The following is a 576,716-nucleotide window of genomic DNA, read 5'->3' on the forward strand; positions in this document are numbered from 1 at the left end:
TACAAAAGGCACATCGGGCTACCAGTCCCTCCAATTTTGCCAAGTTTCGTGCAAATCCATTCAGCCGTTCGGGCTAAAATTGAGGCCAACCGCCCTATGGAAAACTCAATGTTAAAAACACGTTTTGGGACCCCCCTTTTTTCTCGGCCCCCCCTTGACGAACCCCCCCCAAATTTTCAAGGGCTGCTCAGAAACAAAATGTGCCATTTTCCTGAAAATTTCAGCCAATTCCGTCCACAAACGCCAAAGTTATTAGACATAGAATTTTCAAAAATCCCATAGAGAAAAAATCCTAACTATATATAACTACTGGCGACCGCCAGTAGGTAATATATATATATATATATATATATATATATATATATATATACATTAAAATATTCCAGTCCTATGGAGTGAGCAAGAGATGCAGGACCTAACGGTAAACAGACATCGAATGCAAACTAAGGGCGAACAGGATTACAAGACATCAGGGAGTGAGTAGGATTGCAAGGACACCTTAAAGTAAGCAGAAGAAAAAGAGTTCAACCCAGATATCAGCAATATCCCACTGCCCCTCTCAGTTTCCTTAGTAAAGTATTCTATTGGGATTGAAAACTCTGACATGCAAGTTACAAAGTGACCCTTCCCATAATCTGTTTACTCCCTATTCAACCTCTTCATCTCTTAGTTATTTTTTCTCTAGCTGGTCCCTCCTCTCACCTACCTTGCCATTTATCTATGCCTCTTTCTATTCCCCACATGTTTTTTTTTGGTTTGTGCTCTCCTGTTTTTTATAATTCAGAAAAGGGGGTGGTGATGAACAGAGTGTCTGAATTAAGCAGACCACTCTTACCCAGTCCAAAGATCTGGGCTTGATCCATCACCGTTATTTAGCTCACTGCCCCATCCCAGCTCAGAACCTGGCTATATGCAAATTAGTCTGTCCCTGGCCCAGTGCATCATGGGAACAGGGCAGACCAAACTACCAAGCCAATTCTTCACCAGAAAGGAGACAAGCTACCGGGGACCGGTTTCTGGCATTTCAGCCTCGTCGGCCCGGCTTGCTTGAATCCTGATGGAGCAGTGAGCAAGGGACTCATGTCTGAGTATACCCTGCCACACCTATAGTGGCCAAAAACAATTCAGAAAAGGGGGTGGTGATGAACAGAGTGTCTGAATTAAGCAGACCACTCTTACCCAGTCCAAAGATCTGGGCTTGATCCATCACCGTTATTTAGCTCACTGCCCCATCCCAGCTCAGAACCTGGCTATATGCAAATTAGTCTGTCCCTGGCCCAGTGCATCATGGGAACAGGGCAGACCAAACTACCAAGCCAATTCTTCACCAGAAAGGAGACAAGCTACCGGGGACCGGTTTCTGGCATTTCAGCCTCGTCGGCCCGGCTTGCTTGAATCCTGATGGAGCAGTGAGCAAGGGACTCATGTCTGAGTATACCCTGCCACACCTATAGTGGCCAAAAACAATTCAGAAAAGGGGGTGGTGATGAACAGAGTGTCTGAATTAAGCAGACCACTCTTACCCAGTCCAAAGATCTGGGCTTTATCCATCACCGTTATTTAGCTCACTGCCCCATCCCAGCTCAGAACCTGGCTATATGCAAATTAGTCTGTCCCTGCCAGAAACCGGTCCCCGGAAGCTTGTTTCCTTCCCAGTGTAAGAATTGGCTTTTGTAGTCTGGTCTGCCCTGTTCCCATGATGCACTGGGCCAGGGACAGACTAATTTGCATACAGCCAGGTTCTGAAACTGGGATGGTGCAATGAGCTAAAAAACGGTGTTGGATCTAGCCCTGATCTCTTGACTGGGTGAGAGTACTCTGCTTAACTCAGAGACTCTGTCCATCACCACCCCTTGTTGTAAATAATTTTGTCCACCCTAAGCGTGGAAGGGTATACTCAGATGTGAGTCCCTTGCTCATTGCACCATCAGGATTCAAGCAAGCCGGGCCGAAGACGGCTGTAATGCCAGAAACCGGTCCCCGGAAGCTTGTTTCCTTCCCAGTGTAAGAATTGGCTTTTGTAGTCTGGTCTGCCCTGTTCCCATGATGCACTGGGCCAGGGACAGACTAATTTGCATACAGCCAGGTTCTGAAACTGGGATGGTGCAATGAGCTAAAAAACGGTGTTGGATCTAGCCCTGATCTCTTGACTGGGTGAGAGTACTCTGCTTAACTCAGAGACTCTGTCCCTCACCACCCCTTGTTGTAAATAATTTTGTCCACCCTAAGCGTGGAAGGGTATACTCAGATGTGAGTCCCTTGCTCATTGCACCATCAGGATTCAAGCAAGCCGGGCCGAAGACGGCTGTAATGCCAGAAACCGGTCCCCGGAAGCTTGTTTCCTTCCCAGTGTAAGAATTGGCTTTTGTAGTCTGGTCTGCCCTGTTCCCATGATGCACTGGGCCAGGGACAGACTAATTTGCATACAGCCAGGTTCTGAAACTGGGATGGTGCAATGAGCTAAAAAACGGTGTTGGATCTAGCCCTGATCTCTTGACTGGGTGAGAGTACTCTGCTTAACTCAGAGACTCTGTCCATCACCACCCCTTGTTGTAAATAATTTTGTCCACCCTAAGCGTGGAAGGGTATACTCAGATGTGAGTCCCTTGCTCATTGCACCATCAGGATTCAAGCAAGCCGGGCCGAAGACGGCTGTAATGCCAGAAACCGGTCCCCGGAAGCTTGTTTCCTTCCCAGTGTAAGAATTGGCTTTTGTAGTCTGGTCTGCCCTGTTCCCATGATGCACTGGGCCAGGGACAGACTAATTTGCATACAGCCAGGTTCTGAAACTGGGATGGTGCAATGAGCTAAAAAACGGTGTTGGATCTAGCCCTGATCTCTTGACTGGGTGAGAGTACTCTGCTTAACTCAGAGACTCTGTCCCTCACCACCCCTTGTTGTAAATAATTTTGTCCACCCTAAGCGTGGAAGGGTATACTCAGATGTGAGTCCCTTGCTCATTGCACCATCAGGATTCAAGCAAGCCGGGCCGAAGACGGCTGTAATGCCAGAAACCGGTCCCCGGAAGCTTGTTTCCTTCCCAGTGTAAGAATTGGCTTTTGTAGTCTGGTCTGCCCTGTTCCCATGATGCACTGGGCCAGGGACAGACTAATTTGCATACAGCCAGGTTCTGAAACTGGTATGGTGCAATGAGCTAAAAAACGGTGTTGGATCTAGCCCTGATCTCTTGACTGGGTGAGAGTACTCTGCTTAACTCAGAGACTCTGTCCATCACCACCCCTTGTTGTAAATAATTTTGTCCACCCTAAGCGTGGAAGGGTATACTCAGATGTGAGTCCCTTGCTCATTGCACCATCAGGATTCAAGCAAGCCGGGCCGAAGACGGCTGTAATGCCAGAAACCGGTCCCCGGAAGCTTGTTTCCTTCCCAGTGTAAGAATTGGCTTTTGTAGTCTGGTCTGCCCTGTTCCCATGATGCACTGGGCCAGGGACAGACTAATTTGCATACAGCCAGGTTCTGAAACTGGGATGGTGCAATGAGCTAAAAAACGGTGTTGGATCTAGCCCTGATCTCTTGACTGGGTGAGAGTACTCTGCTTAACTCAGAGACTCTGTCCATCACCACCCCTTGTTGTAAATAATTTTGTCCACCCTAAGCGTGGAAGGGTATACTCAGATGTGAGTCCCTTGCTCATTGCACCATCAGGATTCAAGCAAGCCGGGCCGAAGACGGCTGTAATGCCAGAAACCGGTCCCCGGAAGCTTGTTTCCTTCCCAGTGTAAGAATTGGCTTTTGTAGTCTGGTCTGCCCTGTTCCCATGATGCACTGGGCCAGGGACAGACTAATTTGCATACAGCCAGGTTCTGAAACTGGGATGGTGCAATGAGCTAAAAAACGGTGTTGGATCTAGCCCTGATCTCTTGACTGGGTGAGAGTACTCTGCTTAACTCAGAGACTCTGTCCATCACCACCCCTTGTTGTAAATAATTTTGTCCACCCTAAGCGTGGAAGGGTATACTCAGATGTGAGTCCCTTGCTCATTGCACCATCAGGATTCAAGCAAGCCGGGCCGAAGACGGCTGTAATGCCAGAAACCGGTCCCCGGAAGCTTGTTTCCTTCCCAGTGTAAGAATTGGCTTTTGTAGTCTGGTCTGCCCTGTTCCCATGATGCACTGGGCCAGGGACAGACTAATTTGCATACAGCCAGGTTCTGAAACTGGGATGGTGCAATGAGCTAAAAAACGGTGTTGGATCTAGCCCTGATCTCTTGACTGGGTGAGAGTACTCTGCTTAACTCAGAGACTCTGTCCATCACCACCCCTTGTTGTAAATAATTTTGTCCACCCTAAGCGTGGAAGGGTATACTCAGATGTGAGTCCCTTGCTCATTGCACCATCAGGATTCAAGCAAGCCGGGCCGAAGACGGCTGTAATGCCAGAAACCGGTCCCCGGAAGCTTGTTTCCTTCCCAGTGTAAGAATTGGCTTTTGTAGTCTGGTCTGCCCTGTTCCCATGATGCACTGGGCCAGGGACAGACTAATTTGCATACAGCCAGGTTCTGAAACTGGGATGGTGCAATGAGCTAAAAAACGGTGTTGGATCTAGCCCTGATCTCTTGACTGGGTGAGAGTACTCTGCTTAACTCAGAGACTCTGTCCATCACCACCCCTTGTTGTAAATAATTTTGTCCACCCTAAGCGTGGAAGGGTATACTCAGATGTGAGTCCCTTGCTCATTGCACCATCAGGATTCAAGCAAGCCGGGCCGAAGACGGCTGTAATGCCAGAAACCGGTCCCCGGAAGCTTGTTTCCTTCCCAGTGTAAGAATTGGCTTTTGTAGTCTGGTCTGCCCTGTTCCCATGATGCACTGGGCCAGGGACAGACTAATTTGCATACAGCCAGGTTCTGAAACTGGGATGGTGCAATGAGCTAAAAAACGGTGTTGGATCTAGCCCTGATCTCTTGACTGGGTGAGAGTACTCTGCTTAACTCAGAGACTCTGTCCATCACCACCCCTTGTTGTAAATAATTTTGTCCACCCTAAGCGTGGAAGGGTATACTCAGATGTGAGTCCCTTGCTCATTGCACCATCAGGATTCAAGCAAGCCGGGCCGAAGACGGCTGTAATGCCAGAAACCGGTCCCCGGAAGCTTGTTTCCTTCCCAGTGTAAGAATTGGCTTTTGTAGTCTGGTCTGCCCTGTTCCCATGATGCACTGGGCCAGGGACAGACTAATTTGCATACAGCCAGGTTCTGAAACTGGGATGGTGCAATGAGCTAAAAAACGGTGTTGGATCTAGCCCTGATCTCTTGACTGGGTGAGAGTACTCTGCTTAACTCAGAGACTCTGTCCATCACCACCCCTTGTTGTAAATACTCCTGTTTTTTATATGCACCTTAAACTTTTTTCTCTTTTTAACCTTTTCTCTGTCACCCTCAGCATCTTTCTGTATCTGTTTTGCTCTCCTTTCCCTGTCCCATCTTCTTTCCTGATCTTCTGTTCTATCTTTCACCATCCGTTCTTTCTCTTGCTCAGCTGGACAACCTCAGTTGCTTTCCCATTCTCTCACTATCCACTCTCACTCTTCAAACCTTCTGTCTCTCCCTCTCTTTATATATATTTCTCATCTCCTTTCTTACCATCATTTTCATTTCTCTGTTTCACACTTTCTAGTAGTGCTACTGTCTGTGAACTCTGTGGGGTCGATTACAATGCTCTCCGGAAAGGCTCCGAATGGGATTCGGATTCTGCGAATCCGATTCGGAACCTATGTTTCTGACCAAATCTAACACCTTTACGAACGACCGATTACGATGCAAGTAAACTATTTGGGCTGTCCGAATCATATCTGAACGGCATTCGGACAGACTTGGGTGTTCGGATCCGATTCGTACAGCTCTATAGACAAGGTTTTTGAAAGAGTAATTACCATGACCGATTCGGAAAGCCATTCCGATTCGGTTTGCCCCACATTAAAAAGCTGTCAGATTCGGATTTTGGGGGCCAATAGCAGACCCCAATTCACCCAGAGCCTTCCGAATTGGACCTGTGGGAGTACCCAATAAGCCCCTCTTTGCAACTGTGCACATGTGGCAGACACCATGGGTTTCCCCAACAAACCTTTTTTTCAATGGTAGCCTGTGTTCTTGTTCAGAACACAGGGTCCCATCAAAGTCAATGGGATTCTGACGGAATCGTGTTTGGAAGCATCCGCATGCATCATAATCGGTCTGTCAGACACGCAGAACCCGATTCATTCGGAAACGATCCCGAAACCAATTCACTCAGAAGTTTCCTAACGAGATTGTGATCTGCCCCTAAGTCTACATTCCGCTACACAGTGCCACCTCTTACACTATCATTCATGGTACAGGGCTTAAAATTGTGAAAACTGTCCCTTATTCGACTGTCAACTTCTATCTGAAGTGTACTGTATAACTTTACGTCCAGCTAAATGTAAATTGTTGCTAAATACTGGAACGTGTAATACAAATGAAAGAAAATAAATCCATTTTGACTTGCACGTCTGTCAGCTGCCTATTTTATATTTCTGCAACCTTTTAAGATGTGTCTGCAAAAATGACATTTTGTCCTTCATTTTTGTCCTGAATTTTGACCCTTACACCTGAACTTTTACTTTCACTGTACAGAATGTGCCTTTTTGTCAGGTGTTAACCCTCACCTTGCAACCAGTGTTGTTATACACAGAGGGAGCAAACTGGGATATAACTCGTCCTCCAAAGCTACAGGCATTAAGGATGTTTGATAATAATATTTCTAACATAACCAGTACATTGAAAGCAGAGTAGAAGCAGTGGTAGGGTTGGGGAGAAAATGGGTGTCATTACAATTTCAAACCGAGATTGTTATTTCATCAAGAATGCAGTGGATGCATTGTGCTCAGATTTGATGCTTGTTTTGGGGGTAATTGAGTTTAGGTTTGGATTGGCCTATAGGGCATTTAGGCAGTGCTTTATGGGCTAGACTGACAGGTCATTGTGTGGACCAGTGTTTTGACTGCTTGTGGGCCTGTTTTAAGCCCTTGGCTGCGGGGCCGATTCCCCCGCTGTACTGGGGGGAGGGGGGTACGGACAGCGCCCCGGTGCTCATGTCGCGCTCAGCTCGTCATGAACCACGTTCTCGTGTGCTTATGACGAGCTGAGCTCGTCATAACCACGCCCGTTCCTTAGAACGCCCAACATAGCAGGGGAATTAGCCCCGCGTCTGAGCGTTCTAACGGTCATGACGAGCTCAGCTCGTCATGAGCACACGAAGACTTTGGCTCATGACGAGCTGAGCTCGTCATGAGCGTGGGAGGGGTAAGGGTTACTGTGTGGGGTTCCTTGATTTCCCTGATATCAAAACAAACATTGCCTGCAGCACGCTCAAATCCATGCAGTCTTCCGTAACTTGCCAAACTCTTATACAGCCTGTCTTTGCAAGTTCAATCCTGCTCAATTTGCAAACATAGGCCACTTTTTTAGCTTCTGATTCAGTAATGGGGGCACCTTTATTTTGGTGCTCGGGCCTATTCTCAGTCCCATCTGGATAATGTGCTTCTATTAAATGGAAGGAATGTGTGCGTTGTTCAGCACCAAAATCCAACAAAATACGTTTTTCAAATTAACATTCCTTGAGAATCAATTCACACTGAACAAGAGTTCAGCAAAGAGGGGTTTCAGACAGTTCTGTGGGGACACCTGGTCTACCATCCCATATCTTGTTTGACTCAATTACTCTCCTCCGTGCCATCACATTACAGTTGCTCAACAAGTACCTGTGCGGTGAACAACACTTACAACGCAACTTTAACAATGTAGTGCCTTTACAACGTGGTATTTACAACGCAAACCATTACAACGCATCGTGCTGGGGGGCGCTCTAGGATAGGGAATAGATTTAATTTACTATCCAACACCTTCCCTACTATCCACGGGGACTGGAGTTGGAATAGTAAATTAAACTATTCACTATCCAGCGCCCCAAAGCACTATGCGTTGTAATGGTATGCGTTGTAATACTTGCGTTGTAAAAGCATGCGATGTAAAAGCATGCGTTGTAATGTCATACATCCACCTGTGCACATAATATATGGTTAGGTTAGGCAGAAGTGTGCATGCTCATTAAAATGCTGCTGCTGCTCCTAGCCTCCACCGCTGCTAACACCGAGCTGGCTTTGAATATAGGTATTGACGCACGCGTCTGAAACTACTGTGCAAGTTTACAGAACTGGAATAAAAAACCTACACAGTGCTACAAATGGCCTGGCTGGTGTGCAGATAACGTGGTACATACTGTGAGATTTGGGTCCCTTGCCGCCGACGTTTTTCAATATTATTTCATTTTTTTCAGTCAATATGACTCAAGGCATGCCTACCTAATGCTGGCCTACAATTTCAAACTTCCTGTCTGACCAGCGGAGGGTGTCCGCGCGAATCGATAGCTTGCCGGCAGCCTGCAACCGAGCGGGGTTCTTAAGCCAAAACAATTATTGCCGTTCAATCGCCCGGGTACGCAACCGGAAGATACCTACCGTGCAGATGTGTTCTAATCGAAGGTTCTAGAAAATCTCTTCTTCAAAATATACAAAATGTAGTGTTTGATAAGGTAGAAATGCATGTAGAGGGCACATGGGTAAGGAGATGGTGAGGTCGGCCGTGGTGGAACTGATTTTCTTGGCACGCCGCCTGTCATCACAGTCCCTGGAGGTCGGGCTTAATTGCAAATTAATGGGGCAAGGGAGGTGTTCTTCCAAGACATGTTATGAGCCACCGATCCGGCGCGATGGTGGATCACAGACACCGTTAACTTGATGCCGAGGAGCTCCCATTGATAAAGAAGCAGCACAGACACAAAGTGTCCCTCGCTTCACAAGCCACCATTTGACAGCCATCAGCCCCCCAGATTGGTAGGCGGGGGATCATTATAATAAGGAGGGGTCACGGGGTGCACGTGGTCTGGCTCTGGACTGGGGTGTGATCTGCACCTCTATACACCAGTGGCTGGAAGGAGCGGGGCTGACCCCTTCCAAGCGGCTGGCATGCAGGTGCCAGAGGGCTTCGCAGGGGGGCACCCCTGCTACTGCGCTAGACGGCACTGCTGAAAACTGTTGCTGGCACCCAGGGTCCTCTCCTCTCACGTCCGCTCCATCGCCTGCTTCTCTCAAGCGAACTAAAAGCTTTTCCCTGTGACTGAGGGGAGGAGGCGGCGCAGATCAGAAGGAGGGGCACAGAGAGAGTGAGAGAAAGACTGGAGGGACTCGCACGAAGATGTCTCTGCTGCTCGGGAATATGTCCATGCCTCTCAGCATGGAGTCTCAGCAGCCCCTGGGCAGCGCTCCCGCCCCCAACGGCAGCCAGCAGGGAGAAGGCTGGCCCCCCGCGCCCCCATGGATGTGCCCCGTCCCCGTCTTGGGCAACCTGTCCTCCCCTCAGGAGGGAAACCTGTCGGACCCCGCTCATTATCCGTGCAACCCCGCGGGCGGGCTCCCCCCTGGCGCCCAGGACCCCACAGCCATCATTATCGCCATTATCATCACCGCCCTCTACTCCGTGGTGTGCGTGCTGGGGCTCTTCGGCAACGTGCTGGTCATGTATGTCATCATCAGGTAAGAGGGGCCAGGGGGGCAGCGGGTCGTCCGACTACGGGGGGCAGGGGTCCAGGCAGGTAAAGGTGGCCAGCGCAGCATCTGCGCCACACAATTCCGTGTGACTGGGGATCCGCAGAGCCCGTGAGGAGGGGTGAACCCCCAAGCCTAAAGCCGGGTGACCTACAACGCCTAAAGGAGAGGGTCGGCGGCTTTCTAGCAGGTCATCCTTACGATTACAGTAGCACGTGGGTTGCAAGGGGAGGGCCAGCATGCGAGCAGGTGATGTAAAACAGAATGCTTAGCGATTACAAAGCCAGTGACTCTCACAAAGAACAAAGAAGGTTTAAGCAATTATCAGGGAAGTGACCCTGACGCCTAAAGGCAGGCGACCTCTAGCGCCTAAAAGAAAGGGTGGCCGTGGGACATGTGAAAGGTAGCCATTACAACATATTGTGATTCCAGGGGGCTAGCAGGTGTTATGATAAAGAAGAATTTGGAATTAGAAAACAAGTGACCCCAACGCAAAATAAGACATTTTGAGGAGTCCTCCAGAAAGTGGTCCTATAAACGAGGGTCCCCTAAAGGTTAAAGAAGGGCTCATAGATCAAGAAGGAAACGACCCTAACGTCTAAAGCAGAGGAGTGATGGGCGAGGGACATTAGGAAGGTCATGTACCCAATAAAACCTAAATCAATTCTATGATGGCTGAAAGGGCTGATGAGTTTTATTACCCAAAGCAGGGAGTGTGCTATTGAACCGACAGGTGGCCTTCAGGTCCTCTAAAATATATTTGGGGTTGATGAGGCAAGACAGGTGCCCATAAAACCCAAAGTAAAATAGAGCTGGGACCATCAGGCCAGATGTTATGCTCCCAACGTCCCCCCTCCAACAAAAGCAGCGAGTGTACGCTGTGCGCACACCCACAAACGAAATTAAAGTAATGGAGTCTTTCGGCATTTTTTAAAGCTCCCTTAGCCCACTGGGGGAGGAAGGGAGGGTGGGTATGCATCCCGTCCACACGCAAAGCGGGTTGAAGCCGGCAAAGGGTGCACATTGTAGATTCCATATTCTTGTTTTATCTCGCTGAGTCCTGCCTGTTACGTGGGGTCGGGGCGCTTCAGACTTCCACTGCAAGGACAGCTGCTGAAAGTATGTGGTTGAGATACAAAACTGTCAAAGTCTTAAGAGAGCGCCCATTAGGAACGGGTTCTACTGATGGTTTGGAAATTGGGAAGTCCTCTGGAAGTTTCTTATTATCCACTCCTGTTCGGGAGATGTTTTTGTCGGGTGTATCAACAGGTTCATATTTATTAAATCTTTTTCTGTTGTACAGTCAGCGCCTTAAGATGTGTCCTTCACTTTCGGAGAGAAGTGGGGTCTGTGTCGTATGCAGCCCCAGTTTCTCTTGTCTTGGCTTAGGAGCAGGGCTCGAGTCGGGGTACCACGCGGGTGGACGGCGTCCCCCCACTTATTTGACCCGGAGCTCGATAACTAGAGCAAATGGACCCACACATTCACTCTTTGGCCTCTCTGTGGCGAGATCTCACCCCAGAGAGGCCAAAGAGTGTATGAGTTCATCATGTGTATGTGAGGTGTAGTGCATCTTTGACTGTGTGTGTGTCCCGTCCGCACGTTGGGAATGGGACAACTAGATGCGGCTACAGTTATTCTGCTCCCGAAAATAGCAAACACGTGTACTTTTGTGCAACAGTGTGGTGTTAAAATTGCGCCTTTTCCAAATGCCAAATGCTTGTCTTAGAAGAGGCCAGAATCTTTTAAAAGAGTACATCTCCAAGTGACTGGCGGTATTTCTTATAAGGTTGATATTTATTATATGCAGATGTGAAACAATGACGCATCTCAGGGGTGCTGTGGAAGACATTCATCGATGGAATAAAGGAGTTACAATAACTATTTGAGGAATAGGCGAGCAGTCTCTGGATTTGGGATGATTCATTAATTCCCCCGCTTTGAAATTTAGCACTCCTTTGGGTTGTTAGAACCGTTCCCGCTTACTTCACGGGGAAAGTACTTTAGTTGTTGTGTTAGCTGTGTCACTCTTCACACAACACTCTGCGTGCTGCCCACTGATGCAATTACAATATAGTTTCTCCTCACATCAATTTACTTTCTCCTTGGCGTCAGTTCTCTTTAATTAAAGGGAGGTAAGAATCAATGTAATGTGTTTCTTTCAGTGTAGTTCAGAAAGTAGGGCTTTCCGAGCGCGGACGCTGCCATCTAGTGGCTAGTGTTGGTAACAGCGGGCACAAAGGTGTCATTGTTAAATCAGAGCTCGAGCACCTCACCTCGACTGTTATCTTCTCACCTTGTTTTTCGCTTTGATCGGTGTTAATTATATTTCTGTCCATGAAAAGCAGCGCGTCAACAAGTGGCATGGGAAGCTGTATTGAAATTAATTTTTCTACGTTTTTCGGGTTTTCCGATTTTATAATTACATATTTATTAATATGTAGAAAGTAATAGGTTACTAAAACGCAGATCAGTGTTCACAATATGTGAAATTAGGTTTATTTACACTTTAATGTGAGCATTTTGCCTCCACCATGGTTTGATGTTCAACCACTACGTTGAAATGTTGTTAGCACAGGAAGAAGCCAATTAATGTTCTCTCCCCAAAAAATAGCAGAATGGAGGAGGGTGGGGTGGTTAAATTCACTTAATTTGGTCACAATGTTATATGCGAAGGCTCTGGGTTGAGCGTGCACCCCCTCTTCTCTTCCGCAGATCTCCGACGTTTCGACCCCGGCTAAATCCCTTTGCTCCCAAGAGTTGCTCGGCATAGCTCCAGCAGGTCACGCTCGAGCAAATGCAATTTGCAGATAGGCATCTGGAAAATACACCAGGGACCCATGTACACTCTATCAGGAGCAAATAAGACAAACACAACGAGGCCGAAAGTGTGTAGTGCACGTTTCCAGATGGCCCAACACGCAGGCCAATATTAACCTGTTCTAGAGTTGTGAAGGCACAACGGTGCGTTTCATAGGACAACAGTGCAGTGCAGTGCAACCGCCGATAGACTCTTTATCCCCTCTTGCTGTGGTACTTAACTGCACACGGCAAATTAAGTCGGAGGCAGTCTTCATGCTAGTGGCAAATTCGCTGGCTTGCTCCCTCTATCCATTTCCAAATTCTGACGTACTGTGACGTCACTTCTCTATGTTTGGACCTCACCTCCAAACTTTCTGTACCTCGCTATCACCTCTTTTTAGGGGGAAACAGCCACTACAATGCGGCCGTTTCCACGGAAACGTTAACCACGTATGCATTACAACGCATGCGTGGTTACCACGAAAGCCTTTACCACGCATACCATTACTACGAGGTACGTAGTAAAGGTATGTGTGGTAAAGGGTAACAAAAAAAGGGGGACTTGGGGGGGGTCTCCCCCCAAAAAAAAGAAACACCTTAAAAAAACGTCGAGTTGTGCAGGAAAACGGCGTCCTTTAAGAGGAAACGGAAAGAATCTTCCGTTTCCTCTTAACGACGTACGACGTCACCACGAAGGATTAGAGGAAAAGCCTATGCGAAGAAAAAGCATTCCGTTGTAACGCATGCGTGGTAAAGGCATGCGTTGCAACGGAATTGGTTGTAAGATCACATATTCCTTTTTGGGCTACAATCAACAACATGTTGACCATGTACTCGTAAAAGAAACTAAGAACTAAATACAAGCTGAACAGGAGCATCAATAGTGCAGGAGGTGCAGTTACACCAGGGCCGTTGGCTGTGGTGGGACAAATGCACCACAGTAAGAGTTGGATATTTCCATCCAACTGGAGGGGATTGGACCCATATCCTTGCTTGCAGTAGGGTACATGGCACCCTTGCCACGCCACTGGTAGTAACTTTGGACCTCAACATTAGACAACACCCCTCTTCTATAGATTATATCTGACTATAGTAATAATGCAACTATTAAGGGCAGTATCTGAAGTTTTCATGACAGTGATGTATGTTCCATTCTAAACAAGCGTTGGTAAAGCTAATCCGTTTTGCGTTGCCAATGCTCTGTGATTCTTGTTCTTGGCTTTGATGTTGTTTTAAAAGTGTATCAGCACTTCCAAAGCCAATAGCTGTGACGGTCCGTCTTAAAAGTGTCAGAGCAACATTCACATGCTTTCATATGGCTGCCACGCTATGGGATGCAATGTGGCAATGCATGAAATGATTAAAAAAAATGTTTTCATAATTTCAAAATGGCCACTACACTGTGTCGTCACGTTCTATGATGTAACGTGACAGCCATCTTGAAAGCAAGGAAACATTATTTACTTACTTTAAAGAGGGCGAGTCACTACAATTGCTTTTGCTTATGGAAGTGTATCTTAAAAAGCATCTGGCATAGACAAAGCCAATAGCATCAGTGAGCATGGAGCAGGAGCGGGGCAGCGAAAGAGCGAGAGAGAAATGCAGTGCTTAATTTGTAAAATATTAAGTGCCAGGGCTCTGACCAGGAGGCCACTGCAGCTTGCACCACCCATCGCTCCTGTCATCGCTGCCAAAACAACTACTAACCATTTCTCTCACATGTAAATGCGACAGTTCAGATTATTCCAGGTCTCCAAAGCTAAAGGAATGGCTGGGGAGGCAGGTATTAGTATTGTTTTAATGTATATTGTTTTCCTAAATAACTGTTACCTGCTCATCTCTAAATTACATGAGCAGCTCCACCTTGTGGCAGACTGCTCTAAGTGTGGTGCTGACAATTAGGTGCCGAGCATGGGAAACCAATTTAGTGCCGGTGCTCAGCACCAGAAAGCCCCGGCTCAAATTAAGCACTGGACAGAAGACGGGAGAAAGAAGGTGCAAAAAAGCACAGGAAAGTGCAGAGGAATAACATCCATGACATCACGAACCATGCCACCTGGCATGTGATGCACCATAAAGTAGTCAAGCACATCTCAGGCCAATAAGTAAGTGCAATTACAATACAGTGAATCCTGGAGATGTAGAGTAGGAGGCAGAGACAGGTTGAGGGAGTTTATAAGTGTGGAGCAATCAGAGGAGGTAGCTGCACATGAACTCCCTTGGAGTGCTAAATAAGAAATAAAGCTTTAAGAAAGAGACCTATGCCCATGAGGCCAACAGTGGAAATAGACACCTCCTACCACTAAAGTGAGAGTAGAGGAAAATGCTCCAGGTAAGGACAAACACAAGGACAGAGAGGACAGTCATATGATAACGGGTTGTATAATACAATCACACATGCATAAACCACGCATGTCTTAACAAGGCAGTCTCAACTACGGCCGCATCTTTACCATGCATGACATTTTACCAGGCATGGCTTTGCAACAAATTTCGTTGTAAGGCATGTTTGCTAAAGTGATATGCATAATAAATTGCATATCGGAGCACACCTGCCCTAAGTCCTAATATCCAATGCCCAGTCCAGTAATCCACCCCACTCCAGCCCTTAAAACTACCCTGGCCATGACCCCTCAGCCTAATCCCTATCACTTGGTCCCTGCCCCAAAAATCTACCCCGACCCCCCCCCCCCCGCTGCCCTAAGCCTTAAAACAACTTAATCCTGCCCTTAAAATTTCCCCTTCCCCTCATCCTAAAACCAGAGGCCTAAAACCCTGCTCCTTGCCAAAAGCAACACTAACACCAGCCCCCACACCCTTTGCCCAAAAAACGGATTCTGCCCTACACATAAAATTACCCCTTTCCCTTCCCCTAAAGCCTAAAAACCTGCCCCAGCCCTTTAACAATGACTTGCGTCCCGTACTCTTCATGCCACTGGAGTCAAGCTAGGCTGGCCTGATGAGGGATGATTCCCCGAAACCAGTCCCAGGATGCTTGTTTCTGGGCCAGGGAGGACGTGGCCTGGCAATTCGGGCTGAACTGTTCCCATGAGGAGCAGGGTCAAGACTGTTTCGCATATGGCTGGGTCCAAAATGGGGTGGTATAGTGAGAAAAAAGAATGATGGATTCAAGCCAGATTTATTTACTGGGAGTGAGCGTTGAAACATTTCGGCACTCCGTCCATCATCTTGTTGTGTTTACTATGTTGTCCCTAAGTGGCCAAGGGTATGCCCAGACATGGCTCGCATGGCTCCTTTGCTCACTGTGCTATTGGATTCAAGTTAGCCTTGCTAACGAGGGGTGATATACTGAAACTGGTCCCAGGAGGCTTGTTTCCAGTCTAGGGAGGACCTAGCCTGGCTATGTGGGCAGGGCTGTTTACTTGAGGAGCAGGGTAAAGACTGATTTGCCTCTGGCTGGGTCTAAACTGAGGTTGCATAGTGAGCAAAAGAACGATGGATTCAACCCAGAGTACCCATTCGACTCAGATATTTTTCAGTTAAATATTAAGGGGGGAAATTGCAGTTGATCTTTTTTAACTGCAAAACTCAGAATGGCAATATAGGCCTAAACTCCAGTTTTCGAAGGAATCTGGGTTAAAACGAGTTAAAGTGATCACCTAAGGGTCAGCGTCTAACAAATCTTAAGGGCAGGGAGGTATGCAATTACCCTACTTGTAACCCCATCTAGTGATCCCATGGTTAGCTACGGGGAACGTCAATACATCAGTCAATGGAAAACCTCCAAACCTGTATCACATGTATGATGAGATATGATAACAACTTGAAAAGCTGCATACACTGAGCAGGTGACAGGTAATAACTGGAGCCGTGTCGGCAAGGGACAGCTGACAGCTGCACGAGACAAGCAACAGTTGTACTGGTAAAAGGTAGCACTTGAGTTAGTACAGGAGACAGATAACTACAACCAGGATAGCTACCAGTGGCCCAGTAAATTTAATACCTGCCCTGGGGGTATGTACTAATCCCTAGGGACATGAAACATCTGCACAATGGATAGTTTGCAACTGCATGGTAAGTTAAAGTCTGCACACTAAAGAGGTAAAACTGTTCATGGCAGGTATTAGCTGCATGGGACAAGCAACCTCTGCTTGGTGCACAGTTATCAATGGCATGGAACAGGTAATGACTACAGAGGTAACACTTAATGACTGAGTTAAACCGTGATGACTGTAAATGGTACAAACAATGCCTTTACTGGTGACAACTGCACCAGGTACAAGTAACAGCTGCGCAGGAAAAGGAACAGCAGCACAGTGGACCAGTGGCTGCTCACGGCAGCCAATGATTGCACAGTTGGCATAACTGTGCAATCCACAGTTTTTCAACTGTACAGAGGTTAGATAACTACTGTTCAGGACAAGTAGCAACTGTACTGGGAGCAGTTTTAGACTGCACAGGGAAAACCAAGCACGACAGGTTGCGAACAGGGCTCGAGTCGGGGTACCATGCGGGTGGACGGCGTCCCTCCACTTATTTTACCGGGAGCTCGATAACTGGAGCAAATGGAACCACACATTCACTCTTTGGCCTCTCAGGGGCGAGAACGGAGCCCTTTCAGAATGCTGCTCACACGCTGGCTTCTCTGATGCAATCGCATCTAAGGGGTGAGCGAGGGGAGGCAATGAGTCTGATGGTGCAAGCCACCTTTTGTGACGTCACTTCCTGTTGTGACGTCAGCGTCCCCCCACTTTTTTTTTTAGGACTTGTGCCCTGGTTGCAAATGCAAAAAGGACAGGGAAGAACTGAATATGATAAGCTACAATGGCACAGGGCGCAGTGACCAGCTGCACGGGGCAGGTATTGACCGCACATGGGGCAGTTAATGACTGGATAAGAGATAGATGCTCAGGAGAGAGCTAATGGTTTCGTGGAGACATGAATGAACGGGTATACTTAACGACAGCGTGATGCATATAGAAAGAGATGGTGTTGGTATTGACTGCAAAGATAGGTAATGACTCCATAGAGGAAGCAGGTGTCTGTACGATGCAAGTAACGATTTCACATGCGAGATAAAGGGGTATGTAATGCGATGCTAAGATATTGGCTGCAAGGGACAAGTTGTGACTACAGATGGAAAACGTATTGACTTTATAGAGAAGGTAATACTGCACAGGAGACATATAATGCTTAAACAGAATTACAGGTAATGACTGTAGATACGACAATTTGGCTCAATTGGGCAGGTAATAAAACATACATTTTGCATTTTTACCATGTGTTTTGTTGAGTTATATGGCCTTTTCAGCCAAAGGGAACCACAAATTTAAACAGGGTCTATTTGTATTGCTTTGACATGAAGGCATGGGGACTTTGTAGATCAATTTGATAGTTGTGTGTTTCGGGAGACGTGGGCGGTAACCGCGCCATTTCGGTCAGGGTTTTTTTTTGTCTTTGAGCGACCCTCCCCTTTTATCTGGAAGGGGCAGGCCATTGGGGTGCCTTGTTATTTGGCTTAAATTCACTTTACTTGTTCTCCAAAAGTGAGTGATGTTGGCTTATCCGATATTCTGAATGTAATTTTACTACTAGTTGATGGTGTTAGGGTATGCTTGATCAATTTGTATTGTAGACACGGAAGCAGCAAGCCCATCATACCTGTTATTGATATATTTAATTCCTATTTATCGAGTCTCCCGGCTGATGTCTATAAAATTGTGACTGGTGACCTAAATTGCAATTTTGAACCTCTTGGTATTGTTATTGTCACACTTGGCGGGGATGAGGATGACGTTTGGATGTCCCAGAGCTTTTCTTAGATCCATTCAAGAAGTGGACGGCAGCTGTCTTACAAATCAATGCCTTCACCCTAAATAAAGGGTTGAGAGCTTGTAATGGGAGAAGACCCTCAGATAAAGATGGGAAGAACACCTTTAACCGGATAGGAGGCTCGAGCCGTATTAATTTAATCTTGGTGGATATTAGGATATGACAGCAGGTTGTTGATATGGAGGTGGTCTCACGCCTGGATATTGACCACAATGATTTGGATTTATCTTTGAACCTAAAAGGCTACTTCATCTTACCTCAACATGGATCACTTGGTAGGAGGCTGATTCCCACTATTGATCGTCATACATAAAATGGTCTGTTATTACCTCAACTACTCTTATCCAGTTGCAACTCTTTGAGTTGCTTGTTTCTGCATTGGAAGCATTTCTTGCGCTCGGAGAGAGCTATTTAGTAGCCACTTCATGGGAGCCTTTTTCAGTTATTCATCAAACATTGTTCTGTTCTATAAATTACTTTTTATGGTAGAGGCTAGATCCCTCCTAAGCGGGCCAAGGAGGCGAATTGGTACACAAATGATTGTAAGGCTTCCAGACACGCTCTTATGGCCACAATAAAGGAAGGAATGTAGCCCTAATTAAGGACGCTGGGGCTTCCTACAAGGCTGTACTTTTAAAGGCAAAGCGTGAGCATGATTTGATGTTTTGGGAGACATTACTGTTTGCAGCAGGGGGGAATGATTGTCACCGGTTTTGGCATACATTGGCCAATAAGGGCCCTGGAACTTCTGTCCTTGAACATGTAATATTTAGCAACTTCCTGGGTTGACTATTTATCTGGCCTATATGCACACACAGAGACTGAAGTGATTCCTGGGAGTGGGTCCATGATGGACCTTGATAGGGGTATGGCTGACCCGGGAGAACAGCTAGAGACAGGTTTGTCATCCCATGTCTAGCTTGGGTGATATACTTCTAGCCTGATTGTTTGTGCTCCAGCCCCAATCCCAGTGAGTGAAGTGGCACATGCTATTGATCAATCACTCTAGGGAAAGTGCCCAGTCTGGATACAGTTTATTATTTATTTATTTAATGAGTTTTATATAGCGCTGGCTAGACCCGTAGGTATCGGAGCGCTTTACATAAGGTTCCACAAAATTACACAGTACATTAGATTTGGGTAACATTAGTTGCTAGAAAAACATTACAAGAGCATGGAAGGAAGAAGGGTAAGGGGGCAGGGAATGGGGGTAGGGGAAGATAGGACAAGGAGACAAAGGAATATCTGCGTTGGTGACGGCAGGGGGGGAAGTTCAAAGCCCATCTCCTCATCTATCAGGTAGCTCCACCGACCAACGGCTAGAACTCTAGGTCTCTGTGAGAAAACATTAAAAGAGCAAACAGGACAGGGTAAAAGGAGAGTAGAGGGGAAATGGTAGGGTCAAGGGATAGGAGGGAGAGAACCACGGAGAGACGAGGGAAATTCTGCCCAAAGTCCGGCTGGGTAAGTGAGGGCAGAGGGGAGGTCCGCGACCCATCGCCTCTATAGCTATCATGTAGCTCTGCCGGGCTTTGGCCAAAAAGCAAGGTCTCCATGGTCGCTCGCAGGTTCAGTGACTAGATGGGTAGGCCAGATGGGGGCTATGATTCGAGTTCTGGTCGAAGTCCAGATTTAGTCCCCGAGTAGCAGTATAGGGGATAAGGGACCACTGAGGCAGCCATCTTGAGGTTATGTTCCTGGTGTTCTTTTTAAAGAAGAGAAGGAAATCTGGGATCCTTATTTTTCTGTGTTGTTTAACAGTATCATGAATTGGCTACCAATGCTACAGTCATGGGCCGGAGCAGAGATTCTATAAAAAGGGTCTTAGGTCACTTTCATCCAATTACCAACCAATAAGTCTTATTGATAGCTTGTAGAAGGGCTTTAGTCAAATGATTCTGAGTCGACTACAGGATTGGATGGAGGTTACAGGCGTGCTCAAACCACTACAAGTGGGGGTCAGGGCTAGGATAAGTACCTTTCATCAGGTCATTCAACTGCAGTTACTATAGTGGATATATGTTACTTTGGGTTGTGGTTGTTTCTATGTTATTTTTGTTGACCTTCGGTCAGCATTTCACCTTGTCCCTTCAGAGGACTATGTAAAGTTTTGACCAACATGGGTTAACTCAGGGGTACTCATAGTACGGCCCGTGGGCCGGTGGCGGCCCGGCAAGCCTTCCCTGGCGGACCTTGCACACATCATACCAGTGTTTTTTTTAAAGAGTGTCTGCAAACTAAGTTACAGCAGCGCGACTCCTAGACTCTGCTGCTCTGTGGGGGCCGGCCGGGGGATTCCTGCCATAGTTGGAGTGGAGCTGCAGGGGCGCTAAGAGGTGAACAACACAGCCTCATTAACATGCTAATGGTCTTTTAAAGAACTGTTAATGTGCTATGTGTGTGTGCTCCAAGCTGTCTCACCCCGGGCTGACACAGAGGCAGGGTGAGATGACAGAGGGAGAGGGAGGGAGAGGGAAAGAAAAGAAGACTAAGTGAGGAAGGGAAAGGGAGAACGGGTGAGGGAGTAAGAGAGGGAAGGAGGGAAAGGGAAGGTGGAAGCAGGGCTCAAGTCGAGGTACCACGCAGGTCGACGGCGTCCCCCCACTTATTTTACCGGGAGCTCGATAACTGGAGCAAATGGAGCAGCACATTCACTATTTGGCCTCTCTGGGGTGAGATTGGAACTCATTCAGAACGCTGCTCACACGCTGGCTTCTCTGATGCAATCGCATCTAAGGGGTGAGCGACAGGAGGCAATGAATCTGATGGTGCAAGCCACCTTTCGTGACATCACTACCCTGTTGTGACGTCAGCGTCCCCCCACTTCTTTTTTTAGGACTTGTGCCCTGGGAGGAAGGGAAAGGGAGGGTAAGGGAAGGAAAGGGAGACAGAGTGTGGGAGGGAAAGGGAGTGACAGTGAGGGAGTGAGGGAGGGAAAGGGAGATCGGGTGAGGAGTGAGAGAGGGGAAGGGTAGGAGGGAAAGGGAGGGAGGAAGGGAAAGGGGGGGAGGGAGGGATAGGGAGTGACAGTGAGGGAGTGAGGGAGGGAAAGGGAGACCGGGTGAGGGAGGGAAAGGGAGACAGAGTGAGGGAGGGAAAGGGAGTGACAGAGTGAGGGAGTAAGGGAGAGAAAGGGAGACAGAGCGAGGGAGGGAAAGGGAGACAGAGCGAGGGAGGGAAAGGGAGACAGAGTGAGGGAGTGAGAGAGTGAAATGGATGCAGGGAAAGGGAGGGAGGGTAAGGGATGGAGGAAAGGGAGGGAGAGAAAGGGAATGACAGAGTGTGGGAGTGAGGGAGGGAAAGGGAGACAGAGTGAGGGAGTGAGGTAGGGAAAGAGAGACAGAGTGAGGGAGTGAGAGGGAAAGGGAGACAGAGTGAGGGAGTGAGAGAGGGAAAGGGAGGGAGAGAAAGAAGGAAGGGAGGGAAAGGGAGTGACAGAGTGAGGGAGTGAGAGAGGGAAAGGGAGACAGAGTGAGGGAGTGAGAGAGGGAATGGGAGACAGAGGGAGGGGGACAGAGTAAGGGAGAGTGAGAGAGGGAGGGAGGGAGACAGAGAGAAAAAGAGAGCGAGAGAGAGAGATGTGTGTATGCCGGGTCTGGTGGCTCAGTGGATGAAGGTGTCCACTGCAGGGACCAGTGATCAACCTCATGGTCAGTTTTTTTTTGGTTTCTCTAGCCCCGCCCCCTCCCCCACTGACCCCGCCCCCACTGGTGCGGCCCTCGGACACAAACAACAGTGTAAATTTGCCCCCCCGAGAGAAAGTTTGTGAGTACCCATGGGTTAACTGATCCTATCCCAGTTTCTAGGGTTTGAGAAAGAGATGTGTTTTACCTGCAACCCTTTTTTGACTTCTTATTAATGATCTAGTGATTCATTTGGAACAGATGATGCACCGACCCTGGCCAATAGAAAGATCCCAGCACTCCTGTTTGTGGACAATACCGTGCCGATCTCTAAGTCTCCCATGGGTATACAAAACCTACTTGATCACTTCGGTGTCTTCAGCAGGCAGAGAGATCTGGAGATTAATATTAGTAAAACCAAGTATATGGTTTTAAATCCTTGACCCATCACTAAGTTGCAACCAATTCACAACAGTGTCCCCCTGGAGAGAGCTTGCACTTTTGACTGCTTGGGCTTTACTCTTAATGACTCCTTTGGTTGGTCTTCTCAGATTCAGAAGAGTAAACTTAGATTGGAACATTATTTGGGTGGCATTTTGAGGGCTGTCTAGGGTTCCAACTTTCATCCTGTTGCTTCTGCTCTACAGATCTATAACTTGCAGGCACTGGGAAGGTTGCTATATGGTGGTGAACTCTGGGGACATGAGAATGTAAATGACTTGGTAATGATGGAGAACCAATGTTTACGTGTCCTCACCAATTTGCCAGCAAGTACCCCCCTTGTACCTTTGTGGTTAGATCTGAGTATTAGATCTCTTGTACATAGGGTACGACTAAGACCGCTGATGTACCGGTGGAGGATTTGGTCCACCACTGAATTGGCACATTATAGGATGGGTCTTGAAGACATTTAAAAATGCTGTGGGCTTAGCAAGATTGCTTGGTTAGAATATATCAAACGCAGCCTAGTTGAGGTCGGTTGTGAGACCCGTTGGGCACATCCTGAAATTGTTGGTAGGATGACAAACTCCATGTTAAAATCAATCTGTTGGAAACATATAGATGAAGGGATCCACAGGCTAGGGAATGGTGGCCCGCGTACTGCAGCATTCTTGAATTTAAAGATTCCCACTTTTTGGAAGAGTATATTAATGGCATCGTGTCTCTGGCTGCTGTACATGAAATCCTTGTTTGGGACCCTGCTTCTTCGCCCTTTTATGGAGAGATAGCAGTGCTCCCTTAATTAGCAGGAGATGAGCTATCCCGTTTGTGTTGGTACCAAAGAAACTGTAGAGCAGGTTTTTTTGCCCCAGTACTATTTTTATTGGAGGGCCTGGATTGTTCCGCTTTGCCATAATCTGGGGGTCAGGGACCTAATTCTGCCTTTTGAATTTTAAGATACAATACAACTAGCCCAATAGTCTTTGCAGTCACACAATTTCTCTTACATATGTGGAGCAGTAGACTGAAGTGGACTACCATTCCATCTCTAGACCGGGCTGTGTGATTTGTTTTTAATATCTGCCGTTGCTGTTAATGTAATAATATTATGCCTTCTCAATAGGATTGTTTGATTTTTGTCTATTGATACAAAACTGTATTGTCCTAATATGAATGATGACTGCTTATTTGTAGATTTATCTTGTTATTCATTTGAATGTTTTAACTCTGTTTTCATTCAATGGTGTGCTCAATTCAATATTCCATTTGATGCCATGTTTCAAACAGTGCAGTACATGTGGCAGTGGTGTGCCCTTACCTCCAACCACGGATGGACTGGTCATCTCCTATTACTGTTTTAGCCTCGCTCGACTAATTAAGTCAGATGTCACATACCTAAGGGCACGTTTACTGGTTACCTCTGTCCAATCTCTTCTAAATTATAACACTTAAAATTCACACTGCTTCACAAGTCCTGTCACACCGTCTATGCTGTAATTTATTTCTAATCCTGTAAAATACAGTTACAGTCCGTGCACATCTCTTCCATATTATGGCAGAAGCACCATAAAACTTCACACTTATGTGCAGCAACGTCTCTCCACAATGTAAAGAGCACATCTCCAAACCTCTCACATCTCTATATTCAGCATACCTTTCAACCATGCACTCCCCAAAGGTGCCAGCACCCCAAGGAATTTGAAGCTCTTCACAACATCATTATGGGTCTGAAGCACCATATAAAGCTATAACATTATAATATCTTACAATAATTCACCCTTACAAAGAAGGGAGGCATACTCAGAGGAATTGAGAAAAATCATTTGAGAAAATATCTTCATTTTCATAATTGTTGTTAAAGGTATGTTGCACAACCTTTATCACTATTGTTTCATGATCATATAGAATTTTAGATGGGCAGAGGTCATTGATGGGGTTGTTCCCCACCACGAGCTTCTAAGTGATTTCCTTTATGAGAATGAATCTTCGATTGCATATTATATCTCTTGGAACCCAACTGTAGAAATCTCCATGTAGTTGAGTGTTTCTCATTAACAAATGTATGTAGTGTGTTCCTACCCATGAGTATATTCCATTTAAGGCAAACCTTTGGATTGGCTGGCCAGTGGAAAAAGTGTTGTGAGAAGTGCTGCACAACATGACCATCCTTACCATGCAACACCTCCTTGAACCTGGTCCTATCCTTTTAAAAGTTATTTATGATGCCCTGTCTCCCTCTGCTCACTTGTAACTGCCTTTTCTTCTTCCATACATGTTTGTTTTAAAAAAGTGGTACAAAAGGGGATGGTGATGGACGGAGCATCTGAACCAATCGAACACTCACACCCAGTCAACAGATCTGGGTTTAATCCATCACCGTTCTTTAGCCCACTCTGCCACCCCAGTTCAGACATGGCTATATGCAAATCAGTCTGACCCTGTGCCTCATGGGAACAGTCCAGCCCGAACTGCAAGCCATGCCTTCCCTGGACCGGAAACAAGCTTCCGAGGACCGGTTTCTGGCATTACAGCCGTCTTCAGCCCGGCTTGCTTGAATCCAGTGGCAAAGTGAGCAAGGGACTCACGTCTGAGCATACCCTGCCACACTTATGGCGGCCAAAGCGGTACAAAAGGGGGTGGTGATGGACGGAGCATCTGAACCAATCAAACACTCACACCCAGTCAAAAGATCTGGGTTTGATCCATCACCGTTCTTCAGCCCACTCTGCCACCCCAGTTCAGACATGGCTATATGCAAATCAGTCTGACCCTGTGCCTCATGGGAACAGTCCAGCCCGAACTGCCAAGTCATGTCTTCCCTGGACCGGAAACAAGATTCCGAGGACCGTTTTCTGGCATTCCAGCGGTCTTCAGCCCGGCTTGCTTGAATCCAGTGGCAAAGTGAGCAAGGGACTCACGTCTGAGCATAACCTGCCACACGTATGGCGGCCAAAGCGGTACAAAAGGGGGTGGTAATGGAAGGAGCATCTGAACCAATCAAACACTCACACCCAGTCAAAAGATCTGGGTTTGATCCATCACCGTTCTTTAGCCCACTCCGCCACCCCAGGTCAGACATGGCTATATGCAAATCAGTTTCCCAGCAACCATATAGTGGCTACATAAGAGTAGTCTTGCCACCTCGTTCCCGCCTTTTAAAGTGCGCACCCAGTTGTATATGTATGTATTATAAGCCCAGTGTCACAAATCTGGTGGGATAAAGCTAGTTTCTTCAGCAACCATACAAAGGATACACAAGGAATATCTTGGCATTCTGTTCTCTGCCTTTCAAGTGAGCCCCAAACTGTAACATGTAAACCGAGCAGATTTTGCAAGCAGGCTTTACATTCAAGGCTGACTTGACACTATAATGTCAAAAGGGTGCTCACTGCCTGCATTTTGTTTATTATAGGAGTTTCAGGGAATTCCTCTCTACCCATTCAGGCCAGACAATTGTTTGCTCCTTGGAAGCATTTCGCACATTTTTCACACCTATTTAAATGCTAATCCTTGGAGGAGAGAAGTTTGAGAGGAAATGCAAATGATATGGGCCTCCAAGAACATATGCCGGGAAATGTAACTTTCTAAACATACCTTTCCCTTAATATTTATTAAACATCTGATTTCACCATAGAATTGGCTTCCTCCTTGATGAAATGGAACCTGCACCCCCCAACTCCTAGCGCCTTGCGACCCTTACGGGTGAGTAGTCGCACTTCAACAAACCCCTGATTGATTGATTGATAATATCTATTAAAATAGTCGTTTAATAAACTTTCTAGCTAGTTCCATTTTCAAGATATATTATTAGGATTTTAATCTGTACTCTAGTTTTCTACATAAGACAGCTTGGCCTGCCGCAGTGAAACATAGCTTTTGGGTGATAGTCACTGTGATGGCATGTGAACATTACATTTCTACAAGTCATACTTATAAATAACATGTATTCTGCCTTCTTGGTGACAAGGACTTTATAGGGGTGACATTGTTTTAAAAAAAGAAGTTTTTTTAACAAATTTGAGGTATTCACACTGTTACAGTGAGTCTATATTGGTAGCCCCAAGGCCATGTTTGCACTGCCAGTGTAGTGGATGGCACAATAGATGCTGCTGTCCACTAGTAACATTTAATGTACACGCCTTGGGCACTTTTTGGTACCATATACTAGGGACTTGCAGGTACATTACGTATGCCAATTAGGAGTATACCAATTTCATCATGTTGAAAGGAGGAGCAGAGGTCCTTTATCACTGGTTAACATGGATAAAGTGCACAAAGTTCTAAAGTAAGAAAAAATATAGGGTCCAGTAAACGGTGAAAAATTGTGAGTGACTATACAGAAAAGGCCAATTTCCTACTTATGGGATAGGGGTGGGACTGTAATTTCTGTTGTTCAAGGTGAGGAAGATTCTAGATCAGGCCTTCCCTTTTGTCTGTGTTTGACTACTGCTTAAGGGAGGCTGATGACAGCCAGATAAAATAAACTCCCACTTAATTATGATCATGTTGCTGTTGCTCCTCCTTGGAGCCAGCCCCAGTGCTACATGATATACGAAGCATCAATAAAAACAAAGGCTATGTCCAGAGAGCATCCTGGGATGGTTATTTAAAAGAGAACAAACTCAATCAGTTTCTTAACTTTGAGATGGTGAATCTACAGTCCCTGTCTGAAATATGTACCCAAAAATGGAATCCAAACCTCCATGATTTGTTCCAGTTCCAAGTCCTTTTTGACTAAGAAAGGGAGTGCTCCTCGGAATATTCTAAGAGTTGCTGTGTAACCAGACACACATAAGGTGATAGGAGGATTATTGCAGTAAGTCTAACCACGGGCAATCCCTCGGGGTAGCATTTCAAGCCATTGTTCTTTTTCCCACCCGGCCACCTCAGTTTGTACTCAGTCATTTGCAAATCAGTCTTGACCCTGCTCCAACAGGAACAGTCCACACTGAACTGCAAGGCCAAGTCCTACCTGAACCTGAACACAAGCAGCTCCTGAGACCGATTTGTCCTGACTAGGGCCCTTCAGTCAGGTGTAGCTTGGTTCCAATGGCACAGTGAGCAAGGGCCCCACATCTGGGCATACTCTTGGCCACTTAGGGTGGTACATCAAACACAGAAAAGGTGATGGAAAGATGCTTGCAATAAGTCTAACCACTTGTAATCACTCAGGGTAGCATTCCAACCAACTAATCTTTTGCCCACTATGCCACCTCAGTTTGGACCTAGCCAAATGTAAATACGTCTTGACACTGATCCAATAGAAACAGTCCAGCCCACCTGCCCGACCAGGTCCTCCCTGAACCAGAACACAGGAACCCCGAGACCGGTTTCACCCTGTTTGTAGCTCTTCAGACAGCTGTAACTTGGTTCCAGTGGCACATGAGCAAGAGATCCATGTCTGGACCTACCCTTATCTGTATGCTGTTTTCACCCCTCCTTTCCTGAATCTTTAACCCACCCATTCATCCACCTTCCCTCTATTGCCGCTTTCACTTTTTAAATGTATTGCTGTTTTTGCTTTTTCTGTACCCACATTCACATCATTGCTGTTATTGATAGTGTGCGGACACCGCCCTCTATTCCTGTCATTGCTATTGTTACTTTTTCAAACATTCATGCTGTTGCCTAATGTCTGCCCATCCTCCCTTCACTGCTGCTGGTACTTTTTATGTGCTAAGCCTCCCTGCTTTACTGCTGGTGCTTTTCCCCATTCACCCTTCTTCTGTTGCTTAGTGTCGGTTCACCCTCCCTTCTTTCCATTGCTATTTAATAATTGACCACCCTCCACTCATTGCCACTAACTGCCTGCTCACCTTCCATCCAGTGTGGCTCAGTGTACCACCCTCACCATCCTTCCATTGCTTTTCTGCATCATCCTTTGTCCATGCCGTTGTTGCTTAGTGCCCATCCACCTTAGTTGTCTTTGTTTCTGCTCTGCCCACCCTCCATTGTCACTCTCTCTCCTGCTATCCAACCTCTGTTGCTGCTTCCTAATCTCTTCACCCACCTCTTTTTGCCATTGTTGCCCCCCACTTTTATTTTCTATAAAGCACTTTGTTAAAATTGGCTTTACCAATAGGTCCTGATGGTGAGACCTATTGGCTAGGCCAGGATTTGTGCAAGACTATTATTTGATAGAGATTGGGGCTGCCCAGTACGTGCACTGTGAATTCACGTCTTATGAGGTTGCATGTACTGAGTAGTAGCCTCTTTGAAAAGCATTAGTGCCTTGAACACTGGAAGTAAAGGCAAATAAAGAAATCTGAAGTTTGGATGTAATTGTTTCAACCGCTATTTCTGCTCCTTACCTGTACTTCTCCACCTTCAATTAAATTGGCTGCACGCTATGCTTAACATTGCAATGATTGTTACGTTGGTCCCCTTGACCATAAATTAAGGTTTAGGCAATGAAGTAATTATCAGGGAAAGTAATGGGCGTGAATAGTGGGTTAGATATTGTTCTGGCTATATCTATGGTTACATTTTTTCAGTAGTTTTTTTAATGTTATGTGTGACCACTAGACGTGTGTTTTCATTTACAAATTGGTTGGACCTCATGCGGTCTGTGTTGTATGTAGACACACTTTCCTTGTAGAAGTCAGTCAGTGCATATGCAGAAAAGTAACATATAAAAAAGCTTTTCATGACGTGATGTGTCTAATATTGGTGTGATTGGTTCACCTAGAAAGATGGTTGCATAATGTAGCACTTGGAGAGTAGCATTTGCCCCCTGCACTTGGAGTGAAGGATCCTAGTCCATGAAGCTGCCACACATTTAGGGTAAGGGAGAAAGTTTTGAATATTAGAAATCTGAACAATCATAGCCTGGTAGGGGTAGATAATGAGGATGCGAAGAAGGTGGGAGGAACAACAAAAACTGAAAAAACTTTCAAATAGCGGGGGTGTTTAAACGAGATATGAAAGAAGGTCTTAGAGGTTCGTTATGAGGTAAGAAACAAAAAGTGGTGAGACATTTTAAGCATTGGTCATTTTGAGACGTATCAGCTGAAGTGATAATGTTGTTGTATTTGATACGAATATTATGCGTTCCATATTCTGTATAAAATTCAACAACCCGGTAAACAGACACTGTATAAAAGCAGTTGAATGTAAACATCCTACAGAAATTATTGCAGACACACTGCAAAATGGAGACGTTATATTTTGTGGATGGTGATACCAGAATGCTGAAGACATTATGCATGAAGGGTTTTATTAAAGTATGAATCTATCATAGTTGTTTTTTGTGGGCATTTCATGCTCCCAGTCTCAATATTAATTTGGAGTTGAATTCGACTTCAACTGCCTGGGATCTATGCACATAATGGTGTAGCAGCTGCGATGTCACATCCTAATGCAGAGGTCTTGTACCTGCGGGGTCAACGGTTGGGGGTTTGTAGCCTTATTTCGGGAGGGAGGGGGGGGGCAGGGTATATGCCTTAGCAAATACGTGTGCAAAAAAGATGGTCTGGAAGCGCAAACTTAGTTTTTGAGTGCTTTTCCAGCCGTGTTGTTTACATGCAGATGTCCTTTCAGGTGAGTTGAGGGGCGGCAGGCAAGTAGGAGTTCGCCAAAGTCTCATTCACATATCAAACTCTAATGTCTGGAACTCTGGGGCCTCAAAGTAGTTTCCAGAAAAAAGAGGAAGGGAGCCAGACCCATGCATAGTGTCAAATGTGGGCTATTTTTTAGTTTACAAATGGGCAGAGACAGCTTCCATGGAGGGATGCCCCTGGGAAGAAGGCAAGCTGAGTGTGCGTGGGAGAGATATTGTTACCATTAGTACATCGGGTGCAGTGGCACAGAGTTAGGGGTGTTAGGGATCATTGCACTCCAATTCTGACTGTCTTACTAACAAAAATGAATGTGGGATCCAGCTTCCTTACAAACATTTGGGCTAAGTCTCCCTTGCAGTGCAGGGAACAGGGCCCAAGCAACTGGCGAGCAACATGTGGAGTCTTTAACCTTTTTCACAAGGGGGCAGGCAGCCTGATTTGAGTCTCAGGTCTTTGAGTGATGGCCCAGTAGAATTGGCAAAGGAGATAGCCTATTTCAAAGGGTGTAGCTATCAATGATGCTGCAGGTTCAGGTGAACAGGCGATCAGAGGTGTGAGTAACCCACTGAATTACAATTATGACTGTCGTCCTTTACAAAAGGGTCATGGGGCTTTTTTCCTAGTGAGCATTAGGGTCAAGGACAACCTTCCTGTAAAGAAGGGAGCAACAAGTAGGAGCTCATTTTTGTCTAAAGGGAGAAGGAGTGTGTTTTAATATTGGCTGATGTCCAAGCTTGGTGGGGAATGGGTGAAAGAAGCAGAGGATACAGCTTGCTATTCAGGGCCAAGGCCACCATTAAATTAGTGCACCAGGTGCAGTCGTATTTGTGCCCAGGGGTGTGTCTGGCTCACAGCACCTCAATTATGGAAGCTGTGATTATTGGACGATTTCTATTTGTGTTTGAAGCATTTACACTTTTATGTCACACATTTAGTGCGGATTATGAGCAACAAAAAAATACCCCTGAAATGATCCCATAAGTTCCACCCCATGTGCTCAGCCCTGTCCCTTCCATTCCATGGCTTCAAAACATTTTCTTGTGGCAAATCATAGCAAAAAAAATTAAAGACCTCTGCCTTAGTGTGATACACAGAATGCTTGTGAGGGCCAACATGTATGCATCTATAAACTAAGACTCAAGGCCTAATTATGACTTTGGCGGTCCTCCTGCAGAGCGCCATGCCAGCTCTCGAAAGGAGGACCGCAAAAGTCATTCTTACGCCGCCCACCCGATTATGATTAAAGTCTTTGGTGGGTGGACTAGTGATATGACGGTCCCATGGCTCTGCCTGTCTAACGCTTATAGGAGAGCCTTAGACAGGCACCGCTGTGGGAGTGCCACACCATGTCCCAGCATGGATGTAATGCACCATGTCATTCATTGTTTCCCATGCATGAACTGGGGTTGTAATCCCAGGGGGGGCACAACATGTGCCCCCTCATGCATCACCAGAACCAGAGGCACAAGGGGACCCTGTTAAGGCCCCCTTTATTGCCTCATCGCCACCCTGTTTATGTTGGGCTCACCACCAGGGGATGGCGGTGAGGCAACTCGGAATATTCTCAGCGGTGCCGGCTTTGGCACCACCAGCATATCCCTGCCCTTGAAAGACCACCAGTCTAGCAGGATTCTTGATCCCGGCGGTGGTGACGGACTCGTGGTGGTCCAACTGCTGCAGTTGTAGTAGTGCCTGTTGTCCCGCAGTGTGGCGGTGGTCGTACTGCCACCACAGGTTCGGCAGTCCAATGGATCGCCAAACTTGTATCCAAGCCCTCAGTATCTCAGGTAAATGCAACATTCTTACCTACTTTGCAAAAAAAATGTCCCAATGAAACAAGATAAGTTAGTAAAACAAATTGTCTCACACAACCTACAAGTTAAACGCTCAGCGTTTTCTATGTTGTTTTACATGTGTTACATGTCGACGGAGCTGTTAAAAGCTGCCAAACATTGTTACTTAACTTGCAATGACTATAACATGAGTGAAATTAAATAACCTATGAAGCATATAAAAGTGCATATCAACGGGATCCACTGTTTCCTATATGAAGTTCATATACTCAAGCTCAACAGGGAACAAATGCATGACAATTGACACTTCATTACCGGCCAATATCCCTCCTCCCTGGGATCAGCAAGGTAACCGAGAAATTGGTCAATAGCCAACTTTCCCAATTCCTCGAGACCAACAACATCCTACGGCAATCCCAAACCGGGTTCCGCCCAGGGCACGGTACCGATACCGCCCTTCTTGCCGTCATCGAGGAGGCAAGGCGCATCCTAGATTCAGGAGGGTCAGTGGCAGTGATCCTCCTGGATCTTAGCGCAGCCTTCGACACAGTCAACCACCGTGTCCTCCTCCATCGGTTGGCGACAGCAGGGCTTACCGGGACGGCACTCAGTTGGATAGAGTCTTTCCTTACCGGACGCACGTTCCAGGTGTGGGACGGAATCTACCACTCATCCACCCTCCCTCTCACGAGCGGGGTCCCTCAGGGCTCCTCCCTGAGCCCCACGCTTTTCAACGCATATATGGCCCCCCTTGAAGACATAGTGATACCATTCGGTATAAAAATAGTGAGCTACGCCGATGACACACAATTGGTCGTCTCCCTGTCCCAACTAGACGACCACCCAGACAACCTGACAAACTGTCTTACCGAAATTCACGGTTGGATGTGTGAATCATCATTAAAACTAAATGGATCAAAAACCGAAGTGATGCTCATGGGTAAACAATGGGTGACCATCCCCCCAGCGGTCTGGCCGGACGTGTTCGGGGAAATCCCCACCCCGAAACACGAAATTAAGACCCTCGGAGTCTGGCTAGAACCTGACCTTTCAATGAAGACACAAGCGGCCAAAACTGCAGGCACTTGCTTTGGGCTTATGCGGACTACCCGCAGAATCCTCCCCTTACTTCCTCCCGCGTCCAGGAAATTACTAGTCCAAGGGCTCATACTGTCACGGCTGGACTACAGTAATATGGTCTATTTGGGAGCGCCAGACACCACCCTAGCGAGACTGCAACGCACCCAGAATGCAGCAGCCCGTCTACTTATGAACGTTTCTTCTAGAGTGTCTGCCAAGCCTGCTATCAAAGCTCTGCACTGGCTTCCAGTCCGCCAAAGGGTGGAATTTAAAGCCATGTGCACGGCCTATAAATTGATCAACGGTTCCGGACCTGCGATCCTCAGTGGTCTGGTTACTCCTTACAAAGCACCCAGAGCCCTACGGTCCGAGAACGAGCACCTAGCTAACGTCCCTAAATTCAAGAGGACACGTACCGGAGGTCGTCGCTTTTCTGTAAAAGCGTCCACTGGATGGAACTCCCTCCCACGTTCCCTTAGATTGGAACCTAGCTATCTGATTTTCAGAAAAAAACTTAAAACCCTTCTATTTCCTAAATAAACCCTCTGCACTTTCCCCTCTCAGCTGGACTCAAATCCATTATAGCGCGGGGATGCCCTCGGGTCACCAGGCGCTTTACAAGTCGCTAAATAATAATAATAATAATAATAATAATTACTATGCCCTGCACAGTACTGAAGTGCAATGTCAGTAGCACACTAGATCAGAATCCTCAAATCTTTCATGCCCTAGGATGAAATGGAAAAGAGGCAATCAAAGATTGCTTTTACTTGGAAAGACCCATTTCTCCATTGCCTATGTTTTAATCATGTGTTTTCGTCCATGGTTAAAGAACAGAGAACACTCATTCACCCAGGGATCTCATGAAGCCTTCCAATTGGCATCCATTCATATTAAAGGCTCCTTTTTCTCCTTTCTCATTTGGAATCTAATAGCATGCATGAATTCATTAAGAAAAGAAGAGCATTTTGTCTGAGGCCATGGCGCTTAAAAATCTGTCTGAACAAACTATTTTGATCAATAAAATATTTGTGGAGGCCAGTCAATTTTTAATTTTAATAAACAAAGGAGAGGTAAGTGAGAACTCGTTCGCCTTCTCAATCAATAATACATATAACCAAAGAAGAACGAGTCACCTACCTATTTTCACTGTCATTGTAGAGACAAGTTCCCCATAATCTATAAGGCTAATGTGCCTTTGGAACCCACAGGGTGTTTTTAAAGAACCCTCACTCACCAACCTAGTTGGTGGCAGGCTTCATCATTGGGTTCCCACCTTGGCCGCCGAATGCTTCTAGGGTGTGTTACAATGCCTGATTACAGTGGAGCTGGTTTCTTGGGGATCTGTGGCTGTGCATTCCATTACCGCACAGCCACAGATCCCAAAGAAAAATGAGCTCCACTGTAACCAGACTTGAAAAGGTGTCAAAGGCAGAAAGCAGGGATAAAAGAGAACCAGCAAGATTGAGATAAAATTATTGAAAAGTAAAGTGTCTGAAGAAATGGCATGCAAAGGAGGCACAACTAGGTAGCCTTGGTATTCAGCAGTCCCACTATTTGGCAGTACTGGCAGCGGTCTTCCAAGATCCACTTTTGGCCCCAGTGCTTTTCTGTTTTCTTCTTTTTGCAAGTTAATTACTGCTCTGTAGGAACACAAAATGCCTGTTAGTATACCTTCTTTACTCCTTCTACTCAGTTCCTTGATGATTCTCAAAATGTATAGAACCATTAGTGTCTTTGATGAGACAGAGAGGATTCCTCCTTATCATTTACATGTATAACTGTGTAACAATTTCCTTTTGCATTTATCTATGACTCATACAGGGGCGGCTGGTGACATTTGAAAGTGGTGAGGCGTAAAAAAATCGGATGACTGATGTGTATCAAGCGCGCATAGCGAGCTAGCCCAACTGTCATAAAGGCTGGTTGTGGACAAGGGGGTTTCTTCCCCTGAGAACATTATGAAAAAAGATTGGGCAAATGGTGCATTTTCAAGCAAATTTGAGAAAGTAAGAAGGTTAATAAGGCACTTGTGAAAGCGTAGTTATGACATCAATAACAAAGATTTCACATGAAAATGATATACGTAGCTGCTCATTAAGAATAACCACAGAATGACCACTTTTCTGTAGGATATACACACAAATTACAGCCTGCATCAACGATTGCCATTGCTTTTATATACTAAAGTGTCACATCACACAACAATCATTGTCATCATATGCACATTTACCCCATAATATGGCAGACATACGTTTCATGTAACTGATTAACCACCACAGACCAGTCAGTGCCTTAGGATGCGTCTCATATTTCCCGCATATACTGCCAATGCCATGATGTACGCCAGGGATTTCCCATTTGCCAATCAACCCCATGATGTGCCCCTCGTACCCTGTCTGCCAATTAGTGCCACGATGTGCCTCAGAACTCTGACTAACAACACTTAGAGCCATATTGTACTCCAGGGATCACTTTTTAACCATTCTATGGATATAATGTGCCAGTGTTAGCCTGAAATGCTCTTTAAAGCCGTGATATGCTCTAGGTAATCAATGGCCATAACGTGCTACAGATATTTTTCCCTAACCCAGTTAATGGCATGATATACCCCAGGTGCACTTTATATGGAAACCGACCTCTTGATGGGCTCCAGTTACTGTGTTGTGCTAGTTAGCTCCCTTGGTGCTCCGGTATTCTCCTGCAAACCTGACAGCACAGTGTAACCCACACAGGCTAGTCAATTAAACATTTTGCACAATCCATGAATTAATGTATTCGGATCAACATTCACACATGCTCTTAGCAGCATAAACATGTACCAACAACCCTCACCAGCACAGATATAATAAACGAAGAATACAAACAGGCAGGCTAAGTTAATGTTGCTATGTCATTTGGCATGGGCACTGCCATCGAGCTGTTTCCTACACGCCTCGCCTGCCTCGATCACTCTGTGCATTTCTCTCCCTGACTCACTGCAATCAGTGGAATGGGTTGTATGACGTTACAACGCATGCTATTACAATGCATGCCTTTACGACGCAAGTTTTACAACGCAAGTCATTACAACAACTTGCGTTGGGGGGCATTGGATAGTGAATAATTTAATTTACTATTCCAACTCCAGTCCCCGTGGATAGTAGGGAAGGTGTTGGAAACTATTCCCTATCCTAGAGCGCCCCCCAGCGCAAGTCGTTGTAAAAGTTGCGTTGTAATGGTTGCGTCATAAAGGTACTTCGTTGTAACAGTTGCGTTGTAAAGGATGTTCCCCGTGGAGTGCCGTGGTGGTGGCAAACGGCATAATGCGAAGGAAGAGTCTCTTCGACAAAGAGACCAGCATACCATCAGCAGAAACAAACCAGGGGGTCAATCATGCTGTTTTATGTTTTATTTGTATAGCACAAACTGGACCCGAAGGTATCCGCGCGCTTTACTTGAGCCCCAGCTGCACTGCATTACAGACGGGCACATTCATGGTTAGGCACTGAGAGATTTAACTTAAATGATTTAAAATCAGTTAAATCTGACCTTATATCTCATCCAGAATTCCTATTTATGGTTACAGCAATATATAGGATAGTTGTCGCAAAAGCGTGGAAGGAGAAATTAGCACCGTCATTCCAGACTTGGATAGCAAGACTACTATCTACATACAACTTAGAGAGGGCCATATATGACAGAAAAGGAAGGAAGGCAAAAGCTCTGGGGGGCAAGATATGGGTTCCCATTGAGCAATGGAAAAGTAGGAAAAATATCTGTGGCAGTAATCGAGAAATTTGTTAGATCTATAAGATTAATAGATAGGATGTAGGATGTATTATATTTATGCCCAGTGTTTTTGTGTTCTAAATCTGCATTTTTTCTTCTTTTTTTATTTTATTAATGCAAATCTGTACTCGTTGTAAAAAACTGTGTAACGATGTAAATACACCGGATGTAAAAGAAAAAAGTGGCAAAACTTTTGAATAAAGATATTTAAAAAAAAAAAAAAAATATGACCTTGCTGACTTGCCCGGAATCACAGGATAGTGAGCCTCCCACTGAGACTCACTTGAACCCTTGAAAACCCAGCCAGCTAAGAGAAAAGTTTGATCTGGAGTCTGTCTTGCCCGGGGCCAGTAACTGGCGGCAGGCTGTTTGAGAAAGCCACACGTCGAATCCCCAGAGGCCGTGCATTGCAAGCCAAGAAGAAACGTCCAGTTAGCTGCAATTTATCGGCCAATTTGGGGTGGGAATATTTTGACTGCTGGCTACTAGATAAGGCAGCAGTCTCTGGTGGCCTGGAGGCACGCTGGGGCGTAGAAACATCACGTTGCTGAAAGCCATGAATAGGTCTTTCACCAGCAGTCCGGCACAAGGTGGGAGCCAGGCTTATAATGTTAGCTACCCTCAGAACTTAAGTGACCGAGATTGGTTTTTTCGGCCTCGCTCTTTACCACCACAAGGCCCATTGTTACAGTGCCTTTAAAATGGCCTGTGTCTAATCGGACCCGTTTAATTTCTCTCTATCTGGACTGATTGGGCTAATAGCTGGATAAATGCCGCCGTGCACAAAGGGCTGTCACACTGGCCGACCTTGATACTGCAAATGCAATGTTTAACTTACCAGCGTTTCATCTTTCATGCTATGCACTCGTTTACAGTGGCTGTAGGTGGGGTCTTTCTTACTCCAACTGGTGCCTGTAGGTCACTTTAGGTCAGGACTGGAGCAGCTTAATGGTGTCGGTCCCACTCCCAGCTTCATTATCCAATGAAAAAGCTGCCTAACAGTGCGAAGGTGAAAGGAGTGCTATTGTTACCACCCACTGCACTGTGTTGCTGTTGGAGAGCCCCACCCCTTCCCCTTAACGTGAATGAGGCTCTGCTGACCGTGCCCTGGGCCACATCGGAAGCGCCCGATGTGAAGCCTATTCACTGCTGCTTGGTGCAGCCACTCCTATCAGGATGTCCTCGCTTGTGCCTCGAGGGCTAGGAATTATCCTCGCCCAATGCAGCACATGCGTAGGCGGGGGCTCGTCCCGTCCGAGGGTCCGACCTCAAAATAAAAAACAAACAACAAAAATGTTTCTTAGGGTAGAAGTGGTCAAGTGGAGCAAGCAGTGAGCATGCCATTTTAAAGCTGCTCCCATGGTGGTGTTAATTTTCTCCCTTTTGTCTCTCCGAAGCTGGGAGGCCAATGCCCCCTACGCCCGTTAATACGGGCCACCACTGGACTCATATCCTCAAATATCGGGCTGCGCCCTCCCTCTCACAACTAGGTCTGCATCCCTCCTCCAAACATTAGGCTTCCTCAGAATTCATGAGAACCTGATCCTGATTTTCACTCAACTTATAGAATTTCTTGATTTGTTATAGACTCAGTACCCCTAGATGCAAATTCCTTTTTATAAGTTGTTAATTAAGTAGAAATTAGGACAAGGTGCTTCTTAGGTTTCACATTAAAAACAATATTATACTCTTTGAGGAAAGAATAGATTAAAAGTACAGTTGTACACGAATGGCATTTACCCAAGAGACAATTGTGAACTTTGTACAATTATGAATGAGGAAATCCCTCTGCATAATCATATCGGAATTCGTACATATTTACCAGCGTTATGTGTAGAATACTGTGACTGTTGCATGGTTTCATGCAAACTCCGGAAACCTATTTGATATCCTTAATTTTGGAAATTGCATGGGAGGTCAATATTCTACTGGGACAGATTCTTTTGTGAATACGGCCATTTGAATCAATGAACAGCATTACAATTCATCTGTTTACATATTTTCTAGGCAACTAATTCACATGTATATTTACAATTTGCTTTTCAAATTTTTTTTAAGTTTTTCACAGGGGAAGAGGTAGAGCCCTTCACACTCCTCCTACCCAAGACACAGTCTCCTTTTAACATGGTTACTGTAGGGTGACCAACTGGCATGGGTGAAAATTCAGGACAGTTAGTGTAAAAATTAAGGACACAGGAGATCAAAATTCAGGACAAAACTTCGGGACAAAAGGTAAGTTTTACAGATACATCAGAGGAGGTTGCGCAATAGTATATGAGTAAGTAAATAGACAACCACTTAAGTACAAGTCAAAATAAGTTTATATTAGGTTGAAACAATCATGCATTTTACGGTTTTTCAGTATACATGCAACTTTGAGCAACTGGGCAGGTCTTTTGTGGCATTTCATATGATAATAATCTATTGATATGGTTATTGGTCTGGGTTGTCCAGGATGATATTTTGTTTACAATGCATGGTCCTGAGCAGGCATGTTTGGTGTGAGAAATGGTCGGGAAGGTCTGCTCGGATAGATGTGAGATGTAAAGCGGCACACGTAGGATGTAGCTAATCCATATCCAAACATATTCAACCATTTGCAAACCTTTCCATCATGCATCCTTCCATCCATCATTTCACTCACCCACCCCTCCATCCACCCTTTCACTTATCCATACATTATAAACCCATCCACCCTTTCACCCTATCCATACACACACTCATCAATCCACTCCTCCACCCATCCATCGATTCACTCATTCATCCAGCCATTTACCCTTTCACCTATCTAGCCATCCTTTCACCTACTCATCCAGTCACCCATTCACACATACTTCCACCCATTCACCCTTTCAGTCATCCATCCATCCATTCTCTCTTTCTCTCTCCAGTGACGCTTTCACCTAGCCATCCATCCATCCTTCCTTCCATCCACCCACCCATCTATCTACTCATCCACTTGTGAATCCATCCATTGAACCAATCACTCATCCATCCTTTCACTCATCATCCATCCTTTCTCATCCATCCACTCCTTCACTAATCTATCCATCCTTTTGTCCATGTAGCCTCCCTTTCACTCACTCATCCATTCTTACATCTATCCTTTTACTCATCCGTTCATCCAGTCACAGTTTCACTTATTAATTCATCAGTCCATCCATCATTACACTCATCGATCAACCTATTCACTCACCCATCATCCACCCTTTCACTTATCCATCCATCCTTTGACTCATCCATCCATCATTTTACCCATCCATCTACCCTTTCACCCATACATCATCTTTTAACCATTTCTCTCATCCATCCTTCCACTCAATGATCCATCCATCCTTTCTCTCATTATCCATCCATTCACCCTTTCATTCATCTATTCACCCTTTCACTAATCCATCCAGTCATTCACCTATCCCTTCACGTACTCACTCACCCACTTTTTCTCATTAATTATGAGCTGAGCCTTTGTCTGCAGCGTTGCTGGCAGAAGATGCCCATCAGGAACTCCTCCCTTGCTGTAGTTCCTACAGCAAATGGAGGGGTTCAAGATGCCCCTGCACATAGGCAATCTGAAGTCATGCATGATGCACAGTGCCAGGATTGAGGTGACTGTGACATGGTGTTGTTCCCAGGGCTTTAAGTGGGATGACAAAACTGTGGGGTCTCTCCAAAGGGGATGTTCGATGTATTTAAGGGCGTAGCTTAAAATACCTAAGCTAAAAATCTGTGCTTTGCATAGTGTGCCACCCGACTGGTATTTTTCTACTCCTGTCATTACATTCAGATATAATACAACAAGTAATGTTACACCTACAACAAGCCAGTACTATTGGCGTTGTCTATGGTTGTAGTTGCCTAAAATAAAAAAGCAGCAAACATGGCTTCATTGAATATAATATTGAAAATGCATCAGCATGTGAAAGAACTATAACCCTTTTTTTAACTTCTTTCACCGCCTTTAGTTTTTTGACGAACTGGACCCTCAGCAGCATTGGCGTTTTTGTACATTTTTTCCATCTGACAGGATGCCCTGCCCTGGGAAACAACATTTATAACGCAACTTTTACAACGCACTACCATTACAACAAAACTTTTACAACGCAACATCCATTACAACGCATGCAATTACAACGCAACCATTACAACGCATGACACTACAACGCACACCACTACAATGCATGTCATTACAACGCATGCTATTACAACGCATAACATTACCATCCAACACTTACCCTACTGTTGCACCCCCTGGAGTTAGAATAGTAATTTTTACCCCTACACATTCCAACATTTACCTTACTGTTGCACCCCCTGGAGTTAGAATAATAATTTTTACACCTACACTATCCAATACTTACCAAACATGCAATGTAATGTTATGCGTTGTAATGGTATGCGTTGTAAAGGTATTATGCGTTGTAATGGAATGCGTTGTAAATGTAGTTTTTAAAATTTCGTTATAATGGCATGCGTTGTAATGGAATGCGTTGTAATGGATGTTGCGTTGTAAAAAATGTGTTGTAAAGGTATGCGTTGTAAAAGTGTGAGTTCTAGTGACATACATCCCCCTGCCCTGGACCAAGGCTGGAGAAGGCTCACCACATGCTTTGCCAGCCCATACTGGCCCATTGTCATTCTGTATGTGGCAAACAGCTGCATACAGAATGACATTGGGCGGGGTGGAGCTGCTCTTGTTCACAGAGGAGGAGTGCGAGGCAGCCTCATCAAGGAGTTGAGGATTCTCACATGGGAACAATGCTGTTCCCCAAGGCCCAAAATTACGGACAAATGGCGTCTGTAATAGGGATCATCACAGACAATGGACATGAGATCCAAATTACGGACGGTTGGTGGTCACCCTCGTGTTATGCCAAGGTGCTAAGCAGTAGTGGCTGGTGAAATCTGAAAGTGGTATGGGTACAAAATCTTTCCTTCTTCTTTCATTTGATCATTGTGAGCTGAGACCCAAGTCAGTAGACTGTTAAAAGACCATTATTTTTAATTAGAAGCAAAATTGCAGCTCAGAAAATGTGCCAAAAATCATTTATTCCTTAGGCACTTCTTCTTCCAGGCCTCTGGGATCTTCTTGCTAGATGATTTGTGGTCTTTGGTGTCATTTTTAGAGCAGTGATACCAGTATTTAATTGCTAATAAACAATACAAAGTGAGCCAGTTATGGCCTGGGGAATAAACTGTATCTGTGTGCATTGTTTATAGAAAAGGCACCAGAATGTCAATTCTGTAAATAATTATTGGCAGGCTACAAGTAAATGGCACACATCATAAACAAAGACAGACATCACAAATCAAAACTGATATAGTTCACAAAAGGATTTTGCTCCCTAATGGTCCACCGTACTCTCCTGCATAAAGGGTACTGAGGGCCTGCTGCGCGGATGCTTTTAAAACTGGAAACCGGCACACCAGCCTCCAGTCAATGGTGTGTGTTAGCTCTCAGTAAATTCGTTTGCAAACGGGCTGCAGATGTCAAATTACTTTTTTGTTGCAAAATGTAGCGCACCAGGCAGCCCAGAGCGCGCACAAACGGACATCTGCCCTGTGCCTTTATTTAAATAGAGAAATTATGTTTTTATTTGTTAAATTGTGTCCAGTCTTCTCAGACAGCACTGCAAGTATGTTTAAAGGACAGGCAGCATATGTTCCTATCTACTGGAGGAGTCAGTGCCCTGCAGCTGACAAGCAGGAAAAAAAAGTCTCCCCATTACAACATAATAGAAGTCCCAGTGTACTAAGCACCCCAAGGCTCACACAGCTTGTGGCGATTTAGTAAAAGTCTAAAGTGTCTTCAAACTAAAATGGGTCCATAGCAATCTATATTTCCTTTGCTCTTTAAAATAAATCAAACAAGGCGATTAAGTGATCATGTACCTAAATACTCCTTAATCATTACACACTTTTCCGCAAGCCCTGCTCTAATTTGCAAGATGGAAGTAGTTTTTTTAGAGTATTATAGGAGGAAGGGAAGATACCCTGAGCAGTGGCGGCCCCTCCGCTAAGGTGGAGAAGCGTCAACCCACTGCTTTTTAGCAGTGTAAATAAAGGAAACATATAAAATGATAATAACTCATTGTTGTTATCATTTTATGTTTCCTTGCTGTGGCATCTCTGCAGGTGGTATGGGTCTGCTCTGCTCTCAGAGCAGGACAGGGTGGGAGTGATTTACCCACTCCAAGTGCGCATGAATACAGCCAGGCTGGAGAACATGCCCAGGCCCCCAGTACCTGGCTGAGCACCGAACCATGGCTCTCAGACCAATAACAACGCTGATTGGCTATAGCGTGCCGGGAAGCCAGGTGCTTCTTGCTTCCCTGTTGCGGCCTGAAGAGATGACAGAGGAGAGACGAGGAGGGACGAGGCAACCAGGTGCATTTTTTGAAATCCTCCCGCCCCCTATCTGTGCCTAGAAAAACAACACACCTGCCTATGCTGAGCAGTTTTTTTCTAAACAATAATTAGAAAAGTGTGCATGAGAAATAAGCATGAACACTTGCTTTAGAAATTGCAACATTTGTTTTAATCCTTTTCAGACTATTTTGTTTTTTAGTCTTTCTTTGTTTTTTAAGCATGAGAATACAAAAATAGTAACAAGAAATACTATACATTTACATACAAACAGGGCAACAATAAGAAAACTTCGGTATGTACATCAGTCATTCAAACTCACATTCAACACATTCTTGGCCATCCAGTCATACAAAAACAATCACACTGGTCCCATCGTCATAACACAGTTGTGAAAAATGCAAGAAAAAATAGCATTTGCTAATTATAAACGTTAGTCACAATTTTTTAGTTCTTTCCAAAAGAATAATCTTTTTTCAATCCTATGACATATCCTTGTGAATAATAATGACACGGGACCGGGTCAGGTCGACGCGTTTCGAACCCTATCGTTCCTAGGGTTCTCCTCAGGACCACAGTGTTACTAAAAAAGAAGAGGAAAGCTATAATCACTACATCGAAACCTGGGAGATCAACGTCTCAACCAAAGCCCCGCTAAACTCAGCCTACCTGAAAACAGTGGGTCTACGCTCCTCAAGTCGTGTGGTGAAGCCAATGTGCGTATTCCCAGCAAAGGAGAGGGCGAAGAAGTGCTGTGAAAGAGAACACGTAACCTCAATCATACAAGCTCTCAGATATATCTTTGTGTCTGGGCTAATAAAGTTGAATCAATAGGCCGGGTTCGCGCACTTACCTAAAGAGCAGCGCGTGTCTGCTGAACAATTGTTTGCCAGATGGATTGAGCTCGGTCCGCGTAGCATGTGGATCCGGCGTCCCTGAAAGGGGGAAGTGAAGGCTATGCGTGAGGGATCGAAATTCAAAATTCGGGAGCAAGGCGCCAGTGTGGCGGCTTCGAACCCGCGCTTACACGCGCCTTGGTCAGCTTACCTAGAAAAAGTATTCCAACACTCCAAACGGTACTTCGGAAGTGATCGCTCCTCACCCTGCAGTCACTCGCAGGTTACTGAGGCCTCCCTGCAGTGTAACTAAAGAGAAAGCTCGCGCCCCAAGGGCTGTAGGGAGTTGTAGTCTCATGTAAGGTGTTCTGGCAGATGAAGTCCTGTGGATGTTAACCTGTCTACGTTTTGTAGATTTCAGAGATTTCGTTCAGTCCATTGACCGCTGTGTCATACTTCATGATCAGTAAGGCCTCTCTCTGATTTAATCTTACTTCCAAGTCCCCTCCTCTGGGGTCTTTTTCGATTTTGGACAGGACAGTCCATTTGAGACTGTTTTTTTCATGTTTTTTCATCATCCAATGGTGTACCAAGGGCGCATTTTCCACTTCTCTGCGAAGTCTGGATTTATGCTGCGTAATGCGTTGTCTGACCTCTTGGGTTGTCTTCCCAATGTATAGCTTTGGGCAGGGGCATAGAATGGCATAAACAACATTTCTTGTTTTGCAGTTTGTAAAAGTTTCATGCTTCCAATGAGTGTTGTTAAAGGAGAACACTGTTTCCTCCATGGTGTCATGACAGCAAATGCAAGTGCCACATTTGTGATGTCCTTTAGTTTGGGGAAAGCCGAATATGCTTCTTAGAGTTGGTAGTTGTTTGCTGGGTAATGCTGCCCTCACGACATGGTTGGCCACGCTCTTTTCCTTCTTAAAGGCAAATAACGGTGGATTCCTAAAGTCTTCATGCAGATCTTTCACTAGATGCCAATTAAGATTTATTAGCCTCTTCAATTGATTGGCAGCAGGGCAGAAGGTAGAAACACACACCAATCGATTTTGCTCAGCCTTAACTTTTTTATGCATTAGTGTTTCGCGAGGCGTCCACCATGCTCGCTTGAGGGATAGCTTTAAAAGTTTTCTCGGATACCCTCTTTGGAGAAGCCTCTCCATAAGAGAGTTGGCGTGATCAAAATAATCCTCTTTTCCAGAACAATTCCTTCGGATTCTCAGGAATTGCCCAAATGGTAAATTCTGTCTCAAACTTCGTGGGTGGTTACTAGTGAACAACAATGCTTTGTTCCTATCAGTCGATTTTCTGAATAAAGTTGTTTCCAGGCTTCCGTTACAAGGGACCACTTTGACGTCCAGAAATGTGATGGATTGATTGGACGATGTGCAGTTAAATTTTATATCGCTTGTGCGTCCATTAAGCCATTCGACAAACTCATTGAGGATTTCCAAAGTTCCAGTCCAGATGAAGAAAACATCATCTATGTACCGCATATAATGCGAAATTTGATGACTGAATGGATTATCATTATAGATAAATTTCTTCTCGTATAGACCCATGAACATGATCGCTAGTTCCGGGGCAAATGGACACCCCATGGCTACTCCCTTCACCTGGAGGAAGTAGTCTGAGTCGAAAGTGAAAAAATTCTTCTTTAGTGCGAAGGATGCCAGCTGCAAAATGAACTCAGTAGGGACCTGACAAGGTCTGTCACGTGTGTCCAAGAAACATGAAAGTGTCTCAAGAGCCTGATCTTGGGGAATCTGCGTGTATAATGACACGACATCAAGCGTCACTAGAAGTTGGGAATTTTGTTCAAAAGATACTGTGCTGATTCTTTGCAGGAATGCCGTGGTATCTTGAAGGTGAGCTGGAATCTCTTCAATGAAGGGTTTAAGGAAAAACTCAATATACTTCGCCACTGGTTCTAATAAGGACTCGTACCCAGATACTATGGGGCGTCCTGGCGGGTTAACTTCGTCCTTGTGAATCTTGGGTAATAAATAAAAAACTGGGGTCCGTGGATTCTTATTCTGTAGAAAAATCAGTTCCTTGGGTCCAACGAACCCTAGATCAAATCCCTTCTGGATCGCTACGAATAGTTCACTCTGGATTTCAAGTGTAGGATTTTTTGTGATGCGCCTGTAGCATGAGTTGTCGTCCAGTTGGCGGAATGCTTCCATTTTATATTTATTAATATCCCATATCACCACTGCTCCCCCCTTGTCTGCTTGCTTGACTACTATAGTTGTGTCATTTTTTAAGGTTGTTAGAGCCTCTTTTTCAGCTTTTGCAAGGTTGAATTTCACAAAGTTCTTCTTCTTTTCTAGGGCTGATATTCCTGATAGAACCGTTCGTTCGAACGTGATGATCTCTTTAGGGATTTTTGAGCCGGCAGGACAAAACGTGGATTTCTTCCTTAATCCCGTTACTACTGGTTGATGTTCCTCGCATGTATCCAAAAAGAATGTTTTTAATCTTATTTTGCGACAAAATTCCAATGTTTCTAACTTCATCTTAATGAAGTCTGTGGGTCTCGACGGGACAAAACCAAGGCCCTTCGTCAAGATAGATGTTTCAGCCTCATTCAGAGTTCTATCAGATAAGTTAAAAATGGATGGAAGGTCTAATTCTTGTAGAACCGGGACCTTGTCCTCATTTCCCATGGCTGGACGGGACGTGACCGACCTCTGGGTTTCTGGGGGCCTTGTCCTAAAAAAGGTTCCTGGTTTTGTTGTTGTCGTTGTCCCTGGTCTTGTGGATTGTTTTGCCTGTTTTGATAGGATCTATTCGTATTGTTAGAATCACTTCCAGAGGAAGATGAATCCGTAAATGACACGAATTTACGTCGGGATCGACCTTGGTTATCCTGGAGGAACCTCCTTGACTCAGGGTTGGAATAAAAGTCTTTTCTCAAATAGGGGTAAACGGACTCCAGAGAGAAATTTTTCTTGTCCAGCTCGAATTTGTTGTTTTTTTGGGCTACCGTGAAGTCCTTAAATTCGCCGATTTCTTTTTCCACCTTTTCCAGGAGTCCTTTGGAATCAGTTATAAGTTGATTGTCTTGAATTTCCTTCTCAAGGGCTGCGATTTCTTCAAGTTCTTTGACCGAAATCCTGTGTGCGGTTTCAATAGTAAGGACCATAAGGTCCCTACTGCACTTTGTTTCAACCCCACTGAATCCTTTTTTGTACTCAGGGTCGTCCGTGAATACAACCGGAATGTTTCGAATTTGAAGTCCTGCGGGGATCGTGCCTGATTTTAAATGCTGGAGTAAAAAGTGTCCATGGAGATCCGTCCTGATTTGTTTTTTACGTAAACGTATGAGTTTTTCGGATTCGTTGATGGTGTTAGCTGCAACGCTGAGGGTTGCAGAAGCAAAGGGAGGCGGATCTCTAATCAGGTTCTGAATATGTTCCTCTGTATATGCTACCGTATCCTGTTCAGCCATACCCACACTGAACATACGTGCAAGGAAAACGGAAATTGAGAAAAGTGTTGTGCACAATGATAATGGTGCAAGAAAAAAGAAAGGAAGAAGGTCTAGAGAAACTCCACCCCACACTACAAAACACTAAATGTGATAACAGAACAACAGGATTAATCCTGTGGCATCTCCTTCTCTGCCCACCAGGACCTCGCGAGCAAGCGCCCGCAAAACAGTTTAAACAACAGAAGAGGGTCTTGACTCGACACTCAGCAAGGCTAAACCAATAGTAACTAGAAAAACAACACACCTGCCTATGCTGAGCAGTTTTTTTCTAAACAATAATTAGAAAAGTGTGCATGAGAAATAAGCATGAACACTTGCTTTAGAAATTGCAACATTTGTTTTAATCCTTTTCAGACTATTTTGTTTTTTAGTCTTTCTTTGTTTTTTAAGCATGAGAATACAAAAATAGTAACAAGAAATACTATACATTTACATACAAACAGGGCAACAATAAGAAAACTTCGGTATGTACATCAGTCATTCAAACTCACATTCAACACATTCTTGGCCATCCAGTCATACAAAAACAATCACACTGGTCCCATCGTCATAACACAGTTGTGAAAAATGCAAGAAAAAATAGCATTTGCTAATTATAAACGTTAGTCACAATTTTTTAGTTCTTTCCAAAAGAATAATCTTTTTTCAATCCTATGACATATCCTTGTGAATAATAATGACACGGGACCGGGTCAGGTCGACGCGTTTCGAACCCTATCGTTCCTAGGGTTCTCCTCAGGACCACAGTGTTACTAAAAAAGAAGAGGAAAGCTATAATCACTACATCGAAACCTGGGAGATCAACGTCTCAACCAAAGCCCCGCTAAACTCAGCCTACCTGAAAACAGTGGGTCTACGCTCCTCAAGTCGTGTGGTGAAGCCAATGTGCGTATTCCCAGCAAAGGAGAGGGCGAAGAAGTGCTGTGAAAGAGAACACGTAACACGTAGCCTATCTGTGCCGGCCGTAACTGACCCTGTGTCTTGCATAATTTCATAATTGAAAGGCTGCTTTGACAGAGGCTTCAGAACATGAATGTCAATTCACCGAAATGCCTAGGGTAGCAGAAACACATCACATACCCTTTGACCTTCAATTTCACTCACAAACACATGGTTACACGTACACACACATTCGAGGTAAGATGCACACTCTCTCACTTTCTCACCCGCAAGCATGCACACAACATACATTTAAAAGCATTTGTTTTTACTAATCTCAGATACCAGGAAAGGTAATACCAGCTAAGAGTACTCCATTCTTTTTATTACACTTACAGTGAATAATGAAACATTATTCACTTTTGGTGTAATAAAAACATTGAGAGACAACAGAGAGATTGAAGCCCCAATCGATGTCCATAAGGACCAGCGGCCACTGTTTTCCTGGCACAGATTTTGCTACCTCTAAAGCCAGGGGTTGCAAAGACAGTGACATAATCGAAAGGGGTCCCAGCCACGACCCCTGGCAACTCTTAAATGACATCCATTCTTCGGAAACGCCTTTCAGTAAAATATTCTTTTTTAAGCTGCTGGAACAGCGTCTCCTGTAGCTCAAGAGCAGGTTTAGCCTTTTCCCATTATGCTTTAAACCTAATGAGTAATATTTAACTGACTCAGAAACATAAAATATAGGGGCATATTACCAACGATTAGCGATAATTATCGCTAACAATGCTTAGCAACAAATTTTTTAATGCTAAGCATCACCGGAAATTATCGCAGAGATAACTTGCTATTAGCAAGGTTTATCTCAGAAGTGATAAAAATCCTCGCGCTAACTGCCAAATGAGAGATTATCGCTGGAAAACCAACGATAATCTCTCGAAGTTTGGCGTTAGCTTGATGATAGGGGCTCACAAACGTAGCCATGATATCCACCTTCCGTAGGATATCATGGCTAAGTCAGCAAAATACCAGGTGTAAAAAAAGCAGTGCTAACCGCGGTTAGCGCTGCTTTTTTATCACTAACAGGGTTAGCAAAATCCTTGATAATAAGAGAAATGTCGCTTAACAACATTTCTCCTATTATTTTTCTCTGGAACGCCCCCTTTGCATTAGAGATGCAAGGGGAAGCATAGAGAAGCATAGAGAAAAATAAATATAATTCCCTAATTTAGTTTTTTCAAAAATGCTCTTTTACTGTAGTGTTTTCATAGAGCATATTAATCTTGTATTTTTCATACTGAGAGCTGGGTCCCAACAAGATCATAGTTCCTCATCTATCTGTTACTGATAACAAGTATTGGCAAAGCCAATAGGTATTGCTTATTTTAGGCATATGTCCTTTAGAAATGTCTGAATGTATTAACAGAAATCTCACAGAGAGGCACAAAAATACTGGTCAGATGAGACACACTTACAAGCGCTGGATTTTAGTGTACATGTTTTAGCCATGCCCTTAAATACATAGGTCATGGGTCTTGGAAAGGATTCATAATTACACTTCTTTGGCCATGCCCCTTTTGGGAACCCTCCACTTTTTCTATCCCATTCAAAGCCCTGCGTTAAACTCAGTACAACTGACAGAAACACATTGAAAAACTTTGCTGTTCCATTAGGACTACATAAAAGGAAATACACACATTACCACTAAATTAATGTCAGACATTACAGCACAGGTCTTTACTCCCTTATAATACAATGTTTTGACCTTTACCCCACATTTTAAGTCTGATATATATGTATACGTTTAGAGGGGAAAAAACAAAGGTTAATGCCACATTAAAGTTAAGTGAAAATGTCAGTTAAAGCATCCCGTTTTAAATAAACAAACCACTGAAATTCACCAGTAATTTTTTCTATATATATATATATATATATATATATGATGTGATCAAGTCCGGGGTGACCGGACGAAATGCGTCATGTCTGTCTGATGGGAGAATAAAGCACTTGAAATTGAAACTTGCCGTGTGGTCCGTGTCCTGATTAAAAACCGTCTCTGCGGTGGAATATATATATATATATATTACCTACTGGCGGTCGCCAGTAGGTATATATAGTTAGGATTTTTTTCCTATGGGATTTTTTCAAAATTCTATGTTGAATAACTTTGGCGTTGGTGGACGGAATTGGCTGAAAATTTCCTGAAAATGGCACATTTACTCTCTGGTCCTTCCCTGAAAGTTTGGGGGGATTCGTCAAGCGGGGGCCGAGATAAAAGGGGGGTCCCAAAACGTGTTTTACCCATGTTAATTTCCATAGGGCGGTTGGACTCACTTTTAGCCCGAACGGCTGAATGGATTTCCACCAAACTTGGCAACATTGTAGGGACTGGTACCCCGATGTGCCTTTGCTATGTCTCAAGATATATGCTCCAGTGGTTTTTACGAAAATTTACTTTGAAAAAATATATATTGGGCTACATTGGGCTATATATATGTTAGAGCCCAAATGTAGCCCAATGTAGCCCAATGTAGCCCAATGTAGCCCAAAGATGGCCACCAGAGACAAAAAAAACAAATGTAGCCCAAATATCAGCCAGATGTAGCCCAACTATAGCCCAATGACAGATTGTCCCAGAGTGTTCTAAAGAACAACTAGAGCGCTAACAGTCTTACTTATGACAAAAGTATGGCACACCTGAAGTCATCTTGATTGGAATAAAGTGTTAACACTTAAAACATTTAATTTGCAAAGGAACAAAATGAGGGGGTTCATTTTGCCATAGAAATTATGATTAGTGCTGAAGAAAGAAAAATTAGGGCACATTTTGAGTGACTTCTCAAATCCGCTTATATTTCATAAAAAAAATTCTGATATGCAGTCTCCCAAGATGGCCACCAGAGACAAAAGAGCCCAAATGTAGCCCAAATATCAGCCAGATGTAGCCCAACTATAGCCCAATGACAGAATGTCCCAGAGTGTTCTAAAGAACAACTAGAACGCTAACAGTCTTACTTATGACAAAAGTATGGCACACCTGAAGTCATCTTGATTGGAATAAAGTGGTAACACTTAATACATTTAATTTGAAAAGGAACAAAATGAGGGGTTTCATTTTACCATTTGAAATTATATATATATATATATATATATAGTCCAAAATGCTCTGCATTAGAGAAGCACACGACAGCAGTGAGGTAATATTACTCTATTTATTCACGTTGCAGAAAATGGTTTAACATCCGTCCTTTCCCCTGCTTGCCGACGTGTTTCTGTGCTGTTCGCACCTTCTTCCTGGGCTTGTGGCAGTGCGGCGTTGTAAGGCTTCTGCAGCTCCTCCTTGATGCTGTCTATCGTAGTACTGCATCAGGTGTGTGTGCTTTGTAGCGCAATGACTCACAGTGAGTTATGGGAGCTGTAGTCTTCCTTTAACTTCCCACAGTGGGCTCCGCATTGTCACGTAATTTAAACAGTCTCAGTGGTTCGTGAAATCCACTGTGATATAAAGCACTTCAGTGTGCCCCGGATGTCATACCATCTTCGTTTTTTGCAGGATCTGCTGTGCCATTTGAGCCGGAATTTTCTGACCCACGGCCCCTTCCACCAGCGACTCCGTCCTCAATCTGAAGGTGGTGCTCCTCCCACGACGAAGCTGTTGTAATTAATTGTTTATAGTCCAAAATGCTCTGCATTAGAGAAGCACACGACAGCAGTGAGGTAATATTCCTCTATTTATTCACGTTGCAGAAAATGGTTTAACATCCGTCCTTCCCCTGCTTGCCGACGCGTTTCTGTGCTGTTCGCACCTTCTTCCTGGGCTTGTGGCAGTGCGGCGTTGTAAGGCTTCTGCAGCTCCTCCTTGATGCTGTCTATCTTAGTACTGCATCAGGTGTGTGTGCTTTGTAGCGCAATGACTCACAGTGAGTTATGGGAGCTGTAGTCTTCCTTTAACTTCCCACAGTGGGCTCCGCATTGTCACGTAATTTAAACAGTCTCAGTGGTTCGTGAAATCCACTGTGATATAAAGCCCTTCAGTGTGCCCCGGAGGTCATACCATCTTCGTTTTTTGCAGGATCTGCTGTGCCATTTGAGCCGGAATTTTCTGACCCACGGCCCCTTCCACCAGCGACTCCGTCCTCAATCTGAAGGTGGTGCGCCTCCCACGACGAAGCTGTCGTAATTAATTGTTTATTGTCCAAAATGCTCTGCATTAGAGAAGCACACGACAGCAGTGAGGTAATATTCCTCTATTTATTCACGTTGCAGAAAATGGATTAACATCCGTCCTTTCCCCTGCTTGCCGACGCGTTTCTGTGCTGTTCGCACCTTCTTCCTGGGCTTGTGGCAGTGCGGCGTTGTAAGGCTTCTGCAGCTCCTCCTTGATGCTGTCTATCGTAGTACTGCATCAGGTGTGTGTGCTTTGTAGCGCAATGACTCACAGTGAGTTATGGGAGCTGTAGTCTTCCTTTAACTTCCCACAGTGGGCTCCGCATTGTCACGTGATTTAAACAGTCTCACTGGTTCGTGAAATCCACTGTGATATAAAGCACTTCAGTGTGCCCCGGAGGTCATACCATCTTCGTTTTTTGCAGGATCTGCTGTGCCATTTGAGCCGGAATTTTCTGACCCACGGCCCCTTCCACCAGCGACTCCGTCCTCAATCTGAAGGTGGTGCTCCTCCCACGACGAAGCTGTCGTAATTAATTGTTTATAGTCCAAAATGCTCTGCATTAGAGAAGCACACGACAGCAGTGAGGTAATATTCCTCTATTTATTCACGTTGCAGAAAATGGATTAACATCCGTCCTTTCCCCTGCTTGCCGACGCGTTTCTGTGCTGTTCGCACCTTCTTCCTGGGCTTGTGGCAGTGCGGCGTTGTAAGGCTTCTGCAGCTCCTCCTTGATGCTGTCTATGGTAGTACTGCATCAGGTGTGTGTGCTTTGTAGCGCAATGGCTCACAGTGAGTTATGGGAGCTGTAGTCTTCCTTTAACTTCCCACAGTGGGCTCCGCATTGTCACGTAATTTAAACAGTCTCAGTGGTTCATGAAATCCACTGTGATATAAAGCACTTCAGTGTGCCCCGGAGGTCATACCATCTTCGTTTTTTGCAGGATCTGCTGTGCCATTTGAGCCGGAATTTTCTGACCCACGGCCCCTTCCACCAGCGACTCCGTCCTCAATCTGAAGGTGGTGCTCCTCCCACGACGAAGCTGTCGTAATTAATTGTTTATATATATATATATATATATATTCACTGAAAAAACCATAGGTTATAGACCATATATAGTTAGGAATTAGCATTAACAAAACCTTGAAAATTCAATGAAAAAACCATAGGTTATAGACCATATATAGTTGGGAATTAGCATTTACAAAACCTTATTTTACTCACACAAAACCATTGAAATTCGCATATATAGTTAGTTGCACTAACTATATATCGCGCACCCGCAATCCACTGCTGATCATGTCACATATTACATCATTCATGACATGGTCAGTGACATCACTGATGACATCTCAAATGACATCACTGATGACATCACTGATGACATCTCAAATGACATCACTGATGACATCTCAAATGACCTCACTGATGACATCACTGATGACATCTCAAATGACATCACTGATGACATCACTGATGACATCGCTGATGACATCACTGATGACATCACTGATGACATCACTGATGACATCTCAAATGACATCACTGATGACATCACTGATGACATCTCATTTGACATTACTGATCACATCACTGATGACATCATTCATGTGATAATACGATGAACCTCTTCAGACTCTAATATAACCTTAGATACACTCAGTGTAAACAGACACTCACAGACTGTCACTCATCCATGGAGTTACTCACACACGTAGTCAGTCATGCAAAGAATCAATCACACCTCCATTTCCTCAACTATACAGTTATACACACCTTATTTATTCAAACATATACTAACACATATTTACTCTCTTATACAATCCCTGATACAAGTTCACAATGATCCATACAGCCACTCACACATTCACTGGCTCTTATGCACAGTTATTTATATATGTCAACTCTCACATGTACTGTGTTTTACATATGTACTTACTTTGACATGTAGCACTGAGATATCCATTCACTCACCAATACACTCATGCACACAGTCAACCGCCCATACAGCTGTTTCCACATGCACTTTTGAACCCATACATCTAGTGAATCAACTGCTCACACATCTATGCACAGAGAGTCATACACCTCCCAGCCACCCACACACACACTCAGTCTCCCATACAAATACTTGGGCAACCAATCAATAACCCATATAGTTACTCATATAGCTACTGATCAACACATGCAGCAGTTTACAGAACAACAGACATAATGATGCACAAATTAAGACAGTTTAGTCACTAACCCATGCACTCAGTGAGACACATTTAATCACTCACTCATACAGTCAGTCATGCACCTACTAAATCCTTCATCCAGACACTTATACATCCACTCATTCTTCAATATGTAAGACATATTTTAACTTTACAGAAACATACAGTCACTGGATGTTGTCATCAGTGATGTCATTTGAGATGTCATAAGTGATGTCATCAGTGATGTCACTGACCATGTCATGAATGATGTAATATGTGACATGATCAGCAGTGGATTGCGGGTGCGCGATATATAGTTAGTGCAACTAACTATATATGCGAATTTCAATGGTTTTGCGTGAGTAAAATAAGGTTTTGTAAATGCTAATTCCTAACTATATATGGTCTATAACCTATGGTTTTTTCATTGAATATATATATATATATATATATATATATATATATATATATATATATATATATATATATTGTGAAAATCCTTCAAACCTCCACATGCAGCGGTGACAGCAGCGGCGAGAGAAGAGACAGACCCCACGTAGTCCAGGCAAGATGTTATTTATTCCAAGTGCCTTCCAAAATGTAACGTTTCGTAATGCTAATTCCTAACTATATATGGTCTATAACCTATGGTTTTTTCATTGAATATATATATAATATATATATATATATATGTATTTTTTTTTTACTTTTATTTTTACACACAGTGAACTTGACCCGAAGGTATCAGTGCGCTTTACAGCAATTTGAGGTTTTTATGAAGAGTAGAAATGATTGGTAGTCGCGTAGCTCCTGTGGAAGAGCATTCCAAAATCTAGGTGCATCACTAGAGAAAGGGCGGGTGAGTTATTTGTATTTCTTGAATATGGGCAGAATCAGGAGAAAGGTATTTGAGCTGTGCAAAGTTCTCTTTTGGCCACGTTTTGATAGCTTGTTTGCAAGGTATGTCGTTTTGCAGTGTATTGAGCTTTGTGGGTTATGCCGGCTATTTTGAAAATGCTACTTGGTTCCATTGGTAGCCAATTGAGCTTCTTAAGTGTGGGACTGATGTGCTAACAGTGGATCTCCCCAGACAACAGTCTGACTGCTGCGTTGAGCTTGGCTTTTAATGGGATTAGGAGGCTTTTTGGGGTACCAGTGATTGTTGAATTACAGTAGTCCAGCTTGGAGAGGACTAGGGATTGCACTACAGTCTTTTTTTTTGTTTCAGTGTGTAAAAGGCACTTTTTGCTGAGGTGTTGATATGGGCTTTCATCCGCGGGGTTTTGTCAAGTGTGATCCCAAAATATTTAGCAGATTTGGAGACAGATAGTTTACAGTTTAAATCAGTAAGGTTGTCAACCCAGTTATGCAGCTGAAAGGATTTTCCTTTTGGTTGGATGAGGAGGAATTTTGTTTTGTTGGGGTTACGTTTTAAGTAGTAGTTGGTCAGCCAAGTTTGTAACATGGAGAGAGTGTTGTTTAGGTTCTGGATGTCTTTGGATAAGGAGGTTTTAATGTAGATTTGGGTGTCATCTGAATAGGGGTGGTAGGCAATTCTGGCTTATCTCAGTATTGATGCAAGAGGTTCCATACATTAGTTGAACAAGGTAAGGGACAGGATTGATACTTGGGGAATGCTTTGAGGGACTGATGCTGCCGGTAAAGTGGCACTGTTAAGTTTGAATAGTTGAGATCTTTGGTTTAGGTATGAGGCATACCACTGAAGGACAGTACCACTGATGCTTGCACATTGTGAGAGATAATTTAGAAGCATGTTGTGGTTGACTGAAACAAGGCTACTGCAAGGCCCAGGAGTATTAGGAAATAGGCTGGGTCATTGTCTAGAGATCTGTATAGGTCATCTCTGATGGTCAGGATTGCATTCTCCATACTGCAGCCTTTACTAGACCCAGATTTGAAGGTTTCATGCAGGTTGAAGGTTTTGATGTGGTTGGTCAGTTGTAGAAGGACACATTTTTCAATAGTTTTGGCAAGGAGATTGAGGTTAGTTATAGGTCTGTAATTATTGAGGTCATTCGGTTTGGCTTCAGGCTTTTTTGATGAGGGGGATGCATAAATCCTCTCGATAAGGAGGGGTTAATTATTTTGGTCCATATCAGGGAAATGATGTGTCCGAGATTTTTGACAAGAGAAGAGGGGAAGGGTTAGAGAAGTGTGATGTTGGCCTCTGGGATGCCAGTATTTTGAAGACTTCTTCAGGGATAGCATTACATTTGGTCAAGGTTGCATTGTTTTTCAGTTTTATGTCATTGAGGTTGGTGTTCTGGCTCAGCGAAGAGGTTTATTTGGGAGGACCATCCTGAGTTGAAGGTGAGTGGTTGGTGCTCTCTCTCAGTGAGGAGGTGAGTTTGGGGGACCACCACCAGTAAGAGATGAGGCAGATGTAGGGCCAACCTTTTTAAGAAGGAGCATCTTTGGTAAGGCTAGAATAGATGGAGGGGTCTAGTGATAGTTTGATGTTTTTACATTTTTCAGAGACAAAATTGCTGAACACTTTGCAGCACTTGACTGAGTCATCAGTTGAGTGTTGTTGGAAAGAGGACGTTTGCTATTTGATGAAGTTGAAAAGGTCTTATGCTCTGTTTCTGTAGTGGTCAAGTTGGGCTCTGAATAAGGCAGATTTGTCTCGGTAGATATGTATTTTTGTATTTAAGGTGTTCAGCTGGAAGTAGAGAGAGTGGGTAAATGAGGGTTTTTGTCTGCTGGCTCTTTTAATCAGCATAAGATTACGGCTCTCTAAATTCAGATCTTTATTGAACCAAGATCTGGAAAGGATACTTCTTGATTTCTAGAGTTTTAGAGGGGCGATATTGTAAAGAAGTTCTGTCATTTTTGTGTTATAATGGTAGGTGAGGTCATCAGTGGAAGAGAGGTCGGGTGGCGGTAAAATTTGAGAGCTGATTAGGGATTCTAGTCCTAATTGAGGGATTTGGTGTGTGGTTCTCACCCAAAGTTTGGGATAATTGGTTTGGATGTGGTGCTCAGGTTGGGAGACATTGAGATCCAATAGAAATAGGTGGTGGTCAGTCCAGTCGGTGGGTAGGATGGAGTGGAGAGAAATGGTTTGAGGTTGGAGATGTTAGCATCAAGGGTGGAGCCTTTATTGTGAGTTTATTGCGTGCAATATTGAATGAAATCTTTCCTTTCAAGGAGGGTGGATATGGTTTGTACCATATTCATGTAATACATCCATTACCTCCACTCTCTCATTCAACTCAAACCCCATACCAGTACCATGATCCCTAATATAACCCTTTTGAGACTCTTCCCTACTCCACCCCTCCTTGCATAATCTCATATCTCCTTTTACTATTCAGACACCTCACAACAAGCCTTTCTAAACCTTCCCGCTAACACTACCCCTCCACCTTCCTTTTACTCATCCCCCTCCTCCTCCCTTTTACTCATCCCAAGCCTCCTCCTACTGCTGTGAGCTCCAAAACAAACACACAAAAAGTCTAAACCCTTCCCTTCTATCCCTCCACTATCCTTTTCAATCCAAATTACAGACTAACATGTCCAAGACTCAAATTAATTTCATATTTCACTATACTAATTCACCAATAATCCTTTATGGGTTCTGTAGAAGTGTGCTACTTGCTTAAAAAAGCACTTCAACACCTCATCAGGGGTGGCAAGTGCTATATAAATGCAAACTTTGTACCTCTTCTACCCCTTTGTTATCCTTCTCAATCCAAATAACTGACTAACATATCCACCACTCAAATTACTTTCATATTTCACTATGCTAATTCACCACTAACACTGTATGGTTTCCAAAGTAGCTTGCTACTCACCGAAAAAGCACTTCAAACCCCCAGCAGGGGTAGCAAGCGCTATAAAAATGCAAACGTTTTCGCTAATCCATTCCTGAACTATCCTTCGCAATCCAAATAACTGACTAAGATATCCACCACTCAAATTAGTTTCATATTTCCACTATACTGATTCACCACTAATCCTTTATAGGTTCCGAAGTAGTATGCCACTCACCGAAAAAGCTCTTCACCAACCCATCAAGGGTGCCAAGCTCTATATAAATGCATACCATTTTCCCTCTTCTATCCCTCCACTCTCCTTCTCAATCCAAATAACTTACTAACATATCCAACACCAAAGGTTCTTTCATATTTTCACTATACTAATTCACCACTAATCCTTCATGGGTTCCGGAGTACTGTGCTACTCACCGTAAAAGCGCTTTGACGCCTCGTCAGGGGTTATAAGTGCTATAAGAATGCAATTACAATACAATATTGTTCAACTGCAAGTTTAGGTCTCCTAGTATAATGTCTGTGGAGTCCTTTAGTTAGGTTTGCATTATTAGGTCTGTTAAGTCCTCAAGGAATTAGGGGGCATATTATCAAGGACGGGCAAAACATTGTCGCCGCTTTTATCGGCAGGAAACTGCCGATAAAGCGCCGATAATGGGCTTGATAATGTGCTCTATGAATTCCTATCGAAGCCCATGTTAGATGTCTTCACATCTAACATGGGCTTTGATAGGAATTCATAAAGCATATTATCAAGCCCATTATCACCGCTTTATCGGCAGTTTCCTGCCGATAAAAGCGGCGATAATGTATCGCCCGTCCTTGATAATATGCCCCTGTGTTTGGGGTGGGTGACAGATGGCATGGAATTTGGTAGGCTTTTAGCCTTTGGCACAGAGATCAACTCCTAGATATTCGAAGGATGAGTATTCCGGTGTGCGGAAGTGTTTTAGTCCTAGATCGGTTTTGTGTATGATAGCTAATCCATCACCTATACGATCTTTTCGGTCGAGCCAAATGATTGAGAAGCCGGGTGGGGTGAGGAGTTCAATAATGGGGGCTGAGTAGTAGTTTAGTCAGGTTTGGATGAAAAACAAGTGGCAATATTATGTAGTAGGATGGCTTCCACTATTGCCATGACGTGTTTGGCTGTAGACTGACAGTTTGAAAGCATGCAGTTTAAGGAAGGTGATGTTTTTGGATTGGTTAGGCTGGATGGTGGCCAATAGGGCAGGTGGTCTGGGAGGTCGATTAGTGAAGGGGATTCTCCTAGTAATAGGATGACCAAAGTCTTGCGGTAACAGAGTTGGGAGAGGGCATTGTCATATGAGTTCCTCAAAGTTTGCAGTGGTGCATTTAGGTCTGAGGTAGTAGTGAGTATAGAGGATGGTTGCCCAGGGGGAAAAAACACAGGGGTCAGAGTGCATGTATGTGGTAGGAGCTGGTGAGTTGGCACAAGATGTTTTGTCCTTTTGTAATGAGGTGATTTCATTCAGTAAGGTGTTCATTTTGAGCTCAGGAGGGCTGATTGAGGGGATCAGCTGAGAGGTGGTTGAGTCACTGGCAGAGAGTGGGGTAGGCTAGTGGTCCTCATAAGTTGGCATGGAGGCATGGATGAGTTTAGTCTGTTGATCTACAACGATTGTGAGAGTTCAGGTGTGGTAATTTGGACTAACTTAGTGGAGTAAGAGGGCCTTGATGGTGGGAGAGATAGTTCATGGTATATGGCCATGGTTTTGAGGAGATGTAGGATGATAGAGGGTGAGGAGGTGTAGGTAGTGATGAGACAAGGGTATTGGGAAGGGGAGATTTCATTTGAGGGAGGAGAGAGTCTGGGAATACGTTTAATGGGGTGGAGGTGGAGTGGTGTTGAGAGCTGATGGCATGGAGGCACACACACAGCTCGGAAATGACGGTCGAAAATATTGAGGTTCTGTTCTGAGGCTTGAATTAGGATGTTCCAATTCCTTTATATAAGAATGGACAGTTCTCCACCAAATTTATGGGCGGGGGATATAGTGAGTTTGAATCCATAAAGTATGTTGATTTTGTTGGTTACATGCAGGTACTGTAGGAAGTTTTCTCTCCATTTGACAGGTTTCTTGGTGAAGTCTGTTATAAGGCCTCCATGTGTGGAGCTGCAGTAAATCTCTGTTATTAGTGTATCTGAGTGTTCTTTGAGGAGTTTGTGCTTGTAATTTCTTGCAGCATGCTTAGAGAGGTTTTACAGAAATTCTATGCGGAAGGAATTAGGTACATTTCTTTCCATGACGGTAATGTGTGAGGTTGTATTTGGGTGCGAGGGGGTGGATTAAGTTAGTAGGGTGGAGCAAGTGGCTGGGGCAACAGAGTAAGGTAGTGGAAGTTTGTTGTGCTAAAAGGGTAGTTAAGAGTGTCATTAGGGAGAGAGAGAATCCAACACTTAGGACAAATGAGTGGCGATTATTTTTTCTGAGCAGGGTTCAGATTCATTTTTGTTCTGATCTGTGTAGAAGTGATGGAATTTGGAGCTAGGTAAAGTAGGTATAAGCATGGATTGGTCGGGTTAGACATTTGATGAACAAATTGGAATTTGTAATTACGGTTCTCAAGGAAGGTTTTAATGTTGGTTGTCATTTAAGCCACTAGGTGGAGCTCCAGGGCTGAGGAAAAAAGGCATAGTACTCTTTTGCTCTGAGTCAGGGATCTGGGGTCATATCCCTTTTCGTGATTTGGGAAACGTTGAAGGATAAAATGAAGATGGCTGCTGTTGTGAAGGCAAGCCTGTGTCCTGGAGGGGCAATCAAATTATGGCTTTGATGGAATGAGTTGAGTTCTGCTCACCAGCAATCAAAATAGACCACTCAACCTCAGGATCAACAGGGATTGCATTCAATGGAACACGGCAAGCTGAAAAATCAGAAAGGGACTGAAAAGCAGATGGCAGAGTATGTATATTGCACAAACAAGTCCCAGGAATGAGAGACCTAAGCGGATCGCACAAGCGGAGGCAAATCTCCCACATGCTCCTAACTCACAGTGAGCTCAGTGAGGCTGCATATAGAAGAGTTGGAGATAGGGAACTTACACTATGCCAGAAACAGGCTAAATGGATTTGTAGGTTGCGAGCCATTAGTTGCGGCCATAATACTGATATAATTATCACTTGCAAATGGGAAGGGGTCCCCGGGGTACCCCTGCCTCTTTGGAGTTGGCAGCGAAAATGTTTCTTAAATGCAGGCAGCGTCTCCAAAGACCACTGCCTGCTCTAAAACACGAATCTGAAATGTTTCATTTTTATTTCTTAAATGCATCCTGTTTTTCTTTTTATAAAAAAAACAAATCTGCTTTATTGAAAAAGCAGTACAAAAGGGGGTGGTGGTGGACGGAGCATCTGAACCAATCAAACACTCACACCCAGTCAAAAGATCTGGGTTTAATCCATCACCGTTCTTTAGCCCACTCTGCCGCCCCAGTTCAGACATGGCCATATGCAAATCAGTCTGACCCTGCGCCTCATGGGAACAGTCCAGCCCGAACTGCCAAGCCATGCCTTCCCTGGACCGGAAACAAGCTTCCTAGGACGGTTTCTGGCATTTCAGCCATCTTCAGCCAGGCTTGCTTGAATCCAGTGGCAAAGTGAGCAAGGGACTCACGTCTGAGCATACCCTGCCAACTTATGGCGAACAAAGCGGTACAAAAGGGGGTGGTGATGGACGGAGCATCTGAACCAATCAAACACTCACACCCAGTCAAAAGATCTGGGTTTAATCCATCACCGTTCTTTAGCCCACTCTGCCACCCCAGTTCAGACATGGCCATATGCAAATCAGTCTGACCCTGTGCCTCATGGGAACAGTCCAGCCCGAACTGCAAAGCCATGCCTTATTGAAAAAGCAGTCACAGACATGATGGTCTGCTGACCCCAGCGGGCTACCATCCATGCGAGTGCCGGCCATTCCCAATGGGTTGCAAAATGCAGCCTGCATCCTGAATAATAATGAGGCAGGTCCTTTGCAACCAATTGTGGAATCACACATAGTGTCTCAGACTCTGTTGTGCATCAGGGTTTGTAACTTGCAATTTGGAGACACAAAAAAATGTCAATTGCCAGTTGAAAACACTGAGGGCGTACATCTGGCCCTTGGGCCTCTCAGAGGCTCGGGAAGGGTGGCTGCATGCCCCCCTCCCCTTAATTTTAAATACAGTCCTGGGGGATGAAGTCCTCTAGGCAACTCAGAGGCTCAGGGAGAGGGGCAGCATGCCTCTTCCCCTTTTTAAGCCAATCTGCCCCAGGGGGACGGGATCCACAGGTAGCTAGAAATGGTCTAAGGAGAAGGGCCTTATGCCCACCTCCCCATGAAAATTATATTGCACTGCCCTCTGGTTGCCTGGCCTACACCAGAATTATATTTTTTTTAAAGGTGGAAGCCCGCCTTTTTAAACCATTTTTTTTACAGTGGATCAACAGACCCTACGGGCCCGATTCACAGAATGAATTTAAGACTCAATCCTAAACTTACTACTATTTTGGTATTCACAGAATGCACTTACTACTTTTGGCATTCACAGAATGAACTTATTACTTTTGGTATTCACAGAAGTTAGGATTTTGTCTTAAGTTTGTCTTAAGACAAACTTAAGACAGACTTAAGACAGACTTAAGACAGACTTAAGACAGATTTAAGACAAAATTCTAACTTAAGTCTGTCTTAAGTTTGTCTTAAGACAAACTTAAGACAAAATCCTAACTTCTGTGAATACCAAAAGTAGTAAGTGCATTCTGTGAATGCCAAAATAGTAATACGTTTAGGATTGAGTCTTAAGTTCATTCTGTGAATGCCAATAGTAGTAACTGAATTCTGTGAATACCAAAATAGTAGTAAGTTTAGGATTTAGTCTTGAGTTCATTCTGTGAATCGGGCCCTACGTGAATTTGTAGTGAAATAGAAAAAAAGGTTTTTGGCCCAAAAGGAATCCCTCCACCAGCCCTACGGGAGCAGGGTTTACCAAACCTGCCTCCCTATATTTTTGTAATACTTTTTTTGTAGGTCAGAGGACTGAGTCCCTTAGTTCTAAAATGCCTGCAACCAAATCTATATTGATGTGGTGGCAGACAATCAAATCTTGAGATCTATCAGGTCCGTGGATCCTCTTTGGTGTGAAATATTAAACGTTTTTTACCTTCATTTTTCAAAAATGTCTGAATGGATGTACCCCAAATCAGAAAAATACCACTTTCTGGACAAGATCTAGGGCCTGATTACGACTTTGGTGGTGTGGGATAGGGCCGCCATGCCAGCACCCAGCTACCATACTCCCAAAGTCGATTACAAGTAATTTCCTGTTTTGGCGAGCAGGCAGCATGGCGGATCCTGCGGCGGTGCAGTTTAAAGGCTCATATGTGAGACTTTGAATTGCAGCGCTGAAGGTGCACCAGCATTTAAATGGCATGAGCACCACCATGAGGCTGCTGGGAGTGAGGAAACTCGTAATATGCTTGGCGATGCCGCAGTGGTACCACCAAGCACATTTCGGCCTCAGACCACTCCACCACCACCAGAAATTGTGGGTCCCCATCAGTTTCAGCGGTCCTATGATGGTCCGACTTCTGTAGTCATAATACGGCGGTCGGACCGGCAGTGCAGTGGTCCCTAACTGCCACTGCACCTTAACTGTGGATTTGGCGGTCCAATGGACCGCCAAACCCATAATTAGGCTCTTAGCTTTCTGCCATATTTGGTGTCATTCTGTTCAGCCACTTTGCTGGGGACTTACCCTTAATTTAAATATGGCAATCATGGATAACCATTCATTGTCATAATTCATACAGAGAGCATATGCACTTTAGCACTGATCAACAGTGGTAAAGTGCCCAGAATCCTATAGCCAACGAAAACAGGGTCAGAAAAATAGGAGGCAAAAGGCAAAAAGTTTGGGTATGACCCTGCAGAAAGGGTCAATTACAAAACAACCCCCACCAGCCCAAAGACAGGCAAGATCAATCAACTATTGTGATGGATTTCCCTGAATGAGGTGATACAACATGGACCCGGGCCTAAAACAGCAGGGGCACGCGCCAGTTCCACGCCTTCCTGAACCCATGTGGATCCCTCTATTTATACTCTCAGGGCCCGCTAAGCTAATCTATAGAGAACTCTTCTCCTTGCCTACGGACCCTATCTGTGCAGCGCCTAAGCTTACCTTGTTCACAGATGTGTCCCAGCAGGCAGACAGTATCCACATGGCCAACACAGTGGTGTGACTCAGTCCACCCACAGGGTGCGACTTCCGTCCCCCTACCAGGGACACCTCTGTCCACCAGGACAGCAGCCATAGTGGCTACTGCCAGCTGTCTGCGAGGAGAGCCAGGCCTCATGCCTCTGAAGGCTTCCTATCCTGGGTGGCATCAGACAGTGAGGCGGTAGCCCCTGGTGACTGGCACACCTTTGTCCACTCTAGCTTCTGCCAGGTCAGGGATGACATCCCGACACTGACCATCCAGCCAAGGGTCTGTACCCTGAGGTGGTTCACAGACAAAATATTGACACCCAAAATATCCCCATATCAAAATATCGTGACCAATATATTGATGTAAAAAATATCCTCATTCCATACTGTAATGGGAAATACAAAATATTGAAAAGAAATATTGACGTCATTAATATAGTTGTATTAAATATCGATTTTTAGATATATTTAATATAAAATATAAAATAAAATAACTAGTATCATTAATTTAAAATTAATTAACATTTAATATATATCTTTCCAACAAAACAAATAAATGTAATTTAAAAAAGTTAAACAAACATTTATAAAAATAAATATATATATATTTAGATATATCTACTTAAAAAAAAGTATTAAAATAATCATCTTAATTTACATATATGTATATTATAATTCAAAAATAACATACAAACAAATATATATATATATATATATATATATATATATATATATATATATATATATATATATACCATTAATGTAAAATCTTTAAAAAACAAGCCATTCTAATTAAATAAACAAATTAACAAATTAACAACTCGTCTTTAAATGTAATAAAAATTATTTTACACATTAAAACTAATAATTATTAAAAATACTAGAATTAAAAAAAAAACATACTATAAATTATAACAGCATAAAAAATCTAAAATATACAATTTTATGCACATACTATTCCCACAGAAATGTATACAAACCTACGCAAACTTTTAAAATAAATATATAAAAAATTTACTACTCCCACATCACATCACGCAAAAATAATAAAACTGGGTAAAGTTTGCTAATCTTCCTTCAATTAATAAAACAGTAGTAAAAGCATTGGATTGCTGATAGGTAATATTTACTGTACCCATTCTAGTCAGTACAACAGTAGGAAAACTGTTGGAGTGGGTAAAATTTACTATTCCCACTCAAATCACTACAACAGTAAGGAAAGTGCTAGATTGCAGAGGGGTGAAATTCACTATTTCTGCCTCAATGAGTGTAACAGCAGGGAAAGTGTTGGACTGCGAAGGGGTAAATTTTACTGTTCCCACTCCAGTCAGTACAAAAGTGAGAAAGTGTGGGATAACGGAGGGGTAAAATTTACTATTTCCACTCCAGTCAGTACAAAACTAGGAGAGTGTTGGATTCTGGAGGGGTAACATTTACTATTCCCACTCCAATCAGTGTAGCAGTAGGGATAGTGTTGGATTGTAGAGGGGTAACATTTTATGTCCCCCTCCACAGTCACTACAAAAGTAAGGAAACAGTTGGATGGCAGAGGCGTAAAATGTACTAATCCCACTCCAAAGAGTGTAACAGTAGGAAAAGTGTTGGATAGCTGAATGGTAAAATTGACTATTCCCACTCCAATCAGTACAACAGTAGGGAAAATGTTGGATAGCATAGGGGCAAAATATACTATTACCACTCCAGTCAGTACAACAGTAGGGAAAGTGTTGAATTGCAGAGATTTAAAATGTACTATTCCCACTCCAATAAGTGCAACAGTAGAAAAAGTGTTGAATAGAAGCGGGGTAAAATATGCTATTTCTACTCCAGTCAGGACAACAGTACAGGATGTGTTGTATTGGCGAAGGGTAAAATGTACTATTCCCAGTCCAATAAGTGCAACAGTAGGGAAAGTGTTGAATAGCGGAGGGGTAGAATTTACTATTCCTACTCCAATAAGTGCAACTGTAGGGAAAATGTTCAAGAGGGGAGGGGTCAAATTTACTATTCGCACTCTAATCAGTACAACAGTAGGGAAAGTGTTGGAATGCGGAGGGATAAAATTACTATACCCACTCCAATAAACGCGACAGTAAGGAAAGTCTAGTCAGTTCAGCATTAAAAACAAACAAAATATCTTCAAAATAAAAAATATAAATATGTTGAAAAAAAATACAAATATATCTAAAATAAACATTTTAAAAAAAGATTACAACGTTACATATATCACAAATACCTACAAATATTATTATAAAAAATATACAAAAATCTTTTTTATTTTAGTTACTTCCCACCCTATAATGCCACAAAACTCACAACCTGCACGATTTCTTTTTACAATATTAATATTCAGCAACAAACTAATATTCATTAATTATTTATTAATGAATAATTAATTATACCTAATGTAGTTCCCACAATATATCCCCAAAAACACACAGCACACATAACAAAAAATAATGTACTGAATTCACATAATTAATTATCAAATTAGTAATTAACATTAATCAAAGAAACAATTATTAATTGTTTAAAATTAATTTACTTCCCACCTTATACCCCTACAAAACCAACAACCCACATTTAAAATCTAAAAAAGTCACTGCACAATTGCCATAATTAATTATCAAATAAACAAATATTATTAATTAAAAAAGAAGTCATAATTCATTAAAACTAATTAACTTCCTACCCTTTACCCCTATGATCCCCAAACCCACTCCTAAAATGAAACTTAAAAAAATGAATTACCCAATTAGAATAACTAATTGTATTTAACTAATTATAAATTAATTAAATTTAATTTACTCCCAGCCCTTTGCCCCTATAAACCCAAAATCCACACCTAAATTAATTAAACAGTTAACAATTATCAATTAATTAGTTTATATGAATCAATTATTAATTAATTGATTAAAATAAATTACCTCCCACCCTTTACCCCTATAAACCCCACAACCTGCACCTAAAAAAAGAAATGATTACACAATAAACACAATTAATTATCAGTTGATTCATTAATATTACTTGACCACTAATTATGAATTAATTAAAAATAAATGATTCCCACTCTTTACCACTAAAATAAATAATATTTAATAAAAAATAATCATTAACTTATTATAATTAAATTAATTCCCACTCTATACCCTATAGAACCACAACCCACTACGAAATTATAAAACACAACATTTTATTTAGTTTATTAATTACTAATTATGTAACACATATATTAAAACCATAAACCTTACTTATACAAAAAATTACATTGTGTACATTTAAAATATGCAATAATAGATAACATTAATTAAATAACTATATTTTAAACAACTATATGTTTTTCAAATGATATTAATGACTACTATATTTAAAAAATTGATATTGCTTACCTTAAAATGGATATTATTGACATCAATATCCTTGCTGACTGTATTTCCATGTCATGATATTATAGACTTGATAGTTTGGCATGGGGATATTTTGTTTTATAATCTGTCTAAATACCCCTGGAGGCTGGCCAGGAGAAAGGGGTTGGCTCTCCCACAACCTGTCCTCCTACCTGGGGCTCTACAACGTCCCACCTGGAGCGGTACCCCAAGAAATCAACCTGGTAGTGGCACTGCTAGCAGTCACCCCTTCCTCAAGGTCAGGGGGGACACGCTGAACCTGGTCCTCCAACCCAGGGTCTGTACCCTAAGGCTGGACCTGTGCTTGGCAACCCAGGACTCCCGGGGGAGTACAAGAACCCCCCTCAAGGGAAACACACTCCTCATGAGTTGTGCGAGAGTCTGCCTGGCGCAAGTCTCCAGCCTCCTGTCCACCTGACAGAGCATGAAGACCCCCCCAGGCCAGAAGTGGCCTCACCTGGGTGCTCTGACCTCAGAGCTGGCAACCCCTGACCCACTGGTCCTTCCACTGGAGACTGTCTCTGGCGGGACGCTCATTATGGCAGCGCCCCACCTCACCTGACACCTTCGGATCCCCCTCAGGGAAGGGCCTCCTGGTACAGACTAGGACCCCTGGTGTTCACTCATGGAACGAATCAGGCCTTGGGACTGGGTTTCGGACACCTTCCCTCTACTCAGAGACAGGACATGAGACTCCTTTTTTTTTTTTTTTTTTTTTTTTATATATGCTTATAAAGCGCCAGACTAGACCCCCGAAGGGGTATCTCCGCGCTATAACTGCAGGTGGAAAGAGAGTAAAAGAAAGTGTCCAGGGATGGGAAGACAATTAATAGCTGGGAAACAAATGGGTTTTTAGGTTTTTTCTAAACGCCATGTGATTGGTGATTGACCTCAGTCCGAGCGGCAATGAGTTCCATAAGATAGGTCCGGTGTGGGCCAGTGCACGGCCACCTTGTCTGGTTTTCTTAATTCTAGGTGTTTTGAGTAGTAGCTGGTCGCTGGAACGCAAGGAGCGTCCTGGGATGTAGGGCTGAAAGATGTCTATGAAATACTTAGGGCCCATCCCCATTAGACTCTTGTGTATTGTGCACAGAGTCTTAAACTGAACTCGCTTCTTCACAGGAAGCCAGTGAAGCTGAGACAGTAGGGGGCAGGATGGCGTCCTGGGAGGAGCATTCATGACGATCCTTGCGGCTGTATTTTGAATGACCTGCAATTTCTTGATTTGCTCCTCATTGGCTCTTTGGAGCAATCCATTGCAATAGTCGATCCTACTAATAACAAGAGCCTGCACCAAAGTTTTCCTATGGTGATCCGGGAGATAGGGAAAGACACGTCTTAGCATCCCTATAGCCCGGAAGCAGGTGCCGGCTACTTGATTGACATGGTCCTTGAAAATGAGTTGTTGGTCAAATAAAACTCCCAAGTTCTTGACCTTACTTTTTGGGGTGGGAACAGGACCAAGTTCCAGAGGCCACCAGTCAGATGACCAGTGTGTCATCGCTTGACCGAACAACACAACTTCGGTTTTCCCGACATTGCACTGCAGACAATTAGATGACATCCAGTCTGCAATGGCTCTCATCCCCTCTGCAAAAGATCTTTTTATTGCAGGTGTAAGAGTTTTAAAGGGAAAAAGAAGTTGGGTGTCGTCAGCGTAGGATACAGGGGTGAACCCGAAAGATCTTGCTAGGTTGGCAAGGGGGGCCACATATATGTTGAAAAGTGTGGGGCTCAGACAGGAGCCCTGTGGCACCCCCTTATTGAGCTCCCGATGGGTGGACTTGTGGGAGCCTAGCCTAACCTCTTGGGAACGCCCGGACAGGAAACTCTCCAACCATGCCAAAGCCTCTCCCTCTATTCCCACCTCCTTCAGGCGATGGAGAAGCACCTTGTGAGACACCGTATCAAAAGCGGCGGAAAGGTCCAACAGCACCAGAATCATAGAGCAACCATCATCCAGTGCCATTTTGATGTTATTGGTCACTGTTTGAAGTGCTGATTCTGTGCTGTGGTTTGGCCTGAACCCAGATTGGGAGTGGTCCAGGCCTTCCGTCGCTTCAAGGTGTTGCGAGAGATAGGTGTTCACGTGCTTCTCCGTGATCTTGCCTAGGTAAGGTAGGAGGGAGATGGGACGTAGGTTGGATAGGTCTGTCCAGGGGGATGATGCCTTCTTTCTTATCGGGTTCACCACTGCCTTTTTCCAATCTGCCGGAACTTACCTTACCCATACTATTACACTGGTTGGGAAATACCTGAGACACCTCCTTCAGGATCACTCCCAAAAGCCTCATCAGACCCTCTGGAATCCACCAAATGGTCTGTCTCCAGCGCAAACTCCTTGGGATCAGAGAACTCACACTCCACCGGGTGTTGGCATAGCTCTGGAAAATAGGGACTTAAAATATGCTCTCCAGCAATTACGTCACACAGCCCTTCACATATGTTAACCACGCTCCCATTCAAATCACAATTCAGTGCCTCGCAAATGTACTTCACGTCACCCTCCTGAGACTAGCAAGACAGTGTCTGACTGTTTCTGTCATCCAACCCACACTCTTCTGGGTGGTCTCCACACACATGTACAAGGATTTCTACCATTGGGGAACCCCTCACCCTGCACCTCTCACCTAGAGTCAGTAGAGTGTCCCTCACACTATTAGGACTATGAACCCCGGTGCCTTTTAGCCAATCCACCTCAGGGACACTGCACACCACTGGAGCTACCTCATAACCTTTACCTCCCTGGTGTATGTCAATCCCTTCCTTCAAGCCAGGCATCATCACATCTCTGGGTGTATATACTTCTCTCTCAGCACTGGACATACCATTTTTTCTGCCACCATCTGAGTTGGATACTGCACCCATGGCTTCTATCTCCAGCCAAGCCCAGTTCCTGAGCAACACACATTCCATTTTGCTTGGCTAAGGCACTCATGGCCTCAAGCCTCTCGAGTTCCTCATCAAGCTCTCTCATTCTTAGATCATGCTCCACATCAAGCTCTCTAATTCTCGCCTCATGAGCCATATTTATTTCCTGTTCCTCCATTTCCCATTTCTTTTCCACCATCTCCAATTTGCATTTTGCTAGCTCCAACTCAAGATCCCTGGCCCTCTGCCTGTCCACCAGCTCTTTTGGGGACAAGCCTCTACTGGAACCCCTACTGCCTGCTCTGCAGGACATCTTCCCCCCAGGTTGAGAGATGGAGGTTGCAAGGTTGCAAAAACTCCAGAGAGAAAAAGCAAAAAGGGACAAAAACAGCGTGTGGTTGCTCACTGATCTAAGTGCAGAGTTTGTAGTGCAACAATGAGTCCATGTGGCACTGCGCAACCGCAGATCCTATCCTCACTGCTGACAGCCAATGTTAGAAATTGGGTTTCTGGTTGGCTAGGGTATGCGCCTAAGCCAGGCAAACCAACCACTCTAGTCAGGGAAAGGGATTTACACACACAAGATAACCCCTGATCACCCCCTTGGTAGATTGGCAGAGCAGTCAGGCTTATCCCAGAGGCAATGTGTACAGCATTTATGCAACACACACACACATCAGTGACACATAGGCACACCCCAAAAAGAGACCCCACACAAGGTTATATAAAAATAGGCAGTTGTCATAATGTTGTACCAATCATTCCAATCCTAAATCCTAAGTAACTGTCATAATCATACATAATAGATCTTAAAAACATTAGGCATAGCGTCAGTTAGTGAAAGTTAGTACTTATAAGCTGCACAGATCATGAAAATAATATCATGAAATCATAATGCATAACACCTTACTCTATCACTGTTCAGGTTATGCAGCTCCTGCAATATGTTAGCCTGTCAATGCAGGGTATGAGCACACATGTAACTAACTGGTGAGTCCCTCCGGTATCATTTGGCTATGACCTGTAGGCCGCAGGAATACCTGCCCGCCTACAAGTGATAATATGGTAATTTTAGACCCAGACCAACACAACAGGGGCAGGGGCCTCAGTTGAGGTTTACCCCATCTCATCAGTTCACACAGAATGTCCTCAGGTGTGTCACAGGAGAAAGGGGCGGACACAAGCAAGGCCACTGCCAATGATTCAGTGGTGCAGCTGTGGCCCCCTACAGACTCCTGCACTGTCGTGCAGCGGTTCTGAGCCCTCCAGGGCCTCTCGGACCGCTCTCAAGCACTATAGTCATGCTGGATGGGGACTGCCCACTAAGGCCATGTGGTGCGGTCCATGCACTCCCCTGGGGCCCTACTTACCAAACCATTCACTACTGCCCTCCAGCCTATGGCCTCCTACTGCCAGCTGGGAATGGGGCTGAATCCAACGCTGCTCTCGGGTATGCTGCTGTGTCATGGGAGCAGCTGAGGGCAGGACATGGGGCTGCGATGTGGGGGTGTCCTCACAGCCGGTGGCCCATAGATGCTATTGTGTTTTTATCTAGGAACTTAAATCGATATTTCTATTTTATGCCCTTGTTCGGCTATAATCAATAATATCCCTATAACGGCATAGTGAATCATATCCATTTCAGTCGTAGCACATGCTGTCACATTAAGCAAGGCTACTTCCCCAGACTCCTAGAAAGCACAACGAGTTCTCTAAACAAACCAAACCTCCAGCAACCTGGGAAATCCCCCTTGCTTTTGTTTTGATTTCGTCCTAGAACTCCTGTAAAGCACTGTAAGAACGGCCAGTTCTTAGTGACATCTTTATTGACGTCTTATGTCCAACCTTACGTCAAACCCGGCACCTTTCAGGTATAAATATACCAACGTTGCCTTAAGCAAACACATGGTGGTGGTTTTGGAGCAGCTATCTACTTGCCCGAGAGCCCAGCTGATGCGAGAGCCCACGGACGCTGCCCCTCCCTTTTGACGCACTGAGAGAGACGCTGTCTTTTCTCCTGCCGAGAAATCCAGCTCCGGTGTTTCCAGATACCTTCGCGGGTTACTGGGATATCGAGTCCTGAGAGAGAGATACAAGACCTCCTGCTTTCTAATTACCCAGGTACGGAGCTGACTAAAACCTTGGAGAGAATTCTTGAGTCAGATTCTTGGCAAAACAAACTTAACTTAAACTGCTACTTACTTACTCCTTCCCACGTATTAGGCTTAGGTCAGGTACACTGGGGTAGGCGTATTTAGAAGCACCAGTTGAGTACGTTAGTCAATGTATATATGTATATATATTTTATCTATTTTAAAGTATCATATGGCTAAGAAACCATATCAATGCTTTTACAGTATTATTTTATAATCCTCCTTTTACTGTACGCACTTTACTTTACTATGAGTATTGCAACTGTGGCAATTCATTTCTCTTGTATGAGAAAGAAGACTGCTCAATAAATAACATCTTTGATTGAAAACACCCGTCTCTCTTTTCTCTGCACTCTGGTGAAACTAATTATGCACACTTGACTGAGTGAAATAGCTGTCTATTGTTTTCACACGACTCTAGAGATACACTCTTATTCTGAGGGAGCAAAGTTGTCATGTTATATGGTTGTCGGAAGCTAATCCCTTCTTGTCTAATCAGGAAAGTTAATTCCTTCTTGAACATTCGAGAAAGTTTCTAGTGACCTCTGAGCTAGCTGGCAAACCTTAAGTCTAATATAGTCAGTAGAGACCTAGTTAACCTCAGTCCTACGTCTACACTGCTGAATATATTATTCCAATGCGCAGAGCCTATTGGGAATATAGGAACTACACTACATGGCGCCCAACGTTTGGTAAGGCGATAAATCTAACGCAAGACGTTAGAGTAACTCAGTCGTGCTTTTTCACACAGACCCTTTTTCCCGTAAATACTCCAAAAGATGTCTGGAGTGGGTAAAAGGTTAAAATCCACCGGAACTAGTAGGAAGAGATTTCTATATATAGTTTTTTGTTTAGTCAACGTTGAAGGATGCAGTGTTCCGAAATATTGTGCACCTAATCTTTGTTTCCTTGAAACTTGATCTGCAACAAAACTTTTCTGCCAGTAAAATGTGGGAAAATGAAGAAGAAAGGGAGACAGCTAGAATAGCAGCTCAACTCCTAGAGGATGACACGAGTCTCCTACAGAATGACCCGAATGCTATAATCATTCCGGTCAACATAAGAAAAACTATAACTCTTAAACTTATAGAAAATGGACTAACACCGAGAGGTGGAATAGTCGTATTCGTAATTGAGGCCCATGAATATCGGCAGACAGAGGTATTCTATTCATGGATAAACTTTCCAGCAGCAAACGCTGTCACACACGACTTCCACTATTACAAAATAGATGAACCTCCGGATGAATACACTCCTTTCGAGGTGGTTGAAATCCCATTAAAATACCAAGAGTACCTGCTCTGGTTTAAAGGCGCCCTAAAACATAATAATCACATCACCAGGCTCGGTCCACTAGGTAGACCAGGAGCAACGTGGCCGGTTCTAGCTAGCTACACACCACATCCAGACATTGAAAAAATTTCAGGACCAGAACTTTTAGTCCAGCTAAAAGTACTAATTAAAAGACATAGACAATTAGTCCAATATGTAATGCGGACTTCAACAGTCCAACCAGCTATTAACATTCCACAGCTGACCCCTCATCAGGGGAACACAAACAAAATTACACCTCAGAACATACAATCATGTCTGGGTAAAGTACCCGCAAAACGGGAACAAATTCCATTCTGGTTAGCACAAAAAATAACTCAAATAGAGGCAGTATTTCCGGATACTACCCCTACTGAGAAACACAGAATTCTGAATATCTGTCTTCCAATGGGGATCGCACCACATGTGGAGGACTGTGGCACTTGGGGCACAGTCTTTGCTTCCATTTACACAAAAACACATGGAGTTCCGTCCATGGCGATAATACCATATGTGCTAAGACAGATTCAAAATGAATACGGTGCAGAACCTGCTTTAACTCTGGGTATGAAATTACTGAAAGACTTCAGGCAGGTCTCGGCTATATTATTAGCCAACATAAAAAGGAGAAGCAGCATCTGTTTCGATCCGCCAGAAATTGAAAGAAACAGATATAGCAGATCAACCAATTGAACTTGCCAGAATCATAGAAAAATCCTATGAAGAACTAGGAAGAGATAGTTTGGGTGGGAAACCAGTAAAACCCCAACTAACTGAAAATCCTGAAAAGATATTTATTAAAAATAATCTAAACACTCCAAAAAAGAGCTGGCATGGAAATAAACAATCCACTCCCAAGGAAAAAAGAATCCAGTCCAGAGGAAGGTCTCCTCGACGGAGAGAAAGATCTCCGGACCAAGAACACAAGTCTCCCCAGAGGGAGCCCTCTGAGAAAAGATACAACCTTAGAGATAGGGATAAATTAAGAAAACCTGACAGATATCAAGATATTGATACACGTCCCTCTCGATCTTTTCAGACTTCCTCGCAGAAATCGGAAAGAAGAGGACGGTCAGAACACAGGGAAGAGCACAAGAACCTGCTCATCAAAGTAAAAAACTTACAATTTCCAAGAAAGAAGGTAGCCAGCATTAAAATAGTTAAACATGCCGAGAATACTGAGGACACAGCTGAAAAACGGAGAGTGGGCCCAGACAATGCTAGACAGCGCAGCAGAAGTGACAATAGCTCGCAGGATCCTGATGAATCTTCTGGAGACAGTGGACACGAATGAATACATTCAGGTGGAAACTGCAGATAACAGAGTTAGCGAACCTCATAAAATATACGAGATAACATTACGTATAGAGGGAGATAAGACTAGGAAAGTAAGGGGTCTATTTTGGGATAATCTTTCCAAAGGCTATGACATCCTTTTAGCTGAGAAAGACTGGCCACCAGAGTTTGTCAGGGAGTGCCCTCATGGCGAAGAAATGATTATGCCTGCCTTCTCAAATCATATTCCAATTCATAAAAAATATACATATGCAAGAAAATGGGCAGTAGCTCAAGCTCCGGCATTATATAAAAATCATGTAGTATGGGATGAGGACTCTCCTCCTCACAAAATCCAATTAAAATGTCAACCAACTGCACAAAGGCAGTACCCAATTAAGCAAGAAGCTAAAAACAGGTCAGGGAGATCTTAGATCAACTTGAATACCAGGGGGTGATTGAAACATGCACCTCACAAATGAACAATCCTTTGTTTCCTGTCTCCAAACCAGACGATTCATATCGTCTAGTTTTGGACTACAGACACCTTAACTCATGTTGCAAGACATTTGCAGTACAAAACTCACACAGTGCAGCACTAATGAATAACATTGTGCGCAAAAAATACAAAACAACATTAGACATCTCTAACGGATTCTTTTGTCAAAACATAGCACATGAAAGCAGGTATTTGACCGCTTTCTCAATAATGGGGTCGCAGAAAATTTCTGCCGACTTCCACAGGGATTCAAGAATAGCCCAGGATTATTCTCAGCAAGAGTAACAGAGTTACTACAAATATATGATGATGAAGCATTATCATATGTCGATGACATCTATCTAACAGATGATGACTTGGATACTCACTTGAAAAGAGTGAACACCATAAAACTTGGGTTCGCAGCAGAGGGTTATAAATTCAACTTTAAAAAGGCACGAATTGCCCATCTAACTGTCCTGTTTTTAGGATATGAATTATCAAGTGAAGGCAAAAGCCTAGCAGACAATTTCTTAGAAAAGTGTGCTGTACTCCAAGCACCTAAAATGCTGAAGAACTTATAATCAATACTAGGTTTCCTGAATTTCGGATGAATTTACACTCTAAATTATGCAGAGAGGGTTAAACCTCTCTATGAATTAATAAAACCTGATTTTAAACCAATCAATTGGACTCAAAAACACACAGAAATTTTGAGATCATTGCAAACAGACATGTTAGCTAAAACAAATTTACAAACTCGCGAAAACACACGCAACCTTGTAATCCGAGTCATCCCAGGAAGATGCGGATTCACGTACCTAACCTCTAATGAGGGAGAAAAGGTACCAATACCTTACAAGTCACACTTGTACACACAAGCTGAAAAAACATTCAGTCTTGCGGAAAATGTTGTAAATGCGGTTCAAACAGCTGTAGCAAAAGAAAGAGACCAAGGCAGACAGATAACTGTTTTAACAGCAGAATCAGCCTTCGAGGCATTAACAAGCCCATGCAATTTAACTACCGTGGCATTAGATCCAAAATGGATACAATGGGAAAATTCTCTTGCTACAGAAAAAGTGAAATACTATTTTGACCCGGAAATGAAAAAACTAAAAAATTTAACATATGAAAAAGAATATCCTCTGCCAATCGAAATTATGCCCATACAACTTTACGCCTGTGTAATATATACAGACGGATCTGCTCAACCCTCAGTTTGGGGAAAGCAAGCTTACAATGCTACGTGCTCGGTTGTTAAAAACCGGTGGCACGAAGGTAAATTGAGACCACTGGTAACTATGTCTCAATCCGTAAAAGACAATTCAGGTCAACGAACTGATTTATTAGCTTTAAAAATGGCGCTCGATATTGCCGATCGCGAATTCCCCACACTAATAGTGTGCGATTTGCATTACTGCGTCAAATCTTACAATAATGATTTGCAGAACTGGGTTCAAAACGGTTACAAAGATGACACAGGTGCCACAATAAAGCATAAAAAGCTTTGGGAACAGGTAGTTCTTTTGCAGAAAGAACTACAAAAGACTCACGTGATACATACACTGAGTCATCAGCGTGATGGCGTTCACGTTGCAGGGAATTCATTGGCTGACACAGCAACAGCGGAAGCAACCAAACGGGCTTCCGTAGCCACAAAAAAGCGTTCAGAAAAATACATAGACGGGGAAACCATGCTGGCGGTAAAAACTTCTTCAAAAGGCGACTGTGCAGCATTACCCGTGAACTATCCACTCAATTATACATACATAATCGATGCAAACTCCGTTCCTTTTGCTCGAATCCCTGGAGTGGAGGATAGAGTGATTCCAAACACGAACAGGAGAATCTTCTTGATCCAAGAAGCACATATGGGATTAGGTCAAAGGCATCAGATGATCAAATAATCTCTGACAGAATTACAATCAGAATACTGGTGGCCGGGGATGACCCTGCACAACTACAAATTTGCAATGAGCTGTCCAGACTGCAACAGAGATCGCAGTGGCGAACCGGCCGGAGTATTGCCAGGACCCATATTAGATAGCATAAGGCGATCTATACGCAAAATCAAACAGGAAAAATGCGTCCCAATTTATATCATTTAAGACTAAATTCACTTAAAAATGTACACCAGCGCTCGGCTGACGCCAGAACTGTTATAAAATATTTGCGAGTCTATATCGGCACATACGCATTTGGCATGCTACATTCTGACCAGGTTCCTGCTTTTAGCTCTCGAGCTTATAAGGAGGCCATGACCAGCATGGGCATTGCATTGCGGTACTCTTGTCCCTTCCATCCTGAGGGAAATGGGATTGTGGAAAGAAAAAACCGAGACATAAAGCAATCTATAACGGCGAGGGTATTAGGTTCGGGTGATGGGTGGGTCCAACATTTAACAAGTGTCCAACATAGTCTTAACAATCTGCCAAGAAATTCTCTAAAAGGTTTCAGTCCATATGAACTATTGTTCGGTACTAGAATGCATATTCAGGACTAAGATAGTCAGACTTCAGTGGTAGAAGAAAAATGCTATGATATCAAAGATCGTTTGGCTATTTTACAGGACTTAAATGAAACAAGAAAAGACCTGAGCAACATAAAGTTAAAACAACAGCCAACAGCCACTGAAGATAAGCCACCTGTCCCAGCAAGGCCTGTCTGGATTCCAAATATTGGGGATCTGGTCAGAGAGAAAATCGCGGTGAAGAAGGAATTTGGGCCTTCTTACAGAAAAGCAGTACCTGTCTTAGCTGTCAGCGGAACAAGCTCAGTAGTACTACCGCCCCTTGCTGGTAAAAAGGAGAACCGAGTTGTATCCATCGACCTGGTAAAACCACAATCATGTGGCCAATAATAAGTAGTAGGCCCAGTGGACTCCCAAGAAATAGCAGAGTACCAAAACTTGCTGCAATACAGAGGTTCAACTGAGAGACTAATCACATTTGATAAACCTGCAGTGAATAAAAAAGGACTATGCAATAATGCCATGGAACTTGTGCCTCTTGAAACCCAAATTGCAACAGTTCGTCAAGAAACACCTGTCTACAACGATGTAGCCTCAGCATATGCTAATGAAACAAAGAAAATTCCAAAAGCAAATGAAAATCCGGAAGCGATTCCAACAATTGACAGAACTGCATCTGGCTACTTCATCAATTTCGATGACTTTTCTGAGGATCCAAGCGAGCCTGAAGAACAGCCAACAACAAAAAACTTTTAAAGACAAAGCAACAGAACTCTTTCATCAACTCAAAGAAACCTATCTGATTTCTCCATGGATTGAATTTTGGATTGTGTTAGGTGTACTTTTCCTCCTGCTTTGGCTCATCATGGTTCTTTGTTTGGGAAAATTCATTGAGGGAAAATACAGTACAATGGACACAGCAAGTCAGAACATCAACTTGGTCCTAAAGCCACAGATTGATCTCACATCGAGAAAAGAGAACTATCACCAGTGAATGTCACAGCCAATCCAATACCCGGTGGGGTAGCTTGGGACAAAACTGATTACGATATTGGCCCGGTCGAGCTCTTGAAATATCCACATCAGTTCAAGGTTTCATTAAGTGACTTTGTAAAACCGAGTACATTCTCTGATGATTGGGACTTTGAAAGCATTAATAATATGATGTCAGATTTAGTAATGTCAGCAAAATTTACAGAACATGATTATTTACAGGGTTCATCTAATTATGAAGAAATGTATTGCTACAACCACTATGCACATCACTATTTGCATAAATCTGCTCAGCCTAGAAATGTTTTAATTATAATCAATGGGAACATTGTGCAACTCCTCCAAAAGGTAGTTCGAAAACATTTTACGAGAAAGTCCCATACTTCTCAGGGTTTAACACAAGTGATGCTGAAACATTTTATTTCAAAATGTTAAATAAGACAGGAATGAAAACAATGCTGACAAATACTAAATTAATCTATTCAGAAGCATTTTATGAAAATAATGACTACATTAGGTTTTGATTTTTAGAAAAAGAACATTGAAACAAAAACCATCTGGGGTACCAAAGATTGGCAGGTCCAAGGTATAGAATCATTATTTAGAGCCTGCATGATCCCAGAACAAATAATATTCTTGAATGACACCATTCAACAGACAACCTGTCTTGGTCTAGCGATATAATAGAGCAGGACTTACTAATGTTACAACACGGTCAGTCCCAATTGCGTTCTATTGTACAGCTTGGCTGGACGTTGCAAAATCTGCGTTTAGGCTACGTGCCCTGGCGTTTAATCAACACAAAATCATTATTCTCTATCTTTAACCTTACTGATACACAAATCAGTTTGGCACAAAAGGAGCAGACTATACGATTCTGAGCATTGAAAAACTTGAGAGATTACCACTGACAATGTCAGAAAGACCTGTCATTGAATGGATAATACATGGAATAATAACAATTCCGATAACAACTTTCCAATTTAAATACTGTCAAGAGTATATACCAGCAGGCCAGTATGAAAGGTTGGGTAAAGGGTACATTAAGTCATCATGGAAATTACCTTACACACACACATGTTATAGTGAAAAGGAACAGAATGTATTTCTTAGTGGTAACAATTGTAAACGATCACTAAGTGGTATACTTCTGTGTCAAGGTATTAACTTGCATGGGGCCTGTGAGGGGACTTCAAATAACCTTTCATGTCACCAGCATGGCACACCTGCAACACGACTAGAGCCATTCTTTAGACGGCTTTCTAACGGGAGCTATATTCTAATAGTGGACCACAGATGTTGTGGCATGGTGCGAGGAAAAGCTTATCTCGTGAGCGTTAGTTCCATGGTCACTTGCTGTATGCAAGTATTGTATCCAAACAGCACTCCAGACACGGAGGCAAAAATTTGGCCTTTTTTGAATATCTCTTCTATTCGAATTGATACTTTAAGCAGAATTAAGTCTGTTCTTTTACAGACAACTGTGCCCTTGACGTCATCAAAAGAATTGTATGATCTGCAAGTTGCAAGGACAACGGCAGAGATACATACCCTTTTATCAACAAATTGCCCCGTGCATTTCGCAGAAATGCTAAGCCAAATCCTAAATATGTCTGATACCAGCGGTATCCCACATATATTTAAGACAATTTTTCGGGACTGTTAACACCCTTCAAAACAGTTCTGGGCATTTTTCCTAATTTTGTCCATTCTGTCTTTGGCGGCCAACCACTTCTATTGGGACTCGTAGCAGGCTTTTTATTTTTGATACTTCTGCTTCGATAAGGCAAGCCAAGTCGCAGACAAGACTCCAGCAACGATGGAAGAAACGATCCTAGCTATACGCTATCGGGACCGCATACCTAAAGTCCTTGGATTAGCCCGGCTAAGAGATCTGAATATGACCTGGTTTCTTTCATTCAGACCCATCTGGCGGAATTGCATCTTACCTGTGCTTCGATGTATGCTATGCGGAAAAGAATGCATGTTGGACGTCTGTCTTACACTACCATCAGCAGTACCATTGGATACAGATGCTTTGCTAAGTCCTGTAACGGCTCATGCATCGTGTTGTCCCCAGCGGCTACCCATTCTGATGACGGCATTCGTTGAGACTTCACCACTACGATTAGGGGGTAGTGAAGTACGAGATGAGAGCAACATCACCCAGGTACGACCTTCTGTGAGCATTGCTGATCCTGACATCGATGATAGCAATCATTCTAACGACTGCACATTTGCGGCATTTTCCAACTTGGTCGAACTTTCCCCTGAAGCGGTAGACCACTTTTTTGAGAGTCTGTCTGAAATGATGTTCTCCCTGAACAAAAAGAATAACTTTTAAGCAAACTAGTGCACGGCGTTCCCTGAATTCCGAATTCGGCCTTTGGCTTTGATAAACAAAAGCTACTGAACATATTTGGAACTATATATTTTTTCCCTCTCCACTGAAAACGAAATTATTTTTTCCCAATTCCAAAATATTTACATTTTTTCTGGCACATGTACTCTGCTTAAAGTAGAACTATTCTTAGAGAACAGAGCTTCTATTTTTAGGAACTCTAGAGACAATATATTACCTCAGCCTCTAGCACTTTTACAGCAACTGTATTTATATGTGATGGAATGGTCTCGACCTTCTTTTCTGTATTCAGAGCCATTTCATGTGTACATTTCGCAAATCATTCATGCTGTTATATATATGCATCTTTTTTACTGAATGATTACACTGCTTGAATAGGGTACAGTACCTATAATCATTTTCGTGTATATCGTATGCACCATTTCAAATGCTAAAAATGTATTTTGGGGTGGGTTGAAATACACATGCACTTTTATATGTTTACTATTGCTTAGTTTTAGTAATGATGGACATTAGATCGTGGAGTGGGTATTGTGTTTTTATCTAGGAACCTAAATCGATATTTCTATTTTATGCCCTTGTTCGGCTATAATCAATAATATCCCTATAATGGCATAGTGAATCATATCCATTTCAGTCGTAGCACATGCTGTCACATTAAGCAAAGCTACTTCCCCAGACTCCTAGAAAGCACAACGAGTTCTCTAAACAAACCAAACCTCCAGCAACCTGGGAAATCCCCCTTGCTTTTGTTTTGATTTCATCCTAGAACTCCTGTAAAGCACTGTAAGAACGGCCAGTTCTTAGTGACATCTTTATTGACGTCTTATGTCCAACCTTACGTCAAACCCGGCACTTTTCAGGTATAAATATACCAACGTTGCCTTAAGCAAACACACGGTGGTGGTTTTGGAGCAGCTATCTACTTGCCCGAGAGCCCAGCTGATGCGAGAGCCCACGGACGCTGCCCCTCCCTTTTGACGCACTGAGAGAGACGCTGTCTTTTCTCCTGCCGAGAAATCCAGCTCCGGTGTTTCCAGATACCTTCGCGGGTTACTGGGATATCGAGTCCTGAGAGAGAGATACAAGACCTCCTGCTTTCTAATTACCCAGGTACGGAGCTGACTAAAACCTTGGAGAGAATTCTTGAGTCAGATTCTTGGCAAAACAAACTTAACTTAAACTGCTACTTACTTACTCCTTCCCACGTATTAGGCTTAGGTCAGGTACACTGGGGTAGGCGTATTTAGAAGCACCAGTTGAGTACGTTAGTCAATGTATATATGTATATATATTTTATCTATTTTAAAGTATCATATGGCTAAGAAACCATATCAATGCTTTTACAGTATTATTTTATAATCCTCCTTTTACTGTACGCACTTTACTTTACTATGAGTATTGCAACTGTGGCAATTCATTTCTCTTGTATGAGAAAGAAGACTGCTCAATAAATAACATCTTTTATTGAAAACACCCGTCTCTCTTTTCTCTGCACTCTGGTGAAACTAATTATGCACACTTGACTGAGTGAAATAGCTGTCTATTGTTTTCACACGACTCTAGAGATACACTCTTATTCTGAGGGAGCAAAGTTGTCATGTTATATGGTTGTCGGAAGCTAATCCCTTCTTGTCTAATCAGGAAAGTTAATTCCTTCTTGAACATTCGAGAAAGTTTCTAGTGACCTCTGAGCTAGCTGGCAAACCTTAAGTCTAATATAGTCAGTAGAGACCTAGTTAACCTCAGTCCTACGTCTACACTGCTGAATATATTATTCCAATGCGCAGAGCCTATTGGGAATATAGGAACTACACTACATGGCGCCCAACGTTTGGTAAGGCGATAAATCTAACGCAAGACGTTAGAGTAACTCAGTCGTGCTTTTTCACACAGACCCTTTTTCCCGTAAATACTCCAAAAGATGTCTGGAGTGGGTAAAAGGTTAAAATCCACCGGAACTAGTAGGAAGAGATTTCTATATATAGTTTTTTGTTTAGTCAACGTTGAAGGATGCAGTGTTCCGAAATATTGTGCACCTAATCTTTGTTTCCTTGAAACTTGATCTGCAACAAAACTTTTCTGCCAGTAAAATGGGGGAAAATGAAGAAGAAAGGGAGACAGCTAGAATAGCAGCTCAACTCCTAGAGGATGACACGAGTCTCCTACAGAATGACCCGAATGCTATAATCATTCCGGTCAACATAAGAAAAACTATAACTCTTAAACTTATAGAAAATGGACTAACACCGAGAGGTGGAATAGTCGTATTCGTAATTGAGGCCCATGAATATCAGCAGACAGAGGTATTCTATTCATGGATAAACTTTCCAGCAGCAAACGCTGTCACACACGACTTCCACTATTACAAAATAGATGAACCTCCGGATGAATACACTCCTTTCGAGGTGGTTGAAATCCCATTAAAATACCAAGAGTACCTGCTCTGGTTTAAAGGCGCCCTAAAACATAATAATCACATCACCAGGCTCGGTCCACTAGGTAGACCAGGAGCAACGTGGCCGGTTCTAGCTAGCTACACACCACATCCAGACATTGAAAAAATGTCAGGACCAGAACTTTTAGTCCAGCTAAAAGTACTAATTAAAAGACATAGACAATTAGTCCAATATGTAATGCGGACTTCAACAGTCCAACCAGCTATTAACATTCCACAGCTGACCCCTCATCAGGGGAACACAAACAAAATTACACCTCAGAACATACAATCATGTCTGGGTAAAGTACCCGCAAAACGGGAACAAATTCCATTCTGGTTAGCACAAAAAATAACTCAAATAGAGGCAGTATTTCCGGATACTACCCCTACTGAGAAACACAGAATTCTGAATATCTGTCTTCCAATGGGGATCGCACCACATGTGGAGGACTGTGGCACTTGGGGCACAGTCTTTGCTTCCATTTACACAAAAACACATGGAGTTCCGTCCATGGCGATAATACCATATGTGCTAAGACAGATTCAAAATGAATACGGTGCAGAACCTGCTTTAACTCTGGGTATGAAATTACTGAAAGACTTCAGGCAGGTCTCGGCTATATTATTAGCCAACATAAAAAGGAGAAGCAGCATCTGTGGCGATCCGCCAGAAATTGAAAGAAACAGATATAGCAGATCAACCAATTGAACTTGCCAGAATCATAGAAAAATCCTATGAAGAACTAGGAAGAGATAGTTTGGGTGGGAAACCAGTAAAACCCCAACTAACTGAAAATCCTGAAAAGATATTTATTAAAAATAATCTAAACACTCCAAAAAAGAGCTGGCATGGAAATAAACAATCCACTCCCAAGGAAAAAAGAATCCAGTCCAGAGGAAGGTCTCCTCGACGGAGAGAAAGATCTCCGGACCAAGAACACAAGTCTCCCCAGAGGGAGCCCTCTGAGAAAAGATACAACCTTAGAGATAGGGATAAATTAAGAAAACCTGACAGATATCAAGATATTGATACACGTCCCTCTCGATCTTTTCAGACTTCCTCGCAGAAATCGGAAAGAAGAGGACGGTCAGAACACAGGGAAGAGCACAAGAACCTGCTCATCAAAGTAAAAAACTTACAATTTCCAAGAAAGAAGGTAGCCAGCATTAAAATAGTTAAACATGCCGAGAATACTGAGGACACAGCTGAAAAACGGAGAGTGGGCCCAGACAATGCTAGACAGCGCAGCAGAAGTGACAATAGCTCGCAGGATCCTGATGAATCTTCTGGAGACAGTGGACACGAATGAATACATTCAGGTGGAAACTGCAGATAACAGAGTTAGCGAACCTCATAAAATATACGAGATAACATTACGTATAGAGGGAGATAAGACTAGGAAAGTAAGGGGTCTATTTTGGGATAATCTTTCCAAAGGCTATGACATCCTTTTAGCTGAGAAAGACTGGCCACCAGAGTTTGTCAGGGAGTGCCCTCATGGCGAAGAAATGATTATGCCTGCCTTCTCAAATCATATTCCAATTCATAAAACATATACATATGCAAGAAAATGGGCAGTAGCTCAAGCTCCGGCATTATATAAAAATCATGTAGTATGGGATGAGGACTCTCCTCCTCACAAAATCCAATTAAAATGTCAACCAACTGCACAAAGGCAGTACCCAATTAAGCAAGAAGCTAAAAACAGGTCAGGGAGATCTTAGATCAACTTGAATACCAGGGGGTGATTGAAACATGCACCTCACAAATGAACAATCCTTTGTTTCCTGTCTCCAAACCAGACGATTCATATCTTCTAGTTTTGGACTACAGACACCTTAACTCATGTTGCAAGACATTTGCAGTACAAAACTCACACAGTACAGCACTAATGAATAACATTGTGCGCAAAAAATACAAAACAACATTAGACATCTCTAACGGATTCTTTTGTCAAAACATAGCACATGAAAGCAGGTATTTGACCGCTTTCTCAATAATGGGGTCGCAGAAAATTTCTGCCGACTCCCACAGGGATTCAAGAATAGCCCAGGATTATTCTCAGCAAGAGTAACAGAGTTACTACAAATATATGATGATGAAGCATTATCATATGTCGATGACATCTATCTAACAGATGATGACTTGGATACTCACTTGAAAAGAGTGAACACCATAAAACTTGGGTTCGCAGCAGAGGGTTATAAATTCAACTTTAAAAAGGCACGAATTGCCCATCTAACTGTCCTGTTTTTAGGATATGAATTATCAAGTGAAGGCAAAAGCCTAGCAGACAATTTCTTAGAAAAGTGTGCTGTACTCCAAGCACCTAAAATGCTGAAGAACTTATAATCAATACTAGGTTTCCTGAATTTCGGATGAATTTACACTCTAAATTATGCAGAGAGGGTTAAACCTCTCTATGAATTAATAAAACCTGATTTTAAACCAATCAATTGGACTCAAAAACACACAGAAATTTTGAGATCATTGCAAACAGACATGTTAGCTAAAACAAATTTACAAACTCGCGAAAACACACGCAACCTTGTAATTCGAGTCATCCCAGGAAGATGCGGATTCACGTACCTAACCTCTAATGAGGGAGAAAAGGTACCAATACCTTACAAGTCACACTTGTACACACAAGCTGAAAAAACATTCAGTCTTGCGGAAAATGTTGTAAATGCGGTTCAAACAGCTGTAGCAAAAGAAAGAGACCAAGGCAGACAGATAACTGTTTTAACAGCAGAATCAGCCTTCGAGGCATTAACAAGCTCATGCAATTTAACTACCGTGGCATTAGATCCAAAATGGATACAATGGGAAAATTCTCTTGCTACAGAAAAAGTGAAATACTATTTTGACCCGGAAATGAAAAAACTAAAAAATTTAACATATGAAAAAGAATATCCTCTGCCAATCGAAATTATGCCCATGCAACTTTACGCCTGTGTAATATATACAGACGGATCTGCTCAACCCTCAGTTTGGGGAAAGCAAGCTTACAATGCTACGTGCTCGGTTGTTAAAAACCGGTGGCACGAAGGTAAATTGAGACCACTGGTAACTATGTCTCAATCCGTAAAAGACATTTCAGGTCAACGAACTGATTTATTAGCTTTAAAAATGGCGCTCGATATTGCCGATCGCGAATTCCCCACACTAATAGTGTGCGATTTGCATTACTGCGTCAAATCTTACAATAATGATTTGCAGAACTGGGTTCAAAACGGTTACAAAGATGACACAGGTGCCACAATAAAGCATAAAAAGCTTTGGGAACAGGTAGTTCTTTTGCAGAAAGAACTACAAAAGACTCACGTGATACATACACTGAGTCATCAGCGTGATGGCATTCACGTTGCAGGGAATTCATTGGCTGACACAGCAACAGCGGAAGCAACCAAACGGGCTTCCGTAGCCACAAAAAAGCGTTCAGAAAAATACATAGACGGGGAAACCATGCTGGCGGTAAAAACGTCTTCAAAAGGCGACTGTGCAGCATTACCCGTGAACTATCCACTCAATTATACATACATAATCGATGCAAACTCCGTTCCTTTTGCTCGAATCCCTGGAGTGGAGGATAGAGTGATTCCAAACACGAACAGGAGAATCTTCTTGATCCAAGAAGCACATATGGGATTAGGTCAAAGGCATCAGATGATCAAATAATCTCTGACAGAATTACAATCAGAATACTGGTGGCCGGGGATGACCCTGCACAACTACAAATTTGCAATGAGCTGTCCAGACTGCAACAGAGATCGCAGTGGCGAACCGGCCGGAGTATTGCCAGGACCCATATTAGATAGCATAAGGCGATCTATACGCAAAATCAAACAGGAAAAATGCGTCCCAATTTATATCATTTAAGACTAAATTCACTTAAAAATGTACACCAGCGCTCGGCTGACGCCAGAACTGTTATAAAAGATTTGCGAGTCTATATCGGCACATACGCATTTGGCATGCTACATTCTGACCAGGTTCCTGCTTTTAGCTCTCGAGCTTATAAGGAGGCCATGACCAGCATGGGCATTGCATTGCGGTACTCTTGTCCCTTCCATCCTGAGGGAAATGGGATTGTGGAAAGAAAAAAACGAGACATAAAGCAATCTATAACGGCGAGGGTATTAGGTTCGGGTGATGGGTGGGTCCAACATTTAACAAGTGTCCAACATAGTCTTAACAATCTGCCAAGAAATTCTCTAAAAGGTTTCAGTCCATATGAACTATTGTTCGGTACTAGAATGCATATTCAGGACTAAGATAGTCAGACTTCAGTGGTAGAAGAAAAATGCTATGATATCAAAGATCGTTTGGCTATTTTACAGGACTTAAATGAAACAAGAAAAGACCTGAGCAACATAAAGTTAAAACAACAGCCAACAGCCACTGAAGATAAGCCACCTGTCCCAGCAAGGCCTGTCTGGATTCCAAATATTGGGGATCTGGTCAGAGAGAAAATCGCGGTGAAGAAGGAATTTGGGCCTTCTTACAGAAAAGCAGTACCTGTCTTAGCTGTCAGCGGAACAAGCTCAGTAGTACTACCGCCCCTTGCTGGTAAAAAGGAGAACCGAGTTGTATCCATCGACCTGGTAAAACCACAATCATGTGGCCAATAATAAGTAGTAGGCCCAGTGGACTCCCAAGAAATAGCAGAGTACCAAAACTTGCTGCAATACAGAGGTTCAACTGAGAGACTAATCACATTCGATAAACCTGCAGTGAATAAAAAAAGGACTATGCAATAATGCCATGGAACTTGTGCCTCTTGAAACCCAAATTGCAACAGTTCGTCAAGAAACACCTGTCTACAACGATGTAGCCTCAGCATATGCTAATGAAACAAAGAAAATTCCAAAAGCAAATGAAAATCCGGAAGCGATTCCAACAATTGACAGAACTGCATCTGGCTACTTCATCAATTTCGATGACTTTTCTGAGGATCCAAGCGAGCCTGAAGAACAGCCAACAACAAAAAACTTTTAAAGACAAAGCAACAGAACTCTTTCATCAACTCAAAGAAACCTATCTGATTTCTCCATGGATTGAATTTTGGATTGTGTTAGGTGTACTTTTCCTCCTGCTTTGGCTCATCATGGTTCTTTGTTTGGGAAAATTCATTGAGGGAAAATACAGTACAATGGACACAGCAAGTCAGAACATCAACTTGGTCCTAAAGCCACAGATTGATCTCACATCGAGAAAAGAGAACTATCACCAGTGAATGTCACAGCCAATCCAATACCCGGTGGGGTAGCTTGGGACAAAACTGATTACGATATTGGCCCGGTCGAGCTCTTGAAATATCCACATCAGTTCAAGGTTTCATTAAGTGACTTTGTAAAACCGAGTACATTCTCTGATGATTGGGACTTTGAAAGCATTAATAATATGATGTCAGATTTAGTAATGTCAGCAAAATTTACAGAACATGATTATTTACAGGGTTCATCTAATTATGAAGAAATGTATTGCTACAACCACTATGCACATCACTATTTGCATAAATCTGCTCAGCCTAGAAATGTTTTAATTATAATCAATGGGAACATTGTGCAACTCCTCCAAAAGGTAGTTCGAAAACATTTTACGAGAAATTCCCATACTTCTCAGGGTTTAACACAAGTGATGCTGAAACATTTTATTTCAAAATGTTAAATAAGACAGGAATGAAAACAATGCTGACAAATACTAAATTAATCTATTCAGAAGCATTTTATGAAAATAATGACTACATTAGGTTTTGATTTTTAGAAAAAGAACATTGAAACAAAAACCATCTGGGGTACCAAAGATTGGCAGGTCCAAGGTATAGAATCATTATTTAGAGCCTGCATGATCCCAGAACAAATAATATTCTTGAATGACACCATTCAACAGACAACCTGTCTTGGTCTAGCGATATAATAGAGCAGGACTTACTAATGTTACAACACGGTCAGTCCCAATTGCGTTCTATTGTACAGCTTGGCTGGACGTTGCAAAATCTGCGTTTAGGCTACGTGCCCTGGCGTTTAATCAACACAAAATCATTATTCTCTATCTTTAACCTTACTGATACACAAATCAGTTTGGCACAAAAGGAGCAGACTATACGATTCTGAGCATAGAAAAACTTGAGAGATTACCACTGACAATGTCAGAAAGACCTGTCATTGAATGGATAATACATGGAATAATAACAATTCCGATAACAACTTTCCAATTTAAATACTGTCAAGAGTATATACCAGCAGGCCAGTATGAAAGGTTGGGTAAAGGTTACATTAAGTCATCATGGAAATTACCTTACACACACACATGTTATAGTGAAAAGGAACAGAATGTATTTCTTAGTGGTAACAATTGTAAACGATCACTAAGTGGTATACTTCTGTGTCAAGGTATTAACTTGCATGGGGCCTGTGAGGGGACTTCAAATAACCTTTCATGTCACCAGCATGGCACACCTGCAACACGACTAGAGCCATTCTTTAGACGGCTTTCTAACGGGAGCTATATTCTAATAGTGGACCACAGATGTTGTGGCATGGTGCGAGGAAAAGCTTATCTCGTGAGCGTTAGTTCCATGGTCACTTGCTGTATGCAAGTATTGTATCCAAACAGCACTCCAGACACGGAGGCAAAAATTTGGCCTTTTTTGAATATCTCTTCTATTCGAATTGATACTTTAAGCAGAATTAAGTCTGTTCTTTTACAGACAACTGTGCCCTTGACGTCATCAAAAGAATTGTATGATCTGCAAGTTGCAAGGACAACGGCAGAGATACATACCCTTTTATCAACAAATTGCCCCGTGCATTTCGCAGAAATGCTAAGCCAAATCCTAAATATGTCTGATACCAGCGGTATCCCACATATATTTAAGACAATTTTTCGGGACTGTTAACACCCTTCAAAACAGTTCTGGGCATTTTTCCTAATTTTGTCCATTCTGTCTTTGGCGGCCAACCACTTCTATTGGGACTCGTAGCAGGCTTTTTATTTTTGATACTTCTGCTTCGATATGGCAAGCCAAGTCGCAGACAAGACTCCAGCAACGATGGAAGAAACGATCCTAGCTATACGCTATCGGGACCGCATACCTAAAGTCCTTGGATTAGCCCGGCTAAGAGATCTGAATATGACCTGGTTTCTTTCATTCAGACCCATCTGGCGGAATTGCATCTTACCTGTGCTTCGATGTATGCTATGCGGAAAAGAATGCATGTTGGACGTCTGTCTTACACTACCATCAGCAGTACCATTGGATACAGATGCTTTGCTAAGTCCTGTAACGGCTCATGCATCGTGTTGTCCCCAGCGGCTACCCATTCTGATGACGGCATTCGTTGAGACTTCACCACTACGATTAGGGGGTAGTGAAGTACGAGATGAGAGCAACATCACCCAGGTACGACCTTCTGTGAGCATTGCTGATCCTGACATCGATGATAGCAATCATTCTAACGACTGCACATTTGCGGCATTTTCCAACTTGGTCGAACTTTCCCCTGAAGCGGTAGACCACTTTTTTGAGAGTCTGTCTGAAATGATGTTCTCCCTGAACAAAAAGAATAACTTTTAAGCAAACTAGTGCACGGCGTTCCCTGAATTCCGAATTCGGCCTTTGGCTTTGATAAACAAAAGCTACTGAACATATTTGGAACTATATATTTTTTCCCTCTCCACTGAAAACGAAATTATTTTTTCCCAATTCCAAAATATTTACATTTTTTCTGGCACATGTACTCTGCTTAAAGTAGAACTATTCTTAGAGAACAGAGCTTCTATTTTTAGGAACTCTAGAGACAATATATTACCTCAGCCTCTAGCACTTTTACAGCAACTGTATTTATATGTGATGGAATGGTCTCGACCTTCTTTTCTGTATTCAGAGCCATTTCATGTGTACATTTCGCAAATCATTCATGCTGTTATATATATGCATCTTTTTTACTGAATGATTACACTGCTTGAATAGGGTACAGTACCTATAATCATTTTCGTGTATATCGTATGCACCATTTCAAATGCTAAAAATGTATTTTGGGGTGGGTTGAAATACACATGCACTTTTATATGTTTACTATTGCTTAGTTTTAGTAATGATGGACATTAGATCGTGGAGTGGGTATTGTGTTTTTATCTAGGAACCTAAATCGATATTTCTATTTTATGCCCTTGTTCGGCTATAATCAATAATATCCCTATAATGGCATAGTGAATCATATCCATTTCAGTCGTAGCACATGCTGTCACATTAAGCAAAGCTACTTCCCCAGACTCCTAGAAAGCACAACGAGTTCTCTAAACAAACCAAACCTCCAGCAACCTGGGAAATCCCCCTTGCTTTTGTTTTGATTTCATCCTAGAACTCCTGTAAAGCACTGTAAGAACGGCCAGTTCTTAGTGACATCTTTATTGACGTCTTATGTCCAACCTTACGTCAAACCCGGCACTTTTCAGGTATAAATATACCAACGTTGCCTTAAGCAAACACACGGTGGTGGTTTTGGAGCAGCTATCTACTTGCCCGAGAGCCCAGCTGATGCGAGAGCCCACGGACGCTGCCCCTCCCTTTTGATGCACTGAGAGAGACGCTGTCTTTTCTCCTGCCGAGAAATCCAGCTCCGGTGTTTCCAGATACCTTTGCGGGTTACTGGGATATCGAGTCCTGAGAGAGAGATACAAGACCTCCTGCTTTCTAATTACCCAGGTACAGAGCTGACTAAAACCTTGGAGAGAATTCTTGAGTCAGATTCTTGGCAAAAACAAACTTAACTTAAACTGCTCCTTACTTACTCCTTCCCACGTATTAGGCTTAGGTCAGGTACACCGGGGTAGGCGTATTTAGAAGCACCAGTTGAGTACGTTAGTCAATGTATATATGTATATATATTTTATCTATTTTAAAGTATCATATGGCTAAGAAACCATATCAATGCTTTTACAGCATTATTTTATAATCCTCCTTTTACTGTACGCAATTTACTTTACTATGAGTATTGCAACTGTGGCAATTCATTTCTCTTGTATGAGAAAGAAGACTGCTCAATAAATAACATCTTTTATTGAAAAAGCCCGTCTCTCTTTTCTCTGCACTCTGGTGAAACTAAGTAGGCACACTTGACTGAGTGAAATAGCTGTCTATTGTTTTCACACGACTCTAGAGATACACTCTTATTCTGAGGGAGCAAAGTTTTCATGTTATATGGTTGTCGGAAGCTAATCCCTTCTTGTCTAATCAGGAAAGTTAATTCCTTCTTGAACATTCGAGAAAGTTTCTAGTGACCTCTGAGCTAGCTGGCAAACCTTAAGTCTAATATAGTCAGTAGAGACCTACCGCTATATGTATCAACAAACCATTTTGCATTTCCTAAATAGCGAATTTTAAGGAATCGCTATTTAGGAAATGCAAAATGGTATGTATGTACAAAATCGCTTTTCAATAGCGATTCCTTAGCATTCCTAATTTGCGATTAGCAATTTGCTAATCGCAAATTACCCATTCATTTCCATGGGCCAGGAGGCCCATAGGAATGAAAGTGCAATTTGCATTAGCAATTAGCTAATCGCAAATTAGGAATTTTTTCAAGGGTGCAGGGGTGTCTCAAGAACACCCTGCTGCACCCCTGAAAAAGACATTTGGGGGCATATGGCGCACATACATGCCCTAAGGGCATGTATGGGCGTCATATGGCACCTGTGTTTTTTTGTAAAAAAGCTTTTTGATAAGAATTCGCAAATTACCACCAACTAGAAGTTGGTGGTAATTTGCTAATCCTTAATGGCATTTTTTCCATAATATTTGTTTGATACATTGCATTTAAGGAATCGCAAAATTTGCAATTCCTTAAGTGCAATCGCAAAATAAGGATTAGCAAATTTTGCTAATCCTTATTTTGCATCAAACTTGTTTGATACATTCCATTTGTCTATTTAGCATTCGCAAAGGCCGAAATTCACAGAATTTCGGCCTTTGCGAATGCTAAATAGCTTGATACATATAGCGGCTAGTTAACCTCAGTCCTACGTCTACACTGCTGAATATATTATTCCAATGCTCAGAGCCTATTGGGAATATAGGAACTACACTACAATGCAACCCAAGAAATGTGGCCCCAGCCTGTTCCCACACCCCTGCCCATTGCCATCTCCCTTGAGAAAGGTGAGGGCCATGTAGAGAATGTGTTGAGAGTTTTGAGGGAACACCCGCAGGACTGCCACCAGCCTAGGACTGGGGCCGCCTTTCCCCGCAGGTACTGGGTCAAGGGGGGGTCATCCTTCCTCACGGGGCCCCATTCACAGCTGAACTACGTTGGGGCTCCTCCACTACTTCTTGAGCAACTCCTAGCCTGTACAGTGTGCCACGGGTCGGCCCTTCTTCTCTCTGACTGTGCACGTCACAGTTCCACATCCAAAAAGAGGGGATGCAGAATAAGCCCTTGACTCTCAGCGACCTGGCATGCTCACCTTTCGCAGTTTGGAGTACTCTTTGGAGAAAGGGAAAGCACTCACCACACTTATCGTGCTGCCAAATGCAGCAGACTAAAGTACTCACCTTGCGCTTGTTGAGAGGGCTCTTTCCTGATGGGGCAGCCCTCGTCAATCACTTGTGCTCCAAAATGAAGGGAAGCATCAGAACCAAAACACGGTGCAAGCATCAGAACTTTTGAGATACTAGAGCGCACACAACACACGCTTACTTCTTTGAGAAAAAAAAGGTTCAAGGACAGTCCAGTCCTCCTCCTGCTCCAGACAGGAGCAGTAAGTGCAGGCAGGCGTACCCCACCTACATCAGGGCCTGCACTCATTACACAGTTCTCCGTCTCTCCTCCCAGGCAGAACATATTGAAATCTTTGATGTTCCTGAGATGTCCAACAGGAGGCCAGCACACACAAGCCCTTGGAGATTATTCACAAGCAAGATACCACAGCAGGGCAAAAAGAGTCAGTCCTTTTCCTTCACCACAGGCAGAAGCAGCAACTTCAGGCCAACCCACTCCTCACTCAGAAAGGTAGCCCTCCTCACACAGTTCTTCCACTCTTCTTCTTAGCAGGGTCCTCTTGTTCCTTGAAGTAATATAAAGTCCTGGGGATTAAGGTCCAATACTTTTACCCCATGTTGTTATTGTTCTCATTGGTGTAAAGGTCTCTGAACCCAGTCCAAACCAGTCCTGTCCTCCCTGGTGCAGCATGACCACAGGTGATGGAGATAGCATTGTGAAAAAGGAGACACAGCTTATTCAGATGCAAACAAAACTTCTCCCACCACTCTAAATGCAATACAGGTCTATTCAGCCCAGCGATGAGTCACCCAGGCAAGGCAGGACACACATCTCCCCCACAAGTGACTGTCTAGAGTGAATGCACATCCCCAGCTCCTGTCAAACACCAGATGCTGAATACACAAACAGCCAGATGCACACAGAAGGGTAAAGGAATAAAATGCTGAAATGGCTTGGGGAGCGAAAAAACTATGGATTTAGACCCATATCTCTGTACTCGTTTAAATGTTTGACATTGTTCAACCTTCTGTCCATCAATTCTTGTTGTTGAGTTTGTCACTCGGAGTGGGAAGGGTATGCCCAGACGTAGGTCCTGTGCTCTTCATGCCACTGCAGTCAACCTATCCTGGCTGATAAGGGGTGAAACCCCGAAACTGGTCCCAGGATGCTTGTTTCCGGTCCAGGGAGGACCTGGCCTGGCAGTTTGGGCTGGACTGTTTCCTTAGGGAGCAGGGTCAAGATTGATTCACATATGGCTGGTTATAAACTGGAATGGCATGGGGAACAAAAAACTATGGATTTAGGCCGAGATCTCTGTACTGGTGTTAATGTTTGACATTGTTTAACATTTTGTCCATCAGTTGTTCTTTTTGCACTTTCGAAAAGTGGCATTTTTAAACACCGAACTTAAAAACCACCTTTACCAAAAGGTACCTTATTCAATTCTGAGTTAAGAGAGCCTAAACTCAATTTTTCAATCTTGTCCATATGGAAAGCTACACATGTAAAAATGTTACAGATAACCTTTCAATAGTAAAAAAAAATGAAATACACAGTATTTCACTTTCAGAACATGTCACACACATCAGTACATGTCCTACCTTTCACATACACTACACCCTGCCCATGGGAGTCTCTTGGGCCTACCTCATGCATGTAAGGAAAGGGAAGGTTTGGGTCTGGCAAGTTAGTGCACTTGCCAGGACAACATGGCAGTATACAACCGTGTGCACAGACACTACAGTGGTAGGTCAGAGACACATTTACAGGGCTAGTCATGTGGGTGACACAAACAGTGCTGCAAACCCACTGGTAGCATTTGATTTACAGGCCCTGCACACACTGTGCACTTTACTCTGGACTTACCAGTGAAACAAATATGCCATTCATGGATAACCAATCATTATCATAATTTATACAAAGAGCATATGTACTTTACTACTGATCAGCTGTAGTAAAATGCCCAGAATCCTATAGATAATGAAAATAGGGTCAGAAAAATAGGAGGCATATGGCAACATCTTGGGAATAACCCTGCTGAAAGGGCCAATTCCAAAAGTGGGTATCTGTCCCTCCCTGCTTTGTACTGTGTTCCTTGTTTGGGTGTCTAGGCCTTCTCTGTACTGTGATCTCTGCGTAGGAGGATGTGCCTTGCCTGTTGGGATTGTGAACCTTGTTTGGGGTCTGTCTGTGCCTCATCTGTTTTATCATATTATCTGTGTGTCGATGTACGCGCTTTTTGAACACCCTGCGCATGCTCCGTAAGATCTTCCGATGAATCCCCACCGAAACCAGGAAGACGGTCACCCAGGCCCTCGTCACCAGCCGTCTGGACTACGGGAACACCCTCTACGCAGGAACCACAGCCAAACTCCAGAAAAGACTCCAGCGCATTCAGAACGCCTCAGCACGAGTCTTCCTGGACATCCCTCACCACAGCCACATCTCTGCTCACCTGAAAGACCTGCACTGGCTCCCCGTCAACAAGAGGATCACGTTCAGACTCCACACCCACGCACACAAGGCTCTCCACGACACGGGCCCGAAGTACCTCAACAACCGCCTCACATTCTACACACCCACCCGCCAGCTCCGATCCGCCAGCCTCGCCCTTGCCTCCGTCCCACGAATCCGCAAATCCACCGTCGGAGGAAGATCCTTTTCCTACCTGGCAGCCAAGACATGGAACTCCCTCCCCACTCACATACGGCTAACCTTGGACCATCTCTCCTTCAGGAAACAACTCAAGACCTGGCTGTTCGAGCAGTAGCGACCCCCCCCCCCCCCCCTCTGCGCCTTGAGACCCTAATGGGTGAGTAGCGCGCTCTACAAATGCTGTTGATTGATTGATTGATTTTATTCTATCCTGCGATCTCTGTGTAGGTGTCTGTGTTACTTCTCTATCATGTGGGCTCTGTCAATATCTGTTCCATCCCTGCTTGGTCCTCTGATCTCTGCACGGGGTCTGCACCCCTGTTTCTCTCTCCTGTAATCACTGTGTGGGTATCTGCCCCATCCATTGCTTTGTCCTGTGTTCCTTGTTTGGGTATCTGCCACAACTCTGGTCTGTAATGTGGTCTCTGTGTGAGTGTCTGTGTGTTCCCTGCTTGATCCTGGGAGCCTCATTCTGGAGCTAAGCCTTCCCTGCTCTATCATACTATCTCTGTGTGCTTGTCTGCACCTCTCCTGCTTGGTACTGTGTTCATTGTGGGGGTATCTCCACCTCCTGTGCTTTGACCTGTCATCTCTCAGTGAGTATCTGTGCCTTACCCACTTAGGCCTGTGAACCGTGTTGTGATTAGTGCCACCTCTGCTATACCACATTATCTCTGTTTGGCTGTGTGCTGTATCATCTCTACGTGGGTGCCTGTGCTTCCTTTGCTCTCTCCTCTGACAGGTGTGTGGATGCTTTCACTGGAGGCATACAAATACACTCTTGCATGAAATTCGGGTTCCGTGCACAGAAAAAGTGGCATAGAAAAAGGGAGTTGGCGGAACCCACCCAATTCCGAATTTGCAGGTTAGGGAAGCAAAAGACCTGTGTTATGACTAGTGTTGACTTCCTCTCTTGACTCCAAAGATGCTATCCTGGGATAAATCCATTTGAATCACAGTGCGTCTGTGTCCTAACCCGATGTGTGCATTGAAGCTTGGGTGAAACGTAGGTCTATTAATGCACAGAAAACAGGCTAGATGCGTTTCTGTTCTTGTGTAATTACACGTCGGAATGCGGGGCAGTGCTTAATTTGAGCTCGTGGTTGCAGTTGGGGCTCACCGTCACTCATTTTTTGAGTCCAGCCCTTATTTTTCTACAGCAGACTTTGATTCACGAGAAGAAAAAACCTCAAATGGGCGAAAGAAAAAGGAAGAGAAACACAATGACAAAGGAAGGAAGAAGAGATAAGAAAGAACCTGCAAACATTATTTATAAAAAGGAGACAGGGAGAGTCTAGTGGTGGATTAGAGGGGCATGAAGGAAAATGAGGGCTTTTCAGCCTTGGTACTTGTCATTGCAACGTTGGAAAGCGCAAGCTGTGGGCTTCTGAGTAAAACTTAGGTTCCCGGCGCCTATTCTTATACAAATTAAATACTAAGGGGCATATTACCAACAAGTAGCGATAATTACCGCTAACTAGGCTTAGCGACGATTTTTTTTATCGCTGCCTATCGCTGGATATGTTAGCGGAGAAAACATGCTATTAGCAACGTTTTTCTCCACTGTGCTAAAATATCCAGCGATAGCGGCAAAATGCGTGAATATCGCTGAGAATACAGTGATATTCACGCATTAGCGACGAAATGCTCTCAGCCATGTTATCTACTTCCCATTGGATAACATGGCTAAGAACTGGTCTGAGCAGGCATTGGTTTTTGGCGATAGCGGGAATATTTCAATCGCTACGCCTGCCTTGCTAATAGGCGATAGCGACGTTAGCGACTGGTTTCAGTCGCTAACAGGTTGGGTACGCCCACTTTACCTGTCATTAGTGATAAATATGGCTGACATGCAAAGCAGGCCCCAAACCGCTCGCTATCGCCTAAAAGCTGTCGCTAACATCAGTTAGTGACAGCTTGCTAATAGAGCGATAGAATTATCGCTGCTTAGCGGCCAAAAACGGCTGCTAAACCGGCGATAATGGCCTATCGCCACCCTTGGTAATATGCCACTATATTGCCGGGTAGAATCAGATTGATGAAATATGCATTATTATGTTCATAACTAACCTTAAAACACTATGAAGCATGCCTCCCAATTAATTAATTCAAATAGAAACTTGAGCATCTATGACTATGTGTAAAGTGCCAATAAGTGTCCTTGGTGAAAACAAAGCAGTACATCTATAAATTGCGTGCATGGAGGACAGGCATGAGGAGTGAAGGAGAAATTAATCCAGGCGCAGATGTATGAATTTCCCCCTGGCACTGGAGTTGCTCCTTCGCCTTTTAGAAACAAGAAGCTGCGGCGATGCTGATGGTTAGGAGGCAAACAATACACAGAGCAAGACAATGCTGATATTTTGCTGAAAAACAGGCATTGCCTGGTGTTACATCCCCAGGACCGGAAACAATGTCTTTTTTAAATTGCAGTTTTTATTCCAGAGTCAAATTTGTATGTTCAGTTTGTGCGTTGGATTTTATATTTTAATTCATATGGATTTTTTTTTGTGTGTGTGTGTGTGTGTGTATGTATATATATATATATATATATATATATATATATATATATATATAGATAGATAGATAGATAGATAGATAGATAGATAGATAGATAGATATATATATAGATGTAGAGCAATAGAGAATTCACGTGTCTGCAAAGACATTTTATCGCTGTTCAGTCCTGGCCATGTCTCTTATATATAAAAAAAATTCCCCACAGACTTAGAATGAATCAAAACCCTTTGATACATGAGTTCGAATGTCTATTTACACGGGTCTCTGTTCACCTCGCATTGCTGAGTAAAATGATGAGGCCAGGTTGCGGCTGTCGAGGCTGCAGATAAAAACAACAGCCAGAGCTGCCCAGAGCGAAGAAGGCAGCCAGGCCCCCAGGTGTTCCAAACAAGCAGGATTTACTGTGGGGTGATACCAAGATAAATATTCAATAGGCACGACCGTCTTAACAGCATTATAGACCCCGGGGAAAGCAGTGCCCGGGGCTCTGACTACACAATCACTCACAGGAATAAAAATGTTTCATGGAAAATTAGTGTTCAATTCTGGTCTGCACGGGGCCCCTAGGCTCACGGGGCCCACCGGGCTACTGCCCAGCGTGCCCATGCATTAAGAAGGCACTGACTAAGGGGTGGGGTGAAGCAGCAGAGCCACCATCAAGGCTGAAGCAGGATACCCACCGGCTGCATTAAAGTGAACATTGGAAAAAGGTCTGGCTTAGCAACAAAACTGCCACTCCAGTCACTAATGAGTTTAGGGTCTCAATGTGTCAACTTACATGCACTCGCTCACTCATCCTTGCAGTGATTCAGCCATTCATCCACCCGCTGACTCATTCTTGTGTTTACCCACTTACCCATCCACAATTAAACAGACAAACAAACTCAAGCAGTGTATGGAACATACATTAAAAGAATAAAAGAAAAATGAAATGTGTGTGGTCCCCAATGTGCTTATACGATGCTTCTAAATATGGTGGATATCTTTGAACAGTTAAGCAATGTAGTTTATGGGCAATACCATTAAAATATGGTGATGAAATGAGAGGTAAGCATGCAGCCCAGTAGGACTGTCTGGGGAGATGCAGAATGCTCCTAAAGAAATAGGAGAAAGAGGAAATCATTTAAAACAGATTTAGCCCAGAAACTGAACCACACTCATTTTCAGGCGGAAGTGCTCATGTGATCATGCAAAATGCTGTTACTCATTGGGCAATAAATCCAATGGCCGAAATGTATAAAACCATTTACCCATGCAGAATGCTGTCATGTGGAGATGCAGAATGTAAATGATACTTGAACAGACAGAAGATGGCTGCCCTAATAAATCTCTATGCATGTATATTCATTTTTAAAACAAGAACCAGGTAGACAACTATCCTTGTCAGACTCTCCTAAGACGATCCAACAGGGAGTATCACAGTTCAAATCTTCTACCTCCATGGTTTGCTAATGACATAAACAGCATCACTACCTTTGCCTACCGTGGAAATCTGTGGGATTCCCTGTAGCACAAAACCTACCAACAAGTGTAGTCAATAGACATGGGTGAAATTTAAATTACGCCTTTGGCATTTGCGTAATTTTTATAATTCTGAAATATGTTCATTACACGAAATTACCAAAATTGCTCCATTACATCACTTTGCTTAATTGTGCGCGATTTGCTGTAAAAATGTACTGCAAAACATGCTGTGGTAAAATCTTACAGTAATTGCACCAGAACAGCAGAACATGAGTCGCTGTTGTTGCAGTGCTGTTGTTTAAATGCACCCGTAAGACAAAAATGTATACAAGGACATATTTCCGACAAAAATATTGTAATAATAATGCATTTATTTTTTATGTAATTAGGTGAAATTTCACATAATTTTTCCAAAATTTCATGCACTTTATTCAAAAACAAATTACACGAATATTGCACCCCCCATTTAATGACAATCCACCCTTAGCGGCCTATTGGCTTTGCTATTGTGCTTTTTGTAAAATGTCAAAACATTTCACAATAAATATATTAGACCACAGCTTTAATCAATGGCTTGGTGCCATAACCAACTCAGTCTTGCTTTATTGAGCATAGGTTTTGCTAAAGGTGGAAAGAGCAATACAAGCACTCTTTTTCAGTAGTCACAAACAACTTCTACCCAATCAGCATTTGGGTGAAGCCAAGCTTCTTGTTCCATTAGTCATAAAATGACAACTAAGTACAAAATTCTAGTTAGCAAAACAGTATAAAGTCCTTCCTAAAACCACATAACCAGGATTCTCAAAATACGAATCTTATACACCGAATGCTTGTCACAGGGGGAAAGCAACACTAAAATCTTTGCCTTCAATGGTAAAAATTGATGAGTTTCTCTGTAACAACATAAATGTCTACAAGCTTTAACACTGTGCAGTGACAATCCACCCTCAAAGGTTGTTAGCATTAATGTATGACTTTCATGAACCAAGATGGCCAACAGCATGGCTTGAGCTGGAGTTCCGGGACCACCTGTGGACTTCCTGGGGTACTGCTGGCACTCCACCCAACAGCAGAGGGCCGTGACCCGATGACTCTGGGTTTGACTTTCTGAGCATAGAAGAGATAGGTGCATGTAAGTTGGTTGCAGCTTGGTTGCCTTGATGCCATGATGAGACCGGGGGTGCCTAGTCAGGCATGTGGGAGCTGTGCATGAAGGACTGAGAGGAGATTGCAAAGGCAGGAATTTGAGGCTGCGGACAGGAAGACGTAGCTGAGGGGCTTTGGCCAAGAGCTTGATGTCTGGGACTGCTTGGCCATTATATGTCCGGCATGATACTGCAGAGGAGCCTGGAGGGAGCTGGAGATGTAGGAACAAGTGGGAGCAGGCCCCGGAGTTCGAGGGGCCGCCCCACCCATGTCCATAGTACCCCACCCATGTCCATAGTACCCGACTGGCTGGACTAAGGAGGACTCACCACTGATGGCTGGGGCAGAGGAAAATGAAGACAGCCCTGAGGGAGCCTGAGACTATGACAGTCTGCTCAAGAACATAGGCATGTTGCAATGGACGGACGTGCTAGAGACATAGCAGAGTTGGGCAGAGCGAAACTCACTGGAGAGATAGTAGTGATTTGGGGGAGCAGAGGATCCTGGAAGATTGGGCTCCATGGCCTGATTAATTGACTCTGGCAAGAATTGTAGATGGCCCTCCCAGGTGGGAGATGACCTGGCTGGAGTTAGGCCATGGAGCAACAACTAAGGAAAGCCCGCGGATGCAGCAGATTGCCTGAATGGAAAGAGTTTGACACCTGCCGGGGAAGCTGGGAGAAGGGTAACCATGGATATTGAACAATGGCAGAACAATTTGTGCAGGTGCAGCAAATACAAAACTGAAGCAAAGGGCCGGTCCTATGTGGGTAAATACCCCAGGCAGAGACCCAGGAGATACTGGGACACAGAGAAACAAAGATATCCCTACAGTACCTCGAGAACATTCCAAATGACAAAAATTGACTAATATACAGATGGAGCAGTGGGGATCCCTACCTATCACAGTATTGCCCTCAGGAGCATGTATCCTGGAGGCAATTCAGCAATCCAAGCAGACATGGGAGCAAAAAATGAACTTAATATCTATAAAGGTCAGTTTGCTGCGAGTGGACTCACACAAGGTCAGTGAATGCTCTGTGACGATGGAAACGGATGTTGCTGCTTTCACGAAGGAAGGAGAGGAACGTCAGTACATGAGTCACACTGACACAGACGGAACAACATATATGGAGAAAAAAGTAGAGTTTGCCAAAGGCTGGGCCGTAGATGTAATTTGTGATTTGTGGGATTTCCAGAATGGGCAGAAGAAAACTCTCCTGAGCTCTTCTTGGAGGAACTGCCTAGACACATTGTGGAGCCAGGCACACTGTCGAACATGTTTTTCATTGAAAGGGTCCAAGGGGGTTAGTCCTGCACCCACCACAGGAGACACCCCCTAGAGCAATGATAGCGTGTTTCCTCAATACCGGGGTGGAGATGGCATCCTGAAGTGATCCAGGAACAAAGGGCATCCTCAGTTTTAGAGCTTTACTATACGGATTTTCCCAGACTACTCAAGAAAGGTACAGTCCAAACCGTATTCCTTTTTGGCAATCAAATAACGTCTTCATCCACTAGGATTAAAATGCATGCTATTGCACCCCGCGAAATTTAAAGTGATGCACAAGGGATGCAGGCATTCTGTCTGCAGCTGGAGGAAGTGTGGAACTGGTCAGATGGCAGAGAGCGCAGGTGGACTCCTGGAAACCCAGTACTGGGATTCCCAAAAGTTGCTTTAGATCGAGTGGCTCAGAGCAGGAGGGCTATGATGAGTGACATGTTGAGTCCTTAGATCAAAGTACAGCAATATGGCACTACATTCACCAGAATATGAGTGGGGTAGCTGACAGATTGAACTAGACTGGTACATGGCTGTAGATGGGGGCAGGATGCAAAGAAGTTGGGCGATGCACTCAGAAATGCAATGGGTGTTGAGTAAGATGGTGTTTTTTAAGATGGGATGGGGGCCCCTGCAGAGAGGGGCACATATCAGAACCTCCTGCTTCGTAGCTGGGAGCCACATGTAAGTGCGGCCCGAAAACTAACCAGGAGACCAGCCACCGAAGGCTATATTGGTCAGATAGGACATATCATCCCCCTACAAATCTACACATTTTCAGATAGTTTGATTAGGGAATCCGGGGAGACCTGCTGTCCCCTGCATGGCACAAGACTGTCCCTCTGGGTGGAGAGTATGGAGGTTCTCTCCTATTTATTGTAAGAGTTTTAGAAAACTGTAAATTGTACTACAGTTTCCACATAGGTGGTAAATGAGAAATGCAGTTTAGCTTGTGCCGCAGGAAGATGCCAACCGGCAAAGTAAACATGGGGAAACATCTTTGGGTTGTCTGGGGGGCGTGCGAGGAGTGGGCAGTTAGACTGGGAGAGATACACTGTTGTATGTTAGCTGGGGGAGTTATGCATGGAGATGTGGGGTTACACAAGGAGTTGAAGATACCGAGGGCTCAGAGGAGGTCACTGCACATGCGTTTACAGCTACAAAAGCATGGGGACTCCCGGTCACTGCTGGCATGGGGTCAGACAAATGCATGGTAGTAAAAATGATGATGGGTAGCACAAATATCAACTCCTGTGCTGTCTGCTGACTCCAAAACAATATTAAGCAAATAAGGATGCATTCGTACCTCAAGAGGTACAGGGGAGGGTTGGCATTCCTGCAAGAGACACATTTAAGCAATGCAGAGAGGGAGAAATTGAGAAAGAAATAGAGGGGACCGTGTTACTTCCCCATGTACTCGGTGTATGGTAGGGTGGTGTCTTTTGGGATAGCTCCTATGGTGACTTTCTATCAATATGCCTCATCCTGATGTAGACAGTAGATACAATCTCATCTATGGGCTTGTAGATGGCGCTGAAATCTGCTTAGTGAATGTATATGGCCCTAACGCAGATTACACGATGCTCTTCAGAAAAATGCAGGAGTTGAACAGGGACCAGATGCCTTCTGTCTGGCTAGAGAGCTAATGGCGTCATTGACCTCCCCAAGCATAATGGGGAGCTCCAATTTAGCTTGCTCAAGATGCAGCAGATTACATCGAGATATATCCACGGGGTGGAAAAGCAGTCCTAATTATACAAATCCTGATAAAATGTGAGAAAAGGCATCACGAATAGCTGCAGAATAAGTGACTGGAGACCCATTCTCATCCCTGATCTGCCGATTGCTATTTAAGATAGATCCATCTCTTACCCTAAATGATAGAATTTGCCCAATTTCCTTGCTATTTTCAAAACAGGTAAACTGCGGAGACCGTCTACTTTTGACCGCTCAATCACAAATTTCCTGAGGGAGGGTCTAAGAATCATAGGCTGCTCCCAGAACCGGTCAGTCCATGGCCCATCATTTTCAAATTGGAGAGTCTCTCCTCGACACGAGGCCTTAAGAGCATCCCAAACTATCAGAAGTGAAGCTGACCCAATATTAATTTCAATACATTCGCTTAAATGTGCATTCATAACACTAACATAAACCTCTTCCAGCAGAAGCGTGCGTTCAAATCTACACCTACATGAGCCTAATGGTGACTTAACCCCCCCAATTGAAACGGACAATGACAGAGCGTCGTGGTACGAAGGAACCGACTCGTTACATATAATATTTGAAGAAGAACCCAAAGTACTGGTCACCAAAAACATATCCAACCGAGACAAAGCTTTATGGGGCACAAAATAAAAGGTGAACCCGGAATCCAGAGAATAATTAAACCACCAGAGGTCAAACAGAGCATATTGGATAGTAGCTGATGAAGTGCCCCCCAGAGCTGATACTTTACCTGTTGAGCAGGATCACTAGAAAGCGGGTCAGGGGATACATGCTGCATTAAAGGAACTGATATTTATCAGGCAGCATTAAGCCAAAAAAAGTGGCTTAGTGCTGCCTGATAAATATCACGCAGGCTTCTGCACCACGGGACATTACAAGAAATGACGTTCCGATGGCGCAAGGAGACTCTTAAATAAGGCACTCGGAGATTAAGTGATTTGCCCAGAATCACAGGCTGTTCAGCGTCATTACCGAGACTCAAACCCAGTTCCCAAGATTCGAGGTCAACGGCCCTAGCTATTAGGCCAACTCCTCTCCCAGCAGTTTAGCATTTCGTCCTGAAATGTCTTGTAATAACACGTTGCAGCCAAAACTCTGAGGTCACTCGTGAAATTCTCCACTATTTCCCTCCGAAATTTGCTTCCTGGTATAAAACTTATGACTTTCCCTAATTCTGTTGCGCTTCTTCTTATATTCCTAATCCAACATTTTGATAGCTGAGGTATAATCGTCAACAACATCCTCCTGCCCCATCACTAAAGCTAGAGGTAAATGCTATAGAACTTTCTTGCCTTCTGCACCCAAAGAATGGCAAAACAGAGCCAACTTTTTCTTATAGGTAAACACGTCGACTTCTATGGCTTCCAATTATGCTTCAAATCCTTCTAACCAAGCTTCCCATTCGACTGGAAGGTTGTCTGGAGTGGACCAAAAAGGAGAAGGTGGTAGCACTGATTGCTGCATCTATAATGGCAGTAAACTGCGTTGAAATGAAATCCCACAAAAATGTGCAACTTCAGCTAAGCATACATCAGTGTACATTACATAACAACGTTGCGTGCAACAGGACAAAATAAACAATGGACAATAACTTCCTTGACACTGTACAAGACAACTAAAGCCCACTCTGCATGTTGAACTAAAAATAGTGAATGTTACAACCAGTCTTTTTTTTTTTTAGAGAATAATACACTTTATTGTACAGTTAATAAAAACCATTACAAAAATATGCAATGCCTGAATGTTATAAAAAAAAAAACTGAAAATGAACATTGAAACACAAATATGCAGGTAATAAGTCATAAGATTTGTAAAAATTATTCTTTTAAAGAATGCAGTGACTGAAATATGGAAAACATCATGCTATGTATACGAGTTCGTGTTTTGAATTAAGACTTTATCATGATTCCTCTCTTTTTCTCAAAATTAATTATGAATTGGACTGCAGCGCAAATAAGTTGAGGATCCACAGAACACAGTGTTTGTATGATTGCAGACCGACAGGTGCGTGCTCCAATTTCATTAAACTTCGCCTTTAGTCTACTCCGGCTTTACAACGAGTCATATATGGTGTGTGTGTCACACAACAATGCATGCACCATGCAGCACAGTGTACTATTATGCGACGAGGCCACACTGCATGTTAAAATAACACTTCCATAAAGAAAGTTCCAACAACCAGTCATATAAAGATGTCTGTGTCACTGGGCACATGCACCCACCATACACCACAATGTGCATATGCGGTGTGCATATCACAGATGGAGGCTAGGAATTCCCCAATCTGAATTAATACGGAAAAGTACTCAAGATGCCAAAATATGCGCCTCACCAATGTACACTGTTGCGTAATATAGCTGGAAAGGAATGCAGGCTTGGAAGGATGTGCGTATCACAGATACATAGCGCGTTAAAGACTTAACTCGCTCCTTGCTCTTAGAGGCTGGCTTGAAGTGGTGTGTGTATGACAGATAAGCAGAGCGTGGATTCTTACAAACTCCGACAATGGAACTTGTGCACCAAAACAGCTGTTCCAAGGGGGCCAGGCAATGAAATGAAACAATATAGTCACTGTCCCGACTTGCGTCACTCCAGTGGTAGTTGCCAGGCAACAGGCGGTTCCACTGTGCTTGGCCTGTCTGCATGCGTTAGGCACTTGGTGACATCTGGTGAACGTTGACATCAGCGTCTGCCGTGGCCCCTAAACCAGTGGAAAAAGACCACAAGCAGCTTCTGTGGCTCCACACAACATTATCGATGCCTCCAACTTACAACCAGGAGTGCCGCACCTGCAGCAAGGCGATGGCCTCCACTGTGTTTTACTTCTCCAATGAAGACATCGTCAATCCCTTTAAACATGTCTACTCTGTCCGTCCTCGGTCCGTTTCAACTCATTGTCAGTAAAACGTCTCCAAATAGCTGCATCTTACGGGTAAGTTTCCAAGATTAATTGAGAGCAAGTTCTGGCTCGGCCAGCAGAGCAAAAATGTAAATTGTAAAAATGTAAATTGATACTTGTATAGCGCACTACTCACCCGCAAGGGTCTCAAGGCGATTGTACAAATACCGCTGTGGAACCCATCCTGGCTTTCCCTGTCCACTCCTGGGCACCCCCAAGGTGGAGGCCAGGCATCCTTAGCGTTGTGGGGGCCGTTGTGGAGATTAAGCAAGCTATTGCCCAGAGTTGCAGAGTGGGACTCCATGATTGGAATAGGCACAGAGGCGAGAATTATCAGGTCCGTGGAATTTTTGAGCCCAAGACCCGCCGAGGCAGGGAATTGAATCCTGGTCCCAGGCTAGACCTCTGCATCAGGGTCTGCTGCTCTAACCATTGAGCCACACTTCTCCGCAAACAACACTTACCAACACTCTACATTCCACTTTGACAGAGGTTGTCAAGGTGGCCCCTGCTCCTGGTACTGAACACCGAACCTAACACAGGCCCATCTGGAAGTGCCAGAATGACCAATAGGCCAGCCCAACAGTACACACACTCCCTTGACATCACAAGGTTACCTCTTCTTCCTGCCTTAGACCTCAGCAGCCTCCTATTTGTGGCTGGGGATGTAAGAGACATGCATGGAGTGGATACAGCAAAAAGAAAACAGGTCTCCAAAGCCCCGGTTACATTCTTTTGCAAGGGCAGTGCCAATAATACCAAAGAACAAGGCATTGGTGAGAGCTGGCGATCCCTAATCGAGGTAAATGCAGCAACGCTCTGTAATGATCTGCACATCTAATTTTTCTTATTAAGGGCACATTGCGTCAAGGTAGCTAGGAAAATCAGACCACTCAGTGTTGCAATACAAAGGTTCTTTTTCAATTAATCCAGACCTCATTTTAGAAGTTTAGATTGTCATATTCATGTGAAACTAAATTTGTGTTCTTCCAGCACTTCGATACAATGAATACAATTTTGTAATCTATCATTTCACCATAGTACATTATAAAGTGTTTTTCTCGGTGTTTGACGCTGTAATACTGAGAAAGTGTTTAAGCCACTAGCGGGAGCAAAAGGGTTAACACAAATGATTGGTTACTCTGGCTTCTTGTGGGGATAGCATATTGCAATTGACAGATAATTTGCCCCATTAAGGCCCATTCCTGCTGAAAGAAATGCTTAATTGCTTTCATCTGGCTCATTGGACAACCATAAAGTAAGACAAATTAACAGCAGTTGTGTTGAATGTGATATATTGCCCGCACACTTCGGACTGCAATAAATGTTGTTAAGCAGTCGCTCTTGACCCACCTTACAGTACCGATATCACTCAGTGGAGAAAGGCCGTGTGTGTGCGGCTGATTGCAATATGTCGCATTTGTTGAATACTGTAGTCACCGTATTAGAATTGACAGCAAGCATGAACAAATATGCTTTGTTGCTTTTCTGGACTTTACTCGTTGAATATTTTTGAGTGAATGGAATACAACTCGGGAGGCATGAAAAACAATAGCACATTTTTAAAAAATGTAGCTTCTGAATTGTAAAAACCGCATCACAAAAAGCGAGATAAATATGTTTAAATTACATAGCTTGCCTAAATAGTAAGACATAATGTCTGTATAGAGTTTATTTTATCTAATTATAATGCGCGTGCATTGTCCAGGTGAGATGAAGCACTGCTTAAAAAAGACAACAAACTATAAAAATATATACGTAAACAATAATGCAATACAATTTACATGACTTTACAGAAGTGGACTTGAATCAGCCGAAATTGTCTAAAGAGAAAGGTTTTCAGTTCCTTTCTAAAAAGAATAAACCTCAACCCAGAAGGTAGCAAAGGGTTCAATAACCTGAACGCTTGACTGGCCCTGCATGATCTCTTGGGCAATTGAATCGCGGGAAAGGAAATTGTTGCGAGTTTCTTTATAACCCTCCAGAGATCTGGAGGTCTGCTGTCAAATACATAGCTTAAGCCGTGGTTAAATCCTTATATGTATGGCAAGCATAGCTTAAAGAGAATTCAAGCCTCAAGTGGTAGCCAGTCTAAATATTTGAGAATTGGGGTAATGCGTTCATATTTTTGTCACCAACTATTAGCCTGGTGGCTGACTGGCAATTGGCTCAAATGAGTGGAGAGCATTTGGCCACCCGAAAAAGGTGTATCTATTTGAGACATAACCAAGGATTGAGTCAAAGTCCTGCAATCCTCTGTAGGAAGAAAGTGTGTGATGCTCCAAATGAGGGACCTTTGGAAATGGGCAGATTGGGCAGACTGGACCTTTTTTTTTATTCCTCATTCCGCCAACCTTCTTGCTGGTATATCTTACTTCCCTCAGCGGAAAAGAGAGGTGAATGGCCTTGCCCACGCAGGGATAACTGCTGTTTCCACATTCATCTCCCTGCCTGTAATTAAAAATGGAGGCAAAAGGGGAGCACGGACCTCCAGCATTTCTGGCTTAATCATCGGACCCACTTTGTTGTTGTCTCCAGTTTACAGACCTTCTCCAAAGTTTTACTGTGACAGGCAATATCATAACATTTTATAGTAAAAAAATATGGCCACCATTCCCGTATTGATTACTTCCTGGTGGACCAGGACCTATATGATGAGGTTAAAGAGGTAGCCCATGGTCCCGCTGTTCTTTCAGATCATTCTTCCGTGACTGTAAATGTATTTGAGCTTGTAAAGCGCACTGCTACCCGTCCGTAGGTCTCCTGGCGCTGTATAACTCTGGGGAACCCGTCCTGACTTTCCCTGTGGAATGGTCCCTGCTGGGAGTCCCCAAGGTGGAGCCAGGCATCCCCGGAGTTGATGGGGCCGTTGTGGAGATTAGGCATGCTAATGCCCAGAGTTGCCGAGTGGAACCCCTGTTTAGAGTAAGCACCGAAGCGAGAATTATCGAGTCCGCTGACCCAAGTCCACGAGCCTGCCGTGTCGGGAATTGAACCCTGGTCCCGGGCTGACTTCTGCTCCCGGGTCTGCCGCCTCTAACCAGTGAGCCACATGAGTGGACCTTATCTCTAACTCTAAACTTTTATCAAAACCCAGGCCAAAGTAGATGTACTTTAGACAGAACCATCTTGTTAGATGATGGAGTGGTAATAGACATAGCAGACAAGACGACTCTTTTAACGTTAATAGGGGTTCCCCTAGATTATTATTATTATTATTTCAAGATTTATTAAGCGCACAAATACCCGTAGGTAGACGGGCGGTAAGGCAGAAAGATGAGAAGAGAATTGCAGAAATTAAGGCTAACTAAAGTGAACTCCAGTCTGCCTCATTGCAGGATCTGTGGAGGTACCAGGACTATGAAGGGGGTTGGAGGATTTACAGGCAAGGTATCAAGCTGTGTTAGATAAAAGGAAATCAGACAGATGGAAAATCATTAAGGCTGAGCACTTTTTTTATGACCAAAGGTGTAGTTTGCTGTTGGCATCGAAAGCTAAGACTGATAGATCGAAGAGTATGATATTGAATCTGATGAAAGGAGAGACTGGGGTATTTCTAAGTACTAGTGCAGAAATTAGGGGGGAAGCCAGGAGATATATGAGCAGCCTATATAAAGAGGATATTCAACCAAGGAGGGAAGATATTGTGAAGGGGTTAAGGGCGATGGAGCTTCCACAATTAACAAGGGAACAGAAGAAATTTTTAGAGGCAGAGATTACAGAAGAGGAGATCAGGGTACAATTAAGGAGAATGTTCCCTGAGAATGCAGCTGGGCCAGATGGCCTCTTAGTAGAGATGTATATTCAAATTCTAGATAAGGTAACCCCCTTTTTGAAGGAAGTATTCAACGCAATATACATAGATGATGAGGAAGTACCCTTATCTTGGCCAGAGGCTACAGTAGTTTTCATTTTAAAACCAAATAAAGATCTGTTAAGAGCTGATTTGTAGAGGCCAATATAACTCTTGAATACAGATTATAAGATCTTTTCAGGGGTGGTTGCTTCAAGAGTAGCCCAGGTTATTAAGGGGCTTATACATACTGATCAAAGAGGCTTCATCTCTGGGAGGCAGCTCAATGAGCTCACATATTTGATGATGGGGGATATTGATATGGCGGAAGCCCAGAAGTCGCCTTTGACAGTAGTGGCAGTAGACGCTGCAAAGGCCTTTGATCAAGTGCACTGGGTATATCTCTGGGAAAACCTTAAAAATGTTGGATTCCCACAAAATCTGGTGAGGGCGGTGCAAAATCTTTATAGCCTCCCAAAAGCTAGGGTGTCGATAAATGGAGAACTTTCGGATTGGTTTTCGGTAACTAGAGGTACAAGACAGGGATGTCCCCTGTCTCTGCTTCTCTTTAACCATTATATCGAGCCCTTTGAGCATCAAATCAGAGCAGAGGCTACCATTATTCCTTTTAAAAAAACCTTAGCATCTGCCTTGAAGGATTACAGTTTGGGTCGTATTGTGCAGGCAGTTAATGCCTCTTGTTTAACCTATGAATTCTTGGACCATAAGTGACAATACAAATTCGAAGAAGTGATCGACATTATGCAACCAGTATTACTTAGAAAGTTGTATCTACAATTTAGGTACGGGACCCTCCCACTCAACGCATGCACAAACAAGTGGGAAGGCGGGGCAGGCCGCCTTTGCCCTGGGTGTTCAGTGGAGGAAGAAACTGCTATACATGTGGTATTCTTCTGTCCAGCATATAGGAGTCCCAGAACAAGATGGGTGATCCAATTTTGTAAAAACATGGGTATCAGTAATTATAGAGAAACCTTTGGAATTCTAAAATCAGACACTGACCCAGTTACTGTCGCTTTAATATCGAAATTTATATTTGCAATGTGGTCCAAGAGAAGGTATCTGCTAGCTGCAGGTTCTGCAAACTTGTAACCTTTATGTAGACTCTTATCTATGGCAATGTGATAACAAAGAGGGCTTTATCTGCAGTTTCTTTAAACTCCTCCCTAATGAAATCTGCCTAAAATGAGGGTAACTGATGAATGGACTTCCTTATCTTATCTTTAGCCGTACACTATCCACTGGTTCAGCCTTTTATGCTTGCAATGTTTTTATAACATTGTTTCAATTCGATTTTAATATTCACATATTAACTTATATTCTTAAGATATATTCTTTTTATAAGCTTTTCCCAGACTGCTGCTATTAATGGCCTTTCTCCCTATTTAGAAATATTGTATATTTTCAGTGTTTATATCTCTGCACCTGTGAATTGGACTCTCCATTGTCTTTTTTAATTTCTCTTGATTGTAAAAACTGTACTTTTTTTCAATGTACTTTCGTGGCCAAATCGGACGAAATAAAGTTATTATGAATGAATTTAAGTCCCCTGAGGTGAAATTTGCGCTATATACGGACAATTTGATTCTGTATACTACCAATCCGGAGGCCTCAATTCCTAATATGGGGGCAAAAGCTCAGAGTTTTGGAGAGATATCGGGATATAAGGTGAATATTGACAAAACTGAAGAAATGGGTTGGAATCAAGACAATAGCAGTAGGGGTCCAAATCCTGAATGAGATACCTGGGCAAAATAATTACACAGAAACTTGAAGAAATCCCCGTAGTCAAATGGAAAAAGGTGAGTCAGGAGGTTTGTAGTCTGCTAGTAAGATGGGCTAATCTACCATTAACCCCTTCGCAGCTGGGCAGATTCCCCTGCTGTGCTGGGGGGCGGGGGGCCCGCACAGCGCCCCCATGCTCATGCCGAACTCAGCTCGTCATGAGCCACGGTGGTCGTGTGCTCATGACGAGCTCAGCTCGTCATGACCACACCCGTTCCTTTAGAACGCTCGCACAGCAGGGGAATTTGCCCAGCATGCGAGCGTTCTAACAGTCATGACGAGCTCAGCTCGTCATGAGCACACGAGCACCGTGGCTCATGACGAGCTGAGCTCGTCATGAGACTTGAAGGAGTTAAATATATATGGTAAAGTAAACCTTATCAAAATGATTGTAATCCCTAAGATCATTTTTCTTTTAAATGTTGTGCCTCATACGTTCCGGAGGGAAGATATAGCTAAACTTCAGGGAAAAATCTGCAGCTTTACCTAGTCATCAAAGGGACCCAGAATAGCATGGAAGAAACTGAGGAGAAGGTTGGAAGTGGGAGGATTGACCTTACCTGATTTGCTTAAATATTGCCAGGCATTTTACTTTAATAAGTTCCGTATGTTATTAAATAAGCCAGATAGTTCACCAATGGGGAAACTATCTGAGGCAATGCTTGCTGGAGTGAGTCAGGGTCAACGTCACTTCCTGTTTAATATGGAGATCCGAAATATTTCAAGAAAGTAAGGTGAAAGATCTTGAAAACTGCTTTAAGAACATGGATGTTTATTCAAAGGATTCTGGGAGTTCCCTATTATTCGTCATGGGCACCAATTTGGGATTCACCGGGCACTCCTGAATGGTTGATGATCAGCTTAGTCAACCCATAAAAATGGCGGGCTAATGTCACTGGGCAGACCTGAAAGCGGGATTAAGTTTAGTGGTGCGGGAGACTCTGTGTAACCTTACCAAAGATCAGTTAACAAGATTTAAGTATTACCAGTTAAGTTCCTGGTGGGTCACCCAAGAGTAGGTTGAAGAAGAGAAGGCAGAGCCATTTTTAGCTATGAGACCTTGTTTATTAAAGAAGGAGGTCTCTATTTGGTACTGGGCCATGATGGAGGCAGATGATAAGAGCTTGTCAGACGTCTCTCACCTGTGGGAGGCGGAAGTTAATATTGAGCAAGTCTGGCATACTTCTTTTTCTATTCTTTGTGCAGTAGTGAAACCCACCTCTCTTAAGAGAAACCACCTGTTTACTACTCATAGGGTGTATTGGTCTCTGGCCAAGCTTTCAAGGGTAACCGGGAATGCATATACCTGTCCAAAATGCATGGCCCTGTCAGCGGATGATTTACATATGTTTATGGAGTGTCCAAAGATCGCGCCCTATTAGTTACAGGTATGCAACTTTATAAAGGAAGTGATAGGCCAACAGATAGGCCAACAGATCCAGGTAAGCCCTCAACTGATATTTTTTGGGCTGCACTCTAAAGCATACCTACGAGCAAACTCCGGGATATCTAAGTTTGCCATTTATGTGGTACTGTTGGCAAAACCGGAAATTTGCAGGCTCTGGAAATCCGAAAATGACCCATTGCTTGCGGACTGTCTTAGTGCTGTTAACTTCACAAGTCAAAAGACTGGACCTTTTAGACAATATGTGCCCTCATAGAAAACTTTAAGTTGAGAAGAAATCTGAGGAATTTTGCTGAATGAGCAAGTGTGAATGTGGGTGTGACACCATTTAAAGTTAGATGGAAGAACCAAGAATGGGGCTAAAAATTAATGTGACCATTAGGATGGAGAACAAAACCTGTCTTTTTGGAAGTTAAATTTGAAAATAGCTCTTGCGATCCAAGTTTCAATTGCTCAGAAGCATCCCTGGAGGTTGAAGACAACGGTTTGTGATTACTCTGTGTGATAGAAGTTTCATTAGTTAACTGATAGCTGGCAACTGGATCTCCCAAAAGCTCAATATGTAAACTGAATTGAATGAAAAAAGAGTGACCAGAAAGATTTAATCAACCGGAGGCCCTTTAAACCAAACCTTGTGTGAGCTGAGAACATAAATAGAAGTAGCCCCTGGGACCATATGTCAAAAACTGCAAAAAAATCTAGAAGCACAAGTAGGGATTTGCCACCTCCATCAGTCACTCTGAGAAGGGTGTGCAGCACCTTCTTGGTAGCAGTTCCAATAGTATGTAAATACATATTTTAAATAATATAAGGAAGCAAATATAGACTAGTTATTTTTATCAATTACCCCCTTTTAAGCAATTTGCAACAGTGAAGAGGAGTATATAACTGCAGGCAGGCTCTGGGAGCATGCACATAGATACACCTACGCCTTTATTTCACAACCATCATGGTGCCTGAAACCACGCTGAAAGCATCTGAACCAGATTCCATTCTGCCTCACCTATTTAAATGTCATACAAGCTTTGGACCCCATTTTACAAGTTTGTCAAAGTAATATTGTATTATATATTTGATCCTAAATCACAAAGAATGAAAACTTTTGCTAACCACCCTCATGTACATATCGACTTTACAATGTTATTTGTTTCTGTTAAAACTGTTTGGAGAGGTCATACTTTACAAATTACCTGGAGGGGATAGTAAGTAATATAAATAATAAAAAGCCAACTAGCACTAATGATAAATTAAATCCAGATCCCTTAACTTCCACAACTGCAAATACCACTACTAAACCCTCGCAGAAAAGTGATGGTCATAATAATATATCACAATTGCCAATTCACACCATTAGCCACCCTTCGAATCAGAGTGTACCGGCTTTAAAAATTATTCCATCCAATCCGCCTGTACTTCCTTATATCACCCCTGCAAGCAATCAATTCTTACCTGGGAGACCTCTTGTAAATACCACTCATAAATCAACCTTCCAGTCTAGCCATACGTACAGCAACTTTAGAGGAGGGTATATAGACCTGCCACCTGACGCCAGTCCATTTGTAGCTGTTCTCACAGGGGTGCCTGAATTGGATAGCCAATATGAGGAGAACTTCCAATCCCTAAAAAATAAAGTCATTTTCTGGCTAAATACTAACATACCCATTCCGAACCAGATGAAAAGTAAAATCCTTATGGTTCGGAGGGTACCGTGGGTAGGACCTATGATCAAATCAATCATGGGCGATTGTATTGTTATATCCTTTGAGGAACCCCACAGTGTTGAACAGATCTGCAACTGGAAATCTTATGGTGCAACACATCCCATCGAAGTCAGGCCCCTATCTTTTTTTTACCCTCCACCTAGATCCATTCAATACGGTCCCAAGTTGAACCCCGTCAATCAGTACTATGGCTGTGCACCTAATCTGGCCAGACAGGGTAATTATAACATGTGGACTGGCATCCCCACTTTCAATAGATTCAGTTGTTTGGATGCAGTTGATTGACTTGGACCTATGCCTGATTGTATCTCTAAGTTGTATGACACCTTCTGTAATATGGATAAAGGTAATCTCCATCTCACAAATGTCCTACAATTGCATGATGATGACCAGGTTACTGAGGATAGGATGTATAGGACCACCTCAAACCATAAAAAAATGGAATTATCACCAATAGCTGGAAATTCATGTTATGGACTAGTTAGGGGTGATCCGGACGGGGGATTTGATATTGTCGTTGGAGAAGGAGCAAAAGATATAGAGAAAGACATGCCAAACTTCCAGTTAGACAGTGTACCTAAACAACGTGCAATTAAACTTTTCCCTGACGACCAGAGCATACCACCTCGTCTATTTATTCTATCGTGGAACATTGCAGGTGTTGGTAAGAATTTAAAAGACCCCGACTGGGCAGACTATATTGACTCCTGTGATATTTGTCTGCTACAAGAAACCTGGGCGACTGAAGTTCCACACCGGGTTGGTTTTAAAACTTATGGTACCAAGGCAGTTCAGTCTGACAGGGGAAGACCATCAGGGGGTCTAATTATTTGGCTAAAAATCACTCTGGTCATGCAGGTTGAATCTATTGATACAGGCACCTCAGACATCTTGGCCCTAAGGATCATTCCCCCCAATGGAACTGAATTCTATATCATCAATGTCTACAATAGACCGACCGGCCATTCCAAGGTTTCGTCAACACTTGAAGCCTTGGATCTCCTCTTGAATAATGTAGTTGGAGACACCCCGGTTATTTTGGGAGGAGACTTAAACTGTAATTTTGAACCTGTTCCGGGCATCTCTGATGTTTTTGAAGACGAAGACCAAGCGTTTAAAATTCCCCAGCTTGAGACTTCAAAAGTTGTCAAATATTCGATCTTGGCGGGCCAACTTCTAAGATTAACTGTAGACCATGGTCTTAGAGCATGTAATGGCCGCCTCCCGTCGGACATGCAAAAACAAGCAACCTTCCCCAAAGCCAAAAGCAACCTAGACTTTGTACTCGTTTCTCTTAGCATCTGGCACTTTTTGATTGATTTGAAAGTGACAAGTAGGGGGGAAGTGATCACTATCCTTTGGAACTTTACATCAATGTGCTCATGGTTAGTGACACCATCCCAACATCAGCTGAGATCACCCATGGAAGCATGTGTGAGGACGTCCACATAAATAACAATAGACGTGCAGTAAAATGGCCTCGCGTTTTGGCGGATGGTAAGGCATTAGCGTTGGTGTATTCTCTTTTCGAGCAAACATTTGCACATATAGTTGACCTCACCTTCCTACCTGAGCACTTTGATTATTTCATTGAACTCCATAATGTCTTTTTTAAGGAAATAAAAACATGTCTGTCAAAAATGCCAAGAAAAAAGCAACAAAACACAAGAGTGGCCACTCACGGAAAACTTTGGTATGACCACTCATGCAGGATTGCAAAAAGAAACTTATTGCTTGCTATCAAAAACAAAGCAAAGGAAGAAGTTAAACTCGCAAGGGCAGAATATAAACGTGTACAAAAAACATCTAAAAAACTTTGGGATGAATCAATTTGGGCTGAAATGTTAGCTGCTGCAAAAACAAATGATAATGTTGGCTTTTGGAGGCTGGTGGCAAATGGGGGGCATGCTGGGAGAGCCGTGAAAGATGTATACCTGGATGAGATGACCTGGGTAACTCACTTTACATCTCTCTATAAACAATATGAAGGTGACAATACCAGGAACATATGGTCCCCTCCACCTATTGAATCCCTTAACTTTACATTGGAGGAGACAATAAGGGCAATCAACGAACTTAAACACTCCAAAGCCCCTGGTCCTGATAAAATACCGGGGGACCTATACAAACACGACGTTGATGTCTGGGCCCCTTATGTGAACCGCTTGTTCAATGTCTTATCTTCAAACTGTAGCTTTCCAGATAGTTGGCGTGCAGCGGAGGTTGTGCTAATATTTAAAAAGGGGGATAGACTGATACCTTCCAACTATAGACCAATCAGTCTAATGGACACGTTACAAAAATTGTATGCCAAACACCTGCTATTTCGGATCAACGACTGGCTGGAAGATTCTAACATAATCTCCAAATTCCAAGCTGGATTTAGGAGCAAGACCAGCACCATAGATCAAATTTTTCGATTTTGTTGTTTGATCTGGAAGTATGTGCACATTAAAAAAGGTCACCTGTATGTAGCCTTCGTTGATTTGAGGGCTGCATTCGATCTTGTCCCGCGCAGTCTGCTTTGGAAAACTCTAAATGAAGCTGGTCTACCGGGATGCCTCCTAGCCCAAATAGTTGAGCTACATGCTGATAATTTTGCAAACGTTAGGTGGGGTCCTAATGGTGAGTTGACACGCAATATTCCTATTGAACGTGGGGTTCGCCAGGGGTGCGTCCTGGCCCCTACCTTGTTCTCTTTGTTTATTAATGATGTCCCTGAACATTTGAATGCCTGTGTCAATGATTCCCCGCAGCTTAATGGAGAAAGGGAGCCTGCGCTGCTCTTTGCAGATGATACTATTCTTATATCGCAAACAAAAAAGGGCCTCCAGGCACTCCTTAACTCCTTCAGCTGCTATTGCTCGACCAAGGGCTTGGAAATTAATGCTGATAAAACGAAATGCATGTCATTAAATCCGAGTATACCAGACAGAGGGCTTTTGACCTTGAACAATCAAAAACTAGGTACCGTAGAAAACTTTTCATATTTGGGTGTCGTACTTGATTCGAAACTAAGTTGGAAGGCCCAAATCGAGAAAAGTAAGATATCATATGCTCAAAATGTCAAGCCGATTCTATGCAAAATGAATGCCAGCACAAGCAAAAGTGTAACCCCTGTTTTAGAACTTTTTAAATTTAAAATCCAATCTGCTGTCTTATATGGAGCAGAGATATGGGGCCCTTGGGCAAAAAATAGTTTTCAGAGCATGGACAATAAGTTCATGCGTGCCATTGTAAGAGTTCCAAATAGTACACCTCTTTTACCCCTTCAACTTGACCTGAATTTTAAGAGAACAGATCACTTTGCTATCTTAAGACCACTAATATTTTGGGTTAGGCTTTGGACCACCCCGGAGCTGATAGAATATAGAAATGGTCTACAAGAACTGTTGATTCTTGATTCTCTCAATTCCATACAATGGTTAGTGCACATTAAAAAATGGTTTACACTCCTGGGCTTATATTCAATGTGGGAGACTCCTGATAAAATGCCTACCTCCTCGAAACTAATAGTCAAGCGAGCCTTTTGGACTCACATGAGTGGAAAAATAGTGGAAGGAAGTAGTGTTGGGTCCGCAGTTCAGGCTTTTTTATCATTTAAGGATGAGTTCCACTTCGAATTTTTCCTGGACGAAATAAAGCCACCCATCGCAAAGACCCTCTATTTAAAGTTTACATATGGGATACTTATGTTGAACCACAACACAGAACGATGGGCACAAAAAAAAAGGCTGGGTGAATCGAATGTTAAAATGGGGTGCTGCCCTATGTGTTCCAATGCCTGCATAGAGAACGAGGTTCACATGTTCTTTGTTTGTAGTGCATACATGAATGCTAGAAAGAAATGGCTAAAACCAATGTGTAATCTCTTGGGGACTAGATCCTGCTCTTTAGCCTATAGGATCATGAAAAGTAATTCAACCCAGTACATTGTATTTAGCATAAGTAAATTTCTTTATTCTGTTTATATAATCCGTAAGAAACACGGACAGGTACTTTGAGCTGGATAGGTGTACATGTTTACAAAACCTTCAAATTTTAATGAAATGTTTTTAAAAAATGAAAATGTAAAAACTATTTTTTCCCCAAGTACCATTTCTTAAATTAATTGTCGTCATGCATATTGCTGATTATTTATTTTCTGTGTATGTATGTGACTTTTATGGCCAAAATGGCCAAAATAAATAAATAAATAAATACATAAATTACCTATGAAAACGAGACATGGCAACACGTTTGTCTTACTCTGATATTCATCAGATAATTAGGTTGGAAAACACTTAAATTCATTTTTTGATATGATGGCTGCATTTGTATAGCTAACCTTCGAGATCCTGGAAATATTAGGAATTCGGTGTCAGCTCATTGATGCAGCCCAAACATGTTATACAGGTAACTAAGAAAAAGTAGGAGTTTGAACACTTGACAAACTTTCAACTGATTCAGCACTTGAGAAAGGAGCGATAAGGTTGCACTATAACTATGACTCTAAAATGTGCTCTCCACTCTCTTCTGGGAAATGTCCCCATGCGGCACTGTCCACATCCCAGTCATTCTCCTGTCGACCATTGCAATTCCTTTATAGACCGGTGAAGCTGTTATAATTGGTTGAATCTAAAATGCTCAGAATGGAGCAGAATGTTCTAGGTAAGTTTCCATGACGAAGAATTAATCATACATACAAGTAAGTCCAAAATTCTCATAATGTGTAAAAGCAGGCTTGTTAAGGGTGACTTCTTTAATACTGGAAATGTTATTCAAAATGTGTAAAAATGTTGCTATTTCATTTATAAGATTCAATGAGGTTCCATAAATGCCAGTACATTAACAATGGACGATAATAATTTTTTTAAAGACATGAATAACAAAACGTTTTGAGGGCTTAAGTGACACTTAGGTAGAAATAATCTACATCTGTGACAGCAATTTGGAGACTGGATTTACTGGAACTGTTTCTGGTGTAATGTGAAGCACCCTTTTAGTAGTATGGATAACTATTAAGTGCATGTTGTCATGTGTATCTTGGGCCAGCAATATTTTTTTTCCATGTGAGGATGTAGGTATTCACATTAGTAATGTGGAGATCACAAAACGAAGTAAAAAATGCGTGAGTGGGAAACGAAATGATTAACTATGAATGTTATGGCAAGAATGGAAAAGTATTTCTTCACAATCAAAATTATTTCAATGACGCGAAATAAAGAGGGGGAAATACTAAATGGATTGCCAATCAATAAAAGCTTTCATTCTGGAGTATAAAATCCATAAATGACAATTAATACTCATCATCAATACAGTTGCGAGATAAGAAAGTGCATCCTGTCGAATGCATTGATTTACTGCTGCGGTTTTACAATAGGTGGAAACATTAAATGCAATGTATGCTAGCCCATTCATTGTGGATTGCCTACAGATCAAGCGTACTACCGTAACGGCCAAATGAATGACAAATGTACAAATGGAAAAATATCCTACTCATCAGTCAGTCAGTATAGCTTTATTTCGATAAAAAACACATCTTAAAAGCTGTAGAACAGAAATAAGAAAAATATACTATTAGAAACAGACTATATTTTGGCAAATAGTAAATGTACCCCATCCATCTATTTGACAGAATTCGTCCATTTCCTTACAATAAATAATAAAAAATAGCTAATACATCATTAAAAAGGTGAAAGAACGTGCAATTTGCAACAGAGCAGGGAACACATAGCGGCATTAATGTACCCTAATCAACTGTTTGTTAAAATTCATGCAATTCCTTAGAATTGGTCATAAAAATAGCTATTATAGCGTATAAAATAAAGGAAAGTGCAATTTACAGAGGGCAACGAATACATAACAGCAGAAGGTAATTAAGAATTAGCATTCAAAGTTCTTGACCTGATGATCCATGCCTATCTCAAGAATTTGGCCAAACCACACACATAGAGGGCTCGTGCATCAGATCTTAGAATATGCAGCGCCACAGAGTGACTGCGAGTGCCCAACTCTCTGCAGAGTGGCTTGAGCCAACATTCCCTTGGCGCTTTATAGGCAGGACATATCCTAGTCATTATTTTCTCAAATATATGCCTGTCAGTTTTAACGATTCTATTAAACGAGTAATGTTATGCAAAAGGTAGACATAATCATGCAATTTTATGGCATTTCAGATTTTGCATGAATTTTCCTAAAGTCTCTTCTTGCGTTGAATTAGCAAACTTCCGGGATAGTTTAAAAGCTGAAGTAGTTCATCAAATTGCCCACTCTAATGGCTAAAGGTATGGTAAGTATGGAGGACCTTATAAAGACAAAGGGTATCCTTACTTTGGAGAATGGCGACTCTCTGTTCCCACCCATGTGATGGTATATGTGAAAGCTTTCGCTCTTTTTAAATTACATCAGCTGTGACAGAATCCTCATTTGATTAACATTCTGTCTAAGATTATACTAAAACAAACTAAGCGTAAGTGTTAACAGGGTTGTAACTTTAGGAATGGGCCCCAAGCCTTTTCACTTTCACTAGCAAAGTCCTGTAATGATGATGATACCTCAGCATTGGAGCTGCTTGTCCTTTTGAGTTCCAGCTGAAGTTTTCTCCAGTGGGCACCTTCTAGTCCCCCTTCAAGCTTTTTGAAGTAAGGGCCACATCAAACAATTTAATCTTTACAGGTGGAAGCATTATTTAATTGAAATGAATTGAATTGGGGGGAGACGGACAGGCAGAGAGAGGGGCCAAGCTGGTCTGATTGTCATCTCCAACTACAAAGATTTCTCATCAGGGAAAACGTTTTCAGGGTAGAAACCACCCTAGTTTGGGATACCCTAAAGTGTCCATTGAGAAATGATCAGTACTTTTACAAACTGCGGAAACATCTGCTTTCAGCTTGAACCTTTTCAGCCCTCAGATCTTGGTAAATGTCACACTGCTTGGCCACCAGAAGACCAGAACTTAGAGTGGGTTCCCCTGTCTTCTATGGCTCAGTCATATTGTGTCTGCAAATGCCTTTTGGCAAGGCCAAATGGCCATAATTTGTGATTTTACAACAGGTGTTCTTAATAAACAGCTATTTGAAAAGACAGGTTTTTTACACATTTCAGGAATTTTAAATGAAAGAGCTATCCTCCACCATAGGTACCTATATAAATCTCTCGACAGAAACCTTTTTGCATAATGATATCTACGTTGCATTCTTCTCTGCCTTGATAGATTTCTTTAATCGGCAGAGCGTCCTGGCCTACATAAAATATTTCACCACATTCACAGAGTGGTAGAACAGAAGTTGAATGGAATTCTGAAGAAAAGTCCTAATCCTGAAAAGCTTTCACTCGTCGGTCCAAGAAGGTTTCAGGGTTCACAGACTCAAAACAAATGAGCGAAATAGAGAAAGTTAAAGACGGAAAATAATAATACAGAATGTAGAATAAAATAATACAGCCCACAGCGGTATTAGCAGCTATGTTTTCAAAATTAACATCACTTAATGCATATTCCATGTGCACGTTAAGTCAAAAGTGGCAACGAGATTTTATCGGGTCATATCATCTCTAAAAACACAATTTTTTTCCGAGAAATCATGACAGGTGTTCCTCCTATTGATAAGGTAGCCCAATTTGAATTAAATACATCACAGAACATGGATCTCAAGGCTTAGAACGAACAGGGAATGTAGCTCAGTGAGCGAAATGTTCACTTGTGACATCTGTGGGAGACCTGAAGGTAGCAAATCTGAATCCAAGAATGATTACTCGACTTACTAGGATAATAAATCAGGTAACATCTTTTGTTTTAGCGCTTCAAAATGGAAAAAAAATGGATGATTAAGATTTGAGAGTTTTATTTAAAAAACGAGTACTCTTTGTTTGTTCTCTGAGAGATGTTCTAACCCACTTACCCCAGAGACAACATGGTCTATTTACCTCACGGTCGCTCTTAATTTGGAAGAATATCATCGTATTCTAGAGGGCTCGTGCGACGCATTTTGGCACGTGGCCTTGAGTGCCAAGAATTCCCTTGTTTCTGCGCCCTCACGGCGGTGGAGTTGGGGCTGCTTGCTTGGATTACCTGCAAGGGCCATGAGTTATGTTACACTCAGAGGCTGATTGTTGCTACAGCTCTCTCGCTTCATTAGAGTCTTTGGGATTTCTCTCTCTTGGCAGAGCAATGTTCTCCTTTGGCGGTCTTTCTGTTTTCTTGCACTCTGGCTTTTCAGAGGCAGGTCGGGGGCTTCTCTGAAGTCCTGCAGCAAATTTCTGGAGTGAGCAGGCAGGCAACAGTCAAGAGTCTTGGTTGGTCCAGAAGATGTTTGCTAGGGCGGCTTACTGGCTTCTTCTGGACATTTGCCAGTCCCAAGAACAGAGTGCTACACTTCCTCTAGGAAGACCAATCCAAGGTAGCTGCAATATACTGCTGTAGAATATGAACATTTTGCAAACCTTGTATGACTGCTCATTCCTACCTTTCCTTCGTTCTTCTTGTTTTTTTACTCCACGGTACCAAAGACACGTAGGACTTGCCTTCACATGGTAACATTGCAGTTTAATTTCTTTGGGATGGGTTTGTAATCTCTATCAAAACATTTTTGGGCCATTTAACTTTTGGCATTCTATCGACTTTATTACAGAATCGTGTTTAACCCCTTCAGCGCTGATGACAAAGCCAGCTCGTCATGGGCGTTACCTGCGCTACGCGGATGACGAGCTGGCTTTGTCACAAACCGCGCGATTTTCAAATTTCAGCGCAAGACGGGAAAACCCGCTAGCGCGGTAGAGGTTAATGCATAGAGACCCATGCAAGCCTTGTCCAAGGCTTGCAAAGCCCCAGATCTGGCCTCAGGGGCCTGACATGCCCCAGTGCCACTCCATTTGCTATCGTCGACAGCATCAACTTGGAAAGGTAGTCTGGCTGCTTCACACTGAAGCCCTATAGAGCAGAGGGTTACAAATGAATTAGGCTGTTGACTCACTCATTTGCAACTCGTCAATGAGAGGCTTAGGGCTAGCAGTTTTGGTGGCGCTCTGACTGATTTGCATATGGCCATGTCAGAACTGGGGTGGTGGAGTGAGCTAAAAAATGATGATGGATTAAACACAGATCAGTTGACTTGGGATGAGTACTTGCAATGTTCAACACTCCGTCAATCATCCCCTTTGGTTTTGCTTTGTTGACCCCACCCTATGGCAAGTTTGGAGATAGTGAGGTGAAAAGCAAGAGGCTGAAAGCTGGAGCAAATGCAGCGTATTAGCACTGTGCCTGTACTGTGCAATATTCAGATTTTGTGATCATGCAATAGGTCCACGGAGCTAAGGAATTGAAGCTGGCCCTTTTGGCCATCTTATGGTAAGCCCAAAAAATCTTTCAATGCTCAATGAGTTAGAATGAGTGAAAATTTGTGAGGCTCAATATGAATAATAGAGTGAGAGTAAGAACGAGATTAAGAGTGAGTGTAAGAGAGTGTGACAGAGTAGCAATGATAGTGAGTGACAGTAAGTGAGATTGGGTGAATGAGACTGAGTGAGAAAGTGGATGTCTAAGTGAGAATGAATGTGCATGTTATTGAGAATGCCTATTAGTGAGTGAGGAAAGAGAATGAGTGTGAGATAATGAAAATGAATAAGTGAGTGAGAATTAGGGATTATGATTGATTGACATTGACTGTGGGTAAGAATGAGTGTCAGGGAGAGAGACTGAGAATAAATGAGTGAGAATCAGTGTGAGTGAGGGGGAATGTGAGCGAGTGAGAAAGTATGAGTGAGAGGAGGTATAATGAGTTCAAGTTAGTGGCTTTCTAGGTACATCTTTGCAAAAGTAGCACCATGGCAAAATACTGGAACTGGCACACTAGAGCTAATTCTTGGTATTTGGGACACTCAAGGCAAAATGCAGACACTGGCAAACTAGAGGTAATTCTTGGCATAAGAGACACCTGTTGAAAATGTTGGTGTTGGTATACTGGTGGTAATTTGTGGGATAAAGAAGTATAACTATGGCATATAGGGAGCTGTCAACTATGTCAAACAGCGAACCTTTGCTAGAAGTATTTCTGACATACTGGTCACCCATGGTATAACGATGGCTTCAGTGATTTATTTCTAACAATGCCATATTGTATGTAATTATTAGCATAAGAGGGCATCTGTTAGACCTAGCATCCATTGCATGGTTTCCCCTAAATTTTTGCCTCTGCCTCCTGTAATGTTTGACTGTGTACTGTATTTTCGTTTTGCTGCTTTAGATGCTTTGGGTACTCTGACACTGCTGACCAGTGTTAAAGTTCAAGTGCTCCCTGGATAGATTATGAATCTGATGGATTATCCATGACTTTTACATTTCATTTACTGGTAAGTACCTACTACAGTGTGCTGTTTGTGCCCAGGGCCTGTAGATAAAATGCTACTAGTGGGCCTGTGGCACAGATTGTGCGGCCCACATGAGTAGCTCTGTAAATATAACTCAGATCTGCCACGGCAGTGTCTGCGCACACAGTTCTAAAAGTGCCATGTTGCCCTGTCAAGTGCACCTACTTGCTGGGCCCAAACCTTGCCTACCTGTACATGTAAGGCACCCCTCAGGGAGTCCCAAGGTATCCCCTGGGTAGGGTGCGGTGCATATGAGAGGGAGGAAATACATTGGTGTGTGTTACATGCCATGATAGTGTAATACTGCCAATTTAGTTTTTCTTCATTGAAAGGCTATCTGTCCCATAGGCTAACATGGGAGATGCTTTGTAACATCTTACAAGTCTAACTTTCCATTGGGACAAGATGGAAAAGAGGATTAGGCTCTCTGAACTCAGAATTTAACCATGCACCTTTTAGAAACGTTGTTTTTTAACTCTTGTGTTTGAAAGTGCCACTTTTAGAAAGTACACACTTTCGTGTTTAACCATCCTGTGTGCCTCTGCCTGTTGTGTATTTCCTGTCTGGGTTTTGAGTGACAGGACCTGGGGATGTGCATTCAATGCAGACAGTCACTGGGTGGGGGGGTTTGAGGTGTGCCCTTCCTTGCCTGGGTGACTCATCGCTAGGCTGAATAGAGCTGGTCTGCATTTAGAGTGGAGGGAGGAGTTTTACTTGCACCTGAATAGACTGTGTCTCCTTTTTACAATGCTGTCTCCACCCCCTGCGGTCATGCTGGACCAAGGAGGCCAGGACTGGTTTGGACCAGGTTACGAGACCCTTTGCATAAAGAGATCAATGACAAAATGGGGTTATAGTATTGGACCTAAAATCCTATGTTTTTAGTTTGCTTAAAGGAACAAGAGGACCCTGCCAAGAAGAAGAACGGAGGGACTGTGTGAGGAGTGCTCCCTTATCTGAGGGAGGGGTGGGTTGGCCTGCAATTGCTGCTTCTGTCTGTGGTGCAGGAACAGGACTGACTCTTTTTACCCTGATGGTATCCTGCTTGCGAAGGACTCTCCAAGGGCCTGTGTGTGCTGGTCTCCTGCTCTATGATACTCAGGATCATTAAAGTATCCACTGTGTTTTCACGTTGCTAAAGAATAGCCCGGGCTGTGCTGCTGAAAAGTCTCCCTTGTCTTATCTCTTGAAGGCTCCCTGACACTGAAAATAGTTGCCGGGTGTATTTACTTGGCTGGAAGGGCCTCCGGTGTCATTCACCTTGGGCCCAAAGGAAGCGGTAATCTTGTTTTAGAATTCTGGGCTGAGCCCCACTCCCTGTTGTGTGCAGAGCCTGAGGTCAGAAAGATCTGCCCGTACTAGTGTGGCTGCACGTCAGCGAGATCTGCACAAAGAAGTCTGCAGCATTGCTGGGCAAACAGTGCGGCCAAACGGAGTTCCCGGCATTGCCCAGCAGCACCCTCCGAAGCCAATGAGGACACCCCGTTATAGGGGGCAGTCCACTCAGCCAGCCCCACCAAGATGAGTCGCCGGTGTGAAGCTGAGCAGGGTGCTCATTGCCACGGGACCGCCAAGGGGAGCCTCATCCTTACCGCACCAGATGTATAGCGTCTCGCACCAGTGCGCGGCACCTCGTGCCTCCCGTCTGTACAAGTTTTCTGGGAGGACCTTTCCTTGGTCGATCTTACTGTAGTGGACGTGCAGGCGGCCCAATACCCTGTCCATTCAGAAGGTGGTTAGCAGCTATTTCTTTCTTTTTTTCTCTATTGTGACTATGGATCCAGCGTCCTGGCTGCCTTACTATAAAGCACATATATTTACAAAGGGATATATTTGCACGGATATGTGATGTTTACATAATTGACAAAGCTCATATAATTACAAAGTGATCTATGTGCAAAAATACCTGTACTGGCTTCAGTGCACTGATATGTGATATCAGGTTTTCATATTTGACAAAGCTCATTTATTTAACAAGTGATTGAAAAAGCAAATATTAATTTATGGGAATATGTTCTATATATGTTGGTGTATAATACAAAGGATATTTTCATATAACCATGTGCGGAGTTTCTTTTTGTGGTGTGTGCCTATGTGTCACTGGTGTGTATGTGTGTTGTGCAAACACTCTATACATTGCCTCTGAGATAAGCCTGACTGCTCTGCCAAGCTACCAAGGGGGTGAGCAAAGGTTATCTTGTGTGTGTAACTCTCTTACTCTGACTGGAGAGGTGGGTTTTGGGCTGGCTCAGGTGCATAAACTAGCCAACCAGAAACCCAATTTCTAATAGCATCAATTAAATATTCAGACATCCATAACAAAATGCTGGCCTTGACACAGTGGAGGAAATTATTAGTATACGTAGAACCCCCACTGCCCTTGTACATTTAAAAAAAATGTGGATTTAATCCCCGAAAGTGTCAGGCTTCAATTATTTTTTCACACGGCTTAGGGTGTCTACTGTAACTCGAGGGATATGGTGAAATCTATAATGAGTAGCATGTGTTCTTCCGGAGAAAAAAATATAACTCAATAATAAGGTATCCTATCTATTGATTACAGATACACCTCACCGTAGTTTTGCATTATTGATTATATTCTCCTGGACACACACTGTTGCATTGTATACAAGATTTGAATTGTGCCAAACATCATTCATCACAAAATATTTTTATATTAATTTCAAATACTTGACATAGAGTGTTTCCATGCATTACTGCACTCACATATTTAAAACAAAATATTTACATATACATATGTAGCCCACACTTTAAAAACAAGAGAAACAGTTCCTGAATTGCTTCATCAATCACTGAGCTCAATTTGTTTGAGAATAGGTTGCTATATCGAGGCAAGAAGTCACTTAAGGAGTTTATTCAATTTGTCCCATGGCAGTCTTACAGTGTGCACGCCTTAGCATTTCATCACTTTCAATAACTGTCCCAATATTGTGGCAAGACATTTCAGCCTATCAAATCTATTAATTTCCGAGTACAAGGACAAGGATGTCTAGTAATAGATCTCGTTGTTATGACGTACTTGTTAATGCTGCCTTGTATCCATTTGTTAACTGTTTTGTAAATGGACTTCACATGAACTTCTCTAAAATCTTGAGTTTCAGAATCGGCTAACGTAAAGTGAACGGTACCTGCATATAGCAGGGATTTCACACCCAATCTCCAATGTTAAATTACAAATGGAGTGGCATATTATTGCTGCAGTATTGTAAATGGTTGCAATTGCAACCTTATTATTGTGATTTCATTCAGTGCTGTACCCCGCGGCTATGTTGATGAAACACCTTGCTTTGTTTGCGCATGTGGACGGGCGTGGGAAGGACATCACAGGCATCATTGGCTTGCTACACTATAAAAGCACTGCAATATTTAAGGAATATATTTTTTAAAGCGAGGACTTAAAAAACAATTGAGCTCCAAAATGAACTATTTGGCCGCTTTTATTTCAATTGTTCCTTGTGGGATATTTGCCTGTTGGGATACAAAAGTCCCCTGCATGGTCATGGACATGCTCGCCTGCCTTGAGTGCCCCAGTTGCATCAATATCTGGATCCCTAATACTGAGTTTTAGTCATGGGCAAACATGGATGTGCCATGACCTGAGCCTGTCTCAAGGTAATGCAGTCTGCTTATACCTTGAGGGGCACACAAGGTGCACAAAGTGCTACCCCTGTGAAGGTAGAAGGCTACTGCCCTTAACTGGAGTTAAGTGACATGAGTGAGGTGGTGGCAACATATGCATTGTGTGTTAAGTAGAATCAGTAATGTGAATTGGCCTTTTGATCTCTGTTAGTGGACCACTCGAGTAAAGTTGCTTTGCTGTGTACTTAGCTCACTGTTGGCCTCCAAGTATTCTGTGTAGCTTTGGTAAGTGTGTGATACTTGCGTGTGCAGGCTGGGCTGCATGTGTGCCTGTGGATGGTTCATTGAATGGAAGCCTCTGGGTTCCATTTTGAAAGCCCAGGTCCTAGAGAGGCTGGAATGGTGAGTATTGCATCACCCTGAGAGGTTATATTTACTGTGGCATTTGTGAGGGTTATGATGAGACACCCTCACTGAAGGGAGAGGAGCAGAGCCTTCTCTGTGCATGCCTCATTGATTCCAGTCAGAATTACTGATGAGTGGGCCCTGGGCGAATTGTAAGGTAGATGGTAGGAAAGATAAGGTTGGCACTACCAGGGAATCTTAAAAGAGAGAGAAAGCTTAGTCATTTAAACCTTTATGGGACATATTTCAGTGGAGGACGACACTACATATGTGGCTGTATGTCCTTTTGACTAAGGTTAGAGTAGAAGAGAGAACTCTTCAAAGAAGCTAACACCCTCAACACAATTTTTAAAGGCCAGAAACTAAATCAGATATGTGTCTCACTTTTGGACTATATAGATGGGAGCATGAGCAGTATAGTTTGTTGAAGAGCACTGTCTCATCAGGATACTGACTACCCCCAAGACATCCGGCTGATGGAACAAAGACTGGTGACCAACATCTACCAGGCTCCCCTCTGGGTGAGGGGCCATCGCCAAGGAGCAAAAAACACTTGCCCAGTGAATGAAGCACCAGGCTTCTGCCTGCCAAGACCTGTGTGCCCTGTGAGGAGAAGGAGAGAGCCTGGACAGAGTGAGGCCCATTCAGGATCCTGGCAAGTGGAACCCAGTGAGCTGAGTGTGAGGCACATGGTCAAGTCAGGACTGATGTTGCAAGAGAGCTGCCTGCTCTCTTGTGGAAGTCAGCAACCACCGTCAGGGATGTCGTGAAGTTGTGGTCTGTCGTCCAGAGTCAAGGATCTGACTGGACCATCTCCAAAATCTGTGACCCCCGTGTGCCACTGAGACATCTGAGGATGGCACCCTTTGCCACTGAGACTTTTGGGGCTTTCACCCATGCAAGTGAGACTCCAGGCCACAGCTCTTGCCTGTGACCTGTGTATGCCAGGAGATGGTCATTGAGATTGTTGTGGCCTGTTGGTCATAGAATCTGACTAGATTGGGGCTTTCGCCCATATATTTGACCCTCATTATGCTGGGGGTAGGCCACTAAGACCTTTGGGGCCATCGCCATGTTGAAGGGGTCTCAACATCCAGCGAAGGAACTAGCGAACAACTCAAAAAGCAGGAGCACCACCCCTTCACTGACTCATTAGGAGTAACCTCAAAGAAGGAAGAGCTGTACCTGAAAGCCATTGCTGTCTAAAACCACCTCAGTGCACTGAACCTGCCCACCACAGTAAGCATGTGATGCATGCAACTTATGTGGTGCATGAGGGAGAGAAGCAACCCGGCTCCAAGACTCTTCAGAAGGGCACAGTTGGGATTGGGTGGAAACACAGCTGCAGGCCCGTGTGAGGCTAGTTTGAGCTCTGTAGTTGACCTCCCAGAGAGCTGAAGACTTCCAAGCCCAAAGCCAGACTTTGAAACACTTCACTAGTGCAAGCAACACCTGAGGATCACCTTCTAAAATCTACCAGGATTGCTGAATATAGCTTTGAGAAGGAGACAGGAGAATGAAGAAACCCATACGGGGCTAGCACTGCTCTGAAAAGCCCTGGGGGCATATTAGTTAATGGTTAATTAGTTAAGGTTAGATGTGCAGGACATCTAACCTGGGCTTCTATTGGAATTCTGTAACGCATATTAGCAAGCCCATTATCGCTGCTTTAGTGGCAGTTTTCTGCCGCTAAAACGGTGATCATTTTGATGAGGTTCTTGCTAATATGCCCCCAAGTGTGCTAGTTTCGAAAGACTACTCATGTGGATTATTTGTTGTGTAGTAAATTCAACTTTTTACACTAAAGATCAGTGTAGTACTGGACAATCATCTCATTGGGGTCACTGAGGGTTTTGAGTTATGAGTCCTTGCATACCTTGCGCCTACCTCCTCCTGAAGAGCCTTTTACTGCCCAACCCGCACTACCACTGAGAGTCGAATTCTGAAGGGGCAGTCCTTGTCCCAGTTACTAATGACACATAGTCTATTGAGCCCCAGAACATTAGGAGAAAAATGCCACACACTCCACGTTTGGACCCAGTAGCTTCTGCTTGCCCTGTGGTCCTCTGAAAGATGTTCTGACAACACCAACATAGTGACGGCTGGCATGGCTCACGGGTGGCAGGGCGGGTGCTGGGGGTCACGGGGGTCACGCAAGGATGCATGAAAAAAATAAAAACGAAAAAAAAAAACTACTTTTCCGCCAGGTCCTGCGTCTGTGCCCCATTTCTCAGGAATCAGGAGGAACAGCCAGGCCTCGCTGACAAACCAAAATGCTGCAATGCAGCGTTGTGATTGGTAGGCACTCAGGCACCCCAGACCAATTGCAACAGTGCAATGCAGCATTGTGATTGGGTTTGGACATCCTGGTTTGACGCTCAACCCGGGAACAGGGCCTGGGCATGTTCTCACAGCCTGCATGGAGAATGGGGAAAGTGAGCATGACTGATTTGGGCGGCCCGAGAGGGCCGACCCATCAGTCATTGCGTACTTAGGAGTGTGCATACCACTCCTCCACTGCCCTTCTTCAAGAGCAGAGCAGACCTGTCCACCCGCCCACAAAGCAGCACAAACATAAATTGATAATAACTGAGTTATCATTCTCAGAAAATTGTGCAACGGATGATAAATGATGTGGTAGATGCAGTAAATCAATAAATCTGCGGATATCACAACAAAGGTGCATAATTCTGGTAGCCCTGCCAAAAGGATACACATAACAACTGGTCTGCCTTTCAGTTCTCTTATTGAATTGTTTTCGAGGCTGGGGGAGAAATGTTTCTCAGTGCATGTTTAAATACACGAATTTAATTAATGCTTCTTGAATGCAGATCGGATAGGCAAAGGTGAAACGTTTCCACTTATTAAACAAAAAAGCACTTTTTGAATTTTGAAGGCACCATATCACATTCTAAAATATTTGCTGCATGATTTACATGCAAAATATTGTCACGACTTAGATTGGGCTCGACTTTGGCTCGACTCTGCCTGCTATTTTGATGGCTGGCCTACCTCTAACCTACAAGCGCAATTTGTAAGCAAGAGGTTGGCAATAAACGGTGGTCTAAACGTGCCTCCATAGTGCATCCGTTTAATATGTGGCGGCAGGATCAAATTTATTTTCAGCAAATATACGTGGCAGGAAGTGTAAGCAAAAGAATATCTTAAAGGGAAAAGATGCATTTTATTTTGGTTCAGCAGAACAGTTTCAAGGTTGTGCCGTTGCTATGACGAGCGCGCCGTGCTTTAAGTGTCTGTCAGCGTTCAGCGAGGTCATTTAATTTTCTCTCACATCAAGCGATTCAGTTTGCAGCTAGTCGCATGTCACCACGTGAGATACATGCGGCATTGGGCGCTGGCGCCGCATTCATGCTGTTTTGTCGTGAAAGGGAGAAGGAGTGAAAATTAGAAAATGCAATGAAACACACTGCTTGTGAAGCCTGAAGAAATTTAACCGTTTCTAGTACTGCGTCATACAGCGGCCGTTTCCAGGCTCCATAAGTAAGGCGATTATTGGCCATTGAGAGGCTGTCATTTTCTTTCTGCGTTGGCCACCATGAAGGTTTTTCAGGCAAATCTTATTAGTTCAGCAGCATTCACGAAACAATGTTGTGCATTGATCCTAGAACCTGTTAAGTAACAGTATAGATTTACAGTTAACAACATAGAGTAAGAATCAGGGGCACAGATAGACCCGAAGTACGGGGGAAGGAGGGAGAGAGGGTTCAGAGGTCAACCAACGGAGGCAGGGCTAACACTTTAATATATGGGAAGAAGCTTTCCTTGGAGTCAATACAAAATAATAGAGTGATACATTGTGCATTTAAGACGTTTAGTTCACACCTTATATGATTATAAGAAACATGTTTTAGTGGATTTGACAATGTTTATAGGCTACTAACAGATATTTAAAAGGGGACGAGTGATTGGCTACCAAGAAGTAGCTTCCACAGATTTAAATCCAAAGCACTTTATAAAGTTTTTGAAAAGTTATTTCAAGACACATTCGTCTTTTCCCAATTCTCTGACAAAAACTCCTTCTGTGAAATGATGAGCTCATGAAAAATGTCCCAATTCCATTTTCTTAAGGACAGTATGACAGTTGATCATTGGTATTTTTTTTTGTTTGCTCATCAAGACATTGCAACATGTACAAGTCTCAGAATGTTGTGCTTATTGGGTTAGTGCACTAAATTTCATGAATGGCAAGACTCATGTTTGATTTCTAATGCTCCTTCCATTACTCCTCAGATTGAATAAGTGAGGGCAAATCAGTTGGCAACATTACCACCTATTAATTTATCCATTAGGGGGTCTATCCTACTCTAAATCAAAACGAAATAGTTGCTGTCAGCACCCTACTTTGAGCACACATATGAGATGACAGAGATATATCATTAGAGGAGCCACCAGGGCTAAAGAACTGACATAAAGGTAGTTCACTTGATATAACAATGCAAAAAAACTGTTCTATCATGCAAAGGACACAAGTTCAAATAGAATGTGTGGCTGATGGGTTCTGCCACTCCACCCCAAACAGGAATCGTGCCACATGGTAGCATATCTTCCAACAAGAGCAATAATGCTTTGAATGCTATTCTGACTCCCAAAGCACATAAAGTGTGAAATTCACTAAAATATCAATGTCGGTTTTAAATCCTGCAGGGGCAATGTGCATTATAAAATTCAACATTTGTTTTGAATTTCTTCATACGTTTTGCTGCTAAACTAAACTACTTTGAAGAGGCAGGACAGTGAAAGCAAAGTCTGCATAAGGCGTGTGCTGGTGTACTGCCTTTGCATAGAAACCATCCCAGAGAAAAAACACACAAGGCATACGCTAAAGAAAATTCATCTTCTGTTTAAATTATAGATGTGTTTCCTTAAGGTGGCAGAGGTATGCCTCTGGCTAGACACACATTATATATGCATGCTTTACATAGCTGATCTATCAGTCTCCACACATGTCAGGCATCAGACACCTAAGCTATCCATCAGGTGACAGTGGTTCATCTCCAAGAGCCACAACTTATCATTTCTGCTCAACTTCTTCTTATCGTCTTACATAAACCACCAGGCTTGCGCATATAACAACAGTTTTCTCACGGTTTAGAGAATATCCAGACATAGTACCGAAAGAATGGGTAATGTTCTCTATATTCTCAATTGCCTCAGTGGGGTTGGATGTTACAACCGCCACGTCATCGGCATAGGCGAGTATCTTAGTTTCATGCTTGCCGATAGTAATTGGTCTTATTATCATACTCGCCAATAACTTCAAGACCAGGGGATTTATGTATAGGGCAAACAGAATCGGGGAGCAGGGACAACCCTGTCTCGTACCCCTTAAGATGTTGAGTGTTCCAGATTCGAGACCCATAGTCTGGATTTTAGCAATTGGATTTTGATACATTGCTTGCACAGATTTAATGAAACCAACCTCAAAGTTGTTATACTCTAATACCGCCCAAAGATATTTCCAAGAGACTCGATGAAAAGCCTTTTCGGCGTCAAGGAGGATCATAGACATCCGGCCCCCCGTTGCAGCCATGATGTCAAATAGTGCTATAACCCTACGGGTATGGTCCGTGGTTCCTTTATGGGGTATAAAGCCATGCTGCCGCGGGGAGACCAGGTGTTCTATAACCCTCCTGAGCCTGTTGGCTAAGACCTTCGCGTAAATTTTCGAGTCTGAGTTGATCAGGGAAATTGGGCGGTATGAGGTGGGCAGATCTGGAGGCTTGCCCTTCTTGGGAAATATCACTATATTGGTTTCTTTCCAGGATGATGGCGTATTACCATTCCCCTGAATACCTATACATAGATCTAGCAAGTATGGTGTAATAACTCCGCCTAAGATTTTATACAGATCGAGAGGAATCTTATCCGGACCTGCTGCTTTGTTAGGTGCTAGTTACGACAGGGCTGGTTGCAGTTCTAGTATTGTGCTATCTTTATCTAGATCGTCTCTGGTGATCGGATCTAGAATATTATTCTAGCCACATTCCATTAGCCAAAGCCGCAAGGACTCTCTAATTTCATCTATCTCAAGGGTCTCCTCACTACAATATAAATTTTGGTAATAGTCTTTAAAAACGTCTATTATATCATTGGGTTCGGTATATACTCTGCCATTTGACTTAATACTGGAGATTTTATTGAGTGACTGTTTTTGGCGGATACGCAGACGTGGCGGTTGTAACATCCAACCCCACTGAGGCAATTGAGAATATAGAGAACATTACCCATTCTTTCGGTACTATGTCTGGATATTCTCTAAACCGTGAGAAAACTGTTGTTATATGCACCAACAATATTATATTTAACGATTCCAGAAGGGCACCCAATGCAGTATATCTAGGCGTAAGTATCTCTCCGCAAATAGAAAACATTAATAAACTTAACTATGACCCCCTCCTTTGTAATATAAAAAGAGACCTCATGAGGGTCAATAGTCTCCATCTATCAATAATTGGTAGAGTAAATTTTGTTAAAATGAATATCCTCCCTAGGATACTCTATTTGTTTAGGGCAATCCCTATAATTGCTGAGGATAGGATGATAACGGCCCTTGAATCACAAATTTCCAAATTCATTTGGGGGTATGGTAAAATAAGGAGATCTATGAAACATCTATCACAACCGCAGGAAAGAGGTGGTTGGGGTCTTCCAAATATAACCTTTTATCTATGGGCCACTCTTCTCCAAGGGTTGTCTTATCTATTGAATATAAAACCAATCAGTGACAGCTTAATTGGTAATGGAATCCCCACAATATATGAGCTAGCGGTGGGAAATAAAGCAAAGGGACTCCTGCTGAGGCAGCTCGAGCCTTCTTATTATAAGAAGGTCAAGTTTAAAACTATTAATAGTGCCTGCAGGGTATGGAAAAAATTATCCAAACATATGAACATTCCTAGGATTAATAAACACACACCCCTATGGTATTCTTTTTTGCTCCCTAGGCAAGTCATTGATGACATTGCTAAGAGGTGGGAAAGCTTGGGAGTACTAACGGTCGGTGACTTTATGGATCCCGACCCTCGGGTTAGATTCTCTAATCTTCAAATTAAATTTAATATCCCGGCCTCTGACCTCTTTAAGTATATTCAAGTAAATACAATCCTTACTTCAAAACTTTCAGATACTTCATTGTTTAAAATCTCTTTGTTTGACCATATAGGAAAGAAAACATCAAGGATAGGTACAGTATACGAGCTAATGATGGATCAACAACAGGATGACTTGGATAGAACAGAGTCACACTGGGCAACTAGATTAGTCAACCCAAATGTTGATATCGATAAGGTTCTCTCGCTCAGTGCTGGGCTATTTTTAACAGCTGCCCTGAAGGCCCAACTTTATAAGACTGTATATAATCTATACTATACGCCGGCAAAACTGTTTGTGTGGGCGAAAAGAGCTGATGATAAGTGTCCCAGGTGTGGCACAGGCCCGGCCCACTTGCTGCATATGTTCACTGAATGCCCTAAGCTAACTCCGTTCAAAACAAAAATATCTGAGTTTTGGGAGGAGATATTTGGACATAAAGTTTCCATGTCTCCTACCCTCTATGTTCTGGGATATGACAACACTTTGGGGCACAGTGAGGAAGAAGAAAGATGCTTGTTTTTGGGTATGGCGGTATACAGGATTATATTGGCCGCCCGATGGAAAGATTCCGAGTCCCCTAATTTCCAAATTTGGCTAACTCGCTTCTTAGCGATATTTAACCAAGAAATCGCAATTTATTCCACAAAGGGCAAAAAGTCTAGACAACGGGGTATTCAACTTTGGCAGCCTATATCCACCTGGAAAGATGGGTTTTAAAAACTAGTTGCTATTGTACCCTCCCCTGTGAATATGTGAATATGTGAATATTTATGCGTCTTTTTCTTTTTCCTTATATGTATCTGCATTTATATCCCTGATTGTTATAAAATTGTAATATTTTTGTAAATACTCTTTATTTCTATATGCATTTTGAAGTTGCTAAATAAAAAAATAAAAAATAATAAACCACCAGGCTTGCATTTAGTGCCTGAGTGCACCTACTAAATATTTGCAAACCTATACATCTAAAATATGAGTTGAGCTGAGTTGTTAGATATAAAATGCACAAAAACGCCCTAAGGCATTTTAGTGCTGAATCGACTAACAACATAAGAAGAGATATGAGGATAAAGTAGATTACTTTCAAGAGGCTCCTTAAAAGTTCTCTTTTTTTTGCAGGTCAGGACTTAGGACCAGATTTATCAAAATTGTTGTGTCGCCCTTGCACCATGCAAGTGGATGTAGAGCGATCCTAAAACCTAGAATGCATTCTCTCTTTTGATGAAGTTGAAGTGTGGTGAAGTACCCATCTGTGTATTTGTAGATGTGGTGGGATGTAATAACTAGGGGCCAGATGTAGGTAGCCAAATACCGGTCGGTAACGGCCGAATTCGGCCGTTACCGACCGGTATTTGGTGATTGAGATGTAGGGGCATCATTTTACAGATTCGGTAAATTTACCGAATTGGTAAATTTACCGAATCTGTAAAATACCGAATCGGTATTTGTACCGATTCTGTAACTTCCAGATGTAGGTGGGAATATTCTGAGTCCCAAAGGCTTTTCATATTCGGTATTTTACCACCCAATCCAATTGGGTGGTAAAATACCGAATCCAGGTGTGCATGCACATGTGTGCATGCACACCTATGCCATGTGACAGACAGACATGCCCTTAGGGCATGTCTGTGTGCCACATGGCACACATGCCTGTATTTGGGGTGCTAGAGGGTGTCAAAGTGACACCCCCTGCACCCTTGCTGAAATCGGTATTTACCGATTCTGTAAATACCGATTCGGTAATGCCCATTGATTCCTATGGGCTTCAATGACCATAGGAATCAATGGCCATTACCGAATCGGTATTTACAGAATCGGTAAATACCGAATCTTAACGATTCGGTATTTACCGAGTCTGTATTACCTACATCCCCCCCTCTATTTTACCACTTCTTAAATACTGAATCGGTATGATTCGGTATTTTAGAAGTGGTAAAATAGATTTACCTACATCTGGCCCTAGGTCTTTCATATCTGTTGATCTATTGCCAGGCACTCTAAATAGCCCATCATGGCCCCAATTACAGGTTTTGTGGTATGGGCGAGATGCAAACCCTGAAGCAGTAGTTATTCGTAAAGTAAGATACCCAACCGCTAGTAAAACACAATGATGAGTTAAATCCTGCAGAATGGGGAATTATTGTGCAGACCAGGATTTATGTGGCAGTATTTTCACATGTTTGAGAAATTGGGTTGTTGATTGAGTGGGGCGTTACCCCTGCTCAGGCAACAGCCAAAATCCCTGCTAGGGTGAACCACAAAAGTCATTAAATTAACCTGTGCTTAGCCCTCTGGTAGCTTGGTACAAAACCAGTCAGGCTTGACTTAGAGGCAATGTGCAAAGTTGTATATAGCATACACACAGTATTAAAGTAAAAACACAACACAAGAAAAATCCTACACCAATTTAAAACAATCGAGTAAATTAGTTGACACTAAAAAGACAAAAATCCAATCAGTAAAATCTGAGTTTTGACTTTTTAAAGTTTATGGTCAAAATAAGCACCAAAAGGATCAAAGTGCCAACCGTGGACATTTTGTCGGGCGAGACAGGGTCAAAAGTAGAAAAATATGTTTGACCACAGTTGAGCATGGGTTGGATACAAAAAGTTGATTGGGTCCAGGTGGCACTGTAGCATCCTCCCCAGTCTGGGTACATGTAAATCATCATGCAAAACATGGAGCTCAGTTTTACTTGTCTTCATTCTTATGAGTTGCCCGAGCTATATCATGAATTTCTTTACCACACCCAATCATTTATGTTTCTTTTCTATGGAGTTCATCAGGGACCAGAGGTGTCTCGCTATATCTAAGATTCACAGCACTACATCTCCTCCCTTGTTGAATAAAAAGTACGCAAAAAAATACATATATACATCATAACTCCTCAATGAGTCTTCAAAGCGCTTAAATTAATCTTCCAGATCTCGTTGCATGTGGTTGAGGAGACATAGGAGAGGCATGCGCAGCCAGCACAGGGGACACAGGCACAGGGGCAGTCTTTGGGCTTGCTTGATTCCCAGATGGAAGCGTCCCAATTTGAACGTCTGGAGTCAATGAACCTCGAGGCAGGTGTTTGAAATAAGAAGAATCTCTTGTGATGGACTTTCCAGGGGATGAGCAGTCCCCATGTGTCCTTTTATTAGACACAACCCTCAGCGGGTCAACATCAAAATGAGCATCAGACTTGCGTTTCTGTTTCTGCCGGACAATGACTTGGTCTCCTCTTTTGAACACAGTACACCGAGCATAGTGGTGTCTATCCACATAGGTTTTCATTCAGTGTTTGTGAAATGAATCAGTAGTGCAAAGTTATCAATTGCAATAGATCTTTCAGTGGTCCACTGTGGTAATTCCATTCCCATGGCACTCTCAAACATAAAGGTGGCAGGGCCTTCACCTGTGGTAGAATGAGAAGTTGACCTATATGCACAAAGAGTAAAGTGAAGAACTGATTTGAGTTTGAGTCTTTCCAGCACAGCGCTCCGAACGTTCTTCTTGAGTGTGCTAATAAATCGTTAGATGACAAGACATTTAGGTGAGTGAGAACATCTTTAATTTCTGAACTTTTCAAAGGCAGGCCACTGTTAGAATTCAAAATCAAATGAATACTCCGGTGGGAAAATACTTTCTAGTCTCTCAATGATTCTGTCGTGAGTGAGTGATGACAGATCTTCCACAAGGGGAAAAACAGTACATTTCTTGTCGAGGGGGCCAAAAAAATCACTGGCAATATTCTCCCATGCATGCTTTGGGAGATCAGACATGTTTATGGATGTGGGTTTGCTTGGGTTGACAAGCAGTTGCATAAATGGCATGTCCTTAATTCCTTTTTAACTCTTTCATCAGGAGAAAGGAACCACACTCGGTCCCATAGAGCTTGTTTTGTAGCACCAAATCCTTGATGTCCCTCATGTGCCAACTCAATGACTTGTTATCTCAGGCTCTCAGGTAGAACAATTACCAGTCCTCGTAATATGATGCCTTCTGGGCTGACTGACAGTTTTTTCCTGCACATTTTTTTATTTCTGGTATTCAAGGTCATCATGAAGGGATGGAGTATATTTTCTCCAAGATTGAGGTATAATAATGTCTTTGAGTATTAGCATATCCCTTTCACTGCTCGTGGCAGCAATGATTTGTTACACTATTATGGCAGTAGGGGTACTTGATTTTACGATGAAGTTAACATAAGCATCAACCACTCTAGAAGTGGTGCCATGACACTGTATTGGTACGTGAGAAATAGTCAGCAGGGTTTTGATCTTTTCCTGGATGATGCTCAATCATATTATCATATTAATGCATTCACAGCCCCACCTTTCAATGCAAGAGGCATCTTAAATTTAAAATTGCCGAAAATGGTGAGTACTGCTGGGTGGTTGGTGACAACCGTGAAGTGCTTTTTCTACAGAAACACATGAAAATGTTCACAAGCCCACACCACAGCGAGGCTTTCTTTTTCAGGTTGTGAATAAGCACATTCTGTCAGTGACAATCTCCTGCTAGCATAGGCCACAATATGTTTTGGTGCATTACGATGTCCATTGTGCTGGGCAAATATGGCACCTAACCCCAATAAGGTTGGCATCAACAACATTCTCTATTTGTAGTTTCAGATCAATGTATGCCATTTACATGGCATTCTCATCGCATGTTTGATTTTCTTGAAGCTTTGTTTATATTCATGAGACCATCCAAATAGAACATTTTGTTTCATTAAGTCTCTCAATTGAGCACTTGACAAAGCCACATGTTTACTTTGGACAGTAGCTGGCTATTCAGGGAAGGATTGCAGCATAGTTATATTTCATCTGGAAGAAAAGGATGACAAAGCCTGTACTTTATTTGGATCAGGAGTCATTCCCCCATCAGAAAAGATATAACCAAATAACTTGAGCTTTGTTTTATGAAACTCACACTTTGCTGCATTTTAAGTGAGACCTGCATCCGCAAGTATATGACACACTTCTGTCAGAGCTTTATCATTTTCCTTTCGTGTGGCCCTAAAAACCAGTATGTCATCACTGTGATTGAAAACATTTGTGACTGACTTAATTATTTGATGAATGACATCCTGATAGAGTTCTGCAGCTGATTACACTCTGAAACGTAGTCCTTTATATCTAAATAAACCAAAACACTTTAAAAAAAAGTAGCACTGTACTTGCAATTTTCATCCAGTTTGAGTTGGTGATACCCTTTGGTCAAATCTATGTAGTAAAATACTTTGGCTCCATTCAGCTGCATAATCATGTCAGTAATGTGCAGACCTGGATATCATTCTCATTCAATTGCCTTGTTAGCTTCACTCTTATCAACCCAGATGCACAGGGCTCCTCCACTATGCTTCTCAGGCACTACCATCATGGACAACATGCATGGCATCGGACAAGTGCATCCCTCAATGATTTCATACATTAATAGCATCTCAAGTTCTTTCTCAATACTCTTTTTTAAATGAAACACAATTTGATGATGTTTTTGAGCAACAGGATGGATAGCCTCATTTATGTGAAGTTGCACTTTTGTTATCTTAAGTCTTCGTAGTCCATGAAACAAGGATGCAAACATATTCACTATCCCATGATAGGCATTGACGTTGCAGTGTACAGAAATCAGCCCCATGTCAGCAGTACTGCAGAAGAGTGAGCATGCACTTAATGAAGTGCCTGGCAGGACTTGAACTGGTGCTTAGACTTTCTTCTTTGTATGCTTTACAGGTGCTATAGATGAACCTTGACAGTGCAATGCCGTCAAAGCAGCCCACATCAACACTTTGGTTTTCGACGGGGTTAAATGGGGCAGTGGAGACAACTCAGTCAGTCAGTCAGTCAATAGTCTTTATTCGGCATTTGAATAACACCATAAAAGTACAGCTTTTAAAATATGCAAACATTTCTTTAAAACACAACACACTTAATCCATCAATTCATAGACATGGAGAAAATTAAAAAGACAATTTTCTCAGTTCTCGATACAATAACAATTTTCATGTACCCTTAGTGGACCTTAGACTAACTGAGGTTCTTAAAAAAACTTGTTACACAGAATAAGGTCAGGGGATCTCTAGACATTTAAAAAAAACAAGGGCATCTCTTGCTGAATTAAAATTAGCCTTTTTTAAAACATCAATTAAAAAATGGCACCTGGGCATTAAGTAAAATGGGCATAATAATATAAAATGAAGGGTATCCTGCGGAGATCGACGATCGCAGCCGCAGGGACCCTTTGACTTAACTGAATCAGTAAATCCCACGGGGTCGGCTAGTAAATGGTGAAATAAGTTGAGTCTAAAATGCGTTAATAAAAACCTATCATGAGGATTATATACAAGGGCAAGATAGGGCTCTAGCCCACTACAGGATCTTACTCTCGCATGCGCCTGAACGGTCTGCATGTTATTTGTGTGAGCTTCTCGTAAAATAGCTTTGTGTTTGACAAGTTTCTCATTCACTCTTGCTTGATCCAGTTTGATGATACTTTGTGGGCTTAAAACAGGTTTCCACAACCAATACCCTCAAGGCCCCTTTTCACGTATTTCAACCAGGGAATGGACAAACCTTTCTCCCTGCCCATGCAATCAAGAATTATTTGCTGGGTTAAGTTGGCTTCCTGGTTAACCCATCATTTTAACCAGGCCACCAGTGGCCTATTTCTTGCTCTTTCTTCCAAGTACTTACAGCCTAGTTCCTCATGTACTATGTGGGATGATACGCTTTGAGGAACTTTTAAGAGCCTCCTCAAATGTTTATTTTCCTGTATTTGCAATTTATCTACATTCGCCATCCCCCACAGTTCAGCCCCATGTACAGCTTTAGCAACAGAGATTAAGTTGTACATAGTCATCATTTGTTCAGGTGACCAACGTCCCAATCGGCGACCAAAATTCATGATCCCTCCAGAACTAGCTACTAGCTTATTTCTGTGCCCCTCAATCAAAGTTTTAAAAGTCAGATTTCTGTCAAATAAAATGCCCAAATATAAAAAAGTCTGGACTTTAACCAGACTTGTAGATCCTATTCTGTAGTTAAAATCTTTCCCATTTTGTTTTGGGCCCACTTCCATGACATATGATTTTGTCATGTTTGCGGATAGATCTAAACTACTCATTAACTCGACACACCCATCAATCAGCCGCTGCAGACCCATTGGCGTGCGCGCCAACAGGACCGCATCGTCTGCGTAAAGCAGGACAGGCACTGGTCTGTTTCCTATTCTGGGAGAGTCCACTCTTAAATTAATTTAAAAACTTTCAAAAGAAAGGGTGCTAATATACAACCTTGCCTAACCCCACTTGTGCATTTAAAAGGCTCGGTCAGACCTCCCTCCAGGTTGTACCTCACTTTTGCAGTGGTGTTCTGATGGAGGGCTCTCAAGATATGAATGAGACCAGCATCCGCGCCAAGGCCCGACAATATAGTCCACAGCTTCGATCGATTTACACAGTCGAATGCCGCAGCCAGATCCATAAAGGCTAAATATATTTTCTCGTTACTGGCCACTGTATACTTTGTGACCAATAGATATAAATTTAGGCACTGGTCTATCGTGGATCTGCCGGCCCGAAAACCATATTGTACTTCAGTTAAAATACAGTTTTCTTTTTCCCAACTCATGAGACGGTTCAGGATAGACCTACCCATTACCTTGGCTGTTACGTCTATCTAGGAAATGGGCCTATAACATTGAGGGTTATCCCTACAACCTTTCTTAAAAATTGGGACTATTGCAGCAGTCGACCATGAGCGGGGTAGACCTGAGGCAATAGCGGCATTAATTTCTCTTGTCAATACCGGGCCCATAATTCTATCTTACTTAAAAGGAGGTCCGGCGGGATCCCATCTGGGCCAGGAGCTTTGTTACGGGTAAGGCCCTTAATACCCCCCTCAATCTCTTTTAGGGTAAAAGTGATCGTCTCTGCGCTCAACTCCCTATGGGCATCCTGCTCTCCTTCCATCTGGGTGCCTCTGTTGTATAGACTACCAAAATGCTCAACCCATTGCTCGGGCAGTACAGTTGACGCTCTACTAGGGCTGTTCCCTTCTTGGAAGCAGGGTCTATTAATTGTTGACCAAAACCCAGAAAGATCCCTTTTTTCTGCTACCTCATGTAGATCTTCCCACTTCTTAATTTGGAGGGCTTGTTTTCGATGCCTAACTTCTTGTTTATATTGCAGTCTGCAGCGGATGATCTTTAGGCCATCTCTAGGTTTTTGTTTGAGTACAGCCCTAAGCTTACTCTGGGCTAAAGAGCATCCTTTGTCAAACCATTTAAGCTTAGTTGATGCCTTGCCATTCCCCGTCACATGCAATAGGCTATCTACTAATCGTCCTATACCCTCAAAAGCCTCAACCAGCGGAGGCCCGCTAATTGTCCAAATTAAAACATACTTCCAAATACTTTGAACCCTTTACCACTAGTGAGTTATAAAAGATTTCCCCATCCAGTTTTGCCAATTTTAAACATCTGCCCTGGTCAGTGACCGTCTCCCTAACATCTGTTACTCTCCTCTTTGTTTCTCTATTCGCCCGCGACATTACCATTGTCACAGTGAGGGGGTTATGGTCACTGAAACCACTACACTCAATATTAAATTCTAATATTCTTTGTTTTATCGAGTGAGACACAATTACAAAGTCAATGTAAGAGCTACACCCTCTTCCCTTAAAGGTGGGGTTAACCCCACTTTCTGTTTTAAGAGGTATGAGGTCCATTGAGTGTACCAAATCAAAGTTTATCATCATCGTATTAAATTTGATCCCCTCTATTGTGTGGTCCAAATGGGCACCCACCTCCATGTTGCAGGAAGACCAGTTATCTGTAAAGGGTATCAACTGTGGACATAGATGGCAATTAAAATCCCCTGCAATTAAAATTTGTGGGGCTTGGACATCTTTCCTCTTCTCTATCTGTGTGCCTAGGCGATCTTCCAACTCTTCCAGTCTACACCCCCCTGCATTATAAAAATTTACAATAATTAGGTTAAGATCCCTTGTTTTCAGCTGTACTGCCAACATACAGTCTGACTTCCAGTTGAGATCCTTCCACGTTCCTTCTACCGTCAGACGGACCCACAGGAGAAGACCACCTCTCGCTCTCACTTTAAGTTTTGATTTTCACTTATATCACCACCACTACCACTTCACCACCTTTCATTCTCCACTCCAAGATGGCCACCACTTCCTAGTTAACCTTTGAACCGCTTAGCTAAGCGTTAGTCCCTTCTCTATTGTTATTTTTAATCACATGCCCCATGCCATCTCATTCTCCACTCCAAGATGGCCACCGCGTACTAATTGCATGACTGCCATTCCTATATGGCCTCCACACAGTCAGCGCTAGTCCCTTCTTTATTTTTCCAGACCACATGTTTTTTTAGCCGGCTCCCATAGAACAGCCCAACAGCGATCCCCGCCAGAGATGCTGCGTCCTGCGATTCTGCAACCGGCACAACTGTAAGTACACCCACCCTAACCCGCTTAACCTTACCCCAGCCCCCCTGTCACACATTTTTGACTGAGCCCATGCTTCCTTTCCCCAGCGAGCCGTGATCTGGACGGTCTAATTGACTCAAAAGCGGGATAATCTGAAATACACGCTATCATTGGTACCTTTTCTTCGCTCATTTTTCTAACGCTCAATTTACAATGACTGCACAATACTTATCCAGGCCACTTTCTCCATAGGTCCAAATCGATCCACTTCTCCCGACCTGTACTACCTCCCCGCCTAAGGATCTGTCTTGGTAATACCCTTCTCCTCTATTATCACCGCGCCGTTTACACAAACTTGCTCACTGTAGAGATAATTGTCCACGCCTTAAGGACTAGCCTTGATATTACCTTTCTCCCCGAATGCCACCGCGCCGTTCACACAATACTGCTCACTGTATAGACAATTGTATACCTGGTTAGGATCTGCTGTGATAATACCTTCATATGTCACCATGCCGGTTACATAAAACTGCTCCCTGTATAGACAGCCCTGTATCCAACACTATTTAGTCATCGTTAATGCACCAGTCACTCTGGACCCTCTCACTTCTATTCTGGATACTGTCTCGCACTGCGCCATATGCAACATTTTGTTTTTTTAATCGCCCCTTCTCTGAACTGGTTCCCATTTGGAACTCGACCTTTTTAATTCCAACACCATTTCGCACTGCACCATCACTTCTCCTTCCTTTTTCGCCGTCTGCCATGAACTCACTGCACCAATGTTTAAGTGCACAGTTTGACATCGTTGCTCCAGCACTAAGCATGCCAGCAAAGAACGGTCCTTGATGTGCGAATGGTAAAATGCACCACCGTGTGTTTTTTGTTTTAAACATGCCTGGTCACGTAATTACATTGTAGTTTTTTTTCCTTTTCTCCCTCATTTTTTCCCCACTAATGTCATTTGTATGTAGCATGAAAGGCAATTGTTTATAATTCTAAGACAAACATGATTTATATATTTGTCCTGAAGATGATACCATTTATCTTGTTTTTTGGCATCGAAACGTCGTCGACACAATAGGATCATATGTACTGAATATGCTTTTGAATACTATGTACAATGGTCACTCAAACTACAATCAAGTCTGTTCACTGATTATAAGTATACAGACTGATTTGTTCGTTTTTGCCTATACTTGTTGTTTTGTCTTGTTCACTGTGGGTCACGGGCTGTGCCCCCTTGACATTACTTTCTGATTGTGTGCATCGCCAAATAAATTCCTGTCCGGCTGGACAAAGGACATAAATACTATTCCAGTTTGTGTCTATTCTTACCCTGATCACCCAAACTACTAGGGTCCACTGTTATTTGTAAAAAGCTAAATGCCCAAGGTCCCTAGTGTACTACCTTCGGGTTCCCTTGTTTCCTATAACTGCACTTGATCATTTCTTCGCTTTGAACATCATTACAAATAGTTATTTTTCCCACAGCCTTTACATATCGGTCCAATGGCAGTACATTTACCTTCATGTGGAAAGGAAAATCCACATAAAAACCACAACTTTTTCTTTTTGTTGCAGATATCACTTGGTGGCCTTCTACATTGTATTTCAGCTTACTTTTCATTCTCAGTGCTAATTCATTTTGAAACATTCCGACTTTCATGTTAGCGGCTTGTCTGTCATCTCTTTCTTCCACTCTAGCAACCATGAGTACTCGCTCCAAGTCTCTTTCTTCTTTCATCATCTGAAGGAATCAGAGAGAAAACCATCTGTTACCTTGAAACGCATGGCCTCTTCATCATTGAACTCATTGAACTTGAAATGCTTGGTGAGAGAATACAGTCTTTCTCCAAACTCATCCATCCTTTTACCAGCTTTCTGCTTTACTGACCAAAAATGTACTCCCCTGCTATCATTTCTGTTGTAACGCACACTGGTTGTGAGCAGCCGTCTTCTTCTTAGGCGGTGATCACTGGTTGTGTTTCTTGCACAGGATCTTCTCCACTCTCATCTCTTTGCATTGCACATGGTATCCACTGCCTTTAGCATTTCTTTGCATAAGGAATGTTTCCACTTTTAGTGCCTCCTTGCAGTCGGCTATCACTGCCTTTATCACTTCTCTTTATCTGGTTGTCACTGTCTTTAGCGTTGTTGTACTATACGAATGACAGCTCTGTGTTAGGCTGTGGCATGGTATCGCTTGTTCCGGCTTTACCAGCCAATTCTAGCCGACGACAGACAACTTTCTGTAAGGCCTTCACTTTCTTGACAGGCCTTGTACTGGTTTGAATGGCGCTTTGACTCTGCATATGCTATACGTCGATTTTTCACTTCAACTGAGGTACATGCATAAGCAGTTTTTTTGACCATGGCAAACTCTCTAAGAGAGCACTCTTGATTTTTTGGGTTCCAGGGTTTACCAATCCACTATCTCATCGCCAGTTTTAGTGTCCTCAGCCCGGGTACATGTAAATGATCACATCACGCATGTAGCTCGGTATTACATGCCTTTATTCTTCAGAGTGTAACTGTTAACTGCCCATACTATGTCATGAATTTCTGAACCACACCCAATCACTTATGTCACTAATCTACTGAGTCCATCAGGGACTTTATGGGTCCCGCTATCTTTAACATACATGACACTACAGGTGCTTACCTTTGGTCTTAGAAGAAATTTCAGCAATAATAGTCTGAGAAGGTAAAGTTCAGAGAGGCAAGGTGGTGTCTGAGTAGAAAGCATTGTTAGAAACACAAAACCTGGAATTCCGGAAAAAAGAACATAACCATGGGAGAAAACAGGGCTTGAGGGGTTGAGGGGCTCGTAGTCACACCTTCATCAGAGTGCACCTCCTGGATATTCACATATTCACTCCCTCGGAGACCGCACATTCATTGACCATCAGACCATGGGGCTCATTTCAGCCTTAAAAATACTACCTACCATTGTGTAAACGTATGTATTTAACCACTAGTGCACACACAATAGGTGTGGCACTTTTTCTTTTTCATTTTCTTTAGTTACCTTATTTATAGGTTACTATAGGAGTAGTGCGCACAGAGCAGGTCCCTGTGTAGTCCTGAAGAAGAGCTTTGGGGTAAGCTCGAAACATGTCGACCATATACTAGAGACACTTGACTCATCATGGTTATGCTGTTTTCCCCAGTATTCACCCCTGTTTTTAAACATACCAACTAGGAGCAGGAATAAAGTATCAGCCAACTAGTTAGGTATTTTTAACCCACTTTCTTTTCCACTCCACATCACTGCACTCTACATTTTTCCAAAATAAAGTGCTCCTAAGTAATTTCGCAAGTTGCAGCACGCCTCAATCCACAATGGATTGAGAGGACCCCTATAAGGAAGCATGCCACCAAGGGGAAACCCTGGTGGGTGAGGGGACTCTAGAAAGAAAGCTTTCTTTCTGGATAGGATGTTTTCTAATCTAAAAATAGTAAAAGCCCTGTTTTCTCCCATGGTTAAGTTCTTTATTCCCTGAATTCTAGGTTTTGTGTTTCTACATATAGTAAGGAGGGTGAACCAAAGCACTACATCTACCTCCCCCTTTATTGAGTGTGAGGAGGCATTGTTGTCAAGGAACCGGTGGCCAAAGGTGCGGTGAATATTTCCATGTTAAACTAAGTCTCTTTTCTAGAAGTCAAAAGCCTTCATTGGGATTGTGCTGTAGGCTGTAGCCAGTGAGGGCTCCATTTGGTTGGATACCCCTTCTGCAAAGGACCACTAAACAGGGTTTTCTGATGAAGAGAAGAAAGTAGTGGGAGCTTGCGGAAAATCAGGCCAACCAACAATGCACCTTGTGTTGATAGACGAGCAGGTAGGTCCCAGTATCCTCTTGGTTCTCAGAGCAGTTTTTAGCCAACAATTTCTATACCCCAAGTTTTAGATTTTGGCTATCTGAGTACCTTTATCACCACTTCAAATGGTTCAGGACTAGAGAGGCCTCACTTGGAGGGACAGGACTCACTCAGGCAGGGTCCAGATACAGAATCAACATGGTTGGAGACTTTTCTGTCCCTTAGGCGCTAATCAGGAGGCCAGCCAATTTGCCCTTGGAGTCACTGTGGTAGTCTTGGGTTCAAGAAGTGGAAGGCAGGCATCCGAGGGTTCAAGGCAGGCTTCACATAACAGAGTACTTCTTCACATGCAGCAAAGCAATCTTTAGAAGTATGCAGCAGGTCACAGCAGCAGTGTTTCCACAGGTCCAAAAAGTGAACTGAAGTGTGGGTCTGAGGGTTGTATTGGTGTCATCCTGCCAGTAATGGCCTAGACAGACGCACCTATTCCTTCTATTGTGTGGCTGTCTGGCTGTCTGGGAGGAATAAACAAAGTAAACTACACCAAGTAGTATCCCTGGAACAGGCCCAAAACATTTAGTACAAAAGGGGATGGCAATGGACGGAGCATCTGAACCAATCAAACACTCACACCCAGTCAACAGATCTGGTGATGGATTAAACCCAGATCTGTTGACTGAGTGTGAGTGCTTGATTGGTTCAGATGCTCCGTCCATCACCACCCCCTTTTGTACTCCAAATAGTTAGGGCAGAGAAATGCTAACATTTCTAAAAGTGCCATCATCAAAATATTTTAACTTAAAATCTGATTTTACTTTATTGAGATTTTAAAATACAAATTCTTAGACACCAAACATGAAATCTCCACCTGTTCCCATTTAAAAGTTAGCACTTACTAAATGTATTAAGCTCACTCATTGCTATCCTATGGGAGAGGTAGGCCTCACAGTAGTGAAACTTGAATCTAGTAGGTTTTTACTATGAAGGCATGTAAAACCTAGAAGTACATGTCCAACCTTTTAATTACAAAGCACCCTGCCTCTATGGGCTATCCAATGCCTACCTAAGGGGTGACTTAGTAATAAAAGAGGAATGTATTTCTTGGCAAGGGGGTTATTTTGCCAAGACGAGTTGGCAGATTAAAAAATCATGTAGGCTGCAATAGTGGCCTGTGATATGTTTTGAGAGGCTATTTAAGTGGATGGCACAATAAGTGCTGAAGGCCCACTGGCAGCATCTAATATACATACTATATGGTATACCACTCTACTGGGAACTTATGAGTCAATGGAATATGCCAATCAGTGAGTCCAAGCACTTTAGCACTGGTTATTAGGGATAAAGTCCTCTGAGCCCTAAGGCCATGAAAAACAAAATCAGAAAAATAGGAGGGTGAAGGCAAAAAGTTTCAGGTTAGTTCACCCTAAGGCTGACAGGTCTAACAGCAGTGTTTGGGGTTTTCCTTGGGATTTAACACACACATTTACCACCTTCTCTGAGAAAGTGGTAAAAGTGTTCAGGGGCTGCGGTAAAAATATGCTGGGGTGCAGGGAGGTGTTGTAAGGCAGTAGTGGAGGGAGAGAGTGGGGAAGGCCATGGATGGAGCGCTGAATGTTAGCTGACAGAGGGAAGCATGTAATACTTCTCCCACTTATACTTGCCTGAAGTTTGGGCAGAGAGCATGGAAGGGATCTGGCCTATAATGGCCTATAATGCAACCTTTTTCCACAGTGATTTTACCTGCAGAATTTCCTGGCTGATCGTTGTTTAAACACTGTGTAAATCTGGATGAAGACACACATGGAACTCCTCTAAGTTCAGTTCCCAATTAGGATAACATTGTCTTTTAAGGGTACCATGCAGGTGGGCTAATTAGGGAGACAGAATGGAACACCGAGAGCATGACAAGCAAAGAAAAAACAAACAAAACCTCCCCTACCACAAAGAACCTTTGGATGACCTCAGTGATTGGAGTAGGTGGAATCGTCTAGAAACATAATTTCCAGCCATTTTAATTTTTATAATTATATGTTTCAATACATCTTAAAAACACTCAAGAATGGATAATGCTGACCTTTAGGTGCATGTGGCTGAAAGGAAGGGAGGGGGTCTCCTGTCCTGTTGTGCCAAGAGAGAGACAGACAGGGAACGAAGAAACAAACCTACTTGCCAGAGTGCATGCTACCTGTTAGAAATGTGAATGTGTGCAATTGGTTACTCAGTGAGTCTAAAGGCTGCTTGGAGGTCATTTTATAGATTTAACTGAGTGAGTGATAAGAGGCTTCATGGTGATAATGGTTACTTTTTTTAGAGAGGTAATGCAAGAGTGTTATCAGCAACATTCTAATGTGCATCCTTATAGAAACACATGACAAAATGTATGCACTAGGTACAGTCTGATTGCATAGAACTAAAAAAAGACCACACTTGTTTTTATCCTTAACATGTGGGGGCATTTTGCTTTAGATGAGCCTAGAGTGGCATGGTATACAAAACCGATGGACTGGAATATGCCCCGATCGATTGACAGTGGCTGACAACAATTCAAGCATTGGATCCATCACCTTTTTGGTGTTGCAGTTGATGTCATAAGTGTGACGAGACTGCCAAGACATCAGTTTTGTGGTCACCGTGCCATAGGACGGTAGGTACACCCTACTAATGACTTCCAAGCAGGGAAACACCAGCTTGGGCTCTCATGTAGTCCCTTTTTGAGGTGGCCTCACCTGGCATTCGGAATGGACTGTTTCCATCATAAGGTGGACCTTTGTCTAGACTGGCATGGTCGGTAAAAAAAGGGACTGGCATGTGGCCAGAGTGATTGGCAGTGACTGAGGTTGATTCAAGCATTCCATCCATCACCTTGTTGTTGTTGCAGTTATATCATATAACCATGGGTCAGGAAGACGTAGCACTTGAAGCATAAAGAAGGCGTAGAAGAATTGTCAACCAGAGGCTGCAGAAGCATAGGTGGAGAGAATTAATTTGGAACTATTGCTTGTAATGGCAGAGACAGTCCAAGGACTATGGACTGCAGAGGGGAGATGCAGCACTTTTGCATCAACCTCTGCAGTGAATCAGAGAGTGGGGAATAACATCATACAGTATATTTGTTACAATGGAGAAGTCCCACAAGGAGTTCCATGGATAGTGTAGGTACATGTATCATCATTTTCCATATTGTGCCCTCTGCTGCCTGCTGTAGGTCCCTATTCTCGCGTCATGAGCAGAACTGCCCACAGGTACGTGGGCAAGCAAAGCTGCTGCATTTTCCGTCTCATACCTGCACTGTACCTGTGTGAATTTGTGACACCGTAGCCACTCAAGCTTCACCTCCTGCCATAGCAACTCTCTATTTCCTCTACATAAATGGCATCAAAGTATGTCCATTAGTGTGTATTCACGCTTCACCATCCATTCGCTGCAGCGGAAAGTCTCCTTTGGCAACATAATGGAAACAGAGAATTCTGTCGAGTAGCCCATCTCTTAAAAGAAACACTCAAATAGTTTTCCCTTAGTGGTGCTTAAACTAAAAAGCAATCTCAATGCATTGTGTGAGGCAGCATCCCCCGCTTTAAAAGTATGAAAGAATTCTCTTGCGAATGAAATGAAGCAAAATATTTTTCAGAGGAGACACTGAAAATTCATGAACCGGAACTGTCTCTCAGGATTTATTCCTGTGGCATCAAAACCGCACAGTAAATGTATTTTCGGTAATGACATGCTGTTGTAGGAAGAGAAATGTAGGCTGCTTTGGGAAATAAGTGATTGTATACTTGTCTGGTCTGCGGTTGCACATTTTATTGAGGACATTCAGTTACTTGCAGGTGATCGATAGCTTGTAATTGACATGTTAACAGAAACAGCTTCAAAGATGTTTACTCGTTCCGTTGCCCCCTTTCTAGATTGGCTGGAAAGATTTTCAACTCATTTTGAGAACAAGCACTTGCAAAGTCAATAGGTCTGGTATTGGCTGCAAGCCTTTTCCTTTTGTCTATCTTTGTTTTGTATTTTAATGATTTTTGCAAAATGTAATTGTTGTAGAAGCTACGGAACCTCTGCAATATAAAAAACACACAGGGGCCGATTCACCGAACTAGTCTGAGATAAAATCCTAAACTTACTACTTTTGGTATTCACAGAAGGCATTTACTAGTAGTAAGGCTAGGACTCCTAACTTTACTACTACTAAATGTCTTTTGTGAATACTGAAAGTCTTAAAGTTAGGATTTTGTCTCAGTTTAGTAGTAGTAAAGTTAGAAGTCCTTACTGTACTACTCCTAAATGGCTTCTGTGAATACAAAAAATAGTAAGTTTAGGATTTTATCTCAGATTAGTTTGGTGAATCGGACCCACATTTACTGGCTTTGAAGAAAGTTCTTTTTGTGTGGATGAGCATCCTGTCAAAGGGCAGAATGGCGTAGATAACAGTAAAGTTAGCCAGGGGTAAAAGTGGGCTGACAAATTGCCCCATGTGTGTGCTGTAGTGGGCAAAAAAAAATAAGGTGAATGGCACACCGGCTGAAGTCGGCTGGTTTAAAGGCTAGACCTGAAAACAGAGTTAGCAGACTTTTAATCTCTTCACTTATTTTTCACAGTATTTAATTGCATAGGTGCACTCAAGCACACTGTATAGTATGTGTACTACAAAAATATAAAATAAATATCAACCCCCTTCAAATAGAGAGGATATATTTGTAATCACATTCCGAGAAACCAATGTTCCACATCTACCTCGTGTTTCTGCAGGGTTTGATGTCTGCATGAATCAAGGGGCCATCATAATTTATCTTTCTTCACTTTACCAAGGATTGGTACTGTAAGATGTAACCAAGCTGAACCCGTGGATCAGATCCTCTCTCTGTCAAGTGTGCAACTGTATTTCTGTTGAGACTGATTAGATTGCATGCACCATTTGTTCAAGTTCTTCTTTTGAGCTTGATTGTTTATCCAAGCTAAAAATGCAAAATCATAACATATTAGGCTGGATCACAAAGCATTTTTGAGTGGTGCTATTTCATGTGCTGGTGCTAAGTTATGGCAATGCTTACCCTAAATCCCTTTTACCACCTTATTATGAAAACATTCTGGAAGAGATATTGTGTGTCAAGAATGTAAACATCTGTTGTGATACCTTTTGTTGTGAGGCTGCGGTGTCATGTTGGGTTTTGTGCTACTTTATTTTTGTGATATATTAATAAATATGAGGGAAATCCTATAGTCTGATCACTGACATAATATTGATGCATACAATATTGAAACACGTAAATATCAGGACCAAAATATTGCTTTTCTATACTTACTAAAATAATCTAAAAACATTGAGATTACACCATGTGTCCTCCTGCATCCAAACCCTGGCCCTGAGGCAGCAGGTAGCCGTGTAGGGACGTTTGAGTTGCCTCACCACCACACTTTCATTGCGGGCTTACCGCCATGAAACCTGTTGCAGTGGTGAAACTTGTCAGCAGCAGCACTGCCTATTGCTAGCCTCACAGCGCTGCACCACTGCCGAAGGATCACATATCCCAGGTGGTTGCGGTGGTTAATTGGCAGTGCGACCAACAAAGTCATAGTATGGCGGTCGGACTACCCAACTTATAATCAGACCATTAATCATCAAAAAGTAAGTAACATAACACAATGTAACGTAACATAACATAACAATACATTTCTAAAACAGTATACAAAAACGCAAAACAACACACTAGTGAAAACACTGCAATTAATAAAACTGAATGTACAAGAAAAACACAAAGTCAATTATGACTAATCTCTAGACTTTCCTCCTTATTTCTCCCTACCCACAAAACTCTTTAAAATAACATTAACAAGCATTTGCAATGCAATGGTTTCGCCTTTTGAAAATTTTGATCTATTGGCATTGTAAATGACAACATTTGTATTTATGTGTTGGTTTTGAAAACATATAAATAAATGGCATTGTTATTTACATTGCCATTAGCTTAATCTCTTGCAAATGTGAGACCTATTGTACCCTACAAATGAGCTCAGCAGACAGCAATTACAGCCACACACACACACCCAGAGCCAGCCACACACACACACACTAAGAGCCACACACACACACCCATAGCCACATAAACACACCCTGAGCCACACACACACACACACCCTGAGCCACACACACACACCCAGAGCCACACACACACACAGAGCCACACACACACACACACTCAGAGCCACACACCCACACACCCAGAATCACACCCACACCCACACACCCAGAGCCACACACACACACCCACACACCCAGAGCCACACGCACCCACAGCCACACACACACCCACACACCCAGAGCCACACACACACCCAGAGCCACACACACACCCACACACCCAGAGCCACAGACACACACCCAGAGCCACACACACAAAAACGTCCCTAGTTATAGTTTAACCGGCTTGCATATGGCTTTGTACTAATGGAATATGTTAATGTAACAACTCACGGTATGATGTTTCTTGGGTTCTCTGCTCGTGATGCATAATTCTGTCCTCAGTAAAGTTACCGGAGCGTTCAAAATACCGGGATCGAAATCTCGCGATATCGTAAAGAACTACAGGATGATGTCATCATTATTCCTCCTGTAGTTCATTCTGCATGCCCTGAATATATTTCCTAAATGATTTGAAACCAGTCACAAAATGTAGTGAAAGTAATTAAATGGCTAGTGTTATGATGTTTCATTGGGTTCTCTGCTCGTGATGCATAATTCTGTCCTCAGTAAAGTTCTTGGAACGTTCAAAATACCGCGATCGAAATCTCGCGATATCGTAGAGAACCACAAATGCAATCACTGAGAGTAAATGGCTACTTTACATCACACCTACCAGAATGCATAGGGCCGGGAGGATGGGATAGCCAGAGTGCTATCCTACCCCAGTTTGTGTTTTTGAAGATTTGTAAGTACTTGACTAGACTTTAAAGCGTGTTCAATTCTTTGGGTGTCAAAGTGCAGTCAGCGCCAGAGGACATGTGTCTGTCTCCCATCCATCCAGCCAGTGTGTGCAGTCGCTGCACGGCGCAGCAGATGGCCGAAGGGAGGACGGGGTCATGACCTCACGTCCCTCCACAGCCTTCTTTGTGACTACAAGACTGGATCTGCCGACAGTGGCCGTAGTAATGAGCTCGGCGGCCATTTTGGACAGTTTAGACAAAACTCACGGCTTTGGAGAAACACTTTCAGCTCCTTTCACCGCCAGGGCTCTGCCTGAGTCACAGGAAACAGCTGAGGGCTGCCCGAAATAGGCACACAGAATAAACCAGTCTCTGCCACATGGCGGAGAACTGGGCATATCAGTATGCTATTCTTATAGAAGCAAAGTACACCCCGAGCTATTTCACTGGGGTTGGAAACTGGGACTCCGGCCACACACACGTCTGGCACAGACGCTTCGGCCGATGAGTTATTTTACTCGGACCGGTTCATCTGCATGTTAAGCAAATCTGTAAAACAATACATGAAACCACTGATTTATATATTCTAACTGCACCCGCGACTCGCAACTTTCACACAAATCACTGTGATGGAACATTCACCGCCCGAGCGCTTCTGCTGTTACACACACGGTACACACACACCGCAGCAGAATGTTCGTGAGCCTGCAGGACAGGCTCGCAGGGACTTGAACCCGGGACGTGCAGGGCACACGCACCTCGGTGATGGGAAACTGTGACCGCTGGAGACGCGCCGATCTCTGCACCAGGCAAACTAACCCCCTGAGACACAACAATGCCATCAGTATTAAATGATTGACGTGTTTAGAAAAGATTTCTTACATTGTTTAAATCGATTTGCATTAATCTGCAGTAAGCTTGCACTGCTGAAGTATGATGCAGCGTTGAGTTTGCGAGACCACTCCGGCTAAAGGCACTTCGAAAAAGACGAAAACATCACAGGGGAAAGAAAAAAAAACACCCGCCCACCGCCGCATGACGTTTTAAAAGGGGCGGAGAGGGAAAAAATCGCCGGAACGCCCACGAATCGCCTCGGAGAATGACGGACAGATCTCTCTTCCAATGGCTAGCCTCCATTTATGGAGCTAGCCAATGGAAGAGAGAGGGGGAAATAAGGCACATACTGTTCACATAAGATTTCGTCTGCGCGAACGCTGCTGCGCAGCGGATGCCAGGCGGAACCTAAAAAGGACTTAACTGTTCCTATGAACAGCAGTGCCTTACCCCAACATGGATCCCAGAAAATAGCCTACAATTACACAAAAAGACCACAAAATAGAAGGTAACGGCACTAAAAACAAATAGATGCTAAATTAAACTAAAAGACAATCTCCCCATAGAAATGAATGAGAAGTCATTTAGAAATGTTGAATACATATATTAAACATTTAAAGAATTATTAAACATGTACAATTGTTGTAACAAATGTTAAAAATGGTAAAGTATAAATTAAATAATAGTATAAAATATATACAATTATTTGATATATACTAAAGAATCTTAAGTGAAAATGATGTTAAAATATGTTTAAAAATCGATTAAAAATATGAAAAAAAGTTAAACAATGGAAAGAGTGGGAAATGTGCAACATACAACACTGTTTAAATGTGATTTACATGTTTATGTTATAATAGAAATGTATTAAAAAGTTGTATTTATCTACATAATATAGTCTATATTTGAGTTGAAATATATATCTTTAAACATAAAGGTTAAAATATGCATGAACTAAACTTTGAAAACAAATACAATTAGAAGAATGTGTTACATTTATTTATTCTTTAAAATATGTAATCAATAATATTATTTTTTTTACAAACATGAAGCTTACTATTTTGTTTTATATTTCTACACACTAACAATACTACTTAAATAACATAAAATATTTCTCCTACGCACAAATACAATTAAAACAGGATTTCACTCTAAAATTATAAATTAAATATTCACACTCCAACGTAAACCATTTTAAGAACCAATTTGGGAAAGGCATTGAACACTAAAGGAGTGAAATGTAATATTCCCACTCCAAATTAAACCAATTTTGGGAAGGTTTTGACACCATCGAGGTGGCATTTACTTCTCCCACTCCAATCTATACCAATTTGGAGAATTTGTTGAACACTAAAGGAATAACATTTACTATTCCCTCTCAAATCTAAACCAATTTGGGAAAGGTGATCGGCACCAAAAGGATGACATTTACATTTACTATGCCCACCACAAAGTAAACTATTTCGAGGAAAGCGTTGGATACTAACTATGCAACATTTATTATTTGCACTACACACTAAAAATGTAATATACACAATCAGTACTTCATACTCACATATACATTTTAAACTATAAAATAAAATAATTACACATATAAAACACACATGTCTACAATAGAAAACTATATATTCATAATTAAACATTTACATACAATAGATTATTCTTAACACTGTTAATAAGTAATATAATTAAAACATATATATTTTTTAATATACACATTTAAATGTAATACATTTTGATTTCAGACTTTAAGGGATAACGTGGAAGAATTTACTTTTAAAAACTGTGCCATATTTTCTCAATTTAGTTACCATATTTTTCTTTTTATCATTGATATATATCTTAATATAGGTTTTGTGGTATTAAAGAACACCAGCACTTTTTGAAATCTAACGGAATCTGACTGGCCCTTATATACCTCTAAAAGAAAGCAATGAAAGGCACTAAAGTGTAGTGCTCCCTTTCTGGGATTGGATAGCATTATTCAATTTGCCTTGTGAATGAATGTCCATTTACTTCCGGAATTCCAGTGTCCATCAAATTTCCATGATCAATATGTTTGACAATCCAGGTCTAATAAGAATTCTGCACAGTCAGGATCCTTCATGTCTTCTTTTTGTTGTTTGGACAATTTTAGCCTTCACTCAGTCTTTATGCTCAAGTTCAGTTTGAGAACTTTTGGCTTCATACATCACCTTAACCATTTACTAGGCTTCTTTTATTCAGTTCTGTAAAAATGTTATTGTTTTATTCATCTTAGTAAATTCTGTCACGGGGAAGTGGCTCTCTACTGTTACCAATGGTGCATCTAATATTTCTCTCCTCGCAGGTTTAGTTAGCACAGTCAATAGATTTTTCTTCATTTTATAGTAATGAATATATTGGCTGGAGACAGATGTGTTTACTACAAGAAAATGTTTGTGGTGTGATTCGAATTAAACCTTTTTTTTATCAAAAATGCAGTGACTTCAATTGATATTTGAAAGAAGTTGAGGTAAATATCAGCCTCAATTGGTCCTACCAAGCAAAAGAGAAAACAAACAAGTGAGAGAGGAAGCAAAAAGCCATTTAGAGATATTCTTTAAAAGATGGGACCAAATATTGCTTCATATAGTATCATTTTCAACTAAATTTACATGGGTTCTGAAATGTTTTTCATTAAATATTCTGTATGTTATTGGCATATCATGGAACCCTGACCTCACAAGTAAGCAATCAGGAAATTCTGGCATCATGACTTATTTTTCCTACAGTTTCCCTAAAAACCGTCTTGGAATCCCGAGAATATAAATTTACTTCAGCAAATTCCACGTCAAACCACCTTTAATTTTCTTAGCATCTATCTTCTCTTATATATTTGACTTCCTTTCAGTTTATCATCCTGAACCTTCAAAGTAAGATCTCAGTTAAATGTTATAACTGAACATTTGCTTGAAAGGAGCAGGGTGAAAAAACTAGCTTAAATCACACAATCCCTGCCAGTACACAGCAGAGCTAGACAGTCTATCGAGCAGGTTATGGACAGCGTATGCTTTACACCAGAGTTACAGCGTAGAGTCTCTGACAGCATTTGTGATTATCACTCAAATATCAGCTTAAAATATATATGGGAAAATTCATTCATTTTGTTCCCAAAACATCAGCTTGTTAATGCATGAAAATAAGCGTATTTCGATATCAAATAGGTTTTTCATTCAGAAAAATAAACCTAATTCCCCCCCAAAATAAAGCTGAATATTAATTTAATGGAAAAATAAAATGTTTATCCTGAAATACAAGTTTTTCATTTATAGTATAAGTTTGATATCCAAACACTAGTTAATCCTTGTCATAAACTACTGGCCTAAACTGGTGCTATGCAAAGATTATTAATTTGCATGTCCACATAAAATAGGCCAACAATTACCAGGATTAAGTCACAGTCAACATTGTTCCAATAAAGAGTATCATAGTGCTATGGATATTGGCCATTTAATGGGCATTATCATCATTTGGATGTGCTTGCATAAAATCAGAGATGGAAAACACCATGCCATGATTGCCTGCAATATGTCAGAAATTATTATATTTCTGCCACAGCCACATTACACCAGTGGCAGAAAATATCCTAGCCTAGGTATCGGGGATGCCTGTAAATACCACCAAAATGCAAGCAGCAACATTGTACCAAGAGTGTGCACCAACTCACATTGTATGCCTACATTATGGCAAAAATGATTCCATTATGCCAGCCAACATTATACATGGGGGACAGAGCACACAAATTATGATATGAAAGACAAAATCGAGTATTGCTGCATAGCTGCACATATGCACTGTTATCAAATAAATTCTCTGTGGCATGCAATTTTGAAAATAGGGCACTAATGGCATTTTAAACCCATAATAAACTAAGCGTTTTTCTTTATTTTAAATCTGTATAGAGCATGTTTCATCCCCTGGGAAAGAAAGAATTAAATCATATATGTAATGAATAGAAAGTAAAAATATTTGAAAGTGTTTCTAAAAGCAAAATGAGTTGCACCTGAATCTGGATTAGAAGGCCATTTTATTGCTGGAGATCTAGTAGCTCAGGGTACGGTCTTCATAGAGTTATCACTCAATACACACTATAGGCAGACTGGAGTGTTCTCGATATATTACAGGGAGCTAGTTAAAAGGTCTGTAGGCAGGAGTAACATTGTCAGATTTCCTCAGTTGCAAAAAATCTCTGGACTTGTAGACTTCTTTGTATCTTCATCAATGTGGAGTCTGAAATACCTGAAGAGAGACTGCTGCAATAACAAATGCATGAGATGACACATGAAGCACCTACACTGGTGAGACATTTAAGGAGGAAACATGAAAGGATATTTCCCAGAGGGTGAAGCAAATACAAGGTGGCTTAAGATACAGAAGTATGGATACCAGGAAGCTTAATAACTGTATAATTGCCAATACATTTCACACTCAGTGGCTAGAATCGGAAAAGCACCTATCTCCACAGGCCTTAGTTCATCATTTCAGTGATGCTTGTGGTTATCAGGATGAAGGACCCCAGTATATCAAGATCACTTAAAAAAATAAGCTCATTAAGTTTTGTTTAGAATGCAGACTTCCCATCAGATTAGAAGTATAATTAGAAGCCTGCACGTTCATGCGAATGATCAGTTAGGTGAAAGTGGCTGAGAGAACTGAAATGCTCTGTGTAGGATGGATAATTTGTGGGTCTCCAGACAAGCAGAGTCTATTCATTTGCTTTGGAACATCAGTGGCAACTTGGAACACCATTAGTGGACTCACAAATTATGGAGCACACTGCGTGAAAAACGCAGGACGTTGTCAGTGAAAAGCAAAAGGAAGGGCCGAACCACAGATGTAGGAACTTAAGTCCCTACAAACATGTGATATGAAATCATCACAAATAACGTGTGCATTAGAAGCAATTTGTTGGCGCAGAAGCTAAGTCTAATTTATGCCGGAAGAATTTGCTACAATTACATGACAAGTTATGTAGATAAAACTGTGGACTGTCGTGGAAAAATTGGAAACAGCACTACAGGGATTGCATGTACATAGTACAATTTTTTGTGATTAGATGAATCATAGATGCAGATATGGGCTTTCCAAGATCTCATAGCAAGATGCTATCTGTAGCCTCTGACACCCATTTCCAAAATGTTGCCAGCGAAGCAAAAATATTATCAGCGAATTTCCTAAAGAGATGCTGTACTGGGACAATATCTGCATATTTTCACTAACTCATTACACGGGATTACAATTTAAAATTACTGTAAATTGTAGATAAAATATATATTTTATTGGGGGTAGTAAGTTAAAGAAAGGGAGCATAGCTTTAGTTTGGAGTTTTAGTTCAGATAAAAATGAAAGAGATGAGTTTCCAGCATCACCCTGAATCACCTAAGATTCTTTTGCATTTCAGTTTATTAGGATGGTTGTTGTAGAGGTTGGGAGCCAAATTCATGAAATTCTTTCCCAAGCCAGTCAAATCTTATCTAGAGTGCTTGACTTCCAGAAGCACTGTGTCTTTTTTCCTCTGGAGCCATGCTCTGCTTGTCATGGTTTGGCTAGCTAAAAAATACTGAATTAAGATAGAGAGGTTCGAACATGAGACAGAAGGTTTTAAATATAATTTTGAGCTCAATTGAAAGCCAACTTTGGTTACAACGAACCGTAGAGAGGCGGTAAATGTTTCTCTCTGAAACAAGTCAATTCATGTTAGGAAGCACGGTCTTGTTCAGTGCAAGGGAGGGCTGCGGAATACCCGCCATACATAGGCGCTCAGTTGTAGAATGTCCATACTATAGGATTTCTCCAGTTGCATGCTGGTCTATATCTACAGGCTTCATGTATTTGTGTAAAACTCAATGTGTAGAACCCTGTAAATCACAGCATCGTGCATTGTGCATGCTCGAGCAAATTACACTTTTCTGTGTCAAGCTCATGTCTGAACGCATGGTAAACCTTCAGAGAATCAATTTAATCAAGGAATCTACTTACTTAAATGAGACAAAAAAATCACTTGCTTAAGAGGAAACATAAGCATGCTAAACTTTCGATGAAACACTGTGTGATAATAAAATTCAACAGGGATTTGAGACATATGAGTAGTTGAATAATTTGAATAAAGTACATCTGAGCATCAGACAACAAATGTAGTGTCAGAAAAAATGCTACACTAACCCAATTGACTTTTAATCAGAAGATAAACAAACTAGCAAATAGCAGCATTCACCAGACCATTGGAATTTAAATTTATGTACAAAAGGCAAAATAGGGACATTAATGAGAAAGGGCAGTGATTGCCAATCATTTGTATGATTTTTAATTCAGATCTCCTAATACTCTGACCATTTATGTAAGGAACAGGCCTGTTGGGTTGTCTCCCCCAGTCTTCAAAGGTAAATAGTTTTTCCTTTAAGTTATATTAGGTTTACTTTTGAAGTGTGGTTTGAGAAGAAATGTGGTAATCTAAGTGAAAGTATATGAGGTGCACTTGTCACAATATACACAACTGCACTCAAAAGATAGAAAAGGTTGAAACCAGGTCTATTTAAACAAATAGCTATTTCTTTGATAAACAACATAATCACCTGAAATTGTTGTCAAACGTATGTTTAGATCAGTAGTTGTAAATGGCAAGAGGCACTTGAGCTAACTCTGAAGGATTAAATCTCTTCTTGTGGAGAACATAGGGCCTGATTACGATGACGGTGGGACTGCCACCGACAGCCCATTGGGGGCAGTTACACCACAATCGTAATACTGATTACTGCCCGCCACAATAGGATGGCGGGCGGATGGTTGGCAGTCGGTGAGACCTACCACCATGGATCCGACGGGCTCAGGGAGACTAGGGGGACTAGGGGGGACTTGTATCCCTAGAATAGTGACAGTGCCTGCCAGGCACCGCCGTAGGGATTCTAATGTCCCTTTCCCACCGGCCGTTTCACAGCAGTTTACCTGCCATAAAAAGGCAGATGGAAAGGGACATTCGGGGCCTGTAGCCGGCCCCCCTTCCTCTCTAGCCCTCCAATATGGCCCCACCATGTGGCAGGCATGGCATGGTGCCTGCCACCGAGTGCAGGGATATGCACCTGGTGCATATTTTGTACTACGGCATATGCTGCAGCCTGCAGCACGTGCCACAGCATGAAATATACACTTTGAGACCATCTTGAAGGAGGTCGCCTCTTGATTCAGATTGCAGGACCACTGACTTCTTGTTGGGCATTCCGTTTTGCACCAGGAGGGCGGTCGGACATAATCCAATCGCCATCCTAATCAGCCCCACAGTGTGGTGATGCATTGTGTCTGGAGGAATCTGCTGGAAGAGCAGATTAGATATGTCAAGCCTATTAACACTGTAGAAATGTCCGGTAAATAGAATTGGAATTCATCCGATTATTGTAATTATTTGGGTCTTCCTGGTTTTGAAAATAGATTAAATAAAACTTAACGCTTACAAAGTATTTTCTAACTTGCTGCAACTCTTCGATTTAATCTCACAGACACTGATCAGTTGTTAGTTACATGAGAGAGTCTCACAGACCCTGATCAGTTGATAGTTGCAGGGGCTTCCCACACAAGATACAGTTTGCTTTTGATAGGCTCTTTCCAACACCCTAAAGACTGAAGGAAATGAGCTTCACAGGACAGACTCTGAGGTAGTTCACTGGCAAATACCATGTTCATTCTGCTGCCAGTATATGTCCTTGGCAGGTTATGTCGTCTGGGTTGCTTGTAGATTCTTTTTGTCCTAGGGAGACCAAAATGCCACTGCCTGTTTACAACCTCAAGAAGCAGTTCTTAGAACATTCTTACATGTTCCATGACCAGGGCATTAACCCCTTCCATGCTCATGACGAACCCAGCTCGTCATGAGTCACAGTGGAGCTGTGCTCATGACGAGCTGGGCTCGTTATAATGGCCGCGGCCCTCCCACCCGCGATTGATTCCCCGCCTGTGCAGGAGAATCAATCAGTGGGCCGGGTTGTGACGAGCCCAGCTCGTCATGAGCACAGCTCCACTGTGACTCATGATGAACTGGGCTCATCACAAGCACCGCAACGCCGCGGTCCCTCCCTCCCCCAGTGCCGTGGGGGAATTACCCCCGAGGCGAAGGGGTTAAAGTGTTTCAACATATGCCGTAGGTGGGAAACTAATATCTAATCACAAACTCCAAAAGGCTTGGCACCCAACTCCATTTTGCTTATCCCAACATTTTGAAGAACAAAAAGAAATCTAAACCCTGTCTGCCAACAATTGGAGCACATACTGCCCAAATAGAGATGCAATGTTTAGCATTGGACATGAATAGAACCGTACCTGACAAATTTGCCCCAGGAGCCAATTAACTAAGTGCCCCAGGAGCTCAGTGGGCATTTGGATGCCCTCTATAAGCTACTATTACAAAAGGAGCTACATTGGTTTGCATGGCCCAACTGTGATATGCATTGCACCAGTCCACATTTCACGCCATATCAATGTATAGACAGTGTGCTCTCATTTGTGCAAGACTGTAGAGACATGTAAATCATGGGAAGCCTTTGCTTGTGGTAGTATTCCATAATACAGGTGCAGGAGTATGACGAAGAGGCCTTCGGTCCGCACACTAAATGTGCATCACCTAGAAGGTGGAGCACATGTCATTTCCCCCTGGTAGTGTCCTTTGGGATGAAGTATGAAGGTCTGAACTCCAACTCAGAATGCACTCAACATGCAGTGAAACACTGAGAAGCAGGGTGAACCCCTGCTCCGTTTCCACTGCTGCTCTTACATACAGAGTTTATGCATGTGATCGTTAGAGCATTATACTTCATTGCATGCATTTTCTCAGACTGCGCCTGACACAATGGTGCACCTGTGCAAACCAAAACCTTGCACCTGTTTGGGCACTCCAGTCCCCAGTGCTTACAGTGAACAGCATTTCCTAGACTTAACCCTCTCCCCATGACAGTTCCTTCAGATTGATGGGTCTTTAATAAGGAGCGAATTGAAGCATTTGCATTTTGCAACTCAACCCGTCCCCAGACAATGATGTGGATTCACAGAAGTCATGTTTACATCTTGACAATTTGGTCACAATGGTTAACTATGTGTCTGAAAGGCACATAGCTTACCATTTTTAAACACATTGTACATGTTTCTGTAGCATTTTCGACAGGTGAAAAAAGAGAAAACAGCAGAGCAAAAATTGAGGCTCAAGCCACATCTCCAAAGAAAGCAGAAGAGAGAAGAAAACACGCAAAGCTAATAAAACTGTTCACACTCTCCATAAGACTTTATGTACATTAGAAGGAAAGGAACGGACTACAGCTCAGGTCTTAGGGCCTCATTACAATTCTGGTTGGACCGGCTTCTGCGGTCCTGTCGGAGGGGGGCGGACCTTTGCAGTCTTGCTGGGATCAGTCGATCCGACTGCCAGATTAAAATGGATGCATCAAGTACTCTGAATGCTGAGAGACAGCCCACTCCAACAACCTTTTTTCCAACCGCTGAGATGGTGGTCTGAGAAAAGCAGCAGCCATAGAGCTGTACAGGGAGTTCCCACTGCCGTCAGGATCACTACGTGCATTTCCGACGAGCCGACAACAGCGTTCCGACCGGCTGCCTCAACTTGTCAGAAACAAAGGATTTCGGGGACATACTCACCCTAATCAGCTTCTCCCCAACAGTTTCCGGTGTGGAACCCTTTCTCCAGCCCCCCCCCCCACACTGCAGCAGCTGAACCCCAAAGACTACAACCCTGTGGGCGCTGGAATGCTGGTAAGTCCATAGGTGGCATGTAACCCATTGACTCGACTATGCACAGGTCGACACACTCCAGCAATGGGGTACATGCAGCAGAAACTTCAAAAGTAGGGCACAATTTCGTCATTGTCAAGAAGACAGGTAGGACAGGGGGCAACTATTGAAAAATGTAGTCATCATATAAAAAGTTATAATTGCACTGGTGTTTAACTAACCTTTCTTTTTTTTATTTTTTTTTTATTTAAAAACTTTTATTGGCATATAAAAAAAACTAACCTTTCGAAAGGAGTCCACCCTCGCCAGTCTCTCCCCTCACTCAAGACACAACTATAAATTGAAAACACTTTAAAAGAAGTGAGTAAATAGAAAATGAAAAACAAAATCACAAAGCATTATCATTTGACTGTAGGCAATAAGGCACAGATATAGCAACAAGAAAAATATTCTAGCCGTGGTGAAAAAAAATATTATGAAGTGTAATATAAAAACCCTAAATAAAGGACATTTTTTTAGTGGACAATGTTCTACATTTTAAAAAATTTGGTGTATATGCTTTTATATTCGTGAGAATGTCATAAAAATCTAACTACTCAAATCTTAGAAAATACACTAGGAACACAATTAATAGTTTTCAAAATATCTTTGTGAAGGCAGCATAGAAAGAAGTTTGTTTGTCATATTACAGAAGAGCAGCAACGGTACCTTCATCCTTCCCAAATCCCTTTTCATAATGTCATTTTTCATTTTCTCGAACTGCTCTGCGTGTAATTAGTTAATCTGCATCGTACATGAATTCCTCGTAGCTCGTACAATTCTGAAAGATATTAAAGGATCCATAATAAGCAAGAAGATGCGAATTTACAATGCAACGGTGCACACATTACCACATAAGTACCTCAGTTGGTGTGACAACTTATTGATTTTTTTCTTTTACAATGTGCCATTTTAGTCTGTCTCTTAACATCATTGGCTCATTGAAATGGCAGCAAGTGCTCAATAAAACGATTTTAAACACGGTCGTACACACATCATCAGTTACACATTAACACTGCTCCTCCACGTGCATTTTCCTTAACACCTTCGCTGCGGCGGCTATTCCGCCGCAGCGCTAAGGGGCGGGGGGCCGCGCGGTGCGCCCATGCTGGTGACGGAACCGCTCCGTCACCAGCCTCGGTTGAGCTGTGCTGATGACGGAGCGGTTCCGTCATGGCCCCGCCCGCTCAATAGAACGCGCAGCGCAGGTGCGAAATCAGCACCGCGCAGGCGCGTCGGGCGGGCTATGACAGTACCGCTCCGTCATCAGCACTGCGCCACCGCGGCTGATGACGGAGCGGTTCTGTCATCAGCACGGAAGTGGTTAAACTGGCTAGCTATATTGCCTCTTTTGAAAAACATATTGTAATTGTTTCCTAATGAAAGGCCCTCAGAAAGTCAAATTTGCAGAGCAAGTTGATATTGATAAGGATAAAACATTCCAATCCTCACAACTGATATTTCCCAATGTTATGTCACTAGAACAAAGTGGAAAAACTGCAAATCCATCTCTGCTTGACTAACAGCCTAACCCAGACTACCTGAGGAGCCTGGGGAAAAAACTGAAGGAGTTACACAAGAAAAGAGGTTTTACTCATCAGCAATAAAGGGCTCCCCTGCACCAGACTGGTCATGGAAGGATTTGGTAGATCCTTTTCCAATGTGCATGGCTCGAAAGATTTCTACAATGAACCGATGAAGAGTGTTGAGTATCTTTAAAAGTGTTCTTAATTTAAAGGTTTTGCTCTCAAACCATATTTCTTTGGTTGAGTTTCTACCACCATTACTATCTGTGCTTTGATCCTGCAATTAACTGATGTGTTGAGAGCAACCTGCGTGTGTGTATTGGCAGCAACACACAGGAGAGACAGAGGGTAGCAAGATGTGGGAAGCAAAATACATTTGGTGGGTAAAACCACAAATCTACAGAAAGTGCCAAAAACTCCTATAGGTAAAATATGACTAACCCTTCATTTCTAAATCCTCCTATATTAAATCAATGATTTCGACAATGTGCAAGGAAAGTGACAGTCCTTTGGCAGAGATCTTTATCGCTCAGAATAGGCTCTGAAAAGGATAACTGGAGTGGGTTACTGAGTGTTGAACCAACCGACACACCTTCGATTCTAACACAACAATAAAACAACTATTACTCTTTATGCTGGAACTTTACAGGAAGTATCTGAATTGGTTACCTAATTTAGATAGTGTAGCCGTACAAACAATTGTCTCTCAAACATTTTTGTTTTGCTTGTCCATTTGGGGTTTACTACCCCTACTGTTTATTCTCCAAATGGCCATAATTAAGATGATTAACAATGTTATTGTCTTTAAGTCAGGAGGCTGAACTCTCCTATATATTGTTTATTATACATAGATCTGTATATGGTATGATTATGAAGACTCAGGATAAGTCAAAGTTCTGAATAGCCAGACCCGCCCTTTCCAGTCACAAATAAACTAGATACATTTTTATAATTCATGGGAAGAAATGGCTGTCTCATTTCTAATGGGCAAATTGAGGATGACATTCTTGCTAATTGCACATGCAAGTTCAATGCATGTCGATCTATTATTGATTATGTGATTATTTTTTATACTCTGTTTGGGTTACTCTCTAACTTTAAGGTCATTGATACCTCGCTGAGCAATCACAACACCATATTCTTCAAAGTAGACATTTCTGTTGCGGAATCCTCTTCATGGAACCAGCAGGGGGCACATCTCTCTTTGCACTTATGCAATGGGCGCACCCATGAAAATGGGGAGGCTAAGTAGTTCTCTTAGTAAAGCTACAGAAGATCTAAGTTGTATGTCATTTAGCCCCTTAGAAAAGTACTCATATGGATGGAAAAATTTGCAGGGCAGAAAACAAATTCACCCAGGGCCAATCTAGTTAAGGAAGGCAATTGCATGCATAACACTGCCAGGATTCCAAAGATATTAGAGATTTTTTTAGGGTCATAAATCGGATGACCGGATATAAATTTTTATTTTATTCCCAAGCAAGAAGCAAAATAATCAAGAATGCAAAGCAAAAATAAATAGATACAAAGCGGCCTCTTATCAAAAGCAGGCTGTTTTAAAATGGACAGCTCTTGGAGAAGATGGAGTTTCTTAAAAACACTATGAAGTTTTGGTCATTGGTAGTACACCACTACTCTGTTCATGCCGGCTAGTTCTCCGTGGTCTGAGGAGGCTGTCGACTGATGGCTGTAACATTTTTGGGCCACACAGATTGCTGTCCACTCTCGCCCCTTATTTCTCTGTGTTATTAGGCTTTTGTGGTTCATGGCAGCCCGCTTTCACGGTGCTCACCTGAGGGGGGAGCCACTGGCTCTTAGTGGGCAGCAGGTCAGGTGAGCTTTCAGTTGAACCTGAGGGTGAACCCCAAGGTTGCGGACATTAGGAGGAGCAATAAAGACCTCAAGGGAAAGGTATACTGTCAGGGCTCTAAGGGGCCATAACTCCTAAGGCATGTAAGCAACAGGTTTGAAATTCGAAAATAGAATTGCTTTACCCCAGATGGTGGAGGCGGCGGTAGCGAGAAAATTGGAGAGGGAGGAGGTAAGTGTGAGGTTTTGTTTCTGATATTTGTATTAGATGGTCAGACCTGAAACCCTATGTTGTGAAGGATAGCTTTTCGGCCTCTCTGGATTCCTGCTGGTTCAGATTTGAGAAAACTGAATATGGTCATTCAAGAATACATTTTCTGCTGTGCCTAGTAGAACTGTATACTAACAAGTTGATAGGACCACAGGGGATGAAAGGTAAAGTTCAGTACCCTAACTCCAGCTTGAAAGCCCAAAAGCTTTGAAACTGCTTCCTGTGTTTCTTGTGCTGATTTTGGGTTGAAGGAGCATGAGTCCCTGAGGAGTCCTTGGGGAGTAATAGAAATGCCCCAACCAAGTAAAAAAGTTGTTAAGCATCTCAAGTACCCTCATAAGGGGTGAAAGAAATAGGGAGGGTAAAAGGGGCTTTTGAGTCTAAGGGAGCATATATGGGGAGCAGATTTTTTTCTCTAGTGATACTAAATTGATGTCCCCCTAGTTAGATTGTATTCCGGTCAATCAGCCCATCTTGTCACATACTCCAATAACTTCTCTTGCATCTCAATAAAGGGTTTTGTGGGGAAACACTTTAAGAATAAAAGGACATATGAGTCCCCTAGAGTAGGTTATAAGAGCTCACCAATAGATATCCTTGCTAAGGAGCAGGGGACCCTGGAGTGTGAGGCGTTAGATCTTTCGGATGATATTGTAAAGATGAATCCAAGTTTATTCTCCTCACCACATTTGTTTCGTCTGTCTCAGTTGAGTTTTGCTATTAAGAAAAATTGGAGTGGTGAAATATGCGGGGGGAAGAAGGGGAGCATTGCTGTTTATCAAGATCTGCTCCTCAACTGCACTGACACCATGAATAAAATGAGGACACGAGGACACAGGAGACTGTATCAAGAGGTCAAAATCTCATAGGTGGGCTGCAATATGTAAAATGTATCTTCCTCAAACTTGTAATCGCTTGTGAAAGTACCCTCACCAATGTTAGATATTCTTCTATTAATCCCCCAAAAATCTTAGTTCTTTCTTACCAGGAGTCTTGGTTGGCGAGTAATAAATGGAACCATTGTGGTTTTATGCAATTTTTGAAATATGCAACAAAAGTGGGGAAGGACACTTATTTGGCGGTTTGCTAATGACGATTTCAATGAAACGTGTCAAAGGGGTTAGTGTAATAATGACTAATTGTGAATGGATTTTTACACCTGTATGATAGTTACGTAGAAAGGAAACACTAATAGTGGTGAATGTTATGTAAACTAGCAGGGGCACATAATGAAGCCATGCAATGGCAATTGTTTTTTAATTAATCCTTCTTGGACTTGGGGGCTTCCCCAAATCCGGAGGTCGGAGATTTTTATCAGCAAATTTCTCCAGCTTGGGCAGATAACTTATATAGCGTAATGTTAGAGATGTGTAGAATTCAGACGGCTGGTTTTCCAAACTGCTCACGGTTAAAAACGATCTGCAGCTTAGCAAATAAAAAGCTTAGTTATGTTTTGTCTCTTTAAATGGGCCTTTTGAGGACGACATTCCTGCCACACAAACGTTTGTGCACAGAAACTAGAGATGCCAAAAAGATTAAATTTTTCTAAAAGGATGGTGTTTTGAATTCTGTCAGAAGTTCAGCAGTTTAAAAAATATGGAAAGCAATCATTGGTGTTTGAAAGTTAACTTCAATTTGGCCCCTCACCAAAAAGAAGCTGTGATCCCTATGCAATTAATATTTCCCCAGTGTCTGACAAGTATGGGCCCGATTCACAGAATGAACTTAAGACTAAATCCTAAACTTACTATTATTTGGTATTCACAGAATGCACTTACTACTTTTGGGATTCACAGAGTGAACTTACTACTTTAGGGGTTCACAGAATGAACTTACTACTTTCGGTATTCACAGAATAGATTTAAGACTACTAACTTTACGTACGCACTCGGGCCGGAAATTCCGTCCCGGAGGCGGAGCTTCTGGCCCGGAGGCGGAGCTTCCAGCCTAGGGGCGGACCTTGCGGCCTGGAGGCGGAGCTTGCAGCTTGGAGGTGGGGATTTAGCCATGACTGAAATCTCCACCTCTTAAGCACTTAAGGCTGTGAGCTACTCTGAAGTGGTCAACAACTACTGGTAGCCTACGATCAACTGGTTGGAGGCACCTGGATTATACTAATGGTTACTTTAAGACACATATCTCATCAAACCTGTATTTGAATTCACAAATAAATTATGTAAAATGATGAGTGTTGGGTCTTTTTGCCACCACATGTGTACAATCTGAAACTAGATAAAACTGGGAATCTGGTAATAAGTTGGCTATTTAAACTGTACCTGACAGTACAGTTTAAATAACTGTACTAATGGGAGGATTACAGTGATTTACCAGATCAAGCTACATGAAGCAGAGGAAAGGGTTTAGCAATATCTAGATTATATCTGTTTGAATCCATGATTGTGGAGCAAAATAATAGTATGCCAGTTGTGAGTTGAGAGACTGACCACAATTCTCAGCACTTCAGTCTACAAAAGTCCCCTCTCTTATATAATGAATTGAACTCTTCCGAGGAAAAATAATACCCTGGAAACTATTAACTTTAAGAAGACTTCCTCTGGTGCAGTCAATAAAACTAGTCATTTACAAGTGCCTATAGCATTGCCTGTGTGTGTACCATTGACTCAGTCTACAGAGATCATACATGTCATTTCAAACCAGAAAGAGAAAAAGAATAGTCATCATAATATAGAGGATAAGAGGAATGATTGTTCACATTTGCCAAATTGTGAAAGCTAAAAAGGAAAAAAAAGCAAGCATGATATGGGGAAAGAGTGCCTAGTGATGCAAGGTATTCTGATATCAAAAGGTAAACAAATTATTAGTGCCAGTAAAAAAAGAACTCAAAGAGGAAGAACATTTGAGGGAATGGGAAAACCCGAGATACGCACTACAAAATAAACGTATGTGCAGGAAGAGGCCTAAAGGTGAACTCAAAAGAGTTATAGAGGTGGAAATCATATGTTGATGCCTTATATAAAGATATTGGAAACTATAATGTATTACATGTATTGTAGTTTCTGGAAAGTTCTCCAGGCATTGAATATCCAACAGCAAAACAGGTAGTGACACTCATAAAATTAGTCACGTCTACTGGGGCACAAGGACCCAATGGGATGGCTATAACTCTTTATAAAAATAAATGAGAGGCAGTAAATTATGTTAGATTGTTTTTCATTTGTATACAATTGGGAAAAGTCCTGCATTCAAGGAGATGCATGGGTAGTTGTTTTATAAAGTATCTCGCCCATTAGACAAGGTTTTGGCTTTGGGTAGAGGATCAACATCTTCTATACAAGGTGCAAAGTGAATGTAGATAAAATTGTTTCACTATTGATAAAGTTCTAGCTCTGAGAATTATCCGAAGTAAATAAATAATTTCCAGGAACCAGCATATTTACTCTGCCTTTATTGAGTTCTCTAGTGTGTTTGACTATGTGGACAGGAAACTCTTATGAACAAAAAATGGGCACGTTAGGCATTCACCTATATTTACTGGTGTCAGTGAAATTGTTATTCATGTGTATTTGGGTATAAATCAAACTAGCAGGGTACGGTATACTTTCTGAACGCACAGATGTGGACAATGGTGTAAAACAAGGTTGCCTATTGGCCCTTTCCCTGTTTTCCTTACATAGTGTGGAATTACACAAGTTGGTAGCACAGTTCCGATTGTGCGTGCTAAAACGAGGAAATTTCAAAATACCGAAAGTCGTAACAGAATGCAAATACCTTGTGATGAAATGTTCTAGCAATTCATTAAGTACGGCTCAGGGTTTAAAATGATTGGCTCTATTTTCATTGGTTTGAAAGAGGGCTACTGTTGTTGCACGCCTCTATGGAGAGTAGTAGAATAGAGACCATAAGAATGCAAGCAAACTCTTTATAAAACGTCTAAAATAGAATAAATAAAGAATTAAATGAATGCATACATAAATATACAAATAAATTCCCTTGTTGAAAGAACAACTAGTTTGCACACAAAGTGCAAATTGGGACAACAATGGACTTACATTTTGAAGAGTCTGGTGTCATAAATGTCTTTATATCCTGATAACAAACTGAATTGGCAAGCTGATCACAGTAATTAGAAAAGTGACATTCTAAAAAGCAGAAATGTTTTGAATTGACTCAAAGACAAATATGATGCGTTTTTTTCTGTGCTGTGTATAAAAGCATGTAAACTTAAGGTGGTTTTTAAATTTTATTATTTATTTATTATTTTACCAACAGAAGCAACCTTTCCCCTCCTGAGGCGGAAGCCGGGAGGTCTCTCTCTTTCACTTGATGCATTTTAGCACTCGCCCTGCATTTTAACTTTGTGTGTTTTAAATCGCTTAATTCGCTTGATTAATAAGCGTTAGAGACTTAGCTAGAGTCTTCCTCAACGCTCCTAAGCGCTTTGTGTTCCTTCCCCCCTCCCCTGTCACCGGACCGCCCTCGGCCGAGTATCGACGCCGAGGGCTGGGCTTCCGGTTTGTGGCGGTCATATTGGGTGTGGGCCTGGCAGGTGACGCGCTCTAGCAGCGCTTTAAAAAGGAAATTGTGAGCCTGCTCCTGTGATTACCAACAGAAGCAACCTTTCCCCTCCTGAGGCGGAAGCCGGGAGGTCTCTCTCTTTCACTTTATGCATTTTAGCACTCGCCCTGCATTTTAACTTTGTGTGTTTTAAATCGCTTAATTCGCTTGATTAATAAGCGTTAGAGACTTAGCTAGAGACTTCCTCAGCGCTCCTAAGCGCTTTGTGTTCCTTCCCCCCTCCCCTGTCACTGGACCGCCCTCGGCCGAGTATCGACCCCGAGGGCTGGGCTCCCGGTTTGTGGCGGCCATATTGGGTGTGGGCCAGGCAGGTGACGCGCTCTAGCAGCGCTTTAAAAAGAACGGCCATGACTCCGCGCAGCGGTCGCGCACTGCGGACGCGCCGGACCTGCGCCGGAGTCGTGCCAGAGTCCTGCCCGTCTGCGCCCGTCCGCGACAGGACGGGACCAGGGGCTATGGGCCCGATATTCATGCCCATCACTTCTGCAAAGGCCCCCCACATCAGGTACTCCCATAGAATGCCCCAGAGATTCTTGGCCGTGTCCCGAGGGCCCTTTCTCTTGCATTTATTGCAAGTTTCAAGCCTCTTACACAAAATCCAACATCGAGATGCTCAATAAAAGGAAACTAACCCCATCTGAAGGGACAAAGGCGATAAAGTGCCTTCTTTTAAATGTTCGTTCCCTACCTAGACATCAGTTAGAAGTATGGGACCTAATACATACCACACAACCCGACCTATGTTTCCTAACGGAAACTTGGTTGAAACCTCATACGGTCCCTGCTATTGCCGTGGGGGTTCCTCTTGGTTATAAGTTTGTCCATTTTGACCGCCCAGAGAAAACAGGTGGTGGCTTAGCCATCATGCATGAAGAGCATCTGAAGATCACAATATTAGAACAGAAGCATAGCCCTCTCCTTGAGATAATAATTTTTAAAATGCATTATGCTACAAATAGATTCTGGAAAGGAGCCTTGGTTTATCACCCCCCAGGGCCCTCTACAGGCTTCTTCCTTGTACTACTGGAACTCTTGGCCCCACATTTTAAAGCAAAGGAAGATTTTCTCCTTCTTGGCGATTTTAATGTTCACGTCGATAATCCCGCACTCCCGGAAACTATCTCCCTGGTTTCTGAATTATCCTCCCTCGGTCTGTCTCTGCAAAACCATGAACCCATCCATATAGGAGGTCATCTTCTTGACCTGTTATTCACCAATTTCTCCGAAGTACAATGTTTTTCTCCGGTGCAAATAATCTGGTCCGACCACTTCATCGTGGAATTTTCAATATCTAAAGTGGATAAGCCCTCTCATAAGAACTCCCTTCCACCTGTCTGGCGTCGACAGTGGCATAAAGTCACCGTAGAGGAATTGCAAAAGGTATGGAAGCAGCCCATTCCCACAGAGACAGATAGTATAGAGACCGCTTTGACCAAACTTAACAACTCTCTGAAAGAAGCAATTGACAAAATAGCACCTCTAAAGCTTCACAAACAATATCCTGCCACCAAACAGGAAAAATGGTATACTGAGGAGCTTAGAACAGAAAAACAAAAATGTAGGAGGATAGAAAAGAAGTGGAGAAAAACGCGAACCGAAGAGAACAAAAAAGCACACCATGAGGCCCAGACTAAATATTATAAAAACATCAAACATGCCCGGAAGAATAGCCTCTCTCATCAACTTTCTGAAGCGGGTAATCGATCTAAGGAATTATTTAAAATTCTTAAGGAGTTTGTAAAACCTACCGCATGCGAAAGCCCTGATGACTTTTCCCAACAATTATGCGACGAAATCTCCTTGTTCTACGAAAATAAAATCAACTTGATTTACGACAAAATTTTACAGGTTTCCAACCAAAACAGTAATAACTTTCCCCCTCCTTCCATCCTGCCTACCTGGAGTAAAACTACACTTGCGATATTCCCAGCAGTAAATGACTCAGACCTCACTTCCCTCATGAGCCATATAAAATCTGGTTCCCCAGATGATTTTCTATCAGCTAAAATTACTGCCTCCCTACAAAATCTGCTTAGGCCCCATATTCAAACACTGATCAACCATTCACTTAGGGAAGGATCTGTGCCTACAGAATGGAAAAAAGCAGTAGTGCACCCAATCCGAAAGAACGCAGCAATTCCATGGACCGACCTCTCCAACCTCCGACCTATTTCCCTCTTACCCTTCCTCAGTAAGACCGAGAGACACGTTAACACTCACTTGTCCAAATATATCGAGGCAGCGGGGGGCCTAGATTTTTCTCAATCTGGATTTAGGCCCAATCACAGCACAGAATCTGCCCTCCTCTCAGTGACAGATAACATCAAGATGTCACTGGATGGAGGAGATTCAATGATTGTAGTGCTGTTAGATCTATCCGCTGCCTTCGACACTATGTCTCATGAGATACTTCTCGGTCGTCTGAGGGAGAGGGGAATAGAGGGTGTGGCTCTCTCCTGGTTGGAAAGCTTTCTTTCGGATCGTCAGCAAGAGGTCAGATTGGGCTGCCATCATTCTATCTCAAGGGAGCTCACCAAGGGAGTGCCACAGGGCTCATGCCTAAGCCCCACACTTTTCAACGTGTATGTGGCCCCCTTGGCGGATATAGTAAGATCTCATGGGTTCACCCCTGTGTCGTACGCTGACGACACTCAGCTTTTGTTCCCTTTTAAAACCCTAACGCCCGCAATACAAAAATCTTTTGCGGACGGAATGAGAGCAATATCTGACTGGATGGCCATTAATCGCCTCCAGTGTAATGTAGGCAAGACTGAAGTAATGCTGTTTGGGGAAGCCACACTTTTATGGTCCCCGGATTGGTGGCCCCCGGATTTAGGACCAACACCAAGCCCCAAACAGACTGTTAAAAATCTTGGTGTGCGTCTAGACAAAACACTTCTGTTCAAAGAGCACACAAATCAAGTAGCAGGTTCCTGCTTCCGGGCCATTGGACTGCTGCGACGTGTCTTCCCATTCTTATCAGATTCCTATAGGAAGACTCTCGTCCAGGCCTTGGTCATAAGTAGACTGGATTACTGTAATGGCCTGCTGATCTCTGCTAATGAGGAACAACTGCAGAGACTACAGGTGGTCCAGAACACTGCTGCGAGACTAGTTCTCAACGCCCAGCCAAGGTCTGCCTCACTCCCCCTTTTGACAAAACTCCACTGGCTGCCAATTAGACAGCGTGTAAAATTTAAAATCTGCTGCACTATTTACAGATGTCTGTTTGGCAATGGACCTAGATATTTAAAAGAAATATTTAAGCCCTACAAACCCAGTCGTACCTTGCGCTCCAGCAGTCTGCAACAACTTCAGATTCCAAGGATAAAAAAAGCTAGGCAGGGAGGGCGAGCCCTGTCCTACAAAGGCCCTATCCTATGGAACTCACTGCCCCCGGCTCTCAAAAATACTGCCAATTTTCAATCCTTCAAGAAGTCTTTGAAAACTTTCTTATTCGTCTCCAGTTAGGATTCTCCCCCCTCCTCTCTACCGTCTAGTACCAGGTCTTAGCTTCTTGGTAAAGCGTAAGAGCGGAGATACCCTTTCGAGGGTTGATGTCCTGTGCTATACAAGAATACAAATAAATAAATAAATAAATAAAATATTGAATATAGCGCACCAGCTTGTTTGCCTTATAGCAACTGAGTTTTCAATATGCTTCAGTAGCAAGCCTTCTTTATTTCCCATAATTGGTTCTTTTTCAATTGAGTCTTATGTTGGGTTATGACCGAATATTGACCCTTAAAACACTGTAATATAAAAATATTGGTTTCAAAATATTGACAACAAAACTTTAGTTTTTACATACATTGTATTGTATTGCAGCATTTATACAGTGCTTACTACCCCTATGTAGGATGTTGAAGCGCTTGCCTACATGAGTACCTCGTAAACTACGGAGGATGAATGTTTAGAAGGATTTCGTTTTTGTTTTAATCCTATGTGGGAAGTGCTCTATGTCATGGGTGGAGACCACTGAGGTGCAGTTATCATGTTATTCGATGCTGTATGTCACATATAATGTCATGTAAAAAAAAATATCAACAATGAAAATCTTGTGGTCCAAAATATCAGCATGATACTGGTAAATGTATGTATTTAATTGTAATTAACTTTTATTATAATTTAAAATATTAGTTAACTTTAAAAAAAATAAGAAAAATAGCAAAACATCTTTCCACTAATTATTTAACTTTAAAAAATTATTTTTACAAAATATATGTAATGATGATGATAATGTGCACAAGCAATAATAATTTATACATTAGAATAAATCTATCACACAGATGAAAATCATTTCTAACAAAAATATCATATTATTGATTAGAAATAAATAATAAAAATGGTTAAACGTATAACTATAAATAAATTGAAACATATAAAATGTACTTCACATTTATAGAACCATTATACACAATGTCTGAAAATATATAACAAAATATAAAATTCTTAAAACAACAAAACAAAATCACTATTTTACTTTAACCATACATACATTATAAAAAAATGCACACCTTGTTGATGGTCAGGGTAGAGTTACTATTCTAATTCCTATCTATCCAACATTGTGGAAAGTGCATGCATTGGGGGTCAGATTTACTATTCTAACTTCAGCCTATCACAAACTGGGGAAAGTCTTTACATTAATGGTGCAGATTTACTATTCTAACTCCTGTGTAGAAAACATTGAGGTAAGTGCACACATTGGAGCAGCCAAATGCATTAATCTAACTCCAATCTGACATACATTGGTTAAAATGCATGTGCATAGATTGAGGTGGGGAGTCAGATATACTATCCTAACTCCAATCTAACAAACATCGGGGAAGTGGATACATGGAAGGGAGAAGTATGATTTACTATTGTAATTGCAGTCTAACATGCACTGCTGAAAGTGCATACAGTTCAGGGGTTAGATTGAATACACTCCAATAATATAATAATTTAAGTAGATATTTACAGTTATTTAAAAACATGTATAAAACGTACATTGTAAACAAAACAAAAATAGAAATTAAATAATGCAAAAATATATCAAGTATATAAAATAAGCAATATCTTTTAAACTCCCTCACAAAATCAAATCAAGTCAAGTTTCATATTTACAGCAATTATGCCATAACAATTACTACACATCTCAATATGCTAAAAATACATAAATTCAATGCAGCTACCAAAATACATTCCATGTGCCTAAAATTATTAGCTAAAAATGTATTGCTCTTGCAGGGAAAATATCAATACATTTTACAAAATGGGTGTCTTTTTAATTTTATCTATTACAACACGAATTTCAACTAACAAGGCTATATATGTGTTTCAATTCGTTAGTATCAAAAAGGCCAGGGTGGAGCTCATGGAGTTTCTGGAGTTACCAAAAAGTCTGCCAAATTCCGTGGAGTTCCATGAGTGGACTGACAATTGCTCGGCCACCCCTAACATATACATGTGGCTAAGCAACCAACTACCTCTGCGGGCCATGATGGTATCTCAGCCATGTGCTCCACTGTCTGATTGAACTCAATGGCTTTTCTCTTGATGGCGTGCAGTGTCACTTTTGCGGGGAGGTGTATGGATAAGGGAAGCGACCTCCGTTGTAGCAGGAGGGCACCACATGCACTAAGCGCACTGAATTCAGATAACGCTGTGCACTCCCTTCTGGCCTTGATTAAGGATGCCTCGCCCACTGCCAAAGGCAGCAACATACGGGAAGTTAACCTTTGTTACAGATCCTGTGCTCCGACTATTTCCACCAGCCCATTCCTGACTTTTTAGTTGGAAAAACGTTCTTGCTTGTAGAGATATTCCTGACTCACACCCCCTAATATTACTAATGAAAATACGCCCTTAGTGCAGGCATGTGTTTGATAGATGCACTCAATAAAAGTTAGTTTGTAGCGTTGATTGTCCTTTGCTTTGATTCTTGCACTGTGCTTTAAATACAATAAAAATAATTTTGAAACACAGTATTGCTGTACACTTGTTTTCTGGTGCAAGACATACTCCTTTGATTGTTTTTTATGCGTTGTTGTTGAAGAAGATAGGCTTCTCTCCATTGTCCTGCTTTGCCACTTATGCACATTCTCAATGCTACTGAAAGTACTTTGCCTCCACTGATGTTTTGAGGGGGTAGGAATTGATTGGCCCTGGTCAGTGTTTAGTTCTAATATCTTTATTAATTAAAAAAAAGACATATAAATAGTTAAGATATAATAAAAAGCAATACACTGACAAAGGAACAATACATATTCAGTGTAAATACTGTCAAATAGAGCTCCTATATAACAATGCGAATAGTATGTTTGTAAAAAATAAAATCGAAATGGAACTATACTAAAGAGTCAGTTGCGTCACTTGATAAAAATCAAACATAGGAGAAAAGACAAGGAAGAAGGTAAAAGAGAAAGTGAGGAAAAAGAAAAGAAGAAAGAGAAAGAGAAAAGAGCACGAGGAAAGGGCGAAGAGCGAGTCTCCTGCTACAAAAAGGCGGGGAAAAGAAATTAAGGAGACGACACAAAGGAATATTGCTCTACCATACCCTTTGAAGCTAAGTCCACATATCTACCCTAGGATCTCCATACCCCACTAGAAATAGAAGGAGAGAGGGGATTCTCCTCCACAGAGGTATGAGCCCCACGAAGGAAAGAGACCCAAGCCCACCATCTATGACATGATATGGATCCAAATGATTTCCACTCCGTGAGGATAATCTTAACAGCAATTGTCCGCAACAAGTCTAATAACTGCATATCTAAATAATCCAGCGGCAATAGCAATAATGTAGCCCATGGACCCAACAAAATTAAAGGTAACGAAAGTTTAAACTGAATGTTAAAAATTAGAACTAGGTGTTTATGAACCAGTTCCCAAAAGGGTTAGAGTAAAGAACATTCAAAAAGCATGTGTTGATGTGTACCAGCGGCTAGATTACAATGCCAACAGAGATCATTATCCTTCAGATTGAGGGAGTGCAGGCGTACCGGGGTCCAATGCAGCAGAATGAGAGACTTTTTTTTAGACTGAATTAAAGAAGGAGCAATTTTATTATGCAAAGAAGGTTTCCCAATAGTTTGCCAAGTGTCTGTGGTAATATGCTTAAAAAGATCATGGTCAAAATGGTGTAGCCATTTCTGTTGTGTAAAGTAGACAGGAAAGGCGGAGTGAAAGATATGTAGCCATTTCTGTTGTGTAACGGTAGACAGCAAAGGCCCTGGTCAGTGTTTAGAATGCAAGGGACATTTCTGTGGAAGGTGGAAACCGGAAGATGTTTGGGGGAGAGTAGCAATGGTCAGTGATCTGGCTGGTAAGTGTAGACACCGATCTTAGGTAAGAATGGTTGTGACTGGTGGAGGCATGGCTAACTGTGGTGGCCATGAAGAAATAACTATAGAAGAGAGCTGATTTGATTAGCCCCTATATGCAAAGCCTGGAAACGGGCAATTAACAGGTCAAAGATGGCAGTTTCAGACTCTTTCACACGTGCACTCAAGTCTTTTGGCATGCCTGTGGGATCTTCCTGCAGCTGATTGTTGAATATTTACCTGGGTTCTTGGCAGTTCTCTGGGACACTCAAAAATGTGATGTCGAAGACTGCTGCCACTGCAGATATGCCTTTTTGTGAGCCTAAGTAGAATATCCTCAATGAGAACATCCGTGAACTCCGCCCTGCTGGTGGTTGGCAGAGTTTTTGCCAAACTCTGTGCTCTTAGTGGAGTGCAGAGTTGCAAAACTCCGCAAACTCCACTGGTGGAGCAGAGTTTACCCCTTAGCCTTAGTATCAAATAAGTTTGAAAAGTGAGAGTAAGAACTTATAGCATATATACAAATGTAATATCAAAGAAGCAATACGTACATAGTTATTCTTCTGAGAGTTGAAGGAAAAACTAAGGTTTTAGATAATGTGCAAAGATGCATAGAAGTTATACATATACTGTCTCACTGCATAAGCCAATAGCAAGTGAAACAGTGAACTCTTATGGTGGGCTGCTCCTAACACAACACCCCAGTTGTTTGAATTCCAGGCCTATCGGTGTTTATTCATCTCTTATGTATAACTGCTGAGGGTCCTTGTGTCCTAAAAAGCATGACACTTTGCCACTTTCCCACCCACCCCTGTTTCCGCATAAAATCTAAGAGCACAGACTCTTTTTAAATACCCCTTGTACAAGTACCAGTATTTTTGGGAAATGATAAGCCAAATAAGTTAAATGAATAACAAAACCAGAGAAAATGCAATATTGCATAAAAACAGTGCAAATGCTAAAATGTTAAAAGGAGCCACAAACAAAACTTACCACACTTTGACAATATTAAGCTTCCATTAATTAAGGAGACATTATTAAAAAACTATTAAAGAAAAGTTTAACAACAAGCAGCATAAAAATGTGTACACCTGTGCTCATAAAGGACGCTTGTCCGAGTTTGGATTTGAGAGAGCTATGGCAATTGTTTTGCAGTTCTTGTTGGTTTCCATGCCAAGTAAATATATGATGCTACTGCCAGGAAGTTTTCCATCAACTCTATTCTATAGCAGTTCTTGTTGGGTTCCATGTCAAGTAAATATGTGATGCTACTGCCAGGTAGTTTTCCTTCAACTCTGTTCTATAGAAGAACAAAAGCACACCTTTGCAGCATTGTTGTGTTTTAAAAACAGGAGACAAAGGAAGTATCTTTAAGCTTTCAACTCCTACATAGAAAATGAAAAAATAAAACCCAACTTCCTATTGTAATGAAGTATGATTTTCAAAACAAGAAGATAAGTGTACTATTTCGATCTTTTTGATCATAAAATGTTAAATGACTTATTATTTAATAATCTATTTTTCAAAACACAACCACACCTACCCCCAATATACCTAACAATCTATATTAATAATCTGCTGAATAATTTTTATCCAAAATAATTATGTAAGCAGATACTGTAAAGATTTCAAATAAAATGAACAAATTACAACTTAAAAATGATATAAAAAAATATATCAATACACACCCTATATTTCATAAATTTCATAATAAAGAAAATAGTTTCCATTTTAAAAATATGCATATTTAGGTCATTATTAATTCATTAACTGTGTATAAACTTTTATTACAATACCACCCACTCAATCCCCTAATACACCCTACACCGCAAAAAAAAATTATTACATTATTTGAAGGTACTAATCATTTAAACAGAGTCATATATCATAAATAGCATATCAATCACTTAAAATTAATTTATTCATAATTAGTATTTTAAAGAAACACTAACCACATAATTCCCAAAATAAACCCAACAAACTAGAAGATACATTACTAAAACATTTTTTCTAAAAATTACAAATACAATTCACAAAACAAAAATAATTAAATAAAAACATAATCCAGTACAGTAAGTCAACACAATAAAAAGATATTATAGCAAACAAACAGCGAAAAATATTTTTTTATATTTCCTTTGATGCAGGAAATGACAATGGAGGTTAGAAAGTATCGGAGTCATACAGCATCCTCACTGGTAGGCATTATCGGCCACATGCATCATTGTTCCCGTTTGCGATTTCTTAATTACGAAAATTAAGGAATCGCAATTAAGAAATCGCAAACGGCTATGCATCAAGAAATCGCAATTTTTTTGCGCTTTCTTAAAATTCTTTAATTGCGATTCACAATTTGCGAATCGCAATTAAGGAATCCCTTCCCATTGATTCCTATGGGCCTAGAGGCCTATAGGAATGAATGGGAAGTCATTCTCAGTTTGCGATTAGCAATTTACGAATCCCAAATTGAGAATGCAATTTTAAGGGTGCGGGGGGGTCCAAAGGACCCCCCCTGCACCCCTGAAATATAATTTTAAGTGCATTGTGTATGTAAAATGAAACTTTTAAGGGCATGTGTGTGTGTAAAATGAAACTTTAAAAAATGCACTTTTGTGCATTTTTGAAAGTTTTCGCAAATTACCATGAACGTCGACTTCATGGTAATTTACCTCTTCCTATTTGCGAATTCTCAAATTTAAAATGATCATGTATTGCATTTAAGAAATCGCAAAATGCGATTTCTTAAATGCAATCGCAATTTTAGAAATCGCAACATGATTGCGATTTCTAATTTTGCGAAAAACATGATGCATTCCAATTTTGTCAATTGCATTCGCAAACGGCCGAAAATTGCAATTCGCACCGTTTGCGAATGCAATTGACAATGATGCATGTGCCCGCAAGTGTTAAGTGTGCATGGTCAGTACAAAAACAAGTCATAATTGAATACATAATCCAGAGGTCAGTCTAGTTTGTACTAAAAATACTTTATTAGTACCCGAAGAACCCTTTTTTAGCAACCTGAGCATAACACGAGGTGGAAAAAAGCAATAAAGTTCTTAGCCCAAGCCATGCATACAGGCCTGCAATGCAGGTCATAGCTCACTGTGCTATCTTAGAGAGAATTCAGTTTTGAAAAGCAAGTAACAAATGGATCTCTGTCTATGTCAGAAGCAGAATCCCACTAACCTAGCTACAGATAATAGAGATCTGTGATCTTCATGTTAAAAGATGGGCTATGCAGCTGGTACATCTACATCATCTATGCTATTTTTCAAGTCAAAACTGTGACTGAACAAAAAACATATCTATCAAGCAAGTGCATTACCCACCTCCCTGAGTTTTCTTATCAATTTTATTATCCCTTGAAAATTGCTGTGTACAAAAAGCCCTCTGCAGCAGGTGCCTTAACCCCATAAGATACTTTAAAATGCAGTCTCTTTGCGACTTATTATGTAAGGAAGAACAGATTTACAGTCACCTTTTTCCTTATTGCTCATTTCTCTGCTGCAGAGTTTAAAAGAAATACATGTATAAGTTGACTGTCAGACTCCACTCTTCCAGACTCTGATCTTACTGACTTCAGACCCTTTCTGCTTCCATATGTTGCCCCCCAATTTATGAGTTCCGGAGTAAATTGTTTCCAGTTCCAGCACTGTCTGTCACGCAAAGAAATAGGAATATTTGTAGATTCTGTTACTCTGGTGCAGTGGAAATTCAACAGTATTTAATGCTTCTGTGTTAGCAATTTCAGAAACTGCATAAATAAATATTTAAGAAGAAAGGCCTTGTTTCTTTGGTGAATTCTTGCAATGAATACTGGGTATAGAGATGCCATTAGATCAATATATTGCAAACAATTTAATTAGCATCAAACAAAGTTTTATGAGTTTACGTAAATTAATTGTCACACCAACTAGAGATGGTTTTATGCAACAAATTAAACTATTAGATAAATGCAAATAATAATTTGCATACAGACTTCTTATCTTCTAAATACCAAACTGCATGTGTGAAATACAAAAAGACAAACTCCCAGCGACACCTAGTCATGTGACCCAGTGTACAGGCTGTAGGCACCAAATGGTTGGGTCAAGAAAATGCCAACTTTCCAAAAGTGGTGTTTTTAGAATTGTAGCTTCAAATTCGGCCTTAGCATTAAACACGGTTTTGTATTATAATTCCCTAATCATCAAATTTGACATTTCTATCTGATCCCAATTGAAAGTTTTCACTTAATACATGTGATAACGTAATCCAATGTTATTATATCAGAGAGGTAGGCCTTGCAGCAGTGAAAAACTAATTTAAGAGTTTGTAACTAAAAGTACATGGAAAAGATAAAAATGCATGCCCACCTCTGTATACACATTGCACCCTGAGCTATGGGCTGTTTAGAGCATACCTTAGGGACGACTGAGGTATTTATTAACAAGGAAGTTGTAGACCTGCCAAAAGTTTTATTTTGCCAAAACTAAATGACAGTTTAAAACTCTAAACACAGGCTGCAATGGCAGGCGTAAGACGTATTTATAGGGCTATTTCAGTGGGTGACACAATAAGTGTTGGTGGCCCATTAGTAGCATTTCATTTATTTATACCTGGGTACCTATAGTATTACTTTACTAGGGACTTAGAACTAAATCAAATGTGCCGTGTGAATGTAAGCCAATGTTAACATGTTTAAGGGAGATAGCAATTTAGCACTAGTTAGCAGTGGTAAAGTGTGCAAAGTTCTATGGGCAGCAAAAACAGGAGGACTGAAGGCAAAAAGTTGGTGGAAAACCATGTCAATGATGTCAGGTCCAACATGTGTCACCCCCATCTGAAAGTAGAGAGACTACCCACCCTCATGGGAGTTCTCATCGCTAGGGCGGAAGAACATGGATATACCATCATTATTGGCTTGATCAGTTTCAGGGCAATGCTCCACCAATAAGTCCATTTGCTATAGAGAGCGGTACCACCTCAACAGTTTGAGGTTGTCACCCCTAAGCCATCTGAAGGGTTTGTGGTCTATCTGAAGCCAAAAGTGAGCACTAAACAGGTATGGCCTATGGCCTTAGCTCCTTCAGTGTCAAGACCAATGCAACGGCTTTCCTTTCCATTGTACTTCACCATTGTTCCTGGGGAAGAAAGATCCTGCTAATGAAGGCTACCATTTATCCATTCCCTCTTTGTTCAGCTGTGAAAGCACAGCCCCTATGTCATACTTTGATGCATCTGTCTTCACAATGAATTATCTTGAGAAGTCAGGGACCTTGAGCACGGATGCTATGCACATAGCCTTCTGCGGGGTATCAAAAGCGTTCTGGCACTCCTCCTTACAGATCACCTCTCTGGGCTGTTTTTTAAAGGTCAGCTCTGTCAAGGGAGCAACAATGGTGCCATATCCCTAGACAACTCTCCTGTAGTACCTGGTGAGGACAAAGAAAGGCCCTCAGTTCTGGCTGGGCCTTGGGGGCATCCCAAACCAGAATGGGTAAGAGTTTGACCTGAGGGGGGGCTTTACCTTGCCTCCTCCCACATAGTGTGCCAAGTAGACTAATGAACGCTGCACCATCTGGTACTTACTGGTCATGATAATTAGGCCTGTTCTCTGCAGAGCCTGAAGTAACATGCTGAGGCACTTAGCAGCTCCCAACTAATCTATAAACTCATGAACTTGGGGAAAGGATGTCTGTCAGTCTTGGTAACAGCAGTGAGCCCCCAATAATCTAAGCAGAACCTGAGTTCAGGGGTGGTACCTGGAAGGGCAGCCTTGGGGACCAGCACCACTTGGCTGGACCTAGGACTGTTTGAGGGGGCAATGACCCCTAGTTCCAGCATTTTGGAGACTGTCTCCTTTATGCTGGCTTTCACTTTATCAGGTTTACTGTACCCAGTATCAATATAATAGGTACACCATGTAGTGCATCCTATGGTAAGGGAGAAAAGAGAGGCAATTCTCCTCAACACCCGACGACAGTTTCTCTGTTGCTCTAGTGTCAGGGTAGGGGGGAGGTTGACACACCCTGCTCCTTGGAAGATGGGAGGTGGGGAAGAGGCTCACTCTCCTCAACCACTTCATCATCTGCGACAAGGAGCATGGCTAGCTCAGAGCTTTTATAATGGGGGTTGAAGAGATAGACATGCAAAACCCTTAAAGGGTTTCTGGGAGTCTTAAGGTCCACCAGGTAGGTGGCCTCGCTCTTGCGCTCTTTCACCTCCTAGGGCCCAGACCAGCCTTCTTGTGGGCCCTGGGTGCCACTGGCACTATCACCAATACTTTTTTTCAGGCTAAATTTCACCCAGAGAGGCCTTCTGGTAGTACCACCATTTCATGGCCTCCTGTCTTGCTTCTGAATTATATTTTGCCTTCTTTTCAGAAGTGCTTCATCTGGCACAGATTGCCAGCATGTAGCTGACCACATTCTGGGGGGGATAGCTTTCCTAGGAGCTTGCTCCCAGCCGTCCTTCACCATATTGAGAGTTCCTCGCACAGGGTGCTCATTCAGAAGCTAAAAGGGTCTGAATCCAACCCACTTCTGTGGTACATTCCTGTAAGCAAACAGGCATGGTAAGAGGACATACCACTTCCGCCTCAAAAGGCTCTAATAAGCTCATGATAGTGCCTTCAGATGTCTCGTTGAACCTCTCAAAAAGCCTGTTTGTTTGGGGATGATAAGTGGTAGGGTGCGGATAACTTATACAATTCCTTCTGCATGGACTTTATTGTATACAGACATGAAGTTGGTACCCAGTCAGATACTGCCTTCTTGTGGAATCCCACTTGGATACATTTCCCCATCAGTGCTCTAGCAACTGCAGGTGCAGTCACTGTCCTCAGAGGGACAGCCTCCAGGTACTGTGTATCATGGTTCACCAAGAACAGGATGGACCTGTTGACCGGGGCGGTCTAGGGATCCAGAGGCCTAGCCATGTTGATTCTTTCAAAGGGAGTGCCAATGATGGTAAATGGCTGCAAGGGATCCTTGCGCTTCCCTCCTAACTTGCACTGGCCTAGCAGGTAGGCATGACCTGCAGAGAGCATCTGAGGCCATCATCATCTAGGGGCAAACAAAGTGAGTGGCACGTTTGTCTAATGTTTTGTCCTGCCCTATATGACCTGTCAGGGGAGCATAATGAGTAAACTCCATTAGGAAGGCTCTGTAACACTGGGGAACTACCAACACAGAGGGCTACACCATGCTCAGGCACCTTAGGATTGCTATACAGAAACCAATCTCCCAGTAAATCAGTTAAACACCAGAGGTGTCGCTTGCTTCCTCAATCTCTGCCTTCAGCTGTAGGACCACTCCTGTGCTCTGCAGAACTCCTCCCTGGTAGACCTCATTCCTTGTACCAGTTGGTCAGCTCAGGTAGGTTTGCTAGTATGGCAACATCACCCCCTGTAGGTTCCTGGGCATTGCCCTCAGTCTCAGCCTCTACCTGGATCGTGGAAGTTTCAGGAACAGATATCCTACACTACTTACCCTGTCTTTATTTTTTGCAGACATCTGGGACATTTTGCCTGACTCCATGTCCTCCTGGCTGCACTCTTGGATAGTCACTAACTGTGTGTTCAGGCACACCCACTCAGGCAACCCCAACATCTCCAGGTGGGACCGGAGCTCCGCCTATTTCCAAATGGTGTGCTCCAGGTCATTATCGAGTAGAGAATTCCCAAGCATGAATGGATCACCACTACCCTAAATGAACTGAAGACCCCCCACTCAAAGGAGAGCATCTTGTTAGTTATTCTCATGGTTGTCAGCTATCCCAACCTGGTGGACTACATTAAGGACTGCCTGCTTTGAGTACACTAGATGACACCTAACAGTTGTCATGCTGGTTCCTGTGTCTCTCACACCCTCCACCCTTTGTCCATTGATGGTGACCCACTTCCTCCACATCTTGGTATTGCTAGGCATTTGGCCTCTTGGCACCATCTCTCTGTCACCCAGAGACACTAGGGTAACATTTACCTTACCCCCATACTAATTGGGGCAATTTCTTCCCTTAGCTCTACACTAACCAGCGTAGTGTATGACCCCCATTAGGAGGCTGTACTCACATGAGACACTTGGCATCACATATGAAGTGCCCAACCTGATGGCACTCGTAGCACTTAGGGGTGAACCTCCCTGAAGACCTATGGTCAGGGAACTTGCTCTTATTTTGCTCAGGTGGGGGATGGGAATCCTGCCATGGGGAACCATTTTAGGGACCTCTAGAGAACTCATTGTTTTTATCTTTATTTGCTTCTCCTTCTTCTGGGGGGGACCCTGTCCACCCTTATGGTGGACAGGGTCCAAAAGTGGTGTTTTTAGAATTGTAGCTTCAAATTCGACGTTAGCATTAAACACGGTTTTGTATTATAATTCCCTAATCATCAAATTTGACATTTCTATCTGATCCCAATTGAAAGTTTTCACTTAATACATGTGATAACGTAATCCAATGTTATTATATGAGAGAGGTAGGCCTTGCAGCAGTGAAAAACTAATTTAAGAGTTTGTAACTAAAAGTACATGGAAAAGATAAAAATACATTCCCACCTCTGTATACACATTGCACCCTGAGCTATGGGCTGTTTAGAGCATACCTTAGGGGCGACTGAGGTATTTATTACCAAGGAAGTTGTAGACCTGCCAAAAGTTTTATTTTGCCAAAACTAAATGACAGTTTAAAACTCTAAACACAGGCTGCAATGGCAGGCGTAAGACGTATTTATAGGGCTATTTAAGTGGGTGACACAATAAGTGTTGGTGGCCCATTAGTAGCATTTCATTTATTTATACCTGGGTACCTATAGTATTACTTTACTAGGGACTTAGAACTAAATCAAATGTGCCGTGTGAATGTAAGCCAATGGTAACATGTTTAAGGGAGATAGCAATTTAGCACTAGTTAGCAGTGGTAAAGTGTGCAAAGTTCTATGGGCAGCAAAAACAGGAGGACTGAAGGCAAAAAGTTGGTGGAAAACCATGTCAATGATGTCAGGTCCAACATGTGTCACCCCCATCTGAAAGTAGAGAGACTACCCACCCTCATGGGAGTTCTCATCACTAGGGCGGAAGAACATGGATATACCATCATTATTGGCTTGATCAGTTTCAGGGCAATGCTCCACCATTAAGTCCATTTGCTATAGAGAGCGGTACCACCTCAACAGTTTGAGGTTGTCACCCCTAAGCCATCTGAAGGGTTTGTGGTCTATCTGAAGCCAAAAGTGAGCACTAAACAGGTATGGCCTATGGCCTTAGCTCCTTCAGTGTCAAGACCAATGCAACGGCTTTCCTTTCCATTGTACTTCACCATTGTTCCCGGGGAAGAAAGATCCTGCTAATGAAGGCTACCATTTATCCATTCCCTCTTTGTTCAGCTGTGAAAGCACAGCCCCTATGTCATACTTTGATGCATCTGTCTTCACAATGAATTATCTTGAGAAGTCAGGGACCTTGAGCACGGATGCTATGCACATAGCCTTCTGCGGGGTATCAAAAGCGTTCTGGCACTCCTCCTTACAGATCACCTCTCTGGGCTGTTTTTTAAAGGTCAGCCCTGTCAAAGGAACAACAATGGTGCCATATCCCTAGACAACTCTCCTGTAGTACCTGGTGAGGACAAAGAAAGGCCCTCAGTTCTGGCTGGGCCTTGGGGGCATCCCAAACCAGAATGGGTAGAGTTTTGCCTGAGGGGGGGCTTTACCCTGCCTCCTCCCACATAGTGTGCCAAGTAGACTAATGAACGCTGCACCATCTGGTACTTACTGGTCATGATAATTAGGCCTGTTCTCTGCAGAGCCTGAAGTAACATGCTGAGGCACTTAGCAGCTCCCAACTAATCTATAAACTCATGAGCTTGGGGAAAGGATGTCTGTCAGTCTTGGTAACAGCAGTGAGCCCCCAATAATCTAAGCAGAACCTGAGTTCAGGGGTGGTACCTGGAAGAGCAGCCTTGGGGACCAGCACCACTTGGCTGGACCCAGGACTGTTTGAGGGGGCAATGACCCCTAGTTCCAGCATTTTGGAGACTGTCTCCTTTATGCTGGCTTTCACTTTATCAGGTTTACTGTACCCAGTATCAATATAATAGGTACACCATGTAGTGCATCCTATGGTAAGGGAGAAAAGAGAGGCAATTCTCCTCAACACCCGACGACAGTTTCTCTGTTGCTCTAGTGTCAGGGTAAGGGTGAGGCTGACACGCCCTGCTCCTTGGAAGATAGGAGGTGGGGAAGAGTCTCACTCTCCTCAACCACTTCATCATCTGCGACAAGGAGCATGGCTAGCTCAGAACTTTTAAAATGGGGGTTGAAGAGATAGACATGCAAAACCCTTAAAGGGTTTCTGGGAGTCTTAAGGTCCACCAGGTAGGTGGCCTCACTCTTGCGCTCTTTCACCTCCTAGGGCCCAGACCAGCCTTCTTGTGGGCCCTGGGTGCCACTGGCACTATCACCAATACTTTTTTTCAGGCTAAATTTCAACCAGAGAGGCCTTCTGGTAGTACCACCATTTCATGGCCTCCTGTCTTGCTTCTGAATTATATTTTGCCTTCTTTTCAGAAGTGCTTCATCTGGCACAGATTGCCAGCATGTAGCTGACCACATTCTGGGGGGGGATTGCTTTCCTAGGAGCTTGCTCCCAGCCCTCCTTCACCATATTGAGAGTTCCTCGCACAGGGTGCTCATACAGAAGCTAAAAGGGTATGAATCCAACCCACTTCTGTGGTACATTCCTGTAAGCAAACAGGCATGGTAAGAGGACATACCACTTCCGCCTCAAAAGGCTCTAATAAGCTCATGATAGTGCCTTCAGATGTCTCGTTGAACCTCTCAAAAAGCCTGTTTGTTTGGGGATGATAAGTGGTAGGGTGCGGATAACTTATACAATTCCTTCTGCATGGACTTTATTGTATACAGACATGAAGTTGGTACCCAGTCAGATACTGCCTTCTTGTGGAATCCCACTTGGATAAATTTCCCCATCAGTGCTCTAGCAACTGCAGGTGCAGTCACTGTCCTCAGAGGGACAGCCTCCAGGTACTGTGTATCATGGTTCACCAAGAACAGGATGGACCTGTTGACCGGGGCGATCTAGGGATCCAGAGGCCTAGCCATGTTGATTCTTTCAAAGGGAGTGCCAATGATGGTAAATGGCTGCAAGGGATCCTTGCGCTTCCCTCCTAACTTGCACTGGCCTAGCAGGTAGGCATGACCTGCAGAGAGCATCTGAGGCCATCATCATCTAGGGGCAAACAAAGTGAGTGGCACGTTTGTCTAATGTTTTGTCCTGCCCTATATGACCTGTCAGGGGAGCATAATGAGTAAACTCCATTAGGAAGGCTCTGTAACACTGGGGAACTACCAACACAGAGGGCTACACCATGCTCAGGCACCTTAGGATTGCTATACAGAAACCAATCTCCCAGTAAATCAGTTAAACACCAGAGGTGTTGCTTGCTTCCTCAATCTCTGCCTTCAGCTGTAGGACCACTCCTGTGCTCTGCAGAACTCCTCCCTGGTAGACCTCATTCCTTGTACCAGTTGGTCAGCTCAGGTAGGTTTGCTAGTATGGCAACATAACCCCCTGTAGGTTCCTGGGCATTGCCCTCAGTCTCAGCCTCTCCCTGGATCGTGGAAGTTTCAGGAACAGATATCCTACACTACTTACCCTGTCTTTTTTTTTTGCAGACATCTGGGACATTTTGCCCGACTCCATGTCCTCCTGGCTACACTCTTGGATAGTCACTAACTGTTTGTTCAGGCACACCCACTCAGGCAACCCCAACATCTCCACGTGGGACCGGAGCTCCACCTATTTCCAAATGGTGTGCTCCAGGTCATTATCGAGTAGAGAATTCCCAAGCATGAATGGATCACCACTACCCTAAATGAACTGAAGACCCCCCACTCAAAGGGGAGCATCTTGTTAGTTATTCTCATGGTTGTCAGCTATCCCAACCTGGTGGACTACTTTAAGGACTGCCTGCTTTGAGTACACTAGATGACACCTAACAGTTGTCAGGCTGGTTCCTGTGTCTCTCAGACCCTCCACCCTTTGTCCATTGATGGTGACCCACTGCCTCCACATCTTGGTATTGCTGGGCATTTGGCCTCTTGGCACCATCTCTCTGTCACCCAGAGACACTAGGGTAACATTTACCTTACCCCCATACTAATTGGGGCAATTTCTTCCCTTAGCTCTACACTAACCAGCGTAGTGTATGACCCCCATTAGGAGGCTGTACTCACATGAGACACTTGGCATCACATATGAAGTGCCCAACCTGATGGCACTCATAGCACTTAGGGGTGAACCTCCCTGAAGACCTATGGTCAGGACTCTTGCTCTTATTTTGCTCAGGTGGGGGATGGGAATCCTGCCAAGGGGAACCATTTTAGGGACCTTTAGAGAACTCATTGTTTTTATGTTTATTTGCTTCTTCTTCTTCTGGGGGGGACCCTGTCCACCCTTATGGTAATCTCCCTCCAGATACCTTCTTCTGGACCCTGGTGTTTAGCCAGTGTCCGCCTCCTTTGGAAGCTCACTGGAGTCAGTGAGATTGCTATCAATCAGATGTTGGTGCTGATCTGAAAAGCAATGACTGAACCTGTGGTGTCTTCCCACAGCTCCTGGTACTCTTTTTCTTCACTGACCTTCATCCAACCATCCAGTGCCTTGCAAAAGTAATCCATACATTCCACCCAGGACTCAACAGGCAGCTGCTGACTATCCCTAAACCTCGGTTGTATTTCTTTGGAGTAAGGCCATACTTCCTGTCAAGGGTGTCCTTCAGAAGGGGATACCTTTTATCTGCCCTCCGCGAATCCTCCTCAGACACCCTATTCATCTCCAGAGCCATCACACAGGCTTCAAACCACTTGTCGATGCCACGTCCCACAGCACAGTTAGGCACCAGATCCTTTGGAATGTGTACCCTCTTGTCTCCAGAGCATTGATGGTGTGCTGTCATCATTATGGCTGGACTCAGCCTATCTGGCTTTGATGACAAGCTCTTTGAGGCTGCATTCATGAGCCCGCCACTAAAAGGCCAGTTTCTCCTCCATCTTCAGTTTGCCCAGCCTAAACTCCCTATCAGCCTTCCTATCAGCCATCTCCTCTGGAGATGGGGCTTGTGAAGACACACTGCTTTCTGCTCTGGGAAGGATCTCCACTTCTAGAGGCAAGACATCCCCCTCCCTGTAGGCTGCATCTTAAGAGCTGCACCCAGGTCCGATCCTTACCCTTTCATATCATCATCTTCTTCCGTTGCTGTAACCATTGACTGGTAGACTTCCACCGTGGCCCTCAACTCATTTTGGAGCTACAGTTTTCTAGTGTTGCTGTTGGTTATAATTTCCCTCTGCTTGCTAAGCTCAAACTCCATCCTTGCAGGTGTGATTCCTGGTATCACAGTCAAGTAGAATGAGAGTGAATGTGGAAAAAGCAAAAAGGCCAATCAATGAAAATTTAAAAGAAATTTGAAATGGTTCCAAATAATTTACCTGGGAGTTTTGTGTAACACAAAATACAGTATCACACTGCCCAAACACAAGTCCTAATCTCACCACTGAACTCCAATGTAGACAATGTGGTTACTGGTTGGGGGGTGAAACCCTAATCAACAGCAACTGTGGTTATCTGGTCATGCCAGACCAGGCCAAAGTCACAAGTACAAGCCGACATCAATGAAGAACGGGATGGATACAGGGACCGAGTTAGGCCCATTAAACAAAGTACCCAAAATCCTGGTAAGCGGACCATTATGAGACCCTGCATTAAGGATGCATCATGCAGTGGTGGTTCTGAGGAAACTGTGAGGCAGCAATGCGGAGTACTGTGTTGTCCAGGATGCTGTCAACAAGGGATTTGCGATGCGAATGCCTGCATCAAAGGTGCATTGCGCAGCAGTGGTTCCCAGGAGTCTGTGGGCTGTGATGTAAGGGGTGGTGTCTGGGATATGTCGCGCTGCGGCTGTTACGATACAGCTGCGAGGAGATGCATTGGTTCTACTTACACGACTGCAGCCAAATTAACAGAACACCTTCAGGCCCACTTTAAAGGGGCCCGGACTGGGGTGTCACCACTTTAGGGGCAGAACTCACAGCAGACAGAGTGCCCAGATTAAAGGTGGTTGGAATCTTTTCTTTTCCTGAGGATCTGATCAGGAGGCCAGCCAGCTATCCTTGTAGTCACTCTTGTGGTCCCGGGTGCAAGATGCAGGTCCAGTCCTTCTCATTTAGATAGCAGGGCAACATGAAACTTAGCATTTTCATAAATAGCAATTTCCTATTTTGCAAATGCGGATCAGTAGAAATCGCTATTTTGGTAATCCACTGTTATATATATATCTCGTTTTCCTAAGAGCAATTTCTACAGATTCACTATTTGGAAATCACAAAAGATACATTTCATTCATATGGCCCAAAGTACCTTAAATCCTAGTTTGCAGGGAGTTTTGAGAATCTGTGTCAAAAATGTGGCATGCAGCTGAAGCAATGTGTCAGCTCCGAGTTTCAGCAAGGGTGCAATGTGAGGACGCCATCAGTGTTGGCTTGTGTTGTAAAGTCTGGCATCAAGGTTGTCTCACACATTCAGGGCGATACATTGGTTTAGAGGAAACTGAGTCTGGAGTTGTCGTCAAAGTTGCTGTTGACGAAGAATGCGAGGGCTTGCATCAAGGGTGTGTTACGGAGCGGCGGTTCCGAAGGGGCTGCATGCTGCAATACGATGTTGATCTTTGTGGTGGTACCAATGCACGCAGCAGCGGGGATGAGTACATTCTGAGGTTGGCAGAGCACGTTAGGACCACTTTCAAAGGTCCAGAACTGGGTGGCATAACTTGGCATTGTAGACTCACAGATGGCAAAGTCCAGATGCGGGTGTCAAGGTTGTTGGCACTTCTGCCCCTAAGGATCAAGTCAGAAGGCCATCCAACTAGTCCTTGTAATCACTCTGGTGGTCCTGGGTTCAACAGATGCAGGTTCAGTCCTCCTCATAAAGACAAGAGGGCAGCTGAAAGCAGATCAGCACAGGAGGGCAGCAGTTCTTTAGAGCATCAGTCCAGCAGAGTGGCAGTCCTTTCAGCAACAAAGCAGTATTTCTTCCTGACAGAGTATCCACAGGTCCAGAATTGTACTAAAGAGTTGGTGTCTGAGGTCTAGTATTTATACCCATTGTTGCCTTTAATGTGGTTCTAGAGGTTTTCCTTTAAAAGTCCCTTGGCACCCTACCTTCCCTGTCCTGGCTCTAGACTAATCACAGGGGGTATGCAGCCCATTGTGTGGAGGCAGCACAGAGCGTATTCAAGTGTATGTAGGGCTGTGCCCCGCTCCACACTTCCATTCTGCCAGTGATGGCCCATCCAGGCACTCCTAAGCTCTCTATTGTGTATGTTTAGGAGGAATACACAAAGCCCAATTGCCAACTACACCCATACATGTGACCCAGAGACAGACTACAAACAACAAAGTATATATTTATGATATTGTAATACAGTGCAGCAAGTCACCTAACTGTGCTACATTACAGGGAAAGTGCAGGTATGTTCCCCATTTATTTCAATACTGCGCATTCCTGTCTTTTCGCCAGCAATGGTACACAATGGGCTGCCTTGCAAGAATGCAGGCACCCATGTACCATGGTTGCATGCAGGACTGTTTTGTGCAGAAAGGGATACCTTCCTGCACTAAAACAATCCTGTGAGGCATTTTCTGCCTTCTTCAGCACACATAGAAAGAGTAAGTACGTCTCCACTGAAAAGTTTCTTTTTTTGGAGCATTCCTAGGTCCACTACCTTTGGTAAATCTGGAAATGTGTCAAAAATCATGGGAGCTGTGTGGGAACACCCATGCAACATCCATGGAATGCCTTCCCAGGGCAGAGTAATGCAACACAGTGATCGGCATTGTATTGCGTTACTCCAAATTTATGACGCCATTCAGGCCCATGTAAAGAGGCCTTGTGTGGCTTCATAAATCTAATGTTTGAGTTGTGTCACTCTCGCCCCACGTTGCATGGTCCATGAGTAATGCAACTGGGCTCATAAATATGGCCCTAAATGGCCAAAGCAGGAATATGTCAACTTTCTAAAGGTTGTATTTTCAAAATTGTAATTTAAAATCTGACTTCACCGGAAGTTAGGATTTTTCATTACAATTCCAAAGACACGAATAGGAACTGATTATCTGCTCCCATTTGTTAATTGCAGCTTATTAAATGTAAAACGTTAACTTCAATGATATCCTACAGGTAGGCCTTGCAGTAGTGACAAAAGAATTTGAGTTTTTCACTACCAGGACACGTAAAGCTTAAAAGTACATGTCCATTTTTTAAATACACTGCATCCTGCCCTCTGGGCTGTACAAGGCCTACCCTAGGAGTGACTTACATGTATTATCAAGCATTAAAAATGTAATAGATCTCGCCCTCGTTTAAGTTAAATCAATTCTGTTTGTAATTGGGTGGCTTTTTAGCTTTGCTTTTATTAGTGTTTTTCAAACTTTCATGTACATAACATGCATATGTATGCAGATATGTATATGTATGCATGCATTTATATTTGTATTTATATAGATATGCAGATTATATATATAATTATACTACCTACTGGCGGTCGTCAGAAGGTAGTTTCGCCAGTAGGTAGTTATAGTTAGGACCTATTTTCCGTAGGAAATCCGCAACATTCTACTCGCAATAACTTTGGTGCCGATTGACGAATTTTCAAAACTCGTGGGGCGCTCCGGTCCACAGTGGCCATTACAAGCATGTGGACAGCGCTGCAAATTAGAAAAAAGTGCTTAGAGTCCTTTAAAGGAAAGAGTCTAAATCCGCCCATAAACGATCCAATCCCAGTGGGCGTGCCTAAAAGGAGACAGGGTGGCAACAAGAAATGATTGGAATGCCTTCAGTGCAATCATTGCACTGCTTTAGGCATAATTTTTGATGCCAAATGATGCAAATGAATGAAATCTGCAGGCAGAACTGGGACAAGGCTTCTTGGAATCGTATCGATTCCAAAAAGTCTCGTATGACATCAGCAGCGCATGCGCTGCTGATGTCAGGCAGAGACCTAAAAAACGAAGGTTTGGGGCCTATGCAAAAGGATTATTTAGCCTGGTTGAAATAGCAGTTTAAAACTGCACACACAGGCTGCAATGGCAGTCCTGGGACATTTTTTAAATGCTACTCAAGTGGGTGGCACAATCAGTGCTGCAGGACCGCTAGTAGCGTTTAATTTACAGGCCCTGGGAGCGAAGGTAATGCTACTTTACTAGGGTCTTACAAGTAAACTAAATATGTAAATTGGGTACTAGCCAATTCCACCATGTTTTAAGGATAGAGCACTTTAGCACTGGTTAGCAGTGATATACTGTGCAAAGACCTAAAGCCAGCAAAAACGAAGACAGTAAAAATATAGGTCTAAGGGCAAAGGTTTGGGGAAATCCATCCCGAGGATGCCAGGTCTAACAACTGCCCCTGAGAAGTCTCTAGTAGCACAGGCTGTACATCTTCCCCATAAGCAAAAACTAAGGGGCAGATTTATCAAATGTCACACAACGCAATGTATCAAGACAACTTGCTGCACTGTGTTGCATGATGGAGAGAGGAGGAATGTGCCATATCTAATAAGATATGATGCATTCCTGCTCTGTCCCTGTGCTACACTAAATGCTGTCTAGCGCTAATGCAGGTACCCTTGCTTTATAGTGCAAGCATGCCTGCATTACATGCAGGGTTGCTTTTTCGCAGAAAGGGCCACCTTCCTGCCCAAAACCAATCCTAAGCGGCAATTTCCTCCTTCTACGTGTGCTGCAGAACACAGTACCCAGAGAAAGAGGAACTAACAGGGAGAAATGAAGTTATTTCTCATTGTTACACCACTGTTGGGAAGGCATACTATTTTGATGCAGTCCCAGGTTTACTACCCTTAGTAAATCTGGGATGGTGTCAAAATCTATAGATGGTTGCATGAGAAAGCCCACGCTCCACCCATGGCACGCATTCCCAGTGTAGAGCATTGCAAGGCAGCAATTTGCGCTACCTGGCATTACTTTGAATTTACTAAGCCATGCAGAGACATGCTAGGCGGCTTTGCATGGCTCAGTAAATCTCACCTTATGTGGTGCAAGGGCAGTGCAAAGGCTTAGTAAATTATGCCCTAAATGTCTTTCAAATGGTTCTTCAACCCTCAGGAGGCCCAGACGGAGGGAAGAGCTGCAGTTTAGAAGGGGTTTTTCTAAACACAGATTTAGAAATACATATTTCCAATCAGAAATAACAATAAAGGGAATGTGATCACTAGCATTGAAGTTGCCCTAAACTAGAAGGGGAGCTACCACACACCCATTAAGTTAGCCTCACAGGTGAGCACCAGATGGAGATAATGGTTAGTCGGCCCATTTTAGTCGGCCCCTGCCCTCTATCCGATAAACCTGAATTATGATTTTTCCCTCAGTTAAAACCTTTCTGTTACCGTACTATTGAAACTCTTTTTTCGTCTTAAAGTAGAAAGAGATTAAAGTTGCCCCAGACAGATGAAAATTCCATTTGCAAAAAGTGTTTGCAATTTGTGCACTGACTTTTTGCAAATGGAACACGATTTTGTGAACTGACCAATGTAATAATAGGTGGCCCTCAAATGGTCACTTTTTAGTGGATCCCTGGCCAACTTGCCTAATCAGTCGTCCCAATGATTTGCGTTTGCAAATTGAAAACTTTTTTAGGCAGACCAATTTCCTTAAAGAAAACAAGGCTACTAAAAAAAAGTGGTTTGACATTTTGAAATACCTCTGTAAGACTTGGGGCCATTGGCTATTCCTCTTGTAGATGGCACCTCAAATCTCAAAGTGGAAGGGTGCCAGTAACTTCTCAATTGTTTGCAGGCAGTCACAAACCATTGTCAAATAAGGAACATAATAGCAATCAGAGAGAGACACCCACAACATGTCCGTTTCAAATTGTAAATTGGGAAGCCCAAAAACTTTATTCACTCCTAAAACGGGATTAATGTTTTTGCAGTCGCAAACCCTCGGATTTTTTTAATGGGAGTTTTTGCGACCCCCAAAAAATTGAATGCATCTGGCCCTAATTTTCTTAACTCTGCAGGGGCACACGATGGACTTTGGCATACTTACTAAATGATATAGGAAGAAACCCTCTTATCCCTGCTATAAAACGTTACTCTGGATTTTTTCTTTCTTACAATTGAAGGCCCCTTTCTAGTGTTTTTATTACCTCGGTTTAGGTTTTGAAAGGCTTAATCATTGGTAGCTTGATTGCATAGTGTGACTCATAAATCCATTCGGGCCGAACGGCGAATAAACAGCATCCCAGAAGAACGAGCAATTTAAAGATCCACTTTAGTTTCTGTAATTAAACTAGCTTTCTTGACTTCGCAATAGACATGTTGTGATAAATGTAGATCTCGCAGTTCTGGTGTATTTTATGCTTATGCATTTCGGCTGGCACTCACAGATCCATCTGGTCTTTCTGACTAACCAAGGCCTGCTAGTCTTTTATTGCTTGATTACTCACAAATAAAGCAATTAAGCTCATTTGCGGTTTCATTTCTATGATTGTAAAATAAGTACATATGTTGTGGCCCACTTAGTGCACATGCTTAGCACTCTCTTAGTTCAATATTTTGCCAACTGCAAATGTCTCTTGATTGTTGATTGTTCAGTGATCTGTGGGCGTAATTACAGTTGGAAAAAATATTCTACATTTTCATAGACCGTTGCTAATATCTTACAATTGTTTGCCCATAAATGAGTGAATACTGCATTTACCTGTATCCCGAACCAAAACTCCACCCCAGAATTTCCCTTTCTCGTCATGGCAGTGTTATGTGCTTAATTTTGAACAATCCCAATGGATTTGGTCACCCAAACAATATTATTTCTTTGGGTGCACAGGCTTCAGGCAGCTTTCCTAAAAATTATACTGTAGCTTCAGCTATTGTAAAAAAAAAAATACAGCACAGCAGCACTACAAAGAATATACAATCACCCAGGTAGAACACAAACATCTCAGGTCGTTTCATGAACACAGCAGACAATATGCCATCATCACTGAATATATTCTGATTGTCTAACGACGGATTATTGCCCAACTATTATTGCAAGAGGAAAATGTGTATTTTAATCAACAATAATACATACAGACACAGAATAATTTAATCATAAAACAATGACAAGATAAAATGTATTCTTGATGAAAACCACTATCTTCACAGACATTCAAATCGTATTTAGAAAAACATAAGGTGATGTAATCTATTATGGACGAAGACTGAAGATGCTGAATATCGATTATAAACAATACGTCATGTAAATGGAATTAGTTTTATTCTTATATACACTGTGCTTTACTGCCTCAATGAAATCAAAATAAAACATAAATAAAATAATTCTTAGAGCATCAAATGTGTCAAGAACTGATCAAATCTATGAAAGCAAACCTTGACATATGAAGTTGTCAGTCAAAGAATACATGTTAGGCCTGGCATCCTTGGTGTGGTTCTTCCCTTTTGCCTTCAACCCTTCTGTTTTGCAGACTTTGTTTTTGCTGGCTTTGGGACTTTACCACTGCTAACTAGTTCTAAAGTGCTTTTACTCTCTCCTTAAATTATGGTAGAACTGTCATACCCAATTGGCATTTTAATATACTTGTACGCCCATAGTAAAGTGACACAGCCTGTGCCCAGGGCCTGTAAATGAAATACTACAAGTGAGTCTGCAGCCCTGATTGGCCCATGCTTCTAAGTCACCATTAAAACATGTCTTAGCTCTGCCCTTGTCACAGCCTGTGTGTGCATGTATAAACTGAACATGTCGACGTGACAAAATAAACCTCTTGCCAGGCCCAAACCTTCCTTTTTAATACATATACATCACTCCCTGATTAGGCCCTGGAACAGTCAGAGGGCAGGGTGCAGTGTATTAAAAAAATTAGACATGTACTTTTAAGCTTTACATGCACTGGTAGTGAGAGAATCTTTCATTCATTTTTCGCTACTGTAAGGTCTACCTCATCATTAGGATGATATTGGAGTTACTGTATTACACTTAATTTGTGTTCATTTCCAAATGGGAGCACTTAACCAGTTCATGTTTTGTATTGTTGGAATTGTAATGAAGAATCCCCACTCGTGGTGAACTCGAATTTTAAATTACAATTTTGAAAATGATATCTTTAGAAATGTGGCATTTTCCTGCCTTAGCCAGTTAGCGCTTGCAGCCTGTCTCTGGTTCACGTGACTGGGTCTAGCTGATAGTTGAACTTTGTATTTTCTTCCTTGACAGCCACATACAGTAGAAAGCTTAGGTGTGCCTGGATGGGCCATCACTGGCAAAATGGAAGGGTGGATCTGCACAGCCCTACTTACACTTGAATAGGATGTGTCCTGTCTCCACTCAAAGGGCTGTAGCTAGTCCAGAGACAGAACAGGGAAGGCAGAACGCCTGTGGACTTCAAAAGAAAACCTCTAGAAGCATCGCTCACTTAAAAGGAAGGCCCAGGTATAAATGTTGGACCTCAGACACCAAACCTTAGTACACTTCTGGACCTGTGCATACTCTGCCAGAAAGAAGGACTTCTGTGTTGCTAAAAGAACTGCCACTCTGGTGGACGGCTGCACTGAAGAACTACTACCCTGCTGTGATGACCTGCTGGGTGCTGCCTTCTTGCCTGGGTGAGAAGGACTGTACCTGCTTCTGTTGAACCCAGAACCCAGAATGATTCCAAGGGTTGTTTGGCCCACATCGGAACCACCACTACCCAGCGCCAATCCGACGTGGTTCTTAACATCACAAATCTTTCAGCGACGGTAGCCTCCTTGACAACGCAGGTTCTCACAGCACAGCCTTGCAGTTCTCAGACCTTCACCCAGAGTAGGAGAGAGAGAAAAAGAACAAGGGAGGGGGTGAGGAAGACGGGAACACAGTAATAAAGGGAGACGGTAGTAACCTGAAAAAGTGAGACAAAGAGACAGGGAGTGCCTGGTGGTGGATGAAAAAGGTATCAGTTGGAATCAAGACTATGCAGCTTTGGTATTGGGCACCCCGACTTTCGTGGCACCGACCGTAGGCTTCTGAGCACAAATTTGGATACTGGTACTTCATAGAGGCAGACACTGACGGGATTTCTGCTCCCTTAGACTAGTCTGTACATAAGAGCAATGCTGTACCACACATAGACATTAAAAAACGCGCTGGAAATTTTATGGGAATTTTTACAACCACGACCCAGCGAATACAGTCAGGAGATAATGGTGCGCTGAGAGAAATATGGCTTCCCTAATAAAATGGAAATGCTCATCGCAGGCCCTGATATCGCGTCTAAATGATTTTTTCTAAAATGATAAAAAGTAATCTGCGAACACCTGTAAAGATTGAAAATACTAAAAAAAAAGCTGAAATTGACAAATTTGGCAGTTACAGCAGGACTCTAAATTACTTTAAAAAGAATATAGAGGACAGGTTGGATTTCAGAACTTACCCAATGATATCAGATACTATTGCACTTGAAAAAAATATAACTGATACGATTTTGTCATTTGCTCTCCTTTAAGCCATTTTCTCCTGGAGATTGCGGAATTCATTTTGGAATATATATTTCTATGTGGCACACGTGGGCAATTTGCCTGGAAAAGAGAGCGTTAATATTCGCTTTAATAAAATGTCTCTGTCTATCACGTTCACGTGAGATTGCAAAAGCAGAATCATCACAGTAAATTCATATTTCTGTAAACAGTTATTCATGAAAACATTACTAATTGGTCATTGGATGCACAACTCAAATTAATTTGCAGTCCTCTCATATAGATGCAGGTCGAGTGGGCACCTTTTGCACATTTGTGCCGTCTTCCTTTTCCCTTCAGAAAAGTGCACTGATTCAAGACGAGGCCAACAGTGTACGTCAGCCCTTTAAAACAGTTAAAAGAGCAACATAAGCTCACAATTATTTTTATTTTCCTTTTTTTCTTTCACAAATGTAAAAAATAAACACAAGTAGTAATCCAAAATGCAGAGGGTGGCGAACAATCATATGTGATGTTATCTTATGGAATGTTATGTTATATCCACTTATAAAGGGTGCAGAATCATATCCGGAGGTGCATCTAGGCACTCAGCCTACACATAGCCAGCACCAAACACCTAAAACAGCCAGGTCTTCAACAGTTTTTTGAAATTGGCTAAATCAGAGCAGCAGCAGAGAGGGAAAGGAAGTTGATTCTATGCCTTTGGGGCAGTGTTGGAGAATACTCTACCTACATATCTCCAGGCACGAATGCGGGGAATGGTCAGTAGCGCCTTGTTGATAGATCTTAGCGTGCAAAGGGATCAATGATATCACAGTTTGTCTATTAGGTACAAAGGAGCTATATGGAAATTGTTGCTTTACTGAATTAATATCTGGGTGGGTAAATCACAGATACCAATTGAACAAGCTGTATCAAAGCTAATAGCATTAGATGAGTGGGTAAAAAATGGTTGGATAAACTGGACTTGGAAGATGTCTCGGTTAACTAGGAAAAGCAAGACAAAGGGCTGATACCGAAACTAAAGGCAAGTTATTGGGACTACATCCTAAGTAATTGGCTCCTTGAAATGGTGCATGGTCCCTTAGAAAATGTTTTCATAGATATAAAAATACACTCTATCTTTTGAGAGAATGTTGGACCAGATCAAGCCTACAGCAGCCAGATCATTGTACCTAAAATTAAGACATGGCACTTTAGCTGTTAATGTAGTAACAAACAGGTGGAAAGGGGGCTCCTAAAAATGTTATCCAGCATGACATTATTACCCTGAATCACTGGAACATTTTATGTTCTTTTGTCCGGCTTATTCAAAAACTAGCAGAAGATGGATAATTCCATTGTGTCGGTCGCTCTCTGTTTCATGCCATGTTGAGGTTATGCACAACCTAAGGAGCAAAAATATAGAGTGGATAGTTTTCATGGTATCAAGATACTTGTTGTTTGCTTGGGTCATAAATAGAAAATTATTAAAACATTTAAGTTATCCCGTGGTCACAGCTCAATTTGGTTCATGCATTCTTTAGGTCTTGTATTATGGTAAAAATCTAAAGCTGAAATCAGAATTAATAACTTAACTGGCATAGCTACCTGACCATGGGAAATTGAGATGACACAGATTTTAATCTTGTATTCAGCCAAACTGATAGTTTTCATAATTTTAAGATATCACTGTGACTCCGATAAGAGACTGTTGATGTTTTAGGTTTAACTTATTGATGCATGGATCAATCAAGATCTATGTGAGCACGAGAAGTTTATCAATAGGTTGCAAAATGAGAGTCGGGTGATTTGTTTCATCCAAAGTATTTTGAAATAGTGATGTGCACAAAACTGTGTTTTAAACTGATGATATATTGCATTTGTATCTTTTTTATATTATGATGTATTTGTTTATTTTATTGTGTTCATGATCATATATTGGTTGAATAAACTAACTAACAAAGGAGCTTTACCCCTCAAAGCTTTTTGAGTAAGGCAGCATATTTTAAAAATAGTGCTCTTTTTGACCAGAAACCACTGAAGACATCTGAAAACGCGAAGGAGTCTGCTGGGAGGTTGCAAACTAGGTGGGCAGCCGTATTTTGCACCACCTAGAGCTTGGACATTAGAGTTTCATTCATGTCCATAAACAAAGCATCACTGTAGTCAAGGCGGCTGTTGACCAGAGCCTTGACTGGCATTTTCCTTGCTGATGATGATAGCCAAGGGAAGACTTTCCTCAGTAGAATCAGCTGGCCGTGACTGGAGTTGCGGATGGAGGCAGAGAGGTCCGACCGACAGTGAGCAGAGCTTCTGAGCAGCCTGTGGTCTGTGGATTTCACTCAGGGGGCTGAGCACCACCCGCACCAGGGTGGTGATCCTGGCAGAACAGAAGACCTTCACTGTGAAGACCGCGGTCATTTTTGCAGAGGCCCAGGCTACTATCGATTAAGTATGGGTGAAATTTGCAAATTGGCGGTCTGCGAATTCACGCGAAATTGCAAAAAAATCTGCGAGTTTGCGAAAACATTTGCGAACTCGCGGATTTGCAGTTTTGCACACATACCACTTACTGATTAGCCAGTAGAAGTACTTTCTGTACTTCTACTGGCTAATCAGTAAGTGCTACCTCGTTGGGTAAATGTATAGTGCTTTTCCTACACTACAGATGCTGAAAGTGCCAGAAGAGTTGTCTCCAGTGACCATGTGTGTGTTACTATGCCATCGTGCCGAAGGGCGCAGGGGTCCCTGGAGGGAGCTGTCCATTATAGTGGGTAAATGGCGGGAAGACGGTGCACACAGCTAGTGTGTGGGCGGGGCCAAACGGGCGGGCTTCTATGGGAGTTCACATGCCTCTTGTGTGTATATTATAAAAGGTCAGAGACCGATCAGAGCAGCAGACGAGGAGAAAGAAGCTCCTGGTCACAGGAACTGCACGGGGATTGCGCTCGTGAAAGTGAAGGATGCAAAGGCCTCTATCCAGCATCCCAGCTAATTTTCGACGGTAAATATGGGGAGAAAGCACACCTGCCCAGCCTCGACAAAGATCACAATTGTTTTTGGGCTGATGAATGCGTTACTGAATTTGAGCTTCAACTCAGACACCTATCTGTAAGTGCTTCCTGTTGAGGTTTACTTTTTGTGACAGGAGCAGCATGCCAGAATTAACCCTGCCCTTCATATTTAATTTATCCAAGAATACGCCATAGTTTTGTGCAATACCACTACTCAACTGGAGTACTTTCTACTGGCTAATCAGTAAGTGCTACCTCGTTGGGTAAATGTATAGTGCTTTTCCTGCCAGAAGAGTTGTCTCCAGTGACCATGTGTGTGTTACTATGCCATTGCGCCGAAGGGCGCAGGGGTCCCTTGAGTGAGCTGTCCATCATAGTGGGTAAATGGCGGGAAGACGGTGCACACCGCGAGTGTGTGGGCGGGGCCAAACGGGCGGGCTTTCTATGCGAGTTCACATGCCTCTTGTGTGTATAAATGGTGAGAGACCGATCAGAGCAGCAGATGAGGAGAAAGAAGCTCCTGGTCACAGGAACTGCAAGGAGATTGCGTTCGTGAAAGTGAAGGATGCAAAGGCCTCTATCCAGCATCACAGCTAATTTTCGACTGTAGATATGGGGAGAAAGCACACCTGCCCTCCCTCGACAAAGCTCACGATTGTTTTTGGGCTGATGAATGCGTTACTGAATTTGAGCTTCGACTCGGGCACCTGCTTTATTTATATCTGTAAGTGCTTCCTGTTGAGGTTTAATTTTTGTGACAGGAGCCTCGTGCCAGATTTAACCCTGCCCTTCATATTTATCCAAGAAGACACCACCGGTTTGTGCTCAACTGCCCAAAATACGCGAGCGGAACGGATTTTGCACGCACGCTTACTATCGATGGGTCTGCCGCACTGGGCATGGCACCATCGGTGCACATCGGATCATCTGCGGTAAGAGAGCGGTGTGCTCTTGTCTCCCCACCAAGAAGATGCACAGTCATTGCCCTTCTCGCCCACGCAGGGTCCGGCGGCGGCGTTCCCCCCGCTCCCATTAGAGACAGCAAGAGAGTGCGCATTGGCTGTTGGGCAGAGCGTTGCACCAGCATCAGCTCTGCCCCGTGCACCACCTTTACGGACCACCGGGCATCCCCAGGGGGCCCTGGAGATTCTTTAAGCAGGCAGCAATATCCCCTCCCTGACACCCAGGCCTACACCAGAGAGAAGAGCAGCCAAGTCCTGCTACAGCCTCACTCACACCAAGAGAACTGCATGAGGTAACAGCAGAGTGTCCCACAACCCCAGGCCTGCACATTCTGTTCTGCCTTACCTTAAGATGGCTGTATTGCCTGATCCCTGGAAGCTTTGCCACCGAGTGTATAGCAACCCAACACTCACCTTGTTTTTACAAAGACCTGCTTGTTAGTGACACCAGCTCTGTGCTTTCGGCAAAGGGCAAAGAAAGGAAAACTGGACAGAAAGAGAATGCAAGAAACAGGCACTGATATATTGGTACCAGATCTACCTGTCACTGCCAATTACACACCCTGGATCATTTAGCAAAGTTTCATGTAGATAATATTACAGCGCAGCAGCCACATGACGTCCTGTTAGGAATCTTTTAACTTTTCCTCCAGAATCTGAGTCATCCGAGTTGAACCTGTAGTGGCATTTAATGTGCATTGACAGGGCGAGCTGGAGGGTGAGGCGGGCGACGATTCACTATAACACAGAGACAGATGCTGCCGAAGGAACTATGATGATGCCCCCTGGGTGAAAAACTTGAATGTTGTACTTATCGCGGGGCTCGATCAACATGGCCGATGCCCGGTGGAGCTGTTTAGGCACCTATAGAGGAGTCTGGCTCTGGTTCACCCCCTCGGCCGTCACCTACCCAGCCGGACATTGGACATTGTTTTTCCTCGTCTCCCATAGTGTATTTTCTTCCCTCCATTGTGTTTTTTCCTTCCCTCCCCCACCTCGTCCCTCCGTGATCCTGTGGCTGCCTCCCCTTCAAGCTCTGCATGGAGCCATTGAGTCAGCTACCTTTATGGTTTTTTTTTATTGATCTTTCTATATGCCGCCATTTTTTTATAATCCTTTAAGCTCTCGTGGGTCCTCCATCTTGGCGGTTTTGACCAATCCTCATTGCTGCTGAACTACTACTTGTTCACCTGACTGACCTTTTCCCTCTAGCCTACCCCCCTTAGGTCTCCCACACCCCTCTCATCGTATACTTTTACCGTTACACAAGATGTTTTGTTGGATCGTTGGTCCCCAGCTGGTTAGTCTATCTCTCACTTTGACTTTTTTGCTCCCTTGAAGTACTTTCCCCCTTGCCGGTCTGCCTGACACTATCTGCTTTCCTTACCGCTTTTAACCTTTCCCCCTCTACCTTCCATTCCCCACTAGACGTGTTTCCTGGCTATGCTATGCACTAATAACTCATGTTTTTATGTAATCACAGTTTTTTCTCAAATGTTTATACTTGGCTCCTGTAACTGATGCAATTTTGTAACCTGTAACTCGCTGATTCCTCATGTAAAGCGATCTGATACCTCCGGGTCTAGCCAGCGCTGTATAAAACTCTGCAAATAAATAAATAAAGTAGCCGCATAGTAGCAAAGCACCTCCCTCAAATTGCGGTTATGTGACTTTTCACAAACAGCTCAAGGTCTACTTTAACACACCAGGGGGTATATTAGCAAGGGCCATATCGCCGCTTTAGCGGCACTTTTTGCCACTAAAGCCGCAATATTTTTATCACCCTATCAGCAAGCTGTCGCTAACAGCAGTTAGCAACAGCTTTTAGGTGATAGCGACCAGTTTGGGGCCCGCTTTACATGTCAGCGATATTTATCGCTAATGACATGCAAAGGGGGCGTACCCTAACTGTTAGCGACTGACAGCAGTCGCTAACACAGCTATCGCCTTTTAGCAAGGGAGGCAAAGCGATAAAATTAATAGTGCTAAGCGCGATTATCGCTATTATCTAACGCCTGCTAAAAACATGACTTACCTGTTTATCCAATGGGAGGTGGATTTTCAGGTTAAGTCCCCATTGGCGTTAATGCGTGAATATTGCTGCATATCCAGTGATATTCACGCATTTCGCCGCTATCTCTGGATATTTTAGCACAATGGAGAAAAACGTTGCTAATAGCATGTTTTCTCTGCTAACATATCCAGCGATAGGCAGCGATGAAAAAAATGCGCTAAGGGCATTTTGCAATAAATATCGCTATTCCTTGCTAATCTGCCCCAAGATTTTTTGCGGATTGCCTTGGGAGGGATGCTCATCCAAGTTTAGGGGGATACCAGTCAAGGGACTAGAGGTGTTAAGGTTTGCTGAACAGCAGAATTTCAGTTTTCTCACTGTTTAGCTGAAGACATCCAAGCCACAATACTGCTCATGCACTCAAGTAATCAGTGCTTGGAATATGACCCACAGTTGTCCTAAATCCTCAACGCCCCCTTTCTTGGGTGTGAGGACCAAAACAACATCTACTGGACCTTGCTCTTCATGGACCAACTGGATGGGAGAGTTGGGCTAGGGGACCCACTCCATCCATAATTATTTTAGTTTGCCTTTAGGATGCCTGCTCAATACCTGGTGCTGCTGAAGCCTGTAATGTGTTATATTGATAAATTTCATCAATAAAAATAATAATTAAAAAAAAGAACTGGTGCTGCTGAAGTTGAAATATTGATCCTGTGAATAATCTGGTTAAGGATTTCTCCCCACCCCTGTCCAGGGACATTCCCATTACATGTTTATATTCCATCCTTCTGATGCCCGGCCATCCGCATAGTTGCCCTGGTTTACAGCTTGGGCTAGACTTTCACTTTTATGACGGGCCAAGACTGATTCTCATGTGGTTGGTCCCTTTGTGCAATGCCGCTTATGAGCTAAAAAAAAATTATGTACTACAATTTGGCCCAGAATGTGGCCAAAGGTAATTACCAGTGGCTGAGATTCATTCAGAAATTCAACCATCACTTTTAGTGTGGCTTAAGGAGGAAGGGTGTGCCCAGATGCGGGTTCCTAGCTAGCCATTTCAGAGACTCAAATTTCAACTCACTGATGAAAAGTTAAATACGGCTAAAATCGATTTGGACTTCTTTATGGGTCCCATTCAGATGGACCCTGTTCTAGCTGCTCAAGCTGGACTGTGTGTTTAGATTTGCGTAAGGATTGCACCTATCTGGCACAGATGAGCTAAAAAATTAGGCCTAGATACGGCTCACTCTAATTACCAGTGACTGGGTAAATGTGAGCATTTGTCAACCAATTACATTGCTGTCTAAGTGAGGCACCCAATGAGAGCCCAGTCCTCAAAGACAAACTAAACTTGCAGGCATAGCAACTGGGGATAACAAATATCCGAATAGGGAACTCTCACTGGTTGGTGGTCAATATAGGCTTTGGTATAAATATTTTGTGGCTGGGAGTAAAATGGGATTTACAGAGTTATCAATTTAATGTTATGTGGTAAGAACAACGGAAAACCACACCTGTTTGGTTTTATATACATATTTTCTCAAATGATATAATTCTGAGTTGATTCTAAATCAAAACTCAAATGTTAGAGTTTGAAACAGAAGACAAACAAATGATGGACGGAATGCAGAACAAATCAAACACTCACCCCTAGTCAGGAGATCTGGGTTAAATCCATAATTCTTTTGCTCAACATGCCACCCCAGTTTAGACCCAGCCATATGCAAATCATTCTTGACCCTGATCCTCATGGGAATATTCCAGCCTGAACTGCCAAGTCAGGTCCTCCTTGGAACAGAAACATGAATCCTGGGACCTGTTTCTGGGGATCACCCCTCATCAGCCAGGCTAAATTGAATCCAGTGGCACAGTGAGCCCAGGATCCACGTCTGGGCATACCCGGCGCACTTAGGACGAGAAAGCAAAAGACATGAATATGATGGACAGAATGCAGAACAAATCAAACATTTACCCCAGTGAAGAGATCTGGGTTAAATCCATTGCTCTTTTGCTCTCCATTGTACCCCAGTTTAGACATCGCCATATGCAAATCAGTCCTGACCTTGCACCTCATGAGAACAGTCCAATCGGATCTGCAAAGTCAGGTCCTCCCTGGACCAGAAACAAACATCCTGGGGCCAGTTTTAGGGTATCACCCCTCATCAGTTAGGCTAGCTTGAAACCAGTGGCACAGTGAGCCCAGGACCCACGTCTGGGCATACCCGGCGCACTTAGGACGAGAAAGCAAAAGACATGAATATGATGGACGGAATGCAGAACAAATCAAACATTTACCCCAGTGAAGAGATCTGGGTTAAATCCATTGCTCTTTTGCTCTCCATTGTACCCCAGTTTAGACATCGCCATATGCAAATCAGTCCTGACCTTGCACCTCATGAGAACAGTCCAATCAGATCTGCAAAGTCAGGTCCTCCCTGGACCAGAAACAAGCATCCTGGGGCCAGTTTTAGGGTATCACCCCTCATCAGTTAGGCTAGCTTGAAATCAGTGGCACAGTGAGCCCAGGACCCATGTCTGGGTATTCCCAGCGCACTTAGAGCAAGAAAGCAAAAGACACCTAAATGATGGGTGGCATGCGGAACAAATCAAACGCTCACCCCCGGTAAAGAGATCTGGTTAAATCCATTGCTCTTTTGCTCACAATGCCACCCCAATTTAAAGCCAGCCATATGCAAATCAGTCTTGACCCTGTTCCTCATGGGAACAGTCCATCCCAAACTGCCAAGCCTGGACCTCCCTGGAAAGAGTACATAAACAATATCCATATTTTTAAACCTTGATTTTTGAATTGGCCTGATTTTTTTAATTGTGGAAACCAATCAGGCTTGAATGGAGTAGTGATTTCTGAAGACCGCAACAGTGTCCTTAGGATTTACATAGCAGGGACTGTGGTGGATGCATGACCTGAATGTTTTGCACTCTGAAAAGAGGCCTGAGTAGAGTTATTTGGGTAGACTCAACTGTGGAAAGCTGGCCTCTGTCAATGGTGAGATGCTCGACTAGTGTAGCTGAATACCACATTCCAATGTTGTTTTTTTATTGCAATTGGATAACTTATGTGATGTTATCTTATTGACTTGCAATTTAGAAAAAAACACTTTCCTCCCCTTTGCCTGAAATTGCTAATATGTATTTTCCGTATTCACAAAAGGCATTTAGTAGGAGTAGTAAAGTTAGGATTCCTAACTCTACTACCACTAAATGCCTTTTGTGAATACCGAAAGTCGTAAAGTTAGGATTTTGGCTCAGTTTAGTAGTAGTAAAGTTAGGAATCCTAACTTTACTGCTACAAAATGCCTACTGTGCATGCCGAAACTCATAAAGTTAGGATTTTGTCTCAGAATAATTTTGTGAATCCGGCCCCATATGTCTGATTATGTCTCTTTTTACAGAAGCCCCCCCTAGACAAATTGGTTAGGAATAAGTTACGTTCAGAATGCCCTCATCCTTCTCTTCCCATTAAGGTGCAAGCCACTCCAGTCATAGACCCTAATATGTTGTTGTTCTTTATTACGATTGTTGGGTATGTTCCGTCCCCGTACTAGAATACTTGACCTAATCAAAGTGGCCAAAATAGAGGGCTCTCAGATGGACCCTGATGCTTTATCCAAGTGTGCAGAAAGGGCTGTTTGTATGCTAGGCAATGCTAATGCTGCTATTTCCCAGGAAAGACTCAACGGTTTGTTGTTGAAAATTGACCCTAAGCTCAGCTCTCTCTCTTTCAAGGAGGAAGGCCAAAAAGCCTATTATTTGGACACTCCTTCATCAAGGAGATGAGTAAATATGTTTCTACCTTTGCCTTCATTGACAAGGTGTAGTGTTTCCTCACAAAATGTTTTTTGTCCCATGTTTTTGCCAGCGGTGGCAAAGGAAGTAGTCGCTTTGCTGACTGTTACCCCCATAGGGAAAATGCCAACAGTAGAGACTCCTTCAATCAAGATACCCAACAAGACTATTCTCAAGGCTTTAGACTATACTTCTACCCCCGTCATCAGCAAGGATTCTACTCCTGGGGTTTCAGGTCTAAAGGTGATCAATATTCAATTGAGTCCTTCAAATTCTGGCTGTCCTCCCGTAGGAGGCTGTTTGTCTCTTTGTCTAAATTCTTGATTTTCCCTCACTGCAGATCCCTGAACTCTTCAGACTATTCAAGGTTATCGCATAGAACTCTATCAGGAGCCAGTCCAGCTCCATTTTCCCTGACCTCTTCACTTCTCACAAGAACAATCTGCTCTAGTCCATGAAGAAATTCAGTCTCTTCTTCTAAAACAGGCCATAGAATACACCGCTTTTAATCCTGCAGGTTTTCTTAGCACTCACTTCTTAATTCAAATAAAGAAAAAAATAGGTCTGTCTTGGTATCTATTTAATAATTGTCAACAGTTTTAGGGTTTATCACCACTCAAAATGAATATCATAGTTCATCTCAGAGATACTCTCCTCCAGAATGACTGGTTGCTAAGACTTCCGTCAAAATGCTTATTTGACGGTTTCAGTTCAATCACATTACAACAAGCTTCTGAAATTTAGATCGGGGAATCATTCTTCTGTTTCAAAATTCTTCCGCTTGGTCTATCCTCAGCCCCTTGGTGCTTTATCAAGGCATTGAAGCCAGTGGTAGCCGTTCTAATAGCTCAAGGTGTCAGACTCATCTTGTATCTGGATGATTTTCTGCTCATGGCACAAGACAGGGAGTGACTTCTCTCTAGTCTGAAGTTATGCCAGGATCTCCTCCTGAACTTAGGTTTCTTCATTAAACTTCAGAGGTCTTCTCTCCTTCCGTCAAATAATCTGGACATTTTTAGTTTCCTTAAATACACAAAAGACCCTGTCTTACAACTCCCTCCATAAAAAAAAGCATTCCTAATAAAGAAGGAGATTTGTCATGCATTGACCTTTCCGCTTTTTGCTCTCAGATCGGTGGCTCATCTTTCAGGTCTTTTGGCTCCTTGCATGCAGGCTATTTTTCCTGCCCCTCTTCATTATCGAGCGCTACAATGACTGAAGAAATGCCATCTTCACAAGGTCTTGGCTTATTCAGATCTCGTAACTCTAGATCAAGATTGATCTCCAATGGTGTTTGATTCACTTAGATGCCTGGAACAGGAGAACGATTTTCTCTGCTGCTCCAGATCTTGTGTTAGAATTCAATGCATGTCAGACAGGCTGGGTGCAAGATGTGGTCAGTTCTCGACTAGCGATACATGGTCGTCTCTGGAGTCAAACTTGCACTTCAGTTGTTCAGAGATGCTTGCAGTTTCCTTTGCCATCTAGACCTTCACAAATGATGGAATAAAGTGCACAATCCGTTCCTTGGCCATAAATTGCTCATTTGAGGGGGTCCCATCATACATGTTGCCCACAATTCTTTTAAGAACAGACAATCTTCAGTCAAATACGGAAACCATCTTGGAGGTTCAAATCCAAACCATTAGCAAATCTGGCCAAAAGTCTTTGGGATTTCTGCCTACGCAGAAATATTTCTGTCAAAGCATAATATCTTCCAGAAAATCTGAATCGCCTTGCGATTTGGTGTTCCAGACACCTTCAAGATTCCAGCGATTGGTGTTTATATCCATCAATGTGCAATCAGATTGTTTTAATCTTTCACATAATGCCAATCAATCTCTTTGCATACTATCTCAATTTTCAGCTTATCTTCTTTTTATCATGAATATGACTTTACTTTATGGAAATTAGCACAAAAGTTGAGATAATAGCTCATCTGATAGAAAATAGATATACAGTATACAATACTATCACAGTGCTAGGGTAATACTTTAAGCCAAGAAACCAATCACGGGTAACATTCGATTGTACTTAAAGTTGGTGATATCCATACACAGATGAGTCTATACACAGCACAAATATGCTAAACAAGAGGGCGTGTCCAAGGTGGCGGATGAGTAGGTCGCATCTACTCGCCGCTCCTGCCCACGGACCGGGCCATGCCTTCACAGCGCCGTACAGCATATCCTTATCCGCGAAATCGGACTCAGGTGGTACCAGTGACCCTCGCCTACACCTCCGGTCCACCTTGGCGGGGAGCGAACAGTGGAATCCAGCTCTCTATCAGATATCACGTGTGGCTGAGCGTGCCTGGGAGAGATCGGCGGCTGCGTCCGTGGTCTGTGAGAGCAGAGACCGTCGCCGGGACATCCAGGCGCCTTGGAGTGGTTCCGACGGAAGTTGGCGGGCCTGGTGCTGCTCTACAGCCGGGCCGCCGGGAGGTCCCCAGTCCGTGTGGTGCTGGGTCGCGGCCGCTCCAAGATGGCAGAGCAGGCCTGATGCTGCAGCATAATGGCAGCGGAGCATGGACATCTGAGGTGAGCTACAGCACCGGGCTTTGGGTGGATGGAGCGAGTGCGGAACCGGAGATACCTTCCTACGGTGAGCTGAGACTTGCAGCGCTAGGAACTGCGGCTGCGCCTGGGTGTGGGCCCCCTCGCATCTTCACACCCACACGCTCTTGGGGTCTGCCGGTCTACTGCTTCAGCCGCGAGGGCCTGGGGTCCAACGGTGCATTGGCAGGCGGGGGCCGAGCTCAGACTGCATGCCCCTTTGTTTCACTGGACACTGCGCTTCAGGTGCGGATGCGCGGGGGGGGACCCGCTAAACTGCATACGCTGTGCGGGCCTTGAATTGGCGCAGGAAGCCTTGGGTGCTCGGCCGAGGGCCCAGTTATAGACCTTGACATCTTCGAGAGTGGGAGCCTGTGATCAACTGAACAGGGCAACCTGGACGTGCTTCCCGCTGCTGCCCATGATTCTTCTGTCACTGTTGCAGAGAACGAGCGGCAACTAAGGGGCTGTGTTACGTGGCAAACTCCCCTGGGTCACACATCAATCCCTTGTTGGGACACTATTACAGCCAGGAGATTTCTTGCATTGCCAGGGACCAGTAGCTGGAGCGGATTCCTCTGGGACAACGACAGTGATAGAGGCGATCTTTTACCGGAACTGACAAACTATGCCATCACGCTGTGCTGAGCGTCACACGCTTCTTCCATTCGCACCCACTCTTCTACAGACGGTTGGGAGGCAACTATACATGGCAATCTCCAGGGGGCTGAAAGACAGGTCGGTCAAGGACTTGCCTCTCAGGGCCAGGCTGGCAGACCAGACACTATGTCGCACTTAGGAGTGCCCGAGGCCTGGCGGGACGCGGAGGACCCTGAGTGCCCTGTCACGCGCAGTGTCTTGGAATCACTCTTTGCGGACCTAACCAGGGAATTCCACTCCATGAAAAAGGATCTTACGGGATTTGCGCAAGGACATTGACTCTGTGGGAGAACGGGTGGATGACTTGGAGAACCAGACGGCGGTCACGGATGAAGAAGAGTCCCATCTCCAGCAGGAGGTGCTCTGTCTGCGTGAACAACATCTAGATCTTCAATCCCACACAGAGTATCTGGAGAACCGCTCATGCTGAAACATACGGATATGGGCGGTTCCTCAAGGAGCAGAGGCACAAGACATTGAAGCCTTAGTTGCAAACTTGTTTCACCACGTCCTGGGTAGTCCCCCGGACCAGGAAATCCGGCTTGATCGCACACATCGAGAAGGCCTGAGAAGGTCACAGACGGCTCCACCACCCAGTATCCTGACATGTGTACATGACGTCAAACTTAAGGAATGCATCTTATGCGAGGCACGATCTAAGCACCCTATCGAATTCCGCTCATGTAAACTGCTTCTCTTCCAAGATCTAGCTGCCTCCACACTTCAGAAGCAATGCGATTTCCGGCCCATCACTACCTTCCTCCGTTCTAAAGACTTTGCTTACTCCTGGGAGCATCCATTCAGACTAATTTTGAAATGGAAAGGCAGACTCCGCCAAATATGCTCTTTCGAAGAAGTGTCTTCTCTCCTATGTCTCCCAGAGGCGGACCATGACAGCTCAGAGAAACACGTTAACCCCAACCGACGAGAGCACAGAGAGTGGGGAGCTCCCCACCAATCACTCGCCCGAGGTCAGATGCCATTGCCCAGGAACGCTCAGAGGTTCTTCGATTCTTGTGGGAGAACTCTGCCCTCACCTCGATGGACTGACCTGGGCTCCCCTGTCAAATACCATCCATCTTTGCTCCCACAATCTTTCTAGCCATCTAGGGGGTCTACTCTGGCTGATATGGCCGGGCTCGGCACAGGGGGGCGGCGAGGGCTCCTGCTATCCATCCCACGTCTCACCAAAGGCAGCTCGCCTGGGATATTCGTGAAGTTTACTCATGACAGAGTTTCTTGTTTTGTTAGTTTGGGGTGTTTTTTTATGTTGTTTCCTTTCTTTATTGTGTTGTCTTCTCCTCCTCGCTGTCACTGCAGGCTCACCTCATAGATCCTTGTGCACCTTCCATATTTAGTAGCTGGGCGATGTTAGACATGGCTCATTTTGATTCCCACCTATATGGGCCCTGACATCCACGTTGCGTCCCTGAGTGTGAAAGGCCTAAACAATCCTACTAAAAGGCGGGCACTCCTGTCACATTTGGAAAGCTCTGGGGCCCACATATGCCTACTCTAAGAGACGCACCTCCTCGCGGCCGATATTCATCGACTGCGATCAAGGGCGTTTCTGACCCAACTGTTTTCATCGGCCACTTCTAAAACTGCTGGGGTTGCCATCTTAGTTTCATCCCAGTTTCCGGGGCATGTTGGTAGAAAACAGGCTCAAATTAAAGGGAGGTTTCTGGCCCACACCTTCACCTTAGACACACACACGTTTGTGCTTGCCTCGGTATACGCCCCCAATAGTGGACAGGAGGGTTTTATATAGACGGTCATTCAGGAGATTACGGGAGAGCCGGATAGGACAGCCCTGATAGGAGGGCATCTCAACATGGTCTTAGATAGTGACACGGATTGCTCTGCACAACGCTGGGGTCAGGAGGGGACTTTGTCCAAAGCCGGGAAGTGCTTATTGACTGAAGCGGGGCTCACTGACCTCTGGAGACATAGACACTCTGACACTAGGGCCTACACGTTTTACTCACATCCCCACAAAACTTACAACCGGATTGATTATATTTTCACTTCAGACCTTCTGACACAGTACGCCCGTGATGTAGAGATTTTCCCCTGCCCTTTGTCCGACCACTCTGCGCTGCCGCTTACCCTGACCTTCCCCCAAAGGCGTGCTAGTCGCTGGTTCTGGTGTCTACGGGAGACCATGTTTCAGCGCCCCTCGGTAATGCAGCAGGTCGAAGGAAGCATAGCAGATTACTTAGCTTTAAATGACACCCCAGACATATCTATGACGACTTTATGGGAAGCGATGAAGGTGGTTATTAGAGGGGACTTCATTGGCATTGCGTCAGCCGACAATAGAGATAGAAGGGAGAAGCGTGAGTATCTGACAGATGAGGTAATTGAGCTGGAGCGTATTCACCATCGAACTGGAGTGCTGAGAGTCTGGAGACAGTTAAAGGCAGCACTGGCGCAGCTCAGAGGGTTAGACATTGACCGGGCGGAGTATGCAGCTTTGCGTCTTAAACATGCCTTCTATATAGGAGGCGATCTTTGCGGGCGCCTCCTTGCTAACCGCCTTTGAACCCAGTGACAAGCACAGAAGGTGACACTGATTCAGGACCCAGGTGGAGGAGAAAGCAGCAACGACATTATGATCGTCGATGCATTTAGGCGTTTGAGGAATCAACACAAGTCTTGCCTGACACGGAACACACTCGATACTTGCAGGGGGTGGCTATGTCCAAATTGTTGCCGTCTCAGGTAGCAGATCTAGAGGCCCCCATACGGTTGGAGGAGGTTTTCTCGGCGATTGCCCGCCTCAAGCACAACAAATCACCAGGCCCTGATTGGTTTCCTTCCGGTTTTTATAAGACGTTTTGCGGGACGCTAGCCCCCCTACTTACACGTACTTTTAACTCCGTCAGGTCAACTGCGGCTTCTCCCTTCCCTTCCTCCATGCTAGAGGCCTTAATAACTGTGATACCCAAGCCAGGGAAGGATCCTCACCTCTGCTGCTCGTATTGCCCAATATCTCTTCTTAACGTGGACTTAAAGATTTTCATGGGCATCCTGGCGGCCCGACTCTCCAAGCACCTTCCCGGAACTCCCTTCCCCTCTCCCTTCGAGAAAACAACAATCTCATGTCTTTTAGAAAGGTTTTAAAAACGCACTTGTATGCAAAAACGTGTTGATCTACCCGGTGCCCGCCACAAAAAATCAGTCTAAAGCGCTGCGAGGCCTCCGGGTAGTTATGCGCTATATAAGTGCAATTTTCATTTCATTCATTTCATTTCACTAGGGTCCTGCGGGCCCTACAAAGAGACATAGAACGCTTTATCTGGCACGACCAAAGAGCTCGAATGCACCGCGATCTCACATATAGGGACCTGGTTGAGGGAGGATTGGGGATACCAGACTTCTTGGCGTAATGACGGGCGGCTCAGTTGAAGGCATTGGTGGAGTGGTCTCGCCCCGAGTCCGAGAAACATTGGTTATTTATGGACGGAGCACTTGCAGCCAGCACACGGTGGGGGTGCCCTTTCTCCCTCTTCAGGGTGGACACCGCAGTTTTTATTTATCGGAGGTAACCCGGCCCATCATGGCAGCCTGGGATAGGACGGTGACCTCTAGAGGACTTACGACCTTCCCATCTCTCATCACGCCCATTGTAAAGAACCCAGATTTTGTCACCTGGCCTAGAATATGGGGAATTTTACCACTGGACGACAGAATCTAGCTGCTCCATAGGGCACTTCTTTGATCTTTCCGGCCTACGCCCGTTTGTGGAGTTCCGCACTGAGCTTGGGCTTCCGGAAACGGAACAGTACCATTATCTACAAATCAGACATTGGGTGCTACAGGAAGGGATGTGTGTGGGCGCGGAGAAGCTGCTCATGCTGTTCAAGAAGTGGTTGATCACGAGGAATAGCGATGCGCATTTGACATCAGACCTGTAGAAATTCCTGAGGTCCCCCCTCAACCCTGAGAAATCCCCTGGGCAATTGCGTTGGGAGAGTGAACTGGGATGGGAACTCTCACTTAAGGAATGGAGGGACATCTATCACCGAGCCCGGCGCACGGCCCGTAATGTCGTTTCCAATGAAACGGCCACTAAACTGGCCACCTACTGGTACTTAACCCCTGTACAGCTCCATAGGGACAACCCCTTGCATCACCCGTTGTGCTGGAGAGGCTGTGACACGCCAGGTACTCTCACCCATTTGCTCTGGGATTGCCTTTCTCTAGGACATACTGGCCACAAATATTGGATGAGATTGATTCCCACTTCGAAACACAGATTCCGAGATTTCCAGCATATATCCTCCTTGGCCTTACTAATGCTCTCACCTTCCCGCTTCACTCTCGGAGAGGCAAACAAATGGCCCTAACACTGGGTGCGGCAGTTCAGAACATTCTCACGCACTGGGGCTCCACGACAGTACCCACCCGACTAGGCTGGTTACATAAATTGTGGTCAATTCTAGGGATGGAAAAGATCTCTCTCTCCTTGACAACCCCTGGGCCTCATTCCACGAAGTTTGGGCTCCCCTTTTAGCGCTTTTGACATCGGAATTTACAGAACTTACCTGTCCCAAATATCTTAGATTATTATGACTGACAGACACTCCACCAGCGCCTACGCCTGCTGCACCGGACGCTTAGATACCTTTGGGATATATCTATTTAGTCGCATTACTCCTGCTGATGTGAGTTCACCCCCCCTTTTTTTTTCCTTTGAGGAGGAGGAGCGGGTGGGGGGTGGGAGGTTTTGTGTTCTTGTTTGTTGTTCCTTCTGTTTAAACGACATGACGATAGTATGCCTTTTTGTCACTCGATGATTGTGGAGCACACTGGCTCATTTGTTTCTTTTGTGGATAAAATCAATAAAAGAAATTAAACCAAAAATGCTAAACAAAAAAGTTTCGACCTTTACTACACCTTCCATAACGCAGTAATTTCTTGGTATCTGAGCAGATCACAGTAGGGCATTTAAATTGCATCATTGTGCACTCTATTCATAAAGTATGTTTACAAAAAAAACTTACAAGGAAAAAATATTTTTATTAAGGATATGCTTGGAATATATTCTAGCATTAAATGTGCTTTTGATAATAAAACCCGTCATCTGAAAATGGAATCCAAAATAGAATGTAATGAGAGAAGCTAATTAAATAAAAGCGTTAGAAATGCTACAAGCTTTATTCTTATCCATGTAAGTATTCCATTCTCATTGCAGATTTTAATCCGTTAGCAAACATTCAGAGTATTGACATTGTCATGAACAAGCTGTCACAGCTGGTGCCCATTTCATGGTTTGAGAAATCCTTTTACAGCAAAACCTGCTTTTAAAACAAATATGGCAGCACTTTAATGGTGCATGCTATTACCCTTAGGTCGGCATACAGTAGTCTCTTACGGATAGAACCAGGGGAAAAGCGATTAAACGCGTGTAATGGCTTCATAATGTCACTACGCAAATATGCTGGGGCATTAAACAAGCTAAAATAGGCTATTATTTCTTTTTTTATTTCAACGTATTTTATTGATTTTTTGATCCTCAAAGGCTTCAGTGATCATCAGACGTTTCAGTTTTAGAAAGATTTAGCCCCTAACATTAGTAGACATCATTAAATCGGGAAAATACATTCATAACACAGCTTCCACATTATGCTTTTATTTATTGTACAGTTTAGTCGTATCACCCGCTTCTGTGCATTTTCAAGCAAAATTACACTCAGCGTTTTTGTTATGGTAAGGGCCCCGTCTTTTTCTCTTGCTTTATGTTGGGTGCTTGTACACCATAATGAATTGGGTAAAATTGACCAACGTACAGTGTGTCGTTACACTTGCACTGCAAACAAATGCTAATCTCTGCAGAAACAACATTTATTCAGAAAATGTCTATAAGTGTGCAATATGTGCATAATTTGCTTTTGTGTAATTATGTGAAATTCTGCAAAAATTACGTTTTGCGCTGTATGTTTGCGTGAAATGTGTCTTCAAATCCATTTTGGAGACAAGGATGCATTTCACACTAAAAAAACATGAGTGTTCTGAACAACAAATGTTCACTTTATGGTTGTTTGCATTGTCCCTATGCTCCCCTTAGCATAATTATGAGCTACAAACAGTTGTTTGGTAAACGAATTGTAAATAATGTTATTTAATAAAGATTAGATACTGGAAGGGGCTATAAGTGATCTCTTCAACATCTGGGAAACTTCTCCTGACTCAAAACAAATTTTTCAATAAAAAGACATTAATATCAAAATCGGTTTTAAAATTTTTATTTTTCATATATCTAAACATACATATATATCTCTTGTCATATTTCTCTTTACAGAAAACCTAGAACATAAAGAACAATACATCACATTAACATCAATATACAGTGAAAGTAAAAATCTGCCAGTGATAACATACACAGACATGACACCTTGGAACCACATATAATCAAAATGACTAAAACAATTTTTGTTAAGTGTATCCTTATATCTTCGTCATATATTTCGAAGGATAGCTGACATAGGACATAACTTAATGTTGTCGATCTTTCGACCCTGTGGTGTTATGGACTATACATCCTGTTGGGTCTTCCTCAGGACTAAAACAGACCAAAGGACAGCCTTAATGTTTTCAAAGAAAGACACATATGACGTGTCCAGAATGATATCCATTAGATATATACATCTCAGCACCTGGCCGGGTTTACCTCACTCTGGGGAGAGTTGTTTTTTTTGTTACGCTAGTTCAATTGTAGTTCTCTTGGCCTAATCGTGGCTGTCTTTTGATTTAAGGTGCGAACAGCAACAGCACCTGTCTTTTCTGCTGTACTCCAGCGTGATCATAATTGCATTGTTTTGCAAAACAAGCATAATGCAACATTTGCAAAAGTACATTATAGTATGCCTAAATAACCGACATTTCGCCCAAGTTTAAAATTTACCATGCTCACCTGCTTCAGAATGAGGTCCAGGAACACCAATCAGGCATAACCTACAATCGCAAATGTCATGGTCATGATTTCATGAGAGAAAAAGAAAGTTCACTTGCAGGAGACCAGAGAGTAGTATTGTGACATTTGTTCTGATCACTCACATGGTCAAGTTTTAAACTGCAAATCAATTTCGATCCAGTGCTCACCATGGAAGGTGCTTAGATATCAAAAACTTGTATGCCATTAAATTGATTCTCTAGAAACTTTCCCAGTGGAATTTTACTAGAGGCATTTTGCCACTGAGTTTCGTTCATTTGGATGTAGTAACAGCAAAAAAATTCAAATACAGATTAGTGCACTCTCATCTTTCCTTCAAAATGTTCTTTCAGCCAACCGGTCTCTTTGTAGCTCCACTAGACATGAAGACTAAGAAATATTACAATAAAAAGTGTGTTTTTGACATTTTTTGACAGATATTATGTTTGTATTCGAGCACGAGATAAGGGAAAGGTTCATAGTTGTTTACCTTAGAATAACATAGAAGGATGTCTAATGCTTTAGTAGATGGTGTAGAGAAGTAGGCAAACAGGTTTCGTTATGTGAAGTTGGGCCTTCCTACAGCCCCACAATACCAGACATGAGTGCAATCAATCAGTCTTGGTTTCCTGTTACATGTGTGTGTGATAGTCTCTCACTTCACCAGTATGTGAGTCACGTGCATTGCTTTAGGTCTGGTGTATACCTTTCTGTGTATGGTGAATTCCAAGACCTATTTCAGTGTTTCCTAGTCCTAGCGTTACTACATTCCACATGGTGTAAGTGGATTGTGTGTCACCATCTGGGTGTATCCCTATCCTTGCATCAGTCTATTCTCCATCCAAGGGATGGTGTGTTCCTGTTATTTCAAGCTTCGTCGCCGTATGTGACAAATTTATCAGCATAACCCGGAACTGAAGAGCTAGTGGACTACCATTTGCATGTCCCTTTATTTCCCTAGAGGCTCATGACTGATGGAACCAAAGGACATCAGTGTTTTAAGAATTTGATGCGTATTCTTTGGTCCACAATCAGGGCTGGACTGGCCAATTATCCCATTGGGCTTTTATCTAGTGAGCTAGAAGTCTAGTTTTACAAGGGTTTATGGTAGTGAGCACAGCAGGGGCATAAGTAGAGAGGTATAGAGAGGAAAAGAGAGGGAATGAATAGAAAGAGGGAGAGAGAGAGAGAGAGAAAAGAGTAAGAGAGAGGGAGACAGATAGAAAATGACGGAGATAGGTTTGAAAACGTTTACCGCTGTGGCGATCCAGTTTAGACTTGTCCACAACTATCTCGATTTTAATTCATTACTTCATTAGTGCATGTAAATATTCTAAACATAATTAAAATTAGGAATTGGTAACTTTCTTGCCTGTGTTCATTTTGCCATAGAGAAGACTCGCAAGTGAAACTTTTATTTAATACTGAGTCACATTCTTCTGAACAACTCACGCATTTTTTCCATGTAAAAGAATATTTGCACAATCAATAATTGTTATTTAGGGACAAAGTCAGAAACATCTAAATTATGAAACTGTGAAATCTGAATTGCTCAGCAATGAATGCTTTATATATGCAATGATTACGTGATGCATTCAGTCATATGTTTCCAGTGACCTTACATCCATTAACATGAAAATAGGTGTCTACAACATGTATTGCTAGTGGCATTGCTTCTCATGAAGTAGTGGACCTCTGGGCAAAGTTACACAAGTTATGAAATGCAGTTGCACTGCTGCCTAACCTGAAGCTAACCTACACCAAAATGCATTTGGTGTAAGTTAGGTGCAAAGATGGGTGAAGTGCACCAGTTAGTTCCAAGCGATATGGTGTTTCTAGCAAGCATACATTTTTATCGGAAAAGTGGAGGAATAGTGTGGGATAATTGACATAAATATGAAATTCTGTGCTTTCTGTACCACTTCACAGACATAGAATGCACAATGAAGGCGATAGCGGAGTGTGGTTCAAATGCAAGATGTCAGTTTTCCTTGTGTGTCTCTAGGTACCTCATTTACTGGGAGCATAGTTTCCCAATGAGGTCTTGACTTAAAAGAATTGAATGGGGATTGGAAAATGTGGATAAATTAGATCTTCAGAAGTCAGTTTGCAGCTGGTCACAGAACCACCGATCCAACGAAGAAGTAACAAGTAGGAGCCAGGGATATAATAATGATAAACAGAGCAAAGTTTTTAGCAATTTTCAAATTGTAGCTGAGTTGAATTGCGGTAAAATCCAATGGAATCATATTGAGAACAGATAGAAGGCATCCCTCTTTATCATAATTTGTAGGTATAATATTCATTCAGAAATTGGAAGTCAAGGCAAAATTTGAAAAGAGCCCTGCCACGATCACTCAGTTGCTGAGAATGCAGAGACTCAACAAAATGAGGTTAAGTTATTAGGAATTTTCTACAATATTTTTAAGTTGGTAGAAATGGAAAGAGGAAAAGGCAAAAATGTGAGGTGCCCAGTAGAAAGTAGTTTGGGCCCGATTCTCAGAACTAACTTAAGACAAAATCCTAAACTTACTACTTTTGGTATTCACAGAAGGCATTTAGTAGTAGTAAAGTTAGGATTTTGTCTTAAGTTTGTCTTAAGTTTGACTTAAGACAAACTTAAGACAGACTTAAGACAGACTTAAAACAGACTTAAGACAGACTTAAGACAAACTTAAGACAGATTTAAGACAGACTTAAGACAGACTTAAGTTAGGATCTTGTCTTAAGTTTGTCTTAAATCTGTCTTAAGTCTGTCTTAAGTCTGTCTTAAGTTTGTCTTAAGTCAAACTTAAGACAAAATCCTAACTTTACTACTACTAAATGCCTTCTGTGAATACCATAAGTAGTAAGTTTAGGATTTTGACTTAAGTTAGTTCTGTGAATCAGCCCCTTTAATTTTATCTAAAAGCAGGTGTTGCATTTCTGGCAATTTCTCGTTCTGCTATGGAATAATGGGCCAATACCCTACAGTCAATCTTTTACTTAGGGAGTGTTTTAGTGTCATTATCGTACATGAAGAAATAAAATCGGCGTGATTGCATGAGTTGTGTGAGTCCGTTCATCCATTCTTCAATGCTCAAATTAATTTTGTCATTTAGGTTTATAACTTTTGTATCTGCCATAAGAACTTTAATTGCACATAATTTGGATTTTTTTCCCATACAAATTGTATTGCCATTGTAAAACGTACTCTTTCAAACAATTTCTGCTGCTAATTTTTACAAACATAAAGGTGGAAATGTCATTTATTAGCAATTATTTTCATGATTTATTCTAAACGTTAACGTTGTAGTATGCATTATTTTGCAATGATTTATCACTGTTTTATTCCCATTATTTTTATTAAGTGACCCACCCCTCCTAAACCTAGTAGTACCTGAATGTCATAAATTGACTTATTAGCTGTTGTAAGAGTGACTGCTCCCAACTTATTAAACACAATCTAGTTAGTCCAAAATACATCTTAGAGATACTCTGCTCAAGATCACTGGTAGCTGTAGCACAAGCAAAACAAAGTTACCTAGTGAAATGTGTACTAAATGCAAACAGTACCAACAATTTTAAAATAAAAAAATCTGCAAATACATTTCCAAACCCATTTAGGCTGGGAACTAGGTGTAACTTCCGGCTGACGGTGAAGAAGCGGTGGTTGGATTTACCAAGAAAACATTTCCTGTTCAAAGTTTTTACTTTTTTGGCCATCTTGAAATTGAATTCAAAATCCTTCAGAAGGGCACGTTCCCAGACTGTTTACATTGAGGTGACATCATATCAAATATATTGTAGTTAAACTCCAGCGAAATCCATTAATTTTGGCACCAAAAGTTTCAAGGGGGACAAAGGTGGATTTTGTAGTTTCTCAGGCCACTTCACATGTTTTATCTTCTGACTTAGTCACTTTTTCATTAATACAATACTACAGCAGGGCAAGGCTGAAAGTTGTAGTTAGGCAGGGATCCAGACGGATATAATGCATAGTGGTGAAGGTCTTGATGACCTCATTTTCAGCACAGGGAATCTCTCAATGGGGCAAAACTGTTTCTCTTATCTACCGCGGTTGCAACATCCCTGGGCAAACCTCAACAACATTTCAAGTCCTCCAGAGGTAAAAGACATGACTTAGAATCAACTTTTTTTCAAACTGCTGGAAAAAGGCCTTTTTCGTCTCTGCTATAGACCCCAGGTCAGCAAAGCAAGCTGCTAGACACTGGAATTCTCTCCAGCTTGGTCTGCTCTCAGGTTTCATCTTCTGTGGTCAGCTTAGCCCTGTTGGATTCGGGAGACATTCTCCTTTTTAACTTCTTGCCCAACGGGAGGTCAGTCACCTGATACATGGGGACTAGTCCCAGTCCCTGTATGCTTGCGGGACTCAGAAGTCCTTGAGTCTTCTTCTTCCAGTAGGAGTTGGGAGTTCTTGGGTCCTTTTCTTCAGCAGGAGTTGAAGCCATTGAGTTCCTTTCCCCAGCAGGAATCATGAGTCGTCTTTCTTCCTGCAGGGCCTCTTCTTCAGTTGCAGTCTTTCCAGGTCCAGAGATGTTCTGAAGAGGTGGTGGTAGAGTCACTAACTATGACATGTTAACTAGCCAGTGATTGGAGAAATTCTACCACACAATACATACCATTTTTACAGACCACAGCTCCTTTTGGAACACTTCTTATTTATTGTACTGTAATATTACAGAGAGCTCCTGTTTGAAGAAGCAGAACCATTCTGCCACTAAGCAGGCTTCTCCCTAGGCCCTAGCCACTCTGCTATTCAGATGAGAGCTCCTCTGGTCAGTGAGGATCAACACTGGATCTTTCCTGTACTGTGACTGGAGCCAGGCTGTCCAGCAGTTGCCTGGGGATGCAAACTTGCCACAGCAATCATCTTCTGAGTTTTTGTTTTGAATAAAATGTTCTACTTGTCTGGTAATGATGATCTAAGACAATTAGAATTTGCAATTTCCCTGCACAAAAGCAGGGTCATGTAAAGAATAGAGTATTAAAAAAATGTAGGTTAATTCAGGGGCCATATAGGGTTTTATATAATTTCAATAGAGTGCACATGATAGAATTAGCTTTTGATCTCAAAGTCAAGCAAATGAACTATTCTGTGGAACTCCTAAGTAGTTATAAGACTTACAACAAATACTTCATATTTACTTACACATTTTATTACTAGCTGCGTTCTTGTGTCCGAAGATGACTATGCATGTGTTTCTACAATGTTGACAGATTGTTCGTGGCCGTATAGGCTTCAAGAATGCCAATATTCTCTGTAGTACAATAGGACACTGGCCAATCAGCACTGCTTATTGGTCAGTGTGCACTCTGTAATCTGTATCCATTAGGTAACAATACAATCATTTGCAATGCACTGGGTCTTGCATTTCTGAGAGTTTTAGCTATTGGCATTACATATGACAATGCCTTTTATTTATGTGTTATTTTTAAAACAGATAAATAGAAGGCATTGTCATTTACAATGCCAGTAACTTGAACTCTCGTAAATGCAAGACGTGTTGCATTGCAAATGAGTGCTATATATATTTTTTTTAAAAGCATTAGGTAGGAGAGAGTGTGTCCTGCCTGCAACAGTAGGCAGGACAAATCAATTTGAGAAAATAGTGCTCGGAGGCTTTAGTTTGAGCCTACCGAGCAACAAGAAATGTAACAGGGGATGTCACCAAGGGAGGTTACAAAATGAGACAAGGTGGTAAGGAGGGACTACTAAGCCTTTTGACCAAGGACTAGCCACAGTTTACAGTGGACAATGTCACAAGCCAATGAAAAACATGGGTGGAGAGTGGGCGGATCTTCCAGTCCCCATCTCAATACAGCAGGCCTCGCAGAGCAGCCCATGCACTGCCCAGGTTCAACCTAAAAACGGCTTGGAAGAAATCCACTGGTGTTAGCCAACTGTTTAAAGATGTCTGTGTTTTGCAACCCAAACTTCACCTGGGCCTGTTCCCAAGCCATAGCTTGCAAATAAGCCAAGGAACGCAATGCTCTTGACCTCATTATGTGCTCGATTAAATTAGCAATGACATAAAGGATTTTGCAGTTCCCGTTATATGTAACATTACAATCAACACTATGAGAGGACTTTGTATACCGTAATTTATATTGGTTTGAGTATTCATAGTTCTTAAATAATATGGTTTTAGTTGTAGGCACTTATTGTTATAGATAGTCTGAGGTCATAAGACTTTTATCAGGTGATCTAGTAATTGTTTGCATGGCTGAATTGCTGAACAAACCTATCTGATGAATTTCAGTGGTTTCTCTATTTATTTTGCTTTGTTTTTAAGTGAAATTCCCTTTTTAAATATTGACAGTTCGTTCCATAACGTCACTATAACTGTTGTTTTTCAATTGATTTCTTGTTTTGATTATATACTATAGCCAACTTCTCTACAAATATTCATCCCCACAGCAAATAGCTGCCCAAACTGCCACAGAGGCAACATACCCTGGGCACCCTCATTGTGCACTGCAGGTTGGCCACAGGGCCTGACATTTTGATGTATTATTATTGTTATTATTAAATTAAATTTGTATGGCACACAGCTACCCGTAGGTTTCCCGGCGCCAAGGACCAAGCAACAGAAAGACCGTAATTACTTCTTGAATAGCCAGGTCTTAAGGTTTTTACGTAAACTTATATGATTGGTTTCATGCCGAAGTAGAAGAGGAACAGAATTCTACAACACGGGTGCCAGGTAGGAAAAAGAGCGACCTCCCAAGCGAGCAAATTTAAATTTAGGGACTGAGAATTTGGCTTGGGAGGAGGATCTGAGCAGGCGTGTTGGGTGATAAGTCTGGACCAGAGAACATAAATAGCGGGAAGCTGTACCTAGTTTAATTTTATGCATATAGCATAAAGCCTTACATTTAGTCCGGTTCTCAATTCTTAGCCAATGTAGGTCCTGGAGAGTACCTGAAATGGAAGATGTTTTGGGAACATGACAGATCATCCTAGCCGCAGAGTTCTGTACAACCTGTAATCTGTGAATTACCTCCTTGTTGGCTACTGAGGTACTGGGTTTTTAAGAACCGGCACAGAACCGGCAACCCAGCGGTGTCAGGGTACACCCAGAGACCTCGAGTCCTTCCTGATTCAGACCACAGAAACTCAGAGTCTTCTAGGTGAAGTCAAGGATCGATTTTTTTTGCTGCAACCAAGGTAACAAGTGTCCTAGAAGTACAACACACGGGAAGTATATTCTCAGGAGACTGCTCGAATTTACAAAGTCAGGCTTCTCTTCCTAAACAGAATTTTAAGCTTCAGGCAAACATTCTTGGTTTTACAGTAGATCATTGACATATTTTCAATACAAAGAAAAAGCAGAGTCATGATGACATGTCCATATTTTACTTCGTGCTGCCTACAACAAATCACCCGGCAAGGCCCAACATTTCATCAGATATCGGTGGACCCCCAATAAAAACGGGCACCTCCCCACCATAAAGCAAGTGAAGCAAAGAGAGTAGAGACAGATGCGAGCAAGATACGGCAGGTGTGTGCGCTGAAATGGTTTTATGGCTTGTTGAGCCTTGATGCTATCTTGTTCGGCCACTGGGAGGGGAACTGACCTAACGAGTTCGGCCTGGGGCAATGGTTCCAACTTGCACAGGTCATAGGAAAGTCGATTAAGGTGTACGTGTCCTTTTGGGATCTAATTCAGCTGGATTATAGGCCTATGTAAAGGGCAACTAGCAAAATGGCTGCCATACATAAAATGGAAGCCAAGGGTTCGGAACGATAATGGTGATTTCGAGGTGAAATTGTCACTCGAATATGCTGAAAATGCTTGTACATGGTGTACTCGTCATTCTCGTCTTTTGATACTAAATTCGTCATGTTATGATGAAGTTTTTATTCTCGAGTCCAGAATAATTACACAAGCCCAGAATTTTCAGAACCACAAACCCTCCTTTTGCCCTTACATAGGCAATTAATCTATCATCATGCTAATCTGAGTCCAGATCTATATTCCTAAAGTCATTGAGATGTTGCTGTAACATCATTCTAGTACTCAGTTCATCTCTTGATACAGGCTTCCTTACACATGATGTGACACAAAGGCCACATATTGCAGGAGCACACTGTATACATAGACAGAACAGGAAAAGAATGGCTAAGACCATCCCAATGACCATCAGAATTTTCCAGCCCCAGGCGTATATCAGTTCCCAGAACCATCCCATTAATGACCAATCTCCTTTATCCACATGAATAGATTCGGAAATCTTATGTAGTTTGGAGATGGCCTGGTACACCGTTGGAGCGTTATCTGGGATGATAACACAGCAACTCGATTGGATCAATCTGCATACCCCACCTCGGTCTGCAAGTATGACATCTAACGCGACCCTGTTCTGAAGGGTCATAAGTCGATCCGACTGGAGCTCAGCAGTCAAGTTACTAAGGGCACCAGCAGTTTCAATCACGGTGGACTCAACTACCCTTGTCAATTGCCTTATGTTCCTGCTGTTAGCCATGGATCCCCAGAACGGCAGAAAACCCTTTGCAAAGTCCCCAAATTCTTGACCTGCAGTGTCTTCTTTACTCAAGACACCTCTAACTATCCTTCTCCTGTGGTAATCTGCCACTGCAGTGTAGGTGGGGGGCAACAGAAATGAAACAAAACATGAGCCCGAAAAGTCAGGGGGCAACCATGTATAGGCTCTATCATGGCAGATGAAATAAGTACCCTTAGCTGCTAAAAACGCGGGGGAAGTCTGAGACCCAAAAACATACGTTTCAGTACAGACACTCTTCCCTAACTGAGCTCTGGGATTCTTGCCAGTACCTTGCAGACACAGGTGACCCTGATGGGGTACAATCCAAATCGGGGAGGATCTCTTAGCTTGCTGTTTCTCACTTAGAGTAGCTTCATATCCGGTCACGTTCCAATTTATATATGCAAATATCTCATCGTCCGGGGTATTTCCATAAGAGATTTCTCCCTTAATCATGTCAACTATACCTTTGACTAGGGCGCTAGTCTTGGGGTTGTCTTTTACAGAACGTAGGGGTTGGACTTCACATGCGTATATGAACATTGTTCTGTATGCCCACACAGAACCATTGTGGCTGAAAGGCAGGACCAGATAAGGGATACCTTTATCCGTTGTGTGAGGCATAAGACCACACACCCAACAGTTAGTCGTGTTCATTACAAGTTGGTGTTGGTGCAACAGCTGAACAAAGGAGTTATTAATGAACTCCAATCTCCTATTGGATTCATGGTCAGGAAGAGGGTGGAAAGAATGAGAGGAAACAGTAGGAGGAGGTATGGGTGATGCAGTGGGTGCAAATGTTACACGAAAAGAGAATAAAACGTAACTTATTAAAAATATCATCATACTGAATAACATACAAATGCACAATATTAAAAAGCTTTTCTTTGTCATCACTTTACATAATCTGCGTTTAAAGTTCGTTGGTTTGGCAGGTCTCTCCATCTCGGAAAACTCCATCCTCTCTAAAGTGCTGCCCGCGACGGGAGGTTGATTCTGCTAAGAAATGCTTCCGTCAGTCTAGGGCAACTCCCTTGGACAAACCAGAACTGCCGACCTAACGTCGTCAGCTGCACCCCGAAGACTTTAAGCAATCGCGGCCCTAGCAGCGGAACCCGGATGGCGGTTCGAAATACAAAAATAAGCAAGTTTTCTTCAGATGGGAGAGCTGCACTTAAAAAATAGTACTTGGAAGGAAAAATAAATATCTTTTATTTGTCCATAGGTCTCGGTCTCAAATTGTAACGTTCTCTTCCAGGTACTGTTTGATCCTGGAACAAGAGTTCAGGCTCTGTAGTGTTCAATCGCTTGGATGGTGGCACAGCCTTGTGCAAAATGTTCTCGCTTTCACGTTCAGAGTTAGTTCCTTTTACATGTGCATCATTGAAAGGGATGACACGTGGCACGGTTTTAGGTTCTGGGTCAGCGACACCCTTCTGGACCCACTGGTCATATGGCAGAGGTGTAGGGATTCTTTTGCAGTGGACCCCGTGGATCCAGTTGGCCTTCCCCTCCACTCGAACAGCCGATCTTGTGGAAAGAAGGACGAGGTGCGGTCCGGTCCACCTGGGCTGGTCGTTCTTAGTTCTCTGGAAGTTTTTAACAAGGACCCAGGAGCCAGGGTCGATGGAGTGACCTGGAGTCTCAGAGACCGGAGGCAGGGTGTCGTGAACCTGTTGATGCAAAACACACAATTTAGCCGTCAATTCATACAGATAATCAAGCTAAACAGGGTGTTCGAGTTCACTGAACTTAGTGGGTCTAGGCACTCCCCATATGTTGGCCGGACGGCCGAAAACGATTTCATAGGGGCTAAGTTTCACTCGTGAATGCACAGTCATTCTGGTGGACAGGAGTGCTAGGGGTAGAGCATCAGGCCATTTAAGACCTGTGCTCGCTTGGATTTTGGCCAGTTTAAGTTTTAAAGTGCCGTTGTAGCATTCTACTAACCCAGCTGATTGGGGGTGATTTGCAGCGTGGAACTTCTGCCGAATACCTAGCCCTTCACACACTCTCTTCATCACACGACCCAAAAATTCACTTCCATTATCAGACCAGACCATTCTAGGCATTCCAAACCTGGGGAAGTACTCTTTCACAAGGGTTTTTGCTGTGGATAAGGCAGTGTTGTCTTTTAGGGGATAGGCTTCTACCCATCTTGAGAAGGCACAAACAACAACGAGTACGTATTTTAAATTGTTGCACCTCTCCATGTGAATGAAATCTAGCTGCAAAACCTCGAACGGATACGTAGGAGGTGAAAAATGACCAGCTGGAGTTGGGGTTCCCCTACCAGGATTGTGCTTCAGACATACCATGCAATTCTTGACGACATTCTCTGCACACTTGGGAATTCCTGAATTTCGCCATACTGGAGCCAACAACTCGCAAATCCCTTTTACGCTGATATGAGCCATTCCATGAGCCATTGTAACCACTGCAAGCACATATGCATCGGGTAACAACCATCTCTGATGCTCTGACAATTCAATCCAACAACCATTTGCATCCATTCTACCCGTACTTTATTTCCACATGCTCAACTCTTTCTCTGTGGCCTCAGCTTGAATGGACTTCACACTCTCTATCGTGTCTTCACACATTCCAACATCACCAGTCCATCTTGCAGGGCCTGCAACATACATTCGGCTCATCACATTCCTTGCAGTCTCTTTCGCGATTTCGTCAGCAAATGCATTTCCACGACCGACATCATCAGTCACCTTCTTGTGAGCACTACATTTCACAATCGCCACTTGCAAAGGCATGGTCAGCGATTCAAGAAGCTCATTCACCAACTGACCATGCTGAATCTTAGCTCCATGCGAAGTCAGGATCCCACGTTCTCTCCACAATCTTCCAAAGCTGTGAGCCACACCAAAAGCATACTGCCTGTCGGTATAGACAGTCACTTTCATTCCTTTTGACAACACACATGCTCTTGTAAGTGCAATCAATTCTGCTGCTTGAGCTGAAATATGTGGAATACGTGCAGCTTCAACAATTGTACGCAAAGTCGTGACAGCATATGCTGCAGTCGTGTCACCATTCGGAAGCTTGAAGCATGAACCATCCACCCATAATGTACCATCACATTCAGCAAGAGGAGTGTCCAGGAGATCTATTCTCCCTTTCGTTTCTTCCTCTGAGCTAAGGAAACAATCATGCTGTTCTGAAGCATCTAATTCCTCTACAATTGGCAACAATGTAGCTAGGTTTAGAGTGTTGCACCTTTTTATGTGCACATGTCTCGCTAACAATGTTAATTCGTAACCCGACAATCGAGCACTAGTTAAGTGCTGTGTCTTGGTTCTGTTTAACAACGTGTCTACTGCATGTGGGACCATCACGACTAATGTGTTATTCATTACTAGACCCGCAGACTGTCGAATAGAAACAGCTGCTGCCGCTGTGGCTCTTAAACAACTTGGCAACGCTCTAGCCACTGGATCCAAAGTCGACGAAAAATATGCACATGGACGCTGTTTGTCCCCAAATAACTGAGTCAGAACTGACAATGCACAACCTTCCTTTTCATGGACATATAATGTAAAGGGCTTACTGTAGTTGGGGGTACCTAACACAGGAGCCGAACATAATGCTGTGCGCAATTCAGAACAACTTTTCTGACACTCTTCAGACCAAGGAATAGGATTGGGTGTATCTTTACACGTTAATGCCACCAAAGGTTTGGCTAATAACGAAAAATTTGGAATCCACTGTCTACAGTACGATGTAATACCCAAGAAGTAACTGCAAACACAACAATGATGGACAGAATGTGGATCAATGTCACACATTCACCCCAGTCCAAAGATCTGGGCCCAAATCCATCGTTTTTCCACTCCACACCACCCTGGGTTAGACAATGGCGATATGCAAATCAGCGCTGACCCTGTGCCCCATGGGAACAGTCCAGTCCGAACTACAAAAGCCATGTCCTTCCCAGAACGGAAACAAGCATCCGAGGACCGGCCCGGTTTCGAGGTAACACCTCTCTTCAGCCCGGCTAGCTTGATTCCAGTGGTGTGGAGTAACTGGGACTCACGTCTGAGCATCCCCAGTACACTTAGATCGGTCACTGTAAACACAACAATGATGGACAGAATGTGGATCAATGTCACACATTCACCCCAGTCCAAAGATCTGGGCCCAAATCCATCATTTTTCCACTCCACACCACCCTGGGTTAGACAATGGCGATATGCAAATCAGCGCTGACCCTGTGCCCCATGGGAACAGTCCAGTCCGAACTACAAAAGCCATGTCCTTCCCAGAACGGAAACAAGCATCCGAGGACCGGCCCGGTTTCGAGGTAACACCTCTCTTCAGCCCGGCTAGCTTGATTCCAGTGGTGTGGAGTAACTGGGACTCACGTCTGAGCATCCCCAGTACACTTAGAGCGGTAACTGCAAACACAACAATGATGGACAGAATGTGGATCAATGTCACACATTCACCCCAGTCCAAAGATCTGGGCCCAAATCCATCGTTTTTCCACTCCACACCACCCTGGGTTAGACAATGGCAATATGCAAATCAGCGCTGACCCTGTGCCCCATGGGAACAGTCCAGTCCGAACTACAAAAGCCATGTCCTTCCCAGAACGGAAACAAGCATCCGAGGACCGGCCCGGTTTCGAGGTAACACCTCTCTTCAGCCCGGCTAGCTTGATTCCAGTGGTGTGGAGTAACTGGGACTCACGTCTGAGCATCCCCAGTACACTTAGAGCGGTAACTGCAAACACAACAATGATGGACAGAATGTGGATCAATGTCACACATTCACCCCAGTCCAAAGATCTGGGCCCAAATCCATCGTTTTTCCACTCCACACCACCCTGGGTTAGACAATGGCGATATGCAAATCAGCTCTGACCCTGTGCCCCATGGGAACAGTCCAGTCCGAACTACAAAAGCCATGTCCTTCCCAGAACGGAAACAAGCATCCGAGGACCGGCCCGGTTTCGAGGTAACACCTCTCTTCAGCCCAGCTAGCTTGATTCCAGTGGTGTGGAGTAACTGGGACTCACGTCTGAGCATCCCCAGTACACTTAGAGCGGTAACTGCAAACACAACAATGATGGACAGAATGTGGATCAATGTCACACATTCACCCCAGTCCAAAGATCTGGGCCCAAATCCATCGTTTTTCCACTCCACACCACCCTGGGTTAGACAATGGCGATATGCAAATCAGCGCTGACCCTGTGCCCCATGGGAACAGTCCAGTCCGAACTACAAAAGCCATGTCCTTCCCAGAACGGAAACAAGCATCCGAGGACCGGCCCGGTTTCGAGGTAACACCTCTCTTCAGCCCGGCTAGCTTGATTCCAGTGGTGTGGAGTAACTGGGACTCACGTCTGAGCATCCCCAGTACACTTAGAGCGGTAACTGCAAACACAACAATGATGGACAGAATGTGGATCAATGTAGTTCGGACTGGACTGTTCCCATGGGGCAACAGGGTCAGAGCTGATTTGCATATCGCCATTGTCTAACCCAGGGTGGTGTGGAGTGCAAAAAAACGATGGATTTGGGCCCAGATCTTTTGACTGGGGGAGTGTGTGACATTGATCCACATTCAGTCCATCACTTGTTGTTTTTGCAATTGCCGCCCTAAGTGCGCTGGGGATGCCCAGACGTGGGTCCCAGGCACTCCACACCACTTGGAGTCAAGCTAGCCGGGCTGAAGAGAGGTGTTACCTCGAAACCGGTCCGGTCCTCGGATGCTTGATTCCGTTCTGGGAAGGACATGGCTTTTGTAGTTCGGACTGGACTGTTCCCATGGGGCAACAGGGTCAGAGCTGATTTGCATATCGCCATTGTCTAACCCAGGGTGGTGTGGAGTGCAAAAAAACGATGGATTTGGGCCCAGATCTTTTGACTGGGGGAGTGTGTGACATTGATCCACATTCAGTCCATCACTTGTTGTTTTTGGTAATACCCAAGAAAGCACGCACTTCTCTCTGTGTTCTTGGCACACTCAATCTCGCTATTGCCTGAATTCTTTCTGGGGTCAGTTTCCTTCCCTCCTTCGATAAGAGGTGACCTAAGTAGGTCACTTCTTGTCGGCAATATTGCAGTTTGGAAAGTGACACCTTGTGATGTAAATCACACAGATGGCGCAACAATGACATCGTTGCTTTCTTACAAATTTCCTCAGTATCTGCAGCAATAAGCAAATCATCGACGTACTGTACAAGAGTAGCACCTTCAGGTAAAACAATCGTATCAAGCTGTGTTTTTAGAGCTTGACTGTATATTGATGGACTTTCACAGTAGCCCTGGGGAGCGCGTTTAAAGCGGAAGCTGCGACCTCCTAAACTGAAGGAAAAAATATCCCTTCTCTCCTCAGCAATCGGGATGCTGAAGAAAGCATTCTTCAGGTCAATCACCGAAAACCAAGTGGCAGAAGCTGGAATCATAGTCAATAATGTAGTAATGTCGGGGACAACTGGAAATTGTGGCACAACTATTTTATTCACCTCTCTGAGATCAATCACAAATCTGTACACAGGTGGCTGAGAGGGATCGGTTCGTTTTAAAACAGGCAGAACAGGACTATTGCAAACATTGCCTCGTGTTTCTTCAATCACATCTTTTCCAATCAATTCGTAAACGATTGCTAGCAAAGCTTTTTCTCCTTCACTAGATATCCTATATTGGGGAATTCGTGGCATTTGAACATTGGCTTTCAATGTTACAACATATGGTGGTATTTCTAAAAGACCCACATCATTAGGACCAGCAGCCCAAAGAATAGTTGGAAGAAACGACAATTCTGCTGGAAGTTTATCTCTTGACAGATACATGGGAGAAACCACGTTCTTACCTAAAGTAAGTTGTACTCCTGAAGGAGAACAGTACAAAGTCGCATACAATCTTTCTAATAAATCCAATCCTAGCACGTTTTCACCACAACCTGTTGTCAAAATAAGGGGTGCTTCGAATTAGCAAGGACCAACAGAAAGAGACAAAGGGTCAGCAATCGGGTTTCTAACTGGGGCGCCAGAAAAACCTACGGATACATTCATTTCGCCAGACAAAGGTGCGCCAGGGAGTTTGGAGTGCATAATAGAACTCTTAGTAGCACCAGTATCCAACAGAAAAGGCTCTGACACACCTGATGTAATCACCTCAACGTAAGGTCCACTCTGATCTACTGGAACTGAAACAACTCCCTCTCTTTGTCTATGGCTGTCCTAGCAATTTTTACCTTCCAAATACTCATCTTCTGTATAATAATCATCAACATAGTATTGAGCTGTTCTGTCAGATGTGTTGTTCTGCTGATCGAACCTATTCATAGAATTTTGAGGTGGAAGGGGACGTGCGTTCTGGGGGACGTTTCCACGTCCTCTACCTCTAGGCGCTTGCTGAACACCACGACCTCTTACACTAGAAACACCATTTGCGCGCTGTAACAGAATAGGGCAACTATACTTGAAATGACCCTCTTCTTTACAATATGAGCACTGGTTGGGGCCTACAGGGACACGTGGCTGAGTATACTCGACTCTTTGCGAGTTCCTCTGATACTGTTGAGGCTGCTGAAAATTATTCTGATAGTTATTCTGACCACCATTATTTTGACCACCACCACCACGTGGCGGATATGCTTGCTGTAATAAAACCTTCGTTTTCAGTTCTTTAGTTTTCTTTTCTGCTCTATCTTTCTCGTCCTTGTCTCTATTTTCGTAATATTGTGCAGTAGCCAATATCTGGGCTGAAGATGAAACAGCCCAAGAACTTTCTGAATCCTTTAACTTTTTACACAATTCTGGAAGTAGATTGTGCACAAATTTATCGACGAACAATCTCTGACCACCTTCTGTGGTCATATCTTGACCGCTGTGGTCGACAAATGTTTCTTCAAACCTGGTGAAGAAATCTGAGACCGTCTCATCTTTCTTCTGCTTACATGCAGACAACTTATCCCAATTTACACGTATTGCAGGCATTATCGTTTTCATGTAATCAACTATTTTACCAGGAAGCTCTGCTATTAAAGGCTCAGGCTTGGCACCACCAACTTTTCGGGCATCTGCAGCAGTGATATTAGCCCATGAGTCACCTAATTCCTGATCATGATCTGTATGACGAATCTTACCCCATAAAGGCTGTGGAACAACATTCCCAAATAACATATCGATATCGGCTAAATTCATTATACATGACCCAGTAGTTTGTGACAACTCTTTGTAATACCCTGCAGGATTTTTACGCGGATCAGGTAATGTCTGTTTGAGGGCTAAAACTTCAGCTCGCTTCCATGGGACATGTACCCATACACGCTGAAAGTGTGGCAGAATAGGGGGTTCAACAGTTGTGTCGCCCTCTCTCCATTGTGGAGGAACTTCTCTCATGGGGTATTGTCGCGCCTTTTTCCTACTAGATGCACCAGGCTCAGATTGTGACCCAGAACTGCTCCCCTTACTCCGATATGATAACAATATTTCAACCGCTCTCTCGACCTCGGGACCTACGATCATACCCTCTCCAAACTTGAACCGTACACGACACAACTCTTGCGGGTTGCATTCCAGATCATTGTCTTCCAAATCCTCACAAAGGAAAACACTCATTTGTTCAAAAACATATCTCTGAGTCGGTGCTTCCCATTGACGGAAGACTTCCATGACAGACTTTACATCATACTTTACAGTATCCATAACCCATTTACGCGCTAAACGATTCAATAAATCTCTCTCTTGGTAGTCAGGCAGTCGACTTCGCAACTGTCTTCGTCCTGTGTTAGGGGTCGTAGTAGGCGACCCGAAAAGAGGTGAGAAAAGGTTAGTAACAGTGTTGGCCATTTTCTGCCAAACGGAAGGTGAAACTGAAGGAAGAACGGGTGGAAAAATAGGGTTAGATAAAGCGGGGGCAGAAGCAATAGCAGAGGGATCATTAGGAGAAGTAGAAGGTGCACTAGGCAAAGTTGTAGAAAGCTCAGGTGAAACAGATGTGATCGGTGGGCCTTGAGGAGGCTGTTCCATAGGGACAGGAGCCAGCTGAAGAACAGCTGGTGGGTGCTGCGGAGGAACAGGAGGCGCAGGTTGCACAACTAAAGGTTGCGGAGGTGCCGTGGCATTTTGCGCATAGGGGGGTGGCGAACTTAATAAATGCGACATTAACGGATCCTTTTCACGCTCTTTTGCTGCCTCTTGCTGAAGAGACGGCAAAACTGGATAGCATTTATCTATTGCCATTTTACGTTGCCTGTGCAACTGCTCACTCATCTGCTCTTCTTCATTGTCTTTAAACTGCATAGCAGCTTGCATTACTGAAATACCGCTTTCTCTCTTATTTTCTTCTCTAATTTAATTTCCTTTTGTTTGGCCTCTTTACGCCATAGGCGAAAAGAGTCGAACATCGCCGGCCGGGCTTTCTTTTTGAAAAGTTTAACTTCAAGGTTATCTAAGATTTCGGTATCAAAGCTACCATATTGGGGCCATTTTAAAACACCATCTTTTCTGGTGTATTTGATCCATACTTCATTGTATGTGATGGGGCCTACTCCTTGTTTGACATATAACTCGTAGGTTGGAGTTCCAACCGGAGGAACCGGACATGAGTCCTCCAATCGGGAGTCCCTATTACTACAACCAAGACAAAACAAATTTCCAAGTCTAAGACCAGGCATCTTCGGTCTCTATTCTAGCTCCAAACTTCAAAGGATTATCGATTACGATATTTCTCGTGAATACACGAGTCCTTTGGCTTTGGCGCTTGCAAGCTCCAAATCAAAACCAACTAAGGACTGGGAGACGCTCCACTTATACTTAACTGAGATATCGATGACGTCACCAGAAGACTCGTCTTAGTGTTTCGCTCTACCAAACTTCAAGGGTCCAAATCAGGGCGATAGCCAGGGCAGCAGTCCTTCGTAGCCGTCGGGAAGCGGGGAACCTCGCAGCAAAGACCTTCGGACCACGTCGACATGCAGGGGTCGATGAAGTGGTGGCCGTCCTCCGGAATTTTCACACGAAGCTCCTCACGAACCTCTGGCTGGGCTGGTACCGCTGGAATCGCCCCAAATGTTGGGCGCCAACTGAGGTACTGGGTTTTTAAGAACCGGCACAGAACCGGCAACCCAGCGGTGTCAGGGTACACCCAGAGACCTCGAGTCCTTCCTGATTCAGACCACAGAAACTCAGAGTCTTCTAGGTGAAGTCAAGGATCGATTTTATTGGCTGCAACCAAGGTAACAAGTGTCCTAGAAGTACAACACACGGGAAGTATATTCTCAGGAGACTGCTCGAATTTACAAAGTCAGGCTTCTCTTCTTATACAGAATTTTAAGCTTCAGGCAAACATTCTTGGTTTTACAGTAGATCATTGACATATTTTCAATACAAAGAAAAAGCAGAGTCATGATGACATGTCCATATTTCACTTCGTGCTGCCTACAACAAATCACCCGGCAAGGCCCAACATTTTATGAGATATCGGTGGACCCCCAATAAAAACGGGCACCTCCCCACCATAAAGCAAGTGAAGCAAAGAGAGTAGAGACAGATGCGAGCAAGATACGGCAGGTGTGTGCGCTGAAATGGTTTTACGGCTTGTTGAGCCTTGATGCTATCTTGTTCGGCCACTGGGAGGGGAACTGACCTAACGAGTTCGGCCTGGGGCAATGGTTCTAACTCGCACAGGTCATAGGAAAGTCGATTAAGGTGTACGTGTCCTTTTGGGATCGAATTCAGCTGGATTATAGGCCTATGTAAAGGGCAACTAGCAAAATGGCTGCCATACATAAAATGGAAGCCAAGGGTTCTGAACGATAATGGCGATTTCGAGGTGAAATTGTCACTCGAATACGCTGAAAATGCTTGTACATGGTGTACTCGTCATTCTCGGTCTTTTGATACTAAATTTGTCATGTTATGATGAAGTTTTTATTCTCGAGTCCAGAATATTTACACAAGTCCAGAATTTTCAGAACCACACTCCCAGATAAAGGATGTTGCCATAGTCCAATCTCGATGTTATCAGTGCTTAGATTACAGTTCTTTGGGTAGGTCCAGGCAACATCCATAATATCATACGAGCCACCTCATTCTAGAAAATACATTTTTGTTGGAATGTGCAAGCTGTGAAGGACATTTTGTGGCAAGAGTAGTACATTTGAAAATATGTGGTAAACTTTGCAGTCAATAATTGCTTAACTTTGTTGATCCTGCCCACGGTCCATTGCTTTTGCTACAGTATGTTGTAGAAATGTAAAAAAAAGTTTAAGCCTTTTAATTGCATCCTTTGCACGTTGGTAGCTGCACGTTGAAGAGAACAACCTCAAATCCCCAGTATTTACCTGTGAGTATGAGTGACGTCTTCCTGTAGTAATCCTGGTAATCCTGTTATACTCTGGAATTATAGAATAAGCAAGGTGTAGAACAAGAACACTACTATCTTACAACTGAATTACTGGAGTAAGCCAGTAACAGTACAACACACACTTACAGGCAATTATTTGTGTTTAGGGCTCCTTGGTACACATGTATCATCCATCTTACAGGTTGCAAACGCTGGATTCACAGAATCGGGCTGTTTGTGACCAGTAAAATGTATTTTGGTGTGTATGAATTCTAATTTGCGATTCGGTAACATGCTACTGAATCGCAGTTTGGAATTGTAAATATATGCCGATATGGTATTAGGAAGGGGCATATTCAGGGCGCTCTTTCCTAATACCGAATTGCAGCGGTATGTAGGAATGTATTGTGACCAAAATGTGGTCGCAAAACATTTGAATTTTACCACCAACTTCAAGTAGGTGGTAACACATTCGTACATAGGAAGGGGTCCCTAAGCGACCCATTCCCTTTGGGAACGGTAGTGAAAACGTTTTTTCAGAGCAGGCAGTGGTCCCACGGACCACTGCCTGCTCTTAAAAAATGAAAAGAAAACTTTCCATTATTCTTTTTTAAATGCAACCCGTTTTCCTTTAAGGAAAACAGGCTGCATTTAAGAAATAAATGATTGTTTTATTTAAAAACCATCACGGTCATGGTGGTCTACTGACCCCAGCAGGCCACCATCCCAGTTATTTTAGCGATTCTCAATGGGTTGCAAATTGCGACCTACCTCATTATTATTGATGAGGTAGGTCAAGTTGTGACCCATTGGGAATTGCTAAATGAAACTCATGGAGTTTCATACATTAGGAATAGCGATTACCTAATTGCGATTCACAGAAAATCAGAATTAGGTAGTCGCTATTTCCAGTATTGATATATGTGGCCCCTTGTGTTTTGTTTAACAATGCAAAGGGTGTTATTGTCAGAAATTCTACATTCCTAACTACATGATTGAGTATTGGTGATATCCTTTCACTCCAGAAAAATAAACAATATAATCCAGTATTATTCATTTTAATAAACAACTGCCTCTTTGTAAAGGCACCTTCTTCCAAGCTAACGGCACCAAAATAAACATGTAAAATAAAATATATAACAGTTAAGTAACAAATTAATTTATCATGTAATTATGAATTACTGTTATAATAAATAATCAGACAAGTTATACACTAGATAACCTAATATAATATTTCCAAAATAAATGAAATGTAGATGAGTCATTGGTAGTCAGTAAATAAGAAAAAAAACTTAACACATGAGCCAGATTTGTATTTTGTATAGCCACACAGGCTACATATTTCCTTGTTTCCCTGATTGATTTGCCAAATTTGTGTAAATTCTCTAATGGCTGCGAGTAAACATCCACAGCATAAAATTTGATAGCGCCTATTTACAGACAAGTTGCCCTTCAAATTCTGTTTCAACATTGATGAATTATAAGAGATGCTGAAATGGTTAAATTTTTTCACTGGCTTTTACGATATGAAGATTTTGCAAGATAGAATAACTAATTCACTGAATTCTCCAGTAATTTTTAACCTGGGTTGAGTGAGGCAGCCTGCAAGTTTCCTTGTTTAAAGATTATTTAAAAAATTAATGTTCTATAGAAGGCAGCCTAGGGATTGTCCTCTGAATGAATATGTAGTATAGGGAGGTTCGAATTTACAAATAAATCATGCAATGCAGCTCAGCAAGTGAAGCTGCTGCACTATGTTGTGAGAAAGGGAGAGAGCAGAACTGCGCCATATCTACAAAGATGTGGCACTGTTCTGCTCTCTTCAGTGGTGTCACCTTCTTTGGGGTCAAGGTGCTCGGCCAGCCTCTGTAGATCCAGCGGAAAATGAGCATCTTCTCTGCTGCAAGGCACATCCCCAAGCAGAACCAAAGTATTGCCCCTGCTACGAGAGTCGCCTCTGTCGCAAAGACCCCGATTACATCTCAGCCCACTGCCTCATCAGAACCACCACTGTGTGACTCATCCTTGGTGTCACATCCCTCATCAACAGCTGCCTTGATAACGACAGTAGACTTCGCATTGAAGTCTCACAGCTCCTCTGAACTGATGCATTGTTCTGACTGTGTGACTCAAAGCCGGACTTCGCATTGTAAGCTCTCTTCGGACCTGCCCTCAATGGTGATGCAGGACTTCTCATCTCAGCCTAGCTGCCTCTCAGAACTGATGCATTGTTTTGACCGTGCAACACATCTTTGACGCGGACCCAAGCAATAATTTAAGGTACTTTGTTTAGCGGGTTTATCATGGTCAGTGTAGCTGGCCTACACACCATCATGGTTGGCCTGATCTTGTGACGTCGTCCGGTCCAACACGCCCAGCCATCCGCAGTTGGCGCTTTGTGCATTTTGGCGCTATTTTTACTGAAATCTTTAAAATTGCATAGCTCCAGTTCTACTGATTGGATTTTTGTCATTTTGGTCTCATTTTATTCATTTTTTGTGATCTGGTACGGGATCCCTTTTATGTGGTCTTTTCACTTTACTATCGTTTGAAGTGCTGCACAAATACTTTACACTTTTCCTCTAAATTAAGCATGCCTACTCTGTGCCAAGCTATCAGAGGGTTGAGCACAGGTTAAATTGGGGTTTGCCTGTTCTTTATCCTCACAAGGGAGATGGCTACAGCTTGACCAGGGTTCACACCTCAGTCAACTAACAACCCAAGTTCTTACATCAACCCATCACTGTACAAAGGGTCTGAGTTGAAAAAGGAAAGCAAACCTGCTGCAACGTGCTTATATATCTGGGAATTATTTCTCTAACAAAAGTCCAGGATTTAGCCACACAGAGGCAATACAAAAACTTTATAATTGCCAAAGTGATAAAAACCAACTCATGCCTATAACCCAGCCGAGTTGTCACTGATACACCTAGTAAGATTACATCTGGTCCCAAGACTAGCTCTAACTTCAACACCTCGAGCAGAAACCGGGATTTTCTTTAATCAGGTTTTCTAACTCATCACATACTGCAAAAACATGTACAATATCTGCTTTACGTAATGCACATAGAGGGCAGCATGTCCCTTTACCCTCTCCCCATTTGGCAATCTTATCAGTGTATAGTATAGGAAAAAGCAGGACGGTGCTTGTAATCGTGCCAACATTAGAATGGATTGTGCCAAGTCGAACGATTGAAAAAAAATTCTGTCTTTCTTTTCAAATGAATCATGCCTCATTACCTTACCTGCGTATTCGAGGGTTATGTTTTTCTAAATTATTACCATTTGTAGTAATACTATATTATCTATAGTGCTATGAAGATGACAGTATTAGTTTTTGATCTCAAATTCAAGTGAAAATGTTTTCTTTTCGACTTCTAAGTAGTTATTGAGACTTACAATGGCGAATTTCAGATGTTCCTACACATTTTATGGACAGCTGCTTTCTTTTGCCTAAAGAGGACTATGTTTGTCTTTTTATAATGTTGAGAGGTATGCTTCAGGAGTGCCAATATTTTCTGCAGTCCAATAGGACACTGATATTTCCCCACTGTTTACTGCTTCGTGTGCACTGTTAAATTATGCAGCGATAAAATGGTTGCCCGGTTTTGAAGGAAATCCACTGCTGTCAGCCAACGTTCAAATGCATATCCTGTACATACCATAAAATGACGCTCGACTGGTGGCCAATCTTGTTTTAGGCTGCAGGGCCTCTTAGTTATGTTTATTAGCTGATTAGTCTGCCCCACGCTTAATCTAATCAATATGTCAGTATGTAGGTGGGCCAGAAAATGAAGTAAAATCAAATCTACTCTACATTTGGTTAACATCTCCCATAATAAATGTCTGTTAATTGTGTCAATCACTGCAGTAAAATCTATGACACTAGTACATAGCTTAGCCCCTTTCTAGGTCTCGCTAGCGAACGCAGCGCATGCGCTGCTTTGCCTTCCGAGGCTCTATTGCTGCCGCTTTGGTGGGACGCGCGGACAGATGTGCACGCGTACGGACAGGAGATGTGCACTCCGTACACGTGCACATCTCCTGTCCCCGGAGGCTGGTTATGTCTAGTGTTAGCAAAGAACTTTTTGATTTTATTAAAATTATATGTATAATATACCAATTTAAAGGGGCTTTCAGTCAGCACTTTTCATCCATTGGTCTTTTGTTGTGTCATTCACATTTTACTTCTGCCCAATACAGCATAAAGCATGGGGCAATGGGCCAGCCTACTTGAGCCACTGGCTAATTTCACTTTCAGTGACTGTACTTTGTTCTTTCATAATGAGAACAGCCGCACACAAGGTATTCTCTTTTAGTGCAGTATTTGGGGTTTTACTTTATTATTACTTTACTGTTCCATTTGTGCTGACAGCCTGATGTCACAACAGGACACTTTCTAACATCTCTAGCAGTGCACATTGCAGCGTTATCAGTACCTGACTCTGGCTACTGCTTTTGTAAATTCCATTTTTTAGTTGGCTTTGTTTAACTGACTGCAGATATTTCACAGCATACCACATTGGGTCCATTCCAAACTGTTCCTTACAAAGTTATCATTTATTAGTATGCTTACAATTAAATGTGCTTATCACTGCTCTCCTGGATGTCCTGCTGACATGCATTTAAATTGAGGACTAAAGTTATATCTATAAACCAATTTAGGTTCTATGTCCTGCTTGTATGGCTTTCTATTTTGCTTCCAGCGCTCTTGTAGATTCTGCTTATGCAAACATTTAAATTTTATAATACTAATAAAGCTGATCTATCTACCTGTCTGTCTGTCTGCCTATCTATCTATCTATCTATCTATCTATCTATCTATCTATCTATCTATCTATCTATCTATCTATCTATCTATCTATCTATCTATCTATCTATCTATCTATCTATCTATCTATCTATCTATCTATCTATCTATCTATCTATCTATCTATCTATCTATCTATCTATCTATCTATCTATCTATCTATCTATCTATCTATCTACCTATCTATCTATCTATCTATCTAGCTATCTAGCTATCTATATGTCCATCCGTCCATCTGTGTGTCCATCTATCCAATGAACCATTCAGTCTGTCTGTTTAAATAGATCATTTTACTCTATGTTAGGCTTTTATGTCATGTTTTATTTTATTTCCAGTGCTCTTGCACGTCTATCTATCTCATTCATTCATTTATTCATAAAGCTTTATTCAATTGTTACAAATTTACAAACATAAAAGCACATTTTAAAAAATATTTTACATTACATTCAACCAAGTAAAACATTACAGGAATAGCTGCTATCATATTGTGCAAAACACATTCATAGAGCACAGAATGTTTTTACATGAAGAATTAAAACCATTCAAACAAGAACTATAATTCATCAGTGGTAATTAAACTATTCCTTAAGTAAAATACTGTTTTTAAAAACATGGCCAGCCTCCATACTACATGATCATTATCCAATAGCTGATGTTTTAAAAAAGCAGGACAACATGGTCTTAACCCATAAGTTTTTAAAAACGGAACCAACCACATTTTTCTTAATTCGGAATAATATTTACAGAAGACAACGGTGTGGATAGTAGACTGGCGTGAGTGATTATCGCAAGGATACAACGGGAGTTGTCTCGACCAATCATTCATTTTGGGCCACGACACCAGTCTATGGAATATATTTAACCTACATCTAGCCAATAACATTCTATCAAAGGTAACAGTTACATATGACAAGTATGGCTCCCTTCCAAATGTAGTTAAAATAATTTTATGTTGGTTGACGGTGGGCTTAGTGAGTTCATTAGACAGTCTGGCCTCTTCTAACATACAGAGCGCCTCCCTTTTTAATGTTTCCCGTGAAATCATCTGCAAGGAACTTGGGTTTATAAAATATTCTGGGTGCCCTAGATCAATCATAAAATCATGGACAAAGCTGATCCATGGTATTTTTAAGGCTCCATCTAATTTAAGACAATCAGCAAGGATAACCCAGTTTAATTGTGTCTGCCCCTTGATCCAGATACTATGCCACAATAGTATTGGTTCTATTTTAATTAGATCAGATAAAAAGGGGAGACCCAGTTCTTCGTGTCAAACAAAAGATGATGTACTAGGGGGGATGGATAATATGAATCTTAAAAAGGAGTTCTCCACTTGTTGCAGCTGTGTGGTATTTACTGGTCCCCATTCCCCTGCTCCGTACATTGTGGAGCTGATACACCTTGCTTTATAAATTTGTATCAATTCAGCAGGGGGTTTCTGACCCAACTTCTTAGAAAAACCCACCAAGGCGTTCGATGTCCTGATAAGCATCAGTTTTTTTGCAATTATGGTTTGAGCCCATGGTTTGTTTTGGTTAAACAAAATTCCCAAGTATGAAAAACTCTTGGTAGAGCTTAATTTCTGCCCCTCTACAAAAATGTCCTTTACCCGCAAAGGCCCACGGCCACTTCTCATTACATATGTCTTTGAGATATTAATACTGAGACCTAGATCCTTCATAAAAACAGACAATCCGTTTAGGACCCATTGGAGCGCAATATGGGTTCTTGCCAATATAACTGCGTCATCCGCATATAGAAGTACCAGGATGGGTCAGCCGGCAACATAGGGAAGGTCATGTGTTGTTTCCACTAGTGCTTCTCCTAACCCGTTGCTATACAAATTAAAAAGAAAGGGGGCCAGCACGCAGCCCTGCCTCACCCCACTTCTGACAGGAAAGTTAGCTTTACGTTCCCCCCTGTTCCAAAATGCACACTAGCTGACGCATTCCTATAGAGGTTCCTTAAAAAGACAATATTTTCAGGGTCTACTTTCATATCCTCAAGAACCTCCCACAATCTTGCATGTTTCACTGAATCAAAAGCCGCAGTTAAGTCTACAAAGACCATATACAATCTACTATTTATTTGCCCTCGTATACTTTCCTATCTGCACTGCCAAATTTAAACACTGCTCCGTGGTTCCGAGCCCCTTTTGAAAGCCATATTGTAGGTCTGTTAAAATCTTATTTTCTTATGACCATTCCTGCAAACGTTCGAAAATCACACGCCCCACCGCTTTCACCATTGAATTTAATAAGGAGATGGGTCTATAGCAGCCCGGATTCTGACGATCCCCTTTTTAGAAAATTGGTACTAATATAGAACTACCCCAAGTTTCAGGCAGTTTTGTTTGACAGCTTTCATTTATGAACTGCGTTATAATGGGCCCTCATAACGCAATATTGAATTTAAACAGGACCATTGGGATGCCATCCGGGCCAGGTGCTTTATCGGTCTTACTCCAGTGTAGAGCTCTATTCACTTCGTCTAGAGTGAAATTTTAATTTATATTTGAATAACCATTCTCTAGTTCATCATCAGGTCTAATATAGGAAGTGTCAGTAGCGTTATATACCTGGGAGAAATGTGTAATCCATTCCTCCTCTGAAACAGCAGTTGCTATTGATGGACCCTCATGTGTGGTTAGGAATGGTGTCTTCACTGCCCTCCAGAAAGCGGCGCTATCTTTCAATACTGCCACTTGTGAAGGGCTTCCCATGCTTTGTTTCTCAAGGTATTCTTCCTTTCCTTTGATGCCTGTAGGTATTCCAGTCTTGCAAGTCTGATGCTATCCACTATTCTAGGTTGCCTATGTAATTTCGCTTTTAAATTGGAATAGGCTTGGGTACATCTTGGATTAAACCAGCCTGATTCCTTATTTTTCTTGCTATGTTACACTAGTAATAGTTTTTTAAGAGCATTCGATATTTCAGCATAGGATGCTACTATGCTTGCAGTGGATGCTGACTCAGACAGGCAGATTTCAATCGCTGACTTACAGTTTACCACAAGAGATCTGGTTATTTCTGCGGGATCCACCTTTGACCATTTAAGTGTGTACCCATTGATTTTATCTAGTTTCAATTCACCGCTTCCTCTCTGTCCTTATATATATTGGGGACCTTCTTAACAGGTAATGCAACAACCAAGTGTAGCGGGAAATGGTCACTTAAAGGATTCTGGTCGACCTCAAAGCAAAGTAATCGTAAAGCATGATTATGTGAGTCTAGTATATAATCAATTATAGAAGCGCCTCTTCCATTGTAAGTGTAGGGCATCATTACTGGGGCACCATAAGCTCATTTGCAAAACCTAAGTCATTAGTAGCTAAACATTCATTAAACAATTCTCCTGCCGAGGAATGACTGAAATGGGTTATATGAGTTGATTCCTCAAACATATGGCCACATAATCTCTTGTCCTCAGTGGGGCACATTGCACAATTAAAATCACCCATCATTATTATCATAGCATTAGCAGGGTTTGCATTACAAATCATATTCTGTTCCTCACTTAAATTTTTTAAAACCTGAAAAAGTTCTGTTGAAATCACATTATTATAAAAATGTACTAATATTAAACAATGATCCATAGTTATGGACACCTTAATTATCAGATACAAACTGCTCCTCAAGAATGCCTGTGTTTTAGTGATTACTAACCTGTTGGAAATATACAGACTCAGGCCGCCCTTAAGCCTCCCCAAGGCCCTTCATGGCAGGTGTGTTAAAAGTTTTAAAACCATTGATATGAAAAGGGTCGTTGACCCACGTTTACTGTAGGCCTATTATATCTCTGCCTTGAATGAAGTTGTGCCACACTGGGTTATCCATTTCTGACCACCACCCCGCAATGTTCCATGAAATAATATCACAAGTGGACACATCACCATTCAATAGCGGCGGCGGTTGGACAGGCCTAGAGTTGGTACTATTGCCAAAGCAAGTCAATTCTAGTGTTTGCACGGCAGGAATGTGGTTTAGGGGTAAAAGTACCTCATTACTGTACTCTACATCCGTCACTAGCTCACCCCCTGATTTTTGTTGGTTGCTAGCTTCAAACACCTTATTATCTATCCCCGATGGTGGGAGGTCCTCACGATAATCCTTCCTGCCTCAGTGTTCTCGGCAGCGTGATACGGCCCGCAGGCAGTCAGTCAATTTCCCCCAGAGAGCTTAGAGCATCAAATCGATTACTAATTGAAATAGGGAATCTTTGTTGAAACCCCCCTAACAAGTTCTCTGTCTCAATGGGGAAATGTGGGCCCCTGGAAAGTTGATAAAAAAAGTCCAGTGGTAGGATGTTTATTACCCTTGAAGAGACATATCTGTATCCAGCTCTCTCCAATATAGTTTGCGTTGTGTTAGGAGAACCAAATGTTAGCACTATAAAATCACCTGGCATTGATTTGCTAGACCTTCCTACCCAAGCAATTCTTCTAGCCATTTTAAATTCGGCAAATAAGGTGTTAGCAAGCCCAGTCCTTGTCCCCAGGAGGTGAAGAGACTCATTTCTCAGTGTTGTCCAGTGGTCTATTACTCCGGTTGGAAGTGGAGGAACATTTGCTAGGAGTAGTTGCTACAGTATATGGAGTTGCCTCGGGCAGAAGATGCAAGTTCATGATTTCTAATGAACATTCCTGCCTTGATGTTACATTGCCTATTATATTTACGGACTTGTCCTTCCCTGATTGTGCATTGCATGTCCGTCATTGCTGCAGTCTGAGTGGGATCCTTTGCCGCCGTCCCTCTCCCTGTCCCTGGTAATATGCTTTGTCTAGCATAGGTTGCCTGCGCTTGAATATGGGAAGCACTTGGTACACTTACTCTCAACGACTCTGGTCTAATCAGGGTGTTTAAAATGTTTGAGTCTGGTTGTGTCTGCTGCTGCTGTGCAACCCCACTCTCATTGTTAGCTAGAGATGGCTACCTGACATAGCTATATTTGTACTGAGGTGAACTGCTTGTCCACAGCAGCTGCACACCGTCATATTAGTATTCGTTAAACTCTCCAATGATGTCAACCTGTTATCAATTTGTGTTAGCATTTGCTTTAATGGATCCAGCATAGTCCCTACAGTAGATTCGAGTTTCAACCAAAATTCCTCCCATCCATTGTCAGACTGAGGACCTAGACATTAATTTTCTTGACAGCTCATAGTTGAGAACTGCTCCTGATGTGGTATCTTTACCACCGGCTTACTCTTACAGGCCTGGCTTTTAACAGGTTTTCTCTGTTTATTTATTCCCTGCCCCTTCGTCTTTTTATATGGGGAGAAAATCTATTACAGTCAGGGGATTTTGCCCTTTGGCCTCTGGTGGTCACATTTGGCCTGGGCCTTTTATTACTGGTCTCTGGATTCTCTATTAGGGCTGCATCCTCTGTGTCCTCCACAATCACCTGGGACAATGAGGCTATACATAGACCACTGTTATGAGGATTTTTTGCTACGGGGGAGATTACTACAGGGCTGGCTGTGCGATTTTGTGGTTCCAGTGAGAGCCTTCGCTCAGTAAGCTGTATTTCATGGATTAACACTGTCTCTGCCTTTGTTAAAAACGGAGCTAAAGTTCCCACCTCCCCCCGCCCAGTAAGCGATATTCGCCTGTTCATTGTAAATTATGAATCCTCCACAATAACTTAGATGCAGCACAATACAGTTGGTTACCACCAGTCCCAGATATCGAAAACCCTGCCCAGTCTCCTCTGGTAAAGTCCTGGTCTGCAACAAGTTCAGTGTGTTGAGGTCCTGCCTCGGTATATATGAGCCCAGTCTACATAAGTAAGTAAATCACTCAAAACAGTACCTTCTTTTCTGGACTGTAGTTTGTATAAGGGACAATCCAATAAAGGATTCAGGAAGAAGGGGGTGGCCCAGCCCGGCCTCTTTCGGCCCCTAATGGGCACGGAGGGCCTGCCCTTAGCCCGTGCTTCGCCCCGGGCAAGCCTGCACGCGTCCCGCGCCGCAGGAGCCCTGCACTGCTCTTATGAGTCTCTCGGCGTGCGTGAGCGGCGTTCGTACCGCTAGGGATGCTGGGGGTTGTAGTCCTGGGCGGCAACCTCCGCTCACGGCCGGCACCGGGACTAAGGGTTACCCCAATGACTCCTTTGGCGGTGGTGGCAGGGATTCAAGTACTGCTGGTAATTGGCAAGTAGCGTAAGAAAGAAGAAAGGCTATCTATCTATCTATTGGGTTGTCTATCTATCTATGGAATCCAATACATCTATCTATTGTTGCAACCTTGTCTATCTATATCTACTTTTGCAACCTTATTTATTGATATCTATCTTTGTGACTACATTTTTCAATCTATCTAGACAATCTTCCTATTCACATGCAAACCTTTCTATACAGCTATCTATGACACTATCTGTCTATCTATGCAGCCTTATCTACGTATACAAACCTATTTTTCTATCGGTCTATCTAATCTAATGACTTGAAAAAGTAGTCTCAGATTTAGTTGCTTTTTACATTGGTATGATTTTTTTTAAGTTCTAGAATGTAATAACAGTTCACAGCATTTAGTCTAGAGACCCTTGCATCTTGCTAGGGACAAAGCACCTGCTTTTTGTATTCCTGCTAACGTAGTACTGTAGCTTGCCCTTAGTAATGATGCACAGAATACAGGGTACTTTCACCCCATCCCCATTGACCAGAGGACAGCAGCAGCACACACATGGTGAGAAGAGCAGTAGTGAGACATGCTCCCTGGCGTTGGGCGTCAACTGCTCATAGAGTGTCACTGGAGCCCTAGTTCCCTGTACACAGAGGGAAGCAATCTGCCGGCTTAGTATGAAGTATTTGCCTCTGTCTCTGCTGCTTCTCCTCTCCGGAGGCTGTGAATAACATCCTTTTGATAAAAATGGTGCATTCTAGCGCACCTCTCAGTTGCTATCAAATGTCATATAAGGTCTTGCCCACCACTTTCCATTATGCTAGCTCTGCCCCATCCCTCTTACCTGTCCTAACAGAACTCCTGTGCAACTGGGTCTGTCCCTGTCATGTGACTACTTGATGCCCACCTCATTTCCCTGACCGCAGAGGACCTTTGCCAGAAAGTGGATTATTAGTTGTGGTGAATTGTAGTTAACCTTTAGTAATGATGTCACTCTCCTGGTTAGGTCCAGCACAGGATTCAATCCAGATCCAAATCAGGGTTCAGCAAAGATGGATTGCTGTAGAGAGAGGCTCCCGGTATGGTTGTCAACAAAGATGGGAAAGCTCTGAGTGGGTGAAGTTCGGCGCCCGTGCACAGGAAGGTCTCAAAGACGATTATTTCAGTCCAGCGCCACTCTTGTTGAAGACCTCTACATTCAGACTTAGCACATTTCTAGAAGTCAGATCTCATTCAGCTGGGCAGACCAGCAAGTTGGATCAGACAGGTGAGTCGATGTTGAAGGCTTTGGCTCGACAGCGGTCAAAGTCTTCTGACAGTTCTTCAGAAGAAAAGCTGCCAAACATTTTTAAGTCCCAGATTTTGCAGTTTTAGAAGGAGGAGTACACTAACAACAGCCAACGGTCCCATGATCTCAAGAACAACACTTGGGAGTCAGGGCTCCTTCTGACTGAAGTAACCAGAAGGGCCTGGGGCAGGTCCAGTTGGAACTGGTCTGCTGGGCCTTCAGGACCGAAGGCTTCTTGACATTTTTGTGTCCCTGTAGCTAAACAGAAAGACAACCAAGTGGCCCGTAGAGTGCATTTCTTGGTCTTGGGTACACATGGAAGCAAATTCAGCACTCACATGTCACAACAGCACTCTTTCTTCTATCTACTATAGCAAAGCTTTCCAAAGTATGTGTCGCAACACAGTACTGTGTCGCTTGACATGTGTGGATGTGTTGTGCGTCAGTGCTCTCTAATCAAGCATGTAAATCTCTCTTAAATCTAAAGACAGATGTACATGCATTTAAGACGTACATTCTCATGCAACAGGATGCCTCCTCATGTCAGTGATGCGGTACGCGGTATGTGGAGGCAGGAGAGGAGCGTGTGCGCCTGGCCGGTTCCCTTTGTCGCGCGTTGATTGTTGAGTGTGCAGTGAGTATTAGTACTATATACTACTTGAAACAAGAACTCCGCATACTTTGGAAAGCTCTGCCTTATATAAATGTAAACACGCCCTCCAGTATAAAGAGGTCCTTGTAGAAAATACGATGGCTGATGGGGATTCATATGAGTAAAATGGACATTTGAAGAAGCAGCATGATGCCCGAACGAGGTGAATGATGGGCTTGGTAGGTGCATGTTCGTTGCAGAGAGGGTGCATGATCGATGTAGAGAGGAGGCATGATCGGTGTAGAAAGGGGGCATGGTCGATGTAGAGGGGCCGGGGTACATGATGAACAATGTAGAAGGGGTGCACCATCGAGGTAGAAGGGTACTCCATCTGTTCAGAGGCTGTGTGAAGGGATACACTTGCGGGCAAAGGGGGTACATGTTGGGTAAAAGGAAGTACGTGATGGTGGAGGGGTAAGCGATTGAAGGTGAGGGGAGCAGAATGGGTGGGGGAATAGGTGAAGTGGCATGGCACGGGAACGGACAGTAGGAAATAACAGTGACAGTATGATGATATTTGAAGCCCTACAACACGGGTGCCACTGTTGCTGCCTGCCCATCTTTGTCTGACAGCTCCATTTATTTTCAGGCATTCGATCACCTAGTCGCTCCTGCGCACTGAGCACACCAACCACTTACCCCACTCCCTCAACCCCATCTTCACTTTCTTCTCTTCTCCCAAACCCATGAACCATGCTACATACCTCTAAGCAGCTCCAGGGGGTGGCAGCAATTGTTGCTAGGTTCAGGCAGACAGAGTTCTCAGCAAGTAGTAGTCACTTGTCCCTGGCCTTCTTCATCCTCCTGTGTGTTGAAGGATGAGGTTGTGTGGTGGTATAGTTGTCAACTGTCACCTGTTGAGCCTTATCTGGCCGCCAAACTGCACATGCCAAGGAGGACTGAGAAAGCTGACATCTGCCCTGGCATCCAACGTGAGACAGGGTGCTGGTAGAGGCGTGAGAGTTTCTCTTAGAGGTCTCAGGGCTGGTACTTTTGAATCTTTTTAGGTGCTGGTAGCCTGTTTGTGGGAATTTTATTTAAAAGGTGTTTTTTGACTAAATCACTCATTTCCTAGGTAGATCTGTATACTGTATTCTATGCCAGAAGGTTTGCTCGTAGGAGCTGTGTTGGTTGACCATGTATTTTTGCCGCTATGCTCAATGGGTTATCCTGCTATGTGTTTCTTTCATGGTGTCTTAAACTTCCACTCCGAAAGCTGCATTTCTTCAAATTAGAACCCATTATTCCACGATTGAGTCCTGCCTAATGTGAACCTAAACCTTATAACTTTGTAACCTATGGAACATTTGTAAGTCATGTTTGGCCCTACCCTTTCCTGCCTCACTGGCCCCTGCCCCATCTTGTATATCTTTCAGTTTGAACAGTGCATCTGTGAAAAGGGACTAACTGTCAGGAGGGGCAGGAATCTCCCTTCAGGCGGATGCAAAGTGTGAATCAGATTGTGAACGTCATATGTGGGGCATAATCAGTGCATCTCCTACCAGTTTTTTTGCCCCTGTGCCAGCATCTGTATTTTGGTGTTAGTGCAAGGACAGGACGTTTGCTCATTTGAAAGGGGCCTTGCTCCCATGCAAATGAAGGATACCCCCTCTTTAACTGTACTAGAGCACACTATTACTGCACAAGCATCTGCCACCACTGTAATACCAAAGTGCAATAGGACACAAAAAGCTCCTCTCACCTTGCCCAAAGGCTGTGTATGATGTTGTGGCCTTCACACCTTCCTTGTTCAGGGCCTGGTGGAGAGTGATTTTGTTTTAGAGTTCCCCGCCTTTCCAAGGGTGGGCCTGTTTGTTGAGTAGGTGATGGGGTCTGCCATTTTTATTTCAGTCACCAGGCTTTGTCCACTGACATGGTTCTTAAGCTCCACTACATTCACCAACTGTGGGGGATATTTTCTACACCACGCTACCTATCAAGGGATGGCGTTGCTTATTAGCCCCAACCCATGTCTTGCCTATGGTTAAGACGGGTATAAATATATATACCATCCTGCCAGTCGGCCTCTGTGAGCCCTTCCCCTGCATCCCATCTATGTGCCTCTCAAACCCATGCAGTCTCTATGTGTGGTCCTTCCCTTCTGTGGCCTGTGTGTCAATCGATCTGTGCCTCCCCACCCTTTGTAACCCCTCTGTGTGTCTGCCACCTCCCAAGTATCAGCTTTTTTTGCCTTACACCCTACTGAAGTTTGTATATGTTCCCCTTTACCCACTGCAGCCTCTCTGTTGTATCTATCTCGCCCCTGCTGGCCCTCTGAGCCCCTCCACCCCTTAAGCTCCTGTGTGTAACTGCCTAGCCCTTGCCGAGCCTGTTTAACTGCCTGGCCTGCCACCCTTTTGTATGTGCTCTGCCTCATCTCATCAATGCAGCCCCTCTGTGAGCTAACTGTAGTACTTATGTGTGGCAAAGTTCTCCTGTAAGCCCTCAGTATGTCCCTGCCCCCCTCATGGGGCAATACCCTGTTTCTCTGTATGACTACGACACATGGAACTCCAATATGACACTCATCATCCATTCCGCCTTTCCGTGCAACTCCACTTCACATGTCTGACACCAACCTTACCTCAGCAGGTCATTCATATATCGCTCTTCTATTCATTTCTAAAACTGCACACTAGAAACACCATGTTCAAATAACCTGTGTTACATCCTGACCATCCTATGACTGCTCAGTTACTTGTGCACTAAAGGGAGCCTTGCTTACTGAATTCTGGATTAAGATGTTTGTGAATACAACTGTAAAACTAGAGTTGTTCAGTTAGCCCTCAAGTTAGTGTTGCACTCTGGTTGTTTGTACATTCTGAAAGCCATGTTTCAAGCAAGATTTTTTTTTTGCTGTTTGCTTTGTTTAAATTTAGAACTTTCACAATTGGAGAATCAAGCTCTCTGTTTGCGGCTTACTCTTCTAGTGTATATGAAAGTCAATTATTGATTAATTGTCATATAGCGGGGTCTGAACTGAGGTGGTGAAGTGAGCTAAAGAATGATGATGGATTCAACCCAGATCTGTGACTGAGGGTGAGTGTCTGTAAAGTTTCAGCGCTCCGCCCATCATCTCCTCGTGTTTGCTTGATTGAATATTAGTGACCAATCTTAAGTCCTGTGATATTATTGACTAGATTTGAACTAGATTCTTGAAAGATGGCAGCCATTATTTTCAACACAGCTTGGGCAACAATTTGATTTCCCAACCATTTTAAAAGTTTTAGAAACGTGGTCCTTCAACTTAATTAGAATTTCCCATGGGCAATGTTGGCGTGGCTCTTCCACCTTCAATGTCATGTTTTTCATGTGCCACACTGCTACGTCATTTAGGTTGCCTGTCTCTGATCCAGTAAAAAAGGCTTCAGTGCCATAGCAGAGCAATATGTGGTTGTTTATGTGATTATCTCTTGATTGCTTCCTGTTGTAATAAGTAGATTAAAACTGAGACATAAATTTGCTTTTTTTAAAAGTAAGCAATCTAGTTTGGCGGGGAAGACTATGTCATGGAAATGTAAGGGCCTTCTAATAAAAGATGGAATATAATTGTGGGTTCTGGACAGCTCACTTGGCATCCTGAGTCTGTCCGAGCCATTGTCAATGCAGTTATTACTTCTGTCCCACCTTATGCTGAGAGCTCTGATTTCACATGATTATCTACTACTCATAATTCATATTCAGCAAGGCAGCAGGCGGACTTTGTGCATGGTTGGAACGGTAGGCAGTGTGTGCACCCGCCCTTTTTGTGTCGTAAATCAATCATACACCCAGTTTTGCCAGTCACTGTCTTTGTTAGAACAGATTCAGAATTGCTTTATTAACCTTCCTGCTTTCTCAAATTTGCTTGAAAATACACCAGTAGCCCACTTTTTTTTCAATATTTTCTGAAATCCCCCCGAACCCCCCTTAGGAGGTTCGGGCTCACTCGCTACGCTCTCTCGGCAGCAGGCGGACTTTGTGCATGGTTGAAAGGGTTGGTAGTGCATGCACCCACCCTTTTTGTGCCATAAATCACTAGGACATGTATCAATGTGTGCATGATTATATTCTTGTTTCATGCACAAACCTAACCTCACACCCAGTTTTGCCAGTCAATGTCTATGCTAGAACCGATTTACAATTGCTTTATTAGCCTTCCTGCTTTCTCAAATTTGCTGGAAAATGCACTCACTTACTACACTGCCTTACAGTGTTGCTAAAACTATGCATCTACAAAAAGTGTGTCACCAACATGAAACGTTTGGAAAGCTGTGTTCTATAGGTTCAGCAGTATTCTGAAGAGGATACTGGTGGTGCCAAATGTGTGCAAAGTGCCAGCCTGGTGGTAGGAGAATATTGTGGCCACTCCCTAAACAATGGTGTAACAGATCCCCACCCCTACCCACTTTTGCAGCCCCTTCTGTCTGTTTTACTGTGAATCATACCACAGTGCCCCTCTCTACCTAAAACCAATATGGCAGAACCTTCCTTCCCATGTGCAGATTCCCCTGTTCCCATCCAGAGCTGTGGCTGTGATAATGGGCAATCCTGCCCTGTGGTCACACCAAACCAGTTCTTAGGTACCCCCTCCCACTAAATTTGGAGACAACTTCGCTATGAAGACAAAAGGGGGAGGCCTAAATGTGAACCACATCTGCCAGTGTTGCAGGGTAGGCATCTTTTGAAGTTAAATATGTTCCCGGGCAGAGCCCAGATGGCCATCTCATCAGTGGAAGGTCAACCTTGCTCCCTTTGTTGCAATCCTGAGAGCCACTCAACACCTAGCCAAAGAGCTATTCAGCTCCTAGGTAACAATGAACACTGGCAGAATGGTACAATTGGCTCTGGCAGAAAAATGACAACTTTCTACAAGTGACATTTTGAAAATAGCGATGCAAAATCCAACTTGACCATTGTTATGTTATGTTAATAGAAGCTTGTAAAGCGCACTGTCACCATAAGTTCCCTGGCGCTGGATATGTATGATGATGAAGCGGTGGAACATGTTAGCCGGCTTGTGTGAATAGCAACGTTTTTAAGGCCTTTCTGAAGCTCAATAGGTTGCCGCAGGTCTTGATAGAGAGGGGGAGAGAGTTCCAGAGCCTGGGTGCCTTGTGTGAGAACATGTGGCCTCCCTGCTTTTTCAACTTGATGGTAGGGATGGTAAGTAAGTGAAGGTGGGCTGACCGGAGATTACGGGCCGGGACGTGCTTTACAATCAGACTGTTTAGAAATTTAGGGCTGTTGCAGTGAAGTGCTTTGAAGATTAAGCAACCTGTCTTGAAGGCAGCTCTTTGTGCTATGGGCAACCAGTGTAGTTTATGCAGCGAGGGCCTAGCCGATTGCCATCTTGGTTGTTTATGAATTAGCCTTGCTGCCTGATTCTGGATGATTTGAAGACGATTGAGCAAGGTCTGTGGTAATCCTATTTAAAGGGAGTTAGAAAAATCTAGGCGTGAGAGCACTAAAGCGATCACTACCTGTACAAGGGCTGCGTGAGATAGCAAATGGGAAATCTTCCTGATTTTGCGCAGTTGGAAGAGGCTGGCAGAAATCACAGCCCCCACGTTTCCCTTGAGTGAGAGGTCAGAGTCGATAACCACCCCTAAGCTTTTCACTGAGAGGGACAGAGTGGGGGGAGAACCTAGTTCGCTCGGCCAGAAGTGTGGTCCCCAATGCGCAGCACTGTTCCCAGGCAGTACCAGTTCCGTCTTTCCTGGGTTCAGTTTTAGCTGGTTGAGATTCATCCAATGCTGGTTATGGAGCATCACAGATTGGAATTCAGCCGCGGCATTTGGGGAGTCCAAGGGGAAAACGATCTGAAGGTCGTCGGCGTAGTTAAACACCGTTATCCTCCTGGTTTTAAGTGAGTGAATTAGTGGCCGGATATAAAGCTTGAACAACAGTGGGGAGAGGGACGAGCCCTGTGGCGATCCACATGATGTAGATAGCTTTGCAGCAGTGAAGGAGCCCAGGCGTACAGTTTGTGTTCTGCCTGTGAGAAATTACTTGATCCATTCATGGGCAGGGCCGTGGATGCCTGCTTGTCCGACACGGTGTAACAAGATGTTATGGTCGACCGTGTCGAACGCGGCCGACAAATCCAGGAGCACCAGAGCCTGAGGGGCCCCCTTATCTGCGTTACCTCTCAGTGTGTCTAGTACTGCTAGGATGACAGCCTCGGTCGAGTGAGCAGGCCGAAAGCCAGCTTGGTTAGACTCTAGGAACTCAGAGTTTTCGATAAACTTAGAGAGGCACCTAGCGACATGAGCCTCCAAGATTTTTTCCAGATAGGGTAAGAGGGAGATAGGGCGATAATTGGAGGAGTTTAAAGGGTCTGCCCCAGGTTTCTTTAAGAGGGGGACTAATGTTGCGTCCTTGAGGGCGCTAGGTACTACACCCTTGCTGAGAGATTCGTTGAGGAAGGGAAGAATACTTTGGGGCAGGGCTGAAAAGATGTCCCTAAGAACAAAAGGAGGGCAACAATCATTTGGAGAACCCGACTTGATGCGGGTCATGAGTTCTGAGAGAGTGTTGGGGCACATGTCTGAGAAGTGAGTCAATGAAGATGAATTATTAGGAATGTAGTCTGGAGAGTCCGTGTAGGTGGTGGGGGGAATGCTATTCTTAATAACCATGATTTTTTCTACAAAGAAATTATTCAGAGAATTGCACCTCTCTTGAGTAGGGGCCTGACTACGTAGAATTCTATCATCGCTGCTGAAATTATTCATAATTTTAAAAATTTCCTTCGATTTGTTATGTACCGTGAGTATTCTCTCTGAGACATGCGCGGCTTTAGCGGTGGAAATCAAAACTTTGTATTCCTTGCGGGCCGCCAGATACAGCGATCTGTCTTTCTTAGAGTAGCCACGCCTCTAATTCCTTTCTAGTTGACGAAGTTTAAGCTTTTGATCCTTAAGGCCGCTGGTGAACCATTTGTGGGCATTGCCGTGTCTAGTACGGGAGTATTTAGTGAGAGGGGCGTGCCTATCGCTGGCCATCAGTAGCCAGTTCGCAATGTCTGTTTCCATGGAGTCGATATTAGAGTTGGGGTCAATAGTGGGAAGTGTTCTGGCTAAGGAGTCAATGAAACCCTGGGAGTCAGGTGTTCTCCATTTGCGGGACAGGCCTCCTGCCATTTTAGGAGGCTTAGCCCTGCCCTTGACGGTCACTGTGAATTCGATCAGGTGGTGATCCGACCAAATGCAGGGGGAGATTATTGGAGTAGACAGTGTGACGTGGTAGGACCAGATATGGTCAAGGGTGTGGCCCTTGATGTGGGTGGGGGCAGATACCAGCTGAGTCATGTTTAAACTCGCAAGCAGTTAGAAACGTTCTGCCGCATGTGGCCAGCCGCATCCATCGTTGAACCAGTAGTTAAAGTCACCGATGACCAGGACTCTAGTGTGGTTGGTAATCAAATTCGCCATTTGTTCACTAAGGGAAAGGGGGAAGGAGGGCATGGACTGTGGGGGACGGTAGATAAGCACCAATGCTAGAGAGCCTGAATCCGTTTCGAGATTAATGACAATATTCTCAACTTCAGGTAAGACTAGGGAGGTCGTGGTGATGAACTTGTGGTTTTTGTGAATGATGGCAGCTACCCCCCCGCCTGACCTCCCCGGAGGCCCGTTTACATTGAGGATATAATAGCCTAAGGGGAGCGCTGCTAACATATCCTGTGTGGAATCCTTGGTGAGCCAGGTCTCCGTGATTAGTAATACATCCGGCTTTTCTGATGTTAACAACATAAATATGTCTAGTTGGTGCTTTACCATGGAGCGCGAGTTGAGGTACAGAACCTGGAGAGTCGTCGCATTGACTGTGGAGGGATAAGTAGTGCGAGAGGGAAATGGGGTAGCAAGGGGGTCATTGTTAGTAGGATGGCCCTTTTGATTTTGCAGAATGCCATAGGAGGAGATGCGATCAAGGACAACAGGTGCTAGGGAAAATGGTGGTCGTTCTAGTGCTCTGAGTGCCCTTGGGGTATACGTGGTGGTTTGAGCAGAGCTCCTGTCCCCTGGGCCCGGCGTGGCGTGGACGGGTGCAGACGGGCTTGCCTTTGGCGCGGCTTCGGCGCGCCACCGGCACGCCCGCTGCGCTCCCGCGGGAAGGTCTGCATATAAGCCCTAGTCCCACCTCCAGGCTCCACCCCGTACCGGCCGATTGGCTGAGGCCTATGGGAGGAGAGCTAAGGTGCGTCCGGGACAGCAGTGTATTTCGCAATTCGGGTAATTGGTGAATTCTATTAAAACAGTTTTAAAAACAGTGCCAAATTCAATTTCTAAGCAAGCGCGAGCTTTTCAGTCAGACAGGCGCAGGTTAACAAAGTACAGCGCGGCAGCAAACATACAATTAAGTTGGATTATATATTAAAATGAGCCATTGAATCATTTTTGTAGCAACTCCCAAACTAAAGTTAAACATTATAAGGTGTTAAAATGTAACCCCATGCTTTCAAATGTGAGTGCCAGCCTTTTTCCACTGCCAACACATATAAAACTTAGGATATACATGACACATGGAAATGTATGAGCATTTAGGGCATACATAAGGGGGTGACGTAAGTATCAATAAAAATGATTTAGGTCAGGAAAATGGTTTATTTTACCTGGTTGAATGGGTAGTTTTAAAACTCCAACCCCAGGCTGCATGGGCAAGCCTGGAGACATGCCTTGCATTGTCACTCTATAGGTCGCACAATATGTGTTGCAGCCCACTAGTGACATTTAAGTTACATACTCGGACTGTATCCTCAAAGGGGTTGAGAGTTCTCCCTGTCCTCGTGTTACCACTCAGGCATTTACAGGACTCCCTGTAAATGGTGGTCTGCATAACTCACTCTGTTTGAGGGTGTACAGGCCCTGTGACCGTCCTTATGGGTACAATCCATTCAGCCCTCCAAAGGACTACAAAAGCAATCCCTTAATTGAGGCCATGAACCCTGTGCAATTGCTCTACTGAAGGTATTCCACCTCAATCATAGAGGTGAGCAAGCATGGACCGTCATAGCAAGAGCTGAGCCAACAAAGGTTGCGGCATATAAATGATACTTCAACAGTCCTATAAAAGCATTATGTAGACTCTATCAGATTAAGAACATACCATTTCTCGACTGTCAATGGTTCACGCTAGTATGTTGGATTATATCGCTGCATTGCATCTATTAAAAGCAAATATTTTTAAACAAGAGCTCTTGCCTACCTTCTACATTCCAAGAACATGGCTTATGTGTGAACAAAGAAACGTCAGTTTGTTGTGTGCAATAGATGTATGGTTGGCATAGTCCTGGAGTCACATTATTGAAGTTAAAGCATATGTAAATTTTGTTTATACATGGAACACACCCTGAACGGAATTTCTTCGAAGTTGTCTAGTCTTTAACACACAATTAAAATTAGGCACACTAAAGGAAAAATTATTTGTGCAGGATCACACCAATTGGTCAAGAGGGAAAGCCAGAACTTGAACCTACATCTTATGATCAGACATTTTGCAACTACATCATGAGCATGGCTAATAGAGATGATTGACTTGTTTGTTGTTTTTTGACATGATAGTTGTTGGTGTGACTGTTTATTACTAAAAATCTGCCAGTCCATTTGTAAATATGAATGGGGAAACATCCTTTGCAACGCATGCCATTACCCAGCATTTTTTACTCCTCAAAAATGTTTACAACACAGGGCTTTACACCGCAAACCATTACAACGTTTTCGCCCTGGTGGAGTTAGAATAGTAAATTGTTTTGTGATTGATTGTGTTGTAAAGTCCTGCATTGTAAAAGATTTTGCGGAGTAAATAGATGTAGGGAAATAGCACGCGATGTGAAAGTATGTGGGGTAAAGTGTCATTCATATGGGTGGGCATAGCGAACCTGAGTGTTATTGTGTCTGGACTCTAGCAATAATAGCAAGTAATACTCTTTTGGTTGTAGGATCATCCTGGAAGGTAAAAGAGTAGGCAAAGCTCTGGCTTGGCACCCTTCAACTTTCACATTTTGTGTTTTGATGTGAATTGTGAAAATTCTGTTTTAAATTTCAATCACAGTGAAGCATTCTGGTCCTCATTTTGAGTTACCGAGAGAGGCATCCCTAGGAGCATACAGCTCTGGGGAACTACTCCTTTTTGGCGTCTCCAGGAATGGAATGATCTGGTTTCAAACACCTGACCTGATAATTCCAGCCCCGGAGACACTGAACACAAATACGTCTGTGACTCTGCAGAGCTATGGCTGCTGCTGCACCTAGTTCCCATCAATGCTTATACTTCAGCATGGTGGAAGCAGAATAAACTCCCACAGCTGAAGTTGAAGGAAAAGGGCCCCTCTGCAACTAGCACTCTCCCAGTCCCAGGGCAAACAAGAAGCCCTCAAAACATTTACGACCATCTCCAAGCAGTTGGTAAATGTATGCAGCTTTAGGAATTGAGAATTCGAATTTAGGATTAAAATTTAAAAAAATGCGGAATTGAACCTAGTATTACTGAGCTCGCATGTTATTCCTCATTCCTATGGAAGAACGTGTAGTCCTCAATATCTCAGGTAAGATAATAAAGAGGAACAAGTCAGCACAAATGATTGCACACTTTTTATGTAGTGGAATCCTTAAGCAAACTTTGTATTTCTGTTACAGTCTATTATATTTTAGTTTTGAATATTGGCCCGATCACTTACAAAGCTGCATAAAAATGGCATTTTTGCCAACTTTTCTCTGTAGCCGATGAATGTCCTGTGCTGTTTCAGGATACTGGGACATTTCAGCCAGCAGAAATTAGTTTAATTGTGGAAACATGGTCACCAAAGGGCAATGCAATGAAGTTCAGCAGTATTGACAGAGGAAACATGTCTTAAAAGAGCAACATGGTACCTCATGCCATTATCTTTGTGTGATGCATGTACAATCTTGTTGTCTGTGTGTCCACTTTATTTGGGCCTGGAGAGTGAAAACTGATTAAAAACAGTCCTTCAAGTGAAGAAGCGCAGCAAGCCGAAAAAGTTTAGAATCCTTTGGTGAACAGGTTTTCAACAAGAAAATTGGGACCATTAAAGACAATACCTAAGCCGTATTTGGTCATACTGCTGGATTTCAGGCCATTAAGATCAGAATTCAATGTAATAAATTATTTGGAAAAATTAACCTTTAATTGAGGCGCCAATTGTATTGTTCCAGTTGTTGATATATAATGACTAGAAGCTTGGGTTCCATTTCGAAGAGGATCACGCTTTTCCAGCTTGGATATAATTTAAATATTTCTCCAGATCTTTATTTTGTACACTCATCAATTGCCCAGGTGCATCCGTTTCTTAGTGGAAACGCTGACTTCACCACTTTTTTTTATGTTTGGAAGGCTCCTCTACAGTCAAAGCCTTACATAATTATGGTATATTTTCTAAGTACTTCAATTTGTCACAATTATCGCAAAGGCTGCCCATGAAGGGGCCATAATGGTCGCCGCACCCCCCGCCCGTAACTAGCCAGCCCGTGCCAAGTTTTGGCGTGTAGAAGGCAGAGCGCGCAAAAGCAGCCCCCAGCCTTAGAACACCCCACATCGCAGGGCCGCCCGACACAGCCATAGATTTCACATGGCTCCGGATAGTACTAGGGGCTCTCGGGGGCATAATCACGGACGAGTTTGAGCAGGTACTGTTCAGGGCAGCATTCCCCACCGCTTTCTTTGGGGAATTCCGCATCAGCGAGCTAGTTTCACCAACTAAATGAGGAGCAGAAGAGAGATGCATACAGGCACGCGACATGACACCCACGACTGGAGGGGTTGAGATCTTACTGAGATGGTCAAAAACGGACCAAGCAGGGAAATGGACGAAGAATGGGGTTGCACTGCATCAAGGACCAGAGGTATTGCGCAGAGTGCTACCTGCTCACCTTCATGGCAGTCCGGCCAGGGGGGAGGAACCTCTGTTCAAACACAGGGACGGATCTCAGCTAAGCAGGTTTCAGTTCACAACTGTGATGCGCAGCATTCTAGGCAAAGCTGATATGCGCCCGGCGGCCTTTGGGTTCCACTCTTTTAGAATAGGTGGAGCCACAACAGCAGCGTTACACTGGATGAACGAATCAGAGATTCAAGCAGAGGGGAGATGAGGTCACAAGCCTACAGAACATACATGAGACCCCAGCTTCTATAACCACAGGACAGGCCAGGCAAGGAGGGCGCAGTACCCCCCCCCCCCCCCCCCCCCCCAGTGCGGGATGAACAAGGAGTGACTCGTGTTCCTTGCTTTGACGGGAAGGAAACCACACCTGGTATGGATGGTTGGACACTTGTTCATATCTCGGATGCAGACCTGGTGGCGGCAAGGGGGTAGCAAAACGCCGGGAGGACCAGCTAACACTTTCATTTGGTGGTTCGGCCGGCCGGGCATGAGGTGGGAGCAGCTGCCCGCAGCCCCCGAGGAATTAAGGGCAGACACGGCATGGCACCCGGATGTACTAATAATACACCTGGGGGCAACAACCTGGCGAGGCTGGGATGGAGGACTCTCCTGCATAACATACAGAGAGAGCTCACGGAGGTCGCCAGGATATTTAGGGGCTCAGAGGTATTATGGTCGGAAGGCACGAATGGCGCGGGCCGAATCGCAGAAAGCGGTTGAGAATTCCCACAAAAAACGGACCCTCGCTGTGAGCAAATACTGTAGGGCCAATGGCCTAGCGTCGATAAGGCATGGACTCATCCACACGGGCCGCCCAGAACTATACGCCAGACACGGCGTGCACCGGGCGGACGCCGGAATGGGCTTGTTCTGGAGCAACCTCTGGGATGCCATGGCTTTGGCGGGATGCAAGTAACAGGACACTCAGCGTAGTCTGAAGAGGGAGCCGCCGGGAGACGGAAGCCTCCCAGGCGGCGTGGCAGAGAACTACAGAAAGAATGGTTGGTAACAAGGCACACCGGAGGGCGGTGTGCTAAGATGGGACCACTAACCTTGGGATGCCTCATGGCTGGGAGAGCTGGCCTAAGGGCAAAGGGTAAGACCACCCACCTTCAGATTTCTCACGGCTGGGTGAGGTGGCTTACCGAAGAATGGGGGAGTAGAAAACACGGAGACGGCGCTCGCAGCCCAGCCCCCGCCGGATGGCAGGGCACAACCAGAACCGGAAGGTAGCGAGTCATGGACTAACTCCTGGTACAGAAGATACTCCTTTCCCCCCCGAAAAGGGGGAGCCCAAAAACCCAACCAACCGGAGGAAAACACCAAAAAGAGACTATACACCAAAAGCACAGAATTTATGCATGTTGTCACTGTATTCCTAATAAACTGCGGCCAACAAATGACCGGATCACTGACATAATATCGAGGGACATAATATCGACTATCAAAAATATCGGCGACAAAATATCGACAGACAGAATATCGACTTTGTATCTACAAACAGGTAAGTACAAAAATATTGAGTAAAAAATATCGTTTATAAGAATATAGTTTATAAAAATATCAACTTTATTAAAAACAATGTTAAATTAAATTAATATTAAAAAATAATTACTAAAATATACTTAAAAATACTTAAATTACCTTATAATAATTCAATATTTAATGAAAGTTATAAAAAAAATTACAATCATATTTGTTAAAACATATATATATAGTAACATAATATAATTAAATATTATCCAATTTTATTAGCGTTGGATAGCGTAGGGGTACAAATTACTATTCCCACTCCAGAGAGTGCAACAGTAGGGAAAGCGTTGGATAGCGTAGAGGAAAAATTACTATTCCCACTCCAAAGAGTGCAACAGTAGGGAAAGCGTTGAATAGCGTAGGGGTAAACATTACTATTCCCACTCCAGTGAGGGCAACAGTAGGAAAAGTGTTGGATACCGTAGGGGTAAAAATTACTATTCCCACTCCAGTGGGTGCAACAGTAAGGAAAGTGTTGGATAGCGTAGGGGTAAAAATTACTATTCCCACTCCAGTTAGTGCAACAGTAGGGAAAGCGTTGGATAGCGTAGGGGTAAAAATTACTATTCCCACTCCAGTGGGTGCAGAGTAGGGAAAGCGTTGGATAGCGTAGGGGTAAAAATGACTATTCCCACTCCAAAGAGTGCAACAGTAGGGAAAGCGTTGGATAGCGTAGAGGTAAAAATTACTAATCCCACTCCAGTGGGTGCAACAGTAGGGAAAGCGTTGGATAGGGTAGGGGTAAAATTACTATTCCCACTCCAGTGAGTGCAACAGTAGGGAAAGCGTTGGATAGCATAGAGGTAACAATTACTATTCCCACTCCAGTGGGTGCAACGGTAGGGAAAGCGTTGGATAACGTAGGGGGAAAAATTACTATTCCCACTCCAGTGAGTGCAACAGTAGGGAAAGCGTTGGATAGCGTAGGGGTAAAAATTACTATTCCCACTCCAGTGGGTGTAACAGTAGGGAAAGCATTGGATAGCGTAGGGGTAAAAATTACTATTCCCACTCCAAAGAGTGCAACAGTAGGGAAAGCGTTGGATAGCGTAGAGGTAAAAATGGGTGCAACAGTAGGGAAAGCGTTGGATAGCGTAGGGGTAAAAATTACTATTCCCACTCCAGTGAGTGCAACAGTAGGGAAAGCGTTGGATAGCATAGAGGTAACAATTACTATTCCCACTCCAGTGGGTGCAACAGTAGGGAAAGCGTTGGATAGCGTAGGGGTAAAAATTACTATTCCCACTCCAAAGAGTGCAAAAGTAGGGAAAGCGTTGGATAGCGTAGGTGTTAAAATTACTATTCCCACTCCAAAGAGTGCAACAGTAGGGAAAGCATTGGATAGCGTAGGGGTTAAAATTACTATTCCCACTCCAAAGAGTGCAACAGTAGGGAAAGCGTTGGATAGCGTAGGGGTAAAAATTACTATTTCCACTCCAGAGAGTGCAACAGTAGGGAAAGTAAATACTTCTTATATTATTTAAAACCAGTATAAATTAATATATATAAAAAATTAATTAAAAGTAATTACCAATTTAATATAATATAATAATTAATCAATTAAAATGACAAATTACAATTAATTTTTACTATTAGTTACCTATTCAAATTAGTGACAAAGTAACAATTATTTTAATTAACAATTAAAAATTAATTAACAATTAAAAATTAATTAACAATTAATTAAAATTAAAAACAATTAAATAAATTGAATTATTTAATTAATTATGAATACATTACTTCCCACCCTATTCCCCTATAAACTCACAACCCGCTACAGAAAATAAATTAGTAAAATTAACATAATTAGCAATTAATCAATTAAATAAAATTAATTGGCAATCAAAATGTAATTAATTACCCATAAAAAATGTATTTACAATTAATTCTAAAAAAATACAAATACATATTTTTACATATTTAATTAATTATAAATAAATTACTTCCTACCCAATTCCCCTATAAACCCGCTACAGAAAATAAATTAGTAAAATTAACATAATTAGCAATTAATCAATTGATTAAAATTAATTGCCAATTAAAACATTAATTAATTACCAAATATAAATTAATTAACAATTAATAAAAAATGAATACCAATATATAAATTTACATATTTAATTAATTCTAATTAAATTACTTCCCACCCTATTACCCTATAAACCCACGACCCGCTACAGAATTAAATTACGCATACATTTTTAAAAAAAATTCATTAATTAAAATTAATTATAACATAAATACACACTTTTCACACATATAATAACATAACAAACACTATAAAAAATTTGATATTATTAAAAATTAGATAATTTTAATAACCTATATTATATACTTCGATATTTTAACTTTCTATATTTTTAACATTCGACATTACATTACTTATCTTCAAAACGATATTTTTGATGTCTATAGTCTGTCCATTCGATATTTTGTCCAGCCTATATTTTGGACTCGATATTATGTCCATTCGATATTTTGTAGTCGATATTATGTCTGTTTACCAAATGACCACCACAAGAATAAAACATATGTTAGTTTTTATTTCGCAGAGGGGGAAGGCAGTGGTTTTGGAAAGGTACAGACGGGGAGGTGGGGGAGAGTGCGAATGTTACCTACTCAGCCAAATGTCATAGATCTGGGGCCGTTTCCTGAAGAGCTGCGGTGGCTCAAGCAGAGCCGAGAGCCTGCTTTTTTAAGTTTGAGAAATTAGCATTTTTTCCCTGTTTGTTTCCCTGTTTGCATTACAGAATAATTCATGGAAGCGAGTGTTTGTTAAATGCCCTGTCGTGGCTGAAAGCCTGTTTGGAACCATTAATTCTGGGCTGGTAGGCATTTGCCTGCTGAATGTCGATAATGTCTCTTCTTCGTCTTTTATGTTATGGTAACAGGCCTAGACGAAGTGCTTTATCACTAGTGATGGCCCATTTACTCGATTTGTACTTTAGAGCAGCCGCTTCTCTTCACGTGACGTCCAGGCCTTGACTGGGGACGCAAAAGCAGCCTTTTTAAAAATGCTCTAACCAGACTTGCTCCCTGTGTCTCCTCAACCAATCTCTCTCTTTCCGTCCATCCAGAGCCGGAATGGTGATCCAGAAGCAGCCCAGGAAAAAAATGCTTAAAGCCCTGGAATAAAATGCTTAAGCCGGCCCTACTCCCTTTGTCTCCATGTGCACTGTTTTCTTTATTCCATTCTCTCTCTCTATCCGGCCCTTCTCTCCTCTCTCTGATCACTTTTTCTCTGCTTTCCCACGCTTCCCTCTCTTCTCTCCCTCTTAAAGTCTCCCTGTGCCTGCTGCAACTTACCTTGGAGAACTGGGGGAAGTGACAATGGGGAAAGTGACTGAGGCACCAGGAGGAGCACTGCATTTTTAAAACAGCCTCCATAGATACGAGCCCACCAGGGAAATGCCTGGGGAATAAAAGGACAGTCTGGCCCTGAGTACTTCTTTAAGCATGTGTTTTATTCTTAAGCAACAGAATGCACAATACAGTCGTGTTTTCATCTCTGATATAGGAGGCGCTTTCATTTCTTTTCCAAATGCTTCCCTTTGGTGAACATGCCTTTACTGTGCATTTTGTATTTCACAGTGATTCCAGTGTGCTCCTTCCAACTTATTCCCTCTGCATGATGTAAAACTTTCCGTAAAACAGCACATATGAACTAAATTTCGTCTACATCTCTTTTCATAACATGTTGTGGGCTGCAGTTCTTGCATGCTTTTAGGTCTCCCAAAAGACAATGTTAGCTGTATTACAGATCCATTTTACCAATACTCAGGGTTTTAAGTGGGTTGGCAAACAGTGAAGTGGTACCAAAAAGGGGTGTGGCCTACTATGTAATTAGGGTTAAGGCTTAAGCATGTCAAATAAGACACTGGAGTTTGTGCTGTTAATTTACTACTACGTATACGGTTTGCTGAGGACAGAGGGAGGAGTACAGTGAGAGGAGCTTCCGATGTGAGAGATGAGCAGAGATAATCAATTGGAGCCAGAGCCCAACGCAATGTCCAATGTCTGAGCGATCCAGGACCCGCGGTTCATCCCAGGAGAAGCACAAGTAGCAAGCCCGTCGAGCCTGGTGCAAGTGAATGCTGAGCGAAGGGGTTGAGTGATGCGAGGTGTAGAAGAGGGCTGCTTAGTAGTTTAGTAGCTCCCCGCTGCCTCACTGCTTTCTCCTTGCTGCTCTCTTCACCCTCTCCCCGCTCTATATCAACCTAACCACCTAACCACCATAGCCTCTCACAGAGTAACAGCAGAGGGCCTATGGAAAGCCATTGCCCTTGAATAGCCCAAAAAAACACAGAAGGGCGCCAGAGGTCATCCAGATGTCCCAGCTCCTCTCCACTCACTAGTGCCACAGCTCGTATCCTCACTGTTTGCCACATGTGGAGTTAGATCGGGAAGTTACCCTCTGGGAGACCATTTGGGGAGAACTCGACTGTGGCATAAGTTGTTTCCAAAGGGTAGTCAGGGAGTCCGGAGAGGCACAAGAGGCACAAGAGGCAAATAGTGGCTCGAAGACTGAGAAAAGAGGTTAGGCAGATAAAATATTGATTTTTTTTATATCGACCTGCCATAATATTGATGTTTTAATATCGAAGGGACAGAATTTCGGAGGTAAGTAATATCGATTTTGTTAATATCGATGTAAGTAATATCGATGTTAGTAATATCGATGTTACCAATATCGATTTTTACATGATTTTTATGTATATTATTATGCATGTAATATGTATTTTTTTAATGTAATTTAAGTAAATTTTGTATTTTAGTACAGTAGTAGGTTGTGGGTTTATAGGGGAATAGGGTGGGAAGTAATTTAAATATACTAAATTAATTATTATTTTTTTAGGAATTATAATTAATTTTAAATAATTGGTAATTAATTTCTATTAATTGGTAGTTTCTTTTAATTAATTAATTAATTAATCGATAATTATGTTCTGTTTTGGGTTGTGGGTTTATAGGGGAATAGGGTGGGAAGTAATTTAATTATACTAAATTAATTATAAATTTTTGGGGAATTATAAATACATTTTAATTAATTGGTAAATAATTTGTATTAATTGGTAATTAATATTAATTAATTGACTAATTGATAATTATGTTCGGTAGCGAGTTGTGGGTTTATAGGGGAATAGGGTGGGAAGTAATTTAAATGTAATTAAGTATTAATTTATTTTCAGTAATTGTTTTTGATAATTATATTATTGGTAATTAATTATTAATTGGTAATTGATTTTTATTAGTTGGTAATTAATTTTAACTAATTGATTGATTGATAATTATGTTAAGTGTATAATTTTATTATTGGCGTTTGTTGTGTGTTAATAGGGAAATAGTGTTTAAAGTAATTGATATGTAAATAAGTAGTTATTACAATTATAGTAGGGTATTGATAATTAATTGTTTGGATATTAATTATTAATTGGTAATTATTTTTTAATAATTATTTATTGGTATTTGTAAATAGTTTAGATTAATTGAATACATTTTTTTTAAATTTTAAAATATTATTTTATTTATAAGTATGTTAATTTTGACTTCTACACTATCCAACACTTTCCCTACTGTTGCACTCTCTGGAGTGTGAATAGTAATTTTTACCCCTACGCTATCCAACACTTTCCCTACTGCTGCACTCTCTGGAGTTGGAATAGTAATTTGTACCTCTACGCTATCCAACACTTTACCTACTGTTGCACTCTCTGGAGTGGGAATAGTAATTTTTACCCCTAGGCTATCCAACACTTTGCCTCCTGTTGCACTTTCTGGAGTTAGAATAGTCATTTTTACCCCTACGCTATCCAACATTTTCCTTACTGTTGGTTTTTTGGAGTTGGAATAGTATTTTATTCCCTCTGTTACTCAATATTTTTTGTATTGTTTTAGTTAATGTAGTATATAATTAATTTTAAAAATATTAAAAGTAAAAAAAATTTTTTATTTGTTTTGCATCATTATTTAATTTGTATTTGTTATTATTTATGTGTATAGATGAATTTGTAAGTTATCATATTTTTTATTATTTATAAGTTATTACAGTAGATATTAAAACTGAATATTAAGTATATTATATATTATATGTATATGTTTAATTATTTTTTTATTAAAATATGTATATTACTTGTTAATTTTAAATAATATAAAATATGTTTTACTATGTTTATTATATTTTAAAGTATTTTTTAATTAATTTTACATATTTTATTTAATTTTAAAAAACAATATTTTTTTTAAAGATATTTTTGACATCAATATTTTTTTCTAAATATGTTTGTACGTATCTTGTTGTAGATAGGATGTCGATATTGTTGACATCGATATTATTGCTCCGATATTTTTGTATTTTGATATTTTGTGTTTTGATATTTTGTCAGACTTTCAGAAAAAAGATATTGCAGAGCAGAGAGGGGACTTAGAGCAGGGAAGCGGCTATACGATAGATATCACTACTGACATCCTATGGCTCTGCCCTGATAGCAGTCTTAACAGTAGGCCAGGTGTCCTCGTTGGTAAAACTACACAGTTAAGTAAAAGTGTGAATAGAGATCTAAACAGAGGCAAAGGATTGTAAAGGACTACCTGACCAAGAGAAGATCATCAAGTACATAAGAGCAAGAGTGCAAGAGGAGCACAAGGCACAGGGACCCCACACGAGATCTGAGAGAGTGATATCCACCCCAACTGAGATATCAACAAGAAAAAGAAAAACAGTAAGTCACAGCAAATTTTAAAGTCAGGATCAGTTACAAGAAAAGCCCCTTAAACACAATCTCATGGAAGCATGAAGAGTCCTTTAACATTTACTTTATTCAATTTCTTTTAATCCACCAAAGAGGAGCAGCCAGACTACTTGAATTGTTATGGAGGGCTTGTGGGAGAGAAAGCCTTTGCAAGCTTAGGAGCAACTTTTTCTGCCTCTGCAGATATACCTTCTTTTCCAACTACGGCTCAACTGCCCCAACGGATGCAACAGGTCTTGCATCCCCAATGGTGGAAATCGGATAAGCAGTACCAGCAGAACTGGCAAGGCCAGGAGACTTAAGAGAGGCTTAATCAAGAGTGTAACATAAACACAAATCTTGGATCTCAACCAAGAGAAGCTCAGCAACTTAAATAGTTGCTTTTTAGCGTCACTGCCAGAAGAAAAGACCCGCCATAGATGTCAAAGAAGCTCACTTCGTTGAAAGAAACCTGAACAGAGAATACCACCAACTGAAGAAAAATAACCTTCATTCCACACAAAAAAAAGGGTGCAGAAGCTGCGACGGGAATATAAAAGAGCAGTCTGGCAGGCCAAGGAAGAGCACACGGGGACATTTTGTGCAAACATTCTCCATACCTGCAAATCAAGAAATAGCAAAAAAGTTTGAAAAATAAACAACAAAATTGATAAGAACTCCTCTGCAGCTAATAATGCAAACATAATAGAGAAGGGGTGGTCCCACCAGTTGAAGGACCATTACTTCATTGCACCCCCTGACCGTCTATTAACTTTACAGTGCAAATCAACAAACATTGCTTTTGGGTTTAAAAAAACTGTTACCTGCAAGCCTAATTGGAAGCAAAGATGATCAGGCAAATAGATCTTAAATGCATCATTAAAATCAACCAATGAAACATTAAATCCGACTTGGTAGGTGAAAACAGTGGCAACCAGGGGCACATTGCCCAACAACCTGCCACATAGAAAACACCATAAAGAAAAGCAAATCAGATGGGGCTTTTAGCCCAAATGGCTTACCACCCATGCTTTTCAGGTCCAACACAGAATACTGGGCAAAAACCCAATACCCTGTATACCTCAGTCAGTTTACCCGAGTCTGTACTAGACTCCAATCTTTAAATGTGGCAACAGGATTATTCCAGGCAATAAACAACTTATCACCCGGCTGGGTCTTAAAGCCAAGTACTTTTCTAGCCTAATATTACAAGATCTCTTAGCATGGGAATGCAGTATGAGGCTCATTCCTTGGAATTAAACACGCATAAGCCCATGGAAGGGCACATCATTAAACTGCCCTTGCAATCTGCATAGGAAAGGCCCTTATCACATAAACTACCTTGTATGCCGATACATTGATTACAAGGCAGCATTTAACAGGGTTTCTCAGGAACTACTGTGGCAAAAATTTACAAATGCAGGAATCCCGTCAAAATTAATGAAAGCTTTTCAACTTCTGAATTCTAAAACATGGCACAGTGTGAAGCTGGGATATGGCTAAAAGCTATCCCAGAAAATATACACTACACCCAGACTGAAGCAGGGATGCATAATTGCCACCCTGCTCTTCAACATCTACATCTCCAGTTTTTCCAGAGATTAGATATATTAAATGCTCATGCACCAAAACTTGGGAGCCACACAGTAACTCATATCTTGTACGCTAATGATCTACTCTTAATGAGCAGGACTTCAGTCGGGCTACAATGTCTTTTAGATGCCCTCTTTTCCTTGACATTATGGAACAAACTAAATTACCCCACAAAAGCAAAACCAAAGTTGTGAGGTTCAAAAAGAACCTAAGTCCACCTGGCTTGAGGCAGATCAACGGATGCAATGAGGCTCACTTGCAATACGAAATACAAATATCTTGGGGGAATATTGGACTCCAGGAGCTTCATTATCCCTCACATAAAGGCAATGAAATGTAAAGCCACCTCCCTGACCACGGGCTTAACTACTCTCACAAGAGCACTACAAGGCCCCATTCTAACTCGTTTGCAAAAGGCAATGGCAGCATTTAGAACTAATATTGTCCAGAGCCTATCAAACTGTGTACAATCTTCCAAAGTACACATCACAGGCCCAACTGTGTATGGGCTGATAAAATGATCTTCGGTGATAAAGTGTTCTTTCCTTAAGGTGTGTCATAAATTCAAATCCGCCAATGAAACACATTAATGCCTCATGTCTAGCAAGAAATAAAAAAACTGAATTCATCGTCTTAATTCAGACCCAAATTTGAAAATGCTCTACAATCACTGCAAGCCACAAATCTGTGGAATTTCTACTCATACTCTAGCATCTTTAAAAAACAACCAAACATCATGACTAAAGGCCTGATTTAGATGGTAGCAGGGCCACAAAAGAATGTGCTTTTTTGGCGGTCTTCCCGCCCACCACTTTGGCAGTCCATCCGCCCAATTTAGATGCTGGCAGTATCGCCGACTCCGCCAGAAGTCGCCGGTACTGCATCAGGATTGCACACCCCATCCCTACGGCTGGATAGGCTGCAGAAGGTGCCAGTGGAACTCCAGCCAGGATTCGAGCCTTCCAGATTTGGAGGGGGGCTGTTTTGTAGGGAATTCCGACAGGAATTCCTCCTATTTCTAGTTGGGTGAATGGGATGAAAAGGTGTGAAAAATCATCTTTTTTCAGGGTAAAGCCTGTGATTCCATCCGCTACTCCTTCTCCCAGGTCCCACCTTACCTGCTGCACCTTGACCGTAACGGACCAGCACCCAGTTTTGAAGGTCCTGAAGTAGGTGTTCATGGTGTGTGTTGGTATACATTGCATAGTGTGTGTAGGTTGATGGGGTACAAAGCAGAATGTGCAAAATATGTTCTCTACACATAACCTACATACACATATATACACATACACAACGTGTATGCATATTTGTAAATAAAAAATGTTACCTGTCTCCCCACCACCATGGTTACCTCTGTCATAACTCTGCCGAAAGGACACCACCAGCATAACGGGAACATCCAAATCTGCTCAGCAGGACCCCGGCATCGAGACAGTGACAGCGGGTAGTTCGCCAGTTCAGAAGACTGCTGCCACGGCGGTCTTCTGTGTATAGCATATACATCTAAATACAGTGGGCGGAAGACTGTCAGCTTGGTGGAGTACTCAGTCCGGAAGACTGCCAAGATCTAAATCAGGCCCTAAATCTCTTTCCATGAGGATAAAGCGAACCTTGAAAAGAACCCACATTCCTGCCAAGATACTAACTCTTTCTATGCCTTGGACATGACCACAAGGCTGTGCTGCTTCTGTGCCCTTGAATTAACCATTACATCTAATGCACAGCATTCAGAAATCCCTCTGCTGTAAACAGCAGAGTGATTTCCTTTTTTTTCAGCCTCAGGTGCTGGGGAAGAGCTTCCCCAGCAGAAGAGGCATTTTTTTCAGTGTAATTGTGATTGGTGCACATGGCACGCTGACATCATTACACTGAAAGTGAAATTGAAATGAGACATTCGGCTCATTTCACTTTCACTACCTACATGCTTGCAGGTCTATCTCAGCCCCCAGAGCATGTAGACAGATGGGAGAGGTGTCTTTGGAAAGGTAAATGGTACCCTTCCCTAGTTGATCACTGCTTGGGGATTGCTGCAGGAAGGCGATCCCCAAGCTGGGATCCATCACTAGATATCAGGGAGGGGGGGAGCGGCCCGCTGGGCAAGTGCCTTTGTTCCCCCCATATAAATGTGCCCATATTCCCAGGGGGGGGGGAGAAAACGCACAAGACACCAGGATTGTCTTCCCGTTCTAAAAGAAGGGTGGGGCTGCCCATAATTGGCATGCTAATGCCCACTCCCTCCAAAACAAAAGGGACAGTCTTCCTGCACCCCCTGGGGGCAAATGGAGGTTACTACCCACAATCTGCTCCCCCAGGAGGCAAAAAGCCCACTAGGCACCAGTGTTTTTTTTTAATAAAAGAGGAGTGAGGGCTGTACCCAATTGGCTACGCCAATGCCCCCACCCCCCAAAAAATACCTACAGTCTTTCTGCCCCCCACAATGGGCATGCAAATGCCCCCACCCCAACACAAAAAGAACAGTCTTTCTGCCCCCCCCCCCCCCCCAAGGAGGCAGATGGGGGTTATTACCCCTGAACTGCCACCCAGGGGGGCGGAAAGCCCACTAGACACTAGGTATGTCTTTCTTTCTGAAAGAGGGGTAGGGGTTGCCTAGAATGGGCATGCTAATGCCCCCACCCCCAAAACAAGAGGGACAGTCTATCCTGGTGGGCAGAAAGCCCACTAGTCACCTGGGATATGTTTATGGGCATGTCAGGGAGCAGCCCCTTTTTGTGTACACATTTTGGCATATCCAGAGACTAGCAAAAGTGTGTGGGTGAACTGGAGTTCGGATGACGGTCTGTGTGTACTGGCGTTTTTCTGGCTGTGTGTGAACCCGCATTTTGCTGGCGGTGTGTGTGGACTAGTACTTAACCGGCAGTGCTTGGCTGGCAGTGTGCGTGGTTTGTTGTTTGGTGGGCAATGTGTGTGGATGGCATTTGGCTGGAGGTGTGATTGGATGGTGCTTGGCTGGTGGTGTGCATTGATGGTGCTTGGCTGATGGTCTGGCTTGCATAGATCCTTCAGTGTTTTATTACCCAATACCCTGCAAACCTTAAATTGTGCTAAAACGTCACACTTCCCTCACATTTCTGTGTTGAAAAGTTGAGGGACCACTGTGCCGACAAAAATTTCTCACCACCCAGTATTCCCCTCGGTCTCCTGATATAAATGATACCTCACGTGTGTGGGTGCCCAAAGCAGAGAACCTAAAACATATCAAATGATAAACTAAGGGGGAACCAACGTGGGTCCAAAAAGGAAAGTTGTGTTTCATAGGTATTAAGTCTGATTCTGCTCTGCTTCTCTATCTAGAACACGTCACACAACAAACCATCACTTTGCATCTCACTTTTAAGCAAAACTACACAACATCCACTCTTAAGGTAGGTTAGGTCAGAGGATTCTAATAAAAAACTCCCTGTCCTTGGTGTAACAAAATCTGATGGGCCTCCCTTGCAGAGAATGTGGAGGCTCCTCTCACACCAAAACAGACTTTCAGAGCAAAGATGACAGGTGGCTGTTGTTGCCCTCCCAGACCATGAACCATGGTAGCCTCGGACCCTCAAGGGATGCAGAGCACTGTATTAATTCATCTACTATCTCTGTCCCTGCAAGAACAATCACCTGCTTCCAGTCTGCTCCAGCCATAGCCTGATGAGGTGTGAGTACTTAGCATTACCTGTGGGAGGTGATATGGCTTGGGGTACCTCTGCTGAGGAGAAACCATAGAAAAATGTAATCAGTTTCTTAATCTCCATATATAATACGAATTTCTTCTCCTACAGTAGCCCTAAACATACGTTTTAATGTTAGATCAATAGTATGATAATGCTACGCAATATGCAAATTCATTTCATATGGATTTTGATTGTGCCTCATTCTCACCCTCATTTAATATATCTATCCTCTCGACCTAGTGGTGTGTTGTCTCTCAATGGAATCTTAAATTTTCAGAGAATAGGTTTTAGGGTTAAGAGTTGGGTAGGTTTGCACACAGCTCTGGGAAGAGTTCATTATTTCCAAGTGACTATAGATAATATCTAGAGTTTGTGAGATATAAAAGAAGGGTTTGCAACAAACAGATATACACATATATATAGTTTGACAAAATCATTGTGTCCTAAATAATGCTTACAAAAATACTGTCCAATTAGGCGAACGTTTCTATCATTAACTCCCACGGGGCAATATTTATATAAACAACATTTAAGACACAATATTTATTTCAGATAGTATTTTGACAAAGATATTTTGGTACTACACTACAAGGTACTAAACTTTCAAAAGTAAAGAATTCCTACTGGATGAGTTCTTTAGAAGGAAACACAATTATATTTCTAAAGGGCACCCTGTCTCCGTGTGTACTAAAACATTATGGATTACTAAAGGACAAGTCCATTATTTCCTAATTCTCTGAATAATTGCTTTTGAAGTCGTCATCATGTGTTCAGTTTTTAATGGGCTTTGGATGACCATGGTTGTGATGTTCCATGAGTGTGTACAGGGGATTCTTACATTTTCTGCTGTCAAGTTGCACTGGGTTAATAGCAGACTGTGGTGTTTTATGAGGGAGTGATTGTGGCTGTAATTCTGAGTGCAGTATTCCAGTCTCTGGGGTCATTCTCTATTTGAATGGATTGGAGGGAGATGCCATTTTACTCATAATGTAGCAATTATACTTCATGGCATTTTAACCTCTATTGCTGTGGCTATTACTCAGTTATTGGTTGAGGTATATTATGTTTATTGGCCAATAAATATGGGGGAGTATGGAATAAGAAGCATTTGAGAGAGGGAAGAATTCAGCAGTGTGGCTGGGTGTCACTAGCATTGGTGGTAAGGACAGACTTTAAATCGTATTTAAAAGCCTTTGTGGGTGCAGATGGTTGCTATTGTTTATGTTATGCTTTCATTTGAGTTACTGTAACTAATTTGTTAGTCTCCGGTTGTGCTATCACTGGACTCTTCTAGGAGCAGTAGCTGTGGTAGAGGTTGAGAGGGTAGTAAAATGTTTTTGTCTCTGGGCTGTAGATTTTTAAAGTGAGAAAGTGATGGTAATGAATGCAAAACTGGAGGAATAACGAGTATGTGTTGGGGAGTGAAGATTGAAGGACTGTATGGCAGGTTTTTAGAATTGTGATGGTAATGAATGTTAGTCCTAGACTGATTTCCTAGGCGGGATTGACATTTTCCACAAAATTCTTTTAAAATTTAAACCGTTTACTATACCCAATCTTCTCATTGCCAAATATGCTGATTTTAGGATATCAGCATCACTGCTGATATCCTTACTAAATTACTTTCAATCATAACAGATGGGTATGGCTCTTGATAAGAACAAGAAGTTGTAGAACCAATTACATAGTACTGAGATTATTGCTCGAGTAGATGGCTTTGATATCAGAGGCAATTTGAGTACTTAGCCATATTGTTAGACTAATATTTGGTAAGTGGTTACACTACAATCATGTTATTGAGGTTACAATATCATGACAATCGTTTAGGGGAACTATCACGGAATGACCATGCTTAGTGAATTGGTTTTGTAGATATTTCCTACCCATTTAATATTATTTATTGTCTGCTTTAAAGCTCATGAGCGGACTTCTGTAGATGACGGTGGGATCCTACCACTTCTGCTCTATCTACTACTGTCTATTAGCACTTAGTCACTTGAATTTTTTTTAATGTTTTATCGTTTTAAATGCCCTATCTTTACTCTACAGCAGGTTGCAGGGAGCAATAGCTTTTAAATTTTGATTCTGCAGTTGTTAATGTGTTTATTCACTTTCGCTTTGCTGCTATTTGGCCTTCCTGTTTGACCCTGTCTACTTTGTCGGTAGTGCACTTCTGCGTATTGCAGGGTGCTGGAGTTATACTTTGCTTCTCCCCTCTTACCTTGACTTTGCTGGATGGTGGGTTTTGTTCTGCCCCTGCTCTGTGTTCGCTAGTAAATTTGCAGTCCTCACATTGTGTTGCAGCCCTTTTTTAGTTCCCCAGGCTGGACATTTGAGAGCGCCATCTTGGGTAGGCAATCTATTGTTTCCGCTCGACCTCAAGATCGTCTATTTATTTGCACACATGTGGCGGATGCACAGCAGACGCTTACAGCGGGCACGTCGCTGGTGTGTCAAAGGCACGCCTAAGGCAAGCCCGTCTGCGCCTGGACCGCGGCCAGCACCAGCCATGCTGCACCTTTCATCTCAGCAGCCAGATTAGCCTGGTCTAGGGAGCAGCTTTTAAGTATGAATACAATAAGGTGTCTTGGTTCTCCTTGCATTGACCCAGATACCAATGTGGACTGCCAGGATTATTTAGGTCAAAAGCTTCACTGCAATAGCTGTACCTTTTCTTTGAGCTACAAAGAGGGGTGGAAAAACAGTTGTACCACCCCATAAAGACAACCTCAGTATATCATGTGGCCACAAGCATTGAACTTAACGCCTGCCTGATAAATTGTAGATCTCAATGTAAACATGCTGACGAGGTCGGGCTTGCATTGAAGTCCAACACTTGGGACCTTATGTTTTTAACTGAAACATGGTTAAAAGATAGTTAAAATCCTGATATTTTTCTGGCGATACCAGGGTTTTTTTGAGTTGTCACTTCCAATTGAGCGGGCAACAAAGTGGGACTAAACATTATTTGGAACTGTTCCCTTATGATGGGCATCTACCCTTCCACCTGGAAAGCGGTCTTCGTCTTGCCTATCCTGAAAAAAGGGCAGATGCCGATCCTATGGAGCTCAAGGTCTATCTCCCTCCTGCCTGTCCCAGCCAAAAACCCTTGATAAGGAAGTGCAGAAGCAATTATCTAACTTTCTTAGTCTAATAACTGTTCGCATGACCCAATCAGGCTTCAGATCAGGATATAGAACAGAGACTGCTCTCCTGGAAGTGACAGAAACTGTACGTGAAGCCTTAGACCAGGGTAGCTCAGCCATGCTTGTGCTGTTGGATCTCTCCACAGCATTTGACACGCTGTCTCACCAAATCTTACTAGAGAGACTTGAGCACCTGGGAGTGTCGGGTACTGTCAAACTATTGAAGATGTAGTGGCTGGGCACGGGCGCACTAAATAAAATAACCACTCTGTTACATTACTAACTCACTGGTCTCCCTAACAAAAATGAACAACAAGATTTAATAGTTATTAATGATGGTCACAAATATTCTCTTAACCAATCCTGGGTCATTGAATAACCTTTTAAGCAAACATGTGTTTAGATATCAAGAGCATGACCATAACGCCCAAAACATATCATCTAAATTATGACTAGTATCAAAAAAATTTAATAACAATATAACTGTCATTCCAAACTAACATAGTGAAGGTAAAACATATTACAAGATGGCCGCCATGTGTCCTCCCTTCCGGTTTCGCCAGCCTCGTTCCTCTTTTTTACGTATTCGTAAACTTTAAGTCATGCCTAAATGAGATTCCTGCTTCTATTCTGATAATAATAATGGATAGTTACATAGTCCTTTCACAGATATTTTAAAGACAATGTCTTGTAAATAGTCTATGTTAGTCAGTTCCTTCCTAACTAACAAACGAAACTCCTTCTTTAAAAATAACCGCGATATCAAGCTAACATTGATTTATTATAATTTTATACTACCAAGAAACGAGAGTGACTACTCTTGTGAAGAATACTTGATCCACAGTAAAATCAACATATTATAAGATAGCCGCTGAGTATTTTCACCATTAGTATAGGCAGTACCGCTTTCCAAGTCTGTATAAGACAACGCTAAGATGACTTGCACACACAACGCCACGATCGACAGACACGTGGGACCGCTGTAACTTGAGGTGAGGAGATAGCATGTGCTGTAATAACTACAGGGAATAGTATTTTTATATAACTATATATCCAGATCAGCTTTACCTTTTGGTTGGTATGCTTAAATAAAATTACTGCTACTACCGTACCGATAATGTTATTAATTGCCAGTGGGGATCGGATAACCATTACGATCTTTCATGCTGAGAGGGCTATGTATATATATATTTACAACCTGGTCAATCGGACAAGTGATAATACATGGATGTCATAACTCTGACACACAGTTTAGCTCTGTGTTAAATCGATTAACCCCAACTGTTACATGCAACTTAACTGACACACATTACATATTTACTCTCTAGGTACGACCATATCGCTATACTGAATCGTGACTATACCGGAATTTTCAAACTGGTAAGCTTTACTCATATCACAGTGAATATACGAATATCAACTGAGAACTATTCATGGTATTTACACTAATTATATGTATTTTTTTAAAACAGATAGTGGACCATATAATAATTTTGGACTGCCCTATATGATAACCATAGACTAAAGGTGAGCGATTATGTCTGAAACTAAGTAAGGGAGTTAATACACAAATCACTTTCAATTGTTTAAGGCACTAACCCCTATACTCCAATGGAAGGGACCCAGTAGATATCCTGTAAGCACGTTTGATACTAACCCTCACACTGCACCAAAAACTTGGTTCACTTACGTATTTCGATATACAATCCTTATTTTGACACTGAAAGAATGAACAGTGCACGAATCACATATTCACGAAATAGTAACTGCTCCCACCTGAGTGATGTCACCGGGTAATATGGTGGAGGTTGCTTGTAAGAATACCAAGTATTACAGCACCTCATTATACGCTCTTATACATTTCAGCATGAAGAATAGACAACAGTAGAGAGCCCTGATGAAGTTCAAGTTGCTATAACAACGGACAAAACATGTGTTGGCAAAATCCTTGGCATAATCTATGGTGTTGTTAACTAAGTGAAGAAACTTATGAAATGATCCATGGTGTTGTTGAATAGAAGAAGATATTCAAGTACAGAAGATAATTAATAAACGTGGAGAAATCTGAAGAGACTATATATCTGAATAAAAGACATTGGACATTGACAAGTGTACAATACAATATTATTCATAACTTTGAGTGCTTGGAGCTTATAATTAAGTGTCGGGTACTGTGTTGGCGTGGTTCCGCTCATTCTTAGTAGGCCAGTTGCAGCAAATATTTCTTCGCCCCCATGTTTCCACACCTAAATCTCTTATGTGTAGGGTGCCCCAGGCCTCTGCCATGAGCCCCACTCTGTTCAACGTTTATCTGGCTCCACTGGATTCTCTTGTTGAGCAATGGGGAGTGAAAGCTGTGTTATATGCTGATGACACTCAGCTAGTGTTCACTTTCAAAGAGCATTCAGAGGCAGCATTCAACATTTTCAAGAACTGTCTGGTCAATATCTCGACCTAGATGGCGGATTGCTGCCTCAAACTAAATACTGATAAAATGGAGGTGTTGTTTTCTAATCAACCTTCTCCTCCGTCTCCTGATCTCTGGTGGCCTTCAGAGCTGAACCCTCCACCTACTCCAGTCAATGCGACTAGGAATCAAGGTTTCAAATTCGATAACCACCTCTCTTGTAAAGCCTAGATGTGCCAAGTCTCTTCGGCTTGTTTCTGGAAATTAAACGCCTTGCGGAAAATGATGCATTTTCTTCCAATGGATTGTCGGAAGACTGTAGTCCACACCATGGTTACATCGAGGTCGGACTATGCTATTAGCTTGTACCTGGGTCTTCCTGCCTATCTGATTCAAAGATTACAGGTTATTCAGAATGCAGCGGCTAGACTCATTAGAAATGTGCAGTTTCATCATCGCATCTCCCCCCACCTGCAGAGCCTTTATTGGCTGCCTGTCCAAAAGAGGATAGAGTTCAAGGCATTCACCATCGCCTATAGAACATCCAGGGAAAGGGGCCCGGTATACCTGAGACAGAGACTCCGAAAATACCACCAAGCGAGGACCTTGAGATCCAATCTTTAGCAACTTCTCAGGATTCCCAGCTTCTCTAAAACCAGGATGTGTGGTAGAGCTTTCTCAGTGAGAACCGCATCTTTGTGGAACTCCATGCCTGACCATCTTCGTATGGCGGACACTGAACAAACGTTTCGAAGGCGCTGAAGACCTAGCTATTTTCCTGTCCCTAGTCTGTAGTCTTTCTCCCTCCTCCTACTCGGCATTATCTGCCTCAGCACTGGGACACCTCCGTTGGAGGTAGCTGTGCACTTTACTAGTGCTATTTGATTTGATTTGATGCCATTATAGTCTTTGGAACAACTATGCTATTCATGTACTCGCAGAGTGTCTCTATGGAAAATACTAGTTTTCCTGAGAATAGCGGTTGGTCTCACAGCAGAGTGCTTAGGAGTGTGAGATGGAGGATAGAAGGATGGACGACAAAAATAAAGGGAAAAAATATATATTTTTGCCAATCATCACTCTTCTACTTTCTGCTGAGGTTCCAGACTCCCGTGCACCTAATACCAGCACTTCTCTTATGCATGAGAGAAGCAATGAGATTGGTCTGAGAAGGCTTCATTTCTGCTCCAAAGAGGACTGGGATCCTACGCCTGCTATTCTCTCCACCCGGCAATGCAGCCCGGGCAGGAGTGATGTTAGTGCTCATTACGATTGGCCATCCTGAGGCAGCATGCCAAACCATCATGCACAATAAGTCCAGTGCCACCACTCCTCCTGTGACTGCCCCCGACCTCAATGGCCTTCCCCACAAGACATGAAAGGAAAGGAAAAATAAAATTATAATAAACATGTTTTATTATAGTTTTATTTTTCAAATTTTGTAGCCGCTGGCAGGGGAGTTGACCTCCTCTGCCAAAGCGGAGGAGCCGCCACTGTTCTTAAGTTACTCTCATTAACATTTTTAGCTCATTTTATTTTGCCTGGGGGGGCTCATATAGTTATGCATTGGGGTGATGATGTGGTCAAGTATGGAAAGAGGGGTTGTGATTGTATGGTTTACTGTTGGCAGTTATTTTGACAGAGCAAGATATCTAATACTTTAAAAATCATGATTACATGTTTGACAGATCAGGACCCTTCCCATTATGTAACCCTTGGGGGGGGGGGGTTTAGTGTGTGCTTTGAGCCCTATACACCATAAGATCCTCTGTGGGGCACACCACCTCTTAAATGTGCACGCAGATTACTTAAAATAAGTGCTGCAGGATCCCAGATTGTAGATATCATGGGCATGTATGCTCTAAGATCAGGGAATAGGCGATTTCCTTTAGATCAAGCTGAAAGCCCAACTTTTACCAGAGGGAATTGTGACAACCACATTGATTACATCTTGCTGGATATAAGAAAATTGTTACAGCAAACAAATGATGGACGGAATGCTGACAATGCAAACATTCTCCTCCAGTCAAAAGATCTGGGTTAAATCCATTGTTCTTTTGTCCACTACACCGCCCCAGTTTGGACCCAGCCATAAGCAAATCAGTCTTGACCATGCGCCCCATGGGAACAGTCCAGACCGAACTGCCAGGCCAGGTCCTCCCTGGACCATAAACAAGCATCCTGGGACCGGTTTCAGGGTATGTCACCCTTCTTCAGCCAGACTTGCTTGAATCCAGTGGCACAGTGAGCAAGGTACCCATGTCTGAGCATACCCATCCCACTTAGGGCGAAAAGTGTTACAGCAAACAAATGATGGACGGAATGCTGACAATGCAAACATTCTCCCCCAGTCAAAAGATATGGGTTAAATTCATTGTTCTTTTGCCCACTAGGCCACCCCAGTTTGGACCCAGCCATATGCAAATCAGTCTTGACCATGTACCCCATGGGAACCGTCCAGACCGAACTGCCAGGCCAGGTCCTCCCTGGACCGGAAACAAGCACTCTGGGACTGGTTTCAGGGTATGTCACCCTTCTCCAGCCAGGCTAGCTTGAATCCAGTGGCACAGTGAGCAAGGGACCCACGGCTGGGTATACCCATCCCACTTAAGGCGAAAAGTGTTACAACAAACAAATGTTGAACGGAATGCTAACAATGCAAACATTCTCCCCCAGTCAAAAGATCTGGGTTAAATCCATTGTTCTTTTGCCCACTACGCCACCCAAGTCTGGACCCAGCCAAATGCAAATCAGTCTTGACCATGTGCCCCCTGGGAACAGTCCAGACTGAACTACCAGGCCAGGTCCTCCCTGGACTGGAAATAAGCATCTTGGGACCGGTTTCAGTGTATGTCACCCTTCTTCAGCCAGGCTAGCTTGAATCCAGTGGCACAATGAGCAAGGGACCCACGTCTGGGCATACCCATCCTACTTAGGGCGAAAAGTGTTACAGCAAAGAATATCCGACCTGGCAGTTTACGTTCACCATGGTAATGACTATTTTCTAATTTTATTACTCTGGGATAGGACAGCATGTAAGGGGAGGTGGGCTGTAGAAGATCTTGTTGCCACACACCCAGTGGGGATCACCAGTAAAAAATGAGCTGTTAAATGGGAGGTTTTGCTCAAGTTTGACATTATGTTAGCTAATTTATACTAACTTATACTAAATGAATTCATTGTACTACTCCAAAATGAGCTGACTCCTGGCCAGATAGTGGCAGCTCATAAAGCTTTTTTTAGATGATTAGGCCTGCATTCTGTAAAAAGGTATGGGGGAAAACAGGCTCAAAACCTGTAAGGTCAAATAAATGGTCAGAACCATACTTGCAGACTTGCTAAGGGTGCTCTTGTCAAGGCCTTAAAAAGTTAGGATAGATCAAATATTGTCATAGCCAGGAGGGAGTATGCTAGTACCATAAAGGAAAGGAAAGCTTTGCGGTAAATGGGTGTCTGGAAAAATCTATTGGCTGTGGCAAGGGCTAAAGACAGCAAATGCTTTTGGCACTTGGAATCCCAAAATAGGTGATCAGATAAACTGAGGCTAGATTTTCACATTCCCCCAGAGGAATGGGTTCTATATTTTGGGATCTCTACCAGACATGTACCTTATTAGTTAATAGTGATGAGGGTGCACTAACATTCCATGTAGACAATAGGGCGAAAGACTATGAGGAATTCACCCTCAAACAAACCACCTCAGCTATATTAGCACAGAAGCCTGGGTAAGCTCCAGGACTTGATAAAATCCCGGTTAACCTATATAGAAGCAAAGCACAAATCTAGGCTCCACACATGAACTCTGTGTCAAATGCTTTGATGACTGGGGGTCAGGTACCTGATTCTTGTAAAGGTGCTATTATAGCACATAGTTCTCAGAGACAATGGTATAGAATTACGCTGGATGCTTTTAATGAAAGGTTCCGTGCTCCTCCGAGAGTAGAGCGTGGATATATTTATTTAAGTATTGAACACTACCACGGGGCTTTAACATCTGCTATTGATTGTATTGCCCCTTTAAAACAGTAAAAATCTACTCAGAAACAGATGAGGACTTGGTATTCCCTGGAGTTATGTAAAGAGAAATCAGCATGTAAACGTTTGGAGAGACAATGGCGTTTATCTCAGAATCATATGGAGAGAAAAATCTATAAAGGCTCCCTGTCACTTTATCATAAAACATTAAAAACAAGCGCGTTAAGCGCATATAGCACCCAACTTAGTCAAGCAGGGAATTCTTCTAAAGAGTTGTATAACATTTTCAATTCCTTCACCAATCCCATTGTAGCTAATAATACCACTCCCTCCTCTCAAGGATTGCAATGGTATCAATAACCACTTGGTAGACAAAATAAATTCTATTCATGCCACAGTTCCTGGAACCATTGAAAGCACTATTGAATCTCATTCTCTCCCCCCCTCCTATAAATATTAGAACTGTGTTTCTTTTAGACAGTGAAAGCCCTATACAAGTGCATGAAGTGGAGGAAATCCTAAAATCTGCCAAGGCTGAGTCCCCCATGGATATTATAGCAGCAAAGATTGCTACATTCCTATCTGCTCAGCTTGCCCTATCTATGTGCCCGTTATTAAATCTCTCAATGAGTGATGGCCAACTTCCCCGGAAGTGGAAGGCAGCGCAGGTAATTCCAAATCGCAAAAAGGCCAACCTATCTGCACTGGTTCGGTCTAACTATCGCCCCATCTCCCTTCTTCCTCTGGTGGGCAAACTATTGGAAGGATATACCAATAAAACACTTACTGAACACACAGTCTGCTGGTTGTGTAGACCCTTCTCAGCCAGGTTTTAGACCTATAGACAGCATAAAGTCGGCCCTGTTTGCGGTATCGTTTCACATCAGTTGCTCTCCAGACAATAATCAAGCTGTGCCACTAGTGCTGCTGGATTTGTCCGCAGATTTTGACACACTGCCTCATCAAATTTTATTGCGACGACAGTAGAAGATTGGAATTTGTGGATGCATGCTTCAATCGGTTAGAGCTTCCTGACTCACCGCATGCAGGTCATTAATTTAGGCTCCTTCCAGTACCGTGTTATGGACCTTACTAAGAGAGTATCCCAGGGCTTCCGTTTAAGCCCCACACTGCTCAATATATATGTGGCCCCCCATGCAAAGATTGTGAGGGAATTTGGGTTCATCCCCATTTCTTGTGTGGCTGATACCCAACTGCTTTTATCTTTCAATAAAAGTTCCTCATCCACAAAATCTAATTTCTCGGAGGGCATGAAAGCTATTTCCTCATGGATGATAGCCAGCTAAATGCTGGAAGGACTGAGATTATGTTCTTCAGTAACGCCAATACACTTTGGTCCGCGGATTGGTGGCCGGCGGACTTGGGCACTGCCCCCATCCCCAAGATGGTTGTTAAACACATAGGTGTGTACTTTGATCAGAACCTGTCCATGCAGGATGAAGTGGGGGCTACCTCTGGGACCTGTTTTTAGATGTTGCATCTGTTGTGCAGAGTTTTCTCCCTCCTTCCTCTAGCTGTATAGAAAACCTTGGTTCAGGCACTGGTTATCAGTCGCCTAACTATTGCAACGCTCTTCTGGTCTCAGCCAATGAATGATTGTTGAATAGACTACAGGTAGTACAGAATACAGTGGTGTGGTTTGGCACTAATGTGCCTCCTAGAACGGCCTCCCTCCTTCTCCTGCAACAACTTCATTGGCTGCTCATCTGCCAGAGGACTATTTTAAAAGTTTGCTGCATGGTTCATAAAGCCTTAAATGGTAAAGGACCCAGTTACTTTACATTTGGGTTAGCTTACAGGCGATCCAAGGGCAAGCAGCCCCTCTGCCGCCAGCCCACCTGACAAATTGCACTGTGACCCTCGCCAAACTGTGCTTACCAATTTTGGGGAAGGTTTACCCCCTCCCTCCTTTGGGGGAGGGTTTACCCCCTCCCAACTCTGGACCACCAGTCCACCCATCTACTTATGCCCCCTGAGGGGGCAGAGCATTCCAGGCAGCCCCCGGTTGCTCAGGTTTACAACCGTTCATAAGACTAGCGGGGCGCTATCGCTCCTCTAGGGTCCATTGCGAGGACTTCCTGGGGATATTTGCCAGGTGCACCCTTGTGCTCCTGAAGAGGGCACCCCTGTGTACCTTTCAGCCTCTGGATCATCCTGTAACTCCGCTTGCAACACAAAATAACAAGTTAACAGCCTCACCCACCCACCCCACCCCTGTATATACACCAGGTAAGCATTAGGATGGGTAACAGCATGGAGGAATGCGGTCAAAAGAGGTCGTCAGGTGGGCGGGAGAGGTACTTATACCTCTCTACCCACTCACCAGTGCCCGGAAGTGACTCACAGACCCAGAGGGGTCCCTCGGCACTAGGCTGTAGTGTGTTCCCTCATATGGCACTAAGGCAGCCACCCTCTTAGGAGGGTCCCCTGCGTGGACTGCGGGCAGCCAAATAGGGCCAATATCTGCAACATACTCCCCATCACACATACAGCAATCTCCTGAGGAAATAACCAGACAAGACACTTTTTTCGTGGAGAAGTACTCACGCGTTTACTTTTTTGTGTGTGATAAGAATTGATCTAGCTGTATACTCCCTTCCGTAGAGATGGAAGTGGTAGCTTACCCCCTGCCTCAGGGATGAGGACGCTGGTTTGTACAGATGAAATTTGGATAAGCTAATTAGTTTAGTCTTGTCTTTCCTGTTGATCTCTCCGACTAGACCACTGTTGCGTATCATATTTTGCCCAGGTTCTTTGAGTTATTGTTGGGCTACCCCATTGATAGGTAATGGTGATGGAACCATGGGCATGAGGTGAGCCTGTGCCTTAACCAAGACTCTTTTCGGATATGGGATCATCGCAGTTTAAGGCCTAAAACCTTCTGTGCTGGATAAATAAATAGAGGCAGCGCTGCAAAGTCTCTACATGTGATCTAACAAGAGGTCGGTTTCTCTAAAAAACTGTGACCCTTTTTTAGACATGGACAAGATGGCCGCCGAGTAGGAGCTCTGGCCGGTAACTCCCCGGCTTGAGAATTCCTTTGGACATAATTCCCGGGAAAAAAAACATTTGTGAACCATACTCCTCCAGGGACCTGTGGAAGGCTGTCCAGTCACTGCTCAACACCGAGAAAATTTTCCACGACCCGTTTCTGCACTCACCGAGTATCCAGGACTGACTGGCGCTAGCTGATATCGAATCAATCATGGCCGTTGGTTGGTTGAGTTGCCTATGCAACTGAGAGGAAAAGGGCTGGGGATCACCCTTCCGGCCGTCACCTAACTTACGATCATGGACTTAGTTGCTTGGCTTTCTGCTTCGCCTGCTGGTACTGCTGAGGGTCGCTTGAGCCGTATTCCACTGACAAAGCTGCAAGGTTATTTTCCATGAAACTGCTGCACCGTGTCCCTGAGCCTTTATTCCTTTGTGAACTCCTAGTGAGAGCTGAGTTTTTTCCCCGGTCTTCTGCCCTTCCGACCCCTTAGTGGCCGCACCCTCCCTGGGCTACTGAGTGGGCCCTCGAGTTGACGTCGGTGACAATAGCAGCAGGTTATATTCAAGATGCTGCTGCTGAATGTTTTCTCTGATGACTCGAGTGAAATCTGCATTTATTTTTCCCGGTTTTACGCCTTTCAGACCTCGTGGCCGTCTCCCCCCTCCAGTCCAGCTGGAGGCGGGTTCTTTGATTGACTTTGAGATTGGATGTCTGTTGTTCTGTATTCCCTCCATTTTATGCTGGAGGTCTATGGGTTTGTGTCCCATCCCCAATCTTGATGGCTCAACTAGCTACAAAGTTCGCTCCAAGCTGCTGGTCCTCGTCTTGGTGTCGCCTGCCTTTACATGACATCAATTCGACCACCCCCGCCGGGACACCTACCCCCCTCTCTGAAAAGGATGGCTATAGCAAGACTCTTGATCCACCCCTTTCTTTTTGCACCTTCCACTACACTTGATGCTCGGGCACAGAGAGCGGGTCTGGCACTGGACAATGAGATTCCGTGACCCACTTTGGACTTTTGAGCAAATGGACTTTGATTTTGAGGGACCCTTGATTTTCGTTCTTCCATTGCCTGACTTTGTTTGTTTTCTCCTGCTCCCTGTCTCAATCCCCCTCCCCCACCCACCCACTATGCTCTGAGTGACTTGTATCATTTGTATATTATGCTATGGTAACTGATGTAACTCTGTACGAATGTTCTAATGTAAAGCGCTCTGATGCCTCGGGGTCTAGCCAGCACTATGAAAACTCTGCAAATAAAATAAAAAATAAAAAAGTTACTTAGCTGAGAAACGTATTGCCTACCAGGCGGGCAAGGTCTCGCACTCTGGTATGAAAGGTCTCCTTACTATTCCTCGTGTTAAGAAATGTTGTACAGGAGGCAAAGCCTTTTCTTAAATGGCCCCACGGCTGGGGAATCGATTACCCCATACACTTCAAAGATGCGATGATCATCTGCACTTCAGGAAACTCCTGAAAACTGAACTACTTTTTGTGGTTTAACTGTCTGCTGCCCTGTTATTGTACTCCCTCAGCGCGGAGATACCCCTGGCATGGGGGGGGGGGGTGATTAATGCGCTTTATAAGCTTTTAAATTAAAATTTAATTAGTAACACTCCATAAAAAGGAAGCTAGGGTTTACCTGAGCAATAATACACCAATAAATTTAATTGATAACATGCAGCAAATATTAGGTTACGGGATTGAATTCTGCAAGCTAAGGCGTTATCCCATCTACAGGCAAGCTTCAGGCACAAAATTACCACAATAGACCAAATCATACGCTTTTTAGCCATCAAGTAGAGGATTATAGATTTAAAAATGGGAGGTTATTTGTTGTTTTCACGGATCTTTGATCAGTGCTTGACCTGGTTCCAAGGTTGAAACTATGGGAAACTGTGTGTAGGATAGGGGTTTCAGCAGGCCTATTGACCCTAATCTAGGCATTAATAGACAACTTTGCCAGGGTTAGGTATCGATCTGTGGGTGAACTGACAGATGAGATACCAATTCAGAGAGGAGTGCGCCAAAGGTGCATACTGGCTCGCACACTCTTTCTCCTATACATCAATGAGTGTCTACCATATCTTTTTAATTGTGAAAATGACTCATCCAAGATCAAAGATACAAAGACACCATGTTTAATATTTGCTGATAACACCCTGTTATTGTCTAAAAGTCCCTGGGACCTTTTGATATTGCTTGAGAGGTTTTACTTGTACTGTAGAGATAATGGGTTAGAAATTTACAACAACAAAACCAAGTATATGGGGTGTGTGAGAACCTGCTACCAGCGCATTTAGCTGCGGCGCTTTTTACTTGCTATTACTCGCTATAATTTTAAGTGTATCTGTATCTGTATTTTAGATCCCGCGGCGCTTTAACGCTCACCTTGTCAGCGCTCACTCTCTTGGTCAGAATCTCCCTTTACCATTCTTCATTCTGTCGGCGTCCGTAGGCCGGGGAATCTTGTGAGGCATACCGGCACATAATTGCTCACTTCCTCGCATTCGGCGGGGTTTAGACAGACTTAGTCGGGTCCGCTATCTTGGGTTGGGTAGTGAGGCGAGGCACTCCGCGGCCATCTTGCGTAAGGCAAGAGGCTAGTAGGCGGTCCTCCGCTCAGCGTAATAGTATTTTAGGATGGATAGATCGACGCGCAGCGCTCGCGCGCAGCGGGCGCGTCGTAGGCGCGCCGGAGGTGCGCCAGAGGTAAGCCCGTTTGCGCTACGGACGCGCTTAGGGCCGCTACCTCTGGCCCCTTTGGCCTACTTCGTATTGCCTACTCTCGGGCTGAGCTACTTAGGCTCAGACCTTGCCAGAACCCGGCTAGGCAACCAACAAACAGGCGAATTTCCTGTGGGTTGCTTAACGTCAGATCCCTCTGCAAGCACTACACGGAAATCGCCTTCCTTATCGAATCAGAAAAACTCGATGTCCTCTTTCTCACAGAAACGTGGACCCGGGAGGACTGTGAGGTTGAGTTGGGCCTAGCCTGCCCCTCAGGCTATAAAATCAGCCATACCCCTCGCCCACTCAATCGAGGAGGGGGAATCGGGTTTATTTACAAAGACTCGCTGACCCTTTCCCAGCTAAAGATCCGAGAGGTACCTGGGTTCGAACTGATGGGTTTTACAGTCAGACAGCAGGAGTTGATACTTTGCTTGGGTGTCCTGTGTTATCGTCCCCCGGGACCGGCACCCTCCATATCGCTCCTTATTGATCTGATCTACGAACTCTCTAGTTCCCACTCCAAGTTACTGATTCTTGGTGATTTTAATTTGTGGGCAGGTGGTTCACTGGACAATGCATTTTGCTCCCTTAGTCAAGCCTGCATGGATATCAAGCTGGAACAGCTGGTGAATGCCACCACGCATCGGAAAGGTCACATTCTGGACTTAATATTTGCGGACCCACAATGGGTATCAATGGAGGATATTAAGTGCCAGTTCTGGACAGACCATTTTCTGATTTTGTTCTCTCTCTGTTCAGAGGATCACACCTCGCGTGAGGTAGGATTACCCCAAGCTAAGCTAGAGAGACCTTGGTTCCGAATTCTTAAAATCTCTCCATTACCAAATATCTTAGGTAGGGATTTCAGGCTTGGCAATACAGCTGAAGAGAGTTATACTCTCTTCTGCCAGTCTATCTCGAGCTCGCTGGATCAGTTGGCACCCCTCCGGAAGTCACGAGGGAGGGTGAATCGAGCTAGCCCTTGGTACACGAGTGAATTACGCCAGCTTAAACTCGACTGTAAACGTGCAGAAAGGGCATGGAGGAAACGGTACTTGGATTCGGAGAAAACTGTGTTCCGGACCGCCATACAAAAATACAAGGCTCAGATCAAGATGGCTAAAGCGACCTATCTTGAATCTACCTTGAATCAGGCCCCAAATAAGGCACAGGCCCTTTTCAAAATCGTCAGGGACCTTGCCCACCCTACGTGCGTGGCCAGCTCCGTTCCCTCATCGCAAGCTCTTTGTGACACACTCGCTGATGCCTTTGAGGAGAAAATCTGCAGAATCCTGGAGGGTCTGCAGGACCCAGTTAATTCCTCCCCTGGTTTGGGAGCTCCGGAAGCGATGGCCAGTCGACCCCTGCAAAGGGTTTCTCACCTTTGTTTGGAAGCTCCGGCCACGCCTTCCAGTCGACCCCGACCAGAGGACCGGGCCCTCAGCTTGGGAGCTCCGGTGATTGAGGCCAGTCGACCCCAGCTGAGTAGCTCTCCCCTTCCCGCTCTGGACCAGGCCCTCAGTCTGGAGCTCCGGCGATTGAGGCCAGTCGACCGCAGCTGAGTAGCTCTTCCCTCCCCTCCTCGGACCAGGCCTTCAGTCTGGGAGCTCCGGCGAATGAGGCCAGTCGACCCCAGCTGAGTAGCTTTCCCCTCCCCTCCTTGGAGGAGTTTGGCAGCCTAGCCCTCACGATTTCATCTGGCTCGCCTCTTGATCCTCTTCCTCCAAAATTTTGGAGGTTGTTTCAGGAGGAACTTTTTCAGCCTCTGCACTCCATCTGCTGCCAGTCGTTTGAAACAGGGACTGTACCGGGTTGTTGGAAGAAGGCAGTGGTATCCCCGCTCTTAAAAAAATCTACGCTTGACCCTGCCTGTCTCTCTAACTACCGGCCAATCTCCCTGCTCCCTTTTCCAGTTAAAATCATGGAAAAATTGGTCACCCGCACTCTGTCCGGCTTCTTAGAAAGGGAACACCTGGTTGGATGAGACGCAATTCGGCTTCCGCCCAGCTCATGGGACGGAATCCGCGTTAGTGACCGTGTTAGACAATCTGCGGGCGCGAGTCGATAGTGGTCGAGCAGCCTTCTTGGTGCTACTCGACATGTCGGCCGCGTTCGACACGGTCAGCCATCCTACCTTAATATCGAGGCTGGAAGAGTGCGGGGTCAAAGACAAGGCCAGGGACTGGCTAATTTCCTATTTGGACAATCGTCAGCAACGGGTTTCGCTCCCTCCCTTTAGTTCAGAGGAGCAGAGGGTAGAACAAGGAGTACCTCAGGGCTCAGCCATCAGCCCTATACTCTTTAATATCTACCTCCGCCCTCTAGTCCAGCTCATTAAATCTTTTGGGATCTCCGCATTTAATTATGCGGACGATACCCAGCTGGTCTTTTCACTGGAGGGACAGGATGCAGTCCCATTGGAGACCTTCCACCGGTGCATGCAGGCTACAGCGGAATGGCTCCGCCTGAACTCGTTACAGTTCAATGGAACTAAGACAGAGGTCCTGCACTGCTCCAACGACCGAGTTCCTAGAGATCTCCCAAACGATTTCTGGCCCCTGTCATTTTCAGACACAGTGTCAGCCGCACAATCGGCGCGTAATTTGGGTGTCATTTTTGGGCCCAACTTGCAGCTGGATCTGCACGTCAATAAGACCACTTCAACGTGCATGATGCTTATCCGCATGCTGCGAAAGGTTTTACCCCTCCTCCCTGAGCAAGCCAGACCTGAAGTAGTGCGGAGCACCATCTTAAGTCGACTCGACTACTGCAACGCACTACTTCTGGAAGCCCCGGTAACACTTCTGGGCAAGCTCCAAAGGGTACAAAATCTGGCTGCCAAACTCGCCTTATCCCGCCCCTACCACAGCTCTTCTACGGCAGCGTTACAGGAACTCCACTGGCTGCCGGTCCATCTACGCGTTCGTTATAAAGCAGCGTGTATTGTGTTTAGAGCTATTCATGGCCTGGGCCCGATCCCTTTGCAAAGAATGTTTGCCTGGTATCTTCCATCTCGAGCTCTCCGTTCCTCGTCATCCAGGCTACTAGTAGTCCCGCGGTTCCAGAGAGTGAGGATGGGTGGCCCCTCGTTCAGAGTAGCGGCGGCCAAACTCTGGAACTCCTTGCCAATATCCTTAAGGAGTCTTGAAGATCTCCGTGCCTTCAGAAAGGCGTTGAAAACCTACCTCTTCCCTAGGACAGGCTAGCTGCTGAATCCGCTGGATCAATGTTCAAAGCGCCAGGATGCCCTTGGTGGTGACAGGCTCGCGCTATATAAGTATACCACAATACACAATACAATACAATAGATCACACGGGCAAAATAAGAAGAACCATACCATTGGATGAGGTAGCCCTTGAGCGGGCCCCTGAGTTTGATTATATGGGTGTTCGTCTGGAAGACTCACATATATGGGCAGTTTAATTGCGGAAGAGTACCCTGCCATTAAAGTTGTGTGCGGGGTCTATTATAAGGTTTGCAAACAATGCACCATCTTTTGCCATTTCTTTGGAAATCTACAGGAGCCAAGGTGGCCCTTCACGGAGCAGACATCTGGGGCCACTGTAACTTGGAGATGATGGAAATGACAGAGAACAGTTTCCTCAAATCACTGTTAAAAATCCCCCCGAGCACCCTACACTTCCCATTCGTAAGGACTTTAACTTGAAATCTATCTCTGGTATTGCAGCATTGAGACCGATTCAGTATTGGTTAAGGGTGCCAGTGATAGAAGAACTAGAGCCCTATAGGAATTTGCTACAGGGCCTGTTAGAGGATTTGTGTGCTGATAGGATCCCTTGGTGTGCACATATAAAGAAATGGTAATACAAGCTGGGCTAAGGGTTTTTTAATTAAACCCCCAAAACCTACCAGGCGATGCCATTGAGGAGCTCAAAGTGGCCTATTGGGCTACTGGGAGAAAAAATGTCCAAGAACATTCAAGGTAGCCTGACTGAAGATTTTCATTCTTTTAAATGTGGCTTTGAGTTTGAAATGTATTTAGATATGGTTGCAAATCCGTTTTCTAGATCACTTTTTATTAAGTTTAGAATGGGCACATTACTGATAGCTTCCTTCCCTGTCTTTGGAAGAAGGGGTTAATTACATCAAATATGTGCCCTATGGGATGTGAGGCTATAGAGTCCATGAACATGTCTTATTCTTTTGCACAGCGTACTCAAAGCAACGCACCCGCTGGATTAGACCACTGTGCAAAACTATGGGCTTCAATGACCATGCTACAGCACTGAGAATATGTAGAACAAACACGAGTTGACCAGTTGTTTTTCAATTGGAAAATGTTTCACAGCTATATGGTATCTGAGGTGCAAGTTAACTTCTGTTCAAGAAAGGCCTTGATGGACATTTTACATTTCTCATACCTTTGCTAAGAGGGCTGCAACACGTTTCTTTCACTTATCAAACTTACAGTATTTTTATATGTACTTACATGCATTTTTATTCTTATTTTGTTTTATCTATATATGTTTGTACATTGCTACCTATGCTATGAGGTATTTAAACGAAATAAAGGAAGAGAATGACAGAACAAAACCATGTTAATCTGGGCAGATCTCTTTATTAGCTCTATTTCAAACTGTAGAAAGGTTTATTGAGGCACACATATCTGTAATATGTGTGCATGTTTTTAAAGAAACGTATGGAGCATCACGTATATGCCAGGTCATTTGTGCCCCAGAGTGATTTTATGGAAGTTGACTGCTTCAGGGAAATCCCTCTGACCTCATCCTGTCTCCATCTGAGACCCTAGCAGTAACTGCTCCTGCCTCCTTCTGAGGACCTAGCAATGAATGCTCTTGTCAGCACTAGTCATCATTGCGTCTGGCATTGGGGAAGCATTAAGGTAATGCTAACAGAACATGCAGTTTTTTTTCTACTATCTTTTTACTCCTTGAACAGCCATCCTTAATGATCACCACCCTTGAGTTTTGTTTGGGTGTGTTACACCACATACCTGATCTTGCTTGTCATAATATAAATTTTAGGTAGACCGTCATGATGCAGCATGAGGATATGGGTGGGATCCCCCTACAGTGGTAAGTACTCCTCCCACGATGCGGGCACCATCTCAGTGTCCAAGACGCCGGGCCTTGTTGGTCTTGGCTAGGTCACGATCATCAAGAAACCATTTGCCTTCAAGTGGGCATGACTGAATTTTAAAGTAAGATTAGAGAGATTTCCTATTTTACAGTATCGCTTTGTAGAAGTTATTAGCTTTCTGTATTGGAAGGTGTGAGAGAGTGAGGCTGCCTATTTTTGCTTCTCCAGCATGCTAGTCAGCTTTCTTACTTTTGGATTTTAATGGACTTCCTAAATAAATCTATATTGTAGGCTGATAATCCTTTGTCCTAGAACATCATCCCTGATTTTATGTGAATGTTCCAAATGCTTATCTAAAATAGGATACCATAACAAAATTAAATCATAACATAACATAATTAAGGCTGCCAGTTTTCCTTTTTTTACAGAAAAATATAGCGTTTTAAATATGGATAAATACAGAAATAGATTTTATGTTGGACTATTCTCACTACTGTCAATCATGAGTTCGAGGCTGATAGTTTTGCAGATTGACAGGCAGAGAAGTTTAAAAATTAAAAAGATTTCTTAAGCTTAAATCACTGAGGGAGTCCAGTGGTGTAAAATGTTTCACAATGCAAATGGTTTCAACTGACTTTATTATACTGTAACTGACTAAATTCCATTTGACATTCAAACAAGAGTAAACATTTGTTGGTTAAATAAATGTGGAAATATACCCACTGCTGGTTTTTTTTTTTTAACACTCAGAGCAAAATAAATATGGGTAAATATAAATATAATGAGCAGTAAATAAATAAGGATAAATAAATACCATGAAACCGGGAGCCCTAAACATAATGTAGCTTAACAAAATCCAACAGAGCAGAACTGAACGTCATTAGGATGTACTTTTATATACATATACAAAAAGATGGAGTTCTGGATGATAATGCCAATAGGGGTGACCAATGGGCACCCTTGAGACCAGTATTGCCCCCCAGTAGCAGCTCGTGGTGGGAGTGCTGCGGGTGGTGGGGCGGGGCAGGGGAGGAGCAGGGTGGGGGGTAGTAAAATATGGCAAACGGCCGAACAGAGGTAAGTAAACAAATAAATAAATTAAACAAATTTCATTGCGCACGCTACATTGCCAAATGCGATTCAGCGCGCACAATAAAATTCATTTTATTTATTCATTTATTTGCTTACCTCCGTTGGGCCGTATTCCGTAGTTTTCTACCCCCCACCCTGCTCCTTCCCCGCCCTGCCCCACCACCCCGCAGCACTCCCACTAAGAGCTGCTACTGTTGCCCTCTAAAATGCTTCTGCATTGAGCTCAAGAGGAGAGGCAGATACTTGAAATGTCCTGCAACCATGTTTGACAACACTGCGAAAATGTTTGCCTATAAGAGGCGGCCTCTTGGGAGAAATATTCAAACTAATCATGTGTGTCTCAATGTGAGCTCATCTTGTTGAAATAAATAAACCATATAATAAAGAAACTTTCTAAAGAGCCTGAATGCCTATATCCCTTGAAACGCATTGCTTCAGAATTCTTCCTTGGTCCGCAATGACTGGCAATTACCTAGAACAATTACCGAATTTCCACCTACCAATAATGTATAGTATATATATGGGGATTAAGAGTGAAAAGCTTCACAGGTGGATTATTTCAAGAGGAATTGGCTCAGCAGTCTGAAAAATATATTGTAATTAAGCCATTTGACGAAAGATGTTTCTCATTAGCCTAGCACATCCTTTTAATACTTTACAGCCGGCATTCTCTATTCATGCACTCTCGGGCATATGATGAAAAATCATCACAAAAAATGTTCAGGTATTCATATATGCAAAAGCTTCCACGAAAACCCACTGCCTAACTATTATGTTCTTAATCATACAAGCAATAATTAGAAAATGATTTTTAGATCCTCTCTAGAGCGGATTTGGTCCTTTGTCAAGACTGAGTGCTGACTATAGGTTCTTATTCACGGCTATGAGCAAATTTGACTAATGCATGGGGATTTTTTTTTTAAATAACTGCATTCTCACAGTATTGCTATCTCTCACAGAGCTGACATTTAAAATTGTGCCTTTATATTGGTGTTACTTTCTTTCAATTCTTTTCTTGGATTGTAGAGGCATAACAGGGGATTATGTGATGTTTTTTCATCATTTGTCAATTTTCTTACTCTTGTACGAAATCTAAAAAGTTATTCAGATGCTCAACTAAATAAGGCCACTATCAGTGGTTAATTTTTATGTCTCGCCTAGACAGTGCATACGCTGTCGCAAGACCTATAGTAAACACCAATATGGAGGGTAATTTCTCATTTCGCTTGCCATTGGTTGATTCTGGCATTGGTCTTCTTATCTGGCTGATGGTTGGCTTTTGGTCTGAAACCTCACTTACGTTTTGCCTCAGTTTTGCAGGAATCAGCACCGACCACCTACAGTTTATTTCCTCTGCTGGCTGTTTTCTATTCATTTAGGGACTCCTTGTTTTCTTTGCTTCGCCCGAAGTTTGCACACTGCAGCCGCTGGCACATCTGCCAGCTTCCTGCCCTCACCCGATGCCTTTCTCCACCGCTTTGTACCCGGGACCGATGCTTTGCCACTCCCGGCGCTACTCCCAGACAGCCGCCTCAAATGCTTGTTTAAAGCCTAGTGTTTGTAGAGCTCTCTGGGAGCCGCTGGGGCCCTGGCATGGTTGCTTTCCATAATGTACTGGGATTGGAAACCCTGTCCTCGGCCCAAACACGCGTTGACCGGTAGAGCACTCAAAACCATGGCTCTGCGGGCCGACCGACTCGTCGCCGCAGGGGACCCTCATAAGAGGGCGGCCCCTTTAGTGCCACAAGATAGCAAGCATGGCAGCCCCGTATTTCGTCAGCTCCTCTGATGAAGGCGCGTCACTTCCGGCCGGGTGGGGTCGCTTGAACGCTCCGCCCCTCGTAAGGGGGGGTGTGAGCAAGAAGGTGGACTATTGGTTCACCGGATAGGGGAGGGGCTATCCTCTGACCACAACCACTAAGCACCGTCTGGCCAAGGCCGCGTTGCTACTCGGCCTATCAGGTGGCAAGCTGCGAGGGGCCTTTGGATCGTCTGTAAGATAACCCACCATGTTTGGCATAAGATATGCTAATAAACCTGCAGCTACCTTTTCCCATCTACAATCTTTCTTGTCTATTTATTTATGGGATATATAATGTGTGTTGGGGGGCTGGTGTGCGGGCCGATATTGGCACTATGCGTGTTGCGAAGGATGTCACTAGAGTTCTCTGGCTCGCATTTGGCACATACAGATCTGTGGGTTAAGTATGAGCAAGGACAAATGATTTTACTCTGTTTTTTGGTTACTGGCTTCCTGTAGAATAGCGGGTGTTTGGAGGACAACACGAGAAAACAAGCACTTTTTATTTTTACTACTCCCAAGATGCCTACTTAAACATCAAGCAAAGCAGGTAAAAGCGCTCCACACGCTGCGCGGATTTGTATTCTTTTAAAGCACACATGCTGCTCTGCTTGTAAAGCTTGCCGCTGTAAGCTCTTGTAAGCTTGCTGATGATTCTCGGCACTTTTAGCCATCTGGGGATGGTGTTTTATTTGATTTATTTTAATGTGATTTTATATAGCGCAAACTTTACCCTAAGGTGTCAGAGCGCTTTACAAAAGGACCAGTTACATTACATATAATCTTGTAAGTTTGCTGCTGTTTCTCAGCACCTATAGCCATCTGGGAATTGTGTTGAAGGGAAGGGGTTTCATTTTTTTTTATATGTACTGCTCCTTACCTAACCGCAGCTCTAGTGTAGCTGTTTGAGTGGAAAGGGAGAGGTTTTGTTTATTATTCTGCCCCACTTTCTGGTTAAACAGCTATTTTGGAAGTCAGCGCAATAGCCCTTCCTCCCCAGCTGCATATTTAAACAACAAGCAAAGCAGGTAAAAGCGCTCCGCACGCAGCACAACTTTTTTTTCTTTTAAATCACACATGCTACTCTGTTTGTAATTCCGTTTGCTGTCGTAAAGCTGTTTTTAAGCTTGTTGCTGCTTGGCACTTCTAATCGTCTGGGGATTGTACTGAGGTGAAGGCGTTTCATTTTTAGGTTGAGTCTGGGCAGCGCATGTGCTGTTCTGCGAGCCATGCTGTATTGGAGTATGTACTTGAAGCTCCCCCTATATTTGTCATTGGCTTGTGTCATTGTCCTTGGTAAATGATGTCTTCTGATTCATTATTTGGCATGATTCTTTAATGAGTTTCTCTTACTGCAGGAGGGCACGAGAGTCTCTTTTGCACAGTTGTGACCACCAGCTCGTTTATTTAACTCGTAGCAAATGGGGAGCTCTTCAGGGGCCATGGGAGACAGAAGAGGGCAACTCAGCAATGCTTTCAAGCACTTGGAATGCAATAGGTCTCGCATTTGCAAGAGTTTAAGCTTTTGGCATTGCAAATGACAATGCCTTTTGTTTATGTTTTAAAAAACAAAACATAAATAAAAGGCATTGTCATTTACAATGCCAATAGCTCAAACTCTCACAAATCCGAGACCTATTGCATTGCAAATGCTTGTTATGTACTGGAACTCCTCATCAGATTTTGACACACTGCAATGAAGAAAAAGGGGGAAAAGGGAAAGGAAAAAGCAGGACGAGAAAAATAGGATATAGGTAACAAAGGGAAACATCATGGAAGGAAAAGGACTGGCAAAAGTGAGATAAAATAACAAGAAGTGGAGGGAAAAGGAAGAAAAAGGCATGATGTGGAATCAAAGCTAGCAGTAGTGGCTGCTATCAAACAGGGGAGGTGGGGCGGCGGGAACGAAGGGAGGGGGAAATAATTAAAATAATAGCCCTTACCATAATACTGCCGACTGCCGGCCACTGCCTCTTCTTCCTCTGTCGTTCTCTCTGTACTCAGAAGGAAGCACACAACCTCCCAGAATCCTCTGACCAATCACAATGCTGCCTTACAGCAGCTTTGTGATTGGTCTGATTGCCATGGTTTGGTTCTCACAGGGAGCGGTAGGCTGTGCATGTTCTCCACACAGGCTGCAATGCAGCCTGGGAGGAGAACATGCAGAGTGCACAAGATGGTTTGGTTGCAGTGGCGTAGCTAGAACTTTTGCCACCCATGGCGGTCGGGCATTTTCCACCTTGCGACGGCCCCAGGTAAAAGCATGGGAGGACACTGCCCCCCCTTGCTACACCACTGTTTGGCCGGTCCGAGACGGCCTGCCAAACCATCATACGCACTGAAGATGCTACCACCATTCCTCCCCTTGTGATGAGGGTAGCTCAGCCCCGCCCACCTGATTTCAACTGCAAGCTAAACACAAAAAACAAAAAGATAATAATGTAACATTATTATCATTTTATTTTTTATATTCAGCTTGCAGTTGAAACAGTGGGGTGACAGAAAAAAATAAATGTATAAATATTTACCAAACAATTTGAGATGTGAAAGGCACTCATCTTTAACTCCTAAAATGTTTACAACTTTAGACGTGCAAACATGAGTTTGTGGAACCTAGGGTGTTCGGAGTGATAATTGAGGTTGGGGCAATGACTTAAAACAATTGTTCAAGATTCTTAGTGCATTTTGAAAATCACAGGGAGGTGCTTGTTGGTTTTGTCTGTATCTGGATCTTTAGGCTTTATCTATTTTAACCCATTGGCTGACATGCCTTTACCTCTAGAACATTATAGGAAGCTGTGGACTCCCGGTCTCAGCAATTTCTATGATTTAAACAGTAAAAAAAAATCAACAATATAGAAGCGTAAACCAAACAAATACTCAAATATTTAGTTCATATCACAATCAAATATGGAAAAAGATTTTATTTTCAATTTTGCCTTTTTATTTCTATATACTTTATCAATTTTAATGTATACATTTTAATATTATTTAATTTTGTTAAATAGTCATGGATCACAAGGGTTACTCAGACCACATGGTAACAACCACTGCCCAGAATGCTAAGCCCTTTTTTGCTTTTTGGACTACTTTGCGCTTACGCTTTCATAATTGCATGCGGAGTACGCAAGGTCTGAGGTAAAGGACTGTGAAATGCCACCCAGCAGAAACCACATTTTTCGGTGTCTGTCTGGAACAAAGTCAGTCTTTCCACCAATGAAATTGTGTAAATATATGATTTTGAACCAGTCTAAGTCAAGACGCTATTTTGTTCTGATGAGTCAGTGCAAATCTGAATTTTATTATTCAATTAGAAGCAAGGGCCTATTTTCTATGCTTGCACTGAGCCATTGGTATCCTTGCTACATCACTGCCCTCTCAACACCTCCTGGCTTAAGTTTGATTAATTGGCAGTAAGACACAACTTTAATATGTAAAATGTTATACCAAAACTGAAGCTTGCAACATATCGTTGTGACAACTTTATTGCAGTGGGTGCAGGCTTTCCAGACACGCTGATATTTTTCCACATCACTAGAATCTTTTTGTCCCCATTTGGAACGTAGGCATGGTCACTAGAAAATCCTGACATCTGTAGATTACATGACATTATTTAACAGTTTAAGTGCATCACATCATTCATCAGGTCTTCACATTGACAATATTCTGTATTTATTTTTTATTTTTAACACATTTTGAAAATATATGTTGCTTTTGTAATAAAATGGAAACACATTGCGGTCTAGTAATAAAAGGACTGACTCTATAACCTCTGTTGTTCATCCTGTTGCTATAATTCCATTAGCTTTTCAAATTTATTGTAATGTAACAATGACACGTTTTGCCTCATTCCAACAGTAACAGCTCTGAATATGATTTTTCTTCATCTGTAATGAAGACTCAACGTTTTACAGAAAAAAATAAATGTAGATATTTACTGAACAATTTTAGATGTGAAAGGCACTCCTCTTTAACTCATAAAATGTTTACAACTTTAGATGTGCAAACATGAGTTTGTGGAAACTAGGGTGTTCAGAGTAATAATTTAGGTAGGGGCAATGACTTAAAACCATTGTTAAATATGCTTAGTGCATTTTGAAAATCACAGGTAATGCTAGCAAATAGTAGGTTTTGTCAGAACCTGGATCCTTAGGCTTTATCTATTTTAACCCATTGGCTGCTATGCCTTTTACCTCTAAAATTGTGGTTTTTAACCTTTGGCCCCTCAGAGAATCATTATTCGAATCTGGGGGCCACCCACTGAATCATTATAGGAAGCTGTGGACTCCCAGTCTCAGCAATTTCTATGATTTAAACAGTAAAAATATATCAAAAATATAGAAGCATACACTACAAACAAATGCTCAAATATTTAGTTCCTATCAATGTTGCCATTTTATTTCTATATATTTTATTACTTTGTATGTATTCATTTTAATATTATTTAATTTTGTTAAATAGTCATGAATCACAAGGGTTACTCAGACCACATGGTGAGAACACTGCCCAGAATGCTAAACCCCTTTTTGCTATTTGGACTGCTTCGCGCTTACGCTTTCATAATTTCTTTTTACACATTAGGATCCTTTTTCGAACATCCTGGGGATCTAAAGGTAATCACGGAATGTGGATTTCTCTGGTGGGGATTGGGAAAATAGACAAAATATAGCTACATTTTGGGTGGGATTTTGAAATATGGGAAAAACACTGCCTAAAAAAGTGCCTCTTTGTTTTCTCAAACATGTCATCAGCAAAAGATTGGCTATGCTTAGACCACCATCTTGGCAGCATTCAGGAACCAGCTCAGTTGTATCAGAAAACAATATTTTTACTACATTCTTTTCCTTTTTCCAAGAGGTGGTCCATTGTTCCAAATGTTGGTGGTTTCAAACTGATTGCACTTTGAGATGCAAACAGGTGCAACCCCGTGGGCAATCCCAGAAAGGTATACATTTTGTTTTAAAGTAGACATAATTCTGGATTCAGCAAGTGGTCATTTGTGTACACATGTTTTTAGTTTTCCCAAATAAACCAAATGTTGAAATAAAAATGAATGACAATTAGTAAGGAAAAACTGCTGTTTTGTGACTACATTTCATTTTTAACTTCATATACATTTATGTCTGCCGCTCGTAGTCGGACTTTGTGCCTGATTGCTCGACCAGGGACCACAACTACCAGGAGCCCTGCAACTATCCTCACCTGTGCCAGAAACCGCCCACAGCGCTACTTCACGGCTCGCGGCCCCCGCTTCGCGGGACGCACGCGGGCGCGCGGCGGGCAAAGCCCGGGCCAAGGGCGGGCCCGTTTTAGCCCGGAGGAGACCGGACCGGGCCCCCCCTCTAACATCTCGTAATTGCCATATTGAAGGTTGTTCCACCATCCTGTAAGTACTTACAGAGCTAACTATACCTGGTCTGGATAATGGCTGGGCGTGAAGGCCAGGGAAAGAAAGCGACAACGGGAGGGTATGTAGCCGGGACATTAGATAAATTCATCACGAGGGCAACGTCTGTCTTGGCACATGAAATAACCCTAACAGAACGTCGGCTCTCTCAGGACCCAGTATTTGCTAAAAGATCTTCGTTGGGGGCCCAGGCAAATGATCATACACCGGAGCATCTTCACCAAAGGGCTGTCACTGTTGGGCCCTTGAGTGGGATTAATATCCGGCTATCCCAAGATACGGGTGAATTACCTTTGATTGGAGAGCTGCTACAACCGGCTGTACTGACTGATAATATATTGACAAATCCTGATATTAACACAGTACCATGTGGTTCTGAAGACAGTAATACTGCACAACCACGTGGGCATCTTGAACGGGCTATTCCCAAAAGAATGCGGGCGGGAGCAGCAATGCGGGGTACAAAGTCCAAGTTGCCAAAGCTTAGCAACACTAAGGAATCTGTTATTGTGGAACTAAAAGCCGCAGAAGGTTGGCAGGAGATCCCACCAGCAATAACCATCCCTGATGTGGAAAATAGTCCCCACACATTACCTTTAGCTGAAGAATCATTTTTGATGAAATTGGGTGCTCTTATATTGTCATCATTGCAGCCCCTTGAGGGAAGATTACTACTAATAGAGCAAAGGTTAACTAAAATTGAAGAACTATCTAGGTCGAGTCTGGACTATATTAAGGATAAAAAGGTGAATCCTGGTCAAACACGAGCAAAAGATGTGCCAGAAGGTCTCTTGACCACTAATCCTACATTGCCTTATAATTGTCCTTCTAATCTTCTGAATAGCAGAACTCATCAAATTATTATTGATTGTCCAGACAACCATTTGACTATGGCCCGTAATAATAAAACTAAAGCTCTACAACAGTCGGGAGAGGAAAGGCGGAAAACTCTAGGCAGAATGCCAACTAGGAAACCTATTGTTGATGAACTGAAGTCCAAATTACCACATATTGATCTCCCCAGGAAAGCGCACCTTACGTAGTTGTTTTAGCGGGGGTACCTAATTTGGACATCAATGGAACTGAATCATATATTAAACTAAAAAACAAATCCATCTATTGGTTGAACATCAATAGACCCCTTCCAAGAAATGTGCAATGTCAAATCTTATTTGCCAGAAGAGTGGGATGGGTGGGACGTAGACCTAAAAATGTGGAGGGGGATTGTATTGTTATCAATTTTAAGGACAGCAGGGTGGTTGAACATGTATGTATGGGTTTTTCAAAAAATGTCCAATCGACAATTCAACCCCTGGACGTAAGCTATTTTTATCCTCCTCCTATACGTAGTTCGAATCAAGGTTACCATGGAATTAATAGGGGATGGCAAGCTCAACATGTTACCCAGGGTCATAGAGAAGAAGTGGGTGGAAACCAGTACCTGGTAGGTCTTCCAGTGAGCTATAGGTTTAGTGTATTAGATCAGGTAGACTGACTACCATCTACTTTTTTGTCTCCAGCCGTAACATCAAAGAGGCAGAGGGACATAATTAAAGGAAGGACTCCTGGGGGGAAGAAACTAGACCTTTTAACAACCAAGGTAACAGGGTCTAGTGACAATGGAAGAACACCCCTAGTTGATCCCGAGGCAGAGGATGGGAATCAAGTGTTAATGAAGGATATATTTATCGTACCCAGCGAAGCTATATTACCCTCTGAAGTTGTATCCCTTCCTCGTCCCTGTATTGACCATTTAGGCTCATTGGCGAGTGCAGGGCCTGAGGTAAATGTAGGGAGGGGCCTAGAGGGTTCCAATGGTGGCTTACAAATATTGTCTTGGAATATTGCGGGCCTTGTGGCCAAATTTGACTTGCCAAATTGGGGAGACTTCATTGACTCCCATGGGATTTGCCTCTTACAAGAAACTTGGGCCCTAAAATCTGTTCATATAGTAGGGTTTGCGACATATTGCGAGCCAGCTGTTAAGGGCCCTCGAGGTGGACCATCTTGTGTATATGGGTGGGAACCCACCTTGGATGTGTGGTGAAAAGAGTTGATACCCACTCTCCAGACAAAACCTGTATTTTATTGACCCATAAAAACTCACAAAAACTGGCACTTATTAATATATATTCTCTGCCAGTTCAGTATGGTGGGACATCCCCGACATTGGATTCCCTGGCAAGCCTTTTGAACTCTCTCATGGGTGATGTAGTTTTTTTGATTGGTGGGGATTTTAACTGTCATTATGAACCCCTTAATGGTTTTATGAAATCCATTACTACTGACGAGGATGCAATTTGGTCAATTCCACCGCCAAATACATACTCGGTAAAGGGGTGGACCCCATTAGTCCTTCAAATGACTTCGCTCACACTTACCTGTTACAACCTAGTGGTTGTAACGGGCGATTTCCGAGTGATAACCCAGGGCATCTAACTTTTGAAAGATTAGGTTAGGTATCAGCAATTGATTCTTTTTTAATTAGTGTAGATATATGGCATAAAGTGTTAGATTTTAGTGTTGTGCAGCGCACCGAAAGTGACCATAACCCTATGGTCATTATGCTAGATTTTTGTACGAATGAGACAGACCAAGATATTGTAATCCCCCCGGAAGTGATCTTAGTGTAGTTGATGGAGGGAGGCGCATTCGCTGGGCTACAATTAACCAATCCCCAGAAACAATGGCAAGAATGTACAATAAAATAATTCCCTTGATAGAAAAGGCAAGCATTGTTTCCGAAAATGCTTTTAATAGCGATTTTGGTGATGACCTGAGAAAAATCCACCAGGAAATGGTTGTAACGCAGTGGAGCTTTTTTTATAATAGCAGGTCAACTAAACGCAAACCTTGTGGCGATAAAAACCCTTGGTTTAGTAGGGGATGTAGGGTAGCTAAGCGAACTCTGGTATCATTCCTCAAGGGGGTGACCATTTACGTATTAAGGAAGCGAGGGCATATTTAAAAAAAATTCTTTTTAAAGCAAAATCAGAATGGGAAGCAGATGATGGCAGGCTATTAAGTGTGCCCTGGAAGCAAAATACGCGAGGGCTTTCTGGAATTTGGTACATACAGGGAAGCCAGAGGGCAAGACTACTACTGAACCGAATATTTGTGAGGAAGCCTGGCGTCTATATATTAAAGTACTATATTCAATCTTGACAATTGAATTAAGTGACTTGCCAGTATTTCTTTTAACTGCCGATCCCACATGGTGTATACCACACTGCACAGCGGCTGAGGTTCAATTAGCCTTAGCTAAGCTCCAATTGAATAAAGCGCCAGGATTAGACAGGATTCCCGGAGACCTGTATAGAAATGAACAGGTAGTGTGGGTTCCCTATCTCCAAATATTATTTAACGCAATCCTTCAGGGACTTCAGGCCCCCTGCACTTGGGCTGGGGCAGAGATCATCCCCATTTATAAAAAGGCGTCACCCATGGAACCGGCCAATTATAGGCCAATTTGCCTCATCGATGTATCTCAAAAAATCTACGCAAGGGTGTTATTACAACGATTGCAGGAATGGATTAGTGACCATGATATTTTGACCCCGTTACAAGCAGGCTTTAGGGCCAAAATTTCCACTATTGATCAGCAATTCAGGCTCCAGTTAATTTACTAGAAGCATGTAATTCTGGAAGGCGGGAGCTTATATCTAACTTTCGTGGACTTGAATTCAGCATTTGATATGGTGGATCGTAGCCAGCTGTGGAGTATTTTGCTGGCTATGGGGGTTCCACCATATCTATGCTTTCAGCTTAAACGACTCCACGAAGGTACCTTTGCTAGAGTAAGGTATGGCAAGAACGGGCAACTGACGGCTATGTTTCCTGTAGGTAAGGGGGTCAGGCAGGGTTGTGTGCTTGCCCCAACCCTTTTTTCCCTCTTCCTAAACGGGTTGATAGAAGATCTACTTGCCATTAAGGATATAGACTCCCCGAAACTGGCACGCCGCAGATTCCCCGCATTAATGTTTGCAGATGATACCCTGCTGCTTTCGAAGTCAGCTATGGGTATGCAGTGTGTGTTAAATGAATTCAGCCAGTTTTGTAAAAAAAGGAATCTTGTGGTTAATATTAACAAAACTAAATACATGGTCTTTAATGCTAATTCCACTAATTGTCCTCATCCGATGATGGAGGATGGACCCCTGGAAAGGGTACCTATTTTTGATTATTTGGGTCTCTCACTGACCGACAAAATGGGGTGGGGCCCTCAGATGGATAAGGTTAATTTAAAACTAACCCAGGCTGTTGGGGGAATTTTAAAAGTTCAGAAGAGTTGTGTCGTCTTAAAAGTCATAAGCTCACCACAACATTAAATCGCCTTTGTCCTGGTTGCCTTGTGGAGGAAGAAACTGTAGTTCATGTAATATTCTTCTGTGTGGCATATAAACAGGCTAGGCTGAAATGGATTATTCAACTTTTTAGGAACCTGGGCATTAGGAAATACCTTGATTTTTTTAGGATCTTAAAAACAGATACTGACCCGGTTTACGTGGTTGCAATATCAAAGTGTTTGTTTTCTATGTGGTCAATTCCTAGGAACTTGTTAAAACTGGAGCAGACCACAAGTAATGCATAGCACCCCCTCTCCTGTTATACCTGGTATTATGATTAACTTTTGGAGTTTTTAATTTTAGATTGTGGTGGAGGGAGATATAGTGGTATGCACTTTGGGATCGGGAAATGAGTCCGGTATTTTTAGAAGTTTATGAATCTGTATATCTAATTTATATTTTTATAGTGTGTTTTAAATCTATGAAATTTCCATAATGATGATTCTTAAATAATGGTACTGATTTAACGCCTAAATGCCAATGACTTTGTATTTTTAATTTACTTTGGATCTGTAACTGTCGTAAATTGAATGTGCTTTTATGTCTTTAAATAGCAGCAATAACGTTTTTTTAAAATTGAAATTGGTATGTCTGCTAAACCCTTCTGATCATAGAGATATATACGGATTGCTTGTGCTCCAAGAATCCCACGTACCCAGAGCAAACAACAGAGCTACAACTTATAATGGCTTTCTTTGTGTACCAACTATACAGCAATTCATATGGTAAAATAAAAAGAATGAAAAATGAGTGTGAAGGAAACCTATGCATTTCTAAAATGAGCAAAATATACTGATCTTAGGAACAGTGGTTATTTGTACACCTCTAAATATGGAGGTTATCCATGCTATCATGTGGTTTAGAGAGCAGTGCTTACATTTGGAAGCTACAAAAGCAGAGACAATCTAACTAGTAATAACAAGTGTTTTACTAATCTGTGTTCCCACATTTCTCCGAATAAAAGTGGTACTCTACTTTTGTAGCTGGGGCTAGTGCCCGTTACACAAAATGCCCCAAAATTCAACCTAGAAACATCACATTTCATCCAGCAGAATTCAAACTTTTTTTTACTATATGGGTAGCTGTGGATTTTGGGCCCTACCAACCAAGGAAAACCACCCAAACCCTACATATCTGAACACTAGACACCAAAGGAAGTCCAGGGTAACATGACTTCTGTAGCTATCTCCAGGGTTTCTTACCCATAGGGCCTTGCAAACCTCAATTGCTACTAATAACACACATTTTCCTCACATTTCTGTGGGAGGGAAACTTATCAAATCTTTAAGGAGCCACAAGTTTCCTACCATCCTGCATTTCCCCAAGTCTCCTGATAAAAATGATTCCTCATTTGTGTGTCTGGACATAGTGTACACTACAGGAAAGGGCCCAAAACTCAAGCTGGATACTTTACATTTTTCCACTGAAAACTGACCTTTGGTTTGCAATTTGGGAAGCAGTGGATTTTGGGCCCTAGCTTAGCTGGCATCCAGGGAAATATACCAAAGCCATCAATTTTTGAAAACTGAACATCCGGGGGAGTCCAGAGTGGCAAGACTTGTGTGGCTCTCACCAGGTTTTCTTACCCAGAAGGACACGCAAGCATCAAACTTTAACTGAAACACACATTCCTCCCACATTCCTCTGATGGAAACTTCTGAATTCTGCAAAGAGCGACAAGTTTCCTACCACCCAGCAATTGCCCAAGTCTCCCGATAAAATTGGCACCTCACTTGTGTGGCTGGTCCCAGAGCCCATGATGGGAAAGAGCTCAAAGAGCAACATGGATACACCAACCTTTTCCTGTGAAAAATAGCTCTTTTTTGCCATTTTGTTAGCCCTGGATTTTGGGCACTAGCCCAGCCAATACCTAAGAAACCTCACCAAACTGCACATTTATGAAAACCAGATACACAGGAGAATCCAGGGTGATGTGACTTGTGTGGCTCTCATGGGGTGTTCTTACCCAGATGCTCTTGCTAAACTCACACTTGGGCTAAAAACACATATTTTCCTCATATTCCGATGTGAGAAAATTACGGAATCTGCAGGGACCTGAAAATTTCCCATCAACCGTCGGTTGTTACCAGAAGACAGGCCGAACATATGGCTGCCTGAAGAGCAACTGCCCTATGTTCAGGGTCAATGGCTCTTTAATGGCTATGTTCTTTTGAGAAGTAAAAATATCTGTAAACCTGGCAGACATATTGTTAGACTCGTGATCCCTCGTTGGCTGAGGTAGGTATCTTAGGGCAAGTAGGGACCTGCGTTACAACGTCAGGAAAAGGAAGATCTCTTTCTTAGACAGCCCTGCTCACCCCCTCGGTAACTTGGCACAAGCAGCCAGGCTTAACTTCAAGGCAAATTTGTAATGTACTTGCAACCACGCTCACAACAACCCAATGATGACACCACTAATAGACTCCACATGAGTTTGATGAAAACAAGTATAAACGTTATATAAAAAGATATACGATAAGACCACATGATATAAATCCAACATATGATGTTGTGTACTGCTTCTCCTGGCCGGTTGTTAGGCCAGCCAGCCCTTGTAAGTTCTGGCGGTATTAACGAGCACTTCTAAGCATTCTCCTGTAATCCTAATATCATGTTATAAAGTTCGCAATTGTAGAATCAGGCACTTTTGCAATATAAAAATACTGCAAGGCGTAACGCAGCAATCAGACACTCTGCAATTAAAAGAATGCAATGCGTAACGCAACAATCAGGCACTTTGCAAGGTAAAATAATGCAATGCGTAATACAACCACCAGGTATGTCGTTATGCAGGAATGAGGCAATGCCTAATACACTAATCAGGTATTTTATAATACAGGAACAATGCAATGCACAATACGCTTATCAGGTAGTTTGTTAGGCAGAAACAATGCAATGCGTCATACAACAATCAGGTAGTTCGTTATGCAGTTAAAATGCCATGCGTCATACACTAATCAGGTAGTTCGTTATGCAGGAATAATGTGCAATGCGTAATACTCTAATCAGGTAATCCGTTATGCAGAAAGGATACAATGTGTAATACGACAGTCAGGTACTCCGTTATACAGAAATTGAATAATGCATAATACTCTCAGGCCCCAATCCCTGGGCCTTAGCCAGTCTCTCCGTGTCTCCTTCTGACTTGCAGTCAGCCTCTCAACAGCAGCCGCGGCCGGTGGTGGGAGTACCTGCCGGGCGGTGACGTGGGGAGGGGGAGGGGAAGGGTGGGGGGTAGTAATGTATGGATTACAGAGTTTAACAGGTAAGTAAACATATAAATAAATAAAACAAATTTCATTGCGCGCACTGCATCGCATTTGATGATGCAGTGCACGTAACAAAATTTGTTTTATTTATTTATATGTTAACTTACCTGTTAAACTCCATAATCCATACATTACTACCCCCCACCCTGCCCCTCCCCCTCCCCACGTCACTGCCCGGCAGGTACTCCCACCACCGGCCGTGGCTGCTCAACAGTTGCCCACAACACCGTATGATGTAATCAAAAAGTGCAGCTCCACACTCCGGCACCTGTACTGCCACTCCCTTGGCAATACAGGCCATGATACGAGCCAATGCAGAGGCTCACGTTGCCGACATGAGGGGGAGGCCAAAAGCGTCTCCCTCCGAGCCTGTGCCCCAGCCCAGGAGTCGGCGCACGTTGCTGAGGGTGCAAACCAACTCTCCTTTCCTCGTCCAGAGGCTGGACCTCCAATGCAGCTTTGTGAATTGGCAATGGCGGGCTCCGGCCGGCAACTCAGCTCCTCCGGGACTGCTGGTCCGGGCTGCTACAGTTACGAAGCTCTCAGACTGACACAGAGCACATGTACACAGCGTCACTGAGTCTTCCTTAAGCTTCAGGTGCACAATCACTGGGCACCAAAAACACAGGTCTCAGGCTGCATGAAGATCACGCACACAGCGTTGCTGAGACTCACTTTAACTCCGGTGTACACGTTAACAAGGCAAATCCTCACAAAGGTCTCACGGTGCACAACTCACTCGCACACAGCATCGATGAGACTCACTTGGATTCCGGTGCACACGATAACAAGGCAAATCATCACGAAGGTCTCACGGTGCACAACGCACACAGCACCGATGAAACTCACTTGTGTTCCGGTGCGCGTGATCACTGGACAATCCTCACCAAGGGGTTCAGGCTGCACAAAGCACTCGCACACCGCGTCGCAGATACTTGCTTGGACTTCAGGTGCCCACGATCACAGGGCACGCCGTACGAGGGTCTCAGGCTGCAACAAGCACGCACACCCAGCGCCGCTGAGACTCTCATGGAAACTTTTGTAATCCTATGTTTACGAAACAGAGAGCGAGCTCACCTCGGCCCCTTGGGGATAAGTTACTTCAGGAAACAACACAAAGCTTAGTCCTTTCAAGCAGGAGACGCAGCAAAGTCCCTTTAGCCTTTTCTTGGTTAAAACAGCAAACTGCAGGCCAGCCCCTGAACACACAGCAAGGGTCAGTCCTATCCTTCAGTCTCTTCAGTTGTTTCTTCCTTTGCAAAGGTCCTCTTGACCACAAAGTAGCTCCAGTCTTGTTCACACTTGATCAAGCCATTCTCCAAAGTTCAGGGGCTTCAGCTTTCATAGTTATACCCCTCAATGGCTTTGACGTCTTTGTGTTTCTGGGGACCCTGTACAAACCAGTTACTGGGTGCATCCCTGCATTGACACCTTTCTTCCTTTTATTAGTGGGGGTCTGGATTCTCAATCACTCAGCAGGAGATGGGACAATTGTTTTATAGCAGCAACCCAGGCCTCTTTACCTCTAGGGGCTTCTCCTCCCCCTACACTCCAGATGCAGGTGAGCCAGTTGCTGTCTCACCTCCTCCCCTGGGTCAAGACATTCCCCAGATCCTATCGCTTTCAAACCCAGACAGTCAATCCACAGCCATGCAGAGACACACAGAAATGTTAGGGCACAAAAACTCAGCCACTTCTAAAAGAGTGGCTTCTAAACACACAGTGCAAAAACCACCCTCATAAAAAGATGTGTTATTACACTGTTAGTTCAGGCATACTAAACTTCACCTTTCCATCTTAAGCTTTTAGGAAGATAGGCTGGAAAACATATTACACAGCCTTCCCATTCTATCTTATTTGCAAGATGGCCTTTCAACAGTAAACAACAAAATGGAGATTATTTAACTGACAGGACATGGTACACACCTTAGTATATGTTCTACCTTTCACATGCACTGGACCCTGCCCAGGGGGTACCCTTTACCTACCATAGGTGTGTCTGATGTGCATAGAAAGGGAAGGGTAAGGTCTTTCAAGTGAGTGCATTTGTCAGAACAACATGGCATTTTAACAAACTGCAGGCAGGCACTGCAATGGTAGGCCGGAGTTCCCTTTTTAAGGCTACTTGTGTGGGTGTCACAAATAGTGCTGCAGGCCCACTAGTAGCAGTTGCATTACCAGCCCTGGCACACATAGTGCACTTTACTAGGGACTTTACTAGTAAGGCAAACATACCAATCATGGACAACCAATTACCATTACACTTTATACCGGGAGCACTTGCACTTTGACACTGTTGAGCAGTGGCGAAGTTTCCAAAGCATCTAAGGAGGCAACACCATGTCAGAAAAAAGGTCTAGGGGAAAAGCAAAAAGTTTAGGGACTTTAGCCAAAAAGGGCCAAGTCCTCCACAAATGTTCCGCAACAGAATTAATTTTAAACAGCCTGTTATGGTCTGGATGGTCCTGGGGCAATGCAGCAGAGCTATTACTGAAATGCAGCATACACTGTATTAGAAAAAACTAATCTCCCCTCATGACCGGTGTGCATATGGGTAATAGCCAAACTATGTGAGCAGACCAGCAGGACTGTAAGCTTGGTTGTGCACTATCCCTATTTTGAGTGTAGGGACCAGAAATTTCTTGAACACCCCAAGTGAGGTAGGAGCCCTGGAATGAGGCCTAAGAGTGCTTCCATGCTCCCTCAGAAATTGTTTGGCACAAATATGTTTGGTGCATAACTCCTCAAGGAAGTCAACATCCAATGTGAGATGGATGCAGTCAGTAGCCAACTAATGTTCTGTTTTTGACATTACGCTGAGAGTGTGCAGAGAAAAGGGGAATTTGGAGGTGCACTAAGTTGGTGGGCTGTCACGAGAGCACTTGGTCTGTACTTTCCACTGCACGTATGTTCTCTCTGGACTGTACCACCTTGTTATTGTCTCTCCGCTGCAAAGATCGTGTTTACGAAGGGACATCAGGACTGCCATGATCATGTTCCTCAGAGTACTGGAAGACGAGTCATCAAAGACAAATGTATTGTTGAGGTGGCTATTTGACCTTTGCCAGTATAAAAATAATTTGCTGAAGGCAAATATCTAACTTTGATCTCAATAAGCACACATTCACATAGTACCTCCTTGCAACTGAAGACTCCTACATTGTGAGCGAGGGTGCTCCTTGTGCACATTTACAATGATATCACTCACAGTAAAGGTACCCAATGGCAGAAGTGGCCTGAGTCATTGCCCCATGGTGCAGTTGGTCAAAGAATAATGGGAATGGCACAACAGACCGAGGGATGAAGAGGGCAGTCTACAAATCCCTATTAGTAAAATAGCTACATATATTTCAGTAAAATCGAAAGATCCTGGCTAATACAGCACTGAATGAGAATCCCACATTTCTTCAAGAGGGCAGTATTTTATTTGGAAAAAGACGCATTATGAAGGTGCAAAGGCACATTGTATAGGCATTTGGCACGACATGGAAAACTGCATGCATGCATTTGTGCTGTCTGCAGTGTTTGAGGGAAACCATCAGGAATCACCTGCCCATAACACGCTTAAGACCCCTATACCTCAACATGAAATATATATTTTGTTAAGAATAAAATGTGAGTTATCCTCTGATGTGGGACCGGGTGGTCATGATTGAGCCACCCAGGCGACCCACATTAAAATAAATTATATGGTGGAGGGAACTCACCTGCTTCTGTCCTCTGTGGCCGGTGGGGATTTGTGATGTCAGCATGTCTTGTGATGCAATCAGTAGCGGTTCGCACAGGTAAGAGTGGTGAGGCGGGGCAGGGTGAGGGAAGTCGGCAGATGACGGGATAAGTAATAATAAATAAATATATAAAACCACTTACCTTGCTCTTGACACATCGCCAAGACGGCATTGCAGCAAAGGCAAGGTAAGCGGTTTTATTTATGTATTTATTTATTTAATATTACTTAACCTGTTGTCTGTCGACTTCCACCCACAGACCGTGCCCCGCCTCACCTGCCCCACTTCGCCTCTCTTAATTGTGCAAGCCGCTACTGGGTGCATTAACATCACATAAGGGTGGGAGGGGTGTAGGGGCTAAACCTGAAGCCATTCCACTTTGCCCCAACCCTGGGAATTAAAAAAAAACAGGAAACCTTCGATGCAAGCACCGGAGGTTCCATTTAAACCTTTCCAAGTGTTGCCTGTTGTCTGCTGCACACACTGAAGGGGTAAAATTAACATTGTAGTTTGATCCAATGCTTACAAATGATTTACTATTGTTTATTACGTTTGGTTGAAGCATACATAAAACATATATAAATATATACTGCAGGCTCAATGTATATCATGTAGCACTTTGGCAGGTTTCACTAGAGAACCATAAATGTGAACGACTGGAATAGAAATAGTAGTAGATCACTGCAGTGTTATGAGGTGCTTGAGTAGAAAACGTTTAATAGAGTTGTAATTCTTTCCTTCAAAAGTCTACATTTTCGCAGCGTGGCACTGCAATTCCTTTGGCTGTGCCGCGCTGCAGCACTTTCAGGGCACAGGAATGCGACATATCTACAATGATATGTCGCATTCCTGTGCTCTCCCCTGCACTGGCGCTGAAACAGCAGCCATGCGCCGGCGCAGGCACCCTAGCACCATGGTGCAAGGATGCCTGCGCATGGGGAGATTGCTTTTGTGAAGAAAGGGGCACCTTCCTGCACAAAAGCAATCACTGCAGGCATTTTCCTCTTTCAATGCGTGCTGTAGAATGCAGCACACATTGAAAGAGGAAAAAACAAGGAGAAATTAAAACATTTCTCCTCGTTTCACTTGGCTACGCCACCCCTAGGGTGGCGTAGCAAACTGACGCATTTCCAGGTTAACGATTTCTCGTAAATCTGGAAATGCATCAGTGGACATGGGTGTGGCGTGGGAACACCCAATGCAACACCCATGTCCCGCCCCTAACACGCAAAGTGTTGCGTGAACAGGGGCGATATTTAACAGGTTAAGTCACGCAGGGTGCTTTTACCTGTGCTTGTAAATATCCCTTAGCAGGCTGCTCCACCGGCGCCTCACGAAACAAAATGCACCGGTGGCGCATGGCGCTTGTGAATCTGCCCCCAAGTGCGTAGCTTTCACCATGGCCTTTCCTGACGATTCAAGCAATTGTAATTTAGGTTGTTTATTTGTATTTTGGCAGAAAACAAAAAATACTGAAGCAAGAAAAATTGTTATTAAAAAAAATTATATCTTTTATTAGCATTTTATTATTCATTTTGAAAGGCAATTATCGTGCGTGATAGCACATTTCGCAGAGCTAACCCGCTGTTACGCCATGCAACAATAGGACAAACCCGTATCAAGTCCCAACTGTAGGAATCTGGTGTCAAACTGTGGGCTAGAGACATCTCGGCTTTGACATGAGCTCCGACTGCTATTGAGTAAACATGTTTCTGTGAAGAATGTCGAGCTTAGCTCTGCAGCTTGGCACAAACAGCAAGGCCACCCTCACAGAAAATTTTGTGATGTACGAACATTAACGCAATACTATAAATACGAAATCTAAGCGGTAGCATCCCCAAAGTAATTTAGCTCAACCATAACCATTTCAATTATTAAAATGACATCAAATTAAGATGTAGGGATTAGAAGTTCTCAAAAATTTGCAATGGGGTGCTTTTTAGTTCAGAATCCGTCCTTGCTTATAAAAATGTACACTAATGAAAAGGATGGCTGAGATTCTCGAAAACAACAGCTGGAACGCTGCAGTGCACTTTTTTAGGCATTGAACACAGACAACGCCCATGGGGAATGGCTTTAAAACAGAATGTGTTTAGGGAAAATGTAAAATCACTGTTTCACTCAGTTGTAACAAATGCCCTTGTAGCTGAAAAATAAATGCACAGATTTTCATGTTGGTTCTTGAAAATCTTCCTTGGTGCTCAGAAGTGTGGAAACCTTTTGGAAAACCTTCGTGGGCAACAGACCACTGCAGCAAGTGGGGCAAAGGCTTCTATCTACACTTCTAAATAGTACCATGGACAGAAATGCCGTCACTGCAGGTCTTGCTTTTTTTCTATTTAAGATAGATGCCTCTCTGTTGCTTAGAAGTTCCACTCTTTATTTTACTTTAAACAGGAATGTGGGAATTCGTCATACATACACTTGGTGTCTCTATATTCAACAAACATTCCAGCCCTTTGGTTTCCTTGGTAAGGGGACATGAAAATACCCTCAGTTGTTTAAAATACAATCGCTTTTAAGCTATGAAACCTGTAAAGGTCATGTGACTATTAGATGTTAAACAGAAGGGGAATGAAGATCTGGAAGGCCTTTGAGTAGAGAAAGCTTTGATCAGTGTCAAATTGTTTCCTCACCTGGGATGAGTGTGTGTGGGAGAAAAAAAGTTACTTACCTTCACCTTATCTGTTAGAAACTATATCTAGCTGCAGACTCCTTACCTTTTATTTTCCGAAGCATCAGACTGGATCCGTAAGGTTTTATCAAGCAGTACACCTGCATGCCGGTAGGTGGTGTCGATCAACTCCGCCTCTGTCGTCGTCATTATCCTTGCCAGGGTGAAATTGCGCTACCCATAAAAAAAACAGGACCTGTTTGCAATGTACCCCCACTTTTTGCCCCCAATTTGACTACATTATTCTCGTTTTCTGACTTTGACTGTGCCCTGGCCGCTGCTAACCAGACGCAGAGCCTGCGCTCTGATTATAAGTACATGGTAATTAGGAACAATGACAATTGATACTGACAACCTACCTGTAAGTCCATAGTATATGATAAGGCATGTAGGTTTAGAGGCCCAGTCGACTTAGGGGTCAATTAGGATGGCGGACGGACAAAGTCCGTCCGCCATCCTGTCGGAGGACGGGACCGTCCGCCACAGGGGCGGATGTCCCGTGCCTCGAATTAGGATGCACCCGTCACAGTGGCGGGGCATCCCGCATTTTTTACATTGCGGCGAGCGGTGCTGAAAGCACCGCCCGCCGCAATGCAAAAAATGCATGTTGTGCGTTTCAAAGTACAACATGACAGGCACCGCGCAGTGCCTGCCATGTTGTATTCTGAAACGCAGGGAGGTACCATAGGTACCCCCCATGTGCTTCCCGTCCGCCATGGTCCCCCCCGCTATTATAATATGGTGAGGGGAAATAGGTGGCGGACGGGCAAGGATGGCAGACGGATTGCCACCGCCTGCATGGCAGTGGCGATCCGTCCACCATCATAATTGACCCCTTAATGTACTTACGTTTGCACTACTGTGGTGCTTGCTGTCATTTTGAAAGCCAGCCCTGCCTCGCAGGCTGCCTTTAAAATAGAATTATATGCAAGTTCAACTTTGGAACTAAAGGTACTTCCAAAGTAGTAAATTACCTTATTTGTACATATTAGTCACCTCTAAAGTCTTTTCTAGGTGCCCTAGGGACAGGGTAACTTGTAACTATAAGTAGTGACATTATAAAAGATGTTTCATATTGTAGAGACCTCGAAAAATAAGGCTCCGGGCCCTGACGGCGTACCCGCGGACCTATATAGACATTCTCCGACAATTTGGTCCCAGGTGTTAACTAAAGTCTTCCGGGCAGCTAATGCCAATGTATTCCCCGATACCTGGGTGACCTCCATTATAGTGCCAATTTTTAAAAAGGGGCAACGTGAGGACCCAGGGTGTTACAGACCCATTTCCCTCCTCGACTCTGCCATTAAGATCTTAGGCAGAGTCTTACTGTCCAAACTGAGGGTAAATTTGGAGGTCTGTGGGGGGCTCTCGAACATACAATATGGGTTCAGAGAGAAACGAGGCACCCTGGACCAATGTTCCAACTTGCACCTTTTAATCTCCAAATATACGGTAGCCTGGGAGGGGTCACTTTATTTGGCCTTCATGGACCTCTCCTCGGCTTTCGATTTGGTGAATAGGTCCAAGCTGTGGGCCATTCTCCTAGAGATAGGGATAGATGCTTCCCTGGTTACATTCATGGCGTCTTTGCACCAGGAGTTATTTGCCAAAGTACGGGTCACAAAGGAAGGTAGGTGTACGGACAGATTTAGGTCGGAGAAAGGGGTGTGCCAAGGGTGCATCCTGGCCCCCCTCCTTTTTACCATTTATATAAATGGGTTGGGAAAACATCTAGAGGCTGAGGCGGCAGACGTTCCGCGTGTAGGAGGAGTGCAGGTTCCGGCCCTCCTATACGCGGACGATGCTGTCTTAATAGCGCGCACTGGTAATGGCCTACAGGCCTTATTGGACCTTTTTGGTACCTTCATGGAGAACCTTGACTTAAGAGTCAATGCAAAAAAATTGCACTCCATGATAGTAGGCCGACAGAGAAGTAAGCCTAGATCTAAAATCTTCACCTGTAAGGGCGAGGTGGTGTCAAGGGTCCCAGTCTTTCCTTATCTGGGGGCCCTTTTTGATGAGAGGGGGTCTTGGGTCCCCCAGATAAAGGCGAAGAGTTTATCCTTGGCCCGCTCCACATCTGCCTTGTTGGGCTTCTCAAAAAGGTTGGGGGCCAGTCTTATGGAGGCACTTTTGAAGGTTTATAACAGTAAGTGCATTCCCATCGCAACTTATGGGTCCGTTTTGTGGGGCTACGCTACTCATGAAAAAATTCAAAGGGTAGAGAATGGGCTTATTAGGCAATTTTTATCTGTTCCCAAATCTACCCCTACCTTTTGCATCCATGAGGAAGTGGGTCTGCCCTATATTACGGACAAGTTGAAATTGGCACCCCTACTTTTCTGGGCAAAAACATGGCTCAATTTAGAACTAACTTTGAACCATGTAATTCTGTCGGATGTCATTGCCTTGGATCATGCCATGAAAATACCCTGGCTGAACTATCTAAAAAACACCTTTGCATTCCTAGGTAGACCTGAACTTTTTTTATCACCATCCAATATTAGGAGAGAAGATGTGAAATGGATTAAGCACCATTTCTTGGAGAGGGTACGCTTAGACAGAGAGGAGAAGGAATTAATGAAACCATCAGTAAGATCATATCTAGTGTTAACCACTACTCCCTCCCTGGAACCGTACCTAAAAATTGTCACCAAACCTCTTCAAAGATTTTTATTAACAAAATTCAGGTTTAATATGATCCATTATTCTTTAGGTTGTTACCAATCGTGGGCAAAACCAGAAGACGCCCCCCCTGTGAGTGTGATAAATTTTCCAACCAAGATACCATGCACTTTATGATGTTCTGTGGGTTTTATACTACAGCAAGGAAAAAATATTTGATACCTGTATTGAGGGAGGCTGGGTTTATACAAGTAGGGCCTGCATTAATTTACCTCCAGATGTTGGGCAATACTTACATTACCTTTAGTGTTGCTAGTTTCTTAGAGGAAGCATTTAGACTCAGGAACAAACGAGTACCACTGAACGTTCTATTTTAATCATGGTATTGTTTTAATTGATTTTTAACTATGTATATATTATGTATAACAGGTTAACTACGTCTCAGCACTGATTTTGTATATAAATGAATTGTCGATTGTAATCCTGTTTATATTGTTATTCGCCTTTTATGATTTTTTAAAACTCGAATAAAGTGTACTTTGACTGACTGATGTTTCATATTCCCTGATGAGGGGAAAACTGCAATTTCGGGTTTCCCCATTGTAATAGATTGGCTCCGTAGGCTAAAATGGGAATTTTTGAATAAAGTATAAATATTAATAGAAAGGAGCTAAACATGTAATTCAATGACTTTTAACCCGTTCGCTGCTGCTGTCGGCCGTTGGACGTCGCGCGGCCGCACCCGTTTCTTCGAACGTTCAGCACTGGCGCTGAACGTTCGAAGCAGCAAACGGGTTAAAGAATAGTTATGATAAATCCAACAGCTTGCCATTGTTAGATGTGTTATAACTATTACAGAAAAGAAGTTATAGAACTTTCTTTTTTGTGAGCCAAAATCTAGCCTTCCAGCAGCCCTTCTCTAATTGGTCAGCCTCCACCAGCCTGAGGCAAACTGTCTTAATGAGGTGTGAAGTGGCCTGCTAGAGAGACAAAAGATTTCCTGTAGAAGGACAACTGAAAACAGAAGGCAGGATGGGGTGGAGTAACGAAACTGGTCTTCAAAGAGGGAATGACACTTTAGGACAGCACAGACTCACCCAAACATCCTGCACCCCCAGTCACACAGGAGCCTCTGTAATTAGAGTATGAAGGGGCTAGAAGAGTGGTGTTTCAGAATCTTAGCCAAACAAGTGGGTTAGCTTAGCCGCATCTAACTCTGAAGGAAAGACATTCTCTATTTTGGATTTTGGAAAAATATTGCTTTCTGGGACAAAAATATGCCACACTTTGGAAGAAGTGGTCATACCTGAGGGTGCCACCCTGCATCCCATTGGCCAGAGGTGCCCCTGCTTGAAGCCCAGGTACTCTAAATAAATATGGGAAAGATGCCAAGCAACTCAGATCTACTGCCTGAAACAACAAGAAGAAGAAGGAACGCCCTGCTGGAAATCTGATCTGTACCCAGAGAACTGCACTCCGAAGGACTGCACCTGCTGCACAATCTGAAACTACAGCCCTAAATACTTTGAGTGGCATCACAAGAAGTAAGGAGTCGACTCCCTGGGAGCAACAGGTAAACAGAGCACACCTGCACAATCACCCCCAAGAAATTCCCAGCCTGGACTGCGCCCAGTGACATTTTAAGGATTCGGCCAGGTACATTGTGAGAATTGTAGTTCCAACATCTAACATCCCAAAGACCATCTCAGAGCTTCTAGATTCTTGGATTGGTGTTTTGGACACTTCAATGCTACAAGGGGAACTTCAAGAATTTCCAGAAGTTTGGAGCAACATTTGTAAAGAGCTTTATAAGTTGATCAGGTGTATTGTGGGAGCTGTAGTCCCAGACATCAAGATGCAAACCAGAGCATCTGAACCCTCAGCTGATGCTGTGTACCACTTTCCTGTATCAAGAAGCTCTTCTGGAAGTAAGTGTAAAAGTGTTACATCGTGGGTGATCTGGACTCTGGACTATGTCCCAGTCCAACAAAACCTTTTTTAAACCCTTGAGCACTATTTGATATTAAGCCCTAATTTTACTTTGAATCTGTACAAATCCATTCCTCTGGTTCACTACATTGGATTTGTGTTGTTTTGTTCTCATTTTGTTCATAAACATATAACCTGTTTTTATAAACTGGTGCTAGATTTGTATTATGTAAAGTGTGTTACTTATTTAATGTATTGGTGTTTTTAAATACTTTACAATCATGTCTATTAAGTTAAGTCTGCCTGCATATTGCCAGCTACCAAGCGTTTAGCAAGGGAATATTTATTGAGACCTTGACTAACTTTTATTATTGTCTTTATGGCCTTATTACTAGTGATAGGCCCCTAATTATCACTACCAAAATCCACTTTCCAACAGTACCTATATAGTTAGTTACTTTTTTACAACTTTCCATGCCAGAAGCACAGAGCCATGAAGTGCACTGACACTGGTGTGTCCAAACGAGGGTCCTGAAAGGGATCAGCCCTGATCCTAGAAATCTCTCCGCAGAGCATGGAGGATGATTCGGTCTGTAAGAAATCAGCAGCTAGATACAGTATCTACCAGGTAAGGCGTTACCCAAGGTCAGTAACTTGTTCATCTGATAGAGACTTCTAGCTGCAGATTCCTTACCTTTGAATAGATACTAAGCAATACCATTACCCGGAGGAGGGTCTGCAGACAAATTTAAACTATTAAGTCGAGCAGAACCAAACAAGTGAAGTGCCCATTCCTGCTCACGTTGCTGTCTGACAGATATCTAGGACCGTAACTCCAATATTCAAATGCAGTATTTGCAGCTTTAGCGCCAATGAAATGAGCTTGTAAGCCTTCAGGAGACTGCTGCTCTGTCAACATGTAGCAGATCTTGATGCAAAGTATGACCCATCGAGAGATAGTGTGCTTCTGAAACCTTTCTTTGCACCAACATACCCCACGAAGAGTTGGTCTTCCACCCAGAACTCTTGTGCAGTCAATGTAGAATGACAATGCTCTTTTTGGTTCCAGTTGCTCTTCTTTTTTGGAAGGATGTGGAGGAGCATAGAAGATGGGCAAGGTGACAGATTGGCCAACATGAAAGAGTGTGATCACTTTTGTCAAGAAGAATGCCCTAGTGCGAAGCACCAAGTTCTTATGATAAACTGAAAAAAAGGAAGACTTGGATGACAAGTCTGCACCTTGTTCACCCTCTGGGCAAATGTAATTGCCACGAGGACGGATGTTTTAATCATGAACAGTTGGAGGGGAGAATTGTTAACAGGTTTGAATGGAGCCCACATCAAGAATGTGGGGACCTTATTAAGATCCTACTAAGGCATAATAAAAGGAGAAGGGGGGAGCATATCTTCAAGGCCCTTAAAAAATCGATTTACAATAGGGGACTAAAAGAGTGTTGGTGAGGCAGCCACAAGAAGGCGGACAGAGCAGAAACATAACCCTTCAAAGTGCCCAAAGCAGAGCTCTGCCGGCAAGGGTAAGAATAAACAGCAAAATATCAGAAAGGGAGGCAGAAAGTGTGTCAATAGACTTTTCTGTGCGGTATGATACAAATCATTTATAGCAGCAGGTATATACTATCTTGGTGGAGGGACACTTGGCTGGCAAAATAACATTGCAGACTACGGAAGGAAGATTCAAAGCTATCAACTGCCACAGCTCAATATCCACGCAAGAAGGCAGAGGGATGACAGGTTTGGCTGGAGGATTCTCCCCTGCTGCTGCGACATAAGATCCTCCCGAAGGGGCAGCTGATGGAGGATTGAAGGCAATGCTCAGTAGCTCAGGATACCAGACTCTCCATGCCCAGTCAAAGCCACTAAGGTGACTTGGGCCCTGCCATTCCTGAACTTCTTGAGAACTCTGGGCAGGAGTAGTATGGGCAGAATGGTGTGCAGGAGTCCTGAGCTGAGAGGAAAACTGTCTTCGAGCGAGTGCCGCCTTGGAAACTCCAGTGCGCAAAACTGCTGAGATTGTGCGTTCTTGGTGGAGGCAAAAATATCTAACTAAGGCACTCCCCACGCTGAAAGAGACCTTGCATCACCTTCGGTTGGAGACATCACTCATGATCCGCTAGGCATTTACGGTTGAGTTTGTCTGCAGTGGTGTTCAGGTAATCTGCCAGGTGTTGAATCCCCAGGGAAATGCCTTACTGTCCCAGCCATATCCAGAGACGTAAAACCTCTTGACAAAGGGTCCACGACCCCACTCCACCCTGCTTGTTACAGTACCACCTGGCGGTGGTGTACTCCGTGAACACTTGTATCAGCCATACCTTGATGGAGTGTAGAAAGGATTTCAATGCAAACACAAGGTGATGATGGATGGAGCGCTGACATTTTTCAGACACTCACCTCAGTCGCAGATCTGCATTGAATCCATCATTGTTATTTAGCTCACTTCACAACCCAAGTTCAGACCAAGCTATATGCAAATCGGTCTTGACCCTGTGCCCCATGGGAACAGTCTAGCCTGAACTGCCAAACCAGGTCTTCCTGGGACCGGACGCAAGCATCCTGGGACCGGTTTTGGGGTATCACCCCTCATCAGCCAGGCTATGTCCTGAACCAAGGGTATCCTCACGGTCGTACCGATGCTCAGAAGGGTCCACCTCTCAACAGCCCCAAGTCTGTAGGTATATATGACACAGACTTTAGGATGGTCAAGCGGGGGAAGGAAAGGATGGGGACAGCAGGGAAGGAGACCTGCGAAAATAAAAAGAGAATGATATAATACACTAGGATAACTACTCTTCTATAGAGAACATCAATGCTCAATAAACTACCTGTTAAGGAAAAGAATGTAACCCCAGAAAAGGGGAGGAGAGCAGGTGATCAGTAATCCTCAACAGCAATACACTGTGAAGTAGAGAACAGGGAGAACATAAATATCTCTTAATATACCTTCCTAGCCTGTCTATCAAATAAAGCAATACCTATCAACCTACCCTCTGTATCAGGTTGAGATGCCCCAAAAATGTTGTACCAGCAACTGGAACAGTAATCACTCACTACAGACCACCCCTGTTGAGTGAAACACAAATAATTGCCAGTATACTGATTATCACAATTGCAAAAACGTTCCATAAATGAGCATGCAGCAATTCGTCATCAAAGGTGCTGCAAAGGATCTGTTCTTTGACTAGTACCTCACGGATGGATCAACAAGGATTATAGCTGGAGCAGCTCCATACCAAATGGCACCTGCACAAGACCGAATAGAAAGTATTCTCTCAAATGGTGCACAAGAAGTTCCTAGAGAGTTTTATGTCACTCTCCAAAATTCGTGTTACCACATGATTAACCTGTACATCCTCTTCCCTGCATGAGCCAAGGAAAATGGGCTCGCCAACAGGGAAATACAGGTATATGCTGTTTGTCAAGAACAATAAGTTATTAGAGAGTTTTACACCACTCTCCAATATTCCTATTACCACACGACTAACCTGCCCTTCCTCTTCCCTGCATAAGCCAAGGAAAACGGGCTTGCCAACAGGGAAGAACAGGTATATATTGTTGTAAAAAAATATAAGGAAATGTACCCACAGCCTAGGAGCAATCGCTATCCAGCCTCTCACTCCCTCACATGAACCCCAGTAAATTTAGGACACACCAAAGAAAGGAGAGATCCTATAACGATCTCAAAACAGATTGGAAGTTCTTTGAAACAATGAAAACTGCAAGTACAAGCTTCGGTGCAACTTGCACCCTTACCGTACTGGGACCTGGCCACCAATGTTGGAATACGAATAATTGGCAGCTTCTTCTGCCATTCTTTCTGCTACATCCGGGTCTCCTGCCATCACATACGACAGTGCGTCAGATGTCAGGAAACCCATGTGCTGATGGGAATCGGAGTCCCCTAAACTCCAGGATGGTTCTTCTTTATGGAGCCTGTCAGTGGACGTTGCTGGTGTTGCCTGACAGACTAGCTTGAATCCAGTGGCAAAGTGAGCAAGGGACCCACGTCCGGGCATACCTTGCCAACCTAGGGCGAACAAAGCAAACACAAGGTGATGATGGATGGAGCACTGAAACCTTTCAGAGCTCACCCCCAGTTGCAGATCTGGGCTGTATCCATCATCATTCTTTACCTCACTTCGCCACCCCAGTTCAGAGCAAGCTATATGCAAATCAGTCTTGACCTTGTGGTTTGTTCAATGTTTATGGGGGCGCACCAAATAGAAGTCCACAGAAACCGTTTTGTTTGTATGTGTAGAAAAATTCTTTTATTTATTCTTTATCCAATCTTTAAAATACAGATCACCAAATGGTATACAACAGGGTCAGCCAACGCGTTTCACTCTCTACCAGAGAGTTTCTTCAGGGCTGGAAATACAAATAGGAGAAAGAACTAGCATCAATTTCTTGTGTCATAAATCTTGTACACATTTCCCATTTTACAGTCCATTTTTTTAAAAATTGAAAAGCACATTTTCTCCTAAGAGGAAATACACAAATTCCAGAGGAATCCAAAAAGTTAAGTAATCCGGGGAAAGACTACTAATCAGCTAAAAAAACTATTAAAAGACATTCAACAAGGACTCACATTGTGTGAACAGATTACATAAAAAACAGACATTTTGTGATTGGTCCAGAACAACACCTCTCTAAGAAACACCTCTCTAAAAAGTGCCACCATGGAAGGGGGACGAAACATTTTTTTCTACATGGATGGTCTTTAAGAGAAATGAGGAATTAACTGCTGATTGCCAGAGCTGCAGATAACTCTTGTTTAGTTACAAAACTTACAAAACGTTTTTTAACATACTTTAAAGATGAAGAAAGAGTATCAAAAACAAGTTTTGAATCATGTACCATAAATTTGTTTTGTAACAACTAGTTCCATATCTACTCGTTGTCATTTCATAACCTCCTAATACAGTTTCAAAAAGTATTTTTAAACAGTAATATGTTTTCCCATCATATTCCTTTCCTTGGGAGTATGGATATTCCAAAACAAGGGGCCAGGAGAAAGAGAGGGCAAAAACTGGATAAGGAGTACTCGTTAAAAAAAAGGGGTGGGGGGGAGAGAAAATGGAAGACAAGAAGAGATTGACCTCGATCTAGAGGTTACTATATTATAACCATTCTTCTCCTACCAATAAACTGATTCATTTCATCTGTACATTACAATGCCATTTGGGCTGTCCACTTCCTATATCCATATTTGTGTCTACTATTGACATTGCCATTAAAATATCGTAATACAAGTTCTTACCACTGCGATCTTTTCTAGCCACGTAGGGTCAAGTAATTCCCTTCCCAGTCTATTTCTTTATCGGTCCTGACTTTCTTATATCCATCTATTCAGGAAAAAATATATTTTATGCCCCCAATATAATACTGCATTCCTGTGCTTATCTATTAATTCTTTTCGTCTTTTTGCATACCTCTTGCCTATGTAGTTTGTTTCTTCCCTTTTTTTTTTCCATGTACCCAAAGTTGGTAGTTGCTGTCAAAAATGAATCAGGAAGTCTGAGTTCTTCTTTTCCAGGCCGTATTTTTGCACGGTCGTTGTAATTCTAAAAAAGCGGAGAGACCAACAGTGTCAAAAAGCCTATTTGCAATAGAGGGATCAATTGTCCAAAAAACGGAGGAATAGATCTATTATGAGCGCACTCTTTATTAGTACTAATACTATTATTGTCTCCCTCCTATAAGCACAATTAGTCGGAGCAAAGAATGTCAGCATTTTGTTTACATCATCCCAATCATGAATTAATTTTTAAATCTTTTAAAATGCCATTTTAAGAATAGAATTGAAATGGAAAGTTAACATTTGTATGCATGTTGCTTAAGGCACCTGATGTAAAATATGGAGCGCATCATTCATTTCCTGTGGCTCGGTACACCATAACTGTCAAGCCCGCCCTGGTGTCAACACGCAGTTCTCCATTGCCAGGGGTAAAATTCAAGAAGTTTCCCTGGTTTTACCGTTCCTGTGGTTGCAGAAATTCATGGACACAGGAACGGTATAGCGGACTGGTCAAGTCAGCGTTGTGCCGCTCTAGCACAAGGTTAGCGTTCTAGCCTTTCTCATTTCGAGCGGCCATTTTGTGCGCGCTCTCCCGGTTCTCTGCGCACTTCAACCGTCATTTTGGACCAAGCGGCAGCATTCCGGAAAGTCTCTTCGAGGTTTTCATTCTGGTTGCCGTTCCATGTTGGTTTTCGTCAGCAGGTGAAGAACCGCACTCACAGTCTCCTCGTTTCCAGTTTTGTATCCTTTGAAAGACTTGTCACTTCGCTTTAGACCATCGTTTCGTCAGTGGTGAGGTAAGCCGCTTCCACAGTGATTTAGCGGATTATCTTTCAGTCTGGTTTCCAAGGTGGAATATTCCTTGCGCTACCTCTGGATTATAAGCGCTTGGAACTTCTGAGACTTACTATTGAATTTGCTCACTACTATGAAAGTTCCAGTTTGAACTCCAGTCACATCAGTTCCTTCGCAGCATCCTTGCTAAGCTGCATTGTCCTTTTGAACACTTCATAGCGGCATCTTTTCATGAACTCCTGAGCCAAGAGTCATCTGAGAGATATCGAGGTGTCAAAGGCATTCAGTGCAGTCTTCATTCCTACTAGCCTAAAAGGTCTAATATAGCGGATTTCCAGTTTGAAGCATGAATTCATAATTTGTGGACCTACCTCCTCCTCGAACTGCATTCTAGTCGGAGAAGTGTTTAGGGGTTATAATATATGCGCATATAGGTTATATCCTTACTCACCCTACTGGAGGTTCAGGCTCCTTCTGGATAAAGGTCTTACCAACTTCATCCTGCTATTGATTCATCTAAAGAGAGCAGCGCATTCCACACTCTTATCAGGTATTCCTTGAAACGGTGATGTCAATAAGTGAATAGTCATTTGCAATGTGAACTGTGAAAAGTGAACTTCAAACCTTGAGGGAACGTATTAATGTTTTGTTACTTTTACAGGTGTCACTACACATCGCAATCCTAGACGACACCAGGGTGTGGCAGTCTCTCTTGTTTGTTATCCACTTCCCCTTTCCCTTTCGTTCTTGGGCTCAGAGGATTCTGGGTGCAGGGGCGATTGGGAGTTGGGAACATATCTTCTGAAGACCCCCACTAGATCGCCCCTACAGACTACAGGAGTGCAGGTTAGTCCTCTTGACAATAACAGTTGCACGTTCCGTGGTGCACCCGCCCCTCATATGGCCACATGTGTCATACATTTCAAGTTTTAGGTAGTACGATATCATAGCATAGCCTTATTATGCATGGTGCTACCCTCGGTCACCGTAAAACGGTTCACCCTAACAACAAAAACATTCAGTAACGCACTGCATATGTCAGTTTCCGCACCGCTTTTTCTTGGGTTGTAGGATCAACGAAGCCCTCGCTAACTTTCTAGCCACCATTAAGTCTCAACAGGTTCCTTTCTCGCATACATTACCAGCCTTCTGTATCCCAAAAAAGCCGGTAGAGGACATTTAATGTGTAATGGGGGAAAGTACCCCCCATGTTGGGACATTATCCTACATAGCCCAGCATAACACAGTAAGCGAAAGGTTTCCTTTAATAGTCCACCATCGCTCCTGAACCGATTTCTCACCTGTATTTTTCGGCGTTGATATCTTTACCGTAACGGCATGGCTGGTTCCAAGCTAGAGTCGCCATATCTGAACCCGCCTTATATTCAAAGGTGTAGATCACCCATTGGGTAGCGATACCAGTCCCGGAAGTGTGTCCCTTTTCGTTCGTGCCTAATCACGGGCGCCATGTCAGAATGGGCATTAGTTATATGAATATTATATAACGGATACATGTATGTATACAGTGGATTGAGCGCCACGTATAAGGAGATATAGGTTGCAAGTGCATTAATTAAAAGTGCATTATTTAAATTATTTAGAATATTTAGGAAACTTCTATTTTGGGCAATTTTGTTTACTGGCAGTTTTACTCGTGCTATCCCGGGTTAGAGGCGCATAGAAAAGCCCGACGTATGTTAAGCCGCCCTTAATCACTCACATCTTGTGTTATTCTTTTAATACAGAGTTGCGCTATATCGGTGTACACCCAGGGGCATTTAGTGAATAGTATCCTGAGAGTAACTAGCCAAATTAAAGTCTCTCCACGGGCGCCATCTTAATGTGGTGTTTCTGCCTTAAAGTAATAATTCTTTAGTTCATTTTGTCTAGCTCTCTATGGTGTCTAATCTTTTTTCTCATTAAAAAGAGAGGATTTCTAATAAAACGGAAAAATGCTTAGTGAGTAATAGCATCCCAAACTGCAGTGGAGATCAGTGATTCATTTAACAGAGTAAAAGAAGTGTCTGAGCAGAAGAAATACACAATACTCTGCTTGCAAGGAGTGTGGGGGAGGATAGGAGTGCAAAAAAGGGGTTGGGGGGGAAGGTCAGAGAGTGAATAGTGGGGTCAGTAATAATCTCTCATGTAGGAATAACCAAACTTTTTCAAGGAAGGACCTTATTAGAAATTCTGGGTACCCTTTACACAGCAAAATCTTCAATATATACAAATATTGAATATTCCATATTTCCACCATTATATAAAGGAATAGCCAAACAAGCCTAGGTCTAGCTCAAAAATCAGTATCTATCCAATTTCATGGAAGGACCTTATTAGCATGTCTGGGTATCCTTTACGCAGCAAAATCTACAAACACTGAATATTCCATACTTCTATTTTTACAACCACCGATTACTAAGGATTATGACAAGAAATGGTACATTTCATCATCCAAGTTCATACCGTGTTTTATGCATTGTAATCTACATATCCATCTTGCCTCCCGCTGTCTAAGCAGTAGCTCTCGGTTCCCACCTCTTGTGAGAGGTTGTATCTGTTCCAACCCATGGAACCAAAAATCTGGTTTCCCACCATGTTTCTCCCAGAAGTGCTTTGTATGAGCATATCGTTCGTCTTTGTTTAAGATCACTCTCCTATGCTCCTGGATTCTTACCTTCAAACTGCGTTTGGAGCTGCCTACGTAGATTAAATCGCAGGTACAGCCCAAGATGTAAATCACAAAAGTGGTAGCTCAGTTTATAAAGGAAAGTATCTCAAAATTTTGTGAGCCATTAAATGCAAACTGCTTAGTTTTGTCACACCCATACTCGCAAATGCTGCAATCCCTGCATACAAAGAAACCCTTCGGTTTCTGTGCCAACCAATTTGTACCATTGTCTTTTTTGGGTTTAAGGTAGCTAGGGCATAATTCATTGCGTAGGGTCCTGCCTCTGCGGTATGTTACCGATGGATTAGTCTTTATGTGTGGTTGCAATCTCGGGACCTCCTTCAGGAGGTACCAGTTGTTTTTCAGAATTTTGAAGATATTACTGTTATATCTAGTGTATTTTGTTACAAATCTGACATCTGTACTTGTTTTTGTTTGTGTTCCTTTCCGTGGTTTGGATGCAAGGGTTTCATTTCTATTGATTTTACGTGTCCTACTCTCTGCTCTGTTAATCACCTCCTTGCTATACCCCCTGGCTTCAAATCTGTTCTTAAGCATTTGTAAATTCTCATCAAATAGCTTTTCCTCAGTACAATTTCGCTTGAGGCGTACCATTTCGCCAAATGGTATGTTGTTTATCGGGGAGCTAGCGTGTGCACTACTTGCGTGTAAAACCGCATTGCATGCGGTATCTTTGCGATAGAGAGTGCTCTGGATTTTGTCATTTTTGATGTAAAATTTTAGGTCCAGAAAATGTATACTCTCTTTACTGTATTCGATTGTTAGTTTCACATTCATGTAGTTCCTATTTAGGTAACCAAAATACTCCAAAAGTCTGTTTCAGATCCTGACCAGAGACAGATAATGTCGTTAATGTACCTCCCCCAGAACACGATGTTGTTGGTCCAGGGGGAGGCACTCTGGCTCCATGCGTGTTCTCTCTCAAAAAATCCCATGAAGAGACACTTCATTGAATAAAAAATAGTTTTTTGTTAGCACTAGTTCCATCATTTCCAAGACCATTTGGTTTCTATGTAATAGGTCGGCCCCTTCTCTGTCTAGGTAGAATTCGCTGGCCTTTAGGCCAAAGTCATGCTGGATAGAGGTATAGAGACTAGTAACATCCAAAGTAACAAAATAAAGGTCATTTGACCAGTCAAAATCCTGCAGTTTGTTCAAAATGTCCTTGCTGTCTTGGATAAAAGAGGGTAGGTTTTGAACATGTTTGTTGAGTTTGAGGTCAATATACTCTGATAGTCTCTCAGTTGGTGAGCTTACTCCTGAGATGATTGGCCTACCTGGTGGGAAAGCCCCCCCCTTTGTGTATTTTTGGGAGGATATAGATACAAGGGGATTTGGGATTGGAGACTAATAGGTATTGGTACTCTTGATTCCTGAGAAGCCCCATATCCTTCCAATCCAACAATTTGGAGTTGATTTCTATGGTCAAGGGACCTATTGGGTTGTGTGTTATCCGCTCATAACACTCCTTGTCTCCCAATTGTCTCTCAATCTCATTCGTATAGTCTTTTTAGTTCATAATAACGATGTTTCCCCCCTTGTCAGCCTCCTTGATCACTATACTGGCGTCTTCCCTTAGTCGCTTGAGGGCATCCCTTTCTCCCTTTGTAAGGTTAGGGTTCCTGTATCGTTGTTCCCTATTTTCACTCTGAAGCTTATATAGGCCGGCACTGACTCGCTCATTGAATATATCAATATTTTGGTGGTATGTGTTTGGGAGAAATCTGGACTTGGAATGTAAACCACTGTCCCCTGAAACATTTTCAGAGATATTGTGTTCAGATCGAATGGTATCTAGATCCACCTCAATTTCCTCATACAGAGTAGTTAAGCATTGCAAACTTTTTATCTCAGCAATAGACATAGTTACAGGTTCCACAACCCCCCCCCTGGTTCCCAGATATCGAATTACACATGGGTTTGTTGCAGAAGAATTCCTTTAATTTTAACTGTCGTGTGAATCTAAATAAGTCCACATGTACATCAGAGAAGTCCCCATCCTGTGTAGGACAAAACTCCAAACCTTTACACAATTGGCTTTTTTCATCTGAGTCTAAGTTCCTGTCTGATAGATTGATTATTCTCAACTCTGACTGGTTGTCCCTTTCCTCATTTTCACTTCCTTCACTCAAAATTATTCCTTCACTTGTTCCTTGGATTTGTTTTTCCCTCTTTCCGATCTCCTCACTTGTTCTTCGCCCTGCTCTCCCGTTGAACCTTTGGTGCCTCCTGCCCCCTCTCCTTGTCTTTTTTGGTGTTGTACTTTCCTGGCCTGGTTCCCACTTATTCTTAATTTCTCCATTTCTTTTTGGAAAGTGGAGGGGCCAGCTTCTAAAGGGAGTCCACCTGAGGCTGTTGCAGAGGATACACTATCCAGTGAGGAAAGGGAGGTGCTACTGGCTGATCTTAATTCCTTGCTTTCCTCCCTCATTCTTTTCTTTGTGGAATCATCTACAGTTATATTATAAAAAATTTTCGCAAATGTATATATGCGACCATGACGGTAGTCTCTATCATCCCGCTTTATCTTTCTCAGTTTTTTGTCCTTTAGATAGCTTTGGTGATTATCAATTACTTTTTTCAAAATCTCATAGTTTTTCTCAACTAGATCAGAATTCCCACAGGCCTCAATTTCTTTCACTACATTTTCTATCTCTACCACTAATTTTGCCCCCTTCTCTTCAGCATGTTTAATCAATATCTGCATCATAACGCATGATGCACCCTCTAGGTTGGTTTCCCAGTCCTTTAACAGTTCTTCGCTTAGGTCCTCAAATGTTGGGAAGATAAGGATGCGTAGACCCCGTGGCACTTTTTTCTGGTGGATATATTGTTGTAGGGTCACGCCATCCCACCAACGTGAGAGTTCTTGCTTCCTAAGTCTTTCCAATTTTTGAAACAATGCCTTTAGTCCTCCAGTTTTTTGTATATTTGGTATGGTAGAAGTTGTATTAGAGTCTTTCCCAAAAAGGTCCTGTGCCATTTCCTCGCGTTTATCATCAAATTTTGACATTTTTGTTCGCGTTTATTGCTGGATGGATAATAGTGCTTGCTGGTCCCGGTAGCAATTGAAGATGAGTACAAAAAACAGCAGCGGACCCTTGAATGCCGCACCTATAATCCAGTTCCAAAGTAAGTCCTATTTTTTATGTATACGTTTTGTGCTGCCAACCCCGACGCCAGCTGCTGTTTGGCGCCGCTGTGCTATCCAGATCAGTTAGATGGTTTGTTCAATGTTTATGGGGGCGCACCAAATAGAAGTCCACAGAAACCGTTTTGTTTGTATGTGTAGAAAAATTATTTTATTTATTCTTTATCCAATCTTTAAAATACAGATCACCAAATGGTATACAACAGGGTCAGGCAACGCGTTTCACTCTCTACCAGAGAGTTTCTTCAGGGCTGGAAATACAAATAGGAGAAAGAACTAGCATCAATTTCATGTGTCATAAATCTTGTACACATTTCCCATTTTACAGTCCATTTTTTTAAAAATTGAAAAGCACATTTTCTCCAAAGAGGAAATACACAAATTCCAGAGGAATCCAAAAAGTTAAGTAATCCGGGGAAAGACTACTAATCAGCTAAAAAAACTATTAAAAGACATTCAACAAGGACTCACATTGTGTGAACAGATTACATAAAAAACAGACATTTTGTGATTGGTCCAGAACAACACCTCTCTAAGAAACACCTCTCTAAAAAGTGCCACCATGGAAGGGGGACGAAACATTTTTTTCTACATGGATGGTCTTTAAGAGAAATGAGGAATCAACTGCTGATTGCCAGAGCTGCAGATAACTCTTGTTTAGTTACAAAACTTACAAAACGTTTTTTAACATACTTTAAAGATGAAGAAAGAGTATCAAAAACAAGTTTTGAATCATGTACCATAAATTTGTTTTGTAACAACTAGTTCCATATCTACTCGTTGTCATTTCATAACCTCCTAATACAGTTTCAAAAAGTATTTTTAAACAGTAATATGTTTTCCCATCATATTCCTTTCCTTGGGAGTATGGATATTCCAAAACAAGGGGCCAGGAGAAAGGGAGGGCAAAAACTGGATAAGGAGTACTCGTTAAAAAAAAGGGGTGGGGGGGAGAGAAAATGGAAGACAAGAAGAGATTGACCTCGATCTAGAGGTTACTATATTATAACCATTCTTCTCCTACCAATAAACTGATTCATTTCATCTGTACATTACAATGCCATTTGGGCTGTCCACTTCCTATATCCATATTTGTGTCTACTATTGACATTGCCATTAAAATATCGTAATACAAGTTCTTACCACTGCGATCTTTTCTAGCCACGTAGGGTCAAGTAATTCCCTTCCCAGTCTATTTCTTTATCGGTCCTGACTTTCTTATATCCATCTATTCAGGAAAAAATATATTTTATGCCCCCAATATAATACTGCATTCCTGTGCTTATCTATTAATTCTTTTCGTCTTTTTGCATACCTCTTGCCTATGTAGTTTGTTTCTTCCCTTTTTTTTTTCCATGTACCCAAAGTTGGTAGTTGCTGTCAAAAATGAATCAGGAAGTCTGAGTTCTTCTTTTCCAGGCCGTATTTTTGCACGGTCGTTGTAATTCTAAAAAAGCGGAGAGACCAACAGTGTCAAAAAGCCTATTTGCAATAGAGGGATCAATTGTCCAAAAAACGGAGGAATAGATCTATTATGAGCGCACTCTTTATTAGTACTAATACTATTATTGTCTCCCTCCTATAAGCACAATTAGTCGGAGCAAAGAATGTCAGCATTTTGTTTACATCATCCCAATCATGAATTAATTTTTAAATCTTTTAAAATGCCATTTTAAGAATAGAATTGAAATGGAAAGTTAACATTTGTATGCATGTTGCTTAAGGCACCTGATGTAAAATATGGAGCGCATCATTCATTTCCTGTTGCTCGGTACACCATAACAGTTGCACGTTCCGTGGTGCACCCGCCCCTCATATGGCCACATGTGTCATACATTTCAAGTTTTAGGTAGTACGATATCATAGCATAGCCTTATTATGCATGGTGCTACCCTCGGTCACCGTAAAACGGTTCACCCTAACAACAAAAACATTCAGTAACGCACTGCATATGTCAGTTTCCGCACCGCTTTTTCTTGGGTTGAAGGATCAACGAAGCCCTCGCTAACTTTCTAGCCACCATTAAGTCTCAACAGGTTCCTTTCTCGCATACATTACCAGCCTTCTGTATCCCAAAAAAGCCGGTAGAGGACATTTAATGAGTAATGGGGGAAAGTACCCCCCATGTTGATACATTATCCTACATAGCCCAGCATAACACAGTAAGCGAAAGGTTTCCTTTAATAGTCCACCATCGCTCCTGAACCGATTTCTCACCTGTATTTTTCGGCGTTGATATCTTTACCGTAACGGCATGGCTGGTTTCAAGCTAGAGTCGCCATATCTGAACCCGCCTTATATTCAAAGGTGTAGATCACCCATTGGGTAGCGATACCAGTCCCGGAAGTGTGTCCCTTTTCGTTCGTGCCTAATCACGGGCGCCATGTCAGAATGGGCATTAGTTATATGAATATTATATAACGGATACATGTAAGTATACAGTGGATTGAGCGCCACGTATAAGGAGATATAGGTTGCAAGTGCATTAATTAAAAGTGCATTATTTAAATTATTTAGAATATTTAGGAAACTTATATTTTGGGCAATTTTGTTTACTGGCAGTTTTACTCATGCTATCCCGGGTTAGAGGCGCATAGAAAAGCCCGACGTATGTTAAGCCGCCCTTAATCACTCACATCTTGTGTTATTCTTTTAATACAGAGTTGCGCTATATCGGTGTACACCCAGGGGCATTTAGTGAATAGTATCCTGAGAGTAACTAGCCAAATTAAAGTCTCTCCACGGGCGCCATCTTAATGTGGTGTTTCTGCCTTAAAGTAATAATTCTTTAGTTCATTTTGTCTAGCTCTCTATGGTGTCTAATCTTTTTTCTCATTAAAAAGAGAGGATTTCTAATAAAACGGAAAAATGCTTAGTGAGTAATAGCATCCCAAACTGCAGTGGAGATCAGTGATTCATTTAACAGAGTAAAAGAAGTGTCTGAGCAGAAGAAATACACAATACTCTGCTTGCAAGGAGTGTGGGGGAGGATAGGAGTGCAAAAAAGGGGTTGGGGGGAAGGTCAGAGAGTGAATAGTGGGGTCAGTAATAATCTCTCATGTAGGAATAACCAAACTTTTTCAAGGAAGGACCTTATTAGAAATTCTGGGTACCTTTTACACAGCAAAATCTTCAATATATACAAATATTGAATATTCCATATTTCCACCATTATATAAAGGAATAGCCAAACAAGCCTAGGTCTAGCTCAAAAATCAGTATCTATCCAATTTCATGGAAGGACCTTATTAGCATGTCTGGGTATCCTTTACGCAGCAAAATCTACAAACACTGAATATTCCATACTTCTATTTTTACAACCACCGATTACTAAGGATTATGACAAGAAATGGTACATTTCATCATCCAAGTTCATACCGTGTTTTATGCATTGTAATCTACATATCCATCTTGCCTCCCGCTGTCTAAGCAGTAGCTCTCGGTTCCCACCTCTTGTGAGAGGTTGTATCTGTTCCAACCCATGGAAGCAAAAATCTGGTTTCCCACCATGTTTCTCCCAGAAGTGTTTTGTATGAGCATATTGTTCGTCTTTGTTTAAGATCGCTCTCCTATGCTCCTGGATTCTTTCCCTCAAACTGCGTTTGGAGCTGCCTACGTAGATTAAACCGCAGGTACAGCCCAAGATGTAAATCACAAAAGTGGTAGCGCAGTTTATAAAGGAAAGTATCTCAAAATTTTGTGAGCCATTAAATGCAAACTGCTTAGTTTTGTCACACCCATACTCGCAAATGCTGCAATCCCTGCATACAAAGAAACCCTTCGGTTTCTGTGCCAACCAATTTGTACCATTGTCTTTTTTGGGTTTAAGGTAGCTAGGGCATAATTCATTGCGTAGGGTCCTGCCTCTGCGGTATGTTACCGATGGATTAGTCTTTATGTGTGGTTGCAATCTCGGGACCTCCTTCAGGAGGTACCAGTTGTTTTTCAGTATTTTGAAGATATTACTGTTATATCTAGTGTATTTTGTTACAAATCTGACATCTGTACTTGTTTTTGTTTGTGTTCCTTTCCGTGGTTTGGATGCAAGGGTTTCATTTCTATTGATTTTACGTGTCCTACTCTCTGCTCTGTTAATCACCTCCTTGCTATACCCCCTGGCTTCAAATCTGTTCTTAAGCATTTGTAAATTCTCATCAAATAGCTTTTCCTCAGTACAATTTCGCTTGAGGCGTACTATTTCGCCAAATGGTATGTTGTTTATCGGGGAGCTAGCGTGTGCACTACTTGCGTGTAAAACCGCATTGCATGCGGTATCTTTGCGATAGAGAGTGCTCTGGATTTTGTCATTTTTGATGTAAAATTTTAGGTCCAGAAAATGTATACTCTCTTTACTGTATTCGATTGTTAGTTTCACATTCATGTAGTTCATATTTAGGTAACCAAAATACTCCAAAAGATCTGTTTCAGATCCTGACCAGAGACAGATAATTTCGTCAATGTACCTCCCCCAGAACACGATGTTGTTGGTCCAGGGGGAGGCACTCTGGCTCCATGCGTGTTCTCTCTCAAAAAATCCCATGAAGAGACAGGCATACGATGGTGAAAATTTAGTTCCCATCGCAGTACCCCTCTTTTGGTGGTACCACACTTCATTGAATAAAAAATAGTTTTTTGTTAGCACTAGTTCCATCATTTCCAAGACCATTTGGTTTCTATGTAATAGGTCGGCCCCTTCTCTGTCTAGGTAGAATTCGCTGGCCTTTAGGCCAATGTCATGCTGGATAGAGGTATAGAGACTTGTAACATCCAAAGTAACAAAATAAAGGTCATTTGACCAGTCAAAATCCTGCAGTTTGTTAAAAATGTCCTTGCTATCTTGGATAAAAGAGGGTAGGTTTTGAACATGTTTGTTGAGTTTGAGGTCAATATACTCTGATAGTCTCTCAGTTGGTGAGCTTACTCCCGAGATGATTGGCCTACCTGGTGGGAACGCCCCCCCCTTTGTGTATTTTTGGGAGGATATAGATACAAGGGGATTTGGGATTGGAGACTAATAGGTATTGTTACTCTTGATCACTGAGAAGCCCCATATCCTTCCAATCCAACAATTTGGAGTTGATTTCTATGGTCAAGGGACCTATTGGGTTGTGTGTTATCCGCTCATAACACTCCTTGTCTCCCAATTGTCTCTCAATCTCATTCGTATAGTCTTTTAAGTTTATAATAACGATGTTTCCCCCCTTGTCAGCCTCCTTGATCACTATACTGGCGTCTTCCCTTTGACGCTTGAGGGCATCCCTTTCTCCCTTTGTAAGGTTAGAGTTCCTGTATCGTTGTTCCCTATTTTCACTCTCAAGCTTATATAGGCCGGCACTGACTCGCTCATTGAATATATCAATATGTTGGTGGTATGTGTTTGGGAGAAATCTGGACTTGGAATGTAAACCACTGTCCCCTGAAACATTTTCAGAGATATTGTGTTCAGATCGAATGGTATCTAGATCCACCTCAATTTCCTCATACAGAGTAGTTAAGCATTGCAAACTTTTTATCTCAGCAATAGACATAGTTACAGGTTCCACAACACCCCCTTGGTTCCCAGATATCGAATTACACATGGGTTTGTTGCAGAAGAATTCCTTTAATTTTAACTGTCGTGTGAATCTAAATAAGTCCACATGTACATCAGAGAAGTCCCCATCCTGTGTAGGACAAAACCCCAAACCTTTACACAATAGGCTTTTTTCATCTGAGTCTAAGTTCCTGTCTGATAGATTGATTATTCTCAACTCTGACTGGTTGTCCCTTTCCTCATTTTCACTTCCTTCACTCAAAATTATTGCTTCACTTGTTCCATGGATTTGTTTTTCCCTCTTTTCAGTCTTGACCTTGTGCCTCATGGGAACAGTCCAGCCCAAACTCCCAAGCTCATTTTACATACAGATGGCAAACAGCAATGGGCAAAATGCAACTACAGAAAAATACAACATCCAGTGCAGGTGCCCCTTCCTGCACAAAAACAATCCTGCCTACAATCCAGGCACCCTTGCACCATTGTGTAAGAATGTCTGCATTGGTGCTAGGCAGGACATTGTGCACCAGAGCTGGGAAAAGGCAGGAATATGCCATATTTAGTTAAATATGGTGCATTCCTGCCCTTTCCCTATCACGCAAAGCAGCAAGGTGACTTGCTGCTCTGCACGATATAATGATACATTTTCCCCTTAATATATTTTTTTCTGCTGCAGATATAATCTCTTTCTCCGTTTCATCAAATGTTGATGCTTCCTCCGTCTGAGCTACATTGTCACCTCTTGAAATACCTGACTACAGCAATCAACAACTGGCCAGTGAGGTTTCTTAACATGTAGATTTATGATTGCAGCATGTATGTGTTTTGATGTTGCATACTTCTGCGTATTTGTGAAATGATCTCACAAATGTACTCCCCACCCACGAGGCAGTCTTTTGCACTGTGAGGTGTATTCTGTCAAGGAGCAAGGAACAAAACATAAGGTCAGATTTACTTGGAGATGGTGAGCCTTAATTAGGCTTTGATGGAATCTCAATTATGCTGGAGTAGTCGGAGTCATTTTGATAATTCTACGTTATTCTTTGAGACAGAATTGCTGATAATGATGCAATTATTCCTGCTCATGTCATTTGAGGGAATAATCCTGCTGAGCACATTTAGCAAGCGGCTAATCAAGTTATGCTGCATTTAGCGCTATTTCTGTCAAACACAAAATTACTCTTCTCTAGTAATTCCTCCTAATCTTGCAGAGTTTGTGGATAATTTGTGTGATTATGTTACATGGAATTAAATGAATTATCCCTACCCCTAGACTTAACACAATCTTTTTTTGATAATCAATGTTATTGAATTTAAAGCCAAGCACGTTAGCAGCACAAGACATTTGATCGATGTTACAAACGTTTACCTCAATTGTCATTTGTGAGGACATACAGGTTAGTGGATGGAAGCATCATCCTGAGGCGCCAGCATTACAGTTGTTTACATAAGGGAGCCCTGGTGCAATTGGTCCAATTGACTCAGGCATTTGCCCCAGACTCTGTGTACTTGGTTGGGCATCCCCGGGCCTCGAATAAGGGTTTCTCCTGTGCTGCCACCAGTCCTCCCCAGTGTGCCATTTTGCTATGCTTGGGGATTTAGCTTGCACCCAGGTAGCTGCAATATGGAACGTGTGACTCACTCCAGGCTTACTCCTGGCGAACCTGTGGAGAAATTCTTTATGAGAATGGGATGTTTCCTGTTTTAAGACAGATACAATGTGTCTCTTCAAGTTTAAGACAGTTGTAGGTCAAGTATCAAGTATATTTTATTAGTGTTTGCTCTCATGCCAATCAGGAATACAAAACACACATCTCCAAAAACATCAATAATAAAAACAGGAACTAATAATTTGAGGGAATTCCTTAGATCAACAATAAAAGTAATTCAAATTTGCATACAGCTGGACTCCTTGGAATCAGAAGATATAGGCCGGGCGACAATCAGAAACATGTACAAACATACACATATTAAGAAACATACAATGCAAATACCCATACAATATGCTAAAATGGATACAATCTCAAGTTCCAACCCTATGTTGGGTATCCAACAGCAGTTCAGCCCACCCCAGCCCGAAACATATAAGAACCATTTAGTTACTATATTGGTCAATGATAGCATCAGAAAAATGGTGACTTGAAAAAGTGTGTTGTGCACAATGACAAACTGTTCAAGAGTGTGTTAAACTTTATGCTTAATGCTTAAAAAAAGAAAATTCATATAGGGGAGAATTGTCTAGAGCACTCAGATGATGTAACTCCGACAAAGAAGTGCAGCACTACATAAAAATACACATTCTCCCAAAAAAAGCAATAAAAGCAACGTTAAAATAGCTAATGCAAATAGCGTGTCACATTATCAAGAAAAGGTGCAGGGAAGCTCACCGGCTACAATGGACAGAAATTTTGCCAAAGACCAGCAGGCCGCCATATTATTACAGTGTCAAATTATATTCATTAAGTTGCTAATACAGCAGATCTGCAGCTTCCTAAAACAGCCAATAGTAGGCCTTGTCTTATGTTGGTAAAACAGGCACAAAAACAATAAGATGCGAGAATGATAATACATCAAGATTACAAAAAGGGCAAAAATCCCTGTTCTTACCCCTCTGGTTGGACCCAACCAATTCAATGAAGGGGGAACCTGGCAAACTCGAACCTGCAGAGCCCATCTCCTCACAGATCTACTCCTGATTTCCCTCAAATAAAGTTGAATTAAATTACAATAATCAACTTCCACTAGGTGCGGCAAACTGCCACTCCTACTCTTTCAATTGAAGCACTATGGAATGAGCGCCCTTTAATTTACCATATTATTGCTTGTTTCTGTTGAAGCACCAACATGTCTGAATGAGAGCACCAGGTGGGCTGTTCAGAGATTCTTCCACAAGGTGTAGGTTATATTTACCCATTGTTCCTTTGGTTTTCCTTGCCGGTGAAGTAGTATAAGATACAGGCAGGGAGCCTTCATCTGATATAAACAAGCCTGCCCAATAATTGAGCTACCTCTGTCTAGGAAAGTAGGATCTGATATCATGGTTACCCCTACTTTTTGCCTGGTGGCAGTGTGTTTTGACAGTAGTTTGCTTGGATCCTGCTAATCAGGAGCCCAGCGTCTGTGCTCTCTCTCTCAAAATGGCTTTGGTAAGTACTTTTTAAATCCACAACTGGCCACTTGTGTACCCTTATAGGTCCCTATAATATGGCACTAAGGATGCTCCGTCCATCACCACCCCCTTTTGTACCGCTTTTGGCCGCCATAAGTGTGGCAGGGTATGCTCAGACGTGAGTCCCATGCTCACTTTGCCACTGGATTCAAGCAAGCCGGGCTGAAGACGGCTGGAATGCCAGAAACCGGTCCTCGGAAACTTGTTTCCCGTCCAGGGAAGGCATGGCTTGGCAGTTCGGGCTGGACTGTTCCCATGAGGCACAGGGTCAGACTGATTTGCATATAGCCATGTCTGAACTGGGGTGGCAGAGTGGGCTAAAGAACGGTGATGGCTTAAACCCAGATCTTTTGACTGGCTGTGAGTGTTTGATTGATTCAGATGCTCCGTCCATCACCACCCCCTTTTGTACCGCTTTTGGCCGACATAAGTGTGGCAGGGTATGCTCAGACGTGAGTCCCTTGCTCACTTTGCCACTGGATTCAAGCAAGCCGGGCTGAAGACAGCTAGAATGCCAGAAACCGGTCCTCGGAAGCTTGTTTCCGGTCCAGGGAAGGCATGGCTTGGCAGTTCGGGCTGAACTGTTCCCATGAGGCACAGGGTCAGACTGATTTGCATATAGCCATGTCTGAACTGGGGTGGCAGAGTGGGCTAAAGAACGGTGATGGATTAAACCCAGATCTTTTGACTGGGTGTGAGTGTTTGACTGATTCAGATGCTCCGTCCATCACCACCCCCTTTTGTACCACTAAGGTGCCCAGGGCATAGGTACACCAGGGGTCTCCCATGGGCTGCAACATGTATTAGGCCACCTATAAGAGTCCATTAAACTCTGACAACAGGTCTGCCATTGCAGCCTGTTTGAGGTGGTGCATGCTACTCTCATGACAGATATATGTTTCCTGATGTCTGAGCTCACTACACGTAAAACCTATGTCACCCATATGGTAGTCCCTTCAATCCTGAGGGCAGGGTGCTTCGTTATAAGTGTTAGGGTGCCTCTGCATGAGCAGGATACCCCTGCGACCTCCAGAGTTGATTCTCTAGGCTTTGTGAGCGGGGTCAGCTATTTGAAGACATGAAGTGGACATCAATCAATATGAGATTTTTAACTATATAATGACTGTGTCGTACCTCTTTGTGTTTGGTATCAAATATGTTGGACTCATACCCCAACACCGATTCCAGTGTTGGAGGTATGATCCCATGTACTGGGGGCCCGCCCCTGTACTCCCAGTTGCAGCCTTTCAGGGTTTGCCAGCAAGCTACTGCTGCTGCCGACCACAATCGCTGCCCTACCCTCCTGCTGCTGAGCTGAGCTTGAGCAGGGGAAGGTAGAACAATATGTTTCCTGTCACAGGGTTGTGTGATGACCTCTCAAACAGGGCTTAGTGTATCGAGCTGTGGTGGGGGTGCTTTCCACTGCCAACAGACTGCATTGAAGGGCTCCTTTGATGCCCTCCTTGCATACTCTGGTTTGAGACAGTTCAGGAACTCTTGGTTCCAGCTTTGACATGAAACTGGACAAAGGACTGGGGAGTATCATCCTCTCTGTCCAGCCCCTCCTCTGGGAGGGGCCCAAAAGTCGTTCCAACTCTTTCCTTGGATATAAAAGGGCTGGCCCGTGGGTGGTTCCTCATATTCACCAAGGAACAAGACTCGCTTCTGAAACCAAGACACTCTTTGACCATCTGGACACTTGCACTTTGTTGGACTTCGACTCGAAATGAGACTGCTTCAATGTAGACTCCTGCTACTCCTGGTTCACTGTTCTTCAAGTCTTCTGCCTCGTTGTGTCTGTGCTTTGCTCAGGTTCTCCACAAAACCTGTGGGCATTAACCCCTTGGGCACGGCCGCGATTCTGCGCCTGTGCGGCAGAATCGCGAGTGGGCGGGTTTATGATGGCCCCCACCTGTCATCAGCACACGAGCCCCGTGATGGACATCCGAAAAAATCTCCCTTGAAATGAAGGAGTCACACCTCTGCAGGCACGGCAACAAAGATGATTGTTCTGTTGCTCCTTTTATCCAATGGACTTTACCAAGGCTCATCTATGCAAGTGTTGGTTCTCTGGCTCTCCAGAGCCTTAACCTCTCTTCCCTGCAAGGTGGAGGACAGTATCCCTCATCAGAGCCACAAGGACCAAACCTCTGTGCACCGTGTCAACTTGCCGTTGCTAAGGCTTGTTGGCTCTGTACTCCAGAGATATTTGGGCTAGAAGAAGCTTCAGCCTCCAGCACCTCAGCACTTGAAGATCAGTGTCCTTATTGCATCCTTTGTACCGTAGGCCTCCATCTTTGGTGAGCTGCCTGATGTCCTCTTGCAATTCCTGTGCCTCCGGCCTATGGGTCCTATTGAGACTCTTCTTCTGTGTTGATGGAGTCCTATGATTGCTCAGGGCCTGCTCTGACTCTCCTGCACTTGGTGAGTCCCTTGGACATTGCTGGTCCCAACAATTGCATCTTGTTTTTTTCTGCACCAGTGGCAGCCACCAAGGCTTGTCTTGCTCCTGCAGGACACTGACCACCCAGGGACAGATATCCAACACAGGACAGCTCATGCATAGTTCCTGGTCTTTCGCATACCCTACGTGCGCCGGGTATGCCCAGACATGGGTCCCGGGCTCACTGTGCCACTGGATTCAAGCTATCCTGGCTGAAGAGGGGTGAAACCCCAAAACCAGTCCGAGGATGCTTGGTTCCAGTCCAGGGAGGACCTGACTTGGCAGTTCGAACTGGACTGTTCCCATGAGGCACAGGGTCAAGACTGATTTGCATATGGCCAGGTCTAAAGTGGGGTGGCATGTGAGCAAAAGAATGATGGATTTCACCTAGATCTCTTGACTGGGGGGTGAATGTTTTGTTTTGTTCTGCAATCTGTCCATCATTTGTGTGTCTTTTGCTTTCTCGCCCTACGTGCGCCGGGTATACCCAGACATGGGTCCCGGGCTTACTGTGCCACTGGATTCAAGCTATCCTGGCTGAAGAGGGGTGAAACCCCGAAACCGGTCATAGGATGTTTGTTTCCGGTCCAGGGAGGACTTGCCTTGGCAGTTCTAACTGGCTTGTTCCCAAGAGGGACAGGGTCAAGGCTGATTTGCATATGGCCAGGTCTAAACTGGGGTGGCATGTGAGCAAAAGAATGATGGATTTAACCCAGATCTCTTGACTCGATGTGAATGTTTTGGTTTGTTTTGCATTCCATCTATCAATTGTGTGTCTTTTGAATTGAATTATGTGGCATGGTGTGGAGTGTATTTATGTGGATTGTTGGTATTTGACATAGGTTTTGAGTGTTGTGTATGTAGCTAGTATTGAGTAGAGTATAATTATGTGGAGTTGAATCAGGTTTCATTGAGTGGTATTATGTGGAGTGTAATTATGTTAGGTGATGGTGAATTGTAAGATGAATAATTGCGTGGTGTTGTATCTTACACGAAACATCCAGGTAAGACAAGAGAATAGTAGCCTCTCTGTGTTTGCATTTTGGAGAAAGCCTGGAGCAGATAATGATCTTGTGAATTGTTAGTGATCCAGATGCTACATTCCTCAGTCTGTAAGGCGAGCTCCTGGCCCTTTCGTCCCTTCTTGAATTTATGGCCAGAGCACCTGTCTTTCATTCAAAAGCTTTATGGGCGGCTGGAAGGGACAGCGAAGTATAAAACTGCAAAGAATAACAAGCATTAAAAATGCAATAGGTCTTGCCTTTGATTAAGTTAAAGCCATATGCTTTGCTATACAATACCATTAGCAATACCATTAGCAAAGCACATGGCTTTAACTTATTCAAAGGCGAAACCTATTGCATTTTCAATGCTTGTTTCTTGTTTGTCCACTCCAGTAGTCTTCGATTAGCTCCAAAATAAGCCACTAGGGGCCATATGTATCAAGGAACCAATTTGCGATTCTGTAATAGCGATTTTTAAGAAATCGCTATTTCAGAATCGCAAAATGGTATGTATCAAGGAAAACGCAATTTTTTTGCGATTTCTTGATATTCCTTAATTGTGAATTCGCAAATTGCGAATTCGCAATTAAGGAATACTTTCCCATTCTTTTCTACGGGCCAGGAGGCAAAGAGGAAGGAATGGGAATTTTTTCTCAATTTGCGATTCGCAATTTGCTAATTGCAAATTGAGAATAATTTCAAGGGTGCAGGGGTGTCCAAAGGACACCCTGTTGCATGCCTGAAATAAGCATGAGTGCACATGTGGTGCACATACATGCCCTAAGGGCATGTATGTGCGTCACATGGGACTTTGAAAAATGGTGAAATGTGCATTGTTCAAGGAAATCGCAACTTACCACCAACTAGAAGTTGGTGGTAATTTGCGATTACTTAAGGGCATTTTGGAATTTTTTTTGCTTAATACATTGCATTTAAGGAATCGCAAAATTTGCGATTCCTTAAATGCAATCGCAAAATAAGGGTTGGCAAATTTTGCAATTCCTTATTTTGCACCCAAATTCTTTCATACATAGCATTTTGCGAAAATGAGTTTGCAAACGCCGAAATTAGGCGAATTTCGGCGTTTGCGAACCCATTTGACCATGATACATATGGCCCTTAGTGTTTTGCGGCAAGTGTCACTATTTTTCTTCAGGGTTGTGTACAGCAGCTGACAAACAAAGCATACACTCAATGAAAAGCGTGCTGGAATAACAACAGACATAGCACAAAACATGTATCATCAGACTCCCCTAGGAGAGTCTACACGTCTCAAAAGCAGAATTAGATGGACTGTGCTAAAACACAGAAATAAAGATTTACACCTTGAGGCAGACACCCAGATGTGCGGTGCTGCTTACACGACGTATTTATGTGATTGAAACACAGGACTTGAGATCACCGAGTCAAGTTTACTATTGGAGTAATCTTCATACAACCCGAGAAGAAAATCTGTGGAAATAGACACCACCCCCTCCCCCTGTCACAGTGATGTCATGATGATCAGCGCTTGTCTTCTAGTAGAACATCTGTAGCGGCCAAGCTGGTCTGAATGAAGTCCTGAGGAAAATTTTATTGATGCACATTCAAAAGCCATAAGTGTAGAAATGTATCGCTCCTTACTCGCACATCGCCCCCAATCTGACCCATAAACACAGCCCTTTCCTACTTCTGATTCAGAAACGAAAAATTGCCCCCATAGGTCGGCCTCTGAAATCCCCCCCCCCCCCCGCACCCCCTGAACTTTATTCTAAAGGATTAAACGGCGTATAGCTGTAAGGTAAGGTATTTACAAAGATGCTTTATGTTTAATGCACATTGGGGTGGACTGGCCTATGCGCAGGGCACTGAAATTAGGTGATATTGCGCAAATTAACCAGAAGTTACGAAAAACACAATAGCGCGTGCTGCCATGCCGTGACAGGCCATTAACGAAGGTTGACTCTTCATCTACCTTTCTGTTGGTATTGCTGTTTTTGGGTCTCAAATTGATCCCCTGTCCAGTGTTAATGTGAGGAAAAAACACAGAATTAAAAAGTAATATTATCACGAAGTGCGTCGCATTACGCTGCATATTTGCGTTTTTATTGCCGCATAATTTAGTCAATCCTGCCACATAATGTGGTCCTTCAATGCCTCATAATTCAAGTGGCCCTACCAGCCACTTCCATTGCTACCCCTGGCCTTGCACACCTTGGGTTCTAAGCTGTTGTATGGTTGCATTTATAAAGTGCCCCCCAGCGCATTTGCGGAGGAGTAGCGCGCTACACGGGGGGAGTGCTGTGGGTGGAAGAGTGTGTGACCATCACGGCGCCTGAATGGGAGTGTTTTGCTGTCATGCGGTGACGGGGGTTGTGCATTGATTGTGTTTCAGGAGCTGCGCCTAGGCGTGCAGCGGAAACCAGTGGGGGATCGGGCACTCAAGGCCCTGAGCTGGGCACGGAGGGGCAGAGTGTGAGTGCGCCGTTGCCCATGTGGAATTGCCTTGCTGCGCATGTGCAGCCGTGAACTGCTTACACCAAGTGCAAGTGTGAGGTTTTTCATTTGTAGGAGTTTCAGAAGTGTGATATTAATAGCTCTTAAAGAAGCATGCAGGCCCTATCTACCTTTAGGGTGCTCTGTATCACACAAGTTAAACCACGTTGTCCCTGATTCCAATTCGTACGGAGCAGGAATCGAATTCATAATTGCAGTTCTGTTCTACCAGTTATAAGTGGTCTGGTGTTCTCATCTGAGGGACAGAGACAGGGGCGGCCTTAGGCATGTGCAAGCTGTGCACCTGCACAGGGCCACCAAACCCCAGGGGCCACCACGCCAATATATATCCCTAATATAATAATCCTCTGAGGATGGATACATATTTGCGTGGCGGCCCCTGGCAGGGATTTGGCGGCCTCCGGCTCTGTGAATGAATGAATGAATGAAATGACTTTTATAACGCGCAACTATGCCCAATGGGCGTCAAGGCGCCTAACTCAAATAACTAGCTAGGGGTAGTCAGATACAAGAGCTTACTGATATGCTTTAATGAAACACCAAGTTTTCAACGCTTTCCTGAAGAGATCAAGTGAAGGCTGTAGTTTGATCTCCAGGGGAAGTGTGTTCCATAATTGGGGTGCAAGAATGGAAAAGGCCTTGCTCCCCCATCTAGCCTTCTTAGCGCGTGGGACTACCAGTTGGTTTAGCTCTAGAGAGCTTAGACATCTGTTCGGGACATACCTCGTGAGCAAGGATCCCAGAGCATCAGCCGAACCGGCCATCAAGGCACGGTACGTGAGGCAGAGAAGTTTGAACGAAACTCTGGAAGGGATGGGGAGCCAATGGAGACTCTTCCTGGCCAAGGTCACAGATGTCAGCCAAGGCAGGGCCAGTACAAAACGCGCCGCCGCATTCTGTACGACCTGCAATCGCTGCAGGAGGCCCTTGTTGGCCCCGGCGTAGAGTGAATTACAGTAATCGAGCCGTGAACCAACAAGAGCGATCACAACCTGCTTACGTGCCTGTGGGGAAAGATAATGGACAATTCTTTTCAGAGTCCTAATGACACCCCAACAGGTGGCCACCGTCCTATTGACCTGGAGTTCCATGGAAAGCCGGGTGTCAAAAATGAAGCCAAGATTCCTAGCAGATTGTGTAGGAGTGGGGCAGATGCCCAAGGATGAAGGCCACCACTCACCTGACCACAGGCCCTGGTCTTTGCCAAAGACCAGGACTTCTGTCTTGTCGCCGTTCAACTTTAGGGAGTTGAGAATCATCCACTCTGCAACAAGTTGCATGCAGGACCTAAAGTTGGACGCGGCGACATTCACAGGGTGGGTCAGGGACACCATAATCTGCGTGTCGTCGGCATACGACACAACCTCCATCCCCTGAGATCTTACTAGTCTTGCAAGGGGGGCCACGTAGATATTGAACAGGGTCGGACTCAAGGCCGACCCCTGTGGCACCCCACATTGCAAAGACTTAGCAGGGGAGAGGTAGTCTCCAAGCATTACACGCTGCTCTCGTTGATGGAGAAAAGAGCTCAGGAGACTAAGGGCCGGTCCTGCTACCCCTGCCTCCCTTAACCTAGATGTTAAAGTAGAGGGAGACAGGGTATCAAAAGCTGCTGTAAGGTCCAGCAGTACTAGCACGGTGGATTGACCAAGATCTACTTTCCGACGGATATTATCCGTGACCTTGGTCAAAGCAGACTCCGTGCTGTGAAGCTTTCTGAAACCGTGTTGGGACCCATCCAGAAACCCTGAAGAATCAAGGAACCACTTCCAAACACCCTGACCCCCCCCCCCCTCTTCACTGGCCTTCGCGCTCTGCCCCACCCGGACGCCCTCTTCCGGGGCCCTCTACCTACGCTCCCTGCCCAGGGCCTCCATGAGCCTAGAGCCACCCCTGACAGAGAGAAAGGAGCTGTAGAGAGCATAAAAAAACAAGAAGCGGAGACCGCACTACGTTCACACAGCAATAGTTATGTACAGTAATGTCAATGAGAACAAAGTTTGCCGACTCTTTTTTTTCAATATTTGGTGCTTTTAGTAAGCTGTGCTGCTTATTAAAAGCATAAAATATTGAAAAATACAGTTTGCCTAGCAAAAAACAACCATTTGCAATGCAATAGGTCCGATTGCATTGCAAATGCTTAAGTTTAAAGCGGAGCACGGCGCTGCTTCTCGGTTTCTTTATATATTTCTTAACTTTAACACTGAGCGTGGTGTCCTTGAAGCGGGCGCTGCGCTCAGTGTTAAAGTTAAGAAATATATAAATATCCCAAGCGCAGTGTCCGTGAAGCTGCGCCGCGCTCAGTTTCAAAGTTAAAGAAGAAGAGCGTGGTGCACTGTCATTAGTATCACGCTGCAAATGTAAATAAATGAGTGCTTACTGGGTTATAAAGGAGGACCTGTAACTCCACCAGTAAACGATCCAGTCCCGGTGGGTGGGGCCAAAAGTGGACAGGGTGGTAACTAGGAGGGACTTAGAAGCCTCCTTTACAATAGAAAGTTAGCGTTTAGCCTGAAATATGACGCAAGCCAAAGGGAAGAGGGGGAGGGGCTTCAAGTCCCCTTCCCAAACTGTATCGATTTCAAGAAGCTCCCGAATGTCGAGAGCAGCGCATGAGCGCTGCGTTTGCCACCGTTCGTCAGCGGAGACCTAAAAAGTAATGAATGGGAGGGGAAAGATGCGATGGAGGATAGAGAGAGTGAAAACAATTCCATGAGCACTCTGTGGAAAGCTCAATGCAAGAAGATTAACAGTGACTTTCTAGTGTAAATAAATTCCAAAGATAAACAGGATGGCTTTGAAGAAAAACAAGTTTTGAAGTGCTTGGCTCCGTGCACCCTGCTTCTACATTCTGATTAATGGGGAGCTGCTATAAAAGAACAACAAAGGCTTTTTAAGGATGCACCGGACAACCCAAGGCGGGTGTTGGCAAAAACACTGCTGCTAGTCAGGTATGAGTAATTCTAGACAGTGGGGTGCTGAAGGAGGGGAGGTTTGCGGGTTAAACACGGTTGACCCTTCTTTTGTTGTTTGTGAAGTGAATGGCAATTTTAAAATAAGACGAGTTAATAGATGAGGATATTGTGGTAGAAGGATGTTATTTTAACAGCATTTTCATTCACTCAGAGCAGGAAGGGAGGCCTACAATTGTTAACCAGGACAGAGTGCCTTTCTCACTCTCAAAAGCTTTGATTCCAGCCCCAGACCTTAGCGGTCACAGCATGCATTTGTGCCTAGGCTCCTAAGTTACTAGAGAGGAATCCATAAAATAACACCATTGCATGATATGACATAACATGTGCCCTTGTAAGCACACGTTCACCCGGGAGGTTCTTGGCACTATGCAACAGATGTTTATTGTTACCCAACTATATGGCACTCATTTAATCCCTTTCAGGGGTGTGAAAGGCTGCATGGACTGGCAAGATGCAATGGGAGGATGGAGGTGGTGTCACACATAGTCAGGCTTTAGTCAACGGAATCATCAGACCCAGCCATGTAATGAGGGACACCAGATCCCAGTCCCTGGCTTTGAGTTTAGAAATTGTACATTTGAGGTTTTTACTTAACCATGTGCAGCGGCAATCAACCATGCCTACAACATCCCTAATGCACTAGGTTATTCACTACAAGCACTGGATTTGGAACATAATGTACTCAATGATGCAATGTCATCTGGTAAACTTATGTCCAAAGCAGTGTGTAGAGAATTGACTCATTTATGGAGAAGGGCACACAAGCATCCACTATACAACAGTCCAAGCTTAAAGTCCTAGTGAAGGGTCGCTTATATCTCTTCTCTGATACTGAAAGACACCTGCATTTCTGCAAAGTCTAGCCAGTTGATATGTGGTGGAATTCCGTGTCCAAGAGGGTCTTTCAGTTATCCGGAGGAATGAATCCATCTGGGTGCGACAACATGGATCCCAGGGGCTATTGGGTGAGAGGTAGGATGTGTGGGCAATCCTAGCTTTAATGGGGTCTTAGTGGTAGAAGGCTTGAGGTGGACACTGGGGGTTGACGAGGAAAAATGGGAGAGTTTTGAAACAGCTTTTACAAGAATGTAATTTTTTATCGTTTTTTATGTTATTTTTATCGTTCATTTTTTACGCCAAAGAGGTAGCTAAATATGTCTCTCTTTACCCATTGGTTAAAGATCTGCTGTGCAGTAGGGAGCTGCACAATGAGTGCCTCGGATATACAGGCAGTTTTTTTGCAAGGTGGTGGTAAATTTACAGCAAGCCTTTACTTTCAGGTTAATGCATTTCATACTTGTGGTTTGAGATGCATTCGTCCCTTTTATGTATGACACATGTGGCACTGTAGTAAACAAACAGGGATATGAGCCTCTTCTGCAGTAATAAAGAAAGGCACTTAGTCACTTTGGTCATTTTATTCCATGAGGATAATGGGGCCATTCCAATTAAGTTGATAGATTTTTTTCTATGCTAGGTGATGGGTGGTTTGTTGGTAGCGGATTGACATGTATGGTGATTATGACTCACACATGATGATACATAAGGAGTTTATTTGGATTATGACATTGAAAGCTGAGGGCCTCAATAACAAATCTAATGCCTGGGCAATAGATACGTGGGTGAGAAGGTACTCACCAGATATTGTACTCATTCAAGAAATACACTTTATTGATCAAAAGAAACCTGCTTTTAAAATGTTCAAACGGAGCGCAGAATAGAGGGGGTTGGCATTGTACATGAATAAACATTTCCATCTCCAAGATACTTATTCTCAAATGGAGAGAGAAGGTAGATGGGCCCTTATTAGTGGACTTCCTAATAATAGCAGATTCATGATTGCAGTAATGTACTCCAGATACTGAATAATCTGACCCCTCTATTAGAACTATATCTGACCTTTCACAGTATTCAAGTTCATGTAATATTAGGGGGGTTTTCCAGTTCCTTCAAAATCCAAATTTATGTTTGAATGTAGTAGAGATTTAAATCTGACAAGCTTTAGGATTCCAGGATAAATAGGACTACTGGGATTATTCAGGGAGACATAAGTGTGCTGCCAGATTGGGCTACTTTCCATTCACACAAAGTTTACAATTAAACAGCTACACCTATATACAAAATTCCTACTCCGACCATGCTTTAGTAAAAATGGAAATAGCAGGGATTAAGCTACAGCGTCCAGGGGGGTAGATGGTTTTTAAAATAAAATACACCTTGAAGGTAAGGAGTGGTATTAGGAGATATAGAGTAAAATAGTTTGTTATTTTAAAATAAATAATAAGTCAACAGGAACTGAGAACATATGAGACACATTTAAAGCAACAATTCAAGGATATATCACCTCTAAAGAGATTGAGTGGAGAAAATGCATGTCACTACTTAGAGCTGGGCTAGAGACAGAGGCTAGAATCAAGCAAGTGCGGATCTGCAAAGGTCTACAACCACAGCCAATAAGGCAGCACTCAGGAATGCAAGAGGACATACGCAGGCGTATTACTATGTGCATGGATATACAGCTAGCTCCACATAGTTATAGAAAGGGTATGAGGATAGCAAATATGCTATTAAATTTGGCCTGGAAGGCAAGAGATCTCCAAGAGCAGAATAAGATAATATCTATGGTGGATGTAAAAAACAAATGTCCAGGTAATAGACTCTCAGAAAATTCAAAAGATATTTTTGAACCATTATGAAACCTTATATCGTAAGCAACATCAGTTTAATGTGGAAGCACTTAGCAACATTTTGAATAAACTTCCTTTACATAAGCTGAAAGTAAATCAAGCACAAGTTTTAGAAGTGAAAGTTTCCCTTAATGAAATTGAGGTGGTTGGAAAGTCTCTAACTAATGGTAAAGCCTGTGGGGAAGACTGTCTTCCAGCTGAAATGTACAAAATATTTGCATCAGTTTTAAATCCTGAATTGCTTAAAGTTGCCAATCATATTTTGGAGGGATGTGAAGTCTTGGCCTCTTTTCCGATAGCAACGGTAGTTAGCTGTTTGAAAAAAGGCAAGGATAAGAGGAACATCAATTCATACAGGCCAATTAGTCTATTAAATGTAGACTATAAGATTATTACACAACACTTGGCCAATCATACAAGTGAAGTGATCGAAGCAGTTGTGCATTTAGATTAGTGTGGTTTTGTGTCTGGTAGGCAGTTATTTTCTAAAACACATTTTTTAATGGAAGCCTTACATCATTTTGCACAGAAAATGTTCCAGGCCAGGTGATGTTTTTAGATGCTGAAAAGGCCTTTGAATTCATGTGTTGGGGGTGCATCTTTATCATTCTTAAGCAGCTTGGATTCCCCACTAGATTGGTTCAGTTTATATCTAGTCTATATAGAAGGGCTAGTGCACAAATAATTATAAATTGTAGAAATATCAGGACATGTGGGGTGACGATAGGGTCAAGGCAGGGCTGCCCCAGTCACCTATACCTTTTGCCTTTTTTATTGAACAATTGGCTACAGCTATCCACACAAATTTAAATATAGCAGCACCTATAAGTGGCATGCCTCCTTTTAAATTGTATGCAGATGATAGAGTGCTGTTTTTGACAGCAGAAATTGAGAACCAAAAGAGAGTTTTGCCATTTTTCAAGAGGGTATAAAATCCATAAGTTGAAAACGTAGCTCGTACCATGTAATTGAACATATGACACTTTACTTTGTGAATTTCACCCTAGTCAATCCTAGGCCCAAGTGTTACTTAGGGGTCTATTTTTTCAGGAAGCGTTAATGATTTATTTGTATTGAACTATATTCCCTGAATTAGTAAGGTTAAGGGACTATTCTTAAAATGGAATAAGTCACCTATCTCCATTATGGGTTGCATTGCTTTGGTTTAATTGTCTTTTTCGACTCTGTTTACCTTTTTGTTTGCTGCTATTTCATGGGCTCTCGCATGACGTTTTTTACGGAAATGGAGGGCATGTTATCGCTTTGATATCGGCAAATAAATCGCCTGATTGGCATTAAACAATTTATACAGCCCACTGAAAGAGTGGGATCTGGCTCTCCCAATCTGAGAGTATATTACTTTGCACATTTTGTTAAGAGCTATTTAAATTTTTTAAAACCCCAAACGGGCTTGGTTTTGATGATTTTTTCCTGAAATTACTTTTTTTCAGAAGTATCATATTACAGATTTTTCCCACCTCACTAGAGTTCCTAAAAACATGGTTAGAAGAACTTACAATGATAGATAAAAAGCAAAGAACAGTTATTCAAACATTTTGTTATTCCAATGATTAACAGTGCTACTCATTTTGGCAATATATATTTATATGGGAGGATGTCCCCTAATGGAGAAAAATAAAGTTTCAAAATGCGAGAGTAATGGCTTCAGTTTAATTTGGGATTTTATGAATATGGAATGTTGGTAGGTTGGGAGTGATATTGAGCCTAGGTTTAGGATTAATAAAAGATTAATCTATTATTCTTCCATTAATCCTTTATTAAGATCAGAAGATTCTTAAGAGAACCAAACTTCAGCAGAGTTCAGGTTAGCCTGGAATTGATAGAGGACTTAGTAGAATCAAGAATGCATATATCTATTAGTTGATGGGTTGTAACTCTCAGACAAAAAAAGGTTAAAACACTTTATGAGCAGGCCCGGGATAAGTGGCAATTCTAAGAAGATATTCAGGTTTCATTTTACACTGGAATAAGATTCATGAATTTAATTTTACTTTATTGAAAGGGGTACATTTTAGACAGATGCACCAAATGGCTATTTTACAGAACCCCTGCTTTTTTACTTCAATTCAACCCTCAAATTTCAACACACTGTTTTAGGTGTCAGAGAAAAGGGGTGGGCTCATGGTCCTATATAATTTGGAGCTGTCAAAAAAAGTGAAACAATTTTGGCCGCAGATTGAGCTGTATTGGTCTCATACATTGGAACTGACCCAGCCTATTGATGTTTAGATAGTGGTTTTGCGGTATACACCTGATATTAAGTTGGGCTTATTAAAAAGAAAAAGAGTATATTTCATTGTCCTAATTGCAAGATCAATATTTCTTCACAACTGGTGCTCAGAAGAAATTTTAACTTTCCATCAATGGCGGTCTAAATTAAGTAGAACTAAGGAATTGGAAAGAAGATATGCTTTAAGGTTGGGTTCCTATGCAAACTTTCTCAGACTCTTGGAGGTGTTGGGATAAAAGATTTCTCTTTTTTTAGGGAAGTGTGCAACATAAAACTATTTATTGTTTGTATTGTTACAACCTATTTTTATTCAGTCTATAAATCACAGTATCTTTCTGGTTTTATATCATGAAATGAAATGCTTCGTAAATTATGAGCTTCTGTTTTAAGGGACTTGTATAGTGGATGAAACTCTTCACAATTTTTTTTTTTTAAAAGAGTCTCGGGGGACACATCCATCTACACATTTTTTACTATAAATGGCTCTGTTTACCATGTCAAATGCGGTAGACAACTCGATACAAGCTGCATAGAGGGGCTGTTTCTGTGAGAGGGCAAAATCCTCCACCAGCAGCTTTAATATCACACAGCCACTTGTGGTTGATTGCCCTTTCCAAAAACCCATTTGAGTCCCATTTGAGTCAGGGGTAAAATTCTAGGTGCACTCAACCAATCTTCCATAAGGTCTAACAGATGCCTTTCAAACATTTTGCTTGTAATATCCAGCAGGGTAATCATACGATAATTAGATGCGTGTGCCCTGTTGCCCTTTTTAACAGGGGTGCCCTTTTACTCCCTTTGCAAGTTTCTCGCAAATTGTCCCCCAATTATTTCTCCAAACTGTGGAGCCAAGGTCTTTGCCCAGAGGAGAGGATTGAGTTTAATGATATCAGCAGGAATGCCGTTTGGTCTTTGTTTCCTGGAGCTTTTCAAAATTTTGATTACCACTTCAATATCACAAACAGTTGGGAGCGGGATGCCCTCAACCGGCCCCTTAATCTGCAGACTTGGCTGTGGCATGCTAGGGCAACACCATGACCTTCTTTAATTTTGTAGGCATCTGATGTAACTAACCCAGATTTCTTTGGGTATTGACATTGTTAAAATATTTGTGACAAGCCCAAGTATAAGATTAGAGATGCGCCAGAAGCCCTTTCCTCCTAGTATGCAGGAAATAGATAGCTTTAGTCAATAGATTCTCTTTTTTCCTCCACCTAATTTTCGTCATTTCATTCCTAGATGCTTTCCTATGTTGTTTGATCAGGCTCTCCCTATGTTCACTACCTGTTCTTAATGTCTCCTTTATTTTCCTATTGAACAAAATTTGGCCCTTGACGTTTCAGAGCTAAAGAAATGCTTTCTGACTCTGTGTCTTACAAGGTCTACAGTTGCCAAATCTCTTAGTTTTAGAAAGCCTTTACAGAGTTGTGTTAAGGTACGCTACGTTGCTCCACAAGAAACCCCCTCAGATCATTTATAACATGCTGTTTTAGTTTGGCTGACCACCCAATTCTATGCATCTTTTTACAATGCTGGGAATGGCTATCAGGCCACCACTCTCTTGTCTTAGTCCCCCTAAACAGTATGAGTACAAGAGGCTTATGGTCACTACCCCCGAGGTTACATACCGAAAGATCCTTCACCATACCAAAATGCTCAGAGGATATTATCACATAATTGATCGGGGATCTTACCCTCCTATTTTCACAAGTCGGCTGAGCTGGGTGATCTCCAGGACGCTTAAATTTATTATGGACATGTTGCAGCTATTGAGTAGGATCTTCAAGTGCCTGCCAGACCAATCCCCTCTCTGACTCCTCAAGACCTGACAAGGAATAGTCAATAAGATATTCTTATCCCTTTGAATAAAGTCCCTTATCAGCCTAGAAGGATCTTTTTCATTAAAATCGCCCATCATAAGGATGGGCACACAAAAAGCCCTTGTGTTTGGCCCAACAAAAGTGCCAATTCCTGGATAGAATATTTTTACTGAACTTCTGTGAGAAATATGAGCAAATTAGAATCAGGTCGGGGATCCCAGTTAGTCCCCTCTACTTTGATCAGGGCAGCCCTTTTTATCTCCCCTATCTGTCTTAAGAGAGGGAAGCACATATATGGGTACAACTAAAAAGTTCGGAGAATCACTGGATAGGACAGACACACAAAATAATGCACAGCAGAAACCAAAAGGGCAGGGACCCCAGTAGGTCTCCCAAAATGCCCCTTACCTGCTTGTAAACTGAAAACAACATAACCAGGCAACCCTCAGTCTTTAGTTTCTCAAGTTTCTTGAATGGCTGCTATCATCACTTTATTGTCCTTGATGACCTGCAAGAGTGACGCTAAGTTTATTTTTGATCCAGCTTTGTTCCAAAACAAAACACTGACCCTGATGCCTTCAGGATCTCTGAAAAATTGGTTTTGAGTACTACCTTTTTGCTTTGATGGCGCCCGCTATCCAGTTGCAAGCATACTCATGCTTCTCAGATGACTTCATCCAGTTAGTGAAGATGTGCCTGCCCTCCTCCATTTTCACCACTAAAATCTGCTCAAGGTCAACTCCCCAGGCCTCCCGCAATCAGGGGCATGGGACCATTGTTGGAAGAGGGAGGGTGGGGCCCCCATCTGATCCCCTGCCTCTTGGTGACCAATACTTGAAATGGTGGAAAAGCCTGTGGCTGGGTAGGATAAGCATAGATTTAAAAGCCTGCCCATCTGAGCTCATCAGAGAATTTCAAAACGTGTTCCTCCACCATACTGGAGTAAAAGTGAACCCATACATAAGGCCAGGCAGCAGATGCCTCCCAGGGTTTTGGTTGTGCAAACAAGGAGATGTCCTTCGTGTACGTTTTTCACAGCAGAGGGATTGAGTGCAGTAGAGATAGAATAGTAAAAATGTCTAAAAATGTGAGGACCCAGACAGCATCATCGGTAGAATTGGCGGTGGATTTTAAAACCCAACAAGTGTCCTCCTCCTATTGTCTTTCCCCACTCCAACTTGACCAAAGTGAACCCCCTCCACATTGGATGCCCTATATATATTACGATTAGCACCACCCTAATGCCCAACGGCACATGCTAGGCTGGCATTGAGGCAGTACTAGGGGGCGCTGGTCTTAGGGAATAGTGGCAGATTCAAGCAGCCACACCGTTTTAGATGATTTACCCCCATCTTGAAATGTAATCTTTCTTGTTCTATTCTTAGATATTCTCCAGAATTTCCTTTCTACCTTATATTTATTACTCTTTTGTTTATTATTACTTAACCCTCTTCCCTGCTGCAGGTCTGACTCCTGGGTTGTGGCTTCGGGAACAAACCTTGTGGCTTTGTTAAAAATCAGAAAACCTTTACAGGGTTCCCTGGGGCCAGAACAGGGCCAGTAGGGACAGCCCCAATGTTAATGCCCTCATGGGCAAAAAGCACTTTCTCAATATTAATGCTCCCATGGGGACAAAGTCCTTCCTTCAAAACTAGGGCTTCCACGTCACTTATGACCAACGATTGGTCATCATTTTTTTTATTGTCTATGTGACCTGATCCTAGGATCACCCGCCTGAGTGCTAATATCTGCAGTGCAAGTAATGAAGCTCTTTGTACTAGTCTTGTACTCATCTCCAGTCCCATTGGTCAGGAGATTATTCAGTGCTACTGATAAAGTATCTAAAATATGGTCAGAACTGTCCATGTTAATTCCTATTAGGGGCAGACTAGATGTCAGAATACATTCAAGACACTGCAGAGATCCTGAGAACAGAATCTGCTTAGATTTTCATTGGGTGATTAAACAATAAATCAGGAGGAATGGACAGATTAACGTGCTCTGATGTTGTAAGGCTGGGAGTGCTCAAATACAAGGCCATTGATTGCTCCCACTGCACTGGCATTTCAGACAGGACTTCCATCCTAACATCCTACCCCATGGGAATGTAGATTTAAATGTTAAATATCAGGTAGTTTGTAATGTAGACTTAGAGAAGGATGAGTGGCCAGTAGAGCGTGTGTGGCCTCAGGAGCTTCCCCCTGGTGATACACACAAGGGGGCATCTCCCCCCGGAGAACAACGCACTGCCCCAACCAGTGGAATGCCTTGGATTTGGGAGGGAGGTAAAGTAAGAGCCATCTGTTGCTCTACTGCCTTTAACTTAGAGGGGCTGACCTCCTCTTGTGCTGTAATCAATGGAGATAAATGTATGACTTTTCAAGCCTGGGGGTTGTCCGATAATTTCTGAAATAAAGCTGTTACTTTGTCCCCCACTTCAAGTGTGACTAAATGGGGGCACAGTTCCTCAGTTAGTTGGCTTTGGTCTACTGACATAGTCTGGAGTTTAGAATACATCTTGACCACAATAGTTTGGTGGCCATGTTTTACCAATGTTATGTCCTGCAGCACAAGATGTGGTTTAAGAAAAGTCTAAGCCTTCTCTTCCACAAAGCATCAGTCCTGAGGACCAAGGCACTAGGCCAGGTCTAGACAAGGCCAACCAAGTAAGTCTGGAACAGAACAAAAGGACTGTTCAGCCCTGTACCCTAAAGATGACTGATGCAGAGACTCACTCAATGTATCCTTTAGGCCCACTCATTGGATGGAGACCAGCTCCCCATGGCTTCAAACTCTCTAGGACTCCTAGGTTCTGATCCACCCATATCAGGTGGCCAAGAACACAACGAGCACTTCTGTAAGGGCCAAAACTCAGCCCACAAGCAGCACCCAGGCTGTCAGCTGTCCAGCCCAGCGAAAGCCCACTCACAACCCCCACACACTTGTCCAGCCCAGCGAAAGCCCACTCACAACCCCCACACACAGAGGTGCGACCCACAGCCAAGCCTGACCAAGCACTCTCACTGCCTACTTTTCCAGCACAACCAGCTATTCCATCTTGCCCCCTCACCACAGAAACACCACTCAGCTTCTGCCGCCTACACAATGAGAGCAGAACAAGCTAGCCATGAACCACAACAAAAGGGGGCTCTGTTTGAGGTTCCACCTACCTCCGTGCTGGAAAAAGGAGATGGTGGTGCTGTGCCAGCCACAGCACGTGAACTCAGGGTGCATATGTGGCCACAACGGGATTCAGCGGGGTCTGAACTTCCTCGGAAAAGACACTCCACATAGCCTCTAGTCTCTTGCCCCCTGTTCCTGTTCCACTGTGAGAGCTCCTGCTCCTCTGCTCCTGATCCTACTCGACTGTGCCTCTCCTATTACCATCACACCAGACCTCAGCACCTTCAGGATCTGGAGCAGCTTCCTGCACGGCATCACTGTGACCCTGTGACCTGCTCAGTGTCACATGATCACGGCTGTGAATTCTAAGGTATCCCGCGGCACCTCCTCATAACACCGATTGTGCTGGGGGCACAAAAGCACTGGGCAGGGCAGAAATGGAGGTCTGGGACAAGCCCAGGACCCAGGAGAACCACAGCATCAGGACAGTTTAGCAGCCACAGAAAATCGGGGGGGGGGGGGTGACGTCACCACGTCAGCGTCACTCACAGAGAAATATCAGTAATACAGTTGTATGTCTATCATATGAGATATGTGATTATGGAGATTTGTGGCTGCTTAAGACATTTTAATACTGTCTTCCGTGACTTCACACCATTTTAGGCAGGAAGGCAAACAAAATATCTCTGAGAGAAAGTGAGTTGTTGGTTGAAGAAGGCGAACACCTACTCAAGCAACAGCCACAGTCCTTGTCAGGGTGAACCACAAAAAGTCAGTAAATTAACTTATGCTTAACCCTCTAATAGTCTGGCAAAAAAGCAACCAGGCTTAACTTAGGGGCAATGTCTAAAGTTTATATGCAGCACTCAAACAGTAATAAAGTGAAAAAACAAGACTAGAAAAATCCCACACCACTTTAAAAAATAGAGGAAACTTAAATACCTTATTTGACATCAAAATGAAAAACAGTAGAACAGGAGGTATACATTTTGAAATGTTAAAGTGTAAAATAGAGCCTAAACAATCAAAGCACCAACCACAGACATCTAATTGCACAAGACCAGGGCAAAGTTCAAATTTATGGCCGACCTCGGTGGAGCTAATTTCAGATACATGAAGTGGGTTGGACCCAGTCACCGCTTACCTTCTGACTTCACGAAAAATGTATGAGAAGAAAAAGTTTAGGGGGCACGTCAGCCAGTGGGAGGAGTTGTCATTGCCTGGGCACTTCTGAACATAGTCAAGGTAAAGATTTCTGTGTTTGGACTAAGGGCCTAATTACTATTTCAGCAGTCCAGGGGACCGCAAATCCATGGTGTAGGTGCGGGACGTAATGGACTGCCACACCAGTAGTCCAACCACCACATTACGAGTTAGGCAGTCGGACCATGTGTGGACCACCGACGGGGCTCGGCAATCCCCAGCAGTGGTACAGCAGTCCCTGCCTCACTTATTATGACAGTGAGCCTGCTGTGAAAAGTGAGGCCCTACAGGGCCCCCTTGTGCCTTTGGGCTTGAGGATACATGCAGGGATGCACATGTTGTGCCAACCTGTGCGCATTCACCCCTTGTTCCTGCACAGCATATACATAATAGTCCATGCCGTAGAAGAACGGCCTTTGACATTCCATTGCCATGACATTTTGTAAGGCACTGCTGTGGGAATGCCAAAGGACCACCACCCAGACTACAAAAATACTTGTAATCTGGCGGGCAGGAGGTGGTAAGCTTTGGCGGTGGGGGACCGTGGTGGCAGCCGCATCCCACACCGCTAAAGTTGTAATTAAGCCCTTAGTCTCTGTTGCAGGATGAAGTTGCAGGCAGTAGAGGGCTTGTTAGGAATTGGGGTCTCCAGTTGGCCGGTTGGCAGTGTGTTACCCTGCCCAAGTAGGGATCCTTCTTCCTATTCAGGATGAGGGGGATACACTTCTAAAATAACCCCTGCTCACCCCCTTGGTAGCTTGGCACGAACAGTAAGGCTCATCTCAGAGGCAGTTTGTAAAGCATTTGCACATAACCAGCAGTAATACAATGAATGAAAACACTACAAAAGGACACCACACCTGTTTGAGAAAAATATATCAAATATTTTATTCGTGCAAAACAAGACCAAACATATTTTTGAAAATCCACCATACATTTCTTAGAACATTCCAAAAAGCAAAAACAGAGTTAAAAGACAGTTCCTTGAAGTTGATAGCTCCGTTTGGGGCTATCACATCTTGAACAAGAAATCCAAGCAGTTCTGGCTGACCACAGCATCACAGGCTAGCTAGGGTGTCAGGAAGACCCGCAAACAGTACTTTTGGAAAAGCAGGACTTCGGTGACTAAGGGATGAGCAGGCATCAGTTCTGTAGGTTGGTACAGGAGTCGTCGGCCCCTGAAGTCACACGAGTTAAAGATCGAACTCCGTTTGGTTGAAGTCAGGAGCTCCAGCATTGGGACTGCCGTGCCAAGTACAGTGGTGCAGCGGGTGGTGCCCTCAACTTGTGATGCAGGCAGCAGCTTGGTGATGGTGTCCTGCAGTGTCGATGAGAACAGGGCTGCGGTGAGAAGTGAGGCAGTTTTCTTTGCGGTACTATCAGGTCACAATGCAAGCAGCACTGAAGTGTTGTTGTCAGCTGATGAACTGGAGTTGATGGCGCTGGCGTTGGTAAGCCAAGACTGCGATGTGGCACCAGGTGGTCCATCATGTAACTTATGAGTGGTGCCCTTAAACCATGGTGCATGCAGCAGCGTCAATGTCGGCTTGGAGCAGCGGCATTGGGGATACCAGGGTGGTGGTGGTAAGGGAGATGGTGCGAAGTATGGTGCTCACAGATCATGGTGTAAGCAGCGACTTGGTAGTGGCATCAGGCTTCAGGGTCATTGAGACCAGGGTTGTGGTGCAAAATGTGGTGGTGCCTTCAGGACACAGAGCCAACAGTGGCGTTTTTGGTGGTGTTGGGTTCCTTTTTCTTCTGTTGCAGCCCAAAACACACAGTTCCCAGTTCTGGTAGCAGATGAACTTGAAGTCTTTGTTGTTCTTGAGACTTCTTGAACAGGGGCAAGCTCTACATCATGCCCTTGGGGAAACTCAAAAAAAGAAGTTGCAGAAAGTTCATTCCAGTCCTTTCTCTGCCCAAGACAGAGGCAGCCACTGTAGGCTAACACAGCAAAGCCCACAGCAAAGTGATAGGTCCTCCTGACAGCTTCTCCAGCTCTTCTTCTTGGCAGGTTCCTTGATCCAAAAGGGGTCTAAAGTCCTGGAGTCAGGCGCCCAATATTTACACCACCTTTTCTCTTTGTTTTCTTGGTGGCAAGGGTATTTCAGCCCAGCTCAAACCACTTTTGCCCTTTCTAGCCCAGCTTCACTACAGGAGGTAGAGACAGCATTGTGCAGAAGAGGCACTGCCTATTCAGGTGCCAGTGAATACTCCTCCCATTACCCTAAATGCAGATTAGGCCTATTCCGCCCACTTATGAGTCACCTAGGAAAGGCAGGACAAACCTCAAACCCCTTGTGGCTGCCTACACTGAATATGCATCCCTAGCCCTGTCACTCAAAACCCAGACAGTCAATACACAAACCAGCAGAGCCACACAGAATGGTTAAGCCAGACAATACCTACTTTTTAAAAGTGTGAAAAGAACAATTGATAGACAGAATGTTGAACAATGTTAAACATTCACCCCAGTACAGAGACCTGGGCCTATTTCCGTTGTTTTTTGCTCCCCATGCCATTCCAGTTTAAACTAAGCCGTATGCAAATCAGTCTTGACCCTGTTCCCCATGGGAACAGTTCAGCTCAAACTGCCAGGCCGGGTCCTCCCCGGACTGGAAACAAGCATCATAGGACCGGTTTTGGGGTTTCAACTCTCATTACCCAGGCTAGCTGGTCTCCAGTGGCATGGAAAGCACGGGAACCACATCTCAGAGAGTCCTTCTGCATGTTCAGAAGTGAATTGAACAGTTGGTCTTTGGGTCCTATCTGTATACCTGATGCAAAATTTGAAGCGGAAGAAACTAACAGAAATGTGTGAAATTTCCTGGCTCCTTGCCCTGATCCCAGTCAGTCTGCAATCACAATACACTAGTATGAAGTCCTTAGTGTGTGAGCTGAGGCAGTGTCTTTAAAGTGTAAGTTGGCTTGTGCACAGCTCCACCCCATCCTGCCTTGAATGGCCCATCCTGCCAACACCCAGCCCCTCTATTGTGTGACTCTCTGGGCTGAATACACAAAGGCTAACTACCAACTACAATTAGTCATCTGACCCAGGAAAACAAGATGCATTCACCAAATGGATAGGACAAAAAATGCCAACTTTCTAAAAGTGTAATTTTCAGAATTGTGACTTAAAATCTGACTTTACCACTAATGGGAATTTTATATTTCAATTCCTTAACAATGAAACATGATATTTCTACCTGCTCCCAAACAAAAATTCCACGTATTAAATGTAATAATGCAACCCAATGTTATCCATTGGGGGAGGTAGGCCGCACAGTAGTAAAAAACACAATTAAGAGCTTTTTACTACCAGGACACATTAAACTTAAAAGTACATATCCAACTTTTTAAATACAATGCACCCTGCCCTATGGGCTATTAAGGGACTAACTTATGGTGACATATTTCATAAAAGGGTGTTTTAGACCTGGTAAGGGGTTTATTTTCTATTACACCTAGGAGCTCAGGGGATTCAAGAAACAGGTTGCCCCCCTCTCCATATACTTGCAACAACGCGGGACCTGTTCCTTTTGGTGAAAAATTTGCCCTTGGTCAACCCCTCCTATATCTCCATTAGGATAGGGAAATGGCCCTCTGTTCTGGCTAATTTTTCTAGACCATGTTCACCACTTTCGAATTATTAAAAGAGAGAACGCTGTTCACCCATATGTCTCTACCTATCTCTCCTTCCCCTGCCACCCAAGTCAAGTGTGTAGAGCAAAGGAAGGAAGGGGTTAAGACCCGAAAACAGAGTGAGAAAAAAGTGAGGAGTGGAGTGGTGTTGCCTCACGGGAGTAACACCATGGAGGCTCTGCAGGAAGGTACTCGCCTGCCGCCTAGGTTCTCATCATTAGCGTACACCACTCAAACAGAAATTGTGAGGTAGGAAAGAAAGAATAGGTGAAGTTGCTCGGGTAGCAGTACCTGCATGTGCACTAGAGTTTGTGCACTGCAAGCCTGGACCCAATAGGACAGAGAAGATTGACACAAGTGGTGCCCCTCTGTTCTGGTGAAGTTAAAAGTGAGCTAATACCAGCTGGCCTTCTCTGTTTTATTCTTGGCTGCTGGTATGCTCAGGTTAAAACGCCGACATGTTTCGTTGCCTATTAGAAATCTTACGGCAACTTCTTCAGGGCTTGAGTCTGTCACTCCACCCTGCACCCATTTACTGGTGTTCCTGTGAAGATAAAGGAAAAAACAGCATTCTCTTTGTCAGTGTCATTAAAATGGAAGGCTGACTCGTTGTACAGTAAATTTTGTGTTCCAGATTGAGCACCCAGGAGGGTACCACATTTTCTGTATCATAAATCATTTACCGTATCACCTGTATCGGAGGGCATACCTATACCTCCCTTCTGGTAGTGTCTGTATCACTGGTTCGTGTATTGTTCCTGAGAACTGCTCCCGTCAGTCTCTGTTACATGTATAATGTGGAGTTAGTAAGTCTTTCTCAAAACAATCTAATTTGTTACACATAGCTACGGTTTTAGCGTTCTTGTCCGATTCAACCAGACCTTTTTTATATGTAACTGGTACCCATGTTCCTTCTCTGTCTGTACCCACTTCGTGTTGTATTGACCCGTAGGGGATATTCCAGGAGGCAGTTTCAGATATGAGGTGTTCTCTTTCCTCTTCCTCTAGTAGTATAGTTCAATCAAAGGACCATGATGCATGAATGGGTTCCTGGTCTAAGATTAACGAGAAGAGGATATCTGAGTGGTCTGACATATGCTGAGGTAGATATATTAAGTTTTTTATAGAGTCTTTTAGAGAGAGGCTGAACAGGGCGTAATCGATTCGCGATTTATGATTATATTTATGATTATGAAAGGAAACACCCATGGTTTTCCCGGCTCTTAGCCTCCAAAGATCATCTAGTCCCAGGTTTGACATGCAGCTCCGGAGCGTGTCCCTCATGTTGTTTTGCACTACAGCCCTTGAGCTCGGAGATTTATCTAATTTTGGATCTAGCACTAGATTAAAATCTCCCATCCATATTATTGGATCCGTGATGGTGATCAGATGGTTCTGTAGTATGTTTAAATAAGAAGGGTCATCCTGATTAGGACCATAGTAGCTGACAAGAGTAAAACACCTTGAATCCAACTGGACATTAGCTATCATCCATCTACCACTCGCATCCGTTTTCCAGTCTGCAATCTGAGCCCTTGCACCCTTTTTAAAAATAATGGCAGTTCCACGAATATTGGCGTTATGGTCTGTACTTATGAATTTATCGACCCATTTCAGTTTTTTTAGTACATCCGTAATCTCCTGCTTATTTAGATGTGTCTCCTGGATCACCATGATCTGTGCGGGTGAGTCCCTGAGGTACTGCATGATTTTATGTCTTCTCCCTCGTACGCGCAGACCATTAACGTTCCAGGATAGAAATCTGATGTCTCTCATTTAATTTTGCCATCCAAATGCTCTACTACCATCCTACTAGTTGTCTGTCTATTGTTTTCTATTTCGACCAAGCATTTATTGTATAGCGCCGTTGGATCAGTGTTTTTTAAGAATTTAAGATTTCGCGTTAGAGGACTATTTTTTGTGCTTTCACCCCCCCCCACCCCTGGAAAACCCCCCCCCCCAACTTACTCTGGCTGGATGTCTTGCCAGGTTATCGTCTCCGACGTGCTCCCAACTGGGCACTTTAGTAAGGTTTTATAATTTGAAATTTATGGAAACATCCTTTAGCATTTTATTTTAGATTTGTTTCTACTGACCATTTTAACTTTTAATTGCATTTCACCATTTGGCGCATACCACTACCGCAGGTATGGTTCCCGCAATAGTGTCAGCAGGACCGTCCAGTTCTATCTAACGATCGCTGCAGGGCCCACCTTTCAGAAATTGATTTCTGCCGCCTCTTTCTCCATGGGTCCTGTGGGCATTCTCCTGTCCATTTCAGGTGCTGCGCCACTCATGGCTGTAGTCTCCGGTGTGTTTACTCCTCTTCCTGCTGGAACCCAGCAAACTGTATTTCCCACAACACATCTCCCAGGGACATGACACGTTGGGAAGCATTTTGAGGAAAGCACTGGGCTACCGCTCTGCCGGCCCAGAGCTTATTATGCTGCCATTTTGGTTTGGGCTATGGCCCTATTAACAGAGTAGGATGCACCTGATCACCAGGAGACATTGTGATGTCATGGAGACAGTTGACAGTTATAGTGTCTTTGCGTTGAGCTGTTACTCGTCTTTGCGTCGCTGCCTCAAAGTTTATTAGTGCCTCTTTTTTCATATGCATGTTGAGAATGTTGCCCTCCTCATCTGTTATTAGCAGAGAAATTTTGCCTCTTCGATGATTTTTATTTTTTTAAAAACCTCTCCCTTATCGATCCGCTTACCAAAAAGGCAACTGAAATTTAATTTGAAAAGATTTCATCTCTGATTATTTATATAAATATAAATTCAAATTTGATTTGAAAGGGTCCCTCTCCGTATATATACTCTAACTAGCAGCCCGCCCCAGCGTTGCCCGGGGCAGAAGGGGGCTGGGGGCAGCATCGCAGCAGGAGAGGCGCAGCAGAGCGGCCGGGAGCAGCAGAGTGTACTTACAGTGCTCCCTTGCTCTGGTTTTGTTGGTCCTGGCCGCTTCTGCGCACGCTCTTGTCCGCTGTTTCCCCCGACGTCCCGACTTTGAGGAAAAGGCTTGCGAGCACTCATGGCCCCCACCCACCTGTCCCTCCGCCCGTCCCTCGGTGCGCGCACGCGGCTTTTGTCCGCTGTTTCCCCCGACGTCCCAACTTAGAGTAAAATGCTTGCGAGCACTTATGGCCCCCGCCCGTCCCTCCACCCGTCCCTTGGTGCGCACCCGTGGCTCTTGTACGCTGTTTCCCCCGACGTCCCGACTTTGAGTAAAAGGCTTGCGAGCACTCATGGCCCCCGCCCGTCCCTCTGCCCGTCCCTAGGTGCGCACCCATGGCTGCTTGACTTACCTCAGCCGCCTCTCCTCCCTGCGCTGCTGAGTTTACCGCTCCACTGCTCCTCCGCTTCTCGCCGCTCCTCACCGCTTGTCCGCCACTCGCCACTCCTCCCCACCTGTCCGCAGCTCCTCCCCGCGCTCATGTCCGCCGCTCTTCCTGTTGCTCCTGAACGCCGCTCCTCCCCGCGCTCCCGATGTCATCACACACGTCGTGGCCGGCACTACTTGCAAGGGACTACTTTTTTTTATTCCTAAATTTTTTAAAGAATGTTTATTTTTTATTTTTATATAGCCTATGTCCTTCTGCTTGCCCTGAGGTTTTCAAAGATGTCTTGGGTGTTTGGATTGGTGGTGTACGTTTCGAGTTTACCTGGCTCAAAGGACACAGTTCTCTCTTTATAATAGTAGTATAGATATGTCAGATCATGGAGATTGATAGCCCTGAAGTTGTGCATGCTAAAATTTATGAGGATTTAATTAAGAGGCTAATACATAAAGAGATGCTTACTCAAGACTCTAGACCAAGTGAGGGGTAACAAAAAACCATTGATGTCTGATGAGAAGATTGACTATGGTTCCGCTTCAGAGGGAGACTCTGATTGCGGACATAAAGCAGGCCAAACAATGAGGAAGACCACGCATATTGAGAGGGTTTCTTCTCTGAAGAACACAGGAGGTCCAAGCACCTCAATGTACACGAGAGGGCCATGTACCTCAAAGAGATTGGGAGGTCTAAGCACCTTGAAGGCATTGGGTGTCCTACACTGCACAAATTTAAAAGGTATACAATGCGGCATATCTGACTCAAGAACACATAGTGACAAACAGGATACTGACATGCCAGACGAAGAACACTTGAGAAACAGGCTCTAAGATTAATATATTTTTGATCTAGACCAGGGATATTTGGATGTGGATGGCCTCTTTACAGAGGATGAGGCCCATTCTACGTCCAAGGTTAAAGTGAAAGAGCCTTTGGGGCAAGAAATGCTTTCACCACACAGTATCATGCACCCTAGGAGTGCTGAGTGGTAGCCTCAAGACCATGTGGGAAAATTCACCAAGAGATGGATTAAAACCCCCCTTGAAAAAGAAGCCCACAATATTCTCATAGCTGAGTGCCCGAGACCTGTGATGCAAGGAAAGGTTTGTCTAAACCCAAATCTGGATCCAGAGCTCTTTTTTTTTTTAAGTTAGGCAGGAATCCTAGAAAAGGGCTCGAAAGGTCCCTTAAAGCCTGTGAGGACTGGCTCTCTGATGTGATAGTTTCCCGTGAGAGAATCATCAACATGGCAGAGGAGGGACACCTCAACAAGTTCCCAATAGATGTAAATAACCTCAGGGTTTAGAGTCAAAAGCATTTCTCCTTCTTCGGAATGTCAATAATGGTCTCAACACTGAGCGATGTAGAGTGGTACTACTGATGATGATCAATCCAAAACTCAGTGACTTTGCAGAGAGGGAACCCTCACAGACCCCAAAGTTTTCCTCTTTGGGGGGATATGATGAAGACTCTGGGCAAATATGCAAATATGTGGCAATATTTACGGCCATGGTGGTTTTGGCCGGGCCAGAAGAGGGGACTGTCTATCGGCTGACCCTCCAAGAGATCCCACTTCAGACAAAGAGGATTCAAAAGAAGCATTTAACCTGGTCCATCTGCAACCTCTTATCTCAAAGAGTCTGAACTCATAGTACAGGGGGAATCAGGTCACGTGGAAATGGCTCAGCCAGTTTCCAAATATTTCTCCTATTTCTGCTTCCCTGTGAAGAGTGGGGATTTGTCTCAGGCTTTTTTCCCAGGCCTCGAAAACAATTACACAGGATCCTTGGGTACAAGAAACCATTCAGGGATTCAAGATAGATTTCCTAGAGGAGAGGAACCCCTCCAATCTATTCCACCAAAATAGCTAAGTTTAAATGTAGACCAGCAGAAAGTGGTTGAAGAAGAGGTGAATTCTATGCAGCAGAAGGCTGCCATTGTAGAAGTACCCTTAGAGCACAGGGTTTTGTAAGTACTCTCTTCCAGGTAGAAAAGAAGGACAATGAATGGAGACCCCCGATAAATCCGGGAGATCTGAACAGATACCTTGTATACAGGCATTTCAAGATGGAAGTAATTCATCTCTTAAGATATATGCTGCTAGAGAAGAACTGGTTGTTAAAGTTGGCCCTGAAAGATTCCCACTTAATCATCCCAATGGCCAAGGAGTGTCAGGTTTATCTCCAGGTTATCTGGAGAGGTCATCTCTATCAATTCCACGCTCTACCCTTCAGTCTTTCTTCTGCATCTTGGTTCTTTACCAAGATGATGAGAGCTGTGGCTTACAATGTTAGAGAGATTGGGTGTGTGTTTGTTGGTCTACTTGAACAATATCCTTATTATGTCCCAATGTCAAACACTGGTTTTGAAAGTTTGGGTATGGTTATAACCCTTCTGGAAAGGTTAGATTTGAAAATAAACAGGAAGAAGTCAATTGTTATCTCCTTTTGTTCCCTTGAGTTTATAAGCATCAATATAGATACAGTGAAAGCTGTCCTGCTTTTACCATTAAAGAAGATTACTAAGATTTGAAAAGAGATAAGTTATGTACTGAAATGGGAGTCCTTAACTTCGAGAAAGTTAGCCTGGCTTCTGGGTCTCCTCTCATCTTCCATTCAGGCAATCTTTCCAGGACCATTACACTATCGCTCCTTGCAAAGGGTAAAGGCAATGGGACTTCAAGGAGGTTTGTTGTTTGGAGACAGGGTATACCTAGATCAGGAGGCCAGCTGAGGGTTGAATTGGTGGTTAGAGAATGTGGCTACCTGGAATGGCCAGGCAATCTTTGGATGTTCTACAGAATTTATTCTGGAATTGGATGCAAGCTTTCATCCTAGGAGTGCTGAGTGGTAGCCTCAAGACCATGTGGGAAAATTCACCAAGAGATGGATTAAAAACCCCCTTGAAAAAGAAGCCCACAATATTCTTATAGCTGAGTGCCCGAGACCTGTGATGCAAGGAAAGGTTTGTCTAAACCCAAATCTGGATCCAGAGCTCTTCTTTTTTTTAAAGTTAGGCAGGAATCTTAGAAAAGGGCCTACAATGTTAGAGAGATTGGGTGTGTGTTTGATGGTCTACTTGAACAATATCCTTATTATGTCCCAATGTCAAACACTGGTTTTGAAAGTTTGGATATGGTTATAACTGATAGAGCGCGCAAGTCACCCGACTCATAATTTTACCATATACGCATTGGGCCCATAGATTCAATTCACCATATTTAATAATCGGGTAACCTTACACTCTACTACCAGTAACCCTATTCCTTCCTATTTTATTTCCAATGTACCCGACTTACCACTCCACTGCTATGGGTACCTAATGACCAAAATGGATCAGGGAGCTAGCTGTAAAAGAAAGGCAGACACCAAAATACAAACACTATTTACTCTATTTGCACTCATATAATAACCACAAACTCAGGAAGTTTAGAAAACCTTTATCTAGTTTCATCAGATTCTGAAAGCATAAGGTTTACAGCCAATAAACTGTCAATAACTAAGATTATAAAGAGCATGTATCCATATAGGAAATAAATCAGGCCAACCATTTAGGACTCTAAAGGAAGGTAAGAACAGGGAACATGCTAGTAAACATTTTCAAGAATTTAGACTAGACGTAGAGTGACTAAAGGACGGGGAAAGATAAGGAACATGCTAGACTGTATACCCTTCAAAAGTGGACACAGTACGAGAATTTAGTCAGTCTATGGAGACTCGGAAAATAACATGTAACTATAGGGAAGGTAAAAAATGGAACACGCTAATATTTCAGAGCAATCATTTCATTAAGCTAAAGGAAGGTTGTGGTTCTGAAAATTCTGAACTTGTGTAATAATTCTGGACTCGAGAATAAAACTTTATCGTAACATGACGAATTTAGTATCAAAAGACCGAGAATGGCGAGTACACCATGTACAAGCATTTTCAGCATATTCGAGTGACGATTTCACTTCGAAATCGTCATTTTCGTTCTGAACCCTTGGCTTCCATTTTATGTATGGCAGCCATTTTGTGAGTTGCCCTTTACATAGGCTTTAATCCAGCTAAATTCGATCCCAAAGGACACGTACACCTTAATCGACTTTCCTGTGACCTGTGCAAGTTGGAACCATTGCCCCAGGCCGAACCTGTTAGGTCAGTTCCTCTCCAGTGGCCGAACAAGATAACATCAAGGCTCAACAAGCCATAAAACCTTCTTATCACACACACACCCTGCCGAATCTTGCTCACATCTTTTCCTGCTCATTTCTCTCACTTGCTTTATAATGGGGAGGTGCCCGTTTCTATTAGGGGTCCACTGATATCTGATGGAAATACCGGACCTTGCCGGGTAATTTATTTTGGGCTGGACGAAGTGAAATATGGACATGTCACCATGACTCTGCTTTTCCCATTGTAACGAAAAATGTTAATAGTATACTGTAAATTTAAGAATGTTTGCCTGAAGCTGAATATTTTGTATAAAAAGAGAAGCCTGGTTTTGTGAATTTGAGCAGTCTCCTGAGAATATACTTCCCGTGTGTTGTACTTCTAGGACGCTTGTTACCTTGGTTGCAGCCAATAAAATCGATCCTTGACTTCACCTAGAAGACTCTGAGTTTCTGTGGTCTGAATCAGGAAAGAACCCGAGGTCTCTGGGTGTACCCTGGCACCGCTGGGTTACCGGTTTGGTACCGGTTCTTAAAAACCCAGTACCTCAGTTTGGCGCCCAACGTGGGGCGATACCAGTGGTACCAGTCAGCCAGAGGTTCGTGAGGAGCTTCGTGTGAAAATTCTGGAGGACGGCCAACCACTTCATCGACCCCTGCATGTCGACATGGTCCGAAGGTCTTTGCTGCGAGGTTCCCTGCTTCCCAACGGCTACAGAGGACTGCTGCCCTGGCTATCGCCCTGATTTGGACCCTTGAAGTTTGGTAGAGCGAAACACTAAGACGAGTCTTCTGGTGACGTCATCGATATTTCAGTTAAGTATAAGTGGAGCTTCTCCCAGTCCTTAGTTGGTTTTGATTTGGAACTTGCAAGTGCCAAAGCCGAAGGACTCGTGTATTCACGAGAAATATCGTAATCGATAATCCTTTGAAGTTTGGAGCTAGACTACAGAGCGAAGATGCCTGGTCTTAGACTTGGAAATTTGTTTTGTCTTGGTTGTAATAATAGGGACTCCCGATTGGAGGACTCATGTCCGGTTCCTCCAGTTGGAACTCCAACTTACGAGTTATATGTGAAACATGGAGTAGGCCCCATCACATATAATGAGGTGTGGATCAAATACACCAGAAAAGATGGTGTTTTAAAATGGCCCCAATATGGTAGCTTTGATACCGAAATCCTAGATAACCTCGAAGTTAAACTCTTTAAAAAGAAAGCCCGGCCGGCAATGTTTGACTCTTTCCGCCTATGGCGTAAGGAAGCCAAACAGAAGGAAATTAAATTAGCGAAGAAAAATAAGAGAGAAGGGGGAATTTCGATAATGCAACCTGCTATGCAGTTTAAAGACAATGAAGAAGAACAGATGAGTGAGCAGTTGCACAGGCAACGTAAAATGGTAATAGATAAATGCTATCCAGTTTTGCCACCTCCTCAGCAAGATGCAGCAAAAGGGCTTAAAAAAGATCCCTTAATGTCGCATTTGTTAAATTCGCCACCCCCCTATGCTCAAAATGCCACGGCTCCTCTACAACCTTTAGTTGTGCAACCTGTGCCTCCTGTTCCTCTGCTTAATTCAGACACTCTGTTCATCACCACCCCCTTTTCTGAATCGTTTTTGGCCACTGTAGGTGTGGCAGGGTATACTCAGACATGAGTCCCTTGCTCACTGCTCCATCAGGATTCAAGCAAGCCGGGCCGACGAGGCTGAAATGCCAGAAACCGGTCCCCGGTAGCTTGTCTCCTTTCTGGTGAAGAATTGGCTTGGTAGTTTGGTCTGCCCTGTTCCCATGATGCACTGGGCCAGGGACAGACTAATTTGCATATAGCCAGGTTCTGAGCTGGGATGGGGCAGTGAGCTAAATAACGGTGATGGATCAAGCCCTGATCTTTGGACTGGGTAAGAGTGGTCTGCTTAATTCAGACACTCTGTTCATCACCACCCCCTTTTCTGAATCGTTTTTGGCCACTATAGGTGTGGCAGGGTATACTCAGACATGAGTCCCTTGCTCACTGCTCCATCAGGATTCAAGCAAGCCGGGCCGACGAGGCTGAAATGCCAGAAACCGGTCCCCGGTAGCTTGTCTCCTTTCTGGTGAAGAATTGGCTTGGTAGTTTGGTCTGCCCTGTTCCCATGATGCACTGGGCCAGGGACAGACTAATTTGCATATAGCCAGGTTCTGAGCTGGGATGGGGCAGTGAGCTAAATAACGGTGATGGATCAAGCCCTGATCTTTGGACTGGGTAAGAGTGGTCTGCTTAATTCAGACACTCTGTTCATCACCACCCCCTTTTCTGAATCGTTTTTGGCCACTATAGGTGTGGCAGGGTATACTCAGACACTTGCTCACAGCTCCATCAGGATTCAAGCAAGCCGGGCCGACGAGGCTGAAATGCCAGAAACCGGTCCCCGGTAGCTTGTCTCCTTTCTGGTGAAGAATTGGCTTGGTAGTTTGGTCTGCCCTGTTCCCATGATGCACTGGGCCAGGGACAGACTAATTTGCATATAGCCAAGTTCTGAGCTGGGATGGGGCAGTGAGCTAAATAACGGTGATGGATCAAGCCCTGATCTTTGGACTGGGTAAGAGTGGTCTGCTTAATTCAGACACTCTGTTCATCACCACCCCCTTTTCTGAATCCTGTTCCTCCACAGCACCCACCAGCTGTTCTTCAGCTGGCTCCTGCTCTTTCGGTGCAGCCTCCTCCAGGCCCACCGACCACATCTGCTTCACCTGTGCTTTCTACGATTTTGCCTGGTGTACTTTCTACTTCTCCTAATGCTCCCTCTACGATTTTGCCTAGTGCTCCTTCTATTTCTCCTGATGCTTCCTCTGCTATTGTCTCTGCCCCTGCCTTATCTCACCCTGTTTTTCCACCCGTTCTCCCGTCAGTTTCTCCTTCCGTTCGACAGAGAATGGCCAACACTGTTACTAATATTTTCTCACCTCTTTTCGGGTCGCCTACTACGACCCCTAACATGGGACGAAGACAGTTGCGAAGTCAACTGCCTGACTATCAAGAGAGAGATTCACTGAATCGTTTAGCGCATAAATGGGTTATGGACACTGTAAAGTATGATGTAGAGTCTGTCATGGAAGTCTTCCGTCAATGGGAAGCACCGATGCAGAGATACGTTTTTTAACAAATGTGTGTTTTTCTCTGTGAGGATTTGGAAGACAATGATCTGGAATACAACCCACAAGAGTTGTGTCGTGTGCGGTTCAATTTCACAGAGGGCATGATTGTAGGTCGCGATGTCAAGAGAGCGGTTGAGATATTGTTGTCATATCGGAGTAAGGGAGGTCCTTCTCAGTCGCTATTTGAGCATGGTAGGAAAAAGGCACGACAGTACCCCATGTGAGAGGTTCCCCCACAATGGAGAGAGGGTGATGCAAATGCCAACCCACCTATTCAGCCTCATTTCCAGCGGGTATGGGTACATGTCCCATGGAGGCGAGCTGAAGTTTTAGCCCTTAAACAGACATTACCTGATCCCCGTAAAAATTCCGCAGGGTATTACAAAGAGTTGTCACAGACTGCAGGGTCATGTATCATGAATTTAGCCGATATCGATATGTTATTTGGGAATGTTGTTCCACAGCCTTTATGGGGTAAGATTCGTCATACAGATCATGATCAGGAATTAGGTGACTCATGGGCTAATATTACTGCTGCAGATGCCCGACAAGTTGGTGGTGCTAAGCCTGAGCCTTTAGTAGCTGAACTTCCTGGTAGAATAATTGATTACATGAAAACGATAATGCCTGCAGTACGTGTAAATTGGGATAAGTTGTCTGCATGCAAGCAGAAGAAAGATGAAACAGTGTCAGATTTCTTCACCAGGTTTGAAGAGACTTTTGTCGACCACAGTGGTCAAGATATGAGCACAGAAGGTGGTCAGCGTTTGTTCGTCGATAAATTCGTGCACAATCTGCTTCCCGAGTTATGTAAAAAGTTAAAAGATTCAGAGAGTTCTTGGGCAGTTTCCTCCTCAGCACAGATATTGGCTACTGCACAATACTACGAAAATAGAGACAAAGACGAGAAAGATAGAGCAGAAAAGAAAACTAAGGAGCTGAAAACTAAGGTTTTGTTACAACAAGCATATCCGCCACGTGGTGGTGGTGGCCAGAATAGTGGTGGTCAAAATATTAGTGGTCAGAGTAACTATCAAAATAATTATCAGCAGTCTCAACAGTATCAGAGGAACTCGCAAAGAGTCGAGTATACTCAACCACGTGTCCCTGTAGGCCCCAATCAGTGTTCATATTGCAAGGAAGAGGGTCATTTCAAGTATAGTTGTCCTATTTTATTACAGCGTGCAAATGGTGCTTCTGGTGTAAGAGGTCGACGTGTTCAGCAAGCGTCTAGAGGTAGAGGACGTGGAAATTTCCCCCAGAACACACAGTCTCTTCCACCTCAAAATTCGATGAATAGGTTTGATCAGCAGAATAACGCATCTGGTAGGACCGCTCAGTACTATGCGGATGATTACTATGCAGAAGATGAGCATTGGGAAGGCAATGATTGCTAGGACAGCCATAGACAAAGAGAGGGAGTTGTTTCAGTTCCAGTAGATCAGAGTGGACCTTACGTTGAGGTGATTACATCAGGTGTGTCAGAGCCTTTTCTGTTGGATACTGGTGCTACAAAGAGTTCTATTATGCACTCCAAACTCCCTGGCGCACCTTTGTCTGGCGAAATGAATGTATCTGTAGGTTTTTCTGGCGCCCCAGTTAGAAATCCGATTTCTGACCCTTTGTCCCTTTCTGTTGGACCCTGTGAATTCGAAGCACCCCTTATTCTGACAACAGGTTGTGGTGAAAACTTGCTAGGATTAGATTTGCTGAAAAGATTGTATGTGGCTTTGTACTGTTCTCATTCTGGCGTACAACTCACACTGGGTAAGAAAGTGGTTTCTCCAATGTATTTGTCAAGAGACAAACTTCCAACAGAATTGTCATCTCTCCCTAATATTCTTTGGGCTACTGGTCCTAATGATGTAGGCCTTTTAGAAATACCACCATATGTTGTAACATTGAAAGCCAATGTTAGAATGCCACGAATTCCCCAAAATACAAAATCTCTAGTGAAGGTGAAAAAGCTTTGCTAGCGATCGTTTACGATCTAATTGGAAAAGATGTGATTGAAGAGACAAGAGGCAACGTTTGCAATAGCCCTGTTCTGCCTGTTTTAAAACAAGTTGATCCCTCTCTGCCACCTGTGTACAGATTTGTGATTGATCTTAGAGAGGTCAATAAAATAGTTGTGCCACAATTTCCAGTTGTCCCCGACATTACTACATTATTGACTATGATTCCAGCTTCTGCCACTTGGTTTTCGGTGATTGACTTGAAGAATGCTTTCTTCAGCATCCCGATTGCTGAGGAGAGCAGGGATATTTTTTCCTTCAGTTTAGGAGGACGAAGCTTCCGCTTTAAACGCGCTCCTCAGGGCTACTGTGAAAGTCCATCAATATATAGTCAAGCTTTAAAAACACAGCTTGACACGATTGTTTTACCTGAAGGTGCTACCCTTATTCAGTATGTGGATGACTTGCTTATTGCTGCAGGTACTGAGGAAATCTGCAAAGAAGCCACATTGTCATTGTTGCGTCATTTGTGTGATTTGCACCACAAAGTGTCTCTATCCAAAATGTAATATTGTCGACAAGAAGTGACCTACTTAGGTCATCTCTTATCGAAGGAGGGAAGGAAACTGACCCCAGAAAGAATTCAGGCAATAGCGAAATTGAGTGTGCCAAGAACACAGAGAGAAGCATGTGCTTTCTTGGGCATTACATCGTACTGTAGACAATGGATACCAAATTTTTCGTTATTAGCCAAACCTTTGGTGGCATTAACGTGTAAAGATACACCCAATCCCATTCCTTGGTCTGAAGAGTGTCAGAAAAGTTTTTCTGAATTGCGCACAGCATTATGTTCGGCTCCTGTGTTAGGTACCCCCAACTACAGTAAGCCTTTTACATTGTATGTCCATGAGAAGGAAGGTTGTGCATTGTCAGTGTTGACTCAGTTGTTTGGGGACAAACAGCGTCCATGTGCATATTTTTCGTCGACTTTGGATCCAGTAGCTAGAGCATTGCCAAGTTGTTTAAGAGCCACAGCGGCAGCAGCTGTTTCTATTCGACAGTCTGCTGGTCTGGTAATGAACAATACACTAGTCGTGATGGTCCCACATGCAGTAGAAACGTTGTTAAATAGAACCAAGACACAGCACTTAACTAGTGCTCGATTGTCAGGTTACGAATTAACATTGTTAGCGAGTCATGTGCACATAAAAAGATGCAGCACATTAAACCCAGCTACGTTGTTACCAATTGTAGGGGAATTAGATGCTTCAGAACAGCATGATTGTTTTCTTAGAACAGAAGAAGAAACGAAAGGGAGAATAGATCTTAGGGACACTCCTCTCGCTGAATGTGATGGTACCTTATGGGTGGATAGTTCATGCTTCAAGCTCCCGAATGGTGACACGACTGCAGCATATGCTGTCACGACTTTGCATACAATTGTTGAAGCTGCACGTATTCCACATAATTCAGCTCAAGCAGCAGCATTGATTGCACTTACCAGAGCATGTGTGTTGTCTAAAGGTATGAAAGTGACTATCTATACCGATAGCCAGTATGCATTTGGTGTGGCTCACAGTTTTGGGCGATTGTGGAGAGAACTTGGGTTCTTGATTTCGCATGGAGCAAAGATTCAGCATGGTCAGTTGGTGAATGAGCTTCTTGAATCACTGACCATGCCTCTGCAAGTGGCGATTGTGAAATGTAGTGCTCACAAGAAGGTGACTGATGATGTTGGTCGTGGAAATGCATTTGCTGATGAAATGGCGAAAGAAACTGCAAGGAATGTGATGAGCCGAATGTATGTTGCAGGCCCTGCAAGATGGGTTGGTGATGTTGGAATGTGTGAAGACACGCTAGAGAGTGTGAAGTCCATTCAAGCGGAGGCCACAGAGAAAGAGTTGAGCACGTGGAGAGAAAGTACGGGTAGAATGGATGCAAATGGTTGTTGGGTTGAATTGTCAGAGCATCAGAGATGGTTGTTACCCGATGCATATGTGCTTGCAGTGGTTACAATGGCTCATGGAATGGCTCATATCAGCGTGAAAGGGATTTGCAAGTTGTTGGCTCCAGTGTGGCAGAATTCAGGGATTCCCAAGTGTGCAGAGAATGTCGTCAAGAATTGCATGGTGTGTCTGAAACACAATCCTGGTAGGGGAACCCCAACTCCAGCTGGTCATTTTGCACCTCCTACGTACCCGTTCGAGGTTTTGCAGCTAGATTTCATTCACATGGAGAGGTGCAACAATTTAAAATACGTACTCGTTGTTGTTTGTGCCTTCTCAAGATGGGTAGAAGCCGACCCCCTAAAAGACAACACTGCCTTATCCACAGCTAAAGCTCTTGTGAAAGAGTTCTTCCCCAGGTTTGGAATGCCTAGAATGGTCTGGAGTGATAATGGAAGTGAATTCGTGGGTCGTGTGATGAAGAGAGTGTGTGAAGGGCTAGGTATCCAACAGAGGTTCCACGCTGCAAATCACCCCCAATCATCTGGATTAGTAGAATGTTACAATGGCACGCTTAAGTTGAAACTGGCCAATATTCAAGCGAGCACAGGTCTTAAATGGCCTGACGCTCTACCCTTAGCACTCCTGTCCACCAGAATGACTGTGCATTCACGAGTGAAACTTAGCCCCTACGAAATTGTTTTTGGCCGCCCAGCTAACATATGGGGAGTGCCTAGACCCACTAAGTTCAGTGAACTCGAACACCCTGTTTTGCTTGATTATCTGTATGAATTGACGGCTAAATTGCGTGTTTTGCATCAACAGGTCCACGACACCCTGCCTCCGGTCTCTGAGACTCCAGGACATCAGATCGACCCTGGATCCTGGGTGTTGGTCAAGAACTTCCAGAGAACGAAGAACGACCAGCCCAGGTGGACCGGACCGCACCTCGTCCTTCTTTCCACAAGAACAGCAGTCCGAGTGGAGGGGAAGGCCAACTGGATCCACGGGGTCCACTGTAAAAGGATTCCTTTATCTCTACCTTATGACCAGTGGGTCCAGAAGGGTGTCGCTGACTCAGAAACCGAAACCGTGCCACGTCTCCTACCTTTCAGTGATGCACGTGTAAAAGGAACACTAACTGAACAAGAGAGTGACAATATCTTGCAACCAGCAGTATCACCGTTAATTCCATTGAACACTACAGAGCCTGAACTCCTGTTTCAGGATCAGACAGTACCCGGGAAAAAGCGCTACAATTTGAGGCCGAGACCTATGGACAAATAAAGAAATTCTTTTTCCTCCAAGTACTATTTTTTTGAAGTGCAGCTCTCCCATATAAGAAACTTGCTTATTTTTTTGTTTTTCGAACCGCCATCTGGGTTCCGCTGCTAGGGCCGCGATTGCTTAAAGTCTTTGGGGTGCAGCTGACGACGTTAGGTCGGCAGTTCTGGTTGGTCTAAGGGAGTTGCCCTGGACTGACAGAGGCATTTCTTAGCAGAATCAACCTCCCGTCGCGGGCAGCACTTTAGAGAGGATGGAGTTTCCCGAGATGGAGAGACCTGCCAAAAGAGTGAACTTTAAAACAAGGATCTGTAAAACCATGACAAGGAAAAGCTTTTTGATATTGTGCATTTGTATGTTATTCAATGTGATGATATTTTTAATAAGTTATGTGTTACTCTCTTTTAGAGTAACATTTGCACCCACTTCATCGCCTATACCTCCCCCTTCAACTGTTTCCCCACATTCTTTTCAACCCCTTCCTGAACACGAATCAGCTAGGAGATTAGAGTTTATTAATAACTCCTTTGTTCAGCTCTTGCACCAACACCAACTAGTAATGAACACAACTAACTGTTGGGTGTTTGGTCTTATGCCTCACACAACGGATAAAGGTATCCCTTATCTGGTCCTGCCATTCAGTCACAATGGTTCTGTGTGGGCATACAGAACAATGTTCATATATGCACACAAAATCTACCCCCTACGTTCTGTAACAGACAATCCTAGAAATAGTGCTCTAGTTAAGGGTATAGTAGACATGATTAAGGAAGGTATTTCTTATAAGACTATCCCGAAAGATGAGACACTAGTATACATAGGATGGAACTTAACCGGATATGGAGTTACTCTGAGTGAGAAACAGCAAGCTAAGAGATCTTCCCCGATTTGGATTGTACCCCATAAAGGTCACCTATGTCTGCAAGGTAATGGCACGAATCCCAGAGCTCAGTTAGGGAAGAGTATCTGCACTAAAACTTATGTTTTTGCAGCCCAGACTTCTCCTTCGTTTTTAGCAGCTAAGGGTACCTATTTCATCTGCCATGATAGAGCCTACACATGGTTGCCCCCTGACTTTTCGGGCTCATGTTTTGTTTCATTCCTGTTGCCTCCCACCTACACAGCAGCGGCAGATTACCACAAGACAAGGGTAGTTAGAGGTGTCTTGAGCGAAGAAGACACTGCAGGTCAAGAATTTGGGGACTTCGCAAAGGGTTTTCTGCCGTTCTGGGGATCCATGGCTAACAGCAGGAACATAAGGCAATTGACAAGGGTGGTTGAATCCACCGTGAATGAAACTGCTGGTGCCCTTAGCAACTTGACTGCTGAGCTCCAGTCGGATCGACTTATGACCCTTCAGAACAGGGTCGCATTAGATGTCATACTTGCAGACCGAGGTGGGGTATGTAGATTGATCCAATCGAGTTGCTGTGTTTTCATTCCAGATAATGCTCCAACAGTGTACCAGGCCATCTCTAAACTGCATAAGATTTCCGAATCTATTCATGTAGATAAAGGAGATTGGTCGTTGATGGGATGGTTCTGGGAACTGGTATCCGCCTGGGGATGGAAAATTCTGATGGTCATTGGGATGGTCTTAGCCATTCTTTTCCTGTTCTGTCTGTGCGTGCAGTGTGCTCCAGCAATATGTGGCCTCTGTGTCACATCATGTGTAAGGTAGCCTGTATCAAGAGACGAACTAAGTACTAGAATGATGTTACAGCAACATCTCAATGACTTTAGGAATATAGATCAAGACTCAGATTAGCATGAGGATAGATTAATTGCCTATGTAAGGGCAAAAGGAGGGTTTGTGGTTCTGAAAATTCTGAACTTGTGTAATAATTCTGGACTCGAGAATAAATCTTTATCGTAACATGACGAATTTAGTATCAAAAGACCGAGAATGGCGAGTACACCATGTACAAGCATTTTCAGCATATTCGAGTGACGATTTCACTTCGAAATCGTCATTTTCGTTCTGAACCCTTGGCTTCCATTTTATGTATGGCAGCCATTTTGTGAGTTGCCCTTTACATAGGCTTTAATCCAGCTAAATTCGATCCCAAAGGACACGTACACCTTAATCGACTTTCCTGTGACCTGTGCAAGTTGGAACCATTGCCCCAGGCCGAACCTGTTAGGTCAGTTCCTCTCCAGTGGCCGAACAAGATAACATCAAGGCTCAACAAGCCATAAAACCTTCTTATCACACACACACCCTGCCGAATCTTGCTCACATCTTTTCCTGCTCATTTCTCTCACTTGCTTTATAATGGGGAGGTGCCCGTTTCTATTAGGGGTCCACTGATATCTGATGGAAATACCGGACCTTGCCGGGTAATTTATTTTGGGCTGGACAAAGTGAAATATGGACATGTCACCATGACTCTGCTTTTCCCATTGTAACAAAAATTGTTAATAGTATACTGTAAATTTAAGAATGTTTGCCTGAAGCTGAATATTTTGTATAAAAAGAGAAGCCTGGTTTTGTGAATTCGAGCAGTCTCCTGAGAATATACTTCCTGTGTGTTGTACTTCTAGGACGCTTGTTACCTTGGTTGCAGCCAATAAAATCGATCCTTGACTTCACCTAGAAGACTCTGAGTTTCTGTGGTCTGAATCAGGAAAGAACCCGAGGTCTCTGGGTGTACCCTGGCACCGCTGGGTTACCGGTTTGGTACCGGTTCTTAAAAACCCAGTACCTCAAGGTAAAGAAAAGAACACCTATATTTCATGAACTGTATGCAGGAACGTACTTAAAGGATGGGTAAAAATTGGAACATGCTAGTATAACAACTATAATGTATGACTTTTTCATTTGTCAGTGCAAAAAGAAAGCATGGAAAATCAATATGCAGGAGTACGTCTTTATTAAAGCAAGGAAAAGAATGAAGGATGCAGAATAGATTTCCCAGCACTATATTTACCTAGAACGGTGTGAAGACCAACCATGGCCAAGGGTCAGTCAAGGACAGGAGAAACCCCAAGGAAGGACAGTCGCCAGTAGGCCAGCAGGTACAGAATGGACACCCCAGGACAGGACAGGAAAACCAGATTAGGATCAGGACAGGACCATCAAGGAAAGACCAGCACCCGCAGTTCAGTAGCAACGCCTGCGCTACACCCTCTCTGCAGCTATCAGCCAGAACCCCGATTAGGTTATCGAATTCCCCAGCAAAGTGCTCTGCCAGCACTTAAGGTTCTTAAAACCCCGCTTGGGTCTATGGAAATTTCGGACAGAGTGCTCCGCAGCTCTCTGTATCAGTCACCTATTGAGTGCGTTGGGTCAGTGACAGGTCAGCTATTCGGACAAGTCGGACAAATTCTCTAGCTAAACCTTGGCTAGTTATACCATTTTTGGGTCAGTGTACCACCCCCCAAATGTAGCAAGTGTAAGAATCCCCAATTTTGATTGGTCCTCAGGTAGGACAGGTCAACACACCAACCAGGATTAACTTCTACAAGCCCCAATTTGCATATTTTGGGACCGCCTATTGAATTTGGGGTTCCCAGGACATGTGCTCTACTCCTAACAATGGCTAATACAATTTAGTATACAATTGTTACAATTGCAGTACAGTTCAGCATCGTCCTGCTGGGTCGCAGGTCAGTTCTCATGAGCATCTTGACTGTGGCTGCCAGCTGGTATAAGGTTTTCTTCCCTCTGCCAGGGTGACATGCGCAGTAGGGACTTCTAAGATGGAGTTTCATGTACTTCCCCGGCCCAAAAGACTCGCCACATGTAAAGTGAAGGAAAACAATTTAGAACATAGAAATAAATGAATACACTGTATACCAGGAATCCCTATATGACTCCCCTTACTTTATATTAACTATAGCATTAAGATTAGTGCAAGATGAACAGCAATGCAGAAAGCGGCAGGGCAAGCTTCGGCATGTGAGAACACAAAGCGGCCATTTTGAAGCTAGTGCGCAAGCGCAAAGATTCCCACCAGAACTGCGAGCACGTCACGTCACGTGAGTGTGACCGATGCATACGCAGACAAAATTCCCGCCAAGCAGCGGCCATTTTAGTGGCAAGCGTATTATGGTTAATAAACACATATGCAAGCTTCTCTGGGACATCCCAATGTCTGAATAATGGGGAAATTAGTGAGACAAACAGCTTGATTTAGTTTCATTAGGTTATTTGAGGTTCTTGAATACAAGCAAGTCGCTTTACGTGCAAATTCTTGCTCCATCAATCCCCTCTTTGATGATATTTTATATCATCACAAATCAATAGAAAACAGATGCCAACTTTTCACAGTTTGCCCAATTCAATTTCTTCAAACATTCGGTTCAGTTTCTTTTTTGTCTCTTTATTAGGGTGAGAATTTTTCACCCTTTTATAAATCTGATTATTCATTTCTTCTAATTCAAGTTCATCCACATTTCTCTTCACTCCTCTCTGGTTCACAGTGTACTTCTTCTGGTGCTTTCAACATTTACAACAAATGAATGTGATGAATATTACTAAACCTATTCCAGCAATTGGCATCAGTACTTTAATCAAAAAACTTCTACCTACATTAGCAAACCAATGGCCTACGGCGGAGAGACCATCAGTAAGTCTCTTCCAGGCACTGTCAACCTCCAGTGATTTAAGCTCTTTTCCCAAATTTGTAATGTTCCTCACATACCTTTTAATTTCTACACTTTTATCTGGTATGTAGGTGCAACAATGTTCCGCTGTCAGCATTCTGCAGACTCTGCCCTCTTTTGCCAATAGGGTATCAAGAGCAAGTCTGTTCTATAAAACCATAGATCTGACCGCAACCATTTCGGTATTGACCATCAGGAAACCTCCAGCAGTGTCGGTAGATAACCGATCTACTACTGTTGACAGTTTGCAAATTCTGTGTGTATTTAGAACCACTCCCACTGTAGGTATCAGTGCACTAAAAATATCTCCTACAATTTCACCAGCACTTTCTCTCTTAGTGCGTACTAATTTGATAGTTTCTTCAGTGCTTCCAGTGATTTTCCTCACATGGTATATCTTTGGGAAGACAATACCAAAATAGCAAAATGGTCGGGCAATTTGAAGTAAGCCTTGTTCCCACAAATAAAATAAATTCCAGGAAATACAGGCTCTGTCCCATCTTTGAAACCCCAACCTCCAATTACCTTGTAATTATGTTCGCATTCACTGGAACCAATGAAAATATTGTTATAATAACTAGTCATTTCTCTTTTAAGACAGAGTTTCCCCTTCTTTTCGAAATCCAGAAGCATCGCAGCATTAGCTCCACCATTTGAGGTGCTCCCTATACTCTCTGACCATTTAGGAACTTTATGGTTCTTGTCTTTGGCTTTCTTTTGGAAACTCTCTCTTCTCTTCTCTACCATGTCCAGAAATTATTTTTCCTTTTCATGTAAAGAACAGGTCAGGTTATTTTTGTGTGCATCATCTATATTAATTTTTCCTACAGTTAGAAAATAATCACTCATGTACTTAGCTACATCTCTAGTCGTATGTACAGGATTCAGGTTTCTTCGAACAGGAAGTTCAGAAAATGTCACGTCAGAGTTTGAATAGTAATACTGTAAAGGTCCTCTTTTGTAAAATAAGCTAGTTAGTATACTACAGGAAATTCCATAGGTTATGGGCAGGTGATGATAAGTCACGCCTTCAGCCACAGAAGTAGGTAGCTTCATGCAGGCATAACAGTCGTCTATTTCCATAGTTTCTACATAATGTACTAACAGGTTTGCAAAAACATTTAAATGAGTTTTGGTCTTAATTTTGTTAAAGTGTAATCCTTCCTCATCTGGTGCTTCTAAATGTACTTGTCTCCGTTTCAGGCTAAGTGGTTTGTCCAATGTGTCTACTCTTCGTGGGGTAATTCTAGTGTGTGATTCTACAGTGTCATCAGGTAAATTATTATTTGGGTACAGACTGGGATTTTTACTCATCATAGAAGGGATGGTTATTGTTAGTCCTATCCAAAGGATCAATACTATTGCTACACTACATAAACATACTTGGCAGCATGTTTTACAACAACTTCGTCTTGGTCTCCCATTCTCAGAAGAATCAGCCATTTCTGCTCAAAAGAAGCTTCAACCCCTCTTTGTAACTGTACAACTTGCTTACTCAAGTAACTTTTTCAGGGTGGTTCTGCTTCATCTTCGGTCTGCTCACCAATCAATTCTCCGTCACTTTCAGTACTTTCGTCACTTATTTCCAGATTCTCAAATTCTTCCAGTACATAGTAAGTCCATTCAGGGCTCGAATACTTGTTATTCAGCTTTTTAATGCTAGCGCTTCTTCTCTTTTGCTTTGTCACCACTGGGTCAGATTGACTCGAAACCTCATTTATTTGTTCAGGCTCCTCGGTTATCGTCTTCAGACGCAATCTCAGCCTTTTCACAAATCTGGGTACAGAGTCACCTTTCTTCAGTCTTTTAACTGGCACTGTGTCTTGGCCTTCTTCAAACACTTTTTTGTTTTCGTTCAATTGTGGCACATTTGGATCAAGTTCGTCTTCAGTATTGTTACCGAACTGACTAGGTCCAGGTCTTTCATCTGTTTCTTCTGCCTGGTCCCTAAACTGGCCTCGTTCAGGTGTATGCTGAGTTTGGCTTTGATCTGTTTCGATCTCTTCTTCCTGAACACAATTGCCTAATCCTACCTGTTCCTGTTCAAGCTCTTCGAACTCTTGATTTTCTTCTGCATGAACTTCCGCCCTAATTTCTATCTGTCCCTTTTCTGGTGCAGGTGTTCTTGGAGGAGTGTCTATTACCTGCTCTCTCCCTACCTGGTCCTCCTCAGAATCAGATTTTACATGGATTTCGATGATCTGAGGAGCTTCTTCTTCACCTGTCTCGTCCTCACTATCCCACTGTCTATCTAGTTGAGCTTGACTCCTAGTTCGTATAGGGTCGATTGTCAGATCTATAAATGGAATCCAATCTTCTTGACTGGAGCTCTGTTGTTCTTCAGCTACTTCAGGACCAATGTCTTGGGATCCCTCAGCTGTGCAACCTTCAGCCTCAGTTTTGTCAGGTTCAGTCACTTTCTTCGTGTGGCTGGCATGGATCCAGCGCGGTACTCCTGCACACTTTACAGCTGTGGTGGTTACCAGGATCACCTGTCGTGGCTTTCCCCACCTGGGTTCAAGGCAACATTTCCGAGTGTGCTTCTTTATTGCGACCCAGTCACCTGGATTCAGGTTATGTGCTGGTGTCGTTGGCCTGGCGACGTCTTCTCCCTCAACCTGGCGAGAGATAGAATGCACTTGGTCAGCCAGTTCTTTACAGTATTCCAGTACCAAATCATCAGATATGCTTATTATTTTGTATCCTGGAACCCATGCTTGCCGCATTGCTCTTCCCATCAGGATTTCGTGGGGACTCAAGCCCGTGTTCCGATCTGGAATACTTCTGAGTCCCATCAACACAAGAGGCAGAGCATCTGGCCATTCCAGTTGAGTGTATTCACACATCTTTCCCAATCTAGATTTGATTGTGCCATTTATCTGTTCTAGCACTCCAGAAGCCTCTGGACGATATGCACAGTGCAGTTTTTGAGTCATTTTGAATGCTTCACAGATTTGACTTATTATTTAATTCTGGAAATGACTTCCTCTGTCAGATTCAATTAAGACTGGGAAACCGTAACGAGGTATTAGTTCCCTAAGTAACAATTTTGCCACTGTGATGCTGTCATTTCTTCGTGCAGAGAAAGCTTCCACCCATTTTGAAAACAGGCAGACAATGACAAGTAGGTATTTCATTCCTCGACAAGGGGTCAACTGAATGAAGTCAAGTTGTAATCTAATAAAAGGGCCTTCTGCCTTTCCAATCTTCCCTGGTAACACTATGGTTTTCTTTCCAGGGTTAAATTGTTGCCAGGTCAAACACCTCTGGCAAAGTGCTTCTGCTACGCTTCTGAATTTTGAGTTGAACCATGTTTGGCGGAACATGCGAATCATCGCATGTCTGCCTACATGTGTGTTTCCATGGATCAGCCTAGCCATAGGAGCAAGCATACAGTCCGGCAACACAGGCATCTCATCAAGGTAAACAATGACACCATCTTCATGCCTCCTACGACAACCCAAGTTTCTCCATCTTTGCCTCTCCTGTGGGTCGGCTGCTTCCTGTAAGTCTCTCACTTCCTCCCATGTATTCACTCCCTCTAGCATCAGAAGTTGGCAGCTGCTTCCATTTCCCCCAACCTTTATATTGATTGCCATTTTGTATTTTGCACAATGTTGGGCTAACTGGTCAGCATATCGATTACCTGCTGTCACATCGCCATTGCCAGATTTGTGAGCAGCACACTTGACCACAGCCAATTCTTTTGGTAACTGGATTGATTCCAGTAAATCCTGCACATATTTTCCATTTCGGATAGGGGTGCCTGAAGAAGTCAGGAACTCCCTCTGTAGCCACAATTGGCCAAAGTCATGCACAACCCCATAACCATACTGGATATCAGTATATATGGTTATTCTCAAAGTTCTCCCAAATTTACAAGCTTTTGTCAATCCAATTAATTCGGCTATTTGTGCAGACTTGACTCCATATAAATAGGATGCTTCCACTGGACGCTCTAGAGTGCACACTGAGTAGGCAGCGCTCAGGCCCCGTCCTCATGTCTCATGCATGAGCCGTCTACAAACAGCTCATAATCTTCCCTGTACAGAGGGCTCTCTTTGATGTCTGGGCGTGGTTTGGTACTGAACTCAGTTAAATCAATGCAATTATGTGCAAATTCCTCCCTCACTTCCTCTGCAAATGAGCTGGGCAGTAAGGTAGCTGGATTCAAAATGTTACATCGTTCGATGGTTACATTTCCTGCACCTACAAGGATTCTCTCATACTTAGTCAGCCGACTAGGTGTGAGGTACTGGGTTTTTGTCCTTGTTAGTAAAATTACAACAGAATGTGGAACATACACAGTTACTGGATGTCCCATAACAATGGACTCGCTTTGTTCAAGACTCATCCAAGTTGCAGCTACAGCTTTCAGACATCCAGGTAATCCAGCTGCTACTGGGTCCAATGTGGAAGAAAAGTATGCCACTGGACGTCGAGTCAAACCATGAATTTGGGTCAGGACTGAAAGTGCACAATTGTCTCGTGTGTCACAGAACAGTGCAAAATATTTTGATTAATCGGGCATTCCTAAGGCAGGAGCAGTACAGAGACAGTCCCGTAATTTTGTAAAAGCTGTCATGCTTTCGTCATCCCACTCTACAGGGTCACTTGCTCCTTTCTTTGTCATTTTAATTAATGGTTTTGCTAGGACTGCAAATCTCACAATCCACTGCCTGCAGTACCCTACAACTCCAAGGAACATTCTGATTTCCTTCTGGGTATTTGGTAATTCCATGTTTCGAATTATCCTGATTCTTTCTGAGGTGACTTTCCTGATACCTCTCTCTATCTGGTGCCCCAGATATTTTACTGATGTGGTACAGAATTGCAGTTTTTCGGGTGATACTTTATGCCCCCCGTCACCTAAATGGTTCAGCAAAGCAATTGTGTCAGTTACACAGTCTCTTCGACTTTTAGACGCCACCAGAAGGTCGTCTATGTATTGCACCAAAACTGATTTTCCGGGCAAAATTAGGGTCTCAAGGCACTTTTTCAGAATCTGATTAAAGATTGAGGGGCTTTCTGTATACCCCTGAGGGACGCGATTCCAGACGTACACGTGACTGTTGAATTCAAATGAGAAAAGAAATTTGCTGTCTGGATGTAATGGAATTGAAAAGAATGCATGACATAGGTCAATGACGGTAAACCATCCAGCATTCCATGGAATTTGGTATAGAATCACTGCAGGGTTTGGAACGACAGGACAACAAGGAACCACAATTTTGTTAACCTTGCGCAGGTCCTGTACTACCCTGTACTTACCACTAGGTTTCTTGATTCCAATTATGGGTGAATTACATGGGCTGCTCATTACTTCTTGTATGATGTTTGCTTCTAACAATCTTTTTATTTCAATAGCAACTCCTGCTTTTACTTCTGCACTCATTTTGTACTGTTTAATATTTGGGTATACTGCATTTTCTTTTATGGCTATTTTAATTGGGTCAACATTTTCCATTAATCCTACATCTTTTCCAGTAAAATCCTATACTTCTGGTTTCACTGTTTCTTGGAGCTCTTCAGGTAAGTCTTGCATTGTCAGTCTTTTAATTTCAGAGTCTGGTCTTGCTAACATTAATTTGTAAATTCCATCTTCGTCTGGGGTCTGAATTTCTACGCCATTTGGTGTGCAAAAGACAGTGCAGTTCATTTTACACAGCAAATCTCGTCCCAATAGGTTCACAGGACTGGAGTCGCAAACAACAAATCTATGCATCTCTTTAAAATTTCCAATTTTAATTTCCATAGGTTTTGTAACTGGGGTACTAATTAGCTGATTAGAAACGCCCACTACTTGCATCGCTTCTCCCAAGAGGGGAAGGTTTGGGACGTCTGCTGTTCTCACAGTAGAACGGGTAGCACCACTGTCCAACAGGAAGGTGACGTCATTTCCTTCAACCTTTCCTTCAATGTATGGCCCTGACTGGTCCACCGGTAAGGAGGCGCCAAGCACGCACTCCTCGTCCTCCCCCTCAGGCACCGTCAGTAGGTGTCATCACAGAGAAACGTGTAATTTAACAGAAATTGTGAGGTTGCTGCATTCTTATTTTCCCTTACTTCCCACACTTCGGTGTCTTCACCCTGCTGTGCTTTGCTCCTAAAATTTTGTCTAGGTGCACGAGGCAACTGATTCTGTTTTACCTATTGCTGGGTCTTTCGTGGTTTCTCATTCTGCATCTGTGGATTTAAATCCGTTATTTGTACATTACTATTCTGTACATGAGGACACTCGTCTCTCCAGTGGCCTATCTGTCCGCACCCGTGACAGGGGAACTTCGTTTTGGCCTCCTCTCTGCTCAATTTTACTCTGGGCTTTCCCCACCCCCGGGGCCTTGATTCTGATTACTGGTAAATTTATTTAGCTGTTGTTCCTGTTGTTCTGCCAATTTTACCTGTGGCCACATGACCTTTTCTTTCAATGCCTTTCGTTTGTCAGCCATCTCATCCTCACAATATTTGGCGTACTTCAGGACCTCATCAATTGGTTTAGACTGCCAACAGATTTTATTGTCTTTGATCCATTGTGAATGAGATTTCACAATGGATCAAACCCTAGCACTTAACCCTAGCACAAATCTATAGATGAAGTGGGTCATGTCCTTCATTTCTATGTTATCCAGACCACTGTACGTTTTGAACACCTGTAACAGTCGTTCATAATAGGAATGCACAGTTTCATCTCTATTCTGGGTAGTTCTATCTATTGGGGTCCAATCAGTTTCCTTTGCAGGCACTTTTCCTTTGAGATGCAACATTACCTGGTTCTACTTTTTCATTACTTCTGCAGAAGGAGCCCCTGTGTTAGGGTCCCTCGGGAATTCCTCCCTAGGCCAATCAATAGCAATTTTGCATTCTGCCCACAAATCTACGGGAATTACAATGTCAAAGAAACCATCCAAATCTTTCCAGAGACATTTCTGAACCTTCACAAATCTTTCTACCTGTCTGTACCAATCTACAGGTTTTTCTCGTAATTTGGGGAAATCATTGGTAAAGGACACAATATCCTGTCGGGACCATGGAACATGTACATATTTTCCACCTGGCACTTCTAGCATAGGATATCATTTCTCTGCCTTGTCTGCTTCTTTTAAGACATACTCGGAAGCCATCTGTTTTGATCTAATCTCCTCCTTTTTCTTAGCCCATCTGGCTTTCCACTTTTCTAATTCTCCCCATTTTTGCAACAGGTTCAATAATTCTCTGATCTGTACCTTTTTCCCTGACACATTCATGTTTTCCAAATCTTTATCTGAGAACTCTGCTCTGTAAGGTTTTTGCAACACTTTTGATTTACCAATATCTATTCCCATACTAGCCGCGGTGTCCATTAATTTCTCATGGAACACTCTGGTATTACGGGGGATACTCTTGCAGATAAACAGCAATTCTTCCTCAGTAAAAATATTCAATCTGTCTAACCCCCCATTTCCAGCCATCAGTTCTTCCAATTCTATTCTCAATTTGTAAATATCTAATGGTTTCGACTGAGGATTCTGTTTCTCTAATTCTCGGCTCCATCTTTCAATTTCTTCAGGAGTCACTACTGTGGCACTTCTAGTACCAGAAGCTGACTCAATCTGTACCTCTCCTGAATTGAAAGGAGTGTTCTTCCTCCGTGAACCCCTTTCTGGTTCCCTTATCGGTAAATCCATTAATGAAATCACAGATTCACATTCACTTGCCTGGTCATCTACAATTAAGGGCTCTTTTCTCGGCTGCACTATGGCTGGGGTAATAATCGGAGTTTTTGGACACCCTTGTTTATCCCCGTACAAAGGAACAACTGGTCCAATAGTTACTGGAATCGTCAAGGCTTCAGGACTTGTATTTAGTTGGGAGATTTTCTGAATTAATTCTGTTATCTGTTTAGCTATAGCCTCTCGTTCTCTCTCCTGCAGTACTCTTTCCAGGCTTGTTTCATGTACTATTTGCGGAGTCAGGGTTGGAGTATAATTCGGGGCAGTTGGATGCGTCATACTTGGTCCCTCACCATAGTTAGGTTTCAGGAATGGATTCCCTGTGCTTAAAGGTCTCGGCTCCTCCTGATAAGGAGGTATTAGACAGCTGTCTCTTGCACTTACTGGTCTTGATCCCTCCTGGTAAGGGGGTCTTAGGCAAGCATCCCCTACACTTGAGGATCTGGGTCCTTCATTATAAGGAGGTGGATTCTTCATTAACAATTCCTCCAAATAATCATCATCTGAATCCCCACCGGTCATCAAATGTTTTGTTTTCTCTGTCCTTTTCTCTCCCGTTGGCGATTCTAGGGCAATTGCAGGCTACAGTCCTTCTGTTATCATGTTCTGTCTCCACTGCTTCATTTTTTTCTCTTTGGCTTCTCCATGCATTTTCGGGTACCATTTACTTATTCCCTTGTCAATTCTAGGTCTATCTCGTTCAAAAGCCTCTATCTCCCATTCTTCTAAGGCCTCATATTGCGTTAGTCTGGGTCTGGGATGTAAATCATTCATTCGGGTTCTCAAATTGAAAAAGAATCTGGCTATTAAAAGTACCATCTAATGGAAATGCCAAAATTCCGTCATTTTTAGTATATTCCGCCCAATTTTCCAACCATACACATGTGTGATACCCTTTGTCAAATAACATGAATGATGCGGGAGTATTAGGTGGTGGAATAACTATTCCTTCTCTAGTTTTGATGGGTTTATCCTTCTTGAAATTATTTTTAACTTTGTCTACTAAAGTCATTTTTCTCTTGCTTCCGTGCATATTATAAGGTCTGCCTTTTAGCATCTGTTCTTTAGCGTACCCTAAGTATTTCGGATCAGGTAAAAATTCTAGATACCACATATACTTTGCAACCCTAGATCGTGCGCGAATGCGTTCTTCTGTTTACTATGTTCTTCCAATGCTAACACGTCTTTCAATTTTCTTAAACCAATCAACTCTGTGGTTGCAAATTTTTTCGACCAATGACTGCGCGGCTTTTTCGTGAGACAAGTTCCCACGCTTCGGCACTCACCCCTCCTTTACAATTCAGCCTCAGCTACACACCCGCTGTCTTAGCCAATACCAGCGTGGCACTGAGTGACGTCAGTGCAGACCCGCAACTGACTCCCTCCTTCACAAGGTAAGAAACACTTCGATTTCTACCTTTTAAAGTGCAAGTGCTCAGTTAAATTTACAACGGAAACACATTCGCCACTGTACTCGAGTGTCTAGAAAGGAAAGATTTGTTTCACTGCAAGTAAACTTCTTCTATTTACTTTTCAAATACTACGAGTAGATCCCTTCTGCCTACTCTTCACACAAGCATTAGTGAACCTGCTACTCCTTCGACTCATCCACTTTGGGATATATACTAAGCCAAAAGTTTCATTAGTGAACTCCTTTGCTATCAATCAAGCTTAGATGAACCTGCTACTCCTTCCGTGTGACCCTTACTAGGTTATATCACAATAGAAGTTTTGCCAGCGAACTCTTTGCTACCATTTATTCATACATTTATACAGAAAACCCTAATTAGTGCTTCCAGTCCTGCCTAACCTGCACCAATTTTCCTCGAGCCACTGACCTCACTGCGCAATGGATTCTCCTCACCACCCGCTATTCTTTCCCCGGGGATTCCAAACAAACATATAACAATCACTAACGAGGTTTGTTAGAACATATAACAATATAGCAGCAAGAAAAACAATTTAAAACATCTCATAATTTCTCAAAGCAATAAACAACGATTGTACATTCGATCAATTAGCAGTAACATTTTCCCAATTAGCAGCAAATAACCTACCTACCTAACTAGTCCTACCTATCTTTAACTAGTCCCTAACCATAGCTCCGCTACCAGAAAATTACTGATAGAGCGCGCAGGTCACCCGACTCATACTTTTACCATATACGCATTGGGCCCATAGATTCAATTCACCATATTTATTAATCGGGTAACCTTACACTCTACTACCAGTAACCCTATTCCTTCCTATTTTATTTCCAATGTACCCGACTTACCACTCCACTACTACGGGTACCTAATGACCACAATGGATCAGGGAGCTAGCTGTAAAAGAAAGGCAGACACCAAAATACAAACACTATTTACTCTATTTGCACTCATATAATAACCACAAACTCAGGAAGTTTAGAAAACCTTTATCTAGTTTCATCAGATTCTGAAAGCATAAGGTTTACAGCCAATAAACTGTCAATAACTAAGATTATAAAGAGCACGTATCCATATAGGAAATAAATCAGGCCAACCATTTAGGACTCTAAAGGAAGGTAAGAACAGGGAACATGCTAGTAAAGATTTTCAAGAATTTAGACTAGACGTAGAGTGACTAAAGCACGGGGAAAGATAAGGAACATGCTAGAATGTATACCCTTCAAACGTGGGCACAGTACGAGAATTTAGGCAGTCTATGGAGACTCGAAAAATAAAATGTAACTATAGGGAAGGTAAAAAATGGAACACGCTAATATTTCAGAGCAATCATTTCATTTAGCTAAAGGAAGGTAAAGAAAAGAACACCTATATTTCATGAACTGTATGCAGGAACGTACTTAAAGGATGGGTAAAAATTGGACCATGCTAGTATAACAACTATAATGTATGACTTTTTCATTTGTCAGTGCAAAAAGAAAGCATGGAAAATCAATATGCAGGAGTACGTCTTTATTAAAGCAAGGAAAAGAATGAAGGATGCAGAATAGATTTCCCAGCACTATATTTACTTAGAACGGTGTGAAGACCAACCCTGGCCACGGGTCAGTCAAGGACAGGAGAAACCCCAAGGAAGGACAGTCGCCAGTAGGCCAGCAGGTGCAGAATGGACACCCCAGGACAGGACAGGAAAACCAGATTAGGATCAGGACAGGACCATCAAGGAAATACCAGCACCCGCAGTTCGGTAGCAACGCCTGCGCTACACCCTCTCTGCAGCTATCAGCCAGAACCCCGATTGGGTTATCGAATTCCCCAGCAAAGTGCTCCGCCAGCACTTAAGGTTCTTAAAACCCCGCTTGGGTCTGTGGAAATTTCGGACAGAGTGCTCCGCAGCTCTCTGTATCAGTCACCTATTGAGTGCGTTGGGTCAGTGACAGGTCAGCTATCCGGACAAGTCAGACAAATTCTCTAGCTAAACCTAGGCTAGTTATACCATTTTTGGGTCAGTGTACCACCCCCCAAATGTTGCAAGTGTAAGAATCCCCAATTTCGATTGGTCCTCAGGTAGGACAGGTCAACACACCAACTAGGATTAACTTCTACAAGCCCCAATTTGCATCTTTTGGGACCGCCTATTGAATTTGGGGTTCCCAGGACATTTGCTCTTCTCCTAACAATGCCTAATACAATTTAGTATACAATTGTTACAATTGCAGTACAGTTCAGCTTCGTCCTGCTGGGTCGCAGGTCAGTTCTCATGAGCATCTTGACTGTGGCTGCCAGCTGGCTGAGTTCCACTGGTACAAGGTTTTCTTCCCTTTGCCAGGGTGACATGCGCAGTAGGGACTTCTAAGATGGAGTTTCATGTACTTCCCCGGCTCAAAAGACTCGCCACATGAAAGGTAAAGGAAAACAATTTAGAACATAGAAATAAATGAATACACTGTATACCAGGAATCCCTATATGACTCCCCTTACTTTATATTAACTATAGCATTAAGATTAGTGCAAGATGAACAGCAATGCAAAAAGCGGCAGGGCAAGCTTTGGCATGTGAGAACACAAAGCGGCCATTTTGAAGCTAGTGCGCAAGCGCAAAGATTCCCACCAGAACTGCGAGTACGTCACGTCACGTGAGTGTGACCGACGCATGCGCAGACTAAATTCCCGCCAAGCAGCGGCCATTTTAGTGGCAAGCGTATTATGGTTAATAAACACATATGCAAGCTTCTCTGGGATATCCCTATGTCTGAATAATGGGGAAATTAGTGAGACAAACAGCTTGATTTAGTTTCATTAGGTTATTCGAGGTTCTTGAATACAAGCAAGTCGCTTTACGTGCGAATTCTTGCTCCATCATAACCCTTCTGGAAAGGTTAGATTTCAAAATAAACAGGAAGAAGTCAATTGTTATCTCCTTTAGTTCCCTTGAGTTTATAAGCATCACTATAGATACAGTGAAAGTTGTCCTGCTTTTACCATTAAAGAAGATTACTAAGAATTGAAAAGAGATAAGTTATGTACTGAAATGGGAGTCCTTAACTTCGAGAAAGTTAGCCTGGCTTCTGGGTCTCCTCTCCTCTTCCATTCAGGCAATCTTTCCAGAACCATTACACTATCGCTCCTTGCAAAGGGTAAAGGCAATGGGACTTCAAGGAGGTTTGTTGTTTGGAGACAGGGTATACCTAGATCAGGAGGCCAGCTGAGGGTTGAATTGGTGGTTAGAGAATCTGTCTACCTGGAATGGCCGGGCAATCTTTGGATGTTCTACAGAATTTATTCTGGAATTGGATGCAAGCTTTCACGACTGGGGTGCACAACAGGGTGTGCAGGACTCCCGGGGTCTGTGGTCACACACAGAGAAGCCACATCACATAAATTATCTGAAGATGATGGCAGGTTTCTATGCGTTTATGGGCTTTAAACATTGTTTACTCGACAGATAAGTTCTGATGAAAATGGACAATGTGTCAGCAGTCACATTTAGCCTAGAAAGAGACTTTGGATGTTTTGCTTAGAGCACAGAATCAGCTTGTAGGTGGAGTATCTACCTGGGAAGACACATTTAATGACAGAGGATTTCAAGAAATTACAGCAACTGGCAGGTGGACGAGACCCATTTCAGGAGCCTGTCTCAGTTTTAGAGTCCTGTAAAGTTAGATCTTTTTGTGAGCAGGCTGACTTCTCAACTGAAGAGATACTTTAGCTGGTTGCTAGACTAGAGACCTCTAGCAGTATATGGCTTCCGACAGAGCTAAAGGTGGACCTACGCTAAAGCTTTCCATCCTTTCTCAATTATTTAGAGGGTTCTTCAGAAAGTGAAACAGGGGAGGTGTTTACTTGTCCTAATAACTCTATTTTGGCCATCTCAGGCATGGTTTCCAATGACCTTGGATCTGGCTTGCGGCATTCCCTTTTTTCTACATGCCAAGGAGGGTCTCTTAGGAGACACAGATGGAAAGGAGAATCCTCTGGTTCTAGAATGAACTTTGAGCCTTCTAGCCTGGATAATTTCAGGAGATCTAAAGAGGAGTCAGGCTTTTCGGTAAGAGCTGAGGACCTCCTTGAGGAGACTTGGGCTCCAGGAACCGTCCGTAGTTACAAAGGAATATGAAAACATGAGTATGTTAGTGCTTGGAAAGGGACCTGGATCCTGTGGAGGTTCCTATACTTGGTCAATTTTTTGGTAGAGCAGTTTGATAGGGGTGATAATTACGGGAAACGAAAATGCTATCGTTCTGTAGTTTTGGAGGGACATGCTCTAGTGTATGGCAGAAGCGTTGGAAAAAAAGTCCTGGTCTGTACGGTGCTTAAGAGTATCAGGTTAAGGAGACCTCCTAGACCTAAGAAGGAGACCCTATAGGATAAATTAGCCCTGGAAATTTTTTCATCATGGTGTAATAATACGTTTCTGGATATTAGAAGACTCACTATGAAGCTAGCTTCCTGGCTGTTTCATATTCTGTCGTCTGGTGTTGTATGTTAAAGTTTTGGAGGCAAGTAACAGAGTATGTGGTACCTTTGGATTAACCTTTGAGATTGTTAGGAGGACAAAAACATTGTCTGACACTACATTTTGTCCCAAGTTTGATTCTTGCACACATTTGTGTGTTGTAAGTTGAATATGACTCCAGGATGAGCAAGTTTCGGCCTGATGGTATTGATCAACTTTTGATTTCCTTTGTGAAACCCTTTAGTGCAGTAACCTCTGCTACAATTGCAAGGTGGGTTAAATGGACTATACAATTAGCTGGTGTTGATCTTCAGACGTTTCAAGCTCACTTTATGAGGGTAGTTATGGCTAGTGAGTAATTTTTGAGAGATGGTAGGCTATAAGACTTTCTGAGGGTTGCTGATTGGTCCTATTCTGCTACCTTTGCAAAACATTACTATAAACTAATTGAGCACATGTCTGATGTGGTTTTACAGGGCAACCAACATGGATAATGGTAGCCTCCGCTCTTGTAATAAAAAAGTGATTCTCCAAAGGAAATGCCAAGAGAATCTAAATTTCATTAAAGACATGGAGGCTAACATTAGCCCACCCCAAATGAAGAATTGGTTTCTAAAAAAAATCCAGCAATAAATGAAAACATTGTTTAAAAGAGTGACAGAAGTTTTAAATAAAGGAAATACATGGAAAGGAAAATGTTATGTATTTAAGTGATCATTTTATTGTCACATGATTTGTTGTACTTATTAGTTTTTCAGGTTTATCTTAAGCTGGAGCATTAACGTTTCTCTCTAATATCAGATAATGTCCAATAGTTATTTTCCTATATGGAGTTTTGTCTTTTTGAAGTTTTCCACTGCCTGCGGATTCACCATCTACGTTCATTGATGAAGCTTCATTCTTCTGAGGATTTTGCCCTGACAGTGGATTCAATTTCTTAGTTCATCTATAGAGGAAAACTGTTATGTGCCTGAGTCTACTATATGCTATGAAAATTCATTTCTGAAATAGTTTCTTTGTGATGTATGTTGTTCAAGTGCTTTTTAAAGTCTCTCTAATAGGAACAATGCAGAATGTTAACCTCCCTGCCTTAAATGAAATTCAGATTCTCTTGGTATTTAATTTGGAGAATCACTTTTCTCTATACGGTAGCACTGTTTAGCCAATCACTTGTTTTGCCTCAGAAATATCCCCTTATACCTGTGTTGGATAGTCAATGTAATATCTGAGAACTTCTAAATCTGCTCTTCAATTTTGTTTACACACATGCTTATTTGTGCAATTTACAAATTATGAAATATGCAGTGGTCTCTTTGAGATTGGCATAGATTGTGCAATACTGCTAATGGGTATGTTCTCAGAACCCACTGACTGCAACATGATAGCAAACAGAAACAATTTTTTTAATGTTCACCTGAATACTAGTGATGATATTTACTTTTTCTGTCTGCGTATATTATTGAGTACTTTGTAGAGCCTTGTAAGAAATTGGGTTATTAGTTGTGCAAGATGCCAGTCCTGCGGACATTATAGGTCCACAATTGTCTCCTTAAAGGGAATCAAGCATCGTATTAACTCTTTCAAGCTAGCGAAGCACAGAAGTTAAAGATCTACTCAAGGGAGGCAACGTGGGCTACTAACCACCATTCGTTGGCAAGCAACAACAACAACAATCAATAAATCATTGTCCAAGGAGTGCTTTTTCTTTAAAAAAGGAAACGTGCATTAATTACACCCAAGCAACTACATGTTTTGCATTAATTTAAGGCTATATGCAGTCGGTGGGTGAAAATATCTTTGGTGACACCCATGTATCATATTTGACCTCTAGTGGGTCATGACACCAACAATAACAACACTCCACACCTTAATGGATGCCATATCACAAAATAAGGGGTGTCATTTTAAAATAAAGTAGACATTTTTTGCTTTGTCAGGGCTTACTACATTAAAACATAAAACTGGCCTATTGGCTTTGCTAAGCGGCTACCTAATAAATATATTAGGCAAACCTGTTGGCATTGTCATGGGGTCATCACATCAGCAAATACAATAATCACATGTTAAAAGTCGCCATAGAACCCAGTGGAACCAATAACCACACACCTGTGCAACACATTCCTTTTTTCACTAGCAAAATTATCAACAAAGCATTTATACATCAGATTTCAGAGTCCTTCTTGAGCCACTTCAGGCTGCATAAAGCAGCCATAAAACCAACCATTAGGGTTCACTGCACATCTCAGCTGACTACCAACAAGCCCCAGCTCTAGGAGTGCTTAAATGGTGCTGAACCTTTTCTGGGGGTTATGCATACCATGCCCCAGGAGACTTATGACCAATTTTCTAAATATATTCCAGGGACTGCTTCACCTCCTGCAGCCACCACAGCAGTACTGCATAAACATTGGTGGTGTGCCTGCCCTTTTTTGAGGCACCACAAAAGGATGAAAATATGCAAATAAGCAACTTGTAGGGTGTTATGGAGCGTTCCTCACCAGGAGCCATGAATATTTTATTGAATTGCTGTCAGAAATATGTTTAAGGTTGATACATTGATGCAACTGAAAGGGAAACTATTTATCTTTTTATTAAGATAATTAAAATACTCCTAGCTCATTAAGTGAGCAGCTTCGGAGTACATTTTGGTAGTACTCCAGCAGGAAGGATCTATGATCAGAGAGGTACCCCTTTGTTGTAATGAATATTTTATGAGCATCTCCTTTGCTTGTCTCTTGGATGGGGTCTGTTGGTGTGCATCTCTGTTTTTCCAATTTTCCTATTTATGGGTGCCTTGGTTCCTCCCAGGGCACCCAGTGCCAGCAACACCCTGATGGCAGCATGGGGAGCCCACTACTGCCCTTACCCTAGTAACACTGCAGCCGCCTAATCTTAAAAGGCAAACCCTTGAGGTAAAAATGTTCAGTATAATTACCATGACATTATGTTAACTGATACTCAGGCTCATTGTTATGGTCCAAAAACTGGCTTATCATAAGTTAAAAATCATGGTGGACTAAATGGACCAAACCCATTTGCAACAGCCCTGCGCAGTTCAACGCCACTACTTTTTCTTTTAATTTTGCAAAGCATGCTACTTAGTAAAGGGGAGAGTCACTATTCTAAGAAGATTTGAGGGTAAGGAGCAATAAATAGAGTTGTCAGAAACGGAAGAGGCTGGAATAGGCACGGAATGATGGAGAATGTGCATGCAAAATATAAAAAGGAAATGAGGCAAAGTTGAATGGTAAACAAAGGTCAGGAATTCCACCTTAACAACAGCTGCAGAATATGATGTTACCAGTATATTGTGGCAAACATATTGAGGATCAAAATATGGTGACAGTACATTTTTTATAGGTAAGAAAAGGTTTAATTTACTTAACTCTATGTTTACGTACCTTCATGAGGTATATATTGTTGAGGTACATAGATGTGGAGTTAAGAATAGTGCATCTGTGCTTACGTATATGCATTTACCTCATTAAGTTGGTCCTCTAAATGGTTGCCATGATATTCTGAAATCACAATGTTTCTGATGTCAATATTTTGACATCCAACCCAAAGATCTTCAATTTTGTGCCTTCAGTAACTCCAAGACAAACTTGATAATACTGTGGAAAAAAAAGAAGTGGTTGTTGAGCAAGATGGAGAGTCAGCAGCGTAACTCTTTTGTCAAGCAATAGTATGAGAAAGGGGGAGGCGCTAGGTGGCGCACGACCAAGATGGTCACACACCTGTGAGGCTCTGGCTCCGTGGCGGCATAATTCTCCAATTATCCACATTTAAACTACACTGATCCTCTATCTGCATGTTTGTGCTAGCGCCGCATTTCTGCCTCCATACTGCTGCCATATACTGGACACTTTCCTGCCGCCCTGAGAACGCGCTGCCGTTCGGACCAGACAGACGCTGGAGACTCTAATTTGTGCCCCGCTGTGCAGCGGTAACTGTGCCCTTCACTTGTGCCCTAATTTTTCCCTACCACGTTGGGCACCATCATCTGGAAATTCCCCAGCCCTCCACGATTTCAGTGCGCTGGGGTTCGCTGAGGCCTGCTTTCCGCCCTGACGCTGCTACAGATTGGGCTCATCCATTGCGACGCAGGGCACTCCTCCTCCCTTACCGCCCATGAATAAGGGAACCCTCAGCAGCTGTTATATTGCGGGTTAAAGCCTACCATATGCCAGTTGCCTTCCTCTGAGCTAGCTACTCTCATACTCCACGCTTGGCTTTACCAACGGCATCTAGGCAACCACACCCTTGCTCCTATTGACTTAATGCTGGCAGGCCTCATTTAATCACCCTTTCGTCATAGCAGTGAACATTCTGTGTGCTAGCTATCTAGGAGAAAAGATACTGTGCTGAAGCGCCCACTCATCAACCCTATTTTGATAACGCTGTGTTACAGAGAACATTCCTGATTCCTAAAACCTCTGACGCCAGCTCTCTGATTGCTGTTTCATGCGAGACCTGGTCGGAGAGCGGCCTGCCAGCCCCTGACGACACAATTACCAGCTCTGCAGACTAAGCTTTGTTCCCCCCTGTGCTTTCAGTATTATTATCAATACTGGAGGTAACGGATACTTCTTCCACTTGTGGCCCCCAGAAATAAGCCGGCACTGAGGTGAGCCCACCACCTTCAGGCTTCAGACGTACACCTCTCTTGCCTCCAGCGACAATGGGCAAACCAAACAGATGCCAACCCAAACTCATTTTTGAAACCAAAAAGATGGTCACGTGCTCGGACTCGGACGATTCTGGACAATCGAGCGTTGAGCAAACACCGGCACAATCACTGCTGATGAAGTCAAAACGTTGCTTATGGCTGTGCAGCATAGCCTTATCGATATATCCCCTGGAAAATTAACTCCATGAACAGTCGCTTGGACTTCCTTGTCTTGAAAGTAGATAAGTACGATGGACAGATCAAAGAAGCTGTGCGTCGCATCTCAGACAATGTAGACACCACATCCCAGATGCAGCAACAAGTGACGCAAATGGATAAGCTCTTAAAAATCATTGCTGCCAAAAATGAAGACCGTAAAGCTTGCAGCCGCCGTAATAACATTCGTGTCATAGGTATTCCGGAGAGCACCAATGGGGGCCGCATGGAGGAATTCTTTGAGCGTCTCCTGAAAAGTACCTTTGACGAGGAGTCCTTCTCTTCACAACTCATTGTGGAACAGGCACATCACTCCTTAGGTCCCAGACCTCCTCCGGGCAGCACCCCGTGACCTAGCATGGCCCGACTCCTAAACTATCGCAACGTGACACCGCACTTAAATTGGCCCGTGAGAACAAGTCTCTACCCTACATGGAAATGAGTTCACCATATATCCGGAATTACAGTTGCTGTACAGGAGGCGCGATGAAATTCTTGTCAGTCAAACAAAAACTTTGGAAGGCACAAATCGAATACGCCCTCATGTATCCGGCAAGCTTGCGTGTCACATATCAGAGCAAGCACACCCTCTTCACTAATCTGCAACAAGTGGAAGACTTCCTCAGGTACATTACGCATCATTCTCCGCGCCGAGACCTCAACGAACATGCCTCCAGGACCCCATCTCCTGCTGCAAAGTGAATCTCAAAATAGTAAATATCACTATTGAGATTGTTTCTTCTGACCTTCACATCACTGAGAAACTCTGATGACAGCACCTCCAGATCTCCATCCCATGCCGCAGACTGACCCTAGCAGTAGATATGCTGCTCTGGAGGCTATCTACGAACTCCTCATGCCCTGTACTGTTTGATGTTACTTCATCTCTGTAGCGATGAGACGCTCTTGCCTACATCCGCTTTTAGGAACTTTATACTCCTTCTTGGAGGGATGGATTGCCTGCAGTTTGTCATTGGCAGATAAGTGTACCAAGCACCATAAGGGCACTGTATGTTAGAGCGATGGGCTTAATGCACTTTGTCGATCACGCATTTAACAATTCCAAGCACCCTCCCCTTTCTCCCTCCCTCCATCCCCTTACCAGTGGGAGGCTGCTTTGCAGTTTTGGGCAAAGGGACGATTTCGTAGCCCACGATCGACCCCCCTCCATATGGGTGATCCGCCATGTAACTTGAATTCATGTTTGAATTACTCGACCTGGACAGTAATGTCAAGCTTTCTTTGGGTCTTGGGTGGGTTATGTACTACGAGCACATTTGGGTGCTGTGTTGGGTGGGGGTGGGTTTGGGGATTGTTGTTTTTTAATGTTACATTTGTGATTCAACAGCGGATAGACATGCCAGCACGCATCGAGAGAGCCAGACACAGTCCCCCTTACAGAGCGCATCACGCAGACTGCCTATCTCCTAGAAATGTTCCCACACACTGAAGCATTACAAATTAATATGCTCACATGTAATGTCAGAGGCCTTTGCGACCCACGTAAATGCAGACAATGCTTCAAGAGATACACATTGACCCACGCCAAGTGGGCTACTGATCGTGTGTTCGCCTCCTATTCTACGTACTCTAGGGGGACATTGATTCTAGTTAAAAAGATCACACCCTTCCTTCTAGGCGGAACTTACAGTGACTCTTCTGGTAGAAGCTGTATGCTCTGGGGCACTCTGGGCACACAGTCAGCCCCGCTAATTTGCTGCTACAGGCCAAACACTGATGATCCGGACTATTTCACGACCCTCTGGGGGCAAATTCTCAAAGTGGGGTCCACTCACTTCATCTGGGGGAGATTTCAACACTGCCCTATGCCCTGCAGCCGGGAGGGAAGGCACCTGCTACACTACAGCACACTCTTCCTGGTCCTGACTGGATTATTGGATTGATTCCCGAGGGGTTGCTCCCTGGATCCTCTCAACAAAACATATGGCCAGGACCTATTCAGACCATGCCCCAATTCGCATGACGATCTCACCGCCTAAATCTATCGCCATGCCACGATGTTGGCGACTCAGGCCGGAGGCGCTACTAGACACCGCCTTCAAGGCGGAACTTGGGGAAGAAATCAATTATTTTTTTAGGAGAAATAAAGGTTGGTCACACACATGGGCACAATCTGGGAGGGTTTTAAAGTCACGATGCGTGGCTCGTGCATCTCCAAAGGTTTCGGAGTCCTCAGAGACATCCGACATAGCCTACCCCAACTCGAAGGAGAATTGAAACAATTGGAAAAATATATATGGCACGATTAATCAGGGGCTCAGAGTGTCACATTAAGAGACAAACTCACTGAGTATAAAACCACAGGGAAGCTCACTTTTGAGGCAAATACTTCACAGCCTGTAAATATGGGGAGGGAGGGAGACCCTGTAGGCCACTCACAATGGAAATTTGCATGCCTCTTTTTTTCAACTACATGCTAGACATAGTGGACAACACTGGAGTGCATCATAGAGATGGTCTCGAAATTTTGCATACAATTCACAGGACTGAACCCCCTGACCTTTCTCATTATCTTGAAGATGTAGAATTAGGATGGCTAGGGGATACTCAAAGGAAATTCTTAGTAGCGCCATTTGTAGATGATGAGCTACATGCTGCAATTATGCAGAGGAAATCAAGGAAAGCCCCAGGCTCAGACATATTCCACATTGACTTTTACAAAACGTACCTCGATCAACTACTTCCTGTTTTGAAGGAGGTTTACAATGAGGCCCAAGAGCTACAGATCCTTTCAGACTTGATGAGGGAGGTGCTCCTTACCTCTCTCCTGAAACCTGGCAAACCTGCAGACCTCTGTGATTTCTACCGGCCCCTCTCTCTCATTAATACGGATGTGAAAATTCCTGCTAAGTTACTAGCCAACCGCCGCAGTCTCCTGATGGACAAATTGGTCTTGCCAGATCAGGCTGGTTTTATTCCAGTTAGGGATAATGTCGATCCCCAACTGGCACTAGTGGCGGTCTTCTTAGACGCCACAAAGGCCTTTGATTCTAAGGAATGGGACTACCTGTTTACCATACTTCAATGCATGGCGCTTCCAAAGGTTTTTTAGCATGGATACACCCCTATATACCTCTCCAGAGTCAAGAGTTTTAATCAATGGACATACTTCTCCCTCCTTCTCATTACCTGGGGTCCCCGCAGGGTTTCCCTCTTTCCCCACTTCTTTTAGCACTTGCCATAGAGCCTCTGGCGGACAAAATTAGGCAACACCACCAAGCCAAGGCCTTTTGTTGCTTCCTCTGCGCAATCCTCATCTCCCTTTATGCAGATAATATTACCCTGTCTGTCAGGGAGCCGCTGCAAAATCTCAACCCGCTACTCCGTGAGTTTGTTCGGTTTGGCGGTCTTTCCTGTGTCTTTATAAACTGGGCCAAGTCTCAACTTTTTTCACTCACTGCTTCTGCACTGCCATTCACCACTGACTTCCCCATTGAATGGTTCACTACTGAAATAAAGTACTTAGGGGTGCACGTTACCACTGATTGCGAATAACTGATGAGGCTCAATTATGGGTGAACTTTAGAGCACATCACTTGCAGTATAACAAGATGGAACGCTCTCCCCCTCACCATGACGGGACGCATTTCCCTCATTAAAATAGTCATTCTCCCCAAACTCTTATATTTGTTTTTAAATATTCTGTATGACCCGGGCCGTCATTTCTTTTCTTTGCTCCGTTCGGAGTTCATCAGATTAATATCGGGCGGTAAGCAACCTCGATAACAGTGAAACACACTTGCTCTACCCTACTCTCAAGGAGGATTCGACCTTCCAAATTTTGAGTTGTATTATCTCTGCGCTCAAGCACACTACGCCCATTATTGGTTTCACCCCCCCAGATACACATCTCATGTAGTGACTGAACACAGGCTAGCAGACCCCATTCCGTTGGAAGGAGTCATACTGACTACACCTGCACCTCGGGCCAACCGCCCGACCTCCGTGAACTGTACGGTGAAACCATGGAAACGTATTACCAGTTGATTACAAGCTCCCATGCTATACTCACCCGTATTACCTCTTACCTATCATCCGAAGATGCCTGTCTTGCATGAAGGTGCCTCTAAAATGACTAAAGCCAAATACAACATTACTTGCTGGGGAGACCTCTATTTAAATGGCAAATTTCACACATCACAACAACTCCTTCCAAACCCTCCGCCTTCCCCCATGGATATATTCCTTTATGTGTGTCTGCGACAAGGCCTTAAAAAGTTTACCCGTTCATACCCTCTGGAACCCGCAGAAGTCACTCCTCTGCTCCATTTACTGCACACTGGCAGCGCTTCACATTTAGTCTCCATATTATATCATAGCTTGTATACCAATATCATTTCCACCCACTGCTCTGCCCAGGATAAGCGGTCCACTGAGCTTGGTCAAGAAGTCACTGATCAACATTGGGTATATTGTTGTAAGCAGACTGAACAAGTCTCCTCTAGCAGTCGACTTCGCATTACTCATTACAAGTTCCTACACCGCATATACTATACCCCGGTTAAGTTACACAAATATAAATTATGAGACACTAACAAATGTGATAGATGCGGGCGGAATCTGCTGACTTCCTGCATCTTGCTTGGGAGTATAGCTCAGTCCTAGCCTACTGGCGGCATGTATTCACCGCACTAAAACTGATGACATTCATGAAAATTGAGCTATCTCCTCTTCTCTCGCTGCTCGGCTACACAGAGAAAATAGAAGTAGCACATCACAAATTTGTCTCCTTTAGCCTGTTACTGGCCAGAAGGCGGGTGACATGCAGGTGGGGTTGAGGCAGAGCGCCCACATTTAAGGAGTGGATTGGGGACATGATATTTTGGCAAGACCAAACATATACATATGCTGAACTCCTCCCCACCACTTCCCGCCTGGAGATATTTGGGATCCACTTAAGTTGTATCTCCTGGTGCAACCGATTGAGGCCAAACACAATCCATTTCCCCCCCCCGCACACTACATCCTACGACTTGATTACTGGCTGTTAACATGTAATGCATCTATACCTGATTGCACAGATTCACCTCATTTCCATGCTGATATGATTTTATATGATAGGTTTTTGTTTAATGCCCCTGCTATGAGATATCTCTTGCTGGTTTTATTTCTCTGAACTCTATATTGCATCAATTTGGTGTACCGATGTTGCTGCTATGCATGCATCTATCTATATACTGTATCTATCATGCTTGTAGTTTTCGTTGTACTAAAGAAAACTTAATAAACACTTTAAAAAAAACTATAATATGTAAAACTAAATTTCCTACAAAAAAACAAATTAAAACTCAGACTTCCACTGCTTACAGGCAATTTGCTTGCAACATCTGGGTAAGTAAGTGATTTACTTCTGTGCTAGGCTTTAGTGTGAGGTGTTGCTTATATCATCAGAAGCCACATATTTCTTAATAACTATGGTTGTTCAGGATTGCTCTGGCAGGTGAAAGATGGGACAAATGGATATTTGGAGTCACATATCTTATTAAAGTAATGTATTATGGTCTTATAACAGATGACTAGTCCCAACTGGATGGGGTAATGACGGAGCGAACAACTTTCTCGTTTCCCCTGAATTTTACAAAGAGATGTTAATTTTGCATCAATGCCACAAGACTGATTAAAGTGTGTTATAGTCAACAAGGGTACCCCAAAACTCAAATCTGGGGTGAATCAATGTTTTAGGAAGACAAAGGTCCTTTATGTGGCCAAACAAAATGGTCCTAGAAGAGGGTACCAGAATTTGTGCCAGGCATGAGAACAGTAGTTCTCATGCCTGGAGGGAGCAATGAGATATATACACAGGAACAAGAATAGATTCAAATAAAATATATATAAATATATATATATATATATATATATATATATATATATATATATATATATATATATATATATATATGTAAAAAACTGGTAATATCCTTTTTGAAGAAACCAGAGTCGAGGCCCAAATATATTCTCAGTGCTCAAGGTTTATTTGGCAGAAAGATTCAACAGCCCCAACGCGTTTCGAGGTACGCCTACCTCTTGGTCACGCTGCTTTTTCGTGTTGTATATATATATATATATATATATATATATATATATATATATATATATATATATATATATATATATGGCGTAGCTTGTCACACCGAACCAGGAAAAGTTCAATAACAGCAACAAAGAGCCGACCCATAGAGTGCTGGTGAACAGTGATTTATTTCTTCAAAGCCAGCGCTGCCGCCACGACGCGTTTCGCCTCCCAAGGAGGCTTGTTCACATGACAAAGCAGCGAGCATCGTACTCGACCTTTTAAAGTGACAGTGCATTGAATTGTGTTATGGAAATGAAGAAAATACTTCAAAACCTAAATGCTGTACACATCCATAAATACAATGGGGAATTACATCGTATATATATATACGATTTATTTCCAACAAAAAATCCTTTATAGTTCAAGTACTCACATAAAAAAGTGAAAACAAGCGTGATGCAATAAGTGAAGGTATTTAAAAAAAATACATTGCATTGACAACATACATGTGAAGTCCTCATAAACAATTTAGACAAAGTACAAGGAGTTCTTGTTGTAATGGTCGCTTCTAGAATTCCAAAAATCCTTTAAGACAGACACGGATGACAAGAAGGGTTCTACAAATCTACTTATTGATTTATTGACTGATTGGATTCCACACCAGGCATTCAGACCCCAAATAATGCAATCTAGTGATCTGGCACCTGGGATCCTAGAGTTTGGTTTCCTACATCTTCCACAAGAATGTATGGACACCTTTCATGAGACCCATAGACCAACTACACAAGCTTGTTGCGGAGCCTAGAGAAAGAAATTTGTCCATTAGTGCATTCCTGACAACTGAACCATTTAAACCAGTTGTCAAGTCTACCACAGACCATTGCTTCATCTCTGGAAGTCTTACACTTCCATACACCTTCACTTAGCTTCTACTGTAGCTTACATGCAAAACAGTGAGCACTTCCCCTCTTTTGAATACCAGTGGATCAGCCCTGCCAGAATTCCCCACGCACAAGTGTGGAACCTCAATTGAGTCCTCACCTGACTCATGCAGCCCTCTTTTAAATACTTCCACTCTTGCCCTCTTCAATACCTTTACTGGAAGGTAATGTTTCTAGTACTAAATTACTCTCTCAAATACATTAGTGAATTGCAAGCTCTCTCATTACAGGAACTCTTCATTCAAGTGCATACAGACAGGATAGGTTGAGAACCAACCATAATTTCCTGTCCATGGTAGTATCCCTTTTCCACCTTAACTAGACAATAGACCTTCCAATTTCCCCATTGCGGCTCAGTAGCGGAGGGAGCACTACGTTCTCCATTGACATTAAAAGTGCTCTCATTTATTATTACGACCAGGGCTAAGCCTTTCTGTAGATCAGACCAACTCTTTGTGTCCTAGACGAAGCCTCGCAAGGGTCAACCTAAATCCAAAGCAGGTATTGCTGGATGGATAGTTAAGTGTATTCAAACCTTTTATCACAGAGCCACAAGCCCTCCTTGTTAAATCCAGAGCACACTCTACACAATAGAAGTCTGCAATTATGGTCTTCCAAGGAAACATTCCCCAAGTGGACATATGTAAAGCAGCCATCTGGTCAAGCACACACAGATTTACCAAACATTACTCTGTGACCTCCTAGTTAGGCACAGACTATGGTTGGTTATATGGTCCGAATGACCTTATTTCAGAGTTTTAGCATCATCAACACAATAGCCACCACTTTAGGGGGGGGGTACTGCTTTCCAGTCTTTCCAGAGAATGTGTATCACATGCTAAGAACAAGTGCCCATCCGCCTCCCCGGAAGTTCGTGACTCTGATTATAAATGTTTTTCTTTACTTAGTAATCTCCCGATAATGCTCCTGCTCACCACATTCTGTCTACTCACCACTCCATGCTACTCTCTCCTCCTAGGAGAAAAACATTCTAAAATGAAGTCAGTGCCCATGCACAATGGAAGCAAAGGGAAGAGTCACTATATACCTCCCCAGTCCAAACACTTTTTCAAAGAAATACAACTAGCAAGTTTCCGTTCCCAAGACTATATAGCAGGAGCACGCAGAGCATGTCAATCTACATCAATATACACTGTGAATGGATGCTAACTCAGAGTAAATACCATGGGCCTTATTTATGAGGCCGTGCGTCACTTTTACGCTGCTGGTGCATCACTTTTTGTGACGCATCAGCGGCGTAAAAAATGTGCCTTGTTGCACCATATTTACAAAGTGACGCATCTAGGTAGATGCGTCACTTTGTAAATCCCTGCGCCACATCATACCTGCGCCAGGTATAATGTATGCAGGGGGGCATTCTGACGCAAGAAAGGGTCATAGAAGTGATACAGTGAAATCAATAAGATTTCACTGCGCCACTTCTAGGACGCAAATGCGTCAATAACTTACGCCTGCCTCACAGCAGACGTAAGACTGGCGCAGGCCCTTTCACATGGACCTTGCCCCATGTGAAAAGATGCATTGCTGGAGTTGCGTCACTTTTGTGACACACTCCAGCAATGCGTCACTTTTGCGCCATACAGATACGTCAGAAATACTGACGTATCTGTAACTCCTAGCGACATGATGCGTTATACAGTAAATATGATGCATCAATTATGTTGCAAGGATGGTGCACTGAGAAGTGACGCATCGCTGCTTTCATGCAGCGATGCGTCACTTCTCATAAATGAGGCCCTATATTCTTTTTAGAAGAATACTCTAGTGAGCGCACCAAATGTCAGGTGCAGTTGCAAGTTGGTTTCATGTTTTTGAGCCTTGCTAGTTAATAAAGGATTTTTGGCGAGGGAGTAGATCGGAATATATCAAGAATAGGGTCTTTTGTGATGAAAATAGATGATAACAGATATTGTAAATCCCGTGGTGTGCCGCACATTGCGGAACAGAGTTAATGGATATGTCCACAGAACCCCCGTGACTGCAACAGTAATAGCAAACATTAACACTGTTTTTCGTCATTCACCTGAAGAAAGTAACAGCTGGAACCAGAGCCCCTCCGTTCCTCGAAAATAATGTCGGTTTCTTGCAGCCTGTTTTCCTTCAAGGATTCGAGTGATACAAGCTCGCCCTATGGCGAAGCTGAGAAACTGGTCTCTGATGCAGTTATGGTAGAGCAGTTGTTCTGGGAGGACACAGTCTATTTGTTTGTTGCTTTTCATCTGTGCAGCTGCACTTAACCAGAGCATTCCTGGGCTATAGGGAACCGAAGCAAGGCCGATTCCCTTTACAATGCTAATGCAGAGCAAGTGAAATGTCCTTTTGGTCATTCTGAGCAGAATGTATTTACTGTTGTTCGTCTGTATGAATAATGCTATAGGTGACAGCCATCAGAGTGAAATCACAAGGACATCTACATTGCAGCTGAGAATCTCGCACTTATTTTACAAACAAGAACAATTCACATCAATAAATCGGCCTTGGACGTGGGAGGTCACAGCGACAGTGCTCACGTGGACATGTTGTACAAAGAACAATTGATGGACAAAATGCAGAACTACGTCATATATTCACCCCAGTACAGAGATCTGGGCCTAAATCGATTGTTTTTTTGCTCACCATGCCATTCCAGTTTAGACCCAGCCATATGCAAATCAGTCTAGAACCTGCACCCAATGGGAACAGTCCAGCCCGAACTGCCAGGCCATGTCCTCCCTGGACTGGAAACAAGCCTCAGGGCTCTGCATTGTCTCCCCTCCTGTTTAACCTGTATCTACAACCCTTAATAAAAACTCTGACTGAGATGGGTTGCCGCGTATTTAATTACGCGGACGATACTCAGTTGCTATTGAGCATGGAGGACACTGAACGGGCCCAGCTACAAGCACAGGAGGTACTCAGATATACAGTTAAATGGATGTCGAGTAACCTCCTGAAGATTAATCCTGAGAAAACTGAGGTGTTGATAGTCTCATCCACTTGTTCCCCTTGGAGTGACTTGTACTGGCCCCAGGAATTGGGCTCTACCCCCAAACCAGCCGACTCGGTAAAAAGCCTTGGCATCAAGATAGATAGTGCTCTTTCAATGAAGAGCCAAGTCTCTACCGTTGTAGGAGTCTGCAACGGTCTTATAAGACAACTACGTAAATTAGTCCCACTTCTGTCCCAGTCCATGCTCCGTACCGTAGTCTCGGCCACTATACTCTCGAGACTAGACTACGGAAACACTCTTTACCTGGGCCTACCAAAGACATTAACTAACAGACTGCAGGTGGTTCAAAATGATGCAGCAAGACTTATTTTTAAACTTCCACGGAAATCTCATGCCTCTCCGTTGCTGCAGAGCCTTCACTGGTTGCCAGTGACACAAAGGTCTGTTTTTAAAAGTCTCTGCATAGCCCATAAATCTATCTATGGCCAAGCCCCCGCATATGTTAAGGAAAGGCTGGAGATCTATCGACCTGAAAGAAGGCTAAGGTCTTCTGAGGCTCAACTGCTGGTGTGTCCCCGGTTTAAATTAGCCACAAAAGGTGGAAGAGCCTTTTCGGTTCTGCTGCCAAGGATTTGGAACAAACTACCTGAAGCCCTTCGTAAGGATGGAAATAGGCTTCATTTCAGAAAGACCCTAAAGACCATTCTGTTTAGGGCAGCGCTGAACCTAGTTTAGCCTTTTTTTCTTCCCTGACGTTGATTAGGCCGTTATGTTTTGTGGTCAAAGCGCCCTGAGACCTGCCGGTGAGTTGGCGCTATACAAGCCCATATTAACAATAACAATAACTGGGCTGGCATGGTGAGCAATAGAATGATGGATTTAACCCAGATCTCTTGACTGGAGGTGAATGTTTTGATTTGATGTGTTCTGCATTCCGTCCATCAATTGTGTGTCTTTTGCTTTCTCACCCCACGTGGACATGTTGTCATTACGCTGGGAGTACTTACTGATCGCTCAATCAAAATGTGGCATTCTGGGGCCAGTGGCAAACAAACAGGCCACGTCATTTCCTAGATTCGTTGGCATTTGAGTGAATAAGTGTCACTATTCCAATTGGAGGATTTTCAAGACCGATAAGTATACAGCTAATCACACCCTGCAGTGGCAGAAAGCATGAACTTAAAATAAAAATTAATTCTAGCATTCTACTTGTCACTTATTTATTTATTATTTTGGGGGGCACCGTGTCGGTCTTATTTTTTAGACCTGGAGATAAGATAGTCATTTGTTTGCAGCCACTGCTATCATCATACAGTGATTAACAGTGGAACACTTGAAGAGGTCACATAAGCTACACAACTGCGTTTTAAACCATTCTAAGCAGACTTCACCATCTCACGTCACACAACTAATGGAATGTGGCAGCATGATTGTTGCATTTGAGGCCACCTTGCTTGAACTGGTGTTGCAAATCTTAGCCAGGCCTCTCTGACTTGGGGTTTTACGACAGGTCTTTCCAGTGCTCGAGTGTACAAGAGTCAGAAATTTGGTCTTGGTACCTACCACGAGCATTTACCAGACGTGAAGGTCACGCCACAGTATAACCTCACAATATCGCTTGGATTATATTGCCTGTTAATTACATGGCAATCACGGTATCATCATACCACTCACCACATGGCAACGTAAGTATAGTAAGTTAATGTGGTAATTACTAGTGTTAGGTAGGTGATATGGAGGTAAAAATAGTAATAATAAACTTACCTTGACGATCTAGTTGTAGGCGATGTTCTGGATACAATATAATCGTAGGCTGATATAATTTTATCAATATAGTGTCTTGCAACTAACAGCACATGTATGTGAGAATATCTCAAAACATATGTAGAGACTACAAAAATGTCATGTATATCCATCATCGGTACAGAAGAGATGGACGATCATCAATAGCAAGGCATGCATACCCAACAATGGAGAGCGCAACACAGCTAACTGTGAGGGGACACCATGGGGGTGGAATTGGAGAGGCAGGGACCGGAGCCGGAGAGGGCGAGAGAGAGAGGGAGTAGAGAGGAAAAAGGAAGGAGAGAGAAGAAAGTGGTGTAGGATCAGTAAAGAGAGGCGGGATGTCGGGGGACAGAAGCCAGTTGAGCTGTGTGAGCAGGCAGCATCTGCAGGTGGCCAGGTGGTGAGGAGAGGACCAGAAAGGGAGAGGGGAAGAGAGCAGGGAGTGGCGAATGGGGGGAGAGAAAACCCAAAGTCGCTGAGGGTAGGGCTCGGACTTGATCAAAAATGTACTTTTCTTAACAATGGCTACCTGTTTTGTTGAATTGATCAGACGCAAATCCCATGCAAGCAAAACGGTTGCAATGTATATGTTTAGTTAACCCCTTCGCTGCTGGGGTAATTCCCCTGCTGGGCTGGGGGGGAGGGGGGCGCGCACAGCACCCCCAAGCTAATGACGAGCTCAGCTCGCCATGAGCCACGGCGCTCCTGTGCTCATGACGAGCTGAGCTCATCACAGGTGCATCGGCTCCCGTGGAACGCTCAGCACAGCAGGGGAATTCTCCCCGCACCTGAGCGTTCCAGAGGCCATGACGAGCTGAGCTCGTCATGAGCACCGGAGTGCCGTTGCTCATGACGAGCTCAGCTCGTCATGAGCATGGGAGGGGTTAAATCGTGATAATCAATGTATCACAGATGAGATTATGAATGTTTCGCCATTCATTCCTTACTTTTAGTGGATCTAAGTAATGTGTGGTAGGAAGGACACGTGCTCGAAGAAAAATGCTGCTCTCAAACCAATTGCTCAAAATACATGAAGATGACTGGAATGTCTGTGAAACTAGTGTTTAAAAGTGGGCTTAAACAGCACAACTTTGTGACTGCACCAGTGGTGTAACGCAAAATGATGACCCCCCTCACCATCCCTCCCCCATAATGTTATGAGGGGCACCATAGTTTCCCATATCTCAAATGTATTCATTGGCCTTGGGCTGAACGAGGTCCCCTTTGCATGGTCGGGTCGCCTGAGGGGTCCCCACCCATGTGCGCTGCAGGGACCTGCGTTAAGCCTCCGGACTACATGCTTACATATTTTCTCAGTAGGCGGTAATTAAATGAGGCTGCCAGTGCTTCTCCGGTGTTAAATCCCCTCATTAAGAACCTGACGTTATCTAATTCTGGCAGATCAATACCAAACAAGGCCTAATGATGAGCATGCAGCATGCAGACTGCTGCAACTGTCTTAAATGATCTTCCGAGTACTGCAGACAGCCGTGCACAATTTAGGCCCCACTGCTGATCGGTACAGTAAGAATCTGTGTTTTCTGTTCCAAGGATCCGCATAAAATGTATTACGCAACTCCAGCAACAATGCACTTTTTTCAGCTATCATTATAGTGAATTAAAGAAATGGTATGGTTGTTTCTTCTGAAGGAGCCAAAGTCGTATGTTCTAAAGTTCTGCTCTAGAACCTGAGGACGATGGTACTTTTTCTCAGCATAGGAGCGTGGAGGGGAGAGATATCATTTGTAATGTCAATAGATTCAATCGCAGGTCCTCTAGACCCACAGTAACCACAGACAACTTAGTAAGGTTAGTTAATTCATTACGAAGCCAAAAATAACTGGACATACAGACACCTCAAAATGAGGGTGTACAAATACATTGGAACCAACATAAAGCCTTTTCTGCAGCTAAGGTTGATATGGTGCAACATGCACAAGACAATTCATTTAAGAACCAGGATGCAAAAGATCAAAAACACGAGTCCAAGTTCCCCTGCATCAAGTGTTGATGAAAATGAAGCATTAATCTATCCATACACTAGCTCTAATATGGCATCCCTATCTTAAGCATTCTTTGGGGCAAGATAGGTTAAGGTGTCAGCGTGAGGAGGCTATCTTAGAAGTCTCTCCACTTCAATGGGTCCTGTAGCATGAAGCTTCTAAGACAGAGCTTAATCTAAGATGCTCTCTCTCCAAAGGCAAAGAGGAAGTGTGGCTCTTTCCCTATTAGCAATGCTCCAATATCATAGGGGCCTTCTCAGGAATCTTTTCGGGTCACGCCATCCGATCAAGCCACATTCTCATAGGTATTTTTCCACATGACTGCGATGCTCCCGAACAGTAACAAGCTGACCTTGATATCCAGGACTTCTCCGGTGAGAAAGTAAAACAGTTCCTTTTATCGACATCAAATTTCAATGTATCCTCTCCTTGCCTGCCTCCTAAAACAAAGACATTATTCTAAACTAACAAGAGCACTTCTTCCACCTGCAACACAAATGTGAGAAAGAGCAGAATCCAACATGCACATGAAATTCAAACTGATAATTCCAATGCAAGAACTTTCAGGGAAAATGCATTTCAGGCCTACAAGATTCAGCTAGCATAAGAGAAATGGAACATGAACTTTATGAATATATATAGAAACTAAGCCACATTCAGTTAATATCCCTACCTACATATAAAACAATACGATTAATAAGCACATACAATAATAAATGATTGTCAGTTGCTCAACACAAGTGTGTCAGTTAATGTTTTCTGCCGGTTGCATTTGATTTTCCACATTCATTCTTCACGTATCCTACATTTTGGCCAAACACATCAAATGTATGTTATTATTCCGTTACAAGATCCTAATACTTTAAGTTAACACGACAAAAGAATATATGCAGATGCGTTCTACATGTGTGATTATAATGCACCCCTGCAAATGAAAATGGATTTTGCGCTATATCACTTCTTTTAGAATGAGATTTCTAGCAGTAAAAAATACCACATGCTAGTCTACAATTGAACCGATTTCAGTATGGCGCCTCGGAATATATTCTAATTTGCTGAGCAGCCGAGCAGTGAGAACTCTTTAGAGAGGATTTCATTGACCGTGTAATATAGCCTGCTTAAAAAGATAGATCATCCCTTTAAAAGTCTGCAGGTCTTACAATTATATGAAGACTGACGCTTTCAGCCATGGTTTACGAAAGCGCAGAATCTCAATTTCTTCGCAAAACTTTTGTGGCAAGCTTTCTGTTTTCATGCAGGCTTTCCTCAGTAAAACCTTCCAAAAATGCAAATGTCATAATAATTTTAAGAAGAGGCTTGGAACCTAATGACTTCCTTTGAAATCCTGAATCGTTATGTTCCCACTCACACTTTTGGTTCAGCCAATAAAACTCTTTTAGAAATACCTGAAGAGCCATGTACTTCATCTGAGTTCTGAACCGTTCAGACACTGGGGCTACTACACTGAAATTCTCACCCGATTGAATTTCAGGCATTGCCTGTACTCATTCTTCTCAAAATTTACTCTAATCCTATACCGACATTTATCTGTCACTTAAATTCTGTACATGTGTATACATGAAAAATGCATAGACTATACTGCTATTATTCAGCATCCATTAATCATCTCATCCCATTGCTCTGTAGACCTCAAAGCAGCCTTTGACAGAGTGCCCAGATCTAAGCTGTGGGCGAAAATTTAATCTTGGGGAGCTCCCACAAAATTGTTAGAGGCAATCATCAATCTTCACTCAAAAACATGAGTCCAAATAAAAAAGGGTGACGGGTGAAGTCTTACTAATAAAATTTTGACCACCAATGGCTTAAAACAGGGATGTGTTGTGGCTTCCTGTCTATTCAACATCCACACAGCTGATTTGGGGAACAACCTTCATTTAACACAAGGAGACCCTTCAAAATTGGGTAATGTCCCAATAGTAAGCCTCCAATATGCAGACAACATTGTCCTACTCTCCCAAATGCCTCGAGGCTTGCAGCGGCTGATCATCCAACTAGCAGAATATACATCCACAGGTCAATTAGTAATCAACCTCCAAAAATCGAAGGTCTAATGCTTCTCTAGTACCCACAAAAACACTCTAAATTTACCTGGGTGTTAAACAACAACATAGTGTCCCAGGTGGAAACATACAAATATTTGGAGGTACGACTAGACCGCCATCTCAACTACAAGCGACACCTGGACCTAGGACAAGTGAAAGCAAGACAACTGCAATTTGCATTTAAAACCCTGCAGAAAAAACATAGCATTTGTTTAACCAACCACCTAATAAAAGTCATAGCAGCAACATTCTTGCCATCCATTTCATATGGATCAGAAATGTTATAAACTAAGGACTCAACAGTTTTAAATACAGCACAATCTAGCCTTTTTAAGAAACTATTCTCAATTCCATGCCACATTTCTCAAGCCCAGATAAGATTGGAATTTGTATTATAAAAAAAACAGATACCAACAAGACAAGTAGTCCTGGTCAAATATTACTGGAGAATGAGGGCTGCAGAGGAAAAGGCTTTAGCCCACCACTGTGGGCAGGAGGTCGAAAAGCAATCCAGCTTGAGCAAGTCAGTATATTCAGTTTTAAAACAATCCTTTTCAGCATTAAAGCATCAATTCCATGGGCAGGTGGTTCCACAGTTTGGAGGTGGCTACTGTGAAGGCCCTTCCTCCTGTTCGTGCAAGGCGAAAGCGGGGACAGATCATAAGGCGGAGATGGTTTGATCTGAGGTTTCTTGATGCAAGTGAGAACTTCATTCTTCGTCTCAGGTAAATTGGGCCACGATCATTAAGAGCTCTAAAAGCTAGAATTAAAGACTTAAATTGGATGCATAGTCTTACTGGGAGCCAATGAAGTTTGATCAAGTGGGGTGAAATGGAGTGGCGGTAAGGGATGTTGCAAATCAACCTGGCCGCTGAATTCTGAACTGTTTGTAGCTGATTTACAAGATATGTCGGAGCTCCGACATAAAGACTATTTGCGTAGTCCAAATGAGCGGTGATGAGGGCGTGGACTACTGTCTTGCGTGAGTCTAGTGGAAGAAAAGGGAGAATTTTTTAATCATTCGGAGCTTTGCAAAGCAGGATGTGGTGACTTTAATAATTTGGGTCTTACAGGAGAGAGCAGTATCAAATTGGAAGCCCAGGTTACGAGCAGCTTGGACTGGTACTGGAGGAGGGTTTAGCTCAGTCGGCCACCAAAGTTTGGCAGAAATGGGAGATTTCTGGTTAAAAAAAAGGACTTCAGTCTTATCTGTGTTGAGTTTTAAATTGTTGGCTGACATCCATGCGGCGATATGCACCATACAGTGTCTGAAGTTGTTAAATGACTTTTCGGAGTGGTCTTTAAAGGAGAATACCAACTGAGTGTCGTCAGCGTAAAAATTTACTCTGACGCCCCAGGATTCTACCACTTTTGCCAGTGGTTTTAGATATACATTGAATAAAAGTGGACTGAGGGCCGATCCTTGTGGAACTCCCCAGATCAATGGTTTCTTGGTGGAAATGTAGGGTCCCAGCATCACCTGTTGAAATCTGTCCGTGAGGAAAGATTTGACCCAAGCGAGGGGAATTCCACCGACTCCTACCTCTTGTAAGCGAGTGAGTAGTACGTCGTGGGAGATGGTGTCAAATGCAGCGGATAGGTCGAGGAGAACCAACATGGCCTCCTCTCCCCTATCCGTGCACTCTCTGATTGACTCAGATACCTCAGGTAGGGCTGACTCAGTGCTAAAGTTTGGTCTAAATCCTGACTGAGCATCATGGAGCAGCAAGTTTGACTCAAGGTAGTTGGACAGCTGCTCTTGTACCCCTTCTCAAGCACTTTGGCTGGCTTGGGTAGAAGTGAGATTGGTCGGTAGTTGGTCAGGCAGGAGGGGTCGACACCTGTTTTTTTTTTAATGGAAATTAGCATTGCTTGTTTCCACGCGGAAGGAACAATACCCAAAGATAAGGAGGAGTTCCAGAGTTCAAGTAGGGGATTAATAACTAACAGGGCAATTGCATTCAAAACCAGGGCCGGGGCTGGGTCCAGTGGTGAGCCTGATTTACATTTCAAAAATAAGTTCAGTGCATATTCCATGGTGAGACGTTTAAAAATAGTGAATGTAGTCTTGCAGGGGGTGATAGGGACTTCAGTAGTATCTGTACCGTTTTGAAGAATAGTAGCCGTGATGTTTGCAATTTTGTTTGCAAAGAAATCAGATAGATCTTCACTAAATGCTAGGGAGGGGGAGACTGAAGTGGATAGAGCAGTGGGGTTGGTGAAATCTTTTACTATGTTAAAAAGGGTTTAGTGGAATTTTTGCATTGGTAATGGTTTTTGCAAAGTAGGCACTCATAGAGTTGTGTTTGAGTTTGTGAAACTCCTTGAGGGCCTGTCTATATATTAGCTTGGCAGGGGGGTCATAGGTCCATCGCCAAAGTCGCTCCAACTTTTTGCAACGGCTTCTATGTTCCCTTAGTTCCATGGTAAACCAGGGTGCTGATGGTTTTTGTCTGCGGGAGGTAAGGGTCTGTAACGGGGCAACCTTCTCGATGGCAGTCATAAGATCATTATTGAATGTGAGGACCGCTACCTTGTTTTCGTCAGGGGGAGGGTTTATGCTGTTATTGTATGATTGCTCTAGGGCAGTGCAAGAAATTTTGTGCCATTTTCTGCCTTGTGTTCTGATGGCTGATTCTTTTTTGACAATTTGAGTTATAGATACATCAAATGGGATCAGATAATGATCAGACCATGTCAGGGGTTTAGCAGGGAGGATTTTTAACTTCGGCCAGTTGGAAAAAATAAGGTCAAGGGTGTGACCTGCCACATGAGTAGGACCCCTTACCCCTTGAGTCAAATTTATATTTTGCATGGAGTTTAGGAGGGAGGTGGCGCGGTTGCAGCTACTTATATGAACATGGTGGTTGAAGTCTCCCAATACCACAATATGAGGATGTTTAAGAGACAGGTCTGCGGCTACTGCCAGTAGTTCAGAGATGTCAGACTGGGGGGTTTTAGGGGGGTTGTAGACCAGGATTCCTGAGAAAATGGCTGTGGTGGAGTCTGCAACTGAAAAATAAAGTGCCTCAATGGGCTTTATGTTGGTAATTTTCCTAGACGTGATTGTCAAGTGAGTCTTTAATATTATCGCAATTCCTCCACCCGTTTTGGAACCCTCACGGTTTATTCCTGTGAGGTAGTAGTTGGTAGGTAATGCAAGGGAGATGTCTGGATTGGAGGAGTCTTTGATCCATGTCTCCGTAAGGAACAACAAGTCCCAAGACATGGTAGATAATAGCAGCCAAATATCACTAGCGTGACATGGTAGAGATCTGCAATTCAACAATCCCAATGAGTATGTTTTCAAGGGAGGGGGCAGGCTATTTGTAGAATTATGGGAGCAGTTTGAGTAAGGGGAGACGGCAAAAGGACAGTTGTGACATTTAAACCTAGAGGGGCTGGACATAGAGAGGTTACATGGTGTAGGGGAAGTGCAAGGTATCTTACCTAGGTCAATTAACTGTGATCTAGTCCAGGACAGTCTGTGAGCAGGATGAGAACTGACAGCATGGCTGGCCCTTGGCCCGGAGCTGGCGCGGACGGGCGCAGACGGGCTTTCCTTAGGTGCGCCTTCGGCACGCAAACGGCGCGCCCGCCCGCTGCGCATTCGGAAGAGGCACATATTTTATAGGGATGGGATGACAACTAGAGAGGGCGTGGCCTCAGAAAAGGGGCGTGGCCATGGGTCGCACCGGTAATGGCGGGAATGAGGTTTGTTTTTCGTTCCCGCGGCAGCGCTAAGATCCGCTGCGCGGGCTATGGCAGGAGCGTGAATGTGGGTAAGAGAAAGTTTTCTTTTAAAATATCACACAAATAATGACACTCAAATTGTTAAAATATGCAGCAAACAAGCTCCCGGCTTCCGCCTCAGGAGATACGGTATCCTAAATGGCGCTCGAATTCAGCGTCATTAAATAGTCAATGGTGGTGGGCGTGGCTTCAGAAAAGGGGCGTGGCCATGGGTCGCGCCGGTAATGGCGGGAATGAGGTTTGTTTTTCGTTCCCGCGGCAGCGCTAAGATCCGCTGCGCGGGCTATGGCAGGAGCGTGAATGTGGGTAAGAGAAAGTTTTCTTTTAAAATATCACACAAATAATGACACTCAAATTGTTAAAATATGCAGCAAACAAGCTCCCGGCTTCCGCCTCAGGAGATACGGTATCCTAAATGGCGCTCGAATTCAGCGTCATTAAATAGTCAATGGTGGTGGGCGTGGCTTCAGAAAAGGGGCGTGGCCATGGGTCGCGCCGGTAATGGCGGGAATGAGGTTTGTTTTTCGTTCCCGCGGCAGCGCTAAGATCCGCTGCGCGGGCTATGGCAGGAGCGTGAATGTGGGTAAGAGAAAGTTTTCTTTTAAAATATCACACAAATAATGACACTCAAATTGTTAAAATATGCAGCAAACAAGCTCCCGGCTTCCGCCTCAGGAGATACGGTACGGCCTTTGCGGTCATGGAGAAGAGCCACTACTCCACCTGTTATGTATCTGTCCAGTGCAACTAAGCACTTGGAAAGCTCTCTTATGGCCAATAGTGAGGAGAGAACAAACAAGGACCTGCAGAGCAGTCAATATAAAATGCCTAGGAGGCTCGACTGTCCAATTGTCTTGCAAGGCAATAACATTTTTTAACCTAATGGCAGTAGACCTAGAAAAGATGGACAGATTCATCGAACTTGACTTTATAGAATTGCCTCTTTCATTTAATTTAAATTCTGCATGGTATTCGCCCATAGTACTAGCACTTTATTATACACTGGAGAACTATGCAGGCTTGTGTACAGATTGAACCAACTCATCTAGAAATTTGCTTTCCTTGTAGGGCAGGACATTTCATAGAAACAGTCCTAACGCTATTTTACCATCTAGACAAATGAGTTTATTGTAATTTTAAACCAGAATAGTTATTTGATACTTGATGTATCCAGGTGGTTCGTTCCACCCTTTTATGACTTTAAAGAAATCAAATAAAAGTATTTATCTCTCTCTCATCCCATAGCCACCCAACACTGCTAATAGATGATTGGACAGAAAGAATAATGTTGTTATGTACAAATGTTGTGGTATAAAGGCTTTGTTTTTCACTGATAAATAATTAAAAAGACGTGCATCCCATCCAGAGGCCTATTGTGAGTCGAGTGGAGAAGTAGCCTTGGTGAGAAAACAGCCAGAATGCTTTTAAGTATTATTGGGTGTGGGAACTCACCCAGTAAACCAAATGTGCTTCTCTGACATCTTTCACCTGCCAACTAGCTGAAAAATGTTTGTGTAAGAGCCCCATGGATAGCATGTGGAGTTCAACCAGGTATATCTGGGTCCAACAACTTATTTTCCATTCGAGGGCTGAATACTTGTGATGATCAGTTTTTTGGGATGGTGGGGGATACTGGCTGAAATAGCTTACTTCAGCCAAATTATCTTAAAGTCTAAATACCAGGAATCTTAAAATGGTGACCTTACAAATTTACAGGCAGCGTATACATTTTCGATTTCGTGTTTTGTATTGAGCCGAGCCCACAACAAAATCATCATGGGAACCACAAAATTATTTTTTTGCAACTGAAGAAAAGACATACATTGTGCTGTATCGATGTACAAATAAGCACACCTCCTTAAAATGTAAAAAATATGTCTATTTACTGAGCATTTGTATTTCAACTTTCTTCAACAATTGGCATAGTTTGCTTGCATCAAAGTCAACATTCTATCAAATGCAGGTTTTAATTATGCTCATCTACTGCTAATGGTGTCACCAGTGTTCCTGAAGGGCCGTTCATTGCATTGACCCAGGTTTTGGGGTTGTCGCCTTTCCAAAAGAAAAATGTCTGGTATTTGTTCATGTTGTAAGAGACTGAAGAGGCATGGAGGCATGGATGTGCAACTTAAAGAGAACTTCATATAAAGTCCAACACATTCATTTGGAAAGTGACCTTTCTATTTTTGTTTGCTATACTTATCAGTCAGGGATCATTACGTCAGTTCTAGAGCACATGAGGGCAGATTTGCGACATCTTTACGGCACTGGTGTGTCACTTATGTGACGTTGTGGCGTCGTACACAATGCACCACTATGCAACAAATTTACAACGTGACGCATCTAGTGAGATGCGTCACGTTTTAAAGCCCTGTGCTACATTATACCTGCGTCAAGTATAATGTATGCAGGTGGGCGTTCCGTCGCAAGGAAGACCTGTAAAAGTGACGCAGTGAAATCTGCGAGATTTCACTGAGTCACTTTTACGTCCCTGCTGCGTCAAAACCTTACACCTGCTTGTAGAAGGCGTAAGGAGTGACTCAGCATTGCAAGTATAGGATGCCCCTGAGCAGTGATGGAGTTGCGTCGCGCTTGCGACACTGCGTCACCTATACACTGACAGATCAAAGCATCTGTCTCTCCTTGCACCACGGTGCACCACATTGTAAATGCGGCGCATCCCTGCTGATCTGCAGGGATGCTCCACTTATTGTAAATCTGCCCCATTTTATTTATAGTGCTTTCTTCGTATATTTACTGCTCGAAGTATGTACTGATAAGAGGGGAAAATACCAGCTTTCAGTGATTTTCCTAATTTTGAAATAACCGACAAGCAGGAAAAAAATGGCTGAGCGAACCAGTCTTTGCTTTTCCATCCCTTTCATTAATTTCCCGCAGTTTCCCTCCCAAATCCCTTTCTTATCCTTCAGCCTTTCACCCTCATCCCATCTCAAGGCCTCTCAGATTCTGTCTAGCAGACTCTGCGTGAAAACAAAAGTGCCACTCCAGGACCACAGGTCAACAATACACCACTGCCTGTAAAAATCAACATTCTGCTGAAACTGTAAGAAACTTCAACACAGACAATTGTCTTTAGATCAGACGTTGCAAAAGGCAATTAGTTCTTGCTGGTGTCTGACCAATCGTGCGTCTGTTTTGGTGCTTCTTAGAGTTTTAACACAAGGTTGATTTTCACAGCCAGTGAACACCAACATTGTATTGCAACTTCAAGAAATACCAATAAGGATGCATTGTCTATTAGTCAGAGGTGGAAATAGACAGTGCATCTGTGTTGGTGGTTCTAGGACTTTTAGCATAATATTGGTATTCACAGTCTCCGAAAGCTCAGAACTAAGAGGGAGGGTTCAGACTCGGAATTGGGCATGAGGGTGTAAAAGGACCCCGAGGTGTCCCAGAGACAGGCATCTCTGGCTTGAGCCAGGCCTCGAGGTTTCAAGTGCTTGTCCACCTCTATGGTTTATCAAACTTCAGTGAGGTAGTTATGTGAGAAGGAAGGCCTAGGATAATAATAAGACCCTGGAGCAGGAGGGTCCAAAGCACTAAAGGATCTAGAGCATGATAAGACTGTAGGCACGTCGGAGTTGTAGGCAGTAATGAAGAGCTGAAATTCAAGTCCTCAATAGAACTGGAGGAAATCCTGTGCCAGTGTGAGATGAAGGGGGAGAGAGCCACAGACAGCCCTGTATGTTGAGCCACCTCAACTCCAATCTCTTTACTGGACGGACAAATGTTCCTTATGTGGCAGCATTTATAGTTTGCAGATTCATGACATTTATCGCTCAAACAAACAGATAGAGATATGGCATTCAGAGATGCAATGCAGGGGTCTTCTTTATCAGCAAAGAATAATAAAAAGGAACGTAAATGACCAAGGTCAGCGAAAAATATGCAAATATGGAGATGTAATTGGTATGGATGGTCGTTAATGAGAACAGATCAATGTGGACTATTAAACGAGAATCGCCTCGGCGAATAATTCGAAATAATAACTACATATTTTCTTCTAAAATGTACGGGAAGAATAACCTCTGAAATTATATTGCAAAAAGCCGTGGAGCCAAAGTAGCGGGTTCCGGAGCAGGCTGAATGCATGTAGGGATTAATCATGTGGCTCACATTTGTGGGAGTTGACTCAACTGTTCATGCTTCCTAAGTTGATAAAACCATTGCCACAAAAATGGGTATCAGCGACACAGGCTATTTATGTCAGGAGTTTTTGCAGGTTAGAAGTTGTCTATGTATATATCTGTCATTTTTTGCTGCCAGTGATTTCTTGGCATTTTGAAGATCTGTAACTGATTGATATATGTTACTAGTTTTCGATTCATTCGAATCAATTACATTGAGTTCACAAGGGTGAAACTTTCAATCAGGTATTTCAGGATCTTGTGACCTGCAGCAAGCACTGAGCTCTTAGCACCAAGCTCTTAACACAGTAAGCTATATAATAAATGCATGCAGTCTCTAAGGCAAGAGAGAAAACATTCACTCATTGCAAAATTACTGAGTTCAAAAGGAAACATCATTCAGCTGTCTTTAATAACAAATCTTTAGAAAAAGATGTTGCTGTATATGTCTAATGAGGTAGAGGCAATCCTACAACAGGGATTACAATTTATTAATGTATGTCACTTATAGAGTTAGACATCAAAATCTAAAACTTATCGATGTGATGTGGCACTACTTTTTAATGCGATTATGGAAGTATGGATGATTGTGGGACAGTCAAAATGTGGTTTTGAGAGGATAAGACTGTAAACAATAAGGAGGCTAGGTTTGTCAAGTAAGTGCACGTAAATTACAGTGGTTCAGTGATGAAAACAATGTGAGTGCTTAATGAAGAGGAGGCAGGTTTCCTATGAAAGAGTGGTTTAGTGCTGACTTTTCCAGGACATGTGACAATATCAAGTCATTGCTGGCAAGTTTCATTAGGATCTAGCCTCCAGTGCAGGACAACAAAAGATTAGGTGGTTTAGTTGTAAGTTAAAAAGATGAGAGGAGTGTTAATAAAACACAACGGTCCAAACAGCATTAAGTTCTTCCCGCCACCAGCTTTTTAGTCAAACTACTTTACAGTCAGGAGTAAACATGGGGATCATAATGAACACATTCACAAATTGTAGTTTCCAATCTAAAGTCTTGCCAAAGAGAATACTGTTGGGATTCTTCTTAAAGGTGACTGATATTGGATACATCTCTCTTTAATGGGGTGAAGGTATTCTAGAGCAACTTAAAATAAGGTACTCTTAATGCTGGGAATTTTCATTGGAAAGAGATTTCCAGAGCAAAGTAACCTCGTACACTTTAGTGATAAAACCTTGTTTCAGGGTGAGATTGGCCAGTGGTCCAGAAAGCTCGATGAGCATTGAACAGGACCTTTCTTGAAAATATTTATGTGCTGACTGCTTTTAGGGAAGGAGTGATACCAGCATTTGAGTTAGACTGGCGTAACAAAATGTGTAGAACTGTTTTTCAGAGATAGTAGTCTCTTATTATTCTGTTTTTGGGAAGGCTTGTTCGACGAGTTTGACAAAACAATGAGCTTTCATAATAAGGAAATGTCTGTGTCGGAGTGGGAGAATACTTAGGTAAAATTCTACTTTTGGAAATGGTGAATAGCAAAAAAGAATAGACCTAAAACTTAGTGTAAGAGTAAAGTTACATATGAGTAAATCTACACATGTAAATTTACCTGGGTGAATAAAGCCCATAGTGTCTGTCTGTTAGGCAGTATTCTGGTTAACAAAGTCATAACTTAAGATTCTGACAATATTTTGGAATCAAAAGAAAACCATAACATAATGTATTACATGTCAAAATTATTTCTATCACAAATGTTCATAAAACATACAGATATTAGAACATATTTGGATATACTGCATACAGTCATTTAATATACTCATGACCATTTTCAGAACGAGGCACATCCCATCATTAGTGAAAATTATAAATCATAATTATTAATTATCTTTTAAAAGGGCAACCAAAAAGTTACACATTTTAAATGTAAAACAAATAAAGGACAATTAAAAAATAGTTTTGTGGTAGCTAATTTTGTACATATATTTATTTGTAAAATTATCTCTTGGCAGAGAAAATTAATGTTTATATACACTAATTGCTCTACTAAAATCTCTGTATAGGTTTATGATCAAACCTTCTCTGGCCACAATGTAAAGTGCATAGGAAAAGGTAGTTACTCCTTTCACTTGTGTACAATGAAAAAAACATTATTCACACAACCTCGATTTTATTTTAGGTTTTGCAAGGAAGGGGAATATATGCACCCAACTTGAATTTCTATAATGAAAAAATATCGAGAGATATAGAACAATTGAAGCCAAGAGCAGTGATTAAATGGTGACATCAACAGAGATATAAGAAACGTAATTGTTTGAAGAGGACAACAATGCTTAAAAGATTATGAAGAAAAGTTACAAATGATGGATAAAGTGTGAGTGGTGCATTGCTAAGTGCAGAAAAAAGCGCTACATGAAGACACAGTGTAGAAACAAGTTTTCAAGCAAAGTATTTAAAGCCCAAGAAGATATCCAGGCTAAAAACGTTAACAGTCTTATAAAGTAACTACCAAATATAATGTGATGACCACTTACATGCTATTGACGTTTCGACACATGAGAGTCAATAGGTGCGTCCTCATCAAGACAGGGGTGTCCAGTAAGAGCACAGACAACCATTAGACTGTGATGTGGTCCAGACTAATTGGAACTTGAATTTATACCAATGTCTGATCTGTCTGGCATCACAGGGGAGTGGTAGGTGTGGATTTAAATTGATAATTTGATGTGGTATGCTCCTTTGGGCTTCATTATGGACATCATATAGGGGTCGCCAGAGGTCACAGCTGCAGCCCCTAGTATGTTTTAGCGACCCCCTGGAGCTTTCTTTATGATCCTTGGCAGGCCATATAGGTCACACTCTACCCAGGCAGGTCCCAGTTCACAACTAAACTTGTAACCCAGATTTTGTTTCCAAGTGGCGGCTGCAATGTCTCTCTCCATCCTCTTACTATGCAAGCAGGTTCTTCCTCTCTTTTAAGTGCTTTATGCCTGTAAACTACTTTTTTTCTGGTGGCATGTGAAAGCTCACACTGGCCATCTGACCACTGGGAGTATGAAGGCCAGTTTTTGCCTCCATTGTCAGAATTAAGGCATATGGCTTCACTTGTTTTTTAAGAACCATTTGCTTTCAATGCTCATATGTCATCGGCAGCAAACCAACTACAGTCGTGCAGCCACTGAGTCTCCAACTGTGCTTAAAGTCAAACATGAAGGGTTGTATTGTTTGCCTTTCATTGTCTATGAAGTTTGTACCTATGGCATGCCATAATACAATTTATAAAGTGTTCGCGAGGTCGAAAGTGAGGTTACTTCCTGTGATATCATGAGAGGGAGTTAAAAAGTGATGTCACTTGCACTAACCCTGGCATTTTGGTGAATGAATTCCCATGGGCTTCATAGACAATGTTTTAAATATATAATTGGAAAAAAGGGGACCCCTATATAGTGACTGGACTAGCTATACATAGGGAAAAAGGCTGATAGGGAAAGGTCTATAGCTTAGTCAGAGGCTGTGACATAAAAATGAAACCCAAATGTATATATCGCAACAAGGCTATGGCCTAAAAAATACCTTATCACAATAAATCATAATTTCAACCATTTTTTTGAAAATGTTATTTTTAAATATATAGAAAATGAATAATATTTTTTACAATACAATATCAGACATACATTGTTTCTTATTTGTGGTGATCATTATATGGTACAAGTACACAGTACAAAATAAAACATAAGACACAAATGATGATGGCAAAGCGGTAGTAGGACTACGCGCGTTTCAGCGAGGTCGCCTTCATCAGGTCACCGTCTTAACGTACTGTAGCACCAAAAAAAGGATATAGATCGAACTTGTACACCATGTTGTTTCGATATCCAATATGCGAGTATATATACACTCTGAATGAACGGGAAACTGTGCTGCAGTCTGACAAAAAAACAGAGCTCTCAGTCTGTGGCTGGTTCTACTTTAAAATCTTTCTACGAACCAACCAGGAGTGCCTCTCACAGGGATGCATACGCATTTTTATGCGTACACTACTCTACTTTAAAAACGTCACGGTTGTGCAGATCCTGTATTGAAGAAAGATTTCACCACGATATGGTGCGAGATTAAAATTCCCAATTATATCCAGAAAACTTACCCCAACATTTAGATCCTGATATGGCGAACTGTGGACCCAAAGATAAAATCCACTGTAGTGTATAGGCTAGATGAGCTATCATAGAAGCCAGATATTTTCACGATGGAACGGGGTAGTTTACTTTGGAAAAACGACACGGTAGGAGATCTATAGCTGCAGCCCGAGCTTCCAGGACGAAGATAATTGTTTTAAATATGGCCTGTTTCAATTGAATTTTTAGTTTTTTTGAAATATAAATGCATTTCTAATTGAAAGGGGAGTTCTTGACTAGATGCTGAGTGCACTTCTAAGTGCGCATGTCTGTTTTACCGGCCATCTTAGGCCGGCCAAAAAGACATGTGCAGTTAGGTCTCTCCAACCCAGCTGCCCAGCTGTATTGCACAGCTGGGTTACAGGAACAGCACAGACTCCTTGTGCCTTATCGAGCATTAAACCAGCCAACCCAGGCCGGTCCCAGTGAAGCTCTCAATGAGAGCAGTTTGGTGATTCCCCACAGAGTCTCTGACTCTGTCCCTGTGTCTGCTGGGACAAGGAAGAAGAGGTACACTGACGTGGGAAGCTGGAGGGTTGGCCAACAGCTTCAGGTAAATCTTTTTTTTAATTATTGAACCCCTCTGTCCTACCCCTTCAGCGCTCCCCTGCACCCTGTTCCACCCGTCCCACCACTTCTTGTTTGTGGCAACCGCAAATGACCCACACTGCTTTCACTCTTTCATATTTTTCTTTTTTTTTCCTAGAGGCAACTTCCCCTTTATCGGCCATGCCCAACTCTATCTTTCTCCCACACAAGAGTGTTTCATCATCCCTTCCCTCAGTCAGGTGGTATTTTCTTGCTCTTCCCCTCTGCCTCTCTATGCCGTTTACCTCCTTTTAGAGTGCCCTATGCTCATTTCAGGGTTTCATATACATGACTTTCACCTTAAGATTCATCTTCCACCCATGACAATCTCACCTTTACTGTTCCCCTTTCAGACTTCCGTTAGTCTCCTTTTCTCTTCTTTCCTGCAAACTTACTTCTACTCTATGCCAGGGCCGAACTGGGAACCAACAGCCACGGCCGGTGGTAGGTGTAACTGCAGGGTGGTGACGTAGGGAGGGGAGGGGCAGGGTGGGGGGTTGTAATGTATGGATTACGGACGTTAACAGGTAAATAAATAAAATGAATTTCGTTGCGCGCACTGCATCGCATTTGGTGATGCATTGACTGTGTAGCTTAATACTCTTTTGAAGCAAAGCTAGGCAGTTAATCAGAACAGATATCTTTTAGATCTAAAAAATCATTACTTAGTGGCCCATAGATGTGAATATCTAAAAATCATGACTTACGGCTACTTATTCGCATATCTTTGCTTTGCATTTGCTACAATTTGCTCGTTGAAGTTTTAGCAAGGTTTTAGTCAGAAAACCCTGCCATTCATGGCAACATAACTCGATTATGTCTCTCTTTTGCTTCACCACCCTGAAGAAAAATGGAAATATATATAGAACGTTACAAATACTCGCAGAAGGTCAAAGGAGGAGCTGAAGAAAAATTGGAATTTATATAGAATGTTAAAAATACTCGGAGAAGGGCAAAGTAGGAGCAGCCTCTAGTGCTGCTCAGAACTGCACCAGTTAGTGATTCAATAAGTCACTGAGACATTTCAGAAAAATGTGGAAAACGAAATGTTACAGCAGTCTTGGATTCATAGTTACTCACCTTCAGTGACCCTCTACCTGGTGGACAATCTATACAACTGGATGGTCCTCACCTTTAACTCCTTGGCCGCGGGTAATTCCGGCGCGACGCTGGGGGGGAGGGGGGTCGCGCTGCGCCGCCATGCTTGTGACGGAACCACTCCGTCACGAGCCACGGGCGCGCTGTGCTTATGAAGGAGTGGTCCCGTCACGGCTCCGCCGACTCAGTAATTCGCCCGCACAGGCGAGGAATCAGTGCCGCGTGGGCGGAGCGGCCGCGGCGTGACGGAACCACTCCATCATGAGCACAGCACGCCTGTGGCTCGTGACGGAGTGGTTTCGTCATTAGCACGGAATGAGTTAAAGTATTCCCAGGTACTAGACTGAATCCAGGAGATTTTTTCAGCATAACACTTGCATGGCAGAATCTGACACCATGCGGCTCTGGGCAAACTCCTTTCTGCCCAGGAAACAACAACTGGAACCGCATAAGGGCGCGACCCAGGCATGCTGATATCAGTTACTTTCTGAACACCATATGCACACAAATTAAGCTACCCTAGAATTGTAATCAGTTATGTTACAGTGTCCCTCTCAGCACGACTTAATAGGAGTACTGGACACAATGTGGGGATAAGGGGAACTATTACCACATCACCACTTTTGATGACGGAAATTGTGGTGAATGGGTAATAGTTCCCTTATCTCCTCATGTTAATCTTTTAATACCAAGTGGTTTGTCCAATTAATAAATAGGATTTAGGATGCAACATTGTTTTTTAGGTCTCGCCTATTCCATTCCGCAGGAATGAATATGCGAGTCTAATGCCGCTAAACCACCACTAAACCAAGACTTAAACCCAAGGCTCTCAAAAGGCTCTCAAAAAGCGGATTTCCAACAGTTCATGAGAATCACGTGACCACAAGCACGCGCATTTCCCCACATGAAAGGCATCAGCCTCCCTCCCACAGGCTTCCCCAGCGTGCGCTCGGCTCGTACTCTGCCAGTTCTCCTCCCCTAATTATTCACTTCACTTTTCACAGCCGCAGGCCGTGACTCGCATCTCTACTCTCCCCAGCACAACGGGCCTCACTTCTCCTCCCCCTAATTACACTTCTTTCACGGTGATCTGCTCCTCGCCCCCCGGCCGCTTGTTTTGCTTCGGCTCCTCTCCGCCCACTCATTTAATAGCCCTCCCCAGTGCTCGTCCTGCAGTTTTCTATGCCCACCATCTCCAAACCTTGTTCCTTTAGCTGTTCCCACTTTAATTCCCTCCCACCCTTCTCTACTCCTTCTCATCCTCCTGCCTCTCCTCTTAAGTCTACTCACCCCTTCCCCTCCTCCGTCCTCGTTTCCTTCCTTCTCATCCTCCTGCCTCTCCTCTTAAGTCTACTCACCCCTTCCCCTCCTCCGTCCTCGTTTCCTTCCTTCTCATCCTCCTGCCTCTCATCTTAAGTCTACTCACCCCTTCCCCTCCTCGGTTCTCGTTTCCGACTGTCTTCCTCCTTCACCTTCCTTTCTCTACACCTTTTGCTTCCTCCTGTCTTTTTCCTTCCACTTCTTTCATTTTCCTGTCCACTTTCAGTTATCATTCGCCTCATCTGCATGATACCTTACTGTCTCTGCCACTGACTCACACCAACCATCTACGACCTCGAAACACATCCATGCACAGCTGAACAAAGTTAGCATTTCAAATAGGATCCTCCCGTCAGGTTTCTTCACACTTTCCTCTCACTCGTCAACCCCAAAAACAACCCAGCATACCTTATCACTCCAGATTCGATCACATAAACATGTATTAGCAAGGCTACTGGACTTTACACTGCACATTGGCAGAAAATATATCACATCACATCATACCACATGGCTCAGTACACACTGCACAAGGACCACTAGACGGAGCCATCCTGCTTAATGAATGGTTTGAAATTCCACATTTTAACAGTATAGCGCCTACCTTCTTTTCATACACGCCTAGCTCACCATCTTGCCAGGACACTATACATACAATCGTCCGTTCCTGCTGCCGCGCGAGGCACATCGCTTTACATTTAAACAGCGTGGGACTCAGTAATTCTAGGGGCATGTTTGAAAGAAATACTACAAACTCCAATTCTTTAGGCAACTTGCACTCTCTCTCCCCAGCTTCAGATCCTGCCCTCACAGAAGTATAGTGCCTACCTTCTTTTCATACACGCCTAGCTCACCATCTCGCCAGGACACTATACATACAACCGTATGTTGGGCCCAGCTCTCACTCACTCTAGTTTTTTTTAACTCTTACAAATCCCGTTGTTAAGTCTCATTACAAGGTACGTTCATTTGTAAATGCGAATGAATGGCTGGGGCCTAGACACAACGAGTAGGATGTGTACTTTAGAATCTGCCTCGCCCCGGGCGTGTGGACGAGCGAGCAAAGTCTACCCACCTCCAGCCACGAGCACCCGGTGAAATCTTATCAGCTTTCCACGGACAGGGAGGATTGCGCACTGCTGTTGTTTCTAAGAACTGAAAATAATACTGATCGTGACCACGGCCTCACTTCGCAAGTTTACAAATGCTAAGCGCTGCGAATAACTGGACTAAATCCCAATGTAGCATGCGCTGAAGGATGGAAGGCAGAGCTGGCCTTGCGCGGATTCATACTTGTGAGCTGAAGCATACTTACATTGTTTACATTTAAACAGCGAGGGACTCGGTAAACACATATTTATATGGCAGGGGAAAGATATTAAAAGGATCGGCGACTTAATCTGTGTCCCCAGCAAGAAATGCAGAGAAGTCAGAACATAATTCTAGGGGCATGCGTGCAGCCCACGGCTAAGGGCTTGTCGCCGTAAGTTAAAACACTGACCTGCCCAACATACCAAGCATCTAAGCCAGGTACAAGCCCCCTCTCTCTCGCTCTCTGCTCTGGCTGTCATTACAGAACCAAGACAGGGTGTGGCTTAACGCTCAGAATTGCCGGCTCCGGGCTTTGGACGTCTGCTGAACATCCTGTGATTCCGCGCAAATCACTTACTCACCCCTTGCTTGCTACAAAAGAATGTGTCCCTGTATGACATAACTGCTGCAGCATCACTCAGCGCTACCCCAGCATCACTCAGCGGCGCGCTACCCCAGCATCACTCAGCGCTACCCCAGCATCACTCAGCGCTACCCCAACATCACTCAGCGCTACCCCAGCATCACTCAGCACCACCACATTATCACTCAGCGCTACCCCAGCATCACTCAGCACCACCACATTATCACTCAGCACCACCACAGCACCACTCAGCACCACTACAGCATCACTCAGCACCACCACAGCACCACTCAGCACCACCACAGCACCACTCAGCACCACTACATCATCACTCAGCACCACCACCACAGCCCCACTCAGCACCACCACAGCATCACTCAGCACCACCACAGCATCACTCAGCACCACCATAGCATCACTCAGCACCACCACAGCCCCACTCAGCACCACCACAGCATCACTCAGCACCACCAAAGCATCACTCAGCACCACCATAGCATCACTCAGCGCCACCTCAGCACCACCACAGCACCACTCAGCACCACCACAGCATCACTAAGCACCACCACAGCATCAGCCAGCGCCACCCCAGCACCACTCAGCATTACCACATCATCAGTCAGCGCTACCCCAGCATCACTCAGCACCACCATATTATCACTCAGCGCTACACCAGCATCACTCAGCACCACCACATTATCACTCAACATCACCACAGCATCACCACAGCATCACTCAGCACCACTACAGCATCACTCAGCACCACCACAGCATCACTCAGCACCACTACAGCACCACTCAGCACCACCACATTATCACTCAGCACCACCACATTATCACTCAGCACCACCACAGCACCACTCAACACCACCACAGCACCACTCAGCACCACCACAGCATTACTCAGCACCATCACAGCATCACTCAACACCACCACAGCACCACTCAGCACCACCACAGCACCACTCAGCACCACCACAGCACCCCTCTGCACCACCACAGCACCACTCAGCACCACCACAGCACCACTCAGCACCACCACAGCATCACTCAGGGGCACCACAACATCACTATGCGCTACAACAGCATCACTGAACGCCACAGCATCACTTGTCCCCAAAACAACATCACTCAGCGCCACAATAGCATCAATCTGTGCAACCATTCAACAACAACTGGTTCAAATATTTACTGTCAATATTTCAAGCTTTATTACAAATGTCATAAAAAGATTTTAAATGTTTTCACTTCTGTTCTTGTTAAAACATTGTGATTTGTCAGATCAATACATTTAAGACAGGGGAAAACTAAACATGTACCTTTACTAATGCTATTGATGTAACATTTGCTAACTTTATAACTATTGGCATTTCTAATAACAAAATTAATACTTTTATATTTTGAAAAACATAAACAATAATTAAAAAATATTTACATTTTACACACCAAAAGCTCAAACTTTTCTATTGCGAGACCTATTGCATTGCAAATGCTTGTTTAATTCACTGTAGATACAGGCCCATTCTAATTTAGAAGTGCCTCCCGATTGATGACCTATGATGAAGCATGGATCCTGGTGGTATGTGAGGACAACCTGATAAATGTTTGGGTGTGTCTAGATCTCCTATTAAGTAGCGCTGAGAGGGACACTGTAACTTAACTGAACTCGGGTAGCTTAATTAGTGTACATAGAGTAGGTGGAGGCCAGCTCTTCCTTGCGACCCCATAGCCTCTAGTTACCTCCCCTGGATAGCTCTGGGTGTTTGTGTTGACATCGTTCTGGACATCACCTGTACCCTCGGATGCACAACCCAAAACCATTTGTTCATGCCAGTGTTCAGATCTCCAATGCGGGAACTTTTTAGATGGAAAATAGTCCATTCCACAGAAGGGGGCGATAGGAGCTCAGTAAGGAATCTGCAGCTAGATGAAGAATCCCCTAGAAAGAGGGTTACCAAAGGTATATAACTTGTTCAACTTTTGGATATTTTCAGCAGCAGCTTCTCCAAATTGTAATAGATACCAAAGCAGTACCTGGCGAAGGGGTGGGGGGTTGTGGAAAGACTCTCCAAAACGTCATGCAGGACTAAACATCCAAAATGCCATTTGTGATGGAGCTGGCTGTCAAGGCAACAATGTTTGTGAACGTGTACACTAATGCCCCTATTGTGGCCTGACAACTATCTAGAACAGGCACTTTGTGTCAGTGAAGTGGCAGCAGCCGTGGCCCTGGTAGAATGGGATCTGAATCCATCTGGAGGCTGCTTCTTAGCCAACGTGTACCAGATCTAAATGCAGAGGACTATCCACCTAGATAAAGTCCTCTTCTGTGGCATCATGAAGTTTTCAGGTGGAAGCATGTGGATCAAATTTTTGAAAAATCAGATCACAACTAGTGATTTGAACAAGTGTGGTTTGTCCAGTAAACACAAAAAGCCAAAAAGGGGCAACAAGTAGCCTTTCCTTATTGGGCCAAAGACAACATAAAAGATCACACTTCTGAAGTTTGGTCTGCAACAGGTCTATGTTACAGGTGCTGCACCAAGCCACAAACTTGTACCAGAGTTTGTCGTAAGCAGTTTTTGTGAAGGATGCCTGGCTGCCATGATAGCATCAACTACTTTAGGGGGTACATCACATGCAGTTAACTGCTGCTGCTTAAACTGCACGCATGGAGCTGCAGATTGTGCAGTCCCAAGTTCAAGATCCTGCTCTGCTGCTGCAACAGAATATCCAGCAGGAAGCAGCAGCCTGATCAGACAGATGCTCATATCTGGAAGTTTCTAGAGCCATATACTCCTGGCACAATCTGGAGCCACTAAGATAACTTTGGCCCGGTTGTTGCTATTTTCTTCAACTTCTGCCACAAGCCGTAGCAGCAGGAAGGCATACTGGAGTCCACAGCTCCACTCTAGGTGGAATTTGTCTCTGAGAGAGATTCTTGGTACTCCAGTGTGCAAAAGTGTTGACTGCACATCCTCAGGAGCAAGGAGGAGATGGAGCTAGGGTTCTCTCTATTGCTGGAAGATGACCTGGTTCACCTCTGGGTGTAGCTGCTCTTCGTGATCTGCTAGGCATCACCATTTGAGTTTGTCTGCCCTTGCGTTTAAAGTTCCCACCAGCAGTTGCAGGAAAACAACCATTACAATGCGGTCATTACAACGCACTACCTTTACAATGCAGTCATTACAACGCAACATCCTTTGCATTGCATGCCATTACAATGCAGCCATTACAACGCATGTCACTACAACGCATGCCATTACAACGCATTATAAGATAAGTAATGGGAAATAGTAATTTTTACCCCTACACTATCCAACACTTACCCTACTGTTGCACTCACTAGAGTGGGAATAGTCATTTTTACCCCCACACTATCCAACACTTACCCTACTGTTGCACGCACTGGAGTGAGCATTGTAATTTTTACCCCTACACTATCCAACACTTACCCTACTGTTGCACTCACTTGAGTGGGAAAAGAAATGTTTACCCATACACAATCCAACACTTATACTACTGTTGCCCTAAACGTATTATGCATTGTAATTGTATTTGTTGTAATGGGATGCATTGTAATGGAATGCGTTGTAAGTGTAGTTTCTAAAAATGCATTTGGATGGCATGGGTTGTAAAAGCATGCGTTGTAATGGATGTTGCAATGCAAAAACCGCTTTTAAAGGCATACGTTGTAAAAGTTTGCCTTGTAACATGTCCTATTCCCTTTTGCACTATCATGGAAATGCCTTATGGTTCAACCAGTTTGGGAGGCGAAAGACATCCTGGAAAAAAACCTCAGGGTGCTACACTGCCCTGCTTGTTGCAATACCACATGATGATGGTGTTGTCTGTGAAGATCTTAATCAGCTCCGCCTTGATGGATGGCTAGAACGCTTTCAATGCCAAGCAAATGGCATTCAACTCCAGCAGGTTAATATGGAGATGAGGTAGGTAGAGGGGTCAGCCACTAGTCCAACTGTGGTCTAGCAGTCACCACTGCAGGTCTTATGCAGTCTCTTCCAAAATTGGGATAACATCTGAGTAGTTTCCCTGGTGCTGGGCCAACTGAAACTTTAGATCCCACTGTTGAGAATGCATGTTTCATCTGGCATGGTCAAAGACCAGGATGCAGGAGGATAGTAGGTCATGAAGTCTCAGATTCACCTTCATTGAGACCCAGGACCAAGGCTGAAACGGGGAGGGTCATAACCAACATTTCTGGACTGATTGATCCAGAGGTAATGCCCAAAATTGAAAAGTATCCAGGCTGGTGAAGGGAACCTCTGCAAGTGAGGTGTGACTTTGGCACATTGAGTGTGAACCTCAGCGTTATAAAGAGGTTTGCCATCATCTGGAGGTGGTTCTGTGGTGAGCCCATCTTCAAACGTCAGTAATTGATCTGCAGGAAGACTGATACCACCAACTTCCAAAGATAAGCTGCGCCCACCGCCATCACCTTTGTGAACATATGAAGACACTGATGAAGCCAAGACTTAGTATGGCAAACTGAAAATGTTAATGATCACCTTGAACCACAGATAGTGCCTGTGGGCCTGCAGGTTTGTAGTAAGGAATAGGCATCCTTCAGGTTCAAATCCACCATCCAGTCTGGCATTTTGTAGGTCCAAGTCAACATTGTTGTCAGAACCCTATTTAGATGGCCACAGGGCACGCAGGAGCCACTCGGCACAACTGTAGAGGTTGAGGCCTTTTACTCCTGATATCCAGGTGCCCCTGCATACTATGGATCTTGAGCAACTGGGCCAAGTACCCTTTCAGCACTTTACCCTCAGTGGTAGCTTGGGACAAGCAGTCCAAGGCTTCTCATGGAGGGAGGAATGTACAGGGGGTGAGCACAGACTCACAACGCATGATAGGTTCAATATCAACATTTACTGATTATCTAGTTGAAAACTTTCTTTTATGACAAATGTAGTATTAATATATTAACAAAAGTGAAATATGGCATATACAAGCCAATACAGACAGACCCATGAGGTCAGGGATCCAGTATTTAATGGCATTTCCCTGAGTCTCAATTCCCTCTCACTAACAGTCATGGCTTTTCATTATTCACTACAGGCGACATTCAGATTAGGTCCCACTAGAAGTCTGAGTCATAGAAGTCACATTCTGACTCCATTAGGAAAGTTAAAAGTGTTCCCTTATCAAAGCTCTATCTGGCAGCCTTCCTCTAGCATATGGAGGTCATGGACTTAAGCCTGCACATGGGCCAGGACCCAATCTGTGTAGAAACGTTTACGGCTCATTTTACGGCAGCCCTCCTTTGGCCCACGGGGTCATTGACTTAAGACCCGATCAGTGCAGTAGCTTTCTCCTCACCCCTCTCTACAGAGATCCACTCTCCAGGATCCCCAACTGGGTCCCAAATCCTCCTGCTCTCCTCTTCCTCATAGGGCTCACTGATCATGGCAAGCAGGCAGACACTGGTGCACCAGGCTCCAGTAGCAGGTGGTCTTGGATTCCATGGGTGATGTCTCTTCACCTTATCTGAGAGACGGGCAGACCTTGTTTCCCAGTGCTGCTCATAACCAGAGGCTTGTAGAGCTTTCCCTTGTCGCACATCTGATCTGGCTACATGACAGGTGCCAATTTTGGGAGCCTCAAACTCCCCTTCTTATTGTTAATTTCCAGAGCCCAAATATGATTTAGTTTGTCAGTCTTTGAAGCTTGTGTTGGGGGGTTTGCTTCCTTTTGAAGAGCCCCACCCTTCTCCAAGAGGGCAGTCTGCAACTCCAAGTCTGATAGCCTCAGAACACAGGCCATTGGAGCAACTAGAGGTTCACTCCTAGATATCGGTCAAAGTGATATGTGTATCAAAAGGTTATCCCAAGGCCTCAGCCCTACTCATTATGATTCTATTGTCAGACCCATCTCCTTCCTAAGATTTTCCCAGGCCCCTTTCAAGAAACCTCAATCTGAATCAACATTTAAAGTGTGATGGAGAACCTGGCTCTCCTTCTTCAAGTGTGTGTCCCACCCAGCTCACAGGAAAGCAGCAATCCACAAATCTGTCTGGGGGATTCCTCTACCTCCTATGCTCTTTCAGTCAGCTCTGGGTCTCCTAAAGTACAAAGCAAAATTCATGGTATGGTACCCTTCGCAGGCACACGTACACCTAGCACATGCATACAACACACATGCACTGCACAACACTACATGCTAACTTGATGTAGGCCAAGTGTAAGTTAAGCACACAGAAGCGGAACTTTACATGAGTGATCCTGTGGGCCTCGCTCTGATGACACAGGTAAAAATCACCAGAGACAGACCGTATAGAGGATCTGTCAAAAATATCTGTTTGCAACAGTCCCCACATTTGTTTTTAGGAACAGACTTGATAATATTTGGATAATATTTATTTAATTTATATTAGAGAAAAAGCTCATTAACTGATGAGAAAGAGTCAGGAGCTTTTTTGGGATCTATTTACGAAGTAATAGAAACAAAGGAAATGACGTTAGAGAGCTTGTTTGGCACCTATATGCAGTTTTAGTTGTCACTTCCAGGGTGGAGCAGAGTTGAGGCAGAGCTGCATGACATGGACCTATTAGTGTTCAGGAGCTATACGGAAAAATATTACAGATCCAGTCTGGCTCCTGGGGATATTCTATAGGTGAGGAATTCTTATTTAGAAGTATCCACCCGTAACAAAATCTTTAACAAGATATGTTACAATTTTTATGTTAATGCTTACAACAAAACCATGCAATTAATGCATGAAACTACTGAAATGTAATAGTTATGTTTATGAACACACATCCCACACAGTATATCTCTGCCATATTGTTGTCCTTTTAATTGTTATTGTGTATCTGTGAAGTTGACAAAAAAGTATTTTGGGCATTGCAGACGACTGTGGTATGACGTATGTTGTGTGTGTTCATAGAGACAGCTGGCAACGTTCTGTGGTTCTACATGTTTGAATCAATGTACTTATAGTAAGACAGAAGGGATATTTGTCATATTTCTGATGCCGTCCACCAACTCTAAATCAGGTCCTAAGTTTTAAGCTGTGTTTTTTTCAGTGAATTTTTTATGATGTGCCTAATTTTCACCCAAATTAAATGAAGCACACTTTCTAAGTAAAGTTTAACTTTACCGAGTTTGGAAGCTCAGCAATTATTGCTGTATCTTTTGGCAAATTAGTCCTAAAATGTTGAATCACTACTTTTTTTACCACCCCCTTAACTTTTCTCCCTGTGGGGTGGGCGGATTTACACGAAGTTTCTCATGCTGAAATGAAGATGGCTGAGTAAGTAGATTGCAAATTGCAAGCAAATCTATGGAGTTAAAAGTAATAGATCATTTAAAAAAATGCCTTTTGAAAGAAAACAACATCCTAATCATAAAAACACCAATGCTATAGTTACTTTGTATGACAAGAGAACACCCAAAGATGAGATGTCATATTTTTATGTTGAAATTATTAGAGGAAAAATACACAATCTATCGTATTTCAAATGTATTTATGGCTTTCATTGATTTTTCTACAGCCTTCTATAAGGTAGATCAACCTTTACTATGGAGAAAACTGCAAAAAATGGGTTTGCTTCCCCTCTGCTATCCTTGATCATAGCACTCCACTCGCAAACCTGGTGCAAGATATTAATGGGTGGAAATCAAGGATTATCAAATGTAATCCCTACTGAAAACGGTCTCAAACAGGGCTGCCTGTTAGCACCGCTGCTATTCTCCTTATATATAGCAGACTTACCCGATTGCTTTGCTCAAGATGATGGAAATGCCCCGAAGATCAGTACCCGTCTTTTTGCATGTCTACTATACGCAGACGATATAGTAGTAATGGACTTAACCCCTATTGGGTTGAATAGAAAGTTGGCTTCCTTACAAAAATATACTGTGGCCCACTTTTTGAAAATAAAGGTATCCAAAAGTAAAATTTTAATTTTGAAAAGTTCTAAAAATAGAAAATCATATAATTTTAATTGGCAAATCGGTCCTGAAAGCCTGGAGGTAGTAGATTCATACCTCTATTTAGGGAAACTTTTAACAAGCAGCTTGAAAAATAATCCTCACATTTCACACTGCTCTAGTAAAGCTACTTCGAATGCCAACGGCTTGCGCATTTTTTACAGCGCTATGGATAGGAGACATTTCGTACATTTATTGACGGTTTTTAAGGCACAAATCCCCCCAACCCTGCTTTATGCGATAGAATCAATCCCTGTTAAGGACAGGAGTTTTTTGGACAAGGTTGAAGGCCAGATACTAAGAAAAATATGTAATTTTAACACCTTAGTTCCAACTGCAGCAATCAGATTGGAATTTGGTTTGATAAGTTCCTATACTCAAGGCTTATCCAGGGTTCTACGTTGGGGTAATCAGCTAAAACATAGCAACCCTGATTCACTGAGAGGTGTCTTATGCCATGAAATCTTTGACGTTAAGGCAGGTAACTACTCCTTTCACCGTGATTTCTCTTTGGCACTAAAAGTCTTTAGTATACAAGAAGAATCAGTGCTTGCCCTTCCATCATTAGGATTTAAGTCTCTCCTAAAAACTCTTAGTGACAGAATTAGTTTCGATAGAGACATTCAATCCTGTAACTCCAAAGAAAGATTAAAACTAATAATTAGGACAAACTCTCCGAGAATTGCACAAAAATATTTATTTTGGAACTTAGAACACAGCATTCGTCGCTTACTTATTTTAGGTTGCATGAATCTTCTGCCCTTAAATGACCTTACAGCAAACTGGTCTCAGAATCCAAATAATCGGAAAATTTGTAATTTGTGTATGCTGAGCACCCAGACTCTGGACCATGTTTTGTTTGTATGTACAGCATTGGCATTGAGCCGTTATCATTTGCTCTGTCCGATGTTTTTACAAAACTCCGTTAAAAACGTAGCATCAGCTCGAGATTATCTCTTTTGTCCTAAAAACGAAGCAGTGTGCGTAAACTTATTTAATCGTTTTAAGGAATTCATGTATATACTTTAACCCTGTAATGATGTTTTTATAAGATTGTGTATAAAATATAGCACCAACCCAAGATTATCAATTTTGGACAAAAAACGAAGCAGTGGGACTAAAACTTTTTAATTTCTCTTGCCTTTTTAGTACACTTTTCAAACGGGTGGCTATCCTCTTAGCCAGCCTTTTAGCTAGCTCTCCATCTGTAGTAGTCTTTAGTTTTATTAATTTGTATTTTGAACATTGATAGGCAGCTATTAACTGCTATTTTCTCATAATTAGGGTTAGGTTGCTTTTTGCTTCCCACTATGTTCTGTTGTTAATTCTAAAAACTTATATGCAGTGAGATTCAGGAGGTTTCTCTCTTGTGAGCTGGTTGCTACTGAATTGCCTTTTGCACAGGTCTGATTATGCCCATGTTTTACTTTGTCTCTAATTTTAAATTGATTCTCTAGTTGAAATGGAACTTTTGGTTTTTATTAAATGAACTGTCAGCTTATATAATGTCCATTGTATCATCCTAGGAGTTATAATGTGGAAAATCTCAAGTACTGTATGATCAGGGCTTTCTGATAATATTGTTTGTTTCTACTTATTGAAATTTAGCTAATTGAAGGCAGGCTCTTGATAATTTTATGATGGTTTGTGATTATGCTTGTTATGTGTTTCTGTTTTATTTGTACTTCTATGAATGCATTTTATGTGGACCTCCGAGGAGTTCCAAATCTTTAATAAATATATTGAATTGAATTGAATTGAGATGTCATCACTCCTGCAGTTTCATTCTTTTCTGTGAGGCTTCTAAGTACTGAGAGAAACGCCTGTTGTTTTGAAAAATGTTGCATTGGGTCACCTTAAAATGCGGAGTGTTTTAATTTCCGAATAAATTGGCGGATTTACAAGCCCCCTGCATCACCAGTGCGTCACTTTTTGTGACGTACTGGTGGCGCATGTTACTGCTCCATATTTACAAGGACAGGAAAAGCCACCCTGCGTGACTTTTCCTTTCCTTGTAAATATGGCCCCTTTACACACAGCAATGTGAAAGGGGCGTTCCATGGGTGTTGCTGTGGGTGTGGGAATCGTATATCTGGAAATGTGTCTGAATGCTATGCCACCCTAGGGGTGGCATAGCAAGGCACAACGAGGAGAAATGTTTTCATTTCTCCTCGTCTTTTCCTCTTTCAATACGTGCTGCCTTCTACAGCACTCATTGGAAGAGGAAAATGTCTGTAGAGATTGTTTTTGTGCAGGAAGGTTCCCCTTCCTGCACAAAAACAATCTCCCCATGATGCAGGCATCCTTGCACCATGGTGCATGGGGGCATGCGCCTGTGCATGGCACCAGTTTGTGCGCCAGCACAGGGGAGAGCACAGGAATGCAACATATTATTGTAAATATGTCTCATTCCTGTGCTTTGGAAGTGTCGCAGCGTGGCGCAGCCAAAAGTCTTGCGTTGCCGCGCTGCAGCACTTCCTTGTAAATCTGCCCCATAGACTTTAGTTAACTGAATGTGTAGTGTGAGTTCTCTGATGCCCATTCGATTGACTTTCAAACAGCATGCATTGAGTTTAAAGGTAGCTAACACATGCATTATTATAAAAACATGACATTGGGAACATATGAAACCACAATAAAAAAATTGATAATTGGAACAAGACTTATTTTAAGTGTTTCATTATTTATTTACAAATTTCTGTCTTTTCTTTTCTAGAACTGTCATATTGTATTGTATTGTAATTGCATTTATAGATCGCTTGCTACCCCTGATGAGGCGACAAAGCACTTTTTCGGGAGTAGCACGCTACTCTGGAACCCAAAAAAGGGTTAGTGGGGAATTAGAATTAGTATAGTGGGAAATATCAAATTAATGTGAGCTGCGATGATATGTTATTCTGTTATGTGGATTGAGAAGGATAGTGGAGGGATAGAAGAGGAAGAGCTTTGCATTTATATAGTGCTTGCTACCACTGAAGAGGTGATGTAGCACTTTGTGGCGAGAACCATATTAATGCTGTGTGTATAATCTCGTATTTAGTGTATATTCTCTTCCAGTACACACAGTTGATTATAGGCACACACAAATCGGGCTGTATTTTTTACTCTACTCATAGGTAGTTTCCATTCTTATGATCAAACTCAAAAGCAGATGGATATGTGATACTCTGAATATCCAATGTCCTTTCTTTGTATTGCCTTGCTTCCAGACATGTGATTTTAATGTACTGTACCCGGTTGCCTCCCTCTCATTTACTACACAACAGTGTTATCTTAGCTTTCTCATGAAGTTTGCAAGCACATTTACCATGAAGTTTCTTTCAATTTTCAGGTACACAAAAATGAAGACGGCCACTAACATCTACATTTTCAACCTCGCCCTCGCCGATGCTTTGGCAACAAGTACACTGCCTTTCCAAAGTGTCAATTACTTGATGGGGACATGGCCCTTTGGCAAAATCATTTGCAAGATTGTGATCTCAATAGACTACTACAATATGTTTACGAGCATCTTCACTCTGACCACAATGAGCGTGGACCGCTACATAGCTGTGTGCCACCCAGTCAAGGCGCTTGACTTCCGCACCCCGCGTAACGCCAAAATTGTCAACGTCTGCAACTGGATTCTTTCTTCGGCCATCGGCTTACCTGTCATGTTCATGGCAACAACCAAGCACGAAAAAGGTGAGGTGGTAGGCTTCGCTAATTTCTATGTTCAAAATATTGTGCCAAATCATTTAGAATAGCCACGTTTTTGGGGTAGTTGATGCTTTAACAAGCATTAGAAACAAGTGAAAATGTAATTTGGGGAAAAGCAAAATAAATGAGTATTGGGAAATTAATGAACAAAAACTTACGATAAACATATGTACCCAATCATTGAACGAATGTAAACAATCATTACTAGTCCACACTCAAAAGAGTTCAATAGACATAAATGTATTTCTTTCGGTTTGTATTTGTCTGCTTCCGTTTTTGCATTTTTCTCCGCCTCTAACTGACAGTGTAAAATTCTCCTGGGGAACTAAGGGGCATATTACCAACAACTAGCGATAATTATCGCTAAGTTGGCTTAGCGGGAATATTTCTACCGCCGCCCTTCACCTGTTTTTATCGCTGAGATACCTTGCTATTAGCAAGGTTTAGCAAGGTTTATCTCAGGAGCGTTAAAAAACAGGCGAAATGCGTGAATATCGCTGTCAATACAGCGATATTCAGGCATTACCATGACAATGCTCTTAGCCATGTTATCCACCTCTCATTGGATAACATGGCTAAGAACTGGTCAGGGCAGGCGTTAGCTTTTGGAGATATTCGCGCTTAGCGCGAATATTTCCAAAACTACGCCTGTGTTGATCATAGGCGATAGCGATTGCAGCGACTGTTTTCAGTCGCTGACATTTTGGCACGCCCACTTTGCATGTCATTAACGATAATTATTTCTGACATGCAAAGCGGGCCCCAAAATGCCCGCTATCGCCTACAAGCTGTCGCTAACTGGTGTTAGCGACAGCTTGGTAATAGGGCGATAAAATTATCGCCCCATTAGCGGGAAAAAGTCCAGCTAAAGCGGCGATAATGGCCCTTGGTAATATGCCCCGAGGTCCCTGAATTACACATCAGAGGAGAAATTTCTACAGCTGGAGGAAGGCAAATCCTCACCCATAACCATTGTTAATGCTGCCGTCACACTGTGAGGAAGGTGCCAGTTCAATAGTATCTATGGATTTATGTAAAAAAAAACACTAGGCAGACATTTTACAAATCTGACCATAAATAATCTTTTTTTTTCCAGCTATTTTCCACGGGGCAGTTCACACTATACCACTACATTTATAATAAAAAGGAACATGTTGAGTAATCGATGAAAGGATGTTTTTTAGTTTCACTCTCAGGATGCTCACAGAGAATTAGTTGGCCCCAAAAGGGAATTAAATTACCAGCAGTATAAACAATATTGAGTCTGAAATAATGCCTACATTTAATACAATGATCATTTAGAGTGGTAACGGGAAAAAATGAAATAACACAGCGCTGTAAAGCAACTGAGCAGAGATTCTCCACAATTGGAGGCATCGTTAATAGCAATCAATGACACACCCAAATGTTTGGTTTTTTCCTAGTGCAAGCACAAAGAAAAATCCAACATGCATGTACAAATCCACCCAATGGTCACACACGTATTCACACACACAGTAAAGAACACTCACATACAGACACCCCTGACCAAAGACAGACACACATAGTCAGTCACATATGACATACAGACACCCCCAAACAATAAGACCTGCAGTCACCGATAAACATAGACCTAACAGATAAAGCGGCACCCATAAGCAGAGATCAAAAGATACTGAGAAACCCATCCACACGGACCAAAAGGAAAACATCAATGTATGTTCAGAGACAAGCAAAAATACAGGCACCAAAACATCCAGATCAACAAAAACAACAGCCCTTAGTTAGAAAAACCAGCTCACAAAACAGACATCCATGCACACACAATAACACATAAACAAACGCAGACTAACATATGATTGCAGTCTGCACACACACACACCGATTAAAAGACAATCAGAAGGATGTATGGACAAATGGACGGACAGACAGCTATCATACCTATAAGCACGTGTGCACTCAAAGAAGCATCACATTGACACACCAATGAGCATACGGTAGCAAATATACAGGCATCAAGGTGCACAAAACAACAGGCATACATATACGCCTGAACACGGACCTGAAGAATTAGGGGGCATATTAGCAAGAACCTCGTTAAAATTATCGCCGCTTTAGTGGCAGGAAACTCCGGCTAAAACGGCGATAATGCGCTTGCTAATATGCGTTATAGAATTACAATAGAAGCCCAGGTTAGATGTGCAGGAATTCTAACCTGGGTTTCTTTTGGAATTCTATAACGCATATTAGGAAGCCCATTATCGCCGTTTTAGCGGCAGTTTCCTGCCGCTAAAACGGCGATAATTTTAACGAGGTTCTTGCTAATATGCCCCATGATGTCCACAATAACAGAAAAACAGGCATTCTCACATCGATGCACAAAAACGAACAAACATGTCCCCCCATGCACAGGAACCAATAAACATGCAAGAATCCATAAGCAAAGGAGAAAAACATACAGGCATGCATTATACAAACAAGATCAGTTACCATAGATATATAAGCAACCAACAGTCCCAAAAGCACCCATTCAAAACTGAGCAATATATACAGAAACACGCATGTAAAAATACCAAAAGACATACAGGCACACATGCAACCGGATCACCAGTCGTACAGTTAACCATTCGTACAGTTACTATGTGCATAAAGATACCATATACACAGGGGTACATACAGATATAGAGAGCACGCGTACATATATATAATATAATATATACAGTCACAGACATAGCACAGAGATAGCCACTCACTGACATCACACAGGCACAAATCAATGCTAAAGAGACAATTAGCCATTGAGCGAGATAGACAGATGGGTTTGCGGATTAACTAATTGATTTCGGATGGGTTACTGGATTCATAGGTGATGGAGGGGAGATGCAGGCTTAATCTCTGACCCCTGCAAAATAAATTGCAATTGAGATTAAAAAACATAATGGAGTTTCAACACATATTAAACCAGTAAACTGTAATTGGAGAAATAGCTTCTACTGTATGGTGGAATATTTCAGTATCCGTGTCAACAAATACTTTCTTTCTTTGGGAAGGTGATATGTAGGTTACATTGTAGTGCATTGGGCAAGGTTATTACCTCCTGGGGCTGTCTGGTATAATATAACACATATGTAACATTGGAACTAAGTACATGCCTCATTTACTAACATATTATAGTCCGAGTACATTCATTCTGCAAGGTTTATTTTTAAATAAAAAAAATATTCTGAAAGTTTATTGTTATCAGTCGTGTTACGGGTTGAACTAAAGTAGAGGAAGACTAGTACATTGCACATGCAGTGATGTGTAAGATGTAAGCAAGAACTAGAAACATTTTATAACCCACTTAGAGTGCAGACGCATGCATTAACTTTGCTGGTTTTATTTTAATGAACGTCCTACTTGCAGCATAATTTGATGGAGGAGGGCACTTTAAGTAACCACACTGCAGGCACCAACCCATTTCTGGCTTAAAGAGCTGACTTTGTTTGATCATTAACTATGGTTCGGAAGGTTATTTAACCACCTATCATGCCCCTGTAGGTCATTGTACTAAATGAGCACAATATGGGCAAAAGAGTAACGAGTAGGAAAAAGAAGAGCAAGTGCAGGTGCATGGAACACAAATGATGTGCTGCATTGGAAATCCACAAGGCTCAGGTGTCAGAGGAGAGGATTCCAAAAAGAAGTAAATTACGAAAAACTTAAATCCTATTCAAATGAACAAGCGGGGCTCCAAACCAAAATACACATTTGTCGACATCTTCAAACAAGAATTGGCAAAGCCAACATTTTGGAATTCTTATTTTGGTTTGTGATATTGTTTGCAAAGCCTTATTGTTCAGTAAGCTCCTGGGGGTTTGCCAATCTAAAATAAAGCATTGACTAAAGACAAAAATGTTTATTTGATTTAACAAAAAAAGCACACACTACCATAGAACTCCTTGACACTGAAGGAAACTACTTTGTGTGTGAATGTGCTTCATCTGAAAGGGAAGCATACGAAGGAAGGAAAGAAAGAAAGGAAAAAGGAAAGAAAGAATAAGGAAAAAAGAAACAAAATAACATGTAATCAAAAAAAGGAGATAAGAAAGATAGCAAGAAAGAGAAAATAAGGAAGGGAAGTCAGAAAGAGGGAAGAAATGAAAGAAAAAGGAAAGAAAGAAAGAGAATAAAGCAAAGAAGGTAAGAAAACAGCAGAGAAGCAAGACAGAAAGAAGGCAAGGGAGGGAGAAAGAAAGCAGAAAATAACGAAAGAAAAAAGGAGAGAAAGAAGAAAATAGGTGTCACAAGTACTGCAAATGAAACATGATAAAGACTGATTATCTTCCTGGGCAAAGTTTATTAAAGCACCATTGGTAAAAATGAGTCCAGAATAAACATGTTCTGAAAAATAATTTGCTTATGAATTCACATATATACTATATAGAAGCTTTTGGTTTGAGTACTACATGCATAGTAAAAAGTGGATAACTTAATACAGAACAGTTTCAGATGGATGCAATCTGTAATGCTGTGAAACACCAGCAATCAGATAAACAAAGAAAAATTCAAAAAGGCTTTACAAAGGCATTGGCAGGAGACAGGAACTAATAAGGCATCAAGGGTGTGGTGTCATCACATCTGATAGAAATCCAAAGGTCTTGGCTATCACAGACCTAAATAAAGCCTTTGAGAGAGAATGAAACAAAAAAACAAAAACAAAGAAGAGGACAGAGGGAACCACATTGAGAAATACAGGAAGACAGAAGGAAAGAAAGAAGGAGGTAAAGAAAGAGATACAGAAAGAAGGAAGGAAAATGGAAGAATGGAGGAAGGAAAAAAGAAAGAAGAAAAGTATGAAATAAAAATTAAGGAGAAAGAAAGAAAGAAAGAAAGAAAGAAAGAAAGAAAGAAAGAAAGAAAGAAAGAAAGAAAGAAAGAAAGAAAGAAAGAAAGAAAGAAAATGGGTGTTACAAGTGCTGCAAATTAAATACGATAAAGACTGATTTTCTTCCTGGGAAAAGTTTATTGAAATACCATTGGTGAAACTGAGTCCAGAATAAACATGTTCTGAAGAATTGTCTGCTGAATTTACATTTATAATATTGAAGCTTTTGGTTTGAGTACTGCTTGCATTGTTAAGAGAGGATAACTTAACACAGAACAGTTTCAAATGGATGCATTCTGTTATGCTGTGAAACCCCAGCACTCAGATAAACAAAGGACACTTCAAAAGGAATTTTCCACAGCATTTGAAGGAGACATTAACTGATAAAGCACATAGTGTGACCTGTGGTAGTGCCTATTCTCACAGGAAGTGGTCACTAGAGGGTGTAGACACCCTAAAGGTAGATAGCCCATTGGCTATTACCTGTCTCCCCATGTAATGACCCTAAATTCAGAATTTAGTTTTCGCCCCAATTCCTGAACCTCAGTTTCATTGAACCAAAGAAGACCAGGACAAACGAAGACCTGTTACACGAGAAAAGAAGCTCTGTTGAAGAAAGAAAAGGCGCGAAACCCTGCCATCTGCAAGAAGGACTCAACAATCACTGCTTGTGTGTCCTGAAGCCTACAAGGACTCTAAGAATCCTGGAACACCTCCAGTGTTCGAGAAATTCCTGAGAAGCTCCATTGGAGTTAAGGTATCACTCCCCTGCACACCGCAGTCACCGATCCCATGAAGCCCGGTTTGTCGACTTGCCGTTCCCCGATGACCCCAATGTAGCACCAAAGAAAAATGAGGTACAACAGCTCTGGAGGGTCTGATCAGCCTCCCTCCAAGTTTGAAGGCACCAGGAACTACCGGAGCTGCTACGTAGCAATAGGCTGGGTATGGAAACCCCAACAGCAAAAACCCAAGTACAAGAGTCTACACCGGACTCCCAAAGCATTCATCAAGGGACATCAAGATGCCAGAGTCCCACTTTCTGAGTGACCCAGCTGTCCGAGATCACCGCTCCAAGTACTCCTCTCCTGACCACGAGGACTCTGAAGATACACAATGCCTGACTGACCTATTCGCTTTGCACCCAGCCCCACCTGCCCCAGCACCGACCAACCAGTTCTGCTCCCATGGTCACAAAAAATCAAAGGTGGGGGGGAGAAGGGATCACTTGTCCTGATTAACCAGGGTTATTCTTAATTTTCGTTCCTATACCGGTAAAAAACCCTCATTCACGTACTTAGGATCGAATGGCGGTATATCTTGTTTCTCCGCCTCACTTATTACGTGATAGCATCATCATAGGGTTAGTTGTTGTGCTAGCTCCACCTGGAGGTGAACCACTGGTTAATACAGTAGTGATGAGAGACATCTGTGATAAGTGAGATTAAAGAAAAATGTTAAAAAAAGCCCTAATGACCATAGAAAAGTAAATTTTATTGAGTCTTAGTATAAGGGTAATTAAAATAATGTTGTGCATAGGAAGAGTGATTAGGAGTCTTCCGCACTATTGAATGTCCAATAAAAAGGTCGACATGTTTCAGCCCTATGGTTGCCCAGAAGGGGTCAAGTGGGCTTTCTTCAGGACCTAAGGATTGTGTACCTGTAAGTAACAAAGGTGGTCTAGGTATTGTACCTGGCCGGTATGGAGGTCTGGTGGTACCTCTTTCGTGTAAAGTTTACAACATCATCAGGTAGCCAGGGGGAGGGAGGGAATAGACCAGCTCCTCGGCGGTCATGCACTGCTTATGCTTGTTCTGCCCCTCTGGACCCAGAAATGAGGGGCAGAACAAGCACAAGCCGTGCATGACCGCCGAGTAGCTGGTCTATTCCCTCCCTCCCCCTGGCTACCTGATGATGTTGTAAACTTTACACGAAAGAGGTACCACCAGACCTCCATACCGGCCAGGTACAATACCTAGACCACCTTTGTTACTAACAGGTACACAATCCTTAGGTCCTGAAGAAAGCCCACTTGACCCCTTCTGGGCGATCATAGGGCTGAAACATGTCAACCTTTTTATTGGACATACAATAGTGCGGAAGACTCCTAATCACTCGTCCTACGCACGCCATTATTTTAATTAGCCTTATACCAAGACTCAATAAAATTTACTTTTCTATGGTCATTAGGGCTTTTTTAACATTTTTCTTTAATCTCACTTATCACAGTTGTCTCTCATCACTACTGTATTAACCAGTGGTTCACCTCCAGGTGGAGGTAGCACAACAACTAACCCTATGATGATGCTATCACGTAATAAGTGAGGCGGAGAAAAGAGATATACCGCCATTCGATCCTAAGTACGTGAATTAGGGTTTTTTATCGTTATAGGAACGAAAATTAAGAATAACCCTGGTTACTCAGGACAAGTGATCCCTTCTCCCCCCCACCATTGATTTTTTGTAACTAGCCTAGGAAGCTGAAGGGACCACGAACCTTCCTTCTCCCCCTCCTCGATTGAAAGCTGCTCCCATGGTCCTCAGGCCCTTGCAACCTCCATCCTTCAAGGAGATACACCAATCCTACCTGTAAGTCCACCTGTCCAGTGCATTTTCAAGTGGCCCCCTTTGTCTTTGCGCACCAGTTTTCAAGACCCTCAGTACTCTGCTCCCGCCTGATCTAGGACGCTCCTAAACTTCTCCTGCTGGAACTTTGGACCTGATCCCAACATCGACATAAGACTAGAAGGTGAACTTCTTGAAAGCATTGCCTGATTTTCAATGCAATTTTCTATTTTCTTTCCATTGATTCCTATGGTGCGTAATTGCGTACAAATGTGATATTTTCCCAAAAAGTACTTACCTTAGAACTGTGTTCTTGGTCTCTAAACATACATTAACATCAAGTTTATTTTTACAGATTGGTCTCAGATCTATTCTTGACTGTTTGTCTCATTTATTGCCTCTGTTAGTGCAACAAATGCTTAGCACTACACTCTGATAAGCCTAACTGTTCTCCCACAATACCACAAAAAGAGCAATAGAATGATCTGCTTTTACCTCTATGACCATTTGGGGAATCTCTGGACTCTCTGCACAGTGTACAACTTTTTAGTACCTGTATAGAGAGCCAGCTTCCTACGGAAAGTAAAAACAAAGACACTGGCACGGAAGCGAACTACCTTGTGTGCAAAAGTGCTTATTGTGAGAGTGCAAAATGCTGTCATTCAAAGTGATGTTAACCAGTGGTTAAAGTAGGCTGACCTATTGCCCGATGATGGAAAAGTAGTGGGCAGAAGTCAAAAGTGAATGGCACACAAAATATCAGCGGATAAAGGGTGGTGGCTGAAAGCCCCTTTAAATAAGTATATCATACCTATAAAGCTAGTAATATTAAAAGGTCTTCAAATAAAAAATATGCACAACATAACTGCAAGCAGCACAAAGAAGCCATCTTATTAGGTGCCCCACTATGAAGCTCCACAGCCACTGCTGACCACATCAAACCTAAAATGGAGGAGGAAGTTAGAAGTCTAGCTCAGAAAAAAGAAATACTGATTTGCTAGTGATACCAAGAACAATAGCATGAAAGAACAAACTGTTTCTTACCCTAAATAATGCTTCCCTAGACAAGGGTAGGGTTTGCATGTGAAGAAACATGAAAGGTCACCCTCTGGAAGAAAACCTTGACAGTTGCTCAGATTCTGTCTAATTAATCACCAATAGCAAGCAGCATCTGACTAATTCCTGATAACTGAAATAACCATAAATGTGAAAGATGCTGTTTCAGCAAAATAACTTGCTGCATCGCTTACAATCAGGCTTCAAACTCCTATTGTGGCACAGAATCTTGCCTGACTAGCATCAGTGAAGATCTGCTTCTGATTCTTGACAGAGAGCAAGAAAGGTATGGGATACTTCCTGATGTGTCAGAAGCTTCCTATATGGTTGACTAGGCCTTCTGCTGAAGAGAATTAAGGAATTTACTGGGGTGCATGGATTGTTCTTATAATGTTATTCTTCTTTGCTTCACAACTGAATCCAGCAAGCACAAATTAGTAATGGTGGGTGGATCTCATGGAATTTGACCCCTCGGAATTCGCCCGAGTTACATAAAAACTCCATGAGATACCACAGAGATCCGCCAAGGGTGGAAATAGGAGGATCGTGCTGCTGATATTGTGATTTACCTCCAGGAGAATTTTCCACGATGAAAAACCAGTGCAGAGAGCACCAAGCAGCATGCCAAAGGGCACAGCTACTCGAGCTGATTTCCCTGTTGCTTGAGTAGGTTTTCAAGCAGCAGCCTTCTGACCACTACACGCAATCACGTGTGTTATAAAATCTTGCTGGATGTCCTCCTTATCACCCAAAATCATTCTAGGGGATGCCAAATCTCGTGCACACTCGCCCACTTTTCGTTCTGGAGCCATGCCAAAGAAAATATTCCACCACGAGACAATTGGTGGACTAATATTGGAGTTGCTACAATTCTGCCCGTCTGCCGGCAGAACAGAATGTTTTGCCTACCCTTGCTAATTAGGCCATTGGTATCAGTCACTCTCAAGTTGCTCTGTGTCGGCCCAAACGGGTACTTACTCATCACAGTTTTGATCTGCTAGATGTACATACTCCCACTTATGCAAGTACTCGATTCACTTCAGGTACATTTTCAAAAGCATGTCATAGTGACAGTACTAAGTTCTCTTTAATTCAAATCAAACCTTAGCTCGTAGTTTCAGGGTAAACTCTAAAGCAATGTTAAGTCCAACATTTTAGCCAACTTGCCCCTAATGTTTTTTCCTGACCTTGTAGGACACCCTATATATTTGCACTTCACAGGTACAATATTTTCACTTATTAAGTCTTGACTGGTGCCGCTCGTATTGAGGCTCTTACCGAGTGTTCCCTTGCAACCTGCTTCACGCTACAGGAGTAGCTTTCATCTGCCCAAACCATCGTGCCATCAGAGGGAGGAGGAAGCCTTCGCGAGGCCGCAGAGGAGGTGAGAGGCGCGGCCCCGGGACTGCGAGGAACAGCGTCAAGTCCATCAGCTGTTTCCTCTTCCCGCGTGAGCCGCGCCCCCTCCCAGTGCCACGCCCCCTTTCACTCCATACTGATTTAAACGAGGCCAGCAACGCGCATCGCGGGACGCGCGCGGGTCACAGCCCGGGGCGAAGCCCGGGCAAAGGGCGGGCCCGTTCAAGCCTGGGCAAGTCTGGTCTGGGCCAACCCATTTACATCCTCATCTACACATTCCTATCCATATTGCATCTTGGTGTCGATTCAAACATAATACCTAAGACTACATCTGTGCTACAGCGCCACTATGACAACCAGGGCAATGAGAAACAAGACGGCGCAAGGAGTGGGTCCGATAATTGGGCCGATTGACCAATTTATCAACAAAGCTAATGACGCGATCAATCAGGGGATCGTACTCCTAGAAAGACGTGTCTCTCAGGACCTAGCAATAGCACGAAGATCCTCAATGGGCCTTTTGGCCTTAGCCAAAACACCCACTCATCAGGAAACAATTGTCCCATTATTGCGAGAAACCCGCGCCGATCTTCACACCATTCCAACGAGTGTCGACCTATCTGTCACCCATCTATCACTTGGAGAAGATACCCTGGACGACCTTGAAAAAACACCTACTTTGGTGATTAGTCCCACTCAAATCACCCAAATTCCCCTGCTAACCTTGACTGGGTCACAATCTTTAACCGAGTCCCCACTTTCAATAGCAGTTTCTCCATTAAAAACCGACAAGGAGACAAGGGAGGGCCCCCTTCTTAACCAAGACAACACAAGATCAGCAGTTAAGAATAAGATTAAGCAAAAAACTTTACCAAAGCGTATAAGGTCGAAAAAAACGCCCTGCAATAACTACCGGAACAACACAAGTCATTCATCAATGGTCAATGCGGATGACCCCTCTGTTTTAGCTGCATCGTCTGACGACGTCCATAGGGGTCATGGTGCTGCCAACTCAAATTATCTTGAGCTCAATTCACAAGTACTAGATGTAATTAAGGACCTTATAAAAACTCAATTAACACCAATAGAGCGAACCCTAAACAATATTGAAAAACAAATGGCAAGACTAATTAAGAATACTAGTCATCTTACACCACCTATTACCACCCTAGCGTCCTTGGCTCCCACGATTACCACCCATCCTAAGGCAGCCACAGTAAAAAAAACGACACCTACGCTAATAACTCTTCCGAAACAGAATCCCCAAAGCAATAGCACAATAGCTGTAAACAATTCTTCAATGTCCAATACTATATCACTTACTTCTAATACAAACACCCAATTAGCTAATGCACAACCGGCGAGCATATACGTACCATCTCAAAAAGGACCACAAAAATCAACACAGAAACCCACACAACTTAATCAGTTTACTGCAAAGTCCCAGCAACCAAAGATACCATACGAACAACCATATAGGTCTAGACAGATCCCGGCACGCATCACCCTTCCACCCGAATGCGGAGCCTACGTCCTTGTATTGGTAAATGTACCTACACTTAAACAGGAACAGAGTGAAACAACATCATCCCTGAAAAACAAGGTACTCCATTGGCTAAGTTTGAACTGCAATTTCCCACTAGAATGTGCTGGGAAATTTCCCATACGCAAAGAGTAGGCTGGATAGGCCCTCTACGTAAAAAATTCGAGGGGGACTGTGTAGTTATTACCTTCAGAAACCCCCAGTGGGCCGAAAAGACACTACCTAAGGCACCCCCACCCTCCACATGGGAATTCAACACAACCCTCCTCCCATTGGGCTATTTCTATAGGCACCTACTAAATACAAACAATAATATTCCGCCTACCTCTATTAATCCTTTCTCAGAAAGATCTTACCCTTCCACTTCCTACCCTCCCATTTCCTACCAGAATCCTAAGTTCCTATATCCAACAGGCTCGGTACAGTGGCATCAAAGCCAAACGCCCATACCGCCACCTATCCATCCTTATCTCTCTGAAACCCCGCAGCAAGAGAACGGAGATAATCGATGGAGACAAGCAGCCCCTCTACTAGCTACTCCTTTTAATATCCCAACATTTAATAGATTTAATGCCTTCTCCGGCTTAGATTTCAACGATTGACTTCCCAATTCCTATTCCATCGGGGAATTCTCACAATCAGACAAGTCGGAGCTGACCCCATCATCTAATTCACGCCCTACCCTTAAAACACCTCCAACGCACTTGCCTCTAACTTCCAGTAATCTCAATTGTTCAAAAATTAATCATGAAGTTATGCCAATTGTAACATCGCCCCCAATTAACCGGGAAGCCGCTGAACGATTGGCTAACATAGACAACTCTGTTGATCCCATTTTAGATACTCTGCAGATTCATTTTACTTTTTGGAACATCGCAGGCCTTCCCGCAAAGAAGAACGACCACGATTTCCTGAGTCAGATCAATTTGAGCGGTTGTATCTGCCTACAGGAGACGTGGGCTATAAGGCCAATACACATACTGGGCTTTAAAACCTTCTGGTCACCTGCGAAGAAATCAACCTCTGGCAGAAACAGCGGAGGCTTAGCTACTTATATTAAAAACACCCTTCCCGTGGATGAGATAATCCCCTTAAGATTAGACACGAATTTTCAGATTATAGTGGTAAAGGTCACTAAACAAAGACTATATATCATTATAAACTTTTACAATAACCTCTCTCACTCTGATATAAGTACTTTACTCCCAGAGATCTCCTTAACACTACAAGAGCAACGAACTAAACATATTAAAAAGACATGCACAATAATCTGGGGAGGAGATTTTAATCTTCATCTATGTAGCAATAGCGATAACAATAAGTGTGGTATTAGTGATGAGGCTGATACAAACCTTACGCACTTTTCGCATTCTAATGTGGGGGAAGTAATGAACGAAATCATGGCTAAACTAGAACTAAGTTTCGCTAATGAAATAAAGACTCTACCGGTTCAATTCCAGCCCACGTTCAACGGAAGAGGTCTAGTAAGCCTAATTGATTTTATATTGATTTCACCACCTATAGGATTCCCCATAGAAGACTTCAAGGTCCCTAGCAATCCTCTAAGCGACCATTTCCCCATCACTATGGTTCTTGCTGAAACAATAACGAACAAACCATATGACATTCTGATCGCTCTAAATCAAAGCGATTTAGAATTAGGTTCTTTGAATGGTTTTACACTGAAGTGGGGTAATATTGACAAAGAAGCAATAACAAAAAAAATAGTCGTAAATAACCAAACGGATATTATAAATTGCTTGGATTTTAACATACAACCAAGCGAAATCATAGCAAGCTTCCTGACAATTACAACAAGTATACAAAAAGAACTAACCAGGAGGCACAAACAAAGGCCCCACCCAAAGAAAGGTTGGTTCAACTCAGCATGCACCAAAGCATCTACACGCTTAAGGGAAGCTCTGAATAGTGATCATAGGGACAGAGATGAAATCATCAGACTCAGAAAGGAGTATACAGTCGCCTTAAACAACAGGAAAAAAGAAGTAAAAGCTGAACTATGGTCAAAATTGATCCAAAGCTCGGAACAAAATAATAGCGCCTTGTTCTGGCAGGTAGTTCGTTCCCCATTTCTAACAGAGAAAAACAATTCTCCATCAATTGATGTAGCTATAAGTCAACACGAATGGGTGAGCCATTTTACTAAAGTCTTTGCGAAAGATCCGACTGAAGATACAGACCAGCTTGAATTTCTGTCACATATTGCCTATCCTTTAAATCTTCACTTTTCCCATGAAGAGGTCCAAAAAGCTTTAAAATCCTCAAAATCAGCTAAAGCCCCAGGCCCGGATGGTGTTCCTGTTGACGTTTTTAAACACCTCCCAGATCTTTGGACCCCTTTACTAACTAACGTCTTGAACGCCACCACTGAAGTAGGTATTTTGGAGTCTTGGAAAACTTCAACGTTGGTACCTATTTTTAAGAAAGGAGATCGAAACAGTCCAACATGCTATAGGCCGATCTCTCTCCTGGATTCATTAGGCAAGATGGCAGGACGAATACTCCTTGACCGCCTCCAGGAGTGGGCTACTGACCACAAAATCATTTCAGACTTACAATACGGTTTCCGGGAGGGACTAGGAACAGTTGATCAGGCCCTAAACCTGTCCCTACTGGCGGGCAAATATTTGGAAGCTAAAGGGTCCTCACTCCACATGGCATACGTCGATCTCTCCGCAGCATTTGACTGTGTGACACACTCAACGCTGTGGAGTACAATCTTGAAAATGGGAGCTCCTACGCCAATTGTGGACTTTCTCCGTGAATTGTACACAGGCACCACAGGTAGGGTAAGATTCGGGACAAAGGGTGAGCTCACTAATCCCTTTAGGGTGGAAAAGGGGGTCAGGCAGGGGTGCGTACTGGCCCCCTTTCTATTCACCCTCTATACGAATGGCTTGGAGGCTGCCATGCTACAAGGCAGCAAGGACCTCCAGTTAACAGCTCGCTGGCAAATACCAGCACTTCTATATGCCGACGATGCTGTCATTTTAGCAAGAACACCCAACGAACTACAGATGGCCTTGAATAGATACTGTGACTTTATGGCAAGTCTAAATCTGAAACTAAACGCAAAAAAAACTTACATAATGCACGCAGGGGAGAAAAGAAATGCAAAAAATAGGAAGCTACTGGCACAGGGTGAACATCTGGATAGGACCAAAACGTACCCCTACCTAGGGATCGTCATTGACGAAAAATTCAAATGGACTCCAGCTATTAACGCAAGAAAATTGGTATTCCTTCGAGAGACATCCTCGCTAAAAACCTTCTCGCAGAGATTGGGGCAGCGACCAATTAAAGAACTAGTCCAAATATATAACTCAAAATGTGTAAGCACAGCAACATATGGGGCGGGGATTTGGGGCTTTACAAATGTGGATTCAATTCAAAGAATAGAGAACTCTTTCCTCAGATATTTGTTAGCGGTGCCTAAAACTTGTTCCACCTATGCCTGCCACACCGAGCTGGGCATTGATTACATTACAGATATTATAAAACTGCAACCAATAATGCTGTGGCGCAGAATAGGGTTACCGAGCAATGCCATCTGACCAGGACGATTATTCAAGACATCTTAACGTTAGACTACTCTAAGAAAATCAAATGGCTGTCATATGTCAAAGCGCTACTTACAGATCTCGGATACAGGAAGTACTTCGATTATCCATCGCTGATAAAGGAAATCCCAAAAAAAAAACTAAAGAGGGAGTGTCTAACTCACCTACGTCAGCTACGCTTATTAACTGAGGTCCATAAACCATCTGTTCAACACTCCATATTAGTCCAGACTGTGTTTACTGTTGAACCTTACCTGAATTTTAAAATAACACATTTTGAAAGAATGCTGCTTACCCGATTTAGACTTGACCTGTTCCATTTGCTAGTTCCATTCCCAGAGCAAAATGTTAGGACATCTACACTTCCTATGTGCCCCTGTGACTCGGTGTCCTCACAATCAACGATACACACAACGTTATTCTGCAAATTCTTTACTGAGCCCCGTAAACGTTGGATATTGCCTATTTTGAATTTCTGGGGTCTTCGACAATGTCGCCCAGCGTACCTAGCATTACAGTACCTTGAAAATGAAAACTATGCAAAGGCGATCATATTTTATCTGAAATTCTGCATACGCCATCGCACAAATTTATAAGTATGAACAACACTGCTATTTCACATCAATGAAGGAACTGAGATAATAGGAAAATTGTACGCTATCGTAAAAGTCGAAAAAAAATCTTGCACAAATGGAACTGACAAGCACTTGCTACTTTTAATACGTTTTCTCTTAAACAAAATGCATATTTAACTGTTTTTTTAAACTTTTTTTAAAAATTGTAATTGTCTTTTTCTCTCTTTGAACTTTTATGGTGTTTTTACAAAACTACCGAATAAAGTTGTTATTGAATTGAATTGAAGTCTTGACTGTGCAGATTTGTCGATGGGAGTCAGAGTAAAAAGAATGTGCAATTCTTACAGCAGCTGCCAAAGGTTTTACTGTTTCGCTATCAGCACTATAGACAATTGTAATCATTTTATAGATCCATTTCTATGACTTCAATTCAACAAAGCAATCATGTTTTTTTCCGCTGCCAAGAGTAACAGCATTATGCCATTTCTGCTGTGGTAGTGCCTATGCATGTTGGCATAACATTTCTTTTTGAGGCCTAAGCTAAAGTCATTGCCTCCCCTACCACTGTCAGAATCTGTCATAATTCAAGAATAAAGTGGAAATGTTAGAGTAAGTATTCAAACCATTGTTTGAAATTGGCCAATCACTCCCCTGCTAACTTTTTATGCCGTCCGCTCTCTCACTCTTGGTTGCTCATTCCCCAGTTGAAAAGTGTCTGGATAGTGTGAATACCATTATGATAAGTACTTTTATCAAGGTGCACCAATAATCTAATTTACTTTTTTGATTAAGAAATAAAAACACATTCACTAAAATTTAAAAAGATAATTAAAAAGTTGCAAGTAAATGTGTTCAGCTTTGAGTGCAAGTCTTACCACTGAATATTAATGTATTACTTGGCGGAAGCTGTTTGTATTTAAAATTCCATCACCACTATCTCCCCAATGGAAGTCTCCTGTCTTTCTGGGTGAACTTGTTTCGATTTTTTCATATTTACTTTCAGAAGTGTTGATTCTAGTCTTACCTACTAACCTACTCTTCATTTATGTTGCCTTCGATATTTACTTAGACCTTGTAATACACTTTTCCAATTTATATTAAATAAAGAGTCTAAAGAGCAGAACTCACTCATTGTTAGTAAAGCTCGAAATCTGATTCTCCTCTTTAAATTTTATTTCAGGGTCGACAGATTGCACTCTGGTGTTTCCTCACCCTTCTTGGTATTGGGACAACCTACTGAAGATCTGTGTTTTCATCTTTGCATTCATAATGCCAGTCCTCATCATCACCGTATGCTACGGCATGATGATCCTGCGCCTCAAAAGCGTCCGCATGCTTTCTGGATCCAAAGAGAAGGACAGAAACCTTCGACGCATCACTAAAATGGTCCTCGTGGTGGTAGCCGTGTTCATTGTCTGCTGGACCCCGATCCACATTTATGTCATCATTAAAGCCTTGATCAACGTACCACCTTCTCGCATCGAAACTATTACATGGCATATTTGCATTGCTCTTGGCTACACAAACAGTTGCCTTAATCCAGTGCTGTATGCTTTCCTGGATAAAAATTTCAAGTTATGCTTCAGAGAATTTTGCATTCCCACTTCTTCAACTGCTGAGCAACAAAATTCCCTCCGAGTGCGTCACAACACTCGTGATCACCACTCCACCGCCAACACTGTGGATAGGACTAATCACCAAGTATGACTAGCCGTGGAGATGTCTTCTCTGGCGACAGAAGCTCAAGCCGGGGAGGACATGATTTCAGAACTTACGCAGGTAACCACAGGCCTTTGAAGGAAATCCAACATAAGGGAAAACTTGATATAGGTTTGACACAAACCAGTAAAGGATTGAATAGCTGGTGTGGAGGACAACAATCTTTGTTTGCCTTAAAGAGCACATACACAGCAGTAGCAGCCAACACTTGATGTATCGCGACCACGCTTGGTGCCTGGATCCAGCAAAGTTGTCAGCACATCATCTCAGCACGACCAGAGTCAAAAGGACAAGAGGAAGATCATTTGCACACTTGGTACCGAAGCTGTGGAACAAGCTTCCACATGGCCTCAGATCACTGCACAATGAACTTTCCTTGAGGGAAAAACTCAAGACCTGGCTATTTCCCCTCTAATGCACTAGTGAGCACAATTCTCAGTTCAGTACTCACCAGCGCGGGGAAGACCTTGGGCAGCCATGCGCTTTACAAAACGAAACATAAAACATAAACATCGTGATAGAAACAATGTTATCCCGATAAAGGTTCAAAGATAGGGCATGGGCAATGAACAGGACAGAACGTTAAAATTAATTTGAAAATGAAGATTGTTGGTGAGGATCTGGAACTGAGGTCCACAAAATCAGTCCAAGGAAATTATAAAAAATCGGATGTAGTTACTCTATTTATGAAAATGTAGGTTTATCCTCGAACCTGCTGTGTAGCCTTAACTGTGACGTCACTCTTAAGCAACTATATGTATATAGATAATGGAAAAGAGACATGCCAAGAATGTAGGGGACTTGACATCATCTAAAGAATGCTCGATATTTAAAATCGACAAATTATTAAATCAATGATATGGAGCCAATAGCTGCTTTTTTTCAGTCGAGTACTAAAGTTCGAAAATCTATAGCGATTTTGAAGATATACGTTGTATAAGCCATGTTTCTTACAATAGTGTTGCCACCGTACATAATAGCGCATAATCTGTACAGTGTAAGGGTTATATTCTTAGCTCGATAATTTTCCTTTGAATACGACAGATATCAAGCCATTACGGCCCATCTAATTTGACAATTTCAAACTGTCCTCGTTGCTTTTAAGGATGCAAGTGTGGTATTGAAACGCACATGATGCTTTTCGACTTCAAAAGCCAATTAGCATTTTAGTCTACAAATTGCCCATTTGTTTTCTCAGTAGTACAGAATGTAATGTCAGACAATCTGGGCATTTGTATTACACTACTGCAAGCCTCAACTAAATGCACTCACGTCTCAGAGGGAGGTGTTCTGCATAATCCATGCTAAAGTGCATCGTTAGCTTCCATTTCACGGCAGTGTTTGGTTTACTGGAGGCCGCTGAAGTGATTACTGTACGCCTGCCCGCTGAAGTGATTATTGTACACGCGCGCGCCTGCTCTCACTCAGTGACTCATTTCAGAAACAAAATGGCAGTAGCAGCAAATGAATATGATCTCACGTAAAACACGTTCGAATTAAATAAACGACCCACGTTGTGCTAATTAGCACCTCTATGCTAGTTAACATAGCATCACATATTAGAAACATGTTCTATTAATCTCCGTCTATTTTTGCACTACTACGTTCTATTTTAGCACAATGGATAATTTGAATAAAAAAAGTGCAGGGGCCTATATTTTTTAGTGGGCTCTCTTTTTTTGTCAAGTACCACATTTTGTCGAATACCAAGGCTGCCTAGTCTTCATTTACTCATGCCTCTTTTGTTCACCGTCCTACGCTCCCTGTCTGTCTTATTTCATTTTGCAGGTTCTTTTTCATTTCTCCTTTAGTCACGGTTTTCATATTTTCCTCTCCCTTTTCCTTTCTTTCCAGTCTTGCTCAGGTCAATGTCTGAGGATGAAACGTAAGTCCCGTTCCCAAAAATTGTGCGTTGGTGCTTGTGAAGGTGGCACAAATTAAGCACTTTATTTTTTAGCAACGAAAGTCAATGTATGTAGTTGGACGTGGTAGTTTATTGCTGTTAAATTATAGCACTGAATGTTCCAATAAAATATGAAGGAAGATAGCATATGCTTGCTATATTTAGGGTCTGAGGTTCTAAACACAGGATGCAATTTAGTCAGTGATTTTGGGCTTGAATGGCTTGTGATCAGGTCTTCATTGATGCGACTGATGTACTAGTGTGTCACATCCCAAAATGCTCATTCACATGGGGTCGAAAAATCCGCTAACTAATTAATTTGAAAAGGCCAGAAGGCCTTTTGCAACCTCTTACAAGTCACTGCAGATAGGAGGAGGGAGACCTGTGAGGACAGCAGGCCTTTATCCCGGAGTTTTAAATCTTTGCATTGCAACATTTGTTTAAATCAGCCCCTTTCTTCTGACGGATAAGGTTTGTGGTTTCTTCAAAAAAATAAAAGACAGCACTCAGGAAATGACATTGAATGAGCAGGAAGTGGTTTCCCTGGACCACTGTCACCTCCTTTAAGGCCTTCAAACACCATTCACACAGTGAAATTGTGCTATCCCCATGGGAGAACCTCCGCTTTGCAATTTAAGCTCCACCCAACTGGTGTTGGTGTTTGTTCAATGACTTGTGTGACTACAGTTGACGTCACAAACCACTGATAACTTTGATTGCAAGTCACAATGAGCAAGGGGATGGCCCTTTCACATCCCTCTTGTTTGCAAGTAGTAATGAGTCACAAAAGGTATTCTTCCAATCAGACAGCCTTTTCTAAATAACAGAGTACCTTTAGTGTATTCTGACACACTCTTTTGTTATGTTATCTTAGAAATTTGTACAGGGAGGAAAATATCCCAAAGGCGTTTGACACTAAAGGTTTATCCACTATGGCGTCTCACTCATGCGATAGTCTGAAAAATGTATGTTTTAAGGTTGTCGCATAATAGAATACAAGGCGTGCTTCTGATCGAAGTAGTAAGAGTGTTCCAGTATTTAGTTACAAAAATAAGGAAATGACCAACTGCTTAGTCGGCTGTGTTTGGTCAATTGAAACATTATATTGTACTCAACATGCTTTGCAACCACAAAGGGGCTTTGTACACCAGCCATTCATGTTGTGTGAAATACCAGTTGGGTGCAGGTAAGCAATACTGCAGCATTTTATGCAACACCCTCATACTATGCCACTTGAGGTAAAGGTGTGAACATCATCCATAGTTGAAGTCCGAACATTAGGTACAGTATTGCACACTTTCCAAGGTGCTCATACAGGCATGGAAGGAAATGTTTCTTGGAATGTGCAGTAGTAGTGATTCCAGTGGATTTGTTTACTGAAGCCATAGTATGTTGGCAACAAAAAAGAGGACAAGTTGGTTTTCTTACCCACTAACTCCAACTCCAGGGGCATCGTTTCCTTAAATCCCCATGAAAGAAGTCCGGTGATATAGGTTTTCTTAGGTGCCCACCACCGGGGCTGCCGAACGTTGGGGTTCCTCTTTGACAAGACTGCAGAGTTTTGATTCCACCTCATGATTCTATCTTCCACAAACCTATACTTCCTATCAGTTTGTCTCCATTTTGCAGCATCTTTTGTAACTCTGCAGTCTCACATTTTCCCACTGTTTTCTCATCTTTCGTTTCCTCTTTCATTCCTCATTTGCTTTCTTTCTCTTGCTCTGGGTAAAAATTTTAAGAAGCAAAATAATTGCCTGTCCATAAAAGAGAGTGTTGGTGCCCACCACCAGCGAACACCTATACAAATTAAGGTCGTTAGAGATGCATCTTTGAACAATGATTAACCACACAGCTAAGACGAGATGATTATCCAGTGAAATAATCTCCTAGAATTTCACAATTATCAGTTCACCAAATTGCTGGGGTAACACACCCTTAAACTGCCGATGGGGCAGTAGGGTTCACCCCTTGTCCTATTTTTTTCCCATTGATGTTCTGTTTGCTATCTAGAGACTAAGGTGATGGAAAGAAATGAAAAGAAAAGAAGGTAAATATAGTTTTAATATCCTGATAACTTTCTGTTCCTGCCATTGCTTTTATATTTCCTGAAATGAGGTGTAAAAGGAGACAGTGCCAGGGTTGACAAGAAGAAATCTTCTTGGCAATGTATTCTGTAACTTTCACTGGGCGATTCACAATATTCGAGATGAAATACAGGTCAAAGCAGAAGGATTTTATTTACAAATTGTACAGAACAGAGTTATAAATCAAGGGCTAGGCTATGTAAACTGCACCAGCCCAGGGCAATTCTTCTCCTGTCCTGCAACTATTTGCACTAATATTATGGCACCAGACATGGCCAATCAGTGGTACTGTAGCACATTCCCATAGAAGTTAAGGAATGAAGGAACTTAAACTCTGTGTGTTATGTTAGGTTATCAGTTTTTTTTATAGTGGGCTAATCACCAATGCGGGTATCCAGGCACTCTGTAGCAGATGTGTGATTCTGGACCAGGGGTCTTACTTGGAAAACCCTAGGAATTAATTTTGAATTAATGAAATAATTACCGTCTTTAAAAATTCTAATCCTAAACTTAAAAACTTCAACAGAAAAGCAGACATTTGAGGTGACCAAATTCATATTGTTGTTGGTTTTGTAGTGTGCTCTATATGGGAGCTGCTTCCACCTGAACTTGGGAACTACCCAGAGTCCCCTGCTTCTTTTTGCATATATATATATATATATATGAAAGCTCCTCTTGCCCCTCAGCAAACAGGAACGCACGCCACAATAGCTGACAGCCAAGTCTTTAATGAGTAAGGACGGAAACAGGCAAAGCAAGATATTTGCAGTCTCAAAAAGTCGATGTAGCCTGACGCGTTTCAGCGCTTGATGCGCTTTCCTCAGAGGCTCGACAGAATTGAGCATCCATACTACCACGCACTTATATTCAACTTGAAAGCCCGCCCTAAATAGGGCCGCATTGTGTCCTGGGCTTTGTAGTGCGTTAAGCTTCTGCAAATTTATTTACAAGTTTCAAAACCCTGGATGGGCCTCGCTGAGTCTGTCCGCCCATGATCTCAAAAGCTGATGTTCCACGTTAGCGGCTCGATATATTCCCAGCCGCATGGCCCCCAGAGATCAAGGGATGGTGCGTTCCTCACGGCAGGGACCGCCGTGCAAAAATGAAAGCTCCTCTTGCCCCTCAGCAAACAGGAACGCACGCCACAACAGCTGACAGCCAAGTCTTTAATGAGTAAGGACGGAAACAGGCAAAGCAAGATATTTGCAGTCCCAAAAAGTCGATGTAGCCTGACGCGTTTCAGCGCTTGATGCGCTTTCCTCAGAGGCTCGACAGAATTGAGCATCCATACTGCCACGCACTTATATTCAACTTGAAAGCCCGCCCTAAATAGGGCCGCATTGTGTCCTGGGCTTTGTAGTGCGTTAAGCTTCTGCAAATTTATTTACAAGTTTCAAAACCCTGGATGGGCCTCGCTGAGTCTGTCCGCCCATGATCTCAAAAGCTGATGTTCCACGTTAGCGGCTCGATATATTCCCAGCCGCATGGCCCCCAGAGATCAAGGGATGGTGCGTTCCTCACGGCAGGGACCGCCGTGCAAAAATGAAAGCTCCTCTTGCCCCTCAGCAAACAGGAACGCACGCCACAACAGCTGACAGCCAAGTCTTTAATGAGTAAGGACGGAAACAGGCAAAGCAAGATATTTGCAGTCCCAAAAAGTCGATGTAGCCTGACGCGTTTCAGCGCTTGATGCGCTTTCCTCAGAGGCTCGACAGAATTGAGCATCCATACTGCCACGCACTTATATTCAACTTGAAAGCCCGCCCTAAATAGGGCCGCATTGTGTCCTGGGCTTTGTAGTGCGTTAAGCTTCTGCAAATTTATTTACAAGTTTCAAAACCCTGGATGGGCCTCGCTGAGTCTGTCCGCCCATGATCTCAAAAGCTGATGTTCCACGTTAGCGGCTCAATATATTCCCAGCCGCATGGCCCCCAGAGATCATGGGATGGTGCGTTCTTCACGGCAGGGACCGCCGTGCAAAAATGAAAGCTCCTCTTGCCCCTCAGCAAACAGGAACGCACGCCACAACAGCTGACAGCCAAGTCTTTAATGAGTAAGGGCGGAAACAGGCAAAGCAAGATATTTGCAGTCCCAAAAAGTCGATGTAGCCTGACGCGTTTCAGCGCTTGATGCGCTTTCCTCAGAGGCTCGACAGAATTGAACATCCATACTGCCACGCACTTATATTCAACTTGAAAGCCCGCCCTAAATAGGGCCGCATTGTGTCCTGGGCTTTGTAGTGCGTTAAGCTTCTGCAAATTTATTTACAAGTTTCAAAACCCTGTATGGACCTCGCTGAGTCTGTCCGCCCATGATCTCAAAAGCTGATGTTCCACGTTAGCGGCTCGATATATTCCCAGCCGCATGGCCCCCAGAGATCAAGGGATGGTGCGTTCCTCACGGCAGGGACCGCCGTGCAAAAATGAAAGCTCCTCTTGCCCCTCAGCAAACAGGAACGCACGCCACAACAGCTGGCAGCCAAGTCTTTAATGAGTAAGGACGGAAACAGGCAAAGCAAGATATTTGCAGTCCCAAAAAGTTGATGTAGCCTGACACGTTTCAGCGCTTGATGCGCTTTCCTCAGAGGCTCGACAGAATTGAGCATCCATACTGCCACTCACTTATATTCAACTTGAAAGCCCTCCCTAAATAGGGCCGCATTGTGTCCTGGGCTTTGTAGTGCGTTAAGCTTCTGCAAATTTATTTGCAAGTTTCAAAACCCTGGATGGGCCTCGCTGAGTCTGTCCGCCCATGATCTCAAAAGCTGATGTTCCACGTTAGCGGCTCGATATATTCCCAGCCGCATGGCCCCCAGAGATCAAGGGATGGTGCGTTCCTCACGGCAGGGACCGCCGTGCAAAAATGAAAGCTCCTCTTGCCCCTCAGCAAACAGGAATGCACGCCACAACAGCTGACAGCCAAGTCTTTAATGAGTAAGAACGGAAACAGGCAAAGCAAGATATTTGCAGTCCCAAAAAGTCGATGTGCCTGACGCGTTTCAGCGCTTGATGCGCTTTCCTCAGAGGCTCGACAGAATTGAGCATCCATACTGTAACGCACTGGGCTTTGTAGTGTGTTAAGCTTCTGCAAATTTATTTACAAGTTTCAAAACCCTGGATGGGCCTCGCTGAGTCTGTCCGCCCATGATCTTAAAAGCTGATGTTCCACGTTAGCGGCCCTATTTAGGGCGGGCTTTCAAGTTGAATATAAGTGCGTGGCAGTATGGATATATATATATATATATATATATATATATATATATATATATATATATATATATATGCCAACAGTGTTCCTTTCAATGCCGAAGAGAACGAGGAGACACAAGGGGGTACTGCAGGAAGGGGCTTTATTCCATGAACACTGGCATGACGCGTTTCGGCTCAATGCCTTTATCAAATGCCATCTCTCACCCCTGCACTGCCAACAGTCCATCAAAATCCTCCCAGTCGTTCCGCCTTTAAATAGACGTCCTGATTCGTCAGTTCTCATCACGTACAGACCTGTAGTTTTTGTGGAAAACCACAGATCCCATCATGCACTGCCACTGCATGCGAGGTAGGTGATGATGCCGACGCTGGAGTAGTCCATGTAAATCAGGCTTTATACGGAGCGCTGTGTGGAACTGCGGCAGACAGTGCACTAGAAACAAAGTTCTCCTCCTGAGTCCCCATGACGCCACAAACCACACATGTCCGCTCCTGGTAGTGGCCTGAGAGGCTCTCATACAGTGACAGAGCCCCCTCCGTGAAGTCACGAACTGCATGCAGCGGCCATGATGCAAGGGCGGGTGTGGTGGGAGTAGAGCTGTTCTCAAACATGAGAGGGAAAGAGTTGCCGAAGCTACCAGACTGCTCCGTCCTCTTTGCTGTGGCGGGACTCCTCAATGCGCGCTCTGACTTGCCCGCAGAAATATGCCAACAGGGTTCCTTTCAATGCCGAAGAGAACGAGGAGACACAAGGGGGTACTGCAGGAAGGGGTTTTATTCCATGAACACTGGCATGACGCGTTTCGGCTCAATGCCTTTATCAAATGCCATCTCTCACCCCTGCACTGCCAACAGTCCATCAAAATCCTCCCAGTCATTCCGCCTTTAAATAGACGTCCTGATTCGTCAGTTCTCATCACGTACAGACCTGTAGTTTTTGTGGAAAACCACAGATCCCATCATGCACTGCCACTGCATGCGAGGTAGGTGATGATGCCGACGCTGGAGTAGTATATATATATACTTTCACACTTTCATCGGTTCAAACGAAACAGACAGCACTCCAAGGTCGTATTCGTGAAGAAGATTTATTGGCAGACCCCCTGCCCCCTCCGACAAAAAAAATAAAATATATATATATTTATATATATATATATATATACATACATATATTCAACACCAACGACACTCTAGATCTGCTCACATCAAATGTCTGCTTTTCTATCAATGTCTTTAAACATAGGATTAGCACAGTGCCATCCACAACGAGATAGAAAGGAAAAAATTATTTTGCCATTTCTACTGCAAAGTCTTTAAGCTTGGGACTAGCACAGTGCAGTCCATGCCGAGCTGTAAAATGACAAAGGCCATTCATCACGCTAGGCACAATATTACAGTTTTGAATTGGTAAAATACCAACCCAACCAACCTGAAATGAGTAACAGCAACCCCTGACACAATGTTTCGCTCTACTTAGAGCTCTTCAGAGAGGTATATCTTTGTCCAGACACAAGAGAGTACCCTGCTATATATATATATATATATATATATATATATATATATATATATATATATATATATATATATATATATATATATATATATATATATATATATATTTATAATGAAATGAAATTTGTACTTGTAAAGCACACTTATACCCCAAGTGGGGTGTCCTGGCACTATACGCATACCGCTGTGGAACCCTTCCTGGCTTTTCCCTGTGAAATGTCCACTCCTGGGCACCCCAAGGTGAAGCCAGGCATCCCAGCACTGTTGGGGCCGTTGTGAAGATTAAGCAAGCTATTGCCCAGAGTTGCAGAGTGGGACCCATGATTAGAATGATTAGAATAGGCACCAAGGCGAGAAATATCAGGTCCAAGGAAAATTGAGCCCCAGACCCACCGAGGCAGGAATTGAACCCTGGTCCCAGGCCAGACCTCTTCATCAGGGTCTGCCACTTTAACCATTGAGCCACACTTGAAATGAATTGACCCCCTCAGAGTGCTGTATTATTTCTGTGAGAAACGAGGAAATTGGTATTTTGAATACATATATACATTTTTATATATATATATATATACACACACACACATAAATTGCGGGTAGAGGCTATAGACATCCGCACCTGACAAGTATAGTGTCTAAGTGTATCAAGTTATTGCAAAGAACTAAGGAGCACTCCCCTCTATGCTCCTCGCCAAGGTATTTATTCCTATAGCAACATTAAAAGCAAAAAGGTTCAGCACATTCCAATGTAATAACAAGACAATATCCAGAGCAGTGAGCACACAAGATGATGTTCAGATCCCAGATGTTAATTTCTTTAAAAGGTTGTTCTTAATTGAGTTTTAAAATTCAAAAGACCATAGCCGACACGTTTCGTCTCACACTGAGACTTCTTCAGGTCTCATTCAAGTCACAAAAAGCTTATTAAAAAATAAAGAGTGCTTCAACAGAATTTCATGTTGAAACAGGTACCTGAGAAACAGACGAGCACACACGTTGCTGGTTATCGAGCAGCAACCACGCAAATGCACACTGTGTAAAAGTCTTCTGAACCTGGAAACCATGACATTCTGTTGTAACACTCTTCATTTTTTAATACGCTTTTTATGACTTGAATGAGCCCTGAGGAAGTCTCAGTGTGAGACGAAACGTGTCGGCTATGGCCTTTTGAATTTTCAAACTCAATAAAGAACAACCTTGTAAAGAAATTAACATCTGGGATCTGAACATCTTGTTTGCTCACTGCTCTGGATATTGTCTTGTTATTACATTGGAAAGTGCTGAACCTTTTTGATTTTAACATATATATATATTTTTATTATTTTTTATTACATCTAATCATTAACATACATTTTAAAAACATACATTGTTATCAAATTATTCCAAAATATTAGCGTGGTAGCTCATTTGATTATTTAATATATTTTTTACAAATTAATATTTATGAATTAAATGGATATATTTAAATCATTTGAAAAAATCTGATTACAAATTCCTTTTGAGGATGTGATATACTGTAAATTTATTTTATTTGTTCTAGGTTAATTTAAATATTTTACATAGTTGCATATGTATATTTTACATTAAAGTAATTTTAATATATATTTTAAAAAAAGTAATAAGCTGTAATAATTGGTCCCCAACAATTATCTGCTCAGAGATCTCCGCCCAGCGGTAGAGCTCTCCACAGACAGCTGTAAAGTTATTAGCTGTAAACTTAGTGACATAAATTTGGCAGTAAGAGGCTCCGTCCCCTCATTTGAGTTGATGGAGACTCTTAAGCCTACACCTAAGTGTGAATCTTCCCTTGAAAATTTCTAGGCTTAATTTCCAACAGTTTACTATAATTTTCTAAGCATATAATCAATTTTACTCGCTATATTCATCTGCATATTCGAAAGCATGTTTGTCTTTGCCCATCTTAGCCAAAGCAAATTTGCCTCCAAGTTATGATAAGGGCAGTTAGTTTATGAAATCATTCCTCAGACAATCTAGACATGGTTTAAGTTGGATTAATCCAATGCTTTCCATCAAATTAAATTTTTCACACAAAGAAGCATTGATTTTGTTTATCGCCCTTATAACCATTTGATTGCATCCAGTGTCCCATACCTTTCAGTGGTCTATCGTACAGAAGCACCCTCAGAGTGATTGGATTCTGTGCATACAACACAATTGAAATAGTGATTGCACCATTGTGACTAACATGCTCCTCCTACATATCAGAAGATATTGCATAATTTATTTCTGGAACCAGTTCTGATTTCGAGTATTTTAAATTATTTTTGCTTTTCTTTTTGCTGTGTACAGTCTATGCAAACAGTACTGCTTGTGATTACGTTTCTACAGTTGTATATATTTGTGCTGTCTTGCAGTTGTTCCTCCAATTTGTTTAACATCTTTTGTGTTGTTCTGTGAATGAGTCATCTCAAGTCATATATCAAGATCACTTGAGCACCAGTTAATTTACACTTTGTAGTATGCCCAGCACTACATATGGCTAGCCACTCATACTGCAAAAACCTCAAATAGAAACCAATAGAGGTAGTGACTTCCTACAAAAGTGTAGGTTACTACAAAATTGCAGGTTGTGAATACCAAAAAGTAGTAAACTTACTCAAAAGTGTAGATTACTACACAAGTGCAATTTTTGAATGCCACTTTGAGGTAAGTTTTGCAGTGCTGTACTCTTCAGATTGGTTACTGCGTCACAAACATGAAGCATACTCTATCATTCCTATAACTAGTGTCATAGGATACAATACACTTGTAATTAAGCAGACAGTAAATCTGTAATGTTTGTGAAGGAGTAACTGTCTGCCAAGCTCTAAATCAGGCCATTCATCCCTGACCATGTTTTAAAAAAAGGAAACTGTCTTAGTTTCATTAGCTGAAGATAACATACACACATTGCCTTACTAAAAAGCAAAACTCCTAACTAAGGTGGCAATTATGGATGGCGGACGGACTTTGCCCGTCCGCCATCCCTGTGGAAACGGGACCGTCCGCGATGTGAGCGGCGGTCCCACCATGGCAATTATGATGCACCTGCCACACTGGCGGGCCCATCATGCATTTTTAACATTGCGACGGGCGGTGCTGAAAGCACCACCCACCGCAATGTTAAAAATGCATGCATGCATTTGCATACACAAAGCGGCAGGCACGCTTTGTGTATGCAAATGCAGGGGGGTACCACAGGTACCCCCCATGTCCACCCCCCTCTCGCCTTCACCATGGGGGCCCACAGGGGGCCCCCAAAGTAAAGACCGCATGCCTTTCCGTGGCGGCATTGTCGCCACAGAAAGGCATCTGCAGGAGGCCATCCTAATATGGCTGCCAGCCATATGACCCCTTTTCCGCCCCGGCCGCAAGGCGACCGGGGCGGAAAAGCGGCAGACGGTGTTTCCGTCCGCCACGGTCCCCCCGCCATTGTAATATGGCTGACGGGGAAATAGGTGGCGGTCAGTCACGGATGGCGGACGGATCACCACCTCCTGCATGGCGGTGGCGATCCGTCCACCATCCTAATCGGCCCCTTAGTTTTTCTATATGTGTATTCTTTAATTCCTACTAGAAGACATGTCTAGATATCACAATTAACACTTGTGTTTTTTTTTCAGAATTGGACAGCATACATAAATGTTTAAGAATTCTCCAAGGATAGTAGTTGGGGTGTTGAGAATCTGTTCTGGTTAAACGGAGATAATTAAATTGCACCTCTCAGATTAATAGTGGGACAAGAAAATAAATGTTTGGCATAGTAACACAATTCACGGTGAAATATTTGAATTTACGAGGTGTTTAGGTATTTAGTGAGAGGTTAAAAGATCCTGTAAAAGCAAGAACATTCAGGTGCACAGTGCTTTCTTTTCCAGCTCTTGAAGTGTGACATCTCAGTTCTATTTACAAAATTCACAACAATGAATGTTGAAAAGGGTCGGGCAAAATTGCACATTTGACTTTTGACAACTTCAAAAAGGTTTTTTGAGAGGTTAGCCAAGTACATGAAGTTGGTAAATTAAAAAAAAAGACAGGAGAAAAGCATTCACACCTTCGTTGTTGCTAACAAAATCACGTGGTAAATTTCACTCGAAAGCAAGTTTTGTCACAATGATACAATTCATAACTGTTTTGTCCGAGTCTGGCAGATGCCTAATACCATATGAAGTGTCATATCACTTAAACCAATACAGTTTTGTTTGATCCGTCCATTTTCAAGTAGAAAATCAGTTAATCCTATTTCTAATATAGATGTATATACCTTGAGAAGTTTAACATGCAACAACATGTGATCACCCAATAACCTGGAGTGACTCATAATTGTGCCGTTCACATGACGTTCAAAAGACAGTATATACGTATTCCAAAGCTTCGATGTGCAATTTCATAAACAGAGTGGAGAACTTTGTATATATTTTCATATCGGATAAGAGCACATTTTGAAAAGTCCTTAATGAACTGATGAGTACACAGCTGGAGTACTCCATTAGAAACCGAAATGAGAAGCTTTGTTGTAAGGCGTTGTAGAACCTTGAACAGACAAATCACAAACGTGCAAAGATCAAGTGAAAATGTGCTAGCCTCAAAGATGTATTAATCTGTATTGAATTCAAGCTGTGCAAATATCAGAATCAATATGTTGTATGTTGGATAAAATGTGTACGTTTTCAAGTATAAATGTTAATCATATCTGTTAAGTGGCAAGAATATTTAAATACTGTCTGTACTCTGTTTTTGTAAATTAAAAATTAAAAATTAAAAATATCAGTGGCCTAACTAAGGAAACATGTTTGGATGCACTATTGTTATCAACTTCTCGAGCGGCTGTAATATTAGAGATCTTTTCAACACATTACCTGGCAACCAGCGTCTGTCTGAAGTCATATTTGTTGGGTATGTTACCATTACAACGCATCCATTACAATGAAATACAGTTGCCACTAGTTCCTTACAACGCATTGTTATTTGCAAAGCATGCATGTACAAAACTGGCAAACATTCGTGCTCAGTATATGGTGTATAGAAGGATCTAGGGTGATGGGGTAAGGTCTTTCTGAGGATTCCCTATTGGTGGAAGGAATCTAGGGGCTACATTCACAGCTTCATAGCGTCTGACCTGAAACCAGCAGCCGAGAAAGCAACAATAACTACACACAGCTATTCCAAACGGCACTACAATCAGTCAGGACTGCAGCACACGGGAAGCTGTGTATCTCAACATGAGTATGAGAAATCTGCCAGTCCTCTATTGAATAAGCAAATATATGAATGTCATTTCCCAGGGAAGTTCTCATACATATACTTCATTGTCACTGACTGTGGGTGTCTTTCAACATATTGAACTACCCTGATCACTCACCCTGCTTTGCTCTCTCGTCATCACTAGCAGTAGAAGAAAATGTGCTGAGATGGAGGTGGTGGCTCTGATGGAGTGAACATTGGCAAATGCTGCACCAATGAATGGATGGGGAGAAATATCATTAGCAGGAGGAGCTGGGGATCTTGTGTGTGTATCTGGGCTCTCATGTGCACATATGTATGTTCTCGTTCATGAATGTGTGTATATGTGTATCTGTCTGTGTACTTATGTGCACATGTTTGTGTATTTTCTTGTTCGTATGTGTGTGGTGGGTGTGTGTGTGAAAGAAATTATTGATGGCCGCCACCTTCCAAAATGTTTCGCTTGTCCTCTTCTGGTGGCTTATGGCGGTCATCCATTTTCATATTGTTGCCATAATGGTGTCCTTCACTGGCATATTGCAGGCATTTTCAGCATTTATGGTAATCCTCCTTTGCCAATCATGGACATCCTAGACACAACAACGGTTCAGTCTTAACTTCAGCCTTCACAGTAATTTTGTCAGCATCCTAAGTACATGGTGGCCCAGCTTGAGGGTGCCCTACTTGGCACTGTGGTGATATTGATATAAGATGGATTTGCTGACATATTTCCGGAATGCTATTTCTAAGTACTTTTCTACCTCTAGCATTTTGTGGCCACTACTGGCATCTGATGAACAAACTGCGATATGTTGGGTGTCCCCTACTAGCAAAAGATGCACATCACCGGCAAGAGATTGTGATACATGGCATGTGAGACAGATTTTGTCCACATGGAAAATCAGTATATGTGAGTACTTTGTGGAAAAGACAGGGTCTCATGTTAGGACTAAACATTTGAATTTATTAAATAACAATCCGGTATATGGGGAACAATGACTAGATTTCGTTTTAGCGAATGAAGTGTATATTTCCAAAAATATGAAGTTGGTATTTGGGATACAAAGTATGTAGTTTCAGGAAAGCCAAAGTGATGTATGGAAGCAAATTATTGCTGTATCTCAATTTAGTACTGATATGTTGCCAATAAGTAATGCTTTTTATAACACTATTTCTGCAGATTTATAATTCCTTGGTGTATGCGCATATATGTTTTCTCTAAAGGATAGGTCCACAATCTATTAGCTGAGAATTTTAGATTTGTATCAATTTCAATTTTCCAACCCAGTCCCCTTCAAGTAAACTGCGAATAATGATAAAACAGAAAAAATCTACTTCGGAGGAAAGGATGAGGAAATTAATGGTGTTAGTCATCGATGAGAATAGGGCTATAAATATTATGAAAAATGATAGGGGGCCATGTCAAATTACATACCCTGATAATTACGACAGTCTGCAAACCTTATTGTTTCTTCTAATATTTAAGGGAAAATGATTGAAATATGCATTCTTTTCCAAAATTACTTTACTTTCTCTTTTGGGTTAGTGAAGCACCCTGAACATCTCTGGAGAGAATTAGACTTATCTGGCTCACCATAAATTCATCAGAATATTTCAAAATACTCCCATCAGATGCGGCTCCTCTGCTATTCTGAAATGCAGCAGTTAGTAGAAAAATTAAATTACAATAAAACAATTGCATTTTTACTTTCAGTCCGCCAAGCTGAGGGTGTGGTGGTGCCAGGCCAATGCGTCACACAGCAGGGAGAGGAGGAGAGGTAGGCACTAAAAGTGGCCGCACTTCCGTATCTGCAGGCCGTTCTTTGGAGATATGCTAGTGCTCAGGGACACAGGCTCCCAGCCCTTGATGGAGAGCGAAACAGGCCCACTCCACCCAATCCCAGTGCTTCTCTCATGCTGCGATAAGCGCTGGGATTTGGTGTGGGTTGAGAGGACATGCACATGGGAATTTTAGTGCTGCGACGGGAGCAGAGGAACAGCGCTGTGGGGGTGGGGGGTTGGAGGGGGGGCAGAAGATTGTGGTGGCCAGCAGGAAAGGTATGTTTATATTTTTATTATTAATATATTTTCCCGCCCCCCCACCATGGATTGCGAACCCCAGATGTGTTAAACAGTATCTTTGACAACGGTGGCATAAAATACACAATTTGCTAAACGTTTTTTAAATATTTTTGTGGGATGTACGATCCTCAAGATTACCTGTGTGATGTCAGGCTTGCTCATTTTGGTCTCTCAGTGAAATTCAAGTGTGATATGTATGTTCCACTCATGGCTGCCAGGGCTTGTAGCTTTGACGGTAACTAGTCAAAATATCGAGTTTTTTTTATCAACTAGACATAATATCGAGTCAAAAATATAGAATATACATAATATCGACTAGACATAATATAGACTACCAAAATATCAACTAGTAAATTTTAATATCGAATAGAATGGACATAATATCGAATCAAAAATATAGAATGGACATAATATCGACTAGACATAATATAGACAACAAAAATATCGAATTTTAGGTAAGTTAATATTCATTTTTATTTTTTGTGTAATATAATTCTGTAGCGGGTTGTGGGTTTATAGGGGAATAGGGTGGGAAGTAATTTAATATATTTAATTAAACATGATAATTAATTAATTGGTATTTTTTTGAATAAATTGGTTAATTTTTAATTGGTAATTAATTAATTCTTAATTGGTAATTAAAATGTATTAATTGATTAATTTATAATTATGTGATTTATATTAATTTATTTTCACTACAGTGGGGATATTACAATTTACCCCTACGCTATCCTACGCTTTCCCTACTGTTGCACTCGCTGGAGTGGGAACAGTAATTTTTACCCCTACGCTATCCAACGCTTTCCCTACTGTTGCACTCTCTGGAGTGGGAATAGTAATTTTTACCCCTACGCTATCCAACGCTTTCCCTACTGTTGCACTCTCTGGAGTGGGAATAGTAATTTTTACCCCTACGCTATCCAACGCTTACCCTACTGATGCACTTGCTGGAGTGGGAATAGTAATTTTTACCCCTATGCTATCCAACGCTTTCCCTACTGTTGCACTCTCTGGAGTGGGAATAGTAATTTTTACCCCTAGGCTATCCAACACTTTCCCTACTGTTGCACTCGCTGGAGTGGGAATAGTAATTTTTACGTCTACGCTATCCAACGTTTTCCTTACTGTTGCATTTTTTGGAGTGGGAATAGTAATTTTTACCCCTACGCTATCCAATGCTTTCCCTACTGTTGCACTCCCTGGAGTGGGAATAGTAATTTTTACGTCTACGCTATCCAACATTTTCCTTACTGTTGCATTTTTTGGAGTGGGAATAGTAATTTTTACCCCTACGCTATCCAACGCTTTCCCTACTGTTGCACTCTCTGGAGTGGGAATAGTCATTTTTACCCCTACACTATCCAACGCTTTCCCTTCTGTTGCACTCACTGAGGTCGTTACAGTACATCTAAACCTCTTGCTATCCTACGGTAAAAATATTGTATATGTTTTGTTAATAATATGTATATCTATACTACTATAATAAAGGAGAAACTTTCAGGCTTTGAGGCGGGTAAACTCCGGAACCACTGCACCAATCTACACACCCGATACACCGTAGAAATCATCAGGGTATGTAGATGGTTATAGGCTATATAAAGTTTAAAAATATACCTTATTTTAAAAAAAAAGTAGTCCCCCCAAAGTAGCGCCGGCCGCGACGTGCGTGCTCACGTCGAGAAGCGGCGTCAGAGTGGCGTCAGAGGAGTGGCGGACATGGCGCGGGGGAGGAGCGGTCACGTGAGGAGCAGCGGACAGGCCAGCGGCGGTGCGACCAGCGGAGAGGCGGACATGGCGCGGGGGAGGAGCGGCGGCGGACAGGTGGTGAGGAGCAGAGCGCCGAGGAGCTGTCAACTCAGGAGCGGCGGCTGAGGTAAGCAGGCGGGTGTCGGGCCAGGCGGGGGACGGGGAGTTACAAAAGGCAATGTCAGGGCAGGCGGGGGTCGGGGAAGGCGGGGGACGCGGACTAACACCTCCATTGACTCAGGCGAGGGTCGCGCCAGGCGGCAGGCTGGGGACGAGGCGGGCGGGGGCACGGGCTGCTGGGGAATGTCGGGGCAGGCGGGGGTAGGGGGTAGCCTGAAAGCTCCCGGACAAGGTCGGGACAGGCTGCTAGTATATATATATATGTATTAAAAATAAAAAAAATGAAAGTTATATTAATTATTTTTTAATGTTACGTTTATTTAAGTATTTTAAATAAGTTACAAATATTTTTTTTAATTATTATATTACTTTCAAATTACTTTTAAGACATTTAAAAAATTCGATATTTTGACAGTCTATATTTTTTACACTCGATATTTTGGAATCGATATTTTTGTACTTACCTGTTTGAAGATAGGAAGTCGATATTTTGTAGTCGATATTTTGACCTCGATATTTTGTCATCTCGATATTGTGACTGTCGATATTCTGTCAGTGATCCAGCTGTGACCCCCGGTTTGCCTCCAGCTACCCCTGGTGCTATCATTGTGAGTGTTGGCCTCCTAGGCTGCAGAAACAATGCTACAAAAAAATGGAAAACAGGGTTGTGAGAGCTCTCTGTTAATTTTACATAGTTCAAACACCCTGTCCTTGTGGATCTCTGCGGAGGAAAACATGTACACACTGAATGACAAGTCCTTTCTGGCCTGAAGGTGCCTGGAGGAAGTTGCGTGTTATTAAAAAAGTTAACACAGTAAGTTCCAGCCATGTCTTGGTATTTTTCATGAGAAGAGGCGAAAATACGTGTTTGCCTGGCACCGGCAAAATGAAATTTTAAGGCCCTCTCACCCCTATCAAGTACCACGCATCAGGGGTAAGACTAACGCATATCAGTGCAGGAGGCCACATCACCTCTCTAAACTGCATTAGTCACACATATAAAGCTCTCTGACATACTACAGGGATCATGAGGCGGTCCAAAAGCAGGTAGGGGCACGATGCTATATCTCTGCACTGCTGTGTGTCTCGGCTTTGCCTGCCTGGCTTTTAGCCTGCTAGTGCGCCTAGGAAACTGGTTTCTATGATGACTATGGAAAGTGAACTACACTGTTTCAATTACCATACTGTGCAGCAAAAACAAATTCTACTTTCTCTGTCAACACCACCTGGCCTCTTTAAAACACATGTCGCAGGCTGATGGATCATCCATGCAGGTAGGAAAGTTGCGAGTCCGACTCAAATCTTTCACAGGCAGAACGCAGCAGCCAAGCACAGTATGTTTTTCCTCCTCGCCTGTACTCTCACCACACCCACCTGGACAGCCAGTGGTGATGGGGTGAGATGAGTGAGATCTCCTATAGCATCATGTGATTGGAGTGCTTAATGCGTTCATACTGGAGGTAATTACCACAAATGTGGGGGCATCACATTATGACATTCCCATCTCTCAACTCGTGGCTCCCAACCAGCCCTGTAACCAGGCGAAGTGCACTACAGCACCATCCAGCCAGACATAGCTGCCCAAGGACAGCTGTGCACCTCCAGCGGATGAGTCAGCACCTGGAAGACCGTATCCCAACCAAGGAGAGGGACCCCCGGATGCAGGTGGGTAGGGCAGACATGTTGACAAGGGCCGTTGCCCTGAGTATAGAGTGCTTTCTGCCCTTTTGGAGGATGGGGGGTCTGTCGCAGTGAGAGGCAACGAAGATTTAAGTTTTGCAAGTTTTTCGAGGGTGCATGAGGGACAGGTTGTAGACTAGTGAGGATCCTTGATGCTATTGTGTAGTAAACTAAGAGATTGGTGTCCAGACTGGTTCTATACACTCCCAAAGGATACGTTAACCTTTAGACCAGCTAGCTCACAGTGACACCCTAAGCCCCCTAACTTTACCAAGGAACAAATAGTTTCTGACAACTATTAAACAAGACAACAGTACAGTACTTTTCACTTAGTCACTTGTGCTAACTGGTTCTCAGAGAGACACACAGACCTAACAATGGGGACTTTTTCGATAAGCATTTATTGATCCAGTGTCATTCTATTATAAAATATGTGTTCTGCAACAACCATTAGCCTAAAACAGATGTATACGATTACAAGCACCAACAGGGTAAAAAGAAGAAAGAATTCTATCATGGTGCTAACACAGAAAATATATACAGGCATATAGATACATGTCAGTAATCAAGCACACTCTTAAGGTGCTAACCGTATATAAGTGTATCTAAAGTTGCCTAGCATGTATGTGGGTGTAAAGCCAAGTACTCCCTAGGGAAGAGCCAACCCACGAGGACCCCATCTTGGCCTTGAATTGGACACCCTGCAAGGGACAACAGACTACTGCGTGCTGTGGGTTCTGCATGCAGGAATCACAGCGTCTTATGTCAGAATGGAAGCTTCTCCACTGGTTGTCCAGTGAAGTGTGATTCTTTTTTACCCAGAAGGTACCCTCAGGGTTTCTACCTACATGTGTAATGGTAGTGTGGGCCTGTCGTCCAAGGATGACGATAGCTGTGACTTTTGTACAGAGTTAATATACAGAAGATGGTAATCCTGCAGGGAGAAAACCACACAACATTTATTTGGCACATGACTAGGTACAAGGTCAGCACCAGAGCCATTATGTAGAGCAAGGTAGGACAATTGTAGGTAAAAGGTCATGCAGCTACCTAGGTCTATATTGGGGTGCATTGGAGCTCATAACAATGCCTTGATCGAGAACTGCAGTGAATATTTTTGTTTTTCTCCCAGCCTTATAATATGCCCGTTGTCAGGGTTAACCTTTTCTTAGATTCCAGGCCCAAAATACAGCAGAGACAGCTGTATATTTGCCAGCCACTGTGTGTCTGCCTTAGCTCACAAGTCCGGGCCCCATCCCCTGCCTCCCCGCCCTGCCAAAGACAGAGGTCCAAGAGGTCATTCAATTTATCATTCCCAAGGCAGGAGCTCAGCGGACAATCGCAAGACACACTCCCCAGTCAAAAGAATGTTCTGTTTTACACAAGGAGTGAATTTACAGTGGTAGGCAAGCCTATAAAGAGCAATCAATGCCTCTAAAAGATTGACAGCCTGGGCAATGTCAGTCTATCAGTCTAGGAAGACTGATTCTGCCCCTATTCCGCCTACTTTTTAAAGTTCCGACTGAAAAGGTCTATATGGTCCTGCTCTACTATAATTAGGTGTGCTTCTCAGTTTAGACTGGCAGCTAGATGTGTTGAGTCTTATGATCTCACTGTTTCTATGCCAGCTCAGTTCACTCATCTGATAATCGTGGCAGCATGTGTTTTAACTGTCCTAGGCCACCACTATTCCATTTTGTGGGAGGCATGTTTTTTGTAATTCTTATTTCAGAATGACACCAAATGCTTAGTATAAGTAAGCTTGTTCCATATTGAGAAGGAATGCAATGTATGTGCAATAAATGATGACGGGTGTGAATGGCTGGTGAGGAAGATGGCTGCGCACTAAGCAAGCTCTGGTTGCCACCCACCAAAAACCTTTAATATCCGTCTCAAGGTGCACAGTCAAAATATATATTTTTTTTATATCGACCTACACTAATATCGATTTTTTTTATATCGCAGACACAGAATATCGATGTCAAGAATATCGGTGACCAGAATATCGACCTTAAGGTGAGTAATATTGTTTTTTTTTATATCGAAGTAAGTAATATCGTTATCAAAAATATAGTTGTTGCTGTCCTGGGCTGGCTAGCACGGGGGCTTGGGTTTAAAGGAATCTCGGCGGGTTCAGAGCGGTTTTCAGCGAAGAACTCAGACACCGGCAACCAGCAGCTCACAGCTGCAGCTCACAGCGATGGCCACAACGGAATCACGGAGTGGAATATAAAAATATAGTTGTTAATAATATCAATATTTATATTAGTTTTATGTATTTTAGTATGTATTTTATATAAAAAAATTGTAATGTATTTTATTATTTTTAAATAAATATGTATTACATGTTTAGAAATTAATAATTCTTTTTTTTGTAAATTTTGCGTTTTAGTATCAGAGTGGGTTGTGGGTTTATAGGAGAATAGTGTGGAAAGTAATTTAAAAATAATTAATTAATTAATATGTTTTTATTTATTGTTATAGATTATTACTTTATTGTTAATTAATTATTAATTGGTAAATAATTTGTATTAATTGAGTAATTTATCATTGTATTAATTATAAATAATGTATTATTATTTGGTATTTATTGTTATTATTAATTAATGTATTGTTAATTAATTATTGATTGGTAAATACTTTTTATTAATTAATTAATTGATAAATGAATTGTTATTTTTTTATGTGTAGCGGTTTGTGGGTTTATAGGGCAATCGGGTGGGAAGTTATTTAATTATAATTAATTCATGAATATGTTTTTATTTATTGTTATTGGTTATTGATTTACTGTTAATTAATTATTATTTGTAATAATTGATTAATTAATCATTATAATAATTATAATTAATTTATTATTTCGTTTTATTTATTTTCATTGTTAATTAAGTTGTAAAATAATTATTAATTGGTAATTAATTTTGATTAATTGATTCATTGATAGTTACATTAATTGTGTTATTTGTTTATGTGTAGCGCGTCGTCGGTTTATGGGGAAATAGGGTGGGAAGTAATTTATTATAATTAAGTAATTATTATTTTTTCTTAATTGGTATTGATTATTCATTTTTTGTTAGTTAATTTTTCATTGCTAATTCTGTTTTTATTAATTGAATAATTGATCATGAAATTGTGTTTTTTTATGTGTAGCAGGTTGTGTGTTCATTGGGGAATAGGGTGGGTAGCAATTTAATGCTATTTAAGTAAATATTATTTTAATTTTATTTGTCTTTATTATTAATATTTTTGTTAATTAATTATTAATGTTATTATCAATAGTATCTATCAAGAGGGATATTTCCCTAAGGAATGGAAACATGCTTCTATCTTGCCTCTTCTAAAAAAAACGAATCTGGATGCAGGGGATCCCAACAACTTTAGACCCATCTGTAGGTTACCCCTTCCTGCTAAGCTCATAAAAAGTAACCTCAATTCCAAACTCCCTAAATTTGTGCAGGACTCGGAGGCCCTTGACCCAACTCATTATGGGTTTAGAGAGGCCCATAGCACTGAAACAGCGCTTTTAAAGACCACAGAGGAAATCAGAACTATTCTAGACCATGGGGGGAAAGCCGTATTGATTATGTTGGACCTATCTGTGGCTTTCGACACGGTCCACCACAAATTGCTGATGGACCGGCTGGATAAGCTAGGAATAAAACAATGCGTGGAAACTCCTTAACTCATTTCTTACAGATAAAACCCAAACTTTAACACTAGAAGGTTTTGAAGGTAAATCCTTTTCCTTGCCTTGTGGTGTACCGCAGGGCTCATCATCAAGCCCTACCTTGTTCAATGTTTATGTATCCTCTCTAGCCCCCCTCATCCAGAGTTTCGGGTACTCTCTTACCTCCTATGCTGATGACACCCAAATAGTGGTGTCTTTATTACCAGAAAACGTACAAGAAACTGCGACAAGGCTGCAGGAGTGTATGAAAGGGGTGGGAGTTTGGATGTTTCAGAACTGCCTGAAGCTTAATTCCGGTAAAACAGAGGTGGTTCTTTTTGGAAATGACCCCACCTTCTGGTCTCCTAGCTGTTGGCCAGATGAGATGGGACCATTGCCAGTGCCAATCAAAAAGGTCAAGAATCTGGGAATTCTGACTGACGATAAACTGAGTTTTAGGGATCAAATCAACCACGTGGTCTCCACTACCTCTTACACACTTAAATCTTGCAGAAAAATCCTGCCCCTGCTGCCTAAGGAAGCACAACAAATAGTGGTCTTGTCCCTCATAATGTCTAAATTAGACTATTGTAACAGTCTTTATTTAACAGTCCACAAAGGGTCGATGAAAAAGTTACAGATGCTGAAAAATGCGGCAGCTCGACTCATAACAGCCACACCAAAACATAAATTCATCCCATCCAAAATAAAAGAACTGCACTGGCTTACCGTTAATAAACGTACCCAATTCAAGTCCCTGTGCCTGGTTTTTAAGGCTCTCCATGGCATTGGACCAGAATTTGTACAACAATGCCTCACCTGGTACATGCCTAAGAGAGTACTACGATCTGCTGATCAAAAACTTGACTTGATTCCTGGCATAAAAAAGGCTTTCTGGGGCAGAAGGAGTTTCATGTTTAATGCAGCAAAGGCATGGAACTCTCTACCGCTAAACATAAGAAATATCCTTGACCTTCTGCCTTTCAGAAAGGCTTTAAAAACGTGGCTTTTCTCTAGTTAATCTGGATATTCCCAAACTCAGGCCACTAGAGGACTACTCATAGCGCCAGGACACCTTCGGGTATCAGTTTGCGCTTTACAAATACAAATAACATTAACATTTATTTTACAAAAATTATTTAAGTAATAAGTATGTTAATTTAACCCCTACTCTATCCTACATTTTCCACACTGTTACGCTCACTGGAGTTGGAATAGTACTTTTAATCCCTACGCTATCCAACACTTTCGCTACTTTTGCACTCACTGAAGTGGGAATAGTAATTTTTACCCCTATGCTATCCAACACTTTCCCTACTGTTCCACTGTTTGTAGTTGGACTAGTAACTTTAATCCTTATGCTAGCCAAAACTTTCCCCACTGTTGCACTATTTGGAGTTGGAATAGTAATTTTATTTCCTCCGCTATCTAATATTTTTTGTATTCTTTTAGTTATTGTAGTATATAATAAATGTTACAAATATTAAAAATAGTTTTAATTTTTTGATGTGTTATATATATTAATTTAATTTACATTTATATTATTGTTTTATGTGTATAGATGTATTTATAATGTATAAGAGATTTTTTAACCATTTATAAGTTATTAAAGTAATAATTAAAAGATATTAATAAGTATATATATATTATATATTATTCGTATATGTTTAATTTATTTTTACATTATATATATTACTTACAAACATTATGAAATATTTTAACTATGTTTATTTATATTATATGTATTATTTACTTTATTTTACATTATCCTTTTAACTTAAATAAAAAACGATATTTCAACAGTGATATTTTTTACATCAATATTTTTCCCCGATATTTTTGTACTCGTCATAATGTAGATAGGCTGTCGATATTCTTGACTTCGATATGCTTGCTTCGATATTTCTGTAGGTCAATATTCGGACCTTTGATATTTTGTCCCATCTCAAAGATCCTATGCAATAGTACCAAACTGCCATAAGTGCTGTCTGACACCCATCTGAGAAACCTGGCGTGGCAGCAGGGACCATGTACACCAACCGAACAGGAGACCTCATGGTGCAGCCATGGGCTAAATTTGTTGGAACCCATCCCATTGAACATCCGGGACTGCTGGGCGGACGAGGCCTGGTGTGGTCCTTGTGGTGGGGTGAGCAGCCAAGAGCCTGGCCTCTCCTTGCGGGAAACAAAGATTGGGATCGATGGTGGCGGTGACACATGTGGGACCGGTGGAGAGTGGTGTGATCCGAAATAAGGCTGGAGCGCTAGAGCCGGGTGTGGCTTCGGCTGCCGCTGGGAGCTGACTCAGACTGGGAGCAGTGCCTGTATGGAAGAGAGTGCCAAGTGTATGACCAGGTGCCAAGAGGCTCAGTAAGGTAAGGTCAGAAGAGGGGCTGCAGGCACACACACGGCATTTCAGGAGGTCCGTGCAACAATTGAGAGCACGTGGGCCCCTGAGTATAGTGCAGTGCGGTTTGATTCACAGTGGGGGCTCTCTTCCTTCTCCCCTCACCTGCTCCCCAGTAGCGGTACCTGGTGGGAGGGCTGCAGGTAGGTGGAGGGGCAAGGTGGGGGTAGTAAACCATGGCATACGGCCGAACAGAGGTAAGTACATAAATAACATTAATTACATTGCGCACACTGCAACGCCAAATGGCGATGCAGTGTGCGCAATGTAATGTAATTCATTTTGTGTATTTATTTATGTACTTACCTTCATTCTGGCATATTCCGTGGTATACTATACCCCACCCTGCCCCTCCGCCACCCTACCTCACCTCCCATGCAGCACTCCCACCAGGAGCTGCTACTGCTGCTCCCCCTGCAGGCCCTTGGCACAAAGGCTTTGGTGCTGGGTGGCCTAATCCATGGTGCTGTGCCAGCCCAGAGAGAGGAAAGTAGGTCTGCAGAGCCCCATGCAGAATTAAATGTGTAGTATGTAGCGACCTGGGTGGAATATGTGTGTGAGATCCAGTCTACTATACTAATTAAGTATGGGCGAATTTTGCGGATTCGCAATCCACAAAATTGCGTATTTACGGATTCGCAATCCGCAAAATCCACTAACTCTCGCGAATTTTGCTGATTTTTTGGGGGGGTTCGCAAGTGTTTCTGCCGTTTCGCAAGGGTTTTTTACCAGTTCGCAAACGCGAACTTACTTGTCGGGTAGCAACGGTCGCGACCATGTTGTTTCTACATCTGGTTCATCACAGCACCCTCTTTTTCACCACTGCCACCCTCTGTTTCACCACTGCCACCCTCTGGCTCACCCATGCCACCCTCTGTTTCATCACTGTAGATTATGGGGGGAAAAGCACACCTGCCCTGCCTCAACTGACATGAATGAATTAGGGGCTGATTGATTAATGTGTCACTGAATTTGAACTTCCAGTCTGGCACCTGCTTCCTTATCTGTAATTGCTTTCTGTTGCAGTCTAATTTTTTTTAGCAGGACCTTTGTGGCATACTTGTAGCTATTCTCTGAGCCTGCTGTGAGGGTCAGAGCAGGGTCATAGAATAGTTGCAAGTAGGCAACTGAACTCTGGAGGGGCCCCTCAGGAAGCACTAGAGGGAATGGTTACTAATGATAAGATTGAGCTTTTGCACCTGCTGAGTACTTTCAGTTTTGCAAAAATCGTTTTTCTGCAATTTCCCGCGATTCGCGGGGCGCGAATTCGGGCGAGATTGATTTCGGAAGCCGCGAATTCGTGCGAATACACGATTTGTTTTTTTTGCGGCATGTTAGTTCGTGTGATTTTTTGCGTTTTCGCAAGCCGCTTGTAGCGCAACGTTTGCGAAGTTACCCTAGCGGTCGTACATGGGCGCTGCCATCTTGTTTGCGTGACGTAATTCGCAAAGTGTGCGGCTCGCTAGTACATGTTCGCGTGTGATCGCGGGGGAAATCTGGCACGAACTTACCCACGTGGTCGTGAACGGGCGCGGCCATCTTGTTTTTCATTCATTGCTATGGTTCTGGGCATGCTTTCTGTATCCTCCGTCAATCTCTGCCATCCTTTGCTTGTTTGAAGTTTTTTTGATCTATTTTACTTATTATCTATCCCTCTATTTTTCTAGCTCTATATTTTTGTGTTTTCTGCTACTTTTGGTTAATTTTAAACTACTTTTTTTAACTCTTTTCTTTTCTTCTTCCCTATTCTATTTCTTCTTTATTATTTACCTTCCTTTCTGCCCAGACCATGGTAAAGGGAGCCGGGAAGCAGCCAGAGAAGGGGAAGGGTCCCGCACCCCGTGCCCGGCTCCCGTGCGGGCGTTTGAGGGGGGAGCAAGTTATAGCTCGGGAGAATTTTAGTGCGGAGGAGGTGGCCGCACTAGTCTTTTATGTCCAGCGCCGCCTCCCCAGGACCATCATGGGAGGCGGCAAGATCGCTAGCGGCTACGGGCTCCGGTAGCGCCGGAAGCGGTGGGAGAAGGTGTGCCGGGCCATGTTTCAAAACTCTGGGGTCCGGCGCACCTACAACCAGGCCACCCACCGCTGGACGGATCTCTTGGACCGGGAACGCGACTTGCTGGACGTGCTCGGCATCGAGATCCCCGGGCTTGGTGTGTAGTAGTAGCTATTTCTAGCTATTTCATCACTACTCTGTTTTCTCCCGCTCTGTGTGTTATTATATTGCAAATTTTTGTTTTTTACCAAGAGCAATAATGCTGCCGATTACATTGTAGGTAAATTATATTTCAAAATCTTCTGTGCATTTCAGGTGCACTGCTCTCCTTCTCAGTAGCGTTGCTACTATGCTTATTTGTTTTCTATTTTGTGTTCATTTCATAGGCCTGAGAAATTATGTATGAGTGAAGTGTAAAGAACTGCGTAATGCTAGACACTAAGGGTCAGATTTTCAATTACCGGCGCATCCCTGCAAAGTAGCAGGGATGCGCCAGTAATTGTGCGCCACGCCACCACCACCCATGGTGCGCCTTATTTACAATGCGGCGCACCATGGGCCCAAAACGTCACCGAAACATTACGCATCTGTGCAGTAAAGGCGACGCATTGCTGGATTTGCGTCGCAACGATGGCGCAGCTCCAGCAATGCTCTGGGGTGCCCTATCTCCCCAATGCTGCGTGAAGCGGTACGTCTGCTTCAAGCAGGCGCAGAGTTTGAGTCACGCATCATTGTCCTAAAAGTGACTGATTGAAATCTTGTTGATTTCCTTCAGCCACTTTTAGGATGCGTTCCTGCGCAGGAACGCCCTCCCTTGCGCCGGAACGCCCCCTGATGACGCAGGGCTTTACAACGTGATGCATCTCCCATATGCATCACGTTGTTAATATACGCCGCACCATGGCGCCTCTTTTGTTCTGCCGCTGCGTCACAAAAGTCACGCAACAATGGAGCAAAAGAGCCGCAAGGGGCTTGTAAATCTGCCCCTACAGACTCAAGTCCAGTCCTTCCTTTGTACACCTGGCAATAAGAAGAAATAGTGGTGGTGGATTGACAGTTTGAGTATTTTAATGACTGGTTAATGTAGTAGGAAACTTTTTAGTGTTGTCGCTGATCTGCAATCACGATGGAGTTTGTCTGTCACTTCGCGTGCTGCGGACTGCTGCCTGCCAGTCCTAGGCGAACCTTTTTAGTAGTTTGTTTAGTGAGTTACATAACTTTCCAAGTCGATGGTCCGCAAATCAAGCAATACTAATATCGTAGTAGACCACATGAGATAGGTCAATATATCCAGTGGAATAGTTGTCTATTTGCTATTTCGCCAACATATTTTGTTATTGTTCTTTTGAAATGTTTGATTTGGTTGAAACAATCATCCATGTTTTCGGGTCTTTCTTTCTTTCATGTTGTACATCAGCTCCCCCCAGGGGCAAGAGGACAGAGGAGGAGGGGTTATCGGCTGCTGCTGCTGTTCAAGGCCAGGATCGGTCAGGCGAGGGCTCCTTTGCTGGCCTCGGTAAGTTTTAATTTTAATATAGAGTACCTATTTTTTCCTAGCGTTCCTCATTCGATTTTTTCTAAATCGTCTTTGATCTTCTTACAGACTGTATCTAAATTCTTATCCTGCCTCTACTATGACTTCCTGTGGTATTACTAGATTATTCTTATTAGTCTGTCTGTGTAGCTAACTAAGATTGCACATTTGGCAAAAGGTGTTAAACGAAACTCCCATTCTAGTCAGCAATAGCTCTATGCACTGAGTGCAGTTCTCTGGGATTGTCCATAATGTCTTTTCAAGTCTTCTAAATGTTTATGCTTTGACAATTACCAACTATAAAAAGGTGAATGACCACCAAGAAAGAATAAGATACTACTTTACTTTTGGTTTGGATAGGAGGACAATCCATACTACTACTGTTGCAGGGACAAATCTGCACAAACAGAACTATGGACACTAAATAGTGCATTGTTTATCAATTATAATAGGTGCAGGTAGACTTTCCACATACCTCAGTGATATCAGACTTTGAAGAACCCCCAATCTCCTTACTGACTAGATAGTGTGGCAGAGTCATTTAGCTCCCGAATTCATCGATGATTGATCCCCAATGATGATTATCCAACGCAGGGCAAAAGTACGGCGTCAGAGTCCAGAAGTGTCAGAGGCACGGACTCATGCTTGGAAATTGCAAAACCTTTTGCTCAGTCACTCTTGACCAAAAACCACAGAGTCTATTTAAGTTTTAAAGCTTTATTAAAAGTAAAAACATTTATTAAAATCAAGCTTGTCATAAAACATAAACGGTTGATTAAAAATGGAAAAGTGCTTAGTGATTTATTTCACACATTTATTGTGGGCGAGCCGAGCCCTCACCTGGTTTGAACTTTAATTTTTCTTTTTGGTGCTGAATCGTTGGTCACTCCGTCCTAGTGATGATGATTTGTTCTTAGAAGTGAAGCTTCTGTCTGTTATGAGAAAAATGGTGCGTGTTAAAAAGCAAGCATTCATCAGTTGTGCCAAAAAGTGCAGCAAGACAACACACTTCCCTGGAAAAAGGGACATTTTTACTTTAGAGTAGACAGTCACAAATTATGAAATTGGTTTCTGTATTCACATTTCTTCATTCCTAGACATAATACTAGTGAGTGGTGTATGTCTATGACATCTAACATTCTTAAATGTACTTTGTAGGTGGAACATCTGGTGCTGGGGCCAGCGCGGAGGTGGAGAACAGTTCTGGTGAGGAGGCGGTGCAAGTGCCGGACGAAACTGCTGTGCGGATTGCCACGTTAGTGGCGGGCAGTGGTAAGCTCTTATATTCCTTACTTATTGAGATTGCAGACTGCATAGTGTGCTCTCTGCACAGGTGTAGTATATATCTCCTACAGTTAAGTTACTATACTGTTAAGCAGACTTTCAAATTTAGAACAAAGTTTTTTATCAACCAGGTAGTAGCCTCCTCTAAATTTACTTCAACTCAGCGGTGAATTTTTTTTCGAGAATCCAAATCAGATCTGAGATGAACTTGATGGATGGGATGAACGAAAAGCGAAAGAAGGGTGTAAGTAAGTGTGGAAGGACGGGCAAGTTCAAAGTAATGATGACTGACAAAGAAGAATGATACGTGTTTGATTGGTGCCTGAGGTGGCTGGGAAGGAATATGATGCATGGCTGGGTGAAGGATGAAGCAAGGATGGGTGGAAGGAGAACAGCCTGGGTGGGTGAAACAGAAACTGTATATGTGCGCAATATATGCTTTGGTTGAAATTCAAATGCAAGTCAAGCACGGATGTATGGCTTGCGGTTTCCCAAATAAAATGAAAAGGTTGTTTTCCCGTGAGAAAACGTAAGGTTTGTGCAGATGAGAGACATGAAGAAGAATGATTGACATATAGTTTGAATGGATGGATGCCTGGATCATGGTACTATCTGACTCTTAGATAGCATATGTGTATCTAGAGAGAGTAGACGGTCACTGGATGAACTAAGTGTTACTTTGAAGAGCATGTAACACCGCACCCGCATGTCCGTCCCAGTGTAGGAAAGGCAAGGAAAAGAATTTGTAATTTTGTCCGAATACTACCATGAATAGTAGCAGTAGTTTGTATTGCAAGCACAGCATATATCCGGCTATTACGATGGCCACTCACTACCTCTGTTAATAAGTTTAGTAGATATCGGCCATTCATGTGTGGATGTATCACGGTTCACTTAATAAAAAGCAAAGCACCTAACGTCATCCCATATGTAAGCAAATACATACCATGTGCAGTGATAGATAATCAGATTATTTATCTTCTTCATTTTCCTTTTCTAGTATTCATTGGCACTGTAGGGTGAAAGTTAAATTAATTAAGCAGTAGCCCTTGTAACAGAGTATTCGCAGTGCCACCGTAATAGAAAAGTAAGAGCATCACCACCTGCATGTACTGGACTGGTACAGTAACGCAAGTCTGTCTCACTCATCATGGCGGACGTCTGTTTTTCTCGGGTGCAAGTTGACTGCGCTGGCATTATGCCGGCTTGCAGAAGTTAACGTATCAATTTTGCTAAACAAGAGAGAAGAAGAAGAATAAGACTGGTGTACTGTCATAGTCAACTCTAATGGAGTGAGTCCATAGTGCTCGTAGAATTGATTCCTTAAACTCTCACTAATGTTAAAGCAAGGATGAAGAAGTGGGAGGTTAGTTAGATACTGGCCACAATAGTTATGTACTGCGCTTGCAAGTTGCTAGTTCTACTGTGACACAACTTTCTGCTGAATCATTTTGTGTTAATCTTAAAGAGCATTGGTTACAGACTATGTCTTTCTTTCTTCATATAGATGCTCCTTCCAAACCAACATGGAAGGAGCTGGCTAAAAGGGCCCGGCAACGGAGGCTGGAGGCCACTGTCGCCGAATATCGGCGGCTGGTGGCCCAGGAGGAGGAGGACACGCACAGTACGTCGACAACATCCACGGCGATACGTACATCCTCCTCCACGCTCCCTGGGTCAGCCAGTCAGCGCAGCAGGTCTCCAGCGACACGGAGCCGGGGTACCACAGCCACCCGCCACCGCCGAGCAGCAAAGAAATCAGCTGCCCCCCACAGCAGGTGCAAGGCACGCGAGCACCGCCTTTCACTGAGGGTATCCTACCTCGAGCAGGAGCTCCTCAACACCAAAACCCTGCTCGAGACCCTCCGCAAGGAGCATGCAGACCTGGCCCGAAAAGTCAACAGCAGCAGCCAGCAGTAGGAGGAGACTGTCCTTTGCCCCTTTTTTAAAGACTTCTGGGGGGAGGGAATTGGGAGTTGGGTTTTCTATTTTTTTGTCTTAGTTTTCACGGACATTCGTTGGGGTTTGGGAGGGGGGGTGGGTTGGGTCTTGCGGGAGATTATTTATGTTAGGGATATATATATGGGGAGAGGAGCTGGCCTAACGGCTAGGGCGCTCGACCTCGGACCTGGCGATCTGGCTTCGAGTCTCGGTAACAACGCCAAAACCTCCTGTGATTCTGGTCAAATCACTTAATCTCCCTGTGCCTAAAATGAATGTCTGTCCTCATGTAACGTAACTGGTGATATGTAAAGCGCTCTGATACCTGATTCGGTTCGGGTCTAGTTTGCGCTATATAAAACTCTGCAAAAAAAAAAAATATATATATATATAAATATACTTTAAACTTTATCTTAGCATACATGTTTTTTACTGCTTTTGAGGCTGGTGGGTGGGGGTTTAACAGTAAGTTTGTTTTCCTGAAACTTAAGTGGCATCTTGATTCAAGTTGTGTAAGTACTAGTAATTGCCCAAATGTTTTCAAAACTAAGTGCCTGTCACAGAGTAAGTGAATTCAATAGTCCTAGGACCTTCAGTCTATAATCTCTCCTAATACTCCATTATACTACCTCCCCCCAAACGCTTATCTTACCTGTAATTTGTGTTTGGAAATAGGGCTAGGCACAGGCTGGCTGCACGGGAAATGGCGATTAAGGTTGGCAATCCTGGGCGGATGAAATGTCATCATTGCGGTGGTACTTGTGGTGTTACACAGTGGCAGTTGCAGCTTCTGAAAAAAAAGAAAATGAAACCTTGTTTGTCCTTACCGTAGCATTAGAACGGTACGATAGAGAATATAGCAGGTGACAGTACACTAGAACAGTGCCACAATGTAGCCGAACAAATGGTAAAGTATTGAGAGTACCTGTGTTGAATTTCTTTGACATTGGCTACTACTACAAGAAATAGCACTGAAGGTGAAGGACACAGCAGCATAATATTAATTTGCCACGTCTAGGAGGAGGATGTTCTTGATGACCAATCAAGTTGATGGCGCACATGAAAATCTGCTTTCATTTGCCAATAGTGACTCAGTGTCAAGCTGAGTAAGAATATATCCTCGGATTCCTTCACCAGCCTGTTGCTATGACCTTATCCTCCCCAGCAAGTGTGTGAAATTATTGCTGTCATTTAGTCACACATCAATCAAAACCACACAGACCGGGGGAAGAGGGTTAGGGTTTGGAAAATGGATGGGAATGGGGTTTTTGGGAAAGTTTTGTTGAGAGAAGAAAAAAAAAGCACAGCATGGACAAACAATAATTGAAGAGAAACAAATCTTTGGGTACAAAGCTATCCATAAATCTTGTAAGTGACATAAAGGAAGTGCATGCACTACTGCATGCATGGTTACTGAAAAGTAAGTAGTTCTTTCGACAACCGTGAATGAAAGAATGCGACAGTACAGGGCTGCAGTAATAATTATGCGTTTTCACTTGCCTATCTCTGCGCTCAGAGAAACACTGCTTACATTAAATTAGGTTTAAAAAATAGAGAAGTAAAACTTATAGAATGGCTGTAGGGATGAATTTAGAAGCAGAGATCAAAGAAATGCTGAGTCACACTCATAGAAGTTCACAGCAATAACATTACTTAAAAGATAATTAGAAAAGAATGGATACTGTATCTGTATGTTTTTGTAGTTGTCCTGTTGAATTTGGTAAGTTGCATGCATCCAACCATTCCTCTTATTAGCGGGACTCCTCCATTCCATCTGACGCTCCGTCCATCAATGTTGGTGACCAGAAGACAACCTGTCCACTGCCTGCCTGGCGGATGCTGAATTGCGGCTCGCTAATGTGAAGCCTGACTTCATCCTTTTTTTCCCATTGCACAGGCTGAAACCCGGCCTGTAATTATTGATGGAAAAACAGGAAGTGATATTAGAACACCACTGACAAATAAATATAAGGTATGTACGCTGTGTAGTGCAAAAAGTCACACTTTGAGTTTCCTAATAGACAGTACAATATTTTTGAAAGTGCCTACTCTGTCTGAGTCTCCTTTTGAAGGATAAATAAGTATGGTTGAATTAATTTAGCGGATCCTTCCCCTCAAGCTAGGTGTACTGTAAACTGTGTTTTAGAGCAAAATTAGACCTTCCCAGCAGTGCTCCCAGACCCTTACTAAACCCAGTCGCAAAAATGTCGAAGACCCCCAATCAGATCTCCAAAAACGAGGCCTAGTAGAAAATGGTGACAAAATGTACTTGGAAAGTAAAGTAGGCCCAAATCCCCCCTTACTCCATGGATTGTATTCAAACCACTTGCAAGCAAGCAAAAGTATCCATACCCAGCATTGCTCCAAGACTCGCAAACTCCCCCACAAACACCAGGAACCCCCACAAACAGCCCCCCGAAAACGGTAGAGTGAGCGAAATCTCAGAAAATGCAAAAACTTTTTCCCCAGGGATTGTCTCCAAAACACTTTCTTTCGGGTATTAGACCTTTCCAGCAATGGCTCCAGAACTGTCAACCTGGGCGAAAACAAGTTGACGCCCCCCAACAAGCCAAAAGGAAAAACCCGGGAAAAGCCAAACTTAAAAAACTTTGGGCCTACCTGGAATTCAGTCCAAATGCGCTCTGCAGCTAGGCCCTAACTCCCCTTTTCCACCATGGATTTCCTGAAAAACAAATGCAATCAACATTAGACTGTGCCAGAAGTGCTCCCAGACCCCAACACCCACCCACAAACACCCGGACCCCCCCAAACAGCACCTCAAAGACAAGCAAGTCAGCAAAAACGCAAAATAAATTTCACCTTCGATTTTGTCCAAACAACTTTTATCCGGTATTAGACCTTCCCAGCAATGGCCCCAGACCCCTCAACCCAGGCGGAAAGAAGTAGAAGACCCCCAAACAGCCAAAAAGCAAAACTACAAAAATGGGGACTTAGAAATTTTCAGGCAAATTTCCAAAATCAATCCACGCGCGCTCTGAGCTAGGCCCTTCCTCCCCTTTGCCACCATGGATTTGCTTCAAACCTCTTGCAATCAAAACTATCCATACCCAGCAGTGCTCCCAGACCCCAAAACCCACCCACAAACACCCGGAACCCCCCCAAACAGCATCTCAAAGACAAGCAAGTCAGCAAAAACGCAAAAAAACCTTTCACCTCCGAATTTGTCCAAACCACTTTTATCCGGTATTAGACCTTCCCAGAAATGGCCCCAGACCCGTCAACCCAGGCGGAAAACAAGTAGAAGACCCCCAAACAGCCAAAAAGCAAAACTACAAAAATGGGGACTTAGAAATTTTCAGGCAAATTTCCAAAATCACTCCACGCGCGCTCTGCAGCTAGGCCCTAACTCCCCTTTGCCACCATGGATTTGCTTCAAACCTCTTGCAATCAAAACTATCCATACCCAGCAGTGCTCCCAGACCCCAAAACCCACCCACAAACACCCGGAACCCCCCAAACAGCACCTCAAAGACAAGCAAGTCAGCAAAAACGCAAAAAAATTTTCACCTCCGATTTTGTCCAAACCACTTTTATCCGGTATTAGACATTCCCACAATGTCCCCAGACCCCTGCAGCCACCCGCAAAAAAGCAGAACACCCACAAACAGGCAAAAAGCAAAAATGGAGGAAAGAAGGGGGTTCCCCGGTGGGTTTTAATGATGTGGGCAGGCAGATGGGGAGAAACAACTAGAATGAGAACAGAAGAACAACCCTGCCCTTGATATATTAAGGTCCCAAGAGGGATCCAACTAATACTGAAGGAGTAATGTACCTAGGAACCAGAGCTGCACAACATATAAGGCAAGTCAATGTACATATACATAAGGCGAATTTAAACTTTTTTGTATGAATATTATTTATTAATTTATTTTGATTTTATGTTTTTAGCTCTGGTTGATCATTTCAAGACGATCATCGCCAAGTAGGCGGTGTAATAACTTCTCCGCCAACTCACATGCTTCTTCCTTTCCATCTTTTTCAAACTTAGAACACACCGCCTTCAGTCGGTGCTCTAGCATGCTCAACAATGGGATAGCTTTTCCCAAATTACAGTCCTCCCTGTTGACTGCACGCGTGAAGACCTCAAAAGGACGAAGCATGTCTGTCAGGCTTTTAACTAGGTCCCATTGCTCCACCTGTATCCTCATGTCCATCATAGGTGCACCCTGTTTCAAGAAATACTGATCGACTACCGCATACTGCTCATACAGACGCTCAAGCATGTAGAAGGTTGAGTTCCAATGTTTTGCCACCTCCTGGATGAGTGCTTTCACTGGCAATTTACGTTCATGTTGCAGGCACCTCAGCTGCTTCCGGGCCTTAAAAGAATGGTTAAAATATGTGCACATTCTTCGGCAGGTGGTCAGTAGCTTGGAGACTGGACTTTCTTCACTCAAGAATTTTTTAACAACCAGATTTATACAGTGCGCCAGACACGGCACTCTGAAATAGTTACCCATATCCATGGCCTTAACTACATTGGCGTCATTATCCGTGGAAACATAACCAATCATGCGTTTTCTTGGGGACAGCCATTCAAAGACCTTTGTGTTAAACTCATGCAAAATGTTTTCTCCTGTATGACTTTTCTCCATGGCAAACATGGCTATTGTTGCATGTTTCCGAGCAGCTTTATAAACTTTGTCCTCGTCAACACCTGCGTTTATCTTTGCTTTAACCCCTGAAAAAGAGACCCAGTGTGCAGTGATGCACATGTAATCAGTGGCTGCGCAACTGGTCCACATGTCTGTTGTCAGATGTATAGTGTGAACTGGAGGATGTGTGTTGCCGAAATTTAGTACGTTGTGCACTTACAGCACCACTAATTGAGGAAATGGAGGTCGAGGTGGATGGAGGTCCCTTCTGGCGAGAAAATATGGAAGCTGTAGGTGGTGGTGTTGGTGTACTAGGTAACTGCATTCGTGGTGGTCCCATTCCCACGTCGCCATCATCATCATCACACTCAGCAGCATTTTGGGCTAGGGTTAAAATGTCTGTGTGCTCCATGCCCGCTGAGGCTGGAGTGACGCCTATGATGACTGCGTCGTCGTGGTGAGAGTCTTCATCATCAGGAGTATACGCCCCTCCTTGTTCAGCGTCATCATCACACTCCATAACTCTGAGACTTTCGGGGACCTTCCCTTTACGCTTAGCTACCTTTGTCAGATCATGGAGTGCCTCACTCTCAGACGGCCGTGGCGGTTCCCACGTTTCATCGATATCATCAGAAAGAAGGGGGCTTGAGGAAGAAGTAGACACCATCCTTGATCTTTTCCTTGCTGGGGATCTGGAAGACAATGAATCATCAGGAGGAGTGGCTTCCTCATGTGATACCTCGGCTTGAATGTCGATTTCCTGATGTGCCCCTACTTCGGGAGGAACAACTATTGTGGGCACTTGTGCCGCTCCATGCACCTCTGCTTGCTCCTACCCTTGCGCCGCCTCTTCTTCGACATGTACTTGGGCTTGTACTTGCACATGTGGTTGTTGTTGCGGCTGTGGTTGTTGAACACTCGTCAGATGAGTTACAACAACCTGTGTTGATTGAGGGATGCTGCTACTTTCTAGCGATGAGCCAACATCACTGGTCGATGGTAATTGAACAACTATACTGGCTGCCTCTGCAGCACTCAAGGGCTTGGACCTAAGTTGGCGTGGTGGTGGTGGCACTGAGCCCAGTGGAGCGGAGGTGCTGCTCCCAGCTTGGTCCCCAGCAGACCCCGCTGCTGCTGCAGGCGTACTTTTTTGTTTCCCAAAAAATGTGGCGGTCGTCACACCAGTCTCCTTGGTAAGTGGCGCCAGTTGCTTCTTCTGCTCCTTACTGGCAACTTTCTTGCTAGAGGAGCTACGGGCAACTTTTTTTGGGGCCATCTTCTTCAGATGTCAGAACAGCAGGCCGCAGTTGCACAAGTTGCAGAGTTGTCTGTGGCCACACGTGACGTTGTGCTGCACACACCGCAGCAGGACTTCTTCCTGGCACTGATGAGGAACGATGAGGCTGATGATTCGTCTTTCTGCACCTAAGAGCAAACGAAGCCAGAGGAACATCAGTTAAATAAATGTTGCATATGTGGCGCTTCAATTAATAGTTTGCAAGTAAGCATTTTTATAATACTCACCCCCCAAAATGGAAAGACCAATAAAATGCACAACTGACAGAGTACCCCTGGGCATAATGGATAAAAACATGGAAGACTGGGTGCAGGCCTATGACACAACAAAGAACACTGCCTGGCTTCAAATGTGCCCCTAGACCCCCACCCACATGGCCAAGCCCTGCCTGGACCAGGCCTCAAAATGGCCCCCACCCACATGGCCATGCCCCATCAACACCCCCAAAAATCGAAAAACACACAAAAATCACCACAATCCAATGCCATCCATGCCCTCCATGATGTTTACATTCAAGACACCCCACAGAAAGACTAGGCCCATGCACCACTGAGTGAGTACCCCTGGGCAAAAGGCCCCAACAACACCCCCAAAAATCGAAAAACACTCAAAAATCACCACAATCCAATGCCATCCATGCCCTCCATGATGCTTACATTAAAGAAACCACACAGAAAGACTAGGCCCATGCACCACTGAGTGAGTACCCCTGGGCATAATGGATGAAAGCAAGGCACATTGAATGCAGGCCTATGGCACAAAGCACACTGCCTGGATTCAAAATGGCCCCCTCACCCCCACCACATGGCCCTGGACCAGGCCTCAAAATGCCCCCCACCCACATGGCCATGCCCCATCAACACCCCTAAAAATCGAAAAACACACAAAAATCACCACAATCCAATGCCATCCTTGCCCTCCATGATGTTTACATTAAAGAGACCACACAGAAAGACTAGGCCCATGCACCACTGAGTGAGTACCCCTGGGCAAAAGGCCCCAACAACACCCCCAAAAATCGAAAAACACACAAAAATCACTACAATCCAATGCCATCCATGCCCTAAATGATGTTGAAATTCAACAAAACAGTTGCATCATGCACCCATAACTAACCCTGGTCCTACTGAATACTGTGGCTACCCACAATATATTTTATTTAATGTTCTGAAAAAGTTCCCAAATTGTAGTTGCAGCAACTGTAATGCCCCAAACAAACAACATCAACTTACTTGTGAAATTTCTAATCGAAAAGTGATCCAAAGAAAGTCAAAAAGGCCTCAAATCCAAATATCCAGCAGCATCCACAAAAAGTAATCCTTCCAGGTCAAGATCCAAATCAAAGTGACCAGCACATGAAGAAAGCACTGGGAGGAGCCTGCTGGACAGGAACAGGAAGTTGGAGACTGTGGGGCACTTCCTTCCTCCCACCCCCCCCCCCCCAAAAAAGTGCAGGCAAATGTCAACCTGAGGAGTTATTCTGATAAAAATCATCATTTTCAAGGTTTATGCTGCCTGCTGGTGGATTTCTTGTGCGAAATTGCAAATTTTGCAATCTCGCAATTGCTAGATTGTCGCTGCCCGCCGCATCTACGTGTTCGCAAATGTTTACTCCCGCGATGCTTGATCACAGGCCTTTATGACGTACTCGCGTTGTCAAACTCTCGCTGTGCAAGGTGGCAAGTCGCGATGACGTAATCACGGTCGACAAAGTCCCGCGGGATCCTGCAGCAAGATCCAAAATGGCGCAGCACACGCAAACATGGAGAAAAACAACTCTTCAAACGCTGAATGACGGTAAGTGAATGCTGCGCGCCGTAACATTGTATAGTATTCTATTTGGCAAGTGCGACCAAGCAAAAAAATCCGCTTCGTGCGGATTTGCGAATTTTTGGCAAATTCGGGAGAGTTTGCGGATTGCGAATTTGCCGAAAATCCGCAAAATCCGCGAGCTGAACGGATTTTAAGCCCACGCTTAATACTAATGGAGAGGGCACAGAACTCAAACCTGTGGCAAAGCAGTCATCCTAGATAATATTCTCCACTGCACTGCAGGACACAATAAGAACCACCACAGTTACAGGCCACATCGCTGGGGGATAACTGTTATACTTGTGACCGAGCGCTAGAGGATATGTACAAAGAGGGTCTGGCTTCGCTTGGCGAACTCCGACACACCATGTGGACCCACAGGCAGACAGCGGCAAATAACCTGGTGAATAGACCATCTCAGACGTTCTGTCTGAAATTGACCCATACCCTCAACGCACCATGATGGGAGCGAAAGGTATATGTAGCTCCCATTCAACCACATTGGACAAATTTGCATGGCAAAAAAATCGAGAAGGGACAGGGAGTTCCAGGAAGTACTACAATTCCATATGCAGCCACTACCCGAGAACGAGGGCCCCACCCTTCACAATATAATGACTGTTATCAATGAAGTGTGCACCTCCCTGGAAACGTGAATGTACACGATTACGGAGAAAGTCTCACTCGCCAGGGCAGACATTTTCAAAATGAGTGTATGAGTTAAGGAAGTAGGGGAGAAGACAGCAACTCTACAGTCAGAGATGACAGGCTTCAAATGGCAAGTTAATAAACTCCAGACAGCCAACAGGCTCCTTGAGGCCAAGTTGGACAGCTATGAGGGAAGGTCATGGTGCAACGACGTCAAAATTATTAGAGTACCAAATTGTACAGAGGAGCCAGCAGGCGACCTCTTTGTAGAAGAATAGATCCTTACCCACCTGCAGCCTTGTGGACTCTCCAAATTCTTCTCAGTAGAAATGGCACAGCAGGTGCCTGGTGGGAGCCCAAAACCTCGAGCCCCTCTGAGACTTCACCTGGCCTGCATTTTCAACTTTCGAGACAGACAAGTCATACTTCAAACTGCTAGCAGTGCCCCACCGGTGGAATAGGAAAACCGTACAGTCACTTTCTTTCCAGACAGCACCGCAAAATACAGAGACAAAGAAGAAGTTTCCTGGAAGTTAAAAAGGTGCTGTGGGAGAAGGAAGTGAAAAATGGCATTCACTTCCCGGCAAAGCTGAGCAGGTGGAAGCAGAAGAAAAGACCTGGTTTTTCGCCCACCCAGATGAGGCATGCGTATAGCTATACGGATATCAACGAGTGGGGAAAGCCAGTCTGAATGCAAAGAAGGATAAACAAGTGATAAAACCACCTAATCACACTGAGCTGAGTGCTGGGGATGAGAATCAGACCGACAGTGACTTGCTGGGGGGAGTGATGAGCCTTTGAGAATCATCAAAAAAGGCTGAATAAGAACCCTAGTGAGTAGCGAAGAAATGGTGTAACAGGGACATGCAACACTTCATGGTGACTGGATGATCACCCTTCAGAGTGGACTGGCAAGTCTGGGTTCCGTCAGGGGTGATGAGACATATGCAACTGGCCCAAGAAGTGCACTGCTGGGACTGATTAGCTGAGGCGTACTACGAACTACTATAAACTTGGTACCATTATACCTATTGTGTTGGGGGGTTGGGATGGACGGGGGCATGCAGCTGGGCTACAGCTCTCTATGTTTAGGGTGGGTGGAGGTGACAGGTTCTCTGCAATATTGGAGAGGCTGGTAGTTCTGGGTCTGTCTTCGAGGTAGGCAGGGTGGGGTCTTTACATAGTTTTAAGATAAGGCTCATCAATAGTTTCAGGAAAAAGCACAGGGATGGATGAAGTCCGTGATCACACTTGGGCTCCGCCTTCCCCATCGATTATTGAAGCAGTCAGACTCATATTTTATATGGAACAACATGACAGAGCAGCAGATGGATATCCTACTCCCTTGACCACAGTCCAGTAGTTGCCCCATATCCCACAACAGGGAAGGGAGAAAGGTTGGGCAAATCCCACCAGTAACCCATGTCTGATACACTGAACATTCCTACACTCAGGTTGCTTTCCTGCAATGTAAACTGCCTGGGGGATAAAATAAAGCATGGCATAGTGCTACAATACATAAAACGCCATTCACCTGACTCGGTCCTATTGCAGGAAACACATGTAGTGGGTAACACGTGTACAGCCCGCGCAGGTGGGGGTATAAACTAATGGCACACACAGGTTACACCTCGGGTGCATGAGGAGTAGGAATACTCATGAGAAAAAACTTCCCCTTCACCATGGGGAAAACATGGGCTGGTGCGCAGGGCAGATTTACGGCAGTCTCTGGTAGTCTTAGGTAAATGGGAAGGGAAAACAGTTATTGCAGTGTCAGCATATATACCGCCTTCACTCCATAGCATAGTATTGCCAGAGTTAAGTAAATTGCTTCTGGAGCTACTGGATAGAGAGCTACTTATTGGCAGGGATTTTATTGCAATGTTGTGCAACGTGGCATACCATAATCCCTCTAGATGCCCGCCACACCGCCCTTCTCGGTTGTCGGATTTCCTGTCTGCCTTGGGATTGATCGATGTATGGCAGACGCACAACCCACTGACAAGGCAGTACACCTTCTATTTGGGAGTGCACAATAGCAATTCACAAATAGATTTCATCCTTACGCTAGCTGACAAAGTACTTAACTTTAGAGAGGTTCGATAGGGGGTATCTCTGACCAGTCACCACTGTGGGCGACCAATGTAGTGGGCACAGCTGGCACTCAAAAAGTCATCTCACTATGCCACTGGTATTTGAAAATGCCACATGTTCGAACAGAGTTAGTTCAGGTGACTGACAACTATTTTAAAGAGATTGAATCCTCGGTTGTCTCCACACAAACCCTTTGGGAAGCCTTTAAAACGGTGATTAAGGGATACTCTCGCTCTAGGCAGTACACAAAAGAGATACAAAGGCAGTGATAGAAACACTGTAAAGTGAAATATTAGACATGGAAACTAAACTGATAGGACACAACACTGAAGCCACGTGGCACACACTAGGGGCCAGATGTAGGTAGCCCAATACCGGTCGGAAACGGCCAAAAATCGGTATTTTCGGCCGTTTCCAACCAGTATTGGGCTTTTGGGATGTAGGGGACAGAAAATCGCCCGAATCGGTAAATTTACCGAATCGGTAAAGTTACCGAATCGGTAAACCCTCCGAATCAGAAATTTACTGAATCGGTAAATATACCGAATCGCAACAGTTTGCGAATCGGTAAATATACCGATTCGGTAAATAAGAAGTGGTGAAATTGAACATTGAGATGTAGGTAAGCTCTTAAATACCGATTTTGCTTGAAATTCGGTATTCAAGAGTCTGTATTTACCATGGATTGAAATCAGGTGGTAACCAGGTGCAGCCTATAAAAAAGGAGCCAAAATGCAATACTTTCTACACAATGGCGGCATTCTATGTCATTGCGAGGCGACTACGGCTACAGGAGGAAGGAGAGAGGGAATGGCAGAGACAGGAGCAGGTCTACAGACAGAGGATCACCTTGTTCATGCTCACAGAGCCAGAGATTCTCCAGAGGTACAGGTTTGAGCCAGACACCATCTTGGACCTCATCAGGGACCTCCACCCACTGTTGGAGCACACTACCCCAAGGGCGCACGCCATTCCAACCCACGTGCAGGTGCTTTGCAGCCTACACCTGCTTGCGTCTGGGAGTTACCAGAGTGTGGTTGCTGCGGTAGGCGGGGTGACCCAGAGCAGCCTGTCACGCTTTTTCACCAAATTCCTTGACGCCATGGTACAGAGAATGGACCAGTATATATCTTTCCCTGCAACCCATGCTGAACTGCTACAAACAAAAACTGACTTTTATCTGATGGCGCATTTCCCCAATATCATTGGCTGCATTGATGGCACCCACATTCCCATTTGTCCCCCTGCTGCCACCGAATACATATATAGGAATAGAAAGTCCACCCACACCATCAATGTGCAGGTGATCTGCAATGCCAAGTGCGCCATCACTGACCTTGTGGCAAAATTTCCTGGGAGTACCCAGGACTCCTTCATATTTCAAAACAGCGGTATCTATGCACGGCTGACAGCAGGGGAATTTGGTGAGGGATACCTCCTAGGTAAGACACAGTGTGCGACCCCATTAACATCTATTGCAGTAAGAAGTACATGTATGCATGTGAGTAATGTATTCCCATTTCCTTTTAGGAGACTGTGCATATGCCCTCCGCTCCTTCATACTCACCCCCTACCTCAACCCCTCAACACCCAGCCAAAGGAGATATAACAGGGCCCACAAGAGCACAAGAAATATTGTGGAGCGTATCTTTGGTATATGGAAGAGCAGGTTCAGGTGCCTGCATAAGAGTGGAGGTGCCCGGCAGTATACCCCATCACCTGCTGTAAAATCATTGCTGCCTGTGCTATGTTGCACAACCTTGCTGTGAAGAAGGGCACTGAGGTGGAGTTGTCAGACTTTGAGGATTATGACAACGAGATTGCTGTGCCTGAAACACAACCTGCTGGAGTGTCAACACCAAGTGATGGCAGATACAGACGTGAGGAGATTACACGCAACTATTTCTGAGTAAGTAATGAGACACAGACAGGTTGTGTATGGGACCAATGTATTTTAATGGTGCCACAACGTTCAAGCACTTGAGTGCAACAAAATAAACATTATACACGTGGGGACTGTATGTCCCAGGTTACTTCACCCATGAACGGTAATGTCACTTGCGCCCGTGCTTCCCTGAGCCACTTGGATGTTGTTCGCTTTGTTCAGCGTGCCCTGCAGCCTCAGCTTGGCGCCTGGTACTCCTCCGTGTCTCCACATTAGTGCTTGCTATGTTGCTCCGGCTACTAGTGTGATCACCCTCTGCCACGTCCAGGGCAGGATTCTGTGCTGTGTGGGAAATCAACATTGCCTCTAGTGCACTCGTCATTCTGGCCATGCCCCTGGTGACCTCAGCTGTATTCTGTGTCAATGCCTCCTGCATATTTATACCTCTCCTGCATAGCAGGGATTTGGCAGTGCCCAAGCGATTGATGGCTGTATTGTGGGCACGGGCATCCCTGCGCCTTGTGTGTGACAGACTGTCAAGTTTGGAGCATAGCTGCGTAACTGAGTTGCTCATCTGCTGCATCCCTGCTGCAATGTCCCTATTTGTTTTGGCAATTTCTTTATTCGCCTCCACAATGTCTCTCATGCCCTTCCCCATGTCTCCTATTTGCACATTCAGGGCTCTGAGTTGGCGTTGGCAGGCTTGGATTGATTTGCCCTGCATCCTTTGAATGCGCAGCATGCTCCCCTCCAGCCCACGGAACACAGTGCCATCACCACGTCCACCTGCACTGCTGGGTCTGCGTTGTCTTCTGCGAGCAGTGACATTCTCATTTGTGGACTGCAGTGCTGCTGAACTCACATCTAAGGTGACTTGAGCCTCCCCCTCACCCTCTGCTGCCTCCATTAATGGTAGTGGGGCCACGACACACCTCCTGGCTGGTGGGGTTACAGGAGTGGACTGGAGCAGTGATGGTAAAGTTTCTGGTGAGAATACCAAGTGAGGGGATTGGGAAAGCTGTGGGGAGTGCAGCAACTCTGGGGTCAATACAGTGTCATCTTCATGGGAGATGCCAGTTGTGTCACCTTCGTCCAGCGAGGCTTGCACTTGGCTTGGACCTGCTTCCTCACTCTCTTCCCTCTCTGGTGCAGTCCCTTCTGTGTCAGTGGGTCGACTGCCTGATTTGGCCCCTAGGTATAAATAAGCGTATATCAATTGAGTACTACTGTGTCACAGTCACTACAATAAATGCTTTACACATTTCACTTTCATTTATCTGCATTCATTTCACTAACTTGCTGATGTCTGCGCTGTTACACATGGTTTTACATTTGCTGACTACATTTCCCATAATGCATTGCTCCTGTATAGTGATAGCAGTAGTGGACTGGGGTTTGCTTGTCCACAAAGGGTGAAGGGAAGCAGGTTGGTATGGGGTGTAATGCTGCGCATGCGTCTTACCTTTTTTTGTTGCAACTCTGGCTGAGCTGTCCACATCCCCCAGTCCGCAGACGCTGTCTGCCTCAATGGTTGAGGCCACCAACTCCTCCAGGTCAGTCAGGGGGGGGACTGTGTTCCTGCCTCCACCGGTTAGGCCTGCCTGCTTGTGGATTTCAGCCATTTTCTTCTTGGTGAGGCTCCTGAGGTTATAGAATCTTTTTTTAAGATCCTCGGTGTTCCTGGTTGTGACTCCCACAGCATTCACTTTTCCAACAATTGCCAGCCAGATTTTTCTTTTGGCAGACTCGGGAACAGTGAGGGAGTGCCTGCCAAAAAGTTTGTTGTGCACCCTCACTACCTCCTCCACAAGTACCTGCAGCCCCATGCTGCTGAACTTTATTTTCCTCTTTCTTTCTGCCTTCTGGCTTTCACTGCTGCTTGCCATTTTTCAGTTGTTAAATTTTCAAAAAACTCTCCCTGCTGCTCTGTGACTCTGCTCAGCTCTGACTGCCTCTCCAGAACCTTCTAATTAGTTGCAGCTGCCTGGGTAGCCACTTCCTGGTAGGGATGGGGAGTGTGTTTGCACCTGATTGGCTGCCTTCATTGGTTTCACTTTTGTTTTTTTTGTTTTCCGATTCGGTATTTACCGATTCGGTATTTCCCATGCAATCCTATGGCCAATAAGGCCCATAGGAATGAATGGGGAATACCGATTCGGTAAATTCCGATTCGGTAAATACAGAGTCGGTAAATACCGAGTCTCCAATACCGAATTTTACAGAATCGGTAAAAATTACCGATTTTTTTCCTACATTTCATTTACCGATACTAAAATACAGATTCGGTAAAATTCGGTATTTTAGAATCGGTAAAATGGGTTTACCTACATCTGGCTCTAGATCTTAAGAGAGAGGAGTATTGTGAGCTAGTCACAGATGCAGAGAAAACGAAACACTTGGCGACAGGATAAAGAATCTATGAACTAGGAGACAAAGTGGAAAAACTGCTGGCCTGGCTTGAAAGTTGCAATTGAGCAAGTGGCTGGGTCACAGCTATCAATAATGTGGCAGGGGAGACGTTGAGGGACCCCCGAGAAATTGCCAAAGCCTTTGCGGCCTACTACCAACACCTATATTCTCCCAAGACCACAGCCATGAAAGCCGAGAGTAGAGACCTATCGGCTGATCTCCCCCTCCCTAAGCTTTTTTCTGAGGACTTAGAGTTGTTGGAGAGTGAGCTTCTGGAGGAGGAGGTGGTAAATGCAATTTGTATTATTAAATCAGGGAAGGAAATTAGGCCAAATGGCCTCCCAATAGAGTTGTATAAACTAATTCTCTCCCGAATAGACCCCTATCTCCTTAAGATGTATTTGCAGAGTAGACAGAAGGGTATGCTACCCGCAGACCAGCAGTGCGCCTCCATAGTGATGATCCACAAGGAAGGGAAACCAGTGGAGCAATGCAACTCCTTACCCCCTATTTCATTACTGAACACTGAGGGCAAGATCCTAGCTGCGAAGACTGCGATTAAACTGCGCCAGCTGCACAGGGTACTCGGCAGGGTAAATACTGTACTGGAACGAAAAGCATTATTGTCCCTGGATACCCATATGGCCTTGGACAATGTCAAATGGTCATATCTATTTCAAGTCCTGGAACACCTGGGATTTGGTCCCAATTTCTTGGCATGACTTCAACTGCTTTATGCAGACCCACTGGCACAAGTGGTGTTGAATGGACAGGCTTCACAATCATTCATTTTTCAATGAGCCACGAGGAAGGGCTGCCCTCTGTTGCCGTTAATCTGTGCATTAATTCTCGAACCATTGGCCACGTGGATCATGGGAGACCTGTTGATTCTAAGATTACGATAGACCACCCAAGGGGAGGACAGAATATCACTGTAGGCTGATGAGATGATGTGTTATTGTATGTTGCAGTACAGCACTCCTCCATCCATAGAATCATTAATATTTCCACTAATTTCGGTAATTACTCCGGTTATAGGATTAATTGGTCCATGTCCACGGTTTACATACTGCGTGGTCTGACCCCAGCTCTGCCATCAGAATGTGAGGCAGTGGTTTTGTCAGACCATTTTAAATACATAAATACATTACCACAGTCTCTGATCTCTTCGACACACATAACCTTCTGGCCTCCCTGCAGCAACTTTAAAGAGATGTGAGGGATTGGAGATCATTACCACTCTCCTTACTGAGAGATGCAACCCTTTTTAAAATGATGGCACTCCCAAGATTTCTCTATGCATTGCAAGATACTCCATATCGAATCAGAGAGTCCAATTTCCAGGCCATAGACAGTAAGGTTAGAACCCTGCTCTGGAACAGGAAACCCGTAAGGATAGGCCACGAGAAAGCTTGTGCAAGGGTGGTATGATGAAGGGATCACGCTGCCTAATGTTCAGGGCTACTATTGGGCAGCACAGTTATTGGTTATCAAACAATGGGTGCACTGCCTGCAAGATGACCCTGCATATCAAGTGGACAGATGGGTCTTGAGTCAGGGGGATAAACCAAAGCGCTATATACTAACCCCAAATACCATGAGATTACAGAACCTCAGTCATGCTTTGGCACCAAGTACACAGCAAGTTGGGGTGGTACACCAAAATATTTCAGGCAAAACAACTCAGGGACGTGGAACAACACCGAATAATGCGTAGTTGCCTACATTTCGACAGGGGGGACCACATAGGTATATCTAGAGTGGGACACTGGTGGGCTAAAGGAAATCTCATCCCTCTTGCAGACTAACAGCTGGAAGATGACCTAGCACCCATGGAAACACTCAGATACTTACAAATTAGGCGTGCATTAAGAGCTGGTATACCGAGATGAAATGACCTCCCAGACGCGTCCCCATTGGCAGACAGTTTGTTGACTGATGACATGGACCGTAGAGCAATATCTCTGACTTATCGAAAACTGATACACAACTCCGCTGACGGTTGTATGATGTTACACCGCGATCTTTTAGATCGCGGTACATCACAACGCATCTTTTCCAACGCAAGTCGTTACCACGACTTGCGCTGTAGGGTGCTGGACTTAGGAATAGTAAGATTTACTATTCCAACTCCAGCCTACGTACAGTAGGGAACGTGTTGGAATAGTAAATCTACTATTCCTTAGTCTAGAGCGCCCTCCAGCGCAAGTCGTGGTAACGACTTGCGTTGCAAAAGACGCGTGGTAATGGCAGCGCGGTGTTTTGACCGCGTTGTCATGGATGCCCCCCGTCCCCCCTGACCCCCTCCAAAGACTTTGAGAATGTTGGCACATTGACTCACGGGAATTTAAGCGCAATGATTGGTTGGAGGCATTGGCTTCCCCTTGGGAATCAGCTCTATCATCCAAGCTTAGACTGGTTAAACTTAGAATAATCCATAGATCATACCTTACATGTCACACCTAAGTGAAGATGGGAAGAGGAATAGGCCCCAAGTGTTGCAGAGTGTGTGGGCAGGAGGGGTCTATTTACCATATTTTATGGGAATGCCAAGAGATTGAAACCTATTGGGAGACTGCAGTGCAGTGCCTGGGTGAGGTGAGTGGGATAGACTTGCAAACTTCGCCTGAGTGGTGTCTCCTCATTGTATGGGATGCAACAGATCTTGGCCACAAAGAATAAATCCTGGGCAACTATGGGGATGGTGATAGCTAAACGTAACATAGTCAGAAGATGGGGGCAAAAACAGTGCCAACAATGATAGAATGGAGGAAGGACATGGACTGGCGCATGGTAGCTGAGAAAGTCTTCTATGAAGGCAGGGGATGCCCTAAGAAATGGGAACAGATCTGGGGAAATGTAACGCCTATAGGGTTAATATATGCATCCCCTATCCAACCATAATAGGCGGTGTAGCCCAAAGACTGATTGTCCATGAGGAACTGGATAGTTAGACCTAGAAAGGTTTGTGAGATTAGGGGAGGGACATCTATATGGTATAGTGATTATGAAACTTTATGTGCAGATAACTGCTCGGTTATGCTTACTGCTGTACGCTCTGTTCATGTTCAATAAAAAGACATTTAAATTTGAATGCGAATTCCTGCTCCATGTAGCTTTAAAAGCGTAGCTGTGTGGTCAACCAAGAAAGAGGCTTTTAGTTAGTGACCTTCGTTTCAAAGATTTTGCAGTATTTGCAAGATTGTTGTATAACTTCACAATTCTCAAAAGGGTATTTTTTCGGATATTTATCAATTTCTGTGCAGTTCATTGTTTAGTTTTACTAACAAGAAAGTGTCACTTTAAGTGTCACACATTGGGCTGTTGAGTGGCACTCATAAGTGCATTGAAGCCATTGAAATGCTACACATAAGCAACTGAAAACTTGGTAGCTAATATCTCTGTCTTACAATATAACATTTCTGGTTTGAAAGACACACACATTCTAAGCAGTCTTGCAGCTAACACCTAAAATGAAAGAGTGAGAGGACAGCATTCGCCTTTTTTTCTGAGCTGTCGGAAAGGTAAGTACTGCAGGGTGTTGGTTCAGGTAATATGTGGAAGGAATGGCTTAAGAAAAAGCGTGTTTCATTAGATCAAAAGCAAGAGCTGTTATAAATGAATTCTGGAATTCTGATGCATGTAAAAATCAATCTGTCCCAAACTGAAATGCATTTCTTGAGCCACATGCATGCCTCAGTTTCACTTATAGAATATGAGGGGCTGCCACAGCTCAAGAGGGAAGTACCCCCAGAATGTATCACTGATGGCATAACATGGTTTACTGTAGGTCGGGAGTAAGTTGCATAAAGTAACTATTCGACCTAAAATCACAAAAACAAACTTTTCCAGCGCTGTATTTTCCTTTCACCGTTTATTATGTGCTGCAGTGAATATATAATAAGATCTAATCAATACTACATGTTGCAGAATGCATCATAGTGGTAAACGGAAAAATCAGGACTGGAAACAGGAGTCTTTATGACATGGAAACATACTGTATCCCTAAAGGTGAATTTGTAGTGCTGGGTGCTCCCAGTGGTATTACAGGTGAGGACTGAAGTGCACTGCAGATTCTGTGAGGGTCCGCCAGTACTAAATGTGTACGCCAGTCTTCTATACTTTCTCATAGCTGTTTCGACCCAGGTAGGACCTCCTAGGCACTTCCTAGGTCAGTTGGTGGTAAGTTATTTATATTGCGATTAACTGCTGTTTATTAGTTGTGTCCAAGTGTCTTTTGCATTATTGTACTGTACACCACCAAATATTCCTGTATGATGTTGTTGAGCATTTGAGGTGTAATCTAGGGAGAAATGAGAGTATGAAAATATGTTTAATTATTAATTAATTTGGAAAAACTTTCAAAATGTATTTTTGGACTTATTTTTTCAAAAAAGTACTTACACCTAAGACTTTTAGGCCTGGGCGAAGCACTACGCTCCGCTCGCGGAGTTTGCGAAGTTTTTGCAACTTCGCACTACGCGAGCGGCACGTAGCACAGTGCGAACATGCGTAGTGCAGCATAGCGTAGTGCAGCGCTCATTTTTTGCTTGTTCGCGGTCCTGAACATCATGTTCGCGAACGCGAGCAAGCAAAATGACATCCCGGCGAGATTCTCAACGCGAGGAGGTCAGGTTTCTCATTGTGAGTGGTTGCGCATGCTCGCGACCGCTCTCAATGAGAAACTACCTGTTCGCGTTGAGAAAGCTGCCGCTCGAGTAATAATCTCCTCGAGCAGCAGAAAACTACAGCTCGCACTGTGCAAGATGCCGTTTTCAATGCTTGCACAGTGCCGGATGCTTGTCCGCACTGTGCAATCATTGAAAACACATCTTGCACAGTGCGAACATGCTACTACGCAGCTCGTGTAGTGCTACGTGAAGTTCGCGTAGTGCGAAGTGCACTTCGCGTAGCTTCGCGTAGCGCTACTTCGCGAACTACGCCCACCCTTATTTAGGACAAGAACTCCTTTACTCTGCTGGATTCCTGGTCGCTGGAGCGAAGCCTGCATCTCCTAATCTTGGAGCAACGTGCCTACATTGATTTCCTGCAAAGCGCTAGCTGACAGCGCTGGTGAAAAACTGCTCGCGTTTCCCGCTGCGCGGGAAACACTCGTGTGAGGAGTGAAGGCGACGGGCGGTGGCTGGTCAGTGTGAAACTACAAAGCCCACAAACCCATCGGGGCCAAGAACAACTCCCCGCCACGCCCCCCTCACCTGGCTACAATTGTGCAGAGGGTCTGCTGTGGAGCGGAGAACTCCTTTACTCTGCTGGATTCCTGGTCGCTGGAGCGAAGCCTGCATCTCCTAATCTTGGAGCAACGTGCCTACATTGATTTCCTGCAAAGCGCTAGCTGACAGCGCTGGTGAAAAACTGCTCGCGTTTCCCGCTGCGCGGGAAACACTCGTGTGAGGAGTGAAGGCGACGGGCGGTGGCTGGTCAGTGTGAAACTACAAAGCCCACAAACCCATCGGGGCCAAGAACAACTCCCCGCCACGCCCCCCTCACCTGGCTACAATTGTGCAGAGGGTCCGCGCATCGCGGGACGCGCGCGGGCGACGCCGGGCGAAGCCCGGGCAAAGGGCGGGCCCTCTGTGGCCCTCAGTGACCGAGGTAGGCCGGGCCGGGCCCGCTCTCTTATATTTTATATTTTACACTGCTATCATCTATCCGCTTCTGTGTTCATCTGAGTGGGAGGATATTCCCATGCGAGAACTGTGATAGCTACACTGCACCCTGGTCTTACCTGCTTTGCCCGGGTCGGTCCTAATTCCAGACTTTTATACGTTTAATATTGTTATTTATCTATTTTTATATTATTGTGGAAAAATGTCTAAAACTTTACGTTCAGGAAAGGTAGTGGGAGAAAAACCTGTCCGGAAAGTAACTACCATTCGGACAAGAAACAAGTCAGTAAACAACCCACCTTTGAAAGGTCAATGTCAGTTATCTGAACTCTGGGATTTGTCTGGTATAAAAAAACCTCAAGGTACAACTTTACATAATCCAGATATTAAAGCTCCGGAAGTACGCTTACCAGCTACCCCTGAGGTTCGATCTCCCCTGGTTCAGCAGGGGGCTCCCCAAACAATGGTAGGAGGGTCTTCCACCCGGGATCCTACAGATGGGAAGCCGAGGATTATAAGTGAGCCAGTGCACATACCATCGATCCATGAGGTACTCCTGAATGACAGGCCGGAGGTTGACTTGTCTGCATCATTCACTGATTTGGAACTATGGGGTCGCTACGTAAGCCCTGCAAAAATGGAATCTCTGGAGAAATGTAAAGCTCAGGGGGGCGCCACCCCATCAGGGTTAATGCTGTACAGTAGCACCCCGTCGCTAAACAGACATGAATTATCTGACTTACTAAACTCCTCCAAGAGCCCTGACCTCAATCTCCTAGATAATATCTGCACTGCGGAAGCACGAGAAAAGCCGATCTCTGAGTTCATGATCGTGCTGGAACAACTTCTCGCTTCTATCTTGCAGCTTTTGGGGAAATTTGTTGGCAGCTCTGACTGTATCCTTGAATCAGTTACTCAAATCCTAAAGTTACTGCTGCAGAAAATGCCGGATTTGAGTATGCCCTCCCCCCGCGAGCCTGGACTATCTGTACCCGAGGGGAACGGTATTGCTATTAGAAGTGAACTAGTCAAGAAAAATGAAGAGCCTGATATGGTGCCTCTTAAGGAGAGGCCTCATACCGCAGCATCAAACTGCATCAAGAATATAGTCCTGGAGATAGAGGAGGAGGATAAGGTTCCGCCTGGCCTCAAAACGGCTCAGGAGTTATTTCCTATCTTTGTCCCGGATGGCGAAAAAGATCTCCCGGCCAATAAACTTGAGGTCAATGAAGAAAAAAGAAAACATGGTAAACAAAAAAGTACCAAAGCCACTAAGAGGAAGCCAATTCGAAAATATAGAAAAAAGAAGCAACGGAGGATCATCTTCCAAAAATGCACAGAGGCAAGGGAGAATGAAACAAGGAATGGGGAATCCTTATCTACTTCCCTAAAAGTGGACATGGATGTGAACTTAACCACTTCAACCTCAGTGGAGGAGGAAAATGAACAAGACAGCCTGCCCTCTCAGGAAGATCTTCCACAAATTGGGGGCTTTCCCCCAGGCTCACCTTTTCGGAGTGCACTGGGAGGCTTAATTCCCCATCCATCCGGGAATTTAAACCCTTTTGCCCCCCCCTTCGTGGTAACAATTGACTCTGAAAATTCTTGCCCTTTGGCTCCTCCCGTAAGTAGGCCAAAGGCCCCCGTGGATGTGCGTGTACTAGATTTTGTTCCATTATTTGATACTGACCTCTTGTTAAATAGAGCCTGGCTTCTTAAGCGTTTCAGTGAAGTCGAATGTTTCTATCACATTCAGTCTAGAGACATAGACCTGGTGACTCTGCTGGGTGGAAGTCGGGTTTCGAGTATTCGGGTGAAATTTTATTCCCCCATTATATCAAATCTGATATTAGAGCAGGCTGAAAATTTCCAACGCTTGGGTATTGATATTCTCCCTATTTCTACCCTTGGCAAGCCAAACGCTTCTGATAAACAGGGGTTGAGGGGCGGTGAGCAAAATGGGGTTTCCTCTCCTCTGAGAGACCTGAAAATTTGGGTATCCAGAGGAAAACGTTCTGTATCGCACGTGAAGCCTCTTCCACTAGTTGAGAATTCCACACTCAATGATGACAATAACCGGTGGAATTGGCTTCATAGTGCATTATCAACAAAAAATAAGGATAACCCCAAATTGTTCCAACATCTTTAACCCAGCCTTAAACATAATTTCCTGGAACGCGGCCGGTTTCCATAGCAGCCCGGAGAAAATGACCCTATTATCCACTCTGGAGGCTGATATATTGTGTATCCAGGAAACATGGTGCATAGACAGGTTAATGCCATTAAAAGATTATTATGTTTTGGAAATACCGGCTGCGCCCTCTAAGAAAGGGCATGCTAGGGGGGGCCTCGCCTGTTTACTGTCAAATAAGTTTCAATGGAGATTTTCCCATTACATTGATTCCAGTAGACTTTTCCACACAATAACTTTAGAAAATATATTTTTTGATAATGCACAATACCCTTTGGTAATTTTTAATGTGTATATTCCGCCTGAGGAACGCTTTAATGACAACTTGCAGCGGGTTCTCCAGTATATGGATAAGATAAAAAATTCACCTCCTTTTCCCACAATTTTACTTATTGGTGATTTGAATTGTAAAGTATCAAATGCTAGTCTAAAACTCTTCAGGGATAAAGCAAAGGAGGAAGCATATTGCATCCCCCAGACACTTTTCCCGGAAGATTTAAAGACAAATAAAAGGGGGAAGATCCTGTTAAAAGAACTAGCGATCGGGGATGGTATCATCTTAAACGGAAGATTTCCATCTGACGTCCCCGCAAATTATACCCATAAATCCCCCTTTGGGTCATCAATTTTGGACTACGCCATCGCCAGTTATGGTCTGTTTCCCCAGATTCTTGACTTACAGATCATCCCCACGACCCTGAGCGACCATAGTATATTATTAATATCAATCTCACTAAACTCTTTGAATTCGGCACCCTGGTCGCTAAATGGCAAGGAGGTCACCTTCCTCCCAACAACCGGAAGATGCTTCTGGAATTATGCTGCCATTAATGGAGAACAGGAACTACTGACCGATACCCTTAAGGAAATAGAAGAGTGGAACGGAAATGAAATAGTTTGTTTTGAGGAATTCATGTTAAAGATTCTTTTGAATGCTAAAAAAACTGTCCCCCCTAGGAAAAAAGGAGAGGTAGTCCCTCTGACTCTCCGTAATTTAAATAGGGATTTAAACAAACTGATCCGTGCACAGTACGTTGAAAGGGTACCAGAACGAGGGAAAAATATTGCTAGGTTAAGAAGAAAGAGAAGCAGACTCAAGCTAAAAATCAAACGGGACAGGGAGGATGAAGTATGGATCAAACTTAGGGAATCTGCTGCATATGGCAACATTAAAGACTTTTGGGCAATAATCGGGAAAGGATGTGGTACACGCCACGCCCCTATTCCCATAGCTATACCTGAGGATATATGGTCCTCTCATATCCGGGAATTATATGCAGGGAATGGGACCACAAGTACGGATAACATCATGTATGCCACCCCTGATGACTCGGTTTTCTTTCCCTCTGAGAAGGAAATCGAGTTGGCTATAAAAAATATGCGTTCCTCTGGGGCCATGGGACCGGATGAGCTTCCGATGACGGTCCTAAAAAAGGATCCATTAACCTGGAGCAAAATCTTATATCCCCTGTTTAGGGCATGCCATCTCTCCAATCGTGTTCCTGCATCGTGGAGAGGAAGCATTCTGGTCCCTATCTTTAAGAAAGGGGCACGGGACAGCCCCTGCAACTATCGCATGATTGCGCTCCTTGACTCCATCGGAAAGGTCTTTGCGAAATGCCTCCTGAGTTCCCTTTCTGATTGGGTCGAGGAGCGTAATATCTTGCCGTTGGAACAGACTGGCTTCCGAAGGGAACATGGTACTCTGGACAACCTGACTGCTCTTCAGGTTGTCACTGACAAATATGTCGAGGTGAGAGGGGGTGTCGTATACGCCGCCTTCATTGATTTCTCCACAGCGTTCGACAAAGTAGATCGGGGAACGCTGTGGAGAAAATTGGCGTTACTGGGCGTCCCTACTCCCCTGTTGGAATTGGTGCGGGCTCTGCACACTGGGACCTGGTGCAGGGTCTTAATGGGGGGTGAGAGGGGACTTTCGGCCAAAATACCATCCCAGAATGGCCTTAAACAGGGCTGCTTATTGGCGCCCCTGTTGTTCTCCCTATATACTACTGACCTCCCTGCTGTTGTGTCCCACAGTGAGGGGATCGCACCGTTGATAGGAGGGATGCCAATCGCCTGCCTGATGTATGCCGACGATGTGTTATTGCTTGACTTAACTCCCGTAGGTCTGGCAAATCGGCTTCAGGCTCTTCAGGACTTTGCTGGGGAGCATCATATGAAGATTAATATCAATAAAAGTAAGGTGATGTGTATAGCTGGCAGGAAGAAATGCCGCTCGACAAATTTTGGCTGGGCCATTGGAGCTCATAGACTGGAGGTCGTAACTTGTTACACATTTTTAGGGAAAATAGTCTCGGCCAACATGAGCGAGAATCCCCATATAGAGCATTGCTCTCGCAAAGCTCTTGCCCATGGCAATGGATTAAAGTCCCTATACCTGGCAACGGGGAAAAGACATTTCTCTAGCCTTCTTGAAGTATTTAGAGCTAAAATCCCCGCAACCATCTTGTACGGTATAGAAATAATAGAGATAAAACTTTGGGACTTTTGCCACAAGATCGAGGGAAAACTCCTAAGATCCCTCTCGACTTTAAACAATGCCTGTCCTCTGGCCGCCTGCAGGTTGGATTTTGGACTCAGAAGTGCCTGGGTTCAGGGGCTGTGTGCCTTAATAAGGTGGGTAGCCAGTTTGGCCAGAGCAAGAGAGGGAACCCTGCGAGCTTTACTCAAAAATGAACTATTGGGCAATTTTAAGGAATTCTCCAAACTTGTTAGTAATTTTAGAAGGGCTGTCAAAATCCTTAGACTGGATGAAAGTGCGCTCTTCTCCTACTCTCCCATGCTGTTAAAGCAGGTCCTTAAGGAGGCTTCGTGGGAGTATTGTTTTTTATCTGATAAAAAAACAATCGGAGATAAAAGGAATGTGGTGCCACTCATCTCTTCCTATAGATTGAAACAGCCTCAACCGTATGCCCTGTGGAATTTACCACACGGGATTCGTAGGTTTTGGTTTTTGTTACGGTACGACTTAATCCCCCTTAATGTGCTGCTATCCAAATGGCATGGTACTTCACCGTTGTGCAATTTATGTAAATTGAATAACCAGGACTGTATGCATGTACTACTGATTTGTCCTATGTTACGTAGCTTGCGCAATCGATGGCTTAAAGTAATTTGCCTACGCCTCAGCATTGTCACTTTACAAGATTTCCTGAATGCACTTTATTGCCCACCGAATGAAATGTTTTGTGCTCATGTTTTTAACTTTTTTAAAGGATTTTTAGCTATTTATTAATGTTTCTGGAAGATTGTGCCGACCCGGCCTCGTGGGACCGAGGGTCTGTAGTGTTGATGTTACGGTTCGAATATCATGTTTTTATTACTCTTGCACTTGTGATGATTTCTGTTGCTTTGTTTGTACATGTTTTTATGTGGCCCTCTTCGAGAGCCAAAACATAATAAATAAATTTGAATTTGAATTAGGACAAGACTTAGGCGACACCGTATGTTAATGCTTACTCAACTGGTGTATTTTGTGTTTGCTATTAAAAGATATAGGGCATGTTTAGGGCTTCACATCAGCTCTGGGGTTGGGAACGGTCAGGATCATGTACAGCATGAAAGGGGATCTCTTCTCATTGGGCCAAGCAGAACAGAGGAGCTTGGTGTTCTTTATCAATGTTGGATGAAGTGCTTTTTGAGTTGTGGGAGAATTTTATACTGGGTTTTCTTGCAATAGTGTCCTTTTTATATCCAAGTGAAGGGACGCTCTTTTCTTCTCAAAATTTTTGTAAAATATTTTGCCCGGACTGGATATATATTGCTGGATACCTTTGCAAACACTGTTTGCTCTTTAAATTTGGTTCTCTTAAACAAAAATGATCTGTTTCAAAAATATATAGGCATGGAAGAGAGGCCAGAGTTTACTCCCTCCTTCTCCAAAGGTATTTGCTTGTAAACATTTTCATTGGTATTTTTACACGGTTCCATAAGGAACAACAGCATACTATTACATTTCAGAAATGCATGACGATGTTGGTGACGACACTGCATGGTCTTTGAATTTAATTCTGCCTGTTTTGAGAGCTTACTCTGGACCTTAAAAGTATGTGACATCAAATGTCTCCAGGAGGCCTGATGGCAAACCCCAATTCCCATGCAAGATTACCACGATTTCTTCACTCCTGCAAAACTGGATCGGTTAGAGTTTACATTCCAAACGGAACAGAGCCCGGTGTAGTCACCCTTCAGCTGGAGACTGAGGATGTCCTTATGATAAAACTGAAGTTTGGATAAAATAGAGGGATCCTCTTTAAGCCACTAACAATTGTTCGGTTGTATTCATTGTAGACCCTGGAAACAAAAATTAAACATCTTAGTCCCTTTTGAGTTTGATCCATCCTGACGCCATATTGATACTCATAGGTGGCTTTAATTTGAATCTGTTAGCTACTGATATTGATTCCATCTGGCATGGTTTTGATCACTCATATTGGAACATTTCTGCAAAAATAAATACTAAAATAGAGAAAGGAAAGTTGAAGTCCCAGTCAGAACTTAAAAAAACCCTGGCTTCTGCCTGTTAAATGGCAAATTCTCAGTGGACCAACAGGCCAGCTATACTCACATTACCCCCTCATAGGACCTCCTCCCCCCAGTAACTACTGTATGAGTCTGTCTCTTCTCCCTACAGACCAATAACACGCTATTCTGTTTTCTATTTTTATTATAATAAAAGCTCCTTCCACACACCTCCATGACTGCTTGATTTCCTGTCCAGCAACAGGTAAGAGAACGTGCTAGGCTATATGTTAACATGTTTACACTGTTCTTATGTTTTGTAAGAATATGATGTGTTACAGTTTCTTTAAACAGGCACACCTTTCCTTACCCCCTACGCGGTGGGTCTTGTGTGCCCTCTTCGCATTGTGTGCGGCTGCGCTCCCCTTGGCTTTGCAGGGTGCATTACCTGTGGCCCACAGCTGGCCAGTTGTCCTGGCAGCACGTGACACCCACAACTGTGTCCTCCGAGCACGTGGCTGCAGGGAAGGCGGTAACCTGGCTTTTATGCTTGGAAGTGTCATTGCATGAGACTTGGTTGCTGGAAGACAAGTATAAATAAGGAAGCTGTGCTTTTAGCACGGCTCAGTTCCTGCTTGACTTACCAGCTCTCCAGTTTGTTACAACGAAGCCTGCTGATTTTTCTCAGGCCAAGCCTGGTAAAGCTGCTTCTAAAAGGAAGCATGTGCAGGAGCTAGAGGAGGGCGATGTACTGTAGATCTCATGCTCTGATTTGCAAGATCTGATTAATAATGCAGTCCAGGCTCCCTTGAATAAACTTCATGCCAAAAAGCAGAACAGGGATGATGAAGATATGGACAACTCCTCTAAGTGCAAATATATATATTTTTTTTAACTCTTTTTTATTGTTTTCAGTTATACAAACTTAACATCAGCATCTATGAAGTCAGTGCAATTTACAGGTTGGATCCATTTACGTCACAATACCATGCAGTATGATCAAACAAGTCATTATCTATAAGGGCATAACCTGTTAATGATAAGATGAATACAGTACAGAATGTCTGTACAGTACCTATCTCAATAGCAATCAACTCCAAGTTCTTTCGCCTCTTCCTATATATATATTTGTTCTGCTGCATCCCCAGCCCTGCAATAGGAAGCAATGTTAGGTAGCCACATTATTATCCCAACTACATATTGCCCGGCACACGTTCCCTACACTACTGTTTCCTGCTGTCCGTTATTCAGTTTGTTTTAGTCTCTTTAAGGTAGATCTCTCGGGTTGGAGATCAAGTAGCACGTTAATGGGGCCCATATATCCCTGGGTCTGGAGGCCAAGGGCAACAGTACGGCATACGTCGTAAGGCGCTCCTGACAGTGTACTAGGTCATCCACCCAATCCTTAAATTTTGGTGCCCGCCCCCTACCCCATCAGCAGGCCTCCCTTCTCTGTGCCATTAGGAGTGCCAATGCAGCAAATTTAAGATGTTCTGCTCGTAAGGGCTTGACATATCCCAACAGGGCCATAAGCGGAGAAGGTTCAACAGGTGTATCAATCATTAATTGCAAAGCGTGAAACACTTGATCCCAGTATGCTCTCACTTCGGGGCACTCCCATGCCAGGTGTAAAAAGTCACGGCAAATGAGCAACCCAATATACCCTTGAGGGTTTGGGCAAAGGATATGGTAGGGTAAAAATACCTTCAAGGGGTTTTGTTATTGTACAATTCACATAGACTTTCCAACAATGTTTGAGGTCCTTATATGTATAAGACCAATAGTGCAAAGCAACAATCTCAAATATTCATGCAATTTATATCGGTCACTGCAAGTGATCCAAAATAGAAGAGAGGGAGAAGGTGTGTATGAAAAAAGTTCGTATTTAATACTCCAGAAATAAATTAAAAAGGGTACAGAAATATAACAATGTTATAGGAGAAAATGATTCAAGAATAACAATCAAACAAAAATTCTCTATAACAATTGTAAGCGCTTGTCCGCTTCTTCACAGTTGAACAATTAATTAAACAGACAAAGGGATTGATCTTCAGGGAGTTGGTGGACATCCAGTTACTCGTGAACTTTAAGATGCTATGCAGCCTAGCCTGGGCTCCAGATGAATCCTCAATTTGTATGATAATCTGTGTCTCGTCCGCATAGTTGTAAATCTGACACTCCATATGATTAAGAGCAGAAATCAGTGGCTGTAAGTATATATTAAAAAGGAGCGGTGAAAGGGCCGAACCCTGCGGAACTCCACAGGTTTTGGCTGCTGGTGTGGATACCAGGTCTGACAACTGGACCCTCTGCGATCTTCCCTGCAGGAATGAAGTTAGCCAGCCTAGCGCGGTCCCCCCGATGCCCAGATCTCTCAGAAGTTTCAACAGAAGATTATGACACACCGTATCAAACGCGGCGGAGAGATCTAAGAGCACCAAGGCCCCGGGGATCTTCTTGTCGGCTCTGCATCTTAATTCATCCAAAATGGATACCATCACCAGCTCCTTACTATGATATTTTCGAAAGCCAGCTTGATTTCGCTCTAACAGGTCGTTGGCCTCCAGATGTTTCGACAGATGCGTCAGCACATGCTGCTCAATCACTTTAGCTAGAAAGGGTAATTGGGAGATGGGCCTAGAGTTCTTTAAATTTTTAACATCGGCCCCAGATTTCTTAAGAAGCGGGATCAGCCGAGCTTCTTTAAAGGAAGTTGGAACCTGTCCCATCTCCAAAGACCTATTTAAGAGGGTAAGAACATCCTCTTCAAACCCCGGTATAGCGAGCTTAAAAACACTAGGAGGACAAGGGTCCACCTGGGAGCCTGAATTCACCCTCTCCACCAAACTCGCAAACATCTGCTTAGTAATCAAGGGTAATGTGTTAAGGAATTGGTGTACGTCAGGGGTATCTGGCATAGTATGTAATGGGCAGTCAAAAATTGGAGTCCGAGATATTTCACCCTGCAGATCTTCAATTTTACTTATAAAGAAATCCTGGAAGTTCTGACAGTCTTCTTGAGAGAACTCCGGTTTCTGCTCTTTGATATTTCTCAATTCCTTAAGTACTTTGAAGATTTCTTTCAGCGGGACCCGAGCTGTCGCAATTCGGGTCTCAAAAAACTCTGCTTTGCGAGCCAAGATAGCCTTTTTGTAATGCGCAAGCTCCTGCACATATAGGTACTGGGCATTAGTATTATAGTCCCTCCTCCAGGCTCTCTCCACCTTCCGGAGAGCCTGTTTCTTAGTTCTTAAAGTATCATCAAACCAGAGTGCCCCCATCCCTCTATCCACCCATTTCACTTTTTTCGCCGGAGCAACAGCGTCAATGGCTTTCTTCAGTTTATCAAATAGCTTTTGACTGCCAGCCTCGATGTTCTCATTAGCTATATTTAAATCGGTGGAATTTAATAAATGGCCAATCAGCTCTTCCTTATTTATGTAATTCCATCTCCTTACAGTTTTCCATACCGTTCTCTGCCTATTCCATTTTCCACCCCTGTGGATCTTCCTCTGGCCCGTAATTAAATAATGGTCAGACCAAGCACACGGTGTGGTGATAACATGGCCTGAGATAGAGTCTGTAGTCCATACCAAATCTAAGGTATGACCCTTATCATGGGTAGGGCCGGTCACTAGTTGAGTCATACCTAAGTCCATTAAGGCCTCTTCTAGGTACAAAGCTTGCCCTTCCTTTGGGGGGAGTTCCCAGTGAAAGTTAAAATCTCCCATTACCATCAGGTTCTCATAACGGGATCTGAGGTCATGAACGATTTCCACAAAGAGATCCAGAAAAGTTGGTTTAGCCCAGGGAGGACGATACAGCAGTAAGATGACCCAACAAGTAGTGCCCATCTCAAATTTCACGCCCAGAACCTCTGCTCCCCCACAATTTTCCGCACATATTCTTTCTATCCTCCAGCAACTGTTATAAAAAAACGCAACCCCCCCTCCTTAAAAGTTAAAAGATACTGTAAAAGCAAGAACATTCAGGTGCACAGTGCTTTCTTTTCCAGCTCTTGAAGTGTGACATCTCAGTTCTATTTACAAAATTCACAACAATGAATGTTGAAAAGGGTCGGGCAAAATTGCATATTTGACTTTTGAAAACTTCAAAAAGGTTTTTTGAGAGGTTAGCCAAGTACATGAAGTTGGTAAATTAAAAAAAAAGACAGGAGAAAAGCATTCACACCTTCGTTGTTGCTAACAAAATCACGTGGTAAATTTCACTCGAAAGCAAGTTTTGTCACAATGATACAATTCATAACTGTTTTGTCCGAGTCTGGCAGATGCCTAATACCATATGAAGTGTCATATCACTTAAACCAATACAGTTTTGTTTGATCCGTCCATTTTCAAGTAGAAAATCAGTTAATCCTATTTCTAATATAGATGTATATACCTTGAGAAGTTTAACATGCAACAACATGTGATCACCCAATAACCTGGAGTGACTCATAATTGTGCCGTTCACATGACGTTCAAAAGACAGTATATACGTATTCCAAAGCTTCGATGTGCAATTTCATAAACAGAGTGGAGAACTTTGTATATATTTTCATATCGGATAAGAGCACATTTTGAAAAGTCCTTAATGAACTGATGAGTACACAGCTGGAGTACTCCATTAGAAACCGAAATGAGAAGCTTTGTTGTAAGGCGTTGTAGAGCCTTGAACAGACAAATCACAAACGTGCAAAGATCAAGTGAAAATGTGCTAGCCTCAAAGATGTATAAATCTGTATTGAATTCAAGCTGTGCAAATATCAGAATCAATATGTTGTATGTTGGATAAAATGTGTACGTTTTCAAGTATAAATGTTAATCATATCTGTTAAGTGGCAAGAATATTTAAATACTGTCTGTACTCTGTTTTTGTAAATTAAAAATTAAAAATTAAAAATATCAGTGGCCTAAGGAAACATGTTTGGATGCACTATTGTTATCAACTTCTCGAGCGGCTGTAATATTAGAGATCTTTTCAACACATTACCTGGAAACCAGCGTCTGTCTGAAGTCATATTTGTTGGGTATGTTACCATTACAACGCATCCATTACAATGAAATACAGTTGCCACTAGTTCCTTACAACGCATTGTTATTTGCAAAGCATGCATGTACAAAACTGGCAAACATTCGTGCTCAGTATATGGTGTATAGAAGGATCTAGGGTGATGAGGTAAGGTCTTTCTGAGGATTCCCTATTGGTGGAAGGAATCTAGGGGCTACATTCACAGCTTCATAGCGTCTGACCTGAAACCAGCAGCCGAGAAAGCAACAATAACTACACACAGCTATTCCAAACGGCACTACAATCAGTCAGGACTGCAGCACACGGGAAGCTGTGTATCTCAACATGAGTATGAGAAATCTGCCAGTCCTCTATTGAATAAGCAAATATATGAATGTCATTTCCCAGGGAAGTTCTCATACATATACTTCATTGTCACTGACTGTGGGTGTCTTTCAACATATTGAACTACCCTGATCACTCACCCTGCTTTGCCCGGTCCTCTCGTCATCACTAGCAGTAAAAGAAAATGTGCTGAGATGGAGGTGGTGGCTCTGATGGAGTGAACATTGGCAAATGCTGCACCAATGAATGGATGGGGAGAAATATCATTAGCAGGAGGAGCTGGGGATCTTGTGTGTGTATCTGGGCTCTCATGTGCACATATGTATGTTCTCGTTCCTAAATGTGTGTATATGTGTATCTGTCTGTGCACTCATGTGCACATGTTTGTGTATTTTCTTGTTCGTATGTGTGTGGTGGGTGTGTGTGTGTGAAAGAAATTATTGATGGCCGCCACCTTCCAAAATGTTTCGCTTGTCCTCTTCTGGTGGCTTATGGCGGTCATCCATTTTCATATTGTTGCCATAATGGTGTCCTTCACTGGCATATTGCAGGCATTTTCAGCATTTATGGTAATCCTCCTTTGCCAATCATGGACATCCTAGACACAACAACGGTTCAGTCTTAACTTCAGCCTTCACAGTAATTTTGTCAGCATCCTAAGTACATGGTGGCCCAGCTTGAGGGTGCCCTACTTGGCACTGTGGTGATATTGATATAAGATGGATTTGCTGACATATTTCCGGAATGCTATTTCTAAGTACTTTTCTACCTCTAGCATTTTGTGGCCACTACTGGCATCTGATGAACAAACTGCAATATGTTGGGTGTCCCCTACTAGCAAAAGATGCACATCACCGGCAAGAGATTGTGATACATGGCATGTGAGACAGATTTTGTCCACATGGAAAATCAGTATATGTGAGTACTTTGTAGAAAAGACAGGGTCTCATGTTAGGACTAAACATTTGAATTTATTAAATAACAATCCGGTATATGGGGAACAATGACTAGATTTCGTTTTAGCGAATGAAGTGTATATTTCCAAAAATATGAAGTTGGTATTTGGGATACAAAGTATGTAGTTTCAGGAAAGCCAAAGTGATGTATGGAAGCAAATTATTGCTGTATCTCAATTTAGTACTGATATGTTGCCAATAAGTAATGCTTTTTATAGCACTATTTCTGCAGATTTATAATTCCTTGGTGTATGCGCATATATGTTCTCTCTAAAGGATAGGTCCACAATCTATTAGCTGAGAATTTTAGATTTGTATCAATTTCAATTTTCCAACCCAGTCCCCTTCAAGTAGACTGCGAATAATGATAAAACAGAAAAAATCTACTTCGGAGGAAAGGATGAGGAAATGAATGGTGTTAGTCATCGATGAGAATAGGGCTATAAATATTATGAAAAATGATAGGGGGCCATGTCAAATTACATACCCTGATAATTACGACAGTCTGCAAACCTTATTGTTTCTTCTAATATTTAAGGGAAAATGATTGAAATATGCATTCTTTTCCAAAATTACTTTACTTTCTCTTTTGGGTTAGTGAAGCACCCTGAACATCTCTGGAGCGAATTTGACTTATCTGGCTCACCATAAATTCATCAGAATATTTCAAAATACTCCCATCAGATGCGGCTCCTCTGCTATTCTGAAATGCAGCAGTTAGTAGAAAAATAAAATTACAATAAAACAATTGCATTTTTACTTTCAGTCCGCCAAGCTGAGGGTGTGGTGGTGACAGGCCAATGCGTCACACAGCAGGGAGAGGAGGAGAGGTAGGCACTAAAAGTGGCCGCACTTCCGTATCTGCAGGCCGTTCTTTGGAGATATGCTAGTGCTCAGGGACACAGGCTCCCAGCCCTTGATGGAGAGCGAAACAGGCCCACTCCACCCAATCCCAGTGCTTCTCTCATGCTGCGATAAGCGCTGGGATTTGGTGTGGGTTGAGAGGACATGCACATGGGAATTTTAGTGCTGCGACGGGAGCAGAGGAACAGCGCTGTGGGGGTGGGGGGTTGGAGGGGGGCAGAAGATTGTGGTGGCAAGCAGGAAAGGTATGTTTATATTTTTATTATTAATATATTTTCCCGCCCCCCCCCCACCATGGATTGCGAACCCCAGATGTGTTAAACAGTATCTTTGACAACGGTGGCATAAAATACACAATTTGCTAAAGTTTTTTAAATATTTTTGTGGGATGTACGATCCTCAAGATTACCTGTGTGATGTCAGGCTTGCTCATGTTGGTCTCTCAGTGAAATTCAAGCGTGATATGTATGTTCCACTCATGGCTGCCAGGGCTTGTAGCTGTGACGGTAACTAGTCAAAATATCGAGTTTTTTTTATCAACTAGACATAATATCGAGTCAAAAATATAGAATATACATAATATCGACTAGACATAATATAGACTACCAAAATATCAACTAGTAAATTTTAATATCGAATAGAATGGACATAATATCGAATCAAAAATATAGAATGGACATAATATCGACTAGACATAATATAGACAACAAAAATATCGAATTTTAGGTAAGTTAATATTCATTTTTATTTTTTGTGTAATATAATTCTGTAGCGGGTTCTGGGTTTATAGGGGAATAGGGTGGAAAGTAATTTAATATATTTAATTAAACATGATAATTAATTAATTGGTATTTTTTTTAATAAATTGGTTAATTTTTAATTGGTAATTAATTAATTGGTAATTAAAATGTATTAATTGATTAATTTATAATTATGTGATTTATATTAATTTATTTTCACTACAGTGGGGATATTACAATTTACCCCTACGCTATCCTACGCTTTCCCTACTGTTGCACTCGCTGGAGTGGGAACAGTAATTTTTACCCCTACGCTATCCAACGCTTTCCCTACTGTTGCACTCTCTGGAGTGGGAATAGTAATTTTTACCCCTACGCTATCCAACGCTTTCCCTACTGTTGCACTCTCTGGAGTGGGAATAGTAATTTTTACCCCTACGCTATCCAACGCTTTCCCTACTGTTGCACTCTCTGGAGTGGGAATAGTAATTTTTACCCCTACGCTATCCAACGCTTACCCTACTGATGCACTTGCTGGAGTGGGAATAGTAATTTTTACCCCTATGCTATCCAACGCTTTCCCTACTGTTGCACTCTCTGGAGTGGGAATAGTAATTTTTACCCCTAGGCTATCCAACACTTTCCCTACTGTTGCACTCGCTGGAGTGGGAATAGTAATTTTTACGTCTACGCTATCCAACGTTTTCCTTACTGTTGCATTTTTTGGAGTGGGAATAGTAATTTTTACCCCTACGCTATCCAATGCTTTCCCTACTGTTGCACTCCCTGGAGTGGGAATAGTAATTTTTACGTCTACGCTATCCAACGTTTTCCTTACTGTTGCATTTTTTGGAGTGGGAATAGTAATTTTTACCCCTACGCTATCCAACGCTTTCCCTACTGTTGCACTCTCTGGAGTGGGAATAGTAATTTTTACCCCTACACTATCCAACGCTTTCCCTTCTGTTGCACTCACTGAGGTCGTTACAGTACATCTAAACCTCTTGCTATCCTACGGTAAAAATATTGTATATGTTTTGTTAATAATATGTATATCTATACTACTATAATAAAGGAGAAACTTTCAGGCTTTGAGGCGGGTAAACTCCGGAACCACTGCACCAATCTACACACCCGATACACCGTAGAAATCATCAGGGTGTGTAGATGGTTATAGGCTATATAAAGTTTAAAAATAAACCTTATTTTAAAAAAAAAGTAGTCCCCCCAAAGTAGCGCCGGCCGCGACGTGCGTGCTCACGTCGAGAAGCGGCGTCAGAGTGGCGTCAGAGGAGTGGCGGACATGGCGCGGGGGAGGAGCGGTCACGTGAGGAGCAGCGGACAGGCCAGCGGCGGTGCGACCAGCGGAGAGGCGGACATGGCGCGGGGGAGGAGCGGCGGCGGACAGGTGGTGAGGAGCAGAGCGCCGAGGAGCTGTCAACTCAGGAGCGGCGGCTGAGGTAAGCAGGCGGGTGTCGGGCCAGGCGGGGGACGGGGAGTTACAATAGGCAATGTCAGGGCAGGCGGGGGTCGGGGAAGGCGGGGGACGCGGACTAACACCTCCATTGACTCAGGCGAGGGTCGCGCCAGGCGGCAGGCGGGGGACGAGGCGGGCGGGGGCACGGGCTGCTGGGGAATGTCGGGGCAGGCGGGGGTAGGCGGTAGCCTGAAAGCTCCCGGACAAGGTCGGGACAGGCTGCTAGTATATATATATATGTATTAAAAATAAAAAAAAATGAAAGTTATATTAATTATTTTTTCATGTTACGTTTATTTAAGTATTTTAAATAAGTTACAAATATATTTTTTAATTATTATATTACTTTTAAATTACTTTTAAGACATTTAAAAAATTCGATATTTGGACAGTCTATATTTTTTACACTCGATATTTTGGAATCAATATTTTTGTACTTACCTGTTTGAAGATAGGAAGTCGATATTTTGTAGTCGATATTTTGACCTCGATATTCTGTCAGTGATCCAGCTGTGACCCCCGGTTTGCCTCCAGCTACCCCTAAGCCCCCTAACTTTACCAAGGAACAAATAGTTTCTGACAACTATTATACAAGACAACAGTACAGTACTTTTCACTTAGTCACTTGTGCTAACTGGTTCTCAGAGAGACACACAGACCTAACAATGGGGACTTTTTCGATAAGCATTTATTGATCCAGTGTCATTCTATTATAAAATATGTGTTCTGCAACAACCATTAGCCTAAAACAGATGTATACGATTACAAGCACCAACAGGGTAAAAAGAAGAAAGAATTCTATCATGGTGCTAACACAGAAAATATATACAGGCATATAGATACATGTCAGTATTCAAGCACACTCTTAAGGTGCTAACCGTATATAAGTGTATCTAAAGTTGCCTAGCATGTATGTGGGTGTAAAGCCAAGTACTCCCTAGGGAAGAGCCAACCCACCGAGGACCCCATCTTGGCCTTGAATTGGACACCCTGCAAGGGACAACAGACTACTGCGTGCTGTGGGTTCTGCATGCAGGAATCACAGCGTCTTATGTCAGAATGGAAGCTTCTCCACTGGTTGTCCAGTGAAGTGTGATCTTTTTTACCCAGAAGGTACCCTCAGGGTTTCTACCTACATGTGTAATGGTAGTGTGGGCCTGTCGTCCAAGGATGACGATAGCTGTGACTTTTTTACAGAGTTAATATACAGAAGATGGTAATCCTGCAGGGAGAAAACCACACAACATTTATTTGGCACATGACTAGGTACAAGGTCAGCACCAGAGCCATTATGTAGAGCAAGGTAGGACAATTGTAGGTAAAAGGTCATGCAGCTACCTAGGTCTATATTGGGGTGCATTGGAGCTCATAACAATGCCTTGATCGAGAACTGCAGTGAATATTTTTGTTTTTCTCCCAGCCTTATAATATGCCCGTTGTCAGGGTTAACCTTTTCTTAGATTCCAGGCCCAAAATACAGCAGAGACAGCTGTATATTTGCCAGCCACTGTGTGTCTGCCTTAGCTCACAAGTCCGGGCCCCATCCCCTGCCTCCCCGCCCTGCCAAAGACAGAGGTCCAAGAGGTCATTCAATTTATCATTCCCAAGGCAGGAGCTCAGCGGACAATCGCAAGACACACTCCCCAGTCAAAAGAATGTTCTGTTTTACACAAAGAGTGAATTTACAGTGGTAGGCAAGCCTATACAGAGCAATCAATGCCTCTAAAAGATTGACAGCCTGGGCAATGTCAGTCTATCAGTCTAGGAAGACTGATTCTGCCCCTATTCCGCCTACTTTTTAAAGTTCCGACTGAAAAGGTCTATATGGTCCTGCTCTACTATAATTAGGTGTGCTTCTCAGTTTAGACTGGCAGCTAGATGTGTTGAGTCTTATGATCTCACTGTTTCTATGACAGCTCAGTTCACTCATCTGATAATCGTGGCAGCATGTGTTTTAACTGTCCTAGGCCGCCACTATTCCATTTTGTGGGAGGCATGTTTTTTGTAATTCTTATTTCAGAATGACACCAAATGCTTAGTATAAGTAAGCTTGTTCCATATTGAGAAGGAATGCAATGTATGTGCAATAAATGATGACGGGTGTGGATGGCTGGTGAGGAAGATGGCTGCGCACTAAGCAAGCTCTGGTTGCCACCCACCAAAAACCTTTAATATCCGTCTCAAGGTGCACAGTCAAAATATATATTTTTTTTATATCGACCTACACTAATATCGATTTTTTTATATCGCAGACACAGAATATCGATGTCAAGAATATCGGTGACCAGAATATCGACCTTAAGGTGAGTAATATTGGGTTTTTTTATATCGAAGTAAGTAATATCGTTATCAAAAATATAGTTGTTGCTGTCCTGGGCTGGCTAGCATGGGGGCTTGGGTTTAAAGGAATCTCGGCGGGTTCAGAGCGGTTTTCAGCGAAGAACTCAGACACCGGCAACCAGCAGCTCACAGCTGCAGCTCACAGCGATGGCCACAACGGAATCACGGAGTGGAATATAAAAATATAGTTGTTAATAATATCAATATTTATATTAGTTTTATGTATTTTAGTATGTATTTTATATAAAAAAAATTGTAATGTATTTTATTATTTTTAAATAAATATGTATTACATGTTTAGAAATTAATAATTCTTTTTTTTGTAAATTTTGCGTTTTAGTATCAGAGTGGGTTGTGGGTTTATAGGAGAATAGTGTGGAAAGTAATTTAAAAATAATTAATTCATTAATATGTTTTTATTTATTGTTATAGATTATTACTTTATTGTTAATTAATTATTAATTGGTAAATAATTTTTATTAATTGAGTAATTTATCATTGTATTAATTATAAATAATGTATTATTATTTGGTATTTATTGTTATTATTAATTAATGTATTGTTAGTTAATTATTGATTGGTAAATACTTTTTATTAATTAATTAATTGATAAATGAATTGTTATTTTTTATGTGTAGCGGTTTGTGGGTTTATAGGGCAATCGGGTGGGAAGTTATTTAATTATAATTAATTCATGAATATGTTTTTATTTATTGTTATTGGTTATTGATGTACTGTTAATTAATTATTATTTGTAATAATTGATTAATTAATCCTTATAATAATTATAATTAATTTATTATTTCGTTTTATTTATTTTCATTGTTAATTAAGTTGTAAAATAATTATTAATTGGTAATTAATTTTGATTAATTGATTCATTGATAGTTACATTAATTGTGTTATTTGTTTATGTGTAGCGCGTCGTCGGTTTATGGGGAAATAGGGTGGGAAGTAATTTATTATAATTAAGTAATTATTATTTTTTCTTAATTGGTATTGATTATTCATTTTTTGTTAGTTAATTTTTCATTGCTAATTCTTTTTTATTAATTGAATAATTGATCATGAAATTGTGTTTTTTTTATGTGTAGCAGGTTGTGTGTTCATTGGGGAATAGGGTGGGTAGCAATTTAATGCTATTTAAGTAAATATTATTTTAATTTTATTGGTCTTTATTATTAATATTTTTGTTAATTAATTATTAATGTTATTATCAATAGTATCTATCAAGAGGGATATTTCCCTAAGGAATGGAAACATGCTTCTATCTTGCCTCTTCTAAAAAAAACGAATCTGGATGCAGGGGATCCCAACAACTTTAGACCCATCTCTAGGTTACCCCTTCCTGCTAAGCTCATAAAAAGTAACCTCAATTCCCAACTCCCTAAATTTGTGCAGGACTCGGAGGCCCTTGACCCAACTCATTATGGGTTTAGAGAGGCCCATAGCACTGAAACAGCGCTTTTAAAGACCACAGAGGAAATCAGAACTATTCTAGACCATGGGGGGAAAGCCGTATTGATTATGTTGGACCTATCTGTGGCTTTCGACACGGTCCACCACAAATTGCTGATGGACCGGCTGGATAAGCTAGGAATAAAACAATGCGTGGAAACTCCTTAACTCATTTCTTACAGATAAAACCCAAACTTTAACACTAGAAGGTTTTGAAGGTAAATCCTTTTCCTTGCCTTGTGGTGTACCGCAGGGCTCATCATCAAGCCCTACCTTGTTCAATGTTTATGTATCCTCTCTAGCCCCCCTCATCCAGAGTTTCGGGTACTCTCTTACCTCCTATGCTGATGACACCCAAATAGTGGTGTCTTTATTACCAGAAAACGTACAAGAAACTGCGACAAGGCTGCAGGAGTGTATGAAAGGGGTGGGAGTTTGGATGTTTCAGAACTGCCTGAAGCTTAATTCCGGTAAAACAGAGGTGGTTCTTTTTGGAAATGACCCCACCTTCTGGTCTCCTAGCTGTTGGCCAGATGAGATGGGACCATTGCCAGTGCCAATCAAAAAGGTCAAGAATCTGGGAATTCTGACTGACGATAAACTGAGTTTTAGGGATCAAATCAACCACGTGGTCTCCACTACCTCTTACACACTTAAATCTTGCAGAAAAATCCTGCCCCTGCTGCCTAAGGAAGCACAACAAATAGTGGTCTCGTCCCTCATAATGTCTAAATTAGACTATTGTAACAGTCTTTATTTAACAGTCCACAAAGGGTCGATGAAAAAGTTACAGATGCTGAAAAATGCGGCAGCTCGACTCATAACAGCCACACCAAAACATAAATTCATCCCATCCAAAATAAAAGAACTGCACTGGCTTACCGTTAATAAACGTACCCAATTCAAGTCCCTGTGCCTGGTTTTTAAGGCTCTCCATGGCATTGGACCAGAATTTGTACAACAATGCCTCACCTGGTACATGCCTAAGAGAGTACTACGATCTGCTGATCAAAAACTTGACTTGATTCCTGGCATAAAAAAGGCTTTCTGGGGCGGAAGGAGTTTCATGTTTAATGCAGCAAAGGCATGGAACTCTCTACCGCTAGACATAAGAAATATCCTTGACCTTCTGCCTTTCAGAAAGGCTTTAAAAACGTGGCTTTTCTCTAGTTAATCTGGATATTCCCAAACTCAGGCCACTAGAGGACTACTCATAGCGCCAGGACACCTTCGGGTATCAGTTTGCGCTTTACAAATACAAATAACATTAACATTTATTTTACAAAAATTATTTAAGTAATAAGTATGTTAATTTAACCCCTACTCTATCCTACATTTTCCACACTGTTACACTCACTGGAGTTGGAACAGTACTTTTAATCCCTACGCTATCCAACACTTTCGCTACTTTTGCACTCACTGAAGTGGGAATAGTAATTTTTACCCCTATGCTATCCAACACTTTCCCTACTGTTCCACTGTTTGTAGTTGGACTAGTAACTTTAATCCTTATGCTAGCCAAAACTTTCCCCACTGTTGCACTATTTGGAGTTGGAATAGTAATTTTATTTCCTCCGCTATCTAATATTTTTTGTATTATTTTAGTTATTGTAGTATATAATAAATGTTACAAATATTAAAAATAGTTTTAATTTTTTGATGTGTTATATATATTAATTTAATTTACATTTATATTATTGTTTTATGTGTATAGATGTATTTATAATGTATAAGAGATTTTTTAACCATTTATAAGTTATTAAAGTAATAATTAAAAGATATTAATAAGTATATATATTATATATTATTCGTATATGTTTAATTTATTTTTACATTATATATATTACTTACAAACATTATGAAATATTTTAACTATGTTTATTTATATTATATGTATTATTTACTTTATTTTACATTATCCTTTTAACTTAAATAAAAAACGATATTTCAACAGTGATATTTTTGACATCAATATTTTTCCCCGATATTTTTGTACTCGTCATAATGTAGATAGGCTGTCGATATTCTTGACTTCGATATGCTTGCTTCGATATTTCTGTAGGTCAATATTCGGACCTTTGATATTTTGTCCCATCTCAAAGATCCTATGCAATAGTACCAAACTGCCATAAGTGCTGTCTGACACCCATCTGAGAAACCTGGCGTGGCAGCAGGGACCATGTACACCAACCGAACAGGAGACCTCATGGTGCAGCCATGGGCTAAATTTGTTGGAACCCATCCCATTGAACATCCGGGACTGCTGGGCGGACGAGGCCTGGTGTGGTCCTTGTGGTGGGGTGAGCAGCCAAGAGCCTGGCCTCTCCTTGCGGGAAACAAAGATTGGGATCGATGGTGGCGGGGACACATGTGGGACCGGTGGAGAGTGGTGGGATCAGAAATAAGGCTGGAGCGCTAGAGCCGGGTGTGGCTTCGGCTGCCGCTGGGAGCTGACTCAGACTGGGAGCAGTGCCTGTATGGAAGAGAGTGCCAAGTGTATGACCAGGTGCCAAGAGGCTCAGTAAGGTAAGGTCAGAAGAGGGGCTGCAGGCACACACACGGCATTTCAGGAGGTCCGTGCAACAATTGAGAGCACGTGGGCCCCTGAGTATAGTGCAGTGCGGTTTGATTCACAGTGGGGGCTCTCTTCCTTCTCCCCTCACCTGCTCCCCAGTAGCGGTACCTGGTGGGAGGGCTGCAGGTTGGTGGAGGGGCAAGGTGGGGGTAGTAAACCATGGCATTCGGCCGAACAGAGGTAAGTACATAAATAAAATTAATTACATTGCGCACACTGCAACGCCAAATGGCGATGCAGTGTGCGCAATGTAATGTAATTCATTTTGTGTATTTATTTATGTACTTACCTTCATTCTGGCATATTCCGTGGTATACTATACCCCACCCTGCCCCTTCGCCACCCTGCCTCACCTCCCATGCAGCACTCCCACCAGGAGCTGCTACTGCTGCTCCCCCTGCAGGCCCTTGGCACAAAGGCTTTGGTGCTGGGTGGCCTAATCCATGGTGCTGTGCCAGCCCAGAGAGAGGAAAGTAGGTCTGCAGAGCCCCATGCAGAATTAAATGTGTAGTATGTAGCGACCTGGGTGGAATATGTGTGTGAGATCCAGTCTACTATACTAATTAAGTATGGGCGAATTTTGCGGATTCGCAATCCACAAAATTGCGTATTTACGGATTCGCAATCCGCAAAATACACGAACTCTCGCGAATTTTGCGGATTTTTTTGGGGGGTTCGCAAGTGTTTCTGCCGTTTCGCGAGGGTTTTTTACCAGTTCGCAAACGCGAACTTACTTGTCGGGTAGCAACGGTCGCGACCATGTTGTTTCTACATCTGGTTCATCACAGCACCCTCTTTTTCACCACTGCCACCCTCTGTTTCACCACTGCCACCCTCTGGCTCACCCATGCCACCCTCTGTTTCATCACTGTAGATTATGGGGGGAAAAGCACACCTGCCCTGCCTCAACTGACATGAATGAATTAGGGGCTGATTGATTAATGTGTCACTGAATTTGAACTTCCAGTCTGGCACCTGCTTCCTTATCTGTAATTGCTTTCTGTTGCAGTCTAATTTTTTTTAGCAGGACCTTTGTGGCATACTTGTAGCTATTCTCTGAGCCTGCTGTGAGGGTCAGAGCAGGGTCATAGAATAGTTGCAAATAGGCAACTGAACTCTGGAGGGGCCCCTCAGGAAGCACTAGAGGGAATGGTTACTAATGATAAGATTGAGCTTTTGCACCTGCTGAGTACTTTCAGTTTTGCAAAAATCGTTTTTCTGCAATTTCGCGCGATTCGCGGGGCGCGAATTCGGGCGAGATTGATTTCGGAAGCCGCAAATTCGTGCGAATACACGATTTGTTTTTTTTGCGGCATGTTAGTTCGTGTGATTTTTTGCGTTTTCGCAAGCCGCTTGTAGCGCAACGTTTGCGAAGTTACCCTAGCGGTCGTACATGGGCGCGGCCATCTTGTTTGCGTGACGTAATTCGCAAAGTGTGCGGCTCGCTAGTACATGTTCGCGTGTGATCGCGGGGGAAATCTCGCACGAACTTACCCACGCGGTCGTGAACGGGCGCGGCCATCTTGTTTTTCATTCATTGCTATGGTTCTGGGCATGCTTTCTGTATCCTCCGTCAATCTCTGCCATCCTTTGCTTGTTTGAAGTTTTTTTGATCTATTTTACTTATTATCTATCCCTCTATTTTTCTAGCTCTATATTTTTGTGTTTTCTGCTACTTTTGGTTAATTTTAAACTACTTTTTTTAACTCTTTTCTTTTCTTCTTCCCTATTCTATTTCTTCTTTATTATTTACCTTCCTTTCTGCCCAGACCATGGTAAAGGGAGCCGGGAAGCAGCCCGAGAAGGGGAAGGGTCCCGCACCCCGTGCCCGGCTCCCGTGCGGGCGTTTGAGGGGGGAGCAAGTTATAGCTCGGGAGAATTTTAGTGCGGAGGAGGTGGCCGCACTAGTCTTTTATGTCCAGCGCCGCCTCCCCAGGACCATCATGGGAGGCGGCAAGATCGCTAGCGGCTACGGGCTCCGGGAGCGCCGGAAGCGGCGGGAGAAGGTGTGCCGGGCCATGTTTCAAAACTCTGGGGTCCGGCGCACCTACAACCAGGCCACCCACCGCTGGACGGATCTCCTGGACCGGGAACGCGACTTGCTGGACGTGCTCAGCATCGAGATCCCCGGGCTTGGTGAGTAGTAGTAGCTATTTCTAGCTATTTCATCACTACTCTGTTTTCTCCCGCTCTGTGTGTTATTATATTGCAAATTTTTGTTTTTTACCAAGAGCAATAATGCTGCCGATTACATTGTAGGTAAATTATATTTCAAAATCTTCTGTGCATTTCAGGTGCACTGCTCTCCTTCTCAGTAGCGTTGCTACTATGCTTATTTGTTTTCTATTTTGTGTTCATTTCATAGGCCTGAGAAATTATGTATGAGTGAAGTGTAAAGAACTGCGTAATGCTAGACACTAAGGGTCAGATTTTCAATTACCGGCGCATCCCTGCAAAGTAGCAGGGATGCGCCAGTAATTGTGCGCCACGCCACCACCACCCATGGTGCGCCGTATTTACAATGCGGCGCACCATGGGCCCAAAACGTCACCGAAATGTTACGCATCTGTGCCGTAAAGGCGACGCATTGCTGGAGTTGCGTCGCAACGATGGCGCAGCTCCAGCAATGCTCTGGGGTGCCCTATCTCCCCAATGCTGCGTGAAGCCGTACGTCTGCTTCAAGCAGGCGCAGAGTTTGAGTCACGCATCATTGTCCTAAAAGTGACTGATTGAAATCTTGTTGATTTCCTTCAGCCACTTTTAGGATGCGTTCCTGCGCAGGAACGCCCTCCCTTGCGCCGGAACGCCCCCTGATGACGCAGGGCTTTACAACGTGATGCATCTCCCATATGCATCACGTTGTTAATATACGCCGCACCATGGCGCCTCTTTTGTTCTGCCGCTGCGTCACAAAAGTCACGCAACAATGGAGCAAAAGAGCCGCAAGGGGCTTGTAAATCTGCCCCTACAGACTCAAGTCCAGTCCTTCCTTTGTACACCTGGCAATAAGAAGAAATAGTGGTGGTGGATTGACAGTTTGAGTATTTTAATGACTGGTTAATGTAGTAGGAAACTTTTTAGTGTTGTCGCTGATCTGCAATCACGATGGAGTTTGTCTGTCACTTCGCGTGCTGCGGACTGCTGCCTGCCAGTCCTAGGCGAACCTTTTTAGTAGTTTGTTTAGTGAGTTACATAACTTTCCAAGTCGATGGTCCGCAAATCAAGCAATACTAATATCGTAGTAGACCACATGAGATAGGTCAATATATCCCGTGGAATAGTTGTCTATTTGCTATTTCGCCAACATATTTTGTTATTGTTCTTTTGAAATGTTTGATTTGGTTGAAACAATCATCCATGTTTTCGGGTCTTTCTTTCTTTCATGTTGTACATCAGCTCCCCCCAGGGGCAAGAGGACAGAGGAGGAGGGGTTATCGGCTGCTGCTGCTGTTCAAGGCCAGGATCGGTCAGGCGAGGGCTCCTTTGCTGGCCTCGGTAAGTTTTAATTTTAATATAGAGTACCTATTTTTTCCTAGCGTTCCTCATTCGATTTTTTCTAAATCGTCTTTGATCTTCTTGCAGACTGTATCTAAATTCTTATCCTGCCTCTACTATGACTCCCTGTGGTATTACTAGATTATTCTTATTAGTCTGTCTGTGTAGCTAACTAAGATTGCACAGTTGGCAAAAGGTGTTAAACGAAACTCCCATTCTAGTCAGCAATAGCTCTATGCACTGAGTGCAGTTCTCTGGGATTGTCCATAATGTCTTTTCAAGTCTTCTAAATGTTTATGCTTTGACAATTACCAACTATAAAAAGGTGAATGACCACCAAGAAAGAATAAGATACTACTTTACTTTTGGTTTGGATAGGAGGACAATCCATACTACTACTGTTGCAGGGACAAATCTGCACAAACAGAACTATGGACACTAAATAGTGCATTGTTTATCAATTATAATAGGCGCAGGTAGACTTTCCACATACCTCAGTGATATCAGACTTTGAAGAACCCCCAATCTCCTTACTGACTAGATAGTGTGGCAGAGTCATTTAGCTCCCGAATTCATCGATGATTGATCCCCAATGATGATTATCCAACGCAGGGCAAAAGTACGGCGTCAGAGTCCAGAAGTGTCAGAGGCACGGACTCATGCTTGGAAATTGCAAAACCTTTTGCTCAGTCACTCTTGACCAAAAACCACAGAGTCTATTTAAGTGTTAAAGCTTTATTAAAAGTAAAAATATTTATTAAAATCAAGCTTGTCATAAAACATAAACGGTTGATTAAAAATGGAAAAGTGCTTAGTGATTTATTTCACACATTTATTGTGGGCGAGCCGAGCCCTCACCTGGTTTGAACTTTAATTTTTCTTTTTGGTGCTGAATCGTTGGTCACTCCGTCCTAGTGATGATGATTTGTTCTTAGAAGTGAAGCTTCTGTCTGTTATGAGAAAAATGGTGCGTGTTAAAAAGCAAGCATTCATCAGTTGTGCCAAAAAGTGCAGCAAGACAACACACTTCCCTGGAAAAAGGGACATTTTTACTTTAGAGTAGACAGTCACAAATTATGAAATTGGTTTCTGTATTCACATTTCTTCATTCCTAGACATAATACTAGTGAGTGGTGTATGTCTATGACATCTAACATTCTTAAATGTACTTTGTAGGTGGAACATCTGGTGCTGGGCCCAGCGCGGAGGTGGAGAACAGTTCTGGTGAGGAGGCGGTGCAAGTGCCGGACGAAACTGCTGTGCGGATTGCCACGTTAGTGGCGGGCAGTGGTAAGCTCTTATATTCCTTACTTATTGAGATTGCAGACTGCATAGTGTGCTCTCTGCACAGGTGTAGTATATATCTCCTACAGTTAAGTTACTATACTGTTAAGCAGACTTTCAAATTTAGAACAACGTTTTTTATCAACCAGGTAGTAGCCTCCTCTAAATTTACTTCAACTCAGCGGTGAATTTTTTTTCGAGAATCCAAATCAGATCTGAGATGAACTTGATGGATGGGATGAACAAAAAGCGAAAGAAGGGTGTAAGTAAGTGTGGAAGGACGAGCAAGTTCAAAGTAATGATGACTGACAAAGAAGAATGATACGTGTTTGATTGGTGCCCGAGGTGGCTGGGAAGGAATATGATGCATGGCTGGGTGAAGGATGAAGCAAGGATGGGTGGAAGGAGAACAGCCTGGGTGGGTGAAACAGAAACTGTATATGTGCGCAATATATGCTTTGGTTGAAATTCAAATGCAAGTCAAGCACGGATGTATGGCTTGCGGTTTCCCAAATAAAATGAAAAGGTTGTTTTCCCGTGAGAAAACGTAAGGTTTGTGCAGATGAGAGACATGAAGAAGAATGATTGACATATAGTTTGAATGGATGGATGCCTGGATCATGGTACTATCTGACTCTTAGATAGCATATGTGTATCTAGAGAGAGTAGACGGTCACTGGATGAACTAAGTGTTACTTTAAAGAGCATGTAACACCGCACCCGCATGTCCGTCCCAGTGTAGGAAAGGCAAGGAAAAGAATTTGTAATTTTGTCCGAATACTACCATGAATAGTAGCAGTAGTTTGTATTGCAAGCACAGCATATATCCGGCTATTACGATGGCCACTCACTACCTCTGTTAATAAGTTTAGTAGAAATCGGCCATTCATGTGTGGATGTATCACGGTTCACTTAATAAAAAGCAAAGCACCTAACGTCATCCCATATGTAAGCAAATACATACCATGTGCAGTGATAGATAATCAGATTATTTATCTTCTTCATTTTCCTTTTCTAGTATTCATTGGCACTGTAGGGTGAAAGTTAAATTAATTAAGCAGTAGCCCTTGTAACAGAGTATTCGCAGTGCCACCGTAATAGAAAAGTAAGAGCATCACCATCTGCATGTACTGGACTGGTACAGTAACGCAAGTCTGTCTCACTCATCATGGCGGACGTCTGTTTTTCTCGGGTGCAAGTTGACTGCGCTGGCATTATGCCGGCTTGCAGAAGTTAACGTATCAATTTTGCTAAACAAGAGAGAAGAAGAAGAATAAGACTGGTGTACTGTCATAGTCAACTCTAATGGAGTGAGTCCATAGTGCTCGTAGAATTGATTCCTTAAACTCTCACTAATGTTAAAGCAAGGATGAAGAAGTGGGAGGTTAGTTAGATACTGGCCACAATAGTTATGTACTGCGCTTGCAAGTTGCTAGTTCTACTGTGACACAACTTTCTGCTGAATCATTTTGTGTTAATCTTAAAGAGCATTGGTTACAGACTATGTCTTTCTTTCTTCATATAGATGCTCCTTCCAAACCAACATGGAAGGAGCTGGCTAAAAGGGCCCGGCAACGGAGGCTGGAGGCCACTGTCGCCGAATATCGGCGGCTGGTGGCCCAGGAGGAGGAGGACACGCACAGTACGTCGACAACATCCACGGCGACACGTACATCCTCCTCCACGCTCCCTGGGTCAGCCAGTCAGCGCAGCAGGTCTCCAGCGACACGGAGCCGGGGTACCACAGCCACCCGCCACCGCCGAGCAGCAAAGAAATCAGCTGCCCCCCACAGCAGGTGCAAGGCACGCGAGCACCGCCTTTCACTGAGGGTATCCTACCTCGAGCAGGAGCTCCTCAACACCAAAACCCTGCTCGAGACCCTCCGCAAGGAGCATGCAGACCTGGCCCGAAAAGTCAACAGCAGCAGCCAGCAGTAGGAGGAGACTGTCCTTTGCCCCTTTTTTAAAGACTTCTGGGGGGAGGGAATTGGGAGTTGGGTTTTCTATTTTTTTGTCTTAGTTTTCACGGACATTCGTTGGGGTTTGGGAGGGGCGGTGGGTTGGGTCTTGTGGGAGATTATTTATGTTAGGGATATATATATGGGGAGAGGAGTTGGCCTAACGGCTAGGGCGCTCGACCTCGGACCTGGCGATCTGGCTTCGAGTCTCGGTAACAACGCCAAAACCTCCTGTGATTCTGGGCAAATCGCTTAATCTCCCTGTGCCTAAAATGAATGTCTGTCCTCATGTAACGTAACTGGTGATATGTAAAGTGCTCTGATACCTGATTCGGTTCGGGTCTAGTTCGCGCTATATAAAACTCTGCAAAAAAAATATATATATATATATATAAATATACTTTAAACTTTATCTTAGCATACGTGTTTTTTACTGCTTTTGAGGCTGGTGGGTGGGGGTTTAACAGTAAGTTTGTTTTCCTGAAACTTAAGTGGCATCTTGATTCAAGTTGTGTAAGTACTAGTAATTGCCCAAATGTTTTCAAAACTAAGTGCCTGTCACAGAGTAAGTGAATTCAATAGTCCTAGGACCTTCAGTCTATAATCTCTCCTAATACTCCAATATACTACCTCCCCCCAAACGCTTATCTTACCTGTAATTTGTGTTTGGAAATAGGGCTAGGCACAGGCTGGCTGCACGGGAAATGGCGATTAAGGTTGGCAATCCTGGGCGGATGAAATGTCATCATTGCGGTGGTACTTGTGGTGTTACACAGTGGCAGTTGCAGCTTCTGAAAAAAAAGAAAATGAAACCTTGTTTGTCCTTACCGTAGCATTAGAACGGTACGATAGAGAATATAGCAGGTGACAGTACACTAGAACAGTGCCACAATGTAGCCGAACAAATGGTAAAGTATTGAGAGTACCTGTGTTGAATTTCTTTGACATTGGCTACTACTACTAGAAATAGTACTGAAGGTGAAGGACACAGCAGCATAATATTAATTTGCCACGTCTAGGAGGAGGATGTTCTTGATGACCAATCAAGTTGATGGCGCACATGAAAATCTGCTTTCATTTGCCAATAGTGACTCAGTGTCAAGCTGAGTAAGAATATATCCTCGGATTCCTTCACCAGCCTGTTGCTATGACCTTATCCTCCCCAGCAAGTGTGTGAAATTATTGCTGTCATTTAGTCACACATCAATCAAAACCACACAGACCGGGGGAAGAGGGTTAGGGTTTGGAAAATGGATGGGAATGGGGTTTTTGGGAAAGTTTTGTTGAGAGAAGAAAAAAAAAGCACAGCATGGACAAACAATAATTGAAGAGAAACAAATCTTTGGGTACAAAGCTATCCATAAATCTTGTAAGTGACATAAAGGAAGTGCATGCACTACTGCATGCATGGTTACTGAAAAGTAAGTAGTTCTTTCGACAACCGTGAATGAAAGAATGCGACAGTACAGGGCTGCAGTAATAATTATGCGTTTTCACTTGCCTATCTCTGCGCTCAGAGAAACACTGCTTACATTAAATTAGGTTTAAAAAATAGCAGAAGTAAAACTTATAGAATGGCTGTAGGGATGAATTTAGAAGCAGAGATCAAAGAAATGCTGAGTCACACTCATAGAAGTTCACAGCAATAACATTACTTAAAAGATAATTAGAAAAGAATGGATACTGTATCTGTATGTTTTTGTAGTTGTCCTGTTGAATTTGGTAAGTTGCATGCATCCAACCATTCCTCTTATTAGCGGGACTCCTCCATTCCATCTGACGCTCCGTCCATCAATGTTGGTGACCAGAAGACAACCTGTCCACTGCCTGCCTGGCGGATGCTAAATTGCGGCTCGCTAATGTGAAGCCTGACTTCATCCTTTTTTTCCCATTGCACAGGCTGAAACCCGGCCTGTAATTATTGATGGAAAAAAAAAAGTGATATTAGAACACCACTGACAAATAAATATAAGGTATGTACGCTGTGTAGTGCAAAAAGTCACACTTTGAGTTTCCTAATAGACAGTACAATATTTTTGAAAGTGCCTACTCTGTCTGAGTCTCCTTTTGAAGGATAAATAAGTATGGTTGAATTAATTTAGCGGATCCTTCCCCTCAAGCTAGGTGTACTGTAAACTGTGTTTTAGAGCAAAATTAGACCTTCCCAGCAGTGCTCCCAGACCCTTACTAAACCCAATCGCAAAAATGTCGAAGACCCCCAATCAGATCTCCAAAAACGAGGCCTAGTAGAAAATGGTGACAAAATGTACTTGGAAAGTAAAGTAGGCCCAAATCCCCCCTTACTCCATGGATTGTATTCAAACCACTTGCAAGCAAGCAAAAGTATCCATACCCAGCATTGCTCCAAGACTCGCAAACTCCCCCACAAACACCAGGAACCCCCACAAACAGCCCCCCGAAAACGGTAGAGTGAGCGAAATCTCAGAAAATGCAAAAACTTTTTCCCCAGGGATTGTCTCCAAAACACTTTCTTTCGGGTATTAGACCTTTCCAGCAATGGCTCCAGAACTGTCAACCTGGGCGAAAACAAGTTGACCCCCCCCCACCAAGCCAAAAGGAAAAACCCGGGAAAAGCCAAACTTAAAAAACGTTGGGCCTACCTGGAATTCAGTCCAAATGCGCTCTGCAGCTAGGCCCTAACTCCCCTTTTCCACCATGGATTTCCTGAAAAACAAATGCAATCAACACTAGACTGTGCCAGAAGTGCTCCCAGACCCCAACACCCACCCACAAACACCCGGACCCCCCCAAACAGCACCTCAAAGACAAGCAAGTCAGCAAAAACGCAAAATAAATTTAACCTCCGATTTTGTCCAAACAACTTTTATCCGGTATTAGACCTTCCCAGCAATGGCCCCAGACCCGTCAACCCAGGCGGAAAGAAGTAGAAGACCCCCAAACAGCCAAAAAGCAAAACTACAAAAATAGGGACTTAGAAATTTTCAGGCAAATTTCCAAAATCAATCCAAGCGCGCTCTGAGCTAGGCCCTTCCTCCCCTTTGCCACCATGGATTTGCTTCAAACCTCTTGCAATCAAAACTATCCATACCCAGCAGTGCTCCCAGACCCCAAAACCCACCCACAAACACCCGGAACCCCCCCAAACAGCATCTCAAAGACAAGCAAGTCAGCAAAAACGCAAAAAAACCTTTCACCTCCGAATTTGTCCAAACCACTTTTATCCGGTATTAGACCTTCCCAGAAATGGCCCCAGACCCGTCAACCCAGGCGGAAAACAAGTAGAAGACCCCCAAACAGCCAAAAAGCAAAACTACAAAAATGGGGACTTAGAAATTTTCAGGCAAATTTCTAAAATCACTCCACGCGCGCTCTGCAGCTAGGCCCTAACTCCCCTTTGCCACCATGGATTTGCTTCAAACCTCTTGCAATCAAAACTATCCATACCCAGCAGTGCTCCCAGACCCCAAAACCCACCCACAAACCCCCGGAACCCCCCAAACAGCACCTCAAAGACAAGCAAGTCAGCAAAAACGCAAAAAAAATTCACCTCCGATTTTGTCCAAACCACTTTTATCCGGTATTAGACATTCCCACAATGTCCCCAGACCCCTGCAGCCACCCGCAAAAAAGCAGAACACCCCCAAACAGGCAAAAAGCAAAAATGGGCCTACTACCTGGAATTCAGTCCAAATGCGCTCTACAGCTAGGCCCTAACTCCCCTTTTCCACCATGGATTTCCTGAAAAACAAATGCAATCAACATTAGACTGTGCCAGCAGTGCTCCCAGACCCCAAAACCCACCCACAAACACCCGGAACCCCCCCAAACAGCACCTCAAAGACAAGCAAGTCAGCAAAAACGCAAAAATAATTTCACCTCCGATTTTGTCCAAACCACTTTTATCTGGTATTAGACCTTCCCAGCAATGGCCCCAGACCCGTCAACTCACCCGCAAAGAGGTAGAACACCCCCACAATTGCAGAGTCTTTCTTCATTGGGCGTAATCCAGCCATCTGCTTTGAGGGAAATAGGAGTCTGGAGGAGGAGGAGGATAGAGTAGCATGTTCTTGTGAACTTGTGAACCTGAGGAATGCAGACTGCGGCACCTTCAAATCAATAAGCAAATAAGTGAAGACAGTTCTGCTGATGGGCTTGTTTTTGTGATTAGGTGATTAAAGTTTTTTTATATAGATTTTGCAAAACAAAGAAAGACAGAAACACAGGAATAAAAGTGAATAAGGACGAAAAAGAAAGTTAGTGATTCATTGACTCATTTTCAGGGCTCGGTGTCAGGGAAGAAGAGCTCGTCCTCAAACTCTGCGAATTCAGACGGGAGTAGGTCACTTAACAGAGAAGAACTTCCCTCATCTAAGTTGGTGTCCTCCTCGTCTTCTTCCTGCGTGCATTCTCGTATTTTGTAATCTGGTGGTATGAGGTGCTGATTCCTCTTGATCATTGTTAACCTCTTCACATTTTTGGGCGAGAGGCGGGTTTTTTTGGAAGTTACAATGCCACCAGCAGAACTGAAAACACGTTCAGAAGACACGCTTGCGAGTGGGCAAGACAAGTAATTTATAGCCAGGTTGGTGATCTCTGGCCACACAACTATTTTCCCATGCCAATACGCCAATGGGTCATGAGAAAGATGGACCTCTGTTGAGTCATTCAGATAGGCCTGCACCATCGACTCAAGGTTCTCCAGGGTTCCTCCACTTTGCTTACTTTTTTCTGGGACCATTTCAGAAGCAAACCCAAGCTGAGTTAGCCAATCCTCTTCATCACACAGTATTACTGTTTTGTCTGGTGCAGATGATACGGTTGCTGGTGTCGTTAATGGCTGAGAGGGAAAATCACTCACTTCTACCACAGCCACAAAGGCAGAAGTGGATTTGTTTGACTGCGGACGGCCTGCTGATGCTGATGTACTGCCTTTTCCTTCAATTTCCTGCCGTTCTCTTTCAAACCGAGTGGCTAACACAGCTAGCCAATGTTTGTACTTTGTAACATCTGCGTCATCAAAAGGAAAGAATGCTCTGCCTGCCACTGCCTTTTTGTACCGTGGATCCAGAAAAGTAGCACAAATGTAATGCTGTTCTGTGTTGATCATTTCAAGACGATCATCGCCAAGTAGGCGGTGTAATAACTTCTCCGCCAACTCACATGCTTCTTCCTTTCCATCTTTTTCAAACTTAGAACACACCGCCTTCAGTCGGTGCTCTAGCATGCTCAACAATGGGATAGCTTTTCCCAAATTACAGTCCTCCCTGCTGACTGCACGCGTGAAGACCTCAAAAGGACGAAGCATGTCTGTCAGGCTTTTAACTAGGTCCCATTGCTCCACCTGTATCCTCATGTCCATCATAGGTGCACCCTGTTTCAAGAAATACTGATCGACTACCGCATACTGCTCATACAGATGCTCAAGCATGTAGAAGGTTGAGTTCCAATGTTTTGCCACCTCCTGGATGAGTGCTTTCACTGGCAATTTACGTTCATGTTGCAGGCACCTCAGCTGCTTCCGGGCCTTAAAAGAATGGTTAAAATATGTGCACATTCTTTGGCAGGTGGTCAGTAGCTTGGAGACTGGACTTTCTTCACTCAAGAATTTTTTAACAACCAGATTTATACAGTGCGCCAGACACGGCACTCTGAAATAGTTACCCATATCCATGGCCTTAACTACACTGGCGTCATTATCCGTGGAAAGATAACCAATCATGCGTTTTCTTGGGGACAGCCATTCAAAGACCTTTGTGTTAAACTCATGCAAAATGTTTTCTCCTGTATGACTTTTCTCCATGGCAAACATGGCTATTGTTGCATGTTTCCGAGCAGCTTTATAAACTTTGTCCTCGTCAACACCTGCGTTTATCTTTGCTTTAACCCCTGAAAAAGAGACCCAGTGTGCAGTGATGCACATGTAATCAGTGGCTGCGCAACTGGTCCACATGTCTGTTGTCAGATGTATAGTGTGAACAGCACTCTTCTGCAAAGCTGCCCCAATCACCTCCAGCACATCTTCATGTAGTGCTGGAACCGCAACTCTGGCAAAATAGAACCGGCTAGGAACCTTCCATTTAGGGCAGAGCGTTGCCACCATTTCAAGAAAACCCACCCCTTCCACAAAAGAAAAAGGGAGAAGGTCCAGCGCTAACATTTTAGCCAGCTTAGTGTTATACAGACGCGCCATTGGGTGGTTGCGTTCATATGGCGCTTCTGAAAACAACATGCTTCTAATGGTGGGCTGGACCATTTTACGGGATGATGATGACTTCTGCGACCCAGTTACGCTCCGTGATGAACTTTTTCGCATTGGTGTCTCACTCTCTCCCACACTCTTAGTGTGGCTCATATATCATGCAGGGGGTGTGCTGCTGACAGGGGTACTGGGTGTAACTGAAGAAATGTTTGACGCTTCTCCTTCCTCCTCGTCATCAGCAGATGAAACATCAACGGATACAATTTGTTGACTTGCAATTCGGGCATCCTTGATCTCCCTTAGGTGCGCATGCCATTTGACAGTGTGCTGTCTCTCAAGATGACCTCTCTGGCCTCCGGTACCATAGTTGGTACCAAGCTTACCACGACTAACTCGAACCTTACAAATGGTACAAATGGCTATGTTTTCCCTTGTTGGGCTAACACTAAAGAAGTCCCAAACTGCGGCTTTCAAATGTCTGTGGCGGGCGTAGGAGGCGATACTGGAAATGCTGCTAATGCCAGATGAACTGGAGGATGTGTGTTGCCGAAATTTAGTACGTTGTGCACTTACAGCACCACTAATTGAGGAAATGGAGGTCGAGGTGGATGGAGGTCCCTTCTGGCGAGAAAATATGGAAGCTGTAGGTGGTGGTGTTGGTGTACTAGGTAACTGCATTCGTGGTGGTCCCATTCCCACGTCGCCATCATCATCATCACACTCAGCAGCATTTTGGGCTAGGGTTAAAATGTCTGTGTGCTCCATGCCCGCTGAGGCTGGAGTGACGCCTATGATGACTGCGTCGTCGTGGTGAGAGTCTTCATCATCAGGAGTATACGCCCCTCCTTGTTCAGCGTCATCATCACACTCCATAACTCTGAGACTTTCGGGGACCTTCCCTTTACGCTTAGCTACCTTTGTCAGATCATGGTGTGCCTCACTCTCAGACGGCCGTGGCGGTTCCCACGTTTCATCGATATCATCAGAAGGAAGGGGGCTTGAGGAAGAAGTAGACACCATCCTTGATCTTTTCCTTGCTGGGGATCTGGAAGACAATGAATCATCAGGAGGAGTGGCTTCCTCATGTGATACCTCGGCTTGAATGTCGATTTCCTGTTGTGCCCCTACTTCGGGAGGAACAACTATTGTGGGCACTTGTGCCGCTCCATGCACCTCTGCTTGCTCCTACCCTTGCGCCGCCTCTCCTTCCACATGTACTTGGGCTTGTACTTGCACATGTGGTTGTTGTTGCGGCTGTGGTTGTTGAACACTCGTCAGATGAGTTACAACAACCTGTGTTGATTGAGGGATGCTGCTACTTTCTAGCGATGAGCCAACATCACTGGTCGATGGTAATTGAACAACTATACTGGCTGCCTCTGCAGCACTCAAGGGCTTGGACCTAAGTTGGCGTGGTGGTGGTGGCACTGAGCCCAGTGGAGCGGAGGTGCTGCTCCCAGCTTGGTCCCCAGCAGACCCCGCTGCTGCTGCAGGCGTACTTTTTTGTTTCCCAAAAAATGTGGCGGTCGTCACACCAGTCTCCTTGGTAAGTGGCGCCAGTTGCTTCTTCTGCTCCTTACTGGCAACTTTCTTGCTAGAGGAGCTACGGGCAACTTTTTTTGGGGCCATCTTCTTCAGATGTCAGAACAGCAGGCTGCAGTTGCACAAGTTGCAGAGTTGTCTGTGGCCACACGTGACGTTGTGCTGCACACACCGCAGCAGGACTTCTTCCTGGCACTGATGAGGTATGATGAGGCTGATGATTCGTCTTTCTGCACCTAAGATTAAACGAAGCCAGAGGAACATCAGTTAAATAAATGTTGCATATGTGGCGCTTCAATTAATAGTTTGCAAGTAAGCATTTTTATAATACTCACCCCCCAAAATGGAAAGACCAATAAAATGCACCACTGACAGAGTACCCCTGGGCATAATGGATAAAAACATGGAAGACTGGGTGCAGGCCTATGACACAACAAAGAACACTGCCTGGCTTCAAATTTGCCCCTAGACCCCCACCCACATGGCCAAGCCCTGCCTGGACCAGGCCTCAAAATGGCCCCCACCCACATGGCCATGCCCCATCAACACCCCCAAAAGTCGAAAAACACACAAAAATCACCACAATCCAATGCCATCCATGCCCTCCATGATGTTTACATTCAAGACACCCCACAGAAAGACTAGGCCCATGCACCACTGAGTGAGTACCCCTGGGCAAAAGGCCCCAACAACACCCCCAAAAAATCGAAAAACACTAAAAAATCACCACAATCCAATGCCATCCATGCCCTCCATGATGCTTACATTAAAGAAACCACACAGAAAGACTAGGCCCATGCACCACTGAGTGAGTACCCCTGGGCATAATGGATGAAAGCAAGGCACATTGAATGCAGGCCTATGGCACAAAGCACACTGCCTGGATTCAAAATGGCCCCCTCACCCCCACCACATGGCCCTGGACCAGGCCTCAAAATGCCCCCCACCCACATGGCCATGCCCCATCAACACCCCTAAAAATCGAAAAAAACACAAAAATCACCACAATCCAATGCCATCCATGCCCTCCATGATGTTTACATTCAAGACACCCCACAGAAAGACTAGGCCCATGCACCACTGAGTGAGTACCCCTGGGCATAATGGATGAAAGCAAGGCACATTGGATGCAGGCATATGGCACAAAGCACACTGCCTGGATTCAAAATGGCCCCTTCACCCCCACCACATGGCCCTGGATCAGGCCTCAAAATGCCCCCCCACCCACATGGCCATGCCCCATCAACACCCCCAAAAATCGAAAAACACACAAAAATCACCACAATCCAATGCCATCCATGCCCTCCATGATGTTTACATTCAAGACACCCCACAGAAAGACTAGGCCCATGCACCACTGAGTGAGTACCCCTGGGCAAAAGGCCCCAACAGCCAAAAAAATCAAAAAACACACAAAAATCACCACAATCCAATGCCATCCTTGCCCTCCATGATGTTTACATTAAAGAGACCACACAGAAAGACTAGGCCCATGCACCACTGAGTGAGTACCCCTGGGCAAAAGGCCCCAACAACACCCCCAAAAATCGAAAAACACACACAAATCACTACAATCCAATGCCATCCATGCCCTAAATGATGTTGAAATTCAACAAAACAGTTGCATCATGCACCCATAACTAACCCTGGTCCTACTGAATACTGTGGCTACCCACAATATATTTTATTTAATGTTCTGAAAAAGTTCCCAAATTGTAGTTGCAGCAACTGTAATGCCCCAAACAAACAACATCAACTTACTTGTGAAATTTCTAATCGAAAAGTGATCCAAAGAAAGTCAAAAAGGCCTCAAATCCAAATATCCAGCAGCATCCACAAAAAGTAATCCTTCCAGGTCAAGATCCAAATCAAAGTGACCAGCACATGAAGAAAGCACTGGGAGGAGCCTGCTGGACAGGAACAGGAAGTTGGAGACTGTGGGGCACTTCCTTCCTCCCACACCCCCCCCCAAAAAAGTGCAGGCAAATGTCAACCTGAGGAGTTATTCTGATAAAAATCATCATTTTCAAGGTTTATGCTGCCTGCTGGTGGATTTCTTGTGCGAAATTGTAAATTTTGCAATCTCGCAATTGCTAGATTGTCGCTGCCCGCCGCATCTACGTGTTCGCAAGTGTTTACTCCCGCGATGCGTGATCACAGGCCTTTATGACGTACTCGCGTTGTCAAACTCTCGCTGTGCAAGGTGGCAAGTCGCGATGACGTAATCACGGTCGACAAAGTCCCGCGGGAATCCTGCAGCAAGATCCAAAATGGCGCAGCACACGCAAACATGGAGAAAAACAACTCTTCAAACGCTGAATGACGGTAAGTGAATGCTGCGCGCCGTAACATTGTATAGTATTCTATTTGGCAAGTGCGACCAAGCAAAAAAATCTGCTTCGCGCGGATTTGCGAATTTTTGGCAAATTCGGGAGAGTTTGCGGATTGCGAATTTGCCGAAAATCCGCAAAATCCGCGAGCTGAACGGATTTTACGCCCACGCTTAATACTAATGGAGAGGGCACAGAACTCAAACCTGTGGCAAAGCAGTCATCCTAGATAATATTCTCCACTGCACTGCAGGACACAATAAGAACCACCACAGTTACAGGCCACTTTGCTGGGGGATAACTGTTATACTTGTGACCGAGCGCTAGAGGATATGTACAAAGAGGGTCTGGCTTCGCTTGGCGAACTCCGACACACCATGTGGACCCACAGGCAGACAGCCGCAAATAACCTGGTGAATAGACCATCTCAGACGTTCTGTCTGAAATTGACCCATACCCTCAACGCACCATGATGGGAGCGAAAGGTATATGTAGCTCCTATTCAACCACATTGGACAAATTTGCATGGCAAAAAAATCGAGAAGGGACAGGGAGTTCCAGGAAGTACTACAATTCCATATGCAGCCACTACCCGAGAACGAGGGCCCCACCCTTCACAATATAATGACTGTTATCAATGAAGTGTGCACCTCCCTGGAAACGTGAATGTACACGATTACGGAGAAAGTCTCACTCGCCAGGGCAGACATTTTCAAAATGAGTGTATGAGTTAAGGAAGTAGGGGAGAAGACAGCAACTCTTCAGTCAGAGATGACAGGCTTCAAATGGCAAGTTAATAAACTCCAGACAGCCAACAGGCTCCTTGAGGCCAAGTTGGACAGCTATGAGGGAAGGTCATGGTGCAACGACGTCAAAATTATTAGAGTACCAAATTGTACAGAGGAGCCAGCAGGCGACCTCTTTGTAGAAGAATAGATCCTTACCCACCTGCAGCCTTTTGGACTCTCCAAATTCTTCTCAGTAGAAATGGCACACCAGGTGCCTGGTGGGAGCCCAAAACCTCGAGCCCCTCTGAGACTTCACCTGGCCTGCATTTTCAACTTTCGAGACAGACAAGTCATACTTCAAACTGCTAGCAGTGCCCCACCGGTGGAATAGGAAAACCGTACAGTCACTTTCTTTCCAGACAGCACCGCAAAATACAGAGACAAAGAAGAAGTTTCCTGGAAGTTAAAAAGGTGCTGTGGGAGAAGGAAGTGAAAAATGGCATTCACTTCCCGGCAAAGCTGAGCAGGTGGAAGCAGAAGAAAAGACCTGGTTTTTCGCCCACCCAGATGAGGCATGCGTATAGCTATACGGACATCAACGAGTGGGGAAAGCCAGTCTGAATGCAAAGAAGGATAAACAAGTGATAAAACCTCCTAATCACACTGAGCTGAGTGCTGGGGATGAGAATCAGACCGACAGTGACTTGCTGGGGGGAGTGATGAGCCTTTGAGAATCATCAAAAAAGGCTGAATAAGAACCCTAGTGAGTAGCGAAGAAATGGTGTAACAGGGACATGCAACACTTCATGGTGACTGGATGATCACCCTTCAGAGTGGACTGGCAAGTCTGGGTTCCGTCAGGGGTGATGAGACATATGCAACTGGCCCAAGAAGTGCACTGCTGGGACTGATTAGCTGAGGCGTACTACGAACTCCTATAAACTTGGTACCATTATACCTATTGTGTTAGGGGGTTGGGATGGACGGGGGCATGCAGCTGGGCTACAGCTCTCTATGTTTAGGGTGGGTGGAGGTGACAGGTTCTCTGCAATATTGGAGAGGCTGGTAGTTCTGGGTCTGTCTTCGAGGTAGGCAGGGTGGGGTCTTTACATAGTTTTAAGATAAGGCTCATCAATAGTTTCAGGAAAAAGCACAGGGATGGATGAAGTCCGTGATCACACTTGGGCTCCGCCTTCCCCATCGATTATTGAAGCAGTCAGACTCATATTTTATATGGAACAACATGACAGAGCAGCAGATGGATATCCTACTCCCTTGACCACAGTCCAGTAGTTGCCCCATATCCCACAACGGGGAAGGGAGAAAGGTTGGGCAAATCCCACCAGTAACACATGTCTGATACACTGAACATTCCTACACTCAGGTTGCCTTCCTGCAATGTAAACTGCCTGGGGGATAAAATAAAGCATGGCATAGTGCTACAATACATAAAACGCCATTCACCTGACTCGGTCCTATTGCAGGAAACACACGTAGTGGGTAACACGTGTACAGCCCGCGCAGGTGGGGGTATAAACTAATGGCACACACAGGTTACACCTCGGGTGCATGAGGAGTAGGAATACTCATGAGAAAAAACTTCCCCTTCACCATGGGGAAAACATGGGCTGATGCGCAGGGCAGATTTCCGGCAGTCTCTGGTAGTCTTAGGTAAATGGGAAGGGAAAACAGTTATTGCAGTGTCAGCATATATACCGCCTTCACTCCATAGCATAGTATTGCCAGAGTTAAGTAAATTGCTTCTGGAGCTACTGGATAGAGAGCTACTTATTGGCAGGGATTTTATTGCAATGTTGTGCAACGTGGCATACCAAAATCCCTCTAGATGCCCGCCACACCGCCCTTCTCGGTTGTCGGATTTCCTGTCTGCCTTGGGATTGATCGATGTATGGCAGACGCACAACCCACTGACAAGGCAGTACACCTTCTATTTGGGAGTGCACAATAGCAATTCACAAATAGATTTCATCCTTACGCTAGCTGACAAAGTACTTAACTTTAGAGAGGTTCGATAGGGGGTATCTCTGACCAGTCACCACTGTGGGCGACCAATGTAGTGGGCACAGCTGGCACTCAAAAAGTCATCTCACTATGCCACTGGTATTTGAAAATTCCACATGTTCGAACAGAGTTAGTTCAGGTGACTGACAACTATTTTAAAGAGATTGAATCCTCGGTTGTCTCCACACAAACCCTTTGGGAAGCCTTTAAAACGGTGATTAAGGGATACTCTCGCTCTAGGCAGTACACAAAAGAGATACAAAGGCAGTGATAGAAACACTGTAAAGTGAAATATTAGACATGGAAACTAAACTGATAGGACACAACACTGAAGCCACGTGGCACACACTAGGGGCCAGATGTAGGTAGCCCAATACCGGTCGGAAACGGCCAAAAATCGGTATTTTCGGCCGTTTCCAACCAGTATTGGGCTTTTGGGATGTAGGGGACAGAAAATCGCCCGAATCGGTAAATTTACCGAATCGGTAAAGTTACCGAATCGGTAAACCCTCCGAATCAGAAATTTACTGAATCGGTAAATATACCGAATCGCAACAGTTTGCGAATCGGTAAATATACCGATTCGGTAAATAAGAAGTGGTGAAATTGAACATTGAGATGTAGGTAAGCTCTTAAATACCGATTTTGCTTGAAATTCGGTATTCAAGAGTCTGTATTTACCATGGATTGAAATCAGGTGGTAACCAGGTGCAGCCTATAAAAAAGGAGCCAAAATGCAATACTTTCTACACAATGGCGGCATTCTATGTCATTGCGAGGCGACTACGGCTACAGGAGGAAGGAGAGAGGGAATGGCAGAGACAGGAGCAGGTCTACAGACAGAGGATCACCTTGTTCATGCTCACAGAGCCAGAGATTCTCCAGAGGTACAGGTTTGAGCCAGACACCATCTTGGACCTCATCAGGGACCTCCACCCACTGTTGGAGCACACTACCCCAAGGGCGCACGCCATTCCAACTCACGTTTAGGTGCTTTGCAGCCTACACCTGCTTGCGTCTGGGAGTTACCAGAGTGTGGTTGCTGCGGTAGGCGGGGTGACCCAGAGCAGCCTGTCACGCTTTTTCACCAAATTCCTTGACGCCATGGTACAGAGAATGGACCAGTATATATCTTTCCCTGCAACCCATGCTGAACTGCTACAAACAAAAACTGACTTTTATCTGATGGCGCATTTCCCCAATATCATTGGCTGCATTGATGGCACCCACATTCCCATTTGTCCCCCTGCTGCCACCGAATACATATATAGGAATAGAAAGTCCACCCACACCATCAATGTGCAGGTGATCTGCAATGCCAAGTGCGCCATCACTGACCTTGTGGCAAAATTTCCTGGGAGTACCCACGACTCCTTCATATTTCAAAACAGCGGTATCTATGCACGGCTGACAGCAGGGGAATTTGGTGAGGGATACCTCCTAGGTAAGACACAGTGTGCGACCCCATTAACATCTATTGCAGTAAGAAGTACATGTATGCATGTGAGTAATGTATTCCCATTTTCTTTTAGGAGACTGTGCATATGCCCTCCGCTCCTTCATACTCACCCCCTACCTCAACCCCTCAACACCCAGCCAAAGGAGATATAACAGGGCCCACAAGAGCACAAGAAATATTGTGGAGCGTACCTTTGGTATATGGAAGAGCAGGTTCAGGTGCCTGCATAAGAGTGGAGGTGCCCGGCAGTATACCCCATCACCTGCTGTAAAATCATTGCTGCCTGTGCTATGTTGCACAACCTTGCTGTGAAGAAGGGCACTGAGGTGGAGTTGTCAGACTTTGAGGATTATGACAACGAGATTGCTGTGCCTGAAACACAACCTGCTGGAGTGTCAACACCAAGTGATGGCAGATACAGACGTGAGGAGATTACACGCAACTATTTCTGAGTAAGTAATGAGACACAGACAGGTTGTGTATGGGACCAATGTATTTTAATGGTGCCACAACGTTCAAGCACTTGAGTGCAACAAAATAAACATTATACACGTGGGGACTGTATGTCCCAGGTTACTTCACCCATGAACGGTAATGTCACTTGCGCCCGCGCTTCCCTGAGCCACTTGGATGTTGTTCGCTTTGTTCAGCGTGCCCTGCAGCCTCAGCTTGGCGCCTGGTACTCCTCCGTGTCTCCACATTAGTGCTTGCTATGTTGCTGCGGCTACTAGTGTGATCACCCTCTGCCACGTCCAGGGCAGGATTCTGTGCTGTGTGGGAAATCAACATTGCCTCTAGTGCACTCGTCATTCTGGCCATGCCCCTGGTGACCTCAGCTGTATTCTGTGTCAATGCCTCCTGCATATTTATGCCTCTCCTGCATAGCAGGGATTTGGCAGTGCCCAAGCGATTGATGGCCGTATTGTGGGCACGGGCATCCCTGCGCCTTGTGTGTGACAGACTGTCAAGTTTGAAGCATAGCTGCGTAACTGAGTTGCTCATCTGCTGCATCCCTGCTGCAATGTCCCTATTTGTTTTGGCAATTTCTTTATTCGCCTCCACAATGTCTCTCATGCCCTTCCCCATGTCTCCTATTTGCACATTCAGGGCTCTGAGTTGGCGTTGGCAGGCTTGGATGGATTTGCCCTGCATCCTTTGTATGCGCAGCATGCTCCCCTCCAGCCCACGGAACACAGTGCCATCACCACATCCACCTGCACTGCTGGGTCTGCATTGTCTTCTGCGAGCAGTGACATTCTCATTTGTGGACTGCAGTGCTGCTGAACTCACATCTAAGGTGACTTGAGCCTCCCCCTCACCCTCTGCTGCCTCCATTAATGGTAGTGGGGCCACGACACACCTCCTGGCTGGTGGGGTTACAGGAGTGGACTGGAGCAGTGATGGTAAAGTTTCTGGTGAGAATACCAAGTGAGGGGATTGGGAAAGCTGTGGGGAGTGCAGCAACTCTGGGGTCAATACAGTGTCATCTTCATGGGAGATGCCAGTTGTGTCACCTTCGTCCAGCGAGGCTTGCACTTGGCTTGGACCTGCTTCCTCACTCTCTTCCCTCTCTGGTGCAGTCCCTTCTGTGTCAGTGGGTCGACTGCCTGATTTGGCCCCTAGGTATAAATAAGCGTATATCAATTGAGTACTACTGTGTCACAGTCACTACAATAAATGCTTTACACATTTCACTTTCATTTATCTGCATTCATTTCACTAACTTGCTGATGTCTGCGCTGTTACACATGGTTTTACATTTGCTGACTACATTTCCCATAATGCATTGCTCCTGTATAGTGATAGCAGTAGTGGACTGGGGTTTGCTTGTCCACAAAGGGTGAAGGGAAGCAGGTTGGTATGGGGTGTAATGCTGCGCATGCGTCTTACCTTTTTTTGTTGCAGCTCTGGCTGAGCTGTCCACATCCCCCAGTCCGCAGACGCTGTCTGCCTCAATGGTTGAGGCCACCAACTCCTCCAGGTCAGTCAGGGGGGGGACTGTGTTCCTGCCTCCACCGGTTAGGCCTGCCTGCTTGTGGATTTCCGCCATTTTCTTCTTGGTGAGGCTCCTGAGGTTATAGAATCTTTTTTTAAGATCCTCGGTGTTCCTGGTTGTGACTCCCACAGCATTCACTTTTCCAACAATTGCCAGCCAGATTTTTCTTTTGGCAGACTCGGGAACAGTGAGGGAGTGCCTGCCAAAAAGTTTGTTGTGCACCCTCACTACCTCCTCCACAAGTACCTGCAGCCCCATGCTGCTGAACTTTATTTTCCTCTTTCTTTCTGCCTTCTGGCTTTCACTGCTGCTTGCCATTTTTCAGTTGTTAAATTTTCAAAAAACTCTCCCTGCTGCTCTGTGACTCTGCTCAGCTCTGACTGCCTCTCCAGAACCTTCTAATTAGTTGCAGCTACCTGGGTAGCCACTTCCTGGTAGGGATGGGGAGTGTGTTTGCACCTGATTGGCTGCCTTCATTGGTTTCACTGTTTTTTTTGTTTTCCGATTCGGTATTTACCGATTCGGTATTTCCCATGCAATCCTATGGCCAATAAGGCCCATAGGAATGAATGGGGAATACCGATTCGGTAAATTCCGATTCGGTAAATACAGAGTCGGTAAATACCGAGTCTCCAATACCGAATTTTACAGAATCAGTAAAAATTACCGATTTTTTTCCTACATTTCATTTACCGATACTAAAATACAGATTCGGTAAAATTCGGTATTTTAGAATCGGTAAAATGGGTTTACCTACATCTGGCTCTAGATCTTAAGAGAGAGGAGTATTGTGAGCTAGTCACAGATGCAGAGAAAACGAAACACTTGGCGACAGGATAAAGAATCTATGAACTAGGAGACAAAGTGGAAAAACTGCTGGCCTGGCTTGAAAGTTGCAATTGAGCAAGTGGCTGGGTCACAGCTATCAATAATGTGGCAGGGGAGACGTTGAGGGACCCCCGAGAAATTGCCAAAGCCTTTGCGGCCTACTACCAACACCTATATTCTCCCAAGACCACGGCCATGAAAGCCGAGAGTAGAGACCTATCGGCTGATCTCCCCCTCCCTAAGCTTTTTTCTGAGGACTTAGAGTTGTTGGAGAGTGAGCTTCTGGAGGAGGAGGTGGTAAAT

General features: G+C 43.2%; 1 protein-coding gene across 1 annotated transcript; it reads left to right on the forward strand.

Annotated features, from left to right (window-relative positions):
• Positions 1–9,249: 9,249 nt before the first annotated feature.
• OPRM1 (opioid receptor mu 1) lies at positions 9,250–479,022 on the forward strand. The gene is made up of 3 exons (XM_078646977.1): positions 9,250–9,567; positions 459,768–460,120; positions 476,841–479,022. The coding sequence occupies exons 1-3, from the start codon at positions 9,251–9,253 to the stop codon at positions 477,365–477,367; spliced, it is 1,197 nt and encodes a 398-aa protein (XP_078503103.1). The 5' UTR covers position 9,250; the 3' UTR covers positions 477,368–479,022.
• Positions 479,023–576,716: the final 97,694 nt, after the last annotated feature.

Source organism: Lissotriton helveticus, chromosome 6, assembly GCF_964261635.1.
Source record: "Lissotriton helveticus chromosome 6, aLisHel1.1, whole genome shotgun sequence".
Classification (NCBI taxonomy): domain Eukaryota; kingdom Metazoa; phylum Chordata; class Amphibia; order Caudata; family Salamandridae; genus Lissotriton; species Lissotriton helveticus.

What these genes read in the sequence shown, in the direction of transcription:
- OPRM1 (XM_078646977.1), top strand. Translation starts at nt 9,251, where the DNA reads ATGTCCATGCCTCTCAGCATGGAGTCTCAGCAGCCCCTGGGCAGCGCT. An exon ending in GTCATGTATGTCATCATCAG is followed by an intron (nt 9,568 to 459,767) that starts GTAAGAGGGGCC and finishes TTCAATTTTCAG; the next exon opens with GTACACAAAAATGAAGACGG. An exon ending in AACAACCAAGCACGAAAAAG is followed by an intron (nt 460,121 to 476,840) that starts GTGAGGTGGTAG and finishes ATTTTATTTCAG; the next exon opens with GGTCGACAGATTGCACTCTG.